Here is a 512,286-nt window from a genome sequence, read left to right on the forward strand (position 1 = left end):
GTTAGGAACTGAATTTACTTAGGAAAGCAACTTTTATGGTAAGGCAACTTGAAGACACATTTGGGCACAGAGTTTTTAAACCAACCTATAACATGAAATAAATTGCATACGGTAAATTAAGTTTCCTTTCACTTCAATACAATTTTAATAAATTGCTTGGAATGTCAGAAATCCTTGGAGCAACCAGCAATTTTTGTACATTCCTTTGCTTCAGGGCAAGAGACCATGTCACTCGCGGAAGTCAATCTTCACGTCTCATTATCTTCTCAATCTGCCTTAAAGAAAACCGTCTTATGCAATGCAGCATTACAGGGTGACAACAGCATATATCATCATTGTGCTTGAGGCAGTTTATTGCTTTTTCCTTCCAGATTTTATTACAAAAAGATATAAAATATGTTTTGGATGAGATGGCAGACATGGATGTTTTGAGAGGGAAGGCAAAGATGATTAGAAAGCTATTCCATCTTCCTTCCTTCCTTTACAGGTGACAAGAAAAAGAGTGGGACAGTAGAGTCTCACTTATCCAACGTTCTGGATTATCCAACACATTTTTGTAGTCAATGTTTTCAATACATCGTGATATTTTGGTGCTAAATTCGTAAATACAGTAATTACTACATAGCATTACTGCGTATTGAATTACTTTTTTCTGTCAAATTTGTTGTATAACATGATGTTTTGGTGCTTAATTTGTATAATCATAACCTAATTTGATGTTTAATAGGCTTTTCCTTAATCCCTCCTTATTATCCAACATATTCTTTTATCCAATGTTCTGCTGGCCTGTTTATGTTGGATAAGTGAGACTCTACTGTAGTAGGGAAATATGGGTTACTAATGGAAAACTACTGTCTTCTGGATTATCTATAGAATCAAGGATTACCTGAATGAGTAGGACAACCAGTATATGAATGAACCCAATGAATTGAGATGAAATATAGGATTGCCACAAGGCATTAAAAGGAAATTGGGTAGGTCCATGTTAAGATTATAAAGAAAATTATCTTTCTCCCACTCTGGACTTTCCACAGATAAATAAACCCCACTTGCTTAGTTTCCAACTGGCCTCACAACCTCTGAGGATGCCTGCCATAGATGCAGGCGAAACGTCAGGAAAGAATGCTTCTGGAACATGGCCATACAGCCCGGAAAACTCACAGCCACCCAGTGATTCTGGCCATGAAAGCCTTCGACAACGCAAAATTATCATGATTGCAAAATATGCAATGGAAAGGCATCAGTCACATTATTATTCCTGTGTTTCTACATAGGCTACGTTAGAAAGTAAGGCAACTTATGTCTCCCTATTAACAGTCATTTGCTTCTGAATGCTGTATAGTTTGCCCTTCACATTTGTGGATTTGACTTTCTGTGGATTTGATTATTTATTTATTTGCAGAATTTATATTCCGCCCTTCTCACCCCAAAGGGGACTCAGGGCAGATCACATTGCACATATAAGGCAAACATTCAATGCCATAACATAGAACAGAGACAGAGACAGACACAGGCATGGGCTGGCCTCGAACTCATCACCTCTTGGTCATAGTGATTTGTTGCAGCTGGCTGCTAACCAGCCTGTGCCACAGCCCAGCCCGGCGATTAATCACATATTTAATTCAAAGTGTTTTATCTAGGAATCTCTTGTGCTGGATCTACACTGCCACTTAATTCAGATGATCAAATCAAATATCCCAGATTATTTGCTTTGAACTGGATTGTCTGAGTCTCTCTTATCCCATTCTACATTGAGAGAGAACTAAGACAACTCTTTGTAGTTCTTTTCAGGCCCCTTCTACACTGCCATATAATCCAGTTCAAAGAAGATAATCTGAATTTTATATGTCAGTGTGACAGAGGCCTAAGTCTCTATAGTCATGCTGGAGAGCCTAAAGCAGCAGTTCTCAACCTTTTTAATAATCTAGAACTGATGTGGTTTATCCAATGCAATTTTCTGAATCAGCACCCCCAAATAACCCCAGGAATAGGCTTAAAAACAAAGACACCAAGAATTTTTTTTTATTTGGCTGTTATTATTTGTAGGAGTAACGGTGAGGCCATGGACCATATTTTATGTTCTGTCATGCACTGGGCCTGTAACTGATTGTCTTTTGTATAGGACGTATACTTTATGCCCAGCGGGAAGCCAGGGCGCCTAAAGAGAAGTTGTTGAGGATTTCCCTGAAAGGATGGCCTTTTGAGTCTTTAATGAAATAACGAAGTCTTTATTGATGAACAAATAATAAATCTTCAAGGAGTCAAATAACACTTCAAGGTTTCCTTAATAGACTGTTGGCCCTTTGAGTCTTGTCCCCAAGGGACAGGCGATTGGCTTTGGATAACTGTGAAAACCCTCTTATAACCTCTCCCAGGCTGTCTATCAATATGGGCTTAGCTGATATGGGACCCACTGCCGACTCCAAATGCGTCTGGGTATCGAGTGGACCTACCAGCCAAGGCTTGCAGATGTTTCAGCTGGGGTTCCATGGATCTGTGATGCTGTTCTCTCTTTGAGTCTTTAGAAACTTAGGGCTGTTTCCCTCAGGAGCTGTGAGGCTGAAAGGCTGTAAGCTCTCAGCCAGAACTTTTGGGACTTCCCCCCTGGAATTTCTGTTTCTGTTTCCTCAGATGTTCTATATCCCCGGATGTTCTTGAAATATGAAGCTTTTCTATGGGACGAGCTGGTCTACGTCCTATAGCTTAGCTTCCTAAGTGAGACAGACTTAAAAATGGCTCCTTCCCTCCCAGAGCCCTGAACAAGGGGCGGAACCAAACTTGGGGGTGTCTACTGACAGCGCTGACTCTTTGGCTTAGAAATGGAGATAACCAACCCCCAGAGTCGAACACGACTCGACTTAATGTCAAGGAGAAAACCTTTACCTTACGTTTGTAATTATTATGATTGTATTGTTATTGCTAATACTAGGGAGAGGTATTTCAGGGAAGGTAAAAGGTAAAGGTTTCCCCTGACGTTAAGTCCAGTCATGTCTGACTCTAGGGGTTGGTGCTCATCTCCATTTCTAAGCCGAAGAGCTGGCGTTGTCCGTAGACACCTCCAAGGTCATGTGGCCGGCATGACTGCATGGAACGCCGTTACCTTCCCACTGGAGCGGTACCTATTGATCTACTCACATTGGCATGTTTTCGAACTGCTAGGTTGGCAGGAGCTAGAGCTAACAGCGGGCGCTCAAGCTGCTCCCGGGATTTGAACCTGGGACGTTTCAGTCTGCAAGTTCAGCAGCTCAGCGCTTTAACGCACTTCGCTACCGGGGCTCCACAGGGGAATTGCTACCAAAATAAACTTTTGCTGATTTGAGGCATCAATCAGTACACCTTAACTTGGAAGGCACATGGGTATAAAGCTATGGAAGACAACTTGATAACATTTCCCCCAGTGGGAATGCCAATCCAAAAGCAAATTACCCATCATTTTGGAAATTCTGACATTCTTAAAACTTTAGCATTTAGAAATACACTTTAGGCTTCCAAAGAAAAGGCACAGGCGAAATTACCAAGGAATGAGAACAAATACAGGAATTTTAGGCTGCATCTATAATGCCTTATATCCCAGGACCTGATCCCAGATTATCTGCTTTGAACTGGATTATATGAGACTACACTGCCAGATAATCAGGGATAAGGAGATAATCTGGGATCAAATCCTGGGATATAGGGCAGTTTAGATCCAGCCCTAGATGTGAACAAATTTCAGTGTCTCATTCCTTACAATGTTAGAAATTGGGGGGCTTGAAGGAAAATATTCATTGTGGGACAGATGTTCATTTAGAGGGCAATGGCTTCATCTTTCTTTCATCGAGGCTACATTTCTGAATATTGATTGGCTAGTTTGCCACAGGCAACAAAATGTATTAGGCCAGACCTGTTGTTTTTAAACAGGAGAGCACTCAAAAGCATATTGTCCTTGACATATTATTATTATTATTATTATTATTATTATTATTATTATTATTATTAAACTTATATACCGCTACTCCCGGTTTGGCTCGGAGCGGTTTACAAACATAGATTAAAACAATACACTTGGCTTTAAAATAACAATAAAAACAATAAAAGCAACAATAAAAGCAACAATAAAAACAGACATAGCCCCGAGTCTTTCACCCATTGAACGCTTGTTGGAAGAGCAAGGTTTTGCAGGCTTTCCGAAAGGCAAGTAAGTCTCGGGTGGTTCGAGTTTCCACTGGCAAGGCATTGAGGGGCTACAATAGAGAAGGCTCTCTGCCTAGTGGAAGACAAATGATAAGTCCGTATGTTAGGGACTTCAAGCAAATTTTGGTCTTTGGACCGAAGTAATCTCTGGGGTTGGTAGGGTGATAAGCGGGCCCTCAGGTACGCTGGCCCCAGACCATGTAAGGCCTTGAAAGTTAGTACTAGTATCTTGAAAGTAATCCGGTACTCAATCGGTAGCCAGTGCAGCTGTTGAAGAATTGGGGTGATACGCCACCTCACCGGCACCCCAGCGAGAAGACGAGCCACCGCGTTTTGCACCAGCTTCAGTTTCCGGATCACTGACAGAGGAAGGCCAATGTAGAGGGCGTTACAGTAGTCGAGCCTCGAGATGACCGTCGCCTGGATCACCGTCGCCAGGTCGTTCCTAAAGAGGTAGGGAGCCAGTCGCCTACCCTGACGTAGATGGAAAAACGCAGATCTGCTCACAGCAGAGACCTGGGCCTCCATTGTGAGCATGACGTGTTTCATTCTACCATCTCAGTATCCTGCCAGCTAATTCAGTTGGATTTGTAGATTTTACCTTAGAAGTGGGGCGTTTTCAGGAAGGATTTATGGAAGACTCAGTACTTGGAAGAGGGAGTAGTGGTTACATAAAACTAATTACCTGAGAAAAGGTAGAAGGTTGGATCTATGGAGTTGACAAAGAAGACAAATCATGCCTGTTCAAGTGAACTAGATCTTAAGATGCATAATTAAGACAAGTCCTTTAGTTTATTTATCTTTGGAAGGCTTATATTTGACTTAGTCTATTTGCATATTGTTATACACTTCATTCATTTTGTACTCATGTTCTTTGCTAGACAGTTTTCTGAGTTCATTTCTGATAAGTTGCATTCCTACTGTATTTTTGGCAGTGTATCATGTATGTTTTTTGTTGGTTGTCAATTGCAACGTTAGTTCTGCACATATTTCTATTTGTTATTGATATTGACTATAAACAGGATATTCATTTGGTTTGGAACAGTATGTAACAAAATTTGAAAAAAAAATCTGTTCCTGGTTTGAAAGTATTATTCCTGTTTAATCGTGCTGTACGTACTTTGAAAGTAGTTGTTCTATTCCAGAAACTCTGTTTTTGTGGCTATTACAAACTATTTTGAATTGGTTGAGACTCGATGAGATATTCATCAGAAAATGCTATCAAAATGTGCTGCAGGATATCCACAAAAACAAAGTTTTTGCAGTTTCATAAACTTTTGCCATGTTTTTTATGATAGAACCAATTAGGACACGACATTTATATCCCAGGAACAAAATTGTGTTATATAGTGTAATCATATTCATTAATACAGTAGAGTTTCACTTATCCAAGCTAAGCAGAAGCTTGGATAAGCTAATATCTTGGATAATAAGGAGGGATTAAGGAAAAGCCTATTAAACTTCAAATTAGGTTATGATTTTACAAATTAAGCACCAAAACATCATGTTATACAACAAATTTGACAGAAAAAGTAGTTCAATACGCAATAATGCTATGTAGTAATTACTGTATTTATAAATTTAGCACCAAAATATCACGATGTATTGAAAACATTGTCTACAAAAATGCGTTGGATAATCCAAAACATTGGATAAGCGAGTGTTGGATAAGTGATACTCTACTGTATATCAAATTGTGCTGCAGGATGTCCACAAAAACAAAATTTTTACAGTTTCATAAACTTTTGCCATGTTTTTATGATAGAACCAATTAGGAAATGACATTTATATCCCAGGAACAAAACTGTGTTACAGTAGAGTCTCACTTATCCAACATAAACGGGCCGGCAGAATGTTAGATAAGCGAAAATGTTGGATAATAAGGAGGGATTAAGGAAAAGCCTATTAAACATCAAATTACATTATGATTTTTCAAATTAAGAACCAAAATGTCATGTTTTACAACAAATTGATAGAAAAAGCAGTTCAATGCACGGTAACATTATGTAGTAATTGTATTTATGACTTTAGCACCAAAACATTGCAATCTGTTGAAAACATTGACTACAAAACATTGACTATTAAAAGGCAGACTGCGTTGAATAAGCGAAGGTTGGATAAGTGAGACTCTACTGTTTATAGTGTAATTATATTCATTAATATTCTTTATCTATGTCTATGACTTTTCAGGTTTCTTCATCTGTGGTTGAGACCCTGCTCTTTGTGGTGCAATTTTGTTTGTGGAGATCACAAACAGTCATTGTTTCACATTTTGTCAAAATACATTTCCAGCTACATTAAGTTTTCAACACAAGGACTAACAGTTAATATTATCGTTTGGATTTTGCTACCAACATGTCCTTGGGTTATAGAACAGACAGATCATTGCCTAAAGTTAAAGAGGAGTGAAGCAGAGAAAGATAATAGGCCGTCGGGATAACTCAAAAGAATGTTAAATAAAACTGGATATGGGAACAGAATACAGTGACCACTGTGGATAGAAGTAAATATTCCCAGTCACATCATTCTTCCTAATATGTGACACAGCGAGCCAAGTGTAGGCTGCCAACCATATGAAGTTTATCCAACCTCTGGAAGGTGACATCGTGTGGCTCATGGGGAGTTACATTGGGATTAAGTCACAAAACGTGCTGGCCTTTTTATAGATAGTTCCTACACAAGCAATCCCCCAGAATAGTTTGCCTTGCATTTCAGCATGAAGCATCATTTTGGCAGAACATAAATTCCTTATGTATAAAGTAATCCGAATTTGTCACCCATTACAAACCATTTTGGAACTCAAGTGCTATCAAATAATGTGATATGACTGCAGCTACAGATATTCAGATGGCCACCCCCATGCCAGTGGGTGACTAATGGCAAATACATCTTGTACACTGATCTGCACAAATACATCTGTTACTGGGACAGGAATAGACAGCGTCTAATCTAGTGGTGCCATCACCGAATGTTCCCAAACATGGAGTACTTTAAAGCATATGTGAAATCAATGGGAAGTCTGAGAACTCTTGGAAATTTATATTAGACTGAATCTTTAAATGATGCTTGTTGTAAGTTTTTAAATTGTTTTATTTGATATGTTATTTGGGTTTTTATATCGGGATAGAATGTTTGAACTGATTATGTATTGTGGTCGGATGTACAGTAGAGTCTCACTTATCCAAGCTAAATGGGCCGGCAGAAGCTTGGATAAGCGAATATCTTGGATAATAAGGTGGGATTAAGTAAAAGCCTATTAAACATCAAATTAGTTTATGATTTTACAAATTAAGCACCAAAACATCATGTTATACAACAAATTTGACAGAAAAAGTAGTTCAATACGCAGTAATGTTATGTTGTAATTATTGTATTTACGAATTTAGCACCAAAATATCACGATGTATTGAAAACATTGACTACAAAAATGGCTTGGATAATCCAGAACCTGGGTAAGCGAGACTCTACTGTATTTGTATGAATTTTATATGTTGTATGCCACTTTGAATCCCACCCACAGGAGAAAAGTGGGATAGAAATGAAATAATAATAATAATAATAATAATAATAACAACAACAACAACAACAACACACATCCACTGCTCAAAATGAGGAAACATGCTCCAAAAAAAAAAAAAGAAAGAAAGAAAGAAAGAAAGAAAGAAAGAAAGAAAGAAAGAAAGAAAGAGAGAGAAGAAAGAAAGAAAGAAAGAAAGAAAGAAAGAAAGAAAGAAAGAAAGAAAGAAAGAAAGAAAGAAAGAAAGAAAGAAGAAAGAAGAGGTGGGTTTAAATTTTACATAGACTCGTTTCTACGGCTAACTGTAAATTGAGAAACAAGTTTTATTTAAATAGAAAGCAAGTGCATCTGTAGGCATACCTTTGTGTAGGAACAGAAGAGAAATCTCCCACTTGAATGAAAACTTTACAAATTCTGCAGGTGTGGATGCATGTACAGTAGAGTCTCACTTATCCAAGCTAAACGGGCCGGCAGAAACTTGGATAAGCGAATATCTTGGGTAATAAGGAGGGATTAAGGAAAAGCCTATTAAACATCAAATTAGGTTATGATTTTACAAATTAAGCACCAAAACATCATGTTATACAACAAATTTGACAGAAAAAGTAGTTCAATACGCAGTAATGTTATGTTGTAATTATGGTAATTACGAATTTAGCACCAAAATATCACGATGTATTGAAAACATTGACTACAAATGGCTTGGATAATCCAGAACCTGGGTAAGCGAGACTCTACTGTATTTGTATGAATTTTATATGTTGTATGCCACTTTGAATCCCACCCACAGGAGAAAAGTGGGATAGAAATGAAATAATAATAATAATAATAATAATAATAATAATAATAATAACAACAACAACAACAACAACAACAACAACCACAACCACAACAACAACACACATCCACTGCTCAAAATGAGGAAACATGCTCAAAAAAAAAGAAAGAAAGAAAGAGAAAGAAAGAAAGAAAGAAAGAAAGAAAGAAAGAAAGAAAGAAAGAAAGAAAGAAAGAAGAAAGAAGAGGTGGGTTTAAATTTTACATAGACTCGTTTCTACGGCTAACTGTAAATTGAGAAACAAGTTTTATTTAAATAGAAAGCAAGTGCATCTGTAGGCATACCTTTGTGTAGGAACAGAAGAGAAATCTCCCACTTGAATGAAAACTTTACAAATTCTGCAGGTGTGGATGCATGTACAGTAGAGTCTCACTTATCCAACATAAACGGGCCGGTAGAACGTTGGATAAGTGAATATGTTGGATAATAAGGAGGGATTAAGAAAAAGCCTATTAAACATCAAATTAGGTTATGATTTTACAAATTAAGCACCAAAACATCATGTTATACAACAAATTTGACAGAAAAAGTAGTTCAATACGCAGTAATGCTATATAGTAATTACTGTATTTACGAATTTAGCACCAAAATATCACGATGTATTGAAAACATTGACTACAAAAATGCATTGGATAATCCAGAACGTTGGATAAGCGAGACTCTACTGCGATTTCCTGCTTCTTAGCGGGGGGTTGGACTGGATGGCCCATGAGTTCTCTTCCAACTCTACTATTCTATGATTCTACTGTACTTATTCTTTCAAAACTCTCTCTTCTCTGAATTTTGCAGTGGAGTTTTCGGGGGCAATCTTATTTTTCCAAATTTACTTTTTAAATGAACTATACCTAGGGCTTATTTTTGAAATAGGGCTTATATTTTGAGCATCCTCTGCAATGCTGAAAAATCATGATAAGTCTTATTTTCAGGGTAGGTCGTGTTTTAGGGAAAACAGGGTACCATATGATTCAGACCACATTTCCAAGGCATTTTTCACCATTAACTCACCAAAAGGCATCAGGTCCTGTCTGATCTTGGAGGCTAAGCAGGTTCGGTCTTGGTTAGTACTAGTATGGAAGATTATTTATTTATTTATTTATTTACAGTATTTATATTCCGCCCTTCTGACCCCGAAGGGGACTCAGGGCGGATCACATTATATACATATAGGGCAAACATTCAATGCCCATATACACATAGAACCGAGACAGAGACAGACGCAAAGGCAATTTAACCTTCTCCTGAGGGGATGTTCGATTCTGGCCACAGGGGGGAGCAGCTGCTTCATCATCCACTGTGAGGGCACTTCCTCATTCCAACATTGTAAATTAGTTAAATTTGCCTCCCCACTTTATAAGTGGTATCGTATTTCCTACTTGATAGATGCAACTGTCTTTCAGGTTGCTAGGTCAGCAACGAGCAGGGGCTATTTGTTAAATTATTGTTTTAAATTGACAGGTGCTCACCCCGCCACGGGCTGGCCTCGAACTCATGACCTCATGGTCAGAGTGATTTATTGCAGCAGGCTGCTCACCAGCCTGTGCCACAGCCCGGCCCCTGAATACATGTTCCTTAGGCTACATTTCAGAGGAAGGAACTGGCAATGCAACAGAGAAAGGATCTGGTATTCCTTGCCTCAGAAAACACTATGAAATTCATGGGGTCACCATAAGTGAACAAGCAACTTGGAGGTGCACACACTCAGAGCATCACAGCATGGATCTACCAAGTATTAAAGCAGCAGCTGTTCAACAGCTCCATTTATTCTCCTGGACCAGCAGAATTCTTCATCAGACCACAGACCTTGGCATCAGCTGGTAATGCAAATAACAAGCTGGCTGTGCCAAACACGTCACTCAAGTGATGTTTTCCAAGCTCACACCAGCCAAAGAGGAGGAGTCGCAGATTCCAGGACAGTCTTCCCTTACCTAACAAAATGGAAATAATGTAGGACCATTATGCAAAGTTACAGGAGTTTAATCGCTGAGCAATAGAGTGCTCCCAAACCATTAAACTTCCAAAGCAGGAAATGGAGACAGAGAGGAATGCAAGAATCCCAACCGGTTGAACGACTCTCAATATACTGCAAGGACAAACTGATCTCCCTCTGGAGAGAAGTAGTTCATCTTAGAACTACAGTCTTTTCCTTTTGCTTTTGCCTTTGGTAAAGAAGAAAAGGACAGTTACATTGAAAGGACTATAATTTGGTCAACGTTTGCCTGAACAAGATACAGGCAGTCCCCAAGTAAGGAAAAAGATAGGTTCTGTAGGTTTGTTCTTAAGTTTGTATGTAAGTTGGCGCAGTGGGTTAAACTGCTGAGCTGCTGAACTTGCTGACAGAAAGGTCGGCAGTTCGAATCCAGGGAGCGAGGTGAGCTCCCGCTATTAGCCCCAGCTTCTGCCAAGCTAGCAGTTCTAAACATGCAGATGCGAGTAGATCAATAGGTACCACTCCGGCGGGAAGGTAACGGCACTCCATTCAGTCATGCCAGTCACATGACCTTGGAGATGTCTATGGACAATGCCAGCTCTTTGTCTTAGAAATAGAGATGAGCACTAACCCCCAGAGTCTGACACGACTAGACTTAATGTCAGGGGAAAACCTTTTTGTTTACTAACTCTATGTGTGTGTGTGTGTATTAATTAATTTCTTTATTTGCTACATTTATATGCTGCCCTTCTCACCCCGAAGGGGACTCAGAGTGGATTACAAATTAAATTTACATACAATATTATATAATTAGCATAGTACAATAGTGGCAATAAATTACTATATTGTACTATATCAATATATTGTAATATTATTGTAATATTACATGTAAAATATAATATATAATTAATATTATTATATTGTATTATTAGTATATTTGTATTACAATATGGAGCCCCGGTGGCGAAGTGAGTTAAAGCATTGAGCTGGAGGTCCCAGGTTCAATCCCCGTGAGCGCCCGCTGTTAGCTCCAGCTCCTGCCAACCTAGCAGTTCGAAAACATGCCAATGTGAGTAGATCAATAGGTACCGCTCCGGCGGGAAGGTAGCGGTGCTCCATGCAGTCATGCCGGCCACATGACCTTGGAGGTGTCTATGGACAACGCCGGCTTTTTGGCTTAGAAATGGAGATGAGCACCAACCCCCAGAGTCAGACATGACTGGACATAACGTCAGGGGAAAACCTTTACCTAACCTATTACAATATAATATTATGAATATTATATGTATATACAATATGTTTTATATATATATATATATATATATATATATACACACACACACACACACACACACACACACACACACACACAGTAGAATCTCACTTATCCAACATAAACGGGCCGGCAGAACGTTGGATAAGCGAATATGTTGGATAATAAGGAGGGATTAAGGAAAAGCCTATTAACCATCAAATTAGGTTATGATTTTACAAATTAAGCACCAAAACATCATGTTATACAACAAATTTGAGACAAAAAGTAGCCCAATACGCAGTAATGCTATGTAGTAATTACTGTATTTATGAATTTAGCACCAAAATATCACGATGTATTGAAAGCATTGACTACAAAAATGCATTGGATAATCCAGAATGTTGGATAAGCGAGTGTTGGATAAGTGAGACTCTACTGTATATATATAATTAGAATAGTATGTTATTGGGGGGGGGGGGGGAGCCATCAGCTGATGCAAAGAGACAAGATGGAACTCTCTTCATGGCTCCCTCTTAGTTCTGGTACCAGAGAGTCAGTTATACACACACACAACACACAACAACAACACACATATTTTGGATAGCACAGGAGTATAGTTAATGCTCCTGTGGTGTTTGTTTTGCTGTAAGTGCCCCATTCGGAAGATTTCAGTTCACTTTCTGTCCCTGTGATAATTGGATTTTGAAAAATTTGGCTCGCCGTGGAAACCAGGATAAAGCTTCAGTGGAAATACCTTTTCCCCATGGCAACATTTCCCTCCCAAGAGATAGATTTCTCTCACTTCCTGGTGTCTCACCATCATTGTTAACTATGAATCATATGTAAGTTGGATGTTTGTAATTTAGGGACTGCCTGTATATTGTTTATCTAAGCAACTCCTCAGTTGCCTGAATCTCTCCACTCATACACATGCAAAGACATAGATTAACAAACTACAGTAGAGTCTCGCTTATCCAACGTAAATGAGCTGGCAGAACATTGGATAAGCGAATATGTTGGATAATAAGGAGAGATTAAGGAAAAGCCTATAAAACATTAAATTAGGTTATGATTTTACAAATTAAACACCAAAACATCATGTTATACAACAAATTTGACAGAAAAAGTTGTTCATTACACATTAATGCTATGTAGTAATTACAGTAGAGTCTCACTTATCCAACATAAACGGGCCGGCCGAATGTTGGATAAGCGAATATGTTGGATAATAAGGAGGGATTAAGGAAAAGCCTATTAAATAACACATTAGGTTATGATTTTACAAATGAAGCACCAAAACATCATGTTATACAACAAATTTGACAGAAAAAGTAGTTCAATATGCAGTAATGCTATGTAGTAATTACTATATTTATGAATTTAGCGCCAAAATATCACGATGTATTGAAAACATTGACTACAAAAATGCGTTGGATAATCCAGAACGTTGGATAAGCGAGTGTTGGATAAGTGAGACTCTACTGTACTGTATTTACGAATTTAGCACCAAAATATCACGATGTATTGAAAACATTGACTACAAAAATGTGTTGCATAATCCAGAATGTTGGATAAGCGAGTGTTAGATAAGTGAGACTCTACTGCATCTCATTTATTGATTTTAAACATTTGCAGATCATACGTTGCCCTTAAAGGCCAGAAGACAGCCCCGTTGAGGCAGTTTGGAAAGTAATACAATTGACAATAAAACCATATCCATATGCAATCATAAAACAATACAAAATTGATATAAATAATTACTAAAAATCATATTTTTGAAAAACAGCAAGACGACCAAAGCAGAAACAGTTTAAAAAGTATTGAAAGGCTGAGCCCATTTCAAATTAAATTACGAAAAGTAAATGTAAATGACGCAGTGTTTTCAAAACCCCTTTGGAAACACATACAAGCAGACAGTGAAGAAGCCAGATCAATTTCCCCTGGTAGGGAGGGAGTCCCACAATGATGGATGGATCCATTGCTGGAAATAAAATAAAGATTGATGGGACTTGCCATTGAATTGCAGAACTGGACCTCAGAAGCCAATCTAAATGGTCAGACGTGTACAAATGAGTGCAGGATGTCCTTCAAAAACATGGTCACAACCTGTTTAGGCTAATGCCCAAGACATTGGATAACTTTCTAATCTTCACATTGGCAACTGTCAGGCTTTGCCACCTGTTGGATCCGGCCATGGAAAATAATTTCTTGAATGGTAAGTAGAAAGAAAACACATCAGCATGATGACTGCCTGCCTAGGGCCCTTCCAGACAGGCCTTATATCCCAGGATCTAATCCCAGGTTTTCTGTTTGTTTGTTTTTGTTCAGTCGCTTCTGATTCTTTGTGACCTCATGGACCAGCCCACACCAGAGATCCCTGTTGGCCGTGGCCACCACCAGCTCCTTCAAAGTCAAGCCAGTCCCTTCAAGGATAACATCCATGTATCTTGCCCTTGGTCGGCTCCTCTTCCTTTTTCCTTCCTTTCCCCCCCCCAGCATCATGATATTTTCCAAGCTTTCCTGTCTTCTCATGATGTGGCCAAAATACTTCATCTTTACCTCTAATATCCTTCCCTCCAGTGAGCAGCCGGGCATTATTTCCTGGAGTATGGGCTGGTTGGATCTTCTTGTGGCCCAAGGCACTCCCAGAATTTTCCTCCAACACCACAATTCAAAAGCATCTATCTTCCTTCGCTCAGCCTTCCTTATGGTCCAGCTCTTGCATCCATAGTGAAACGGCAGACAAAGGTTTGAGGTAATGAAACAAAGAGAGTTCCGTGTGCTGAAGAAATATGACGTTTATTCTCTGTGGCCACAGAGAATAAGCATAGGAAAAGCCTTCTCCTGTAATCAGGAAAGCAAGGGTACAGAACAAAGAAACACAGTCCTTTTTATACCATTTTGTCATCATCTACCTATGAGCATTATCCATCACCAATTAGTGTCAAAAAAAGTCTTACTTTTGCACTTTACTAAAAGCTACTTTTGCATTTTTCTAAAACATAGGCTACTTTCAAGACCTCTGACCCTCCATTAGGCCTTATCTAAGGAATTCCTATCTAGGCTTTCTGGGGTTCCATTAATTGAGGAATTTCCCCTATCTAAGCTTTTAGGGCCTCATTAGCACCCCTCATGGCTCCAGGTTACCTTAAGCTTATTTTGACATCCAAAAGCCTTAATTTGTTTTTTGTCCATTAGCATGGAGCTTATCTGGTCTTGTTGACACTTGACAGATGTATCTGCCACTTTGGGTGAACTTTGGTCTCTGCTATGAGGAGACTAGGCAGAAGGTATTTTGGAGAATATATGCACACATTCTGCTTGTGATTATATATATTTTCTATTCCCATTTCTAATATGATTACATTCAATATATAGTTTCCAATACAAGTATTATATTTTCCCAATACACCTTCATCAATAGGTTACTACGGGGAATACCATTGCTTTAACTATGCGGACCTTCGTTTCTAGTGTGATGTCTCTGCTCTTCACTATTTTATCAAGGGTAGCCATTGCTCTCCTCCCAAGAAGTAAACGTCTTCTGATTTCCTGGCTGCAGTCTGCATCGGCAGTAATCTTCACGCCTAGAAATATAAAGTCTGTCACTGCCTCCACGTTTTCTCCCTCTATTTGCCAATTATCAATCAGTCTGGTTGCCATAATCTTGGTTTTCTTGATGTTTAACTGCAACCCAGCTTTAGCACTTTCTTCTTTCACCTTGGTTATAAGGTTTATGCCGTCACACCCAGGCACCTTTTAAAGCTTTAAGATGTGCTTCTTCCTTTGCCCAGGTGAACTGCAGGAACCTTACTTAGAAGATATGGAAATCCCAGTAACCAAAGGCACTTCAAATTGAACAATCAAACAAAATTTTATTTTCACAAAGTCCTTGGCAGACTTGGCACACGTAATTAAGGTTGCAAATATAAACAGTCAACTTATAAAACCTTGCAGATGTTCCTTTCTTTCTTTTCCCCTTTACTTGCTGGGTTAACTTCCATCAAAGGTGAAGAGATCCTGAGATCCTTTTTACCCTAGCCCTGAGCTGCTATTAAAAAGGTCTATAACTATCTAAGCTCAAAGCTAGTTTTTGAGGTGAAGTTGGTAGGGCTTCTTCCAGTGGCAAAGAAATCCGGAGATGTTCTTTGCCCCAGTGCTAAGCTACTAGAAAGAACAGATCTTTCCCCTATCTATGCTTGGCACTGGTTTTAAAGGCAGGTCAGTACTTACGATGGCCTTGTCTGAGCTGGCCTGGCTTGGCCACTCAAGCACATCTAAGTTCTTTTTTCTTCTGTCTAGAAGGCAGAAGAGGCTTCTCAAAATGGAGCCTTCTTTCCCCAGGAAAAGGGGCGGTCTCCTGAACAAACTGATACATTTGCAGGCTGCAAGCAGCAAAGACTTTGCTGAGCTGGCTACAAACTCTGCTAATAGCCTAACTATCAGACTGCTGCAGAATCTGCAGCAACCCTGGAGCAAATGCAAACAGGTGCCATTTTCTACAGCTATGGAAAAATGCAAACCAAACCTCTGGGGGACGGAACAAGGCTCCTCAGCTCCGCCTCGCTTTTAGCCATCAAGGTGGTATCATCTGCATATCTCAGGTTGTTAAATGTTTCTTCCAGCAATTTTAACTCCAGCCTTGGATTCATGAAGTCCCACACATTGCATGGTGTTCTGCATACAAATTGAATGCGTAGGGTGAGAGTATACAGCTCTGCCATACTCCTTTCCCAATCTTGAAAAGTCTGTTGATCTGTGGTCTGTTCTGACTGTTGTTACTCAGTTGTTATACAGATTCCTCAGGAGACAGACAAGGTGCCTGGGTATCCCCATACCAACAAGAACTTGCCACAATTTACTATGATCCACACAGTCAAAGGCTTTAAAATTGTCAATAAAACAGACATAGATGTTTTCCTGAAACTCCCTACCTTTCTCCATTATCCAGCTTTAAACTGGATTATATGAGTTTGCACTGCCATATAATCTGAGATAAACAGAAAACCTGGCATCAGATTCTGGGTTGCAGGGTGCAAGGTTCACTTCAAAAAAAAAAAAGGCACAAGAGTGGCTTCTCAAACAGGCAGGGGGAAATCTCTCTTTCAAGATCCCAATTCTGACACCATTAAATGTGGGACACCCTGCCCAAAGCCCTTTACATTTAGGCAAAGGGAACCTTCTTCTTAATATCTCACACCTTTGCCACACCTTTTTAATATGAGATCTCTCAAATCCCACTATGACAGGGGGCAATCCTTCTTTCAGGATCCCAGCCACTGCCAGCTATAAAACTTGAGTCTGTGCGTGTGCATGTATGAGATGATGTGACACTGATGTGAGACAAATCTTCCACTGACTCTAAGTAGAGCAATTCACTCAGGAACACCGTCTTTATTAAAAACAAAGAATTATTTATTTATGGTTTCGCTAGTCCAAAAAGTGTAACTTGTTGCAAAGGTTTACTTCTTCAGTTTCATTTGTACATAATATATCTATATCTTTCATTCTTTAACATCAACCACTTGACTGAAACTTTGTCTCAACAGTATTCCTTTTCCTCAGCTCTATCTCACTGGAAACCTAAACCTAACTAACTTCAGACATCTTCTTTCTAGCTCACCGGCTAGAGAACTTCACTAACTGAATTTCAGACTTCTTCCTAGCTCACTGGCTAGAGAACTTTCATAACTGAACCCCAGACACACACAAGTCTTTCCTCTAGCTTCCTTCGCTAGAAACATGAACCTAATTCAACTCCTTTTTAAAACATTCCCTCCTTTTTCATCCAGCTAGCTCCGCCCCTTTCGTGCTAGCTTCAAAGTAGTTACATTTCTACAGAAGCAGCTACGTTACCATGGTGACTCACAGCCAATCAGCAATAGCTAACTCCTGTCCACCTGTCCACCGAATCAACATTAAATAGCATAGACAAAAATCCCCAATAAAATAAGGCTTTCCATTACACAGGGCCTGTCTGGAAGTGCCCTAAGTCTGTATTTCATTTATCAGTGGTAACATTTGGAGATCTAAAATAAGACTATTGTTTAGGTCTGCTCAACAGTTGCATACAAGTCATGTCAAAAGTCTCCCCAAAGCTTCCACACCTGCTTTAAGATGAGGGCAAAAAAAAAAAACAAACCACCATGGGTTTTTAATATTTAGCTAAAATGTATTGGAACATGAATTACAATTCATTTCCTAAAACAAGAGTCTTATTGCTTTCTACTCAATGAGGGGAAGACCCAAGGCCAGGAGTTTACAGAAATTCAACATGCACACATTACAGTACTCCCGGTACAGAATAACGATCTTTTTAAAAAAATCTACTGCAACACTCCACAGATTTGGAAAACATCTGCGATCAATAATCCACAGCTTCACAAACAGCTGCACTTAACACTTCAATGTCAAAGCATAAACAAGCAGACCCAACTCCCAATGCTGGAAACTCAAGCTTTTTTAGATTTGATGGAAGCACTGAACACCACAAAACTTTCTTCATTCCCGCAACATTTAAAAGGCCTGTGAAATGCCAACCCATGGTACTCTGCCAATTTTTTTTATCCTGCCAATGGCTTTCTCTCAGAAGCTTTGCCAGGCAGCTACTGCCTAGATTTCCAACTTCCTTTGAAGATTATATGTTGTGTATGTTCACAATCTATCCAGTGAGCTGGGGCAGACAACTTTATTACAGAGCTTATTTTCTACACAGGCTGGCCTTTTGAGCAGGATTGAATTTCACCTTAGATGCCTTCCTAAATCTAAGTAGGAGAGTGATATGATCGTTTACCTCGGCCTCTGATTTATATTCTGAGTAATAGAATTAATTTGTTCCAAATGACTAATGTTTTTTTAAAAAAATCAATGTGAAGCATATGAAAAGAGGTGAGAGATTGTCCCGTTTGATTGAGCAAATGTTGCATCACTGTAAAATATTTGCTGGCTTGAGAATACACATTTTTTTATATAAAGGATGCTTCCATAAAGGCTTTGGCAGCCACCCAGCATCATTTGCAGCATATCACATGGGGCTGAGACAATATCATATTCCATTTGTAACCTCAATTCATGTTTTCCTACCAGTTCTTCCATCTCTTTTCTTTCCATACACAAAAATCCTCAGAGAGAAAAAGATGGAATATCTGAAGAATGTGTTTTTTTAACCAAGAGCCTTCTATCAGGAAGCACCAACACATTTGTTGTGTGTTTTCTGGGCTGTATGGCCATATTCCAGAAGCATTCTCTCCTGACGTTTCACCCTCATCTATGGCAGGCATCCTGAGAGATTAAGAGGTACAGTAGAGTCTCACTTTTCCAACACTCGCTTATCCAACATTCTGGATTATCCAACACATTTTTGTAGTCAATGTTTTCAATACATCGTGATATTTTGGTGCTAAATTCATAAATACAGTAATTACTACATAGCATTACTACAAGGATTCCCCCAGGCAGGAAGAAGCCAGGACATAAAACTGTCAAGGCCATTAATGCTAATCAAGGTGATTAATTACAACATTCACACTGGCCTCCAACAGACAAGAGTCCTTTCCCCCACCCTGGACCTTTCACAGATATATAAACCTTCCTTGCTTAGTTTTTCCAATATACTTCACAACCTCTGAGGCTGCCTGCCACACATGTGGGAGAAATGTCAGGAAAGAATACTTCCGAAACATGGCCATACAGCCCGGAAAACACACAACAACCCCGTGATTCCGGTCATGAAAGCCTTCAACAACACACCAACACATTTACAGTAGAGTCTCACTTATCCAACACTCGCTTATCCAGCATTCTGGATTATCCAATGCATTCTTGTAGTCAATGGATTATCCAATGCATTCTTGTAGTCAATGTTTTCAATACATCGTGATATTTTGGTGCTAAATTTGTAAATACAGTAATTACTACATAGCATTACTGCGTATTGAACTACTTTTTCTGTCAAATTTGTTGTATAACATGATGTTTTGGTTATATGGCAGTATAGAAGGGGGCCCACTGGGTAATTTTGGGTGAATCACACTTTTTTGGCCTCAGAGGAAGGCACCAGCCAGGACCGGCCGGAGATGATTTAAAATATTAAGCGGGGGTGGAGAAAAGCGCCCGCCCCTGCCAGCGCCGCGCAGAGGGTGGGGAAAAGTGCCCCCCCCGCAGGGGCGGGGGAAGCCTGACGGTGCCCCCCGGGGACCTGCGCCCGAGGCGGCCGCCTCACGTGGCCTCTATGGCCTCTATGGTGGAGCCGGCCCTGGCACCAGCAAAGCTTCCTCTGAGCCAGGGGTCCTCAAACTTTTTAAGCCGAGGGCCGGTCCACAATCCTTCAGACTGTTGAGGGGCCGGATTATCATTTGAAACAAATACAAATTCCGATGCACACTGCATATGTCTTATTTGTAGTGTAAAGACAACAACAACAACAACAACAACAACAACGAAAGAAAAATACAATATTTAAAAATAAAAACAATTTTAACTAACTCAAACTGATCAGGATTTCAATGGGAAGTGTGGTCCTGCTTCTGGCCAATGAGATAGTCAAGTTAATTAGGATTATTGTTGTTGTGTGCCTTCAAGTCATTTCAAATTTTGGGCGAGCCTAAGTCAAAATTTTATTTATTATTATTTATTTATTTACTACATTTATATACTGTCCTTCTCACCCCGAAGGGGACTCAGAGTGGGTTACAATTTATATGTATATACAATATATTATAGTTTAGCATAGAACAATATTAGCATTATATATTACTATATTGTACTATACCACTATACTGTAATATTATTAGTAATATTATATGTAATATAGAATATATAATTAATATCATTTTATGGTATTATTATTTGTGTTATATTGTATTACATTATAATATTATTTATTTATTTATTTATTTGCAGTATTTATATTCTGCCCTTCTCACCCCGAAGGGGACTCAGGGCGGATTACAATGAACACATATATGGCAAACATTCAATGCCAACAGACAAACAAAATTCAGTTTTTAGACAGACACAGAGGCATTTTTTAACATCTTTTCCAGCTTCACAATTCCGGCCACAGGAATTATTATATTATATTATATGTATATGCAATATATTATATTATAAAACTGAGGGCGGGGGCCAGGTAAATGACCTTGGAGGGCCGCATCCGGCCCCCGGGCCTTAGTTTGGGGACCCCTGCTCTGAGCAAATCTAGCCAAGAAGACCCTATAATAGGTTTGTTATGGGTTAGAAAAAACTTGAGGGTACACACAATACTTAGTGATATATGGCCCCATCTACACTACCATATAATCCAGATTATCAAAGCAGTTAATCCACATTATCTGCTTTGAATTAAATTATCTGAGTCTACAGTGCCCACTGGCGCAGCGTGTTAAACCGCTGAGCTGCTGAACTTGCTGACCGAAAGGTCAGTGGTTCGAATCCGGGGAGCGAAGTGAAATCCTGCTGTTAGCCCCAGATTCTACCAACCTAACAATTTGAAAACATGCAGGTTTTTTTTCGTGTCAGGAGCAACCGGAGTTGCTTCTGGAGTGAGAGAATTGGCCATCTGCAAGGACGTTGCCCAGGGGACGCCCGGATGTTTTGATGTTTTACCATCCTTGTGGGAGGCTTCTCTCATGTCTCCGCATGGAGCTGGAGCTGATAGAGGGAGCTCATCCACACTCTCCCCAGGTGGGATTCGAACCTGGCAGCTTTCAGGTCAGCAACCCAACCTTCAAGTCACAAGGCTTTTATCCCCTAGGCCACCGGAGGCTTCTAACATGCAAATGTGAGTAGATCAATAGATACGACTCCAGCAGGAAGGTAACAGCACTCCATGCAGTCATGCCGGCCACATGACCTTGGAGGTGTCTACGGACAACGCTGGCTCTTCAGCTTAGAAATTGAGATGAGCACCAACCCTCAGAGTCGGACACGACTAGACTTAATGTCAGGGGAAAACTTTTACCTTTACCTTACACTGCCATATAATCCAGTTCAAAGCAGATAACCTGGATTTTATATGGCACTGTAGATGGAGCCTAAGTAATCCAAAGTCTCTTCCACTTCCCTCAGTTGCCTGTCTATTGTAGGGAATTCACTTTCCTTTTTGGCTATCATCTCTTCTTTGTTATTTGTTACACTCATTACTAGGTAAGGTAAAGGTTTCCCCTGACGTTAAGTCCAGTCATGTCTGACTCTGGGGGTTGGTGCTCATCTCCATTTCTAAGCCGAAGAGCCGGCGTTGTCCGTAGACACCTCCAAGGTCATGTGGCCGGCTTGACTGCATGGAGCGCCGTTACCTTCTCGCTGAAACAAAACAACCCCACGTTTGACTTTTTGCCATTTGGACAAGCTCCGAAAACCTTTTCACATAAAACACAACTGGAACAAGGCATGAGCAGCTATCACCACAGGACAACAAAAGTAATAGATTTCTGGACGATACTCATAAGATGCTTTGGACAATTTTTAAGCAGACTGGAGCCGGATAAAAGGGGATGGGTATATATGAACACTGCTGAGTTAGATATTTTCTTCTGTGGAATGACAGCATCCAAAAATTAGGGATATCAATCATATGCTAGAGTAGTCATTCTCAAACTTTAGTCCTTCAGACATTTGAAACTTCATCTTGCAAAATTCCTGAATATTGGCTGTAGCTTCTGGGAGATGAGGTCCAAACCATCTGAACAATCATGGTAGATTAATCATTATAATACTTTGGGTCCTTTCATATGATACAAGTACAGCACTATGATTTCACCTTAACCACCATGGGTCCATCTTATAGACTCGTAGGCTTTGCAGTGCAGGGAGGGGGATTTATAACACTATATAACAAAATGTAAAAAACTTTCTGTTCCTGGTTTGAAAGTGTTATTCCTGTTTAACTGTGTGGTTCTTACTTTGAAAGTGGTTGTTATAGTCCAGTAACTCTGTTTTTGTGGCTGCCATTAACTAGGTTGAATTGGTTGAGACTCATTGAAAAACTGTAGCAAAATGTGCTGCAGGATGTCCACAAAACAAAGCTTTTGCAATTTAACAAACTTTTCCCAAGCTCCAATTACCACGAATTTATAATCAAAAAGTGCCTCTGACCAAACTATAAATCCCAGGACACCTCAGGATGCAGCAATGACAACAGCAGTGGATAGAGCTATAAATTGCAGTATGAAAGGGTCCTAAATCTAAACCCTAAATGAAAAAAAAAAACATAACAAGGGACCTCTGAGATGTCTACTAAGGATCAATTAAGTAATCCCTATAATATTGAACACATCTTCATTAAAATGGTTTCCTTCCATTCGAATCCATGTTAAATCTTCTGATTTTTAGTCAAACCTGAAGCTATAAGATGTGAGTAAAACTTGGATAACTGAACTACCAGCTTAGGATAGTGGAATCTCCTAGTTTAAGCATAGAATTATTCCACTTGCTTTTCCATTTAGAGACTCAACCAGCCTCAACCAGCCGGTCACCCCTTTCCGGAGCTGCGCAACGTCGCCAAAACGCTGGGTTTCCAACGCTGGGTTGGAAACAAGTTGTTGAGGGCGCAAGCGGCAAAATTTAGTGGGGGAGAAGTTGCAAAGCTCCTTCATCGCTATGATAAGTGCCTAGATTTGAATGGTGACCACGTGAGATGTGGTGTTTGGGTGTGGCTTTCAACTGCATATGGTAAATGTTTTCTCCTATACTTTGTTCATTTTTAATTCCAAAATGTAATGTACTTTCTGGATAACCCTCATATATAGATAATCAGAGTTGGAGAGTCTTATCTTAAATTACAGTTTTATGTAAATATTCAAAAACATTTAACCTACCAATGCCTCAATTAATGTAATTTTATTGGTATCTATTTTTATTTTTGAAATTTACCAGTAACTGCTGCATTTCCCACCCTTTTCTTAAACTTGAGTCAATAACTTTTCCCAGTTTTCTGTGGTAAAATTAGTTACCTCTGCTTATATTCGGGTCAGCTTATACTTGAATATATACAATATACTCCATTCTAAATTTTCTCTAGTACTAGTACAATATGATAATAATGTTATAAAAACCAAAGTCCACGCTCATTTTGGCATCCCCATCCCAAAACTACTTATTGAATTTACAGAAAAATAATCTCATTGAACAGAGGTATTTCTGTTCTTTGCCAGTTGTCTGATGATATGGAGTCACTTTAAGTTTTGAAGAACTGGACCAGTTTGTTCAGCAAATATATGGTTCAGCAAATACTGAACTGTTTGAGCTCTCTTGCGCAAAAGCAGAAGGAACAGCCAGGCAGGATTTGATTGTGAAAGATGTTACCTGGTAGTGATTTAAGGCTGACGTCAGTTTCTCCATCCACTGACTCCATCCCCGTAAGAACTTACATTCTAACTAGGGATAGTGTAAAATGTTTACACTTTGGGTCACTTCACCCCCAAGTGAATTATAGGATGTTTGCAAAGTAGTGACTGGTTTTGAAGAACCGGCATACAGTGCTCTTCAAAAGTCCCAGAAGGGTGAAAGATCCCAATATCTCCTTGTTTCTTTCAATGCCATAGGCGGTGCCTAGACTGGTATGGCCCAGGACAATGATTGCCAACTATGACCCTCCAGATGTTTGGGATTGCAATTCTTATTCTGAATTATTGCCTGTGTTGCCTAGGGCCCACAAAAGCTTTAGGATTTTTTTTTTAAAGGAATCCAATTGCTTCCCTCTAATCTATGCAGCACGTTTTGGGTGGCATGTGCTAATTCCCCCGGGGTCACAGGAATAAATACACTGAACTCCATGTATACTCGACACCCTGCAACACATGAAACGGCCTTCAGCATGGAAGATCTTGTGAAGATTTCAACACCCTTTAATGTTTCCAAAATGAAAAGCTCATATGACATGGTGGATTCATGCGTTCAGATATACGGTAGAAAAAGTACGGGTTTTTTTTAATAAACATTGATAAGAAAACTATTTTGTGAAAATGCAGGCTTAAAAAGACACTACAAACAGTGTGCATCCTGGAGATGGTTCACTGCTGAATGAGAGTGGGGTGGAGTCATTCCTCATGTGACAGTTCATCTTCCTTTCCAGATCCATTGTGGTGCTTTCAATAGTGCTGTACACAAACACACAAAATGTTGCAGCAAAAATGTGAAATCTCTGTATTCAGCTCTACTCCATAAAGTCAGTTGAGGGATGAAAAAAATCAAATTAAATGTCCTTGAAATAAATACGTATAACACACATTGACATGTTGTGACCCTTATAAAATTATTACTTAAATGTGCACCGTCCTGATATTATCTACAGACATGGCACTGTGAAGAAAGCTGTTCTTCCTACACATTTGTATGAGTGATTCAGTTTTCTGTCAGTCAGATCATGATGTCCCTTTGACTTTGGTACATTCAGTGCAAAAAATAGTTTCAGGAATATCTTACCTTTATAAAAATAAAAGGCATATATATATATAGATATATACATTTTTTCCCTTGAGAGTGTTTAAAGAATCAAACACAATAATTAAGCATGGAAAGGTGAAAAGAACAAAGAAGGTACTTTGTCATCTAGTTTCATATTTACACTCTTAACAAACTCATAATGAACCTACAAAAATAAACAAAAACCACCGTGTAAGAGTTCTGTTCCTGATATGCTGTGATAAAAGTCTAGTTGTTGTTGTTTTTTTAAAAAACCACTTTCTTCATGCAGTATAAAGCATAAAATCAATTATTATTCTCTTATATTAGCTCATCTTATGCCAAATACATTATCTGCATATTACATTTGTACAAGCCACCTAATTGCAAGTCACTGCAGGCCATATCTTGTTGCCTATTTTATGTTCCTGGGAAGCCCAAGAAAAATGGATCTTTATATTGTATCTTTGAAACGCAATTGATGTCATGCAGGCACTCGTATTCTTAGGTATAGCAAGTATAGTATATTCTAGTACTGTACTGTATAGGGCGCATAGTAGTGTACCATTGGGAAATAATGTTCTACCAGTTTTTCTTTAAAAATAGTGCTTTCACCTCACCGTATACAATGACCAGTGGGGTTATAATGTCCCTGTTGTCACTTTGATCTCCAGGTTTTTTGGAAAAATCCATTTTTGAGATGTGAAAGGCTTAGTGCTGATATTGCTGATCACTTGTTGTTCCATCTCTTTATTTTAAAATCAAATATTTAAAATGTGAAATGCCAAATATTAAATTTGTGGCCAGAAGGGGGAAAAGGTAGATAGTGGATTGTTAGCATTCCCTAAAGATCAAACTGCTTGCTCTGGAGTACTTCCGTATCCAAGTCAGAGCTGACAACGGCTCCCCAAATTAGCTTTTCTCATTCGTGGAGTCCCATGACTCAAACTGGATTGTAAAAAATAAATCCTCTCAGTAATACAATAGAATCATTCATGTGTCCTCTTGAAGAATGGTCCACAGAAGATCCACGATGCTGGGCACTATGGTTTGTGTTTCACTCGAGTCCAAATGTGCTTGTTTCTTCGACAGCTGTCAACAGTTTCTCATACAGCATGGAGAATGATGGGTAAGGAGGGAGATCAAGACGGTTGAAACAAGTGTGGGCTCTAGGAAAAAGAAGTAGGAGAACTCAGTGTGACTTTGGAAATTTAGATAAGCAAAACAAACAGTGAGAGCTTTTCCCCATGTGCCTTGAATTCAGAGTTAGTTTATCCCTAAGTTAAAACATCAAACAAATTTATTTTTCTCTCTCCTACTGCAAGACAGAGAGGCTCTTGATTCCCCTTGCCTTTGAGAATTGAACGATGAAATGCTGCTATCATTTCTGAAGATACGATGTTAAAATCCACAAGCATGTAAACAATTTCAACAGAAAGGAGGAAACAATGAAAATGAACAAAATCTGGCTACCAGTATTTTAAAAATTCTAAAATCAGAACAGCAAATAAAGAACAATACTCTGAAAACAGAGGAATTCCAGACAGGAATCAATCAGGGCCAGCTAAAACCTCTGAACAAAGAATTCCCCCAGGCAAGAAGAAGCCTGGCTATGAAGCTGGCAAGGCCATTATTGGTAATCAAGGTGATTAATTACAATACTCACACTGGCATCCAACAGATAAGAGTCCTTTCTCCTACCCTGGACCTTCCACAGATATATAATCCTCCCTTGCTTAGTTTGCAATATACCTCACAACTTCTGAGGATGCCTGGCATAGATATGGGTGAAATGTCAGAAGAGAATGCTTCTGGAACATGGCCATACAGCCTGGAAAACTCACAACAACCAAGTGATTCCAGCTATGAAAGCCTTCAACAATATGTTCTTAAAGTCTCAACTGTCATAAAATTATCAGGGGAATCGACTTTTAAAAGGATTGTAAATTCAACTCCCGAGGCAAAAGTTCACTGTTTCTCAGAGGGGGAGATTGCTTTCTTTTCAAAGATCATCTAGAAAATGGAATAATGCCTTTGAAAAGATGTGGAAGCAGGGCAACTGGGTAGGGGTGTGCAAAATGTCATAGAATCCGTTCTAGTTTCATTCTGTTTTGTTCTGTTTTTGGGAAGATTTTACCCAAAATGGAAACAAAACTCATGGTTCCGAATCCAAACACCGCCCCCCCCCCCACTTAATCTCTCGGAATCTTCCCGAAAACAGAAAAAAGGGGGCACCCGAAATGGGAAACAGAAACATAATGAAAACAGAACAGATTCACACACCCCTATAGTGGAAAGCCATCCCTCTTCTTCCCACTTGGTGAGGATCCAAGAAATTCTAAGCATCAATTCGAACAATATCTTCTTAGAAAGAAAACTTGTAATCCAGGATGCCTCTGCTGCCTACCCTTGGGCTAGCAGCAGAGTGACCATCCTTTCCAGTACTCTCTGTCTTCGGGTTTCTGGGGAGGAGACAATTCAGTGGTTCTTAACCTGTGGGTCCCCAGATGTTTTGGCCTTCAACTCCCAGAAATCCTAACAGCTGGCAAATTGGCTGGGATTTCTGGGAGTTGTAGGCCAAAACACCTGGGGACCCACAGGTTGAGAACCACTGAGATAATTGGTTCCGGACTCTCATTTTCAGTAAGGCAGCAAAAAGGACAGCAAAAGAGGCAACAGACTGTTGTGTTAGCTAACAAAGGTTGCTGCCTTTTGCGGGACATCTAGAAGCAACAACTATGCTGCTACTAGACATCAGAGAAGAGACAAATGTAGAATTGTTTAATAAAAATAACAGGAACATCAAAATGTAAAATTTCTTAAATTTTCAAAAAGTAAAAACAACCTTTTCTCATACTCATGAACAATTATGGTTGGCATTCCAGATTTGCAGGTTTAACTTTTATGGATTTGTTTATTCGTGAATTTGATTGATATGGTCTTCCTGGGAATCTCTAAGTCCTTCTGTACAACTCTATGGTCAATTTCCGGCAGAAGCTGGCCATAGAGTTGAGCTGGAGGCCCTAGAGATTCTTAGACAGGTGTTCAAATTTTAAAATCATGGTTTTTGAAATGTGTTTTTTTCCACTTTGTGGGGGGGGGGGGGGTCCTGCACCCTCAACTCCAAATGTGGTTTTGTTGTTGTTTATTTGTTCCGTCGCTTCAGATTCTTCGTGACCTCATGGACCAGCCCTTGCCAGAGTTCCTTCAAGGTCAATCAAATCCCTTCAAGGATACTATCCATCCATCTTGCCTTTGGTCAGCCCCTCTTCCTTTTTCTTTCCATTTTCCCCAGCATCATTGTCATCTCCAAGCTTTCCTGTCTTCTCATGATGTGGCCAAAGTATTTCATCTTTGCCTCTAATATCCTTCCCTCCAGTGAGCAATCCCAACTGTTGATGGTTTACTATATTTTACTAACACTATAAAACAACATGAAACCTTATGGACAATATATCTCCCTCTACCCAGATAAAGGGGTATGAAGGAAAGATTATTGGATCTCAAGGTTGTGACCCAGAATGGCCAAAGAGAGAAAGTTCAGAAGAAAATAACTGATTTATCTTTAGGAAATCTCCTATGTCCCCAGGAGAGAGATGCTAAACCAACTTGTTTTGTGAGCCACATTGCACACAGGTATGATTATGTTATCTCACACATCCTCATAGCAAGAATTTTCATGTTACTGGGAGAAAGCTCACATTTGAGTCATAGTGGCAATTATTTCAGGTTGGTTCTTTTCAAACAAAGCACATGTAAGCACGCTGTATTGGTTTAGATGACACAACAAGCTGTGGATATGAGAGCTTTCCTCATGACGAAACCAGAATGAATGAGGTGAGGAGCACACATGCCAGAGGCATTGTGCCACTTGTTCTCCCCATGCTAAAAATTGATTTTACTACTGGGAAAGCAACACTCAGCCTATGTATACACCCTACACCCAGCATCCATTTAGACACCACACCATTCAGGTTCTTACTATCGCAATTGTCAATGCTATAAAAATCACAGAGTTTCCACTCAAAAATACAATAGATAGTGGCACCATCGAATCCCTCTGCAATGCCAGGAATACAGCTTAATGGTGCAACATTAGAAAATGTTGACCATTTCCTCTACCTTGGCAGCCATCTCTCCACAAAAGTCAACATTGACATAGAAATAAACACCGTCTGAGCTCTGTGAGTGCAGCATTCTTTCAAATGAAGCAGAAAGTGAGGATCAGAACATCCGTAGGGACACCAAGGTGCTTGTTTATAAAACTATTGTCTTCCCAACTCTGTTCTACACCTGTGAAACATGGACTGTCTAGAGACGTCACACTCAAGTCCTGGAAAGATTCCATCAGCGTTGCCTCTGAAAAATCCTGCAAATCTCTTGGGAAGACAGGCGGACAAAAGTCAGCATGCTGGAAGAAGCAAAGACCACCAGCACTGAAGTGATGCTCCTACATGGCCACTGGACTGGCCATGTCGTCCAAATGCCTGATCACCATCTCCCAAATCAGTTACTATACTCCCAACTCAAGAACAGGAAATGTAATATTGGTGGGCAGGAAAAGAGATTTAAAGATGGGCTCAAAGCCAATCTTAAAAACTGTGGCATAGACATCAAGAACTGGGAAGCTCTGGCCCTTGAGCGCTCTAGCTGGAAGTCAGCTGTTACCAAAATGCTGCAGAATCTGAAGAGGTACGAATGGAGGGCTTAAGGGAGAAACGTGCCAAGAGGAAGACGCATCAAGCCAACCCTGACTGGGACCGCCTTCCACCTGGAAACTGATGTCTTCACTGGGGAAGAACATGAGTGTCAAGAATAGGTCTCCACAGCCACCTATGCATCCACCACCGAGACACTACACCTGGAGGACCATCATCCTTGAACTATGAGGGATCAACCTAACGGGAGATATTGGATGCACTCCTTGTTTTCCAGAAGAGACAAATCCCCAATGCCCCGGCAGGAGCACCATTGTACTGAGGTTCAAAGTATGCATTTCCTATAGGCCATGTTTCTATGTGAATCATGGTGATTTTTACTAATAATGCCATTTTTCAGCAAGAGTAGCCAATAGGACCATGCATTCCCTCCTCTGAGGTCTTGGGAAGAAATGCATCCCACTAACCCAAGGAAGTTGTCTAGCTGTTCTTAATGTGATTGTTCAAACAGGGAAAATTTTGTTACCTATGGCTGCCTTTTGTCAGTATATTGAGAACATGATAGCATGTGATATTATGAGAAATGAACTCCAGGCCCCTTTTTCCATTCATGATCACATCAATACAGCACAGATTAGATGGTTCTGTGAGCCATACCCAGCACTTCCTGGCAAAACCAACCTCTACTTTTTTGATTACATTAAGACTTCTACCATAGGCTAAAAAAACCCCACTTAGAACTTTACTTGACTGCGGAGGAAACAACGTGACTTTGGCCTCTAACCCAATGCAAAAGAAGCCGAAGGCAGAACGAGAGGAAGAGAACGTTAACAACAGATTGCTGTACTAACCATAGCTCTGCTGTTTCCACACTTAATAACTTAAATGGAAAAGAGATTTACAAATACTGCATCAAAAGAGCAAACCATGCAGGGATTTCTGACTCACATTTGCAAGATCTCCACAGCCTTGGAATAAATCAAATAAGCATCTGTAGAAATGCATCCACACTGCTATTAACTTATTATAGTGTTGTATTTCTAGAAATATCCAATAACACTGCTTTTAAAATTTTATCTTCTTATTAGTAAAATTGCCCCATTTGAGAACAAGCTTTTCCCCATCATTTGCAGAAAAAAAATCATACTGTTAACTGTTATGTTCAAAAGAATGGGTGCTTTGAATATATATTAAATATTCTCCAACATGGACCTCAGTGCTAGAGTTTCCACATTCAAGATAGGTGTGTCTCTAATTTAAATGATTATGTTCCATGTGCAAAGCAGAGCCTAACATAACTTTGCTAGCAGATGTTTGCGTTATACTGAGAACACGTAGTCCCAGTATAGAGTCTTGGCCACTGAGTGTTACTTATTTACCTAGGCAGAGCAGTGATCTTTCCCCATTTTTCCACGCAGAATCTTCTTGGTCCATTGCTACCTCTTAGAGAAGCAAAACCTTCATAAGGTATACTTGATGTGCCGGTCACAAACTGCAAAATTGAAAGCAGAACACCAAAAATGAACATTACAGAAAAGATATATACAGTGGAACCTCTACTAAGCATAGCAACTTAAGAACATTTTGAGTTAAGAGCTAGCACCAGAGGAGGCACTAACATGAGAATACAGGATTTTAGGACTTCAAGGGAGCAGCCTCCGTGCCTCATGCCTTGTACTTTTGTCTGCTTTGGGAGATTGCTGCCTGTCCGTTTTAAGGAACTTTGGATTAGCTGATTTTGTGTGGTTTTTATTCCTGGTATGTTTGGCTTCATGAAGAGAGACACGGAGAGAAAGAGAGCAAGAGAGGCTGGAGTGAGTCCAGTATGAAGAAAATGATGCTTCTGCCTCTTCACTTCGTGCTTTGTGCTTCCTTGCCACAACATTGTGCTTCTATCATTTTAAAGTTGATCTTTATTTTTTATTGTTCCATGTGAATATGCATTTATACATTATTTGTTGTTTATAAAATACATTTTCTTATTTAGAAACTTGTAATAAAAATGGTGTGTGTGTGTGTGTGTGTGTGTGCCAGAACGGATTAATAGCATTTCAATTTATTCCAATAGGAAAATTCACTTTGCGATAAGAGTGTTTTGAGTGAAGAGCGCAGTCATGGAACAAATTAAATTCTTAAGGCATCTACATACAGTAGGCCTTCCAGTTTCAGAGGGATTGGGTGTGTGGGACCCCTGCAAAAGTAGAAAAAAGGCAGATTTAAAAACACCTAAGAGAACATCTCTCTCGGAATCTCTATGCCCTCCAATATGACTCTATGGTCAACGTCCAGTAGGCATACTGGGGGAAACAGGGGGAAGGTATTGCATTGCCTGAGTGGTTGTTTAAGGTTGAGGAGAGGCCTTGATTTGCCTAGGTAGTCAAGCAAACATCTGGTGTATGTGTGAATGTCTAAAACATGCCGAAATTGCACCCAAGGATGCATAAAGGCTGGCTTGATCACAGGAAGAGACTAGCCATTATAATGGAGGTCGGATGGGACTGATGCATGCCGATTCAAATAATAGAGATAACTAGCGATTCTTTGCAACACAGACCATAAGGAAGCAGTTGGTGATATACAAACTGGAGCATGACTATATGTAAGGGAAGAACACATTTTCCAAAATTACGGTTTAACATGTACACTATTCGTTGCCAACAGTGAATCAAGCATTAGGCACTAGAGTTTTAATATTCACAGTATGATCAGTAGCTGCTCATGTGACAAGGATTGTTGATATATTCACTTAAAAAAACTAGGAAAGGAAAAACATCTGAGGGCAGGATAGAAAGAATGAGAGGGCGAGGAGAGGAAAGTGTTGACCTCCTGCTAGTTCCAAGACATTGCATAAGTTAGGCTGGGCTATTTGCCCAACTGGAGTTTGCTTAGGAAATTAAAGAGATTGAAGAGATGCAAGATGAAGGTTTCCAATAATTGCATATAATATAGATAAACTGGCAGCTCCTTCTTTTTCCTGGTATGTGTGCACATGGCATCCTGCCTGACATCCTGTTCACAGAAATGTCCTCTTGGATTCAATTTCCTTATTCAATTACAGAGTCCATAACTAAACAGAACATACAAGTGGGTTACAGCTACTAAAACTTGGTTGAGGAAGACAGGCTGGAGTGAGAGAGACTGAAACTTCTTCTGCTTTCCTGAACCAACCGCAAAGTCTGGTTCTACCTCTGAGAGCTTTGAAAAGGAAATGCAACAACACATGCACCATGAACGTGCTTCTTCTGTTGTAACTCACCTATTAAAAATAAGCCTTAACAATGTATTTTCAAATTATCTTTGAAATGTTTTACAAGCATCGACTCACCTGTAATAGTCTCAGCCGTTGTTCGTTGTTGAATCTTTCTACAGCACCCCAAAACCATCGGATTACGATATGATTGTCATGATATCCTGTATGGGTCACAATTAAAGCCATGTTATCCGGGAGCATTCTGACACACACACACAATGGAGAAATGTGAAATAAAAATCATGACTGAGATTTATCCATCTTAGTAAAAGTGCCACTTTCTTTTAATGTATTTAATGTATTTTCATAAAGGAACAGCTGAAGACAATGCATTCCTACTGTTTCTTTAGTGCAGTGTTTCTCAACCTGGAGTCCCCAGATGTTTTTGGCCTTCAACTCCAAAAAATCATAACAGCTGGTAAACTGGCTGGGATTTCTGGGAGTTGTAGGCCAAAAACATCTGGGAACCCCTGGTTGAGAACCACTGCTTTAGTCAGACTGCAGCTGGTATACACTCATTTAGAGTCCTGATTTGAACCGCTGTACAAAACATGAAGTACAGTCAGATTCTCGATGGGTAAATTTAGGTATCTAGAAAATAAAGGGACAGAAGGAACCAATACAGGAGGCAAATGTAAGAAATGTGATCATAGTCTGCAAGAGGGAAAACTTGGCAACAAAAAGGAAACAGAAAGTAAACTCCTGACACTGTACATTAGAAAGGTCATATCATGCCAGAAAAGACTGGCAAAATAGGAGTCATAAGAAGAGGAAGAACATTTAAGGTTTGTAATGTGTGACAGTTCTTATCCTTTGATAGTAGGGACAGCGGATATGTTTCCCAATAGAACTTGAGATTTGGGTTTTGTTCTAGTGCAGTGGTTCTCAACCTGTGGGTCCCTGGTGTTTTGGCCTACAACTCCCAGAAATCCCAGCCAGTTTACAAGCTGTTAGGATTTCTGGGAGTTGAAGGCCAACTATCTGGGGACCCACAGGTTAAGAACCACTGTTCCAGTGTGTGAATGAATTCTGAGTAAAGGTCAGGCAGAACTGTTTGTCTGAAGAACCTTTTGGAAACATGGGCCAAAACTTGTCATTGTTGTGTGCCTTCAAGTCATTTCTGACTTATGGAAACACTAAAGGCAGAATTTGTTGAGAAGTGGGTTGTCTTTGTCTTCATCCGAGACTGAAAGTGTGTGACTTGCCCAAGGTTGCCAGTGGGTTTCCATGGTTGAGTGGGGATTTGGACCTTGATCTCCAGGGTCATAACACTACGTAACACGATTTTTGTTCCTAGGTTATAAATGTCATTTCCTAATTGATTCTGCCATAAATAGTTGATAAAACTGTAAAAACTTTGTTTGGGCAGGACATCCTGGAGCACATTTTGCTATAGTTTTTCAATGAATATCTTGTTGAATCTCAACCAATTCAACCTGATTTATGGCAGCCACAAAAACAAAGTTTCTGTATTATAACAACTACTTTCAAAGTCTGTACCACACAATTAGACAGGAATAACATGTTCAAACCAGGAACAGAAAAAAATTAAATTTTGTCATATAGTGTAATCCAGTGATCTTGCCGGCCACACAATCAGGAAGTAACAACACAGGCTTCTCAGCTTGAAAATGGTGATAAGCACCTCCCAGAAGCCAAAGATGAGCACCGCCTCCAGAAGCCAGAAATGAAAGGAGAAAACTTGTCTTTGTTTGTGTTTGTGTGTCTCCACTGTATTGTAAGGGCAATGAACGTTTGCCTATGTATATAACTACTGTAATTCGCTCTGAATCCCCTAGGGGAGAAGGGCGAAATATAAATACTGTATTAATCCAATGCTAAAACCATAATACCATGTTGGGTCCACAGTGGGTCAGAATTAACTAACTAATTTTATTATAAGTTTCAGCCATTTTAATGTTGACAGAAAGAACAGGTGAAATGACGGATAAATCAAACGGTGGAAAACAGGAGCAAACAAAGAGAAAATATAGGTCCCAGTAGCAGCAGGAGAACTATGTGTGTCAGAAGTTATATAAAATGATCTCCAAACAAAACTGGCTAATTTCCATCCAGTTTGTGTCAAATACATTTGAATTACCACTAATACTTGAAAACTTGATTTAAAAAAAATAAGAATGGGCTTTGGGGGTCAATACCTTTTAAGAATGGAAATAGTGATGGACACTATTATTACAATCATAGACACCTATGTTACAACTGAAATCTACAAACAATGCACACACAATCTAACATTTATCTTGTACTTCAATGCATATAGTTTTGGTAAGGTTTTCCCCTGACGTTAAGTCCAGTCATGTCTGACACTGGGGGTTGGTGCTCATCTCCATTTCTAAGCCGAAGAGCCGGCGTTGTCCGTAGACACCTCCAAGGTCATGTGGCCGGCATGACTGCATGGAGCGCCGCTACCTTCCCGGCGGAGCGGTACCTATTGATCTACTCACATTGGCATGTTTGCGAACTGCTAGGTTGGCAGGAGCTGGAGCTCACAGCGGCCGCTCACGCCGCTCCCGGGGTTTGAACCTGGGACCTTTCGGTCTGCAAGTTCAGCAGCTCAGCGCTTTAACGCACTTCGCCACTGGGGCTCCAATGCATATAGTAGGATTCCAAGTACTGTATACTATACGTCCCAAATGACTCTGGACTTGTGCTTCTAGAAAACAAATCCCACCCCAGAATGAACACAGGCAAACATACACACTTAAATGCTGCACTCCCATTTACAAATTAAAGTTTCAATGTTTCAGTATGCTTTTTGTCTTCTACAAATCAGTGTGCAAATGTTCAGTTGTGCTCACTGATGTTTCCAAGAATTTCAACTGGCTCATTTAAGATATTCTGAAACATTTCCAAAACAGCCAGGAATGAACTCCAAATGTCAATTAATTCAAAGATATCTGTCTCTGAAAAATCTGTGAGGATGGGGAATTCTCATCTTTCACTGGAGAATCTAACCTCTTCCACCTTTTGCCATCTCTACCATCTGCTATAAATTAAGCTGGAACATTTCTATATATCAGATTAACCTACTTGGTCTTACGTATTACTAGCTGTGCTGTTTTAAATTTTAGCCCTTTTATCAAATAAAATGCCCAGCCCGTTCCTAAAGCTAAGTGGAAAAATGGAAGCCTTCTGAAGTGGAGCTGAAAATGTGAGCACAGGCTTTCTAAAATTACATTGCAAAAGATTAATTTCTCACATTAAATTAAAATAGTTTACTCCTCTAGAAATCAGAAACAGCCCCTCCCTGTTTTCTGGTTGAATTTAGATTGTCACCACTCAAATTAACTGTGGCCAAAATGTATGTAGGTATAGTTTTAAATGTGTCACCTCCTCTGTATTCAGTATTGTTTCTCCAGTCACTTAAGTCGATTTCAGCTGTGCCAGCAATAACCAACTCCAGTTCTCTTGCATCAAATACAGATACCAACCTCGCATCAACAACCTAGGAAGAAAAACAAACATAATCAACATATATGAGCTGTAGTTTCTTCTTACATTTTCCAACTACTATATAGTATATGTTGGTTGCAGATTCTTTATATAACACTATGTAACATGATTTTTGTTCCTGACTTATAAATGTCATTTCCTAATTGGTTCTATTTATTTATTTATTTATTTCCAACATTTATATCCCGCCCTTCTCACTTCTCTTTATGGTTCTATCATAAAACATGGGAAAAGTTTATTAAACAGCAAAAACTTTGTTTTTGCAGGACATCCTGCAGCACATTTTGCTATAGTTTTTCAATGACTCTCAATTCAACATAGTTTGTGGCGGCCACAAAAACCAGGTTTCTGGAGTATAACAATTACTTTCTAAGCAAGTACCAAACAATTAAACAGAAATAACACTTTCAAACCAGGAACAGATTTTCCCCCCAGATTTTGTTACATCGTGTAAACTACTAGTAATAATATGGTTATCATATAAAAATGCCAATAAAACTTATCTAGCATTAAGGAGATGGGCGATGCAGCCTCAACATATAGTACAGATGCTCCAGCAGGATTTACTTTACAGATATTAAGTGAGCACCTAAGAATTACTGTTGATAGTATGCCAATATAAATGGTAATTCCTGGGAGATTTGCTTTGTGCTGCAGCTAATTTTTATGTTTAAGAAAAATCATTATTAGCATAGATTTCACAGAGTGGAGAACAGGTAAAGACTGGGAAAGTGCCTCAGTTCTAATCTCCAAGGATGGCTACTAGGGTTGTGCATTTGTATGGAATTGCTATCTGTTTCTATATGTTCCATTCGTATGGACCCATTTTCATTTTCGGACACTGTTTCCGAAAATGGGTGCCTATACAAATGGGCATTTCAGAAAAGGTGGGAAAATGAATATTTTTGTGCCTGCCAGGGCTGCTGGCCTTATACTGTCCTTATATCCCAGGATATAAGGACATATACTGTCCTTATATCCCAGGATCTGATCCCAGGTTATTTGCTTTGAACTGGATTATATGAGTCTCCACTGCCATATAATCTGGGATAGGAAGATAATCTGGGATCAGATCCTGGGATATAACAGCAGTGTAGAAGGGGCCCTAGCCTTTCTGGTATTGGCAGTCACACCCAAATCCTTTTTGTTGCAATATCCATTTTGTAAAACTGATTTCTCTGACTGGAGATCAGGGCCTCTTCCCAATCTCTGACTCAAGAAGATACTAAGCAAACAAGTTTAGAGCAAACTAAAAAGATTTTAGCAAATCATAACAGGGTGAAAGGGAAGTTAAACCAAACAGCATCAAAATGTTGCCCTCTACATAAATGAACATTATGTGCTGAGTGTTTAGATGTGTGACTGGTAATCATTAGATTTTCCACTTCCTTGTAAAATGTAGCCTTGTTGCTTGACTCAGTGATGTTATGTATGAATTCTCCACAAAGAACAGTGGTATTTCTCAGTACAATTTAACTAGTTTGCAGGACAATAATTAATTGCAGATCATAAATAATTCTGCTAAATGGGTTGTGGATACACTTAATATATAATAATATATTGGAAACAAAAAGAGCATTACTGCATCTTTTACCTCATAGAAACCCCGTACTAGACTCTCTGTTTGCTGCACAACACCTCTCTCAATTCTCCATTTTACCATTCGCTCGATATATTCCTTCTTGTTCTTTTCTGTGACCGGGATGTTGGCACCTCCAGGCTTCAGTTCCCGTTCCGTAATCTTAAAGACAAACAACCACCAAAATGTCACAAAGGAAGTTCTATTGCAAACATAACTTATTATACACAAAGCTGTCTGTGATCATTCCCTCAAATGTCTGATTAAAGTCCTTCTGGTGAAACCTGGACAGATCAAAAGGACACCAACCCTCTCTTTTTGAATCAATAGGATCATGAGCAAGGCAAGAAATTTCCATACAAAGATGACTTCACAGTCTGTGTAAAAAAAAATAATCTGGAAATTGTAAATGAAGCTTCCTAGCACAGCAATGCAACAAGGATTCGCGCATAAGGGCACAAAAGTATTTTAATCTAAGGCCCCATCTATACTGTCATATAAAAACCAGGTTATCTGCTTTGAACTGGATTATATGACAGTGCAGACTCATATAATCAATTTCAAAGCAGATGATGTGGATTATCTGATTTGATAACCTGGACTATAAGGCAGTGTAGATCCAGCCTAAGTCACCTCTTGTCACAAATTAAATGGTTATTTTCATAGTGTGGCAGGTGCCAAAGGTAGGCTTCCACATAGCTAGGAATCCATTTCAGGATGGTAACTTCTAGCACTCCTATCAGTGCTCCAACTTTTAGGAACAGATGTACAATTCACGTCCCTTGCACAACACCATTGCTCTTTGTTTCACCCAATGTGCTGTTATGCAATGCGCCAATTAGGCATGTTCCTTTTAGGCAGCAAGTGGTTCCATATGAACCAAGAAGGGACTTATTTCTTCAGCTTTAAAGATCCTTTGGAAAAGTTTGCCTACTCTTTGCTAAGTGAAAGAACTACCCTCCCTCAATGAAGTGGCTCCAGCACAGTGAAGGAAGACACCCCATACCCCGTATTAACACTAATGGAAAGAAACCAATAGTTGTGCATTCAGGGTGCTTCCAGACAGCGTCATAATCCGGGACAAATAAATGGAGCAAAAAATTGTGGGACTTGAAAGCAAGTCCACACATGGAGCTGTCAGTCCTGATAAATGCTCCCCTGACATCCTGACACCTTTGTTTGTAGTGGGTTTTAGAAATCCGCAAGATGGACAGTGGACATTTGCCAGAAATTTTCTTTTAGTTTTTTAAAAAATTGACACTCTGAGACGTGCTGGACCTCATAAGTGCTAATACAGATATCAGAATATGCACATAAGCAGATTTCTTATTATCTCTCCTCACCGTCCTGTAAATTCAAGCTCTATTTAATTTCACAAACATGAGAACAAAGGAATGGTCGCAGAGAGTTCTCATTGTAACTGCTTTCCAATTGTGCTGTCATTTAGCCACATGTGGCCCATAGCTCAATTTGTTTACAATCCGGATCAGCTATTTCAGGATTTTAAAATGCAGACATGCACTGGAACAGTCCACACCAGAGTATAGGAATGAAGTCATGTGTTTTCCTAGACTGCAGGGATATACAGTCGTGCAAAGATGCGCATTTTCCGGTCAAATTGAGTTTTAAGTGCCTTTTTAACACATGTTTTTTCAGGTGTTAATGAGAATCAACAATAGCTCACCAAGTGTTGCTATATTGTACCTGCTAATTTAAATGCTGAACAGCATCATTAATTTGGATAAGGAATAGAAACCTTAATAACTTTCAGAAGATTTTGGAGCTATGGACTTGGCAAATTCCTATTCTGGTGTTCACATTATTTTTACAACAGGAAATTACTCAAAATTAGGTTGGACAGGTAAGAAAAGATAACATTCCATACTTTCCAATATCAATGTGAAATACTGTATTATTGAAAGTAGAAATCCACAGAAAGAATAACATCACAACATTTCAGCAAAGACATAGTAACCTTGAAGAGGATATGGAAATAAAAGTATTTAATAATAACCGCAACAAGACTGACTCTATGATAATTTTTTTTGGAAAAAAAATGTAGGGTTTCACACCTGTCCAAAGACTTCTTCATTTACAGTGAATGTGAGATCTAGGATATCATGTATATCGTTGTCTTTCATCCACTGCAAACTCTGGTGGAACTCCTCATCAAGGTATTCCAAGTCACTCAGGTCACACAGTCTAACATAAACAAGAAGAAATTAGAGGAATGGAAATGACAGGAGGGCAGTGATAATGGCTGTGTGTGCTGATGAAGAGAAGTTAGACAGGACTTTTGTACAATCCTAGGAAGAAAAAGAGAGGAATCTAAAGAACCATTGCTAATAGATTCTTTTTCAGCAAAGACATGTTTCCAAATGATACAGTTATTTATCCGGTGTGCAATGCTTCCTTTTCAAAGACATATCTCTGGCCCCTTCTACACTGCCATATCATACAGATCTCAAAGAAGATAATCCAGATCATCTAATTTGCACTGGATTATAGGAGTCTAAACTGCTCTATAATCCAGTTTAGCGTGGATAATCTGGATTTTATACGGCAGTGTAGAAGGTAACTTAAAATCCTAACTAACTCTCCTAAATACATAAAACCTTCATTTAGGACACATATAGTGGATACTTGCTGTCAGCTGCAGTTTGGTACCATGACCCCATCTCCACCCCCGTGGATACCAAAATCCATGGATGCTTATGTCCCATGATATGCAGGGGTGTATTAAAATAGTATCCCACATAATAATAATAATAATAATAATAATAATAATAATAATAATAATAATAACAACAACTACTTTATTTATACCCCGCCACCATCTCCCCAATGGGGACTCAGGGCGGCTTACATGGGGCCATGCCCAGGACAATACAATATAGCAAAATATAAAAACAACATATCATAATACAATTAAACAATACAATAAATAATCATGTACAGTACAACACAAAATCAAAAAGCAATATAACAGGGCGGGCCGCATGAGACACTCAGTTAAAACTTGGGGTGAGAAAAAGATAAGAATAAAACATACAGAATTGTAAAATCAAGGTTGGCATTCTGGAATGTGTTTTAGGGGAATATTTTCAAAAGGTGGGTAGTTGAATCCATGGATACCGAATATCCATAAGGATGTCTGATTGTACACATGTCCATTTTTGTAGCTTCTTTAAAGGAAACCACTAGCACATTGATATTTGAAAATACAATTTCTACGATTACAGAGATCACCAAGCTGGGGGGTGCTGAATCCACACTGCAGCTGCCTGGAGGCTAGATCAGCAGTGCCCTATATCCCAGGATCTGATCCCTGATTATCTGCTTTGAACTGGATTATATGAGTCTACACTGCCAGATAATCTAGGATAAACAGATAATCTGGTATCAGATCCTGGGAGATAGGGTAATGTAGTTCCAGCCTGAGGCCCCTTCCACACTACCCCTAAACTGTTGAATATAATCTGTTCAAATTTACACTTATTTTGCTGAATTATCACAAGAAAATTGTTGCACTGACTGCTATCATTCCCCTTTTTATTCAACCCCCCCCCCCCCCAGCATCTTAAAAACATTGGGACTACTTTGTACACTGTTATCAATGCCTACATTAACTTGCTGTTCACATCCCATTAAATCATTAATGTGACAGGAATATCAAATGGCTCTACTAAAACATATAGTCACAGCCAACTAATACAGGTAGAAAGAAGTTTTATTTTTGCCTCGCCTGCTCTTTATGGTCATTACAAATTTATCCTTTCATTTTCATTGTGGAAAAATTAAAGAATGAAACAGGAGTTTATTACAGGCATGAATTTGTATCCAGTGATACCTTGTGTGAGCAAAAAGACACTTAGAATCATAGAATCATAGAGTTGGAAGAGACCTCCTAGTCCTTAGTCAAGTCCTTAGTCAAGGGGAAGGTTTAAATGGATTGAACCCAGTGACTGATTAGTAGAATGCAATACAACTCCCACAGGTCCACCAATTTGAACACACACATTTCAAACTACTCACTTTCTATAATGTAGGGCTGTTGCTCATAGAGTATATAAGAATTCAGGGCAGAGATATGAGAATTCATTTGGGAATGTTTTGTACAAGTGGAGGGCAACTAAAATGATCAAGGGTCTGGAGAACAAGCCCTATGGGGAGTGGCTTAAAGAGCTGGCCATATTTAGCCTGCAGAAGAGAAGGCTGAGAGAAGACATGATGAGGGCCATGTATAAATATGTGAGGAGGGGAAGTCATCGGGAGGAGGGAGCAAGCTTTTTTTCTGCTGCCCTGGAGATTAGGATGTGGAACAATTGGCTTCAAACTACAGGAAAGGAGATTCCACCTGAACACTAGGAAGAACTTCCTCACTATGAGAGCTGTTCAGCAGTGGAACTCTCTGCCCCGGGAGTGTGGTGGAGGCTCCTTCTTTGGAGGCTTTTCAACCGAGGCTGGATGGCCATCTGTCAGGAGTGCTTTGAATGTGATTTTCCTGCTTCTTAGCAGGGGATTGGACTGGATGGCCCACGAGGTCTCTACTCTCTTCTAACTCTATGATTCTATGACTGCTATAACACATGCACAAGTCATACCCTAACTAGACGTCATTTCGCTTAAATCTATTGGGTGGGCAAAACATATTCAGCTTCTCTAACAACATTTTGCTGTTTGAATGGGATCTGAAACATTCTTCTACTTACATTCTGAGGAGGGCTTTATAAAATGGTCGTGTAAAGAAGGCATCTAACAAATACTGATGTATGAGAGCGAGACCAAGTATCCGGCCACTAAACCTGAACCTGGAATAAACAAGAAATGATGAAACCAAGTTAGGTTTTCTTTACTGTTGGTTAAGCAATTAGTCTTTACAATGTCAACCGCAAAATAATTATAAAAGAAAATGCAGTTCACACACATGCCAAGGCCAGAAGTTTTCATTACTTTTCAACTTTCGCATTATATAGATATGAAAACTCTTGTAACCGATGCACATAACTCCAGCTGCCTTTTACAGAAGGACTCACCTTTGAAGAAAGTACGTTCCACAAGAAATTCAGCCTTTGGAAGTTAGACGCCACGGCAATATTTATGCTAAGGATACATATGCATATCTCAAGCCTCTTTCACTTTAGAATAAATTTAGACCAGAGCTCAGAAACATTACTTTTGGGGGCAATTACTGGCAAAGTGCCCTTCTATCATGGCTACACTGGGGATTAAAAAATCAATTTGTGAGGGCAGAATTGTTATTTGGAGAGGCACCCTATGTACACCATAGGGTGCCTCCCCAAATAACAATTCTGCCCTCACAAATTGATTTTCTATTTAATCCCCAATGTAGAGCACAGCAGAGAGTGAGACACAGAAGACTTTTTACATTTGAAACTCACATATTTCTAGTTTTAAATGATGAGATGAATTTTAACTGGCCATGCTGATTGGGGGGGCTATGAGACATATAGCCCAAAATGGGAACTTTCTGAAGCTCTTGTTTAGATCTGATACACACTCCTCTTCTGAAGTAAGTAATTGAATTCTAGAGCACGCATCCATTCTCCCAGTCAGTAAATTACTGGAGAGAGGACACAAATCAGTGTTTATTCTCTATGCCTTTAGCATCTGCGTGACAGAGGTAAATAAACAGGCAAACCCAGGCCTTTACAAAGCTGGAGATGCAGGCATGAAAAAAATGTTTCAGCTGCTAGATTCTGTTTCTCATGCAGCATCTTGCTAGAGGAACAGAAGTGGGAAGGGAGGGCTTGAAAAGGAAGAAGTCTTGTAACCCTAACAATTGGGCAGGTAACATGGCTATTATAAAATCCTAGGGACAACAGCTACAGGATCATATCTGCGGAAATCCCATTAGCAATACATATTGTTGATATGAAATAGCAGCTATGCCATTTCAATTGTTACAATGCTGTGCTTACATATCATGATTTGTTTGCCTCTACTGTAAAAGCAAGGCAGAGCAGGGGTGCATTTACATTGCATCTTTGCACACTTTGATTCCAGTTTAACTGTATCTGAATATACACTGCCATATATTCCAGATTATCAAAACAGATAATCAACATTATCTGCTTTAAAATGGATTATATGAGTCGTCACTGCCATATAATCCAGTTCAAAGCAGGTAATCTGGATTTAATGTGGCAGTATAGATCCAGTCACACAGATGAATAAATCCCATATCTGCTTTGAACTGGGTTATATGGCAGTGTGGACTCAGATAACCTTGGGCCCTTCCAGACAGGCCCTAAATCTAGGATTTGATCTCAGGTTTTCTGTTTATCCCAGATTATCTAACAGTGTGGACTCATATAATCCAGTTCAAAGCAGAAAACCCAGGATCAGATCCTGGGATATAGGGCCTGTCCAGAAGGGGCTCCAGTTCAAAACAAATATTGTGGAACATCTACCTTGATATTCTGGGTTATATGGCTATGTGGAAGGGCCCTTGGCTCCCTCCTATGGAATCTTGGGATTTCTAGTTTGGTGAAGTGATTAGAATTATCTATGGAAAACTCTAAGGCACCACAGTTGGTTACAGTTCCTAGAAATCTTTAATATCACATCAATATACAAAGCATATACATGATTCTGTGGGAGACAGCTATGAGAACGAAAGTGGTATCAAAACACTATTAAGTGTAAAATATATATTCAAAGGTGCGGAAGTTGTAAGCAATGGCTCCGACTCTACCGCAAAGATAGTCCTTGATAGTAGTACTGTTTTTCCTCTACGAAAATGGGTCACTGTTTCCACTCACATCCCTTAATCTGTATTCATGGAAAGGGCTCAGACCAAAAAGCGGAAAACACTGGTTGAAATCTCCTTTTTTCCAGCTGACTCTTTAATGTTATTCTGCATTTCATGCACCAAGAATTAGCAGAGTAGGGAACTGTTTGCTTTCAAATAGAAGTGTGGATTCCCACAGAGCTGGTAAAAACAAGCTGGTCATCCACAAAACCACATCTTCGCTGACAGTGTGAGAAACAAGACAAGGATTTAACTTAACAAGACAAGGATTTAACTTTAAAAAAAAAACATAACTGCAAATTTTACAACTAAACTACAAAGGATAAGTTTTAGTACAATCCCATAGCCTGAAGAGAAGCTGATAAAAAAGGTTTCATATTTTGATCCATTGGGTTTTTAAAGACTGAAATTTCGGAGGTGGCAGAGACCTAGAGAGGCTTCCTCATGCCAGATATGAGTGCTGGTTTCTTAAAGCTCACTGGCTAATGCCACAAAACACTCAGCAAAGAATTAAATGCTTACTGTTCCTTCTGATTCTGCTATTAAAAAACCATGTACAGGTGTGCTTATTTCCTTTTACCGAAAAGAATATAAGCACACCCATGTGTGATTTTTAAATAGTAGAATGAGTGTGCCGAATGATTCATAAAAACAGCAGAAAATAATAGTACTATGATGATTCATCTTTCTTACCATTCATGGTGATTATCCACAAACGCAGACATGGGACTGATTTGTACAGTGTATGTGTCGTTGGCTGAATATTCAAATAATCCATAATACGGGTTAAAGAGTTCTCTTGATACCAGGAAAAAGAATTCCCTTGAAGGCCCGCTATAATCCAGTCTTTCAAAAGAGAAAACAAAAATATTTTACACTATTTATTTATTTCATATCAAAAGCATTGCACAAATTAGTATAAAACTGATAAAAATAGAAGGAGCACAAGTGGCTAAATATCTTTTGACCAAAAACGGGCAACAGCGACCACACTGTCTATAGCCTGAAACAATTCTTCCTCTGTGCATAAGGCAGGACATTGCGGATAAGCATACAGATGAGGAGTTGTTTGTTCTGCTCCACAGTCACACAAGGTGGATGATTCTTTAAGGTAGCGCCATTTTGCTAGTTTGTCTTTTGATCTGCCCACTCCACTTCTGAGTCTGTTCAGGGACTTCCAAATTGCCTATTTTTGGTTTGCCCCTGGAGAAAAGCCCTTGTGGGGGGCCATCCATTTGGGCTTTCCTAGTTTAACCAAAACCAAGGTCACCACAACATCTGTTATAGAACTCCAATATGCCAGTGACAATGTAGTCTGTGCGCTTTCAGAAGACCACCTACAAGCCACTCTAAACACCTTTGCAGAAGCATACAAGCAGCTCGGCCTCTCATTGAACATCGAGAAAACCAAAGTGCTCTTCCAACAGGCACTAGCTAACCCCTCTGCAATGCCAAGAATACAGCTTAATGGTGTAACATTAGAAAATGTTGACCATTTCCGCTACCTTGGCAGCCACCTCTCCCAGTCAACATCGACACTGAAATACAGCACCGCTTGAGCTCTGCGAGTGCAGCATTTTTCTGAATGAAGCAGAGAGTGTTTGATGATCGGGACATCCGTAGAGATACCAAAGTGCTTGTTTATAAAGCCATTGTCCTCCTAACCCTGCTCTACGCCTGCGAAACGTGGACGGTCTACAGACGTCGCACTCAACTCCTGGAGCGCTTCCATCAGCGTTGCCTCAGAAAAATCCTGCAAATTTATTGGGAAGACAGGCGGACAAACGTCAGCGTGCTGAAAGAAAAGACCACCAGCATTGAAGTGATACTCCTACGCCATCAACTCCACTGGACTGGCCACGTTGTCCGAATGCCCGATCACCGTCTCCCAAAGCAGTTACTCTACTCCCAACTCAAGAATGGAAAACGAAATGTTGGTGGGCAGTAAAAGAGATTTAAAGATGGGCTTAAAGCCAACCTTAAAAACTGTGGCATAGACACTGAGAACTGGGAAGCCTGGCCCTTGAGCACTCTAACTGGAGGTCAGCTGTGACCACAACTGGAAGACCATCATCCTCGGCCTACGAGGGATTGCCTAAGGGGAAAGGTTTAGCTGCCCAATTAAACAAGGCGAGTAAGTGTTATACAAGATAATACAAGACCACAGTAATTCCTTTGGTTGCATCAGACTCATAAAAGGTTCCTTATCTTCTGATGCACTATGTGCACTTTCACAAATGAATAATTAATTCAATGGCATTTGTATTGCTTTTAGTTCTGTATTGGAAGTTGTTGAATTGTTCCTCTTGGGCTATTGTTTACCTCCTGTTTAAAGGTACAAATAATTTATTGTTTCCCATTTATCTGGTTCTCTATATACAAGCCTGCTGCTACTATTTTGTTGTAATTATTTATTTACTACCTTCAAAGAGCTCAGGTTCTGTGGCACAGGTTCCTTTTATTTTATCCTCACAAGAATAGGAAAAGGTGCATCTACACTGTAGAATAGTTTGACACCATTTTAATTGACTTGGCTCAATGCTGTATCATCAAAGGAGTTATATTTTGTTGAGGCAGAGACAACCAAAGACCTTGTAAAACTACAACTCTCATGATTCCATAACATTGAGCCATGGCCCTTAAAGTAGTGTTAAACTGTGCTCATTCTATAGTGTAGATTAGTGGTTCTCAACCTGGGGTTCCCAGATGTTTTTGGCTTTCAACTCCCAGAAATCCTAACAGTTGGTAAACTAACTGGGATTTCTGGGAGTTGTAGGCCAAAAACATCTGGGGACCCCAGGTTGAGAACCAATGGTGTAGTTCCAGTTCCAATTAGGCGATCCCTCGTAGGTTGAGGATGATGGTAGATGCACCATAGGTTTCCCAAAGCTGCTAGGTGACCTTCAAGGGGTTTGTCTGTTTTCCCGAGTTCAACTGGGACATCTTAAGCATCAAAGCACTTCGTCTTTTGTCTACATCCCCCATTCAGCAATGAATGGGCATTTTGTTTCTAAGGTCTATTACACTATGTAACAAAATTTGAAAAAAAAATTCTGTTCCTGGTTTGAAAGTGTTATTTCCTGTTTTATTGTGTGGTACTTACTTTGAAAGTACAGTAGAGTCTCGCTTATCCAACGTAAACAGGCCAGCAGAACGTTGGATAAGCGAATATGTTGGATAATAAGGAGAGATTAAGGAAAAGCCTATTAAACATCAAATTAGGTTATGATTTTACAAATTAAGCACCAATACATCATGTTATACAAAAAATTTGACAGAAAAAGTAGTTCAATATACAGTAATGCTATGTAGTAATTACTGTATTTTCGAATTTAGCACCAAAATATCACGATGTATTGAAAACATTGACTACAAAAATGCGTTGGATAATCCAGAATGTTGGATAACCGAGTGTTGGATAAGTGAGACTCTACTGTAGTTGTTATTCTCCAGAAACTTCATATTTGTGACTGCCACAAACTGGTTGAATTGGTTGAGATCCGATGAGATATTCATTGAAAAACTAGAGCAAAACCTGCCACAAGATTTCCCACAAAAACAAAGTTTTTGCTGTTTAATAAACTTTTTCTATGTTTTTTGATAGAACCAGTTAGGAAATGACATTTATAATCCAGGAACAAAACTTGTGACATAGTGTTATGGACCCCACCAGTTTTATAAGAGCTCTGCAGTAACTGTCACCTGCTGTGCACTTCTTTGTACCAAACTTGTAAAAGAGGAACTGTGAATTTTCCACAAAAAAGCTCCAGAAAAGACATAAGACAGAGGACATTATGGTATGGGAGCCACTATCCTCTGCGATCCTGTGATGCAAGATAGTGGCAACTTACTGGCATGACAACAGACAAAATTACACCACCGCTGGCAGAACACAACTGTGATATCTTTGAAATGCAAAGTCATATGTTTGGGTGGGTGGCATAACTCTACCCTTCATCTGTCTCCCATTTACTATTATTTTTAAGGGATTTGCTTGGGTTTAAATAAAAAAAAAATCCAACAAGGGGAGAGCAGATGATGCTGCCACAGAAGTGCTCAAATGCATGAGCTAAGTCCCAAGATCAAGGTGCTTCCTTGTGGGAAGGTAGCGGATCGGCAGCAAGTATCGACTACTATTCCGGTTTCCATCTCCTTGCAATAAAGCCCATGGATCTCATCATTGCTTTGCTGATGGACACTGCAGACTGATTCACTCATAGTGGTGCACTACATGATGGTTGCACCGCGCAACTTGTGAAATGTCACAGTCAACATGTGTTGAGCAAGAGATTTGCTTATCGAAATCCAAATCTCCTTTGTTCTGTCCTGATGACAAAAACATTCTTTGTGGGAAAGTGTTTGGTTAGTTTTTACTGCTGCTTCTTAAAACCGCTTTTGTTTACATTACCAGTTCTAGAAGGAAACATGGAAGGGGAGATATATAACATCTTCAAAACAACTCACTTTACAAAGTATGCTCTAATAAATACTATGACATCTTCAGGTTCACTTTATCGCAGCTTTGCAACCAATAATTCTCATGAGAGACAATTTTGACGTTACTCTGCTGCTCTTATTTTTCTAGTTTATCTTTTTATTTCTATTTATTTACTTGAAGTAACCTGGTGCTCTTGTTTATCCAGGCCAACAATCATAAACTCATAGGAAATGAAGGAAATTGACTTCAAGAAGAACAGTTTAAGTGGACACACATTGAAATGATCATCTGCCACTGCTTAAACAACACTGCGCTACAGTCACTGCTTTGCCAATCTTCATGGGATTATAAACAAAAGGGATTAATGAAGATTCAATCCACATTCGGCTGCCAGTCACATCCATCAAATTGTTTGTTTCCATCTTTTTATTGCGACATAGATGAGGCTCTGTCCAGTTGTATAAACATAGTTTTTATGAAAAAGATGTAATATCTTAAAACATTTTAATTATGTATTATGTAACCCAAAACATGGAGAAATGCAAAGGAGGTGGGTATTAAATATTTTACTTTCTCATAAACAGGAACCCCAACCAGCAAAGGGCAAAAGGCTCTTACACATAAAATGTACCTGTTCTGACTTTCATACAAATTAAACTTGAGAACAAACAGAACCTATCTGGGGGACTGCCTGTACATGTCAAGCTACAGCTCTGAAATAGGACTGATTTATCAGATTATTATTATTACTATTACTATTATTATGTTTATTTATACCCCAATTTTTCTCTCCACAAGGAGACTAAATATATCTCACACAAAACCCATACAATACATATTTAAGCAAATGAATACTGGGTTGCTGTGAGTTTTCAGGGCTGTAAGGCCATGTTCCAGAAGCATTCTCTCCTGTCCACATCTGCAGGGTATAGAATAGACTCCTGCAAAGGTGAGAGGATCCCTCTTGTCCTGAACGTAGTATTTGTTGGATTTTTTTAGTGGGTCTATAGATCATTTGTAGGTTGTGGACAAGTCTATGTAGGGAGCATTAAACGCAGCATTGCCCAAACATTAAAGGCAAGAAACATTAAAGGCACTGCAGACTAAGTCAACCAGAGAAGTCAGCCATAGCAGAGCACCTGATGAACCAGCCTGGGCACAGCACAAAAATGCTGGCCCACTCTAACAACCACCATGTTAAACTACACAGAGAAGCAATTGAAATCCACAAGCAGGTGGACAATTCCAACAGAAAGGAGAAAACCATGAAAATGAACAAAATCTGGTTACCAGTATTAAAAAAACCTCTAAAATCAGGACAGTAAATAAAGAGCAACACTCAGAAAACTGGGAAATTCCAGACAAGAAACAATTAGGGTCAGCTAACACATCCCAACAAAGGATTCCCTCAGGCAGGAAGCAGCCAGGCTGTGAAGCTGCAAGGCCATTAAATGCCAATCAAGCTGGCCATTTGCAACATTCACACTTACCTCAGACAGACAAGAGTTCTTTCTCCCACCCTGGACCATCCACAGATATATAAACCCCACTTGCCTCATTTCCAACAGACTTCACAACCTCTGAGGATGTGGGTGAAATGTCAGGAGATAATGCTTCTGGAACGTGGCCATAAAGCCCAGAAAACTCACAGCAACCCAGTGATTCCAGTCATGAAAGCCTTCGACAACAAATTAAATATTTCTTATAAACTGAAACTTCTTTCCTTTCTAGAGCATAAACTTGAGAGAAAATTAAGCAAACTTGAATTCCATCAATTTACTATTCACACAAATGTCTTAAATAGGTGTTTCCATACTGGATACATTTTTAAAAATGCAGCATATAGATTATTTAATAACAGTAACATTCACTTCCACAATATTAACTTGATTTGTTAATATTCTCTATTTCAGAAGATCAACAATCATAGCTGCACAATGCTTTCTCCAGTGTTCCTCATGATATACTGTATCAGCTTTGCCTTACCAAAAAGTTTAAAAAACTAATCTGATTGAACGGTTCTCAGAAAAGGCCTCACTTTATGTAGACAACAATCAAGTCAGAAAGAAGGCTAAGTGAGAACTAGCTCTCTCTCATGGGCGATTCTCCCAAAGAAATGAAGATTTTGATGGGAAGCTAAGCTAAAATAAGAAATTTCCTACCAACATCCGATCTCAAGGTCTCAATAATAAAACATATATTTTATCATCATCAGTTCCCAACTTATGTTCTTAATGACAATGTTGACTTACTAAGCAGCCTTCCCTTTTCTGCATTCGTTAGAAATTGATTGAAGATAAAATTCCATCAAAGTGGATGTTGCAGAAGTTTAATTTCAAAGAGATAAGAGGTATGGTAATGAAGAGGATGAGCATCCCCATCAGCAAATGAGATCACTATCACCTTTTAAAACCATTTGGATAATAAAACAGGAGTCACTGTGCCACACCTAACATTTTAATATGTATCGTAACATAAGTATTATTTGAACTGCAAATGTATGAGTTCCAACCAGTTTTCATTCAGAGCTCATCACCTGCTAAGCAAGAACAAGGCACTGAGAAGAAGCCATCTTGGATATTTTTTTTAAAAAAAAATAGTAGATAGATATCTGACAGGGGTTTCATTTTGAGTTTGTCTGTCTGAGGAAGGGCTTTTTTTTTTTTTTTTTTTTTTACTAGGACTGTTTCCACATCTAGATGTTGATTGGTACTTTTGCTAAGGTTTTGCATTCTCATACTATTACACATTTTCATCCTAATGCAATGTCTTCTACATAGAATGTGTATTTATTTACTCCCCCCTCCCCGCTTCCACATTTTGTTAACAGTCTGACATGAAGTGAATTGGCTTTATTACCACCTGATGTGCACATGATCCTCCACAATCTGAAGGTGCAAATGTTTTTTTTATGGTCAAAAGTTAAGCAAACAAACCAACTTGGCACTTGTTCAAAAAGGAAAAATCGAGACGTGGTGGAAATGCCGTTGAAAGAAATGACAGCTGCGAGTCTTCTTCGGCAAGTCCCTTGTTAGCTTTTCACATCTGGATCTGCAGTTCTGCCCATTCTTTTTGGCAAAATTTCTCTAGCTCCACCAGACAGGAATTGTTGCTGAACAGTCACTTTCAAGACTTGGCACATATTTTCTGCAGATTGAGGTCTGTGCTTTGATTGAACTATTCCAAGACATCAGAGTTCTTATTTTTAAGCCGCTCCAATCTGACTTTGGCAATGTGTTTGGGTTACTGTCCTGTTAGAAGATGAACCTCTGCCCCACTCCTTGCTCCCTTGCAATCTGAAGCAGGTTTTCCTCTAGAATTATCCTATAATTTGCTCCTTCCATCTTGCCCTCCTTGCCCACTTTCCCAGTGCCTGACCAGATGGATTGCAGCAAAATACAGAGTATTTATACAGGAAAATCTGCTTCAGACTGCAGTGCCTGGCAAGAAAAAGCATCCACTTAGGATGATTTCTCTACACAGATGGTGCTCTCAGGGCAATAAGCACTGAGTGGTTTTGTGCCACATGTAAAGAGTTTTGCAAGAAAGATAAAAAGTTCAATGTTGGTCACATCTGTTCAAAGAATCCTTTTCTGCATGTTTCCCATGTCTCTCGCATGCCACTTTGCAAACTCCACTTGAGCTCTGGTATAGGGATGTTTCAGCAATTACATTTTTCTCATCCCTCTTCTGAAAGCGCAGCTTGTGGAGCATTCGGGTGACTATGTATTGTTGAAGGGTTTCATGGCTGGAATCACTGGGTTGCTGTGAGATTTCTGGGCTGTATAGCCATGTTCCAAAAGCATTCTCTGATGACGTTTCGCCCACATCTATGGCAGGCATCCTCAGAGGTGGAGCCCCCGGTGGTGAGGTGGGTTAAACCCTTGTGCTGGCAGGACTGATGTCTTGAAGGTTGGGTGGCTGACCTGAAGATTGCCAGTTCGAATCCAACTCGGGGAGAGCGTGGATGAGCTCCCTCTATCAGCTCCAGCTCCATGTGGAGACATGAGAGAAGCCTCCCAAAGGATGGTTTTTTTTTGTTTTTGTTTTTTTTCGTGTCAGGAGCAACTTGCGTCACTTCTGGAGTGAGGATGGTAAAAACATCAAAAACATCTGAGCATCTCCTGGGCAACGTCCTTGCAGACAGGCAATTTTCTCACGCCAGAAGCAACTTGCAGTTTCTCAGGTCGCAACCTCAGAGGTTGTGAGGTTTGTTGGAAACTAAGCAAGTGAGGTTTATATATCTGTGGAAGGTCCAGGGTGGGAGAAACAAAGAACTCTTGTCTGTTTGAGACAAGTGTGGATGTTGACTGATTCTGGTGACTGTTTCTCATGAACATTTCCCCCATCTCTGTTGCAGATATCTACAGTTTCTTCATAATTGCCATTGGCTCCTCAGCTGTTTTATTGAATAATGCCCCCACATTATGGCCACCCACAAAAAATGAGTTTTGTGGGTGGCCATTTATAGATACAATTGAACCATATTCTTTCTATTATGTAGAAGTGGTTGTAATGGTCTGTGGAAGAACAAACCACAGACCACTTACTACAATGCACCCTGAGCCCTGCCACATGCACAATAGAGGACCTTCTTACAGCAACACCAAAGGCACTCCAAGTGGCCAGCTTCTGATCAAAGGAAATCTAGTATAATGTCAAGTTTTTTACTTTGTGTTTTTAAATACATTATAACTGTATCCTCAATTTGTTTCTAACACAACAAATACATTGGTGTCATGACCCAGTATGATTGTCTTGGAAGTGGATCCGTAAATGACTCCGCAGACCTATCCTGGATCCGCATGGCTTTTTCACAATGAGAACATAGATTTTCAGGTGGAAGGTGGTTATGACAAGGGTTTGCTTGATGGTCAAACACAAGAAATTGCTACGACTAGCCTAATAATAATAATAATAATAATAATAATAATAATAATAATAATAATAATACTTTATTTTTGTATCCCGCCCCATCTCCCCAAAGGGACTTGGGGCGGCTCACATGGGGACGAAGCCTGGTACATCATAAAATACAATGTCAAATACATTTAAAACAAGGTGCATAAAACAAGCATATAAAACAGCATATAAAAACATGATAACAGTAAACAAGGCACTGTTAAAGAATTTGGTGGGGTCAGGCAATAAATTATATATATGTGCAATGTTGCACTGGGGTGCTCAGATTCAGTATTTAATATAAAAGACAAGTCTGCATGCTATTTGGAATCATCACTGATTGTGTAATTGGTGAATAAGAGAGGGCATTCTTGATTTCTTGAATCAGAAGATTTCTTGAATCACTAGAAGTAATGGCACCTGTTTGGAATATGGACCAATTTCATCTCCATCTGGTATCCTGCTGCTAAATATTACCATCCAGATTAGGGCATTTAGGGAGATGTCGAATTGCATTCTGACTTTCTTTCAATTTAAAAGGCCTTGAAACCCTCTCAAGCTGGTTTCTGTTAGGGTAAGAGGCTGGTGTCGGGAGGGAAGGCAGCACTATGTTGGAATGTGAGATTAATACATTCTTGTATAACACCCATAAAAGCCTGCAGCTTTGGTCTTAAACTACCAATTAAAATAAAGTTACAGGGGATTATCCTGGGGTAGATGGATGATGATATGATAAGCAAAGATCATGCAATCTGATTTTCTGACTCCAGTAAACCTAGTTCATCATCCAGGAACAAAAGTTTCAAACTATTTTGAGTGAGATAGAGATGCAAAGAAACAAGAATATATGGTACAGTATTGTCCTTCTTTCTTTCCCTTCTCCACATATATTAATTACACTTCCCATTCTCTGCAAACAACAAAGCAGTTTTTAGTAATAGTCCAATGTCATAACACTACCAAATTACTACAGGATTTGGCAATATAATCCTTTGGATTCAACACCTCTCTCCTCATCCTTCAGATGACTCTCTCTTTTGTAAAGTTAGACAACACTAATTGACATATATATTCTTGGCTAGTCGGTTTGTCATAATTTCTAGTAAGCAGAATCAGCTCTGCACTGTAATTTGGCTTTTAAAAGCAATAGATTCTGATCAAATGTAATTGTCCAATTGAATTGCCTAAAAGAGAACAAATAATGAACTATGGATTCTGATAATTAATTTGCAGTACATCCCCACTGAGATATTTGAAAATGAAAAATCTAACTCCTATGGGGTGTGGATCCCCACTGAAACTGAAAGGGGCTTAACTATAAATAGAAATGCATAGAATTGCAAGACAAAGCAAAGAATGTTGACTTAAACACAACCAAGAGACAAATATTTCCTCAACTATGATTTCAGCAGCAGACAGGTTGGTCTGATTCACAGTGATTCATCTCACAGTTTTGATAAAGATAGTCTTTGCTACAAATCCATGTGTTAACTTGCTTGAATGGAAGTAATTTATTCTGGGTTCCCAGTGCCCAATACAGTGTTTCCTCACTTATCGCTGGGGTTACGTTCCAGGACCACTCGCAATAATTGAAAATCTGTGAAGTAGGGACACTATATTTATTCTATATGTGGAGGAGAGCAAACTACAGATCACTTACTACAATGCAGTCTGTACTTTATTTTAGCAGTTACAATATAGAGGACACCAGCAGAGAAGAATGGAAGCTAAATAACTTTTTTTTATTTCCAACCCTTCCCTCCCCTCCCCCCTCTCCCTCTGTTTCTCCCTTTCCCCCCTTCCAAAACCCTTTGCACACCGCAAAAACCCACAAAACAGAGAAAATACCATGATAAATGTGTACATTAATATTAATTGAAAACCCGCGAAACAGCGAGGGAGCAAAAAGTGAACTGCGAAGTAGCGAGGAAACACTGTATAGCATTGTTATGATTTTATGTGAAGGAAGACATTAATCAATAGAAACACATTAATGTCATTAGAACTCTTTCAAGACAAGAAAGGATAAATCCCAGTCTGGAAATATCGCCTGTGTGAGCTTGCAGTGGAGCCTGTCAAAAGGTGTGGCGGCTACTACAGCAACTCTACAGTCACAACACACTGCAGTGAGTGGCAAGACCAACCAACCAACCAGATTAAAAATGCTATTTTCTGAATTGGATGACTAACCTACAGCAGCTGTTCACTGAATCTATATAAGTAAAAATGTAATGTCAGTCCGTTAGGGACATCATATCTCCCAAACTATTCCAGCGACAGCTGTGAAATTTGGACACAATATAGCATTTGACCTGGTGAGTGTTCTAAGCTTACTCTCACAAACCTGACCCACCTGGGAAAGGTAAAAACAAACTCCGAAGGAACAGCCAATCAATCAGCTCCACCCTTAGCTACCGTCCTAACAAACAGCTCCTCCCCTTAGCAATGGCCAAGCACTACCCTCATCCCTTAGCAACCGTCATAACAGATGGCCCCTGCCCTTAGCAACGGCCAAGCAATCTGTCCAAAACACCTGGAGGGGGGGCCAAGTTGGCCCAGGCCTGTAACAGAGAGAGTGCTCTGCTCATGCCCAGAGGTACCCTGGTACCCGCCCTTTTCCCTCCCTCCTCCCTCCCTCCAAAGATGTTGTCCAGGGGATGCCCAGATGTTTTACCTTACCAGACTGGGCCACAGCAAGCGTGGCTGGGTACAGCTAGTTCAATTTAAAAATCCCAAACTTATGTGAGCATGCATACCTCTATGCATTCAATTTTCTAAAACTGATTCAACAGCAGCTATGAATTTTAAAACACACACTTTGAAAGGTGTAAAACGAGAGGCTGTGAAAAACAGAACTCAATGTGGAATGTGGTTGTTCTGCAGCACACCATACTGTGGATGTGACAAAGCTCAACATCCTGTGAAGCTCGATGGGTTTTTTTTAAAAAAAATGTTGGAAATAGCAACCTTCTTCAAGCCTCCACTAGTTATTTGTTATGTATATAATTCAGATTATTTAATATATTGTAGGTGTGTGTAATTGGTATGCAGTTTTCCTTAACTCTTTGTTGTGGGAGGGGCTGCAGACCATATGATCAGATCTGGGATTGTTCAGGACTCAGACTCCATTTTAAATGTTAGCTCCATTTTAGAAGTTAGTAGATACAGAATGCTATACAGAAGTCATTAGACTTTCAATGTAGAAACAGAGACTCTATTAGATTCTCAGGTCAGAGATGCTTTGGACTTTGGACTGTTGATTTTAAGAAAGATACCCTGTGTTACCTACACAGAGAAATTACTTCAAATATTTGTAACTGGATTGATATGCAAAGTACATGTAGTTTGTGACTGTGCTACTTTTTTGCCTTTTGAGAGCATGATCTAAAGGCAAATACATTATAAGGGAGAGTAGATATTTTTGGGCAAATAAAAAAGAACACTTCTTAAACTCTTCTCTGTGTGTGTGTGTGTGTGTGTTTGTGCTTTGGCATATCTTTGTCCTTAACCGTTCAAAGAGATATCTAGGTATATCAGTTTAACAATTGAGGCACCTAATTGTCTTACATGAATGCAATTTTCCCAAAAGGTATGGCATCATTTCTCAAAAGGTTGTGACTTCTAAGAAAGTCATGCCTTTCCAAAGATGATGATGATGATGATGATGAGGATGATAATAATAATAATAATAATAATAATAATAATAATAATAATAATAATAACAACAATAAAACTTTATTTCTAGACCTCCCTCTCACCCCAGAGGGACTCAGGGCAGTTAACATACATATAAACGGCAAACATTCAGTGCCACAACTACTTCACTAATATTAAAAGTATAAAATGACAATGTGATACTCATTATAATAAAAATTCCAAATTAGAAAAAGCAAATTTAAACACGACACTCAGTAAAAACATTATTTCACTGAGCAAGCGTATACCTGGACTGATTTAAATGACTAAGTTGCTTAAAATGTTCAGTATTTATTGAAGTTTCACTTAGACCATAGGTGCTATGGGGTGACAGTTATGTTAATCCTCCTCTTCGCCACATGCTAAGGTGCATAGATGTGTCTTTAACTATTTCTTAAAGGAGATGATGGTGGGAGCCAAAATGTTATGGGGATTTCAATTTTCCAAAAAAAATAAGTTACTAGTTTCTATGACTGCTCAAAATATTAAACATGAGAGCAATTTTCAGTAGATTTCTAAAGCCAAATGGGTATACCTGGATGTCCTACATAGTTCTTTGATTGTCCCCCTGATTAAAGAAATGAGAAGCTCTTCTGTAAAATAAGTAAATGTAACCTTCTAAACAGCACTTCCTAAACTGAAATTTTCACTACCAGCCATTAGTATTCATGGAAATTGTCCCAGAACCTTGAAGGTTACTTTTGCAAAGCAGTTAATCATAGTTATAGGCCGAAGGCCCCTGAAGGAGTTAATAATGTTATAATTGCAACACTGAAAAAGAAATTATTTGCTTTCTTGCTTCTCAGAAGCAACTAAAACAATTACCTTTTAGTTACCTTTAAAGAAGCCACCTAAATGCTACCAGCCTGAGGGATTCATCCACCTCATCCTACAACTGAGTTCAAACCGGCATCAGAAGGCAGCATCAGAAACCAAGAGATGTACCATGTGATGTTTTCCCTCTAGCTTTCAATGATGCTGCACCCACATAACTATGTGATTATGGAGAAATTTGCCCCTCCACTTTTGTCTTTCAGGAATTAGTTAAGGCTTATGCCCTATTCAAGTATTCGAAATCAAACAAAAGGAGCCTGATCTGAATGTATGAGAAAGGATGTATGCCAACTCCACGTCTTCCCCATTATTTTTCACTATGTATAAAGAGAAGCAGTATGAAAAGCGGATCTCTGATGGTCAGTTAAAAAAAAAGGAGTCACAATCACATGGAAAGACTCCATGTGCAGACAATGCCATCTTCTTCAAACTGTTAGGTTTTTATAAAGAGAAAGCAACAATAGATTAGGGGAAAGATTGTGCACTTCTTTCTCCATACACTCAGTAACCCTTCTCTTGGAATGCCATGGAGGAAACTTTTGGGGAAGAAGCAAGTGTTTCTTTTATTTTTGTTTCACGTACTTTTTTAAATGCATTTTAGCAAACTTTTGTAATTTGTGATTTTAGATTATGTTTATTTTAGATGACTGTAATTTATGATTTTAGATACAGTGGAGCATTCCATCTTAACAGCATTTTAAGTTAAGAACCATCACTCAGCCAGGACTTTGCTTTGACATAAGAGCAGCATTTTGAGTTAAGAGTTAGCGTCAGGGGTAGTGCTAGTACGAGAGTACAGAGCTTTAGGGCTTCAAGGGAGCAGCCTCCATGCCTTGTCCGCTTTAGGAGATTGCTGCCCGCGTTGCACTTGTACGCTTTGAGGAACTTTGGGTTAGCTGATTTTGTGTGTTTTTTATTCCTCGTATTTTTGGCTTCATGAAGAGAGAGAGAGAGAGAAAGAGAGGGAAGGAGACTGGAATGAGGACAGTATGAAGAAAATGATGCTTCTGCCTCTTCACTTTGTGCTTCTTCGCCACAACTTTGTGCTTCTACCATTTTAAAGTTGATCTTTATTTTTTATTGTTCCATATGAATGTCCATTTACACATTAGTTGATTTTGTGTGGTTTTTATTCCTGGTATGTTTGGCTTCAAGAAGAGAGAGAGGAAGAGAGAGCAATAGAGGGAAGGAGACTGGAATGAGAACAGTATGAAGAAAATGATGCTTCTGCTTCTTCACTTTGTGCTTCTTCGCCACAACTTTGTGCTTCTACCATTTTAAAGTACTAGATCTTTCTTTTTTATTGTTCCATGTGAATGTGCATTTATACCTTGTTTGTTATTTATAAAGTGCATTTTGTTATTGAAAAGGATTAAAGGGTACTCTGGGCCCCGGGGGGAGGGGAGAGAACGGATTAATAGCATTTCAATGGGCAAATTCGCTTTCAGATAAGAGCACTGCTCCGGCAGGAAAGTAAGGAACTCATGCCAGCCACATGACTTTGGAGGTGTTTATGGACAACAGCAGCTCTTCGGCTTAGAAATGGAGATGAGCAAACCCCAGAGTCGGACACAATTAGACTTAACATGACTAGACTTAATGTCAGGGGAAAACCTTCACCTTTACCTAAGAAAACCCTATAAGATTCATGGGATTGCTTTACGTCAACAGGTGACTTGAAGGCACACACATATACATATGCAGTTTGAAATTTTAACTATTTTGTTTTGTATGAATCAAACAAATTATTACAATGAAATGAAATGAGTAAATCCATCCTGTATATGGAAGTTATCCCTCAGCATGTAAAGGAACTGATTATAAGCAACTAGTTGTTTATTACGAGATACTTCCTACTGCTAGCTTGTTCCTTCATCCTGAACAGCATTGTAACTTCATGGTTGTAGCTTCCCAGAAGAAGCCTCTGAGAGTATATTTATGTTTATTGTCTTAGCATAGAATTTTGATTTTTCTAATCCAGAACATCATGTGTTCTCTCACAATGATATTAATCAACTTCCTGTATCTGGAAGTACCCTAAGGCAGCCTACTAGGAAAGGGAAATTTGAGGTTATGTATACAGCAACTGACTCGCGCCCCCCCCCCCCCCCCACGTTCTATCCTGACACATGTGTACAAAGAACCATACAGTTAGAATTAACTTGGCTTGTTCTTAAGAAATGTAAACATTTTAAATGTAGCCTCCTCTTAGCCAACCATGTAACTTGACTCCTGTTGCACCGCCCACTCACTACAACTCATTCTGACAATCAGATTTCTTGGACAACAAGGACTTGGCACAAGATTAAAACAAACAAACAAACAGAGGCAACGTTTGCACACAAACAGCTGCAGGAACAGATGTTATGTTGTTCCAGTGTGGAACTACTATAGCTTGTGGCTTCCTCTTGGCCATCTAGTAAAACGCACAGAAAGCTCCCCACATTTTGCTGTTGTCTGATAGATTGCATACAATTTATCACTTGTCTCATATATGGAACTTTCTGTACATTTTGAATTACAAAGTACTTATACAGCTTCAACCATCGGGATGTCCGTTAACAATACACTCTCTTCTAAGAAGCTATGATTAGTTGCTTCGCATGGTCCTCTTTTCAACGTTTATTTTTAGACAGCATATCAGCTTTCCCTCATCTGAAAAGACTCAAGGATGAGAGATTTCATTTGAAAATATACACTTGGGAATAATGAGGAACAATTTATAGATGCTTCATTTTTGGGGATCAATTTCCAGAAAAAGGCTAACTTTTAAAGCAGATTCATATTGCTCCAATTATTTTATGATGGGAAGCATTCCACACTTGTTTTACCACATTCACTGGGGATTCTTCTTTCATTAGTATAGCATTTAGCATTGACACTGATGTGGTTTCAAGCCATTCCCAGATGATTAAACGAACAGGATTTTTCATAATATGATACTCTCACTAGACCTTATCCAGCTCAAATAAAACTATATCCTGCCTCCACGTCATGGAAAGGAAAAAGATGTTGTTGTTTTTTTTAGAGAAGGCCATTTTAGCTAGAGAATTTGCAGCCTTAATAAAGATCACACAAGAAATACATAGCAAAGAGGTTAAATAAATGGCAAGGAATTGTTATGGGGGAAGGACAGATTTGCTGCAGTTTACAGTAGAGTCTCGCTTATCCAACATAAACGGGGCGGCAGAACGTTGGATAAGCAAAAATGTTGGATAATAAAGAGGGATTAAGGAAAAGCCTATTAAATGTTAAATTACGTTATGATTTTACAAATTAAGCACCAAAACATCATATTTTACAACAAATTGACAGAAAAAGCAGTTCAATGCATAGTAACGTTATGTAGTAAATACTGTATTTACGAACTGGGCACCAAAACATCTCAATGTATTGAAAACATTTACTACAAATACATTGACTACTAAAAGGCAGACTGTGTTGGATAATACAGAACATTGGATAAGTGAAGATTGGATAAGTGAGACTGTACTGTATTTGCTTTTTATTGAAAGAAAGGACTAGGCACATATTTTCCTCACTACTGAAATTCAGGACAGAATTTGGCCTCTATAGTAGTTAAAGAAAAGGGACAGCTTAAAATCCAGCTTCTTGAGACTTCAAAAGGGGATATTGATAGAAGGGAACAAGGTAAGGAGGGACACTGATATCACAGTGTGATATCCTGTGTGATATTTACAGATCACTACCACCGTCATCATCACTATTATTTTAAAGTATTATTTTAAAAGAGTGGCAGCAGGAGAAAAGGACAAAATAATATTCTTTGTGCATGCTAGACAAAACACACCTTCCCTGAACAGAGAGACAATCACCTGGACTATTTGCCGTAATCCAGAAGAAAAGAAGAAAAGAATCCTAGAGTTGGAAGAGCCCTCATGAGCCATCCAATCCAACCCCTTGCCAAGAAACAGGAAAGTCGCATTCAAACCACCCCCAATAGATGGCCATCCAGCCTCTGTTTAAAAGTTTCCAAGGAAGGGGCCTCCACCACACCCCATGGCAGAGAGTTCCACTGCTCAACAGTTCTCACAGTGAGGAAGCTTTTCCTAATGTTCAGGTGGAATCTCCTTTCCTGTTGTTTGAAGCCGTTGTTCCGCAGCCAAGTCTCCAGGGCAGCAGAAAACAAGCTTGCTCCCTTCTCTCTATGACTTTCTCTCACATATTTATACATTACCGTCATGTCTCCTCTCAGCTTTCTCTTCTGCAGGCTAAACATGCCCAGCTCTTTAAGCTGCTCCTCATAGGGCTTGCTCTCCAGATCACTTCCGTCACCCTTCTTTGGACACATTCCAGCTTGTCAACATCCCCCTTCAATTGCAGTGCTTAGAATTGGACACAGTATTCCAGGTGTGGTCTGACCAAGGCAGAATAGAGAGGTAGCATGACTTCCCTGGGTCTAGATACTAGACTCAGGCAGGCCAAAATCCCATTGGCTTTTTAAGCTGCCACATCACATTGTTGGTTCATGTTTAACTTGTTGTCCATGAGGACTCCAAGATCTTTTTCACACAGAAGGACCCTTTCCCTAAAAACCTAGGGTATTTACAAGGAAAATTGCACTTGTTGAGACCGCTTCCATCTGGAAATTGATTTCCTCACTGTGAGAGAATATGCAGATCGAGAATAGGCCTCTACAGTCATCTACGAACCCACCGCCAAGACCCTACACTTGGAAGGCAATCATACTCAGACACGAGAGATGGCCTATGATGATGATGATGATGACAGTGTGTTAACAAACAAATGGAAGAAAATAAAGGCATTAATGCCAATATGGTAACAGCATACACAAAGAGGCCGATAGCACAAAAGAGACCAATCTGGGCATTCAGCGTCAACTGACTACAGTCATGGGGTGGGGTGAAGCACTCCCGCTCTGCTGCCCCCTCCATATCATCTCCCATGCATTGGCCACAATGGCGCAACAGATTAAACTGTTGAGCTGCTGAACTTGCTGACTGAAACATTAGCGGTTCGAATCTGCGAGATGGGATGAGCTCTTGCTGTTAGCCCCAGCTTCTGCCAACCTAGCAGTTCAAAAAGATGCAAATGTGAGTAGATCAATAGGTACCGTTTTGGCAGAAAGGTAAGTCGCTCCATGCAGTCATGCTGGCCACATGACCTAGGAGGAGTCTATGGACAACGCAGGCTGTTTGGCTTAGAATGAAAATGAGCACCACCCCCCAGAGCCAGAGATGAGCACCAATCCTCAGAGCCGGAAGGGGAAGCCTTTATCTTTATCTGTGTTATGGCTGTTTCTAGGCATTGAATATTTGCCTTTGCATTTGTGTATGCTGCAATCCGCCCTGAGTCCCCTAGGGGAGATAGGGCAGAATGCAAACGAATTATTATTATTATTATTATTATTATTATTATTATTATTATTATTGGGAGGGATGAAGGTCTGAAGTAGAAAATTTGATATGTTAAGATGTCATCATGATCAAGACCATCTCAATCAGAATTTATACAAACTTAAAACCCATAAATCATGCAGATATCCAATGTAAGATTTCATCCTGCAAGGCTAGGCTTCATTCACACTAGCAAAAAAAAACCCATGCCCACCCACCTAAATCCAGCCAAGTACTATACTACAATTGTCTTCTTGGCCAAGCACATTCCTGGCAGAGATTTGCTGCTGAAGCTCCTTGCTCAGGAGTCCAGTGGCCAAAGGCTTCAGCCAGAGTGATACATGTAGCCATGCGATCAATGGTCAGATGGTAGACCAACTGACCTCCCAAATCATTGATCTCATGGCTGGGCTTGTGGTCACAATTAGAAATGGAAAGGCCTGGATAAAACCTGGAAAATTGGGGAAAAAGCAAATTTTTCCCGGTTCCCTCCAATGTTTTCGCACACACCGATTTCCCAATTTTTTTCCATTCTTCCCAATTTTTCCAGGTTTTTCAAGGCCTTCCCATATCTAGTCCCAATAAGAAGGGGAAAAAAGCATTTCTGATTTGAATTTGGGCAGGCTAGCAATACATCATCAGTCTGGTACGTTATGAGTAGGCAAGGCATTAACGGAGACAATCCGAGGCAGAATATTTTGTGCTGGGACTGATTTTTTTATGCTGGTGTGGATTATGCCTCAATTTGCAATGTCAACCTTCTCCCACCTAATGCCTAGGCATTTACCGCAAAGAGTTTGGGGGGGGGGGGGGGGGAGAACTACAGAAAACTGAAGGCCAAAACCTTCCTTCTGAATCAGATTAAGAAAGAATTCAAGATGTTCACACAGTAACTGATGCTTTGCAAAGGAAGAGTTCCCATGCCACAAAGAGAAACTATTTTGGTACAGCTGTTGGTTCTAGGCTTATATGAAGTATTTCCTGGCTGTAATCCTTCCTCTTTTCACTCTAGACCACAAAGAGAGCAATTAAATATCTGAACACAGCTGCAAAACATGGTCTAAAGTACACACTGTATTGGTGGCCACTTCCCCTTTTCTACTCACCCTTCCTCTCCGACAAATGTGACATACAATTTATTCCTTTGCAAGTCCTTTCTCGAATAACCCATAATTTGATTGAAGGCATCTTCTAACAAATGGTCTCTTCTGATAATTAATCTGCACAGTGAGGAAAAAAAAGAATCACAGCAGTTCACAAGCTGGAGTTACAGTGTTTATTTTTCATGGTTATATTTAGCCAGCCTGGGTAAATTACCACTGGATATCATACCCTGCCTAATCTTTGATCAGGGTCAGCAGTTTAATCTTTTCTTGGGCTTATTAGCACTGCATTTTTCTGGGCTTCCACCAACATCCTGTGATGTCAGAATATTCTAGATAAGGGTTATTGTTCCAGTTAAAATGAATGAATTTTCTCTTGGGGAAAGCAGCTGTGTGAGCAACTTGGGCAATGCTAGTGCCTTTAATCTACAGGTGTCACACCAGATTCCATATAGACAACTCCATGCTAGAGAGCTGAAATATAGACAAAGCACTACACAGAAGGGCATTGCAAGTTGGGTATTTCTGGAAGGGAAGGAGCAGAAGACTCCAAGAGAAGTTCAAGACACTTGGTTGCTAGAGATAAAGGACCAGATTGCATCTGCCCTCCATTCTACGTAGAGAGTCTAAGACCTCATCTACACTGCCATATAAAAGACTGATTATTTGCTTTGAACTGGATTATATGGCAGTGTAGACTAATCTTCTCAAAACTTTTTCACTCATAACCCCTTTTTGACCAAGAAATGCCTACATGTCTCTGGGTATATAGGTATATAAAATAGATATAAAATCAAACTTCTGATAATAAATTAGCATTTGCAAGCCTAACTAAACAGACTGATTCTTGTTTTATGAAGTACAGCTGAAACATTTTCTGCAGAATTGACTGCATTGTTGATCAATAAATGTCCTCAATTATTGTTAACAGATTGGTTTAAATGTCTAAAACAGTTACTGAGTGGTTTTCAAAAACCTTTTGCTGTTGTCAGTTTTTTCATAATTCCAACAATATATTTTATATTATTATTATTATTATTATTATTATTATTATTATTATTATTATTTGATACACAACACAACAAGATTAGTACACAACAAACAAGATCACTATCCTGGCTGTTGTATTGGATCACACGTCAGACACTTCCCAAGAGTGTAGGACTGTGTGATGTATCGACGATAATGCATGCAGACAAGGGTAGGGTGGCCTTTTGCAGCTGACAGATGATAATTTAGTCAGCACTGATTGTTTTTAACTGCAGGCCAAGGTCTTTAGGGACTGCACCCAGAGTGCCAATCACCACTGGGATCACCTTTACTGGCTTGTGCCAGAATCTTTGGAGTTCGATCCTTAAATCCCCATATCATGAATTCTGCTGTTTTATTATGTTTATTTATTGCCCACTTTTTCCCTTCCCAAGGAAACTCAAAGCATTTTACATTAAAGGCATTTCAATACATTTTAAAATTTACAAATCTACAAACATTAAAACACAATTAAATATCATTGGTATTTAAACATTCAATTAAAATCCATAAACACATATTCAAAATTCAAAACCACAGCAGCTCTTGACTTGATCTTAAAAACACTGAGTGAAGGGGACCAATCTGGGGTCAGGACCCACAATGTAAGAAGCAGTGATTCAGATGACAAAGATGGACATCTCTATCCTCCAGGAAGAACTGCCAGATGGCTGCCATTGTGCCCCTCAATACTCGTAACTTGAGGCAGTTGCCTCATACTATCTGATAGCAAACCAGTTGTGGTGAAGTTACTGTTATCTGGTGCTAAACATTTGTCAGATCTATCTACCAAATCATTTGCCTTAAAATTGGAACTTCTGTTATCCTCAAAATGAGAAAAAAAATGACCAGTGTTAGTACAGTATGACCCCCCCATATCGACAGGAACAAATACCCTCAGTTTCAATTATCTACATCTGACAAAGTATGTCCTCTCTAGACATTTTCTAAGCCATTCAGTGTGATCCTTTAGTATTCTTGAGCCCAAACTCCTCCATTTCAATAGGGTTCACTATTATCTGCAATTCTGCGAATTTGGAATGTATCCTGTGCAGAAATGGGGGTTGTAGTATACTCGCGATACCTCCGAAAAACACCCAAATCTTTATAACATTTGTACATACTTCAATTTTCCAGGGCCTTGGCCATATCCTTTAGTCTCCAGTTTCCTGTAGAAATTCCTCAGCTTGGCTTCAAAATCTCTTTTATAAGGAGCTGGAGCTCGAGCATTAGCACGCTGAGTACCTGAAATAACATGAGAAATAGAACAATTATTGTTGACCTTTCTGCCAGAAACTTTCAAGACTACGGCAATGACAACTGTACAATGTTCTCACATGTTCCATCAATTACTGGGAGTAAATGTTAGTTTAGGGTTGGTAGAAATACATACTACCCACCAATATATCGGTTGATCACCAATTGTTGGAATAATTTAATACTAATAATACTTCATCCTATTCTTCTTTTTACAATGCATTTTTGCTAAGCTGGCCTGACTCGTGGTGTGATTCAATATTATAGATCTTGGTCTTAACACACAAATCAATCAAGCTGTTGAAATCCTAAGTATAAGCTCTATTCTATACTTTTAATAACACTGGACCATAGGGACTCTAGTTAATAAAAAGAGAAACCACAGAAGATTGATGTTAGCCCAACACTACTGAGCAGGTAGTTTACAAATGTATCAATTTGTAAAAGAACAAAAATGAGACAGAATAGCAAAAGAGAGCCTTGTCATTTGAACTGTTTTAATATAGTGAACGAAACAACAATTGTAACTCACTGCAGATAAATATATTCCAGATTGCATTGCTAGAAGAGTAGCATTTCTTTTTAAAAACATTCAACCAGTGATTAATCCAGTGATTCTCAACTTGTTGGTCCCCAGATGTTTTGGCCTTCAACTCCCAGAAATCCCAACAGCTGGTAAACTGGCTGGGATTTCTGGGAGTTGTAGGCCAAATCACCTGGGGACTAGAGTAAGGCCCAAATCCTGTTTTATCTGTTTCTTTAGTGGTTTAGTACCATTCCGTCCATTTGGATTGTATAGAACGGCACAACCACACAGAAACAAAAGAAACAGTTAAACAAAAGACAGAGAGGAATGGTAGCCGTTTGGCTGGCTGATTTACGGAGCTTGGCTATAGGCCCTGGCTCGCAGGGCCTACATCCAAGCATCAGGCACTCGATGCTCATAGGCCATGCCTGCTGGGCCTACAGTCGAGCGCTCAACTGGAAGCCAGATGAGCCGGGTCTACAAGCCATCGAGTGTTTGATTGTAGACCCGGCAGGCAGGGCTTACGAGCATTGAGTGCTCAATGGCTTGTAAACCTGGCTCGCAGGGCCTGCCACTTTGCCATCCAAGGTCTGGAAAATATTTGTTTTTTTTTCAGACCTTGGATGAAATAGCCCATTTGTATAGGCACCCGTTTTTATAAGCGGTGGACAGAAACAGAAACAGAGCCATACAAATGGTACAATTAGGAACTGTAGGTAATTCCACACAAATGCAGAAGACTACTGGGGACCCGCAGGTTGGGAACCACTGATTTAATCGATTCTAGTCAACTGTGGAAATGTTAAAAATTACAAATAACTCAATTGCCCCTTGTGCTTTCAGAAATATATTTTCAGCTTCTGGTATAAAATGACACATAACAAAACTCATTCTTAGACTGGAAACCTGGTGTCTCTCAAAGGAAGCCTGCATGTGAAAAATCACCCACATCCACTGTGCTGATGGTAACTGCAACTTAATAAGCAAAGCAGGTAAATAAACCACAAGGGTTGTCATCTTTGCAGGAAACTACTGAGGCCACTTCCTATTTTAAGTTCTCACTTGAAAAAGTAGACAGCTAGAAGCCTCCAATACATTCTGACACAGATGCTCAGAGCAGTTACATTTGCAGCTGATACAATATTGTCTAGGATGTCTGATGTCTAAAACTTCTAATCTAATCAGATCGGAGGAGCTGCAACAGCTCCTTATCCAAATGATACTTAATCTCTTAATGAATGGTTTGTGTATACTAATGGTATGGTGCACATCCAAAGTGGAAAGCTCAAGAAGTCCATGCAAGGGTATATGAGAAAACAAGAGAAATCAAAGTTATAAGATCTGATTTGGGTTTTTTTTTCCGTGTCAGGAGCAACTTGAGTCGCTTCTGGAGTGAGAGAATTGGCCGTCTGCAAGGACGTTGCCCAGGGGATGCCCGGATGTTTTTACCATCCTTGTGGGAGGCTTCTCTTGTGTTCCCGCATGGAGCTGGAGCTGATAGAGGGAGCTCATCCGCGCTCTCCCCGGGTAGGATTCGAACCTGGCAGCTTTCAGGTCAGCAACCCAACCTTCAAGTCAAGAGGCTTTAGTCCACTATGCCACCGGAGGCTGATTTGGTGGCAATAACTCCACTAGCACTCCATTCTTTTTCTGGAGTGGTCAACAATATCATATCCATTTCTAGTATGGATTAAAAGGAACAACGCACCACCTCACAGATCAAGATGAAAGTACTAACTAACAAAAGAGACTAGGGGAGGAAATAATGAAACAAAAGAAGACAAATGTCTTCAGCTGATGACAATGGCGTGGCCAGAATAATGGAGTAACAACTACAAAAACCTAGGGCCTAAATCCAATTGCTAGTTCTAACTAGAGTAAACTCACTTGGCAAATGATTACTTGACAAATTATTACTTATGCAAATCCTACTGATAAGCTGAGTCTACTGTATTTATTTATTTATTTATTTATTTACAACATTTATATCCCGCCCTTCTCACCCGAGGGGACTCAGGGCAGCTTACATGCCCAAAATACAATCATAAAAACAAAACAATAACAGATCTATTAATAACATTGTTAAAACACATTATAAAACCTTAAAAACGTATATATAATTAATTCCATTCGTCCGAGATCCTCATTCTACATCCTTAAATCAGTCCATGTCAACTTTGCCATTTACTCATCAAAAGCTTGGGTGCATAACCATGTTTTCACGGCCCTTCTGAATCCCAGCAGGGTAGGAGCCTGTCGGATATCTCTATTTGACAACAGCAATTAGATTTCAGCCACAAATGTACAACTACTATAAATGTACACACACCAAGGGGACTAAACAATGAATAAGCATGTTTAGAACTGCACTGTATTGCTAAATGGAGGCAATGGTTTTTAACAGAGCTGAAAATAGTTTGGCAGGGGCTTCATTCTTCTCAGGTCACTTGTTTATATATCTCACATTACTTTTATAAGACTTTGAACAAATAGGATTTGGGGAGGTTTTTCCCTTTTACATGATGTTATACTCTTTGAATGTGATCACTTTTCATTGTTTTTACAAATATCTTTTTTGACCTTCCTTGGTTTCCACTCCAGGAGAAAGGCATAAATACAATGACACATTTTTCAGAGGAAGCAATGGGATAAACCGCATATAATGAGCGAAAGATACACCCAGCCTTGACATGACAGGGCAGGCAATATAGATGGCATAACAGGGCAAAAATACTGTACTACTGATGCATAATGTTCTTAAGAACAACAGCATACAGTAGAAGAAGTGTCTGACTCTTAGCATTATTTTGACATTGTTTATTTTAAATTTTTGCAAGAGAAAATGGCACTCAAGGCAGCTATCATAAACCAGTGTACACATGGTCAAGGGTCTGGAGAACAAGCCCTATGAGGAGTGATTTAAAGGGCTGGACATGTTTAGCCTGTAGAAGAGAAGGCTGAGAGGAGACATGATGGCCATGTATAAATATGTGAGGGGAAGCCATAGGGAGGAGGGAGCAAGTTTGTTTTCTGCTGCCCTGGAGACTAGGACGCAGAACAACGGCTTCAAACGACGGGAAAGGAGATTCCACCTGAACATTAGGAAGAACTTCCTCACTGTGAGAGCTGTTCAGCAGTGGAACTCTCTGCCCCGGAGTGTGGTGGAGGATCCTTCTTTGGGGACTTTTAAGCAGAGGCTGGACTGCCATCTGTTGGGGGTGCTTTAAATGTGATTTCCTGCTTCTTGGCAGGGAGTTGGACTAGATGGCCCAAGAGGTCTTTTCAAACTCTATGATTCTATAATTCTATGTGTGTGTTCATTCACTTAGTCGTCTCCGACTCTTCATGACCTCATGGACCAGTCCACGCCAGAGCTTCCTGTCGGCTTTCACCGCCTCCAGCTCCTTCAAGGTCAAGCCAGTCACTTCAAGCATGCCATCCATCCATCTTGCCCTTGGTCGGCCTCTCATCCTTTTTCCTTCTATTTTCCCCAGCATCATGATCTTCTACAAGCTTTCCTGTCTTCTCATGATGTGGCCAAAGTACTTCATCTTTGCCTCCAATATCCTTCCCTCCAGTGAGAAGCCGGGCATTATTTCCTGGTTGGATCTTCTTACTGTCCAAGGTACTCTTAGGATTTTCCTCCAGCACCAAAGTTCAAATCATCTATCTTCCTTCACTCAGCCATAATTCTATATGCAACCCATTTTTCTATTATGGACAGCATTTAACATTTAGTTTGGTTACCCCTTCTAGAAGCACTGTTAGTCTTTCCAGCAAAGTATGTGTGCCCGATGAGCCTTGTTTTCAGGCTTTCTGTATCTGCTGCAAGGGATTGGCTTTGATGTCACAAGGAAAAGGGTTAGTTTTTGCAGCATGAAGGAAACTAGAAGTGCTAGGAACTGCTGTGTTGACCTCAAGAGGACCTGGAAGGTGTGTATTCGAACCTTGGAGCTATAGAAGTTGCCTCCTAGCATCTTCTTCTACTCCAAGGTTCAAATACTCGCCTTCCAAATCCTCCTATGCAAGGTTGTATCATTACTCTGTTATACAGCCATAACGATTGCTGGTCCTGGGCATATAATATTGCAGTTACAGTATTTTTTAGCATAGCACAAAAGACAGCTCAGCAAACAATGCAGGCCATGATACAATACAGCTATTGTCAAAATGGAGTTTATCAAGCTCACTGAAATAGGTGAATCCTTCTTTTACATCAACAGATATCATCATAGGTGGTCACTTGTGGTCGAGTATGATTGTACACCAACAGATATACAGTGATACCTTGAGTTAGGAATTTAATTTGTTCCTTCAGTTAGGAATTTAATTTGCTCTTAGCTGAACTCGCTTTTATCTCAAAGCGAATGTTTCCACTGAAATGCACTGAAATGCTATTAATCCATTCTGGCCACCCAAATATCACTCTCCTCCCCCCACACACAGTTTTTGTTACATGTTTTTAAATAAGAACATGTAATTTATAAATAACAAATAATGCATAAATGCACATTCATATGGAACAAAAAAAGAAAGATCTACTTTAAAATGGTAGAAGCACAAAGTTGTGGCAAGGAAGCACAAAGTGGGGAAGCAGAAGCATCATTTTCTTCATCCTGGTCTCATTCCAACCTCCCTTTCTTGTTCTCTCTCCCTCTCCCTCCATGGAGCCAAACATACCAGGAATAAAAACCACACAATATCAACTAACCCAAAGTTTCTCAAAGATGAGAGCAAAGCAGACAGCAGTCTCCAAAAGCGGACAAAAGCACGGGGCATGGAGGCTGCTCCCTTGAAGCCCCAAAGCCATGGACTCAAGTTGTAACAATCTTAAGTTGAGGTTTCACTGTACAGCACAATGATATGACCCAGCAGAGGCCTGCAAAAGTTTCTCAATCTTGATACAGAGCAACTTTTTTATTTGATCATTATGAAAGCATAAACATACAGCCACAAGAGCACAGACGTTATATTTACGAACTTTCTCCCCAACATTTTTGGGAGATCTATAGCTGGAGGTTGTTGCCATAGATAAATCCTTTACATATTTCAACTAGTTCTAACTTGTTTTGCTGTTATTCAAACCTATTTAGCAAATTAATATGACAAGTGAGATTTGAACACATTTCCTCACATTTCATAAACGACCTGTAATTATCCCTTCAACCCATGGCAAGTTCTTATTACAAATCAAATGTCGCTGTCAAAAATCTCAGGGGCAATTAGAGTAATTATTCCTTCCTCAAGAAGACTGAAGAATGGAAAGATTATTTTTAGGGGGAAAATCATATACAAGTACATGATACCTCTAGCTATCTATATGTGTGCATTTAAGGTATTGATGTTATCCAAATAGGAGTGTAAAGCAGTCTGATGGGAAAATTGTTATGTTGCCAACATTCAACATCCTAGATGTGATCCTTGACAGACAGGCAAAGTTGTTCCGACAGAAACTAGAGTTTATGTCCCCAATGATTTATGTATCATTCACATCCAAGCCGACAAATTAATCCTATCACAGGAAATTAACAGAAGACTGGATTTTCAGCATTCTGTGGTTTTTTAGCAAAAAATTAATGCAGCATAAGAGAAATATTACCTATTAAAAACAACAGCAAAACACTGGATTGCTGTTAGTTTTCTGAGCTGTATGGCCATGTTCCAGAAGCATTCTCTCCTGATGTTTCGCCCACATCTATGGCAAGCAACCTCAGAGATTGTGAAGTCTGTTGGAAACTAGGCCATTTGGGGTTTATATATCTGTAGAAAGTCCAGAGTGGGAGAAAGAATTCTTGTCTGTTGGAGACCAGTGTGAATGTTGCAACTGGCCATTTTGATTAGCATTAAATAGCCTTGCAGATTCAAAGCCTGGCTGCTTCCTGCCTGGGGGAATCCTTTATTAGGAGGTGTTAGCTGGCCCTGATTGTTTCATGTCTGGAATTCCCCTGCCGTCTGAGTATTGTTCTTTATTTACTGTCCTGGTTTTAGAGTTTTCTAACACTGGTAGCCAAATTTTGTTCATTTTCATGGTTTTTCAATGCCTTCTCCGTGTAGTTTGACGTGGTGGTTGTGAGAATGGTCCAGCATTTTTGTGTTCTCAAATAATATGGTGTGTCCAGGTTGGCTTATCAAGTGTTCTGCTATGACAAACTTCTCTGGTTGAATTATAACACTATCAATCCCTTCTCAAAATTATTTACTGTAAAATCATTACAATTTGCTTTATCTTTATTTGTAAAGGCAAAAGAAGGGAAAGAAAGTATTCCTGCCTATACAATATTACTTTTTTTAACACATAAGTAATAGCTAATCTATCTTTCTGAGCACAAGGTCTCATAGCTCCATTGTTTAAAGAGGAAATCAATGTACAACTTGTCTACCTTGAAGTTCTGTTTACAGATATTTGAATCCTTGATGGAGTATATTGATTTGGATTTGTAATTTTATGTCTGTTTTTAATAGAATTGATTTGGTTCTCTCTTATGATGTTGTTTATTATGTTTACTGTGTTTAACTTTGTCGTATGGTGTTTTTTGACAATTGATTTTTTTTATGTTCATGTTTTATGTTCATTTTTATGTTATGTCATGAGTCCTCAAGATGGAGTGGTTTATAAATAGTTTTTATTATTATTATTGACACAACGTCATAGTATGACAAACCAAACAAGATAGTTATGCTGCATTTCGTATCACAAAATCACAAGTCGAACACTTCCCAAGCGTTTAGGACTGTGTGATATATTTTTGGATGATGCGCACAGATCCCAGTAGGGTGGCTTTTTGCAGTTGACAGATCGTGATTTTGTTAATGTTTATTTTTTCCAAATGCCGGCTGAGATCCTTTGGCATGGCACCCATTGTGCCAATCACCACCAGGACCACCTGTACTGGTTTCTGCCAGAGTCTTTGACGGTCCTTATAGCGGCTGAGTTTTTCTTGTTGTTTTTCATCAATGTGACTGACACCTGGTATGGCGACATCAATAATTCAAACCTTTTTCTTTTTCACAACTGTGATGTCTGATGTTGTGTACCAGAACTTTGTCAGTCTGGATTAAAGTCCCACAGTATCTTTGTGTGCTCATTTTCCAATACTTTTGCAGGTTTGTGATCCCACCAGTTCTTTACCATTGGGAGGTGGTACTTGAGGCATAAGTTCCAATGAATGATTTGGGCCATATAGTTGTGCCTCTGTTTGTAGTTTGTCTGTGCAATTTTCTTACAGCAGCTGAGGATATGATCCATGGTTTCGTCAGCTTCCCCATAGCACCCCCATAGGTGTCACCTTGTCATGATGGGGGGGGGGGGGCTTAACTGTTCCAAGGATGCTGAGAGCTGGGCTGGCGGTAGTGTATCTACTGGCAGGGTCCAACCAAGCCAGAGAGGTCTCAGCTGAGGAGTGGAACTAAGAGCACCTAACCCATTAGCATTATGGAGAAACAAACCAAAACAAAGTCTATACTGGCTCGGTCGTCACCCAGGATAAAAAGGGCCGCGATGGGTGCTGCCAATTCTGGACATCCATCGACAAGTGGGCTACAGAATCAAAATACAAATGAACAGCCACAGAAGCAGCAGAAATACAGTATACAATGCCAGAAAACCACACAGTTGTTGTTGTTGTTGTTGTTATTATTATTATTATTATTATTATTATTATTATTATTATTATTATTATTATTACAACTTACACTCACCTCCTCAAGACTGTATCAGAGGAAATGTTAGAATGCAGTGTATAATGTCTCTCTGATAAATTAATCAACTCATTTCTTCTAATCAGTTCTACAAGGTAAAGGATGTGTTAAAATAGCACTGCACCCTCCTTTCATTCTTTAGTCCTATTGACAGAAAACTATTATGTTTATGTTCCTATTCAATAAAGTGAAATGCTTTATGTTTGTTCAAAATGCCACCACTTGGGAATATTTTTACCCTATGAAGAAACTGCCTTTTCAGAAAGTATATTGAGATGTCTACAACACAGAATTAGCATGAGCTCAGTCATGAATGCACTTTCTTTCTATGTAGCCTTGAAAAAATCCCATGAAAATAAAATAACCCTACTTGGTTTATTCTCTAAAATCCTTTCAAGTCATTGCATCGAGCCTTACCTGGGGAGTTTTGAGGAGAGGAGACTGGAGAGCCTCGTGGCGACTGGCAATAACTGGGATGAAGTAAGGCATGCGGTGGCACATATGACATTATTTCCTCTTCAAATAAGCTAGGAGAAAAAAAAATAGCAAAATTCCAACAAACTTGCCAATTTCTTTGAAGCCATCCCATTAATGTTTCTGTTTTAGTACAGGTTGAGTATCCCTTATCAGAAACGCTTGGGACCAGAAGTGTTCTGTATATTGGATTTTTTTCCAACTCTTTGTCAGATAAACCTATCTATCAGGGAACAGAGGAGGTAACAGTTTTCAGATCTCAGCAATGAATTCCTGGGCATCTCAGAGAACAGTAAGTTATGCTTATGTCTCACCTGTCAACAAATGGGAACAAAGTGGTTTAACGTAATTCTACTCCATACTAACAAATCATGACAGGACTCCTGAAAGATCGAGATGTGACAGGGAAGCCGGTAGACATTAGCCCACAGATTTACATCTGAGCAGTCCATATTGAGGTCCAGCACCCTAACTACTGCTCCACATTGCCAAGAATTAGGTGTAACCCTGTGAAATCAGTAGCTGTAGTTTGTGTGTAGCTCACTTGCAACGGTTGTTGTTGCATAGCCAGAAAAGAATGAGCAACCATGCTTCCCCATGAACTAAAGTAAAAGTATTTTGACAGAGCTTTATGCTCCCCATGCAGTTGAATAAGATCTTAGCCTATCCCAGCACACTATGTATGTGTACATTTGTGCATGTATGCACACACACATACCATGTTTCCCCAAAAATAAGACAGTGTCTTATATTAATTTTTGCTCCCAAAGATGCGGTAGGTCTTATTTTCTTAGATTTCCATGAAGATGAATTCATATTTATTGTTGAACAACTACTGTACAGTAGTTGTCGTCACAAACCAGCATAATCAGACAAACTGTGAATCCTATCAAGAATTTCTTGTTACTACCATTATTTCCATGTACAACACTATGATATGTACATTTATCAATCCTGCATGCTCTGGTGTTCTGTTCGACGGGCATGCTTACAAACAAAAACTTTGCTAGGTCTTACTTTCGGGGGAGGCCTTATATTTAGCAATTCAGCAAAATCTCTACTAGGTCTTATTTTCTGGAGATGTCTTATTTTAGGGGAAACTGTATTAATGAAATGGAGCAGGGACAGGGAAACTTAAAACACACTGATATCACACCTCTTAAGGAGCCCCCAATGGTGCAGTGGGATAAACTGCTGAGCTGCTGAACTTTGTGACCGAAAGGTCGGCAATTCGAATCCAGAAGCGGGGTGAGCTTCCGCTGTTAGCCCCAGCTTCTGCCAACCTAGCAGTTTGAAAACATGCAAATGTGAGTAGATCAATAGGTACCACTCTGGTGGGAAGGTAACGGCACTCCATGCAGTCATGCCAGCCACATGACCTTGGAGGTGTCTAGGAACAACGCTGGCTCCTCGGCTTAGAAATGGAGATGAGCATCAACTCCCAGTCGGACACGACTAGACTTAACGTCAAGGGGAAACCTTTACCTTTATCTATCAAACCTCATATTTTAGAGTACTACAGGTTGTGTGAAGACTGTGTGATAATTTTGTATAACTTCTACCTCTGGTCCAAAAAACATAAACAGATAGATATTACTTTCTAACATTATAATGCTACTGGTTGCATATGAGTAAGCATTGTCTTCTCGAAAGGATGGTGTAAGGATGTCATCAGCTTGTTGAAGTGATGAATGAGAATTCTGAAAACTCTCTATGCTGATGAATAAAAAGCCTTCTGTTCATGTACTGGACACCATGTCTACAGAGATTTACATACATAGAAATGAGTGATGGCTGTAAGTAAGCTGGCGTGGTAATTCCATCATTTACATTCTCTGCTGTGACTCTCCCAATTTTACGTATTTCAAAGAACTCAAGGCTGAGATCACAAAAGCCACTGTATTGATTCATATAAATATGCCAATAAGATAAAAGACACGTTCTGTATCAAATTCCTTGACCAACAGCGAAACTTACCTTAGTAACATGACAAGGTCTGCATCACTGGACAAACGCACCAGCCCTGGGGTCCCTTCAGTTCGAATAAACTGGATCTTCTCCCTGTTGATGCAAACAAAGACTTTAAAATGTCTCTTGTAAGTAAGGCACTAATGTACATTACAGCATCAAGAAAAAAAATGCTGGATATATCAAACAATACTCTAGACCAGTGGTTCTCAACCTGTGGGTCCCCAGGTGTTTTGGCATACGACTCCCAGAAATCCCAACCAGTTCACCAGCTGTTAGGATTTCTGGGATTTGAATGCCAAAACATCTGGGGACTCACAGGTTGAGGACCACTACTCTAGACAATCTCAGATACCATTTTCCAACATTTGACACAGTATCTGAATGGATGAAAGAATCCTGCAACCAATCCCATCTGCACATTAATCTATCCATGCTCTCAACTAATACACTTAGAAGAATATGTTTTACTCTTCTGTTGCCATCCGTTTCTCAAGATGTTTAAGCTGACCAATGAAAAATAATCTTTCAGGTTAATGCTAGATGTTGCCTTGAACTTCAAGAAGTACCATCATGAGTCTTGGAGGAAGGTATTGTTGTTCATTAAAAAAAATTGATGTGTATGTACTTGCTCCTTTTCCAACTCGTCAGAAGAAATGTCAAGGCAATTCTGTAAATTTCTGTAAGGAAAGCTTCTTGTAAGACAAAGACACATCATAATCATTGCAGCCATTCTAGTTGCAGCTTTTGTAGGACCTCCTGGGGTTTTACAAGGAGTTTTGTGGCTAATGTGTGTGCCTATCCACTTTGGGAATTATTCATCTCTGAAAAATCAAAGTATGTACTACATTTCTGCACAGAAAAACAGCATGTACTTCCAAACTTGTTCCTTCCATCTGCTGAAACATAAAGAACATAGAAATCTTCGTGTGCTGATCTTGCAGGTATGATTATCCATTCTTGCCTCAGAAGATGAAGAACATGAAGGACACATTGCTAGTTCCTGAACCAATGCCAAAATGTCTGTGGCCAAATCCTTATGTAATATGTTGGCTGGGCCTTGGACAGCAGACATTCAGGCTGTAGCTTGAAGCCTTACCCAGTTGGTGGAACCTGCCAGAGGTTGAACCCTGTTGGCACAACCACGGAAAGCTCAAGGCCACAATGAGATAACACAGTTGGGCTTTGTGAAGGTGTTATACCCATTAGTAGCAAAATATTATATTGTTTCAAAATCTGGTATACAGTGTTCCCTCACTACTTCGCGGTTCACTTTTTGCGGATTCGCTGCTTCACGTTTTTTTTTAATAAACTCTAAAAGAATATTATAAATCAGAAAAAATACAATTTACAGCCTAAGGAAGGGAGGAAGGAGAAGCCGAAGGGAGAGAAAAAGAGCCCAAGCGGTAACGAGAGGAGGATGCGATTTATCAATACACGATTGGTTGATAAAGACTTAAAACAGTGTATAACTACTAAAATAATGTATACATATATAGCGTCCCTACTTCGCGGATTTTCACTTATTGCAGGTGGTCCTGGAACCTAACCCCCGCGATAAGTGAGGGAACACTGTATTCCCTTCTAATAATAAATAAATAAATACAAGCCCAAAACAACGACACAACATATTTAACAAAACTTAAAACATTTCAACAATATACAAAATAAAATAATAGACAATACATTAAAATACAAGCAGATAAAATCAGAGTAATTAAAAGCAAACCAGTGGGGACAGGTTTCATAAAGTGCTGTATCATGGCAATGAGTAACAGTGATAAAGTGCAATACGGTTTTATAAACATAAAGAAGTATTATGATAACAACTCTATTGGCCCTATTCATTCAAATGCGCTCCGGAACAACCATGTTTTCAATTCTACCAGGTCTTTTGATAGGCATTTGTAATGCTTCTCCTTTGGCACAAAGTAGCAATTCCAATGTTTTTGTTTTCATTTTTTAAGACCAAGCCATTCCTCTTCAGGCTTCATGTAAATGCATGTAGTAGGCCTCCTTTTATTTCTCACCTTTTCGTGCGGCATTGTTACTGTTCATCATGCTAGTTCTAAAATATTCATGTTGCTGAAAGAGAAGCATGTAGCTATTGTTGTTTTCCTTCTCCTGTCGCCACAGATCAGTAACAGATCTCACTGCCAAGTGTTGGCTAGATGGGAAGAGCATGCCTCCTGGGCAAATTTTGGCTGCCACAACTGGGTGTTCTTGAATGGGTTGTTGAAGGGACTCCTGTTGGTCCCTGTCCAGACATCTGCTCCAGGCTGCATTTCCACAGTTCTCCTAAACTTTGAACAGTCAGATTGCCATTTAACATGTATAAACTACTCAGCAAGAGTTGTACAAACAGGACTCGCATTACAGTATCTGACATGAAATAAAGTCCCGCATATGAATTTGGCTCTTTATTTTTATTATGTCTGGTGGCAAGAAGTTTGCATAATCTAAGCATAATTGTGTATTATGGCTGCAATCACCAAAATGAATATGATTGTGATTACTCTTATATGAAAAGGCCTGGGCATGCTTTTGAGCTTGAGCTGTCCCCAACTCCCCTCTCCTCTTCTATTTTTGATCCATCACAGTTTAGCATGATGAGTTGCAGTGGTGCAATGGGTTAAACCCTTGTGCCAGCTGAACTGCTGACTTCAAGGTTGAGTTGCTGACCTGAAGGTTGCCGGTTCGAGTCTGTGAGATAGGGTGAGCACCCATCTACCAGCTCCAGCTTAAGAGAAACCTCCCAGCAGGATGGTAACACGTCCTGTCGTCCCTTGGGCAACATCTCTGTAGACAGCCAATTCTCTCACACCAGAGAGAGCTTCCATCTGTCTGCTCTAGCTTGAGAGAAACCTCCCAGCAGGATGGTAACACATCCTGGTGTCCCCTGGGCAACCTTTCTGTAGACGGCCAATTCTCTCGCACCAGAAGCGACTTGCAGTATGTTCTCAAGTCACGACACGATATCGGACACGATAAAAAAAGCATTATGTTCAAACCTGGACAAACTGTAGTTAGCTTTCACTAATGCTTGCCAAAACAAGCCAAATTTCAGTCTTAATTTGTGAAACTCACTTCTTCAAATAACAAATGAGAAGATGTAGCATCAAACTGAGGCCCCTTCTACACAGCTGTATAAAATCCACATTATCTGCTTTGAACTGGATTATAAGACAGCATAGACTAAGGGCCCTTCCAGACAGGACCTATATCCCAGGATCTGATCCCAGGTCTTCTGCTTTCAACTGGATTATATGACTAAGCACTGCCAGATAATCTGGTATAAATAAAAAACCTGGGATTGGATCCTGGGATATAAGGCCTGTCTGGAAGGGCCCTAAAATAATCCAGTTCAAATCAGATAATGTGGATTTTCTGCTTTGATAACCTGGATTATCTGACAGTATAGAACAGGATTGAGTTTAATGGCAAACAGAAACAAAAACATGTTGTCCTGACTAAATTAAATTTTTAGATTTCTTAGGTAATAATTAAAATTAGATAAAGATTTAGAAGAAATAATCTGAAAAGAATAATTAACATGAACTTTTAATGAAAAAAAGCTGGAGGAAAAGAAGAACATGAGATAATACAAGAAGATATAAGAAGATATGCCTACCAGGCTAAAAATTAGTTGATAATATCACTCTTCTCTTTGTTATTATGGATATATGATTTTTAATACTTTAAGTAATGTGTATACCGTATGTACTCAAGTATAAACCGAGTTTTTCAGCCCTTTTTTAAGGGCTGAAAAAGCCCCCTTTGGCTTATACTCAAGTAAGGGTCCTGGTCGGCTTATATTCGAGTATATAGGTAAATTAGAGTTTGAGAGTCTTATCTCAAATTACAGTAAATATTCAAAAACATTTAACCTACGGATGCCTCAATTAATGTAATTTTATTGGTATCTATGTTTATTTTTATTTTTGAAATTTACCAGTAGCTGCTACAGTTCCCACACTTGTCTTATACTCGAGTCAATAGGTTTTCCCAGTTTTTGTGGTAAAATTAGGTGCCTCAGCTTATATTCGGGCTGTCTTATACTCGACTATATACAGTAAGTGTAATAGAGAAGAAGAAATAGATGTAACAACTATAATTTTGTACAACATCTCTTCTCTGGTCCCCTCAACTGCTCTCTCTTCCTCTGCATCATATAAGATATTTTAAAGATTTAATTTACTAACAAATTAGAATAACTCCACTATCCCCATCCTTCCCTTCTCTTTTTTTAAACCCAACTTTCCAACTCTCCCTTTGTTTGTGTGTAGGGGGAAATGGAAATGACACTTGTTGTCCTTGCAACCACATCAGAGGAAAGGAGGTTGAGGAGTGTCTTGGCCTGAGGTCAAGCATCTAACAATAAATTTAATGGTTAATGTTACATTTCAATGGAATCTATATTTTATTTAGACACTAAAATTACACTATTGAAGAACTTCAACAGTAGAGGGAAAAGGCCAACAACTCACCTGAGTGAATGATTTCTGATAAGATCTGGCTGACGTTCCTGTAGAATTTCAAAGATATTGGGTTGTCGCAGAAATGCAACAATCTTGTCATTGTATGCTGAAAACAGAACAGAGAGCAGCGTGCTGAAAATATAAAACTACCATTTACCTCCTTGAGAAAATGTATCTCTATATCCAGAGCCCCCCACAGATAACTGCCTTCCCACAAGTAAGTCTCTTTTCTACAGGGACAATTTTATTAGCTCGAGCAATGCACTGGGTGAGCACCCATTCCCCTTCTCAAGCTTCCTTTTCTTTACCAAATTATCTACACAATTGTATTACAATTGTTTCATCTTTTGCTCTGGGTAACATACAGTACAACGGCATTACTTTTTCCCCTGCTCGCACTTAGCCTTTGTATATTTTAAATTGTACGCTGATGCTTTTATGTTAAGCAACTTTGAGTCTCCGGCAGGAGCGATAAAGCGAAGTATACATAAATATAATAAAAATAATAAACAGGGGCCATGGTGGCATGGTGGGTTAAACCGTTAAGTTGTAGAACTTGTTGACCAGAAAGTCAGAGATTCAAATTTGTGGGGTGAGCTCACATTGTTAGCCTCAGCTTCTGCCAACCTAGCAGTTCGAAAACATGAAAATGTTAATAGATCAATAGCTAATGGCGCTCCATGCAGTCATGCCAGCCACATGGCCTAGGAGGTGTCCACAGACAACGCCGGCTCTTCGGCTTGGAAATGAAGATGAGCACCAACCCTCAGAATCAGACACGACTAGACTTAATGTCAGGGGGAAACCTTTACCTTTACTTAATAAGAATAATAATAATAGTATTAATAATAATATTTCCTGCTGGCTTCCCATTCCTTGAGTAGGAAACATATTTTCTGCATAATGTGGATCTTCCTAGGCTACAGTTCTAACTAAAACCCTCTAGCTCAATGGTTCTCAACCTGTGGTTCGTGGTGGGCCTCGAGACCTAAAATAAGGTCTGTGAGACATGTGGGGAAAATCAGCTCTAGATTATTAAATATGGTTTTCTGTGGACGGGCAGAATGATGGCTTATGTTCTGTAGCAGAAACTAGAGCTGATGTGTTCTATCCAATCCAATTTTCTGAATCAGCACCCCAAATAACCAAACCAAACCAAATCAGACCAAAAACTGATTCGTAACCCTTTTGGCACTAAAGTTGGAGAGTGGTCCCTGGTCAAAGTGGTCTCTGGCCAAAAAGGTCCTGATCAAAATGGTCCCTGGTCAAGTGGTTCCTGGATAAGTGGTCAAAAAAAAAAGGCTGGGAACCACTGCACTAGGTAATCATTGCATTTACATAGAATAAAGGGGTGAAAACCAATGAGGGGAGGCAGATGGAGGAATTTGTGGTCCCTCTGGCAGTGATCCAACGAGAGTCTATGACATCATCCCTAGTTGCAACAATGGTGTTTGTTGTGGCAAGAACCATAGTTAAACAAGAGAATCGAATCAGAGTTGCTTATTTTAACAAAGTGCTAATCTTACTAATTCACATGCAACATATTTTTAATAAAATAAATTATAATAAGCATACACAAAGAATCATGGGTCCCAAATAAATCAATTCCCCAAGATATACCCCAACGAAAAGGTCTAGCAGCCACAAATAGTTGGGGTTTGAGTAGAGAAGCCTATTCAAAGCACTACCGTATGTAGCATGGAAGACATGGGCAGCAACAGAAGTTTAAATCAGCAGTGCCTGTCAAGAACTAGTGCTGCTGAACAAACATCTAGCCACTCCATCAGGTTAATTGGCTCTGGGTGTCTTCCCCACAATGTGACAGCTGCTAAACTCAGTGAATAAACTTCTGTTCTTCAAAGCCATGAATCACCATCTCTGAAGCCAATGTGTTTTGTCATGTGTAAGAATCAAGGGTATAAGCAGTTTCCAAGACAACTTAACTCATTAAAAGTCAACACTGTTGCTGAAGCGAATGGCACTATATGGAAACCAACCAACCCATTCTTAGACCGATGAACTTCTTCTAATTTACATAGTCAAACATTGTGCACAGAAACAGTATCCAAGTGTTATATCAAACTGTTAATTTTCCTATTAAATGGTCTTGTTTTTATATTTTAAACAGCTAATGTTTTGAGATATATTCTTCCAGGACAAAAGCAGCTAGCGGAAGAGATCATCATGTGAAATACAATCTTTGCATGCAAGACACAAGCAGAGCCCCATGGCGCAAACATACCCACAGGAACCATGTCCTGGTACTGAGCCCTGTTGACTGTGTTGAATGTGCTTGACGGCCGTGGCAAAACAGGAGGCCCTGAATGGCGAGAATCTTCCCCTACCTGAAAAGAAAAAAAGCATTATGTTGGTACGCAAAAGTTGTCGCATAGAAAGTTATTACGTTTTATCAAAGGCTCCTTTTTATCATATTGATCCTTTATCTTCTGCTTTCCATGCTATACAAGACTTGGGTCTTATAAATCCAAAATACAAATTATAACTTTGAATGTTTTAATGGTTTTTTCACTGGGCATTTTTAATACTGCTTATATTTAATCCTCTTTTAATGTTTGCATATCAGTATATTTTAAATTGTAGGGTAATGCTTTTATGTTAAGCCGCTTTGCGTCTCCTGCAGGAGAGATAAAGTGAGGTATAAATGTAAATATAACAATATAACAATAATATCAATAATAATAATGCCTGTCGTCGAAGGCTTTCATGGCCGGAATCATTGGGTTGCTGTGAGTCTTCCGGGCTGTATGGCCATGTTCCAGAAGCATTCTCTCCTGACATTTTGCCCACATCTATGACAGGCATCCTCAGAGGTTGTGAGGTCTGCCGGAAACTAGGCAAGTGAACCAACCTGGGCACAGCATATTATTTGAAAACACAGAAATGCTGGACCATTCTAATAGCTATCATGTCAGACTACACAGAGAATCCATTGAAATCCACAAGAATGTGGACAATTTCAGCAGAAAGGAGGAAACCACGAAAATGAACAAAATCTGGCTACCAGTATTTAAAAAAAACTCTAAAATCAGGACACAAATAAATAAAGAACAACATTCAGAAAACAGGGGGAATCTAAACAGGAAACAATCAGGGCCAGCCAATACTTCCTAACAAAGGATTCTCCCAGGCAGAAAGCAGATAGGTTTTGAATCTGCAAGGCTATTCAATGCTAATCAAGGTGGACAATTGTAACATTCACATTTGCCTCCAACAGGTAAAAGTTCTTTCTCCCACCCTGGACATTATTCCACAAACCCTACTTCCTTAGACCTCACAACCTCTGAGGATGCCTGCCATAGATGTGGGCAAAACGTCAGGAGAGAATGCTTCTGGAACATGGCCATACAGCCTGGAAAACTCACAGCAACCCAATAATAAATTGTTTCAGAAAATTAAAAATTCTATTTTAACTGGCACCAATACTGAAGTACTAGCTGATCCCCCTCCCCTTCCAATCTTGGTATTCTCCAGATCCATAGGACTACAACTCCCATAAGCTATAACCAGCATAGCCAGTGCTATGCAGGCTGACTAGCAATAGTGATGAGCTTCCAGTCCAATATAGCATTTAGAAGGCAGCAGGGTGGGGAAGGTGACACGAGCAGGTCACACTGTTATTCTACTTGCTAGCCATGAAATGTATGTTACTCTAGTTTTTCAGTTTAAAATACACTTATTTCATTGTGCGTATTAAGCAAAACTTTCAGAGGAATTACAACCCCCTCTGCAAACTGGTGCAAGCTTGGAAGTTCTCATCTAGGTTTGAAAAAAATCAGCATGTGATAGGCACAAGGATAAACAAACAATACGTCATGTAGCCTCAGCAGTTCCAAACTTCATTAAACTTTGCTGAAGTCAAAGTAATAAAAATATTAACTGCTGTATATCACTTGAGTCTCATAGGGAAAGTCTACAACTGTCACAAAGTGGGCGCAGTTTACTTTTCAAGAACAAACTTTACTTCTGCAATTTCCTGGCTCCAGTGAGTCTTTGTTCATTTACTGCAGACACTACAGCTTTTGAACACATTGTGTTTGCCCTTTTAAAATGCTCACTGTACTCTATGTCCTCTTAGTGTGAGAATCATGCATAATATAGCAAATTTTCACCCAAGGAGCAGATTATTTTCCCACAAATTTTTATTTATTTGAAATAGATCAAACTCAGATTAGCCCAGCCTTAAAGAACCACAAAGAAGCAAAAGAACCGAGAATCTCCCAGAGTTAGATTTGTACATTCTTGACTGGGGGAGAAATTTCTTTTTCTTGAAACAAAAAGATGAAGAAAGAACATCTCCTTCTGGAGCTTGTGCCAAGAAATGGAAATGCAAGTAGTGATAACTTCATGTCCTTCACATGTTTTCTCCCATTTATAGAAAATAAACCCTCTTTCAGGTTTTCAAACAAAAACATTAAGTGGGAAGTAAGGTTCACAGAAATCAATAGGACTTTTAGTTGAATAAATAGTCCATTCAATATTGCATGTAATGAATTTAAACTCACACAGTAAGTTTTTCTTTTCTCTCTCCCATCCCTTTTTTCTCTCCCATCTCCTCACACAACTCTAGAAAGTCACCCAATTTTTTCAGCTTAGATTTGGGGGAGAGAATCAAAGGAGTTGCAAGGGGAGGGACATCTATTCTATAGGTAAATGTCATTTGGCAGACTGGCCTCACATAGTAAGGTAAAGGTTTCCCCTTGACTTTAAGTCTAGTCGAGTCCGACTCTGGGGAGTGGTGCTCATCTCTAAGCCGAAGAGCTGCCGTTGTCCGTAAATGCCTCCTAGGTCATGACTGCATGGAATGCTGTTACCTTTCTGATGGAGCAGTACCCATTGATCTACTCACATTTGCATGTTTTCGAACTGTTAAGTTGGCAGAAGCTGGGGCTAACAATGAGAGCTCACCCTGTTCCCTGGATTAGAACTGTTGACCTTTCTGTCAGCAAGTTCAGCAGCTCAGCAATTTGACCCACTGAACCACCGCAGCCCCTGGCCCCACATAGAACAACCCAGCATGTGTGAACAATGGAGTTTAAGGTCTTGGGCTGAATCCCAGCTCCAGCGAGCATTATCCTGCCTGAGTTTGACTCCGCTAACATCACCGGCCCCTTCTACAATGCCATATAATCCAGATTATCAAATCAGATAATCCACATTATCTGCTTTGAACTGGATTATTTGAGTCTATACTGCCATATAATACAGTTCAAAACAGATTATCTGGCTTTTATATGGCAGTGTAGAAGGGGTCATAGTTGCCTGTTTTAATCCAAGCTCAAATTGGTCAGGAACAGTGGTTCTCAACCTGTGGGTCCCGAGATTTCTGGCCTTCAACACCCAGAAATCCTAACAGCTGATAAACTGGCTGGGATTTCTGAGAGTTGTTGGCCCAAAACAACTGGGGACCCCAGGTTGAGAACCATTGGCCTAGAAAGTCACAGTTCCCCCTTCTAGAAGTCAACTCGATATCAAAGAGCATTTAATGTGTTCACTGAATCAGATTATTCTAGTTCACATGACCATAGCGGTTTAGGACACATGTTGCATAAAAATGGATTTTCCTAGAAATTTTAGAGTTAATTTTCCCCCCAAACCTTTGATTGGCTCTCTGGCATTGTGACTTTTAAAATAGTTAGGCGTGGCAGGAAATGTGTGCAGGCAGACCAGTTTAGCAACACACAGGAAGTAGAGTTAAGTATGCTGTGAGCCCAAAAAAGATTAAAAACCAATAAATGCATGCTTATCCAATAAATACACTTGCCCAGATTATTGAAAAGATTCCAGCACTGCAGTGATGAGCTTAGATGTGATCTCTTTAAGAGAATTAAATATGAGCACCTTCTCACCCACCATGCACCAACCTTTTGATTGGCAGTGCATCCTATGGTGAGGCTTGAAACAGATAGGCATATCGAAAAAGCAGGATGTGAAAAAGCAGACTGCTGTTTATGCTGCTATTCTTCTGTGAAGCTATCTGCATGCAAGGGCCCCCCAGTGGCATAAATGGAAGATGACATTTTTGCAAAAGGTAATATTGTTAGTACAAAGGTCAGGCTGCTTTTGCCAAGCTAGTGCAACCTGCAGTCATCTGACTCAGGTGTTATGAGCAGCAGCACCTGAGATCTCCTGCCACTTGTCACCTTGACAGTGTGTGATAGCTAATCACTGCAATTTGAAAGTTTGTTTATACATTTAATTTTCCATGGCAAGCTTACTCCAAGCAACCAGTGCATTTGGTGAAATTGCTAGGAAGGCAGAAAGGAGTTCTGAACCAGCCCAAGGAGGATATTGGTGCCTTCTGACCTCAAGATAACAGATAAGAAGCTGCTCTATCAACTGTTGGAAAGGGCTGTAGTTCAGTAGGAGGGCACATGCTTTACATACAAAGGTTTCAGGCTCAGTTCCAGAAACATGTAGGTACAGAAGGGGAAAGACGCCATGCGCAAATCATGGAGAGTCTTTATGAAAAACAAAGCAGCCTGTAATCCAGATTGGCAAATCCACATATAGTGAGACACTGAGCCCAGAGCAGGCTTACCTCGCCAGCACTGTGACTACGCTGTCTTGTCAAATGCTGCCGGTGGACCAATGCGCTGGTTGGCCTGCTGCTCTGCAAAGGAAGCCGTGGGTCGATGAACGTGGTGGTGCGGGAATTGTGGTCAACGAAAAAAGCCTGGTAAAGCCGGGCGAGACAAGAAAAGAAAGCAGACAGCATTACTTGTCTTTCCTCACTGTGATTGTGGGTATTTCTGACTTCATGTCTTCCTGCGCAACCTACATTTGTGAGAGGCAAAGCATCGGGTGGTTACGAACCCAGGAAGTCTCAAGTCTACCACCTGCTGAGCTCTGGGTTTTATCATGCAATAGAGAGCTCTTGGAAGTCGTGTGTTTTTGTTTTTGGTAATACAGGATTATTGCTAGGAAACTCTTTAAAATGTTGTTAAGGTTCTCGCAAGAGTCAAGTACATGAACATTGGGTTTGTGTCTAAGGCCCCTGGATTAGAACCGTTGGTCAGCAAGTTCAGCAGCTCAGCAGTTTAATCCGCTGAACCACTGCGGCCCCTGGCCCCACGTAGAACAACGCAATATGTGTGTAACAATGCAGTTTAAGGTCTTGGGCTGAATCCCAGTTCCAGTGAGTTTGCCTGGGTTTGACCCTGCTAACATCACAGGCCGCTTCTACAGTGCCATATAATCCATATTATCAAAGTAGATACGTAATCCACATTATCTTCATTGAATTTATATGAGTCTACACTGCCATATAATTCACTTCAAAGCAGATCATCTGGAATTTTATATGGCAGTGTACAAGGGGCCTTTTTCGTGTCAGGAGTGACTTGGGAAATTGCAAGGACATTGCCCAGGGGACGCCTGGATGTTTTGATGTTTTACCATCCAGCAACCTTCAGGTCAGCGATCTGCCAGCACAAGGATTTAACCCATTGCACCAACGGGGGCTACTAAAAGGGGCCTAAAAGGAGAAGACTTGGACAAGTGACCAAGTCTTTGCAGCAAGTACATTTACAAATGGTGAGGATGGGATGGAAACTGAGGCCTCTTCTACCACTACCATATAGCCCAGATCTACATTATCTGCTTTGAACTAGATTATATGAGTCAACACTGCCATATAATCCAGTTAAAGCAGATAATCTGGATTTTATATGGTAGTGTAGAAGAGGCCTGAGCTCAAACAATAAGGAAGTCACCTCAAGCCTACTGAACAAGGACAGGCTCTCTTCTTGGCAGAGAGGAAAATGAGAAAAGCTACATGCCCCATAATCATTTAAGACAGCTAGTCAAATCCTCACCTATAGATGTCTGGTTTCACTTATATCTGAGAAGGATGATACAAGTGATTCTCATTACAATATTTTTAAAAACAGTCTTACATTTTTTTAAAAAAGACACAAAGCCCCAACTGCTTACTGTATAATCACCACCACAAATGGATGAGCACACATGTGAAACATCTGATTAAGTTCCCCAGCACAGTCTGATTACAGGTTGAAGCATGCCTGGTGCAATCTGAGTAAGGCTATTCTAGGTAGACCAATCAAAGACACATTTTTCCTTTTTTTTTTTTTTTAAGGGTAACCAAAAAAGAAGTGGATTCCAAAAGCAGATTTTCAAATGCAAGGGGCAGTGCCAAGAGGAGCAGCTGCACACTTGACAAAACAAGAAAAATCCTTAGGTACAATGGAGACACAATCAAAACGATCTGCCTGCAAAACAGCAGCCAGTCACAGACTTGTTTACTTGCAAGTGTACACTTTGATCCAATTTCCAGGTTAAGCATGCTTGGGAATTTGACCTAACAACTCGATCTACTTTACAAACTTGCATTATGTGATTAAAAACAGGTAGAACTACTTCAGGAAGCTGACACTTCACCTTCAAGGATTCCAAAACATTTAGTCTGAGAAAGCATCTAACATAATTAACGTGTTAGTTTTTAAGATGCCATGAGCCTCCTCATTGTTTCAAGTCATTTACATATCCAGCCACGCAACTAGCCTTTTTGCAGGTTCACAGGCAAAAAGTAGGTCCCTGTGTGCTTCAATGAAGAGAGCAAGAGTGGGAGGGAGGGAGGGAAAATGGTATGTTAAGATATTTAAATCTTAAGTTAAAGTGATGAATGAGAAATAAGGAAGCTGAGTCAGGGCCACATGAAAAAACTTGTTTTTAAATAGGGAACTGAAGGAGAAATCAAAAGTAGCACTATACATTTGCTTAGTGCAGTGGTTTCAACCTGGGGTCCCCAGATATTTTTGGCCTTCAACTCCCAGAAATCCTTACAGATGGTAAACAAAAAAAATAATCAAATTAATAATTCTTCCAAAAAATGCTATTTCGAGAATACACTAAAACAATAAAACTATGTTACCTTAAGTTACGTTTGTCTTTGTTTTTTATTACTGTGTTCCAACATTAATAACAAGGTTAATCCCTTGTGCCAACAGGACTGCTGACCGAAAGGTCACAGGTTTGAATCCAGGGAGCGGAAGGGGCTCCTGTCTGACAGCTCTAGCACCCCATGCGGGGACATGAGAGAAGCCTCCCACAGGATGGTAAAACATCAAACGCCCTTGTAGACATCCAATTCACTCAACACCAGAAATGTTTTGCAGTTTCTCAAGTCGCTCCTGACACGAAAAAAAAACCCCACAAAGTTTATGGCATGGCATAGTGTGGGGTATTGTAATAGTGATAGTAATACTAGCTCTCAAGCAACCAGAAACTACATTTATCCAGCATCTACCAATCTCCATGGCTGCCGGTCAAGAGTCTACTGTACTTTTAAATACCAAAAAATATTGAGTTTTATTGAGTTATTTAGTGTTGTTTTTATTTCACCCATGGGTTCTTTTCCTCATCTGCTCCTGAGGAGTGAAATTGAATTATATGTGTCCATAGGTGGCGAGACATCACCCAGTGAAAACCTTTGTCTTTCTTCTGGCAGGGCTATACACTCACAGAAAACTGAAAGTTGCCATATATTGAATTAGGTCATTGGTCTGTCTAGCTCAGTACTGTTGACTCTGACTGGCCAAAATGCCTTTCCTTTTTTCATTGTTGAATGTGGTGATCCCCAAGATTCCTTTGTGGTCTCCCATTCAAGTACTAAGGAATCTGACCATACTTAGGTTTTGAAATTAGATAAGACTCTATGTGTTCAGATAGTTCAGTGTGACTGTGGATCCCACCACTAAAGAACATCAAGGATCTCTCGAAACATATTTAATATTTGTCACAGTTTAATCTACTAACAATAACTCCACCTCCCTCTTTTTATCTCTTTCCTGTTTTCCCTCCTCTCCCTTTTTATAAAAGAACACCAAAGATTTCTAGGTAAGGACAAGAAAGATTCCTCCCTGAAATCTTGGAGAGCAGCAACTAGGCAGAATTGATAATACCGAGTCAAAGATCTGACTCAGAACAAGATAGGTTCCCATGTTTCACACAAATGTTTTCTGGAGAATTGGGGAACACCCTAGAGCAGATTCTGGGGCCATGTGAGTAGACATGCAAGCAGTTCATGGCATTAGCCAAATCAGCTTGCACAACACTGAATGAAGCATGGTCTCCAAAGTAAGAGTCTCAGGACCCTTCCACACAGACCTATATCCCAGAATATCTGCTTAGAACTGGGTTACCTGAGTCCACACTCATACAATGTGGGATTTTCTGCCTTGATATTTTGGGATATAGGGCTGTGTGAAAGGGCCCTCAGACATTGGTATAGCTCTGGCACAGTACACATTTTTAAAATGGACATACTTTCCACATTTTCACACTTAAATATATTTGTTGCCTATGTAATTTGGACTGTAAGACATGAGAAAACCTGCTATTTGTCATGACTTTATTCTGGCATACTGTACAGACACCAAATGTATTACAGAAAATCCACATTTTTTAATCCTGTCAGAAGCAACTTAAGAATATATTTTATTTATTTATTTACAGTATTTATATTCCGCCCTTCTCACCCCAATGGGGACTCAGGGCGGATCACATTACACATATAAGGCAAACATTCAATGCCTTAACATAGAACAAAGACAAACGCGGGGCTCCGAGCTGGCCTCGAACTCATGACCTCTTGGTCAGAGTGATTTGTTGCAGCTGGCTGCAGCTGGTTGCTCAACAGCCTGCGCCACAGCCTGGGCCCAAGTTGCTTCTGGTGTAAGAGAATTAGCCATCTCGAGAGACGTTGTCCAGCAGATGCCCGGATGTATCACCATCCTGCTAGGAGGCTTTGCTCATGTCCCGGCAGGCTAGAGCTGACAGACAGGAGCTCACCCCCTTTCACAGATTTGAACCGACAACCTTCAGGCCAGCAACCCAACCTTCAGGTCAGCAGTTCAGCCAGCATAAGCGTTTAACCCATTGTACCACTGCGGCTCCTAACTCCACAAAGTTTACAATCATACAAACAACAGAAAAATGCACAAGGTGCCAGGTGCTGCATCCTTCCATGACAAAATGAAAGGGGATTTTGTCAATTAGATCTTAATTGTAGGAAGTACCATGTTTGGGATTAGCAGAGGATAAACAAGGTAAAACGTGAGAATTACAAGTAAATCTTTTCGTTAAAATCCTAGGAATTCAAGCAGCCATTTTTGGGAAGCATACTGTGATCAGGTTAGATCCAGTCATTTTTGTCATTCACCCAATTAAACCAGAGTCATTGTATTCAGATCCTGTTTAGTGCAGGTTACTTCAAGCAATCTTGCTAAACTGGTTTATGAATCTGCTTGATATCTTTTCTATATACTGTAATTCAAACTAGTGCATTTGAAATAGAGCCAGGCCTTCAAAAGGCTACAATTTGAATCAGATGAACTCTAACTCAAGCATATAACTTGAAAGATAAATTCAGTGAGGATTTGTCTGGCGGGGAAACAAATGTTTCCATCTGAACAACTTTGGAGATGCACAATTCATTTTTTTTTTTACACTGCCATTTTGCAAAGCGTGTAACACTCATTTATGCCATACACTTAACCAAATGGGAAAGATGCTTAAGGATTACACTAAATGAATGCAATCATATCTTGTTAAGTACAAGTGCTTTGAGGCCAGCCGGTAGCAGTCTGCCACATAATGAAACCCAGAGCTGCCGCTTTGAAGCTTCATTAGAGAAAAGGAAAGTCACTGGAGCTTCAAAGCTTTGAGCTAATCTGGACAATGGCACCACAGCTGGGAACAGAGTTGAAGCATTTTTTAAAAGGCCTAATTTTATATTCGCCACTGGCCACAGGGCAAGGGTGTAGCCAACTGGGAAAAGAATCAGGATGTTCTGGTTTGCGTTTTGCCAAGATGGGCAATGTTCAAACACAACTTCTCCTTTGAGCAGACCATGAAGATGGCATGCACAGATGCGTCCACATATGTACACTATTTGTAGTACTTTCTGAGACAATGTGCAAGCAGAAGTAGGGCACACTGCAGATACCTGGTTCCCTAGAATTCTTCTCTGGATCTAAATGGCAAACTCTAAAGCAGCCCCTCTCACTAGTGAGAAAGGCCTACATAAAACACTGACATGATAAAAAATGGTAAGATCTGTCATAGTTGGCAAAGGCACTGTGCGATGTGTGTTAACTGGAAAATGAAGTGCATGAAGCCAATTGGCTGAGCCTGCAAAGACCTGGGGATTAATTTTGATACTGGTTCTGTTCTATTGCTGCAGAACCAGTATGGACAAGTTTTCTGTTGCTGATTGAGTACAGTGTTTCCTTACTTATCGTGGGAGTTAGGTTCCAGGACCACTCACAATAAGTGAAAATCTGTGAAGTAGGGACACTATATTTATTTTAATATTTATACATTATTTAAGTAGTTATACACTATTTTAAGTCTTTATCAACCAATTGTGTGTTGATAAATCGCCTCCTCCTCCTGTTTCCTCTTGGGCTCCTTTTCTCTCCCTTTGACTTCTCCTTCGTCCCTTCCTTAGGCTATAAATTGTAAGTTTTTATGATTTATAATAGTCTTTTAGAGTTTATTGATAAACCGTGAAACAGTGAATCCGCAAAAAGTAAACCACAAAGTAGTGAGGGAACACTGTACTGCCCTGTGTAGAGAGGAGTGTGCTCAAAGAGGCCTTGCTCTTTTGAGGCCTGTTTGAGGCTGATAAAAGAGGGAGAAGAACCAGGACTGTATTCTTCTCTGAAGCTGATTTGTGGACTGAGAAAGGACTGTTTATGACGGGGGACTTTTGTAAGTGATCAGAGGGACCATTGTAAATACTACTGTTTTTGATCTCTTGGAATCAGTAAAGTTCCTGTATTTTTGTTCTGCAAACCTGAGTGGCATGTTATTGTTCTGTGGGTGACTTTCGATCGCGGGCACACGTAAGAGCTTCCATTTATCGAGGTTGTTGTGTGTTTTCCGGGCTGTATGGCCATGTTCCAGAAGTATTATCTTCTGACGTTTCGCCCACATCTATGGCAGGCACGCTCAGAGGTACCACACAACCTTTGAGGATGCCTGCCATAGATGTGGGTGAAATGTCAGGAGAGAATACTTCTCAAACATGGTCATACAGCCCAGAAAACATACAACAACCCTGTGATTCTGGCCATGAAAGCCTTCGACAACGCTTCCATTTATCATCATCAATCCGTAACAAGACCATGCAATCTTCATCTGTGCTCTATACATTGTGAACCCTCGGGTGCACTATTTGTAGCATACATGTAACCCAAGAAGGCATTCTGTACACCCCTCCATGACCTGTTATTATTTAAATAAACTTGAAAAACATATTGAAATTTCTTCTGATTTTATTGTAAATGTCTCCACTGCTACCTCTCCTATCAACGACAATCTGGGTGGGGGGAGTCCCCACTAGAAATAACCTCCTTCTAATGCTCAGTGTCACTTCCATGACGATATGGTAGGATCTGATTTTATGAGAGGCACAGTATGATAAAAGTGTTGGAAATAACAACCTTCTACAAGCCTCCTATACCAGTTATCTGTTATGTATATAATTGTGATTACTTATTATATTGCATGTATATATATTGATATGCAGTTCCCCCTTAACTCTATGCTGTTTGAGGTTGTGGGATGGACTACAGACCATGTGACCAGATCTGGGACTATTCAGACTGAGACTCCAATTTAAAAGTTAGTTTTGCATCAGAAACAGTACAGTAGTTTAGAAGTAAAGTCAGTGTTAGTATGCTGCAGTGTGTAGTTAGTCTTTATGGAGTCAATGTTCAGCAATGTATTAGACCAGGCATGGACCAACCTTGGTCCTCTAGGTGTTTTGGACTTCAACTCCCGCAATTCCTAACACCCGGTAGCAACCCAAACTTCTACACTGTCCTTATATCTAGGATCTGATCCCAGATTACCTGCTTATCCCAAATTATATGGCAATGGATACTCATACAATCCAGTTCAAAGAAGATAACCTGGGATCAGATCCTGGAATATAAGGACAGTGCAGAACAGGCCCTAATGTCAGTATGATCTAATGCAGGGATTTACTACAGTATTTCTATATTTCTGTTTCATTTTTCAAGAAGCAATCTAATCACTAGAATTTTTTAATGGAAAAAATACCCCTATATATTTTTTTAAAAAGCTGTTGTTGTTACATCAACTAAGAATGCTGAGTTCTCATTAGCCTGTTTTGAGGTATTTCCTCCTCTCGCTTAGGCTTTAAATAAGAAAAAGCTTTTCCATTTTCCATTTTTAGCAAAGTCTGGACTCTCCACAATGCTGACCATGTTTTTCTTTTGATATATTAGTAACACTAGTTTGAATGCATAAGCACAGCCCTGAGAGTCTGAACACGAAGAAATGATGAAAATCTGAAAACCCCAAAAAGTCTGAATATTTTCACCAGAAACAAAAAAACAAACAAACAAACAAAAACAATCAGTCACTGACAGTAAGGATAAATAAATGTTAACAAGCATGGGAAAGTTATGTAAGAATTCTGCCTATGAAGCATGTTTGTGACATCAAGAGGATGTGTCATTGTTATGCCTGCAATTCTCCATGGGAAAAGATATTCCTATTGGGATACATAGATCATCAGAAGCGGGAGGGTTTGGACATGGGAATAATACTTGTATGACATCCTAAACAACAGCTAATATAGAACCTATGCTACTGTCAAAATTTTAAGTCAACTGCTACCTCCCAGTCATGGTTAGGAGGTAAAAACTCGAATAAGGTAAAGGTGAAAGTTTTCTCCTGACATTAAGTCGAGTCGTGTCTGACTCGGGGGTTGGTGCTCATCTCCACTTCTAAGCCAAAGAGCCGGCATTGTCCATAGACGCCTCCAAAGTCATGTGCATGGAGCACCATTACCTTCCTGCTGGAGCGGTACCTACTGATGTACTCACATTTGCATATTTTGAATTGCTAGGTTGGCAGAAGCTGGGGCTAACAGTGGGAGCTCACTCCGCTCCCCTGATTCCAATCGCAGACTATCCAGTCAGCAAGTTCAGCAGCTCAGCAGTTTAACCCGCTGCACCCGCTGCACAACCAGGAACTCATAAAAATCTCTATTAACAAGGTAGTATTTATGCTGCAAAAGGCAGAAAGAAATAGGAATGAAACAGAGTTACTTCCCCACTTACCCCACTTCCACATTCCAAAGATATGTGCTACTGCTGTCCTGGTAGAGAAGGAGTACACAACAATCAGAAAGTTACAATTCTAAACAAAGCAAGCACATGCTAGTGCTTATCTAGCCTTTAAAATGTGCACTTCCTATCCCTTTGCAAAAAAGTCCCAGTTAATTAGTGAAAACTCTTTTGTTCTTTCTATTTTATCTTATCTGGTACTGTGAACAGTAAATAACACATAGTCTTCCCATGTAGCACTACACATTTACCCTATTTGATTTAAAATGAAAAGTGACTTGTTGAGGGTCACTCGGTGACAGGGCCGGTTGTTACTAGGCGGCCGCGGACGCGGCCGCCTCGGGCGCTGGCTGCTAGGGGCGCCATTCGGGCCTGACTTCCTGGTCGCGGCCGGCGATCGCCCGGGCGGTCGCCGGCCGCGACCAGGAAGTCAGGCCCGAATGGCCTAGCTGTGCTGTGCGCGTGCGCACAGCACAGCTAGGCCATTTTGCCCTTAGTAACAAACTAAGGGCAAAAATGGCTTCTCTGGCTGTGCGCCCTGTGCCACCCGCGCCCTGGCCCCGCCCAGCGTGCCCTGGCCCCGCCTCCCACGCTGCGTGGGAGGCGGGGCCAGGGCGATTAGTGAGGGGGGCGGGGCCACAGTTGGCCCCGCCCCCGCCCAGCGTGGCCATTTTGCCCTTAGTAACAAACTAAGGGCAAAAATGGCTTCTCTGGCTGTGCGCATGCGCACAGCCAGATAAGCCATTTTGCCCTTAGTAACAAACTAAGGGCAAAAATGGCTTCTCTGGCTGTGCGCATGCGCACAGCCAGAGAAGCCATTTTTGCCCTTAGTTTGTTACTAAGGGCAAAATGGCCTAGCTGTGCTGTGCGCACGCGCACAGCACAGCTAGGCCATTCGGGCCTGACTTCCTGGTCGCGGCCGGCGACCGCCCGGGCGATCGCCGGCCGCGACCAGGAAGTTCCTGGTCGCGGCCGGCGATCGCCCGGGCGGTCGCCGGCCGCGACCAGGAAGTCAGGCCCGAATGGCCTAGCTGTGCTGTGCGCGTGCGCACAGCACAGCTAGGCCATTTTGCCCTTAGTAACAAACTAAGGGCAAAAATGGCTTCTCTGGCTGTGCGCATGCGCACAGCCAGAGAAGCCATTTTTGCCCTTAGTTTGTTACTAAGGGCAAAATGGCTTATCTGGCTGTGCGCATGCGCACAGCCAGAGAAGCCATTTTTGCCCTTAGTTTGTTACTAAGGGCAAAATGGCCACGCTGGGCGGGGGCGGGGCCAACTGTGGCCCCGCCCCCCTCACTAATCGCCCTGGCCCCGCCTCCCACGCAGCGTGGGAGGCGGGGCCAGGGCACGCTGGGCGGGGCCAGGGCGCGGGTGGCGGGGGCGCTTTTCAGCACCCCCGCTTCCCATTAAAAAATATCTCCGGCCGGCCCTGCTCGGTGACTGCATTGCAGCTAAATATCCCTCAGTCACGTCTGAAGATTTTTTAGCAGACCACACTGGTTCTCTCTTGCAACTAAGATGTCGAGCAATTCCTGCCAGTTTCCTGAACTTACAAAATCAATTACCGCATTCAATGAACGCCTTGTCTAGTCACACTAGTGCTATTGGTACTGATAAAACTCTTTCAATGTGACTCTTCACTGGCTGGTGGCCAAGGAAATGAACTTATTGATGGGTTCCCTTACGTACACCCCAGCTTTCACAACCCTTGCAACAGGAAAATACGTTTCATAAGACCTCTGTGCAAGAGCTTCCTCTGTTTTGTCTGTCTTGGAGGAGAATGAAGATGGCCACAAAACATGTGATTGCTGCACAGCTCCTAGCTTCAGATAAAATCAATGGAAAAAGCCAGAGCCCAAAGGAAAGAACTAGGGACTTCATCAGATTACACTGGGAAGTGTTCAGAAGAAGAGAGTTCAGTCTAACTTCATTTCATAATAAAATGGAGTTTTTTGCTACCATTTAATCACACTGTTTAATGCACTCAGGTGTCTTGCGTATTTTTCAATGAAGAGGTTTGCACACTGCAGACATTTGAGCTCGCCTGCCATCCCTCTCGGTGCTTTTTGGTACTTCAACTCACACAATTCCCAAAAGCAGAGAGGAAGGGAGAGAAAAGGGATGGGAGGGAAACCAATTTGGAATGGCAACAGCAGGGGCTCTGGTTGGCTTTTGGACTGCAACTCCCACAATTCCCACAGCAGGAAGGGAGAGAGAGAAAACGAATGTGGTGAACTCCGCGGAGTATCAGATTTTAAGTGTAGAACTCAGTGGAATGTATGTTATGTGATGAAGTGATAGGTAACAAATCCTTATTCCAAAGAGTAACCCTTGCCTGTGAGTTTTCAGGTACAGTAGTCTCACTTACCCAACATAAATGGGCCGGCAGAATGTTGGATAAGCAAATATGTTGGATAATAAGGAGGGATTAAAATTATGATTTTACAAATTAAGCACCAAAACATCATGTTATAAAACAAATTTGACAGAAAAAGTAGATCAATACGCAGTAATGCTATGTAGTACTTACTGTATTTACAAATTTAGCACCAAAATATCACGATATATTGAAAACACTGACTACAAAAATGTGTTGGATAATCCAGAATGTTGGATAAGCGAGTGTTGGATAAATGAGACTCTACTGTAATTGCTAATTAATAAAGGAGGAACTATAACCTCTAGCTGTATGCATTTTAGGCCCCTTCTACACTGCCATATAATCCAGATTATCAAAGAAGATAATCCATATTATCTGCTTTGAACCGGATTATGGGAATCTACACTGCCATATAATCTGGATTTTATATGGCAGTGTAGAAGGGACCTAAGACAGAAGAGACAGGTCTGAGTGGGGAAGCAAAAGTACCATGCCAACATATGATAATCTAAACACAGCACATGAGCCTGATGCCTTCATGGTGCAAACCTAGTGCACCTCATTCACCTGAATAGTCCTTTGTGATGAAAGAACAACAACACAGAGTTGTAACACTGTTGTGTGTTGCCAGACTAATGAATCATTAGATACCCATTGCAATCCCCTCCCACACTCTCATAAACCATTCAACAACACAATGTCCAATACAGGGTAAAAGAGAAACAGGATCAGCATTTGCTTGTAATGACATCCAAGTCTCAGCATCTGCACGAAGACATCAATTATCTTTAAGTAGACTGATAGCACTGAGCTATTTGGATAATTGAATCATCTTCTAACATTTTTGTTCCAAACTCAGCTCCTCTTGTCTTGTCAAACAACTCAAATGAGACAGTATAGTGTTCATAGATGACATTTCCTTTCCATAGCAAAACTGGATATTATTAGCTAGTGGTTCATATGTTTTCTTTCTAAAGTCCAAAATACACATTTCTAATAATTTTAGCACAATTTTTTTAAAATCTAACATTCAGTTTTAGAATCATGCCAATTTAACCCAGTCCCAGACAGATATTTTGTTAGGATTTTTGTGTTAGGGATAGGGAAAACTCCCAAAATACAGCAGAGCATCAAAAAATACAAAGGTAGGACACTTATAGTTGAGCATTCAGCTCACAGAAAGCAGAGGGTAAATGTGGCTGAAAAGAATTTAGAGTTTAGGAGGCAAAGATCTAGAGTTCAATCTTTAAGATTACAAAAGGGTTATTTACAAAAAATAATAACTACATTTCTTAATAGTAAATAACTAGGTCCTAGCTTCTCTATAACTCCATCTCTTCTAGATCTCTCCTGACACACAAACAGGGAGAGGTCTCAATACACACAGCAGACACCAAGATGAAAAATAGAAGTCAGAAGTAAAACTTGGCAGTAGAAAAGTATCCATTCTATGCAACCAATCTGAATGAGAGCAGAAACAGAAAGAAGAGAAGAAATAGATACATTCCAACTGTCATTCAGAAGACAGGGGATGGGACACCCTCAGCCTATTCTAAGCTAACTAACTACTCCTCATTGAGGACTGAAAACTTGGGCAGTGTGGGGTTGAACTCCAACATATAAACCGCAGCATGTCTTTGTCATAGAATTAATTTGTCATTTTCATTAATAAAACAATAATACATGTCTGTTCCAACAACTAAATTCTGCTCTCTATTTTTAATCAGATATCAAACGTTGCTCCATTGAATGGGGGAGGTCTAGTTTAGTGTTTAAAGGAGAACATCCTGCCTATTAAATTTTTTGCCCCAGTAGTAACGATCAAATACAGCCTATCAGGTATTCTTTCAATTCCCTTCCATTCTGTTTGATCATCTACATTGATTTTGTATTTTTCTCTGTTAAGGAAAAAAAGCTTCCCCCTATATTTACCATTGGCAAGATACTGCACCATCTAAAGCTGGGCTTATTGAAAAAGTTAATGAATATAATTGTCCTCTTTTGTTGAGAGGGAAAGTGTCAATGCTGTTGCTCCTTTCAAAGCATCTGTCTTAATTCCATTGGTATTTGGACTCAGATAAGTTTAGGTCAGCTTGTAAACTGGTTTCTCTTTGTTACCTTGCCCTGATGGTCATGCTTCATTTCCCAGCCCCTCGGCAACTCCAGCTGTTTGTTGGCAAACATATTCAAGAAGCCCACTAAATCCCGGTTGTGCTGGTAGCGCTCAAAATGATGGGTATCCCGTCGGACTTTGGTGATCATGTGCTTCAGACACGTATTATTTGTAAACATGCGGTAGGCACTCTGGTGAAGAGAGGAGAAATAAGATTTACAAAAGATGTTTGCAGCAAATATTAGTTTCAGAAATTGTATGAGTTATATGTTTTAGTCTCTGTGGTCATTTTGTCCAACACCACTCCAATGAGAGCAGCAAACCCTTCTGAATGTTTTTTTTATTGATTTGGTTTATATAACACCTTTCTTCCAGGGTTGGTGTTGAAGATGTCTAACACAAATTAAAATTATCAAAACACACTAATTATTAAAAGTTGGCACTTATAAGTATTCCGCAATAGAGGGCGGAGTGCTTTTCACAGCTGATCTGCAATCTCTAAAGGGTTTGACTAGAGAGAACATATCATTGAATTAAAGGGAGACCTAGGAAATGCCCAGAGATGTTAGAAATCCTTGCCCACGGCAACAATATTGTCATTGTAGTGATGGTCAGTGATGAATGAGCTGAAGGGGGACCCTAGGAAAGAGCCTGCTAAGTTGTGAAAAAGCCAGCTGTTTCCTTTCAACAGATAATGGACTTCAGTCTTGGGAATCCCACTTTCATAACCATGAGGATTATATATATCGGACTATATTAAAGAAAGCCTTTCTGGACTGGCATATGTTTTACTATATCCAATGAAAGTTCTTTCTGCCCAACTATGAGATAAAGAGTAATAACAAAAAAAGAACCTTATACTGACATTTGACACTATGCCTTTTTATTAAAAATAAAAAGAAGGGGGCATTAATTTCTAATTACAAGACAGTAACATTTTGAGAATGAGGGTTGTTTACCTTGCGTGTAAGCAAAAAATAATATGCCCGGTTAGGCTGCTGAGAGCTCTGAGATGAAAACCACAAAAAATGCAGCCAGGGTCCTATCACCACTAGCATATAATGCAGTCTGAAGCTGCATTATACACACAGTAGACACACTGTAAACAGAGGCTTCATGTAGATGAGTGGTTCCCAACCTGTGGTCCATGGACCACCAGTGGTCCCTAAGAACTAAACTATGGTCTGCAGCTTCACTGTTACTACACCGTTGCATTGAGAGCGACTGGTCCGGTAGAACCCTCTTATAGTGCTGAGGCAACGGGGATGTTGGGAGGGGAGAGGCTGACTACCCACGAAAGGCGCAACAACAACCCTCCTGACTGCTGCTTCTCTTTCTCCTCCCTCCTCTTGAGTGGAGCCATTCCATGTGGCACCTAAAAGCGGGGGTCCTTGGTGTCTTTGTTTTTAGGCCTGTTCCTGGAGTTATTTGGGGTGCTGATTCAGAAAATTGCATTGGACAGACCACATCAGCTCTAGATTATGAAATATGATTTTCTGTGGACAAGCAACTACTGGATGGCGTATGTTCTGTATCAGAAACTAGAGCTGATGTGTTCTATCCATTGCAATTTTCTGAATCAGCTCCCCAGATAACCAAATCAAATCTAAAGTTGACCAAAAACTGCTTCGTAACTCTTTTGGTACTAATGTTGAAGAGTGGTCCCTGGTCAAAGTGATCCCTGGTCAAAAAAAAGGTTGGGAACCACTCATGTAAACTTATTGTATAGGATTTCCATCTGGTGGTAAAAAAACTACTATAGCTACTTTTTCATATCTCTGTTTTTAAAATGAGGAGTGATACTAAATTCAAGACTGAATTGATTGAGTGAAGAATCAATTAAACTGCCTTCCAAATTTACTTACTTTGAAAGCAGTTGTTATACTCCAGAAAGTAGTTGTTATACTCCAGAAACTTCTGATTTTTGTGGCTGCCACAAACTATGTTGATTGGTTGAGACCAACGAGATATTAATTGAAAACGATTGAAAAATGTGTTGCAGTTTTTGCAGTGTAATAAACTTTTCTGTGTTTTTATGACAGAACTAATTGGAAAATGACATTTATAACCCAGGGACAAACACTATGTTACATAGTGTAATAATAAAAAACAAGTCCAGCATTTACATTTCAAAACCTCAGACTGTAACAGGCAGTCAGCTACTGAATGACTTCCTGTATAAAAAAAAATCTAATCTAATCTAATCTCCTTTGGAGAGAAATTCCAAAACCTACAGTGATAAGGCTTTCACCCAGCAAAATGATAATAGTGATAATAGCCAGTGATAAGGCTTTCACCCAGCAAAATAAATCATGATGGATGTAAACACTGTCACCACTGAATCCTTTGTCCTCCTCCCCCATTTTCACAGCTGTATTTGAGCCAGGGCCTTGCAGATGTAGTCTCAAGGCAAAGTGTTCAGTATTTAAGACAACCAGTCCTGCTTTCCCAGAGAGAGACATGTGTTCACAACATGACATGTGTATGGTACTCACAGGGTTAGAATGCAGCACTGTGAAGAACTCTGGGCTGATGAGGAATTTCACGGGAGGAGACTGTAGCAGCAAGGTGAGCCTGGACCTGGAGGTAGAATGAGGCAGCACGTTCTCCCTTCGGAAATCTGCAAAAAACACAGTCACCAATTAGTGCAACAATTTCAGTTATACCATCAGTTCAGGTTAATAACACTATGTAACAAAGATTGAAAAAATCATGTTCCTGGTTTGAAAGTGTTATTCTTGTTTAATTGTCTGGTCCTTACTATGAAAGTAGTTGCTATACTCCAGAAACTTTGTTTTTGTGGCTGCCACAAACTAGTTGAATTGGTTGAGACTCAATGAGATTTTCATTGAAAAATTGCATCAAAATGTGCTGCAGAATGTCCTGCAAAAACAAAGTTTTTGCAATTTAATAAACTTTTTCCATGTTTTTCTGATAGAACCAATTAAAAATGGCATTTATAACCCAGGGACAAAAATTGGTTTACATAATGCAAAGAATGCAAACTGATTTATAATAGGCAGGAAGACTGAAATACTTATACTTTTTCATTATGCAACAGATCTGCTTTTGACATATAAAAGATAATTTAATATAGAGAATTACCACTCCTTCGACGATTGGATGGAGCATTGAATTTATAAATGAGGGGCAAAGTATTATAGATGGCAGAAAAATATAGAACCTAAATGAAGAGAAAGGGTAAAAAATAAAAATTTGCCAGGTGCCTGTTTTTGCCACTGATGCAATACAGGGTAGAAATGAAGAACCATTGGTCTGAATAGTATTCAAATATTTTCTTTACAGTCTGCAACCAGTACAGAATCCCACCTTACAATCATCCATCCACACAAGTACAGTGTTGACATTAGGTTAGGATATAAAAGGTAAAGGTTTCCCCTGACTTTAAGTCCAGTCGTGACTGACTCTGGGAGTTGGTGCTCATCTCAATTTCTAAGCCGAAGAGCCGGCGTTGTCCATAGACATCTCCAAGGTCATGTGGCCGGCATGACTGCATGGAGCGACGTTACCTTCCCGCCAGAGTGGTACCTATTGATCTACTCACATTTGCATGTTTTCGAACTGCTAGGTTGGCAGGAGCTGGGGCTAACAGCAGGCGCTCATTCTGCTCCCGGGATTTGAACCTGAGACCTTTTGGTCCGCAAGTTCAGCAGCTCAGCACTTTAACTCACTGTGTCACCAGGGGCTATATATCAAAATTTAACACCATTAGAAAAGATAATTATAAGACCTGACTCTGACTACAGGTTTCGAAAAGATAACCTAAATCTTAACTCTTGTGCTAGAACTCCTTCTGGCACTTGCTCTTAACTAAAAAAGCAGCTCTTATGTCCAAGCAAAACCTGGGCCGAGCGACGGATCTTAACCCAAAACACCTTAAAGTTGTGGTGCTCTTAAGTCGAGGTCCCACTGTACATTACTGGGTAAAGAGAGTAGATTGATAAGGGATAATAAATATCAGACAAGATGTGGTAAGTTTATAGTTTTATAGAATTGTTTGGTTGTAGTTTATGCTGTGTAGATGCAGCCATGGTAGTTATATATATATATATCTCAAATGTCTGTTTGCATGTTTTATTTTGTGTTATCTTGATTAAATGTGAGTCACTCTGAATCTGAAGGAATCTGAGGGAAAGCAGTATGTGCAATTTAAAGCATAAAAGGGGCCATGAAGGAAGCTCTTGCCTGCACTCGGGTGGTGGAAGTCGGGATCATCTCCAGCTCCATCGATAGGATTTGGATGCTCCTCTGGTCTGTCATTAGTCATTGTTCGGCGGATACTTTGATACCTGAAATTCCAAAGTTTGGCATTACGTACAGCATATGTGAAATATATCGCAGGCTTTTCTACTAGCACACCCAAAATATTGGCATGTGACTATAGCAAAATGTTAATTGGTCGTTTAACTCATCCGCCCTGAGTCCCCTTGGGGAGAGAGAGTGGGTTAAAAATAAAGTTTTATTAACTACCAGTTGAACAGCAGAAGAAAAGAGAAGCAGGGAAATTGTATACTAGTTACATTTATTTCCTCTCCTTTAACTGTTTCTGTTCTAGGCACTGATTTCAAAAACCAGTTAATGGTCAAGTTTGCTTCCTTTCCTCTTCCCTCACAATTCATTTTCCTTTTGTATTGTGCCTTTTTGAATGTAAGCATGAATTGGACACTATCACAGATTTTTATAACACTGTTTTAGCTAAAAAGAAAACAAAAATACTTATAAATATATCATGAAGATTAATTTCCTGAGACCTCAGAGATCATTTTGTGCTTACTGTCATCTGTTCTGATGTATCTTATTCAAAAGGATAACCGGCTTTAAAGCGCAGAAAGTAATAATTATAAATTTAGAAAGATAGTGAGTGGTTAATAACATAACCAGTAATTGAGGGTTTGATAAGACTATACTAGTTCTTCTACAGATTTGGAAACATTTTATTTCATTCTAAAAGCTGCAATTTTAAAATATGAAAAATAAAGACTGTGACATACCACCATTTTGAATATTACACTGCTGTCTATTTTGTTATACCTTTTGACACCTTTCCACCACTATAGTTCCCTGTCTGCTACTACCCCCTTTTTTGCTTTCGAAACACGAAGTAAAAATAGACTTAAAGATATTTTCTTTTTGTCATGAATCTAGGAATTCAGGGATTATGTGCTGAATAGGATGGCATCCCTGACTCAAACAAGTAACTGTGACTTAGATATACAACATCATCATTAAAGGCAAATATAGCTGCATTGTGTACATGATTTTTTATTTAGACCCAGTTCTGTATATAAAGCACATAAATGCAAAGGCTTTAAAATAATTTTGGAATATCCTGTTAACATTTTTCCACATTATGAAATAACCATGCCTCCTCCATCATGACTGAAAATAGAGGCTACATTACAGTGGCCACAAAAAATGTTTATGAAAACTCCCCCTTTCTCCTTGGTTTGTATCAACAGTAATTCAAAACTATGTAACATCTTCCCCATTGATTCAAAGAACCAGAAATGTCTCTCAAGATCATATTTATGAGCTAATGCCAAGCCTTAGCTATGCTGGAAGTTATTATGATTAAGATAATTTTTTTTACATTAGACTAATTCTATGTTTTGTAATAATGAAGCCTGGTTGTTGTCAGGCAAAAAAAGTGAGGGAGATATTGCACAGTGCTTCTTTTGTACTACAGCTGTAACAATAACACTAAATAATTCTAACCGGCGATTCAGTTGCTCCATTTGTTGTATGGAGTTGGAACGCTGAAGAATTTGTTGGGCTGGAGGAGCTGTAGGCCGCTGCCATGTTGTTGTTCTGTTGACATGATCCACATAGAATATCCTCCCATGGCTGTCAATACGGGCTTCCCAATCTAAGATATGAGGGAGCATTGGAAAGAATAAGGGACTGGATAGTTTAGAGGAGTGGTTCTCAAAGTGTGCTCTTGCGAAATCCTTGGAACTCCGCAAAGCATACTGAGGGGCTTTGCGGTTTCCTTCTCCCTCCTCTTTCCTCCTCCCCCTCCCCTCCAAGCTTTTCCTCCTTTTGCCTGCTCCTCCTCACCCACCTCCCTTGTCCCCAAAAGCCTCCCTCTGCCTCCCTGCTGCCCAGATCCTTTCCCTCTTGCCTTCCTTGCTTCCAAAACCCTATTCCCCCACTGCTCAGAGGGTGCTGTGATTGTGCTTTTGACCTGGTCAGATTCTGAGTGTTCAGATGAGGACCCAGAGGACCCAGAGGAGACTAGAAGCAGCTCAGATAGAGATGTCCTGCTCCTGGCAGTTCCCAAGAGGAAAACTGCCAAAAGTGCAGAATGTGGGAGACAAATGTTTGTTGAGGTCAGAGATATTGGAGTTGAGGAAACAGAGCCTGCAATTAAGGCAAACTCACTTCTCCAAGTGACTTAGAGATAAGGCCTAAGATGGCAAGTGCAAGAGAAATGATATCATGGTAGGGGTTCTGGCTTCCTGCTGGGATAATCATTGTCAGAACAATGCTGCATTCACGTGAACAGCTCTGGATTTCATGGGCCTGGAATTCATGTATTCAAATTCACAATTTGTTCGTGTGTCCTGGTCTTGTGAGGCATAGTTTTGCCTGCCTTGGATTTAGGTACCTTGTCTTGGAATATTTCAGTGGATTTGTTTTAAAGACTTTATTTGAATGGATTCTTGGACCTTTGGCTTTTATGGAAATGCTCTTTTGAATTTTGATTTCCTTTTTTATAGTTGCTTGCTTTTCATATACTCAGCTTTTATTATACTTTGCTTTTAATAAGCTCTTACATTGGATCAACTGGACAGTGCATGGTTTGTGGTGAAAAGAGGCTCCAGGGCTCTAAGTGCAACAATCGCAGAAGGGGGTTGAACTGGATGGTCCCAGGGGTTTCTGCTATTATTTCTATATTATATAATATATAATTTATAAACATTTCTTGGGGCTCCATGAGAAACTTTTGCTTCAAAAAGGGCTCTGCGGCTGAAAAAGTTTGAGAATCAATCATTTGAGCAATGTTTCCCCACAATGTTGAGTGGCTGCTTTCTACTCCCTTGTGTGAGGTATTAATTTTCCATCCTTCAAATAAAAGTTCCTCACTTGGTGGCAGGGCCTCATCCACTCTCTGATAGCGACTAACATCCTGACGAACAGACGGAAGTGTTCTCAGAGGCTGATGACCATTGGATTGGGCACCTAGAAAACAAAATAGTCCATTAAGATAGTCTTAACATTAAAACATGGAGTAGCAGTGTTAAAACACGGTCTAGCTTGAAATCTTCCAAAGGAAAGTGAAACTCATAGGGACAGAGTTCCATGGGACATTTTTAGTGCTGTTTACTACTCCTTTGTGTGGTGCATTAATTAATGGGGAAGGGAGGGGAACCTCTGTCCTGGACTCCAAGTCCTTCTTCTTCAGGACTATCTGAGAATAGAGATCTGCACAAAGAGGAAGAAGCACTAGAAGGATGGAAGCAATACTTGACTGGCCACAGAGAGGGAGTGGGAGATGCCTCCTTGTTCAAGGCTCTCAGAGTATATCTACCATAAAATGGCTATGTGCACATATATGAAAGCTGACCATCACTTCAGCTAAGAGCTTTATCAATGGCTGTTATTTGAGCCACTGACCAAGATCCTGCACCGTGAAGTGTGTTTATTTGTGTCTGTGTGTGTGTATGTTCAGTTGCACCTCCACAGCTATGTCTCCTAATATTACTCTCTTCAAAAGCCACCTTGCAAGCATCACAACTCCTCTCTAACATGGCTATAGCTATGAACAGGTTTTAAATTGGTTTTAAAGGTTTTAACGGTTTATTTGTAATACCGTTCATGTTGAATTCCATATTCATGTTTGCACATTTTTAGGTTTTAATCAGATTGGTTTTATTGTGAGCCGCTTTGAATCTCTTAGAGTGAAAAAGCAGGATATAAATAAAAACTAACAACAAAACTAACAACTAAAAACATTGTCAGAGTAGAGTGATTAATAAGGATAGATCCGTCCATTTTCCTGTATTTGGCTGCATTGTGAAACATTTCCAGGGCTCTTTATGAGGCCCCTGTGGATGACATCCTTACAGTTCATCCAGCTACATCAAATTAACTGCACATACCCCCTGGTGATTCATTCACTCCCTGACAGCATGGATATAGCTGTGTTGTACAGTGCTGCTTTTAAGGTGGACGTTGGGTAGGATTTTGCTTACTATAAAGTCAGTACAGAATTCTGATTGCCACAAGGACCACAAAATATGAGTTGCAAAGCCCAATTTGTAGCATTATAATTCACCAACAGGATATCAGCCAATGCTTTATATCAGAAATAGATATTCATGAACTCAAGATTAGTGACTAATTTTCTAGAGTAAGTGCAATCCACCATAGAACAAATTTAGAGAGGGACAGCATACAGTTCAGCTCAAGATGTTTCACCATGGACAACAAATGTGCATTTTTTGCAGCTGTTACCTCCGGTGGCTCCATCCACCTCGGAAGCAGCTCCCGCACAAGCCGCCTGGGACCCGCTAGCCTCTTCCTCTTGAGACTGGCTATGTGCAGCTGCAGCCTGCAGGCTTTGCCTCCGCCGCCAGATTTCTTCAGCCTCATCACCATCTTGCAGCCCACCTGCCTCAAGCAACTGCCCTTCCTCTGGAGCAGTTGGTATGTTCACTGCAGGCAAAGATGCCTGGGTGCATATCACCTCCTGGGTCTCTGAAGAAGGCTCACTGCCAGTGGCCTCCACTGTACAGGCTCCCTCTTCCTCTTCCTGAGAAGAAAATGCTGGCATGTCAGGAAACCGTGCACTTTCGAAGGAAGAAGTGTCAACCGACGAGAGCCGAGGAGCTGTGCTTTCATGGCATGAGCCATCAGCCCCTTCTGCATCGCTTTCTCCTTCCGGCCTGGTACTTGATTCACTAACACTTTCTGTACGAGCAGGGTCACTCGGCTCAGTTTCTGATGAAATCTGAGAAGGTTCTGATCCCTGATCCACAGATTCAGCTTCTGTCATTCTGATTCTGTCTTCAGGAGCAGACTCAGACGTTTCAGGATTCAGGACAGCATTTGGCAGCTCGCCTTCCTGAGGTGCAGAAGTTTCAGTGGGAGCCAGATCTACTGGCTCACTGTCCTGAGTCACCTGAAGGGTTCCAGCTTCTTCTCTTCCCAGATCCAATTCTAGAGGCTCTTCCAAGATCTCTTGCTGACATTCTGAAGGTTGTGAGGACTCTCCTATTTCTGATGCCTGACCATTTTCGTCAGGGTCCTGGCTTGGCATCTGGCTTGATGAACAATCTAAGAAACTCTCTTCCGCACTCCTGGTGGCACCATTCAACATCACTAAACCACCACCATCATCATCCAATGATGGCTGGAACCCTAGAGCCTGGTGGTATTCATGCTCCTCCTCATCAGAGTCAATATGAAGCATAGCATTAAGTCTAGTGTCAGTAGGGAAGCTACTTCTTAATTTTGGGGATGCACCAATAGTACGTTCATTGCAAGTGGAAGTCCCAGATCTAGAATGATTGCTTTGATCTATTGCATCTAGATAGTCATTCAAGGAGTCCTGGCGACCTCTGGGGGCCAATGACCCTGAAGCCACAGAGGTCAAATCCTCTGGATCTGTTTCTAGAGTCACACTAGTCCTCAGAGAATGCCGCTGGATAGCTTCTCCAGATGATTCCTCAGAGATTGGGCCATTTGAACAAACTGGAGGTGAATCATGTTGTCCTGCAGGCATATCTTCATCATCAGATGGGCTACCCAAGTCCCCATTTACAGAGTTCACTCCGAGAATGGTTCCCACAGTTTCAGGCGAAGCATCTAGAGAGAGAGAGAAAAAAAATGCACAAAATTCAGATATATGGAAAAGCACTTTAAGGTAGGATAAAGGTTTTCCCCGACATTCAGTCTAGTCATGTCCAACTCTGGGGGTTGGTGCTCATCTCCATTTCTAAGCCGTGACACCTCCAATGACATGTGACCGGCATGACTGCATGGAGCACCGTTACCTCCCCGCCGGAGGGGTACTTATTGATCTACTCACATTTACATGTTTTTGAACTGCTAGGTTGGCAGAAGCTGGGGCTAACAGCAGGAGCTTACCCTACTCCCTGGATTCAAACCGCCAACCTTTCGGTCAGCAAGTTCAGCAGCTCAGCGCTTTAATCTGCTGCGCTACCAAGGGCTAAAAAAAACCACTTTAATAAGGGCGGAATTTCAGAAGCTTCGGTTTAACAGAACATACAGAACTTCAGTACTATCTCATTTGCCTGAAGATTTTACAGCTCTTTTTAACCCATCCTAAAGGTTTCTAATGAATCCTAATTTTGCAGTTTTTGAAATGTTTGCTCTATCAGTTGAGAAGAGAGAGGAAATAGAATTAAAATGGGTGGGATCAACCCATACAACAAACAGCTCCATTGAGTCTCCTTTTAAGCCGCTCTTAGTCCCCTCAGGGAGAAGGGCGGAGTATAAATGCATGTAATAAATAAATAAATGACTATTAAAAATACACATTTACACAAGAAATTGACCCATTGTCTAAGTTTCTCCATACTGCCAGCTCTTTGTCGGACATGTATTATTATTTAGGAAGTCAATACTCTACTTTTCTAACGTACACCCTTTTTTATGGGAAACTGAATAATGATGTAGCAATGGGAGAAATGAGATTGAACTTTCACAACATGAGAAACAAAAACAATGCCTGAGAAAAAGAGGAAAGCCATGTACTCTGAGCCCATGCTGTACTGCAGTAACCTATGAAATAGAAGTAAGTTTCTATATCAGCTTACAAAGATATTATGTACCAAGAACTGAAAGAAGAGTGAGAACAGTTTTTAGAACATGTACATTTCCCACTAAGAATGGCACGTTTGTTTTTATTAATTGACATATTTAATATTTAATGGTGCAAAGAGAAAGATTGAGCACACCTGCCAACAACACTACAGTTTTAAGTTTCATTCTGTTTGGACTTGGCAGTTAGAAAATAGATTTGGAAGCATTGCACAACCCAACCCCCCAAAAGATTATTGGTATCTTGGTTTTTAGGCCTGTTTCTGAAGTCCTTTGGGGTGTTGATTCAGAAAATTGCATTGGATAGATTGCATCAGCTCTAGTTTCCTAGATATGGTTATCATGGTTTTCTATGGGTGAGCAGTTAAAGCCTGGTATATAGCATATGTCCTGCATCTCAAAAACTAGAGCTGATAGGGGGAAACTGGTGCAATTTTTGGAATCAACAGGTCAAATACATCCAGTAACAGGACTAACATTTGAGGGATCAAAGTGTGTATTGGGCAGTGTTATTTATCATGGGAACAGATGAAGCATGAAGGAGTTGCTCAATATAAATCAGAATATGCTCAATAACAGTGTGATACAAATGAATAAATCTGAGAAAACAACAATTGTTAAAGAAATAAAGATCTAAGTAGGATCACAGAAAGAAAAAGGTTCCTTGACAAGTTCAAAAGATATGAATGTTTCTATATTAGTGGAAGAACATAAAACTTCAGCACAAGAGACAGCTGGGATGTCAAATTGATTGTATGGCTCCTTTTTAATTAGTTTAAACCCACATTTTACTGATCATTTTATTTAATTTAAGTCATGCTCATTACTTTTATATGTTGTGGTTTTATGTTAATTGATGTGTTATTGATTTTATATATATATGTTGATGTACTTGAGCGCTCTATCTGGAGGTCGGCTGTGACCAGCACTGCAGTGGAATTCAAAGAGGCACAAATGGAGAGTAAAAGGAAAAAACGTGCCAAGAAGGCGCATCAAGCCAACCCTGACTGGGACCGCCTTCCACCTGGAAACAGATGCTCCCACTGTGGAAGAACATGTGGGTCAAGAACAGGGCTCCACAGTCACCAACCGCCAAAACACTACTACACTTAGAGGGCCATCATACTCGGACAACGAGAGATCACCTAAGTAAGTAAGTATGTTGATGTATTATATTTTATGTGTTGTATGGCACCATCATGTGCTATTTTATAAGCCACTCTGAGTCCCTGTTGGTGGTGGTGTATAAATAAAGCTACAGTAGAGTCTCACTTATCCAAGCTAAACGGGCCGGCAGAACCTTGGATAAGCGAATATCTTGGATAAGGAGGGATTAAGGAAAAGCCTATTAAACATCAAATTAGGTTATGATTTTACAAATTAAGCACCAAAACATCATGTTATACAAAAATTTGACAGAAAAAGTAGTTCAATACACAGTAATATTATGTTGTAATTACTGTAGTTACGAATTTAGGACCAAAATATCATGATATATTGAAAACATTGACTACAAAAATGCCTTGGATAATCCAGAACCTTGGATAAGCGAGTCTTGGATAAGTGAGACTCTACTGTATTATTATTATTATTATTATTATTATTATTATTATTATTATTATTATTATTATTGCAAAAGTGTGCAAACAATGAAAATAATTATGAGTCTTTTATTTTAAACATTGTAAGTAATAATGGTTTAATGTGCTCTATTATGATTATTGTGGGTTTTTTTGTTCTTTTGTCCATCACATTAATGCACTGTTTTAGATATGATAACACTATATAACAACATTTGAAAAAAATATGCTTCTGGTTTGAACATGTTATTCCTGTTTTATTGTATGGTACTACTTTGAAAGTAGTTGTTATACTCCAGAAACTTGATTTTTGTGGCTGTCACAAACTATGTTAAATTGGTTGAGACTCTGAGATATTCATTGAAAAACTAGAGCAAAATGTGCTGCCTGATGTCTCGCAAAACAAAGTTTTTGCAGTTTAATAAAGTTTTTATGATAGAACCAATTAGGAAATGACATTTATAACCCAGGAACAAAAATTGTGTTACATAGTGTAATTAGTATTGAAACCACACATGTCAAGCTCAAGGCCTGTGGACCAAATCCAGCTTGCCATGTCATTTTATGTGGTCCTCCTTCAGACACTGGACTACAATTCCTGTATCCCTCATTCTGAGACATCATGACTAGAGGTGATGGGAGTTGTGACATAGGGACATCTGGAATGCTGTAGTTTGCTCTATTGAGTCAGGAGAGTGGGGTATGACTTTGGATACAGGATTTGTGGATATGATGTCTGACTTTAACATGTCCTCTAACCTTTTCCAAACCTCAGAGCCACTTTTGGGCTGCAATTTTCATTACCCGTAGTCCGCATGGCAGATGATCAAAAGTGGTGGGAGTTGTAGTTCAATGACATCTGGGAACCCAAACTGGGTAAACCCTAAAGGACACCGTCCACTATGTAAAAAAAAGTATAGTTGGCCTTCTGTGTCCACAGATTCTCTGTGCATTCATTCAATGGCCATTTGAAGGCAACCATGAGGCTGAAGTGGCCCTTGATGAAAATTAGTTTGACACCTCTGATTTAAACTAATGACATAAATATATATATCAGTTGGGATCACAGAGGGAAAGAATACATGGAAAGGCAACAAGGAAAATGTAGCCTTTCATCTTTTTCTGTACAATTTTGGAGGACATAAAACATATCTAGTTCTACAATTTTCACAGAGGTGTACTTCCATTGCATTGAGGGCTGGGATGCTGATCTAGTCAAAGCAGGGATACAATTTGGATTATTAAGAAATACCCCCTTTTGCTTCTAGTTTTTCTAATAAATATTTCTTACGTATTGTTGCTGTTGCTACATGCACTGAATTATTTGCTTAATTGTTTCCCAACTTTTTTTTTCAAATATGGGACTCAAGGCAGTTCACAATCTAATTTAAAACAATGTGGTTATGTGAAAACAAAGCAGTTGTGGTCAACTATAAATAAAAAACATGACCCCAAGTTCTGTAAAATAAATGTAATCCAAATATGAAAACAACTCACCTTCGTGGATGGAACACGTAATCTCTACCTTGAACTGCAGGCAGCCACTAACATGGTCAGCTGGAAGTCTTCTACCAAGGTTATAGCTGAGAATTTGGTCTCTGCAAAAGGGAACAAATATAGAAGTGAACCCATCTGTTTTCTAAACTCTCAAAATGTATTAATTTTGAGCCAAAGGCTGGAAAAAGGTTTCACAAAGAGTTTCATAGACCACCAAAATTATTTCCACTGGCCTTTTACTGACCATGATTGCTGCATCAGAATACAAAAGTTGTTTGCAGGAGATATGATAACAAACTGAAAACATACCAGTCACAGGACATAAGACACACATCATGATAAATGAATCTATCACCTTTCTCCCACAACTGTCTATTACTATTAAAGGAGGAAATAGGTTGGGGGACAGCATATTTCAAAATCGTAAAATCTTGCTTTGTCAAAATATTCTGCCCTCTTGTGGTTCTAACACAGTGGTTCCCAACCTTTTTTTGACCAGGGACCACTTTGACCAGGGCCCTCTCTCCAACATTAGTACCAAAAGGGTTATGAATCAATTTTTGGTCAACTTCAGATTCGGTTTGGTTATTTGGGATGATGATTCAGAAAATTACATTGGATAGACCACATCAGCTCTAGTTTCTGATACTGAACATATGCCATCCAGTATTCGCCATCTGCTTGCCCACAGAAAACCGTATTTAATAATCTAGAACTGATGTGGTCTATCCAGTGCAATTTTCTTACTCAACACCAAAAATAACCCAGGAACAGGCCCATAAACAAAGACACCAAGGCACCCCTGCTTCCAGGCACCATATGGAATGGCTCCTCTCAGGGGGAGGGAGGCGGAGGAGAAGCAGCAGTCAGGAGGCTTGTTGTCGTGGGTGGTCAGCCTTTCCCCTCCTGACATCCCCATTGCCTAGGCACTATAAGAGGGTTTCATAAGGCCAGTCACTCTCGCTGCAACGATGTCGTAATGGTGAGATCGCGGACCATATTTTACTTGAGGACCACAGGTGGTCCACGGACCACAGGTTCGACACCATTGCTGTAACAAATGTAGTCATATACCTGAGCTGACCACCACACTATTTTATTTTGGAATTTAACAAGTTAGTCCATGTATTTATTATAGACTGTACAAAAGATATAAACACCATTTGGGGGGGGGGGGCAGGAAAACACACATAATATTTTGTTTTATTCAGGTTTCAAGATGGCATTCCGCATATTTAGCCATTTAAGAGCATTTTTTGGGATCCTGATTATCTCTCAGATTTTGTCCTATCGGCTTTCTGGCAGCAAGTTGAAATACTGCAAAATTATTTATTCTTTCCTCCAAGAACAATATACAGGCAATTCCCACAGTACAAACAAGATAGGTTCTGGAGGTTTGTTCTTAAGTTGAATTTGTATGTAAGTCAGAATGGGGCTCCATGCAGTCATGCCGGCCACATGACCTTGGAGGTGTCTACGGACAACGCCGGCTCTTCGGCTTAGAAATGGAGATGAGCACCAGCCCCTAGAGTCAGACATGATTGGACTTAACGTCAGGGGAAAACCTTTACCTTTACCTTACAGAACAGGTACATTTTTAAAGTGTAACTCCAGATATATATTATGTATATATATAAGCTTTGGATAGCATAGGAAAGGGTGAACACCCCTGTGATGTTTGCTTTACTGTCTGTGCCTCTGTTCAGAGGATTTCACCTCACTTTCTGCCCCTGTGAGAATTACATTTTGAAAAATGTGGCTTGTTGTTGAAACAAGGATGGTGATAAAGCTTCAGTGGAGACACCTTTCCTCCATGATAACTCTTTCAGGAGTGAATTTCCCTTCAATGGATAGATTTCTCTCACTTCCTGTTGTCTCACCCCCCCCACCCCACCCCCCACCCCACCCCGTTTATAACCATGAGTAGTCTGTAAGTTGGATTTTTGTAACTCGGGGACTGCCTGTATATGTTCTTTGCATTCGCATCACCCAATGTGACATATAAGAATTTAAAGTGACCACCAGATGGCAGCCATAAACTGTAAACCAGCTCTGCTTGAATACCTGAGGAAAACATCTTGCATGGATATCTAAGGATTCCTTTACATCAAAGAATATACCAGCCTAAAGGTGTAATCTGGTCAGGTATTATTAATCAGAAATCAGAACCATTTATGAGCCATATGTTAGCCAATGCCAACAGTATAACAGAGTGAGATGATTATTTTAGTTCTTAAAAAGCATGTGATCAATTAAACAATATCCCCAAACTTGCTTCTAATGACAATGATGATACTCTAACATCCAGCAGTGTGCAAATTTATTCAAAACAACTGTTAGATTGAGATCTCACAACGCTTGAATTTTAGGGGCTTTATTTACAGGAGCAAAAAGAAACTGTATTCAAAATTTGAATATGATTGCTTTTTTAACCAAAAAATCAGCATTTTTAGGGAACACTGAGAATAAGATTGCATGTTTTAAGCTAATCAGCCCCATGGGACTCTCTTTCTGTGAGCCAAGCAGAGCCAAAATTAGCCTGGCCTACCTTGTCAAATCTGCAATGTATTTCGCTTACCTGCATCAATACCACCTTGGAAAAAGCTGACAATTGTTTTCAAACTGAATGTATCTTTCTCCGTTTATGCAACATGTTATTTTGGTGGGGAAATCTGTGAAAAAGGAGGCCATTTGTTTACAAGCTGTGTTCAGTCTTGATAGCCATGCGACAGCATGCCAACACTGCAACAAACTAGAAATTTCACACAACTGAGGAGAAGGACTGTTTTTATACTATCAGTCTGATTGGATGCCTGTTGTTTTCAAGTATTGAGTGTAATAAGAATGCTCTAGTTCTATGTGTGAAATGAAGCATTACAAGCAGAAGGACTGGCAGCCAGATGAAGCCAAAAAGAGAATATACTTTTGGAATTCAACAGATGTGGACTGAGGAAATATTTTGCCTCAACCACTCTGGACCTGATCACATTAAGTGATAGTCGGTTTCTGAGCATGTTTGATAGGTCCCATCAAATGACATTTGTTTCCTGTCATCATCAACCCATTGGAAATCATGTGCAAGAAGTGTCAGAAACTGAGCATTTAGACATGGGTTTCATATCATGTTTTAAAAAAATAAAGATCACATGAAATGCTCTGCTTTTCTGTGTGATTGGCGAAACAGTAAGCATCCCATCCTCTGTGCTGACGTCTCCTTTGGGGGCATGTCAATGGGTGGTCCCTGCAGATCCCGGGATTTGTCAGGAAGGGAGCCGTCACCATTTATCTCTCACGATATGACAAGAGAAGAACTCCGTAATGGCCATTGGCTACTTTGAAGTCTTCGGTCCTTTTAAAAATGTGTTACCAAAAGTGTTTGACAGGAGATTACCTTTGTACAGCACGATAGTAATTGCTATTCGCCAGTTCGTGCCAAGTGACAGCGAGAGGGGCTCTTTACTGTGCAGATGTGAGATCTACAAATTTTGCAATACCAAACCTGTGAGATTTTCATCTGTCAGAGAGTGACGTATGCAGAAATTACAACAAATTCAGAGGAGCAAAGCTTCTGTGGTGTGATGAGTAAAAACGGATTACTTTAAACAGTAAGAAATTCGTGTATGGATCCTGTTGTTACAAAAAAATGTAGAATGCATACTGATTAAGTGCTTTAAAATTTAAATGTGATAAGGCTGAACTTCTGTGAATGTCTGAATGGAAGTTGCTCTCACACAAATGATCAAACAACATTTGTTGTGTATTCAGCCTCCTGGACATAGTCCAGCAAATTGCTTATAATACACTGGGAGTCAACTTAAGAAATAACTATACTGTGTCTTCCCAGATGGAAAATGTGCATCTAGTATGCTGAAACAGCACCTATGAAACCCACAAGTTATGCTGATCTCTCCCAAAGGAGACTACTCTTTTGAACAACAAAAGCAGAAATAGCACAGGCAATATAAATGGCCCAAGGTGTTCCAGCACTAAACCACCTTACTAAGAGAAGCACATTTGTGAGGTACTGCCTAGGTCAGGCTTGGACAATATATAGTTGATGGACTGGATGCAGCTTGCAAAGGGTGTCCTTATAGTCACTTTGCTGGTCAGTTCTTCCCATGCCTGCTCTCCTAAGGGAGGGAGAGAGGGAGGAAGAGTGGCCCGCAGAGGTTACTTTAAAAGACATTGCACAACACATACATTTACATTTACAAGCGCCTAGTTGTCCAGGCCTGGCCTAGGTTATACTGTTCATTCACTACTTCGAAGTTCGCTTATCACGGACTCGCTGTTTTGCGGAAGCTGTATTTATATATTTATTTAACCAACTCATTGCTGCTTTTTAATAGTTGAGTGGACCTTCTCCCCCTTGTAAGCCCTGGGGAGAGTGAAGCTTTTCCTACCAGCACCAGTGGGCCCATTGCTTCGTGCCAGCCATGTTGCTCTGGCTGCCTCTGCTCCTGTAGCCAGGGAAGAAGGAACGCCACTCCGCCCGGTAAGTGAGCAATCGAGCGAACGAGCGAGTGTTTGGGTGAGAGAGTGAGGGAGGGCGGCAGCAGAGGAGCCTGGAAGAGGCGGCCAGGCTCCTTTTTCTGCCGCCACTCCAGCCCGCAGGTGTTGGTAGGAAAGGCTTCACTCTCCCCGGGGCTTGCAAGGGGGAGAAAGGCCACTTAACTATTAAAATAATGTTTAGATATTAAAATAAAAAGTGTCTCTACTTCGCGGATTTTCACTTATCACAGGTGGTCCTGGAACGTAACCCCTGTGATAAGTGAGGGAACACTGTACTGCTTCTTAAACTTTTTCCTTTTGCGAACCCTTTCTACCAAATAAATCTTTATGGGACCCCAGGCATGTAAAGGTAAAGGTTTCCCCTTGACATTAAGACTAATTGTGTCCGACTCTAGGGGTTGGTGCTCATCTCCATTTCTTAGCCAAAGAACTGGCGTTGTCCGTAGATGTCTCCTAGGTCATGTGGCTGGCATGACTGCATGGAGCACTGTTACCTTCCCACCAAAGCAGTACCTATTGATCTACTCACATTTGCATGTTTTTGAACTGCTAGGTTGGCAGGAGCTGGGGCTAACAGTGGGTGCTCAGTCCGCTCCTGGGATTTGAACCTGGGACCTTTTGGTCCGCAAGTTCGGCAGCTCAGCGCTTTAACACACTGTGCCACCAGGGGCCCCTCTACTTGATCATACTGAGGTATAAATATTCAATAGTATTCCTGTGCCTTCATGGTTTAACCCGTTGAGCCACCGGTGGCTTTTTCCAGGCATGTAAGTATACAAAATAGGAATAAAAAATTACTGATAATAAATCAGCATTTGCAAGGCTTGCTAAACAGGCTGATTTTCCTTTTTCTGAAGTACAACTGAAGCATCTTCTGCAGAGTCCACTGTAAACACTGCACCATGTTGGTAACAGATTCATGGAAAGGTCTAAAGGAAATACTAAGTTGCAAAACTAATTTTTTCATGACCCCCAACATTGAGCTAAGAGATCCCCATTTGGGGTCAGGATCCGTGGTTGCAGAAGCAGTGTTATAGAGCTACTGGACCTTCTACTGAAATAGCCAGTGGATCTTAAGAATTGCCCTGTCACCAGTGTCTTAATGTATGTGGCTCATGACACTATTTATGACACTATTATGGACATAAGAGAATCCTCCCACAGGATGGTAACACATCCAGACATTCCCAGACGGCCAATTCTATCACACCAGAAGCGACTTGCAGTATGTTCTCAATTAGCTTCTAACATGATAAAAAACCTCTAAAATCAATTAGTCTCTTACTGTAAATACAAAAAGGTAAAATCAGGTAAGATATATGCTTGTTAATGCAAGAACCAAATGAATTCAGTTGAATAAACTGAAGAACAGAAGAAGCAAAAAAAATTATAATGAGCATGAGAGTCCATGGTTATATTAGTCCTGGTCTTCACTGAAATTAGACACATTTTTTATTAATAGAAGAAGAATATGATTTTTGGACTATATAAGAAACAAGATCAAACATGTTCCAAATAAATTTGCACACTACTGTATGAACCTGTGTCTTATGACTCAATGTTTTTATATTTTAATGCAAAGAAAAATAATTTCAAGTTGTAAACCATGATATATAGGAAGAGAAAGATCACGAGAACGCTTACTCAACTGGGGGGGACGGGGCTACTTTATGACAAAATAAATTCAACCAAACAGTAAGACTATGAAAGGGCTTAACTTTCCAATTATACAATGAATTATCAGGATTGCTGAATAAAGTTTCATTACATAACAGTGAAGTTTTGTTAGGGAAACATAATCTTTCTCCCCCTTGACCAATTTAATATAAACAATGAAATTGTATTTGTTTACCCTATTGCATGCCTTTCCAGCAGCCTCTGGACTGGTATAGTGAGCTTCCCAAGAAAGCGCTTGATGATAGGCCGGCTCTTGGCAAATTTGTCTTTAATTTCAATTTCTAAGACATCAGTTAGAAGTGCTACAAAAGAATACTTCTGCAAAGAGAAAAATACATTTACTATCAGAAGCAATGGTAATCAACGAATACAGCATATCTGATTTAATTGGGAGCATTTTAAATATATATTTATTCAGATATTTAAAGATGTATGGTTACAATGGGTTGCTATGAGTTTTGGTTACAGTTTGGCATTCTACATACACTGCACGGAAATCTATCCATTGGAGGTATGTATGGTTAATATTGTGAAATATTGCTAAAGAAAGCTAAAATAAATTACTAAATATACTATCATAAACATGAAAATGGAATGTTCTCTGACAATATAAACCTTTTTTCATGAAAAGCTTCCCCAGAATTTGACCAATGAAGATAAAAAGCTCAAATGTTCAACACACTGCTATATTCTCCCATGGAAGAAACTGTTTTTATCTTGAGATCACCAGCCAGAAAATAGGTTGACAATTTTAAGTTGACATGGTATCTCATCCAAGTTTATCATGTCTTCTTATAAAGGCAACTCATGTGTTATGGAAATCTTAGGCACCTTCTACACTGCCCTACATCCCAGGATCTGATCCCAAATTATCTGCTTATCTCAGATTATATAGCAGTGTAGACTCATATAATCCAGTTCAAGGCAGATAATCTGGGATCAGATCCATCGGATAAAGGGCAATGTAAATCCAGTCAGAAAATGATATTGTCTTATCTCCAGCAAAAAGAAAACACTTGTAAGAAATTTTTGACTCTTGTCAAAGACAACTCTATCTACAATATATACAGATGCCAGCAAGATATTGTCAAGATGGAGACAAACAAATGGTAGTGGGGTAGTGAACCCACACAAGGTTTGTTTTAGAAACTATCCCAGGCACTGATCCTATTTAATGGATACGTTTTGGCATACTAGAAAACTCATTTCAAATCCAGGCTAAAAACTGGAGGAGATTCACTGTCTTTTTGGCTGGTCACTACCCAGTTCCCACCTCCTCTGCCAAAGTCTAAATAAGACTCTTCAATATTTTTCTAAAGTCTAATAAATTTGTAAAGTACAGCGTGAAAACATTCCTTTTGAAGACCCCAACTCCCAGAATCACCCTGCCAAAATAGCCAGTGATCATCCTGGTGGAAGGGTGCTGGGAGATGTAACCTTCAAAAATGATGTTTATAAGGTTTCCTTCTGAGAAATTATCATATATATAGGTGACAGGCAGATCTTATACCTGGGTTCAAACTAGAAGCCTTCTCTTAAGAGATTCTTGAAGAGCTTGCTTCAATATTTAACTGGTTGGTTTTTTCGCTATAAGCCTTCTCCAACAAATGTCCTAGATTTCTGATCACCTCCTATCCTCCTTCGAGTTAATCTTTGTTTTTCCTCCTTCCAGCTAAGAACGTTCATTTTTAAATTATTTTCTTAGTAAAAAATAATTTTAAAAATGATAATCACCTACAGATTTACTCAGAAGACTAAGGCAAGCAGGAAATTCTAAGCAAAACGTACAAGATACATTTACCTAGGCCATATAACTGCTTGGTCTTCCATGTTGCATTTATCAGAAATATATATGTAGTTCTCCGTTTTGAGTATCAAACAATGACAGTCCAAATTAAATTACATTTCAGGCTCTCCTACTTGTTTTAGAGGTAATTTAAAATCAAATATAGTATTAAAATCTGGCTGCTTTTACCACAATTTATCTCACTGTAAACATTGAATTTTGCAATGCAAGACATGAGAGCTCAGGGCCCATCCAGATAGGCCTTAAAAGCGAGACATGTCCAAATGCCATCTCTGATAAAACTGAATTAAACACTTTGTAAAATCAAGATCTAAAGGTAAGATCCAAGTGCGGGCCCTGTGTGGAGTGGGCGTAGGGACCTCATCACGTGATCCCCAGGCCCAATCCACACAGTCATCTTGGTTTTTTTGGGCTTTAGGAGCCCATTTCCCCCCAAACCCCAGAAGCATGCAAGGAGGAACATAATGGCGGCCAGGTAAATTTAACTTTCTTTTTAGGAGTTATTTTGGAGGGTTTGAGGTGGCTGCATACCATCCTGATTGTTATCGGGATGGCCTGTAGAAACACACCCCTGGAAAGCCCAGGTTTTTGGAGGGCAGTGGGGACTTAAACCAGTGTCGAAGTGGGTTTTTAAAACCCACTTCAGAGCGGGTTTAAGTCCTGTGTGGAAGTGTGTTCAGTTTCACTACAGATGCTAAAAGAAAATTTTTCAACTTGACAAATGAGAAAGGATTAATTGAGATTAAAGTTAACACAAGATAAAAAAATATTACTTGAATTCCTTTATATCATATTTATTTTGGGGTGCTATTGCCTAATTCTTTACCATATATTTGCAAAGTAATCAGTTCATTTGGGGACTTTCAAACTTCCAACAACTAAGCCAGACTGAAGAAAGTACAGTAGAGTCTCACTAATCCAAGCCTCGCTTATCCAAGCCTCTGGATAATCCAAGCCATTTTTGTAGTCAATGTTTTCAATATATCATGATATTTTGGTGCTAAATTCGTAAATACAGTAATTACATCATAACATTACTGTGTATTGAGCTACCTTTTCTGTCCAATTTGTTGTATAACAGGATGTTTTGGTGCTTAATTTGTAAAATCATAACCTAATTTGATGTTTAATAGGCTTTTCCTTAATCCCTCCTTATTATCCAAGTTATTCGCTTATCCAAGCTTCTGCCGGCCCGGTTAGCTTGGATAAGTGAGACTCTACTGTATATACATTTCAGGCACACATAAAATAAATAGGTTTTGTTACAAAGAACATCACAGAGCACGAGGAAATAACATGTGTTCCATTTAAATGAGTCATCATTTAAGAAATAAATCACCAGAAGATGCCGCAGGACAATAGAAGAAGAGTGTTTCATTCTAAGAAAAAATAATCCAATTAGCCTACTTTCCACATGACTTGGAAGACAGAATCTAAACTGGTAGCTAAATGAGAAAATTGATACTCTTTACCGTCATGGTAGTTCTACTTAGACAATACAATTTTGTTAAATCAGGATACTTTTAACCATCATCCTTAGGGTATCTTACATCCTAGGTTTCTAGTCTTTATATACAGACACAAACAAGTTTAGCCATGTGACTATCAGCAAGTTGCCAGTTGACATGTTATGAAATAATTCCTTTTAAATCAGCTTTCCTAAAGTGGGGACCTTCCAGATGTCTTGGACTTCTGCTTCTATCAACCCCAGCAAACACAGTTAATAGTTCCTAATGCTGGGCTTTCTAGTTCAAGACACTGGGTGTTAACCAAGTTTGGGAGAGCTGGTCTGGATATTGTCTGCTCTACTTAAAAATACAGACATATGTCAATTAGAAAAACCAATATGGGTGGAAGGATGAAGCAAGAGGACATGAGAAACACAGACTTTCAGTTCTGGGTTGCAGCATTGCTTCTGCTCTAGCCAGTCCTACTGTCACTGCCTATAACAGGTAAGCAGCAGTTGTCCACAGAATCCTTTACTGAACAGGAGTAAACAGCAAAACAAAGAGAAAAGGGAGAACATATAAGCCTGCCTCAGCAGTTACTACAGAATTGTTTATATACTCTCCCTCGCTCCCCCCTCTCTATTTTAATATCTGTATTTCATATAAATATATTTTAATATGTGCATTTTACAAAATGTTTTAGGAAGATGTGTTTTGACTATGTTGTGCCTCACCTTGTTCCACAAGGAGAGCTGGGTAAGAAATAAAATTATCATCATCATCATCATCTATCTATCTCAAAGTTTGAGCACATACATGGAAAGAAAAAAACTGGATCAGTTCTCTATAATGTTCAAAATATGTTTGCTCACTTATATAAGCCTTCCCTGACATGATTCTTCACATGTGCATATGGTTAATTTTGAATACAAGTTTGCAGAAACGTGTTAAACTGCCATTCTTTTCAGTGGTGTACCAAATTTTCTGTTAAAGCAGTGATGTAGAGGGACACATTTACTTTTCAGATTTCTCCTAAAACAACAGAGAGCAAATTGCCCTTGTACTAAATGTTAACAATCCCTTACACTTAGCATCTGACAGAGAATAGAGGCCACAGGTTAGTGATCAGAGATCAGTCAGTGTCCCACTCACACTTCCTGCTGCTGGACTCAAAATTATCCCTTAAGTGGCTTTTCCCTAAGAAAAAAACTGACTGGTCTGTGTTCACGTGGAATCACTGTAACCTAAGTTATTTCTGTTTGTATGTAATGTTTAGTTAGACCCCTAAAATGTCTTGTTGTGAAAATAGCTGCTTATTAGAATTTGTTCTTGACATTTCCAGGAACCCATGAAACATTTATCCAGCAAGGAGAAAAAGCTGAATGGCTGACTGCAACATAGCTCAGATAAATGGGCAGACACCCAGAAGTTAAATATTCTTGCCATTTCTATGTCAATTCCAATAACCAAATACTTTTTAAAGTATGCCGCAAGACCTAAGATCCCAAAACCTTTGACCAGTTCACTTGCACAACCCCATCAACTCAAAACATTCTTTTGACAATTGTCTATTACCTCTCTGTGCCAAACAGGGTTGGTTGTGTTGCTGATGATAGTAGACCGCCTTTCCTGGCCATGGTGGGCAAATGTAGGAAATGTACTTTTCTTTCCAGGCTGAATGGACATCTTTAAGTAAGGATCAGGATTGAAGAACATTCCCTTTTTAAGTCCAACTGCCCTAATATCTTTAAAAGACAGGAGGAGGAAAAAGAAAAAAAGGAAATTAGAAACATTCTTTCTTATCAACTGCTTTCACCTTTTATTCAGTTCACCATCAAAGATTCTTGCTTCTTGCATTTTTCCTATAAATCCATGGTTCCCAACCTTTTTTTGACCAGGGCCCACTCTGACCAGGGCCCACTTTGACCAGGCCCCACTTAGACCAGGGCACACTCTCCAACCTTAGTACTAAAAGGGTTATGAATCAGTTTTTGGCCAACTTTAGATTCAGTTTGGTTATTTAGGGTGCTGATTCAGAAAATTGCATTGGCTAGACCACATCGGCTCTAGTTTCTGAAACAGAACATATGCCATCCAGCAATCGCCACCTGCTTGCCCACAGAAAACCATATTTAATCATCTAGAGCTGATGTGGTCTATCCAATGCAATGGTCAGCTCTGCGGAAAGGAGCGGAAATAAAATAAATAAAATAAAATAAAATAAAGAGGAAGGAGGTTTGTGGACTAGATTTTCATTCTCACAGCCCACACATTGAGAACCACTGGTATAAATCTGTAAACATAAAATCTGTTTCTATCTCCATAAAGCTGCATAGTCTATTATGAGCATACTATTTACCCAAAATAATATCTCCCAATTTGGTTCAAACTACAGTCTTCATCAGTCACAGTCATTATGGTAGTCAAGCTTACAGTTGATGATGAAGACTATTAATTTGGATGGGAATTGGTTGGGAAGGACTGTATGTATGGCAAGCGAACTCAGAATGACCATCCACTGACCGTCCACCTCATTTGAAAACAAAATTTAAATTGGGTTGTGGCCCCTAATAACACTATGGTAACACGATTTTTGTTCCTAGGCTGTGTAGTTCCCTCTGTTAAAAGACAGGCTTCCAAATGCCTTAGTCAATTATCGTGCAAAACATTAATAAAGCAGACAGATCTCATTACTGAAAGGCAATTCTAATGCCTCTCTTCAACTCGGCATACTGTTGATTTAATTTTACATTAGTTTGGAGCAAGATAAAAAATAAGATGCAGAATCCCAAAGAGCTTGTGGCAAATTGATTGCTTTATCAAGCAATGTTATTTTTACAAGATTTTCTATTAAAGCAATAATCCATAGCTTTTCTGTTAATAGCCTAAAAGAGAATATGACTCCAGTCAGCTATCCAGAAGATGGCCTCATGGCGTTTTCAAACTTGGTTCCAGTTTTTAATTGTTATATCTACATTGCTCTAAGGGCCTACAGTGACTTGGAATAATGAAACAGGAATGCAACAAGCAATGAATGTAGCTTTTTTCTTTAAAAAAGGAAACAAAGGGAACAAAGGTGTCTAGAAAACATTTCCAAATAGGTAAATATGTCCATGTGTTGCAAACATATAAGACATAAATCGTAAGCACATGGCCAGCAAGTTGAATCTACTATATAAAGTAGTGCTTTTAAAGGGGCCCTACTTTAAATAGTAGGATGCTTGCCATGTGCTTGCTATGGAATCAAACGAATGCAGAGCATAATCTAGGATAACTTGATGTGAGTATTTATGTTATTTACAATGTATGTCTTACATGTTTGGAACACACTGACATATTTACCTATTTGGAAATGCTTTCTAGCCATCTTTGTTTGTTCCCTTTAGGTCCACTTCATTTTGTAATATTATATTTTTCCACCTGAGGAAGACTTAATATAGTCGAAACCAGTCTGGAAATCCTCTATGTGGAAATCCTCCACAAGGAAGCAGAAGCTCCACACAAAGTACTATTAGAGGTACATATATCTTTTCATAGACATTTGGGTTTCTAAACTTCTTTCTACAAGAGAATAAGGAATCTAATGCCGTTAAGGCGAAGTTTGCTCCAAAGAATTCATGCTTGATTACCCAAAAAAGAAGAAAGAACATATAGCACAGCAGATGTTATAAACGTTTTGAGTAAAATAACTACTGCCCTTAAGAATTGGTGCTTGATATCTTTATCCCAAGCAAGAAAGAACATCTAATACAGTATTTTATAAACTTTTGACATCTTTTGAAGATCTTTACAAGCTCTCCAGAAAAAAATTATTGCTATAAGATTCTTTGGTAGAACTCTCTTGGCTACAATCAGTCACTGTGAATATAACAGACTTATGTTCTTTGTATACGTGCTCATTGTTGTTGTATATAAGTTGTAAAAATATTTACTTTTGTGATTGGTTTATTAAAATTCAATGCCTAACATATATAAAAACTAAAGCATAAAATCTAATAAAACATATAACTGTGCATTAAAATCACAAGACCATTAAACATAAAATACAAACATTTAGATATGGAAACATAGAATTAAAACAACCAATATAAACATTAAAATCCCATGATCCAAACTGCAAATAGAAATCTTAACAGATGTATTTTATCTTTACTAGCTTGGGGACCTGGCGTTGCCCGGGTTATTTGAAAAGGGCCTTGTTCGTTTTTGGATGTTAGGTAATATCAGCTTGGTCATATGTGTTAATGTGGGATTTGTGTATTGATAGTGTTTAAATGAAATTTGTGTCTTGTCTGTATTGCATACTGATTGCATCATCCAGAGTATGCTATAGTCTGGAAAGAGTTAATTACTAATAAGCTGTGATGTCCTTGATGTGTGGCTGGAACTGGGGAGTGTCCATACACAAGTGTTTGTGCATTGCTGATTGCATCAGATCTGTTCTGTTCTGTCCTGAGTTGAGTCGAGAGCTGTCTGCCTAGTCCTGTGTCCATTGTCTGGAAGTCTGTTTGTCTTGATTATTACTGCTTACAGTAAAACTTTGTATATAGTTTTACTAACATCTTTGGGTGTCTCTTCGTTCTGCGTTCCACTGATTCCATCCAACTGCTGCTGCACTGGTAAATTACTCTGACAATATGTTATGTGATTTCTTAGAAAAAACTCAGTATTTGCTTTTGTTTTTTATGAATGCTCCCATTAGAAAATCCATAAGAATGTGGGTGAAGTACAATTCCCAAAAATCCTGAGTCAATCATCTCCAAACTCCCCCAGTATTCACAGTTGGCCATGTTGGGTCTGTGTGCCAAGTTTGGTCAAGATCCATCATCTGCTGGGTTCAGTGTTCTCTGGATAAGGGTGAACTACAACTCTCAGATTCCCAGAGCAATCACCACAAAGTCCACCACTATGCGAAGTTGGCAGTGTCTGGTCTGTGTGCCAAGTTTGATCCTGATCCATCATTGGTGAGGTTCAGAGGGCTCACGAAATACAGGTGAACTATAACTCTCAGATATAAAGGTCAACTGCCTCCCAGGTCCCCCAGTGTTCCCAGCTGGTCATGTTGAATGTGTGTGCCAAGTTTGGTCCAGATCTGTCATCAGATGAGTTCTGCATTCTCTGAATACGGGTTAACTATAACTCCTGGATGTGAAGGTCAATCAGCCCCAAACCCCGCCAGTATGCAAATGTGGCCATGTTGTGTCTGTGTGCCAGGTTAGTTCCAGGTCCGTCGTTGGTGGAGTTCAGAGTACTCTTAGATTGCAGGTGAACTATACATCCTAGTCCCTACAACTATAAATCATGACGAATATTCTCCAGTATGTTCAGTTGCTGATCATTTCCTCTGTTTGCTGTGTGCCATGGGAAAGGGCAGGAAAGGGTTAAGGGTGAGGCAGTGGGTGGGGTCATGCAAATAGAAAGAGAAAGGACCCCAAGGATGTGCTCACTGTAACCTGCAATGTCCTGGGAGGGCGTGACTTGGTGGCTCCTCAGCACTGGGAACTATAGCCTGTTTGTGGAGGCCAGAGGCTGTCTGTGTTTTTCACTTTTATTGTGTGTATAGATTAACCATGCAAACACACATTTCCACCTTTAATCAATATGTAAGAAATACTGGCAGAAAGGTAAAAGTGAAAAAGCTTTCATACATCTACTCCCCAAAACAAAATGGATGAGTAAATGAAGAAGAATAGATAACAAAATTCAAATTCCTTTATGCATGTCAATGGCACACAAAACAAAAGTGATATAGTTGAAGAAGCTATGGTATATCTTTTTTTTAAAAATACAGTGTCTACATGACCACATATGGATTTGTACTATCTAGTATTATAAGAACTAATAAATCTTCTAAAACACCTAGCTGTAGGGGCAAAAAAAAGCACATCGAATAAAGACTAGAGAAGTGTGAGCAGCATTGGCACAGCTGGACGTTCTGGGTCACCATCTTAGAACACATGCTGAGTGTTTTTCGCTTCTAACGTTCAGTTATCTCCTCTGTCAGTTTATGGATAATATCAAATAGATTCAGTGCAAGATACCTGACCTTGCAGAATACGATCCTTCTTAGAATGAACTGAAGGGGGAAAGCAACCAAGCGAACATTAACCAAGACAGGAGGACAAATCATCAGGCAGAAGCAATTAGGCTCCGTGATAAGCTTGGAGCAAGCAGGGGCAGAGAATTAGAGAATACCTTCATGTCCTATTTCACATTAACAAGCCCTCAGTGTTGTTTAGGCTACAGAAAAGGAAAAAATGCCATCGTTTCCAACCTCATCACATTTCACCCTTCTGCTCCAGCAATTGCAGTTTCCTTTTTTTCATTACTATGGAAAGGAAAGAGAACACAAATCTGGTTGTCTCACAACCTCCTCCTCCTCTTCATAGATTTTAGGAAAGATCCTATGAAGCACTCATGTACCCTGATCCACCCCTAAGCCCTATCATACTTAACATCTGGTCTCTCATATTAACTTGATCTGGACTTGTTTTCTATTAAGCTTCTCTCAGCTGCATGGGCTTTGATTTATTATTCCTTTGAAGTCTCAGGGAATATTTTGAAATATTGCTAAGGCTTCCAATCGAACATTCATCACAATCTTTCTTCCGCACAGGGATGCCATATGAGTTGTGTCTCGCTTCTAGCATTCGCAGGACTGCAATCATTTTTCATCTTTCAAGTCACTAGGACTGCCCTTGCTTCTGCAGTAGCAGATAGATGCTTTTTCTCTTTGAAAGCTAAATATGGATTGATCTTTAACTTTGGAAAATAAACATTTTCGGGATGCCTAGAGAACTCAGCATAAACATGATTTTTTTTTCAAAAGAGTGTCTGCAATATATGACATCTTTTGGAAAGCAATGTTCCTGTATCTGGTATTAACCTGTCATAAGACTAAAGATAAGATGGCAGAAGATGAGTCAGTCAGGACTGGGCTAGTGTACCCTCCCCATAAAGAAGAAGAGTATAAAGTTAATTAATATTTGAATATTGAGATATTCTCCATCCATCTTTTCCCGTGGGGGAGAAGGGCCACTGAGATCTGATGGAACAACTGATTTAGGGAGAGATATAGAGAGGAAAGGGGCCGTGGTGGCTCAGCAAGTCAAACCACTAAGCTACAAAACTTGCTGACCGGAAGGTCAGCGGTTTGAATCTGCAGAATGGGGTGAGCTCCTGTTGCTAGCCCCAGCTTCTGCCAACCTAGCAGTTCGAAAACATGCAAATGTGAGTAGATCAATAGCAGCAGGAATGTAACAGCACTCTATGTAGTCATGCCGGCCACATGACCTTGGAGGTGTCTACGGATGATGGCGGCTCCTCAGCTTAGAAATGGAGATGAGCACCAACCCCCAGATTCGGACTCAACAAGACTTAATGTCAAAGGGAAACCTTTACCTTTATATAGAGAGGAAGGATGGGCATGTATTCCTTTTATATCTTCCTATGGACATGTATTTTATATCTCCCCAGGGACATGGAAATCTCTGTTTTATTTGTATTGAGTTTCTATGAATTCCATTTACGTTTTTCCTATCCCTGCTTTGTATCAGGCTGGAAGATTTTGCATTCTCTTCCTGCTCTGAGATGTGAGAATTTATTGGAAAGTGTACATTCATTTGCACAATTTTCCCTAATGCATGTAACTCTTTCCCTCTGACTCAAGTGGCTTTTCACTATTTTTTGTTTCAATTATGTACATCTTCATAGAATCATAGACTTGGAAGAGACTGCATGGGCCATCTAGTCCAACCCTTTCAGTTGGTTGATGTGTAAATACTATTTCCACCATGTACTGTTTAACTGCATTTCTTTTCATCTTTATATCACTCCCATTTTACTGTATATGAGTTCATTTTGAACCATTGATTTGCCACATGTAGTGTGGGGGTTGATTTGAAAACTATTCTTAATTGTGTTGTCAACGGTTTTCATGGCCAGACTCACTGGGTTGCTGTGAGTTTTCCGGGCTGTATGGCCATGTTTCAGAAGCATTTTCTCTGGACGTTTCGCCCACATATATGGTGGGCATCGTCAGAGGTTGTGAGGTCTGTTGGAATCTAGGCAAGTGAGGTTAATATATATATCTGTGGAAGGTCCAGGGTGGGAGAAAGGACTCTTGTCTGTTGGAGGCAAGTGTGAATGTTGCAACTGGCCAGCTTGATTAGCACTGAATGGCCTTGCAGCTTCAAAGTCTGGTTGCTTTTTGTCTGGGGGATTCTTTTGTTGAGAGGTGTTAGCTGGACCTGATTGTTTTGTGCCTGGAATTGTTTTGTTTCTAAGACAATACTTGTCTATCTATTGTTAAATTACAATGTTGAGTTGAGACCCAGACATCTCCATCCATGGAAAGAAAGAAAAAATATCCAGTGAAGTCTCTTCTTAAGATAAGCAATTAGTGTTGCAATTTCCACCTATTCTGCTTTCCTTCTGCAGCTTGCAGCACCACCTTCAGTGTTTTTTTTCTACTGGGGACTGCTTTCATGGCCAGAATCACTGGGTTGCTGTGAGTTTTCCGGGCTATATGGCCATGTTCCAGAATCATTCCCTCCTGATGTTTCGCCCACAACCATGGCAGGCATCTTCAGAGGTTGTGAGGTCTGTTGGAAACTAGGCAAATGGGATTTATATATCTGTGGAATAATGTCTAGGGTGGGAGAAAGAACTCTTGTCTGTTTGAGGCAAGTGTGAATATAGCACTTGATTAGCATTGAATAGCCTTTCAGCTTCAAGGCCTGACTGCTTCATGCCTGGGGGGTATCCTTTGTTAGGAGGTATTAGCTGGATCTGATTGTTTCCTGTCTGGAATTCCCAATTTTCAGTGTTGTTTTTATTTACTGTCCTGATTTTAGAGTTTTTTAAAAATACTGGTAGCCAGATTTTGTTCATTTTCATAGTTTCCTCCTTTCTGGATTTCAATGGCTTCTCTGTGTAGTCTGACATGGTGGTTGTTAGAGTAGTCCAGCATGTCTGTGTTCTCAAATAATATGCTGTGTTCAGATAGGTTCCTCATACATGAATCTGCAAGGCTATTCAATGCTAATCAACGTGGCCAATTGCAACATTCACACTTGCCTCAGGCAGACAAGAGGGTTTTTTTCCTCCTACCTGAACATTCCACAGATACATAAACCCCACATGCCTAGTTTCCAACAGACCTCACAACCTCTGAAGATGCCTGCCATGGATGTGGGCAAAACATCAGGAGGGAATGGTTCTGGATCATGGCCATATAGCCTGGAAAACTCACAGCAACCCAGTGATTCTGGCCATGAAAGTCTTCGACAACACATATGTATATCTCATTTTACATATATACTATAATTTGATGAAATCTGATCATGTTCTTGTGTTTATTTAGCAACATTCCTTAATTTAAAAGTAACAAAAGTGAGATAATTTTTTTTAAAAACTGTCTTACCTGAGAGTGTAAAGCTAACTAATTTTCGACTATGCTGACCTGCCGAAACACCTTCAGTACCTTCAGCCCCAATCTAAAAAGAGATTTTATTATTTTGTGGTTATTTTTGCATGTGACATTAGTATACACATTTAAAAAAAGAATCCATAAACAAATGAAAATTATTATTGCAAACATTCTTTATATTTCACCTTCAAGATATAATGAATAAACTATGACCTGTTAGGGCCTTAAGCCACTGGAATTTCCATTTTTGGGATCAAGTTGCATGAAGGAATTTAAACATTTAAGTTTGTCATACCAAATGTAATGAAAAAATAGATAGACAGAGACATGCTAGTTAGTTTAGATTATTCACAAGTTGTATTTGTATTTTGTTGTTGTGGCGGCTGGGACCTTATTTCACAAGTACCCATAAACAGAATGCCACCAATGGCAGGGTTTCACTTATCACATTTTCCCTTTGAACATCTTCATTAGATCAGATCATTTACTGGAAAATGTTAGCTGCCATCTTAAATTAGCAGATTTATTATCACTGCTAAACAGAGTCTTAGCCTTCATGTCAAAAACAAATCAATACACTCACCATCACAGCAGGGTTTTTCACAGTGATGCATGGAGTTGTTGCTCGCAGGGCTCCACTTACACCATGGTAGTATTTAAAGCAGATCTTTATTTCAGCTGGAAAGAAGAAAAAAGAAAAGAAAGACAGAATTCTTGTAAGATCCATGCTGATTGAGGGTCAACTAACAATGGATTAGCTACTTTGGATGAAGGTGTCCTAAATATTTTCCACTCATGACCCCTTTCCTCCTGAGAATTTTTTACGTGACCCTGTTATATCAGTACAGTATATAAAATAGGTATAAAATTAACCATTCACTGATGATAATTTAGCATTTGCAAGGCTTGCTAAACAGGCTGATCTTCCTTTTAATGAAGTAGAGCTAAAGCGTTTTCTACAGACTCCACTGTTAACACTATATGTTGTTGGTAACAAATTTGTGTAAATGTCTAGTTGGCATTCAGAAACATTTAACTGTTGCCAATTTTCTTTGCAACGACAACATTAACCTAAGAAGACCTTATTTGAGGGTGGGACCCATAGTTTAAGAAGCAATACTTTAGTCCACAGTTCACTGAGACTACTGTATATTACTTGAAATGTGCCAAATTCTCCAGTCTGGAGAAGATGGCGGCCATTACTCTAATAATGATGATCTAAAGGGCTCTGGTAACAATATAAAACTGCTTGCAATCTCATCAGACGGACCAAATTTGGCAGCATACATTGGTTCCTCTTCACTTTTGCCATGAAACCTGCTGACTCCCATCCCACGACGTACATTTACTTCCGGTGAGACTTCATGGCCAAAGTGAAGAGGAACCGGCGTATGCAGCAACAGCAGCAACATGGGAGGATTCCCGTGTTTCATTAGCAACAAGGGGGGAAGCCAGGCAGCGGATGTTTTCCCCCATGCAATGGAGTAAGGGGAAGCCAGGCAATGCAGGGTGTGGGGTGACGGGGTCCCCATGCCGGGCCCTAATGGATTCGCCACGATTTGTGGCAAATCTGATGGCTAATGTGATAAGGTCCCTAAACTCTACTGAAATCAAGAAGATTTAAGAGTCCTTTCTTCTACATTTACCTACTGTTGCTGCACATACCTGTTTTGATCACCCTTCCATTGCCTAGTTGTGTAGAGTTCCATCTCTAATCACTATGTTTAGTTTTACCAAAGCAACAGTAGTCTTAGGTTGGAAAGAGGAACTCAAAAATTGCATGAATACTTATCAGATTATATCCTCCAAGATTACATCAATGAAAGGAGTATTAAATATACAAATGGAGATCCCAAGGAGAACTGGGAGTTGAAATGGAAAGAGCATATAGCCAGAGAAAAAAGGAAAAGAAAATACAAGGAATTGAATCAGACAATCTTCATGATCAAACAAATAAAATAATATATAGATGTTGTAGGACACCTTTTCACCCAGACACCATGAGGAACAAGAGAATCCACTAAGTTTATTAAGAAAAAATATAAAAGATAAGAAGCCCAATAAAAAAGAACAACCCAAAAGACAAATCCAAAAACTCGAAAGTTGCTGAATATAGGTGACAATCAGTTTCATGAATCAAACCACAGGAATTCAAAAACTTGGAACTTCACTTTGAGTCAATACAGTGAAACAAATCAAATTTTATACACTTGATCAAAGTTATAGCCAGAACTTGAGAACTAAACAAAGAATAAACCAGACCAAAAACCATGAAGACATGAACAGGAATTACAATCCAGGAATCTGAAGCTTAATTAAGCAAACATGAAGAAGACCAAAAATCCAGAAACTTGAACACTTGAAGCAAGGCCATAGAGTTGTCCCCACTTGAAATGCAACATTGTTCTCACAAAGAGGGTTCCACTTGGAACCCACTTAAAGCCTCAGTTCCCTCCCATGACATCACTCCTCATACACCTGGTTCTTTGCTGCTTATCTCAAAGCCGCTGGGAAAAGCAAGTCTGTCTCTCTTTCACACTCTCTCGGCACAGCTGCAGCAGCTGTGACCTAGAGAAAAATTCACCCTCCCCCACATTCTTCTCAGGAGCAAACTCTGACAGATTCTCATGGAAACAAATTTTGCTTTCTCTAACATCCTGAGAACTACCAGGAAATTCACTAACACTTCCATTCCCAAAACTCCCTCCTGAGATCCCACAAAATCCCCTTCCTCATCCTCTGAAGCATCAGATTCTTCACAAACAACAACAATAGAGCACAGGACTGTTCCTGGAGGGAGGGAGGGAGGGAGGGAGGGAGGGAGAAGGGGAACATTTTGATATATATAAGTAACAGGTAAGTATAGAAATATAAAGCATAGAAAAACAGGAATCATCAGAATATTATAAGAATATATGGGGGGATTTGTAAAGGTGACTGTGATGATGTTATATTTTACTTATACAATCAAATAAAATATAATTTAAAATTAAGGCAATGTTTATATTTACTTTAATCACAAAACGAACAGCTCATGGTCCTTTCATTGCTTTTGGACTGCAATCCCTGCTGTTCTACAATGTTGGCTATGCTTGCAAGCATTGGTGAGAGTTATAGTCATGCACCATCTGATAAGGGCAAAGGGCCCAGCCTTGAACAGTGACCCTCAAGCTGAACAGTCAAGAATTCTCCAAAGTTAATAACAATGATCCTGAGATCAGAAATCCCAGAATTTTAGGAATAGTCTGATTTTATTGAGGGGAAATAGATACCTTACTTTCAAAAGCCTTACATCCTGCGGCTTGGGATGAAATCAAGAACATGCAATGAGAGGGCTCAGTTCCAGCCTCTGGCTTTCTCCACAAGTGGGCAAAGCCTGACAGATGTTACACCAGGCTGAAGACAAAGGAGGAGAAGGAGGAAACAGAAACTGAACTCTGAAACTGAACAAATTTTTTGTTCCACCTCATTTGTGTTAGAAATTTCAAGGATGACTTAACTCTGTTGCTGACTGCAAATACTGATGAAAATTCTTTAAAGACTGATCAATTATTTGCTTAAGCATCTTTTCCCCTTCTTCAGTGGGTCTAGTGTGCAAAATGTAAATCCTAGAATCTAGATTAAAGGTAGCAGTTTAGATCATTTCTACTTATTTTCTGCATCTGTTATTTTAAATCAAGCTTCACTGCAATTTGTGTGTGGCTTTTGTCAATTATGTTGAAAGATAAGTTTGGAAGAATTATCACTGTAAAGAGGATAATGGAGCAGAGCAAGCTGCATTAACATATACAAGAAATTTTATTTTTGGCTCAAACAAGCAAATTCTTAACTCTGCTTCAAAATAGGAAACACATACAAAGATCTGCATGTAATGTGCATTCTCTGTGTGTATAAGTGCCTTCAAACCACTAGTTGACTAATGCAGACCCTGTGAATTCATAAGGTTTTCTTAGGAAAGGAATACTCCGAGGTCTTCTTTGGAAACAGGCTACCTCAGTGCTTCTTAGGGCCCTTTCAGACAGACCCTAAATCCCAGGATCTGATCCCAAGTATTCTGCTTTAAACTGGATTATATGAGTCCCCACTGCCAGATAACCTGGGATAAACAGAAAACCTGGGATTAGATCCTGGGATATAGGGCCTATTTGGAAGGGCCCTCTGTTTATTTCCCAATGTGCTAGGGACAGAAATAAATTTGGAAATAACTGCTTCTTTGCTTCTCAAAAATATTTTGAAGCATATTTCTTGGAGGCTTTAGCAGACTTGCTTTTGACTAAAGCAGTGACTTGCTTAACTCTAGCAACTGATTTTCCTCAAATGAAAGTCCAAGCCTTACTGGTTATTAATTCACAACTTTTCATGAAAGAGAAGAGAGAGATACAGAAAATGAAAATGTATTTGAAATAACATCTTGGGCATATGTTAGCCATAGAGACTTCTCCTGCTCAAAGAAACATGCTTTTTATTGATTGTTGCACACCAACTCCTCCACAATGCTGCCAGAATTGAGTCAGAAGAATATTATATTCAGAAATGGTAGAGCTCTAATCATCTTTTTGTCTCTGCTTAGTCAAAATTGATGATGTTCTGAATTCAAAAAACTTTAAGCTACAGTAGCAATGAATCATTTGGCTTCTAAAGTGTAAACTATGAATCAGATTCATATGTTTATATAAACATATTCACAATGTGTATTGTCAGGTGACTATAAATGACAGCAAATGCAACTACATAGAAATAAAATATAACAGAAAATGGAAAAGATATCAATTCTATGCAACCTACATAGAAAGCATGGGAAAGCTTTAAAACTATTTCAAAATTACTCCAAAACACATTTTATGGAGGGAGGGGTATGTGCAAAAAGCAATGTCTAATTCTGAAAACATTTCATGAACATTATGAAATGCATACTTTCAGTGCAAAAATGCACTTTGTGAAACCTTTTTTTATAGCAGAGTTGGTCATTTTGGAAAAACTTGTGGACTTCTTGTGGAAAACAATTTTTTCATACATAAAAATCTCTAGAAGCAGATGCAGGGTTGTGCAAATTTTTAGATTCTGTGCAAAAAAAGTTTTTGTATGAGAAATATTGCTCACACAAAAACACTTTGCAAATGGACTTTTTCTGCAAAATTTGATGGCTTTTGCACATGAGATGTTTTTGTGCAAAACCTTTTTTTCAGATAAAAATGTTCCCCGGAAGCACATGGGGCTTTTTCCATTCAAATATAATATGTTTTTTTTTTCTTTTCCACAATACAGAATTTTTGTACAAATGGCCATGTGTGTCTCTCTGGAGAATAATTTCCCAAAAGACTTCAAATGGGACCAAGCAAACTGCCAAAGGTTCTTGATTATCCTTCCTGACTGGGTTCATTGAGGCCCCTTCCACACTGCCATATAATCCAAATGATCAAAACAGAAAATCCCGATGATATGCTTTGAACTGGATTATATGAGTCTACACTGCCAAATAATCCTGTTCAAAGCAGATAATCTGGATTTTATGTGACAGTGTAGAAGGGGCCTGCATGTCAGGAAGCCCACTTTTGCTCAGAAAACAAATAATGACCAATACTTTTTTTCATTGGGATTCCTATATACCTGATGTCCTCAGGTATTGAAAGACAAGCAAAGCTGGTGCCAAACTGTAATTAATTCAAGAAAATGCTAACGCCCTAATACAGTGATTCTCAACCTGGGGTCCCCAGATGTTTTGGCCTACAACTCCCAGAAATCCCAGTCTGTTTACCAGCTGTTAGGATTTCTGGGAGTTAAAGGTCAAAAACATCTGGGGAACCCGGGTTGAAAACCACTGCTCTAATAGAACCCACTGCTATTTCTCTTTCATATTATGATTTGTAAGGGGGAGACCAATGGAAGATTTCTAGTTCGCCTGTTTCTAACCAATATAATTTTTTATATGAGAAGTTGAAGAAAGTGCTTGGTGATCCATTATTAGAACAACAGAGCTACATCAAAATGAAAATAATATCAAGTTAATAACACAAATGTTTTATAACTAATTCTGAAACTGAAAGTTGTGATAAAACTTACTCTACAAAAAAGCTCTGGGAAGAGAACCCCACAGTTTACCTCTGGATGCATACAAAAACAAGATGTTGTGACTGCGCCTTCGGGGATGGTGATGGGATTCGAAGAGGAAGAAAAAACCCTCGTGATGAGGGTTCACTGGAGGAGTTGCGCAGGAAGCGACTTAGAGAGCTATATGGGGGATCTTCTGAGGAGGATTCAGATGGGGAGTTTGGGGAAATGGATGCTGAGGAACAGGTGGTGGCTGGGGAAGTGGGCACTGAATGGGCACAGCCACCAGAGATGTCTGGGGATTTGGGGCCTATGGATACTACTGAACCTGGGGTTTCTGCAGGAGCTGATCCCACTTGGGATGCTTGGAGAAGGGAGGATAGTTCTTTAAGTGTTCATGGGGCTACGTGTGGGCAGGATGATTGGGACTCCGACGAATTGCTAGGTACTCTGGATCCACGAGCTCTAGCTGTGTGGAGTTCGGACTCTGAGTAGATTTGGGACACCTGGTGTTTGGGTGTGAGTGTTTGGTCACCCAGGAGGAAGGGGAATAAAATGGGAATGTTTGGCCATTGCACTTTGCGTGTGGCAAGGTGTTGCTGAGGCGCCATTGGGATCTCTGTGTTTCCGTGAAGACTGGACTTGGATTGTGATTCGGATGTAAGTTATCTGGGACTGCTCTGCAGCAGAGGGATGGAACTGTGTGGGTTTCCCTGGACTGCATTCTGATTACTATTTCTAGCTGCTGATACCATCTGGCTTGGCTCTCACTGTGTCTTATCGTGGACCTGGTTTGGATGACTGCACCCTCTTCGGACTTTGGATTGAATTTGACCTGGCTTCTGTCTACGCCCTCTGACTGACGACTACTCCCGGCTTCTGACTACTGGTTTGCCTTTCGGAATTTGCTGCTGCCTCCTGACCTGACCTTGGATTCTCCTGACGACGGCTATTCATCATCCCTTTGAAGCTTTCGGCTTTATCTGCACCGTGGAAGCAGTTTACTGCTCTTCTAGATTGTTTGTTTTCAAGCCAGTTTGCTGTTTTTCTTTTGGGAACTGTCCCTTTAAATCCGCAGAGCCGGCTGTCTGTTTTCAGAAACGGTTTGAAGCCAAAAGAGGCTTTTGCACTTTCAGTTATACTCTGCAGTTTCTGGAAGGTTTCAAGCCTTCGTTTATTTTGCATATTTTCTTGCAGTCAACTTTATTTGTTCTCCAAAGCTGAATTGAAGCATCTTTTAGTTTTTTATTGAATGCCAGCATGGGAAAATAGCGTGGCTTGTTTTTGAGTTATTTTTGTCCAAACTACTCTTGAAACACTGATAAGTGAAGTGTTTCAAGGTTACTTTCTGTGTTTATGTTATTTTTGGCTTATCTTCGGAATAAACTCTGTTTTGTTTGTTAACTGGCGTCTGACTCTTGACACAAGATGCTGGCAAATATATGCCAAGGTAAAATGCAGTTACCCAAACACTAATTGGTGACCCTGATATAAATTATATCACATAGAAAAAGTCTTAAAACAAGATCAAAACACCACAAAGTGATAACAAAGCTGGATGGGCAAAACATGTGGTCAGCAAAACCATCACATAATGTCAACTAAGTAGACAGCTGACAAACAAGGCACAAAGCCAAGGTCCCACAGCCAAGATATTCAAAGGAATGTCTTGGCTGAACATATCCAAACCTTGCCTGGAGTTATCAAAGGAGACTACTAATGATAATAGTTTAAGAGGTGGGAACGAACTAAGGGCACTCAACCCAAAAAGTCTTGCAAGAGCTAAATTTGTGATAACAAAATCCTATATAAAGGCTCAGAAAAAGGCAAAACCAGTTTAACTAACTAGAAAGCAACCAGGAATTGTGCAATGAGATCTGCTACAAAGAGTTGTTAGGCTTACATGAAAATACGTCAGTGTCCTCTTTTGCTTGTTTTAGTTGTTCTGTGACATACAACCTCATCACATGGGGAGAATTAAGAATCCTAGCACACTGCCAGGATGCTTCCTGCATAGCACTCATTGGATGCCATCACACGACGTAAGGAAACTTCCATCAGGCTCCATAGAGGAAGCATCCTGGCTGCTTGCTAGGATGCTTCCCTGGGAAGAACCGAGGCTACCCATGTTCCATAGAGAAAAATGGGAGGAAGCCAGGTGGCGATGCTTCCCACCCGTGTGATGAGGTAAAGGGTGCAGCAGGCAATGCAGGGTGCGGGGCAACAATTCCCCCCCATTGCTCAGTGTGATGAGGTCCATAATCACTTCTCTATTAGTCTCTGAGTAATGTTGTATACTTTATAATAAAGAACATAATGAAGTATGGTATGGAGAGTGATCTCATTTAAAAATAATAATTTAATGTTCATTTACAGTACATTAAATAATGATTTAATGTATGCCCCCGGTGGCGCAGTGGATTAAACAGATAACAGATAAGGTTGGCAGTTCGAATCCGGAGAGCGAATTGAGCTCCCGCTCTTAGCCCCAGCTTCTGTGAACCTAGTAATTCAAAAACATGCAAATGTGAGTAGATCAATAGGTATCGCTCTGACGGGAAGGTAACGGCACTCCATGGAATCATGCTGGCCACATGAACTTGGAGATGTCTACAGACAAAACCAGCTCTTCGGAGATGAGCACCAACACCCAAAGTCGGACTCGACTAGACTTAATGTCAAGGGAAACCTTTACCTTTTTACCTATAGTAAGATCATAAATCATAAACTTTAAAAGAAAACATAAAATATCTAGGAATAGTAGTAACTAAGGACCTAAGTGAAATGGAAAGGAAAAACTTAGAGGCATTGAGGAAAGAGACAGAAAAAAAATAAAGGAATATAACAACATACACTTGTCCTGGTTTGGAAGAATTGCCTTATTCAAAATGAAAATACTACCTAAAGTAAATTTCTTATTTAGAATGATACCCCTTAAAATATCAGAAATTGAATTGAACAAATGGCAGCAATTAACAAACGAATTTTGTAATAATGGGAAAAAACAGAATAAACAAATGCTAATGCAAACCTCAAAAGGAAGGAGGACTAGGATTACCCGAAATCAAAAGTTATTATGAAGCAAACCAATTGAGACATGTGGTAGAAGGGATGCTAAGCAAAGTAGAAATAAACTGGATGGAAATAATTACTAAAGATACAGAAATGAGATTAGAAAATATATATTTTTAAGGAATATTCAAAAAAAGAAATCAACCAAATGGGAAATGTATCATTAAAAAACATATTAACAATATGGAATAAATATAAAAGCCACTTCATTAAAGAGAACTCTAAAATAATGCCAGTGATAATGGAGAAGAAATTTCCTAAAAACTTAAAAAATGTGATGGATAAGGAATTGAAAAGGAAGAAATTAGACAAAATTGGAAGTTGAAGGGAACAAATAAAGGAGGAAAACAACATAAAGGGAATCCTAGGTGATTTAAATATATCATGGCTTCATTGGGTCCAATTAGATCAATGGTTCCAAAATTGGCAAAGAAAGAGCTGGGAGGAAAGAGAACCAACAAAATTTGAAAAGATAGTATTAAAAGAACAGACTAAAGAGGGAAATGAATATCCGAAAGGGATAACCAGTATGATATATAAAATATTAATAGAGATTAAAGGTGGGAGGAAAGGGATATTAGCAAGGGAAATATGGGAGGAAGAACTGGGAATAAAAGTAGGAGAAAGAAATTGGGAAAAATTATGGAAAGCAAGGCACCTCAAAAATTTATCAATTAGAATAAAAGAAAACTACTACAAGATAGTATGGAAGTGGTATTTGACCCCAATAAAGATACATAATATGGATAAGAGTTGTTCAGAAAAATGTTGGAGGGGTTGTCAAGAAAGGGGGACATATATTCATATGTGGTGGGAATGTAAGTATGTACAGAGTTTTTGGGGAAAGGTCATAGTAGAAATAGACAGTATCATGAAGAAAAAAATCAATATAAACCCAGCGACTATACTATTATCTATTTATAATACAGAGGAATGGAAAGAAAATGAAAAGAATTTGGTAACAATGTCGCTAACGGCTGCAAGGTTATTAATAGCAAGAAATTGGAAAGGGGAGGTGGAAATTAAAATAGAAGATTGGTACAAGGAAATTTGGAAATTAGCAATAAATTATAAGTTAACATGCAATTTAAATGTCAAAAAAGGCCTAAGGAAGAAAAATGATTTTGAAAGCATATGGAAGAAATTTATTGAAGAAACATTAAGGAGAGAAGATGGGAATCAACCCGCACCAGAAGAAATGAGATTCTGGTTGGACTATAAAGAAATGGACTCCGGTGATGGGGAGCACAACGGGTAGAACACTGGGGGAAGGAAAAGACTTAATTATATGAATTGTAAAGATTTTTCTTTTCTTTGTAACAAATTAATAGTAATGTAATAAACATATTCAAAAAAAAAAAGCAAATGTGAGTAGATCAATAGGTATCGCTCTGACGGGAAGGTAACGGCACTCCATGGAATCATGCTGGCCACATGAACTTGGAGATGTCTACAGACAAAACCAGCTCTTCGGAGATGAAGCACCAACACCCAAAGTCGGACTCAACTAGACTTAATGTCAAGGGAAACCTTTACCTTTTTACCTATAGTAAGATCATAAATCATAAAATCTTTCCAGAAGTTGAAATTCAGTGATGGGAGATTCTAACATGCCAAATTAGCCATCTGACTGAGGGGCTGGTGGAGTATCAAAGCCATACTTTAAGAATCTACACCAGGGGTCCTCAAACTTTTAAAGCAGAGGGCCGGTCCACAATCCTTCAGACTGTTGAGGGGCCAAATTATCATTTGGGGGGGGGGAACCGAACAAATTCCTATGCACACTGCACATATCTTATTTGTAGTGCAAAACAACAATAACAATGAAAAACAATACAATATTTAAAATTGAAAATATTTTTAACCAATATAAACCTATCAGGATTTCAATAGAAAGCGTGGGCCTGCTTCTGGCCAATGAGATAGTCAGGTTAATTAAGGTTGTTGTTGTTGTTGTTGTTGTTGTTGTTGTTGTTTTGTGTCTTCAAGTCATTTCAGACTTTGGGCGAGCCTAAGTCCAAAATTATTTATTTATTCATTTACTACATTTATTTACTACATTTATATCCCACCCTTCTCACCCCGAAGGGAACTCAGAGCAGCTGTATGTACATACAATATATTATATTATTAGCATAGCCCAATATTAGCATTATACTATATTGAACTATACCACTATACTGTAATATTGTATGTAATATATAACATATAATTAATATTATTATATTGTATTAAAACTGATATAAAAATATTATATTATAAATGAGGGTGGGGGCCAGGTAAATTACCTTGGAGGGCCGCATCTGGCCCCCGGGCCTTAGTTTGGGGACCCCTGATCTACACTAAGACATAATTTGTCAGGCACCATTGTCATGTCCATAGCTGATGCACTTTGAGGATGTACATGTCGAGATGCATTGCTGGATTATTCAGAGGGTGGCATCAGTGAGCAGAATCATGGAGGTTGGATGTCACTAGAAATCGTCTTTCAGCCTGTCTACTAACCCATAACTGTTGTTGTGAAATTTGCCCAAACCAGGAGCCAATACATGCATGTACAATGACTAATAAATGCTAGATGACACCGTACAAAATGGAAATCTGTATAGAAGACCAGGCTGGTATTGTATTACCTGTCCTAACTAAAACACTTTTAACATCTTTGGTGTGTGTATTGCAATTTATGAATACGTATAAATGGACTTTGCATCCTTATTTATAAATAAGGTCAAAAGTAAATAGTTATTCTGTATGAATGATCCATGTTATTTTTAACGTAACAATTGCCATCATGACCGTTTCAAATATAGTTCTTAATAAGGATCTTTATTAACTAAGAAAGAAATCTTTAGAAGGATTTCCAGCCAAAATTCATGACTACATAAACCAACTGGGAAAAGAAATAATGGAAAATGACATAAAAGGACTGTTCCTGGAATAATTAATGGACATTCATAATGTAACAGCAAGAGAGTTCTACAGATACATTTCATCATCTTAATTAACTTGTTAATTTTTTCTTCATTTATCAATTTGCCATGTCTTCTATATCAGATAAAAATGCATCACATTTTATTTTTATCTCTAGCAGGCCATTGATCAGCAGAATCTTTTCATGAGCCAGGAAAGCAATTCATTTTTAGACTTTGATTCTAGCAGCAGTTGCAGATGAATCTATGGGCACCACAGTCAACCAGTTGTTCTTGATGTTCAAAAACAAAAAAGCACTGGGAATTAAAAACCTAGGTCAGTAGTAAAACTACAGCTAACACAGTGGGTTAAACTGCCAGCTACAGAAGATCTTGCCAACTGGAAGGTTGGAAGTTCAAGCCGCGGGTCAGGGTAAGCTCCCACCGCCAGCCATAGCTTCTGCTTACCTAGCAGTTCGAAAACAGCAATGTGAGCGGATAAATAGATACCGCTTTAGCGGGGATGTAAAAGGCACCCCTGAAAACATTCCGGCAACTTAATCAGGAAGTTGCCATGGACAACAGGTTCCTCAGTGTGGAAAAATGAAACAATAGCACCTCCCCATGGCCAAGGTGAGCACAGCCTCCAGATGCCAGAGATGAAAAAAGAGGAAAGCCTTACCTCTGTTAATGTACTGTCTGTCTTTGTTGTCAATTGTATAACGCCATTGACGTTGGGGGGGATAGAGCAGAATATAAATAAAGTATATTATTATTGTTTTGTATGTTACAGCAAACAAGATAGATATGCTGGATTTCGTATCACAAAATCACAAGTCGAACACTTCCCAAGTGTCTAGGACTGTGTGATGTATTTTCTGATGATGCGCGCAGATCCCAGTAGGGTGGCCTTTTGCAGTTGCCAGATCGTAATTTTGTCAATGTCTATTGTTTCCAAATGCCGGCTGAGATCTTTTGGAACGGCACCCAATGTGCCTATCACCACCGGGGACCACCTGCACTGGTTTCTGCCAGAATCCTTATTATTATTATTATTATTATTATTATTATTATTATTATTATTATTATTATTATGTTATGATATCTACTGCCTGAACAGTAAATGAAACATTACTGTATTTACCATTTTCTTCTAATATAGAAAAAACTAGGGATCCATATTAACTTAAAATCTTGAATTCATATTATTTAAATGTAGATTTGAATACCAAATGTAACTGCTGATTCATTTATTTTTTAAATAAACAATCTTGCAGCTATCCCTACGAAGGACAGTCAAAATACCAGCTTTGAAGGTCAATCTAAATCCAACTTTAAGGCAACTTTAGACTCTAAACCCTTAAATGATGCTGGTGAGGGTTCATAGAAATATAAATCCAATAATATGTGGAGGGCCACGGGTTTCGTCCTCGATTCTAAGCAAGTCTCCACTGTTGCTGGATTCTGTTACCCAAGTCAATAGCATGTTTGAAAGAGCTCAGCTAAAAACACATACTGTCTAGCAAAGTGGGATTCAAGACGGACGATTCAACCATGGCATGTCATCATTAAGAATGGCTGATCTCAATGACATACCGCAGATTTCTATTTTGAAATCTAAATCAACATATCATTTTCCTCAAGGCACACATTTCACACTTGGAATGAAATTCAATTAATCCTGTTTGGTCTACAGTTCTTTCTTTTTTTTTCTTTGAAAAATGTTGATTTCAGAGGTTTTTGATTCTCTTTGAAATCAAAGATGAATGGAAAAGTTTAAAGTCTTTGGACTGGATCCAGAGACAAGTAAGCAGAACTCGGCTCTATTTGCTGCAGTCTCATTTGAAAACAGACTCAAAAAGTATGGATTCAAACATAGATTTAAATGCATATTTCCATGCATTTTTTGTTTCAAAATTTCAAATGAATGTGAAAATGGGCTGACAGTCTTATGAATCAATATATGTCAAAGTGGCACTGACAATAAGTATGTGTATCCATCAACCGCTACATGGATGTGTGTGAACATTTTCAGCAAAATGAAACTCCCCTTAGCTCATCACCTTACTGTATGAAGGGGACAAAAAGGACTCGCTGCACACCAGAGATATGACAGGAAAAGGAATAACATTCTCTCCAGAAGTGCTACATTTTCACTGTACAGCAAGCCTTTTGTGTGTACATAAGTCTCTCCTTTGATGAATCCCCACATCCAAAATGAATATGACATTTCGTGCAGATATTACTTTTTGTCCTCTTTGCCCAGAGAATAGGAAGAGTGACATTTCCCGACACCTCTGATGGCATTTGCACTGTAGGACATAGTCAGCCATAATTTTAGCAAGCCATAGTTTGTGAGCACCTGTTCATTGCAATGGTAATCCAAACACACTGTATTTGGCAGTTTTGTTTCTTTTGCATTCCCTCCATATTGCTTTCTGAGTAACACCATTGAAAAATAGACTGTTTAACCAGTATTGCAGCACCTGACATCCACCGGGAAGTAGCAGCCAGTAATGAAAGGAACAAGGCATTGACATCTCCGGCCCATCCTCTGTTTGGCTATCAGCCAGCATGCCAATGCCTTAAATCAAGAAATAGTTTTCTAAGATCTACAGAGATACTCACAAAAGCACCTAAGCAAGCGAGAGTCCAAAAGTGGCGCTCTAAAACCCAGAATCTCAAATCAGTGGCTGACAATGGTTGAGAGACTCCTTCCTGGGCACACAGAAGACTGGGCGACTTGGAAGGTGCTGAACAGACTGTGCTCTGGTACCACAAGATGCAGAGCTAATCTTAAGAAATGGGGCTACAAAGTGGAATCCAAGACATGCAAGTGTGGAAAAGAACAAACCACAAACCACCTACTACAAGGCAACCTGAGCCCTGACACATTCACAATGGAGGACCTTCTTATAGCAACACCAGAGGCACTCCAAGTGGACAGCTACTAGTCAAAGGACATTTAGTATAATGCCAAGTTTTTAAAAACTTTGTGTTTTCAAATACATTACAACTTGTACCCTTGGTTTGCTTCTGAAACAATACTTGGCATTCAAATTTGGATTTTTTGTTGGAGGTATGTGTTCTGGATAGATCCTAATGTTCTTGGTGGCTGTGTGTTTGGTAGAAAGCTAACAGGAACTTCTGAATCTTTCTAATCTTGGCATGCTTGTTCTAGTCAGCCAAGGCATTGTGGTGCCTGAAGCAGTGGACAACACGGGGCCACTTTCCTCCACATAATGGGATGCCCAGTTGAATCTTTACATCCATACTAGTGATAGGATGGTAACCTTCAACATACTTGGGCGCAACTGATGGATTTAGGGCATGAAGGCAGGACATGCAAAAGGTGAAAGGCCAGTATGAACAGCCATTCAGCCGTGAAGGTGGTTGTCTGACTCTGCCTAACATTGTAGAGCAGACCATGTCTTGGGATGTCCTGGCATTTAGTAAAGGACTAGAAAGAATCATCCAGAAAAATGGACATTAGACAATTTATTCACTTAAACTAGGGCTGGATCAACACTGCCCTATATCCCAGGATACGATCCCAGATTATCTGATAATTCCAGATTATGTGGAGTGTAGACTCATATAATGGAGTTCAAACCTGATAATCTGGAATCAGATCCTGGGATAGAGGGCCTTAGACTATTTTAGTGTTGTTAATTGTTTTTTATGATTCAATTTTAAATATTTATTTTATTGTACTCTGTTTTTAAAGGCATCAAATATTTGCCAATGTGTAAAGCCGCCTTGAGTCCCCTTTGGCGTTGAAAAAGGCAGGGTAGCAGTATCGTAAATAAATAAATAGACTGCCAAGACTTAGGAGAAATAATATCATGATGAAACATACAGTACATCTATACTGTAGAATTAATGCCTTCTGACACCACTTTAACTGCAATGACTGAATGCTGTGGAATATGGAAGGTATCATTTTACAAAGCCTTTAGCTTTCTCCGCCAAGGAGTTATGGTGCCTCACCAAACTAGACATCCCAAGATTCCATAGTATGACACCATAGCTGTTGGTATCAAACTGCATTAATTCCTCAGTGCAGATCCACCTATGTTCACTGAATCAAAACTATGCAAGTCAGCGCTCTGTAGTATAGGATCCAGAAGTTAAATACACAATCAGATTTTGGGTAAGAGAGGGCCCCAAATATAGCAAGGGCTGACTTATCATATTTTGAATGGAATCCAGGAACACACATTAACACCTAAAGGCAGAGAGAGCCCAGGCCTGAAATAATTAGGCCCAGAGTCTAAAACTTCCCTAAATACACTACTGATGTTATCATTACTGCTAGCATTACAGGAAATTGTGACAATGCTTTTCTGGAAATATACTTGACTGTGATTTTTTTTTCTTGAGTCACTTGCTAATTTTTCAGAAACAAGTAACACACACACAACAAAACATATTACCTGAAAAAAATACAGAAGAAAATCCCCAGACATATTCAAATTCATAGAATTAGAGAGTTGGGAGGGACCTCATGGGCCATCCAGTCCAACCCTGTGCCAAGAAGCAGGAAAACCGCATTCAAAGCACCCCTGACAGATGGCCATCCAGACTCTGCTTAAAAGCCTCCAAAGAAAGAGCCTTTACTACACTCTGAGACAGAGAGTTCCACTACTGAACAGCTCTCACAGTGAGGAAGTTCTTCCTCATGTTCAGGTGGAATCTCCTTTCCTGTAGTTTAAAGCCATTGTTCTGTGTCCTAGTCTCCAGGGCAGCAGAAAACAAGCTTGCTCCCTCCTCCCTATGACTTCCCCTATGACATGGTCATCATGTCTCTTCTCAGGCTTCTCTCCTGCAGGCTAAACATGACCAGCTCTTTAAGCCGCTCCTCACAGGGCTTGTTCTACAGACCCTTGATCACTTTTGAATGATTCTATTTTGCCAGTGCTGTTACTCCCAATCATCCCAGTAACATACAGGAAGTATTTTTCCACTCTTTACTGTATCAAAAGATTACTACGGAGTACACCAAAGCATTTCTGAAACTGTCATCTCAAGCACAGAAAGACTTCTTCCGCATATTGTTAATCGGATCACTCACGTTCCATGAAATAGGGGCCAGGTTCAATTCGCCATACGATTTGTCCTTTCTGTGTTCCTGTCACACCACGGTTCTTGGAATCCCAGAAGTTTGCTGGCGAGTTCTCATCTGAAAGAGAAAACAATTTTCCCCTCTATAAAAACTGTGATATATCATAATACAACCAGCCAGGTCAATTGCATGTTGAGAGAAACAAAGTCACTTTCTTTTCAAATGCAACTTTTTATCTTATAACCTGCTTAAACATTTCTAAAAACAAATGCATGACAGACATATTTCACTATGGCCCCTTCTACACTGCCACATAAAATCCAAATTACCTGCTTTGAACTGGATTGTATGGCAGTGTAGATGCATATAATCCAGTTCAAAGCAGATAATCTGAATTATCTGATATGATAATCTGGATTATATGGCAGTGTAGAAGGGGCCTAAAAAGGCAGATTGGGTTCCAGACCATCGGCAAAAAAAACTAATAGTGTCTTAAAGCGAAAAAAGTTATCGTTTTTTTTAGTTGGTAGCACATATAAAAGCCTAAAAATATTGACAATATCACCTATCAAGTGTGTAATATCATAGGCCTAAAAGAGAAACAAAGGTAAAAATAATTTTAAAAATACCAGAATATAACACTGAGAAACAAATGCTATAAATGAACAACGTAGGTATCAAGATGATGTTGTACTGTATAATTGAAAAATGCTGTATGAGTAAAGTGTTATAAAGTGCTATCTTAAAAGGAACACTTGAATGTTTTTACCTTGTGTGTGTGGGAGCATGCATGCTGGCAATGCAGATATGCACATATGTTTGCATTATTTTATGCAGACAAACCTCAACAAACTAAACATTTCTGCATTCTTAGATTGAGTTTTCCCTCTTAAAACAAAGTATTATAAATGTGCAACTAAAATATTACAACTCTCTCTTTCACATGCTCTCAACCATGCCACCAAACATATATAAAACTGTTCTGATATTTGCCGTTTGGGGAAAATATCTTTTATAACTTTTCTCCAAACAGGCAAAACTTAGTATGAAACGCTGCTAAAATAATAGGATTGGATGGTTACAGAGCTGACAGTGAGATTTTGCAACCAAATCCACATGCTATTGACTTTTCTTTCTGATGTTTTAATAACATTTGAGTCAAGAAAAACTCAGTATTTTCTCAATTGTTAGTAGGTAGCATTCAGTAACATAAGCAGTAGACAAAGGCCTCTTCCACGCAGCTGAATAAAATCCCACATTTTCTGCTCTGAATGGGAATATATGGAAGTGTGGACTCAAATAACCCAGTTCAAAGCAGATATTGTGGGATTTTCTGCCTTGATATTCTGGGTTATATGGTTGTGTGGAAGGGCCTAGAGAGGGGTGTATACATATCTCATAAATTTTTAGGCCAACATTCAAGTAATCTGAAATATTATTTTGATTAAAAGTTGTTAAAATACATAACTGCATAATAACACACATTTTAAGATTTGGAAGAGCATTCTTAAAGCAAGGCCCTTAATAGATTTATGTTTTGACACATCTGCTTCCCATTAAGTCCATCACTTTTTGTCTAAAACCTTGAGTATGTTCCTGTCATCTTAACCGCTTTCTGTTTATTCCTCGTGAGATTCTGATAAAAATAATGTGAGGGGGGACACAACCCCAAGATTTTTTTCAGAGTCAACCTAATGTTGACCATTCTCAGGGAAGTATGCTATTTTGAACATTCCTTCATCTAAAAGGAAGCCCAGGCCCCTTCTACACTGCCATATGAAGTCCAGGTTATTTGCTTTGAACTTGATTATATGGCAGTGTAGAAGGGACCATAGTTCTACCAAATCTGCAATGAAACTTTTCACCTTTCTAGGGACAGTGAAAGGAGTTGCTGAACTCATATTCTGAAGGAAACATCAGGATTAGTGTTAAAGATTTGGTTACTTTGTTCAGCACTACTAGCACGACGCTACATGAAAGGTCAATAGTGTGCTTTCCGATGTTCTCTCAACACGAGTAACCCAAAGCAAATTCAGGCTGATAAAATCTACTGTACAAGTAATAATAATAACAACATTATAGCAACAAAGGAGTTGTTTAGAGCCACTGCCTCCAATCCACTGGTAATGAACATGAAAGGCATTGACTCAGTTATTTCAAAGCCAAATGATGGCTAAGAGGCTTCAAGTAACTATTTCATCCAGTTCTAAACTAAGAAGAAACAACATCATTTATTCTATGGTATAAATTTAATTTTTTGTCACTTTTATAACTGCAAGAGTTTGGTCTCACTAAACAGTGGTAGAAGGATATCACCTGGTAATGTTGCTGGCTCATGCTGTGTGAATGCCAAGGGCATGTGAAGGTAGTTCTAGTTCGGAAATATGTTTTGCACTAAATGGCATGGGTATTCCTAGTGTTGAGATTTTTTTAAAGACAGAATTGACATTTGAGATACGTCAAAACAAACAGTTGCTTTTTTAAACATGCAGCTGCAATTGCAGCAATGTTTGGGTATCTTGGAATTAGAACCACATGTCATTACATTTTAAAAGTAACTTTCCAAAGTGTGATTCGTGGTTTCGATTTATTTACAAAACTAATGCGAGAATTTGCAATAAACACACACTTACACACAGACTACGTTCCGCCTCTTTCCTAAAAGCCCCAGATTCCTTTATCATTACTAATAAAACTAAAATAAGAGACAAAAAGATCTTACATGACTTTTGAAATTAACTGAGCTCTATATCCCAGCTCTATATCCCACAGCTCTATATCCCAGAATATCAAGGCAGAAAATCCCACTTTGAACTGGGTTATCTGAGTCCACACTCAGATAATATGGGATTTTCTGCCTTCATATTCTGAGATAAAAGGCTGTGTGGAAGGGCCGTGAAAGAAGTTTGTAGTACAGAGCTTTCCAAAATGAGTATTGCAACACATCCGTATCGGCTGCACTGTGCAAGTGTGTTGCGCAAACATAATGAGAAGCCTCTTTCAGAGAGATTTTTGTCATGAGATATATTGTGTTCCCATACATTTCATTACTACAGTTTTTGCATGTTTCTGTATCTCTTATAAGAGGTTAGTTTAACTTCCAGTTTGCTAGTACAGTAGTCTCGCTTATCCAACCTTCGCTTATCCAATGTTCTGTATTACCCAACGCAGTCTGCCTTCCCCCTGGATCCACAACTGTTTCTCTACGCAGCAACGTGCAGCAGGCCAACATGCCCAACAACAACACAAGTACAGCCATTTTCCCAAACAAGTGGCAGACTTGTAAAACATGATATTTTGGTGCTTAATTTGTAAATTCATAACATAATTTGACATTTAGTAGGCTTTTCCTTAACCCCTCCTTATTATCCAACATTTTTGCTTATCCAACATTTTGCTGGCCTGTTTATGTTGGATAAGTGAGACTCTACTATATCCAGTTTGCTGAATTACTGTGTTGCAAAATTATGCATATATCAAAATAGTGTGTCACCAGCATGACACGTTTGAAAAACTCTGTTGTGGCATAGGCTTACAAGATCTTGCATCCAATGAATGAGATTGATGACATTATTGCACAAGGATCTTTTCTCATGGATACTGTGTTGTTTTCAAGAGCTCTATGCAGTTAGGACTGCTTTCTTCCCTTTTACATCTTGATAACCTTTCCAAAATCTATTGTAGATTTTGTTTGCATGAAATCTTATCACACTTATCAGTAAAACCTTATTTGTTGCTGCCCACCTAGTACCACCCCCTTTTATAGTGTGGCACATGCACATGTTTATTTATTTATTTTATTTATTTACAGTATTTATATTCCGCCCTTCTCACCCCGAAGGGGACTCAGGGCGGATCACATTATAACACACATAGGGCAAACATTCAATGCCCATAAACACATCAAACAGAGACTGAGAGACACACGCAGAGGCAAGTTAACGTTCTTCTGAGGGGATGTTCGATTCTGGCCACAGGGGGGAGCAGCTGCTTCATCATCCACACTGACGGCACTTCCTCATTCCAGGTCGTAAATTAGTTAATCTTGCCTCCCCACTTTATAAGTGGTACCTTATCTCCTACTTGATAGCTGCAACTATCTTTCGGGTTGCTAGGTCAGCAACGAGCAGGGGCTATTTTTTATTTTTTAATTGACGGGTGCTCACCCCGCCACGGGCTGGCCTCGAACTCATGACCTCATGGTCAGAGTGATTTAGGCAGCTGCTCAACAGCTGCGCCACAGCCCGGCCCCTGTTCTCTTTTTCTCCCCCTCCCCACTCTTTTGAACACACAGTTTTAACTTTAAAAGGCCTTTTTTTTTTCAGAGATCCTGTTTGGGATCGATCAGAGTTCTCAGACCAGTAACAACTGGTCAACAAAAGTGAGGGGCCACTGATTTATCTACCTGTCTATCCCTCGATTTCATGTGGCAATAATTAGTATGTCTGAATGAAGAAACAACAAATAAGAGAAAGACGGTTAGTGAAATAAATGCTTTCTGAAACAGTATGAGAGTGAGAAAATGAGGGTATTAGCACACCTTGGGATCATAGTATTGTAGGGACAAAGACAGTGTTTGAAATGGAGACAGAGTTGGAGGTAGTGAGCAAAATATTGGCTTTTCTGAAAAACTTCAGTTGGGAGAGGGGGAAAAGCAATTATTTGGTAATGGATCTTTTTTAGAGGGGGAAGAGTTTAAACGTTTCTTGCAGATACTTTTCCAATTTGTAAGGACGCCTGCTTCTTCCCAATCACTGGTAAGCAAAGTCACACCCAAAACACATGCCCACTGACCACGCAAAATTAGTAAAAAAAATCCCATTGAAATTTCACACCAGAAACCATAGCACAACAGGAGTGAGAAAAGGGGGCACGAATGAATTTGTGATAACAAAAGGAATTGTGTTTAAAATGATCTCGCACATGACAACAACAGAAAACAACAATGACATGCAGTGAACCTCAACAGAAGCATTTGCAGTTTACCTGCCTCAAGTTATAAGGCTCTGAGTCTACAAAACGCTTATGCTACAAATATCTGTAAGTCTCAAGAGTGCTACATGATTCCTTTATATACCATTACAGACTAACACAGCTATTTCTTTGAATACTACACAAGAGTTAATTGTTTGGCGGCGTATCCAGGAGCCATACCCTCTGATTGAAGGCACTGGAAGAAATTGTTCAATCTGTGGCAAAGACATCTCTTTATTTTATTGAAGCTACAGGATCACGAAGAGTCGAAAACGACTGAACGAGTGAGACGACGACAACAGGATCACCTCTAGTTGAAGTGGGAAGCCCCCTTCAACTACGAATGGCCTGCTGCCTCATCATTTCATCACAGTTTGCAAACTTCAGCTGACATGGTTCTCTCCTTTTTCTTCTAACCAGCTGAAATTGTAAACTGGGATCTGAACTCTAAGCTTGTGTCAGCAGCTCTCTTTCGATATAAATATATATACCCAAGCAGTTAAAGGGTCAAATACTGCCATAGGTTAGTCATTTAGTAAGCAGTGTTCTTGCCTCGGAGTCATAAAACCAAGTGCACGGACAAGAACCCTCTGGATGATTTCCATTTAGGCTTCAGCTTGCAGTCTATTTTTTCAACTCTTCACTTCATGCTCATTTTACTGCTATCATCAGGCAAAGAGGTTTGCTGAAGCAAGACCAACTGTAAAATTGAGCAATGGCAAGATAAGTGCAAGAAATCTATAATTATGATGACAGGGAGAGGGAGATTACTCCTCGAACCCAATTTAACTGGGGCTGAACTACAAATCTTGCCAAGAAAACATCCGTGATAGGTTCCCTTTAGGGTTATCCTAAGTCAGAAATGGCCTTGAAGACACACAACAACATGAACCGCAGGGAAGAGAAATGCAAAAATGACCTCATCATTAGATATCATATGAATTTGGCATTTGAAGGAGATTGGGGTTCTGATGTAGCTCTCCAAACGTTGTTGAACTGCAACTACCAATATCCTTAGTCAGTATAGCTGACAGTGAAGAATGTTGGGAGTTGCAATCCAACAAAGTCTGGAGTACCAATAAACTCCAAACCCTTGTTTCAAGTATGTGTGGAGAACCGTTGCTCATCCAAGTGTTCTGGACTACAATTCTCATAGCCCACTACCATTGACCAAATTAATGGACATTTCTCTAAACTGAAGTATGAGGAGCAACACCAGAAGGCCAAAGGTATCACGCTTCTGCTTTGAAGTTTGTTTCTATAACCTGTCTAGTTTGACCATAGTTTCTAAGTTCTGATTTCTTTCACCATTGTATAATAGATAGATAGACAGACAGACAGGCACAGGCTCCTTCTACACTCCCATATAATCCAGATTATCAAATTAGATAATCCACTTTATCTGCTTTGAACTGGATTCCAGAAGCTGGAAAATGTTAAATAGTCTCTGTGTCTTTGTGTCTGTGTGTGTCATATGTCTAATGGCATTGAATGTTTGCCATATATATGTACATTGTCATCGACCCTGAGTTCTCTTCAGGGTGAGAAGGGCGGAATATAAATACTGTAAATATATATATAAATAAATAAAATAAATACACGAATCTACACTGCCATATAATCTGGTTCAAAGCTGATAACCTGGATTTTATATGGCAGTGTAGAGGCAGCTTTGTGTGAATGCTTGAATCTCATTCAAATTTATGGCCATTAAAGTGACCTTAGATCACCCATTACCCAAACTATATATACACATCTTGTTTGCTACCAATCTAAACACAATGTTTTAGGCCAACCTGTCCCAACCAGGGGTTTTCCAAATGTATTAGACTACAGATTCTACAATAACAAGTCCAATTGCCAGGATGGTTCAGTTCTAATCCAACATACCTGGAGATCACAAGGCATGGAAGGGCTACTTTAGGATCTCTAAAGGTAATCAAAGACAGTACAGCTACAATCGCTTTCCTCCCACCAATTAAATGTTCTTAGTGTGGAGTGAATGGCATTGGCTGCATTCTCTCTCATTGATTCAAGGCTTTTAGAAAAAGCAAACCCAGATAGAACATTTTGTCTAATTTGGGTTCTGGGGAGTTTTTCATCCATTATGTGCTGCGTTCTCTTGAAACAAAGCTTGGAAATATGATTGTATAGCAATCACGTTGACACCTTTTTTGATGATATTTTGAAGTCCTTGTAAGAATTGATGCAACACATTACTACCATATTGCTGATATATTATGTATGCTACATTAATGCAATTTATTTTTAAATACCCCTTCTCAAAGGTCAAATATCCCTTTAAATCACTATGTAAAATAACGTTCTGAAATAACAAATAACTATTCCGCTCTACATCCCCAACAAATTATTGTTACTGTTTTCAAAGTAATATTGTTGCCCCATTGCTATATATCAGTGGTTCCCAACATTTGGGCCTCCAGGTGTTTTGGACTTCAGCTCCCACAGTTCCTAACAGCTGGTAAATTGGCTGGGATTTCTGGGAGTTGAAGTCCAAAACACCTGTAGTAATATGTTCGAAGTAATACTGTTACCTATAATGCTTTACTTTCAAGCTCTGTCTTTAATAAATCGACCACAGGCAGGTAAACAAGAGTAAAGTGATGATAAAGTATTGATTTAATAACTATACTTAGTCTAAAAGGCTTTTTGCTCACTGAAACCAGCTGTTTTTAAACAGACACATGCAGAGACATTGCAGGAAATTATCTGGTGAATTTACACAAGATTGAAGATAGTTCTTTAAAAAGAACTATTATTATTAACTGCCATCCCAACTCAACATTCATTCTTCACACTCCCTGAGTGACCAGCAGTGTTCTGAACGCTACTCATTACTTTAAAATATTTTGCAGCATGCAATATTTCACCGCATAATAATTGCAATAGCAGCTTGAAAATATACAAATGTGAGTAGATCAATAGGTACAGCTCTGGCAGGAAGGTAGCGGCGTTCTTTGCTGTCATGCCGGCCACATGACCTAGGAGGTGTCTATGGACAACGCTGGCTCTTTGGCTTAGAAATGAAGATGAGCACCAACCCTCAAGAGTCGGACAAGATTAGATTTAATCTCAGGGGGAAACCTTTACCTTTACCTTTACATAATTGCACCCCCCCCTTTTGCCCCCTCAAATGGGTATTTTTGCTATTATCACATGATAGTCGCAGTTGTGATTCATCGTCTCAAAAGTACCTGCCGGTTGACGGCCTGCAACAGTCTAACTAGCTTTCTCTCTCCTCGTCTCTTGGGGCACTATACAAACAACGGTTTCACCCACCCGCTTTCAGATACGGTGCTTCACACCCCACCTGCCCCCTTTCAGCTACAGAGTTTCACATGGTTGACTCCAAAAGTGTGAAGAGCCATAGCTAAAAGGAAATTGGTGGGTGGGCAAGTATATTATTATTATTATTATTATTATTATTATTATTATTATTACTACTACTACTACAGTAGAGTCTCACTTATTCAAGCTAAACGGGCTGGCAGAAGCTTGGATAAGCAAATATCTTGGATAATAAGGAGGGATTAAGGAAATGCCTATTAAACATCAAATTAGGTTATGATTTTACAAATTAAGCACCAAAACATCATGTTATACAACAAATTTGACAGAAAAAGTAGTTCAATACACAGTAATGTTATGTTGCAATTACTATATTTACGAATTTAGCACCAAAATATCACGATATATTGAAAACATTGACTACAAAAATGCCTTGGATAATCCAGAACCTTGAATAAGCGAGTCTTGGATAAGTGAGACTCTACTGTATTTATACCCTGCTTTAGCTCTCCAAAGGGGACTTTTGTAGCTGAAAAGAGGGACCTTTTTTTTTACCACAGAATAGTCAACCCCCTTTTTTTGGCCAAAGAAAAGGGATAAGAAGTGCAACAAATACACGGTGAAATACAGTAGTTAAGTATCTCAGTTGATACAGTCTTTACGCTGCAGGGAAAAGAAAGAGTTGAACAGGAAGACAGGCAACAATCAGGGCCAGCTAACACCTCCCAACAAAGGATTCCCCCAGGCAGAAAGCAACCAGGCTTTGAAGCTGTAAGGCTATTCAATGCTAATCAAGCTGGCCAAATGTAACACTCAAACTTGCCTCAAAAAAACAAGAGTTCTTTCTCTCACCCTGACAGTGTGAATGTTGCAATTGGCCAGCTTGGTTAGCATTGAATGCCTGGGAGAATCCTTTGTTGGGAGGTATTGGCTGGCCCTAATACTTGCCTCCCACAGACAAGAGTTCTTTCTCCCACCTTGAACATTTCACAGATATATAAACCCCACTTGCCTAGTTTCCAACAGACCTCATAACCTCTGAGGATGCCTGCCATATATGTGGACAAAACATCAGGAGATAATGTTTCTGAAACATGACTATGCAGCCCGGAAAACTCACAGCAACCCAGTGATTCTGGCCATGTAAGCCTTCGACAACATGGAGTTGAACCTATTTCAGCAAAACACCTTATACAAAACTAACCATATGCACATGTGAAATGAAACAACCAGGTCAGGTAAATCTTATTAAACGAAACAAAAGCACATTGAACCTCCTAGATACCACCTGAAGGCTTCTTCTGAAACACATCCAGAACCTTTTCTTTCACTAGCATATGCTTTTCTTATGTTTTCTAATTTTGCAGTCAGTTTTATTAATCGATGCATTTTTAATGTGGTAGGGAAAGCTGCTAAGGCAGGCTTATTTGCTTCTCTCTATTTTGTTCTTCTTACACACTCGCTCAGTGAGGGATTCTGAAGGAACTGCTGTTTATTTTTCCTATTATAGGTAAGCACACATAAGTACTGTGTGACTGGTTATAATAGAATCCTGCTGTTTTCCAGCTCAGTTTTTGTTTATTGAATTGTTTATTGCATCATGCTTCTACAACCCAACAGTGAATGCCTATATATCTCTGGAATCTTTCTTTAGGCATGGAAATGATGCTTAAAAGTCTCATGGGACAGAGAATGATAGGAGGAGTGAAAAGGGGCTGGGCGAGCCTAAAAAGACTTTCATTGTCAGAAGCTTTGTTAACTGCAGTATCCCTGTACAGACTTTGCATCTGATCTGCTGTAGTTAGCTCACCTTAGAATCAAGAAAACCATGGTGAGAATCTCTTATCTGCCACAAACACTTCAGATGCCTTTATTTGCTCTGAGTCTCAGACCTACATGTACCTTGCAGGGTTATTACAAGGATTTCACATAAATAGGTAGAAGGCACCTTATATACTCGTTTTGGGCCTTTGAATTGTTTACAGCTTATAGCAACTCTAGTGCCACAGGGGATTTGCCTTTGCCTTCCTCTGAGGCTCAGAGAGTGTCACCACAGAATCATAAAGTTGAAAGGAATACACAATTTGTGTGACACACCCACGGTCACACAATGGGTTTCCATGGCCAAGTGGGGATTCCAACCCCGATCTCCATAGTCCAACCCTGAAATAATTATGTCACATTGGCTCTCACTTTGTATACTTGGGATATTTCATTTAAGTGATCTTGGGTGGAATTTCAGGATATCCACAAGAAGACAATGTCCAATTATCATCCAATATATTTCATTGTGATGTCTCATGGGCCATGTAGTCCCGTTCCTAGTACTATTGTGGCAGACGAAGAGGAAAACTTGGGTTTCCCATCGATTCAGCCAGAATCGGAGCCCCTGCATCTGCAGGATGTTTGCCCTCCAGAAGTCAGCCAAACAAGCCTTGGGCAGAATTCTCCCCCGTTCTCTCGTAAGGATAATTATAATCGAGATAGAGGCGCTAGGGAGGCGAATCGCCGCTCTCTCAGAATCGCTGCCAGACAATTAGCTGATTAAGCCTGTTTCCCTTGGGAAATCTTAAGGAGTCATGCATCTGGACACAGTTTGGGTTTCACTTCTTGTTCTCCAGGGAAAGTGTTCCTTGGCGGGAAAACAAGATCCTATATAGCTGTTTTACCGCAAGGAGATCCTTGCGGAGTCAATTCGTCAGCTTCAGGAGTGAGATCGTGTGTGGACTACGCTACTCCAGTTCCTTGTTTCCAGGACCAAGTTTCAAGCCTGCCTTGTTCCCCGGACCTCGCCACGGACCTTGTTCTAGTTCCAAGTCTGCCTTGTTCCCCAGACCTCGCCACGGACCTTGTTCTTGCTTCTTGCTTATTGTTGCCTCATATCAAGTCTTGTTTGCCAAGAATCTAGTTTGTTTTCCAGCCTTGTTGTCAAGCTCCATTGGACTAAAGGACCTTGTCATTTCCCCACACTTTGCTTGGCAAAGTGTGTGTTTCGGTTATTGGATTATAACTTTGGACTCTAATATCTCATATTGGACATTGTTTTCCTGGACTATATTTGACCTTTCCTGAAAGGTCTACTTCTGAACTATATTCTCCACTTGTTTTTATTGACTTTATATATTCCTTTAATAAAGATATTAGATAGATTCTGGTCTCTGCGCATGGTTATTGGTGCTCTGCAGCCTGGGTCCTGACATTCATTGAGATTCTTTCATGCTTTCTCAGCCTGCAGAACAACCATATTTGTAGTACCACCATGTTGTAGATTGGCCAGAGGCTGATGGTTTAACTGAGGATTTAGAGAGGATTGTGGGCTTTCCTGTGGCATAATGTGATGGGCTCTCAAGTCTGGGAAATTCAGGTCTGGGAAAATGACTCATAAAATGCAAAGGCCAGTCTGAGGAGTCAGAAGTAGCAACAGTAGATAAAGATTTGAGTAAAGAGCTGGGTGATAAGGAGGGTTCCCAGGATAGGCCACCTGTAGCTACGGAGATCAACAAAAGTCTCTGTTTACAAATCAGAGCCAAAACTAGAGCATGCTAGGCTGAGAGATTATGCGGAAAGGTGGGGAGAAAATTCACAGGAGATGCAATGCTTTCATGGGTGGCTATTCAACAACAAGTTGTTTACTTTAAGGGCAGTTTAGGCAACGCTGTGTTAGAGTGAGAAGCTAAGCCTGACTTCTCTTGTTCTTGGTTCAAGTCAATCCTTGGTTATAGATTTTACTATTCTATAAGTTTTTATGTTTCTGTTCATGTATTCCTGTCCAAGTTTTTACTAGTTATACCTTTTTGCTTGTGGATTTATGCTGTAACTGTGATTTCTGGCTGTTCCTGGATTTTGGCACCTCTGGAATTGGATGAGACAATTGGGTTATTGTTTGATTATTACTTGTTGCTGAACTTTTTTGGATTATATGTCTTCTTTCCTTATTTCTGCTTTTTTATCTGCTTTTTGTGTTTTTAAAATGAACTGTTTACTTATATTCCTGGACTCTTGTATGGTGCGGTGGTCAACACACCAGTTATATACAGACATGTATACAAATTGAAAAGTCTGAAAAAGTGTATGTATGTCACATGATGGCATTTATCACCAGTTAATTTATATACATATAAAAAGTGATACTTGTGTTAGAGTGGGAAGCACTGTATAATATGTAGCTTTCAAACCAACCATTGATGGGATCTAGGAGTCTGAAGAAGTTTGGTCAACGCTATAGCTTTCCAGCCATTCTGAACATGTCTCATATTGAAGACTTTTTCTCCCCATCCAGATTCTACTCCCTCTGTGTCACTGTTACAAACACAATCAGCCCTCTGCATTTGCAGGTTTAATTTTGCAGATTTCATTATTCACAGATTTGATTAATATGTTCTCTTTAGTAATCTCTAGGTTCTCTACAGTAACTCTATGGTCAACCTCCACTCAAAAAGAAATTCTATAGTCAACGTTCACCTAAGTCTGACCCTGAAGAACCTAGAGTTTCCAAAATTTAAAAAACACACACACACATTTTAATGTGTGTTTTTCCACTTTTGTGAAAATTGAGGGCCTAGTGTAATTACATCACACACATGATGAACATATGACAACAAATTCACTGTCTTGGGGAGTGAGTTTTAAAAAATATATATTTTTGAAAAATGTAACAACTTAACTCACATTTTTAAGCTTGTCTTTCTTACATTACAACCTTGTGTTACCAAGGAAACATATTCCCACATCATTCTGAGTATCATTCTAGCACAATTCTTTCAGGAATCTTCACTGCCTGAAAACATAAGTTAGCGACATATTGATTACAAAGCTGGGGGGAAAGCAGTAACTGTATGCTAGTGCTCCTCTGTTACCAAGGATAAGAAATTGCTTTAATGAGCAATATTGTGTTTTAAAAAAAACCAATTTCTCCACCAATCTAATTAAAGCACCATTATCCACCTATCAACAGTCTTCTAAGTGGAAATATCATGAAAAATTATATCCACTGTAGTAAAGCTAGTTCCATAGCTTTATGTATCTCCCCCTTGGCACACAGAAGACTGGGTGACTTGGAAGGCACTGAACTGACTGGGCTTTGGCATCGCGAGATGCAAAGCCAATGTTAGGAAATGGGGCTACAAAGTGGAGTCCACGACATGCAAGTGTGGAGAGGAGCAAACCAAAGACCACTTACTACAATGCAGCCTGAGCGCTGCCACATGCACTATGGAGGACCATCTCACAGTGACACCAGAAGCACTCCACATCAACAGCTTCTGATCAAAGGAAATCTAGTATAATACCAAGTTTTTAACTTTGTTAGTATTTTAAAATACATTATAACTGTATCCTCAATTTGCTTCTGACACAATAAATAAATAGCACTCTGCTTTTACTACTGTGCTAATCACACTGAAGGCTATGGGTGTTTCTCTGATTTGTGCCCAGGGAGCATTTGATGAGAATCAGTTGCTTCCTTTTGTGAAGACTATCTTTTTGTCCAAGTATAGCATTGTCTGAATACAGGAGCTCCTCTTTTCACATCACTCAACCAACATTCCTAAAATCTATTTCTTTCCCCTGCAAATCTTTTGTTTTCCAGAACTTGTCCCTATTCCAAACTTGAGAGCTTCTGGCTGGAATTTGCCTCATGTCCTAGTACTACAGCCACTTGTGGTGTCTTGCAGCTGGAGCAGTGTTTCTCAACCTGGGGGTTGGGACCCTTGAGAGGGGTTGCGAGGAGGGTGCTGCCAAAGACCTCCAGAAAACACATATAATGTCAAGGTCTATTTTCCCCAAACTCCACCAGTGTTCACATTTGGGCATATTGAGTTTTCATGCCAAGTTTGGTCCAGATCCATAATTGTTTGAGTCTACAGTGCTCTCTGGATGTAAGTGAAGTACAACTCCAAAACTCAAGATCAATGCCCACCAAACCCTTACAGTATTTTCTGTTGGTCATGGGAGTTCTGTGTGCTCTTTGGTTGTAGCTTAATTATAAATCCCAGCAACTACAACTCTCAAATGACAAAATCATCCCCCCCCCCCCAAACCCACCAGTATTCAAATTTGGGCATATTTGGTATTTGTGTCAAATTTGGTCCAGTGAATAAAAATACATCTTGCATATCCGATATTTACATTATGATTCATAACAGTAGCAAAATTACAGTTATGAAGTAGCAACGAAAATAATTTTATGGTTCCACCACAACAGGAGGAACGAGATTAAGGGGTCGTGGCATTAGAAAGGTTGAGAACCACTGAGTTAGAAGCTAGAGACAAATAACACATAGGCAAGCTCAACTGGTGTCACGCCCGAAGCAACGGAGCACCAAGAACCAGACGCAGAGGCCAATATCTATCTAATATCTTTATTAAGTAAATATATAAAAGTAATAAAAGCAAGTGAGGAATATAGTTCAGAAGCTGACCTATCAAATGAGGTCAAATAAAGTCCAAAAATGTATTGTCCAATAAATGATATTAGAGTTCAAAGTTTTAAATCCAATAACCGAAACACACACTATTGCCAAGCAATAGTGTGGGGAAAATGCCCAGAGTCTTTGAAGTCCAAGGTAGCTTGAGAACAAGGCTGGAAACAAACTTGAATCATTAAACAAGGTCCGTGACTAGGAAAAAGGCGAAACAGAGATTCTAAGAACAAGGTCCGTGGCTAAAACAAGGCTAGACAAATCTTGAATACTTGATCCGGAAGGCAAGGAACTGGGGTTGCGGACTTAGCGAAGTCCACACAAGGCTGGAAACACGAAGTTGCTTCTGGAGCTGCTCTGTTGACTCCGCAACAATTCTAACGTGCCAGGCACCTATATTGGGGTCTCGTTTTCCCGCCAACTACCTCTTTCCCTAGAGAACGGGAAACAAAACCCAACTTTGTCCATATGTGAAACTCCTTAGAATTTCCCAAGGGAAGCATGGCTAATCAGCCTGTTGTTTAGCTGCAATCCGTAAGCTCCTGCGAGTCTGTTCTCTCACTCCCCTGTCTGCAGAATAGGACTGTCTCCTAGGGAACGGGGGTGAGGAATGCCCAAGGTCTGTTTTACTGGGTCCTTGGGCGAAAACATCCGGCAGCTGGAAAGAATCCGGCTCTTGTTGAACCGGTGAAAATGTTTTCGTCTTCATCTGTCACGATGGCACTAGGAGCAGGACTACAAGGCCCATGAGGCATCACAACTGGGCTATAGCAGAGCCAGAGCTTTTGTTAGCTGCATCTCTATAGGCTTTCCTTCCATGGGATTGGGTCCAGGCATCAGAAGCCCCCTCTGTTAACTAATAAACATCAAAAAAATCCAGTCTATGCTGGGACCAAGTTGAAGTTACAGACACTGGATGCCACATGAACAAAAAGCACTGTGTGGATCTTCCAGTACTTGATGCTGGGCTGGGACCCTTGCCTCTGAGCTAGCCATGATCCATGGCATCTTTGCCTCAAAGTCCCATAAAAGCTTTCCCCCCCCATGTCTAGGTGTGATGAGCATGCAGGTTTCATCGACTTCCAAAATAGATCTAATATCCATGCAAAACTGCCAAAGCTGTAACAAATAAGTACAAACAGATCACATAAAGAGAGGCATACAGGCACACAGGAAGGAGACATCTCCCTTGCCAGACAAAATACAGTAGTGTCAAACCACCTCTTTGGTCTCTGCTTCGACAAAATGGGTTCCTAAAGAAGTCTGGGACCATATTTTCTCCTGTTTTTAGAGACAGCCTAATTAGAAAGACAGATAATATCTATCTTCCTTTGCCTTTGCCCATTCCCATCCTTTCCCCGGTTCTCCTGCCATTAATTTGCTTTCACTTCTCATGCTTCTCATTAGCAAAAGCTATGGAGTACAATAATGCCACCAATATGTTCTACAACCTTTCCTCCATTCCTTTTCTGTCTTTCCGTTGCGATCTTTCTCTTCTAGCAAAGCCTCATAATTGACAAGTTAATTGCTGTTTTGCTTCTGTTTCAGTTAAAAACACCTTTTATCTACTTGGAAAGCTCTGGCTTATCTTCATTGCATCCTGAATATCCCATGAAAACAGTTCAAAAACTGTCTGGTCAATGTGTTGTCGAAGGCTTTCATGGCCTGAATCACTGAGTTGTTGTGAGTTCTCCGGGATGTATGGACATGTTTCAGAGGATTCTCTCCTGACGTTTCGCCCACATCTATGGCAGGCATCCTCAGAGGTTATGAGATATATATGGGAAACTAAGCAAGGTAAGTTTATATACCTGTGGAAGGTCCAGGGTGGGAGTACTCCAACTCTTGTCTGTTGGAGGACAGTGTGAATGTTGTAATTAACCACCTTGATTAGCCTTTAATGGCTGCTTCCTGCCTGGGGCAATCCTTTATTTGGAGGTGTTTTCTGGCCCTGATTGATTCATGTCTGGAATTCCTCTGTTTTCAGAAGAAAACTTTTCTGTTTTCAAATGCAGCATTGCCAAAATACAAATCAAGGAACATGAAAGGCACTGCAGACTAACTCAACCAGAGAAGTCAGCCACAGCAGAGCACTTGATGAACCAACCTGGGCACAGCATATTATTTGGAACCACTCTAGCAACTATCATGTCAGACTACACAGAGAAGCCACTGAAATCCACAAGCATGTGGACAATTTCAACAAAAAGGAGGAAAACATGAACATGAACAAAATCTGGCTACCAGTATTTAAAAACTCTAAAATCAGAAAATAGTAAATAAAATAAATAACTACACTCTGAAAACAAAGATGTGAGCGAAACGTCAGGAGACAATGCTTCAGGAACATGGCCATATCACCTGGAAAACTCACAACAACCCACTGTCTGGTCATCTTATTAGACATAATAACAGCAACCTCGGCAGAAAAAGCATGAACAACATGTAACTGCTAATTACCAAGGGCCAGAACCTCTAACAAATGGTAAATGACAATGATAAACCAGGCCACTTTTCATTGACAAGAACCAGCCAAATGTTAATACATTTAATTCCAGATGATTTCACTAGGAGAAAATTGCACCTAAATTTAACACTGGCATTGAAAATCAGTGGAGCTTCAAATCATTGATCATTGTCCAATTGTGATTAGATTTGGAAAACCTGATCCCACTTGTTCATGGAAAGTGAAATGCTTCCCTACAGCCTCAGCAGCACTCTATTCAACAGAACACACATTTGAAATTCACAAAAATACTATGCAAACTGCTTTGCAAAAATTCAGCGGACCCCATATGACTCATTACCTTCTTACAAGGATGGTTTTCATTTTGCCAACTGAAATACGTAGGAGTTGTTCTCTAACAGTGTTTGTTTTCTGCAGACATCAGTGCAGAGAAACAGCTTTTAGACCGGTGAACAGTTTTGGCTACATAAATCAAAATTAGGGTAAAAAAAGCTCTTTGCATTCATAAATGTACAAAATATTTTGAAATATTTTTAAAAGGGCAGCAACAAACTTCCATATTTGACAACTTCATATTTCCCTATTATTGAACAATATCCATGGTGGGTTTAGTAACAAAAGCTCCCGCTGAATTAAAAATTAAAAAATGGGGGAGATGACACACTGTCATCTTAACTAGGCAATGTGAGGCATAGTGGAAACAATCAAAACCACTCAGTTGATACTGGATATTAAAACCTTGGACTTGAATTGGACTTCCTGGCTAAACATTACAATTAAAACCATCAAACCTACTGATGTTACACTTTCTAGTGGACTTCAATCATACAATCGGTACAATTGTTTGCACATCTATTTAAAAGTAAATCCCATTGACTCAGAGAGAATTCAAAGCAAACAGAACTCAAAGCAATGAGAATTCAAATACTCAGGACTGCCCTATATGCAGGGTGTTTGAAAAAGAACTCTCTATTCACCATTTAAATTAAATGGTGAACAGGGAGTTCTTTTTCAAACACCCTGTACATGCCTTTGCCTGTACCAGACTCCTTTGCTACTTTCTCATCTTACCTGACTTCTGCAGTATACAGGATATTCAGTGCCAACACCTTTGCTCTATTTTACATCAGTATAATAATAATCTGAAAGTAATATAACAAGGGAGGCTCTTCTAGAAGGCTTCTGTTATCCACATGCCTGTTCTTCTCTCCATTTTAAATAAAGCTGGCTTCCCGAAAGAAGGAGCTCTTGGAAACGGTGCTGCAACCTCACTGGCATCATTGTGAATTCACTTGAAAAGTACTGCTCCATTTTCCATCTTCTGTTTGTTGTCAGATTAGGAGGCTTTCAAGAAAGCCCTTGGTATTCTGAAGAGTCCTGTTGCCTTTGTTAGCTACCCCACCCAGAGAGATAAATACGGCCTCTTGTGCTTTAAAGCAAGTGCTTATCTGGGTCCAAACATATACAAAGTAGTTCATCCTTCGGATTATTTGTAGCCACTCCTCCTCGAAGGGCACAGGATGCAAAGTCTCCATCCTCCCTCGGCTTCCTTCCTTTACTGTTTTCCATGGAAGAACTCCGAACGACTAATCCCACCATAGGACGGAGTCATGCAGACCAAGATAAACAAGGAGAAATATTTTAAACCTACTGATGACAGGCACATTAGTCACAGAAGCAAACTTATGAACCACCGATCTCTTATGGTCTTGCTGCCTCACCATCATTGCTTTGACTTTAATGAAGTACTGTAATAAACCTAACATTTTGACTGTTCACTGCAAAGGTTCAACAAATATGATGCCTTTGCTGCACCAAGGTCTAGGCTGTAAATGTTTTCTCATTCACACGGAAATCTTAATCAGGGTTTTATATCAGACGATACCTGGCAAATTGCTCTACCATAAATTCTGCAACTAACACAATAAGCTGTTGTAAATTATTTCAAATGGGACATGGAGCCACACAAATCTTTGATTATTAGAGTCCCCATGCAAAGGTATGCTTATTGTGATGAATTGTTTATATTTACGAGCCAATAACAGCCTGAAAATATTCAAGGGTGTTGGCAAAATTATTCTGTAGTGGTATATTGGGGCCCAAAGGAAGGAGCTGTAACTCGGGGATCCAGCCATACAATCAACTACACAACACCCCAGATTTCCCTACATCCCAAAAAAAGAAAGAACAGCCAGAGGCTACCCAACAACACCAGGTAGAAAGCAACAGTCCTGGTCTTTTCTGTTAAGCAACAGTTCCAAGGACAGATGTTCGAGTGCTTTGGCACACGAGCTTGACTCTCCCACATCCTGCAACAGCTGTTTAGGTGCCACCACTGTTCTCTTTCTGATACTTTCTCTGTATTAGCTGCACTTTGCTGTCTACCACATTGTGCCCAGAATTGGTCTCTCAAACTTTACTCAACAACCAACAGACAGAGTCAATGGGATTTACTTATTTGTTAGGCACTTTAGGCACAATGATTAGGATCTATAAAATTTTTCCGACCTACGGAAACAGAATTAATAAAAAATTAGTAAGAAAAAAATCAAAATAAAGGTATTTTCAGCTTTTAATGGGTATACACATTTTGAGGTCAATAGAGGTCATCAGTACAGTTTTGGGATGATGTCTGTCTGTTTTTAGTGGTACATCGGGATGAGGAAGAGAGTTGAATACAGGAGTGCTTAACTCCTATGAAATTCTTAATGCGGCACTGCTAATAGGCTCTCAATTCAGTCAGAAACAAGACAGTCTGATTACACGATGTAACAAAATTTGGAAAATTTTCTGTCCCTGGTTTGAAAGTGCTATTACTATTTAATTCTGAGGTCCTTACTTTGAAAGCAGTTTCTATACTTCAGAACATTCAATTTTGTGGTTGCCACAAACTTGGTTGAATTGTCTGAGACTCAATGAGATAATCATTGAAGAACTATAGCAAAATGTGATGCAGGATGTCCTTCCCACCAAAACAAAGTTTTGGCAGTTTAATAACCTTTTTCCATGTTTTTATGATAGAACCAGTTAGGAAATGACATTTATAACCCAGGAACAAAAATCATGTTACATAGTATACTTTCATTTTCCTGAAAATTTGTTATTTTTTTAAAGTAGCAGTCAAAATCAACTACATTTGTATTCGATCAAGCAATCCCATAGGAAAAATGCTGTGAAATTTCACAAAGTCTACATACAAAAAAGCCAGAAATATTTTGTAAACATTAGTGGATTCTCTTTATTGATTCAAAATCAAGGATGGAAGAGAGATACTTCCCTTCATTTGAACTGAGGCTGGATCTACACTGCCATATAATCCTGATTATCAAATCAGATAATCCACATTATCTGCTTTGAAGTGAATTATATGAGTCTACACTGCCATATAATCCAGTTCAAAGCAGATAATCTGGATTTTATATGGAAGTATAAATCCAGCCAGAGGTGAAAAGTGATCCAACCTCACCTTCCAAGGAAACTTGAGAGAAGACGGTTCCTGGTGAGGAGTGGACATCTCCCCTATTCCATTCTCAGTCATTTTACCATGAAACTGAACAGAAGATTATTTCATTCATTTCTATAGGAGAAACTGTAAACCCATCTGATAAAAAATGGCTTGTGCGGAGGAGATGCCATATCAATAAAGAATTATTGGAGTAAAGCAGCGTTTATCAACGTGGGGGTCGGGACCCCTGAGGAGGTGCGAGAAGGGTTCAGAGAGGTCGCCAAAGACCAGTATTTTCTGTTAGTCATGGGAGTTCTGTGCGAGAAGTTTGGCCCAATTCTATCGTTGGTGGAATTCAAAGGGTTCTTTGACTGTAGGTGAACTATAAATCCCAGCAACTACAACTCCCAAATGTCAAGGTCTATTTTCCCCAAATTCCACCAGTGTTCACATTTGGACATATTGAGTATTCGTGCCAAGTTTGGTCAAGATGCATCATTGTTTGGAGTCCACAGTGCTCTCTGGGTGTAGGTGAACTGCAACTTCTAAACTCAAGGTCAATGCCTACCAAGCCCTTACAGTATTTTCTATTGGTTATGGGAGTTCTGTGTGCTAAGTTTGGTTCCATTCCAAAGTTAGTAGAGTTCAGAATGCTCTTTAATTGTAGGTGAACTATAAATCCCAGCAACTACAACTCCCAAATGACAAAATCAATCCCCTCCCAGCCCCACCATTATTGAAATTTGGGCGTATTGGCTATTTGTGCCAAATTTGGCTCAGTGAATGAAAATACATCTTGGATATCAGATATTTACATTACGATTCATAATACAGTAGTAGCAAAATTAGTTATAAAGTAGCAACAAAAACAATTCTATGGTTGGGGGTCACCACAACATGAGGAGCTGTATTAAGGGGTTGAGGCATTAGGAAGGTTGAGGACCACTGCTGTAAAGAATTCTTGGAGCATGGGATGGCCTTTCCCCACATGCCATTTCTTTTGAACTGGTCTTACCTCCCAGTACGTCCATCTGCAGGGAGAGACTGAACTGGGGAAACTATTTCTGGCATAAATAAAACCCAGTTAAGAAATATACCATTTGTAAGAACAGGGTGTTTCACTAAGCCACAAAAACCAATTAAAGCAATACTGATTTATCCTGTGGGCCCTTAGTATCTGCTAGGGTTTGGTTACCAAAATCTGTGAATTCCCATTATATACAGTGGCATAGTAAAATGGTGCCTGTGCTGTCGCACGCTGGGCCTGTAAGAAAGACTGTTTACAGGATGTGCCTTCTGTATGCCCAACTGCCTCAGCCGAGGAGTCCCTTAGATTTCCCATTACAAAATGAAGCTTTGTAATAAGTCAAGCTTTTTGCAGGTGGGGAAGATAATCCCACACGTCCTGCTATTAGGCTTCCAACAGTGAGACAGGACAAAATCCCCCCTTTCCCTCCAAACCCTGGGAAAAGGGGCGGGTCTAAAGGTTCCTGTCGACGATTGCCAAGTTGTTAGCCCTATAATTGCAAGCTGAGAGAAGCTACCTTACAAGCTTGTAGTGCAAGAAAGGGCTTAAATCTCCTGGCACTGCCGTGCCAGCACAGTGCCCCTTACATAAAATGATGATATCATGGGTTGCCTTCTGGATTTTGGGGGGAAGAGGGAAGCTGTGGATGACTGGATCCACAGATGGAGAATCCCTGTACAGTATATGGAGTACTAGCTGTATTTGGCGTGGAATCTATCCATCAACATAACGTGTATTGTATGCCAGTGCCCTCTCAACCCATCCTGTGCTTTTACACTCACTGTTCAGTTTGATGTGAAAGCCACTTAGGGAATTCCACAATTGTGATTTTATTTGTTTTTAGAAGTTTTTAAAAACAAGTAATAAAACATACATTTCAAAGCCAGTGGCCCGTATTCTAGAGCCACACAAAGATGTCATAACATAATGTCAAATAATGCATCCTGTCGGCTTCTATTATGTCTAGACTGTGGAATATGAAGGAGAATATGCCCTTGGCTCAGCCAGTATACACGGATTAGACTGCGGTGAAGATTAAAACTAAACGTTTCAGAAGAGTTTGTTAAAGTTGAAGCAATGGTATTCCCTGTAGTAACCCATGGATGTGAGAGCTGGACCATAAGGAAGGCTGAGCGAAGGAAAATAGATGCTTTTGAACTTTGGTGCTGGAGGAAAATCCTGAGAGTGCCTTGGACCGCAAGAAGATCCAACCAGTCCATACTCCAGGAAATAATGCCCGACTGCTCACTGGAGAGAAGAATATTAGAGGCAATGATGAAGTACTTTGGCCACATAATGATGAGATAGAGGGAAATGAAAGGAAAAAGGATGAGAGGCCAACCAAGGGCAAGGTGGATGAATGTTAGCCTTGAAGGGACTGACTTATCCTTGAAGGAGCTGGGGGTGGCAACAGCCGACAGGGAGCTCTGGCATAGGCTGGTCCATGAGGTCACAAAGAGTCGGAAGCGACTGAACAAATAAACAAAGAACAAACTAGAGTTGAGCCAAAAGAGTATATGAGTTTTGTTTCATTAGTTTGTGTTGTGTTGTCTTTTGCTTGTGGTTGTTACCAAAAAGGAAGGAGAGGGAGAGGAAAAAGTACCGGTATGTAATGCCTAACAGGCCTAGCACTCTTTCCATTATGATTTAATTGCTACAGATCCACTTATCTTTTTTTTTTAGAATATAGATTTTCAATAAATAAACACATACACATAAAAACAAAAGCAAATCAGCACCAATGGAGCAAATATTCCTGGTATTGCCTTCACCTGTCTTCCTTCCTTCCTTCCTAGACTCCCTTATGGCCTCTTGTTAAGGGTGAGCAGGTGGGTTAAGCCAAAGATCATATGCCAGATATGATTTCATGCTGAGCAGAACATCATGTTTAATTCTGAGGTTCACAAGCAACCTTCTTATGTATAAAACATCATACCCATCCATCAGTCTTTCCACCTCCTTTCCATGCATACACAGAAGTCACATACTTCATAAATAAGTTATTCTTCAACAAGCCATGTCTTCCAGAAAAACAGAGGGGAGCCTCATAGCTGATGCGTCCAAAGACCGATCATTCCAGCCCTGTCCCCCACCACATCACCCAATCCCACTAATTAGCTCTGATGTCCAGCTTTCAAATGAACACAAGCAAGCTTGCAGCCTGAGAAATCCAGAATTGTATTTTAGACATAACTGCGTAATATATCTAGCCTAAAAACAAGAGATAACAAGCAACAATGGCTGGAGTTCTTTCAAGCTCAGACCTTACATCATACTCTCTCTCTTTCTCATTCACAAACAAATAAAATAGGCTTATACATGTACTTATTTCTGGATTGATATTTATTCAAATGTCTGTACCAAGGGAGCACACTTTGAGAACCGCTGCCCTAGAGAGACTCACAACCACTTCCAGAAGGAGAGATTTTTTTGGGAGGGTGGGTAAGTGAAACCATGGATATCAAATGTATGGATAAATGGGTTGTACCATAATGCTTTAAGAGAGGCTGAGAGAGAGCATTCTGTAACATTCCTGCAGCTGGGCCATGTGGTGGTGCAATGAGATAGACCCTTGTGCTGCTGAACTGCTGACCTGAAGGTTGGCAGTTTGAATTCACGGGATGGGGTGAGCTCCTCCTGTTAGCCCTAGCTCGTCCCAACCTAGGAGTTCGAAAACATGCAAATATGAATAGATAAATAGGCACCGCTTCGGCAAAAAAGACATAAAGACACTCCAAGCAGTTATGTCGGTCTCATAGTCAGGAGGTGACAAAGCAGGCTGCTCACCTTGGAAATGGAGAAGAGTACCTCTCCCAGAGCCAGAGATGAGCACCACCTCCACAGCCGGAAATGAAAGGAGAAGGCTTTGCCTTTATCTGTGTATGTGTGTCTCATGGTACTGTAACAAGGCCTTGAATGTTTGCCTGTATCTGTTTATATATACTGTGTCCCCACGGGGAGAAGGGCGGAATATAAATAAAGTGTTGTTGTTGTTGTTGTTGTTGTTGTTGTTATTATTATTATTATTATTATTATTATTATTATTATTATTATGCTACACCTGTAGATGAGGGCTAAGACAATGCTTGCATGCAGGGTTGACAGATCTCTAGGACTGATCCAGTTTTTATAGGTCATCCCCAAACAGGTTTACAAATTCTCCAGCTTGGGAGGCTCAGGCCCCTTCCACACAGCTGTATAAAATCCACATTGAACTAAATTATATGGCAGTGTGGACTCAGATAATCCAGTTCAAAGCAGACATTGTCAATTATCTGCCTTGATATTCTGGGTTATATGTCTGTGTGGAAGGGCTCTCAGATTCAGGCATGAGGAAGCGGTTGGGTGCAAATCTCCAGCTCACTTCAAATTCAAGCCCAGGTTGGGGTGAGCATTTGCCATCAGCTCCAGCTCCCTGCCCACCTAGCAGATCAAAAACAGAAATGTTAGTAGATAAACAAGTACAGCTTTAAGCAGGGAAGTAATAAAAGGTGCCCATAAGGACATGCAAGCGATTTGATCAGGAGGACATCTAAGGATGGTGTAGAAGATGGAGCAACAGCCAGAGTTGAGCACAGACTCCAGGTGCCAGAAATTGAAAAGATGGGAAATGCCTTTACCTCTGTTTATGTATTGTCTTTCCTTATTAACTGCATAATGGCATTGAATGTTTGCTGTATATGTGTTCTGTAATCTGCCCTGAGTCCCCTCGGGGAGATAGAGTGGAATATAAATAAAGTATATTATATTACATTATTTCTAGGTTATAAGTTTTGGCTCAGAAAACTTAGGGTCTGGGTGACCCTGAACTTGCAAACTAAAATTTAGTAACAGAGCTGTCCTCTTTATACGTACAGTCAGCCTTCCATATTTGTTAAGATTAGGGGTGCAGGACCCCAGTGAAAATGGAAATACCATACTATAGGATTGCTATTCTTTTTCTACTTAAGGAACTTTTCTTGTGGCATTTGCAGGTCCTCCAGCACAATTCAGTGGTCAAAGTCCACCTGAAATTGACCATACAGTTGCACTAGAGGATGCAGAAATGCCTACAGAAGTGCTGTCTCTGTACATTCCATAGTCAACTTCCATCCACCAGGTGAGGAATGAGAGGTAACTCTTCTATACTAAAAAAATCTGCAGCCATTTTTAGTTGTGTTTGCATGCACCCAAATTTCTCTCTTTTTCTTCTTAGCTCACTGTCTGAATGAGCCTGTCTGTGTCTCGTCAGTAGATAAAGGTTTTCCCCTGACATTAAGTCTAATAGACACCTCCAAGGTCATGTGGCTGGCATGACTCCATGGAGTGCCCTTACCTTCCCGCTGGACTGGTACCTACTGATCTACTCACGTTTGCATATTTTCGAACTGCTAGATTGGCAGAAGCTGGGGCTAACAGCAAGAGCTCACCCCACTCCCTGGATTCATAGAATCATAGAATAGTAGAGTTGGAAGAGACCTCATGGGCCATCCAGTCCAACCCCCTGCTAAGAAGCAGGAAATCGCATTCAAACCACCGACCTTTAAGTCAGGAAGTTCAGCAGCTCAGCACTTTAATCTGCTGCGCCACCATGGGATCCATCAATATCTCATCAGTATGGCTGTATATTTCTTGTGCCTGCAGTGTATGCAATATAGGAAGAATGAGTGATCAGGTTTGCATTTGATTTCTCTCCTTTGCAAGAATTATCCTACATCTTTTCAGTGAGGTATTAAGACTATCATGAATATAATGTGTGTGTTGACATGTGTACAACTATCACATGTCAGTTCAAAATTGGAGAGAACATAGGAAGTCCTATTATATAACTGCTGGTCCTGGGCCCATCACAGTTTCAATCTAGTCCCAGACACACTTTGAATTTAAGTGGAATTGCTTGCTGTGCTATTTTTATACTACTCGCTTATAATCTTGCTTAATTACTGCATGTTTCAAAATATACATTTGGCATTTTGATTTTTTTGTTTAAGCCTTATAAGCTAGTTAAGTCTTTTTAAGACAGCATTTTCCCCTCGTCCTTAAGGCTATGTTGCTGAAATGGTTTTAACCTTTCTTGAAAAAATTTATCTGAGTTACATCACATTTTAAAATACCCTAGCATAAACTGGTTTAAAATAATGGTTTTAAATTTTCTTGCATCTTATAACTGCATTATATTACATTTTAAAATACAGTGACATAAAAAAATCTTCTACAAAAGTTCAAACATATGTTGTAGGTGGGAATGTGTTGATGTAAGTACTCCATACAGCTTGCTCGGCTCTCTTGGGATTTGTATTTTTCAGCTTTCCCTAACTGCTTGAGAGGCAAGACCAGAATTTCTCCATCCAGCCCTTCTTCCTGTCTCTGCGGTTATCAGTCTGCATTTTGGAATTACAATGTTGCCTAGTCTCCTTCCTTCCTCCTTCATTTGTCCCCCTCTTCTTGTATGGTTGCCTGATAACTGTTGTTCAAGGCACATCAGGACAAATGGAGAGGAGATAGCTCCAGAAGACAAAACACAGGTTACTTCCTCTTTTAAGCTAACTAGTAACAGTAGATAATTAAAATAGCTTTTAATTAAATTAATTGGCTCCTTTTGATTACTGTCATCCACTGCTATGGTTTCTAGATATTTATATATTTAAGGATTATGCATTATTTTAGAATACAATTGGCCCTCTAGATTTGTGGGTTTAACTGTTGTGGATCTGATTACTGGTAATATGGCCCTGAGGAATCTTTAGGTCCTCCAGTGTGATCTTATGATAACTTCAGTGGGAAATTGGCCATGGAGTTGTACTGAAGGACTACAACTTTATGGTCAACTCCAGACATAAACTGACCCTGGAGTCATACTGAAGGACATAGATTTTCTTAGGACCTCATCACATCAGACAGGCAGCTATGTATAAGATTAATAGGATTCTGAGTGATAACAGAATAGCTGGTGAAATCCGGGGAAATGATTACATACTTGATCATCACGTATAAATATTCAATAGTATTCCTGTGCCTTCATACCTCCTGGAAGCATCCTAGGAAGGAGCCCTGAGAACATGGGAGATTTTCTGTGTTCTCACTGCATAGAATGGGGACAGCATGGGGGGAAACCAGGTGGTGACGCTTTCCCATGTGTGATGGGGAAGTTGGCGATGTGGGACACGGACGATTGTTTCCCCCGCTGCCCCTGGATTTGCCCCACTGCCTCATGGATGCTCCCGCTGTCCCCCAGCTTGAGGACACCATGTGATGAAGTCCTTAGAGAGGTGTTCTCCTAGATTAAAAATACCAATTTATTTTTCTTTTGGAGTGTTTCTACTTTTGTGTGGGTTCTGTGCCCCAATCCCAGTAAATATGGAAAGCAGACTGGACTTTAACCACACAGAGGATAATGTCAGTGCCTGATTTCACAGAGATCATTTTCAAATAATTCAACAACTTAACAATAGGTTCTATTGAAACCAATGAGCTGACTTCCAAGTAAAAACAGAAATATGGCTTTTCTTGTAATAAAGGAGCAACATCAATTTTATTTTGTTTGTTTTTCTCTTGGCAAACATAAAATTAACTTTTTTCAGTTCCCAGAATTGTTTAGACTTGAGCTCCTTATAAGGCACACATGGATTAGCTTATAATGTGCAATAAAGCAAAGACCAGAACAAACTAGGTGAAGCCATTCAACAGGCGCTGACTTTGCCACAAAAGAATTTGCATGCATTGTTCCACACAGCATGAACAAGAGTTGGAATGCATGTTAAAAATGGATCATTCTGAACTCTCTTGACATTTGGAGCAAATGGGGACCACTGTATGTAATTCAAGCTCTAGCACTATTTGGGTACGAAAGATGATATTAGAACACTCCACTCTGGATACCAAAATGACATGATGGATAGTATCACAAGTGACAGGATGGATCGAGACTTGGATTCATTGAGACATACAGTGGGCCTGTTGTACTCGCACAGTATGTAATCTCAGCAGAGGTGCTAAGGAAGAAATAACTTGCATCAGTTCCAGTTTACAATGTTAGCTTCAGCAGTCAGATAGGCAGAAAGTAACGGTACCACTTCACTTTTGGACAGCAGTTTATCCCAAATGGCTAGAGAAATCTCCTTCGTTTTTAAGCAACAATGTACCCATGGTCCTAAAAACCAATCCTTTCAGCTTACCCCTCTCTCTAAAAACTTTAGACATGGTGCTATGATTTGTTACAGAGAAGGTGCAAGGGTTTATCTGTTGGAAAATTGTCCTTCCAAATAAGAGTTCTGCTTACCTAATGTTTCTCACTCTCCAAATTTCTAGCATTACAGAAAAGGAGACACTGAAAATCATTCACACCTAGAACTCTTATATTTGTGTGTTTACATTCTCTTGAATTTTGCTGCCTCTCTTCTTTGGATGCCCAAAACAAATTTCTCAATGCTCAATTGCAATACTATAAATTTGTAAATCAAAGGGAAAGTTCATGGGGGTGAGGCAAAACACTTATTTGAGGGGCAATGTCTTCTTCCCCTGACCCTTTGTTCCTGAGAGAGATAAGTATACAAATTTGTGGATAGATGAAGCCCACTCACAAGGATTATACTCATATTTGTGCTCTTAACCCTTTAGCTCATTGTCCAAAAACTTCAAAAAGATGCTTCAAGTGAACAGTTAAATAAGTGCAGGTTCCTCAAGGTTTCCATAAAATCATGTAGTACATCTCATACTAATTTGCACAAAAGGGAAGAGAGAGACACAGATACAGACACAAGGAAGGGATCTCCTGAAAGCAATGGTCAAAATCCTGTAGCCAACCCATTGAGATGTAGTGATATCAAATAGTGCTAAAAGCATCCAGCTGCATCAAGGCCATCACCTCCCCTAAAGATGATGAAAGTAAATCATAATCAAAACACTCTGCTTCCTTAATCATCTGAATTCAGTGAGCGCTTCCTGAAAATAGGATGTCATCCCTATCTATTCAGGGGAACTGAGAGGGAATCTATACTCTTTTCTAGACATATTAATAACAGGATTCACAAACAGATTAGTATCTCCGGCCTTGATCCAAGCACTCTTTTTTCATCAGAAGGACTATAACAGTCATCTCAACACTGTTCAAAACAATAGGGAAATTCCACAGCTGGTGGCTTATGCTTGAACAAAGTTCGTTGACATTTTTTATATTTCCTACTCACCATAAAAATCTTTTTTCCTAAATGGATCTGCTTTCAGCAGAGTGTTCCAACTACTGGGCCCATAAAGTGGAATGAATGTAAAGTCTTCAAATAACAACAGTCTAGAGCAGTGGCTCTCAACCATTTTAACCTGATGTACTAGAGACCTGTACCATATTTCTATCCTTTAACTCAGTGGTTCTCAACCTGTGGGTCCCCGGGTGTTTTGGCCTACAACTCCCAGAAATCCCAGCCAGTTTACCAGCTGTAAGCCTTTCTGGGTGTTGAAGGCCAAAACATCTAGGGACCCACAGGTTGAAAACCCCTAGTCTAGGGCATTGGTGATGAACCAATGGCATGCGTGCAGGAAGGAGCACACAGCTCTGTCTCTCCTGGCACGTGCACTGTCATCAGCCCCCTACTCGCCATCCCCTTCGCTGCTCGCTCGCTCACTCGGCCACCAGACCTCTGCTTGATCACCTGCTTAAATGAATACTCAGATCCATTATTTCTACATGTAAGCAAATCAAAACATTCAGTCGACCCTCACTTTACAGGTGCTGCAGAAACCTACATCAGGAACGTCTTCTGTCCTGCTTTTTCAAGACTATTAGTTCCATAAATACATAGCACTACACATACAACCTATGAACACAACTGTGATAGCAACTTGTTAATGGAAAGTATGCTAAAATCAGCTAGTTCTTCTTGTATACTATAATGACTTTTACAATGTAATTGATACATACATTCTCTTCACAACTGAGTAATGCTACTGCTATTGAATATACCCTGCCATACAATGTTTCGATCAATCGTTTCCTTAAAAATCACTTTGTACAGCACATGGAAACCATGTGGCTCTCCAGATCCTCTTGAGTTCCACGTCTTGTCATTTATTTCTATTTGTTTTATTTACTGCATTTCTATACCACACGCTCTCAACCAAGGGGGACTCAGAACTGTGTCATCTATCACTCTTAAGTGTGCTAGTCAGGGATGAAAGAAATTGTAGTACGATAACATTTGGAGGGCTGCATATCCCATATGCCTGCCCGAAAAGAAAAGTGTTAAATTATGTGTGAACTTGCACATTCTGCAATCTCGCACTATGGAATCCAAAGAACCTAATATGCCCCCATAGTAAATTCAGAGAGATGAGGACCCATAGAAATATGGAAAAAATCAGAGGAAAGTTTTTTCCATTTCTTTCTTTTCCAGAAACATTGGGGAAAATGGATCATGGAATATATCCTTATACAATAATTAAAATGTTGGAGCCCCGGAGGCACAGTGGGTTAAACCCTTGTGCCAGCAGGACTGCTGACTTGAAGGTTGGGTTGCTGACCTGAAGGTTGCCAGTTCGAATCCAAACTGGGGAGAGCGTGGATGAGCTCCCTTATCAGCTCCAGCTCCCCATTCAGGGACATGAAAGAAGCCTCCACAACATCAAAACATCCGGTCATCTCCTGGGCAATGTCCTTGCAGACGGCCAATTCTCTCACACCAGAAGCGACTTACAGTTTCACAAGTCGCTTCTGACACAAAAAAATTAAAATGTTTAAGACTAGATGTTAATTCCTCCCACATTATGAACTTCGTGGCAGGTAGACCTTTATGGAAGTAGACCTTTATGGAAGACAATATACAGCAGTGCTACCCCACATAGAGGTCCATAGATCAGAGCCATTGCTAAAGCCATTGGTGGAAAATTCACAGTGAGTTTCCAGAAAAGAAAGAACCAGTTAAAGGATAGAAATATGGAACAGGTCTCTAGCACATCAGGTAAAAATGCCACCTGTTTCACAATCTCAGAGAGATCATCCATACACATCACAACTTTGTGGGAACACTGGATATTCTTTTTAAAATTATTTTCACCTTCATAAAGCAGCACTCCAGCAATTTCTAAAGAATCAGGATGTTCACTTCGATGAGGTCAGCCAAAGAGCATGTGGTTCTTGAATACCTAAAGACTGCCAAGTTACCGTATTTATTTCAAGAAACTTACTCACTTCCTTAGTTATCTGTTGTGGGGTTGTTGTTTTTTTATTTTAAAAAAACACGTAAAAGTATGCAAGGAAACAAGCCAACATATCCTGGAAGAAAACCATTGAAATCTCACTCAGGATAGTCTGTCTCCAGCTCTTCTGAAAATACAAAAACATCTCAATGAAGGAGGGGGAGGAAATCACAAAGCGTGGGACACTATTTTTGCATTTAATTGCAGCATGTCAAGCAATTTATAGTTATATTAAGAATCATGATTTTCCAAAGCAAAAGCTGAGGAATGTCTGGTTTTGGTGAGGAACTTGTATGGCACATCATATGTTTTGTATCGTGATACCGATCACGATACAAAACATATGCTTCGTAGCTATACCGGTATAGTTAGCAGGAATGATATCAATTGTAGCTCGATGTCATCTGGAAATCCACACACCCTCTGCATTCCCTAAGGCCCCTTCTGCACTGCCGTATAAGATCCAGATTATTTGCTTTGAACTGGATTATATGGCAGTGTATTTATTTATTTACAGTATTTATATTCCACCCTTCTCACCCCGAAGGGGACTCAGGACAGATCACAATGCATATATATGGCAAACATTCAATGCCATTAGACATACAACATATATAGACAGACACAGAGACAATTTAACATTTTCCAGCTACCGGCTTCTTGAGGGTATGCTCATGTAGAAGGGGCCATAGTCACTAAATCATGCATAGCCATACACTGAACTAGTCCACTTGAAAACTAAGTTACATATATCTAGGTTTTTTTTGTCAATTGTATTTCAGTGAACATATAAGGAGCCCCCGGTGGTGCAGTGGATTAAACCCTTGTGCCGGGAGGACTGCTAACTTGAAGGTTGGGTTGCTGACCTGAAGGTTGCCGATTTGAATCCAACCCGGGAAGAGCACGAATGAGCTCCCTCTATCAGCTCCAGCTCCCCATGCGCGGACATGAAAGAAGCCTCCCACAAGGATGGTAAAATTATCATAACACCTGGGCACCCCCTGGGCAACGTCCTTGCAGACGGCCAATTCTCTCACACCAGAAGCGACTTGCAGTTTCTCAAATCACTCCTGACATGAAAAAAGTGGACATACAGAATTTAACAGTGATGATACATACAGATGTCAAGATATACATTTGCGTACCTGTGCTACACTGTGAATTGCAAATGAAAAAGTACTCTGGCAATAAAATTAGTGCCTGACGTCGTAATCATTAATGTATAAGATGTTATCAAGCTGTGAAATATTTATGGCAAAGTACTTTATGGAAAACAAAGTACTAATGGGAAAGCCAGTGGTAGTACAGTCACAAAAAAATAAAAACACAAAAGGTAGGTAGGTACCAAGCTCAATGTAATGGATATAAGCTGGAGAAAGTAAACACACTGCATCTCAGTGAAATCAAATCAGTTTCAAAGACATTTAAATGTTTAGGAGATATCTTGATCTAAGCAGAGCGTAGAATTCATTGAAATCAGTACATTTGATGCTTGATACAAATTGTGGTAGGTCCTCTCTACAGGTTGGTTCGAGGCTGGATCTACACTGCCATTTTTAATTGGGAAAGTTTGGAGCATTGCCTGTTTTAAGGCGCTCGCCACACATGAGAGGTCTTAATGTCAGTTAATGCCACATTGAATAAACTATGTGGGATTGCACATAGTGTGGCCTTCCAGACATTGTGCAATTGCAACTCTCAACAACCCTTGCAAGGAATATGGGGGTGGGGGGAGGCTCCCCTCTAACATTCAGAGAGTCACACAATTCTGACCTTCTTATATACTGTAGAGTCTTGCTTATCCAACCTTCACTTATCCAACCTTCTGTATCATCCAATGCAGTCTGTCCCTCGCCCAGATCCACAGCTGTTTCTCTAGGCAGCAATGTACAGCGGGCCAACATACCCAACAACAACACAAGTGCAGCTACACTCCCAAACAAGTGGCAGGCTTGTTGTAAAACATCATGTTTTGGTGCTTAATTTGTAAAATCATCACATAATTTGACATTTAATAGGCTTTTCCTTAGTCCTTCCTTATTATCCAACATTTTCACTTATCCAATGTTTTGCTGGCCTGTTTATGTTGGATAAGTGAGAGTACTGTATTACACATCTGCATGTTGTGATAGAAAAATAGCACAGGTGAACATGTTTGTCTGCTAATGCTGATTTTTCTCTCTCCAATAACAGAATTTATTTATATTGCCTTTTTCACCAAAAGGCAAAATATCAAACATATGCAGTCAGAGACAAAGACAATAGAATATACATCTATAAATATACATCAATCCTCAACATCCCATTAAGAAGCCACTAATAACATTCCAAAGGAATTCAAAGTCCAGGATAATTCCATGATTCGGAAAACACTTCTGCAAGTCAGACTGTAACAATGAAATAGGGTGGCGTTGCTTTAGTTTCCACTAATTTGATTTCCAGCTGGTTTCAGATAACACTGTGATGTTTATATTATACCTGCACCTATTTGAGGGTTTCTTCTTGGATCAAAGGGGTATTTTGGTTTTCATATGGTATGTGTGTGTTTTTTTAAAAAAAGATTGTTTCCTCGCCCTGCTGAAACCTCTAATCTCTCTCCACATGGCATCTAGTAAACATGGAATTCCATTGTCTGGACAAAATCCTAGAAAGTCCTGATCGCTAGTTGGTTCCTGCGTTCTTCAATAGTCTTTGATGTACAATTTGCTGTATTAAAAAACAAGAAATTGATGAGGTAATAGATAGGGGTTAACTTTCTGAGTTTAGGCTATGTTTCAGAAAAAATGTGTGTCGCAATGTGTTTTGAAATTATAGCCTAAGCAGGGCAATTTTTCTTGCTCAGTTAGAGGTACTTTGTGCTGAAATTTCCATTCCTTCCAGGCACCAGATAACCCTGTTTGGTTTCAAATAAGGTTTTTTTGCCATGCTCCACTTAAAATTAACCTCCGGCTTTGCTAATATAGAGGCTGCGGTGTTTCTCTGTACTTTTCCTCTATACAGAACCTGGAGGGTGGACAGACTAAGGCTTTTGCTTAAATTAACACTCCTGACCAGGAAGACAAATCCCAGTTTATCCCAGTTTGTTTTCCTGTTTGCTCTGTCACCATGACAAGAGGCAGAACCATGTGAGTTTCAGCCAGATGTGTTTTCAGAAATTAAGATCCATTATAAAAGTGGTTCTCAACCTGTGAGCCCCCAGATCTTTTTGCCTTCAACTCCCAGAAATCCTAAGAGCTGGTAAACTGGCTGGGATTTCTGGGAGTTGTAGGCCAAAACATTTGGGGACCCACAGGTTGAGAACCACTGGACTATAACCTCTTCATCCAAGTACGCCTTGTTAAGTACAATCTGATGCTTGCATACATATCAATTATTCAATCCATCTATGTTTTGGGACTGAATCTAATTGCCAAACCTCTAGCTTCAATATCTGGCCAAATTTGGTGGTTTCCTAGTTTCTTTCCTTGACTTAAAAGAAATATCCTAGGACCTCATTACATTAGACAATTTTCTCATTTCTAGACACTGTTAAATTGAAGTCCCTCATTTGCCATCACAAGACGCAAGCCTACTTCCGGTAGTCGTCTGATAGTCTCTGGCACTTTCATTTAAAAAACGTGAGTTATTTGGAGCTGGCAGTCCACCAGCTCCAGCCGTCTGTATGTGCCTAGAGGAGGTAAAAATAATGGATATTCCCATATGATAGCAACTGGTAATTTTAGTCATGCCAAACCATTTTATGATGTTAGTTGGTGGGCAAAAAGTGGGCGGTTACAACCATTAACCGTAAATCTTCTCTTGCCGCCATTACTCCCTCAGGTCTATCATTACTGTCAGTACCTGCAGTTGAAGGTAAGTCCCCCCTTAAAATAAATGTTTTGTAAAACCCCAATGCTCATCTTTATTAACCAATGTAAGTTTTGAAGTAATTAAGTAATAACTATAGTCAGGTTGTCCAAACACCAGCCTCTGGCACAATGTCATTCTTATATAATTCTCTGCCACACTGAGGTTTCATACTCCCGTTTTCATGCAGTGGGTGGGCCTTTTAAGGAAAAAAAGGGTGCGGCAGTGGGATGGGCAAGGTCTCCACCAATGCATGTGATGGCAAATGAAGCGGGGGAATCCATATAAGAAGAACAAATGTGATGGCAGAGAATTAATTCTCTGTTTTATTTAAACACTAACTTGGGGACATTGTGGTGCCCAGGTTATTAGAAAAAGGCATTGAGGGATTTGGGGGAGGGGGTGTTAGGTAATAGCACTTAAGCTTGATCTGGATCTGTCGTTGACTGAGTTTAGTACTCTCTGGATAAGGGTGACCCACAGTTCCGAGGGCAATCACCCCCAAACCCTGACAGTATTTGCAGCTGGCCATGTTGGATCTGTGTGTCAAGTGTAGTCCAGATCCATTGGCAGCTGGGTTCAGGGCTCTCTTGATAGGGGTGAACTACAACTCCCAGATCCGAGGACAATCACAGTTTCTCTGGATATAGGTGAACTATTTCTCTCAAAATCAAGGTCAATTCCCAGAAACAGCAGTGTTCTCAACCTGTGGGTCCCAAGATGTTTTGGCCTTCAACTCCCAGAAATCCTAACAGCTGGTAAACTGGCTGGGATTTCTGGGAGTTGTAGGTTAAAATGCCTGGGGACCCACAGGTTGAGAACCACTGTCCTACAGTATGTTCAGGTGGTAATGGGGCTTCTCTGTGCCAAGTTTGGTCCCAATCCATTGCCGGCGAGGGGTCACTGTTTCTCTGGATGCAGGTGAACCACAACTTCCGAAATCAAGATCCATCATCCATGGCAAGTTTGGTCCAGATCCATCATTGGTTGTGTCAACAGTGTTCTCTGGATGTAGGTCAAGTACAACTCTTGTAAATCATGGTGAATTCTCCCAAACCTCTAGTTCAGTTGCTGATCAATTTCTGTTTGCTGTATGCCATAGGAAATGATAGGAAAGGGTTAAGGAAAAGGCAGTGGGCGGGATCATGCAAATTCCAAACCAATAGAGAGAGAAAGGTATTCTGGGATATCCATTCTGGAGGAAAAACAGAACATCCAAGACCCCGCATGAAAGCCTTCACTTGGGTGGGAAGCAGAATGGTATTTTTGGAGGACACTGGCAGGGTTTGGGCTACATGTTAATGGCACTCACTATAACTTGCATGTCAGTGGAGGGAGTGAATTATAGCTGTTTGTATAGATGGGAGGCTGTCTGTGTAAGTGGACACCTACGCCACATACATACATACATACATACATACATACACATTTTTCACTTTTATTATGTGTATAGATGGGATAACACTGAACACTAATGGCAAGGTCTGAATCAACCTGCATTATTTGTCTAATATGATGAGGTCCCTAGTTTAATGCAGAATTCTGGAGAAGACCAAGGCTGGTATAGCTGTGAGGTGTTTTGGTTGATCTTAATGTTAACAAATTTTGTTACCCAGGAGACGAGAGTTTGCTTCCAGGACCCCTTGTGGATCTCAAATCTGAGGATCTGTGAAATGGTAGGCTACAGTAGAGTATGCCTATACATCATTATAGTACTGAATATTTTTTGAGGACATGGCTGGTTGAATCCATAAACGCAGAACAGTAGGACACAGAGAGGCAATTATATATGGATTTCCCCCCATTTTTAGGAATCGATCTGTCTTTCTGTTCCAAACAGCTAATCCAAAGGTCTTGCTTTGAATCACTGCAATCTTTGACCAGGAGATTACATAATTGCATTTTTGTTCAATTCTAGCTTATCAAAAATATTGCAAGTTGAATTTGCCTTAGTAATATGTTTTGCTTTTTTTTGCTGGTAACATTTACATAATTACATTATTAGGAAAGTTATGCCTTACAGCAAATGTTTATGCAGAACACGTTCTTGTCAAAGAATCCAGTATGTGCTTGTCTTTTGTTTGGCTATTTTAAAAAGTTTTACCTTGGTTTTTTAAATTTTATCTTTTCACCTTTCAATTGGACTTCCACAGGGCTCTGTTCTGGACCTGTATTGTTTTCTCTTTATACACCATCTTTGGGGAATCTTATTTGTTCGCATGGTTTTGAATACCATCTTTATGCCAATGATACTTGGCTATATTGTTTTCATTCCTGAACCTCCTTCTGAAATCCAGCATCGTATTGCTGTCCACATGACCTAGGAGGTATCTACGGATAAAACCAGTTCTTCAGCCAGAGTCAGACACGACTAGACTTAATGTCAGGGGAAAACCTTTACCTTTACCTTTGTATATAGGAAGAAACAAGTAAGAAAGGGATCAAGGTGAAATGTCTCATTCCTTATCCTCTCTCTGCCTCAAAGAGTCCATGCCAGCTGATCCCAATGAGTGAAGCAAGCAAATGGATAGTGACAGCTGCAGCAAAAAAGAGGAGATGCAAACACTGTCTGCTGCAGTTAGGTTCCAAAGGCTTTCACTACAAACATGGATAGATAGATCAACATCCGTGCACATTTTTAAAGCTATTAAAAGAAAACAAGCTCAAACAACATAGAAATCAGCCAAGCATTGTGTAATGGTGAACAGAAACATTAAGAAGTAAGTCAATAAATAATTAAAATTAACTCTTTAAAAGAAATTTAAAATATATAAATGTTTTATATAAAGGGAGCAGGGTCAGAAGAAAAAGGCCTTCCTATATCTATACAGGAGATTTCTTCACCAGTTCACAAACAGAGGAGCCCCCAGTGGCGCAGGAGGTTAAACCACTGAGCTGCTGAACTTGCTGACCAAAAGGTTGGCGGTTCGAATCCAGGGAGCAGAGTGAGCTCCCACTGTCAGCCCCAACTTCTGCCAACCTAGCAGTTCGAAAACATGCAAATGTGAGTAGATCAAAACCCTCTGATGGGAAGGTAATGGCGCTCCATGCAGTCATGCTGGCCACATGACCTTGGAGGTGTCTACAGACAACGGCGGCTCTTCGACTTAGAAATGGAGATGAGCACCAATCCCCAGAGTCGGACACGACTAGACTTAATGTCAGGGGAAAACTTTTACCTTTACTCATGAACAGAAAAATAATGAAGCAATAATTAAATAAGTTCACACATCTACTTAATATACACTTGAAGAAGGGAAGGGCAGACCGGTGAGCAGGGGCGGTTCAACCATTAGGCGAAGTATGTCAGGGGATGATGGGATGCAGAGTGGATTCCAAAAATCATCATCCCGGTCTCACCTCCTTCTTCAGACTGTATTCCCATGCTGAGAAACAGCACTGGTCAAACAAATACTCCAGCAGACGAAGTCCAACTGTTGATTAACTTTATTTACATGTCTATTTACAGTTTGCATTTCTCGGCTTCAGAGCATAGCATTCATAGTCCATCTTCAGCGAATGCTCAAGCCGAACTCTACAGATAAGATAAAACAACATTCCTCAGTCCGGAGGAAGTTCCAACCCTCAAAGGCAGGAAATCAAGGCTGATAGGTCATAGTAATCACAACAGGCTGTCAGTCAAAACTAGCCTGCTGTTAACTATTTCATTACTGAAAATACACACTCTAGCTCATCAGCAGTAAACACTTGATTTACATTTCATACAAATACAACCATACTCCAACAAAGTATGCAGTTTCTGAAGGCGCCATCCTCTAGGGGGACCTAGGGGGCGCCATTGAGGCACCTCCGCCCAGGTGTGGCCTTCCTGCCTCCGCAGCCGTGGCCTGGCCTCCGTGGTGGCCAGGCCATCATGGCAGTTAAAAGTGGCTCCGAGGTACCTTCACTTTAAACCAGAGGCGCAGAGTCACTTCCTTCAAGTGCTTCCCAAGCTTCGGTGGTGACCCAGGTGTTTTGGACTCCAGTTCCCACCAACCCCAAGCATCAGCCATAGCAGTGAGGCTGTTGGGAGTTGAAGTCTCCTCCCTGGGGGCATGGCCTGAGGAGGAGGCCACTCAAGTTCAGGCGTGCTTGCTCCCAGCACTGGCAAGGAATGGAGGGCAGCCGCGTGGAAAGCGGGGGCCAGGGTGACAGGGGCACCTATTGAGCAGCCAAGGCTGGCAGTCCCTTTGACCTGTGGTACTTCCTACCGCAGCCCCAAGTCCTTGCCTGACTCCTCAGAGCCGTAAGCCGGGACTCGGGGCGGGCAGGGAATTTGGGAGGACTTTGAAGGAGCTCTCCAAGCGCTCCCGGGGAGAGCTGAGGTGCTGCCTCCTGATTGGTTGCTTCAGACACCTGGGCTTGAGGGAGAGAGTCACCGGCCCAAAGACTTTCTAAAACTCCCAGGATTTTATAGCACTGAGTCATGGCAGTTAAAAGTGCTGCCAGTTGCATTTGTTTAATTTACAGCAGGCATAAGCAAACTTCGGCCCTCCAGTTGTTTTGGACTTCAACTCCCACAATTCCTAACAGCGAGGGGTAACCATGAAAACTATTTGCTCAACTATCTATGGCAGGCATGGGGCAAACTTCAGCCCTCCGGATGTTTGGACTGTTAAGAATTGTGAGAGTTGGAGTCCAAAACACCTGGAGGGCCGAAGTTTGCCTTATGCCTATTCTAAGGCAAAAATTGGCATAATAAAGCATACTGGGTTCAAGTTAACTAGCAAAGAAAGTGGGATGATGATCATATGGGAAGTCAAGGCTCTTCTGGACCCTTGGACCGGTTCTTAAACATGCTTTGTGTATTCCAAGTAGACTGAAACATACTTGTAGATTATCTGCCTTGATATTCTGGGTTATATTGCTGTGTGGAAAGACTCTCAGGGCTCTTCCACACAGCCATATAACCCAGAATATCAAAGAAGAATAAGCCACAATATCTGCCTTGATCTGCGTTATCTGAGTCCACACTGTCCTAGATCCCAGTTCAATGTTTGGTGCTAAATTCACAAATATAGTAATTCCTATGTTTATTGAACTGCTTTTTCTGTTGATTTGTTGTAAAATATGATGTTTTGGTGCTTAATTTGTAAAATCATAATGTAATTTGATGTTTAATAGTCTTTTCCTTAATCCCTCTTTATTATCCAACATTTTTGCTTATCCAAAGCTTTTATTTTTCAGTGATTGATTTGGGGGGGGGGGGGGGAAACACCAAAATTCTGTTCGCTTACACTTGAAAATTACCTAGGGCCGGCCCTGCCGGTAAGGATAATACCACAATAGTTCCAAATGTTATGGTTGTAGGATTTTGGGACAGACCGGAGCTACTGAAAATAGTGGTCCCTGGATTAGTGCTGTTCCTTGAGACATTGGCTGCCAGTCCCTATCAGGTTTCCTGGAAAGAAAAGTGCACAAACAAATACAGTGCCTGTCCCTGGCACATCAGAACAAATAATTGATAGTCCTTCACACAAAATTGCCTGAGAAGCACTGCCCTACAGCCACCTGGAGGAACAATAAAATGCTCAGCAAATACCCTCATATAGTTGAAATTCCAAGGAATTGAGGAAGGCTAGAGAAATATTATTTCAACACTTGTGATAAGAAACCATCTATGCCAAAGCTTAAAGGCATTATACTCATTGAATTGCTGTGAGTTTTCCGAGCTGTAGCATTCCCTCTTGACATTTCACCTGCATCTGTAGCAAGCATCCTCTAAAGTTTGTTCAGAGATCATATATAAACATTTTTAACTTGTTTGTTGTTGGAGATTCAAAGATTTCCCTTAAATTAGCACTTTTATACTAGTAGTTATCATCATAGGAGATCCCTCGTGGCCGAATATGATTGCTTTCCAAGTGTAGAGTCTTGGCAGTCGGTCTGCAGGTGGCTGTAGAGGCCTATTCTTGATTCTCATGGTCTTTTGCAGTGAGGATATAGATCTATATATATAAAAGAGTGATGGCATCACGGCAGCGGACAAAACAACAAAAGTAAACACCCCACAACCTCGAAAATTGACATCACAACCCCTCATCCATGCCTCTAGGTTGATACAACAAAAAGAAAAGAAAAATAAAGTCCTAATTAGAGGGAGAGGAATAATTGTTTTTATCCAATCGCTGCCAGTTAGAAGGCTAAGCTCCGCTTACTTGGTCTCCTAGCAACCCACTCAGCCCAGGGGACCCTTTACCTTAACTACCACCAATTCCTCGATACTTTATTTCCCATACCGCCATACTTCTCCACAGCAACGCGTGGCCGGGCACAGCTAGTTTTCAGGTAAAAAGTGGTACCAACAAGAGTTGGCTTGATTCACCTTCCTCTTGACACATTTCTCCCTTTCATTCTGCATTGGTGCCTTTTCGAATTCCACAGCACTGTTGATCAGAGCTGACCTCCAGTTACAACACTCAAGGGCCAGGACTTCCCAGTTATTTGTGCCTATGCCAGTTTTTAAGCCTGTCGTTAAATCTCTTTTCCTGTCCATCAACATTCCCTTTTCTACTCTTGAGTTGGGAATATAGTAACTGGTTTAGGAGATGGTGATCGGGCATTCGGACAACATGGCCAGTCCAGCCACCTTGATGGCAAAGGAGCTGGTGGTCTTTGCTTCTTCCAGAATACTGACTTCTGTCCACTTGTCTTTCCAAGATATTTGCAGGATTTTTTGGAGGCAATACTGATGGAATTGTTCCAAGAGTTGAGTGTGACATCTGTAAACTATCCATGTTTCGAAGGCGTATAACAGAGTTGGAAAGACAAAAGTTTTATAAACAAGCATATTGGTATCCCTATAAATATCCTGATCCTCAAACGCTCTCCGCTTAATTTAAAAAAATGCTGCACTCACATTTCAGACTATGTCGTATTTCGGTGACGATGTTGACTTTCGTGGAGAGGTGGCTGCCAAGGTAACAGAAATGATCAACATTTTTAACATTACACCAACATGGCACTACAGAGGGATTGGTTAGTGCCTGCTGGTAGAGAACTTTGAGCTTCTCGATGTTCAGTGAGAGCTATAGTGCCAAATTTGAGGCGGGTAACCTAGTTCAAATCCTTACTCAGCTGTGAAAGTCATCAGGTTAGCTTGTTTTAGCCATTCCCTCCCTGCACACTCTCACTGCTAGGCTTGTTGTGACAATAGGTAAGGTAAAGGTTTCCCCTGACGTTAAGTCCAGTCATGTCTGACTCTGGGGGTTGGTGCTCATCTCCATTTCTAAGCCGAAGAGCAGGCGTTGTCTGTAGACACCTCCAAGGTCATGTGGCCGGCATGACTGCATGGAGCACTGTTACCTTCCCGCCGGAGCGGTACCTATTGATCTACTCACATTGGCATGTTTTCGAACTGCTAGGTTGGCAGAAGCTGGAGCAACAGCGGGCGCTTACTCCACTCCCGGGATTTGAATCTGGGACCTTTCGGTCTGCAAGTTCAGCAGCTCAGTGCTTTAACCACCGGGGCTCCTTGTGACAACAGGGTGGGAGAAATCCCATGGAGAAATGTCCACCTATGTGCAAGTAACTCTGGGACTGATGGTGGTACATCATATAGGGAGCAATGATTTTTGCTGCTACAGTGACAAGTCCCAATTTAAGTTCACAAGCACATGCCATCTGTCCTAGAAAAGGAACTGAGCTGGCAAATATCTTTTGAGAATGTAGCATATAAGACTCCAGAAAATTACACAGATCTGGAAAAAAGATCTTATACAGAGCCATGTTCTCATAAAATATATTCAAATATGAACAACAATTCAGCCCTGTTTTCTCCTGCATGGTCTCAGGGAATTGCAGTCTGGTTCTCTGGTCAATGTTAAAGTATACCCTTCTCCCACCGATGTGTGGTCTTGATACTGTGGGTGTGCTTTGGGCTCATCTAATGCTCCAATCTGTCAAATAATCTCCATCTGGTAAAGCATTATCAAGGCAGGAAGGGATGGAATGTTGGTTTCTGCCTGAAAGAACATAAATCCCCGCCACATGCCAGAAGTCCTCAGAGTGGAAATATACTGACACAGTAAGCCGCTGAAAGCCAGCAGCCCTTTACAAATTGCCATGCCTGCAAAAATAACACTCACCCCGTATTTGGAAAGGAGGAACCAGACATCCAAAGTTATGCAATTAAAAAAAGTAGCATAGATACTTTTGTGTCCTGAAAAGACCCTTCTCTCAATTTTGCCATTAACTTCCCCCAGGAAGATCTTGAAATAATCAGGGCTTCTACAAATTGAAATATTTTCGCATTGGGTATTCTGTATCTTATAATATAATTATAAAACTTTATTTATATACCACCCTGTCAGAACCCTGCTACTAGAGCCTGGATGTGGCTCTGAGTTTCAGGGTCACTGACATTGATAAGACACCTGCGTCTCAGGACTCGGAGAAGAAACGGCTGCTGGACTTGGCGGGGAATCTGCGCGGGGTTTTGCTGAGCGGGAAGAGACTTTTCAAATGAGGGGGAGAGTATATAAAGGATGGTTGGCCGGAGCCTCCCATTCTTGGCTTTTCTGATGTTTATGTTTCCTGCAGTAAAGTTTCTGGTGATACCACAGAGAGTCTCGTGTGTTCATTCAGGAGCGGCTGTAGTGAGCTGACACTAAGCCAAGAATACGGACACCATCTCGCTGTAGCGGTGAGGTGCAACATGCAAGTGGAGGATGAAGAGCTCTTGGGCGCAGGAGGAGGAAGGTCGGGAAGGGCCACTCCCGAGCCGGACGCTGAGTTCCACCAGCTGGCGGCCCTGGCGTCATCCACCGCTTATGCCCAGCCGAATGGGGTAACCCAGAGGCGTGGAGTGGTGCAGGGAGACAGTACCGGAGGAGAGGAAGATTTACCTTCCCCAGCCCCACAAAGGATGGTGTTTCTGGAAGAGATGATGTCGGCGATGGAGACCACCCTGGCAGTAATGTCGAGGGCGATGGAGCGCCTGGCGTTTTTGGCGGAGCCAGAGAGAGGAAGGGAACTTCGGGCTGGCTCAATGTGGGACATGAGCGTGGGAAGCAGCCAGGGCTTTGCAGACCTCCCAGCACCGAAGGGAAGGGAAATGCGAAAGGAGCCCGGCACCCGGCCCAAGACCCAAACAAGCCTGACGCGGGTGGAGGAGAGTGACGACGAAGGGGAAAAGCGTCCGAGAATCCCGGCTACGCTCCCAGCTGAGACCCTAGTGCCCCTGGAGAATGCCGGGCGTGGCACAGGGCCAAGAGAAACAGCAGCGGGGCCCACTGGTCCGCAAGGGGGCTTGCGACGGGCGGAGGATTGGGGATTGCCGCCACAGGGACCCCTACCGAGACGAGAGGAACTAAGGATCGAGTTTGGGGGAGAGTCCTCTGAACTGGATTTTTTCCTTACCACGGTGAGGGGCTATATGGAGGACAATGCTCACACTTTTAGAACGGAATCCAGCCGGATCCGGGCCATTGGTGCAGTGTTGAAGAGGGGAGCGGCTAGCTGGTACGTTCAGCTGCACGCACGGCGCGACCCATGTCTGGGGTCAGTCCGATGCTTTATGGGGGCCCTGGAGACCCGTTTCCGAGATCCATTGGAGCAGATTTGGGCGAGGGAGAAGTTGAAGACCGTCTCCCAGGGGCAGAGGTCGGTATCTGAGTATGCGGAGGAATTCCAATGCCTCGCTGAAAAGGTGCCGGAATGGTCTGCAGTGACAAAGATGGAACTCTTCAAAGAGGGGCTCAGGCGGGAGATCCTCTCCTGGGCTGTGCACCGTGATGAGCCTGACACACTGCGCGGATGGATTCAGCTGGCGGGGCGCGTCGAGACATCGCTGGCCCAGGCGAGGAGGCACCGAGGAGGGCTACAGCAACGGCTGCAGATGAAAGAGGGGAGCCGGAAGGTGGGATCAACCCCAACCGGGAGGAGAGCGGAGCCGAGAGGGAACGTGAGTGCCAGCAGGAGTGGCTGCTTCGTGTGCGGCCGGTTGGGCCACAGGGCTGCCGAGTGCTGGCAGAGAAAAGGGGAAGGCGGAGGCCCGCCGAAACCAAGAGCCGTGGCAGGAAAACGCGCCGAGGAAGAACCACCGATGAGGCACCATTCGGGGGGGTTGGTAAGTCAGGACAAAGCTATGATAGTGGTCCCCATTCAGCTTGAAAATGGCAGCAAACAAGCAACCTGCAAAGCGTTTGTGGATTGTGGATGTTCCAGGAACATCATTTCCCCTGAATTAGCCGGGGGATTGGGATGCGAAAGAACGAGCCTAGAATCCCCAATAGCATTTTCGCAGTTGGACGGATCCACAGCATCAGGATCGTTAGCTAGGCACAGTGCCGAAGATGTAAAGTGTAAGATAGGGAGTTGGGAAGGAAAGGTGTCATTTGTGATATCACAAATAGCCAACTATAATGTTATACTAGGCATGCCGTGGCTGGCGCAGGCCAACCCGCAAATCAACTGGGAGGATAAGAGCATGATTTTCGGGATGAGTTTGGAAGAAGGGAGCCAGGAAGTCGAGAGGGAGCCAGGAAAAAGGGGGGAGGAAGACTCTATCAGAATAGCAGAACTGGCAGATAAATTACCCCCAGAGTATCGTGATTTTGTGGACGTGTTTGATGAGAAGGAAGCAGACAATTTCCCACCGAAGCGGAGGGTTGAAGTGAAAATAGAGCTAGTCCCAGGAGCAGAGCTTCCCAAGGCAAAGATACACCCGATGTCGGCTAGGGAAAAGGAGGAACTGAGAAAGTACATTGATAAAAACCTAGCAAGGGGTTTCATAGAACCTTCGAATTCCCCTTTAGGGGCACCTGTGTTGTTTAGGCGGAAAAAGGACCAAACGCTGAGGCTCTGCATTGACTACAGAGGCCTGAATGCAATCAGTACTGTAAATAAATACCCTCTACCCTTAGTAAAGGACTTGATCGCCCAGTTATCGGAGGGACAGATATTCACTAAATTGGATTTAATTGAGGCTTACCATAAATTGCAGATCAACCCAGAGGACAGGTGGAAGACGGCCTTCTCCTGCGCCTTCGGATTATTCAATTATTGTGTGCTCCCATTCTGTTCATGCAATTAATCAACGAAGTGTTGCATCCATTATTGTACAAGGGAGTTTTTATTTTTTTAGATGATATATTGATAATGTCTCGGACCAAGGAGCAACACGTAGAACTAGTCAGGGAAGTCCTACAAAAGTTGAGGGAAGCGAAACTATATGCGAAACTTGCCAAGTGTGAGTTCAATAAAGACCAGATAGACTTTCTGGGGTATAGGATTTCCTCCCAGGGAGTGGCGATGGACCCTGCGAAGGTGGAAGACGTAAGGGGGTGGGAAGCCCCCAGAACACGGAAGCAGCTGCAATCCTTCCTGGGGTTCGCAAACTTCTATAGAACATTTATCAAGGGCTTTGCGCACCTCACTTTGCCATTAACGGATTTGTTAAAGACTAAAGGCAGGGGAGAAACAGCCAAAGTGAAGGCCCCTGGGGCCAAACTGACCTGGACAATAGAATGCCAGGAAGCTTTCGAAGCCCTAAAAAAGCGTTTTACTGAGGAGCCTGTCCTACAGCACCCTGATATGTCTAAGACCTTTGTAATACATTGCGATGCGTCAGACCGGGCATATGGGGCAGTCCTGCTGCAGAAAGACGAGGGGGGGAACCTGAAGCCATGTGGCTATCTGTCGAAAAAGTTTAGCGATACAGAAAAAAACTGGCCGATTTGGGAGAGGGAAGCCTTAGCGATTCTGAAAGCACTAGAGTGCTGGAGACACTTTCTGGAAGGGAGTGGAACACCGTTTGAGGTGTGGTCTGATCATAAAAATTTACAATATCTGAGATCCCCTCGCAAACTATCAGCGAAGCAGATTAGATGGGCCCAATATTTCAGCCGTTTTGATTTCAGACTCAAGTTCTTCCAGGGAAAACACAACATACTCGCTGACGCTCTCTCTCGGATGCCTCAGCACGGGGGAGGAATTCAGGAATCTGAGGGGAGCCTTTTCCTAGATAAGCAATGGGGCCTGGCAGTACTGACTCGAGCACAAGCGGCCAAAGAAAACAAACGTACTGCCATTTCCACGGGGGGAGGAGAAATATGGGAGGAAGAGTTGAAGCGAGCATATGGAATGGACGAATGGTTACAAACGAACAAAGAACAGGGAGAACTGTGTGGGGATTTGGTGTTTGTTAATAAGAAATTGTATATTCCTGAATGTTTGAGACAAGAAATGTTAAGGAAATGCCACGATAACAAGGGTGCAGGTCATCTAGGCCCTACCAGGACTATTAAACTGTTGGCCAAACAATGCTGGTGGCCCGGAATGAGGAAAGACGCCAGGGGGTACGTCACGCAGTGTGAATTATGTGCAGAGGGCAAAACACCACCTGGGAAGCCCCAGGGGCTATTGCAGAAGGTGGTGGAGCCCATGAGGCCATGGGAATGCGTGGCAATGGATTTTGTAGGCGAACTACCCCCCAGCAGAGGCCACAGATACATTTGGACAATATTGGACCTATTCTCAAAACAGGCACACTTTGTGGCCCTGCCAAAACTCCCCTCGGCTGAAAAGCTCGCGGATTTGTATGTAAAGCATGTATATCGCCTACATGGGTGCCCCGACAAAATAATTAGCGACCAGGGAGTCCAATTCACTGCAAAATTTTGGGGAAAATTCTTACAGCTGTTAGGAGCAGAAAGGAACCTGAGCTCGGCCTTTCATCCCACGACCAACGGGGGGGTCGAACGTACCCAACAGACACTGTGCCAATTCTTGAGGATGTACACCAATTATAGACAGGACGATTGGTCAGACCTTCTGCCGTTTGCTGAGATGGCATTTAACGGGGCCGTACATTCGGCCACAGGTCGTGCCCCATTCGAAATAGTATACGGACAGGAGGTGGCACCTTTCCCCAGGCTACCCGAGTGGAAGGAAGGAGAGGGCCAGACCAACAAGGAATGGCCGGCTAAAATTAAGCAAGGGTGGCAGAACGTGGTGGAGGCATTGCGGGAAACGCAAAAGAAGTACAAGCTCTTTGCAGATCGTAGGCGCCGAGAGGGGGACAAATTGGGCAAAGGAGATCTGGTTTGGCTGAGCACAAAAAACCTGAAATTGGGGTTCCCATCTAAGAAACTGGCTCCACGCTATATAGGGCCGTTCAGGGTGGCGAAAAGAATAAACGAAATGACCTATCAGCTGAGGCTACCCAAGGACCTAGGAAAGGTACACCCGGTATTCCATTGCAGCCTGTTAAAAAAGTATAAAGGAACTCTGGACAGCGGAGAACAACAGTTGTGTTAAATCTTTTCCTTCCAGGACGAAGGGGAGGAGGACGCCATGTCAGAACCCTGCTACTAGAGCCTGGATGTGGCTCTGAGTTTCAGGGTCACTGACATTGATAAGACACCTGCGTCTCAGGACTCGGAGAAGAAACGGCTGCTGGACTTGGCGGGGAATCTGCGCGGGGTTTTGCTGAGCGGGAAGAGACTTTTCAAATGAGGGGGTGGGTATATAAAGGATGGTTGGCCGGAGCCTCCCATTCTTGGCTTTTCTGATGTTTATGTTTCCTGCAGTAAAGTTTCTGGTGATACCACAGAGAGTCTCGTGTGTTCATTCAGGAGCGGCTGTAGTGAGCTGACACCACCCTATCTTCAACATGATAAAACAATACAATACAATACACATAATAAAACAGAACCATACAACAATTTAAAAATAATGCCAGTAATAAACATAAATACACAACATACGATCCAAAGAATGAAAAATAAAACTAGTAACAATACTCCATTTATGGGCCAGTTATGGTTATATCTTGTGATATATTCTGTGAAACTGAATCCATTTTTTAGGGATGTGTAACATACTTGGGGCCCCTGGTGGCACAGTGTGTTAAAGCGCTGAGCTGCTGAACTTGCGGACCAAAAGGTCCCAGGTTCGAATCCCAGAACCGGAGTGAGCGCCCGCTATTATCCCTAGCTCCTGCCAACCTAGCAGTTCAAAAACATGCAAATGTGAGTAGAGCTATAGGTGGGAAGGTAATGACACTCCATGCAGTCATGCCGGCCACATGACCTGGAGATGTCTATGAACAACACCAGCTCTTCGGCTTAGAAATGGAGATAAGCACCAACCCCCAGAGTCGGTCACGACTGGACGTAACGTCAGGGGAAACCTTTACCTTTACCTTAACATACTTGGTTGGGATGTTCTATATGCTCAAAGCAAATGAGAATGAATTGTTTCTGTACTATGGATTCTGATATTTTAATCATCTTGTTCAGAAATGTTATCTCTTCTATTTCTTTTTAGTGTTATATTTTCAACAGTTGATATCTTCACGAAATGTAGTAAACAAAGAAGAAAAAATGCCTATCACACACATGAATGTTTTTCTAAGGCCCCTTCTACACTGCCATATGAAATCCAGGTTATCTGCTTTGAACTGTATTATATGGCAGTGTAGACTCATATAATCCAGTTCAAAGCAAATATTGATTATCTGCTTTGATAATCTGGATTATATGGCAGTGTATAAGGGGCCTTTGCCTTATTCAACTGATTGCCCCTCAAATGCATTGCACTACAACTTCCATCAATCCTGGTAGCATGGCCATTGACAGTGCTGGTTGGACGTCATGGGTGTTGTAAGAAATCTGCTAGTCATGATAACATGTTTAAGCAGTCTTCCAGACATCTAGGGAATTTGAGATATAAGAAGATATGATTAACCTATTTCCAGTCTTTGTCACATTTCTCTCAAATGTCACATTTTAAAATAAGTTTTGCTTTCTGAGCCAATGACTTTTCAGTCCTTTCAGGGCAGCACACTAATTTTATTAAAATCTTAATCTCCTTCATTTAGTAGGCACATACTGCTTTCAAGAGAAATACTGCCAGGACAATATGAAGAAGATTTCCTAAGGCACCACTCTGGCAGTATCTTGAAACAGCAAGCAGATCATGAGTATCATCTCAAGCAAAGTTTTATTCCCAAATTCAATGGGACTTTTGTTTAAATGAGTGAATTTCTTTAGGGGGTTTTCTGTATAGCTTGAATGATGTTTCATTTAGTTGAAATTATCTCAAAACAAAGGTACCCCCAAGCTCTAGGGCAGTGGTTCCGAAACCCTTTTTGGACATGGAACCCTTCCGAAGATTTTTTTTTTCCTGCAGAACACACTCTATCCCTAATTTTTACGAAGCACTATGATCTCACAATGTTCTTTCTCCTTTCATCTGAGTGTATGTAGATGTGGAACTAGAGATAAAACATTTTCATATAACCACCAACCTTTATTTCAGTATGGTAAAATATTAGATATTAGGGGTGTGCAAACCTTTGTTTTTAAATCATAAGTCGTATCTAATTTGTAAATTTTGAATATACGAACAGATATTAAGAAACGGAGTGGCACCCACGCAAAAACTTAAAAATCAAAACTCACCCAATACTTTTTTTTTGAATTCTGTAATGTTTGGAAATCAGTTTTATTTTCAGTGCAAGTGAGGCAAAGCCAAAAAAGCTGCCATTCCTCTTTAAATAAAAAAGAGATAGGTTGTATCTTGTCATGGGCAGAGCAGGACAAGCTGTGAGCTGGGGAAAACACTGAAAGAGCATTGAATTCCTGGAAATGTAGTTTGGGAAGGTGAGGAGCCCTGTGCCAGAGAATTTAAAAGGTCCTACCCTAAACTACATTTCCCAGAATTCTTCTCGCATCAGAAAACCCCAATCAAGGATGGCATACCTATGCCTGGTACGATAAGAGGAAAAAGGAAAAAAAATACAAACCACTTCTTTAGAGTGGTCCTCATTAAGGTTTGGGAAAGATATAAAGACTATTTTTACAATAAAACCCCATTATGGGTTTCCCCATTAGAAGCATGTCAAAGAAGAGAGATCACAGGGGGGAAATGGCCCTCTTACAAGGAAATCATCAGAAAACAGAACGGGAACCACACAATAAAAACACAAGAAGAACTAAAAAAAACCCTATATGAATACATGACCTGGTTTCAATATAGACAAATTACAGATTATAATATGGACAAGAAAAGAGGATTCATGGAAAAATTACTCTATGGGACAAATTAATGCAAACACATAATAAAATTATTTCCAAAATCTATAAAAAAATTATTAGAATGGTCAAAGGAAAAAGAAACAATCAAAGAATCAATGGTGAAGTGGGCACAAAATGTAGGACATACTATAGAATTGAGCAAATGGGGGAAAATCTGAAATTCTAAATTAAAATATACATACCCATATGAATTACAGGAGAATTGGTATAAAATGCAATATCAATGGTACATCACCACGAAAAACTGGAGAAATGCTATAAAAACCTAGACGCAATATGCTGGAAATGTAAAACTGAAAAAGGCACCTTCTTCCACATGTGGTGGAATTGTCCCAAAGCAAAAAATACTGGGAAAAAAAGTCCATGATACTATCCAGAAAATGTTACAAGAACGACTAAATTTTAAACCATACTACCTTTCGATAGAAATTCTAGATATGAAATTGGAGAAAAACAAAGACATCCTTCTTAACTATTTGACAACGGCTGTGAGAATTGTATTTGCAAGGTATTGGAGATTAGAAGAAATCCCGACAAGTGAAGAGTGGCTGACAAAAATGGTTGAGATCATGAAAATGGATAAATTAGAAAAGAAAAGAAAAGAAACACACTGGTCACATCTGATAAATTACATGAAACAAGAAAAGATGAAAATCTTAATACAAGAAAATCTTAATACAAGAATAAAGAAACCAGAAAGAAATACCTTGGATTCAATGAAAATAAAAAAGCAAATCATAATTAAGACAACTTTTAGACCAGGCCCACAAGGAAGAGGAAGGAAGATTTCTGAAAATACCCTTTATCCCCTTTCCCATGCTACCCCTCCCATAACCACACCACCTCCCTATACCCCACCAGCCCTTCCCCATGATTTTAGCCTTTTCTTTTTAACCGTTTTCACTTTGGCAATCAATAAAAATTAATTAAAAGGAAAAAAAGTCCCAATCAGGAGAGGGGAGATTTGTCCTTTTGTAGCAATAGCCAGCCAAGGTTCCAATAAATTGTTGAATCTGCAAAGAGAAGGACTGACTGATACTTAAAGTAAGTAAATCTGTGCTGGGCTGGGGAGAAATCCCTAAATGGAAGTTCAATGAGATAGCTGTTGTGGCTTTTTTTAAAAAAATGTTTTTTGTCAAAACCTTTTTTAAAATCCCCAAAATCAGAAGATGTATGAATATTTCTGAAACTTGGGAGGCATGATCCCCTGCTATATCATATCACTGTACAGAAAATTCAAGGAGATAGCTCTGAGGATGAGAGAAAATTTCTGAAAGGTGATGGGCTAACAGTGGTTCATTTGTTCTATAATCGTAGCAAGTTTCATGCCAAAAGCTCTAACAGTGAAGGAGAAAGGCACCCCTGAATTCTCCCCATTGGCACAATTAATTACTTAACAAAAAGTAACAAAAAAGTAGTTAATTCATTATAGTTACGATATGGACTCCTTCCAATTTTGGAAACACTTTAGAAATCATTCCCCCTCCCCATTTCCTAATTTCGTAATGAGTATTGAAACTTTATTTTATTGATCACACAGACCTATTAGATATATAAACAATAAATTAACACCTAAAGTGATGAACAAAATTGTTTCAATTATGTACTTTCAAGTTCTAAAATTGGGTGTCACGTTCCACAGCTGAATCCATAAATCCAAGGTAGCATCCAACTTACTCCTAAATTTGTTTTTGGTGTTTTGTTGTAAAAACTAATTTAAATTTGCTTTTTAAGATATTTCCTCTACCCTTTATAATGTTTTTGTGGTTCCGCAGAATACAGTTTGCGGAACCACTGCTCTAGGGAACACCTTCAAAGAGTTGCTTGGATTTTAAAGAGGATTCATTGTTTAAAAATTGAGATACACAAAAGGCTAAATAAAACCTAACAGAATATCACAGAATCTATATTTTGTTATTTTTTTTAAAGACGACAAATAACCATCTTTGTCTTAACCCATCAAAGTGATTGGTTCAGAAATAGGGAAGCTGGACAAAGTCTTCCAAATGGAACATAAGATGTACAACTCTTTGCAATCTCTCAGTTCAATCAGAGCTACAAGCATAAGTACATTAAAAAGAGCTTATGTGAAAGCTTTCTTTTTCTTTTTAATCTTGTCTGACCTAAAATGGAAAGCTTCCAAAACTCCCCAGCCACAGCAGGTTTTACTATAGGCTTCAGTTCTATTGAAATGGTCAAATATAGTCTTTACAATGGTAAATGTGCTATTGAAAAGCAGCTTTGTATTTATTTGAGGAAAAAACGACAACCAGATTAAGCAACAATGATAGAAACATGAAGGTCTTAAATCTTTATCATTACAATTGTTTTAAGGATTCAGATTTAGAATTGTTTTTAAAAATAAATAAACTGTCTTCAAAAGACAACGCAAAAGTAGGGCACTGTGTGAATATGGAAGGCAATCCCTTTACGACAGACTTATTTTGATTCTTAACTGAATGAGGTTTGTATTCAAATTTTGCTAGGTATTCTTCACTGGAAGATAGACTTTGATTTTTATCAGCAGTTGCAATTCTCAACCCTCCCGTCCAAATCTATGTCAGCACCACTCAAATGCTCGAGCTCATCTTGCTGGATTTTATTAACACAAAACAAAGGAGAATGGTGATACCAAAAAGATGAGTAGTAGAAAGGAAAATCAATCTCTGGGTATTAAAAATTAGTGGTTTGCAGGTTGCTGTTCCGCAAAAATGAAGTTTTTGCAGGTTAATAAACTTTTCCCACATTTTTATGATCAAATCAATTAGGAAACTACATTTATAATCCCGAAACAAAAATCATGTTACATAGACTGTTTGCAAAGTAGAAGGAAGAGCATTAACTGTTACAATTCTTTTTCAATGAGCATCGAGGTCAACCTTATCTACTACAGAGTGAAAACTTAGGGGATATGTGAAACATCCATTTTAAAGTAGTTGGATGTACTTTAAATCCACATTTAATCCATGAGGGACTGACATTTCAAATTTCAAGATCCGATCTGTTTTTGGGGGAAAGTATCCCAAGCACCCATCCTTGAAAGAATGATCAAACACCAAAAGTGATAAGAGGATAATAGGATCTTCTGTTTCTGATATTAGCTAGATGTTTATCTTATATACAATTTATGACAGCATAAATCACATATGGACTGCTATAAGTTGAAATCTGTTTTAAGAGAACTATTTTTTTTCATCATGATCCACAAACCCGGGTCTCTTGAATGTGTCCTTGCAGTAAGCACCACATGGGTTCGGGCCTCGCCTATTTTCGCAATTGCATCTCCCTCTATATCCTGGCACTGACCCTTAGATCTTCTGGGGAAGCCCTCCTCTCAGTCCCACCACTATCCCAGGTATGGTTGGTGGGGCCTTCTCGGTGGTGGCCCCCCGCCTCTGGAACACCCTCCCCAAAGAGATAAGGCAAGTCCCATCAGTAGCATCCTTCCGTAGGGACCTGAAAACCTGGTGGGCTCAGCAGGCTTTTGGAAATGACTAACCTGAAACCCTAGACGCCACATGGCCACCATACAGTCCCTGTTCTGCACTTTTCCCACTTCCTTTGATTTTGTTTATGGGTGTTAGTTTAACTAGTTTAACCCTTGTTAGCTACTCAGCAGGAATGAAGTAGTGTAATCCTGGCCTATGCTCCCTGCAGTCCATTCACACTTCGCCCCTGGCTTTATGTTATTTTTACTGTTTGGCCCTTACCTAGCTCTTACAGTTATTTTGTTCTATTCGGAAATTAAGCCCATTGGTTGTTAAATCACCCAGTGGAGTAATCTGAAACTGATTTTATACCTAAAGAAGACACTGTTTTAAATTTTTATCATGCTTAAGCTGTTGTTTATTATTGGACTGTTGTATGCTGTATGTTGGTATTGAATGTTTACCATGTGTAAACTGCACTGAGTCCCCATGGGAGATAGAGCGGTATATAAATAAAGTTTTGTTGTTTGTTGTTGTTGATGGGTGATGCCTCTATGAGCTGGTGCTGATGGTAGAAAACTGAGTTGGGTGTATTGCCTTATCAATATATCAAACTTAATTTTTTATAGTGTCAGAAGCAACTTGAGAACATACTGCAAGTTGCTTCTAGTGTGAGAGAATTGGCCGTCTACAGAGACGTTGCCTAGAGGATGCCCGGATGTGTTACTATCTTGTTGTGAGGCTTTTTTCATGTCCCTGCAAGCTAGAGCTGACAGACAGGAGCTCACCCCGTCTTGCAGATTCGAACCAGCAACCTTCAGGTCAGCAGTCCAGTCGCCACAAGGGTTTAACCCACTGCGCCACCACGGCTCCTTTATCAAATCTAATGAGTTTTTTTGAAAGAAATAAGGACTTTTCTTGTATGTCCTACAAGACGTAACAATGTTTTTGAATACTACTCTATAATTTTTGAGTGAGCTACCATAAGTAAAATTGCAGTTTATTCTGTTACTAGTTCTTCTTTTCTGTTTTTTTTTATTATTATTATGACGGAACATATGTTGTCTGTGCAGCTTTATTGAAATTACTGTTAATCACAGATTCTGGATAACCTCCATCCTGCAGCTGGTTAGTGGCTGAGTGACCTTGATTCCTCTAAAAAACATCTTCCTCCTTTGTACAGTTTCTTTTAATCCTTAAGACCTGTGGACTTGCAGACAGTAAACTATTTCTTAAAGATGTAGGGTGTGACTTGTTAAAGCTTAGGTAAGCATTTTAGGTAGTAGATTTTATTTTATACTAGCTTGGGTTCCCAGTGGTGCCCGGGATATTTGAAAAAGGCCGTGTTTGTTTTTGGATGTTAGGTAATATCAGTTTGGTCATATAGAAAAAAAAATGTCTTTCCTGTTATTTTTATGAATGCTCCCATTAGAAATAAGGATGTGGGTGAACTACAGTTCCCAAAAACCTTGGGTCATCCCTCCCAAAACTCCTCCAGCATTCACAGCTGGCCATGTTGTGTCTCTGTACCAAGTTTGGTCCAGATCCATCATTTGCTGGGTTCAATGTTCTCTGAATATGGGTGAATATAACTCTCTGATGCCAGTATTCCCAGTTGACCATGTCGAATTTGTGTGTTAAGTTTGCTCCAGATCCATCATCAAATGCGTTCAGTGTTATCTGAATACATGTGAACTATAACTCCACTTTTGAAACTACAAATGGAGCTTTATCTGATGTGAAGATCACAGAATCCTTTGTAGGGAGACAGCAGTGAGGTCCCAAGGCAGTCCATATTATCAGGGTCCCTTATGTGTATGGCTTGCAGAATACGAAATTTAGTCACTCACTGAGAGGTTCCTACAGTGGCAGAAGGGGAATTTGTACCTTTTAAAATCTGGGACTTCATTTTTTTGAAGGAAAATGTTTCCTCTAGCCCAGTGGTTCTTAACCTATGGGTCCGCAGGAGTTTTGGCTTACAACTCCCAGAAATCCCAGCTGTTAGGATTTCTGGGAGTTGAAGACCAAAAAATCTGGGGACCCACAGGTTGAGAACCACTGCTCTAGCCAAAGGAACAGCTGTCCACATTGATTTCTTCTGACCTGCTTTGCTTGATCTAGCATCTAAATTCACCTCCAGTCCTAACAATACAAATTTCACACTTAGACCTTAAGATATGAAAACCACCTGATAGTACAGAGGTAAGAAAATTTATGGAGGTACATTTGCATTTCCCAAGCCGTCAGAGTAAATGGCAAAGACAAACTCCCGAAAGGGTTTTACAACAAGGCCTGCAGCTAGAAGCATTGAACTAGGGTAGCCTGAATATAATGGGAGCAGCTAGCATCATTAAAAAAAAGGGTAGGTGAGTGGAGACAGTGGTAGATACATTATTAAAGAGGCTCTGTAACCCCCAACAAGAAATAAATGTGCATGAAGATCAAGAAAGCATATTGTGGGGAGATCAGTGGCCACTCTGATGCTGCTTTGGGGGGGGGGGGTCAACAGAGGGGGAGAGTGGAATCCCAGTGTACCCACCTCCTATAACATTAGCTGTAAGTATAACATTATGTTTGAAGATGTGAATTAAGGATTTAAAAAGCAAAATGGTGTGCCAACACCACTAATATTAAGGATGTATATATGTGTGTGTGTGCCTTCAAATCACCTGTCAACATGGTAATCTCATGAATTTCATAGGGTTTTTTTTTTAGTCAAGGCATATTATGAGATGGTTCCTTCCTTCCTCTGAAATTACGGTCCGTATTATCTGATATTTGTTAGTGGTTTCCTATTCAAGTACTAACAAGGACTGACCCTGCTTATCATTCAAGATCAGACAGAATCTAGTGTCTTTGGGATATTTAGGATTTAATTCTAAACATAGTGAAATTTATACTTGGCATTAGGGAAAATACATATTTACCCTGATTAGCAAATGTTTTCTTTTACATTGAGATTTCCTCAGAGAAGTATCCTTTAGCAAATTAAGCCTATGTTTACCTTTTTACAAAAAAAAAAATACAAAAAAATGCCAATATGCAAGATAAAAGCACATGCTGCAGCCTATACATGAATCTGAGTGAGAACTACTTTTAAATACACGTGAAATATAGTCTAATGTGATCCTCAGAAAACCGGCACACAAACACAGAAAAATTACTAGACGTAAAAAAAAGCAGATTGAGTGCACCATTTGTCTTGCAATCCCACCTATTCAGCCTATCACAGAACTTGTAAGGAAGATTCAAAGCTTTTTACCATCAACATCCAGGAAAAGGTATTAAGACTATTTTATTTTTTTTCTTACAAACTCTGGAAATTTGGGCCCAATGTATAACAGCAACACAAACACATTAAACAACCATGGTTTCTCATTAGCTCAGAGTCTGTTCAGGGACTTCCAAGTTGCCCATTCTTGGTTTGCCCCTGGAGGAAGACCCTCGTGGGGGGCCACCCAGTTGGAATTGCCTGGTTTAGCTGCCCAGAGGGACATTCTTGCTGTTGCTGGGGGAACATTTAGAGGAGTGGTGGTTCTCTTGAAACTTGTCCTTGATTTAAGTCTACTGGGAGGAGGCTGAATGCTGCCTTGAGGTAGTCCGTTTTTTTTGCCTCCTCCGTCTACTTTTCCTGCCCTGAAACTCCACATGGAAACTATGGTTTTCTAGGAGGGCCTGGATGGTTTTTGTAAAATCGTAGTCCCAGGTAATATGATAGACTTTATGCAGCAATTTCCTATGTTGCACCGTGTCATAGGTTGCCAGAAGAACAGACTCAGAAGCGGGGTTGGCAGATCAAAAGACAACTTGGCAAAATGGCACTACCTGGAAGAGTCCTCCACCTTGTGCAACTGTGGAGCACAACAAACAACTCGGCATATGCTATACTTGCCCACAATGCCCTGCCTCATGCACAGAGGAAGAGCTGTTAAAGCTACAGACAATGCAGTTGCTGTTGCCCGTTTTTGGTCTAAAACTAAATAACAGCTTGTGATCCCTTTATTTTATCAGTTTCAAACTTATCTATTTACGCAATGCTTTTGATACAAAATAAAATAAGCTCAAAGAAGGTTATCTTCCCAACATTCAGAAGAACTGTAAATTATCCTGCATCTGGACATAAGATAATATTTTGGAACAATCACATACTATTATTAGTTTTATAACACAATAAAGGAGTTGCAGGGAGCAATTACTTGGGATGTACTCTGGATAAAATTGTTCTGGACTACTGCTTAAAAGTATTACCTTTAAATGGACACGTTATTATCATTTTGAGAAAAGATAATTCATTTATGTTGTTCTTTTATCCATTTGAAGTGGAGAGAAACATTGTCCTAATATGTGTCGATAATGCACTACTGCTATAACACTTAATGTAATTATGTTAACACTTGTTGCCAAGAGGTGATAGAATTAATAATATAACCACCATTGAATCTCTTGGTTTTGGACAGAGATGCTCTCAATAAAATGGGTAAACACATTAAAAAACATAAAAATGCAGTCTGAAAATACTGCAGGAATTATCCGCTCCTATCTTACCATTCTCTTGATCGGTATTTACCCGACATCATTTCATCTCATGGCAAACACAGAAGAAATAAAAGGAATTGATGCCTAACTGCCAAGTTTCATTTCAGAAATATCAGGAAACCACAACACATGTTTCACATTGAAAAATAAGCTATATGATTGATGCCAGTGTTCTCGTAAACCATTATGTTCATGAAAGGGAAAAGAGGGTATATATGGAGAGCTTAGGAAGTGTAGACTACAATTCTCAGAATTCTCAAGTCCTAATCCAAAAAATAACTTTGCTAAACTCTGCAGATTTGCAGTGTGTCTGTGAGGGAAGAGTAGAAAAATCACTTCTGCATTTTATTAAAAACCACGTTCACCATAACAACTATTAAGCTAATTTTACTCCAAGCCTAGAGATTTAGGAGTCTTATGACCTCATCACACTAGAGCTTGGATCCACTTTAAATCCACTTTGGGGAGGGGGCTTTAAACAGCTCAGCCAACAGGTCCTGGGCCTCACCAAACTACAAACTCCAGAATTCTGCAAGAGACGGAAACCGGATTTAAAGTGGATTCATGCTCTAGTGTGATGAGGCACTTACCACTTCATTACATTTACTAAATTCCACCGAGTCCTACACTTAAAATCTGGGAAGCCATTGTTCTCATCACATTAGTTTGGCTTCAAGTGTAGGATAGAGCTTTTTCTCTCTTTTTTTCTTTTTTCTTTTGCGTATTTTAAGCATGGGGGCCAGCATTGTTTTCAAACATTTCAGGAGGTGGTGGGAACTGGATTTTTGGTAATGGTTCAGAATGGCAAGTTCTCTAATGTGATGGCATTTATTGCTCCCAGGTTTGGAATAAAACATTTCCACAATTTGTGGGAGGAGACAAAAGCACCCTTGTTAGAGAAAGCATTATCTTTTGCTCACCGAGTTTTTACTTTGCCAGAACAATTTCTTTTTTTAAAATAGTCTTTCCGGATCCTTTCCATTTCTTTCCTTCCTTCCGTGATATGACGGTGCCTTGTGTTGCATGGTAAAGCCGGGAGAGAAGGATGATGATGATGATGATGATGATGATGATGATGATGATGATGATTATTATTATTATTATTATTATTATTATTATTATTATGCCATGTCTTCATGCTTGCAGTCCTGAGAGCTATAGTTTCCCAAGGTCCATACCCTTCTCTTGGTGCATTTACATTATGGAATGAATGCTCTTGGACTCCACTTTAAATACCATAGCTTCATACTATGTGGTCCTGGGAGTTATAGTTTCCCAAGGTCCACACCCTTCTCTGTGGGGCAGCCTTGCTTCTGGAATTGAAGACAGGTAATAGCTGACATTTCAAAGAAAGGAGGTTTAACCCCCACAAAGAACAGGCAGGGAGGGATGGTGATTAAAGTGTGATAGAAAATCTACTGAAAGAATACTAAATACCACGGAGTACCACAGATACATTTAACAGTGTGATGAAGGTAGTGAAATATTCTGTTTCATTTAAAAACTGGGTAAGACTGAGCTCTACACTTCCCTGCTTCAGTGTGATGAAGTGATCAGTGGCAAACCAGGGTATCTGGACTGGATGTTAGCCCTCAGATGCAACACTCTTCCACCATTCCAAGCCATTCGCTGAATACATAAAGCCCTGGAATAATATGGTTACAGTGTGAAGAATTGGGAAATGAACAAGAAAAGGGAATGTTATCCTCAGCCAACTATGAAGTATGATTGAGTGATTTAACCACAAACCTGTTGGTACACAGAGATCAATAGCTTCACTATAGTCTAAGGCAGTGGTTCTCAACCTGTGGGTCCCCAGGGGTTTTGGCCTATAACTCCCAGAAATCACAGCCAGTTTACCAGCTGTTAGAATTTCTGGGAGTTGAAGGCCAAAACATCTGGGGACTCACAGGTTGAGAACCACTAGTCTAAGGCTCTTTCTACACTGCCCTACATTCCAGGATCTGATCCCAGATTATCTGCTTCTCCTAGATTATCTGGCAGTGGAAACTCATATAATCCAGTTCAAAGCAGATAATTTGGGATCAGATCCTGGGATATAGGGCAGTGTAGATCCATCCTAAGAAAGGGATGAGGTGAAGACCACAGAAAATACAGCTGGCAAAAAACCTGTAAAAGTTTTTATTTTCCCTTTTTGGGTGATAGTTTCAAAGCCATGTTAGCTGGAGTTTTCTGGATTTTGTGGTCCAAAAGAGGAACTTTTCCAGGCTCTTCATTTGTACAACTGTGGGAACAGAGGCAGGAAGGAAGCACTCTACAAAATTAAACTGGCTGGCACAGGCCCCATCTACACTGTCACTCTAATGCAGATTGAACTGGATTATATGGCAGTGTAGATTCATATAATCCACTTCAAAGAAGTTCAAACTGCATTATATGGCAGTGTAGATGGAGCCTGAGGAGCTTCCAGGTCTAGTGCGACTTTTGGTATTCCTTCAGATGAAAGAATAAACACACCATACATACTAATTTGGGAATATATTCTAAACAAATAGGTGAAAAAGACTAGAAGCACAAAAAGTAGTTTATGTTCTGGAAAGAATGCCACTGATAATATGTGCACTAGCTATCTAAAATCAATACTCAAGTCAACTTTGATCAAGGAAACCATTGTCCCCACCAACTCCAGTCTAACATTTCTCCCATTCCTAATTTGCTTCTCTCAAAACCAGTTCTACAAAGGTGGTGGCCAAGGAGGCAGTGAAGGAAAAATAGCAACACCCTGTCCCCAGACTTTCCCACAGTTGGAAATCTGTGAGTTCATCTTAATTGTGAGAATATTCCTGCTGGCATGGAAAAAGCTGGATCCAACCCATAGGCAATATCCAACACAAATTAATGTCGAGTTATAAATAGAAATGACTTGATTTCATCAGAGAAAGGTTATTGCTTCTAGAAGGGCATTTCTCTGCCTTCAAAGGTCGCAATGGTACAGAAATTTGGCTGTTTCCCAGGAATTCCTTATACTTTTGCCAGGGTTGAGAATGCTGTTGTGTCTGAAATTCTGAAAGATTAAGATGGCTTCAGACAAGATGCATTGCTGAACCTTGAGTTAGTTCGTGATTTCCTGCTCACTAAGAAAGGATGGGCTGATAAGTTCGTAAGGAAACTTGGTAAATTTGTGGAAGGTGTCAAAGTATACGATTGCCTCTTATAACCTTCTGAAAGAAATTCTAATTAGCTAAAATAGCTCTAAATCTAAATAATGCTTTTTAAGGTAGTAAGCAATACTATAATGAGTAGTACAACGATACCTTGAGTTAAGAGTTTAATTCATTTCATGACTGGGCTTTGAACTCAAATAATTCTTATCTCAAAGCGAATTTCCCATTGAAATGCTACTAATCCATTCTGGCTGATTGCCCGCCCCCCCTCCATTTTTTGTTACATGTTTTTAAATTTAAAAATGTACTTTATAAATAACAAATAATGTATAAATGCACATTTACATGGAGCAATAAAAATGATCAAATTTAAAATGTTAGAAGCACCAAGTTGTGGCAAGGAAGCACAAAACACAAAGTGAAGAGGCAGAAGCATCATTTCCTTCATACTGGACTCATTCCAGCCTCCCTCCCTCTCTTGCTCTCTCTCCCTTACCACGAATAAATACCACACAAAATCACCTAACCCAAAGTTCTTCAAAGTGAACAAGAGCAAAGCAGACAGCAATCTCCCAAATCGGACAGGAGCACAAGGCACAGATGCTGCTCCCTTGAAGCACCAAAGCCCTGTGCTCTCATGTCAGAGTTTTATATTATTTGGGTCATTTCTTAAGTGAAAATGAATAAGTGTTTGCAGAAATCATGTCCCATCTGTGTTTGACCAGCAGCAATTAAGACACCTGCTTTAGATTGAGGGCTATTAATAGAGTCTGAGTAAGTCTTATGTCAGTGTTGTTAAAGTGTGTTGTATGTAGTGTTGTTAAAGTGTTGTAGCTGTGTTGTAAAGTGCAGTGTTGTAGTGTGTGCTGTGATGGTGGCAAAGATGGTATTGCTGCTGAAGAGCTACTGAAGGAGAACTGAAGAGAGGTTTGAAGACGGAGAGTCCAGAAACCACAGAGGTTAAAGCTTCAAGATAAGAAAGTTTTGTGTTTGCTGCTGATAAAAGCAAAGGACTGTGTTTTGTATGTTTTGTTTATATAAATCTTTCTTTATCAAAGGACAGTTTTGGAGTTTTTCTCCTTGGACAAGGGTGCAACTTCCGCAGAAGCGGTTGAGAGTTTGGAACCCAATTTGCTAGCTGCGACATGGGTTATGGGCCCAGGCCCAGAATCACCAGAAGAACCAGCACCAGTCCTGTTGTACAGGAGAATCTAAAGGACTCTAAAACCCAGAACACCTAAAGACTGTCAAGGTTGTATTTGTTAAAAGAAAGATTTTTGAAAACATGTCTCTGAGCGGAAGTGGTGGTTTGCCGCTAGAGAGACTAAATTCTTCAAACTACTCGTCGTGGGCAGTGAAACTAAAGTATTTTCTCATTAGAGAAAACTTGTGGAATGTTGTTGAGAATCCTCCGGCAGCTGGGGCGAATGCAGCGGAACTTAGAAATGATGAAAAGTGTAAAGCAAATATTATTCTTTCTGTTGAAGATAACCAGCTCACTTATCTGAGAAATGCTACAACAGCGAGAGAATGTTGGGAGCGTCTGAAGAGTGTTTATCAGTTGAAAACACCTGGAATTAAAATTATTTTGACAAGACGTCTTTATAATTTAAAGTTAAAAAGGGGAGACAGTGTTTCTGAGCATTTGCAAAAGCTGAGAAATTTGTTTGTAGAGCTGGAAGACAGGCAAATGACTTTTACTGAGACTCACAAGGCATTTATTTTGTTATCGTCGTTAGACCAAAGTTGGGATAATTTTGTTTATGCAATGCAAAATGTGCCTGAAGAGGACTTAACTTTGGACTATGTTTCAGCCAGACTAATTGAACAAGAGAAGCGTTTGAAATTTGCTCACACTAGCGCTCCCACTGGCACTAGCTCTTAACTCAAAATGGTGCTTGCATGTCAAAGCCTAGGCTGAGCAACTGATATTAACTCAAAATGCTCTTAAATTGGGACGTTCTTAAATCGAGGTTCCATTGTATAATATGCACACATGATGATATCAAGTCTACCTCACAAAAAGAAAAATACATGAACTCTTATATATGTAGAGTATATATGTTAGAGAGAATGCTGGCTTGCCATAAATCAGTTGGCTCTCCTGAGAGAACACAGTGGATCCATCGCAAGCCACTATAACAATCTTTGCTTCTAGAAAATGTGTTTTCAATGGTAGCCCCATCCTTTTAGAAGTCTCTCCACAGTATTATGTATCTGGTCTATACATTTTCTCCCCTTCAAAACCTTACGAGGCAGTTTTTGAACATCGCTTGAATCAGTTTTCTTGTTGACAATCCTGTATTGGAGCTTACACTGTAAGTGCAGAACATGTATACACCTGTTAACAGCTTTCCACATTTTGTCCAACACAAAACCAATTAAGAACAACTTTCAATCAACATGCTCAGTCTACCAACACAGTGAATGATTTAATGTTGAGCTAAGTTGCTCACAAAAATGAAATAAGTGCTGTTCAAACATATTCACAACCTACCACAGATGGTAGTTCTCAACCTTCCTAATGCCGTGACCCCTTAATCTAGTTCCTCCTGTTGTGGTGATCCCCAACCATAAAATTATTTTCATTGCAACTCCATAACTGTAATTTTGCTACTGTTATGAATCATAATGTAAATATCTGATATGCAGGATGTATTTTCATTCACTGGATCAAATTTGGCACAAATACCCAATATGCCCAAATTTGAATACTGGTGGAGCTGGGAGAGGATTGGTTTTGTCATTTGGGAGTTGTAGTTGCTGGGATTTATAGTTCATCTACAATCAAAGAGCATTCTGAACTCCACCAATGATGGAATTGAACCAAACTTGGCATACAAAACTCCCATGACCAACAGAAAATACTGTAAGGGTTTGGTGGGCATTGACATTGAGTTTTGGAGTTGTAGTTCACCTACATCCAGAAAGCATTGTAGACTCCAAACAACGATGGATCTGGACCAAACTTGGCACGAATACTCACTATGCCCAATTTTGAACACTGGTGGAGTTTGGGGAAAATAGATCTTGACATTTTGGAGTTGTTGTTGTTGGGATTTATAGTTCACCTACAATCAAAGAGCCCCTTGATCCCCACCAACAATAGAATTGGGCCAAACTTCCCACACAGAACCTCCATGACCAACAGAAAATACTGGAGGGATTTGGGTTCCTAAGTGTTTTCTGATGGTCTTTGGCGACCTCCCTGAAACCCCTCTCGCAACCTGCCCCAGGGTGCAGACCCCCAGGTTGAGAAACACAGCTTTAACCATGCAGCAAGTCATAATGTCTGAAAAACAACCTTCTAACTGGATGAAATAAACTCTATCTCAGTTGACGGGGCAAAAATGAGATAGACAATACAGCACTCTATTTTCTATTGTTACTGGGAAGGTTAAACTATTAGCTTTCTACACGGAGAAGAACAATCTGATTTTTGCCTATTTCTGTCAAATCAAAGAATGCTTCTCTTTGATGAAAAGTCTGAAGAGTTGTATGTAAATTATACTCTGCATCAAACCCTATCAACCAAGATAAATGCCTGGAAGAAGACAGAAAAGAGGAAATGAGAGAGAGAAATCTGTCATGTCATCTTTTAAAATACATTTCAACAAAAGCCAAAAAGAAATCTACCTACCTATGGTGGATACCAGTACCTTTTGCGACAGAATGCCTTGATTTTCCCCAAGACATACAATTTCCTCACCAAATATGATGGTAATGGATAATTACACATATCTCATGGGCAAGGAAGCAATTTGTTATCCTTAGTGCCACAAGATTTAAACAATAATGTTTTTAAAAAAGACCAAAACAAAAACTCTGACAAAAGCTCCCCCCTTTCTATTTTTGTAAGCTACGAAGTAAACATTTTTTTCCCTTTGTCTAATGGCATCTCTGTCAAACAGCTCTCCACTGTCTGGAGAATAAAATTACATCTGGACTGCAGCATTAGGCTGGCACCAAGCCAGAATCATTTCTTCTATGTAACTTGGCAAGAAGTGCGTAATATATGCCACTTGCGGAAATTAGAAAACAGAACAAAACAAGGATGCAAAGGGCATAACGAGACTGGAAGTCAAATCAATTCTTTAAAAATGAAAGGTCAGCAAATGATACCAAGAAGTAGCAAGCACTTGTTTTCCTCCGAATGTTTCAAATTATATGTCTCATTAACTCTAGGAAATACTTTACACATTCTCTCTATCCAGATCTGGGGCCAGTGCAAAATATCTGGGGGAAGGGGGGTGGATTTCATCCTGCCTGAGCCTGTTACGGCCTCTTCCACACTGCCATATAATTCAGATTATCAAAAATAATAATCCACATTATCTGCTTTCAACTGGATTATATCTGTCTACACTGCCATATAATCTAGTTCAAAGCAGATAATCTGGATTTTATTTGGCAGTGTAGAAGGGGCCTGAAACAAGACTTGGCTCCTCCTTTCCTTTCCCTGCTGCTGAATTAACAGAGGCTCATTCCACACTACCCTATATTCCAGGATCTAATCCCAGATTATCTTCTATCTCAGAGTATCTGGCATAGGAGACTAATATAATCCAGTTCAAAGCAAATAATCTGGGATCGGATCCTGGGACATTGGGCAGTGTAGATCCAGCCCAAGTTTGCATCAATGGAAGTAAACTGAGGACATAGAGGAAAAGTGGAAGGATGGAGGAGGAATTGGATGTTATAAAGGCAGCTGAAAAAGTGAAATGATAGAGAATGAATGTCCTGAGATAGTTAAAGGATATACAACATGCAGGTCAATTAGATGCATAGCCTTTTGGCATGGCATTCACACATGGCACAGGTAATGCAAGCTCAGCAATATGGGTCAAAAAGTGTCAGCACCTGGAACCACCATGAGATGCAACAGAGGGTTGTTCATGACATCAATACAATCTGCTAGAGTCCAGTTCTCAACTTGGGGTCCCCAGAAGATTTTTGGCCAAAAACATCTGGGGACCCCAGGTTGAGAACCACTGCCCTAAACACTCTCCAGTTTGATACAGAGACAGCCGTCAGAAAATGCAATATAAATATGCAATACAAAATGCAGTACAATAAAAATAAATGTGAACTCCAATGTTAGAGGAAGATGGCAATGTGGCTAAAGTTTCAGAAACAGCATAAAATATTCCACAAAGGTTTCAAATTAAAAAAACAAAAAAGCTACAGTTGTACATCTTACTCTGCATAAAACGAAAATGGAAATGAGCAACCTCTCTGGACTTCTGACCTATTTCTGCAATCATCAATATTTAAGAACAGAAAGAATTTGAATGCAGCTTGTAATGAAGAAGACCCCATAGATATCAGATAAGGGCAGATCCAGGCTTTACTAAGTGGAAAATTATGTTTTCATGTATGTAACAATAGGGAACATGACACTTGGAAATCTTTTACATAAACAGTTCTAATTGTTAACAATAAGCATTATTTGAGGAGAGAATACAACTAGTAGCTCTACAGAAAGGGCTCTAGAATTGCTACTTACCAATGTGATAAAGCCCGATCCAGTCTGTGGGATCCACTTCTTCTTTAATATCCCAGAAAATGATGAGGTTCTGAGGCTGTCCAAGTGTGTATTCATACATGCTTGCAGTCAAACTGGAGCGACTGTCAGAGGTCACCAGATCAGTGTCACTGTTGGCACGTTGCAAGTTCATGTTCTCCGGCACCGTGCCCTGGGAAGCCAAGCTCTGGAGGTTCTCTGGGCTCAAAGTGTAGCGTAACTGAGGATGGCGCCGTCGCACAAAAAGGAGATGTTCCCGGGCCGAGCTTGTCATCTTGGTCTTGCTTGCGCAGGAGACTCTTCACTCAGAAGACATCTACAGAACAACAGGCAAGCAGTATTGTTACTGTCCCTCGTATTTGCAAAGATGTGTAATATGATTTAGAGACATAAACAATTTTTTGACAGAAAAGGCCTTGGAGACAGAATGTCATCTTCAAATACAAAAAGTTTCACACAATCACTGTAAAATCTATTTGTCAGAAGTAAGCACTGCTTGCATGTCTAGAGATAGTCAAGTTACTCACCTCAGAGGGGTCAGCATTCAAAAGAAATTTTTGTTGTTCCTAAAAATTGTTAAGATGCCCATTTGAAGAAGTACACTTAAGCCCAATCTCTTGACTCCCAGCCCCAGGATTCTCAAGATGCAGCTACGGCAATTAAAGTGGGATCATATCACTGTTTCTGAGTACAGGCAGTTCCTTAGTTACAGACATCTGACTTACATATGTCTCCTAATTACAAACAAGGGTGAGACAACAGGAAGCGAGAGGAAATCTACCCCTCAGAAGGGAAATTCACCCATGTAAGAGTGATCATAAGGGAAAAGGTGTCTCCACTGAAGCTTTATCACCAATCCTTGTTCACACAACAAGCCACAATTCTCAAAATCCAATTGTCACAGCCAGGTTGTCGGCGGCCAGGTTTTTAATGGAAGCGAATTATAGAGAGTGGACAACCCTCCTATTAAAACAGCTCCACTGGCTACCGATAACGTTCCGGTCCCAATTCAAGGTGCTGGTTATTACCTATAAAGCCCTAAATGGTTTGGGTCTGGCTTAGCTTTGTGATCGCATTTCCTATTATGAACCTGCAAGATCCTTGCGATCTACTGAGGAGGCCCTTCTCTCGCTCCCGCCACCATCTCAAACGTGGCTGGTGGGGACAAAAGAAAGGGCCTTCTCGGTGGTAGCTCCCCGGCTCTGGAACTCCCTCCTGAGGGCAATTAGATTAGCCCCAACTCTGGCCACATTCCAGAAAGAGTTGAAAACCTGGCTATTTCATTGTGCGTTTGACTGAATTGGCGCAATTGACCCTGTCCTAAACCCAGCCATTGCACTTTATTCTGGCCCAGCTCTAGAGGTTGTAATATATTGCACATATATACATTCTATTGCCTTACTCCAATCTTGAATATGCTAACTGCGCCTTTGCTATTGATTGGTTATGTTCTTATTGTATTTTATATGCCTTGTTTTTATATGTTTACATGTTTTAAATGCATTTTGATATTGTATTTTATGCTGTATTTGGGCTTGGTCCCCATGTGAACCGCCCCATGTCCCTTTGGAGAGATGGGGTGGCATACAAAAATAAAGTTGTTATTATTATTATTATTATTATTATTATTATTATTATTATTATTATTAAGTGAAGTGAACAGACAACTAAGCCAATGTTACAGGTGTATTTTCCCTATGCTATCCAGATCTTGAAAATATCTATTGTTTCATAGAATAGTAGAGTTGGAAGAGACCTCATGGGCCATCCAGTCCAACCCCCTGCTAAGACTGGAGCTACACTTAAAAATGTATCTCATCCAGCTTTCACACAAATTCAACTTAAGAACAAACCTACAGAACTTATCTTATTTGCAACCTGGGGACTGTCTGTTGTAGGAACAGAACTCAGGACATTTTGATTATTTGGGGTGATGGTGTCACCAACCGTGCTCTCAAGCTTCTCTGTGGTTTCTAGTTGGACTGCAAATCTTACTGAAGGTAGAAAGAAAATGCATCTTCCCAGAAATAAGGGGTTGTTATGAGCTATTATCATCCCAAGTAAATGGCATGGCTTGGTCTTAAACTCGCAAATAAGGTTTATTAGCTTTACAAAATATCTGTTACCAATGAAGATGAAAGCTTTTAGGATTCATTTGTTGACACAGCTACATTTACATAGCCTCTTCTTGGAGCAACAATGTTTCATCATTATACTATGATGAAAAATTTACACTTCAAAATGTAGCACTGTGTCTTGTCTAGGGAAAAGGGGTCTTTAAGAGTTCGAATAAAGAAGCAATTTCTAAAGAGGGAAGAGATGTTCACTCTTTAAATAATTGAGAAACCCTTATTTTAATAATTGGAGCCAAGTGTCTAATGTTTCACAAGGTTTATATCTTTTCTCATCTCTTAACTATGGAGCAATAGGCTAAACCCTTGTGCCGGTAGCACTACTGGCCTGAAGGTTGGGTTGCTGACCTGAAGGTTGCCGGTTCGAATCCAGGGAGAGTGCAGATAAGCTCCCTCTGTCAGCTCCAGCTCCCCATGTGGGGACATGAGAGAAGCCTCCCTCGAGGATGGTAAAACATCAGGGCATTCACTGGGCAACATCCTTGCAGAAAGCCAATTCTCTCACACCAGAAGCAGCTTGCAGTTTCACAAGTCACTTCTGACACACACACAAAAATCTCTTAACTTTTGCCAGAAAAACTCTATGCTGTTCCCCAAGAATTCTGATCTAATTGGGTTGGCTAGACAATAAAGGGGCAGAGTAGATGGTATTACTTGAGCAGGAGGACAGGGTGGTCACTCTCACATTGTGTGAAAAGAGGAAATACTTATTTCACTTCCTGAAAAAAGCAAAATATCAAAATAAGAAAACGTGGGACACAGAGTAGAAATTTCTCATGACGCACACATAATTGACTATTTTCAGGGTGCTGATGGGAGAGGAAATTAAATCACCTCTCTAGACATCATTGTTTACTGTGACACACTGCCCTCTTGCTCAGGTTCTCATTTTCTACAACTCTCTCTCCTCATCCTCCACAGTCGTGAGAAGGTAGTGGAAATTTTCATTCCTATTTTTTATTTTACTGCTTATTTTGAACCGAAAAACCTATGATTAATCTTAACTATAATTTGTGTGAATCAAATTGATTGCAAATCCCAACTGTTCCACAGCAAAGATGAGCCACAGTTCAGGGTTCAGAAGCAACACTCTGCCACTTCCGATTAAAAAAAAGGGAAGCAAAATCTTCAAACTTTCTTATAAAGGAAGATGCACATGAAGCCACCGGGGAGACTGCATCTTATTCCCATAATGACAAAGCATAGTTTTTCATGATGCTTGAACCAGTCTATGGTCTGTAGTATCAGATGATGCGTGAACAAAAGTTAGTCAGCCATCCCTGTGCATTTCCTTTTAGTTTAGTTAGTATGTACTTATTTCATGAAGGAAAATAGGTCAAGCTTTACCAAAAAGAAGGAAAAGCCTTCAGATGCTTGCAAATCAAGCACGAATACATAACTCTCATATTCAGCTGACCGAAAGAAGAACTCTTAAAAAACTTTCCAGTTTCTCAATTTCTCACCAAAGCATATCAAGATAAATGTATGTGCTGGCATCCTAACAGCATCATATGTTTAGGAGTAGCAATAAAGTGCTACTGTATCAATCATTGTTTTTTACAAACACTATTCTCAAATCCTCATGTTATCTTTCATTCTATACCTACAATATTTAAGTAAATCAGATCTAATTTGCCAAATAGTCACTGTTGAATGTTTTTATGTTGAATGTTTTTATATCGTGGAATGATATTTTAAAATGTAAGTCGCTTGGAGCACTCTGGTGGAGAGCAACTAATTAAGAAATAAAGTGAAGTGAAGTGAAGAAGTGAATATGACTAAAACTTGTATTATCCAAATGAGCAAACCATATTCTCTTAGATAACCAGTATTAGCGCCTGAAAACCTCAACTTTACATTGTGATGTTGCTTTCCTAATTGTTAGGATTTTATGTGTTAGGGGAAACTACCCAAAAATACAGCAGAGCATCCAAAAATACAAAAGTGGAATACTTATGGTTGAGCATTCAGCTCACAGCAAGCAGAGAGTGAAGTGCCACGTGGCTGTAAAAAAATTAGAGCTTAGGAGGCAAAGATCCAGAGTTCAATCTTTAAAAATCACAAAAGGTTTATTTACAAAAATAATAACTACATTTCTTAATAGGAAATAACTGGATCTGAGCTACTCAACTTCCAAAGTACAAGAATGAAGCACAAGGTACAAAGTTGCAAAATCCATAAACACAAGACATTGTAAAATAACAATAGTCAAGGCATGAACCTGGTAACTGGAACCATGAAACTAAAACACACTTGGAATCAAAGAACAGGAACCTTGGCAGGACAGGAACCAGGAAGCTAAAAATCCATTTGAGAAACTTAGAGCATGAACTTGGCATGACTGGCTTGAATGACCAACATTGACCCCAATGAAACAAAAGGCTTTTCCCTTTCTCTTAAAAAGCTTCATGTAGTGAGAAAAAATACATTTCGTTACACTTTCTCACCAGATAATTTATCTGCCCTTTTTTCTCGAAGAAGTCACGGCATCTATCTGCAGGCTCACTAACCTCTGCATCTGCATCTGACAAATCCTCCTCAGAAAACCGGCCCCTTTCAGGAATGTGGCCTTGAGCCTCCGGCCTCTGTTCTGTTCTGTAATTTATTGTGAAAGTTTAAAAATGGATTGTATCATTGAAGCTGCTCTTAGGAATCTTAGTCATAACTTGCTATACAAAGCAATCTAACTGCATAACTACAGGGCTAGCACATTAAATAATAGAAAACAGTATATAGCTACGGGCTGAGCAAGAATATTGGTTGGCTTGATTTTTCAAAAGACTGAAGCAATGCTATAAAAGCAATCTGGGGAAAATGCTTTGATTCATGTTATTATGTCACATTTGCGATACACGAGTGTTACCTGTTAACTGCAAGTATTCTCTTTTAAATACATTTACTACAAATCCCTTGTAAGCCTCCCAGCAAAATCTAATAGGGCTGTTCTAATAAGATTAACTGTGTTGCTTTCTTAAACTGCCTGGGAATTCATGGAAGATTGCAAAAGTAGCTGAATTTTTAGCCAAAATAATGAAGCAATTCAATTTATTCAGGCTGGCTTTTAAAGAAGAAAGTTTTAAGATCAAGTTACGAGTGCTGTGGTTTTAGCTCTGAATACAGTTTTTAAAGGATTTTATTTTTTAATTCACACCATTGACACCATGTAACATAATTTTTAATTAACACCATGTAACATAATTTTTGTTCCTAGGTTATAAATGTCATTTCCTATAGTTCCTATGTACAATTAATAATACTTTCACTCTTCCAAATTTTGTTACATAGTGTAATATTTTACAGGGAAGGCCTAACTACTAGCATGGCAACTCAATTATGAACTAATTGAATTGGCTAAGCAAATTCTTTGGTACATCGCATAACTCCCCCATTCTCAAAACAGATGGTTGTAAGGATGCATGTATAAATTTAAAATTACAACTTTTGTGCATACTGAATTTTCAGTATACAGTAAGATATGAAATGACAAAAAGGATTTCTGTGCAGTGTGATTCTTCCTTCAGAAATCATATAGGACTTTTGACATAAAACTTAGCAATGTGTGAAGGTGTATTTTCCTGCACTGCACGGGGTTGGGACTGGATGACCCTTGTGATCTTTTGCGACTCTATAATTCTGTGATCCTAAGCAAAGGAGTCCCTTCAAAGGCTGCCTTGGTTTTTTTTTACTCATATTGGGCTCAGTGAATCATTTCTTGTTTACACAGGGATCTCCCTTTATAGCTGAAGGCTGATTATTGCCAACTCTGTCTCTTTCCACAGTAATGACTATAAACGGATCCCTGGATGGTGTTGGCCCTATAGTCATAGTCTCGATTGTGGGCATGACATTGATGCTAAGCCCCAGGACTTACAAAAAGCATCTATAGAGGAGGACACATTTCCTATGGCAAAGAAATGAGTGAAACAAATACTTTAAATACCTCTGTGAACTGGAGTCAAGCAGTGGAAAAATGAGACAGGAGTAAGATTTTTGTCTCATTTTGTTATCACATTTTACAGAATACAAAAGTAACCGCTCTCAATTGCTAACCATAAAGCATCCCAATTTATTAAAACAATATTTTCTCAAGAAGCAGTGAATTGGGAATGTGTCCCCCAGCTTACATTGCAACATACTAGGAGAAGACAGCCTGAAAGCCTTTAAGCTAACTTAATACTGTGAGGTTCATGTTCCAGTTTTTCTAGGAAAGGTACACATATTGACAAAACGAGTTGGCTGAAGGCAACCTAGGTCCCTTCCACACAGCTGAATAAAACCCCACATTATCTGCTTTGAACTGGAATACATGGCTGTGCGGACTCAGATAACCCAGTTCAAAGCAGATATTGTGGGATTTTCTGACTTGACATTCTGGGTTATATGGCTGTGTGGAAGGGCCTCTAGTTGTTCAAGGTGGGAGGAACAATGTATATTCCTCAATTTCTGCAAGCTGGGATAATTCTGTTATTAAGAAACAGTGAGAAGACTTTTATATGGCAGTGTAGACAGGGTCCCAACCTTTCCAGCTGCTTTGGTCCAGAGAAAATGTAAGAGGACAGAGATCTTAAGAAAGGGAGATAGGAGGCGGACTGACCGGAAAAAGGGGAAAGCATTATGTTGACTTTGAACATTTCTGTCAATTTGTTTGGTTTGCTCATATAAATATTTTGATTCTTTTATTGTAAACCAAAATATATTCCTGCTTTTGAAGGACTATCCAGCTGCACTGTTTTTTCAAAAGCAACCTTGCATCTCGGCAATGAATACCACCTCTCTGAGGCTCCTTCCACACTGCCATAAAAATCCAGATGATATGCTTTGAACTGGCTTATATGGCAGTGTAGACTCATGTTAATCCAGCTCAAAGCTGGATAATCCACATCAGATAATGTGGATTATCTGATTTGATCATTTGGATTATATGGCAGTGTAGAAGAGGCCTGAGATTCAGGATCACAACACATTCCTACTGGGAAATAAGCACTGCTGATATTGATAAGACTTCTTGTTGCTTCCAGAAATTAACAAATCACAAATGCAATATATGTCATTAAAACGTATGTAAAAACTGTCATGAAAAAGTCTCCAGCATGGATCTTGCAGCAAATAATAATGATATCTCAGTTCAAATTTTCTTCCATTTTGCCTACTTTGTTATTTGCTTTCTGGAAACACCCATACATTACCTAGTTCACTGTCTGTGAAGATAAGAAGTCAAGAGTCAAGGCTGAAGAGCTCAGTGTAATGAAAGGCTCACCTAATAGTTTTCTGTTACAAAACCCACCAAAGGAGCTCCTGCGCAAATTCTCTCTCTATTTATCGGAGGCTGTACTTTAAGAGCCATGCATGAATGGAAAAGGAAATATTTCCTGAAAGCTTCATTCTCTCTATCTTTATAAATTCATCAGAGTGGCAGAACAGAAGAATTGTGGGGAGGGGGGTGACAGCAAATATATTTTCAAGCCAAGTCTCTCTCTAAGTGCTTCCAATAAATCAATCAGGACAACAGGCAATGTTGAAATTCACTATTTCTTTTAAGCAAAACAATAACAATGAGTCAAATCAGGCCCATCTTGTTGCACATGCTGCATCTATGTCGAAATCATCCCATTCCTCTCTAAAGAAGTTATCAGAGGCTAGGAACAAGTGATTCAATGCTAACAAGTTTTTCAACCATCTATATATACACTTAGGTTCATGGTGTCATTTTAGCAGCTGTTTACTACCAGTCCTGCTCAATTACTGATGATCCTAATGACCACCACTAAATTATGACGCAATTATGTTACTGATGATGCAGGACAATTACAGTATCAAGGAACAAGACCTCCAGAAAGAGTAGTTCATGTACACTGAGTCACACAAGAACCCTATTTTAGGCTCCCACAGAAGTTATAGAATCATAGAATAGTAGAGTTGGAAGAGACCTCATGGGCCATCCAGTCCAACCCCCCGCTAAGAAGCAGGAAATTGCATTCAAAGCACCCCCGACAGATGGCCATCCAGCCTCTGCTTAAAAGCCTCCAAAGAAGGAGCCTCCACCACAGCCCGGGGGAGAGAGTTCCACTGTCGAACAGCTCTCACAGTGAGGAAGTTCTTCCTGATGTTCAGGTGGAATCTCCTTTCCTGTAGTTTGAAGCCATTGTTACGTGTCCTAGTCTTATAACCAAGATATAGGCACAGATTACACTATGTAACACAATTTTTGTTCCTGATTATAAACATCATTTCCTAATTAGTTTTATCATGAAAACATGGGGAAAACGTATTAAACTGCAAAAACGTTGTGTTGCAGGACATCCTGCAACACGTTTTGCTATTGTTTTTCAAATAATATCTTGTCGAGTCTCAACCAATTCAACAGTTTGCGGCAGCCACAAAAACCAAGTTTTGGGAGTAGAACAACTACTTTCAAAGAAAGTACCACACAATTAAACAAGAAAAACACTTTCAAACTAGAAGCACATTTTTTTAAAAAAAAAAAATTGTTACATAGTATAATTAAAAGAAAAATGAACCAAGTGCTCAGCAGAGTTGAAAAAGCAACATTCACCTGGGAACTCCTGCACCCACTTATCATGGATTCATACCCCTCAAGTCTTCCAGGAAATAAAATACACTACAACCTCCTATCTGCAGGACCCATGCCTGTGATTTTGCTTGCTTATATCCAAAAAATGTGTTTTCTCTAGACATTTTCTAGGTCAACCATCATGAATCTATGGTATTGTTGCACTAGAGCCCTGAAACACTTTCTCACCACAAACCACACTCTGTCCAGGTAATCCAGTAAGTAGAAGTTTATTTAAAGAAGAGTATATATAGGACTTCCGGTGGAGCCAGCATGGCGGCAGAGTCGCTTCATTGAGGGCTCTCAGTGAAGCACCGCGTAGAGCAGTCGGGTTTGAGCCGTAGCTCCCCTCCTCAGCCGGATCGAGGAGCTGAGGGGACGCAGAACCCGCGTGGCACCCCTAAGACCCCCAAGATTGCCTACCCCTCAAGGGTGGGTGATCGAGTGGACCAGGGAGAGCCAAGGGTAGCGGACTGCTCCGCGGGAAATGGGAGAAATCCCGTAATAACTGCCGCCCAGCACCACCAAGACGAAGAATTTGAAGAAAACAAAAGCGACCCATATTCACAGCAACAAGCGGTGAGTGGGGAGCAAATAAAAGAAAATCCAGCCGGAGCGTATGAGATCCCCGGTGGGGAGGGATATCTGAAGAAATAAAAAGAAGGGGAAAAGCTGAGTCAACAGAAGGCAGAAGCGGAAGACTGAAAGGGGTTAATCTATTAATATAATGGACAATAGTACAGTTATCAAAAGATAATCCCCTTTCATACTTCATACTTCACCCGATCTGGCTAAAAAGAAAGTTCGAAAGGCATGAAGGATCGGTGGGAAGCCAAGGGAGAATGTAAAGACAGAAAAAATTATATATAGCTTTGCAAACCACCCCGGTGCCCCTGGTTACCCCGACCGTCAAAATAAGAAATATTCAAAGCCGGACTCTGACCTTGACGCCATGATGTTTGGTCTACCCAATCCTTCTCTATAAACAAAGCGTCTGGAAAAAGACGGAACCGGAAAGGAAAGGCGGGAAAGGAAAGTGAGGTGGCGGGAAGATCAGCAGAAAGGGCGGAAGTAAGGAAGAAGACATACTGACTAAGGGCGGAAGAAGGGCGAAAGAAGTCAGAGACAGAGAGTGTGCAAAAAAAAACGGAACGGAAGGGAAGAAATTAACTATACAAAAGGAGCGATCAAAGAGGTCAACGGAGGAGAATAAGCACAGCCGGGTCGAAGGGGAAGGGGAAGGGGAAGGATTGTAACCCTAATAAGAATAAGTAGCGACGAGTCCAAATTAACTACATTAAGGAGGCCAAGTTAGCGGAGGCGGCGGCGGCGATCGGAGGGACCACCCAGGTAACGAAGAATCGACGGAGGGGACGGAGGCGACTAGAGGAAAGGACAAGACAGGACATTGAAAGCTAAGAATTAAAGGTGGCACAAGGAAACTGTTGGCAGGAAGTGCAATTGGAGCTTGGAAGATAGATTTATAAATTCATAAAGAGGGCCTTCTTCAATTCCTCTTTTTTATTTTAATAAGCTTCTTAATAAGATCGATTGGTGTAATAAATTCATAAGTAAACAAGCAATTTTTATTAAGTTAATTAATTTATCAATCTATTAAATTCAAGGGAAGGAAAAATTAATAATAATCAATTAATAACCAATTAATTGAATTAACCAACTAAGGAAATAATATAAACAGAGGGAATCAATTCATATAGGCAACAACAATTAATTGAAGGCAAACATTAAAGTCCAAATTAAAAAATAATAGTAAAGTGATGAATTAAATGCATTATTAGGATTAGCTTTCTCTACAAGGGTCCTTGTAGATTATTGTCTCAAACAAACAAAAAACAGTTGAAGTAACAAGTTTGGAGGAGGTGGATAAGAAATTAAGAAATTAATTTTGTGAATAATTTGGTGGAAAATACTACTGATATTAGAAAGCTAAATACCATTAGCAAACTTAAAATGACATCCTCCAAGGTTAAAGGAGATCTGCAGGATCCCCAGAGAAGACCTTCGCTGGGTTCAGCAGAAGTAAGTTTCCGGGATATGATGGCGGAATTATAGAAAATTTCGCAGAAACAAGACTTATTCCAGAAGGAATTAAGTGAGATGAATGCGAAACAGAATTCTCAATATCAGCTATTTCAAGAGCAGTTCGAGGAAATTAAGAAGGAAATAAAGGAAGAAGTAGGACAGATTAAAAGAGAAGTGGTACAATTGAAAGAAGATTTGAGAAAATTAGAAAAAGGAGAAACAAAAAGGGAAGAAGCTCAGAAAAAAATACAAGAAAAGATTAGGGTACTAGATTCTAACCAAGCGAAGATGGCACGTAACCAAGAAAGATTAGAAGCCAAGGAATTGGAATACCAATTAAGGTTTCGAAATGTGCAAGAGGATCCAGAAGAGAATATAAGTCAAATTATAATAGATCTTCTAACAAAGCTACTGAATATTACATCCAGAAATCTAGAGCAGGAAATAGACCAGATATACAGAATTTCCACGAATTACTCCAGGAAAAATAAAACTCCCAGAGACATAATAGTACATTTAACCAGAAAGAAAATTCGAGAAGAAATATTACGAGAAAATAGTAAAAACCCAATATACTACAAAGATACAAAAGTGGCAGTATTAAAAGAATTCCCCCAATCTACGTTGATGAAGAGGAGACAATATTTCTTCCTAACGGAGGAATTAAAGAAGAGGAAAATAAGATTAGGTGGGAAAGGAACGAAGGGATCATGACAACTTATAACGACCAAAAACATTGGCTTACTTCGGTGGATAAGGCTAAGGAATTTTACAAACTACTCACGAAAGATACAGACACACCACCAGGAGTACCAGACAAACCAAAGAAGACACCACCGACTCCGAGGCAAGGGGGAAAAAAAGAGCTAGATTTGTATCACCAGGACACGAAGACACAGAAACGGACCAAGACCAAGATGACCCTGACACGGAAGACCCAGACAAGGATTTAGAAAATCTTAAATTGGACCCACACCCAAGACAAGAGGATGAATGAACAATAAATAAAGTGTATATCATTAAATGCTAACGGACTAAACTCTCCAAATAAAAGAAAAAAAGTATTCAATAAATTAAGGCGTGGTAATTATGATGTGATAGCACTCCAGGAGACTCATATTGCACAGAGACATACAGCACATTTAACAAATAAAAGACTAGGCAAGGAATTCCTCTCCTCATTTGAGAAAAAGAAAAGAGGGGTTGTTTTATATATAAAATAAGATATTCATTCGGAATTGACATTTAAAGATCAAGAGGGGAGAGTTGTAGCGGTACAAATTATAATTGGAAATAAAAAGATTTTAATATGTAACATTTACGCTCAAAATGGCCCAAAATCAAAATTCACGGAGAAAATAAAAGAAAAGTTAGATGGAGAGGAATTCGATGAATTAATTATAATGGGTGATTTTAATGGAGTTCTGAATAGTCAACTGGACAAGAGTAAAAAATTTAAAAGAACACCAAAGGGCAAAATTTCCACACTATCAAAGAATCTTTTAGACTTAAAGGAGGAATTTGACTTAATAGATGTATGGAGAGAGAGATATCCGAATAAAAAAGACTATACCTTCTATTCAGATAGACATTAATCATGGTTGCGCATAGATATGGTGTGGGCTACAAATAATCTTTTTACAAACATTAGTGAAATTATTATTCAGCCAAGAGAGTATTCGGACCACTGTGCGGTGGAAATGACGCTGAATCATAAATCATACTACCCTAAATGGAGACTAAATGAAAACTTGCTTAAGAAAGAAGAGGATGCAAAAAAATACAAAACAATTTTCAAGGAATACCTAAAGATAAATAATAAATGAACATTAATACAGTATGGGATGCTTCAAAGGCAGTAATGAGAGGACACTTGATCCAACACAATGCGAGAAAGGTAAAAGCAAAGAAAAAAAAATTAATGGACATTAAAAGGAGAATAGCTGATAAAGAAAGAGATTTGAAGAAGATGATAAAAAATTAGACAAAGAACTTAAAGTATTAAACCAGGAAAAATATCATATGGAACTAGATGAACAAGCAAAACAACTAAAATTTATCAAACAAAATCACTTTGAAAATGCAAATAAGCCGGGGAAATGGCTATCAAAGCAAGTCCGCAAAAAGAAACAATCACAAAAAATAGTAAAATTAATGAAAGGGGACAGAGAAATAAAAACGGATAAAGAGATTCTAGATGAATTTAAAAGTTATTTTGAAAAGCTTTACACAAAAGATTCGATCTCAAAAGAGGAGATAGCTAATTACATAGGGAAATTCAAGCTACCTAAGATTTCAGAGTTACAGAGGGAAAATTTAAATAAAGAAATAACAGAGGAGGAAATTTCATCTGCAATTAACAATATGGATTCTAACAAAGCCCCGGGCCCGGATGGGTTTACAGTGGGGTACTACAAGGTACTAAAGCAAGAATTCATTCCATTACTTAAGAATGTTATGAATGGGATATTAAGGAATTAAGGAGCACCGGATTCATGGAAAACAGGAGAAATAATAGTAATACATAAAGATCAAACGGAAAAAACAGATATACGTAATTACAGACCAATTACACTACTTAATACAGATTACAATATATTTACGAATATTTTAGCCACAAGACTGAAAAAAATTTTAAACGAATGGATAGGGGAGGAACAGTCGGGATTCCTACCTAAACGTAATTTAAAAGACAATATCAGAACGGTGATTGACGCAACTGAATATTTCGAAACTAACCATCAGAAGGAAGTGGCCTTTTTGGCAATCGATGCAGAAAAAGTATTCGATAACTTGAATTGGGACTTTTTCAAATTGCTGATGCAGGAATTAGACTTAGGTTATCAATTTATGAATGCAATTAACACAATATATGATAAGCAATATGCTAAAATTCAAATTAATGGTCTAATGTCGGAGGTATTCAAAATTGGGAAAAGGAACCAGACAAGGTTGCCCCCTTTCCCCTCTTATTTTCATATTATCATTGGAGCTCTTATTAAAGGGTATAAGAGAGGACAGTAGTTTAAAAGGACTAAAAGTGGCTAAACATGAATTTAAGGTGAGAGCATTCGCTGACGATCTAATAGGTATAATTGAAGACCCATGTAAAAATTTAGAAAGATGGCTGCAAAAAATAGAGGAATTTGGGGAGTTAGCGGGTTTTCGACTGAACAAGAAAAAAACAATGATCCTAACAAAGAATGTAACAAAGAAGAATCAAGAATTATTAAGCAAAAAAACGGGCATAAGCTGTGTGACTAAAATTAGATATTTGGGAATATGGATCACCTCAAAAAATTCCCAACCTTTAACAAACAACTATACTAATGTATGGAAAGAAATAAGGAAAAACTTAGCAACATGGAAATTCCTAAACTTATCACTTCTGGGAAGGATGTCCCTGGTCAAAATGAATATTCTACCTAGACTTTTATTCCTCTTTCAAAACATTCCAATAATACGAAACATCAAGCCATTTAAAGAGTGGAATAAGGATTTAATGAAGTTTGTTTGGAAGGGGAAGAAACCCAGGATAAAATATACAGTATTAATTGACAAAAAAAACAAAGGAGGATTTGGGTTTCCGGATTTAAATCTTTACCACGATGCCTGTGCCCTCGACTGGATCAGACCATGGATGAATCTCAACAAAGAAAAACTACTTACATTGGAGGGTCATGATCTGAGAGTGGGGTGGCATTCGTATGTTTGGTACGAAAGAGAGAAAAAAGAGAAAAATTTTGGAAACCATTTTATTCGCTCCTCTTTATTACGAATTTGGCAAAAGTATAAAAAAAATTCTATTTAAAGACACCATTATGGTTATCCACTATGGAAGCCAAACAAAGAAGACTCTTAGGATGGTCTAATTGGCCAACGTACAGGACTTTGTTAATTAAAGGCTCAGAAACTCTGAAATCACACGAAGAGATAAAACAGAAATTCGCGCATATATCATGGCTACACTACATGCAGATTAAGGAGCAATATAACAAAGACCAAGAGGTTGGGTTTTATCAAAGTGATCAATTCTGGGATAAAATTTTAGATTCAGAAAATAAGATAATTACAAAAATTTATAACAAACTATTGGAGCGGTCAACAGAAGAGGAAACAATAAAAAAGTGTATGATTAGATGGGCAGAAAACTTAAGAAGACCAATAATGTTGGCAGAATGGGAAGCTATCTGGACTAAAAAATTAAAATATACTTATGCAATGGACCTGAAAGAAAACTGGCTTAAAATGTTCCACCGCTGGTACATCACACCAAAGAAATTAAATCAAATGTATAAGAATACTTCAAAAAACTGTTGGAAGTGTGAGGACCAAGAGGGAAGTTTTTTCCATATGTGGTGGACATGTAAAATTACGAAAATTTATTGGGAGAAGGTCCATAAAATTTGTCAGGAAATTCTTAAAATTGACTTCCCCAGAAAAGCGGAGTACTATCTTCTGGGGATAACAGATCAGAATATCCACTTAGGGCCTAATGACGATAAAATATTTACCTATCTAACGACTGCCGCCAGAATCTGCCTTGCTAAAAGATGGAAGCAAAAAGAACTACCGAACACGGAGGAATGGCTACAGAAAGTGAGAGAAATAAAAGATATGGACAAATTAACTTTTTTATTAAAGAGAAATACAGGGACCCCGATAAAATACACAGACTGGAGCAAAGTAGAAGAATATGAAAGGAAAAGTAAATGAAGATTTAATCTGAACGAGCAGAAGATCAACCTCTTTTGGTCTTCCAATTTCCAAATTACTGTCTATTGGAAGCAAAGAATCTGTGACACAGCCAATAGAAAGGCTATCATCTATTCTTTTTTTTCTTTTTTTTGAATGATTGCCTTTATTACGAAGGTGACGGAGGCTGATCTATAATGGTTTTGTATATATAGATCACCCCCTTCCTCAGGATTGGAGAATGGGAAATGCAAAGGCAAAGATGGAAGTCCTTCTCTCTTTTTTTTCTTTAAAGTTTTTAAATTTCTTCTCTACTATCTTAATCTTAATTTCTGCACTTTCTATATCAAAATTGTTCTCACTCTTTCGTTGTATTAAATCATTTTTCAATAAATAAATAAATATTTTTTAAAAAGGCAAAAAAAGGAAGAAGAGTATATATAAAAATAAGCTAATTCAAAAAAAGAGAATCAAAGTTCACAAGGTTATTTCGAAGATAGCTAAGAGTCCAAAATCCAGTCTTCAGAGTCTCCAGAGTCAAACAACAAATATATCTATAAACAAGATAGCATGAATCCAAGGCAGGCAACCTATGTCATACATGAACTAGAAGCAAGAACACACTTAGGAACTTGAATACATGAATTCCAAGAACATGGGACCAAAAACCGAGAGCTATTCACCTGAATACAACATTGCTCTCTCAAAGGATTGTGCCAGCAGGAAACACTTTTAAAAAGCCTCAATCCCCACATAACATCATTTCCCACACACCTGCATTTCCTCTCCTTACCTCTAAGCCTCTAGGAAAAGCAAGTCTGTCTTTGTTATATGCTCTGTCTCTGCAATTCCATGCGCCTTTACCTCACCTCTCACATTTCTCTCAGCCTGCACTTATGGCAGGTTCCCATGAGAACTGATATCGTTTTCTCCAGTCTCATGGGAACTGCCAGGAGATTCCAAAACAACTGTCTCTAGGCCACTTCCATCCTCCTCTAGGCCCTCTGAATCTATCCCAGCATCTCCTTCCACATCTTCTGAGCACTCCAGGCTACAATAGGTATTCATCTTCCTGGGAAGAAGTTCATTTCACTCTGGTTCACTATTGCCTATGGTTTTGTATTTTATGGTAAGTCCTAAACATAACACCTGTGGATATGGAAGTTGTACTGTACCCCAAAACTCTTGAAAGCATGGCTTGTTTCTTTGCATTTCAAAGTTGCAAGTCCCATTAAAATCAGGCACACTTCATTCTGAGAAAATATGCATACATAGGATTACCAACTGCTTTTACTGCCCTATAGATCTATCATCATTATCCCCTCATCTCCCTCCAACATACTTTGTGATCAGTAATATCATTATGATTATATCTGAGGCTGATGGAGGATTCCACAACCTGACTGAAAGGGAGAGAGAGAAAGAAAATGTGGCCATCAAGGTACACTTCATCATGGGAGCAATACACTAAAAACAGTTTGGGGATTTTGCTTTTGCACTGAAAGGCTTTGGTTGATGTTAAAAAAACTGCTCGCAAAAAGGTTAAAAATAGAGCTGGGAAAGATTTGATTTTTCTATTCCAAGCAGAGATTGGGAAATCTAACAAGGAAAAGTTTATCTCTATCCAAATTGGTGTCTGGAAAACTCAATTTCCAATCGGATAAGCTACATAAAAACTCCAACCATCACCCAGGTCAAAAAAGAAGCACAATTAAAGCCCTGGCAGACTGTGCAAAAAGAATCTGCGAACCCCACCTCCTCCAAGGTGAACTGAACCACCTAAACTAGGCTCTACAGGCCAATGGAGAGTCCACCACAGACATCAGAAGAGCTGCAAGCCCAGGAACACGCCATGGGAGGAAAGACAAACAACTACCCAGAGGAAAAGTGTTTTTACCATATATCAAGTGAACCACTGATCGCATAGGCAAACTGATGAAGAAGCACAACCTACAAACCATCTACAGACCCACAAAGAAAATCCAACAAATGCTACAGTCAGCGAAGGACAAGAGGGATCCTCTCACCTCTGCAGGAGTCTACCATATGCCATGCAGCTGTGGACAAGTCTACATAGGGACCACCAAACGCAGCATTGCCCAAACACGAATCAAGGAACATGAAAGGCACTGCAGAATAACTCAATCAGAGAAGTCAGCCATAGCAGAGCACTTGATGAACCAACCTGGACACAGCATATTATTCGAGGACACAGAAATGCTGGACCACTCTAACCACTACCATGTCAGGCTACACAAAGAAGCCACTGAAAGCCACAAGCATGGGGACAATTTTGAGAGAAAGGAGGAAACCATGAAAATGAACAAAATCTGGTGACCGGTATTTTAAAAACTCTAAAATCAGGACAGTAAATAAAGAACAACATTCAGAAAACAGGGGAATTCCAGACATGAAACAATCAGGGCCAGTTAACAACTCCCAATCAAGGAATCCCTCGGGCAGGAAGCAGTCAGGCTTTGAAGCTGCAAGGCCATTAAATGCTAATCAAGGTGGCCAGTTGCAACATTCACGATTGCCTCAAGGGGACGAGAGTTCTTTCTCCCACCCTGGACATTTCGCATATATAAACCCCATTTGTCTAGTTTCCAACAGACTTCACCAATTTGGAGTATGCCTGCTATAGAGGTGGGTGAAACGTCAGGAGATAATGCTTCTGGAAAATGGCCATATAGCCTGGAAAACTCACAGCAACCCAATCAGATAAGCATTCTATAATTGGTTAGATTTTGTTTTTTATCTGAACTGCATACTCTGAGTAAGCATAACTAAAACTCCATGTGTTATGCTTAATGAAACCATTAGAGGCTTCTCCCTTTGACAAAAACAGCAGCCAGATCTCAGATTTGTGCTCCTGACCTGGCAAATCTAATAGAAACATGTCACCAAAAACTGTCACTTCATCATCAAATGTTGCAGCTCTGCCAGACAATATGGGGAAACCTGATTGTTTATCTTAGTATCACTTAGTTGTACACCAAGAAGGCAGAAAGAAGTATAATCTAAAACTCTAAAAAAATAAAATAAATCCCACTCCGGTTTTATAGCAGGATCATATTCCGTTATTGCATCGCCATCAGAATCCATATGCGATTACTGTAACTGATACTTATATAATAATCCACCCTTCCAGAGTTTTGACCTGCCAAGCACCTTGAAGAGAGGGTTTCAGTTTAATATCCATTTGGGAAAATGAACTGGGAAACGTTCTGAGAAACTGCATTGCCCATTACCATCGTAAAAATGTTAATCAAGAATGCCAGCCAGTTGGCAATATCCAAACAGACTAAGGAGCCCTTTAAACACCACATTTGGAAAATAGGTAGCACGAGGGAAAGAAGGCAGGCGAATTATGCTGCATAGTTTGGCACAAAGACAGAAAACCATGCAACAAAGCTGGTATCCCTGGCAAAAGGAGCACTTGCGAGCTCAGCAGAGGTCAAAACACTGGCAAACAGAATAGTAAAGTGGTAACGTGAAAGACAAATTAATTAACAATTAGAAATGTGGTAACAACATCTTTTCAGTGACAAGGAAGATCATGCAGAAAAAACTTCATGCTAATTAAAAGGTGGATAAACCTTTATCAGGAGCAATGTACACCAAATAAAAGAAAGATCATTTGATGCATTCTCTCAAACTGGCAACAGCAAGATTGGGTATCTTACTCAGTCTCCACTCTAGCAGTCTGGCCACCACAATGATGCAGATCAGAGAGAAAACCAAAGTGCTCTTCCAGCAGGCACCAGGCAATCCCTCTGCAATGCCAGAAATATAGCTTAATGGTGTAACATTAAAAATTGTGACCATTTCCGCTACCTTGGCAGCCTCCTCTCCACAAAACTCAACTTAGACACTGAAATACAACACCGCCTGAGCTCTGCGAGTGCAGCATTCTTCCAAATAAAGCAGAGAGTGTTTGAGGATCGGGACATCTGTAGGGAGAGCAAGGCGTTTATTTATAAAGTAATTGTCCTCCCAACCCTGCTATGCGCCTGCGAAACATGGACTGTCTACAGACGTCACACTCAACTCCTGGAACGATTCCATCAGCGTTGCCTCCAAATAAATCTTGCAAATCTCTTGGGAAGACAGGTGGACAAATGTCAGAGTGCTGGAAGAAGACCACCAGCACTGAAGCGATGCTCCTACGCCATCAACTCTGCTGGACTGGCCACATTGTCCAAATGCCCGATCACCGTCTCCCAAAGCAGTTACTGTATTCCCAACTCAAGAATAGAAAATGGAATGTTGGTGGACAGGAAAAGAGATTTAAAGATGGGCTTAAAGCTAACCTCAAAAACTGTGGCACAGACACTAAGAACTGGGAAGCCCTGGCCCTTGAGCGTTCTAGCTGGAGGTCAGCTGTGACCAGCAGTGCTGTGGAATTTGAAGAGGCATGAATAGAGGGCGAAAGGGAGAAATGTGCCAAGAAAAAGGCACGTCAAGCCAACCCTGACCAGCACAACCTCCACAGTCACCTACGTACTCACCGCCAAGACACTATACCTGGCGGGCCATCATACTCAGACAATGAGGAATTGCCTAAGTAAGTAAGCAGATCAGAGAATTTCATTTAAATGGCTCCCGCAGTTATAAAAAGAGTGCCCATATATCCGGCAGCATTTCAAGGGCAAAAACTCAATTTCTAATTCCCATTCAGAGTAGAAGACACGAAAGAAGATTATTTTGAGGAGGGGGGAGGAATAATTGTTGCACTGACTAGTGTATGCATTGGGCACAAGGACCACAGTAAGTTGTAGGGAGAGAGGAATTTAGACTCCCATTCAGCTGCAGAGCTACCACTGTGTGATGCCTCATGGGCCTTGTAGTCCTGTTCCTAGTACTATTGTGGCAGATGAAGATGAAAACATGGGGTTTTTGCCGGTTCAACAAGAGCCGGAGTCCCTTCACCTGCCGGATGTTGATGTTTGCCCTCAAGAATTCAGTAAAACAGGCCTTGGGCATTACTCCCCTCCGTTTCCCAGGAAAGAATCTTATTCTAGAGACAGAGGAGTCAGAGAAGCAAATCGGAGGAGTTTACGGATCGCTGCCAAACAACAGGCTGATTAGGCCTGCTTCCCTTGGGAAATTCTAAGGAGTCTTGCATCTGGACAGAGTTGGGTTTCGCTTCTTGTTCTCTAGGGAAAGAGTTCTGTTGGCGGGAAAACGAGACCCAATATAGGTGTTTGACGCGGGAGATTCTTTGCGGAGTCAATTGATCAGCTTCAGGAGAGAGATCGTGTGTGGACTTCGTAACCCCAGTTCCTTGCTTCCCGGATCAAGCATTCAAGCCTTTGCCTTGCCTTGCTGTTTAACCACGGACCTTGTTCCACGCTTCACGTTTTGCCTTGTTTCTAGTCACGGACCTAGTCAAGTACCAAGTTTATTTCCAGCCTTGTTGTCAAGCTTCATTGGACTTCTAAGATTCTGTCATTTCCCCACACTATTGCTTGGCAAAAGTGTGTGTTTCGGTCAAGTGGATTAAAACTTTGAACTCTAATATCATTTATTGGACAATACATTTTTGGACTATATTTGACCTCATTTGAAAGGTCTGCTTCTGAACTATATTCTTCACTTGTTTTTATTGCTTTTATATATTTCCTTAATAAAGATATTAGATAGAGATTGGCCTCCGTGTAAGGTTTTTGGTGCCCAGCAGCCAGGGACCTGACACACTGTTGCCAATCTGTGGGTCAGGCTAAGTGAAGAAATATTCTTCCTTCCCACACTAATAAGAGAAAAGTTTATTGATTGTACACATCAGTTTACAGCTGGTCCATCAAGATATATTTCATAGGAAGTCATAGGAGATCTAGTTCTCTCAAAGAGTAACCATCTGAGTGGTGAGAGTGGCTCCCTGCTGAAGCCTCCCATTTAGAAATTTTATTCCCATAGATAATTCAGTATTCTTTACACTGACTGGCAGTTGATATCCAGAGTTTTGATCTCCTGTCTCAGATGTGCTGTAAGATGCTAGGGGCCAGAACTTCTGTATTTCAAGTGTGCAATTTTGTTTAAGGTCGGCTCTAAGTTTGTCAGTTCAGGAACATCCCAGACTCTGAGATTTTCAAGTCAAAACCTGATATTTAGGGACAGTTCCTAATGATGTCATCAAGTATTACACATTAACATTTGTGCAATCACAATTTTCTCAATGCCTGTTCTTCAAATACATGCATATTTTTTCTCTTTGGGGCCACGGTGGCACAATGGGTTAAACCTTTGTGCTGCTGAACCGCTGACCTGAAGGTTGGCAGTTTGAATCCATGGGACAGGGTGAGCTCCTGCTGTTAGCCCTAGCTCCTGCAAATCTGAGTAGATAAATAGGTAGCACTTCAGCGGAAAAGGCAAAAAGACGCTCCAAGCAGGACCAGGAGGTGACAACGCAGGCTCCTCAGCTTGGAAATGGAGAAGAGTACCTCCCCCAGAGTCAGAGATAAGCACCGCCTCCAGAGCTGAAGATGAAAGGAGAAGCCTTGCCTTTGTCTGTGTATGTGTGTCTCATTGTATTGTAACAAGGCATTGAATGTTTGCCTGCATCTGTTTATATACTATAATACGCTCAGAGTCCCTTTGGGGAGAAAAGCGGAATATAAATAAAGTGTTGTTGTTGTTGTTGTTGTTGTTGTTGTTGTTGTTTGGAAATTGTGACCGAAAGCTTGGGTAAAAGGGTTGTTCACAGATCAAGGTGAAATGAGAGGACCATTCCTTCTAATTTACTTAAGGAGTCAACATAAGGAACACTTAATCTCACTGAGACCCCATCTACACTATCATATAATGCAATTTTGTAATGTATGAAACCTCAATGTAAGAAACTATTACTGTTTACCATTATCAGAGGAAGGGTCTAGGAAGTTAATTTAAAATTTAATTAATATAATGGGGGGGGGGGGCTAAAGTCATTCATAACTGCACAGAAGTAGGTGATGCCCTAAGATACAAAGACAAAATGAATTACAACAAATTCTGAAAGTTCCAAGTTTCACTCAAAGAACTAGAGAATCACTTTATTAAGATACAGGTTATGTACAGAAAGCCGTATCTGTCCTATTGTAACCAGTCGCTGTTCAAGGGCAAATGCTCATTGTCCAAATGCAAATGATTGTTTCGTTGTTGATGCCTTTGAGTCAACTTCAATTTATGGGGACCCTATACATGAGAGACCTCAAAGTCACCTTATCATCAACAATCCTTGCAAACTCGGGGCAGTGACTTGCCTAATTGAGTTTATCCACCTGGAATGTGGTCTTCTCTTTTCCTGTTACCCTCCATCTTCCCAAGCATTTTTGTCTTTTGCAGTGAGCCACCTCATCTCATGATATGGTGTAAGTACAACAGTCTCCTCCCGTTAGTCATAATGGCTGTTAGGGAGAATTCAGGCTTGATTCAGTCACTGTAGGACACATTTATTTTTCCTTTTAGCAGTCTATGATAATTGATAGAGCTTTCTGTACTAGACATACTTTACAACCATACGTAGAAATATACATTTAGTAGTCAATGATATATCTCTGCACTTCAGGATCTTGTCTAATTCATTTATAGCTGCCTTTCAAGTCATTTTCTGATTTGTGGCAAGGAAGCACAAAGTGAAGAGGCAGAAGCATCATTTTCTTCATACTATCCTCATTTCAGCCTCCCTTCCTCTCTTGCTCTCTCTCCTTCCCTCTCTTCATGAGGCCATACATACCAGGAATAAAAACCACACACAAAATCAACTAATCCAAAGTTCCTCAAAGCCAACAAGAACAAAGCGAACAGCAATCTCCCAAAACAGACAAGAGCACGAGGCATGGAGGCTGCTCCCTTGAAGCCCTAAAGCCCTGCACTCCCTCTGGCACTAGCTCTTAACTCAAAATGCTGCTCTTACATCAAAGTGAAATGTGGGCCAAGCAGCAACTCTTAACTCAAAACACTCTTAAGTTGGGATGCTCTTAAGTTGAGGTTTCACTGTATTTCTATGTCATCATATTATCTGACCACTACAAGGATCTGAAAGACTTATATCACATTATGCAGTCCTTTGAAAATTTTGGGTAAGGGTCATAACTTACATCATCTTGATTCCACGTCACTCCCATAACTCCGTAAATATGTTTTATACCTGAACATTTATTCAGTACTTCACCAAAAGAAGTGGAATTACAGTAAAGAAAATGTATACAAAAATAAAGTTAGTATTAAACAAATTGTTACGATTTCTTTTGGGTCTCTTTTCCTTCATCCTTCCAGTTTTTTAATCCTGCAAGAGACTATCGCAGCTACTTCTTTCAACACCCAATTCATAAAAGGCTCATTAAAATGTTGCAAACTCTATAAGGGAGATAGAGAACTTACAAAATTTGAGAAGATGATTAGTCAAAGGGGGGGGGGGGGAAGGGAAGGAAAAGAAAGAACCAAAGGTATAACAAGTGATATTTACAAATTGCTAATAGATAAAGAGCAGGAGCAGGATCACCTTAAAGAAATGTGGGAGTTAGATTGCAATAAGGAAATACACCCTCAAATCTGGAAAGAAATGTGGAATATGCGTATATTAAAAAACATGTCTATAAGAATAAAAGAGAATTATTATAAAGTGGTTTGGAGATGGTACCTCACACCAATTAGATTAAATCAAATTGATAAGAAATACTCTAAGCAGTGCTGGAGGGGCTGCCAGGAAAATGGTACATATATACATATGTGGTGGTCCTGTAAATATGTTCAAAAATTTTGGGAGAACGTTTTTAAAGAAATAAAGGGAATCACCAAAACAGAAATAATAGGAACGCCTGAAATAGCACTGTTGTCATTTATAGATAATATTCAAGTATCAAAAGAGTTAAAGGAACTAATCGCCAATTTGCTAACAGCAGCAAGATTGTTAATAGCCAAAAAATGGAAAGGTAGTGAGGAGTGCCAATTGGAAGAATGGTATAAGGAGATTTGGGATATTGCGATAAATGATAAATTGACATGTAAGATTAAAATTAAAAGAGGGATATTAAAAAAGGATGATTTTGGGAAGATATGGGGAAAATTTATAGAGTTTGTATATGTAGAAGGTAAGGGGGGAAAACCTGTAAAAGAAACAATTGAATTTTGGAAATAAATATTGTAATTGGCTGGTCTGGGGTGAAGGGATACCACTAGGTGAGGGGTAATAAAAGGTAAATAATATGAGTATGTAATTGTGATGACCCATGGGCCTTGTAGTCCTGCTCAGGACATTGTAATTCCTGATGAAGATGAAAACTTGGGTTTTTTACCTTCCCAGTCTGAACTGGATTCCTCTCAGCCAGATCTTTCCCAGGCAGATCTGGGAACCTTGCACCTGCAAGAAAGTTGTCTCCCAGAAGTATGTCAAACAAGCCCAGAGCCTACTTCTCCCGTGTTCTTGCGCCGGGAGTTTTGTAAACAACAGAGAAGTTTGGAATCAGCTTCGCACAGGAGTGCGAGGATTGCAGCTAAGAATGTAGCCAATTAAGACTGCTTCTCGTGAGAATCTTTAAGGAGTTTAACATCTGGTCTCAGAGTTTAGCTTTCGTTTCTGATTCCCAGAGAACTGCTTCGGTGGGAAAGTTAGACTCTATATAGGTGTTTTACCCGCGTAGTAACTTCGCGGAGTCAATTCGTCAGCCTACGGAGCGAGTTGTGTCTGGACAGCGCGCTCCGATTCAAGCCTCGCTCCTGCTCAAGCCTTGCCTTGCTATCCAGCCTTCGCCTTGCTTCCCAGCCTTTGTTTATCTACGGACTTTGCCTTGTTTCCCAGGACCAATCCTTGCCTTGTTCCACGGATTTTACCAAGTTATTCCACGGACCTTGTTCTTGTTCCTAGTTACCTTGTTCCACGTTTTAAGCCTTGTTTCAAGTATCAAGTTATTTCCTAGCCTTGCTCAAGTTTATGGACTAAAGGACCTTGTCATCTCCCCTCACTTTGCCTGGCAAAGTGAGTGTTTCGGTTATTGGATTACAACTTTGGACCATAATATTTCTTATTGGACATTGCTTTTTTGGACTAATTCTGACCTTTCCTGAAAGGTCTAATTCTGGACTATTTTCTACACTTGTTTTTATTAACTTTATATATTCCTTCAATAAAGATATTAGATAGATTCTGGCCTCTGTGTATGGTTATTGGTGCCTTGCAGCTTGGGTCCTGACAGTTTGACTCCGCCACCCTAAGCACCAATTAACCTCGGCCAGAATGTCTACCGGAACCGTGCCCGGTGGGCAGCCACTGAGCTACACCATCAGCAAGGACGAAGTGGATCGCATCCGCGACAGACTCAACGCCCAGGATGGAGAAATAAAGGGCTTGCGGGAGCGCGGAATCCGCCTCCCGGCCATGGCGTTGCCTACCAAGTTTACTGGAGAAGCTTCTAAGGTTCATGTTTTCCGTCGTCAATGTCAAGCTTATCTAGAGGCCCGTGATGCCGAGTTTCCCCAAGAAGACATCAAAGTGGCGTGGGTTTACAGTCTTCTAGACGGGCCAGCGGCCAATTGGGCGACGGCACTGTTCGACCAAGCCTCTCCACACCTAAGATCAGCGCAACACTTCTTGGACCACCTCAAGGAGACTTGGGGAATCGAGGACAATTTGGAGGCAGCCGGTCACAAACTTCGTCGCCTTTTCCAAGGAGACAGACCTATGTCTCAGTATATAGCCGAGTTCCGAGTGCTGGCCCACAACACCGGCTGGAACGATGTAGCCCTCAGAGGACAATTCCGGGAGGGTCTCAACATTGAAATGCTGGAAGAAATCTCCAAGGTGGATCCTCCCCAGACTCTCGAGGCACTCATTGATCAATGTTTACGGGCTGAAGTCATGATTGCCAACAGGAAACAGTGGGTTCGAGGCCAGGGCAGTAGAGCCGGGGCAAAACCCCCCGCTCCCGCCAGCGTTCAGCCACGTCCAGTGTGGAGACCCCCACCGCCAACCCCATACCCCAGAGGAGGCGAGGAGGTGCCGATGCAGTTGGGCAATGTGCGTCCCAGACTAGATGCCGCCGAGAAGGCCCGTCGTCAACGCTTAAACCTCTGCTGGTACTGCGGGAACGGGGGCCACTTCGCCAGAGAGTGCCCAGCCAAAGGGAAGCCTGCCGCCCGTCTTGCGGCGGCGTCCTCCACGGAGACGAAGGCGTCTGAGCCGACTGGCACACAGCCGGCGGGGGAAGCCAACGACCGGGTGTAGAGAGGCTCGCCAACCCGGTCAAAAAATCCATTCAAGAGCCGCCAACCGGGGTCCTGTTCCTTCTCGTGGTCACATTATGGTCAGCAAAAAGGGGACCCGTCATGATCCACGCCATGATAGACTCTGGAGCTACCAACAATTTCATTGATAGAGAGTATGCCGACTCTCTGGGATTACAATATCATGATTTCAAGAATGCCCGTGTGGTGCAAGCCATAGACGGCCGCCCCCTCAAGACGGGCCCCGTAAGTCAGTGGTCGGAACCCACCAGGATGTGGATAAGGGAACATATGGAAGAGATTTCCTTCTTTGTTACCGAGGTTCCCCATTTCCCTGTGATTTTGGGAATTCCATGGCTGACTCTCCACGACCCTAACATCTCCTGGTCCAACAGAGAACTGCAGTTTGCTTCACCGTACTGCCAAAACCATTGCCTCGTAGCCAAGGTCTGCCATGCCACAGACACCGAGCCCATCATCACCTTGCCAAAGAAGTACTCCGAGTACTGGGATGTATTCAATGAGAAAGAAGCCGAAAAATTACCCCCACATAGACCTTATGACTGTGCCATTGACTTGGTGGAGGGGGCCCCGATCCCGCGAGGGCATCTCTACTCCCTGACTGAACCAGAGCAAGAAGCTCTCAGGGAATTCCTAGAGACAAACCTTCGCAAGGGATTCATCAGACCCTCTCAATCCCCAGCCGCCTCCCCAGTGATGTTTGTGAAGAAGAAGTCAGGGGAACTACGCTTGGTGGTGGACTACAGAGCATTGAACAATATCACCAAGCGGAACAGCTATCCCCTGCCCTTAATCTCGGATCTACTGGATCGGCTTCGAGGAGCCAAGGTTTACACCAAGCTGGATCTTCGGGGGGCTTACAACTTAGTTCGCATCAGGGAAGGGGACGAGTGGAAGACCGCCTTCCAGACCAAATTCGGATTATTCGAGTCCCGAGTTATGAATTTCGGTTTATGCGGAGCTCCCGCAACGTTCCAGCATTTTGTCAATGACATTTTTCAGGACTATTTAGACAGGTTCTTGATAATCTACCTGGACGATTTTTTGGTGTTTTCTAGATCACAATCAGAACATGAGAACCACGTCAAAATGGTGTTACAACGATTGCGGGATCATGGACTTTATGCCAAGTTGGAAAAATGCGCCTTTGATCTACAAGAGGTAGATTTCCTTGGTTACCGCATCTCGCCTCTAGGGCTTTCCATGGATCCAGCCAAGGTTTCAGCAGTATTGGAATGGCGGGCGCCAACTAACAAGAAAGAGGTGCAGCGTTTCTTGGGGTTCGCGAACTATTACCGCAAGTTCATTCCAGATTTTGCCCGCTGGTCCGACCCCATCACTAGCTGCATCCGTGGAAAGCAGCCTTTCCGCTGGACTGATCAAGCAGAGAAAGGGTTCCAGCAACTAAAGAAACTATTCACCTCCCAGCCAATTCTACAGCACCCAAATCCTGGAACCCCTTTTGTTGTGCAAGCGGACGCCTCTGATGTGGCAATTGGGGCTGTACTCTTACAACCGGTGGGAGATCACCTCCATCCCTGTGCCTTTTACTCTCGTCAACTAACCACACCAGAGAGGAATTACACCATTTGGGAAAAAGAACTACTGGCCATAAAGGCAGCCTTTGAAACTTGGAGACATTGGCTAGAAGGGGCCAAATTTCCCATTGAAGTCCACACTGATCATCGTAATCTAGAACATCTAAGAACTGCCCGCAAACTAAATCAGAGGCAGCAACGTTGGGCTTTATTCTTTGAACGTTTCAACTTCCAGATCCATTATGTGACCCCAGCCCAAACCAAGCAAGCAGACGCCCTGTCACGTAAACCGGAATACGCTGCAGGACGCAAGGAGACCTTTGAATCCCAACTACTACAACCCGAGAACTTTGCCACGCTCACAGTGGGGAACACCAAATCCACTCCTATTGGTTCAACTTCCTCTACTCCAGGACCCATCTGTGCTCAAGAAATCAGGGCTAGTCAGCAAGCAGATGCCTGGGCGCAGGACCAACTTCGTCAAGGTCTGCGTTTTCCCTTTTCGCTTAAAGATGGACTGCTTTGCTATAGAAATCATGTTTATATCCCACCCGGACCGGGCAGGGAAGAAGCGCTTCGTCTGTGTCATGACTGCAAACCAGCAGGGCATTTCGGACTATTTAAAACCATGCATCTGATCCTAAGGGATTTTTGGTGGCCCAAGATCCGCAAAGATGTGGAAAAATATGTCAACACCTGCCCAGTATGCCAGCGCTCCAAGATAAGAAGGGAGAAACCCTCAGGGCTTCTACATCCCCTTCCTACCCCGTCTCGCCCATGGGAAATAATTTCTGCGGATTTCATCACTGACCTACCACCTTCCTGTGGATTCACCACGATCCTAGTGGTGGTGGACCTTTTCACCAAGCTAGCCCATTTCATACCCTGTGAAGGTCTCCCCACGGCCAAAGAGACTGCAGATCTATTCCTTCAACATGTTTTCAGACTACATGGATTGCCCAAGAGTTTAGTCACAGACCGTGGATCTCAATTCACCTCTCGGTTTTGGAAGGCACTACAAAAACTATTGGGCATAGACTCTCGCTTATCTTCAGCTCATCATCCTCAAACAGATGGGCAAACGGAGCGCACCAATGCCACCTTGGAGCAGTATCTTCGCTGTTATGTAAACTACCAACAGGACAATTGGGCTTCTCTGTTACCACTGTCAGAGTTTGCTTATAACAATGGAGTTCAAGCTTCTACAAAAGAAACGCCGTTCTTTGCAAACTATGGCTTCCACCCACGTTTCTTTCCCCCTGTCATTGAAACTTCAGAAGTTCCCGCAGCAGAGGATTGGCTGCAGGAACTCACAGCGGTACAACAACTTTTGCTCCAGCAACTGGACCAAGCCAAGGAGGACTATAAACGCCACGCTGACAAACATCGCCAGCCGGGCCCCGAAATCAAGGTAGGAGATCGGGTTTTCCTGTCCACTCGCTTTCTGCCCTCCCACCGCCCTTGCCGGAAGTTAGATGCCCGTTTCATTGGCCCCTATCCAGTGGTGGCGCAATTAAACCCCGTGACTTTCAAACTCCAACTCCCGCGTTCAATGCGCATCCACCCAGTGTTTCACCGTTCCCTGCTCCTTCCGGCGGATGGTGTGCGTCCTGATACAGACCAACCGGCTCCCCCTCCTGTTTTGATGAATGGGGAGGAGGAGTTCGAGGTTGAGGACATTTTGGATTCTCGCTTTCACCGCCGCCGCCTGCAATATCTCATTGACTGGGTGGGTTTTGGCCCTGAGGAGCGCTCTTGGGAAGACGCCTCCACAGTTCACGCTCCTGATCTAACCCGTCGCTTTCATCAGACCTATCCCACCAAACCGCGGCCTCGCGCCTCGGGGAGAGAGTCCCAGTTTGGGAGGGGCCTTGAGGAGGGGGATAGTGTGATGACCCATGGGCCTTGTAGTCCTGCTCAGGACATTGTAATTCCTGATGAAGATGAAAACTTGGGTTTTTTACCTTCCCAGTCTGAACTGGATTCCTCTCAGCCAGATCTTTCCCAGGCAGATCTGGGAACCTTGCACCTGCAAGAAAGTTGTCTCCCAGAAGTATGTCAAACAAGCCCAGAGCCTACTTCTCCCGTGTTCTTGCGCCGGGAGTTTTGTAAACAACAGAGAAGTTTGGAATCAGCTTCGCGCAGGAGTGCGAGGATTGCAGCTAAGAATGTAGCCAATTAAGACTGCTTCTCGTGAGAATCTTTAAGGAGTTTAACATCTGGTCTCAGAGTTTAGCTTTCGTTTCTGATTCCCAGAGAACTGCTTCGGTGGGAAAGTTAGACTCTATATAGGTGTTTTACCCGCGTAGTAACTTCGCGGAGTCAATTCGTCAGCCTACGGAGCGAGTTGTGTCTGGACAGCGCGCTCCGATTCAAGCCTCGCTCCTGCTCAAGCCTTGCCTTGCTATCCAGCCTTCGCCTTGCTTCCCAGCCTTTGTTTATCTACGGACTTTGCCTTGTTTCCCAGGACCAATCCTTGCCTTGTTCCACGGATTTTACCAAGTTATTCCACGGACCTTGTTCTTGTTCCTAGTTACCTTGTTCCACGTTTTAAGCCTTGTTTCAAGTATCAAGTTATTTCCTAGCCTTGCTCAAGTTTATGGACTAAAGGACCTTGTCATCTCCCCTCACTTTGCCTGGCAAAGTGAGTGTTTCGGTTATTGGATTACAACTTTGGACCATAATATTTCTTATTGGACATTGCTTTTTTGGACTAATTCTGACCTTTCCTGAAAGGTCTAATTCTGGACTATTTTCTACACTTGTTTTTATTAACTTTATATATTCCTTCAATAAAGATATTAGATAGATTCTGGCCTCTGTGTATGGTTATTGGTGCCTTGCAGCTTGGGTCCTGACAGTAATATAGAGAGTGAAAATACTATATGAGCTTGATATACATAACTCTGTATTGCAAATTTGTTTAAGAATGTATAAGTTTTAAGTATAAATAAATAAAAAAAAATTAAAAAAAATGTTGCAAACTCAGGATCTCTGAAAAAGCGCAATCACAACTGTATACATCAAAGACATAAAGAAGACTTAAATACAACACACGTAAGCCTTAAAACCTGTTATTTATACCATGTAATATGAGCCGAAATTATTCCTGAGTCTAACATTAATAAAATATTTTTAATATTGGTCTGGGAGTAAACATATGAGAACATATTTATATACAGGCAGCTCCAGAGTTACAACCATCCGACTTAAGAATGACTCCTAGTTAAAATGGAGGCAAAACAACAATAAGTGAGCGAAATCTCCCACTTGGAAGGGAAATTCATTCCTGGAAGAGTTATCATGGGAAAAAGGTGTCTCCACTAAAGCCTTATCACCAATCCTTATTTCCACAACAAGCCAAAGTTCTCAAAATCCAGTTGTCACAGCAACAGAAAGTAAGGCGAAATCTTCTGAATAGGGACACAGTCAGCAAAATAAACACCACAGGGGTGTTAACCCTTCCCTGTGCAATTCAAAGCTAAATAATATGTTATATATATTCAACAATGTATATTGTTGGCTGGAGTTGCACTTAAAAATGTACATGTTCCAACTAACATACAAATTCAATTGAAGAACAAATCTACAGAACCTATCTTGTTCATAACTTGGGGACTGTCTGTACTGTGTATTCATGGAGTTGCCATAGGTCGATAAAGTCCTATTTATTGCTCACATACAAAAAGCTATATTTGCACCAACAGTGTGTGTGTGTGGGTATGTGTGTGTGTGTATTTATGTGTATGTATGTGTGTGTCTGAACAAAGTTACAACGATCTTCCAGAACTGATAGACTTGTGTCTCAAAGATAAGAAGGAAGTGTGTATGTGTGTATGTGTGTGTGTATATACACACACACACACATACACACATACACACTTCCTTCTTATCTTTGAGACACAAGTCTATCAGTTCTGGAAGATCGTTGTAACTTTGTTCAGAGACTCTTGTGTATGCAAATGATGTACTGATGGTGAACCATAGCATACATGCTTATGTGGAATTTTGTAACAGATCTATACATACATTTTTAAATTGTATGCAGACCTGCACTTTAAATAAAGTTTCATTATAAACAATAAAAAATATAACAAATCAGGAAACGAAGGGAGGAAATTAGCTATGGCAAAAAACAATACTTAATTCATAGTCAGAATAGAGTTGTACTCTATACCAAAGAGAAAAAAGAAATAGAAGATATTTGGCAGCAGGCTTGAAAATAATAAATATAATTTGAGACATCATACAGACATTTATATCAATACTCTATAAATAGGTTTTCAAATTTTTACTTTCACACCAATGGATTTTTAAAGTAATAATGTTGTAACATTAACAAACAAGAAATATAGAACAATATCCACAACAAAGCAACTATTTTGGTCAGTCTCAAATGTTCAATAAATTCCTGGTCTCCTGAGACTTTAGCTAAATATGGAACCTATAATTTATAAACATTTTTGTCAGTTCCACAACTGTCATTTCATTTTGTCAGTCTCTATTGCTCTCATTTATCTTCTTTAGAAAGCAATTTAGTTACAATTGATTAATGTTGTTCAACAATTCTAAAATCTATCTTAAGTTTCTACACAGGAACAATTACCTTTTCCAAATGCAATGCTAAGCTATATTTAGCTGCATATAACTGTACTCCAGATTTCTGTCCCTTCGCTTTCTTTTTCTGGTAAGACTGTGATGAAAATACCAGAAGATTTCACATCTGTTTTTAAGCAGCCACAATTGCTGAACGCGCACATAATATGTATGAAATACACTGTTCATCTTGCTGTCCGACTCCAAGTCAATGCCAAAGTATTGCAACCTGAAGGCAAACATCTCACAGCATATCATACAGACATTAACTGAGAAATATGTCCTACTCAGAGGCGAGTTTCAAATTATTTATTTATTTATTTATTTACAGCATTTATATTCCGCCCTTCTCACCCCGAAGGGGACTCAGGGCGGATCACATTACACATATAGGCAAACATTCAATGCCTTTTAACATAGAACAAAGACAAACAAACATAGGCTCCGAGGGGCCTCGAACTCATGACCTCCTGGTCAGAGTGATTCATTGCAGTTAATTGCAGCTGGCTTGCTCTCCCGCCTGCGCCACAGCCCGGGCCTAAATTAATGTGGTTAGGACTACAGCCTTAGCATTGTTGTAGAGAAGGATAGCAAAAAAGGTCATGCTGTAGTACATCTGTGTCAGTTTCCGTTTGTCTGCTTAATTTGTGGTAACACAGTTTTCCTGGTAGACTTCCTTGTCTATATCTCAACCACATTTACTTACAATGCCTCCTCATCCTTTTAACAAAAACCTAACAAAAAAAGACCTCATAAATTTCAAAGACTTTTCTTATGCAAGGAATACTCAGAGGTGATTTTTATCAGTTCCTTCTTCTGAAACATAGCGGACAGCACCTATGCAAGCCACCCATACAAGTACTAACCAAGATTTACTTTGCTGAGCTTCCAAGATTAAACAGTATCTGGTGCCTTCGGGAAACTGTAGTAATAAAAGTTAATTTCTATTTACACTTTGGGGAATATAATACCAGTGCTCATCTTTCCACAACGAGAGGAAAGATGTATAGTGACGTTGTGGTGGTGCAACGGGTTAAACCGCTGAGCTGCTGAACTTGTTGACTAGAAGGTTGGCAGTTCAGATCCGCAGGATGGGGTGAGCTCCCGCTGTTAGCCCCAACTTCTGCCAACCTAGCAGTTCAAAAATGTGAGTAGATCAATAGGTACCATTCCGGCAGGGAGATAACGGTGCTCTATGCAGTCATGCCGGCCACATGACTTAGGAGGTGGCTTAGAAATGGAGATGAGCAGCAACCCCCAGAGCTGGAGATGAGCACCATTCCTCAGAGCCAAAAGGGAAAACCTTTACCTTTTTCTGTGTTTGTTGTTTCTAGGCATTGAATATTTGCCTTGTGACCGTGTTTGCTGGAATCCACCCTGAGTCCCCTTGGGGAGATAGAGCAAAATACAAATAAAGTATTGTTGTTGTTGTTGTTGTTGTTAGATACTACAAAGCAGCCTATAGTTATAAGTGCACTTTGTTTTAGAAGGCAGCCCCATTTGAAATGAACTTATCCAAGAAACGCCCTCAAGATGCTACCATAAATTTAATCTCAACTTTTTTTAAAAAAAAAAATCTTCTTTGCTGGTTATTTTGAATAGATAATAAATGGTACCATAATAAAGTTTGCCAAACTGTAACACAGTAAAACAAATTTTCAAATAAATGGCAAAGCTAATATAGTCTTAAAATCCACTCATAGACCCCTCTTCCATTTGTCCTTTTCATACTTCTTTTCCCCTTTGTCAGAGCTCTGTGTCACTCTCATTGCAGAACAAAAAATGACATCACCTCCTACAAGATGGATTCAGGAATATCAAAAGACAGCTTCCCTCCTGGGGAAAAACTATCAGAGAACCACCTCTCCAGTTAACTGAAATGAAAGGAACATCTAGCAGCACTCAGGAAAGGTGTCATAAAATGGTGCCTTAAAATTCACCCTTGAAGGAGGATTTTGAAACCAGAATATAACTCCTGGGACCTCATCAGACATTTCTACACACTTTAAAAACAATTTAAAGACAGAGTGCCATGGAACCCAACATATGACCCAAAACAATTCCATCGACAACACAAATTCCGTCTCTCTTTAAAATGTGTTTACAGTGTGTAGAAATTGAGGTTTTAGGAGTCGGGTAGCAAACGTCTTCAGAGCTCCCAATTTTTGCAGAAACGTACACATATACATGGGGTGGGAACGGACAGATTCCTCCATGTTAGATCATTTTAGTGATGTTAAAGAGTGGGTTTTCCTGTGCACATTCTCAAAATGAGCCTCAATGCTTCTTTTCTCACCAGTAATCCTCTTGCGTGGCAATTTTTTAAAAGTAATTTATTCTTCAGGCATTGCACAATTTCAATATTTCACCACTTTGCTGTGGCTATATTTTCCCCTTCTTTTATACCTACACTTTATAGACTTCCACAATTGCGAAGTTTCCCTTCTAGAAGAAGATGAAAAAGGGCAACAGGTTGAATCTGCTGACCTAAAGGTTGGCAGTTTGAAGCTGCTGGTCAGGGTGAGCTCCCGCTGTTAACCCTCGCTCCTTCCAACCTAGCAATTTGAAAACATGCAAATATAAGTAGTTCAGTAGGTGCCGCTTAGATGGGAAGGTAATAAAGGCACCCATGCAGCCATGCCGGCAACATGATCAGGAGGTGTCTATGGACACCAGGCTCATCGGCTTGAAAATGAAACAAAAGTACCTCCCCACGGCCAGAGTTGAGCATCAACCCTAGAAAGCTGGAGATGAAAGGGGAAGTTTTTACCTTTGATATGTGTATTTGTACGTCATTGTTATTCCACTGTATTAAAGGCACTGAATGTTTGCCTATCTGTGTATGTTGTAATACGCTGTGAGTCCCCTCAGGGAGATAGAGCAGAATATAAATAAAGTGTTAATATTGTTATTGTTGCTGCTGTTGTTACTGTAATTATTATGTGGAATAGGTGGGGACTACACACTTGTGTGACAGCTGAGAACACAGAGGATTACAGTAGAAACAGACATAAGTACATCAGATGTGATGGAGGTGAATATATTATATGCAATTGATATTTGACATTGGAACAGCCTTGGACCATGATTTCTGGATTTTGTGATTTTAACTTTTATATTAATATGTTTTTAACTTCATGTTTTAATGGTCTAAATGTTGTTATGTTTAATGATTTAATTGATAGCTATATGTTATTGTTGCTCTATGTTAGGTTTTATATGTATGCAAGGCATTAAATTTTACCATAAATAGGTTGGAAACCACTCTGAGTCCATCCCTTGGAGTGATATTCTGATATTCTTATCTCATTCATCTTTAACTGGATATGTTTTGCAGCAATATCCTAATTTTGCACCTATGTAGTTAACAAAAGTATTCATCAGATTAGGACAATATGAGGAAGGCAGATTCCACTGCACATGCCTTAAGTGCTCTAATCCCTTCCTCAAGGTCAAAGTAGACATTGGAGGAAATGTATACTCTTTATAATGAACTCATTTTCTCTCCCCAAACAGGACTTCCTCTCAGAGATATGACTCATTAATCTGTCTTGCAAATTAAAACCTTGTTCATCTTCTAATAACCAATCGCAAAAATAAGCCACACTGAATGCAAGATAAGCTACCACTGTAATGGCCTGAACAGATTCAAATTTAACTATTTCGGAAGCCGCTCAGCGTCAGGATTGATTAATACTTGGATGGAAGGCCAACAGATTGACATGCAACTATTTCAGAAGCTTTTCGGAATCGGGACTCATGAATACTTGGGTGAATACTTTCACAAAAAGAAAGCCATCTTCAACCTCAGCAACATGGAATGGACGAAGGATTGGGGGAAATCCAACCCCAAATAGGGAAACAAGTTGTCCAGGAACACCTGGCCTCTCTAAACGAATTCAAGTCCCCAGGGCCAGATCAGCTACATCCAAGAGTATTGAAGGAATTAGCGGAAGTTATTTCAGAACCACTAGCAATTATCTTCGAGAGTTCTTGAAGAACAGGAGAAGTCCCAGCAGATTGGAGGAGGGCGAATGTGGTCCCTACCTTCAAGAAGGGAAAAAAGAACGACCCAAACAATTACCGTCCGGTCAGCCTCACACCGATACCAGGCAAGATTCTGGAAAAGATCATCAAGGAAGTGGTCTGCTAACACTTAGAAACAAATGCGGTCATTGCTAATAGTCAACACGGATTTACAAAAAACAAGTCATGCCAGACTAATCAGATCTCTTTTTTCGATAGAGTTACGAGTTGGGTCGATACAGGGAATGCTGTGGATGTAGCCTATCTGGATTTCAGTAAGGCCTTCGACAAAGTCCCCCACGACCTTCTGGCAAATAAACTAGTAAAATGTGGGCTAGACAAAACTACAGTTAGGTGGATCTGTAATTGGCTAAGCGAACGAACCCAAAGGGTGCTCACCAATGCATCATCTTCATCTTGGAAAGAAGTCACGAGTGGAGTGCCGCAGGGCTCCGTCCTGGGGCCAGTTCTGTTCAACATCTTTATTAACGACTTAGACGAAGGGTTAGAAGGCACGATCATCAAGTTTGCAGACGACACAAAACTGGGAGGGATAGCCAACACTCCAGAAGACAGGAGCAGAATTCAAAACGATCTTGACAGACTAGAGATATGGGCCGAAACTAACAAAATGAAGTTCAACAGGGACAAATGTAAGATACTTCATTTCGGCAGAAAAAATGGAAATCAAAGATACAGAATGGGGGACGCCTGGCTTGACAGCAGTGTGTGCGAAAAAGACCTTGGAGTCCTCGTGGACAACAAGTTAAACATGAGCCAACAATGTGATGCAGCAGCTAAAAAAGCCAACGGGATTCTGGCCTGCATAAATAGGGGAATAGCGTCTAGATCCAGGGAAGTCATGCTCCCCCTCTATTCTGCCTTGGTCAGACCACACCTGGAATACTGTGTCCAATTCTGGGCACCACAGTTGAAGATGTTGACAAGCTGGAAAGCGTCCAGAGGAGGGCGACTAAAATGATTAAGGGTCTGGAGAACAAGCCCTATGAGGAGCGGCTTAAAGAGCCTGGCATGTTTAGCCTGCAGAAGAGAAGGCTGAGAGGAGACATGATAGCCATGTACAAATACGTGAAGGGAAGTCATAGGGAGGAGGGAGCAAGCTTGTTTTCTGCTGCCCTGCAGACTAGGACACGGAACAATGGCTTCAAACTACAGGAAAGGAGATTCCACCTGAACATCAGGAAGAACTTCCTCACTGTGAGGGCTGTTCGACAGTGGAACTCTCTCCCCCGGGCTGTGGTGGAGGCTCCTTCCTTGGAGGCTTTTAAGCAGAGGCTGGATGGCCATCTGTCAGGGGTGCTTTGAATGCGATTTCCTGCTTCTTGGCAGGGGGTTGGACTGGATGGCCCATGAGGTCTCTTCCAACTCTACTATTCTATGATTCTATGAGAGACCATCAGATAATACTTAAGTATTGTCTTGCTTTCCAAATTTTGCTGCACTGCAGCTCCCAGCAGCACTTGCCATCACAACCAGCCATGAGGAGAGCTGGCAGACCAACAGCATCTGAAAGTCCACAGAAAATCTTGCTTAAAGCCACTGTTGCAGTCAATAATACCCTGTTTCCCCGAAAATAAGACATCCCCAGAAAATAAGACCTAGTAGAGGTTTTGCTGAATTGCTAAATATAAGGCCTCCCCTGAAAGTAAAACCTAGCAAAGTTTTTGTTTGGAATTATGCCCGCCAAACAGAATACCAGAGCTTGCAGGATTGATAAATGTACGTACCATAGATTGCTGCACATGAAAATAATGGTAGTAACAAGAAATTCTTCATAGGATTCACAGTTTGTCTGGTTATGCTGGTTTGTGATGATATCTACTGTACACTATATAATAAATGTTCATTTCTTTTGTTCAACAATAAAAGTGAATTCTTATTCATGGAAAATTAAGACATCCCCTGAAAATAAGACCTAGCATATCTTTGGGAGCAAAAATTAATTAATTAATTATTTTCGGGGAAACACGGTATTAGGCAGGTCCCTATGCTTCTGTCCTTACTCTGAGCTGGACACCTCAAGGTGTAGGACCTTCGTGTAGGACTCTCCATTTCAGAATGATTCGTCTCTGGTTCTTAGTGTCAACAGATGAATCTCATAAGCACTTGTTTTCCAGCTCAGCAGAACAGTTAACGGAGCCAGAAATGTAATTTAATTACAGCAGAAAAGCTGACATGATAGCGAAACAAATTTAAGTCTGGCTGGATGCTTTCGTATCAAAGATGAGACAAAAAGTGGAGAAGGCAGCAGGAAAACTGACAAGCTACAGAGACAAACACATGATCAGGTTGCGAAATACAGTTCTCAGATATACGTATTTTGTGATTCCTCTCAGATAAGCAAAAGAGGGAGAAATTCAGAACTAAGAACAAATGAGATAACTCACCAGCAACTGATAGAGTTGTGTGCAGAATCTGTTTCTCCCATTTCCTTCCTTTCCTCCATTTCTTTTGGTACTTTGGGTGCACGTAACGGGAACTCCCCTCCCGGTACAAAAATCAGCTCAGCACAAAACAAGTGGGAGTTCATCTCGGCTCCAAGCCTTCGTTTTGGCATTGCTGTTTAATCTTTTTATTAATTCCCCAGCAAACAAAAAGTAAACTCTCATTCCCTGAAAGCTACTCTCCTATTCCAGGAGGTCATCGCTCTTCTTTACCTGGAAGTGGGAAGCCTCCTTAAAATGCCTTGAAATGGAAAGTGTGTGTGGCTGGCTGGCGTGGTGTAGCCCAGGAGAGAAAACATGGGTGCCTTCCAGCCTGCAACTGTGTGCCCCCTGTAGAGTAAGAATTTCTTACTCTAGAGGAGGCACTCGGCTGTAGGCACTGGCAGGCATGTGCGTTTTCTGGACCTGCATGCCACACATGCACTCTCCTTGGAAAGGGAGTACATGTGTGGCGTGCAGGCCCAGAAAATCCATGCGTCTGCCAGTGCCTGCAGCCAAGCGCCTCCTCTAGAATAGAAAGAAACAGCAGGTAAAAAGAAGCCTCCTCAAAGCATGTGGGAAGGGAAGCCTGGGAAGCCCCCTCCCATAATGGGTCGATAGAAAACTGGTCTTTCAGCACCCCAGATCGAAAACAGATATCTGCCCTCCCGATTTTGAGAGGCTCCCAAAAAACAGATTGAGGTCGTCACTGAAAGTCAAGGTCAACGTTTATCCTAAATGCATAGCCCTACTGATAAATATGCTGAAATACGGCTAGATGGCACTGAGTTGACAATGCAGTGAGCAGGACTACTAAAGTGATAGCCAGAGGACATTCTGAGATAATTGGCTTCTACATGATTCAAATATCTAAAGGGACCCTTTCCACATAACTGGATTAAACCCCCCAGATTAGTTATAGATCAATATATGGCTATTTAAAATGTATCCATAGAGACAAAAATAGGGATATATAGATTTTCTATAATATTCCTCTTATACCTAGCAGACTCTTTGCTCTCACTTTTATTCCACAGGGTCACCATATCTTGCCTTGGGATATATATGGCCAATTAAGATAGCAGGCCTAATTTTGAGCATTTTTTGAATTCACAGTTCAAATTAGTACATTTACACATTGATTTCTTCAACAAAGGGTTCATTCCTGTTATTAAATTATTCTGAGTGCTGGCTGTCTGCTGCCCATTTGTGGACCGAATTCCTTGCCCTGCTTTGTTCTTAAATTATGCAGCCTTCTCCTACTGTGGCTAGTAAATCATTCATGAGTCCTCATTAGTGAGTAAGAAATAAATTATTAGTAACTGTGTGCTCAGAGGGCTCGGCACAGTGGATGTGAAACATTTCGCCAAACCGTGATGTAGTTGTATATGTTTTCTACGTAAATAATAGATAGGAAGTGGTATGGAACAGATTTATCATGAACCAAGAAAAAAATGCATTCACAAGTAAATCATTTATTCCTCCAGCTTTTCTGGATTAAAAATTAAACAAATGCATGCATATGAGTACAGGTTAATACCTAGATGTTAAATCTGGTTCTCAAAGTTTATTTATAACAATGGAATTATGTTAAAAAAAATCCCCACTGATTTTAAATGTGGCACTAAACCACAATTTATTACTAATGCATTTGCCATGAATAGGTCTCTGGCTAGCGCTACCACCCAGCTCCATGCAAGCCTTCTGATCCCTTTTTAAACCAATAATGTTTCATATTACACATTTGTTTAGGACAGTGGTTCTCAACCTGTGGTCCCTAGGTGTTTTGGCCTACTACTCCCAGAAATCCCAGCCAGTTTACCAGCTGTTAGGATTTCTGGGAGTTGAAGGCCAAAAACATCTGGGGACCCTAGGTTGAGAACCACTGATTTAGGAGAAACTCTGATTTAAGTCATGGTTGGGGAACAAGCTTGCATCATAAATGTCAGTTTAATCCTGGCCAATTTGAATACTCCCTTCAATTTCGAAATTCCATGCTTAAAATTTTAGAAGAGAGATGGAGGCATACAAGGCACAAGATATGCTTCTACTTGCATAAATGCGAGACTGTGGTTTAGCTTTATGTGCAACATTATTACCTCCTAAACTGCAATCAGAATCGCGGAACTAATCAGACATAGGTTGCAGCTTTGCTAATTCTTTGCTAATTCTTTGCCATACAAAGCTGTTGCATCCCACTTTTCTCCAACTGATTTTCCCATGACACGCTCACCACAATAAACATTTATGCAGGCTTATTTATTTCGTGTCAAAAGCATTGTACATTTCAAATAATGGAAATAAATTTTTTAAAAAAGGAATCACAAGCAACTAAATAGTTTTGGACCAAAAGCGGGCAACAGCAACCGCATTGTCTGTAGCTTTAAACAACTCCTCCTCCGTACATGAGGCAGGGCATTGTGGGCAAGCATACATATGCTGAGTTGTTTGTTCAGCTCCACAGTCACACAAGGTAGAGGATTCCTCCAGGTAGTGCCACCTTGCCAAGTTGTCTTTAGATCTGCCCATTCCGCTTCTGAGTCTGTTCAGGGACTTCCAAGTTGCCCACTCTTGGTTTGCCCCTGGAGGAAGACCCTCTTGGGGGGGCATCCAGTTAGAATTGCCAGGTTTAGCTGCCCAGAGGGACACCCTTGCTGTTGCTGGAGGAACATCAAGAGGAGTGGTGGTTCTCATGAAGCCCTTCCTTGATTTGAGTCTGGTGGGAGGAGGCTGATAGTCATGCAGTGGGTGGCTTTCACAATGTTCGACCTTTTTTCTCTCACCGTTAGCAGCAACTTCCCGTCGCACGTCAGGAGGGGCAATGCCAGCTAACTTGTAGAGTTTATCAACAGGTATAGGTTTAAGGCATCCCGTGATGATTCTGCATGTTTCATTCAGTGCTATGTCCACCTGCTTTGCATGGGCAGACTTGTGCCAAAACAGGACAGGCATACTCTGCAGTTGAGAAAGACAAGGCCAGGGCTGATGTTCTTACTACTTGTGGGTCTGCACCCCATGAGCTGCCAGTCAGTTTCCGCAGGATGTTGTTGCGTGCAGCTACTTTGTGCTTGGTGTTCATGCAGTGTTTCCTATATGTTAGTGTTCGGTCTAAGGTGACACCAAGGTATTTAGGATGGAAACAGTGTTCGAGCTCTTGGCCTTGGATTTAAGCATTGGATTTATGCAGGCTGAAAATATCAAAGCAGATAATCCACATTATCTGTCTCTAACTGGATTATATGAGTCAACACTGCTGTATAATCTAGTTCAAAGCAGATGATCCAGATTTTATATAGCAGTTTAGAAGGGGCCTGCGTTGTGCCAGTTCTTACACAAGCACATCCAAATCCACTGTAAGATCAAAGTTCCTATAGGACTTGTTTTAACAAAATAAATGCAGGGTCCCACATTAACTGCTTTGAACTGGGATATAGGGCAGTATGGATTCGGCTATTCCAGTTCAAAGCAGATATTGTGGGTTATTCTGCCTTGATATTCTGGGTTATATGGCTGTGTGGAAGGGCCCAGAGCAATCATCTCTGGAGAAGAGACTCCAGAAGTTTGTTGTGTTTTTGTGAGAAAAGGCTTAAGCACCATGAAAACATTTTCCCCTTCCCTTCTTAAGGCTCAATTCTCAGAGCGAGAACTCTGCCTTGAAAAGTTTTACAAATGCAGATATTTAGGCATGCAATATTTATCTGTGCAAGTGCGTCTGAGGTTTGGCATATCATGCCGAATGACATCACCAAGTGCTGCTCTTTGTGACATCAACAGGGATTGTATCTAGGGCCCCTTCCACACTGCCCTATATCCCAGGATCTGATCCCAGATTATCTTCGTATCCCAGATTATCTGGCAGCGTAGACTCATATAATCCAGGTCAAAGCAGATAATCTAGGATCAGATCCTGGTATATAGGGCAGTATTGATCCAGCCCTAGGCTAGATCTGCACTGCTACACAATCCAGATTAACCAAACAGATAATCCAGGTTATACAGCCATATAATCCAGTTCAGAGCAAATAATCTGGATTTTATATGGCAGTGTAGAATGGGCCCTAGTTTCCCCAGACTGATGTTTTCAGACATAGTCTCCGTCATCTCGAGCCATCATGGCCACCTATTTGCTGTCTTTAAGTTTTCATATTAGAGAGAGAGGAATAATACAGCTGTTTACGACAACAGCTAAAAGGTTCAATATGATAGACCAATGAAATAATTCAAATTAATTAGTGCTTTACCAATAGATACAATGAGTTCTCCCAAGTGCTCCTTGTGTTTAGATGGTTAAATAAATTACACCAATATTGTACCGTCTAAATTGGTTGCTAGTGTATTTTTGGACCCATGCCAAAGTGCTTTGACATTAAAAGTCCTATGAATTGTCTAGGGCAGAACTTTGATGTTAGTGGCACACTTTAGAGACATGCACCATTTTGTGACACAGTACTTCATTTTTATTTGCAAACTGGAGGTTAAACCGACCCCTAATAAGAGATGGACACATGATTGTGATAATGAAATGTATGGGGACACAACATATATCATGAAAAGCTTTCATTTACATTTAAAAAATATATGATTTATATAATAAGACTTTATTTGTATTCTGTCCTATCTCCCCTTGGGGACTCATCTGATTTCACATAGCCTCAGAGGCTTCTCATTGCATTTGCATAACACATCTACACCCTGCAGCCGACACCACAAATGTGCTGTGATACACGGTCTGGAAAGCTCTGGTCCAGGGTGTAATTATTTGAAATGTCATCACTTCAGGAGTCTAGTAAGCTGAGAACCAACACATATTTTTGAGAAAATAAATAAATTTCAAGCTTAGTCTTTAGCATGTGAACTTGCATATAACCTAAGAGGAGCTTCCTAGCCCCTGCTTGTTTTTATTATGGGCAATTAAGACTAATGATAAACACTGGAGACTTGCCCATTTAGCAGTTGTCTCTCATTTAGGAAATTCTCTCTCAAGGGTTGTGTTTAATTCAGTCTGTGCTGACCAAAATTACTTTGAAGACCCAGGCATTCTGCCTAGACAGTTAGGCATTGAGTTGTGGTCATTTTAGGCTGGATCAGTTAAGATTTTGAAGGGTGAAATTAAATGTAAATAAAAATCATTTAGTACTTAATATTGTGACATTCACTAACCATGTTTCTTGTATTATATACTCGCTTGGTTAACCGGCATTGCCCGGGTTATTTGAAAAAGTCAATTATTTAATTGTACAAAATGCATAAGGTTGTGGATTAACTACAACGGACATCATGCCAGGTTAACTCTGAGAAACTCCATCAGTACTTAAAGTTTGTTATGTTGGGCAAGTTTTCTCTGTATGCATCATCGGTGGGGTTCAGTGTGCTCTCTAGCTTTACAACTCCCACTATGGCGAGTCAGTCCCCTCAAACCCTTCCAGTAGATTGAGTTAGTCATGGGGGTTGTGTATGCCAGGTTTGGTCCAGGTCCATCATCAGTGGAGGTCACAGTATCTCTGGTTGTGGGTGAACTACAACTCCCAGAAAAGAAGGTCAGTTCCCCCCAAGCCCCTCCAGTAATCAAATTCCAGCATATCAGGTATCCGTGTCACGTTTGGTCCAGATCCATCGGTGTTTGGGTTCACAGTGCTCTTTGGATGTAGGTGAACAACTCCCTCAAATCAAGGTGAATTTCTCCCAAAGACCTCCAGTATTTGGGGGCTCTGTAAGCCAAGTTTGGTCCAATTCCATCTTTGGTGGAGTTCAGAGTGCTCATTGGTTGCATCCCAGTACTTACCAAAATGTCCAGGCCAATTCCCCTCAAAACCCACCAGTATTCAAATTGTGGCATATTGGGTATAAATTCCAAGTTTGGTCCAGATCCATAGTGTGTTCTGGATGTAGGTGAACTCCAATTCCTATAAATCCTTCCAAAGACCTCCACTATTTTTTGTTGGTCATGGGGGTTCTGTGTTTCAAGTTGGTTCCAGGTCCATTGTTGGTGGAATTCAGAGTGCTCTTAGATTGCTATTTGCACACTGATTGCAGGTGAACTATACATCACAGTACATACAACTCCTATAAATCATGGCAAATTCTCCCCAAACCTCGCTAGTATGTTCAGTTACTGATCAATTCTTCTCTGTTTGCTATGTTCCATAGAAAAGAATAAGGTAAAGGAAAAGGTAAAGGTTTCCCCTGACATTAAGTCCAGTCGTGACTGACTCTAGGGGTTGGTGCTCATCTCCATTTCTAAGCCGAAGAGCCGGCGTTGTCTGTAGACACCTCCAAGGTCATGTGGCCAGCATGACTCCATGGAGCGCCGTTACCATCCCGCCGGAGCGATACTTATTGATCTACTCACATTTGCATGTTTTCGAACTGCTAGGTTGGCAGGAGCTGTGGCTAACAGCGGGCGCTCATTCCGCTCCCGGGATTTGAACCTGGCACCTTTTGGTCCGCAAGTTCAGCAGCTCAGCGCTTTAACACACTGTGCCATCACACACACACACACACACACACCCCAGAAAAGAATAGAAAAGGCTTAAAGGAGAGGCGTAGGTTGGGGTCATGCAAATTCTACACCAATGAAAAGAGTAAGGAATACTGGGATGTCTGTGGTGGAGGAAAACCAGAAAATCTAGGATGAAATGGTTCCCGGATGAAATGGTTCCCAAATGAAATCCTTCACTTGGGTGGTGGGTAGTATGGTGTTTGTGGAGGACATTGGTAGGGCTCTTAGACATGGTCACAGTGCTCGCTATAACCTACAATGTCATTGGAGGAAGGGTCACTGGTGTCTCCTGCATAGTGGGAGCTATAGCTATTTGTGAACGTGAGAGCTTGTCTATGTAGGTGGACACCCCAGCCACACACACACACACACACACATATTTTCACTTTTATTATGTATATAAATTTTAAATAAATAATTAGCTTTCCTAAAAATAATGAAAATAAAGTTTTGAGAATAAAATGTTCCCTACCAAAAAGCAATATCATGTAACACACTGAACAATAAAAATTAAAGGCAACAAGCATAAGGATGTCTTTATCTGGAACTAAAAAATCTATATGGTTAGAACTCATTGAACTTCCATGGGGAATGTGCTATATATCTGCAGATGCTGCCACAGATAATGTCCTCTTCTTTATATATATTGCCACACATATTAGCAACTACTGAAACTACTGAAAAGACTATTAATGCACAAGCAGGATAATACAGAGGAAATGTGCCTTAAGCACGCATTATAGAGTTTCCTTTTTGCTGGATCCCAAATCCTTTGGGAAGTAGAAACAGAAAATAGTCCCATAAAGTCTGACCTTTGGAAATTCCCCTTTCCAGTCTAGGATATGATACATTCTTAATGATAAGCTGCCTGTGATGTTAACCCCTGTGGTGGCAGATGTGGGTTAGGCAGCACTTGGTAAGATCCCTTTAACCTTTGTGCATACTTTCCAAATTTGGACTATGTACTGAAGTACTGAAGCTAAGTCTTAAAGAATGGAACAAGTCGATGTCTACATAATGGGATGGCCCCTACCAGAGAGGTGCTCTGGCACTAAGCCTTAATATCAGATTCCCATGTTCCTATTTCCATCTGTGAAATGCTGAAGGAGAAGTTAAGCTTTCTTAAAGTGTTGAAGAGTAGCTTGGTTTTCTCTTTGTTGTATGTCTGGCCTGATTCACTGAATTTAGAATCTATTTAGAGTCCCCTATTCCACTTCTACTGCAGTGATGGCAAGTTATTATAAAATGCTTTCAGCACTTAAGGTGGTCACATATATGTTGCTAGAAAAAGGAAATGTACACCCCCTTACCAGAAAAACAATAACCTAGGGCCCATCCACACAGCCATATAACCCAGAAAATCAAGGCAGCTGAATAAAATCCCACAATATCTGCTTTGCACAGGGTTATCTGAGTCCACACCGCCATATATTCCTGTTCAAAGCAGAAAATGTGGGAAGGGGCACCAAAAACAAAGGAAGAAATGAATGTGCAGGCAGTCCCTGAATTTCAAACATCCTACTTACAAACAACTCATAGTTAAAAATGAGGGTGCGACAACAGGAAGTGTAACAGAAATCTACCTCTTGGAAGAGAAATATATTCCTGAAAGAGTGATCATGGGGAAAAGGTGTCTCCACTGAAGCTTTATCAACAATCCTTGTTTCCACAAAAAAAAGCCACATTTTTCAAAATAGAATTATCACAGGGAGACAGAAAGTCAGGTGAAAGCTACTCTAGATAGATAGATAGATAGATAGATAGATAGATAGATAGATAGATAGATAGATAGATAGATAGATAGATACAGTAGAGTTTCACTTATCCAACATTCTGGATTATCCAATGCATTTTTGTAGTCAATGTTTTCAATGCATTGTGATATTTTGGTGCTAAATTCATAAATACAGTAATTACTACATAGCATTACTGTGTATTGAACTACTTTTTCTGTCAAATTTGATGTATAACATGATGTTTTGGTGCTTAATTTGTAAAATCATAACCAACATTATGGATAAGTGCGACTCTACTTTGTGTGTGTGTGTATATATATATATGTGTGTGTGTGTGTGTGTGTATATATATATGTATGTGTGTGTGTGTGTGTGTATGTATATGTGTGTGTGTGTGTATGTGTGTGTGTGTGTGTGTGTGTGTGTATAGATAGATAGATAGATAGATAGATAGATAGATAGATAGATAGATAGATAGATAGATAGATAGATAGATATAAAGTTTTGGATAGCATAGGAAAAGATTAACACCCCCATGGTGTTTGTTTTGTATATGTATATTTAGATGAAGTTAGACTTAAAAATGTAACTGTTCTGACTTACAGTAGAGTCTCACTTATCCAACATAAACAGAACAGCAGAACATTGGATAAGCGAAAATGTTAGATAATAAGGTGGGATTAAGGAAAAGCCTATTAAACATCAAATTATGTTATGATTTTACAAATTAAGCACCAAAACATCATGCTTTACAACAAATGGATAGAAAAAGCAATTCAGTACACGATAACATTATGTAATCATTACTGCATTTATGAATTTAGCACCAAAAATTTGAAATTTATTGAAAAATTACAAAAACATTGACTACTAAAAGGCAAACTGCCTTGGATAATACAGAACCCTGGATAAGCGGAACTTGGATAAGCGAGACTCTACTGTATATACAAATTCTACTTAAGAATAAACCTACAGAACCTGTCTTGTTTATAATCTGGGGACAGCCTGTATATGGTTGCTCTAGATGCTATAAATGTAAAGTTGATGATATCTTTTAATTACAGATCTCCTATACCATAGAGAGATTAGAAAAGTCTGGTAATATGTTGGTTTTCTTTTTGACCACACTTCCATTTGCAGCTATCATTTGCCGATGCAGCAGTTCAATCTTTCACAATATCAGTGTGAAGAATATACAAACCTAGGAGAGGCAATCACAGTTTGCTTTTGCTTGAGTCTACAAAGTAGGGAAAGATTTCTCTCCTTCCTCTGCTGTGCCACATACTGATTTAATTTAATGCAAACTACTTTTTAACTCTGAAATCAATTTGCAGCAACTGAAGTAAGCTACAGACAAAGGGGAAAAGAGGAGAATTTTAAAGGCAGCTTTAAAAATGAGATGACAGATATTAATTGGGACTGCTCTTCTTGCCAAATCCAGGACAGTTGGAAGGTGTGCAAATGTTTAGGGGGAAGGCCAGGGCCATCCTTTCCAGGCAGCATGTCAGAAAGGAAGTTGAGAGAAATCTAGTAGCGAAAGAAACCAAAGATTGCTTAAGCTCTCTGAAGATAATTAATCAATCCAGATAAATTAAATGCGCTGGAGTCAATAGTGCAATGACAAACTGCACTCTCAAACCTACTTATCTGCCTTTTCACTTCTCAAGTAAGCTCACACCAGTATATCTGACTATCTGGGAAAATCCCTAGTCTGTATATTTGCAGGTTCCATATCATACCGAGAGATCCCTATTCAGTCAGCCTTCAACACTTTCGGGGTTCAGGCGCACAAGACCCTTGTTAAATGAGAAAATCTCTCTCTCTCTCTCTCTCTCTATCGCCTTGGTGATCAAAAGGTCAGTGGTTTGAATGCAGGGAGTGGGGTGAGCTCCTGCTGTTAGCCCCAGCTCCTGCCAACCTAGCAGTTCAAAAACATGCAAATTTGAGTAGATCAATAGGTACCACTCCGGTGGGAAGGTAAGGGCGCTCCATGTAGTCATGCCAGCCACATGACTTTGGAGATATCTACAGACAAAGCCAGCTCTTCAGCTTAGAAATGGAGATGAGTAAGTAAGTAAGTTGAGTAAGTAAAAAGTTTATTTGTATACCGCCCTCTCTCCCAAAATGGACTCAGGGCGGTTTCCAATATAAAATCAGCATAAAACATTGTACAATAAACACTGAAAATACTATAAAACGCTATAAGAATTTAAAAAAAAAACCATAACAATTGACGAAAACAATCACATAAACAGAAGCAATATAATCGCTCAAATAACACATGAATCAGAGAAGAAGAAGAAGAAGAAGAAGAAGAAGAAGAAGAAGAAGAAGAAGAAGAAGAAGAGGAAGAAGAAGAAGAAGAAGAAGAAGAAGAAGAAGAAGAAGAAGAAGAAGAAGAAGAAGAAGAAGAAGAAGAAGAAGAAGAAGAAAAGACCACTGGGATGGAGGAGAGGATGGCCTGGAGGGGCCACTAGAACTAAAATGCAATGTTATATTCTAAGATGCTTTGGGGCAGAGGAATAAAGTGCAGTGTTTCAAGTCAAAAAGCTGGCCTGTGCAACTACTACAGCTATGGGTTCGGTTATCCAAAGGCGCAGCGGAAGAGCCAGGTTTTAAGCAGCTTTTTGAAGGAAGCCAGGATGGGTGCTTGCCGGATCTCCTCCGGAAGGGAATTCCAGATCCAGGGAGTACCAACCCTCAGAGTCGGACACGATTAGACTTCATGTTGTGGAAAAACCTTTACCATATATCCTGAAAGAATACCTCTCTAGGAATTTCTAGATCCTCCAGCACAACTCTAGGGCCAATCTCCACCAAAAGTTGACAATAGAATCACACTGGAGGACCTATAGAGACATTTTAATCAAATCTTTGAATAAGAAAATTCACAGAAGTCAAACCCTCAAATTTGGAGTGCCAACTGTACATGTATAAAGATATGCATAAACAGTTACTTTGTAGATTTAAACATGGACATGTAAATGAGAAGGGTTGAAGCCTATAGATGTCTCTCCTTATCGACGTTAATTGACTGAACATCCAAACAGGGTTGTGGTAATCACAGCTCCATTTCTCAACTGTACACCATCAGAGTCACAAGCAAGACAGGTTAAAGCACTGGTCCACATAATTCAGTGCTATTACACCAGCCATCTCCAACCTGAAGGTTTAAGTGATGCTGGATTATAGCTGCCTCCACAACTGACCATGTGGCCTGTAAATCCATCATCAGAAGGTTAGGATCAGGGATAGCATTGCAAGGCTTCAGGTAAGGGTCTTTCCCATCCTTGCCTAGAAAACCCAGACACCAAACTTGGAGATTTCTCCATTAGGAGTTCATAAAGGATGTGACTCAATGTTGCCTTCCAGCTGTTGTCCAGCTGCAAATGTCAGCAGCTCTAACCAACAATGATGAGAAACATTAACTCACATCCATATCCTGAAAGGCCCCTGCTTTACATAAATACAAGCCATGTGTTGCACCAAGCTATCCTATTTCCTGATATAACAGTACAATTTCTAAAATTGTCAACAAGAAAGAATACTTAATAGAAAAGTAATAACATAATCCCTCGAACAACTAGCAAAGATATGAAGAAAGAACCTGGGGCAAATTTTGAACCAGTTACAGCACATTTTGTATTGATAAGACTATACTGTATAATCACCTCTATCCTTAATCTGAACTGCTAATAAGTCAAGCTCTTGATTGGTTTTAATGTTAATATATACTCTCTAGCAATGCTAACAACATTAGTCAAGAAAAATCTATTGGCAATATTTATGATATGACAAAACTAGGAACGGAAATGATAGACAACTAGGACTAGAAAGGGCAGTTTTATAGAACAAATCATTTGAACCCAAAATTATTTCTTTTGAGATTATAGTTATCTGATTAAAATAAACAGTGGTTTAAATGTTTTGTTCCATGTTCAGGCCTCTTCTCATGACCTCTTAACACTTCAAGCAGTCACGTCAGACACCTAAATCTACTGAAGAACAATCACATGCAGCAAGATCTTGAGAAACAAAGTAAACATGCTTCAAGGTGCAAAGCTATCTTTTCAAAAGCAAACAGATGGCTATCTAGGTGCTTCACCCCAAGCCCAAGGTACAGTCATTCAATTCTTTCTTCCTGGTCATTCCCTGTTCCATCAAAACACTTTCTGCATGCACACACATAGCAATCCATCCAGCATCTCACAAAAGGAAGGCCAAACCACATCTGTACTATTTACCATAACAAAGAATTGGAGGATATGTTACTTAAGGCAGCTAACACATTCACACTCAAAATTGGATCGTACATTTTCCTACCAGCCTTTTTCATGCCTGTTTAATTACCCTGTTAACCTTTTACACAATATTGCAGACATTAAATAACATTTAATGTTTTAAATAGCTCTCAGAAAAACTAGATACAGTAGAGTCTCACTTATCCAACAAAACGGGCCGGCAGAATGTTGGATAAGCGAATATGTTGGATAATAAGGAGGCATTAAGGAAAAACCTATTAAACATCAAATTAGGTTATGATTTTACAAATGAAGCACCAAAACATCATATTAGACAACAAATTTGGCAGAAAAAGTAGTTCAATACGCAGTAATACTATGTAGTAATTACTGTATTTACGAATTTAGCAGCAAAATATCACGATATATTGAAAACATTGACTACAAAAATGTGTTGGATAATCCAGAACGTTGGATAAGTGAGACTCTACTGTACTATGTCCTGCTCTTTGCCCCATCTGCACAAAATTGTCAAATGAGTGCAGGGTTGGTTTTTAGCTCTAAATGTGTTCTAATGGATTTGAACTGTGAATTTTTAATACTGTTGTGTTTAAGTCTGTTTTAATACCGTATTTGCATATTTGCATATTTTAAATCATGTGGTCTCCCTTGAGAAGATAGGGTGGTATATAAATAAAGATTATTATTATTATTATTATTATTATTATTATTATTAGCCGCTTTGAGTCTCCTTCAGGAGAAATAAAGCAGGATATAAATAAACTTAATAAACATTATTATTAACATAATAATAATAATAATAATAATAATAACAACAACAACAACAACAACAACAACAGAGGTAAGAAGGCCCTGTGAAGAAATTCATAGGTGGGAAAGTGATCTTGGGCAGCAGCAGACCTCATCTCACATATAATGGCCTCATTTCAACATCAGTTCTGCATAGCATAAATATTTGCTTTTTATCCTCCTTATGACTTACTATAAATCCCCTATAGACCCCATGCAAGCTATTTTGTGCTTTGTGGAAAGGAGGAAGGATTGGACGACAGGTCTGGCCATGTCCCCAGTAGATCTTAGCACTAGCATCATAAATTTGCACCTGACTATGTAGCCAGATGGTTCTCCAAACCTGCTTATAATCAGTGCAAAGTACAGAATAGCTGTATTATTATTATTATTATTATTATTATTATTATTATTATTATTATTATTATTATTATTATTATTATTATACCCTATCTCCCCAAGGGGACTCAGGGCAGATTCCAGCAAACACAGACACAAGGCAAACATTCAATGCCTAGAAACAACAAACACAGAAAAAGGTAAAGGTTACCTCTTCTGGCTCTGAGGAGTCATGCTCATCTCCAGCTCTGGGATGGTCGTGCTCATCTCCATTTCTAAGCCAAAGAGCCTGCCTTGTCCGTAGACGCCTCTTAGGTCATGTGACCAGCATGAGTACATGGACCAGCATTTACCTTCCTGCCGCAGCAGTACCTACTGACCTACTCAAATGCACATGTTTTTAAACTACTAGGTTGGCTACTGGGGCTAACAGCAGGAGCTCACACTGTCCTGCAGATTCGAATCACCAACCTTCCACCAATCAGCCACTTCTCCAGCTCAGCTTTTTACCCATTGCGCCACCACATGGGTGGCTTTGTGGGCTTTATAGTAAGTGAGGAAGGATTTTGGATCCAATGTTTTTGCCTGCTAATGAATAGGCTTTAACAAAGGAACCACTCTAATTTTATTAGGGAACCAGCTGTGCACAGCCACATGATGGCGAAGAGTGGTGGTATGGAAAATAAAGTATTGAGGAATTGGTGGTAGTTAGTACAGTATTTCCTCACTACTTCACGGTTTGCTTTTCGCACCCTCGCTGTTACGTGGTTTTTTTAATAAACACTAAAATAATAGTATAAATCATAAAATAATATTATAAATCCCTCTTTCTACTTCCTTCCTAAGGAGAAGCCTAAGGAAGGAAGGAAGGAGAAGCTGAAGGGAGAGAAAAGGAGGCTAAAGTAGCTTTGTTTTCGCCTCACAAGGCATGCGCGTGCTTGAGAGGAGAGGAGGGGACGGAGACGCTACTTGCCAGTGAGATTGCAAACAACACAAATATAGTGTCCCTACTTCGCGGATTTTCACTTTTCACGGGTGGTCCTGGAACATAATCCCCGCGATAAGTGAGGATCGCTCTATATGTTATTTCCTAAAGCTTGTGAATATACAATACCCTTCTGACTGACAGCCAGGGGGAAACTGGCTCTTCCTCATCCTCCCTTCTCTCCCCCCCCCCCCCCCCCCCGTTTCTAATTGGAGGTCTATGTGTTCCTGTGCGTGCGAGGAGGGAGGGAAGCCCCTCCAAGAAGAACAGCCCTGGCAGCTGACTCTCTCTCTACCAGGTCTTCTCCATGCTCCAGGCTCCCCTTTCAGCTATAAACACAGTCACCCCCCTCACGACAAGTGCAGAGAGTGAAGGGAAAAGAGGGGAACGTACCATTCGGGCCGAAAAGGGAGGGTAGGTAAAAGGTAAAGGTTTCCCCTGACATTAAGTCCAGTCGTGTCCGACTCTGGGGATTGGTGCTCATCTACATTTCTAAGCCAAAGAGCCGGTGTTGTCTGTAGACACCTCCAATGTCATGTGGCCGGCATGACTGCAGAAAAGGGAGGGGGGAGTGAATAATAGATATAGATCAAACTGTTTTTTTTGGGGGGGGGGGCTTGATGGTCACTCCTTGGAAAGTGATTAGTTTAGCGGCCATGTTTGGGGTGATATGGCCAGTGGTTTTGTTGTTAAGTCGGTCCTAATTATGCACATTACATTTATATATATATATATATATATATATATATATATATCTCAGAACCGAGGAGCAGCTACAGAGAAGGCTCTGTCTTGCATTGCCATGAGCTATGTCTAAAAAATGTTGTTGCTGAGAGTAGAGCCTCTCCTAGGGATCTCAAAGTTCAGGATTGTATGAAGGGTGGGGGTCATTCAGACAGTCCAGCCTTAATCATATAAAGCTTTATAGGTTATAACCAGCATTTTGGTTGTTCCTGGAACCAGTCTGGCAGCCAGTGAAGCTGCTGCAACAAGGGAATTGTGTGTTCCCTATAGTTAGCCCCCATTGCAGCCATTTGTTCCAACAGAAGTTTCCAAACATTATTGTTGTGGTCATTGTCATCACCGTCATAATCATCTACATTTTATATAGTGCCATCACTGTACATGGAGCTTTACTAGTAAAAACACACACAAAAGTTCCCTACCCTCAGACTGACAATCGAATTACGACACAAGACAAAAGGAAAAGAGAACAGCAGTGAAGGAAAGGGTTCAAAAGCATCCCCACACAAAATGTGTTACAGTAAACCAGTGTTTCTCAAACTGTGCTCCTCCAGGTTCTTTGGACTTCAGATCCCAGAAATCCAAACCATCTTATCAGCTATTAGGAATTGTGGAAGCTGAAGTACAAAACATCTGGAGGAGACAGTTGAGAAACTCTGCAGTAAACCAAAAGGCATGTGTCATCATGGTCAGATCAGGCATTTACAGAAGCAGGCATAATTAATTGTTTTAAGCATACAAAAGCAGCCAGGGAAACAGAAACCTGGCCCATATTAGAAAACGGCCTGAGTCTAGATATACATGCTAAGTGCCAACCTGCCAGCTTCAGGGGTACATAATGCCATCTAGCACGAGCTTCATCCCTATTCCCTGATACACCTTTCAAATGACAAGGAGTACCTATGTCTTACCTGCAGTGAGGTTCAATTTGTTAATCCTGATTCAATTCATTGTTTGCCATGTACCCATTTAGAACCGAACTAGACTCATTGGAGTTTGTAGGATTGTGGATCACACTGCAGGACTCAGAAAATGTCTAAGGAGGATATGTTTGGTTGTACATGGATAAATAAAACCAAAGATCTCAATTCTGTAAATACAGCAGTTTTACTGTATAACATTTGTCTAACTATGAACCTCACCATATTGATGAGGTCCCACGTTCGGATTAGCCACGCTCCGTAGTGAATTAGCGAGTCAACAAGGTGATCCCGATGCCCCACACCCCGCCTCGCTGGCAGTAACATTTCCCCATCACACATCCCCATCGCCGTGTGGCTTCACCCTGCACTAGCCACATTGTTACTAATTGAACATGAGGAGGTTCCCAAATGAAATATGCTTATCTTACGACCTCATATGTGTAAATTTCAGCATTCTAGGATTCTTCTGCTCCAGTTGAGCCAAGGAGCCTACATTGCCTGATGGGCAGCATGTGGCTCCTTGGCTCAACTGGAGCAGAAGAATCCTAGAATGCTGAAATTTACACATATGAGGTCGTAAGATAAGCATATTTCTGTTCAGTATTGAATGACTTAAATTCCACCTTTACATCTAACAATAAACATATGAAAACCGTAAAAAGGGGAAAATACTAATGATCCAAGTTGAGCATTTGGGAATCAGCTTTACAGATGCATTAAAGGTAAAGGTTTCCCCTTGATATTAAATCTAGTCGAGTCCGACTCAGAGGGGTGGTGCTCATCTCCATTTCTAAGCCGAAGAGATGTGTAGACACCTCCTAGGTCATGTGGCCAGCATGACTGCATGGAGTGCCGTTATCTTCCCGCCAAAGTGGTACCTATTGATCTACTTACATTTGCATGTTTTCGAACTGCTAGGTTGGCAGTAGCTGGAGCTAACAACGGGAGCTCACCCAGTCTCCTGATTTGAACTTCCAACCTTCTGATCAGCAGGTTCTGCAACAATTTAACCCTCTGCGCCACTGTGCATTAGGAAGAATATGTGCAGTAATCTACAATAATATGTGTAAGATATTTATTGAGGGGGTGGATAATATCGATAAGATTAAACTTTAATTATATTAAATATTTCCAGTAAAAATGCAGCTGGCACCAAAAGCATGACTGGAAACTATCTTGTCGGTTTCAATTTGTCAAGCAACATTAATGCTCACCAAATCACATATAGCATAAACTTGCATTTTGCTGTATGGCCAACACAGCAAACCCATAATATATATCTTCAAGTAAATGGAAATACAGGTCTTTTAGGGACGCATTCCTGGATAATATCCAAGGGTTAATATTTCACTTCCTAGTAAAACAAAGTGCTTTCAAGGTCAATTAGGAAACCAGAGCCAACTGTTCTTATCTTAGTCACCATCACCAACCTGAATTGCACTGCGGGCTGCATATTTTTAACTTGGCAGCACCACACTGTACAAACCACACAACGGAAAAAGCCTAGAGGGATACACCCAATCTTTTTATGGGAGAGGGTGGCAACACAGGCATTACACGTGCATTTGATAAGTTGACAGAGTGGGCACACACATTTCAAACTAAATATTAAAGCTAGGGAGACAAATGAAGAACTCTTTTCTGTCGGCTCAAAGGGTGAAAGCATGTGATAACACCATGAACCTCCATCTTTCCTGTCTTGAATTGTTTTTAGTTTGTAAATCAAACTAGGGGCATGTACTTTTTTCAGTTCAATCGAGTTTGTTACTTAGTGGACAGGAAATGCCTGGGTACTTCCTTTTCATCCTTCAAAGCACATACCGACAGTGCACTGGAAAGCAGTTTAGAATAGTCTGTGCAAATAAAATGCCGTCCAGATGTTTGGGATTTCCATCAGCCTGAGAAACATTACTGGCAAAGAACTCTGGGAATATACAGTAGTCCAAGGCACTGACAGAGGACCAAGTAGGTCAAGAGCAGTGTTTGTCAATCATGGTTCCCAAAACATTGTTGTGACTGGGATGTCTGGGAACTGGGAAAATGGGACTGGTCTGTCTGAAACAAAAAAAGGAAGAAAGGTACTGTAGGTAGACTGTAGCTTTTCAGAGCCACATTAATTGAGATACCATTCACACACTTAACAAGTGTGTGTATTTTAAAAAAATAGAAAATAGCAATGGTGAGGGCCCAGTCTAGTTTGGAAACCTGATCTTGATAGATTTTCTTAGGGGGGAGGGCACTTTCATCTTCTTTCACCCAACTTTTTGATCTCTGTCTGAATTATGACATTGTATTTTTATATCTCAAAATTCTTCATTTCTGTGCACATAAATGAAATATATTTGGGACTGGAATGTGACTTGGGTCCACAATCACAGACACTGTCCTCCTTGGTTTGTTGGGGTGTTTTTTTTAAATAACAAGGATGTTTCAACATGTTGAGATGCCCGCTTGACATATGACATAGACTAGCTGTAGGACCAAATCCCATGGAAAGCAAAGCGAATACTACTGTAATGCTTCTCAGACTTCCTAGAGCAGTGGTTCTCAGGCTGGGGTCCCCAGATGTTTTTGGCCTACAACTCCCAGAAATCCCAGCTAGTTTATCAGCTGTTAGGATTCCTGGGAGTTAAAGGCCAAAAACATCTAGGGACCCCAGGTTGAAAACCACAGCCCTAGAATATCATAACCATTGTGTATGTAGAAAGAGAGCTCTCTGGCATTTCCACATCCCTTAGCATGACTTTGTGGTCTTCCTAGACTGGAAGTCTTCCATTTAAATAGGGTTCACTATTATCTGCAGTTTCACATATCCATTTGAAGACCCATGCTATATTTTAAAATAGTGGCCTGATAAACTAATAAATCACTATTTTGAAATCCAGATTACATAGTTTCATAGCAGGTAGGGAAAGGAAAAGGCTTCCTATCGCCAAGCGTAGGATTTCTGGAGTAACAAATGGAATCCAAAATGGAATTCTGGAATAACAAAGAGAAAAGCCTCTACCAATAGCTGCTGAATATCTCTTTTAAGGGGCTTCTCTGTTTGGCTGGTGTGTGTTTTTGGCTCTCCCCAAAGAGGCTTGCATGTATCTTTGCCTCTTTTCAGGGATGGCCGAAGGCTAGTTTTCCAGTGCATTAAAATTTACTTTGCCAGATGTGACTTTGTTCTATGGCACTGCTGTCTCCTCTCCTTTTTAGATTTGTTTTTCACTTTCATCTGACTTGCATGGTTGGTCAACATTTATTGCTTTATATTGAGTGATCTTGTGAGTGAACATAAGAGATTGGGGCCCCATCAACACTGTCATAGGATCCAGTTTCTGAATCCGGATTATCTTCTTTGAACTGAATTATATGGCACTTTAGACTCATATAATCCAGTTCAAAGCAGATAATCTGGATTCAGAAACTGGATCATATGGCAAAATAGATCCGGCCTGAGATATGTCCTGTGGGGCTGTTAATGTGGAATTCCCTTCCATTTGAAATCCATTGTGTTTGCTTTTTCCACCTTATCACATTGAGAAATTTTCCAGTCATAGGACACGTCAGCCTCTTTTCAAGCATGGAGAGGCACTGAGCTCATTACATGAGTTAAACTACTTTTGGCCGTCATGCATAACCCTCTGTGGTTGACAAGAGGCAGAAGTGTCCTGAAAGGAGGCGACTCTGGCAATCTGACCTCATCACATTGAGAAATGTCCCCCTTGTAGGACACTTCAGCCTCTTTTCAAGCATGGAGAGGCACAGAGCTCATCACATGTTCCAGGGTTGAAAAGAGGCAGAAATGTCCCGAAAAGAGGAAACTCTGAACAGCAAGCCTGTTCACAGCTCCTACCTCTTATTGTGCTTTATTCCCATGTTTACAATTGAAAAATAGGTGGGATGGGAACCATCACAGTTTCCCATCTTGTTTCATTGCCCAATCATCAGCAATGGTTTTAATCTGGATCATTCCCTCTTGTATCTTATGGATTTTGATACAGAACCATAGGATCCCATGGAAAGCAATGGTTTTAACCTGGATCACTGTATCTTGTATCCTATGGGTTTTGATTCAGAACCATAGGATCCTATGGATCCCAGGCAGCTACGGGTAGGTTTAATGGGATCTTGCCCACTCCCCATTTATAGGAACAAGATGGGGATACATAGTTCATTTTAATTCTAGAGAAGAAGAGGAAGCTAATGCACAACCCCTCTTTAGACGTTTCTTTCACTTAGTGGGAGCCCCCAGTGGTGCAAGCAGGTTAAACCTCTGAGCTGATGAACTTGCTGACCAAAAGGTCGCTGGTTCGAATCCGGTGAGCGGTGTGAGCTCCCGCTATTAGCCCCAGCTTCTGCCAACCTAGCAGTTCGAAAGCATGCAAATGTGAGTAGATCAATAGGTACAGCTCCGGTGGGAAGGTATCTTGGAGGCATCTACGGACAATGTTGACTCTTTGTCTTAGAAATAGATATGAGCACCAACCCCCAGAGTCGGATACGTCTAGACTCAATGCCAGGGGAAAATCTTTACCTTTACCTTTCACTTAGTGTGTTGTAGATCACTCTTTGATAAACCATATTATGCAGCATCAGCATAATCAGCTGAGAAGCCTATGCTTAACCGTTTTCAGAGCAGAAAGTAAACAAAATATTTCATAAAAGCCTTCCTGTCCTCACAGGACACAAAAGGGCAATCCCATAACCCTTATTCACACACACAAAACACAAAGAATGAAAAAAACTAAGTGTGGGAAGAAAGGAGCAACCAACATAACTGAAACAAGACACCATGGCAATGTAAGATGGATTGGAAATAGATGCAAATGCAAACATATGTGTAAAGTGTTCTCTTAATCTCCAAATATAAATGTTGGAAATTCAAGAGCTCAATATGTGTTGCAAATTAAACTTCTTATAATAAGATGACATTCCCTTATCTCTGATCCCCTGATTTCTGTTACAGAAATAAAGTATAAAACACAAACCGGCAGAAGTCACAGAAAGAGCAGAAGTGGTGATCCTTGCCAGGATATTACAAAGGCAGCCAGCAATCGGACAGAAAGAGAGGGGAGGAAAGGTTGCAGCTGACAATCTTAAACCTCAGGCACCAGGAATTCCTTCCAAGCGTCTTCCCTATTGGCTCTTGCTTGCTGTGCATTTCAGCTGTCTTCCCCAACACTGTGCTGCAGAAGAATGGAAAGAGCCGTCTGCCCAGGTGGTGGAGATGGAGGCATGGAAGCTGCCGGGGCTCCTCCACCTCCTTCTCTGGGCAGCTGAGGTCGTGGTGGGCTGGCTGTCTCTAGCATTATGTCTCTAGCCATCATTGATAGAGATTTTGCACTGCTTCTGATGCCACTCGTATATCCCAGATCTGATCCCAGATTATCTGTTTATCCCAGATTATCTGGCAGTGTAGATTCATATAATCTAGTTTAAAAGTAGATCATCTGGGACTAGATTCTGGGATATAAAGCATTATAGATCCAGCCTTGGAGTTTAGGTGGTGTTGTGTTAGCCCTTCTCGCTGAACAATCACCCTGCATAGATAAGGCAGGCAGCAACAGCTGGCTAAATGGAAGCACGAAAGGGAAACAATTCCCATGAGAACTCTCTCCAACCATTTTTTTGTTCTCATATTTCTAAAATTAAATAGAGCTTGAAATTACACAGTGGGCACCAGTATGGCAGGCAAGTGACCCCAAAGCAAAATGGGGTTCATGAAGGAAAGCTCAAAGGCACCAGGAGGATGAGGAAAGATGATGACAAGAAATCAGCTTGTATGCACTTTCTTACATCTGCATCAGTGTTTATGAGGTGCAACACATCTCTGAGCGTCAATAAAAATGAATAATAAAAGTGTCCATTTTGCAAAACCCGCTATAACCAAGCCTTTCAGGACACTGGGGAATCATTTACCAGACTGAGAGCTCTGTTTTTGGATTTTCCTTCAAGTACTGTTATTTTTTAGCTCCCTTTTCCTGGAATAAAAGGCTATCTGAAAGGGCCCTCAGAGACTCTGCTCTGCTTCCTACACCCTTGAAACTGGATTCTGACTACTCTTTCACTTGTCCCTCCACCTATCTTGGTCTTTCCAGCAATTGATTAATCCCTTAATTTCTTGACTTCTAGCCTATATTATTATTATTATTATTATTATTATTATTATTATTATTATTATTATATCATCCCATATTTATATTCTCTCCATACGAAGACTCAACGTGGCTCACAACTTAAAGCACTTCAGTACAACTTAAAATATACAAATATTAAAACACTATTAAACAACATTAATATTAAAACAACCCAGGTTAAAACCATTAAAGCATAAAATCACACCACAAAAGCACAGAAGTCCTTTATGGTCTCAAATACCTCATCTTTAAAAGCCTGCCTGAAAAGAAAGGTTTTAGCCTGCCATCGGAAGGACAGAAAGGAGGTGGTCATTCTGGCTTCCCTGCGCAGAGAGTTCCACTGAGAAGGAAGGCCTGCTCGCTCTCTCTCTCTCTCTCTCTCTCTCTCTCTCTCTCTCTCTCTCTCATTCCCACCCACAGAGCTTGAGATAGAGGTGGGACCAAGAGCAGGGCCTCTCCTGGAGATTTCAGGGCCCGGGCAGGTTCGTACAAGGGGATGCGGTCAGCCAAATGGCCTGGACCTGAACCGTCTAGGGCAGGGGTCCCCAAACTAAGGCCCGGGGGCCGGATGCGGCCCTTCAAGGTCATTGACCTGGCCCCTGTCCTAAACTTTAGACTTAGGATTGACCTAAGTCTACCTGGTCTTTGGAGGCTTTTGCTTACCTATGGTCTTATGAGATTGTCTAGATGGCCTTTGAAGGTCCCTTTCCTTACCTATGGCCTTATGAGACCATCTAGATGGCTTTTGGAGGTCACTTTCCTTACCTATGGTCCTATGAGACCATCTAGATGGCCTTTGAGGGTCCCTTTCCTTACCTATGGTTTTATAAGATTGTCTAGATGGCCTTTGGAGGTCTCTTTGCTTACCTATGGTCTTATGAGATCATCTAGATCAGGGGTCCCCAAGGTCATTGACCTGACCCCTGTCTTAAACTTTAGGCTTAGGGTTGACCTAAGTCTGAAATGACTTGAAGGCACACAACAACAACAACCTTAATTTTGGACTATTTCATCATAGTCTGCCCCCCTAACAGCCTGAAGGACTGTGAACCAGCCCTGCACTTAAAAAATTTGAGGACCCTTGGTCTATGGCTTTAAAGGTTATAACCAGTATTTATTACAGTTGGTCCTCCATATCCACGGATTCAATCACCCATGGCTTGAAAATACCCCCCCCCCCCCAATCCAATTTTACATAAGGGTCATCGTATAATGGGACATGAGCATCCACAGGTTTTAGTATCCATAGGGGTCCTGGAACCAAACTCCAGAAGATACCAACGTCCCACTGTACCTATGCAACTTCTCTCCTCTCCCAGGGAATTATGATAGCAACAGCGAGAAAGAAATGGCACGAGCAACACTGCTGTGTCCTCAAACCCCTCCTTGGGGGGACCAGAAATCTCTATCAGCTTCCCAGCATCTCCTTGGCTCTTCATCACACACTTCAACGCATCAGCTGGCAATTCTCCTTGGCCATACATTCCACATAATAGTGGAATGGAGGCTACCTGTGTACCACTCTACAGGAACTCCTTCACACTAATGTGTGGTTCCCAGGAGACATGGTCTACAAATGTAGCAGTACTGGAACTATGTGGATGATAGGTGCTTCCCCTTAAAGTATGTCTGAACTAATGGGTATCTTTTCATTTATTTATTTACCATATTGATACCCCGCCCTTCTCACCCCAAAGGGGACTCAGAGTGGCATTACACATAGGCAACAATCCAGTGCCATAGAAACAACGTACAATTAAAATAAACATTTGCATTAAAACCAAAGAATTAATATATCTAAACATTACACCAATTATTAAAACCACGCAGAACAAGATCGTAATCTGGAATCATTCCAGTTGTCATTGCACATATTCCGTAATCATTTATTGCACTACAATTACTATCCAAAGGCTTGGTCCCATAGCCACGTTTTTACTTTCTTTCTGAAGCCCTGGAGGGAGGAAGCTGATGTTAATATTTCATGGAGAGAGTAAAGATGTAAGACTTATGTTTATGCAGTTTATATTTCAAAAACAAAATGAGGAGGAACCTAGGGATACCAGATCTAAGGAGAAAGTTCCCCTTCTCCCACAGGAGATACAAAGTGCCTCATGAGAAACATCATATTTTTATTTGCATTTTAAAAGTCTCTACAAGTTACATTACTTTTCAGGTCTCCTTAGACACTGTACTTAATATGCAATGTATCAATATCTTATGAGAAATGCTTGCAGCAGTTTTGCACCCTTGGATTGAATCTAAACTAGTTCTTTAAATATGAAGAGCGAGGGTTATAGCTGAATCAATTTGCTGAGTTGTGTAATTAACTGCTTTTTGTCACATCTCTAAAAATGAATGGCATTAAATATTTGTAAAAGCTATAACAAACAATGCTTTACATGCAAGTTGATGATTCTGTTATTCTAAATTATATACTGAAACTAGCTGTGCCCGGCCACGCGTTGCTGTGGTGAAGTATGGTGGTATGGGAAATAAAGTATTGAGGAATTCGTGGTAGTTAAGGTAAAGGGTAAACGTTTTCCCCTGACTCTGGGGGTTGGTGCTCATCTCCATTTCTAAGCCGAAGAGCCCGCGTTGTCCGTAGACTCCTCCAAGGTCATGTGGGATGACTGCATGGAGCGGCATTACCTTCCCGCCGGAGCAGTACCTATTGATGCACTCACATTTGCATGTTTTTGAACTTCTGGGTTGGCAGAAGCTGGGGCTAACAGTGGGGGCTCTCTCCGCTCCCCCAATTCAAACCTGTGGCCTTTCGGTCCAGAAGTTCAGCAGCTCAGCGCTTTAACACGCTGCGCCATCAGGGGATATTATTTCCTAAAGGTTGTGAATATACAATATTTCTGATTTTTTTTTGTCTGTTGGAGGCACGTATGAATGCTGCAATTAGGGGAAATGATTAGGATGTAACGGCCTTGCAGGTTTAAAGCCTGGCTGTTTCCTCCCTGAGTGATTTTTTTGTTGGGAGGTGTGAGCTGGCCGTGATTGTTTCCTGTCTGGAATTCCCTTGTTTTCAGAGTGGTGTTCTTTGTGATATTTTATGTGCTTCTACTGTCTGTGGCTCTGAGAAAACAGAGGATATGCCCGACTTTGGTGATGGGAATACTTTGTTGGGAGGTGTTAGCTGGCCCTGATTGTTTCCTGTGTGGAATTCCCATTTTCAAAGTGTTGTTCTTTATTTAGTGTTCTGATTTTAGAGATTGTATTGTTCTGTTTTATTATACCACATTACTTTTTATATATTCTGATTTTAGTGTTTATGAATACTTGGAGCCAGATTGTATTCATTTTCACGGTTGACCGCAACACAATAATAATAATAATAATAATAATAATAATAATAATAATAATAGTAATGATAGTAATAATAATGACTTTGGTAATACACAGTGCTTCACTCCCTTCTCAGCTTCCTTTCTGGAAGAATCCTTTCTTGGGAGGTGTTAGCTGGCCCTGATTGTTTCTTTTGTGGAATTTCCAATTTCCCTGCTTTCAGAGTGTTGTTCTTTATTTACTGTCCTGGTTTTAGAGATTATATTGTTCTGCGCTATTCTATCCCAGTAATTATTTCATATTAAAGTAGAATCTCACTTATCCAACATTCGCTTATACAATGTTCTGGAATATCCAACGCAGTCTGCCTTTTCGTAATCAGCTAGAGTTAATCCGTACTTGGGGGGAACTGGAAGATTACATAATAATGTTAGAATCACGCTTTCCAAAATCTAACTTAATTGTTACAGGAGATTTTAATGCTCGTCTGGGTCCTGATAACACAACCTTATTTGCCTCTAAGTTATGGCACCTGGAAGAGTTGGAAGACCACTTAAACAAGATCGACAGGAAATCGAAGGATAGCAAGATCAACTTAGCTGGGATATGCTTAGCGCAGATGACATCAAGACTAGCCCTAAACATAATAAATGGAGACCCTAAATTTGAGAGGCCTGCTGAATTCACTTATATATCAGGAAGTGGGAGCAGTGTGATAGACTACGTTCTGGTAGCAAATCACACATATAAACATATAGAGAATTTCATCACAGTACCCAGAACAGAAAGTGACCATCTCCCGATTTCTTATATAGTAAGTCTTCCTAATGCGCAACGCTTAAGTCCACAACACTATCTAGGTAATTCCACCCTAGACATAAGATGAAACAGACTTAAATGGGACACAAAAAAGCAAAACAAACCCCTAGCAACTTCAGACCCCTTGGTACTGGAGGAGTTGGGAAAGATCATAGCAGAAACAGAAAGTGCAGAGGAAGCAGTTTCAAAATACTCACATCTCACAGATGAATTAATAGTCTAAGGGAAAAATTTAGAATGCAAATTTAGAACCCACAGCCAAGGAGAGAAGACAACAGACACACAGAAGGAATGTGTAAAACTACAAAAGAAGCTAAACCAGATTTATCAGTCCTATAGAGCAGAAAACTCCCAAAATCTCCCCAAAATGTACTACACTATCAAAAAACAATACAAAGCCACGTTAGTGAGAAACAAGAGGGAGAAAATGAACAGAAGATGGGATGCCCTGGTTGATGCTTCCTTAAACAACAACTCCAAGCAATTCTGGACCCTTGTCACGGGAATGCTGGGAACTGGGAAAATCTCCCCCAAATGCCATATACCAGCACAGGTGTGGGAAAAGTATTTTACTATACTATATGGGTCAAATGAAGAGACACCCAGAAGGACGTGGGAAGAAAATGCAGTGATCCCCATCAGTAGCATAGATGCACCACAATGGCCCCCGGTGACCAGTAGGAAGATTAAAAGTTTGATCTCATCACTTAAAAACGGTAAAGCCCCAGGCCCAGATCAAATAGCCCCCGAATATCTAAAAAACAACATCTCATGGTGGACAGCCTTTCTGGCCCCCCTCTTCACACATATTAACCGCACAGCCCTAATTCCTGTCTCGTGGTCAAAATCTATTCTAATACCAATATATAAAAAAGGGGACAAAAATGACCCAGCAAATTACCGTCCCATCAGCCTACTCTCAGTGGTGGGAAAACTTTACGCTCGCCAATTATATAACAGGCTCCTAGACTGGTTGGACTCCGAAAAAGTAACAGGTGAGGAACAAGCAGGCTTTAGAAAAGGGAGGTATACCATAGACCACTGTATTGTGCTAAACCACCTAGCTGAAAAATACCAAAGACACCCCTACAAGGGACTATTTACTGCTTTTATCGATCTAAAAGCCGCATTCGACTCAGTCCCAAGAAATTTGCTGTGCCAAAAACTGCAGGAGACCACAATAGACAAAAGGTTGCTCTGGCTGATCAAGAGCTTATACTCAGACACTACAACACAAGTAAGATGTGGTATACAAGGCAACCTCTCAAAACCAATAGCTTTTAATAGAGGGGTGCGCCAGGGCTGTATCCTGGCCCCTATTCTGTTCAACTTATACCTGAATGACTTGGCTGCCCATGTTTCACTACCAAGTGGACATCCCCCTAAAATCTCATCCACCAATATTCCCCTATTGCTGTAAGCAGATGATGATGCCCTCATATCCTACACCATGGTAGGACTCAAGCGAGTGCTGAGGGCATTCTACGAATACTGCGAGAAAAATCAGCTAAAGATAAATTATAGTAAAACCAAAATCATGATTTTTTCAAAAAAGCGAGCCAGACATAACTGGTATATAGGAGAGAACTTAATACAACAAGTTTCTTCCTTTAAATACCTAGGGGTGACCTTTCAGGCCTCAGGTTCCTGGGGATGTCATCAAAAAATGGCAATACAAAATGCTATTTCCAGTAGCAAAGCTATAATACGCTTTTTCTACACAAAAGGTGGTCAGTATATCCCTGCTGCAATAAAGGTTTTCCAAGCTAAGGTAACAGCCCAGCTACTTTATGCAATTCCTGTTTGGATTACAGGCTTCTCATCAAAAGTTGAACAAGTTCAATCCGGGTTCTTAGAAAACTGTTCGCTGTCCCCAATTGTGTTCCATCTGCTGTTTTAAGACTTGAATCAGGAACAGCATCACTGGAATCAACAGCTTGGAGAAGGGCCCTAGGATATTGGATTGAGAGGATATATAAAGGACCTGAAGCAGGTTATATATATCTGATTCAAAAAGACCTCTTCAAATCCCACCAAATTAAAGCATTAAATGAGAAGTTTAGGCAGATGGGGCTTTCAGAGAACATACTGAGGGGTTTTGAGTATAAAAAGACTGTGAAGATCTTAGCAGAACGAATTAGCGACATAGACAAACAGACCTCAATGACTCAGGCGCGCTCTACATGCTCCCCATTGACTCTAGGCCTAAAATTTAATTCTATGGGAGGTGCTAATATCTAGAAAACTTAAATATCCCAAAATTTCGGCTTGCTTTTAGCTGGGCCAGATTTAATGCACTCAAATCAGCCATACTAGAGGGTAGATACAAAGGTACTGAATATGAAAACAGAGCATGCCCTTGCGGGGAGGGTAATGTTGAAACTGTAATACATGTATTTTTTATTTGTACAGAGATGTTAGACTGAGGTTAATATCCCCTCTACTCACTAAATGGCCAGGGAGAACCCTAAAATGGTACTGCAGTTATTTATTGTCTGATCTTGACAAAAGGATAACAGAGCAGGTGGCCAAATTTCTCTTTTCAGCAGCAAAAAGCCGTAAGTGTTTCATGAAAAACCTGTAAGTGTTGAGAGTGTAACAAAGAGTATCCAGAGGACGTCTTACTAATCGGAAATCAGTTTTTGTTTTAGATTATAAAGATAGCCAAATAACCAATAGAGAATGGAGACACTTGTTATTAACCATAAGCCAAATGTAATGTCATAAATTACTCAAATGTTGTACTCCATCATTGTACTGTAACTTGATCCTAGCCAATGGTTTGTTGACCGAAATAAAGGCTACTGACTGACTTTTCGTAATCAATGTTTTTGTAGTCAGTGTTTTAAATTCATTGTGATATTTTAGTGGTAAATTTGTCTCACTTATCCAACATAAATGGGCCGGCAGAATGTTGGATAAGCGAATATGTTGGATAATAAGGAGGCATTAAGGAAAAGCCTATTAAACATCAAATTAGGTTATGATTTTACTAATGAAGCACCAAAACATCATGTTAGACAACAAATTTGGCAGAAAAAGTAGTTCAATACGCAGTAAAGCTATGTAGTAATTACTGTATTTATGAATTTAGCACCAAAATATCACGATATATTGAAAACATTGACTACAAAAATGCGTTGGATAATCCAGAACGTTGGATAAGCGAGTGTTGGATAAGTGAGACTCTACTGTAATTACTACATAGCATTACTGCACATGGAACTACTTTTTCTGTCAAATTTGTTGTATAACATGATGTTTTGGTGCTTAATTTGTATGACGATTACCTAATTTGATGTTTAATCGGCTTTTCCTGAATCCCTTATTATCCAACATATTCACTTATCCTGCCGGCATGTTTATGTTGGATAAGTGAGACTCTACTGTATATTGATAATCTTATACTATCTGGATTATATGAGGCCCCTTCTACACAGCTGTATAAAATGCACACTGAAGTGGATTATATGGTAGTGTGGAGTCAAGATAAACCAGTGCAAAGCAGATAATATAAGGTTATAAATGGGTTATATAGCTGTGTGGAAGGGCCTTGAGTCTACACTGCCATATAATCCAGTGCAAATTAGATAATCTGTGGAAGAGACCTAAATTTGCCTGTCCCCTGGGCTGAGTTGGTTGCTAGGAGACCAAGTGGGCAGAGATTAGCCCTCTAAATGGCAGCAATTGGATAAAAACAATTATTCCTTTCCCTCTAATTAGGACTTTATTTTTCTTTTCTTTTTGTTGTATCAACCTAGAGGCGTGGATGATGGGTTGTGTTGTCAAATTTCGAGGTTGAGGGGCCTGTAGTTTTGTTGTTTTGTCGGTCGCCGTGATGCCATCACTCATTTATATATATAGAAGATTAACATAAATCATGAATGTATGATTGACGTGACCAGGTTTACATTTTATTCACTTGGAGGGGAATTGCATTGATATTTTAATCATAAAAGAGACAAAGCAACTGCAAGTACTTTAGCTTTAGGAGCTGTTTCCAAAGATTTCATCTCAAAGCAACAGCATGGTTGCTACCTGTATATGGCCTTCAAGTTGCTTGTTGACCTATGATGATAACCATGAATTACAAAGATTTTTTAGGCAGGTAATACTCATAGGTAGTTTTACCAGTTCCTCTGATATGTATCCTACAATATCCCTGGTATTCATTGAGATCTCTCTGATTGAGAGCTGATCTGACTTAGCTTCCATAGTACTAAGAGCAAGTGCCTATGCTCAAATGCTGCACTCTCATCCTGCTTTCTCCCTTTGCCCCACCAATACTTTTTGCATAACACGGATACTTGCAACTCTACTTCTTTTTCATTATTACTAAAGGCTAGCTTAGGTACCCAGCAATGCTCGGGTTAGATAATTTGGTAAGAATAAACATTAGAAAAAGGCATTCTTTGTTTTGGATTTTATGAATGGCCTCATTAGAAAATGCATAAGGATATGAGTGTATGGGAAGTCCCATCATCCGCTGTCATTTCCCTTCCCTTTCCCTTGGATTTGTGTACCACGTTTGGTCCAGATCCATTGTTGGTTGGTTTCACAGTGGATGTGGGTGAATTACAATTTCCCCCAAACCCTGCCAGTATCCAAATTTGGGCCTGTTGGGTATGTGTGCCAAGTTTGGTCCAGATCCATAATCATTTGGGTTCACTGTACTCTCTGGATGTAGGTGAACTATAACTCCCAAAATGCAAGGTCAATTCCCACCAAACTCCACCAATTTCTAAGTGTGCCATGTTGGGTCTGTGTGCCATGTTTGGTCCACATCCATTGTTGGCTGAATTTGGAGTGGTCTCTGGATTTTGGTGAACTATAACTCCCAGAATCTAGGGCCTAATCTCCCCAAACCCCTCTAGTATGTTCCATTGGTCATGCGGATTCTGTGTGCCAGGTGTGGTCCAGATCAGTTGTTGGTGGGAGTTCTCTCTACCAACAGTGCTCTCTAAAAGTTGAGGCTATCTTGGAAAATACATACGTACATACAAAGACACATATGAACATACAAACAAACATGGACTTTTATTATACAAATATACATAGATAGCAACAAAATGAGCAAAGAGCATTACACATAACAAATAAAGAAAGACTTTGGACATAGTTTAGCAACTAGCAGGTTATTTATCAGCAAACCAAATCAATAACTTGGTTGTCTCAAATACACAAGATCACATTCTTGCTGAAATAGGAATGATCTGAAGAGTTCATTAGAGTCTTCTCATCTTGAGGAAGAGAGTAGTCAAGATGCAGTGTGTTTTTCCAAAAGTTGGGTTGGTGAAATAGAAACCTCAGCTGTTCTTAAGTTCTTGTTGGTATATTCAATAAAGACAAACCAATCCTCTATAAACTTCTTGTTCCTTACGAGCCTTGAAGTTATATGAGTTTTTCCATCAGTCAAGTGTCCCACACCTTTTTTCCACCAGCTATCTGACTTGAGATCCCTTATTTTCCGATACTTAGCTATTTCAACTCAGGCAGCTATGGCAAGAAAAGTGATAAAGTTTCTGTGTTTTCTTTACTGTATAAATAAATAGAAAATAATAAAATCCCAGGACGAACCTGGGAGTTTAATGCACTCTAATGTTTGAAATCTGATTCAGAACTGCATATGAAATGCATTTTATCTTGAAACAATCTAGCCACGTATGCGTGGATGAATTTACCCTTTACATCCCTGCCAGCATCTCAATGGTATTTTTCACCATCCTTGACAATTGGGTGGGCCTTAAGTATCATCTTTATATAACTGTAAGAACCTCTTCTTTTGTGTCAGCTTATAGGATGTCTAAGGACAAAATGCAGGACTAGCTGGATTCAGAAATCTCCATCCCTATATCTGGTTGCCATGCCAGTCTGATGAATTTACCCTTCCCACAACACACTTTCAATATGTTGTTTGTATACAGCAGTGGTTCCCAAACTGGGGTCCATGGACCACCAGTGTCTCCAAGAACTAAAATATGGTCCATGTCCTCACTGTTACTACACCATTGCAACAAGAGGGACTGGTTTTGAGAAACCCTCTTATAGTGCTGAGGCAACAGGGATATCGGGAGGGGAAGAGGCAGACTACCCACAAAAGGAGCGACAAGCCTCCTGACTGATGCTTCTCCTCATCCTCCCTCCCCCTGAGCAGAGCCATTCCACATGGCGCCTGGAAGCAGGGACACCTTGGTGTCTTCATTTTTAGGCCTGTTCCTGGGGTTATTTGGGGTGCTGATTCAGAAAATTGTATTGGATAGACCACATCAGCTCTAGATTATTAAATATAGTTTTGTATGGATGAGCAGATGGCGACTACTTGATGGAATATGTTCTGTATCAGAAACTGGAGTTGATATAGTCTATCCAATGCAACTTTCTGAATCAGCACCCCAAATAACCAAACCAAATCTAAAGTTGACCAAAAACTGATTCATAACCCTTTTGGTACTAATGTTGGAGAGTGGTCCCTGGTCAACGAGGTCCTTGGTCAAGTGGTCCCTGATGAAAAAAAGGTTGGGAACCACTGGTATACAGACACAGCATCATCTATTTCCTGGTGAGAGGATTAACCACAGAGAGATTAATAAAAAATAAGGGAGTTTAGAGATTTCTCCCACTGAGGCAAACTAGGTGATCTGGTGTATTTATAACCAATCGATTTTAATCTGCATTAATTGAGATGATAGATTTTCTGCAATTTTGGGTCACCCCTTTATGAAGGCATCTTGTAAATTTGGGTCTTCTCTGGTTAAAGATGAGTGTACTATTCATTATTTGTCACATCTTAAATTCAGATGGGGAAAGGCTCATGGTACAATCTGGAATCAGAAGAATAAACAAAGAATGAGAAACATCTTTATCATGGTAATTCTTCCCAGCAGAGATTCATAATTTGCATGATTGAATTTTGGCCCTCATCCAGCTAGTGATGTGACTGTAGTTACATGGAATTGTGATATGTCCTTTGTGATTTTTATATCTCCAATAAAAAACACCCAAAGGCTGCAATTGTAGGTTAGATAGATGTCACCCATGTTTTTATTGTGAAAATGATACATTTAAACACATAATTATATATTTCTGAAAGCTGATCTTCAGATCTTAATAAGCACAACTTTTTCAGTGCTGGGAAAGATACTTTGGGATTTTCTTTTAGAAATCAAAATATAATCTGCATATAAGACTATTTTATGATGATAGACATTAATTTATGGACCCACAATTTTAGGTCTGAGTTGAATTAGCCAGAGGATTAATAGTCAAGGTAACGAAAGTGGTGATAATGGACACTCTTGTTTGGTGCCTCTTTGGAGACGGATGGGACAGAATTATTCAGCTAATTGGGATTTTTGCCTCTGAGTGATTATTGTAACAGCCACACTTGTTTGGCTGCTTCCTACCTAGCAGGAGTTGAAGTTTACCCTACAACCAGAGACCACACTGAACCGCAGCAGCACTGCATCTGGACCAAACTTGTCCAACATAACAGACTTTAAGTACTGATGGAGTTTGTAGGTGGTAACCAGGCATGATGTAAGTTGCAGTTCACGCACAATCTGTACATATATACAAGCATATATTAAATTCCACCACTTCCTCGTTGCTTTTTTTCCCAAAACCAGCAAACTAAGCCACAGCAACGCATGCCCGGGCACAGCTAGTACTAATAAAAATAAAATGTGGAATCCATTGACAATTTCTTTGGAAGAGGTTTCTAAAGTGCATCTACAGTACTAGCAATAACTGAGGTAAGCATCCATTTTCTCATTTTCTTTTTACTGCTTTGGCAAACAGAGTTTTTATATTCATAATAATATGCTTTTGTATGGTGAAGTGGATATCTGCGGACTTTACTTCTGGAGTAGCTGAGCATAATTTTGAAATCACATGTGATCTTGTGTATCTTAGATAATTGAGTTGCTCAATTTGGGGTAGTCTGTCTAAGTCTATTTTTTGTTCTTCAATTAAGAAACTTCAGAGAACTGATTTTAAGGAATCCCACAACAGAGTTTATGCAATGACCGGGATTTTGTTTTCGAAGTAAAACATTTTATAGAATCCTGTATGTGTTTTTAAATTTCTCATCCATCTACAGCACTGGTTCCCAACCTGTGGTCCATGGACCACCTGTGGTTCATGAGAACTAAAATATGGTCCACCGTTACTGCTACAGTTAATAACACAGCCGAACCAAAAAAAAATTGTTGGATGTGTGTGTATCTTCATTTTTAGGTCTGTTCCTGCAGTTATTTGGGGTGCTGATTCAGAAAATTGCATTCAATAGACCACATCAGCTACCTCACTCTCCTTATGCTTGTCTGTGACAGTAATGAAGATTTTTGATTTGGCCACATCAGCTCTAGATTATTAAATATGGTTTTCACTTGGGAAGCAGATGGAGACTACTGGATGGCATATGTTCTGTACCAGAAACAAGAGCTGATGTGGTCTATCCAATGCAATTTTCTGAATCAGCATCCAAAATAACCAGACTGAATCTAAAGTTGACCAAAAACTGATTCGTAATTCTTTTGGTACTAATGTTGGAGAGGGGTCCCTGGTCAAGCTCCTGGTCAACCGAACGCTGGTTAAAAAAAAGGTTGGGAACCACTGATCTACAGAGTAGGATGGAATCTCCAAATTCATATTCTTAGTATTTCCTATCCAAGTTCCTGAGTTAAGATAAATGGAAGAGGGATCAGAATATAAGATAAGTTCTATTGTCTTTAAGCCATTATTCATATATGGGAGAAATCAATTGTAGAATAAGGAGAATGAATTTTTTTTAAATGTGTCATCTCAAATATGGGGCGAGAGCATAGTTCTTCAAGGATCTATCAAGCTAGATACAGTATTCTTTTTGATAATGGTTGAATGCTTTGATTTCTTCGTATTTGAATGACAAAGTTTATCTAAACTGTAGTTCAGGACCTCATTTGCATCACCTTCTATTATAAAGTCTCCCACTGCAATGTCTTTTAAAGTATGTATAAAGAGCTGCATCAATCTTGTTTGATCAGTGTTTGAGAAATAAAAAGTGCCAATTGTCAGTGCCTTGTCTATTAAATTGCCTTACAAAATTAGGAATCGTCCAGCAGGATTTCTCACTATCTTTTCAGGTTTGAAGGGGCAAGCTTTGTCCAATAATATCACAGCTCCTCTGGGTTTTTCAATCTCTTATTGTGTGCTGAATATTAAATAATGCTAGAGGAAATATGGGCTCTATTCTTTTCCTGTGGGTCTCTTGTAAAAATGCAATATTAGGCTTTAATAGTTTCATACAGCAGCTAATTTGTGTGTGTTTAGGGGGAAATTATTTATTTACTTACTTACAATATTTATATTCCATCCTTCTCACCTCAGAGGGGACTTAAGGAGGATCACATAATATACATATATGGCAAACATTCAATGCCATTTTATACACAGACAATTTTTCATAGAAGGAGGTATATATAAGCTTTTTTCCCCATCCTTGGCATCTTGGAGGCTTGTGCTCAGTTCTGGCCATTGGGGGGAGGGTGCTGTCGCTCCACCTCCCTGCTGAAGAACTTTTTTGTTGATAAACTTCCTCCTTTTTTTTGGTCCAATTGCCGGCATTTTCTGGAATTTTTCCATTAGGGGTGCTTTAAAATACCTCCCCCACATTTAAGCGGTTCCAATTTATCTACTAACATTTTTTTTTTTTGCTTTGGAACCGCTAGACTGGCGAAAGCTGGGCTAAAGGCCAGGAGCTCACTCGGACCCGGGCTTCAAACTGTCAATCTTGAATTGACAAGATTTACTGCAGCTGGTGGTTTAATCTGCTGTGCTAAAGCCCAGCCAAAATCCTATTCCTTTAAATATTAAGTGAGACATGTTAGATAGAGGACAGGAAATCAAAAGTGGGCCGAAGATGCAAAAATGGTGGTTCAATCTCTACCCTTCTAAAGCGGGAAAGAACAACTAATAAAACTGAAAATCCTAATGTATCATTATGTTTCTTCGTGTTTACATCTCTTTAAGCTTTATTGTTGTGTTCCTTAGCTTTCCCCATCTTCTTCAGTCTTGAAGATTTTCAATGTTGCACTTGTATTTTTTTCAATTCTTTCATCTTTTTAACCATTTTCCTTGATCCTATAATTTGTCAGGCGGAGATGCATATCCCCCTCTTGATTATTCTTCCAACTTCTGGGAACTTGGGTGCCCAAAAGTTCACAGGTGCTCACCGTATGCATTTTAGTCATTGCAGTAATAACATTGTCTTTATGCACCATAATTAGTTTGTACTTCACTCCCATTTATTGAAGAAGCATTGCAAATGGTTTGCGGTTACATGTTTTTTTGTGGTTTTTAGAGAGAGATCTTGTGATACCAGTATCTTATAATCCATGCAAATGAAGTTTTGAATGGCAAAAGGTTTATTCAGAACGTGTGCTCTCAAGTTTGGACACAGTGCACACAATGAAGCAAGATGTCTCCTGACAAAGTGTGTGATTTTGAATTCATGGTGGGGGATGGGTTTACTCATCAATGACTGAGCTTTTGAAGTCTGGGTCTGGACAGATTTCATTAGTCCTGGTGAGCATAAAGGAGAGTAAACCACCTTTCTCTGCATGTTCTGGAACCTCTTAAGCAAACGTTGAGCCAACATCCTCTATTTTATTTTAGGTCCTTGACTTTTCTTCTAAGAGCTTGGTGACTTGCTCCAATTTCTGGATTGTTTTATCAAGTGATGAATTTTGCTAACCAGTTAAAATTCATGAGTAAACCAGGTTTTTTTTAACCTGAAAAATTTGGGGGGGGGGTTGAACCCCTAAACCCACCCACCCCCCTGGCTACAGCCCTGCCGGTCGGGGTATAGGGTGCTCGACAGGGTTACACTCCCCCTGAGAACCCAGGTCTGCAGTCTGGCGGTCCTCCTGGATTCAGCGCTGATGCCTGAAGCTCAGGTGTCGGTGTTAGCTGGGAGAGCCTTTGCACAATTAAAATTTGTGCGCCAACTGCGACTGTACCTCGAAAAGCCTGACTTGGCCACAGTGGTCCATGCCTTAGTTACATCTAGAATGGACTACTGTAATGCACTCTACATGGGGCTTCCTTTGGAGATGGCTCCGAAATTACAGTTAGTGCAAGTTTCGGCAGCCAAATTACTAACTGGAGCTGATTATAGGGAGCATAGTATGTCCCTACTAAAGCAGTTCCACTGGCTGCCGCTGAGTTTCCTGGCCCAATTCAAAGTGCAGGTTATTACCTATAAAGCCCTATACAGTTCGGGTCCAACCAATCTTCAAGACCGCATCTCTTTCTATGAACTGGCGTGGGCACTAAGATCTACCAGGGAGGCCCTCCTCTCGGTCCCACCTAAATCTCAAGTGCAGCTAGTGAGAAGGCCTTCTCGCTGGTGCTCTCCCCCACCCCCCCCACCCCCCCGGGCTTTGGAATGCCATGTTTTTAATCAGGAGGCATTGTGAAGTTGTGATGTTTATGTTGGCTGCTTACTGTTTTATGTTATTTTTTTGCACTTTTGGTATTTTGTATATTGCACCTTGAGTGCTCCAGCGGGATGGTAATGGTGCTCCATGCAGTCATGCCAGCCATAAGACCTAGTAGGTGTCTACGGACAACGCTGAATATTTGGCTTAGAAATAAAGATGAGCACCAACCCCCAGAGTCAGACACGGATAGACTTAATGTCAGGGGAAAACCTTTACCTTTACTTATAGTTGCAACATTATCTTCAGAGTCCACTGTAAACACTTCACATTGTTCCTAACAGATTTGTGTAAATGGATGGCCTTCAGAAACCTTTTAGTGCTGCCATATTTTTCGTAAACACAACATAAAGCTAAGGGGACCCATTTGGGGTCAGGACCCACAGTTTAAGAAGCAGTGATTTATATCATACTTCCTTCAGACACCCAGTATGTTAGGCAGCAAATAGTGAAACAACACCACAGCCTTTTCCAGGTCTTCTGACCTATTTGTTTGTTTTGCTCTCTATCCCATCCCCACTCCTTCCAGGTCCACCAAGTCTTATATCACATAGATCCAGACCCAAACTATGCTATTCTGTCCAGTGGCACTGTCAATTCTCTATGTTCAACAAAGTCACAAACAAAAATCATCAGTATATCTTAAAAAACACATATACCAATACATGAACACAATTGCCTGAACTTTCCTGCTCTGTATTCTGTTGCCTTTTTAACACCCATGGCTCTCTCATAAGCATATCCAGAAGAAAACACATGGGAGTGGGAAGGCTTGTAATCACTCTGTGTTCCTATCTTATTATGCAATGATAGCAGATGATGCTCAACATTTAAAACTAAACAAAGCGTGGCAGTCAGAATTTGCTTTGTATGATTTCATATTCTTAACATTTTTCAATCAATCAGCATAGAAAGGGAAATGGTGCAAATATTATAATTTGATGATTTTGCTAGATTTGAGGACTAAGTACAGTGCAATTGAAACTGTTGTTTTTAGTACAACTATCCCTCAGTTTGCAAAGTACATGTATTAGTGAGCATTACATCTTTGACATAAACTCTGAAGCCAGGGGAAGAAATAATATGAAAAGAATAACAAAGGCAGCACAACATGTTTCAGCAAACCTTTTCTCCAAAACTAAAAAAATGCACATTTGAAATGAAACAACCAGGTCAGGTCAGGTTTCCAAAACAAATGTTTTCGCCTTTTACAAACCTGAAAGTTTGCTCCAAAATACACCCAGTCACAGTTTTCTTTCACTAGCCTCCGCTTTTCTTACAATTTCTGTTTTGGTGGCCAAGAGGAAAGATCTATGCTCTTTTTAAAAAATGCATACTGTGGGAGCTGGTGAGGCAGGCTTAGCTGTCCTCCCCCTTTCCCATTTCGTACACACTCAGTAGGAGATTCTGGAAGGCGTAGATCCAGTATTTACCTTTACTCTTATAAACAGGTACACACAAATACAGTAGGATTTGCTAGAGTAAAATTCCACTTTTCCTCTCACCTTAAGCTTTGTTGTACTGTTTACCGCAGACATCCTGCTGCAACCTGACACTGAAAATCTGTTTCTCCATCTTTCATCATGCTCATAATGATGCCGCTGCTTAAAACCTTCTGGCTAGACAGAAGATGGGGAAAGCAAGGGAGCTGGGCAGCCATTAAAAATTGTAAATAAAGTTTCTTTTTCAGATAGTTTGTTAACTCAGTTTGGCATGTGCTTTCCCTTCAGCTTTCAGTTTTTCACATCTATTTCTGAAGAAACAGCCTTTTTATCTCGCCGTCCCTCCTTTTCAGCCAAGCTAATGGGGCTTACCTGGTGGGACTAATTAGCTCTGCCTATGACATGATATCAATCCAGCTCCATACACTCTCATGTGGGATCCAACAAAATACAGTAAGCAATATAACACTGATAATAAGGGCAGTGCAGCAGGACCTCATCCCATGAGGGGGTTAAAGTGAGGAAAAGTGATGGGGACCATCTCCTTTATCATTGCGTTTTTGCACCTTTCCGTATTGTTTACAGCTGGATAATTGCTGTCTCCTTCATTAAACATGTTACTCCAATAGTTTTCAGAGCACTCGCCCGCTGCAGTTGTTTTCATAAAATACAACAGACATCCAATGACAGTTGTCATCACACCTTCAAGTACCCACCTTTCCCCGCTTCTAAGTGAGTTGAAATGCCTGGGGTTGATAGCTACCTGTAATGAATCTTACCTGGTAGGCCGGAAAGGGAGCCTGGATAACAGTATGGCAGACCTCCATGTTGGGAGAGAATGCCAGCGAGGCAGCCATCTTGAGTGAGGAAGGTTGGAAAAGGGGAGGAGTTAGGAAACTCCTAGGACTGGCCAGAGGAGTGGGGAGGGGCCGAGAGGAAGAGAAGAGGAGAAGGTGGGAAGTGGAGAGGTCTGAGAGAGCCGGTGTGTGAAGGTGTAGGGTTTAAAACAACTGGGTTCACAGGGAGAGAGAGGAGTGCTGTGGGTTGACAGGAAAAGGTCAGACAGCAGTTTGATTTCTTGTGAGAGTTAGCACAAGAGGTTGACTCTCCAGGCTGGGTTAGTTAACAGAAAGAACTCTAAGGTAGAGTTAGTTAAGAACCCAAGGGCTAACTAGATAGATTAGTCAAACTCGTCATTATTCTCTGAAGTAGAGCGTGGGTTTTGTTAATAATAGTTAGAACGGTTTGTTTAGATCTGTCTATAACAAAGTGAAGAGAACCGAACAAGCAACCAATTCAAGCTGAAGTGCTTTTGTAACAAATCACGCTTTTTTGTACCTCTCAGGAGTGGTTAGTTGTCTGTTTTAAAATAAATAAATCTTATTTCTATTTAACTGTCAAAAGGTCTCTACAGCGCATCATTCCATCGTCAAGCCTTTGTGATAGTTCCAACATTAGTAACATCCAGTTACTACAGAAAAACCTCTTAATAAACAGTTGTTTGAGAGCCGGGGTGAAAGCAGTGTTGGGAGGAGTGGGAGCAGTTTACCTCAAATACCTTGGAAAATTCCTAAAACCTATTAGGTTGGTGGCAGCTTTAATTCAAAACAAAGTTTAAAACACAAGCAGGGTTCACTTTACCCTAACCCATATCTATCCTCGTCCTGCTATCATAGTGTAGGCAGAGGTGGGATCCTATAGGTGTGTGAAGAGGTCTGCCCTGCCTTAATTATAGTTGTCCGTGTCTGTGATCTCTCTTCCCCTTTGTGATACTACCCAACTTTGAAAATGCCAGTTTCTAGACACTTTAAAAACAGAGACACACAGACAACCCCCAGAAATAGTCATTTAATGGCCTCCATGGGACTCCATTTTTAAAGTGTCTAGAAATGGGAGAAGCCTGCAACACAAAGATAAATTTAGAAGTAACACAATGCTTGTCACACAAAGGATATTCCCAGCCTAAGCTTCCAGAGATAGCAAAAAGAAATCTAGTAAATATACATCTAAAGTGTGTGCATGAAGTGAAGTGTATATATAAATATATCATATCCTTACATGTGAGCCTGCCAGGCTCTTGAAGATCCTCAGAAGAATCCCTTCTCTCAACCTTATTTGCTTTACAGACACAGCTGGCAAAGGTTGAGATAGGGACTTTTTGGTAGCTGCCCCAGTACATCAATGTCTTCTTAGCCCCATTCTACACTGCTACATAATCCAAATTATCAAAGCAGATAATCCACAGTATCTGATTTGAACTGGACTACATGAGTCTACACTGCCATATAATCCAGTTCAAAGCAGATAATCTGAATTTTATATTGCAGTGTAGAAGGGGCCCTAGTGATGCTTGAATAGCCACCTGCTTTCAAGTTTTCTGTCAGCAAGAAAGTATTTTCTTTATATTCAAATGGGATTTTAAAAACTAAAAGTTTTTTTTAAGAAAAGGGCTTTTAAGAGAATACTGCACTATTTTCATTGCAGCTTTGTGAACTGATTTTGAAATATTTTAATGGTATCTTTCCATTTTTAATGCTGCTGATAGTGTAATTCCATTTTAAAGCTAATTGTTTAAATCAGAGCCTTTTAACCTTTCTCCACTCACAACCTCTTTTTTCCCAATAATTTTTTACGTGGCCTCAGACAGAGAGGTATATAAAATAGGTATTAAAAATCAAGCATGTATTGGTAATAAATCAGGATTTCCAAGGCTTGCTAAACATGCTGGTTTTCCTTTTGGGGGAGTACAGCTGAAACATTTTCTGCTGAAGAGTCCACTGTAAACACTGCACATTGTTGCTAGCAGAATTGTGTAAATGGGTGGTGCTTAGAAACCTTTAACTCTTGCCAAATGTTTTGTGACCCGAACACTGAATTAAAGGAACCCTATTTGGGGTCAGGACCCACATTTTAAGAAGCAGTGGCTTAAACTATATTTTATTGTGTCTATAAACTAGCTGAAACACATCACATAAGCAAACTAAATTGTAGCTCTTATGCCACAATTATGTTTGATAAGTGAAATAAGCTCAACTATGATCAACAAAAGCAGCAACCGGGTTTTTCCCTTTCTCCCTCTCCTTCACTGAGACGATTCAAGTTGCCCAGCCAGAGAGATCATCTGGAGAAAAATAATTCCAAATCAGCGCTGCATCTGTCAGTGAATTCAGCTTCAGAATGGCTGAAGGGAAGCGAATAAGGAGGTTGCAATTGTATCAAGAGCTTGAGGGGGGATTTATCTGCTTGAGTAGTCCATTAAATCTTTGCAGAACAAAAATGGATCATATTCAGGGCCCTCCACACCACTTCTATTCATGCTCTCAGCCCAAGGCACACAAAAACAGTTTGCTGTCAACAGCATAACTGTAGCTTTAAGCTCCCCAGGTCCCCCATCATCAGCCCTTCCAGTTATCCCCTGCCTGAGTCCAGTCTGTAATTGCTCTAAACTTTTGAGCATACTCCATTCTCCATTTGCTTCAGCAAGGCAAGGCAGGTACAGCTGAGGCAATGGCAGGAATAAATAAGGCACCAGACAGGTCATTTCCAGAAACCAGTCTTTCTCTTTCTCTCTCTCTGAATGCCATATATATCAATGACCTATCTTCTGACTCTACCTCCCAGCACCTCATTGTATCGAGAATAACAAAAGTGGGCACTGACATGAATGCCTAGAGTCCGTCACTACATGATATTTTAAGAACACTTTATATATACTGTAGAGCAGCCATCTGGGTGCTAGTCATTTCCTCTTCCTCTCAGCACATTTTGTTTTGTCCAGTTTTTGATGAGGGTGTAGGGGAATCTCTTCATTAAAATTATCTTTTATATATATACATTGGCAGGCATTTTTCAAAATTATGTTTTCATAAGTTTAGACTGCATGCACTCAAATATATATATATTCATGTAAAAGAAATGCTTATGACTGCTTGTGTTTGTCATATTGCACAGTGTAAATTTTGGGCTACATATTGGTTAGTGGTTTCTTGGTTTTCGCCCATGCTCAATGATTTGAGCCAAATTAGCTTTTAAAAGCTTAGCACTCCAGAGGGTTTTTTTTGTGGTCAAAGCCATGATTTGTGGTTTAGGACAGATATGTTTTACTTATTTACTTTTCAGAGACTGATATATGGTTTGGGTCAAATTTATTTTTGTAGAGTTTTTGCTTTCGTGTTTCGTCATTTGTGCGTACAGGGCAAAGTTGTTCAATTTCTGAAATAACACACCACACAGATAAAACTGGGTAATAGATATATTTGGAGAATCAAAGGCCACAATATGTTTGTTACAGTTGCAATCTAGTTGCTGCAACATATGGGCCCTGGATATGACTGCCGATAAGTTTCCGGTCCCAATTCAAGGTGGAGGTTTTGATGTACAAAGCCCTAAACAGGCCCTACCTATCTTCGAGATCTCATCTCCCCCATGAACCGGCGCAGGCTCTAAGATCTGCCGGGGAGGTTCGCTTCCACCACCGTCACAAGCACAGTTGGTGGCAATGAGGGAGAGGGTTTTCTCAGTGGTGCCCCCCCCCCCCCCCCCCCCGTCCTAGAACACCCTCCCCAGGGAAATCAGACAAACTCCCACACTGTCCTCCTTTCATAGAGACTTGAAAACCTGGATGCTCCAGAAAATTTTCGAGAATGATTAGTCCCCAAGTCCAGTCCCTAGTTAATCCAGATAGCACTCTGTCCTACACTTTATCCACTTCCCAGGCCCTATGATACGTTGTTGCACTATCCCTGGCCCAGCCCTTTTATAGTTGGCCACGTTCGCCTTGTAATCCTGGCCTTTTACTGATGGAGCTACAATGAGATGAGTTTTTAAAATATTTTATTTTTACTTTTAGTGTGTTTTAGCAAGGTAATTGTGTTGTATTATATTGTTGAATGTGTCTATTTTGTTTATTGTCTATATGGTTTCTTTCTGGCAATTTAATGTTTGCCTTACATGTTGAGTCTCTTCAGGGAGATAGGGCGGCATAAAAATAAAGTTCATTATTATTATTATCAACCAATGCTACTGTGACTCAACAAGACCGCTAATCTAGCCCACTGGTGTATCCCACAAGAAGATAGGGAAGCGACCTGATTGCCATGGCCAGCAGTTGGTCTAGTTTGGCTCAGCTGCTGCTGGGTGCTTGGAAGGGGTTAATCTGACTTGGATGCTTGGAAGAAGTCAAGCTGGCCTTTCCTTCTCAAGAGAAAGGGATCACAGGCTTCTGTGATTATCTGTACAGGCTTGATGAAATGATCAGCAGCTGAGTTCTCTGGATAAATAAGAGTTCTGGAAGAAATATCTCTTTGGTAACACATAATGTCGTACTTTGATTCTCGTGTCTTGGCTCTTACCCCAGGGTTAGAAATCTGGGTTCTAGTCTTTTTTCTGAAATCCTGTTTTGAACTTTGCTGTTTCTGTATCTTGAAACCTCGACTCTGAATCTTGGATTACCTTCCTGGCTTTGACTTATGCACTTGGACTTCAATTTGACACTTGACTATCTGGCTTGACTTTGGTACTCTGACAACAGTATGTACTCTTGAAATCTGGAACATTATTCTAAGTGAACTCTTGACATCTGACTTTTGAACTGCAAGCTTGGCTGCTGTTTGCTCTTGTACCTGAACTGGCTTTGTAGTAGTACTCTGCATTAACTGGAATTATGATCTTGATTTATATTACCACAGTTCTGCACTGTATTTCTGCTTTTTTTAGCCAGACCTTTGAAAGACTCAAGGTTTTAGTTGTCCATTGAAGTAATTGGTCTTGGATCATCCTGTGTTTGTTTGATACAATGCAGCCGTTGTTACTGGGTAAGAGTCCTGAAAGATGGCATGCATGGGGATCCTCCCCACATGGCTGCCTTTTTTGCCCCAAGTGTTGACATGAAGCTATCTATAGTTAGAGACAGTCCTGACTTGCTTCCACCTAATAATTTGTGTATCCCCAAAACGATCCCTTGATATTATTCCAGTGCCCAATAGGTTTAGGTACATCACTTTCCAGATCCAGGATCCATGCCAACCACCAGCTCTCAAAATTGTAACAGAATTTACAAAGCAAAGCATGGCAACAAACAATAACAAAGCTAACCAAAAACAACCTGAACACAAGCATTGAAGGATATGCCCGGTAGGAAGGCACTCAAAAGGCTACTACTATCCAAAATCCCTACAACGGCAAAGGGTGGTCCTGCATGAAGTACACAGTTCACTCTGGCTGGCTACCCTTTCAGCCAATAGGATTAAAACAGGCAGTTTAAAAAGTATTACCTTTAAAGCCTCAATTAGCTGTTTAAGCCCATTTTAAAGGCCTTGCCTTCTGATTTGAACCAAATTAATCCTTTGTAAGGACCACATTCCAGTTTGTGCAGTTCTTTTTACAGCTTGAGTTATGGGTGGCTTAAGCTTTCTGGCCGGAATAACTGGGAATGATGAGAACCACTGTTTAGCACATCTGGAACACGGCAGGACACTTATTTCTTTCCAACCCACAAAGGGACGATGGCTGCTTAACTACAGACTTGACCAAACAATATTAAGTCTTCTCAGATGAAATTGGAACCGATGTTTTCCCAAGTTCACTGCATGAAATGCCCCAAGCTGACAAAAGCAACATTTTTACTACAAATCTGCCAAATAAGCTGCCTTCTGGATAATTAATGTTCCAGGTCCTGGCTACATCTAAATATCATTACCCATTATACTATTTTCTTAAATTGAAATCTGTTTGAATCTGTAACAACAAAAATAAACCCAGAGAGGTGTACCATAAAATAAAAAAGTGATGCAATATCAACTATTATTAATTCCTGTATTTGGGCCGGGGCAAAAAAAACCCTGTAGATTTCAAAGAGATGTTTGCTTCATCTCCTTACTCCAGAGCCCACATACATACAGTTCTCACAATACCCTTGACAATGTAGGAGCTGCTACGACATACTTTCCTCTCTGCTACTGTTACCCCAAACTTTCCAGGATTGTTCACATTTGCAGGGGAAAGGACTTCAATATAGGATTTCCCCATGTGATTAAGGAATTTGGTTATGAATCCATACAAGAAAGAGCCACAATGCAGTAGCTCCAACACTACTGTGGTTCACATGAGCAAGATCTTTAATCTAGGCATATGTTGCCCCACAAAAGTTTTATTTTGCAGACAGAGCACGTTCTCCATGTAGTTAAAAACATGCATTTTGTACTTGCTGGGGAAATGTAATAAACCTCACATTGTTTACCTGTGAGTTACACAGTTTGTACGGTTGTTTCTGAGAGTACAGTAGGGCTAAGGAACCATTTGTGGACAAAGGGCCACACTCCTTCCCAGGGATCTTCATTGGTTGTGCCGCATGCCAGAAATGTCAGTATGCATTGTTAAAGTCAATGAGGGTCACTCCCAAAGGCTGAAATTATCCCACAAAATACACTTCACAGGAAACAAATAAGTAAGCAAACACAATGAGTGCAGACCTGTGAGATCAGTTATTAATTTCCCCCTGATTCTGGGAATGAAGGGATATTTTGGGTTGTTAGGCCTCCATCGTCTGTCCCACATTGCTACACACTTGCAACAAATGCTCAAATCAAACATGAGACCCATCTTCCAAATGAATGGGTTAAAAAGCAGCTATAGCTTTGTGTCTTCGAATAGGCTGAGCAATAACTTCTAAATGCCCTTCTATCTTTCTGGCACATTTGGGAATACACTCCATGGAAACAAATGGAACATATTCCCAATTAAATATATCAAGGAGCTGCTGCATAAGAGTAGGGGGAAAGCATACTACAAAAGCCATAACTATTAAGTGTGTGCACTTTCCAAAACGGTTATGTATACTTAGGCTAGGTTTCTGTTTGCACTATTATGCAAGGTTGTCTATGATGATGAGGTGCCAAAAGAGTTTATGTACTCACTCAGCCATGAAGTAAACTGAGTGATTTTGTGCCAATTGCTCTCTTTTTCTCTGCTTAATCGCACATATGTATAAAATGGCACACGTCTGATATTCTTGGCTGAAAAAGAAAGACAGGAATACACACATACCTCTATATTTCATTCAAGAAACGACTTAATTGTACATTTAGCTTTCAAACAAGCAGGCTGAACAAGAAAAATGCCCATGTTTCAATAACGTTTGGAGCTCCCGGGTGCCACGACAGGTTAAACCACTGAGCTGTTGAACTTGCTGACTGAAAAGTCAGCAGTTCGAATCCAGGGAGCAGAGTGAGCTCCTGCTGTTAGCCACAGCTTCTGCCAATCTAGCAGTTGAAAAACATGCAAATGTGAGTAGATCAAAAGGTACTGCTCCAGCAGGAAGGTAATGGCGCTACATGCAGTCATGCCAGCCACATGACGTAGGAGGTGTCTATGGATAATGCCGGCTCTTCGGCTTAGAAATGGAGATGAGCATCAACCCCCAGAGTCAGACCCGACTGTCAGAACCCTGCTACTAGAGCCTGGATGTGGCTCTGAGTTTCAGGGTCACTGACATTGATAAGACACCTGCGTCTCAGGACTCGGAGAAGAAACGGCTGCTGGACTTGGCGGGGAATCTGCGCGGGGTTTTGCTGAGCGGGAAGAGACTTTTCAAATGAGGGGGAGGGTATATAAAGGATGGTTGGCCGGAGCCTCCCATTCTTGGCTTTTCTGATGTTTATGTTTCCTGCAGTAAAGTTTCTGGTGATATCACAGAGAGTCTCGTGTGTTCATTCAGGAGCGGCTGTAGTGAGCTGACACTAAGCCAAGAATACGGACACCATCCCGCTGTAGCGGTGAGGTGCAACATGCAAGTGGAGGATGAAGAGCTCTTGGGCGCAGGAGGAGGAAAGTCGGGAAGGGCCACTCCCGAGCCGGACGCTGAGTTCCACCAGCTGGCGGCCCTGGCGTCATCCACCGCTTATGCCCAGCCGAATGGGGTAACCCAGAGGCGTGGAGTGGTGCAGGGAGACAGCACCGGAGGAGAGGAAGATTTACCTTCCCCAGCCCCACAAAGGATGGTGTTTCTGGAGGAGAGGATGTCGGCGATGGAGACCACCCTGGCAGTAATGTCGAGGGCAATGGAGCGCCTGGCGTTTTTGGCGGAGCCAGAGAGAGGAAGGGAACTTCGGGCTGGCTCAATGTGGGACATGAGCGTGGGAAGCAGCCAGGGCTTTGCAGACCTCCCAGCACCGAAGGGAAGGGAAATGCGAAAGGAGCCCGGCGCCCGGCCCAAGACCCAAACAAGCCTGACGCGGGTGGAGGAGAGTGACGACGAAGGGGAAAAGCCTCCGAGAATCCCGGCTACGCTCCCAGCTGAGACCCTAGTGCCCCTGGCGAATGCCGGGCGTGGCACAGGGCCAAGAGAAACAGCAGTGGGGCCCACTGGTCCGCAAGGGGGCTTGCGACGGGCGGAGGATTGGGGATTGCCGCCACAGGGACTCCTACCGAGACGAGAGGAACTAAGGATCGAGTTTGGGGGAGAGTCCTCTGAACTGGATTATTTCCTTACCACGGTGAGGGGCTATATGGAAGACAATGCTCACACTTTTAGAACGGAATCCAGCCGGATCCGGGCCATTGGTGCAGTGTTGAAGAGGGGAGCGGCTAGCTGGTACGTTCAGCTGCACGCGCGGCGCGACCCATGTCTGGGGTCAGTCCGACGCTTTATGGGGGCCCTGGAGACCCGTTTCCGAGATCCATTGGAGCAGATCCGGGCGAGGGAGAAGTTGAAGACCGTCTCCCAGGGGCAGAGGTCGGTATCTGAGTATGCGGAGGAATTCCAATGCCTCGCCGAAAAGGTGCCGGAATGGTCTGCAGTGACAAAGATAGAACTCTTCAAAGAGGGGCTCAGGCGGGAGATCCTCTCCTGGGCTGTGCACCGTGATGAGCCTGACACACTGCGCGGATGGATTCAGCTGGCGGGGCGCGTCGAGACATCGCTGGCCCAGGCGAGGAGGCACCGAGGAGGGCTACAGCAACGGCCGCAGATGAAAGAGGGGAGCCGGAAGGAGGGATCAGCCCCAACCGGGAGGAGAGCGGAGCCGACAGGGAACGTGAGCGCCAGCAGGAGTGGCTGCTTCGTGTGCGGCCGGTTGGGCCACAGGGCTGCCGAGTGCTGGCAGAGAAAAGGGGAAGGCGGAGGCCCGCCCAAACCAAGAGCCGTGGCAGGAAAACGCGCCGAGGAAGAACCACCGATGAGGCACCATTCGGGGGGGTTGGTAAGTCAGGACAAACCTATGATAGTGGTCCCCATTCAGCTTGAAAATGGCAGCAAACAAGCAACCTGCAAAGCATTTGTGGATTGTGGATGTTCCAGGAACATCATTTCCCCTGAATTAGCCGGGGGATTGGGATGCGAAAGAACGAGCCTAGAATCCCCAATAGCATTTTCGCAGTTGGACGGATCCACAGCATCAGGATCGTTAGCTAGGCACAGTGCCGAAGATGTAAAGTGTAAGATAGGGAGTTGGGAAGGAAAGGTGTCATTTGTGATATCACAAATAGCCAACTATAATGTTATACTAGGCATGCCGTGGCTGGGGCAGGCCAACCCGCAAATCAACTGGGAGGATAAGAGCATGATTTTCGGGATGAGTTTGGAAGAAGGGAGCCAGGAAGTCGAGAGGGAGCCGGGAAAAAGGGGGGAGGAAGACTCTATCAGAATAGCAGAACTGGCAGATAAATTACCCCCAGAGTATCGGGATTTTGTGGACGTGTTTGACGAGAAGGAAGCAGATAATTTCCCACCGAAGCGGAGAGTTGAAGTGAAAATAGAGCTAGTCCCAGGAGCAGAGCTTCCCAAGACAAAGATATACCCGATGTCGGCTAGGGAAAAGGAGGAACTGAGAAAGTACATTGATAAAAACCTAGCGAGGGGTTTCATAGAACCTTCGAATTCCCCTTTAGGGGCACCTGTGTTGTTTAGGCGGAAAAAGGACCAAACGCTGAGGCTCTGCATTGACTACAGAGGCCTGAATGCAATCAGTACTGTAAATAAATACCCTCTACCCTTAGTGAAGGACTTGATCGCCCAGTTATCGGAGGGACAGATATTCACTAAATTGGATTTAATTGAGGCTTACCATAAATTGCAGATCAACCCAGAGGACAGGTGGAAGACGGCCTTCTCCTGCGCCTTCGGATTATTCAATTATTGTGTGCTCCCATTCGGTTTATGCGGGGGAGGGGCCGCGTTCATGCAATTAATCAACGAAGTGTTGCATCCATTATTGTACAAGGGAGTTTTTATTTTTTTAGATGATATATTGATAATGTCTCGGACCAAGGAGCAACACGTAGAACTAGTCAGGGAAGTCCTACAAAAGTTGAGGGAAGCGAAGCTGTATGCGAAACTTGCCAAGTGCGAGTTCAATAAAGACCAGATAGACTTTCTGGGGTATAGGATTTCCTCCCAGGGAGTGGCGATGGACCCTGCGAAGGTGGAAGACGTAAGGGGGTGGGAAGCCCCCAGAACACGGAAGCAGCTGCAATCCTTCCTGGGGTTCGCAAACTTCTATAGAACATTTATCAAGGACTTTGTGCGCCTCACTTTGCCATTAACGGATTTGTTAAAGACTAAAGGCAGGGGAGAAACAGCCAAAGTGAAGGCCCCTGGGGCCAAACTGACCTGGACAATAGAATGCCAGGAAGCTTTCGAAGCCCTAAAAAAGCGTTTTACTGAGGAGCCTGTCCTACAGCACCCTGATATGTCTAAGACCTTTGTAATACATTGCGATGCGTCAGACCGGGCATATGGGGCAGTCCTGCTGCAGAAAGACGAGGGGGGGAACCTGAAGCCATGTGGCTATCTGTCGAAAAAGTTTAGCGATACAGAAAAAAACTGGCCGATTTGGGAGAGGGAAGCCTTAGCGATTCTGAAAGCACTAGAGTGCTGGAGACACTTTCTGGAAGGGAGTGGAACACCGTTTGAGGTGTGGTCTGATCATAAAAATTTACAATATCTGAGATCCCCTCGCAAACTATCAGCGAAGCAGATTAGATGGGCCCAATATTTCAGCTGTTTTGATTTCAGACTCAAGTTCTTCCAGGGGAAACACAACATACTCGCTGACGCTCTCTCTCGGATGCCTCAGCACGGGGGAGGAATTCAGGAATCTGAGGGGAGCCTTTTCCTAGATAAGCAATGGGGCCTGGCAGTACTGACTCGAGCACAAGCGGCCAAAGAAAACAAACATACTGCCATTTCCACGGGGGGAGGAGAAATATGGGAGGAAGAGTTGAAGCGAGCATATGGAATGGACGAATGGTTACAAACGAACAAAGAACAGGGAGAACTGTGTGGGGATTTGGTGTTTGTTAATAAGAAATTGTATATTCCTGAATGTTTGAGACAAGAAATGTTAAGGAAATGCCACGATAACAAGGGTGCAGGTCATCTAGGCCCTACCAGGACTATTAAACTGTTGGCCAAACAATGCTGGTGGCCCGGAATGAGGAAAGACGCCAGGGGGTACGTCACGCAGTGTGAATTATGTGCAGAGGGCAAAACACCACCTGGGAAGCCCCAGGGGCTATTGCAGAAAGTGGTGGAGCCCATGAGGCCATGGGAATGCGTGGCAATGGATTTTGTAGGCGAACTACCCCCCAGCAGAGGCCACAGATACATTTGGACAATATTGGACCTATTCTCAAAACAGGCACACTTTGTGGCCCTGCCAAAACTCCCCTCGGCTGAAAAGCTCGCGGATTTGTATGTAAAGCATGTATATCGCCTACATGGGTGCCCCGACAAAATAATTAGCGACCGGGGAGTCCAATTCACTGCAAAATTTTGGGGAAAATTCTTACAGCTGTTAGGAGCAGAAAGGAACCTGAGCTCGGCCTTTCATCCCGCGACCAACGGGGGGGGTCGAACGTACCCAACAGACACTGTGCCAATTCTTGAGGATGTACACCAATTATAGACAGGACGATTGGGCGGACCTTCTACCGTTTGCTGAGATGGCTTTTAACGGGGCCGTACATTCGGCCACAGGTCGTGCCCCATTCGAAATAGTATACGGACAGGAGGTGGCACCTTTCCCCAGGCTACCCGAGTGGAAGGAAGGAGAGGGCCAGACCGACAAGGAATGGCCGGCTAAAATTAAGCAAGGGTGGCAGAACGTGGTGGAGGCATTGCGGGAAACACAAAAGAAGTACAAGCTCTTTGCAGATCGTAGGCGCCGAGAGGGGGACAAATTGGGCGAAGGAGATCTGGTTTGGCTGAGCACAAAAAACCTGAAATTGGGGTTCCCATCTAAGAAATTGGCTCCACGCTATATAGGGCCGTTCAGGGTGGCGAAAAGAATAAACGAAGTGACCTATCAGCTGAGGCTACCCAAGGACCTAGGAAAGGTACACCCGGTATTCCATTGCAGCCTGTTAAAAAAGTATAAAGGAACTCTGGACAGCGGAGAACAATAGTTGTGTTAAATCTTTTCCTTCCAGGATGAAGGGGAGGAGGACGCCATGTCAGAACCCTGCTACTAGAGCCTGGATGTGGCTCTGAGTTTCAGGGTCACTGACATTGATAAGACACCTGCGTCTCAGGACTCGGAGAAGAAACGGCTGCTGGACTTGGCGGGGAATCTGCGCGGGGTTTTGCTGAGCGGGAAGAGACTTTTCAAATGAGGGGGAGGGTATATAAAGGATGGTTGGCCGGAGCCTCCCATTCTTGGCTTTTCTGATGTTTATGTTTCCTGCAGTAAAGTTTCTGGTGATATCACAGAGAGTCTCGTGTGTTCATTCAGGAGCGGCTGTAGTGAGCTGACACCCGACTAGACTTAATAGTAAAAAGGAAAAAAGGAAAAGTATGGTATATATTGTACTTTAAAGTAAGTTATAGTTCTATATTTCCTCAAGTGATATAATCACATATATTATGACTGTAATATCAATTTATATATTCCAATTGTACAGATAAGTACATATTTCAATGTCCAATTTTAACAAATACAATCTTGATAGTGTTCTCAAGGTTTGTAGTACTCTTCTTCAAATGCGATCATTCAAAGTAAATCAAAGTTCCATGTCAATAGTAAATCAAAGTTCCATATCAATAGCAACAAAGTTCCATGTCAATAGTAACGACTGGTCTCCCGGCTATGCATCCAGTTTCGGTGACCTTCTTCAGGTAGACCTTCTTCAGGTAATCCTGGAGTTCCCTCTGTTTGCTGCTCTGCTGTCTTATTTATGTCCTTGGAGGATCCTTACATGTAGTATTCTACTCTACCAAGCAAACATACATAAGGTCATACTTCTTGTTGACTAATTTCTAGATTAAGAGAAGGTTACCAGTAGTACCCATAAATATTATACAGAATCACAGTTTATAATCCTATACAGTAGATTATAAATTGTGATGTGATAATCCTGTCTTCCAAATGTCTGTCCTTTTAAGCTCTACAGTTTCCTTGGCTGAGATAGCTAGGTGTCCATATGGTCCACCAGAACTGCATCACATCAGAAATATATCCTCTATTAGAGATATCCAGAGTAATCTCTTTTTTAATTTCTAGCCTGTTCCATAGAAGCAAACGGAGAAAAAAGCATCTTCCTTCTACATGTTGGTTACTAGATCAGGTTTACCTGAGGCCCCATCTACACTGCCATGTAAAATCCAGATTATCCGCTTTGAATTTGATTATATGAGTCTGCCATATAATCCAGTTTAAGGCAGATAATCTGGGTTTTATAGCAGTATAGAAGGGGCCTGAGAAGTCTGCCTGTATTCCTGGCTAACTGCCATAAAAATAATGTGCCCTTATTATTCTAGACATAAATCAATCAGGGCCAGCTAACACCTTCCAACAAAGGATTCCCCCAGGGAGGAAGAAGCCAGGCCTTGAAGCTGGCAAGGCCATTAATGCTAATCAAGGTGATTAATTACAATATTCACACAGGCCTCCAACAGGCAAGAGTTCTTTCTCCCACCCTGGACCTTTCACAGATATATAAACCTCCCTTGCTTAGTTTCCAATATACCTCACAACCTCTAAGGATGCCTGTCATAGATGTGGACAAAACGTCAGGAGAGAATGCTTCTGGAACATGGCCATACAGCCCAGAAAACTCACAACAACCCAATGTGCCCTTAGTTCCTCTTTCGTCACCACCCTTCTGCCTTATGCACCCTTCTGCACAAGGATGTTGTACATTGATTTTAGTCAGGCAATCCCTGTGTATTAGTATCCTGCCCTGCCACTTCCCCAGATTTAAGCATAATATCAGCTTTAGTTCTTTTTCAAAGCATCTGTGTGTTTCTCTTCATTCTTTACTGGAATAAAATTAATTCCTTTGCAATTTGGGCATGAACTCTGACAAAGTCAAGGGTGACATCTCTGTCAACCAATCCCTGCTGCTTGCAGTTACTTTACCGAATTTTATCTTGGAGGGTTGAGAAGAAGTAGAGGACAAAACTGTCTTATCTCCAAGGCAGAAAATTAGATAGTGCCTTCCATTCCACGTATCCCAGATACCTAAATGCCCAACTGAATGGTACTTCAATTCTTACTTCAAAAGCTCCTTGACCACATTTAAGACAGTCTTAGGAGCATCAGCGCACCTCTGTTCTCAAGCAAGAGCAATGAAATTGGAAAACATTTGCCACCTGGGAGAGTTACTTTGCTGTGTCTAATGGGAAGTATAACCCAGTTGTTTTTAGCTCCAGAGCTCAATGTTCCAGGTGTTTTGGACTTTATCATCCAAAAGCCTCAACTGCTTTGAACAATGACCAGGGATTCTAGGGGCTGAAGTCCAAAACACCTAGAAGGAGAGTTTCGGAAACACTACTCTGACCACAACCTCTCATGTGCAGATAACTCTTCCGGGGCTCTGGTTTTCCTTCCTGGACAGAGCTAAAGCAATGACAGAAATCTCCCTAATGACAAATATGTGTGTTCAGTTGGCCAACCACACAAAGCAGTTGTGCTATGTTTTTGCCGCAGAAGAACAGTGGATTACTCTTTTTGCTTTAAGCACTATCGGAATTTAAATCTTACTAAATGAGTAATCTGAAGTTCTGTTTTCAAAGTGGCTGGGAAGTCATGGTATTGCCTGGCAGCCAGCCACTGTCAATAGATTTCTTAAAAGGCATCCCAGGCATGGCTAGTTTTCTTTTTGCTGATTGTGTGTGTGTGTGTGTGTGTGTGTGTGTGTGTGTGTGTGTGTAAGAGAGCCAGATAAAAATGTCTTGACTACAAATGCTCTGTCAAGGCAAAACCATCAGAGGATGGATAACAATGTACATGTACACAGATAGAGCAAAGGGCATTTGTCGTAGACAAGTCCGTTCAAAGACTATATTTGCTCATAATTTAGGTTCAGGTTGAAAAGCCATTCTAAACCAAGATAAGATATTATTTTTAGACAATATTTGTGACTTTATGCCTAGCCTGGTCCAATTTAAGGGAGTCTTAAAAGATTACATGATCACATCTCTGTGTCATCTGGCAGAAGGGGAAGCATCATCTCAGAGCTCTCCAGCTACACTTATCAATCATTTCAGCACACATTAATGGCTTCTAATCCTTTCATGATCAGCCTCTATGGACAACTTTTAAACTACTTCAAAATTCCCTTTTCCAGGAACAACCTCTAAATTCCATGCGACTGCTAACACTATATAGTTAAACCTATATACATATTAGTTCTGATTAATTCAATAACATTAAGAAATGCTTCATTGCTAGGGATCTCAAAACAAGAACAGTTAATTAGAATTATTGACTTTAATTCAGGATACATAATACAGCAGCCACATACTGACTTAGTTTATAGCAGTGGTTCCCAACCTTTGGATCTCCAGGTGTTTTGGACTTCAACTCCCAGAAATCCCAGCCAGCTTACCAGCTGTTAGGAAGTGTGTGAGCTGAAGTCCAAAACACCCGGAGGCCCAAAGGTTGGGAACCACTGGTATAGCAAGACTTTACTTGTGCTGATTGATATTCCCTTCCCATTCCTATACATCGCCAAATCCTCTGGCACATATATAAGTGCAGTCACACTTATCCAACATAAACTGGCCGGCAGAACGTTGGATAAGCAAAAATGTTGGATAATAAGAAGGGATTAAGAAAAAGCCTATTAAATGTCAAATTATGTTATGATTTTACAAATTAAGCACCAAAAACATGATGTTTTACAACAAATCGACAGAAAAAGCAGTCCAAAACACAGTAACATTATGTAGTAATTACTATATTTATGAATTTAGCACCAAAACATAGCAATATATTGAAAATATTGACTAAAAAACATTGGCCACTAACAAATTGACTAGAAATAAAGATAGAATTGCATAAAATGAACTTACAGTAGCAACATTATCGGAAATTAAATTCAATAAAAAGTTCAATCCTTGTTGCCTAGAGAAACACCTGTGGATCAGGGTGGGAGGCAAACTGCGTTGGATAATCCAGAATGTTGGATAAGCAAATGTTGGATAAGTGAGACTCTACTGTACTGTGAGACAGGGAAGGGTTTCTTTCACATGTTGTGTGTGTGTGAAGAGAGATTGTTGCCATTTCTCTTCTTCATTAAACTATAATGAAAGTGACGTACACAAATATAAATGAACAAATCAGTCAGTACTATCTGAAATCAAAGCATTAGACCACTTACTCAGGCAGTACCTACTCAGCCAAGGGCAGTTCTCCTGCCATGTGAAGTAGGGTCCATGCAGACCATAGTCTCTGACTGCATTATGGCTTCTCCTTACTTCATTTACAGCAGGTTTTTTGTTGTGGGAAAGCTAATTACACACATTCCTATCCAGCTTCCATATATATTAACGTATGTGTCTTGAAACACAGGCCCTTTGGCTGAGTTAGGGCCCGTCCACACAGCTGTATAACACAAAATATCAAGGCAAAAAATCCCACAATATCTGCTTTGAAATGAGTTATCTGCCATATATTCCAGTTCAAAGCAGAAAATCCAGGAGGGAAGGGGAATTATTAAAATACATGCCGTTCACTCTAGTTTGAGCACTGGACTTTGACTTTGGAGCAAAAGGTTAAAATCCTGACTCGGCCAGTGAAACCCACTGGGTAACAGACAAGGAAAGCTCTCACCACCTTAGACCCCTTCTACACTGTCTTATAATTCAGGTGATGGAGCCCTTGGTGGCACAATGAGTTAAACTCTTGTGCCAGCAGGACACAAATCTGAAGAGTGGGGTGAGCTGCCATCTGTCAGCTCCAGCTTCTCATGTGGGGACATGAGAGAAGCTTCCCACAGGATGGTAAAACATCAAATATCCGGGTGTCCGCTGGGCAACATCTTGCAGACAGCCAATTGTCTCACACCAAAAGCAACTTGCAGTTTCTCAATGCAGATAGTCCACATTGTCTGCTTTAGATTGGATTATATGAGTCTACACTGTCATATAATCCAAAGCTGATGATCTGGATTGTATATGGTAGTGTAGAAGAGACCTCAAAAAAAAAGAAAAGGCAAACCTCTCTGAAAAAAATTAGATAAGAAAACCCATGATAGGCTCACCTTGGGGTTGCCACAAATCAGAACCAACTTAAAAGCACACAACAACAACATCACCCTTGGTGTTTCCTTTAACAGTGATGGCAGGTGGTGTCAATGGAACAGGGACTCCATTCCAGATTTCAGTTAGATTTAAAGCACTCATCCAAGGTTCTGAACCTATTTAGGAATAAAGTTACCACTGAGAGCTCCTTTTACCCCTGAATGAAAACATAGAGTATTTTACATTCAGGCTGTTAGGGGAGCCAGTAGCAGTCACTTTTCCAATTAAATAAATTGTAAATTGTAGGGGTGATGCAGATATTTGATCTGTATCATGATCTTGATCTTGTTAACAGCTTGCTTACTTTAACTTTGATTGTAATCCGTGGATTGTATGCTCTGTGTGTGTGTGTGTGTGTGTGTTAAATGTTTTGATATGGCCAATGGGCTAATCAATAAATGTATATCACTTTTCCAATTAATAATACATGTAAGACTACTTCAAGACAGATGGACACAAAATTATATGGAGAAACAAAAGTGCATCTGAATTAAACCAAAATGAAGCAGTTAGACCAGAAGTTGGTTACAAAACAAGGGGGGAAATAATGCACAATGATTTGATATAAGAGAAACTACATTGTAGATCCTTCTTTTCAGCTAAGTCAGTGGTTTACTATAATATGAAATATGGGAATAATCTCTGGCAGGTTGTTCTCTCTCTGTTTTTAGAGGAGAAGCAATTTGCTAAATGCATTGGATGAAACAACAGATCATTTTAGAGGTCAACAAGAAAACCTTTATCAATTTCAGTCACATTAACATTTTGCTTCTCAGATTTGAGGAGTACCTCTTCAGCCCTAAATGCAATCAATAAATGCACTTGTTAAGAATATTTTTGTAAGCATTTGATGTCACTTAGCATCAGGAAAATACTGTAATTATTATTTTAGGATATTTTCTTTCTTTTTTTTCCTCATAAACACATCAGAATTGCAAAAATGACTTCTGTGTTTGTTACTACCACTGAAATATGTTCAGGCAGATCATATGGTACATGGATTCCAATAAAGCCAATAGAACTCATGTTTTGTATATTTTCCAAAGAATAAAAATATGTATTACAGGAAAGCTTAGTTTCATCTGGATTGTCTACAAGGAAGAAAGGTCTTATTTCACCAGAGAAACAAACCTTATACTTCTAATAGCCACTCACAGCCTATTGATAACACCCAGTTACATAACTACTACCATCCTATCCAAGATGAAATGTTAGTGACACCATTAACCTTCCTGAGGAAAATGCAAGATGCCCGTGGAACTTCCTTCTCGATGCCGTTGTTTAAGGCTCCCTGCATTTCAGCACATTTTTTCCCCAGAAGATGTCAAAGAAAACTAATCAGACCAAGAAAGTAAAATTGTCATGAGTGAAAAAAAGAGTCAAAATCCAAAAGTCATAATCACTAGCTAAAAAACGTAAACGGCCCGCTTTTATTATTCCACGGGCATCATGCCTTAAGCCAAGCCTTCATCCAATACATGACCTGGTTGTTCGTATTCCAAGCAATGCAACATCTATCTGATTGTTTGTATTCCAACACCTAGCAATGCAACAAAGACCACTGAACTCAAACAAGAGCACGAGCTGTTGACGCTTGCAACTGATGCAAATTCAACAGAACACGCTGAGGTGTACTATAAACAAAGCCACTGACATCACGCACCCTTGAGCTGCCTCCCTCTTTTCCTGTGAATTCCTTCTTAATTGGGTTTCCCACCGCAGGAAACCTGGAAGGCCAAATATTTCCACCAATTCAACTTGAGGTTATTTGAACCGCCTGCCTGGAGCGCAATTGTAAGAGGCCTCTTCTACACTGCTATATAATCTGGGTTCTACACTTCCATATAACCCAGATTATCAAAGCAGACAATCCACAGTATAGAATATGAGTCTACACTGCCATATAATCCAGTTCAAAGCAGATAATTTTATATGGCAGTATAGAAGGGGGCTGAGTCAGCTGCACGCTCCCAAACCAATAGGTTTGGTTGTTGTTCAATACACAGTAATGCTATGTAGTAATTACTGTATTTCCGAATTTAGCACCAAAATATCACGATGTATTGAAAATATTGACTACAAAAATGCATTGGATAATCTAGAATGTTGGATAAGTGAGACTCTACTGTATTTTAAAAAAACTCTAAAATCAGGACAGTAAATAAAGAACAAGACTTTAAAAACAGAATTCCAGACAAGAAACAATCAGGGACAGCTAACATCTCCCAACAATGGAAGGAAGCAGCCAGACCTTGAAGCTGAAAGGCTATTCAATGCTAACCAATTGAAACATTGACACTGGCCTCCAACGGAGAAGAGTTATTTCTCCCACAGATATACCCTGTTTCCCCTAAAATAAGACATCCCCCAAAAATAAGACCTAGTAGAAGTTTTGCTGAATTGCTAAATATAAGGCCTCCCCCGAAAGTAAGACCTAGTAAAGTTTTTGCTTGTAAGCATGCCCGCCGAACAAAACACCAGAGCATGCAGGATTGGTAAATGTACGTATCATAGAATGTTGTACATGGAAATAATGGTAGGAACAAGAAATTCTTGATAGGATTCACAGTTTGTCTGGTTATGCTGGTTTGTGATGACAACTACTGTACAGTATATAATAAATGTTCATTTTTTTTGTTCAACAATAAATGTGAATTTTTCTTCATGGAAAACTAAGACATCCCCTGAAAATGAGACCTAGCACATCTTTGGGAGCAAAAATTAATATAGGACACTGTCTTATTTTCGGGGAAACACGGTATTGCACCACTGGAGTAGTTTCCAACAGACCTCACAACTCTGAGAATGTCTGCCATAGATGCAGGCGAAATGTCAGGATAGAAAGCTTCTGGAACATGGCCATACCACCCGGAAAACTCACAGCAACCCAATAGGACTGGGCTCCAAAATAGAAACCCTTGTGTGACCACCCTGTGTGCATGTATGTGTGTCTGTATGCAGATAGGGAAATGTGTGAAGGAATGGGGAGATCTGACACATCTGCCATGATAATAGCCAGAAACAACACCATAAGCAGGTCGCATCCCCACATTTTCTCTTTCTTCTCAGGCAAGGAAAGGACACCCCACCCTGCCACCAAGGCCACCCCCCAAGTGACTCATCCCAGCCTTATTCTGATGAGATGGGGTTGGTTTTTCTCTCCCTCCTTGGAGAAAGGAAGGAGGGGCTGGCTCCAGGCGGTGAGGAAGAAGCCACACAAAGCCCTTTTTCCCTCCCCACCTGCAGCAAAACCAAAGCAGCCTTGAGACTGCAGCGGGCCCGCCTTTGACTTACCAGCAGCAGCCTGGAGGGAAAGGAGGAAGGATGGAGGAAGGCGGGCTTTGCCAGAGCAGGGCTGGCTCTGTCCTCCATGCAGGCAGCGCTGTCTGAGGCCAAGGATGCTGAGGAGGAGGAGGAGGAGGAAGAGGACATGAAGGAGGGGGAGGAAGGTGCTCCAGCCCCCTCCCCTTGGCGACCAGAGGCAGAGGCTCTTCCCTGTCGCCTCCTCCTCTGTCAGTGGCTCCTTTTCCCCTCCCTCCCTGCCTTCTCTCTCTCTTCTCAGTTCCCCCTCCCTCTCCTCCTCCTTTGGAGGCTGCTGGGCGCGGGCATTTTTCTCATAACAAGCCAAGCTGCCCAGAACAGACACAGATATGCAGGGAGGGAAGGGAAAGGGCGGGAAAGGTCCCTCAGGAGGCGGGAGAGATGCCTCCTCCTATGCCTCCTCTTCTTATGCCTCCCCTTTTTCCTCACAGCCTGGAGTCAGCTGCCAAGGATGCCAGGAGGTGTCTCTCTTCAAGCAGACTGAGCTACAAACAAGGTTTGAATCGAAAGGGGGCATTTTATTTCCCAAAAGAGGGCGAGAAGCTAAAAAAAACAGCCTCCTCAATCTCCCCCTCCTTTTCCCGCTCTTTTTAGGCCGCCTTCCCGCTTCTGTAGACTCACCTCTTTGCAGGGGTTGCAGGTATTGCAAGCTGCGCCTCTGCCCCATGCTGGGGGTCTGTCAAGGCTGCCCTAGGTTTCTGCCTCTGCTTCTCAATGGAGAAGCCGGTGTCCAGCACGCCCCCTGCAGGCTCTGGAGGATATTGCAAGGGCAGGCCAGGAACACCTAGGACGATGCTCTTGGTGTGTCAAAATTCACCAAAAAAAACCTAGCATGACTTGGGTGGTGTGTCACTTCGAGAGAAAAAACCATAATTTCGCAATATGTATAGTTTAAATAACAAAAATGTATAATTGTAATATATAACTGTATTTAATAAATCAAAAACTATTTACTACCCTTATTTCCATGTACAGCGATCTATGGTACCTCTTGCAGTTTCCACACTGATTTCTCTCTATTCTAGTTTCAATGTAGTCATGAATAATGAATAATATAATTATAATATAATATAATATAATAATATACTACAATAATAATAGAATTATATATATATATATATATATATATATATATATATATAAAAGAGTGATGGCATCACGGCGACCCACAAAACAACAAAACTAAAGGCCCCCCAACCTCGAAATTTGACAACACAACCCATCATCCACGCCTGTAGGTTGATACAACAAAAAGAAAAGAAAAATAAAGTCCTAATTAGAGAGATAGGAATAATTGCTTTTATCCAATTGCTGCCAGTTAGAAGGCTAAGCTCCTCCAACTCAATAAAAAATAATAAAAAACACTAAAACAAATTTGACAGAAAAAGTAGTTCAATACACAGTAATGCTACGTAGTAATTACTGTATTTACGAATTTAGCACCAAAATATCACGATGTATTGAAAACATTGACTACAAAAATGTGTTGGATAATCCAGAACGTTGGATAAGTGAATGTTGGGTAAGTGAGACTCTACTGTAATACAGAATAAGAAAATATAATTACATTACTATGGAAAACATTACTATGGGAAAATACAAGTAATACATAATAATAATAATATGAGGATTTTATAATAATCATACAATATCATAAAATAATTAAATACAGATATCATTTAAGTGGGACTCTAATGTATATTGTATATTGGATAAGTGGGACTCTAATGTATATTGTATTAGTTTTATGTATTTATTATTACTAATTTTATTAAGTATTCTTTTATAAAAAATAATAAAGTAAATATATTTATATATTCTATATTTACTCATATTAATATATTATTACTATTTATATATTAATATCAATACATTCTTAGTATTATTCTAGCAATCTATTATTCTATTATCTATATATATAAAAGAGTGATGGCATCACGGCGACCCACAAAACAACAAAACTACAGGCCCCCCAACCTCGAAATTTGACAACACAACCCATCATCCACGCCTCTAGGTTGATACAACAAAAAGAAAAGAAAAATAAAGTCCTAATTAGAGAGAGAGGAATAATTGCTTTTATCCAATTGCTGCCAGTTAGAAGGCTGAGCTCCTCCAACTTGGTCTCCTAGCGACCCAATAAAAAATAATAAAAAACATTAAAAAATTAATATGTTGTTGTTTATGTATATATATAAAAGAGTGATGGCATCATGGCGACGCACAAAACAACAAAACTACAGGCCCCCCAACCTCGAAATTTGACGACACAACCCATCATCCACGCCTCTAGGTTGATACAACAAAAAGAAAAGAAAAATAAAGTCCTAATTAGAGAGAGAGAGGAATAATTGCTTTTATCCAATTGCTGCCAGTTAGAAGGCTAAGCTCCTCCAACTTGGTCTCCTAGCGACCCAATAAAAAATAATAAAAAACATTAAAAATTAATACAATAAAATACTATAATAACAGAAAATAACTAAAAATAATACAAGAAAATAATAAAATATAATAAATAAAAATATAACTTACAATAAAATTAATTTAAAAAATGCAAGTAACGTTAAATAAAAATTACACAACAATGTTTAACCAATACCACCCCCACTTTGCCACAGCAACGCGTGGCCGGGCACAGCTAGTATATATATATAAGAGTGATGGCATCAGGGCAGTGGACAAAACAACAAAACTACAGGCCCCCCAACCTCGAAATTTGACAACACAACCCATCATCCACGCCTCTAGGTTGATACAACAAAAAGAAAAGAAAAATAAAGTCCTAATTAGAGGTAGAGCAATAATTGTTTTTATCCAATTGCTGCCAGTTTAGAGGGCTAATCTCTGCCCACTTCGTTGCCTAGCAACCAAGGGACAGCCAGGTTTCAGTTAGGGGACAGGCAAATTTAGGCCTCACTTAGGCTTCTTCCACAGATTATCTAATTTGCACTGGATTATATGGCAGTGTAGACTCAAGGTCCTTCCACACAGCTATATAACCCATTTATAATCTTATATTATCTGCTTTGCACTGGATTATCTTGACTCCACACTGCCATATAATCCACTTCAGTGTGCATTTTATACAACTGTGAAGAAAGGGCCTCATATAATCCAGTTCTAAGCAGATAATATAAGATTAGAAATATACAGTAGACTCTCACTTATCCAACATAAACAGGCCGGCAGGATAAGTAAATATATTGGATAATAAGAAGGGATTCAGGAAAAGCTGATTAAACATCAAATTAGGTAATCGTTATACAAATTAAGCACCAAAACATCATATTATACAACAAATTTGACAGAAAAGGTAGTTCCATGCGCAGTAATGCTATGTAGTAATTACAGTAGAGTCTCACTTATCCAACACTTGCTTATCCAACATTCTGGATTATCCAACGGATTTTTGTAGTCAATGTTTTCAATATATCGTGATATTTTGGTGCTAAATTCATAAATACAGTAATTACTACATAGCATTACTGCGTATTGAACTACGTTTTCTGTCAAATTTGTTGTCTAACATGATGTTTTGGTGTTTCATTTGTAAAATCATAACCTAATTTGATATTTAATAGGCTTTTCCTTAACGCCTCCTTATTATCCAACATGTTCGGTTATCCAACATTTTGCCAGCCCACTTATGTTGGATAAGTGAGACTCTACTGTACTGTATTTACAAATTTACCAGTAAAATATCACAATGAATTTGAAACACTGACTACAAAAACATTGATTATGAAAAGGCAGACTGTGTTGGATAACCCAGAACATTGTATAAGTGAATGTTGGATAAGTGAGATTCTACTTTGATATGAAATAATTTCTAGGATAGAATAATGCAGAACAATATAATCTCTAAAACCAGGACAGTAATAAAGAAATAAAGAAATAAAGAAAGTAAATAAAGCAAGGAAATTGGAAATTCCACAAAGGAAACAATCAGGGCCAGCTAACACCTCCCAAGAAAGGATTCTTCCAGAAAGGAAGCTGAGAAGGCAGTGAAGGACTATGTATTACCAAAGTCATTATTATTACTATCATTACTATCCTTACTATTATTATTATTATTATTATTATTATTATTATTATTGTGTTGCGGTCAACCGTGAAAATGAATACAATCTGGCTCCAAGTATTCAAAAACACTAAAATCAGAATATAAAAAAATTAATGTGGTATAATAAAACAGAACAATACAATCTCTAAAATCAGAACACTAAATAAAGAACAACATTCTGAAAATAGGGGAATTCCACACAGAAAACAATCAGGGCCAGCTAACACCTCCCAACAAAGGATTCCCATCATCAAAGTCTGGCCAATCCTCTGTTCTCTCAGGGCCACAGACAGTAGAAGCATATAAAATATCGCAAACAACACCACTCTGAAAACAAGGTAATTCCAGACAGGAAACAATCAGGGCCAGCTAACACCTCCCAACAAACAAATCACTCAGGGAGGAAACAGCTAGGCTTTAAATCTGCAAGGCCATTACATCCTAATCATTTTTCCTAATTGCAGCATTCATACTTGCCTCCAACAGACAAAAAAAAACAATCAGAAATATTGCATATTCACAACCTTTAGGAAATAATATCCCCTGATGGCACAGCATGTTAAAGTGCTGAGCTGCTGAACTTCTGGACCGAAAGGCCGCAGGTTTGAATTGGGGGAACTGACAGAGCCCCCACTGTTAGCCCCAGCTTCTGCCAACCCAGAAGTTCAAAAACATGTAAATGTGAGTGCATCAATAGGTACTGCTCCGGTGGGAAGGTAACGCCGCTCCATGCAGTCACCCCACATGACCTTGGAGGAGTCTACGGACAACGACGGCTCTTCGGCTTAGAAATGGAGATGAGCACCAACCCCCAGAATCATACATGACTGGGCTTAATGTCAGAGGAAAACGTTTACCCTTTACCTTAACTACCACCAATTCCTCAATACTTTATTTCCCATACCACCAGACTTCGCCACAGCAACGCGTGGCTGGGCACAGCTAGTATATATATAAAAAAAAATTCGGCCTAGGACAAAACAACAAAACTACACATCCCAGAAACACTAAACTTTGCAGCACAACCCCTCATCCATGCCTCTACGTTCATACATCAAAAAGAAAAGAAAAATAAAGTCCTAATTAGAGGGAGATGAATAATTGTTTTTATCCAATTGCTGCCAGTTAGAAGGCTAAGCTCCACCCACTTGGTCTCCTAGCAACCCACTCAGCCCAGGGGACAGGCAGAATTAGGCCTCACTTAGGCCTCTTCCCCACTGCCTATGAAATACAGATTATCTGATTTGAACTGAATTATTTGGCAGTGTAGACTCAAGACCCTTCCACACAGCTATATAACCCATTTAGAATCTTATATTATCTGCTTTGAACTGGATTATCTTGACTCAACACTGCCATATAATCCACTTCAGTGTGCATTGTCAGAGTAATTTGCAGCGCAGCAGCAGTTGGATGGAGTCAGTGGAACGCAGAATGAAGTGACATCCAGAGACTTTGGTAAAACTATATACAAAGTTTTACTGTACAAGACAAACAGACTTGCAGACAATAGAACGAAGTGACATCCAGAGACTTTGATAAAACTATATACAAAGTTTTACTGTACAAGACAGACTTGCAGACAGGACTTAACACCTAGGCAGACAGCACTCTACTCAACTCAGAGCAGAACAGAACAGATCTGATGCAATCAGCAATGCACACACACTTGTGTCTGGACACTCCCCAGTTCCAGCCACACATCAAGGACGTCACAGCTTCTCAGCAATTAACTCTTTCCAGACTATGTTACACTCTGGATGATGCAATCAGTATGCAATACAGGCAAGACACAAATTTCATTTAAACACTATCAATACACAAATCCCACATTAACATGCATTTTATCCAGCTGTGTAGAAGGGGCCTCATACTTCGCCACAGCAACGCGTGGCCGGGCACAGCTAGTTGTAATATATAACTGTATTTAATAAATCAAAAACTATTTACTACCCTTATTTCCATGTACAACAATCTATTCTACCTCTTGCAGTTTCCATGCTGATTTCTCTCTATTCTAGTTTCAATGTAGTCATGAATAATGAATAATATAATAATAATATAATCTATATATATAAAATGATAAAGTTGTTTGCGCAGTGACTATAACAACAAAACTAAACATCCCAGAAATACGAAATTTGGCAACACAATGCAAAAGGCTTGCCTCCAGGTTACAACCACACAACCACACCACAAAACCACAATCCAGACCCACAAAACTCACAACAACGCATCATGCGATAACAACACAACTAAACGCCCCAGAAATACAAAACTTGGCAACACAATGCAAAAGCCTTGCCTCCCAGTTGTAACAACACAACCACACCACAAAACCACACAGGACCCACAAAACTCACAACAACGCATCGTGACTATAACAACACAACTAAACGCCCCGTAAATACGAAACTTGGCAACACAACGCAAAAGCCTTCCCTCCAGGTTGTAACAACACAACCACACCACAAAACCACAATCCGGACCCACAAAACTCACAACAATGCATCGTGACTATAACAACACAACTAAACGCCCCAGAAATACAAAACTTGGCACACAACTAAACGACCCAGAAATACAAAACTTGGCAAACAACTAAACGACCCAGAAATACAAAACTTGGCACACAACTAAACGACCCAGAAATACAAAACTTGACAACACAACACAAAAACCTTTTCTCCCAGTTGTAACAACACAACTACACCACAAAACCACAATCCGGACCCACAAAACTCACAACAACGCATCGTGACTATAACACAACAAAACGCCCCAGTAATACAAAATTTGACAACACAACGCAAAAGCCTTGCCTCCCAGTTGTAACAACACAACCACAACACAAAACCACAATCCGGACCCACAAAACTCACAACAACGCATCATGCGATAACAACACAACTAAACACCCCAGAAATACAAAACTTGGCAAAACAGTGCAAAAGCCTTGCCTCCCGGTTGTAACAACACAACCACACCACAAAACCACACCGGACCCACAAAACTCACAACAACACATCATGACTATAACAACACAACTAAACGCCCCAGAAATACGAAACTTGGCAACACAACACAAAAGCATTCCCTCCCGATTGTAACAACACAACCACACCACAAAACCACAATCCGGACCCACAAAACTCACAACAATGCATCGTGACTATAACAACACAACTAAACGCCCCAGAAATACAAAACTTGGCACACAACTAAACGACCCAGAAATACAAAACTTGGCACACAACTAAACGACCCAGAAATACAAAACTTGGCACACAACTAAACGACCCAGAAATACAAAACTTCGCAACACAACACAAAAGCCTTGCCTCTCAGTTGTAACAACACAACCACACCACAAAACCACAATCCAGACCCACAAAACTCACAACAACGCATTGTGACTATAACAAATACAACATTTGACAACACAACTCATCCACCTCCCCAATCCCTACATTCACACTTGGCCTCCAAAAAAACAATTACAATAATAACAATGACAACAACAACAACAATAAGAATCAACACCATCACAGGCAAGAAACAGCCAGGCACTGAGGCTGAGAGGCCAGTCAGTGCTAAACTGGGCCTCCAAAAAACAATACAGTAGCATCTAACATCCAACCTTCATAATCACTACAACAACAATAACAATAAACACCTACACAGGCAAAACAAAAAACGGACTATTGTACCACAATAAAAATATAAACCGCACTCAGCAGACTCAGACATTACAATTAACAACAAACCAAAGACAACAGGGATCTCAAGCAATTATCAATCAACACAAAAATTGAAGAAGGTAACAGACTTCAACTACTACTACTACTAATGTGAGTATAAAGAAGAGTGGAGGTCACAGCATAAATACAACCTAATGTAGACTGACCAACACCACCAGACTAAGCCACAGCAACGCGTGGCCGGGCACAGCTAGTATAATATAATAATATACTACAATAATAATAGAATTATATATATATATATATATATATATATATATATATATATATATAAGCTGTGCCCAGCCACGTGTTGCTGTGGCGAAGTCTGGTGGTATGGGAAATAAAGTATCGAGGAATTGGTGGTAGTTAAGGTAAAGGGTAAAGGTTTTCCCCTGACATTAAGTCCAGTCATGTCTGACTCTGAGGGTTGGTGCTCATGTCCATTTCTAAGCCAAAGAGCTGGCGTTGTCCATAGACACCTCCAAGGTCATGTGGCCATTGGCATGACTGCATGGAGCGCCGTTACCTTCCTGTCGGAGCGGTACCTATTGATCTACTCACATTGGCATGTTTTCAAACTGCTAGGTTGGCAGGAGCTGGGGCTAACAGCGGGCGCTCCTAGGATTTGAACCTGGGACCTTTTGGTCCGCAAGTTCAGCAGCTCAGTGCTTTAACACACTGAGCCATCAGGGGCCCCTTTTACACTGCCATATAATCCAGTTCAAATCAGATAATCTGTATTTTATAGGCAGTGTGGAAGAGGCGTGAGGCCTAACTCTGCCTGTCCCCTGGGCTGAGTGGGTTGCTAGGAGACCAAGTGGGCAGAGCGTAGCCTTCTAACTGGCAGCAATTGGATAAAAACAATTATTCCTCTCCCTCTAATTAGGATTTTATTTTTATTTTATTTTTGTTGTATGAATGTAGAGGCATGGATGAGGGGTTGTGCTGCCAAGTTTAGTGTTTCTGGGATGTATTGTTTTGTTGTTTTGTCCTAGGCCGAAATTTCATTACCCTTTTATATATATATATATATATATATATATATATATATATATATATATATATAAATAAAAGGGTAATGAAATTTCGGCCTAGAACAAAACAACAAAACAATACATATGTAATATGCATAATTCCCATGGAATAAACAACCAACCCACTGGACCATTTCAGTTGTAAATATGGAAGTAAAGTGTGATAAGAGGTAGGAGCTCTGAACACAATTGCTGACCCATGTTCAGAGCTCCCTACTTTCAGGATACTCTTTTCAACCCTGGAAAGAGACAGAAGTGAGCCTCAAAGCAGCTTACATTAAAAGTATGACTACACAATTTAAAATATACAAATTTTCAAACATTAAAATTACCGTATATACTCGAGTATAAGCTGACCCGAATATAAGCCAGGCACCTAATTTTACCACATAAAAACTGGGAAAACATTGACTCTAGTATAAGCCGAGGGTGGTAAATTTCAACAATAAATATAGATACCAATAAAATTACATTAATTGAGGCATCAATAGGTTAAATGTTTTTGAATATTTACATAAAGCTCAAATTTAAAATAAGACTGTCCAACACTGATCAAATCATTATTCTCATCTTCTTCAATGTAAATGTGCTTATGTATCCTTTTAATAATAATAGAGTAAAATAATACATGTAATAATAATAAATACAGTAAAATAATACAAGTAAAAATAAACAGAGTAAAATAATAAATGCAATAATAATAATAAAATCAGAGTGAAATAATAAATGTATTATTAATAATAATAAATAGAGTAAAATAAATGTAATAGTAGCAACAATAATAGAGAAAATAATAAATGTAATAATACCAATAATAATAGAGAAAAATAATAAATATACCATATATTGTCGAGTATAAGCTGACCCAAATATAAGCCAACCAGGACCCTCACCCAAGTATAAGCTGAGGGTGGCTTTTTCAGTCTTAAAAAAGGGCTGAAAAAGTAAGCTTATACTCAAGTATATACAGTAAGTATAACAGTATTAAAATTTTACAGTTAAAATCCATTAAAATATATTCACAGCTAAAAATCACATAATCCCCTGGCTTGGTCTTATAAACCTTCTTCTTTAAAAGCCTGTCTGATGAAAATGGTATCTTCTTATTCAGAATTGTCTAGTTTCTCAGTTGCTAACCATTTCCATCCTTATCCCACCAGCAAGTGGATTGTCCCCCCCTGCCTTTTTATATGTTTTTAAATATTTCCATTTTTTTCCACACAAAAAGGAGGTGTGGAAAAATAAGAATAAAGAAGATGGGGTAGTGAGTGTTAGTGAATTACGTCTTTACAACTATTTAGTGTGGCACAAGAGGGAGAGGGAGGGGATTGGAGGGAGGGGGGAAACATTGTGCAAAGTTAAAATTTGTATATCTATGTCTTCATATCAGTTACAATTACACACTTTACCCAAAGTATTAAAATTCTGGTACGGTTCAATTATCCAGGCAGAGGCCACAAGGGGGTGCGGTACCTATTGATCTACTCACATTGGCATGTTTTCGAACTGCTAGGTTGGCAGGAACTGGGGCTAACAGCGGGCGCTCATTCCGCTCCCGGGATTTGAACCTGGCACCTTTCAGTCTGCAAGTTCAGCAGCTCAGTGCTTTAACACGCTGCGCCACCACCAGGGGCCCCCGGATAATAAAACAGTACCAAAATTCTATATATCCTCTATAACACAGGGAGAAGAAATATTGTTTTCTAACTTTAAGTCCGGTCTTCGTATCTTCTTGTATTGTCCTATGTTCTTCTTGTCTTCTCTCCCAGCTCTTCACCATTAAAGTTTATCTTTATTATTCTGATCAGATTGTTTGTTTTAAATCTTTTGTCTAATTTTAGTTATCACCTAATAAATCAGCTTGGTAAATTAGTATTGTGTAGGCAAATATTTACAACATTTCACTATCATCCTCTCTTCCCTTTTTAAACATTACACAAAGTTTATATACAGTAGCGTCTCACTGATCCAACATAAACAGGCCGGCAGAACATTAGATAAGTGAAAATGTTGGATAATAAGGCGGGATTAAGGAAAAATCTATTAAATGTCAAATTATATTATGATTTTACAAATTAAGCACCAGAACATCATGTTTTACAACAAATTGACAGAAAAAAACAGTTCAATACATGGTAATGTTATGTAGTAATTACTGTATTTACAAATTTAGCACCAAAACATTGACTACAAAAACTTTGGCTACTAACAAATTAGTAAAGGTAGAATTGCATAAATGAACTTACAGTAACAACATTGTTGGAAATTAAATCCGTAAAAAGTTCAGTCCTTGCTGCCTAGAGAAACAGCTGTAAATCTGGACAGGAGGCAGACTGCATTGGATAATTCTGAATGTTGAATAAGCAAATGTTGGATAAGTGAGACTCTACTGTATTTCTATATAGACAATCCAAGCCTAATTAGGAGATATAGAATCATAGAATCATAGAAGAGTAGAGTTGGAAGAGACCTCATGGGCCATCCAGTCCAACCCCCTGCCAAGAAGCAGGAAATCGCATTCAAAGCACCCCCGACAGATGGCCATCCAGCCTCTGCTTAAAAGCCTCCAAGGAAGGAGCCTCCACCACAGCCCGGGGGAGAGAGTTCCACTGTCGAACAGCCCTCACAGTGAGGAAGTTCTTCCTGATGTTCAGGTGGAATCTCCTTTCCTGTAGTTTGAAGCCATTGTTCCGTGTCCTAGTCTGCAGGGAACACATCAGTCATCTAAAATCTCTTAAATGAAAGAAAACTCAATAGATATAGATATAAAGATAAAGGTATAGATAGGATAGATATAGATATAGATAGGATAATGGTAATGTTTTTAGTCCACAAATCCTGTTCTGATCATCTTCTTCTGATCCTTTATAAATTCCATAAAAGGGTTCCATTCTTCTTGAATTTTTTGTGTCTTTGTTTGTTGTAAAGCCAAAAAAAATTGAGTCTTCGACATCACCTATCAAATTTATGAGCAGTGGCCGTGATTGATGGTGGAAGAGATACCAACATTTTAAAAGGAGGGAGAAAGCAGAAAACTTCAAAAATTCAGAAGACTACATTAAAGGAACAGAAATGTAGCGATTTAACAAAGTTGCGCTATTTCTCACACACACACAGTATATCCATTTCAATCGTGTGTGTGTGTGTGTGTGTGCGTGTGTGTGTGTGTGTGTGTGTGTGTGACTGAAATGGATCAAGTGGCCACATTACCAGGGACTTGCTGGTTAGAAGACCTCCCACAGGACAACCCATTTGCCCACATAATCTCATTCAAATCAAATGCGGGTGGCTCTGATGTCTCCCATCCCATGTGTTTTTGGCACATTAGAAATGAAATATCATGCATACTGGGCTCCTGAGACAATTTCTGATCATCTTCTCTTTTCCTCCCCTCTTTTTTGGCTATTATGTCACAAATCGTGATGGTGCAGACAGGAAGTTCCCCTACTTCATGGGATGGGCTCCGTCTCTTTCCATTCCATACATGGACAAAAAAGGAGGGGTCTCATGGGATAAGGTCCCTACAGCAGGGTCACCCTCATGGACCTCCTTCTCTACTAGACCATACCATAGTGTGGGAGCTAAAATACCTGCAATGTTGATAAAACTGTTATAAAAAGCAGCAACACAAACAAGAACAGTGCATGCTTTTAGGGCATGCAGACAACACCATGTGATTCAAAATGTCATTGTATTTGGATATTTGCAACATCTCTGGCCAGAGTACATGTAGATTAAGAGAGGTTGAAGTTTTTAAATCCAAAACTCCAACTTTGATCCTGCCATTTTCCATAAGGGACACCATTTAGCTATACTAGTGTGGATAATGGGACTTGGGTATCCACAGATTTCTATATCCACAGAGGGTGGGGAGGAAGCTACATAACATGTCAGTGTTCCCCAGCAGGAAGCTACATAACATGTCAGTGGGGTTTGCAGAAAATATTTTTGTGATTATGTCTAACCAAAGGGATATTTTTTTAACTAAAGATAATACATTTCTGTGGAAACACTCTTCAAAAATCTATATACGGTTGTTTTGGTGTCACCTGGTGTGCTATGCACCTCCAGCACTTGCCTAGTAATGCCATAGCCGTCTGGATGCCTCCAAGCCACAGTCAAAAGGCAAGTGCCATGTGGCATTGGAAACATCTCAGAGTGTGACTGCTTGGACGGATCATGACCCGTAATGTGAACTTTCTTGCCAAACCTCACTGCCCTTTCTCAATATTGTTTATTTCAGCAGAAAGTAGGTCATATGCCATGTAGGCCCTAACTGATTCATAGTTAGATCTTGGTGAAAGAGACATACACAAGCCATTCAAACCTTGAGCAGATCCTTATATTCAACTTTCTTTTAAATTGTACAGTGGCAAAGTTTACCACATGGCAAGCCTACACCAGCTTCATCAAATGACACTATGTAACAAAATTTGAAAAATTACCTGTTCCTGGTTTGAAAATTTTATTTCCTGTTTCGTTGTGTGGTACTGTTTTTTAAAGTAGTTGTTCTACTCCAAAAACTTCATTTTTGTGGCAGACACAAACTATGTTCAGTCAGTAGCCTTTATTTCGGTCAACAAACCATTGGCTAGGATCAAGTTATAGTACAGATGTAGTACAGATCAAGTACAGATGGAATACAGCATTTGAGTAATTTATGACAATTGCATTTGACTTATGGTTAATAACAGGTATGTACAAACTCTATTGGCTATTTGACTAACTTTATAATCTCAAACAAAAACTGTTTGCAGATTAGTAAACTGTCCCCTAGATATTCTTTGTTATACTCTCAACACTTACAGATTTTTCATGAAGCACTTGCGGCTTTTTGCCGCTGAAAAGAGAAATTTAGCCACCTGCTCCGTTATCCTTTTGTCAAAGTCAGACAGTAAATAACTGCAGTACCAATTTAGGGTTCTTCCTGGCCATTTAGTGAGTAGAGGTGATATTAACCTTAATCTATCATCTTTGTAAATTGTACAAATAAAAAGTACATGTATAACAGTTTCGACATTTCCCTCCCCGCAAGGGCATGCTCTGTGTTCGTATTTAATGCCTTTGTATCTGCCCTCTAGTATGGCTGATTTGAGTGCATTGAATCTGGCCCAGCTAAAAGCAAGGCGAAACTTTGGTATATTTAAGTTTTCTAGATATTTAGCACCTCCCATAGAATTAAATGTTAGGCCTAGAGTCAATGGGGAGCATGTGGAGCGCGCCTGAGTCATTGAGGTTTGTTTGTCTATGTCACTAATTCGCTCTGCTAAGATCTTCACAGTCTTTTTATACTCAAAACCCCTCAGTATATTCTCTGAAAGCCCCAATTGCCTAAACTTCTCATTTAATGCTTTGATTTGGTGGGATTTGAAGAGGTCTTTTTGAATCAAATATATATATCCTGCTTCAGGTCCTTTATATATCCTCTCAATCCAATATCCTAGGGCCCTTCTCCAAGCTGTTGATTCCAATGAGGCTGTTCCTGATTCAAGTCTTAAAACAGCAGATGGAACACAATTGGGGACAGCGAACAGTTTTCTAAGGAACCCTGATTGAACTTGTTCAGCTTTAGATGAGAAGCCTGTGATCCAAACAGGAATTGCGTAAAGTAGCTGGGCTGTTACCTTTGCTTGGAAAACCTTTATTGCAGCGAGGATATATTGACCACCTTTTGTGTAGAAAAAGCGTATTATAGCTTTACTACTGGATAAAGCATTTTGTATTGCCATTTTTTGATGACAACCCCAGGAGCCTGAGGCCTGAAAGGTCACCCCCAGGTATTTAAAGGAAGAAACTTGTTGTATTAAGTTTTCTCCTATATACCAGTTGTGTCTGGCTCGCTTTTTTGAGAAAATCATGATTTTGGTTTTACTGTAGTTTATCTTTAGCTGATTTTTCTCACAATATTCGTAGAATGCCCTCAGCACTCGCTTGAGTCCTACCATGGTGTAGGATATGAGGGCAGCATCATCTGCATACAGCAATAGGGGTATATTGGTGGATGAAATTTTAGGGGGATGTCCATTTGGTAGTGAAACATGGGCGGCCAAGTCATTCAGGTATAAATTAAACAAAATAGGGGCCAGGATACAGCCCTGGCGCACCCCCCTGTTGACAGCTATTGGTTTTGAGAGGTTGCCTTGTACACCACATCTTACTTGTGTTGTAGTGTCTGAGTATAAGCTCTTGATCAGCCAGAGCAATCTTTTGTCGATTGTGGTCTCCTGCAGTTTTTGCCACAACAAATTTCTTGGGACAGAGTCAAACGCAGCTTTTAGATCGATGAAAGCAGTATATAGTCCCTTGTAGGGACGTTTTTGGTATTTTTCAGCTAGGTGGTTTAGCACAATACAGTGGTCTATGGTAGACCTCCCTTTTCTAAAGCCTGCCTGTTCCTCGCCTATTATTTTTTCGGAGTCCAACCAGTCTAGGAGCCTGTTATATAAGTGGCGAGAATAAAGTTTTCCCACCACCGAGAGCAGGCTGATGGGACGGTAGTTTGCTGGGTCGTTTTTGTCCCCTTTTTTATAAATTGGGATTATAATAGATTTTGACCACGGGGCAGGAATTAGGGCTGTGCGGTTAATGTGTGTGAAGAGGGGGGCCAGAAAGGCTGTCCACCATGAGATGTTGTTTTTTAGATGTTCGGGGGCTATTTGATCTGGGCCTGGGGCTTTACCGTTTTTCAGTGATGAAATCAAACTTTTAATCTCCCTACCGGTCACCGGGGACCATTGTGGTGCATCTGTGCTACCGAAGGAGATCACTGGATTTTCTTCCCACTCCCTTCTGGGTATCTCTTCATTTGACCCATATAGTATAGTAAAATACTTTTCCCACACCTGAACTGGTATATGGCATTTGGGAGAGGTTTTCCCAGATCCCAGCATTCATGTGACCAGGGTCCAGAATTGCTTGGAGTTGTTGTTTAAGGAAGCATCTACCAGGGCATCCCATCTTCTATTCATTTTCTCCCTCTTGTTTCTCACTAACATGGCTTTGTATTGTTTTTTGATTGTATAGTACATTTTGGGGAGATTCTGGGAGTTTTCTGCTCTATAGGACTGATAAATCTGGTTTGGCTTCTTTTTTAGTATTGCACATTCCTTCTGTGTATCTGTTGTCCCCTCTCCTTGGCTTTGGGTCCTAAATCTGCCTACTAATTTTTTTCCTGAGACTATTAATTCTTCTGTGAGATGTGAGTATTTTGATATTGCTTTCTCCGCACTTTCTGTTTCTGCTATGATCTTTCCCAACTCCTCCAGCAAGAAGGGGTCTGAAGTTGCTGGAGGTTTGTTTTGCTTCTTTGTATCCCATCTAAGTCTGTTTCGTCTTATGTCTAGGGTGGAATTATCTAGATAGTGTTGTGGACTTAAGCGTTGCGCATTAGGAAGACTTACTATATAAGAAATCGGGAGATGGTCACTTTCTGTTCTGGATACTGTGGTGAAATTCTCTATATGTTTATACGTGTGATTAGCTACCAGAACGTAATCTATCACACTGCTGCCACTTCCTGATATATAGGTAAATTCGGCACATCTCTCAAATTTAGGGTCTCCATTTATTATGTTGAATTGGTTGAGACTCTATGCGATCTTCATTGAAAAACTATAGCAAAATGTGCTGCAAGATGTCCTGCAAAAACAAAGTTTTTGCAGTTTAATAAACATTTCCCATATTTTTATGATAGAATCAATTAGGAAATGGCATGTGTAACTCAAGAACAAAAATTGTGTTACATAGTGTAGTGAACTCAGAGGTAGGGATATTATGGGCACCCACTTTAACATTTATGTGATTTATAATCCACACAGTTCTCAAAACAGGTGGCTGGGAGAGGTTTCACACATGCTGCTTGAGAACACCATTCAACCTGTCTGTTAGCATGGACATCTGAAATTACAGGCATGCAGTGTTAAAGGATCTTGCCATCAGCCTTTAAAAAGTGATTGAGGACCATTCAGAATGGCATCTCACGTTTATTTTTTGCAACAGCTGTTAGCAGATGCTTTCTAAACTAGATGAATCCTCTGCCATTTTCTCCACTAAGCCTTGTCCACATTTGGAAAGGAATTTCCCCAGTTTTAGCCTCTCCATCCAGGAAAAACTAGCCCTCAGATTTCATCTGAACAATAGTTGGCAGTCAGAACAGTCTACTCTTGTTCAAACCCTCTCCAATGAAACTGACACAGTAAAGAGTTTTTTTTAAAAAAATTGCTGATCCAAAGCAGTGTTTCTCAAACTGGTGGTCCCTAAACTGACACCACTTCCTGAGCCATTAACTGCCAGTTACTAGAGAGTTTCCAGAAACCAATGGCACTCAGTGAGCACCAATGTAGCACCAGTCCCTGCTAAACTGAGCAAGATAGCCAAAGAGCCACTGATCAAGAGGATGTTATATTCCAATTGATACCAACCCAAACTTCCATGCTTTATCTTCTTTTTTTGACCACAGAAAATTCATTAAGGGGAAAAAGACAAAGTAGTTGCACAAATCCTCTAATAGTAGGAGTAGACTAAGAGCCATTAATGCAAGGCAAAGTAAGATTTCCGTAATGCTCTCTGGAGATGTGGAGACTTTCAGATTCAGAGGTCTGAAAGTATCCAGAAAGATCCCAAAAAGTGAAAAGGTTTCCCAGAAGGTGTTGGGGGGATCTTTTGGGATGCTCTGCAGGATTTTCTAGGAAACCAATGTAGACCCTAGATTCACATAGTTGCTCACCCTGCCCCTGCTTCTGTGAAGCAGTTTTTAGTCTCAGTCATGTACATTTAAATTTCTAAGTCTGGAACATTTCAAGAAATAATTGTGTAGTACAGTGTTTCTCAACCTGTGGATCCCCAGATGCTTTGGCCTTCAACTCCCAGAAATCCTAACAGCTGGTAAACTGGCTGGGATTTCTGGGAGTTGTAGACCAAAACACCTGGGGACCCACAGGTTGAGAACCACTGGTGTAGTAGTTTAGAACAGGAATGGAATTAATGGGGTAACCCAGAGGTTTGTTTATTTATTTACTTAATTTTATCCCACCTTTCTCCCAAAATTAGGACTCAAGGCAGTTGTTGTTGTTGGACAGCATCTCCCACACTTCCTTGCTTGGTGGAAGTTGGTAGCTTGCATGTCATTGACATGGTAAATCTACTCCATGCTTTAGTCCCAATCAGCTATCAATTGCATGGAATCCAGTCACCTTAAATAATGATTTTATTTTGGAGTTGATTCTCTGCCTTAATGATATAGAAGCCACAGGCCACTACTGTCATCATTAACTCTGTTAGCTAAGGTTCATCAGGGTTGTATGTTGTATGTATGTCTATGTGTTAAATGTTTTGATACGGTCGATGGGCTAATCAATAAAATGTGATTTGATTCATCAGGGTATGATTCAGCAACATTTATAGGGCCACACATTGCCCACCTTTAATTTAGGATATCAGATATTAACACTATCCAAGCATTAAAAGGTTTCCAATGTAAAACCAAATGCAAGGAAATTACAGTGAACCCTTGGTATCTGCTGAGGTTTGGTTCCACTACTTCCCATGGATACCAAAATCAGTGGATGCTCAAATCCAATATACAATAAAATGGTAAAATCGGGACATTTCTGACATTGAATGCAAACTCCATGGATACAGAGGACTGGCTGTATTTCATAATTAGTTCCTATTTTTATGTGCTCAATATAAATATAAACATTTATACATATTAAAGTCTATATCAAACTGAAGTCATTGCTCTTTTGACTTTACTCATGGAGTTTCTGTGAGGTTATACTTACTGATATATATAAATATTTCCTGAAGAATGCAAGAAAAACACAAAGAGAAAAGTAGGAAATAAATACTACTCAACCCTATGGATGCCTACTCAAAAGTCAGTGGGTTCAGGGAGACTTATATCCACGTAAAATAAATTACAGACACCACTAATACAATAAGATGAGATCAATGAGTATAACTCACACTACTTGATTATAGCACTTTGATACCACTTCAACTCCCATGGCTGCAACCTATGGAATCCTGAGATTTGTAGAGACATCAGAGGAGCACAAAGGCTGCCACTCCCATCAAATACTAATCAGAGTATACCACAGAATGCAGTCATGGCCATCAAAGTGTGATCATACTGCAATAATTATGTCTGTTTTAACCATGTTGTATCCCGCCTCATCCACTTCTACATCATCATCATCATCATTATTATTCCACGCAACTATCTCACCAAAATAGCATCCACTTTTATCAGAAATTAGCACTGAGCAGAGAGCCTTGGTTTACCATCTCCCCACATAGAAATAGAGTGGGTTGAGAAGCAGCCAAAACCCTGCTTTCCATAAGCTCCTTAACCAAATGGGGGAATTAAATTTGGATTTCCAGTATCCAGGCCTTAGACTCCGTCACTGCACCCAAACTGCTTTTCATTGGGTTATGACCTCATCCTAAAGCCGACTGCAAAGGTATTTAACATGTAGCTGGACTTGGCTCATGGTCAAATTCTGGGACTGAAAATTTGGGCTAGAGTCCAAATTCATGAAAATAAATACATTGTTACTGACCTTTGAGAGGATCTAGACCAGGGGTTCACAATCTTTAGTCTTCCAGGTGTTTGGGACTTCAACTCCCAGAAATCCCAGCTATCATACCAGCTGTTAAGAATTGTTGGAGCTGAAGTCCTGGAAGGCCAAGGTTGGGAACCACGAATCTAGACAGTACTATTTAGTAGTGCTGAGCAAGATTTTCCTTTTTGTTCCAATGGCAAAAGTATTCAATTTATGCCAGGCCATTGTAAAGAACCCACTTCTATCATGACCAAGCTGCAGAGACACACAATAAGCTTGAGTTCCCCAAAGATCCACCAAAGAGGTGGCAGTTCATATTCTTGTCCCTCAGGCGGGTACAATGAACATTGGCAGAGTAGGTGATATATAGTGAATGGTAAAATAATGGCATTAGCTGATGTTTAGAAAGCGGTAGGTTAGGCATAGGCATAGTTTCTGAGCCTAACAATAAGCTCTACAGCAGTGGTTCTCAACCTGTGGGTCCCCAGATGTTATGGCCTTCAACTCACAGAAATCCTAACAGCTGGTAAACTGGCTGGGATTTCTGGGAGTTATAGGCCAAAACACCTGGGGCCTCACAGGTTGAGAACCACTGCTCTACAAGATCGCAGTGCTACATATATATACATGAAAGTACACTGGACTGAACTCAAATGTACTTACTTCAGAGCAAACATTCATTGAAGAGCACCATGGACAGCAGAAATAGTGACTGTTCCCATGCATGTCGAAGTGCCTCATGGCAGCTATTTCTTTTAAGAGTTTGAAGAGGATAATTTCATCCAAGTATTTTGCTACCACCCAGCCTACAGATTATTCCTACATAGTACATTCAGTCTGTTACGTTACATAAAAGTCTGTTTATGTGTTTTTCAAAATCAATAATTCACTATGTAACACAATTTTTATTCTTGGGTTATAAATGGCATTTCCTAATTAGTTCTATCATAAAAATATGGAGAAAGTTTACTAACTCGCAAACACTTTGTTTTAGCAGGACATCCTGCAGCACATTTTGCTATAGTTTTTCAATGAATATTGAAAACCAATTCAACCTAGTTTGTGGCAGCCACAAAAAACAACATTTCTGGAGTAGAACAACTACAGTAGAGTCTCACTTATCCAACATAAACGGGCCGGCAGAACGTTGGATAAGCGAATATCTTGGATAATAAGGAGGCATTAAGGAAAAGCCTATTAAACATCAAATTAGGTTATGATTTTACAAATTAAGCACCAAAACATCATGTTATACAACAAATTAGACAGAAAAAGTAGTTCAATATGCAGTAATGCTATGTAGTAATTACTGTATTTACGAATTTAGCACCAAAATATCACGATATATTGAAAACATTGACTACAAAAATGCGTTGGATAATCCAGAATGTTGGATAAGCGAGTGTTGGATGAGTGAGACTCTACTGTACTTTCAAAGTAAGTACCTCACAATTAAACAGGAAATTAGACTTTCAAACCAGGAACAAAAGCAATGTTGTTACATTATGTTATTTGCTAGAATAATCTACCATCTGGCAAAAGTTGTATTTGGGAACTCTATTTGTTTGAAGAAGTGAAAATACATAATGGCTGTGTGCCTGTTGGTTGGCCCCAATTAGAAGAGGCAATTGAACAATTGATTGAATGCCCTCCTCTAGTTGGGACTGACAAATAGCATTGCGGCTGTTATGTATTTTCAGTGCTGAAGACAAATGCAATACATTTAAATCCAACTGATTCAATGGGTCTAATCTTGTTAGGACTAGTAACAAAATTCAGGCTCTACTGTCTGTGCACATGAGAAAGAGATAGTATGGTGTAATGGTTTAGGTTATTGGTGTTAAGATTTCAACCGCACACTGCCCAAATCTGCAGTCCTCAATGAGGAATAGTTAGTTAGCTTTAGTATAGGCTGAGGGCTTCCCTTCCTCCTGTCTCCTGTATGACCATTGGAATGTATCTAATTTCTTCTCTCCACTCTGTTTCTACTCTCATTCTAATTGGTTGTGTAGAATGGATATTTTTCTACTGCAAGTCTTTACTTCTGACTTTAACTTTTTACATGTTAGTATGTAATGAATGTGCTGTGTGTTTTGAAATCTCTCTGCTTGTGTGTGTGTCAGAGAAATGTAGTGTCATGGAGTTTTCCCCCTCTCTTTGAAACACTAAAAAGATGAAGTTATAGCTAGGACTCAGTTCTTTACTACTAAGAAATGTAGATATTAATTTTTGTAAATAAACCTTGTGTGATTTTAAAGACAGAACTCTGCACATTTGCTTCCTAAGCTCTAAATTCTTTACAGCCACATGGCACTTCATGTTCTGCTTGCTGTGAGCTGAATGCTGAACCATAAGTATCCTGTTTGCTTTTGTATTTTTGGATTCTCTGCTGTATTTTGGGTACTTTTCCCTAACATGTAGGGAAAATGTAAGCCCCATGTAAGCCGCCCCGAGTCCCTTCGGGGAGATGGGGCGGGGTATAAAAAGAAAGTTATTATTATTATTATTATTATATTATAACATAACCCCAGAAAATCCTAACAATTGGCATATAATTTCTGAGATTTAGATTCAAGTGGACATCTGCAAAGTGTTGGATTTCTTGGGCCTTTTTTGTCCTCCGGATGCTTTTAAGTTCTCTAGTCCTTGGACCTCAGCTTTTGCACTCTATTCTCAATTTAGGAATAGAAAATGGAATGACAGTGGACAACAAATGATGGGTTTGAAGCTAATCTTTAAAAATGTGGAATAAACACTGAAGACTGGGAATTCCTAGCTCTCGAGTGTCCTAACTGGATGTCAGCTGTTACCAACAGTGCTATGGATTTTGAAGAGGCACAAATAGAGAGCAAAATGTGCCAGTAGGAAGGTGCATCCAGCAAACCCCTGTTATGACCGCCTTCCATCTGGAAACCTATGTACTCATTGTGATAGACCATGCAATCCAGAATAGGTCTCCACAGTCACTTACAGACCCACTACCAAGACTCTACCCTTAGAAGACAATCAAACTTAGCCACGAGTGATTGCCTATAGCATTATTAGATTCTAGTCTTTACTAAGTTATGAAGCTTTCTATGTGGCAACCAAGGGCAAGACGAATGGATGTTATCCTTGAAGTGACTGGCTTGGCCTTGAAGGAGCTGGGGGTGGCAACAGCCAACAGGGAGCTCTGGCGTGGGCTGATCCATGCGGTCACAAAGAGTTGGAAAAGACTAAACAAATAAACAACAACTACAAATGTGGCAATAGAACGGTTGCTCTCCCATAATCAGGGAGGGTTGTTTTGTGGATAAAATTGGGAGAGCCACGCATCCGGCTTGTACTCATTGGTGGAAAAGTGGCATTGAAAGTTAGCTAACCACCATGTATTTATTATTATTATTATTATTACATCATCATCATCATCATTATTATTATTATTACAGCATTTGTATCCTGCCCTTCTCACCCAAGAGGGGACTCAGGGCGGCTTACAATAAAAGCAATTCAATACATTGCAATTCAGTTAAAATTAATTACCGTATATACTCGAAAATAAGCCGAGTTTTTCAGCCCTTATTTATGAGCTGAAAAAGCCTCCCCGGGCTTATATTCAGGTCAAGGTCAAGCCAGCAGTGGAGCTTGGAGGCCACAGTATGTTTTCTTTTCCAAAACCTCCCTCCTCTGCTTCTCCTCCCAGGCTGGTTATCTTATATTTTTTTGAGAGAGAGACAGAGAAGAAGCGAATGTTTTCAAAAGTGAAAGGAGAGTGTGAGAGATTGCATGGGCAGAAGGGGAAGAAAAAAAAGATATTCTTGCAAATTTGCACGATTCATTGCTATTACTACTATTCTTATTATTACTACTACTACTACTACTACTACTATTGCAAGAACATTTGAGTCCAAAGGGAGGAAAGGAGGGAAAAGAGAGCAACAGAAGGTGTGTATTTCTTTTTATTTATTTACCTCAGCAACATGGAATGGACGAAGGATTGGGGGAAATCCAACCCCAAATAGGGAAACAAGTTGTCCAGGAACACCTGGCCACTCTAAACGAATTCAAGTCCCCAGGGCCAGATCAGCTACATCCAAGAGTATTGAAGGAACTAGCGGAAGTTATTTCAGAACCACTGGCAATCATCTTCGAGAGTTCTTGGAGAACAGGAGAAGTCCCAGCAGATTGGAGGAGGGCGAATGTGGTCCCTATCTTCAAGAAGGGAAAAAAGAACGACCCAAACAATTACCGTCCGGTCAGCCTCACATCAATACCAGGCAAGATTCTGGAAAAGATCATTAAGGAAGTGGTCTGCAAACACTTAGAAACAAATGCGGTCATTGCTAATAGTCAACACGGATTTACCAAAAACAAGTCATGCCAGACTAATCTGATCTCTTTTTTCGATAGAGTTACGAGTTGGGTCGATGCAGGGAATGCCGTGGATGTAGCATATCTAGATTTCAGTAAGGCCTTCGACAAAGTCCCCCACGACCTTCTGGCAAACAAACTAGTAAAATGTGGGCTAGACAAAACTACGGTTAGGTGGATCTGTAATTGGCTAAGCGAACGAACCCAAAGGGTGCTCACCAATGCGTCGTCTTCATCATGGAAAGAAGTGACAAGTGGAGTGCCGCAGGGCTCCGTCCTGGGCCCGGTTCTGTTCAACATCTTTATTAACGACTTAGACGAAGGGTTAGAAGGCACGATCATCAAGTTTGCAGATGACACCAAACTCGGAGGGATAGCTAACACTCCAGAAGACAGGAGCAGAATTCAAAACGATCTTGACAGACTAGAGAGATGGGCCGAAACTAACAAAATGAAGTTCAACAGGGACAAATGCAAGATACTTCACTTCGGCAGAAAAAATGGAAATCAAAGATACAGAATGGGGGACGCCTGGCTTGACAGCAGTGTGTGCGAAAAAGATCTTGGAGTCCTCGTGGACAACAAGTTAAACATGAGCCTACAATGTGATGCGGCAGCTAAAAAAGCCAATGGGATTTTGGCCTGCATCAATAGGGGAATAACGTCTAGATCCAGGGAAGTCATGCTCCCCCTCTATTCTGCCTTGGTCAGACCACACCTGGAATACTGTGTCCAGTTTTGGGCACCGCAGATGAAGGGAGATGCTGACAAGCTGGAAAGCGTCCAGAGGAGGGCGACTAAAATGATTAAGGGTCTGGAGAACAAGCCCTATGAGGAGAGGCTTAAAGAGCTGGGCATGTTTAGCCTGCAGAAGAGAAGGCTGAGAGGAGACATGATAGCCATGTACAAATATGTGAGGGGAAGTCATAGGGAGGAGGGAGCAAGCTTATTTTCTGCTGCCCTGCAGACTAGGACACGGAACAATGGCTTCAAACTACAGGAAAGGAGATTCCACCTGAACATCAGGAAGAACTTCCTCACTGTGAGGGCTGTTCGGCAGTGGAACTCTCTCCCCCGGACTGTGGTGGAGGCTCCTTCTTTGGAGGCTTTTAAGCAGAGGCTGGATGGCCATCTGTCGGGGGTGCTTTGAATGCGATTTCCTGCTTCTTAGCGGGGGGTTGGACTAGATGGCCCTTGAGGTCTCTTCCAACTCTACTATTCTATGATTCTATGATTCTATGATTCCTAAGGAAACAAAAATGAGGTGGGGTTTTTTGGGAGGTGGAGAGAAGTTTTTAAAAGCCTTTTCTGGCTACTTTTAGAGTTTGAAAAAGGGAGAAAGAAAAGAGGTGGGAAAAGGCAGGAGACAAGAGGACAAAGTTGTTTTTAGGGGGACTTTGCTTGCATTTTTTCTTGGGTAAATGCATGCCCCAAAGCTTCTAAATATTTATATAGATGTTCCCCCTACAAATACATTAATATATGAATTTTCCCCTCATATGTTTACAGGTCTTTGCAAATCCTATGTAAATATAGATAACTAGAGATTTCCATGTACCTGTATATCTGTTCCTATATGTATACATTAATTTTGTATATGAATTTTATCCTCACATGTTTGCAAGTGCAGAGGGAAAATGCATGTGCACATACACACACAGATGTCTAGATAGATATAAACATTGATAAATCGGGCTTGGAAATATTGCAGGAGGAAAATGCCCATAGAGAGAGGATTTGCAAAGGTTTCAGGGGGAAATACACATGTGAAATTAGTATATATAATGATAAATCTATATCTAGCTCTGCATTATTTATGTAGGCATTATATGTTTGCCTGTTACTATGTTGGAAGCTGGCCTGAGTCCCCAGGGGGAGATAGATAGGGCAGGGTACAAATGAAGCTGTTGCTGTTGTTGATGATGATGATGATTATAAAGTTATTGTTGCTTTTCCACTTATAGAGTTAGTTTACTGTTTTTCTTTGAGATACAGTAAATATTCAAAACATTTAACACACTGATGCCTCAATTAATGTAATTTTATTGGTATCTAATTTTATTTTTGAAATTTACCAGTAGCTGCTGCATTTCCCACCCTCGGCTTATACTCGAGTCAATAAGTTTTCCCAGTTTTTTGTGGTAAAATTAGGTGCCTCGGCTTATATTCGGGTTGGCTTATACTCGAGTATATACGGTACATTAGACATTCATAAAAATACACTTATAAATATGCAGATTGGCGCATTCAGAGTCTAAAAAACTGGGTCTATCATTGAGTTCCAACATGCTTAGTAATAATTAATGCTGCTGTTATATACACATTGGTATGCATGCATACCTACATACATATTGCCAGCGTAAAAATACACATCTTCACATAGTAAAGAATTAGGATATTTTTAGATGGCAAAGATTTTGATACTCATTTTCAGAAGTCTATTAGATAAATAGGCTAGGCACCCAGCCATTCCTTCTACTTATTCTTTGTTTCACTGAGTGGAAACACAAACAAACACATATAAAACAATACATAGCTTCATCTGGGCAGTATGATACTTTCTAGAACATTGATCAAAATCATGGAGGTAAATGAGGTCATATTAGAACAGAATTGTCCCTGACCATCTCTGAAACGTGGGACTTCATCACAGAGATAAGAGTAGGTCATGGCACAGTAATGTGTGTGTACTTTAAAAATCTGCAGTAGAACAAGGGGGGAGGTTTACTATTTTTAGTTAATGAAAATGATGGCAAAGCATTAATCTCTGTGTGTTGGAGTGGGTTTTTCCTCCCCCTACAGTGGGATCCAGCACCATATTAAAAAGGGCTGCTGCCCAGAAGTTAAGCTTTTAGGATTAAATCCTTTAAGCTGTTTCTAGTTTTGTGTATTTTCAATGAACCAAATACCATTACTCAAGCACATTCAAATATGATGCTGCCATCTGTTCTGTAAGCGAATTGATATAGTTTGATATATGGCAGCACAGTAATGTAATATCAAATGTTGATTCAGACCCCACTGCAGACAGTGTTTCTGAGTCTGCCAAGCAGATCATATGGCTAATACACACAGCTGATGTTTAACTGATCCACAGTAACAGACAAGCCATTTAGCAATATGACTGTTTCGACCATGCTGATGTGTTATAGTCTGTATCATAACAGAGACGACAGCTAGTGTGCACTAGTTGTTTTTTTTTTTCCAGGATATGTCTGGGATCAGCAGATTCCATCTAAAACTGCAAGAAACACACAAAAGGCATGCTATCATAATTCCAAATCATGAATAGACCCTGTCATCTAGATTAGGATAATATATGAAGGGTATGTTTCTATTGAAAACAATAAAAAATTGCTAAGCATACCCAGTAAATGCATTTTCCCCTGTTGTCCTGACTCCGAAGGGATTTGTTCAGCAGCACAGCGGAGTTGAGGATTGGAGGATCAAAGCATTCAGATGGTTTGATTAAAAGGAATGGTATCACCCTTGCTTTAGCATCCTTGATCCCTCTGAATATAGCTGCAATACTCACTAGTGATTGTTAAGTGGGGGAAAGGACGATTTTTCTCAGCAACAGCACACTGTATAGCAGCAGAGAGTCCCTCTGAAAAGCTGTGCCAGCAGGCTTACTCACTATCTCTTGGTCTGCCCTCCAATGCCATAGAGCGTTTAGTATTGTATTATGTTGAACAGCATTGAATCGTTGCCAAGTGTTAGCTGTTCTGAGCCCCTCAGTGAGGGAGATAGGGTGGGATATAAAACAAAGTAAATCTATACACATAATAAAAGTGAAAATGTGTATGTGTGTATGTGGCAGAGGTGTCCACTTAACACAGACAGCCATCAGTCTCCACAAACAGCTTTAACTCACAGTACAGGTGAGGTGAGCCACCAAAGGACTCCCTCCACTGACACTGCAGGTTATAGCAAGTGCCATGAACGTATCCAAGAGCAATCCAGGACAATTTCATCCTGGATTTCCTGTTTTCCTCCAGAATTGACATCCCAGGGTTCCTTTCTTTTTCCATTGCTGTGGAATTTGCATGAGCCCGCCCACTGCCTCTCCCTTAACCGTTTCCTACCCTTTCCTATGACACACAGCAAACAGAGAAATTGATCAGCAACTGAACAAGAGGTTTGGGGAGAATTCACCAATTTATAGGAGTTGTAATTCATCTACATCCAGAGAGCACTGTGAATCCAACCAAACTTGCCACAGGTGATGGGACGGGCAGTACCCTCACTAACTTCAAGAAACCACTGTGGCCCCAACTAATGACAGACCTGGACCAAACTTGGCACACAGACCCCCCCCCCCCATGACCCACTTTGCATCCTGGTGAAGTTTGGAGGAGGACGGATCAGGGATGATAGGAATGGCAGTGAGGTTTGGGGAAGATTGATTGACCCACGATTCCAGGAATTGTAGTTCAACCACTTCGCTATGTATTTTCTAATGAGATCATTCATAAAAAAATGAAATCAAAGACTGGCTTTTTTCTAAGAAATAGTGTTACTAATTAACTAAATGATATAACTTAACACCCCAATGTTGTGGAATTTCGTTTGGGTGAAGAAAGCAGACTGACAGCAGAAGTTGTCTTCAAGATAGTTTACTTTTGGCCAAGAGCAGGTGGCAATGTTAGCTAATGCCCAGAAAACACAATGCCACACCTTGTCTGTAGTGGTTTTCCAATTTATACAATTTTACAGAAGCATGTGCAGAAAGCTAACTGACAATGGAATTTGCTGACTATTATAATTCTTTTGGACATGTGTAGTTGCCTTGTAACTTATATAACTCATTACTCATCACATCAGGTGAAGTGTCCATAGTTTGCTCCACGTATGTACTATCCTCAGGTGACATGTTCATAGTTATCCCACATATGCATCATCCAGCAGCCAAATCATTACTGCAGTTTGCATGACCTTATATTGTGAGCAAAGAGCAAATGTCAAGCAGAACATGTCCTGTCAACACTTTCATGGAAAAACAAGATTTTTGAGTAAGGGTCATCTAGGTAAGGGATTTTTAGGGTCTTTAAATAAAATATTCAAGAGCTGCTCCATTACCAAAACAAACAATGCCTTTTTCAAATAACCGGGCATTAACCGGGCACACAAGCTAGTAAATAAATAAATGGGCTTTTGAGAGAAAAGTTTCCAGTCCACACAGCTTAAGTCAGAATTTTTTCTCCCAATGCATAATAATTGTATGGATAGTAGAGATACACACACTCCTTTTTAGTGCAAACCTCAAGTTAGCATTCATGCTTAGGACAAAGTATCTCTTCCGACACGCTGTTTCAAGTGACCAGTTGAAGCCTTCTCTGCCAGGAAAACCATCCTGTTCTTTTTCAAGTGACAATAGGGGAGCCCAGTGCCAAATATTTCCTGTGCTGTGGTTGTGTGTAGACTGTGTACATCCCATCCAGGAATTGCTGGGCCAAGGGAGGCAATCTCAAGAAAGCTTTCCTTTGTATTTTATGGAAACAAAATTATTGGTGCAAATATGTGTCATCATGCATCATTTTTCTTTCATCCACAGAGCAGTGCTTCCAGGCAATATGATGATGTTGCAAGTGACTAATTCCAACAATGACAACCATTATCTACTTCTAGGTTTCAAAGGGAATCCAGTAAGCTATCAGAGGGAAGGTTTTGGAGTTCGGTGCTATCTGTACCCAGATGACATCCAACTTTATTACTCCTTTCCACCGGATGCTAAGGAGGCTGTCCAGGTGCCTGGCCGCTGTGACAGTCTGGATGAGGGTGAACAAATTGAAGTTGAATCCAAACAAGACAGAGGTCCTCCTGGTCAGTGGCAAGGCCGAACAGGGTATAGGGATATAGCCTATGCCGGATGGGATTACAATCCCCTTGAAAGCTTGGGAGTCATCCTGGACTCATTGCTAAGCCTGGAGCTTCAGGTTTCAGTGGTGGCTAGGGGGTCTTTCGCACAATTGAAATTTTTGCGCCAGTTGCACCCGTACCTTGAGAAGTCTGACTTGGCAACAGTGGCCCACACTCTTGTTACATCTGGGATAGACTACTGCAACGCACTCTATGTGGGGTTGCATTTGAAGACTGTTTGGAAGCTTCAAATAGTACAACAAGAGGCAGCCAGGTTAATAATTGGGGCAGCATACAGGGAGCACACAACTCCTATGTTACATCAGCTCCACTGGCCGACTGTTTGCTACTGGGCACAATTCAAAGTGCTGGCTTTGGCCTATAAAGCCCTAAACAGCCCTGGCCCAATTTACCTGTCCGAACACATCTCCCTTTACGAACCACTGTGAAGACCGTCTGGGGAGGCCCTGCTCTCGGTCCCGCCACCATCACAGGCTCGATTGGCGGGGACGAAAGACAGGGCCTTCTCAGTGATCGCCCCTTGGCTATGGAACTCCCTCCCTGGCGAGATGAGATCAACCCCCTTCCTCCTGTCCTTTAGAAAGATGGTAAAGACCTGGCTGTGGGACTAAGCCTTTGGGGCAGTGCAATGAGGCAATAATAGGAAACCTACTCTGCGGATCAGAGCCAGTATGGTGTCTTGAGTTGGTTTAAACAGCTGATTTTAAAGTAGATATAACTGATTTTAATGTTTGTGTATATTTATAGTTATTTAATGTCCCAGTCCCAGTGACAAAGTGTGTTAAAGCACTGAGCTGCTGAACTTGCCGACTGAAAGGTCGCAGGTTCAAATCCCTGGAGCGGAGTGAGCTCCCACTGTTAGCTCCAGTTTCTGCTAACCTAGCAGTTCGAAAACATGCCAATGTGAGTAGATCAATAGGTACCGCTCCGGCGGGAAGGTAACGGTGCTCCATGCAGTCATGCCGGCCACATGACCTTGGAGGTGTCTACGGACAACGCTGGCTCTTCGGCTTAGAAATGGAGATGAGCACCAACCCCCAGAGTTAGACATGACTGAACTTAACATCAGGGGAAACCTTTGCCTTAATGTCCGAGCATGGAATGCTTGTCGTATATATGTTGTGCTCTGCCCTGTTTCCCCTTTGGGTGAGAAGGGCAGAATAGAAATGTTTTAAATAAATAAATAAGGATAGCCTATCACTAGGCAGAGAGAAACAGAAACTGAGAGATAGATGGAAGCTGGTAGAAGAAGTGAATGGTGTGCTGTATAATTTGCCTTGCATCTCTTCAGATAAAGCTGTTGCCTTCAACTGCAGTGGAGAAAGCTATATCTGAACCACTGTCTGAGAAAGTAACTCAGGAACTTATGTGTATCACAGGCAAACCACAATTACAGGAGGACAACTACATCTCTGTCTTGGCTTATCACATGACGTCACTCCTGCCACTCTCGGTGGGAGACTGTTGGAAGGCATTTCCTTTATAAAATAGGTGCATTTACAGATTATTTGCTTTGGTAAAAGAATGATTTCCATCAGGAGAGTGTCAGGAAAGGAGCATCATCGTGTGATTAAAAATCCAAGGCAAAAATGTAACTGCAACTTGCCTGCCTCATGTGATAAACCCCTAGGTTTCCAGTACATTTATATCTTGAACATGCATGCCATCTTGTTCTTTAGGTCAGGCATGAACATTTCTTGACCTGGCTATGTTTCTTGGATGAAAGCTAAAGAACTAAATAGCCTTTCCTGTATTTTAACTTGAAAGAGGGTTTCAATAGAAATCACAATTTCAAATGTCCATAAGGAAGGGCATACAGAATGTATACTGTACATATAGTTTCGTACAGTTTAGTGCATCAGACTAGGACTCTGGAGATTGGAGTTCAACTCCGCATTTGAAAACACAGGCTTGGGTTTCTTGAAAAAAAGGTATGGTGCATGTAAAAATTACCATTAAATGAATTTTCTGTTCAGTTCCCAGGCAACAATAAAGTTCAAGACTTGGTCATAAATTCACCAACTATTGGGTCAGTCTCTTGAGAGACCATTTTCTTTGGCTGTCGCAAACTGTGGGATTTGTCAGCTTTAACCACTATCTTGAGTTTAAATCAGCAATAAAAACAAGCTTCCTTTGGCAGGCCTGCCCAGATTGTATTGAAGACACTGCAGTGTGAATGTGATTAAATAACTACAATCCCAGTTTTAATCTAGTGGATCAGGTTCCAAACTGAACACATAACTTGCAAAAGTTTTGGGCTTTTTCCCCACTGAAACTACAAATATGTTTCCTTGCAATATTATATTATTAGAGATTGTATCTGGCATCAATCGTGGCAAGCCTTTCCAAGAGCTCAGTCAGGAAGAAAAGTGAAAGAAAGGAATGGCTGGAATCCCTCTCTCCAACACACTACTTTTTCCGCATATTCGTATTTTCTCCCTAAATATGAAGGCTGTACTAATAAATCAAAGGGTTCAAACTGCAGACATCACAGAAGTCATTTTGTTTAAGGCAAATATGGCCCCATCTACACTGCTATTATAATGCAGATGGAACTGCATTATATGTGTGTACACTGACAATATAATGCAGTTCAATCTGCATTGTAATGGCTGTGTAGATGAGGCCTATTTTTTATTGTGTCAGAAGCTACTTGAGAACATAAAACAAGTCGTTTCTGGTGTGAGAGAATTGGCCATCTACTGAGACGTTGCCCAGGGGATGCCCGGATGTGTTACTGGGAGGCTTCTCTCATGTCCCTGCAAGCTAGAGCTGACAGACAGGAGCTCACCCCATCTCGCAGATTTGAACCAGCAACCTTCAGGTCAGCAACCCAACCTTTAGGTCAGCAGTTCAGCTGACACAAGGTTTTAACCCATTGCGCCACCATGGCTCCCCGGGCCTATATGGAATTATTCTAAAACAAATAGACCCATCAAAATGGCAGTGTTCAACATGTGTCTCTAAAAAGACCCAAGAGATATGGATAGAAGTTGCTATATAATGCAATATAATTGATGTTAGTTACGCATAGGGCTTATTGCAATTGATGGAACAAATCTGTTAGGACTAACTTGATTAGGATTGAAATGGATTGAATCCCAGTTATAATTAATTGAACTGAAGTGTTCAATTGGCCCAAAGTATAACTTTTCAAGGTCTGTCTTATCATAGTTAATTTCAAATTAGTGCTAAAACACTTCAATAGGGAAAGTATTATCATTGTCAATACCTTAACTAAACAGAGGCTGGATGACCATCTGTCAGGAGTGCTTTGATTGTGCTTTTCCTGCATGGCAGGGGGTTGGACTGGATGGCCCATGTGGTCTATGTTTCCAGCTTTTGTTCTCTTGCTCTCCACCTCTCTGACAAACAAAATCACATGTTCACACACACATACACAATTTATTTATAATTGTGCCAGTTTGGCAGGGGAAATCATTAATTCTTTGTTATTTGATTTTTTTTTCTGCTGCTTTTAAAATGCTCCAGTTTTTTTCTCTCTTTCTCTCACATTTCCCTTTATCCCAGCTTACTTCAGTTGTTCCAAACTGAGTTCAAAGTACAAAAAGAATTGGATTTCAATTAACTCAGAAAAAGCAGATGAGGAATCTTGCTCTTCCCATCGCCTATTTTGTATGGTCATCCTCATTCATAATTTTAACATCTTGTCCACACTCTAATGTTACTTAGCCATGCATATCCTAGTTTTTACCTGTTAAATGCTGGAGAATATGCTATTACGATATTGCCATTCCTGTTTGTCAAAACCTGGGCAAATTGCCTCCTTCCCATCCTTGCATTTCTAAAATTCTAAAATGCATTAACAGTTTGTTGCCCAGGATGTAGTACAATTGTCTTATTTGTCCAAGAAACGGACCAGGGCATGCATCTTCTTGTTTCACTCAAAGTAGCACTAACCAGGAATACATGGCACCATGCATAATTGAGCAGAACATATCCATCAGTCACATCAGCTGCTGTTTAGAAGCACAATGCTGAACTGGTTGATCTAAGTGCAACATATGTAACAGTGTGATCCTCAATCCTTGTGTCTGCCAATTGAACAAAGCATGTAAGCCCAAATATATATTGTGTATGTGTTGCTAAGATTTCAAATAGCATTTTATTGAAGTGATGGAGCACAGCATATCTATTAAGCATATGCACACATCTATCTATACACATAATAAGAGTGAAAAATGTGTATGTGTGTATGTGGCACCAGTGTCCACTTACACAGACAGACTCCCTTCTCCACAAGCAGCTATTGTTAATGTGAGATTTGTGTATAGATAGTGTTTAAATGAAATTTGTGTCTAGCATGTATTGCATCATCCAGGAAATGCTATAGTGTGTAAAGAGTTAATTTGGTAAGAAGCTGTATTGACCTTGGATATGTGGCTGGAACACAGAGAGGAGTGTCCAGACTACAAGTGTGTTTGTATATAGCTGATTGCATCAGATGAGATCTGTTCTGCCTGCTGAGAAGATCTGTGCTGTTTGTCTAGATTGAAAGTCCTATGTCTATCGTCTGCAAGTCTGTTTGTCTTGTCAAGTAAAACTTTGTAAATACTTTTACATCGTCTCTGACGTTCCTTCGTTCTGCGCTCAACTGACATCATACATCTGCTGCTACGCTGCGCAGCTATAGTTCCCGCTGAGAAGGGGACACCAATGGCCCCCACTCCATTGACATGCAGGTTATAGTGAGTGCCATGAACACGTAGCCCAAACCTGCCAGTGTCCTCCACAAACACCATTCTGCCGCCCACCCAAGTGAAGGCTTTCATGCGGAGACAATTTCATCCTAGATGTTCTGTTTTGCCTCCAGAATGGACAACCCAGGGTTCCTTAATTTGCATGACCCCGCCCACTGCCTCTTCCTTAATCCTTTCCTATTCTTTCTTATAGCACACAGTTAACAGAGGAATTGATCAGCAAATGAACATGAGGTTTGGGGAGAATTACCCATAATTTACAGGAGTTGTACTTGACCTACTTCCAGAGAGCACTGTTAATCCAACTAATGATGGATATGGACCAAACTTGCCACAGATGATGGGACTTGCAGTACCTTCACTGATACTGTGACACCCACTGACAACGGACTGGGACCAAACTTGGCACAGTGAAGCCCCATGACCAACTGAACATACTGCAGGGGTTAGTGGGCTGGACTTTGATTTTGAGAGTTATAGTTTCCCTACAACCTGAGAAACTGTGACCCCCACCGACAATGGACTAGGACCAAACTTGGCACACAGATCCACATGGCCAACTGTGCATACAGGCCTGCTCTGGGGGTGATTGACCTCAGATCTGGGAGTTGTAGTTCACCCTTATCCAAAAAGCCCTGAATCCAGCCAATCATGGATCTGGACCAAACTTGGCCAACAGGGCCAACTGTGAATACTAACGGGGTTTGGGGGTGATTTCCATGAGAATCTGGGAGTTGTAGTTCACCCTTATCCAGAAAGCCCTGAATCCAGACAACCAAGGATTTGGACCACACTTAAGTGATATTACCTAACATCCCAAAACAAACAATGCCTTCTTCTAATAACCTGGGCACCACTGAGTCTAGTTGTAGAAATAAAAGTGACCAAGTCTGAAAGTACTTTTATACTCAGAGAGCATGGAAGTTGTCAAAATACATGTAATGTTCAAAGTAGAGTCTCACTTATCCAAGCTAAATGGGCCGGCAGAAGCTTGGATAAGCGAATATCTTGGATAATAAGGAGGCATTAAGGAAAAGCCTATTAAACATCAAATTAGGTTATGATTTTACAAATTAAGCACCAAAACATCATGTTTTACAACAAATTTGACAGAAAAAGGAGTTCAGTACGCAGTAATGTTATGTTGTAATTACTATATTTACAAATTTAGCACCAAAATATCATGATATATTGAAAACATTGACTACAAAAATGCATTGGATAATCCAGAACGTTGGATAAACGAATCTTGGATAAGTGAGACTCTACTGTAATGTTAAAAGGCGTACATGCCATGTTGTGACTAGACCCTTATTAGAAATCTCATCTGCAGGAAATGTCTAATCCTCCTGGTTCCAAATCATGTTCAATAGCTTCCTTCTGCGTTGCTATAAGCAGAAGGGTCATAAAAGCATAGATCTTATGGCACAGGTTTCTAGACGCTGTGGAGAGAATAAGGGCTCTTTTCAACAACTGCCAGTGCTATCAAAAGCTCAATGAACAGTAAACAACATAGCATAGCTGCATGCTTTGATTCTGTCTCAGGGGAAAGACATGAAATCAGGCACAAAAACCTTGTTACACTACTGCTATGATGTTAGAATTTTGCACGCATACTGGAAAAGGAAAAGACACTGTGAGGAATTTATGTTGCACAGTTGCACCAATGCCCTGGCTTTGCATCAATCACAAAGTCAGAAGTGGTCAGAACAGTGGTTTGCGGTGAAATGGTCCTGACATGATTAGTGGTCTTTAATCCCATTGCACCAGATTTGGATCAATTCCCAGAGATGTAGCCCAAAGTATACCTTTTCCAAGGTCTGGCTTAGCATAGTTTATTTCAAATTACAGTAGAGTCTCACTTATCCAACACCCGCTTATCCAACGTTCTGGATTATCCAATGCATTTTTGTAGTCAGTGTTTTCAATACATTGTGATATTTTGGTGCTAAATTCGTAAATACAGTAATTACTACATAGCATTACTGCACATTGAACTACTTTTTCTGTCAAATTTGTTGTATAACATGATGTTTTGGTGCTTAACTTGTAAAATCATAACCTAATTTGATGTTTAATAGGCTTCTCCTTAATCTCTCCTTGTTATCCAACGTATTCGCTTATCCAACATTCTGCCGGCCCGTTTATGTTGGATAAGTGAGACTCTACTGTAGTGCAAAAACACATCAGCAAGTAGTTTAAGAAAAAAAGTGGCAGCACTCATGTACAAAGTGCATAGCTGAGTCACTAAAGGCAAAACTAGTGCCTTGGTCACATACATGTTGCATTTCCTTCCCTCGGGAGTGTTTACATACTAGCACTAAATAAATATAAACACAAGGAACAACAATCAGGGCTCACCCAAGTTATTTTGGTTCCTAAAACAGAATACCAAAAGGTTGCAGCACCCAACCAAATCCAGGAGCATAGTACCTAAAGTAGTTGTGAGTAGACAAATAGGTACCGCTTTGGCAGGAAAAGGCAAAACTATCTTGCCGGCCACATGACCAGGAGGTGACAACGCAGGCTCCTCAGCTTGAAAATGGAGAAAGGCACCTCACAGAGCCAGAAATGAGCACCGCCTCCAGAAGCCGGAAATGAAAGGCGAAGCCTTGCCTTTGCCTTTGTTTGTGTTTGTGTATTTCATGTGATTGTAAAGTCATTGAATGTTTGCCTATGTATGTAAATGCTGTAATCCACTCTGAATCCCTAAGGGAGAAAGGCAGAATATAAATTTTATTGTATGAAACAGCAAACAAGATAGATATGCTGGATTTCGTATCACAAAATCACAAGTCGAACACTTCCCAAGTGTCTAGGACTGTGTGATGTATTTTCGGATGATGCGTGCAGATCCCAGTCGGGTGGCTTTTTGCAGTTGGCAGATCGTAATTTTGTCAATGTCTACTGTTTCCTATTGTAATAATAATAATAATGTCTATTGTTGTTATTATTATTATTATTATTATTATTATTATTATTATTATGGATCTTTCAAAATGATGGAGCATGCTTCCCACTATGACAAGAGAGACAGAGAGAGAGCGCGCACCTGGATACAAGTGAACTACTTTACAAATCTCAAAATATGTAAATATATGTTGTCGAAGGCTTTCATGGCCAAAATCACTGGGTTGTTGTGAGTTTTCCGGGCTGTATGGCCATGTTCCAGAAGCATTATTTCCTGACGTTTTGCCCACAAACCCCTCAACCTCTGAGGATGCCTGCCATAGATGTGGGTGAGGCGTCAGGAGAGAATGCTTCTGGAACATGGCCATACAGCCCAGAAAACTCACAACAACCCACTATGTAAATAGTTGCCATTCTAGTGCTATCAGGCTGGCGTTCTTAGGAAGACAAACAAAGAGAAAACTTGCCCCTTCAAAATACTGTATACGTTCTAACCAAATATATGCTAGTATTGGCTAGATTCAGCTACCATTACGCAGAGGGAAACCATTGGCTCCCTGGAGAGTAGTAATAGGAGATCTCTAGCAATTCAACTGGAGCTCCCTGTCTTATGCCTGCTCAGGAAGGACAGAGCAAGTCCATCATGCTTGGTCTCCTTAGTTGTAACAGAAGACAGAGTCCCATTGCCAAGCTGAAGGAAGATTGAACTGCCAGTCCAGCAACTGCTACACAAAGGGAGGAGGGTGATGAGTGAGGGTGACAACTTGTATTTTGCCCAAGATAGCAACATTTCTTCACTGGTTCTTTTTCACTCTCCAAAAGCATGCAGCTTCACTTCCAAAAGATTAAGTTCTATTTTAACAGTGGCTACTTTACTTGATTTTATGTACATGTATTTATATCCTTAATTTTTTTAGAAATACAACACTCACTAAAAAGCCCCACTTTAAAAGGATATAAATAAATGTATATAAAATATATATTTATATCCTTGTTTTACAGTCATGCTTTTCGTAAGTGTTTTCCCCCAGAAACTAAGTGCAGCCATATATTCCTGTTTCTGAGTCTAGATTTTCTGCTTTGAATTGGATTATATGGCAGTGTAGATCCAGCCCCAGAAAACCCCATTCTAGTTTTGCCTTAGGAATGCCCCAAGTTGGAACTAACTTGAAGGCACATAACATCATATTCCAGTTTAACTGCCATGGCAACATCTTTTGGAATCCTGAGACAGAACAGCACCCTGTTTAAGGGCCTTTCCACACAGCCATATAACCCAGAATACCAAGGCAGATAATCCACAATATCTGCTTTGAACAGGATTATCTGAGTCTACACTGCCATATAATCTAGTTCAATAGTTCAATCTAGTTCAATGTGGGTTTTATACCCCTGTGTGGAAGGGGCCTAAGAATTCTAAATGCCTGTCCCTAAACCTCAAATCCCAATATTCCATGGTATATTGCCATGGCACTTAAAGCACAATCAACTGTTATGTTTTTGAAATGCACGAGTTTTACCTATCCCTTATAATTAACCATGTCTACCTTGAAGTCCTGTTTACCGGTATTTGAATCCTTGGTGGAGTATATTTATTGGGATTTGTAATTTTATGTCTGTTTTTAATATAATTGTTTTGGTTCTCATCTTATGATGTTGTTTATTATGTTTACTATGTTTAACTTTGTTGAATTGTGTGTTTGTTTGTTTTTGACAATTGAATGTTTTTTATGTTCATGTTGGAAACCGTCATGAGTCATCTCGAGGAGATGGAGCAGTATATAAATAAAGTTAAATTGGATATTTTTACATGTCTCTAAGTGGGAAATTGAAAAAGAAGGCAAGTCAGTTGAAAGGCTAAACAGGGTATAGGGTTACAGCCTGTGCTGGATGAGTTACACTCCCTCTGAAGGCACAGGTTTGGAGTGATCCTGGATTCATTGTTGAGCCTGGAGCCCCAGGTTTCAGCGGTGGCCAGGGGAGCTTTCGCATAATTAAAAGTTTGCGCGAGTTGTGCCTATAACTTGCGAAGTCAGACTTGGCCATGGTGGTCCACACTGTTATTACGTCCCAAATAGATTACTGCAATGCACTCTACGTGGGGTTGCCTTTGAAGACTGTTCAGAAGCTTCAAATGGTCCAACGGGTGGCAGATAGATTGCTCACTGGAGCAGCATACAGGGAGCACACAACCCCCTGTTTTGCCAGCTCCACTGGCTGCCAGTCTGCTACCAAGCACAGTTCAAAGTGCTGGCTTTAGCCTATAAAGTCCTAAACTAGTGGTTCTCAACCTGGGGTCCTCAGATGTTTTTGGCTTTCAACTTCTAGAAATATGAACAGCTGGTAAATTGGCTGGGATTTCTGAGAGTTGTAGGCCAAAAACATCTGGGAACCCCAGGTTGAGAACCACTGCCCTAAATTGTTCCAGCTCAACTTACCTGCCTGGACATTTCTCCCTCTATGACCCACCTCGGAGGTTAAGATCATCGGGAGAGTTCCTGCTCTGGGTCCCACCACCTTTGCAAACACGACTGATGGGGACAAGGAACAGGGCCTTCTCAAGGTGGAGCTGGCGGACTCCTGTTCGACTCCCTGGCCATTGGCCTGTGGGGTCCCTCAGGGTTCAATTCTGTCCCCCATGCTGTTCAATATTTACATGAAACCGCTGGGAGAGATCATCCGGAGTTTTGGAGTTCGGTGTCAAATTTATGCGGACGACACCCAACTCTACTACTCCTTTCCACCTAATACCAAGGATGCCGTTCTGCCCCTAAACCGGTGCCTGTCATCAGTGATGGACTGGATGAGGGCTAATAAGTTGAAACTAAATCCAGACAAGACAGAGGTACTCCTGGTCAGTCGGAAGGCAGATCAGGGTGTGGAGTTACAGCCTGTGTTGGATGGGGTCGCACTCCCCCTGAAGACACAGGTGCGCAGTCTGGGGGTGCTCCTGGACTCATCGTTGACCCTGGAACCCCAGGTGTCGGCGGTGGCCAGGAGCGCCTTTGCACAATTAAAACTTGTGCGACAGCTGCACCCATACCTTGAGACAGCAGACTTGGCCATGGTAGTGCACGCCTTAGTCACATCCCGTTTGGACTACTGCAATGCTCTCTACGTGGGGCTGCCTTTGAAGATAGTTCGGAAGCTTCAACTGGTTCAGAGATCGGCAGCCAGATTACTAACAGGAGCCCCGTACAGGGAGAGATCCACTCTCATGTTGCGGCAGCTCCACTGGCTGCCGGTCTGCTTCTGGGCTAAATACAAAGTGCTGGTCATTACCTTTAAAGCCCTAAACGGCTCGGGTCCAGGCTATTTGACTGAACGCATCTCCTCTTACAAACCAGCCCGAGCACTGCGGTCAGCGGAGAAGGCCCTGCTCTCAGTCCCACCCCCATCTCAAGTACGGCTGGTGGGAATGAGAGACAGAGCCTTCTCTGTGGTTGCCCCCCACCTCTGGAACTACCTCCCTAAGGAAATAAAGATGGCCCCCTCTCTCCTCTCCTTCAAAAAACAACTGAAGACCTATTTATGCTCACTAGCATATGGAGAGGAGGAGGATTTGATAAAGAGACATCACTACCGGGCCCTGGCTGAGAACTGTATTGTATTTGGACTTTCTTAGTTCACGCCAGCCCAATGGTCAGCATTTGACCCATACTGTGAACTCTAGTTGGTTGTTGTAAACTAATGTGGGTGCTTGTTTGGATTTCTATATAATTGTATATAATTGTTTGTTTATGGAGGCATTGAATGTTTGCCATTTTTGTTGGAATCAGCCCTGAGTCCCCTCAGGGAGATAGGGCGGAATACAAATAAAGTTGTATTATATTATTATTTATTATAATTGATGTTTTAATAATTAACGTTTAATTGTATGATTTTTAATTGTATTTGTTTACCTTGCTTTCATATGTGTCGACATCGAATTGCTGCCTGCTGTAAGGCCTCCCTGAGTCCCCTTCAGGATGAAAAGGGTGGGATACAAACATGGGGAATAAATAAACAAAATAAAATAAATAATAAAAAGGAGGGGATCAAAATGAGAGTTGTATAGTAAGATGGCAGTATTTTGGTTTTAAAGCAAAAAGGTCTTTATAACTCTATATCTCATAGGATCCAGTTCTAAGTTCAAATCAATGCTGCTTCTGAAAAACTAAATTAGCTAAGTGCTGGGTGGACACTATTTTTGGTAATTCAACCAGTGTTAGGAGAGTTTTTTGTTATTTCATAGCCTGGCTTTTAAATAAAGAACCTTCAGCCCTGCTGTTGATGAGAAGACTTGAAATTAATACATAGTTGTGAAAATGAGATTTTCCCCCCTTAGCTTACTGTTACTCTGTCTTCTAGCACTTGGTATCTGGAACAACTAGTAAAACCATGCAAAAATAGCTACCGTGTTCTCTGCACCCCAATTCTCAGTGCAATTAAACCTCCAGAAGAGTTGTCTTATTGAAAGAACAGGCAAAGGGTAAAATCTGCCGGCTCCCATCAGACGCTGCCAGCTTGGCTCCATGGGTGAAGGAGGGTAAAGCCGGTGCATGCCGCTGCCAGGGCAACATGAGACGGCTCCCATGTGGCCATAGAATCCATGAGGGGAAGCCTCGCACACCATGCGTGCTCATGCTTCTCCCATCTGATCACCTTCACCTGGATCTGGATGATGCAGGGTGTGGGGCGCTGAATTCCACACGTCCCCCCACAAAGCAGAGCAATGCTGGAAGCCATGTTGAAGGGATCATAAGCCAGAAAATAGTAAATCAAATAATCACGTTTTATTGATTAGCCCATCGGCCGTATCAAAACATTTAACACATAGACATACATACAACTTACAACCCGCGTTAAAAAAGAAGTTAAAATAAACAAGCTGTTAACAAGATCCCGTTCAGGTCAAATATCTGCATCACCTCCACAGTTTACCCCAATTGATTCCAAATACGCAATTCTCAGCTGTGTTGCTTTGAATAGGAAAAGGGCTGTTTTGTGTGTTATTTTAGGATTCTGGCCGGCCAACAAAAATGAAATTTTAATATGTGGGTCCCAGTGTGTTTTGTGAATAATGTATGGCCCGAGGCATTGGTGTCTCTCTTTCTTATATAATTCACAGCCAAACAGTACATGTGCGATATCCTCCACCTCTGATGCTCCACAAATACAAAATCGTTCGTTGTATGGAACTTGATTAAACCTTCCGTGTTTGACCATCGTATCCAGCTGCTCAAAACGAGCTCTGGTAAATACCCTCCTGAGGTGTTTAGGCATTTCTGTCATTAGATACCTGGCTGTTTGGAAAGTATGTTTAAAACGGCTTAACCATTTCAATGAGCCAGCTTTACTCAGGGTAGCAATGTCTTTTTGGCCTTCTATATCAAGTACTCGTTGAGCAACTATTTTTGGGTCTAGTTCTTCTAAGAGATATGGATACCGAATCGGAAGTCCACAACTCCTAATGTATTTTGTCAGATGAACTAGCCAAGAGGACTGATGTTGATTTTCTATCTGCTCTAACAGGCACAGTTTTGGCAGTCTATCATTTGCCATGGCAATCAGTTTTACCCAGTAATTGTAGGCCCTGATTTTAGCTAAGCCATCAACTGTGTATACTCCCAGTTCCGTTCTTACTGTGGCAGCTGGGGTCGTCCTGTCTACTCCTAGAAAACTTCGCAGGTGCTGTGATTGTGATTGCGCTAATAATGGTACCTGGTTTAGACCCCAAACTTCGGCTCCATATAAAAGCATGGGGGTAACCTTCACTTTATACACTTTAAGAAGTGGGTCTAAAGATCCTGGTTAGTTGTGATTTGTTAATTTAAGCAGTTGGTTTACACGTACTCTTGCCCTGACTGAGCTTCTTTGATGATCAGAAAATAGTAAACTTTTGCCTATGTGGCTTTGCCTCTGCATATGCCCCTCCCTTCCTGTGAGCTGGTGCTTTTCTCCAGAAAGTTCCAAGGAGAGAAGAAAGCTCAGAGTAAACAAGTTAGGTCATTGGTATCACTTGTGCCAAAGTAGGTGTGGAAAGTGGGGAAGACCCTCAGCCATTGGTCAATTTTAGATAAGCCAAAGGTATATATTCGTTGTTCGCTGTGGCATGCTTTTGCGACGGCCATTTGCATAGTATGGACCCATTGAAATGGGTGCCTACGACTGTTCTGCCTTACCATAGCTATGATAATAAACTTTGCTTTTTGCATCTCTCTCAAGACTGGATTTTCTGCCCAATTTCCCTCCTGAGCCAAAACCCTTTGAAGGTAATTGTCTTACAATGTGATAAAGTCATAAGAGGTCACATTAGCTCCTGTTGCACCCCAAGACAGCGCGAGCACTGGAAACCAAACAGAGACCAATAATCATATCTTTATTAAAACAATAATAAATTCAGGAAAGAATTAGTGGAAAGGATGAGTGAGCAATAGTCCTTTAAGAAATTGTATGAATTAGTCCAAAGAGTCAAAGAGATATGTCCAATATTATTGTCCAAAGTCCAGAAACCGAAACACGCTCAAAACTGTTGGGAAGTTCTTGTGCGGGGAACAACAAGAAAGCAGGAGTGAATAACAAGGTCCAAAGTCACTAGGAAGTCTTGGATATCAAGAGGCAGAGGACGAAGCTAAAAGCAATCTGGATTCAGGAACAAGGCAAGGACGTGAATTTACTCCGGATCAAATCGGGAGTCGCGGCTCGGCTTGGCCACCAGGAACAGGAGACTTGGCTTGGTGAAATCAGGGAACTGGAAATGGTGATGTGTTCTCAGAAGTTGCTACGTTGACACCACGAATTGTTCACAGTGCAAGACACTTTTATGGAACTTAGATCTAATCACAGTGAAGGGAAACCAACTCCCCAAAGGTTCCCAAGGAAATCTCCTATCCATTATCCCCTCTAGATGCCAAACGTTGACTCCTTCGAAGCTCCTGTTTTTGTGATCTCTGGCGATGCAAAAACTCACTTCTGTTAAAGGATACATTCCCTGGGGAACTCGGGACATCTGGTTCTACCACGGGAGTAATGTTTTCAGTATCTCTCCCAATTAAGGAAGCCTCGGAGCTATCCACAGCTGGGGTCTGTAATTGGAAGGAGCTCAAAGAACTGGGCAAAAGGTCAGAATAAGCTTCATCCTGGTCAAAGTTCATTTCAGAACCAGGTTCAGAACCCAAACATGGCTGGGGTATAACAGCTCCTTAGGAAACATCAATACAATTTCCCTCCTAAATGCCCCTAGGGATAAGCAGGCATTACCACCATGTTTTACATTTCAAAACAGTGTTTCTCTTGGGCCTAAATTGGTCTGTGGCTTGAGAGGGCCTGAGAGCCACATGCATCCATCTGTTGCACATTGATCAAAGGTCTGAAGAACAAGCTCTATGAGGAGTGGCTTAAAGAGCTGGGCATGTTTAGCCTGCAGAAGAGAAGGCTGAGAGGAGACATGATGAAGGCCATGTATTAATATGTGAGGGGAAGTCATAGGGAAGAGGAGCAAGCTTGTTTTCTGCTGCTCTGGAAACTAGGGCGCGGAACAACAGTTTCAAACTACAGGAAAGGAGATGTTTAGTCTTTTCAGATACAGCTGCTATTTAACAGATGTAAATGACATATTAAACTATTTCTGCCTTGTTTCCTTTTATGTACTTCGTGTTCTAAATTGTGATGGCCTATGGTTTATAAACAATAAAGTTACAAGTTACACTATCAAGAAATACGTATTTCTGACAGCATTCTCAGGAGCTCCGGTGGCGAAGTGCGTTAAAGCACTGAGCTGGAGACCGAAAGGTCCCAGGTTCAAACCCTGGGAGCGGCGGGAGTGGTCGCTGTTAGCTCCAGCTCCTGCCAACCTAGCCGTTCGAAAACATGCCAATGTGAGTAGATCAATAGGTACCGCTACAGCGGGAAGGTAACGGCGCTCCATGCAGTCATGCCGGCCACATGACCTTGGAGGTGTCTACGGACAATGCCGGTTCTTTGGTTTAGAAATGGAGATGAGCACCAACCCCCAGAGTCAGACATGACTGGACTTAACGTCAGGGGAAACCTTTACCTTTACCTTAACAGCATTCTCATTTGCTCTGACCTGAAAACATTATTTTGGACTACAGTTCCCAGGCTCCGTCAGCCAGCATGTCCACTTCCAGAATCTTCCAGTGGTCATTCTGACTGTGGGGTTGAGATTGCTCTTGCACAAATAACTAACTTGTCAAAACTCTCAGTGTGCAGTCGCATTACTAGGGGAGCATAGGGGATGTAAACTACTCTTAGGTAAAGGTAAAGGTTTCCCCTGACATTAAGTCCAGTCATGTCCGACTGTAGGGGTTGGTGCTCATCTCCATTTCTAAGCTGAAGAGCCGGTGTTGTCCATAGACACCTCCAAGGTCATGTGGCCGACATGACTGCGTGGAGTGCCGTTAACTACTCTTAGTGGCATCTTTATTAATGACTTGGATGAAGGTTTAGAAGGCATGCCTATAAAGTTTGCGGATGACACCAAAGTGACAGGGATCAGGAGGGATCATCATTGAATTAGAAAAGGAGGCTGCTACCATGTCATAAGTGCTTTTTCTTTATACTCTGGGGAGAAACCAGAGGTGCAGGGTGGAAATCAAGCCCATGTTGAGCCTTGTCGAACCAACTATGGATTCTATGGCAGTGTATCAATCAATCAAAACTTTATTACAGTCCAAAGACTCAATTTGCTAAGCAGTAAAAGGTGCACAATTGCAAACAGATTAATAAATTGATAAAACTAATTAAATGCAGGATGACATGATGCATAGGAACAAGGGTAAGAACACTGAAAATAGATAAAGGGCAAGTTTCGCCTGAGTCTAATACAGGAAGTTGTTTTATTCTATCTATCTCAGAGAGAAGCTTGGCAACAGCCAAGATCGTGTAGGGGAAATGGTTTCGCCATGCCCCTCCCCTTGTCTTATATTCAAGTCAATACATTTTCCCAGGTTTTTGTGGTGAAATTAGGTGTCTCAGCTTATATTCGGGTCGGCCTATACTTGAGTATATATGGTATGTTTACCTGAATGCTGGCAAAAGAGAATAGGGAGAGATTTTTGAACTCAATGCGGAAGTCCCTCAGCTGCTTGGCTACTGCTGCTGCTCTTACTCTATGTTCTCCTACAATCTTTTGATTCAGTCCAGCAAACAGGAGCAAAGCATCCTCACTTTCGTGTTGTTCTATTCTGAGCATCCTTTGTCTTTTTTTACACTCAGAAAGCTAAAAATACTCTGTGGTGTGACCTTTATTTTAGCTTGCACGAGAAAAAGAAATGATATGTCTAAAATAGTGTTTTCTCCACCCAATCCTGTACCTACGCAGGAGTACACGAGAATGCAGCTTTTATTATTTTGGCTCCATCCAATAAAATGAAAAGAATGAATTAAATGTGGCTTTGAGATTTGGGAAAGCAATAAATGTAAATGTATCATCCCTTTTCAAACTACAGTGAATATAGCTTTATTTTTGTTTCTCAAACAGTGGCATCACTAGGGTTGGTGTCACCCAGGGAAGTTGTGTCATCACCATGGACCATTTACCTTACTAGACCATATTGTTGCTAAAATATGACAAGACAAAATCCACAACTGTTGAAAAACAGTAGCAACTAAAACAGCAGCATGTGCTTAAATAAAGTGTACAGACAAAACCATATGCCTGAAAGTGGTGTCGTAATTGGATAATGATTACAACTGTGCAATATTGCACACACATTAGTAAAATAGCATAGAGCTTTAGCCCTGTAGGTAAGTGTAATGAAGTACGAGTTTTTAGTTTACAGATGTTATGTTTAATTTTGTGTTTGTGTTTTAAAAGGGTAAGTATTACAGTTATTGCATCTCAGCACTCAGAGGCTGGTTGCCATGGAGAAGTAGGCGGAACCAACTGCTGTTTTGTTGAAGAAGTGCAGAGTTTAAAAAAGAGTCAGTCTGTGCTCTGATGAGGCACAGGGAAGATTGATCCTAGGTTGAGGGGATCAAGGAGACTCAATTGTTCATTTTGAGTCGGTTTAAAAATAAGTTTGGTGACTTATTTAATGTAGTCTGTGTCCTAGTAAGGAACAGAGAATCTGTGCTCGTATATCACAGGGGTGACTGCGGTTTAAAAGTAGCAGAGAAAGAAGTTCTAACTACTTTAAGTAAAAGAAGTGACACTTTAGAGAGTTTGACTCATCTCATTCTAGTATTGTAACTGTTAATAAAAATACCTCCAAGTGAGAAACAACATTGTAGCCATTAAGCTCTGTGCCTGAATAAACTTGTTATTGTTCTTCCAACATCTAAGTCTCTGTCGCATATATTATAAACCATACGCTACCATCTAAAGTGAAGAAGAAAGAAAAAAAAGTAAAAGGTCTCCTCTCTGAGTCTTTGGTGGTTGCATCTTTACAAATTGGTGGCAGTCATCATTAGCTTCTTACAGTAAGGTATATTGACACATTATATGTAAGTGGAATTATAAAAATGTTTTTGTGGCCATATCTAACAATAGGAATTGTTTTTGTATAATTCACAAAATTGTATTTATTTATTTATTTACAGTATTTATATTCCACCCATCTCATCCCGAAGTGGACTCAATGCAGACCACAGAACACATATATGGAAAATATTCAATGCCGATTATAACAATTTTGTGTGTGTTAGGAGCAACCGGAGTTGCTTCTGGAGTGAGAGAATTGGCCGTCTGCAAGGACGTTGCCCAGGGGATGCCCAGATGTTTTACCATTCTTGTGGGAGCCTTCTCTCATGTCCCCGCATGGAGCTGGAGCTGATAGAAGGAGCTCATCCGCGCTCTCCCCAGGTGGGATCGATGACAAGACAGACAACTGATAGAGGTACAGTATATATAGGCTTTCCCATCTTTCGGCATCTTTGGAGGCTGTGCTCAGTTCCAGCCACTTGGGGGTATTGTCTCTCCATCTGCCTGCTGAAGAGCTTTCTTTGTTCATAAATTCCTTCTTTTTTCTGATTAAACGCTGAGCGTAAATACCTTCCCGCTTTAATGAGATTCCTATTTATGTACTCATATTTATTTTTGAACTTTTTGGTAGGCAGAGGCTGGGCTAGAGGTCTGGAGCTCACCCTGACCTGGGGTTTGAACTCTCAATCTTTCAGTTGGCAAGATTTATTGCAGCTTGGTGCTTAACCTGCTGTGCTAAAGCCCAGGCCTATTTTAGTGTTTCTTAAAATGTCACCAGAAAACCAGAGAGGACTCCTCTATTTTTAATGACTGGGGAAGAATTTCAGCAGATGTTGCTTGCAAGCAACCAGGTCACAAGCAAGACATGCTGACACCCTTGCTGTCTTTTATACAAGCATGTATATATGAAGTTCTCCAGTTTTACTTCCAGCACCTTTGTTTTGCCTTCCCTCAGCCCCACATAGTTCAGTGAAAGTGCTTTGCTGTGTAGAGGCAGACTACGAAAATGCTGACTCTCCAGATGTTTTAGATTTCAACTCCCAGAAACTCCAGCCAGATGGCATAAGGGATTGAGTGAATTGTAATCCAAAACCTCTAGAGGGCAAAGGCATAGATTAAAATGTACCCAATTCTTTGTTCGATGGGAGGAAAAAGGATCTGTGTTCCTTTCAAGAGCCTTGTGACTCCATGGGGCAGATGGAGGGGATGCCACATGCAACCTTTGGAGTCTTTTCTTATGGCCCCAGGGTGAATTTTTCTAAAAATAGGGGAGTTGCCTGCAGAAAACTTTTTAAAATAGAGAGTAAACAAGGAAAGAATTCCTGTGTCACTTCTAGTTGCAAAAAGACATCTCCTGGGTGGAACATGGGTCAGTCCCCTTCCTAAAATGCGGCAAAATGTGAGACATTTGGGGTGTTTTGAGGCCAAAAAATATGAATTCAAAGGGGGTGAACACAGAGTAAGTAAGAACAGACAGAGCAACAATACCATCAATAGTGTTGAGGTCTAAAAGGTTCAAATCAAGCTGTTTTCTAGGGAACAGCACAGTCACGTTTGGCTGCAAAAGGATACATTTTACAGCAGGAAAGAAATTAATTAGGGTTCTTATTTCATGCAATGATTCATTCAGCCACCCTAGGAAGACATCCAGTAAAATAACCTATTTGAGTAGAGTATTGATTTCAGTTAATAACACTTTCTATAATTCCTGGAATCCTGAAATGACAGGGCAGTTGACCCAGCAGAGGAACAATAAATATTTGGAAAATAAGCTTTCAGTTATAGTAGTACAAGCAGGGGAATTTTAAAGTGTTTTCATATGTGAGGTTTAAGGCCCCATTTCCCTTGCTATATAATGCAGTTTGAAACTGAATCCAGACTGACAAAGTTCTGGAACACAACACACCAGACATCACAGTTGTGGAAAAGAAAAAGGTTTGGATCATTGATGTTGCCATCCCAGGTGACAGTCGCATTGACGAAAAACAACAGGAAAAACTCAGCCGCTATCAGGACCTCAAGATTGAACTTCAAAGACTCTGGCAGAAACCAGTGTAGGTGGTCCCAGTGGTGATCGGCACACTGGGTGTCGTGCCAGAAGATCTCAGCCGGCATTTGGAAAAAATAGACATTGACAAAATTACAATCTGCCAACTGCAAAAGGCCACCCTGCTGGGATCTGCACGCATCATCCGAAAATACATCACACAGTCTTAGACACTTGGGAAGTGTTTGACTTGTGATTTTGTGATATGAAATCCAGCATATCTATCTTGTTTGCTGTGTCATAATAAAATAATAATAATAATAATTTATATTCTGTTTTATCTCCCTGGAACCCCTGGCGGTGCAGCAGGTTAAACTGCTGAGTTGCTGAACTTGCTGACCAAAAGGTCAGCAGTTCGATTCTGTGGAGTGGGGTGAGTTCCCGCTGTTAGCCCCAGCTTCTGTCAACCTAGCAGTTCGAAAACATGCAAATATAAGTAGATCAATAGGTACTGCTCCAGTAGGAAGGTAACGGCACTTCATGCAGTCATGCCAGCCAAATGACCTTGGAGGTGTCTATGGACAACCCCGGCTCTTTTGCTTAGAAATGGAGATGAGCACCAACCTCCAGAGTCAGACACAACTAGATTTAATGTCAGGGGAACTTTACCTTATGGTTTGAATAATTATTAAAAATGAAAGGGAAAACAAACCTTGTAGGAACTCTCTCAGTTATGGAACAATAGTTGGGAGGGGAACGACATTTGACTAAATTTGGGAGTGAGATGAAAGATGACTGAGAGATATGGCAATGAAATCTTCTCTCAAAATATGGGCTGACAGGTGAAAAAGCTGATTAGGTGAGACAAAGAAGGCAAAGCAAGCAGCCATCCTATCCATCTAACAACACTGGCCCCTGCAGGCACATAGTTCTTAATACACCTAAATATCCCAATTTCCTGACCTTTTTCAGTTACTGGAAATACAGTAGAGTCTCACTTATCCAAGCTAAACAGGCGGCAGAAGCTTGGATAAACAAATATCTTGGATAATAAGGAGGGATTAAGGAAAAACCTATTAAACATCAAATTAGGTTATGATTTTACAAATTAAGCGCCAAAACATCATGTTATACAACAAATTTGACAGAAAAAGTAGTTCAATACACAGTAATGTTATATTGTAATTACTGTATTTACGAATTCAGCACCAAAATATCATGATATATTTAAAACATTGACTAAAAAAATGGCTTGGATAATCCAAAAGCTTGGATAAGTGAGGCTTGGATAAGTGAGACTCTACTGTATGTGACTATGTATGAACTCTTCCACCCAGAATATCAAGGCAGAAAATCCCATAATATCTGCTTTGAACTGGATTATCTGAGTCCATACTGCCATATATTCCAGTTCAAAGCAGATAATGTGGTATTTTATTCAGTTGTGTGGAAGGGGCCTGAGGTGTGCATTTACACTGTAGAATTAATGCAGTTTGACATCATTTTAACGGTCATGACCCAATACTAGGGAATCCTGGGATGTATAGTTTGATGAAGCACCACCACTCTTTGGCAGAGATGGCTAAAGTCCTTGTAAAGCTAAAACTCTCAGGATTACATAGCATTGAGACATGGAAGTTGAAGTGGTGTCAAACTACAGTAATTTTTCTACACTGCCATATAATCCAGATTTATCAAATCAGATAATGCAGATTTTCTGTTTTGAACTGGATTAGATGAGTTCACACTGCCATATATAAATCTTGTTTAATAATGTGTTATTATACTGCTATGTAATGTATGTGGTTTTTTTTGGGGGGGGGGGGGGGGATTATGATTGGAAACCTGGAGCCTCCGGTGGCCAAGTGGATAAAAGCCTTGTGACTTGAAGGTTGGGTTGCTGACCTAAAGGCTGCCAGGTTCGAATCCCACCTGGGGAGAGCGCGGATGAGCTCCCTCTATCAGCTCCAGCTCCAGCTCCATGTGGGGACATGAGAGAAGCCTCCCACAAGGATGGTAAACATCAAAACATCCGGGTGTCCCCTGGGCAACGTCCTGGCAGATGGCCAATTCTCTCACTCCAGAAGCTCCTGACACGGAAAAAAAAAAAAGATTGGAATCCGCCCTGAGTCCCATCCGGGAGATAGGGCGGTATATAAATAAAGTTTTATTTTTATTATTATTATTATATAATCCATTTCATAGCAGATAATTTTGATTTTATGTGGCAATGTAGATGGGGCCATAGATGCACTGGATGAGCATAGCCCTTTCCCTAAGATAATGCTGCTCTTAGTGGTGCCAGTTTACTGCCATTTAAAGCACTGAAGTTGGCAGCAGATATGACCTCTGCCCATGATATAATCCTCAATAAAACGAGAAAAAGTGACAACCTTATCTTCTTTCGCTTAAGCAGTCATAGTAAATGCCGGATTGACACATAAAAACACACAATCTAAATTGTTCCATTCCCTTTCTTATATAATCGAATGCTTTGATCAAGATCCGTTCCCATCTGCCTGAATCACATCATAAAAATAACAACAGCTCCTGCATCTTTAATGAGTTACATTACTGTTGGCAGTGCCGCTTCCAAATGAATGGCGGCTTCTCAAATGAATGTGAAAAAGGTGGAAATCAATCCAGTCTTTCTACTGAAAGCTGAACAAAGAACGTCGTTTGATCTGTCACTGTTTATTGCAAAATTAATAGGGACGGCTTTTAAAAATGAGAGCCCTGTGCCAAATATTGTCACTGAATCCCCAGCTCAGATTACAAAATCACCTCCAGAAGTTTTCCCTTGTCTTGACCTACATAGAAGTTGTTTTTATGTTCTTTTGGCTTAAATAATGTTGCTTTGAGATGCATTCAGGCATCTATGGCTCATGACTCCAAATATATGTATGTGGGGCAGTGGAAAAGAGAAAACATGGGCCCGGCAAAACATCCCAAATCAAAATTCCTAGTCATTGAAAAATGTTTCTGCTCTTCCAAAATGCTCCCGCTTCCCAGCCTGCCAGCTCCAATGTTTCCCAATCAGAACACACAGAGATGAGGGTTAAGATCAGAGATCTGTTTATTGCTTCTTGATCACGGAAAGATGTCAGGAGAGGGAGTCCCAGATCTGATATGCCTTTCTGTTTGTGGCTATTAGTATTTTTTTGGTCTTCAAAAACAATAGGTTTCATTCCGATTGGCTCAAAGTTACACTCTGTTTTTCATTAGTTTGATGTACATTTATTTGTTGTAATTTTTACAGCTGTGATTTGTAGGTTGTGTACAGTGGGAATTTTAATAAAGTTTATTGGAGAAACAAACCCAAAATCATTGTTGACTGGTGTGTCAATCCTGTTTCTGTGGATAGGGGCTTTCTGAATGAGAAAAATTGATGTCAGTCTATGGGCCCTTTCACGCAGCCATATAACCCAGAATATCAAGGCAGAAAATTCCACAATATCTGCTTTGAACTGGGTTATCTGAGTCCACATATATTCCAGTTCAAAGCAGATAATGCGGGACTTTATTCAGCTGTCTGGAAAGGGCCCATGACAGTGATCCCTGATCGGCTATCTGGAGTAAGGCAGATAAGTGGCCCTCGGGTGACGGGATTTCCTGCTTCTTTCTGAATGGGACAATGGGGAGCTGCATTGTGGTGATGAGTTAGATTAAATGTATTCTATCCTTGAACAATCGCCTGCTGACCAATGTTCAGAATTATTGTGCTAGCCCAGGTTTGCCTGGTGGATAGATAATAAGGAAGTCCCAGGCTGGATCTACACTGCCATATACAGTAGAGTCTCACTTATTATGTTGATAAACAGGCCGGCAGAACATTGGATAAGCAAATATGTTGGATAATAAGGAGAGATTAAGAAAAAGCCTATGAAACATCAAAATAGGTTATGATTTTACAAATTAAGCACCAAAACATCATGTTATACAACAAATTTGACAGAAAAAGTAGTTCATTACATATTAATGCTATGTAGTAATTACCGTATTTATGAATTTAGCACCAAAATATCACAATGCATTGAAAACATTGACTACAAAAATGCGTTGGACAATCCAGAACGTTGGATAAGTGAGTGTTGGATAAGTGAGACTCTACTGTACTTCAGATTATCCAAGCAGATATCTTACATTATCTGCTTTGAATTGGATTATATAAGTCTATACTGCCATATAATCCAGTTCAAAGCAGATAATCTGGATTTTATACGGCAGTGTAAATCCAGCCCGTGTCCCACTTGTGACCTGTGCCCATTGCGGTGTTTGTGAAAAGGGGATAAAACCAACTAGGCTTCCGAGTGATGGTTTCCTGCTTACAATGTTATGCAGGGGTATTGGGAAATCGGCAGTCTGAACCCTGTTTTTAAGGTCTCAGGCCTTTGGATTTGGGGTTTTGAATAACATTTCTATCAGGAATCATTTGTGGAAGCTGTTCACCTTTAAATGGAAGGCTATGGTTGTATCTACACTGTAGAATTAATGCAGTTTTGTAATTCTTTACCCTTCTCTGCCAAAAAGTACTGGCACCTCACCAAACGACTGTTGAAAATAGCAATCTTATTTAAGTCTCCACTAGTTATGTGTTATGTATATAATTGCTTAAAGGTAAAGGTAAAGGTTTCCCCTGACGTTAAGTCCAGTCGTGTCTGACTCTGGGGGTTGGTGCTCATCTCCATTTCTAAGCCGAAGAGCCGGCGTTGTCCGTAGACACCTCCAAGGTCATGTGGCCGGCATGACTGCATGGAGCGCTGTTACCTTCCCGCCGGAATGGTACCTATTGATCTACTCACATTGGCATGTTTCCGAACTGCTAGGTTGGCAGAAGCTGGAGCTAACAGCGGGCGCTCACTCTGCTCCCTGGGTTTGAACCTGGGACCTTTTGGTCAGCAAGTTCAGCAGCTCAGCGCTTTAACACACCGAGCCATCGGAGGCTCCATATAATTGCTTACTGTAGTGTATATGTGTGTATTGGTGTGCAGTTTTCCTTAACTCTTTGTTGTGGAGGGGGTGGGCTGCAGACCATGTGAACAGATCTGAGACTCTATTAGACTCTCAGAATAGAGAGATACTTTAAATTATTGACTGTTGATTATGAGAAATATGGCCTGTCTATACAGGGAAACTACTTCAAATCCTATTTGTAACTGGATTGATAGGCGAAGTACTTGTATACTGAATACATGAAGTTTGTGAGTAAACCAACTATGGGCCCTTCCACACAGCCAAGGCAGAAAATCCCACAATATCTGCTTTGAACTAGGTTATCTGAGTCCACACTGCCATATATTCCAGTTCAAAGCAGATAATGTGGGATTTTATTCAGCTGTGTGGAAGGGGCCTTAGTTACTTTTAAAGAAGTCTTCTTGCTTTTGTCTCTTGGAAGCATAATTTAAACCAAGAGCTTTTAAGAGAGAGTACATTTTTTGGGAAACTAAGAACACTTCTGAAACTCTGCTATAAGTCTGTGTGTGTTTGTGCATTGACAAATTTTTGTTCCTGACCTAACAGAACAAAGAGATATCTAAGTTTATCAGTCTAACAGCTGAGAAACCTGATTGCCTTGCATGAATGCCATTTTCCCAAAAGGTTATGACTTTAACAGGCCTTGTTTTTTACCAAGAGGTTATGGCATCATTTTCAAAAGGTTATGACTTCTAACAAGGTCATGCCTTTCCAAAGATCATAAAATCTCTAGAGGGTTATGGAGATTTCCATTTTCAAAAACTACAACTCCCATAATTATGTGCAATTACAGATATTTCGAAATCTGGAAAAAAATGCAATGCACTTCTTATACCAAGCATTACAAATAAGGGAGATTCAAACTGTAGTAGGTTTACAGTGTGATCCAATGCATACTTTCTATTTTTGGAAGTGATTAAATTATTTCCATTTTTATATTTGCTCCCATGCAAGTTTGGAAACCCAGCATCAACATGAAATATCTTTAGGCAAAGGCTGAAGACCAGTATCACCAATACAACCCACTGCCATCTACTCTCTAACCTTCAAATACCATTCTCTTTCCATGCCATAAAAGTTCATTGCCTCCCATGACATCCAGATGTATCAGACTAAACTCAAGCTGTTTCAATCAAGATAATTTAATTAATTGGAATACAGCAGATTGGTTATCAGATTATGCAAAGCCTGAGCCAATGTCAAATGCCAAACTGTTGTCCAGTACATCTTAGAGGGAGTGCAGTATCAAAGTCCTGTACGGCAGTATCAAAAAGGTACTGTTTGACTTGGAGTAAAAGTGTTACAATCTCTCAAACCAGCATAGTTATGTTGGCTAGGGGATTCTGGAATTTGCAGTCCAAACTATAATTTCTGTAAATTTCTACATTTTCCTTCTTCTGTAACAAATTGCAGTACTAAAGGCCCTGTCTCCCATTTCTATCCTGATGTCTGCCATATATTTTTGAATGCAATTTCAAGATGAAGTCCAAAGCATTAGATTGGGAAAGCTGCTTCAAAATATTGAAACAGAAAATAAAATAAATACTGTATGCTAGACCTAGAAGCTATCTAAGTAAAGGTAAAGGTTTCCCCTGATATTAAGTCCAGTCGTGACCGACTCTGGGGGTTGGTGCTCATCTCCATTTCTAGACCGAAGAGCCGGCGTTGTCCAGAGACATCTCCAAGCTCATGTGGCCGGCATGACTGCATGGAGCGCCGTTACCTTCCCGCCAGAGCGGTACCTATTGATCTACTCACATTTGAATGTTTTCCAACTGCTAGATTGGCAGGAGCTGGGGCTAACAGGGGGCGGTCATTCCGCTCCCGGGATTTGAACCTGGGACCTCTTGGTCCGCAAGTTCAGCAGCTCAGCGCTTTAACACACTGTGTCACCAGTAGAAGCTATCTACTTGGCCATTAAGTTTCTCTCTCTCACTGTCACAGTCAATGTAGTATAGTGGTCGAATTTAGACTACGTAGGACCACAGATATGGAGAGTCCGTGCCTGGCAAGTATTTACTCTAAAACCCAAAGTTCCCAACTGAAGAACACACCAGGTGAAAGCAGCCACAGAGGTTTATTAGCAATCCGGCCAGAAAAGATACAAGTATGGCTAGCACCGAAATGTATAGGCATAACCATGAATACAGAGACATGAGGTTTTATATATTTGACAGTTATTCAGACCTTTCTGCTTTGCCCGCTCCCTTCCCTGATTGGCCAAAAGAGAGGCTGGCTTAGATCCATGCCCTGATTGGCTGGTATTTCAGTGATCTTGCCGCCTCCAGATGAGAATTCCTTGCAGAGGGGAGGAGTTGGAGGAGGATTGGCCTGGGAGAAGTGAGCCCCAGAAAGTCCATATTGGAAAATGCAAATGAGTCCTTGATTGGTTGGTCTCAGTCGTGGGTGATGAGGAAAGACAAGGGGAAAGAGCTTATGAACAAAAGGTGATGATCTTCTTCAATCAAGCTTTGGGAGTGAAATAAAGGACTTCAAGGTGTGTACGTGTTCTGGGTTCATGTTTCCATGGCTAGCCATCTCTCAGCTCAATTAAGATCATCAGCTGGGCAAGTATTAGCCAGCAATATCAGATCTAGAGCAGAAACTGCCTGCTAATCTGTGCATGTACACAATGTACACAGTGGATCTCGATTGTCACCTCTCTCTAGGGATTTCGTCCAGGCCCAAGTGTTCAGGAAATTCCTCAGTGGGGTTAGCAAGGGGTGATGACCCCTGTGGCTTGCTTAGGTAGAAACCATATAATTAAAAATAGACACACACACACACACACACACACACACACACACACACACACACACATATATACACACACACACAGTAGAGTCTCACTTATCCAACACTCGCTTATCCAACGTTCTGGATTATCCAATGCATTTTTGTAGTCAATGTTTTCAATATATCGTGATATTTTGGTGATGAATTCGTAAATACAGTAATTACTACATAGCATTACTGTGTATTGAACTACTTTTTCTGTCAAATTTGTTGTAAAACATGATGTTTTGGTGCTTAATTTGTAAAATCATAACCTAATTTAATGTTTAATAGGCTTTTCCTTAATCTTTCCTTATTATTCAACATATTCGCTTATCCAACCTTCTGCCGGCCCGTTTACGTTGGATAAGCGACACTCTACTGTATATGGGTAAAGCCAGGAGCAAATGATATAAAACATATTAATGTTATTAGAAAATGATTTATTTCATCAAGGGATAAGTTCACCTTAGGGTTGCAATAAGTCATATATGATTTGGAAGATGCAAAAAAATGCTTCTCTACTTTTCAACATTTCACAGAAGAAAACTGGGACATGTGTAGTCAAGTACCATCAGAAAGTTGTCAAGAAAACAAAAGTTATTAATGAGAACAATAGAGGAAAGGGGGGGGAGAGAGAAATCAGAACATTTTAGAACAGCTGAAAAAAAAGACAGACTGAAAAACTGACTGTTCCTGTCAAACTGGGACTGTTGGGAGGTATGCATGTCTAGCTGATCTTTTAATATCTGCTGCAAGATCTATGTTCTCTCAGATGTAAGTTCCACTGAATGAACATAAACACAGAAATTTCCTTCCAATCCCCTTAACATTTGTTTTCTCCTGACCCAATTCTGCCAATCTATAATAAAATAACAAAATAAACTGCTTCCAATGAGCTACATAGCAAACCCCAGAGAACATGTAATCATCACTGTATCCTGACATTTTGTTGGCTATAAGCAGTCACACCTTCCAGATCTATCAGAAATCTCCTGCGGTTTTAAAAAGGAAATGCTCCAAAATCAAATGTTACACCTCATCAAGGGCCCCATCTACTCTGTTTGAAACTGCATTATATGGTAGTGTAGATGGATTCAAGGATTTGGTCTTCCCCTCTAGTAGAAGACAAAATACTTCTTTATTTCTCTCTATCTGGACCAATTTTCTGTTGCAGTACCAACTTATGTTTAAGGACAATAGCATTTCTGAGTTTGAAACACTACTTTATAAAAATTCTTGCAATCTTGCCCTCATTATTTTGTGAAACAATGACATCACCGAGATAAAATGTGCATAACCTAATGTTAGGCAGCTTCTTCCAATTCTCCTTGCTCTCTTTTGCCATCTAGAGTACATCTGCAGAGTTACACACTTAGCCTGATTTCAAACTCCAGTTCCAAGGTATGTTTAAGTCATGTACACCAATGGATGTCCAGTGCTAGTTGTTGGAATTCATGGAAACAAATAAACAGCATCAATTCAATCCATGAACTGCAGGATTCGCACTTCTGTTTTAAAGCCTTTTGCAAATTATTTCACACCACAAATAAAATCAAACTTTCTACCTCTCGCTCTCTCTCTCTCTCTCTCTCTCTCTCTCTCTCTCTCTCTCTCTCTCTCTATATATATATATATATATATATATATATATATATAAAAGAGTGATGGCATCACGGCAATTCACAAAACAACAAAAGTACAGGCCCCCCAACCTCAAAATTTGACAACACAACCCATCATCCACGCCTCAAGGTTGATACAACAAAAAGAAAAGAAAAATAATGTCCTAATTAGAGGGAGAGCAATAATTTTTTTTATCCAATTGCTGCCAGTTTAGAGGGCTAATCTCTGCCCACTTGGTTGCCTAGCAACCAATTCAGCCAAAGGACAGCCAGGGTTCAGTTAGGGGACAGGCAGACTTAGGCCTCACTTAGGTCTCTTCCACAGATTATCTAATTTGCACTGGATTATATGGCAGTGTAGACTCAAGGCCCTTCCACACAGCTATATAACCCATTTATAATCTTTTATTATCTGCTTTGAACTGGATTATCTTGAGTCCACACTACCATATAATCCACTTCAGTGTGCATTTTATACAGCTGTGCAAAAGAGGCCTCATATAATCCAGTTCTGAGCAGATAATATAAGATTATCAATATGCAGTAGAGTCTCACTTATCCAACATAAACAGGCCGGCAGGATAAGTGAATATGTTGGATAATAAGAAGGGATTTAGGAAAAGCCAATTAAACATCAAATTAGGTAATCGTTATACAAATTAAGCATCAAAAATCATATTATACAACAAATTTGACAGAAAAAGTAGTTCAATGCTCAGTAATGCTATGTTGTAATTACAGTAGAGTCTCACTTATCCAACACTCGCTTATCCAATGTTCTGGATTATCCAACGCATTTTTGTAGTCAATGTTTTCAATACATCGTGATATTTTGGTGCTAAATTCATAAATACAGTAATTACTACATAGCATTACTGCGTATCGAACTACTTTTTCTACCAAATTTGTTGTCTAACATGATGTTTTGGTGCTTCATTTGTAAAATCATAACCTAATTTGATGTTTAATAGGCTTTTCCTTAATGCCTCCTTATTATCCAACATATTCGCTTATCCAACGTTCTGCCGGCCCGTTTATGTTGGATAAGTGAGACTCTACTGTAGTGTATTTACAAATTTACCACTAAAATATCACAATGAATTTAAAACACTGACTACAAAAACATTGCTTATGAAAAGGCAGACTGCTTTGGATAATCCAGAACATTGTATAAGTGAATGTTGGATAAGTGAGATTCTACTTTAATATGACATAATTATTGGGATAGAATAATGCAGAACAATATAATCTCTAAAACCAGGACAGTAAATAAAGACCAACAGTTTGAAAGCAGGAAAATTGGAAATTCCACAAAGGAAACAATCAGGGCCAGCTAACACCTCCCAAGAAAGAATTCTTCCAGAAAGTAAGCTGAGAAGGGAGTGAAGCACTGTGTATTACCAAAGTCATTATTATTATTATTATTATTATTATTATTATTATTATTATTGTGTTGCGGTCAACCGTGAAAATGAATACAATCTGGTTCCAAGTATAACACTAAACACTAAAATCAGAATATATAAAAATTAATGTGGTATAATAAAACAGAACAATACAATCTCTAAAATCAGAACACTAAATAAAGAACAACACTCTGAAAACAGGGGAATTCCACACAGGAAACAATCAGGGCCAGCTAACACCTCCCAACAAAATATTCCCATCATCAAAGTCTGGCAAATCCTCTGTTTTCTCAGGGTCACAGACAGTAGAAGCACATAAAATATCGCAAAGAACACCACTCTGAAAACAAGGGAATTCCAGACAGGAAACAATCAGGGCCAGCTTACACCTCCCAACAAAAAATTTACTCGGGGAGGAAACAGCCAGGCTTTAAAACTGTTAGCCCCAGCTTCTGCCAACCCAGAAGTTCAAAAACATGCAAATGTGAGTGCATCAATAGGTACTGCTCCGGCGGGAAGGTAACGCCGCTCCATGCAGTCATCCCACATGACCTTGGAGGAGTCTACGGACAACGCGGGCTCTTCGGCTTAGAAATGGAGATGAGCACCAACCCCCAGAGTCAGACATGACTGGATTTAATGTCAGGGGAAAAGCTTTACCCTTTACCTTAACTACCACCAATTCCTCAATACTTTATTTCCCATGCCACCATACTTCGCCACAGCAACGTGTGGCCGGGCACAGCTAGTCACCTATAAAGTCTTAAACGGTTTAGGACCTGCCTATCTCCGCGATCGCCTCCTCCCCTACGAACCAATGCAGACCCTAAGATCATCCGGGGAGGTGCTCCTCTTGCTCCCACCCCTGTCTCAAATGCGGAAGAGGGCCTTCTCGGCAGTGGCTCCCCGGCTCTGGAAGTCTCTCCCCAGGGAGATCAGGTTGGCCCCCTCTTTGCCCATCTTCCGCCGGGAATTGACAACATGGCTGTTCATTTGAATGAATAAGCTCATCAGACTTGTCATCATACTGTTATCTGTCTATGTTTACAAAACCATATGGCACTTTATCACTGTTCCTTATTCCATATGAAATAGCACTTTAATAGAACCTGTCCCCATGTTCCTTCTTTATTAACTCTGATTTTACCTATGGACCCTTGAGCTCTGCACCATTCACTTTTTGCCGTGCATAAAAATTGATGCTCAGGTTTTTAAAGTAATTGTTATGTTATGTCTTTTTTGTTTACTGTTGAAATGTTTAATTTACTGTTAAATTCTGTGCATGTAATATTAAGCTATGTTAGGGCCAGGCTGTGGTGCAGGCTGGTGAGCAGCCTGCTGCAATAAATCACTCTGACCATGAGGTCATGAGTTCGAGGCCAGCTCGTGGCGGGGTGAGCACCAGTCAATTAAAAAAATATATATCTAGCCCCTGCTCGTTGCTGACCTAGCAACCCGAAAGATAGCTGCATCTATCAAGTAGGAAATAAGGTACCACTTATAAAGTGGGGAGGCAAATTTAACTAATTTACGACGTTGGAATGAGGAAGTGCCGTCACAGTGGATGATGAAGCAGCTGCTCCCTCCTGTGGCCAGAATCAAACATCCCCTCAGGAGAAGGTTAAATTGCCTCTGTGTCTGTCTCTGTCTCGGTTCGATGTGTATATGGGCATTGAATGTTTGCCCTATATGTATATAATGTGATCCAACCTAAGTCCCTTTCGGGGTGAGAAGGGCGAAATATAAATACTGTAAATAAATAAATAAGTGTTGTTGTTCGGGCTTGTCCCTGTGTAAGCCACCCCGAGTCCCTTCGGGGAGATGGGGCGGGATATAAGAATAAAGTTATTATATACAGCATGTGATTTCACAATGCTTGTGGGTTGGAAAAGTTTGTGGTTGTTCCATTGACTGTGCAGACTGTGCACAAAGTAGATAATCTAGATTTTATCTGGCAGGGGAGATGGGGCCTTAATGTTGTATAACAGCTAAGTAAATGTTATATAACAGTCAGAATCTCACTATAGTTTTTCACAGCATCGCAATTTAGTGGTGAGAAACAAAAACTCTCTAATTTGATTCCCCCCACCCACCGGCCAGGCAGTTAGCTATTGCAGGCACAGATGCCTCTGTCGTGCTGCAATATGCGCTACAGATACAAACTGATGAAGGTGGCAGTGGGAACAGTCAGGAAACTGTATCTGTGATCCTATGAAAAGGATGGTGGAAGTCTGAAGCCCCTTCCACATAGCTAAATAAAATCCCATCTTTTCTGCATTGGAATATATGGCAGTGTGGACTCAGGGCCCCTCCAGACTGGCCCTATATCCCAGGATCTGATCCCAGGTTTTCTGTTTATCTCAGATTATCTGGCAGTGCGGACTCATACAATCCAGTTTAAAGCAAAAAACATGGAATCAGATCCTGGGATATAGGGCCTGTCTGAAAGTGTCCTCATATAACCCAGGGCGCTTCCAGACAGCACCAAATTGCGGGTTTTAGTGAGGGGCAAAAAATCCCAGGACTTCAGAAGTGGTCCACATACAGTCAGACCTGTTGGTCCTGGGATTTCTTCTTTCGTCGTCCACACTCGATTCTTTGTTGCGGGATTTTGCAGCCCCCAAGATGTCCACTTTTAAAAAAGCCCTCAAGATGCGGATATGCGAATTACTGTCCTGGCCAGAGAAATGTTGTGATCCACATGTTTCACGATGTTTCTGCCACACAAACCAAGTTAATGTGGTAGGACTACTTCTGCTCAAGTCAGCACTACACAATCAAACAGGAACAAACACTTTCAAGCCAGGAACAGAACTTTATCGTTATTGTCACTTTTTAGAAGCTGCCTGGCCATCTGTCCAGATGGGTTTAGTGGTGTACTTGTGGCATAGAACAACAGAGTGATGTTCCTGGTTTATACATGTCTAATAAGCCACCTGCATGACCTTGGCTCTCAGTATTCACATTCCTCTCCTTCACTTCAATGCCCCTCCAGCCAGTACAGTAGAATCTCACTTATCCAACATAAACGGGCCGGCAGAACGTTGGATAAGCGAATATGTTGGATAATAAGGAGAGATTAAGGAAAAGCCTATTAAACATCAAAATAGATTATGATTTTACAAATTAAGCACCAAAACATCATGATATACAACAAATTTGACAGAAAAAGTAGTTCATTACACATTAATGCTATGTAGTAATTACTGTATTTATGAATTTAGCACCAAAATATCACAATGTATTGAAAACATTGACTACAAAAATGTGTTGGATAATCCAGAACATTGGATAAGTGAGACTCTACTGTAGTAAGTTTTTGCCATTTACTAAAATTTCCCCACGTTGTTAGCATAGACCCAATGAGAAACCGACATATATTACCTAGGAACATCACCCTGTTCTTCCCTGGCACAAGTGCACCACAAAACCTGTCTGGATAGATGGCCTTACAAGATTTGAATAATTATAGTAATGATGGCATTCTCTTCCTGGTTTGAAAGTGTCTGTTCCTGTTACATTGTGTACTGCTTACTGTGAAAATACTTGTTGCACCCCAGGAACTTAGTTTTTCTGCCACAAACTTCATTAAACAGGTGAAGGAAGAAGTTCCTCTTCTCAGGACAAAGTGTTTGCTTTCTACTCATGTCTCCTTCTTTTTAGGAACTGACCAATCAGAAACAAACATCTTAATCCCGGAAACAAACCCAGGTTAAAAATCCCATGCCCATATTACAGGGACATTGAACCATGCAGGATTATATCCAGTTTGATAATTAGTAGCCAATGGCTGCAATGTGTGCAAACTCTTTTACTTTGTTATTCTTAATGTTTGGGACATCAGTGCTCTGTCACTGATCCTTTTGTTTTGGAAACTGGATGTCTTTGACAGTTGTCTCTACAGTCAATTATTTGTAACTTCCCCCTGTAAGTTTGAATATAGTTTTTTTTTCACTATCAGAAACACATTTTTGCTCTCAAATCCAACCATTTTGAAGACATGTGGCTGCAATAATATAGGTAAAGGTAAAGGTTTCCCCTGACGTTAAGTCCAGTCATGTCTGACTCTGGGGGTTGGTGCTCATCTCCATTTCTAAGCCGAAGAGCCGGGGTTGTCCGTAGACACCTCCAAGATCATGTGGCCGACATGACTGCATGGAGCGCCGTTACCTTTCCGCCGGAGCGGTACCTATTGATCTACTCACATTGGCATGTTTTCGAACTGCTAGGTTGGCAGAAGCTGGAGCTAACAGTAGTCACTCATGTCGCTCCTGGGGTTTGAACCTGGGACCTTTTGGTCTGCAAGTTCAGCAGCTCAGTGCTTTAACACACTTCGCCACCGGGGTTCCTCTGCAATAATATAATTGTTATTAATTTTTAGAGAATGTAGTCTGTATTAATGGCCATTTTGAAATAGATCTCTGTTGGTCCAGGAAACACGTCAGGAGAAAGGAGGAGGGAAGGTAAAGAGTGAGCAGAGTTTTACAAACAAAGGGACATTCAGGACTCATTCAGCTTGGGAAGTAACAGATAAAGATAATGCAAAACTGCAACTCTAAATAAACAATAGGCCTAGTCTGACGACTCTTGGGACCTTATCACATTGGGATAGAATCCGTCTATATGAGTATGCATTCCTGTACAATGAAAAAATGTTTTCCAATTGTTCCCATTGTCAAGTTACTTGCCCTGAGTCAAAAAAGTAGATTTCTTTTTGTTTCTTAGATTTTTACCAACAGAGAAGTCAGCATGCTGGACTAGGAAATAAACTAAATATTGCCTTTCAGCATCAGGAGTGATTTGTTAATTTCCCCACATTCCACTTGTCAACAACCCTATAATGTCCATGAGGCATATCTGGAAGCATCTTGCCTCCCAGATATAAAGATGCAGGCGACTTCTATTTGTCTTAATTCTTTCAGGACACTATGCAAGCTGAACACCCACAATGTTATTCAAAAGCTTGGAGTAATTCACATCTCCTCCTTGTGGTGCCTTGGGAAAGCACTTTTGCAACTGACACAACTACAATATCTACAGTTATCTTCAGTGGAGAGCGGAAGGATGGCACACATTTTAAAAAGATGCCTGCAGGTATTGTTACATGATCACAGCTCTTAATATCTATTGAACTAATAGCTACATGGCACTGCTGAGTTGCTTCCTGCTTTTGAAATTGGTTGAAGTTGATGTCCAATGGTAAGCAAATGCAATTCCTAAATATCTGGGGAACCAGGAGCCCCCACCCCTGTAAAGGCTCCAATGTCCGGGGCAGAATCTGCCTCTGATCTCTCAATCTTAAGTTTTTCAGTTACTTAAAACATTCCAAACAGTTTCAGAACTCAAAACAATGGTTTCCATGGCGCCCCATTCAAAGATCTCCGCTGCCGGTCTGTTATTCAGGTGCATCTTGGAAGGATCGCAAGCCAGGTTCAGCTCTTGCGTCTCAAAGAGCCTGAACCATATTCCGATCTTCTGCTTTAGAGATCACCAGCGAGATCCAAGTCTTGTGTTTCAAGTCAGAAACTCATTTAAAAGAGTCTTTGGTGATCTCTATCCCTTGGTTGAATCCCATCTGGCACAGGTCCGGTTTCTATTCCCTGGCCTGCCTTGTGACTGACCAGGATCACATCTCAATTTCTTTGTCCTCATCCAACCCATTCCTGCCAACAGAAGAATTCATCTTGATGTGTCTTCAGAATGTCTTACCCATTTCTGTGGGTCAAGTAGGGCATGGAGCCGTTTGTCACAGAAAAAGGTTTTTTTCAAACCAGGAGAAAGCTTTACCTATGTATCATAATGTTTCCCAAACATAGGGGAGGTTCCTGTATGAGAGAATGTGCATGTTCGTAACTCTATAAATAGTAACGACAGGTTTCCTTCTTTCATTATCTGCTGATTTCTCAGCACGGAGAAGTGGTTCAGACAGAGATTATGCTTGGCTGAAGGTCACTTTCCAAGTGCAGTCCGGCTCATCCAACTGGCTTATTTCCGTTTGTGTGACTTCGTCCTTGCGATGATTGATTGGGTTCTGTGCCTGATTGCAACGGTAATGGAGGAATGGAGAGTGTGGCATCCTGTGCCTAGCTCTGGCGCTGGCAAGATCTGGGTTGGGATCTGGAGAATGTTTCGTGAGACCTCCTGAAGGCGAGTCCACGAAAAGGCAGTGCCTGGAATTCCTAGAAGAAGATTGGTTCCTCTGAAAGGAAACTGCCATCGTGCAGGACCTGATGCCTTTAGCTAGCATTGGGCTATCCTTAGCTATGGTTTTCATGTCTTTTGCCTTGTGGAACCCTTTCTACAAGGCAAGATTGAAAAATGTTTTGCTCATTTTTTTTGGGTTGGAGTTCTCAATGTACTGTCTGGTTTCACCATTCTTATCCCACTATTGCAGAATATGCATTCTGTACTCATCAATGAAGATATTACTATATATACTCGAGTATATGCCTAGTTTTTCAGCCCTTTTTTAGGGCTGAAAAAGCTCCCCTTGGCTTATACTCGAGTGAGGGTCCTGGCCAGCTTCTATTCAGGTCAGCTTATACTTGAGTATATAGGTATTCAGAGTTGGACAGTTTTATCTTATTAAAGTCTTATTATGATCTTAAATTACAGTTTTATATAAATATTCAAAAACATTTTAACCTACTGATGTCTCAAATAATGCAATTTTATTAATATTTATTTTTTTATTTTTGAAATTGACCCGTATTTATTACATTTATTACAATATTTATATCCCGCCCTTCTCACCCAACAGGGTACTCAGGGCGGCTTACAATAAAACACATACAGTAGAGTCTCACTTATCCAACACTTGCTTATCCAACGTTCTGGATTATCCAACACATTTTTGTAGTCAATGTTTTCAATAAATCGTGATATTTTGGTGCTAAATTCGTAAATACAGTAATTACTACATAGCATTACTGCGTATTGAACTACTTTTTCTGTCAAATTTGTTGTATAACATGATGTTTTGGTGCTTAATTTGTAAAATCATAACCTAATCTGATGTTTAATAGGTTTTTCCTTAATGTCTCCTTATTATCCAACATATTTGTTTATCCTACAATCTGCCGGCCCGTTTATGTTGGATAAGTGAGACTCTGCTGTATTCAAAAACATTTAACCTACTGATGCCTCAAATAATGCAATTTTATTAATATTTATTTTTATTTTTGAAATTGACCCGTAGCTGCTGCATTTCCCACCCTCGGCTTATACTCGAGTCAATAAGTTTTCCCAGTTTTTGTGGTAAAACTAGGTGCCTCAGCTTATATTTGGGTCGTCTTATTCTCGAGTATATACGGTAAATTTCCCATTGATTTTCATTTGCCTACTCTTCCCTATGAACAGACTCATGGTTTTGCCACCTATGTGGGGATTCTGGCCTCAGGATTCCAACTGAACAGTTCCTTCTTCATTCTCAGTGAGAAATTTCAGATTAGGACCAATGGAGGCCATTCTATCATTATGGTCACTCCAATACAATTCACCAGCAGCACTAACACAGAAACCTGTCCCCATTGTGGCTCATCTATATCTCTTGATCAGCTCCTATCTAAAGAACAATTTTTTAATGTCTAAAATAGGGGTCTTCAAACTTTTTAAGTGGCCATTTCACGGTTCCTCAAATTGTTTGGGGGGGGGGGGGACTATGATGAAATAGTCTAAAATTAGGATTGCTGTTGTTGTGTGTCTTCAAATCGTTTTGGACTTAGGCCAACTCTAAGTCTAAAGTTTAGGACAGGAGCCAGGTAAATGACCTTGGAGGGCCGCATCCGGCCCACAGGCCTTAGTTTGGGGACCCCTTGTCTAAATGCATTGTTCGTAACTCAATACATTAAAAAGTATTTGTGGCTTTGATTGGTTTTGTTTTGTTTTTTCCAAGTGAGTGTAAGAGATGTAACTCTTGCCAGTTCCACACATAGATTAAACCCACTTTGGTCAGGTTTAAGAAACTCGCTCAAAAAGGGGTTTAAATCCATACAGGCCAGGGAAAAAACACGTTGTCTGTCCACATGCCATCCCAAATATTATCGGAATGACATGTGGCCATTCAACCCATCCAAGGAACATACCAATGACATGGAAAAAGACAGGGGGAGCCAGGAGCGATTTGCTCCCCCCCCCCCCCAATTTCCGGGCATCATTCATATATTCCTTCAGGCAGGAGAAGCCAAATTGCTTCCGGTGAGTTTACTTTTTATTTTTGAGCTTTTTTTTAGGGTTGGGGAGGGTCCATCTAATATCTCAGGGATCCAGGAGCCCTAAATTTGCAAGATGAGTGTATGGACAGACTCCTGGGAAATCCCAGTGAGTCTGTCCATACAGGGCCCATAGCCCATTAGACCTGGGTCTTTTACAAAGGGGCAAGTCTAATGGGCTATCCAATTAATTCAGGATAAAGCAGGGCTTTCCTGCTTTGTCCCAAATTAATTCTCCTTTACTGGAGGCGTCGTAAAAATGCGAAAGAGCCTGGAATATGGGCCCTGTCTGGATGGGCCCTTAGAATCCTAAACAATAGTTAAGTGCTTATGCTTTAGACCACTATCTGCAAGGAACGAATATTATGTAGTCCCTTTCATGCTTTCCACGTCACAAAACCCTTTCTCCTTTCTGGTCTGCCACGGCACGATGGAACTAGAGAACACTCTAGGATATGGGAACACTCTAGGATAGGGTAGCACAAGCCGTTTCCAGGCAACACAAGCCAAACCTAATGGCTTTTCCTTTATAAGTCGAGAAAGTAAAAGGTGAGAATGTATAGAAATTCGTGGAACTATAGTCCACACATATAATTTGTGATCACTGTACTTGTGTTTTGGAACTAACAAACTACAGTAGAGTCTCACTTATCCAACGTAAACGGGCAGGCAGAACGTTGGGTAAGCGAATATGTTGGATAATAAGGAGAGATTAAGAAAAAGCCTATGAAAGATCAAATTAGATTATGATTTTACAAATTAAGCACCAAAACATCATGTTATACAACAAATTTGACAGAAAAAGTAGCTCAATACACAGTAATGCTATGTAGTAATTACTGTATTTACGAATTTAGCACCAAAATATCATGAAGTATTGAAAACATTGACTACAAAAATGCGTTGGATAATCCAGAACGTTGGATAAGCAAGTGTTGGATAAGTGAGACTCTACTGTAACTGTTTTACAGTGTGTGGATCATATTACTAAAAGCCTATTTTTTAAATGCAAGGGAGGCAAGAGGCAGGCCCTCTACCCAAATTCGTAGAATTTTTACATAAATTATGATTGAAATACACCCATTTGGCTTTAATTATGTTAATTGAGACTGGATCTATGCTGCCCTATAACCTGGGATCTGATGTCAGCTTTTGGCCTTTCTTCTTTCACCTTGGTTAGAAGGCTTGCTTTCAGCCATCAAAGTTTTATCATCTGCATATCTAAGGTTGTTAATGTTTATTCCAGAAATTTTAACTCCAGCCTTGGATTCATCAAGCCCCACACATTGCATAATGTGTTCTGCATACAAGTTGAATAGGTTTGTTTTTTTTTCCCGTATCAGGAGCAACCGGCGTTGCTTCTGGGGTGAGAGAATTGGCCGTCTGCAAGGACGTTGCCCAGGGGACGCCCGGATGTTTTGATGTTTTGACCATCCTTGTGGGAGGCTTCTCTCATGTCCCCGCATGGAGCTGGAGCTGATAGAGGGAGCTCATTCGCGCTCTCCCCGGGTGGGATTCGAACCTGGCAGCCTTCAGGTCAGCAACCCAACCTTCAAGTCACAAGGCTTTTATCCCCTAGGCCATCGGAGGCTCCTGGTTGAATAGGTAGGGGGAGAGGATACAGCCCTGCCCTATACTCTGGCTCTACATATCTCTTATAATGAGGGAGACGTGGGTTTAAAAAGAATTTTCAAAGATACTTGTAATGACTATAAGCCCCATATTGTTGTCGACCGCGTTTTAGGGGATCGGGCCCTTAAGGAGAGACCCGATCCGGTCCTGAGAGAACGGACCTTGGCGAAGCCAAAAGGAGAATTACGAGCCGCAATACAACCTGAAGCCGAAATGAAGAAGGTCCGCCAAAGTTGAAGGAAAATCCGCCAAGGAGTCTTTATTGAGCAATTCAGCTGAAGAGGACTCTAGTAGCGATCATTCGGTCTACTAGGGTACCATACAATCAAAATAAAGCCATACTTATACAAAATTTCAGTCTGACAACCCTTTGAATTTCCCGCCCTGCTTCCCCGCCCATCTGATCGTTGATAGGCTAGAAGGTTGAACGAGGCGGGCTTTCGTTTCCCGTCTTGCTCCGTTGGCCCAATAGGAAGCTGCCTTTTGTCTCTACTCGGGCCAATCAGGAAAGAGAAGGCGGGAGTTATCGAAACAATGAGGTGACGGGACAGGAACTAGCGGATTAAGTCCTGCTAGACCGATTTCTAAAGGGTGCTTAATTTATTAATGGCAGCAATCAAGGGTGTCCGGGTTTCTGTCACGTATACAGATTTTAGATATGCCTTGGGGTGTCAGAGATGGAAGCAAAGATGGGTGGTGATGAGCCATATTGACAGGCTCTGCAGGGCGCTTTCCTGAGGTGTCCTGGTTTTTCCTTTGGGTGAGATATGACAATGTTTGCCTTGGGGCGAATCACCTTTAGGTCAGCAAACTCCAAATTCGGCGACTCAAGCCCTATATTGTCCATGCAATTTGAATTTGATTGGATTTAGCGGTGGCAGATTATCCTTTTGTTTTTGGGAAAGGAAGCCTGGGTCATAGGAAATGGGATAAGTTCTGGGGTTCAGGTTGAGTTCAAAATATTTCCTATTTGATTTCATGATTTGACAATTATATGAAATAAAATGAAAAATAAAATAAAGTTGGAATATAAACCATGCTGGGAAAAATACATATTTTCCGGGGATCCCAAAGAGTACAAATACATATAGGCAGATAGATAGATTTCATGGAAATAAGGGAGAATCCATAAAAGTGAGTTACATTGCATAAAGGGGAATCATGAATGATATAAACAATTGAAAATGGAAATTCATAAAAGTGGAGCTTTAGCAGCATGATTTTACAATTCATGAAGTTGTTATCTCTTGCCTCAGGCTAAAAGGTCAAACACCTTTTGTACAGAGAGTTCTAGTAAACCACAGTAAACTCCAGTAAAAAGTCTCAATCACCTTCTACTATAAATATATGGAATATAGAACATAAAGTCTTGATTTTTGAACTATCTTTTACAAAGTCTTGGGGGGGGGGGTGGTCACCTCGATCACAATATGTTTTGATTGACCTAAGTTGCAAAAGGTCTATGTTTGAGGAAGGCCTACACTTGAGAGAAAATGCTGATGTTTGGGAAAAGAGTTGTTCCAGAGAAAAGAAGTTACTTTCAAATAATAACAATACATCAAGTCAGAACCGGTTCCCATACCGTTTCGAACATATACTTGCAACAAGTCAGGGTCAATAACATGAAAGCACCATTGTCTAAAGAATTACATGTTGTTACAGCATAGAAAACCAATGGGATTGCATGATGGTTAAGATGCTTGTGACGTAGACAACATTAGACAAATGGGGTAAATGATCTTTGTAAGCCAATAAGGATATGCTTGCTAATTTCTGTGGAGGTGATAAAACCCTTGCAACCATTTTGGAAATTCGGACAAATCCTTTGATTGCATGTATGCATGTTTTGTCTCATTGCTATGGCCACACAATAAATAGTTCTTTTGCAGTTTGAAGATCCAACTTTTGTGGTGTTTTTCCTCGTCCTCTTCACAGAAAAGGGGTCTCCTGCTTTTGGCTTTGGATTGAGAGGAGTATTTTTACATCTTTTACATCCTTGCCCCTTCAATAACACAAGGACTCCTTCCTGCCTCCCGTTACATGCATCCCACCCTTGCCCCTGTAACCACACACACACTTGCCCAACCGTGGATCTCCCATATCTTTGTCCCCTGCTTCCCCCTGGACCCCTGAGCACCCCCACCAATTCCCATGTCTCTAGGTGTCCCGGTTCAACCAAGAGTCTCCGTATTCGCTAAACTATACCTTTTTCCTTTTGACCATATATCCTTGGCCCCTTCCACACAACTGAATAAAATCCCACACTTTCTTCTTTGAACTGGAATATATGGCAGTGTGGACTCAGATAACACAGTTCAAAGCAGATATTGTGGGATTTTTTGCCTTGATATTCTAGGTTATACGTCTGTGTGGAAAGGCCCTTTATCACCATAATTCCTTGCATGCAGCCTACTACAAATGCCACAATCCACTACTACGCCATTCTTCATGGATAATCCAAATTATCAAGGCAATATCTGCTTTGAACTGGGTTATCTGAGTCCACACTGCTATATTCTCCAGTTCAAAGCAGATAATATGGGATTTTGTGGAAGGGGCCACAAACTCCATTAATTCTGCAGTGTAGGTAAAGGTAAAGGTTTCCCCTGATGTTAAGTCCAGTCATGTCTGACTCTAGGGGTTGGTGCTCATCTCAATTTCTAAACCGAAGAGCCGGCGTTGTCTGTAGACACCTCCAAGGTCATGTGGCCGGCATGACTGCATGGAGCGCCGTTACCTTCCCGCCGGAGTGGTACCTATAGATCTACTCACATTGGCATGTTTTCGAACCGCTAGGTTGGCAGGAGCTGGAGCTAACAGCGGCCGCTCCCGCCGCTCCCGGGGTTTGAACCTGGGACCTTTCCGTTTCCAGCTCAGTGCTTTAATACACTTCGCCACCGGGGCTCCTTCCACACATCTGAAGAAAATCCCACATTATCTGTTTTGAACTGGAATATATGGCAGTGTGGACTCAGTGTCCTTCCAGACAGGCCCAATTTCCCAGGATCTGATCCCATGTTTTCTATTTATCCCAGATTATCCGGCAGTGCAGACTCACATAATCCAGTTCAAAGCAGAAAACCTTGGAGCAGATCCTGGGATACAGGGCCTGTCTGGAAGGGCCCCAGTTCAAAGCAGATATTTTGGGATTTTCTGCCTTGATGTTCTGAGTTATATGGCTGTGTGGAAGGGCCCATAGATGGCTGTTGGGGTCAGGGTCAAATAAGCCTTCCATGAACATAGAAGCTTTGAATCAGAAAGGGTAAAAAGCGACATAAAATCCAGCAGCCTAGCAATTCTACTGGCCCAGAAGACACAGCATTAAACCCAGCCGTCAACAGGCTCGAGGAACTACATCGACCAGAGTGCTTTTCTGCATCGCCGCGCATGCGTCGTGTTGTCCTTGATGGCCGGGACTTGGAAGGAGGCGCGCGCAGGTACGCGCATGCGCCCGGGGAGCCTCCTGGAGAGGCGGGTCGTTTTGAAGCTGGGAGAGAGCTCCATGGAAACAAGGCCGCGGAGACTTGCTGGTTGAGAGATTTTTCCTGCCCACGGTTGGCTGCTCTGGAGGTAAAGCGGGCTCTGCTGTGAGAGGTCGGCAATGATAGTTCTCTGTGTTCAAAGTGTGGGCCCTGTGTGTGTGCAAGTAGAAGCAGTGCAGTTGAACTGCCATGACTCAATGCTATAGGATCCTGGGAATTGTAGTTCGGTGAGGCACCCGCACTCTAGCAGAGAAGGCCCAAGAGCTGGTGGAATTACAATGTCCATGATTTCAGAGCATTGAGCCCTAACAGTTGCATCCAGGCTCAAGACTGAGGCTCCTTCTACACTGCCATATAATCCACATTATCAAAACAGAGAATCCACATTATCTGCTTTGAACTGGATTATGTGAGTCTGCACTGCCATATAGTCCAGTTCAAAGCAAATCTGGATTTTATATGGCAGTATAGAAGGGGCCTTGAGGCATATACGGTCATATAACCCAGAATTATCAAGGCAGTAAATCCCACAGTATCTGCTTTGAACTGGATTATCTGAGGTCTTTTCCACACAGTTGAATAATATCCTTTTTCTGCTTTGAACTGGAATATATGGCAGCGTGGACTTGGGGCCCTTCCACACAGCCCTATGACCCAGAATATCAAGGCAGAAAATCCCACAATATCTACTTTGAACTAGGTAGGTTATCTGACTCTACACTCAGATAATGTGGGATTTTCTGCTTTGATATTCTGGGATATAGGGCTGTGTGGAAGGGCCCTCAGATAATCCAATTCCAAGCAGATATTGTGAGATTTTCTGCCTTGATATTCTGGGATATAGGGCTGTGTGGAAGGGCCTTGAGTCTACACTGCCATATAGTCCAGTTCAAAGCAGAAAATGTGGGATTTTCTTCAGCTGTGTGGAAGGGGCCTCTGAGTGCATCTACACTGCAGACTGGAGTTTCTGAAACCAAATGATCTACTTTGAACTGGGCTATCATTAGAGAACATAGCCTTTCAGGGAAGAGCCAAGAAACCCGTTAGAGAGCAGAATCTCCTCTTGTAGTATACAACCAAATATAATTATGCTAGGCAATGGTTTCAGTTGTTAGACTGAATAACCAGCCATCTCTGATCTGTCAGGAAAAACAGATTTGCCAGTGCATAAAAACAGTATTGCTTTAGAAGTGTTTTTATTTTCATTGCCCAAAAAGATACTCTCCCATAAAACAACTTGTTTCATATTATGAACTGAAGAGACAAAAATGAAGTAGACTTCGATGGAAATAACATACAGTAGAGTCTCACTTATCCAACATAAACGGGCCGGCAGAACATTGGATAAGTGAATACACTGGATGATAAGGAGGAATTAAGGAAAAGCCTATTAAACATCAAATTACATTATGATTTTACAAATTAAGCACCAAAACATCATGTTATACAACAAATTTGACAGAAAAAGTAGTTCAATACACTGTAATGCTATGTAGTAATTACTGTATTTACGAATTTAGCACCAAAATATCACGATGTTTTGAAAACATTGACTACAAAAATGCGTTGGATAATCCAGAACGTTACATACAACTCCTAGTTAAGTACAGGAATGAGACAACACAAAGAAAGAGGAAATCTATCCCTAGGAAGGAAAATTCATTCGTGGAAGAATTATCATGGGGAAAAAGTGTCTCCACTGGAGCTTTATCACCAATCCTTGTTTCCATGACAAATTTTCAAAATCCAATTATCACAGGGACAGAAAATGAAGTGAAATCTTCTGAACGGGCACAGACAGAAAAACAAACACCACCCTTCCCTGTTCCGATTTACATACAAATTAAATTTAAGAACAAACCTTCAAAACTATCTTGTTCGTAACTTGAGGACTGCCTTATATGGTAGTGTAGTAGACTCATATAATCCAATTCAAACCAGGTATTCTGGAATCAAATACTGGATTAACTATAGTACAGATCCAGTCTGAGGCTCCTTCTACACTGCCATATAATCCAGATTATCAAAGCAGAGAATCCACATTATCTGCTTTGAGCTGGATTAAATGAGTCTACACTGCTATATAATCCAGTTCAACGCAGATAATCTGGATTTTATATGACTGTGTTAAAGGAACCTGAGTTGCTGCTCCCTGACCTTCTCTTTCACTGAGTCTGAACACCTCTTTTTTTGTGTTTAAATCCAGTTTGCTTACTGACATTCAGGACTGTAGCCAAAGGGGAGTTTAAAAGTCGAACCTCCCCTCCCCAAATGTGTCAGGTTAAAAAAAACCTGGTTTACTTATAAATTGATTAACCCTTGAATGCCCCCTCCCCCTCTGACTATGGCCCTGCTGACATTCAAGTCCAGGTTTTCTATGATTTACTTTCATCAATTGGAGTCGGCATTGCACATTTCATTGCATTAGCTCAGTGGTTCCCAACCTTTGGGCCTCCAGATGTTTTGGACTTCAACTCCCAGAAATTCCAGTCAGCTTACCAGCGGTTAGGGAGCCCCCGGTGGCCAAGGGGATAAAAGCCTCGTAACTTGAAGGTTGGATTGCTGACCTGAAAGCTGCCAGGTTCGAATCCCACCCGGGGAGAGTGCAGATGAGCTCCCTCTATCAGCTCCAGCTCCATGCGGGGACATGAGAGAAGCCTCCCACAAGGATGGTAAAACATCAAAACATCCGGGCGTCCCCTGGGCAACGTCCTTGCAGATGGCCAATTCTCTCACTCCAGAAGCAACTCCGGTTGCTCCTGACACGAAAAAAAAACAAAAACCCATTTGTTAGGAACTGTGGGTGCTGAAGTCCAAAACACCTGGAGGCCCAAAGGTTGGGAACCACTGTATTAGCTGAACTGAAATGACTTCTGTTTAAAGATTGCCCTTTACAGCTCAGATAATATTGCTTTCATGTTTGCAACCAAAAGTTTATCAGCCCTATTTGGCATTGGTCTTGGTTCAATAGCATGATTCGATTGCTCTCTTTCATCTATAGTTGTCATAATTTCTTTGAAAACGACCACAATTTTGCTTTGATGTCATTCTTTCAAAATGTCTAATGTCACCAGCTGGGGAGATATTCACTGAAAGTAAATGTAAGCTCTTCTTTGATGACTGTATAATTTTAAAACATTTAAACCAAAATACAAATCTGGGTGAATGATATTTTGTAAAAGTCCTGGGATCACAGCATTGATATGTCATCATCTGCAGGATCACTTGGAAAGAATTTGAAAAGTTTTGTTCTACTCAACATTGCTTTAGTTTAATTCCATTATATTTCACTGAAATATTGGCTTCTGAATAAAATTGTATGTGCCATCTTAACTATGAAAAAATGATGAAGCTGGACAATTTTCTTTGATGAAAAAGAATTCGCCATCATTAGATAAAATTGGTGATTGAAGTAAGGGATACAGGGTTACTTTTCCAATGTTATATTTTGGCAATTTCTGAACTCTACCATGTTTTCATGATGTAACACTTATATAACTCTATTATATCACTGATCTACATTCTGTTTTTATCAAAACTTGCACCTCTCAGTGTTTATAAGGCGGTATTTGGAATACTGTGTGCAGATTCATAATGGATCTGTGCCATTTCTGACAGCTGCTGTTGAATGCAGCCCTGGACAGCAAACCATACAACAGGAGACTGGTTCTCTATGCCATCTTTGTCTTTTCTGTAATCTATTTGCATTTTCAAGGATAAGTAATTAGCAGCATTGCTTCTCTTTATGATGTCTAGATTTTTAAAATCTTTATATGAAATTGGCTACATCCATTCTGATTATTTTTGGAGAGTGTGAGAGCTTGCATGGTGGAGTGGCTTGAGTATTAGGCTGAAGGTGCATCTACACTTCAGAATACATGCTGACACCGCTTTAACTGTCCTGGCTCAATACTATGGCATCATGGGAGTTACAGTTATACAGAGTATTTAGTTTTCACTGTCAAAGTAGGCTGATACTTCACCACCTATAACTCCCATGGGTCTGTAGCATTCCACCATGGCACTTAAAGTATCAAACTGCATTAACTCTACAGTGAAGATGTGCCCTAGGACTCTTGACGACCAGACATCAAATTCCTGCTCAGCCATGGAAATGCATTGAATGACTTTAGGCAAATCACACTCTCCCATCCTGAGAAGGAGGCAAAAGCAACTTCTCTCAACCAGTCTAGCCAAGAAAACCCTGTGGTAGGTTTGTCTTAAGGTCACCATATGTCGGAAACAACTTGAAGGCACACAATAACAAATGATCAGAATGAGGTGTAATGTTGAATGGTTTTAGGAATACGTTCAGTATATTAAAATAGGCCTGAAATGCATGGAAACATGTCACATAGGGATCCACAGGTCTCTCTGAATTACAGGAGCTGGGATTGACACTATTTAAACTGAGATTTTAAATGAATGCATAGTTCAAGAGTTCAGAATTGAAAGGAAACATAATTGAAGTGGGAAGTACCCTTATTTGCTCACCCTTGCTACTATTGCATCCCTGTTCTTATAGCTGTAGAATTTCCTTCATTGGCTTATCAACATGTTGTAAGGTCTCTCATGATTGCTAGATACCTATGAATTGATTTTATTTGCAGTTAATTGCTGGATGCTGAGACGGTTATGGCAAGGCCAATCATTTCCCCTGTGAGTATCAATTCTACAGCTCCAGAAACCTTTGTGGTCCTGAATCAGAGAATGAGAGTTGTTGAAGAACAGACAAACGAACTTCTGAAGGATCTACGGACCCTGGATGTGAAGGAGCAAAGGTACAATGGATTAAATGTTTTGCAGCACAGTCTTATATAGGTGTTCACTCAAAAGTATGTTCCACTGTGATTAGTAGGTCTTATGATCAGAAATGAGCATAGAGAATTGGAGCCCTAATCTTGTATTTTTATTGTTTTACATTCTCTCTTATTTCCAAATTTCTATATTGGTCTCTCTTATCAGTATTCAGGTTATTAAGATACCTGTTCTAATTTAATCTGGCAAATTTGTCCAATCTTCTGAATGAATAGTGTAACATTTTGAAGTGATTCGGTTTTTTGTAAATATAGTGAATAGAGCTGAAGACAAAATGCCTGAAAAACTGCTGTTTGTAAAAGACATATTATTTTAAAAATTAACATTTTCACACCTGTCTCAAACAGACAAGAGTTTCTCCCACCCTGAACATTCCACTGACATAGAAACCCAACTTGCCTATTTTCCAACATACATCATTGCCTCTGAGGATGCCTGCCATAGATGCAGGTGAAACGTCAGGAAAGAATGCTTTCGGAACATGGCCATACAGCTCGGAAAACTCACAACAACCCACTGAATTATATATGTTAGTTTCTATTGGAGGAAAAGAAAGATAAGCATCTCCAGTCCATTTAGACTGAGAGGCAGGTTCTGCCCCATTGGAGCTGTGAGGAGGTAAATTAAGATCAAGGATATTCCTGTATCTTGTAGTACCTTTCAGACTAAATGGGTGAGAAATTTCTGCCATAAGCCTAAGATCAAGGGCATGTAGATTCAAAATAGGCATTTATCCCCCTTTGGTTCTTCTAGTGTGGAAAATTTCCCTTCAAAGCTCTTGGAGAAACCTGAAGGTCATCAGTTCATCAGCCCTATCTGTGCCCAAACGGTCTTTGGTGGAACCAATGACACTTTGTGGCGAACCTGTGAGACTCTAGTGAACCGGATGTGCCGGCTTGAGAGCGTTGTGCAGACCCTGAAACTGAACATGTTCCGACTGCAGACAGAAAAGGAGCTGAATCCAAAGCATGCAGGTACTGTAGGATGGGGAAACTATAAGACTCGCTTATTTACTCCCTTCCTTCAGCACAAGTCTTTCTGTAGTCTCTCTACTACATTGCCTTTAGGAGTAGTTCCCAGGAAATGTGGCCTAAATGAGCATCTCAAGGCCAAAGCAAATGAATTAATCCACCAATAGTAGAAGTCCACACCTGCTATGCATAGAGAAAGCAGAATCAGTGGTTCAATAGGCTGACTATTCCAGGGAAAGGTACTTTTGCTACATCTATGCCTAATATGAAAGGGAAAAGGTTGCAGATGCGTAAAGTTAATTGGGAATAGCGTTTGGATCACAGTCACCACTCTAATCATGATATGACACTTTTCCTCCTTATTCTCTAACCAGGGAATGAGTCCAAATAAGTCTGCTTTGGAGACCAATAGGGTTGGCTCGTCAAAGAGCAAGGCATAATGTATTTCACATTTCAAACCAGAGATTTGAAAGCAGTTTAGTCTAGAGGCAACTATTCTACCCCGAGACTTTCCATAGTTCTCAGGAACAGACAGTAAAATGCTCCCTACACAAACTTGGTTGTAGGTTTGCTTCCGGTTTTGAACAGTGTGCTTTTGAGAGGATAAATTTGAAAAGGTGAATTGCTAATCCTGGGGAGTGATAGGGGTGATAGGGGAAGCTGTTCTCTCCCTCTCTCTTTTGACAGACATAATAATTTCTGATTTGGGTTGGGCAGGAGCTGCCTTGAGATCCAGAGGCAGCTCCTGGGCCATACTTTCTATGCTTCTCTAAATCTATATATATAAATGAGTGATGGCATCACGGCGACCCACAAAACAACAAAACTAGGCCCCCCAACCTCGAAATTTGACAACACAACCCATCATCCATGCCTCTAGGTTGATACAACAAAAAGAAAAAAAAATAAAGTCCTAATTAGAGGGAGAGGAAAAATTGTTTTTATCCAATTGCTGCCAGTTTAGAGGGCTAATCTCTGCCCACTTGGTCTCCTAGCAACCAACTCAGCCAAGGGACAGCCAGGGTTCAGTTAGGGGACAGGCAGATTTAGGCCTCACTTAGGCTTCTTCCACAGATTATCTAATTTGCACTGGATTATATGGCAGTGTAGACTCAAGGCCCTTCCACTCAGCTATATGACCCATTTATAATCTTATATTATCTGCTTTGCACTGGATTATCTTGACTCCACACTGCCATATAATCCACTTCAGTGTGCATTTTATACAGCTGTGAAGAAGGGGCCTCATATAATCCAGTTCTAAGCAGATAATATAAGATTATCAATATACAATATACAATTCCTCAATACTTTATTTCCCATACCACCATACTTCGCCACAGCAACTCGTGGCCGGGCACAGCTAGTATTTTCTAATGTAAGTGAAGAATGCCTGGCATTTTAGTTCAGAGGAGAGATCAGAAGTTGACAGAAGTTTGGAAAGTGCCTGTACCAATGTGCTTTGGTTTTCCCCAATATGCTCTTCCAGCTAATTTAGAACAGCGCATGAAGATGATTCAGGAGGAGCACATGGGAGAACTAAAAGTGCTGCAAGAAGAGGGGCGAATGTTATGCCAGCAACTCCAGGAGTCCAGGGAAGAGGAATCAAAAGCCAGGGATCGGGTGGAAAGGCTGCGAGCCGCTCTGGAGATTGCAACTGCTACAAAGGTACTGATGTTGTACCATTGTAAAAGGGCCTAGAAATCTTACATTTCAGCTCACGATAGTTACGATAAATACTCATGATAAATTTTAAAACAATGAAAAGCAGACAAAGAAGTATGGAAGCATTTAAAATCACACATACATTAAAAATCATATTTGCATGTTAAAAGATTACTTGGTTAGGAATGTATTTGCTTGCTGGTGAAAGGAAACCAGGGAAGGGGCATTGTAGACTGCAGTAGTCTTTCTAGGCCCCTTCTACACTGCCATGTAATCCAAATTATCTTCTTTGAACTGGATTATATGGCAATGTAGACTCATATAATACAGTTCGAATCAGACAATGTGGATTATCTGCTTTGATAATATATATTATATGGCAGTATAGGTGCCATAGTGTTGTGATTGTGAGGTTTCAGTGGTTCATTGTGAAAGCAGCCTGTCTTTTCTTTCTACAGCTAATTAAATGGAATATTTAAATCTGTTCCCACTTCTCAGCATGTGGGGGTAGGAGTGGGAGTTCTTTTACTGCAGGTATCTAAGCAGAGGCTGAGCATCCATCTGTCAGGAAAGCTGTAGTTTTGTGAAACTCAACAGAGCTTTTACTTAGTGGTAGATTGAACAAGATCTGTGTTATCCCACCCAATCCTGATCTGTTCAACAAAATTGTTGATTTCCACTTCTGTGCCTCTCAACGTTGTCCCAGATCCCCTTTTGTTTAGCTCTATTCCCCTTTAAACACTTTGTTCCCATTCCTATCCAAATTCTTCATTCTTAACAGATCACCTAGGTAATTTCACACGTATTGAAGGGAACTCACAGGCCAACCACTCAATTTACAATTTTTAAATCGTAAAACTGGGGGAAGAGGACAAAAAGAAGTTGTTCCTCAGTCATAACCACCCAGTCTCTGTAATGAATAGTGGCAGGAATTATGATTTTAAAAAGTGGACACACAGAAACTGACTGTTTTATCCATCATTCAAGTCCTTCATCCATCCAAATGCAGTAAGAACGAGCTATAGAGGAAGTCCAACTTTGAAAAAAATACATACACCTTATGATATAGATGTTTGAAGAATTGTATGGTGTTCTCAACTTTACAGAGGGATGTAACCATTGCTTCAGATGAATTGAGAGCAACAAAAAAGAAGATGGAGCACAAACTGCAAGAGGTAAATGTAGCTGTTAAATAAGAGAGGGAGAGAAACAAAGATTCTGAGCTTCCCAGCTAGCTCAGAATGTATGATTACCATCACTAGGTTTTTCCATGTTCAAGCCCATTTTCTCATATTTGAGATAAAACAATTTCAGTTTGCAAGTGTGTAACGCACATTCAAATATTTGTCTGTGCTTTAATATATAAAGCAAACCCATGTATATTTTTGGTGGACCTCAGGCTTTCATGTTGCCCTCAGTGCTGAACAGCTTGTCTATATACAGGCATGTCTACATTAACAAAACTACTGCTACTTTCTACAAAGTCTTTTTAAGCCCCGATTTTTCTTTTTGTCCTCTGTCCAACTGGAGGTTTTTTGAGCAACATCAGCACTGGGAGGATGGTGAAAGAGGGCTGGAAAGACATAGATTTTCAGTATTGGGTTAGAGCATTGTATATGAAATAAACCAGGGGTCTTCAAACCTTTAAAGCAAAGGGCCAGTCCACAGTCCCTCAGAGTGTTGGGGAGCTGGACTATAGTTTGAAAAAAAAAAACCCGAACAAATTCCTATGCAGACTGCACATGTCTTATTTGTAGTGTAAAAAACAAAACAAAACAATAAAAGAACAATGCAATATTTAAAAATAAGAACAATTTTAACCAACATAAAAGTATCAAGATTTCAATGGGAAGTTCTGGCTGATGAGATAGTCAAGTTAATTAGGATTGTTGTTCTTGTGTGCCTTCAAGTCATTTCAAACTTAGGGCAAGCCTAAGTCTAAAACTGAGGGCAGGGGCCAGATAAATGACCTTGGAGGGCCGCATCCAGCCCATGGGCCTTAGTTTGGGGACCCCTGAAATAAACAATGCAATAAAGCTTGGGTTGGGAAAGAATGGGATTCTGCTAGAGCTGCATGTGCCTGTCTATTGCAGGCAAAGGATACAGCAGCTTCCTCCAGAATAACTTACTGTGAATGTGTGAGTAACAAATCGGTGAGAAAGGGGTAAAGCAGATAAGCCTGCCTCATCAGCTAATCCAGCATGCTAAAAAGAGGGGGGAAAGGGATAGATCTGGCCACAAAAATGGACATCATAGGAAAAGTGATTGGTAAGGAAAAAATTAATGGATTGCTGTGAGTTTTCCAGGCTATATGTCCATGTTTCAGAAGCATTCTCTCCTTTCATTTCACCCACATCTATGGCAGGATCCTTAGAGGTCATGAGGTCTGTTGGAAACTAGGCAAGTGGGGTTTATATATCTGTGGAATGTCCAGGGTGGGAAAAAGAACTCTTGTCTGTTTGAGGAAAGTGTTAGGGCCAGCGAACACCTCCCAAAAAAGAATTTCCCCAGGCAGGAAGCAGCCAGGCTTTGAAGCTGCAAGGCCATTCAATGCTAATCAATCTGGCCTATTGCAACATTCACACCTGCCTCCAACAGACAAGAGTTCTTTTTCCCACCCTAGACATCCCACAGATATATAAACCCCACTCGCCTAGTTTCCAACAGACCTCAAAACCTCTGAGAATGCCTTCCGTAGATGAGGGTGAAATGTCAGGAAAGAATGCTTCTAGAACATGACCATACAGCCTGGAAAACTCCCAACAACCCAGTGATTCCGCCAATGAAAGCCTTCAGCAACACAAAAAAATAAATAATTCCTGGATGCATTTTGGGAGAAACCTTTAATAGAAACTTTAAAGGTTTCTATTTACTTATGTAAGGCTTATCTGACATGGTTGTCTCACGTCACATATTTGGTGAAACACGTTGAGATGCTCTTCTTTATGGTGTAAGAACTTATCTTAATTCTTTATATGTTGTTTCTGCCAAATCTATTACAGGGCTTAAGCCCGGTAATCCGCATTTTTTTCATCTTAAATATAGCTGAGTAGAGAGAAAGATGAGAAGAGGTCAAGTTTATAGTCATCACTTGATAGCCCTTATCTGAGCCTAAAAACACTCTTACTTTACCACTCGCAGCTAAGAGAGCAACTGGCTAAGGAGTCTAGCCAGCGGGAGTCCTTGCAAGAATCTCACGCTGTCCTGCTTTATCAGATGAATGATCTGGAAATGATGGTGGAAAAAGAACGTAAGCAGGTTTGTGAAATCCCAGCATCATCCAGTCCTTCATTTTTATTTGATCAAACAATGCAGTCTGAAGGTTATGGACGTGTTACTCTTGCTGCAAAAAATCAAGCAGCATATTTTGTATGATTGTTCTTAAAAATCAGTAGTTACTCCTTCAACGTATGGATCCATCAGTACTACTGCAGTTGTTTCAACTCTCATGTGCAAAACCCGACACTAATTTAGAATGTTTTGTCTAGTTCTATACAGTGTTCCCTCGCTACTTTGCGGATCCGCTGTTTCGTGGTTTTTAAATAAACTCTATAAGAATATTATAAATCATAAAAAATTACAATTTACAGTCTAAGGAAGGGAGGAAGGAGAAGCCGAAGGGAGAGAAAAGGAGCCCAAGCGGCAATGGGAGGAGAAAGATGTAATTTATCAACACACGATTGGTTGATAAAGACTTAAAATAGTGTATAACTACTAAAATAATATATAAATATATAGCGTCCCTACTTCGCGGATTTTCACTTATGGCGGGTGGTCCTGGAACCTAACCCCAGCAATAAGTGAGGGAACACTGTATACGGATTCCCCCTCTTCCTTTAGGGGCTATTCCATATTTGAACATGTAGTGTTCCCTGGATTTCAATGGCAAGAAGAGCCATGAATATCAAGATTAGTAACAAAGTTTTAACAGTTGCACTTGAGGGGGCTTTTTTTGTCCTTCAACAAAGAGAGACCTTGGATAGTTGAATGAATGCATGGTTCTACAGCGTGCATTTTTGGATCCCATTGCAGGTTCATACTTTGCAGCAGGATTGTAACACTTTACGTCAGGATATTCAGATGTCTAGAGAAAGGCTGCAGAAAGAAGAAGAGAGGAAAGTCCAGCTGGAGCAGCAGTGTATGCTGCTTAAAAGCAATCTAGGTATTTGTCATTTTTCAGATATGGTGAGTGTATTAAGGTACTCTTATTGCGGTATCCAATACACATGTGACTTAACTGCTCTGTCCTTAATGACGTCACTGAAATCCATTGCACCTCATGTCATGGAAATTCTAAATACGACATTCCGTCAGTGATGGGTCATTTGTGAATGCCAGTCATCACTTTTTAAAATTTTATTCTTGTGACATATTTAAAATCCTTTGACAATTTACAAATTCCCATATTGTACTAATTCTCTAATTTCTAGATAAAAAATCATGCTATGTGTACATATAAAACACCAAAATGCACTACACCTAATACAACATAACGTTCAACATATAATTACACGGACATGACACTTATTACAGTTCAGTTTGGATTTCCATCTTGTCGTCCATTGCTATCTACCGATTATTGAATTTGCCCTCTGTCTTCTGATCCACAATTTGCTTCAATGCTTTTTGGGTTTGCATGAGTGTGTTCATACACACACACACACACACAAATAATTGTTTTTCCAAGCCTGTAAATACCATCTCCCGATCTCTCTCCAAATTAAATTATAGGAGAGGCTCCCAAACTTTCAAAAAGTTATCAGCTAATTTTCTTTCTTCATTAACAATTAATTTATCCATCTCCACTAACTCAAACAATTTCCATATATAGTTTCAGTTGAAGGTATTTCTTTACATTTCCATCTTTAGCCATAAACAGATCTTTTCTTCTTGTCTTTTAATTTGCCCATCTGTTATATCTATTTCGAACAGTAGCAATTCTGGCTTAAAGTTCAATTTTGTCTTTATATTTTTCTGAATTGGTTTCCAATTTTATTTTATTGTTTTTTTTTATTTGACCAGCACATATGGTAGTAACATTCTTCTTGTCTTTCGTATTTCCAACATTTATTTTTCACCCTTGTTCATTTTTGCCAGTTTTTCTGCTGTGTGATACCAGCAAAGTATCATCTCTTAACAATTTTCTTGGAAGTTTTGATGTCATAATTAACCCTATTCCATTGTTCCATATCCAGATTGCAGCCAAAGTTTACTTTATCATGTAACCCAGGGGTCCTCAAGCTTTTCACAGTCCCACAAGACTGTTGGGCAGGGGGGAAATATAGTTTGAAAAAAACATGAATATCTTTATTTGTAGTGCAATAAAGATATGAAAGAACAATCCAATATTTAAAATGAAGAACAATTTTAACCAACATAAACTTACCAGTATTTCAGTGGGAAGTGTGGGCCTGCTCTTGGCTGATGAGAAAGTCAAGTTAGTTAGGATTGTTGTTGTTGTTGTGTGCCTTCAAGTTGTTTCAGATTTATGGTGACCCTAAGTCTAAAGTTTATGGCCGGGGTCGGTAAATGACCTTGAAGCACTAGATCTGGCATATGGGCGTTAGTTCAGGGAGCCCTGATGTAACCTTTCACCTATTCAAATTCTTTTTTAAACAGTAATTTATAGTCCCTACTAAATTCAAAGCCATACTATTCTTTATTCCTTTCAGATAGTTTTGTGTGGTGACACCATTGCAAATTGAAGTCTTTTAACAACAGTTCACTGTTTGTCTTAAACACACATTGGCAATCAAATTATAAACATGTCCATATGACACAAACTAAAGAATTAATTGAATGGTTAGACATCTGTGAAGGACAGGCATGTGGACCACAGCTGGAAAGAATGACAATAATTGGCTGGTTTTGAATTCTTGGAAAGTACTGAAGCCATCCATGTCTTCTGTTAATTTTTGAGTGTTTTCCAAGCTGAAGGGGGACAAGTATTTTCCCACAGCATCTTGGACTATGAGGCAGGTTCATTTTTAAGGTCAAGTGTGTTCTATTTGAGAGCTCTTTGTCCAGTGAAATGTAAAAATAGGTTTTATCAGCAGTTATGGCTAAACAGAGGATGCCCGATAGACATAAACAAACAGACAGAGTTAGCATTAGAGTGAAGTGATTGAAATAATAACAGGATAAATGTCTCAACCGATTGAATTGGCACCATCAGTAATTTTTAGAGATGATACAAAACAAATTACAAGTAGTCATGCAGCTGACTGCTAAAGATTTTATGTTGATAATTGGAACTGTTGAAAAAAGGAGTCAATTTGCTGCTCTGCTGATTGCTGTGATGAAGGACATCTTCTAAAATGTCAGTGAAATGAGTGAAAAAGCCCCTAAGATTCATTACTACTTTTTGGAGGCACTGGACTTAGTCCACTTTACTCATATTCTGCCAGTGGGCTTTACAGAGCTATTGATTGGCTGCTAGACTGAATGCTGGACTAGAAACGTCTGTGGGCTGCTCCAGCATGGCTATTCATATGTTTATATATACCTATATTTAAAAATGTCAATGTAAAGGTTAAAAAATCATAATCATAAACTGTTGATCAGCCAGGCAATCTTAGAATCTGTAAAGAACATTACACTTCCATAGGCAGTCATGAGAAGAGGAGAAAAAGATTGTGAAGGATGTACGGTCATAAAGAAATAGAGTGCTTGAAGTTGTCAGGTTTTTGCCTGCCTTTTTTTCACCACTTCTTGAGGGGGAAAGGTCAAAATATCCACGATGTGCAAGGAGGAGTCCTGCCCTACAGATGGAGGTGACTGTGTAGTCGAGAGCTTTGAAAAAGTCCGTTTTAACGAGGATTTCTAAAATTTTTCTAGCCATCTTGGCCTGTGGCCAAGGGTTTCTGGGTGCAGAATTCCCAGGAGGTAAGTTTTCCTCATTCTGAATTCTAATCTAACACCTTGCTTAGTGTAGGGAATCTAGAAGGGGAGCAATTGCTTAAGCCCATTGTATGTTCCGTATGTCTTTCCGGGGATTATTAACTAAGATGTTGCCATCCCCTGAGGTTTGTACGGTGTCTGTGCAGCGTTCCAATGGGGTTTAATGACAATAAATCTGAAACTGGGAACGATGTCCACATGGGTTCCCTAATTCATCTTAATGGGGCTGTGGACTATGGAGTTCTTGATTTTGGGATCTGGTTTTCGACAGCAGTTGATCTGTGGATGTCGACTACATGGGTACAGATGGCTGGTCAAATGCATAATTTGTTAAAGTTTTAATTAAATGACTACAAAATTTTACAACCATTTTAATTGCAATCTGTTCTAGAATCCCAAGAGGCTACCATTTCCAAGTTCAGTGAAGAAGGGAAAGTAAGTACAAAAGAGAATTCAGGTATTGGGCTTATTATTTTCAGTATGTTTTTCAAAATGCTTGACTCTGTTCAGTTCTATATTTCATGGACGTTAGGAATCCTTTTGACTATTAATTCAAGAGATCTCCTAGCTCTACCTGAGCTTCCCCATTACACAAATGACGAGATAGGAAACTATCTTGATTTGATAGTTTGAAATGATTTGTGCATTTTAAAATACTTTTGCCAGTGAGGATTTCTTTCCTTCTAGATTACACAGATGTCTTTGAACAAAGCCTTTGAAGAGAATGCGCAGCTACAAGCAGAAATAACCAGTTTGCGGGAGGTGGCAGAAAAAGTGCAAGTAATGGAAATGCTTGTTTGAATGTCTTTGTCAAGAGTCAGATGCCAATTAGCGAACAAAAATAGAGTTTATTCAGCAGATAAGCCAAAAAGTAATGTTAACACAGAAAAAACCTTGAAACACTTCACTATCAGTGCTTCAAGAGCAGTTCAAACAAAAATGTAATTCAGCAACACAAGCAGGTAAAAACAAAGCTAAACAAACTTAGTGCAAACTGCACTTTCTGAGTCCAAGCCCTGCTAGCCGGCTCTGTAGTTTTCAAAGGAACAGTTCCCAAAAGAAAACACCAAATTGGTCAGGAAACAAACAAACAAACTAAGAATGCAGTAGACTGCTTCCACAATGTGGATAAAGCCGAAGGCTCCAAAAGGATGGTGAAAAGACGTCGTCCGGGATTCCAAGGTCAGGTCAGGAGATAACAGCGGTGTCCAAAGAGCAAGCCAGGAGTCAAAAGCCGATAGTAGTCATCAATCACAGGGCGAAGGCAGTAGCAAGGTCAAATTCCGATCCAAGGTCTGAAGAGGGTGCAGTCATCCAAAACAGGTCCACGATAAGACACAGCGAGAGCCAAGCTAGGTGATAACAGCAGATTCAAATCATAGTCCAAGTCCAGTCTTCATGGAAACACAGAGATCCCAATGGCGCCTCAGCACACCTTGCCACACGCAAAGTGCAGTGGCCAAACATTCCCATTTTATTCCCCTTCCTCCTGGGTGACCAAACACTCACACCCAAACACCAGGTGTCCCAAATCTACTCAGAGTCTGAGCTCCACACAGCTAGAGCTCGTGGATCTGGAGTACCTAGCAATTCGTCGGAGTCCCAATCATCCTGCCCACACTTAGCCCCATGAACACTTAAAGAACCATCCTCCCTTCTCCAAGCATCCCAATTGGGATCAGCTCCTGCAGAAACCCCAGGTTCAGAAGTATCCATAGACCCCAAATCCCCAGACATCTCCAGTGGCTGTGCCCATTCAGTGCCCGCTTCCCCAGCCACCACCTGTTCCTCAGCATCCATCTCCCCATCTGAATCTTCCTCAGAAGATCCCCCATCTAGCTCTCTAAGTCGCTTCCTGCGCAACTCCTCCAGTGAACCCTCATCACGAGGGTTTTTTCTTCCTCTTCGAATTCCATCCCCATCAACCATAATCCCCGAAGGCGCAGTCACAACAGTCTTGGTACAAAACTACGTGGAACAGAAAGGCTAAATTACTTTATAATTATTTGGTATTTTTAGACTATTTTTTATTAAAGAGACAACATTTATTTATTTATTTACCATATTTAAATCCCGCCTTTACCCCTGGGGGGACTCAACGCAACTTACAAATGGCACTACCTAGTGCCTAAAGCATAAAAACATGAAATAAATTAAATTTAAATTAAGCATACATAAAAACATAATTAAGATACAGTCCAATGTTATCCAAGATGCAAGGCCAAGATGTCTAAGGCCAATCCAAAGTCAATTTCATGAGTTCAGGTAAACTTATTTCAGAATGCCAGTTCTCAGAGGCCTGCCCCCAAAGCCAGGTTTTAACTCTTTCTGAAGGCCATAAATAAGATTTTTAGATGTATCCAACTATTAAAATGACACAATTGCAAATTGTCCACTACAGCTGAACTACAACTAAGTGATTACATTTTTTAAAAGGACAGACACACACACACAGAGAAGAATGGAAAAACCTCCCACTCTGATGATGGTTCTGTCTTATCAGCCTATTCCCTTTAAACGGTAATGTAATACCACTCCTGCTTTCAGCAACACTCCGTTAATTTATGAATCCCACATTTGATAAGTGCCCATGTCATTAATGTGAAAAAGTGATGTACAGGTCTCAATCCTTTTTTTAAAGTATTTATTTTTAAAGACATTTACATACCACCTTTCAGCACCTCCTACATACGTGCCCTTAAGGTGGTTTATAACAATAACACAAAGTACAAGAAAAAAGAATGAGACCGTAGAAACAAACAAAAGATAGCAAATTAACAGAAAAACAAAACCCACTGAAATTCTGGCAGAATATATATTGTCTTCACTGCCCACATAAGAAAAAAAAACCCACCAGAATATATTAACTATGGTTAGCATTACAATTATTGAAAGCAGAGGTGATTACATTGCAAAACCCAAGGCATGTTATGCTGTTATGGATCTGGGTTAGAGCCCCTGCATAATTTCAATTTAAGAAGGGAAAAGTCTACCTTGAAAAAAGAAAGACAGTTAAAAATTTGAGAGTAAAATATATGCATGTTCAAAATATTAGTTCTCATGCTGATGGATACCTGCTTCAACCTTTATACCTTACCAGAGAATTTACTTATCTGCTTTTATTAAAATCTGGCGGTCGACGACTGATAGCACAAGCTAGTATAAGCCAGGACTTTATACTATCAGAAAATTGGGATTACAATCTTTTAATTATGGTATGGATGTTGCTCACTCCTGCTTGACTGGATTTCCCCTCTGTGTGCTACATGAGCACCCCAATTCCCTCCCTTCAGATTCCCTTCCCTTCAATTCCATAAATTGTGTTGGGTTTTAATATAATCTTGTATATGGCTTTTAGCTTAGATTCTTAAGTTAATTATCTTAACATCCTAACAATGATACTATGATTGAAAAGTTTTCATAGAATCATAGAATAGTAGAGTTGGAAGAGACCACATGGGCCATCTAGTCCAACCCCCTGCTAAGAAGCAGGAAATCGCATTCAAAGCACCCCCGACAGATGGCCATCCAGCCTCTGCTTAAAAGCCTCCAAGGAAGGAGCCTCCACCACGGCCCCGGGGAGAGAGTTCCACTGTCGAACAGCTCTCACAGTGAGGAAGTTCTTCCTGATGTTCAAGTGGAATCTCCTTTCCTGTAGTTTGAAGCCATTGTTCCGTGTCCTAGTCTGCAGGGCAGCAGAAAACAAGCTTGCTCCCTCTTCCCTATGACTTCCCTTCACGTATTTGTACATGGCTATCATGTCTCCTCTCAGCCTTCTCTTCTGCAGGCTAAACATGCCCAGCTCTTTAAGCCGCTCCTCATAGGGCTTGTTCTCCAGACCCTTAATCATTTTAGTCGCCCTCCTCTGGACGCTTTCCAGCTTGTCAACATCTCCCTTCAACTGTGGTGCCCAAAATTGGACACAGTATTCCAGGTGTGGTCTGACCAAGGCAGAATAGAGGGGGAGCATAACTTCCCTGGATCTAGACGCTATTCCCCTATTGATGCAGGCCAGAATCCCATTGGCTTTTTTAGCAGCCGCATCACATTGTTGGCTCATGTTTAACTTGTTGTCCATGAGGACTCCAAGGTCTTTTTCGCACACACTGCTGTCAAGCCAGGCGTCCCCCATTCTGTATCTTTGATTTCCATTTTTTCTGCCGAAGTGAAGTATCTTGCATTTGTCCCTGTTGAACTTCATTTTGTTAGTTTCGGCCCATCTCTCTAGTCTGTCAAGATCGTTTTGAATTCTGCTCCTGTCTTCTGGAGTGTTAGCTATCCCTCCCAGTTTTGTGTCGTCTGCAAACTTGATGATCGTGCCTTCTAACCCTTCGTCTAAGTCGTTAATAAAGATGTTGAACAGAACCGGGCCCAGGACGGAGCCCTGCGGCACTCCACTTGTCACTTCTTTCCATGATGAAGACGACGCATTGGTGAGCACCCTTTGGGTTCGTTCGCTTAGCCAATTACAGATCCACCTAACCGTAGTTTTGTCTAGCCCACATTTTACTAGTTTGTTTGCCAGAAGGTCGTGGGGGACTTTGTCGAAGGCCTTACTGAAATCCAGGTACGCTACATCCACAGCATTCCCTGTATCGACCCAACTCGTAACTCTATCGAAAAAAGAGATCAGATTAGTCTGGCATGACTTGTTTTTGGTAAATCCGTGTTGACTATTAGCAATGACCGCATTTGTTTCTAAGTGTTCGCAGACCACTTCCTTAATGATCTTTTCCAGAATTTTGCCTGGTATTGATGTGAGGCTGACCGGACGGTAATTGTTTGGGTCGTTCTTTTTTCCCTTCTTGAAGATAGGGACCACATTCGCCCTCCTCCGATCTGCTGGGACTTCTCCCGTTCTCCAAGAACTCTCGAAGATAATTGCCAGTGGTTCTGAAATAACTTCCGCTAGTTCCTTCAGTACTCTTGGGTGTAGCTGATCTGGCCCTGGGGACTTGAATTCGTTTAGAGAGCCCAAGTGTTCCTGGACAACTTGTTTCCCTATTTGGGGTTGGATTTCCCCCAATCCTTCGTCCATTCCGTGTTGCTGAGGTTGAAGATGGCTTTCTTTTTCTGAGAAGACCGAGGCAAAGAAGGCATTAAGTAGTTCTGCCTTTTCCCTGTCCCCTGTCGCCATAACCCCATCTTCTCCTTGCAATGGCCCTATCGCCTCCTTTTTCTTCCTTTTTCTACCAACGTAAGCAAAAAAGCCTTTTTTGTTGTTTTTTATGTCCCTGGCAAGCCTGAGCTCATTTTGCGCTTTAGCCTTGCGAACCTTTTCCCTACAGGTGTTGGCTATACGTTTGAATTCTTCTTTGGTGATTTCTCCCCTTTTCCACTTCTTGTGCATGTCACTTTTGAGCTTTAGCTCGGTTAGAAGTTCTTTGGACATCCATTCTGGCTTCTTTGCACTTGTCTTATTTTTCTTCTTTGTTGGCACTGTTTGCATTTGCGCCTTGAGTATTTCACTTTTGAAAAACTCCCATCTATCCTTAACTCCCTTGTTTTTTAATATCGGCATCCATGGAATGCCGCTCAGTAATTCCTTCATTTTTTGGAAGTCAGCTCTCTTAAAGTCCAGAATGCGTGTTTGACTTGTCTTAGTTTCAGCATTCCTTTGTATTGCAAACTGCAGGAGCACATGGTCACTTGCCCCTAAGGATCCAACCACTTCAACTGTATTGATCAGGTCTTCCACATTTGTTAAGATTAGATCAAGAGTTGCTCATCCCCTTTTTGCCTCTTCTACCTTCTGGACCATAAAATTATCTGCAAGGCAAGTGAGGAATTTGTTGGACTTTGTACTCTTGGCTGAGTTTGTTTTCCAGCAGATATCGGGATAATTGAAATCGCCCATGACTACTATATCTCTTCTTTGTGCCTGTTTGGTCAGCTGTTGACAGAAGGCTTCATCAAGTCCTTCATCCTGACTCGGAGGTCTGTAGTAGACACCCACGACAAGATCTTTTTGAGTCCCGGTTCCCTTGATTCTTATCCAGATGCTTTCAAGCTGGTTTCCTGGATTACAGTCTTGCATTTCTTCTGCAACGTAACTGTTTTTGACATATAAAGCTACTCCCCCTCCTCTCCCCTTTGTTCTATTTCTGTGAAAGAGGTTATAGCCCTCAATGGTTAAATTCCAGTGATGGGAGTCATCCCACCAGGTTTCAGTGATGCCTATGACATCGTATGTGTGGTGCTGTGCTAGGAGTTGGAGTTCGTCTTGCTTATTTCCCATGCTCTGAGCATTAGTGTAAAGACATGTAAGCCCCTGTGACCTCCCCCCGAACTGTTTATTTGGGATTATTGTGCTCTCTGTACTTGGTCCTTGCTGTGTTTGTGCAGCCCTCCGTTTAGCCTTTCGGCGGTTCCCTGTGGTCGTGGGTAATATAGTGTTCGCCAGGCTGTTGTTCCCCTCCCCCAGTGGATCTAGTTTAAAGTGCGCCTGATGAGGTTTGTGAGTCTGTGAGGTTTGTGAGTTTTAAATCTCGTAACCTTTATCTCTGATATGCTTGTATGGGACTACGCCCCTCTTCTCTCGAGCTCGAACTGGTCACTGACCATAATAAATTGAACTTGAACTTATTTTCCTTTATTGAAAGAAAGTGGGAACCAGGTGTTTCAAACTTCTGACATATGTTTCTAGTTAATTGCCAATTGCCTAGAATCTCAAATAGCAAAGCAAACATTTCAATTTTTAGGAGAGGAAAGTGTCACGTATTGGGACTTGGCATGCAGATTGGGAAAGGATAAACTCTTGAAACTACTGCTGTTGTGGAAAGGCTTTTTCTTTTCTTTATTAGATGCTTAATGAGCAGTTGACCCAACAATGTACAGAACTGAGCAGTACCCTTCGAGCTGCTACCATGGAGAATGCTCAACTGATTACAGAGCATCAGGCTGCTCTTAAGGTATGATTTTCATTTTCCTGTACATTTATGTAAGCTGCTCCTCACATAAATAATTCTGTTCATATGGTGGATGGCATGAATATGTTATGTATTTCTGTGGTCACGGATATTTTGTAAAGCTGTTCTGTAAATTCCATGTGCTCAAAATGGAAGAATGTACTCCTAATAATCTAGGTGGTGGCTCCTAGTGTGTTCCTTGAGAATCTTAAGCCTTTTGAGATAACATGTCCTGAAACACCTGCTTTGCCACATGTCTACTACAGGGATTTGATCCTAGAAGGCCTAGCGCCCTTATAGTATGATTTGTCACTAAAGGCCAGTAAGGATAAAATAAGGACCGGGATTTCTAGTCCCCACTAAATCATCAATTTCTTTTTGTGACTGAAGACAGGTTATTTTGATCTATTTAGAGTACATCTGTTCCACACTATAGAATTAATATATTTTGACATCATTTTAACTGCCATGGTTCCATGCTGTGGAGTCACGGGAATTGTAGTATTACAAGTTCTTTAACTTTCTCTGTCAAAGAGTGCTGGTACTCCACAAATTACTAATCCCATGATTTCATAGCATTGAGCCATAGCAGTTGAAGTGATGTCAAACTGCATTATTTCCACAGTGTAGATTTAGCCTTAAAAGACTCCCCCCGCCAAAAAAAAACCCTTATTTCAGCTTGATGTATTTTGAGATTGTCGTGTTACAATATCTTCTTGAAATTTTCTCTTCCATTTTGAAAAAAAATGTCAAAACTCATTAAACTTTGTGCAGATGACCTAAAAGCCCTAAATGTTAGCTACCGGAAACCTTTTGTATTTCGCGAGAAATAATATTTCATGGCAATTCATAGAACTATACATTCTTCCTTTCACTTTTAGTTAGAACAGGAGAAACTTGATCAGAAACTGAAAGAACAAGACCTCCTTTTGGATACAGCTCGAGCCAGCATTACTGAAGAACTGAGGATGGTGCAGAATGAGAAAGTTAAGCTCCAGAAAGAAATGTGAGGAAAAAAGTTGATGCTTGTGCTGTTTGTTCTTAAATGTGACCTGGCTTTCTTTTCTCTCTTGCTCCCTCTTGGCCTGATAATTTTAGCTAATAAGCTGTAGATGAGTCTTTTTAAAGGCAGGGTGCTTTGTGGAGTCATAGGTAGATATCTGCTGTTCAGCATAATAGGCCACCTGCTGTTCTGAAGATTGCAATTGCAATAGATAATAAAAGCAATGTATTTGTGTTTCCTATACAGCGAAGCCTTGCGTTCTGAGCATGCTGACTGCAAGCAGAAAAACTCCAAAGTTGAGGAGATTGCCCAAATAAGGCTGCTGGAGTCTGTAGTTGACAAGTTACAAAGTGAACTGGAGGCAGCTCTACCGGAGAAAGAGATTCTGATGAAGGATAAAGAGACCCAAGAGCAAGAGGTACAGCCAATATTTTTCATGGTCTTAATTTGAAGATATTAGCTAAAGTCCAATTGCTAGCCCCAAGTACAGTAGAGTAGCACCAGTAATTCAGTGGGATTTACATGCTTGCCACCAGCAGTTGATTCACTGGGTTTACCCAAGTTGGAGCCAGCAGTTGGATTTCTGCCAGTGTTTTCTTAATATTTCAGTGTGGGACGTTAAATAAAAATTGTTTTCTTACTATTCTTCATCATTGGTATTTATTTTTATTTATTTATTTCCATCATTTCTATGCCGCCCTTCTCACCTGAAGGGACTCAGGCCGGCTCACAATCTGGCAAAATTCAATGCCGATATACAGTACAAAAGATAAAACATAAGCAATTAAAACAATCAATTTAGCATAATACAATAAATACATTTAAAACAGTATAATTGTAGCATTTCCTACAGTCTTATTTGGACAAGCTTTTCTGTCAGTTTGTTTTCATTCAGTTCTGTCTCTACAAACATCACATAGAAGTGGAACATGCCATAGCTCAATTGAATTACAGTCAAACATAGTAGATTTGTCTTCAATTCTATCCCAGTTAAAGCGACCCCATTGAACTAGTGGGATTTCTGTAAGTGTTTGATTCAATGGGTCTGCTCAAGTAAGGTGTCATGGTTCTTTCTGAGACTTTAAAAGATTGCCTTTAGAGGACTCCATGTAACTGATGAAAATTTATCCATACCTCACTACCTCTGAGGATGCCTGCCATAGATGTGGGCGAAACGTCAGGAGAGAATACTTCTGGAACATGGCCACACAGCCCGAAAGACATACAACAACCCTTACAAGGAGCTGTTAAAGTACAGCCATCTGGCATCATCAAGGCTGAGAAAGGAGAGGAAGCCATAACATTTGTTATGCAGATAGTTGTTATGTAGATAACTAAAGCTGGGACCTTAGTGACTTGGGAACATAAAGAAGGGGGCTAGGTTGGGAGGTGGGATATTGCTTGGGGATATAGTCATGCTTTTTACGCTAAATGCTCAGAAGTAAATTTCTCTCAAACCTGCATTGATCTGTCAATAAAGGAATCTATTTCAAGTCCTGTCTGTGAGTAGGTTTCATCCTAGGGATGACATAGGGATTACAAATAGGATAATGACTTCAGTGTTAATTTCTTGAAGGTGAGGATGTACGTAGATAATCAAAAATACAAATGTTATATTTAATTTTCATTGTTTCCTTTTCTTACTCATTAACATATCCTCTCACATTTACTTTCGACCAAAGTTCATATATATCAATCCAACATCATCTATATTGATACATATTGACTAACCATCTCTATATTAGCCATCTATATTGAGTTGGCATCTTATTTTGAACATCTTATTTTTGGATTGGTTTGCATGTTTGTTTTGGCATACTTTCCCATCAAAGTGCTTGTCTAGCATTACAATCCTGAATTTCATCAAATCAGGAATATGTTATGTAAGAAAATGTGTGTATCTGCTTGTGAGTGTGTGAGAGAGCCCACAGTCTTACAAGGAAGAAAATACAATTGCACATGAAATACATATTGAAGAGAATAAGAGTTTTAAGTGTGAATTTTATAAGATTGAAGTTTTGACAAAGTTAAAAAGGAAGGATTGAAACAGGAGGGAGGACAGATTGGAGGACCTGGAAAAGAAATGTGAAACTTTTTAGTAGTCAAAACAAAGCACAACAAGAGGCATAGATAGTCAATTGAGGGGGGTGAAAGTAGGTGAAAGGTTCGGAGGAAGACCTTATGACCTGAAGAAAGAAAGATAGGGTTTTGAAGAGAACACGAGAGCTCAGCAGGAAGGGGGAGAAAGGGGAGAAATAATGCAAACTATTGAAAAAGGAATATGCAAGCAGGCACAAGCTGCTGATATGAGAGAACAAAGGTCTGAACTCTGTGCATGCTTAGTAAGTTCTGACTATAAAACCAGAAAACACATCTCAGTCGCATGGCACATTTCTTTCGGTCACCTGATGGTTTTGCTCTGCAGATTAAAGCTGTTGATGTAATCTCATCTGTAGTGTCTGATTGGAATAGAGATACTAGGGGTTTGGGGGCACCTAGCCTCAAATGTTATATAAGAAACTGTGTGGTTCCCACAGTCCTGCAAAAAAGGAAATACAGTTGTATATGAAACACATATGAAAGACAGCATTAGGACAAAGGGGATAAACAAAAGGAATGAAAAGTGACAAGGAGTAGTGGGACAGGCACAGCTAGAATTGCCAGCCATTGTTCTGATATGTTCTCATACCTTTTGCAAAACAATGTAGGGCAGCTTCAACTCACCCTTAGTGAGATGGGAGATAAATTATTTTTAACTCCTACTGACAGATGCAGAAAACAATACATCAAATGAAGCAAGACAACAAAAGACTGGAAGCAGAAGTAGAAGAAAGCAAGGTATGATGTTCTCCATACAAGTGCCTTCAAGGCTGTTTTAGGTGCCATTGACATTCTCTAAGAATTAGCAATGCCTTTGTAACTAACTAGATCACAGTGAAGGGACCTAGACTTAAAACCCAATGTACTCCTTCTGGATTTCTACGTTGTAAATTCCAGAGGAGGTTGAGAGAAACCCAGGAAGCCTTAACAGTACTTAACTGCCTGTCTTGTACACCACAACCTAATTCATACTGCCTGGGTTGTTTTGTGACTGTGGTCACAAACTGTTGTTTGAGGACATCCAGTAAATATCCAGCAAGACAATTCAAGAGCTACAGGTTGTGTGTGGATTTGCAGGGAGGACAGTTCTCTCTACAGACTTTTCATTCCAAATGCTGAATGTTTTTCATTCTCTTTGACCCACCTTTGGAAAATGTAATTTAGGAGGAGATCACACCCTGCCACTGACTCTAGGCAAGAGAGAAATGTGTTTGTGAATGAATAACATTATGCAACACAATTTTTGTTCCTGGATTATAAATGTCATTTCCTAATTGGTTCTTTCATAAAAACATGAAAAAAGTGTATTAAACTGCAAAATCGTTGTTTTTTGTAGGACTCCCTGCAGCACATTTTGCTGTAGTTTTTCAGTGAATATCTGATAGTCCCAACCATTTCAGCATAGTTTGTGGCAGCCATAAAAACAAAGTTTCTGAAGTATAACAACTAATTTCAAAGTAGGTAAAACACAACTATACAGGAAATAACACTTTCAAACCAGGAACAGAAACATTTTCAAATTTTGTTATATAGTGTAGTATAAGTAAAAATAATCATATTATCCAAACATATTTCTAAAATAATACATATTTCATGTAAGTGCACATAGATGCCATACCTTGAGCTGGATTACATGTTACTGAATGCTTTGTGGTACCAGTTTTTCAGTTGCCTCTGCAGCTGAATGAAGGTCTACAAAGCTTTCATCCAAGAGATGATCTGAAGTGTGAATTATTCACTTATTGTATTAAATTTTTTAATGTAATTTTTTAAACTTATTGTATAAGGGAAATCGTTTTTTTTTTTTTAAAGTTGGAAATTGGGCCTCTGAAAAAGACACTGAAGGCGTTAGAAGAAGAAAACAAGAAATTAATGGAACAGGATGTTGTTTTGCAATATCAACAAGTACGTAATTTTGGCAAGGCATTAGCCATAAACACACTCCTTTTCCTTAAAGCAGTGAATAAACGGATGGATGATAGGCAACAATGAATCAGAATGTTAAGCATTTTGTAGTTTATTTGGGAAAACAATCTTTAATATGTGGGTTGAGTATATATATTGCTAAAGATATTCTGGGAGACTTTTTTCCATGGTCATCACTATAATGGTCAATTCCAGTGAAAATCTGACATTTTGCACCTTTCCGTATCAAGTCCTTTATGCTTGAGCCTTGTGTGATACCAGCACAACAAAACTCTATGCAAATGTTGAATTATTTCCAATTACTTTTAGCCTGTTCCCGTAGTAAAAGGGTCTGACTTTTTCAAAGGAGCGGCTGCTTTTAATATGCCATGACCACAAATTCTTCTCCCAGTTGTCAGAAATCAGGAGTGCAAATGGCAATATGTGTATTAAGAATAAGAGAGCAGTGTGCTTTAACAAATGTAGAGAAAATGGGCTGGTATTACATTCAAGTGGAATTAACGATCTTGGTGAAAAGACATAGCCAGGCATGTTCTTTATGAGCAATTTGCTCATCTATCTGTTTGAGTGTCCTGCTATACAAAGATCAGGTAGTTTGGATTCTGTATCTAAACAGGCATCTTTAATCTTGACAGCTGCACATGATAATATGTTTCATCCTTCATTATTGATTGTACTATTTAATGCTAGAAGTATGAGGATTCATCATTTTGACTATTAACATAGTTGATGAAGAATCCTGATGCATATGTAGATGATGATCTTTAAAAAATGAAAACAGGAATATATTAGGCATAAGTTGGAAAAAAGTTAATAATGCTTTTTGGGGGTGGAGATGTTGAGTATGGGTGTGAGACAGTGAGAAGTTATTATTTCTGGTTTTGTTGCCCCCACAGCATACCCAGCAACAAGTAAAGCAGGTCCTAGAAGGGCTGACCAACAACAAAAACAAGCTAGCATATGACAAAGGAAAACTTCAGGTATCTAAACTTTGGTAGACATGACTGCTTCTTTACTTCCTGCCCCCATGAGCTATTTTATTATTTTATTATTTATTTATTTAATTTATATACCGCTCTTCTCCCTCAGGGGGACCCTGTGTATATAAGGTGTATATGAAACATCAATGAATTTCATATTTAGATTTGGGTCTTATTACCAAGGTATTATGTTTTCTTGATGAAAAGTGTATCTGGTTATTTTCTCCCCACTCGTTTGTTTAAATCCAATTTTGTTGACTGAAAAGAGAAAGGAGGGTCTGGGGGGGGGAACAGAAAAATTGGATGGGAAACCAGACAAATTGGGGGAAGAATTTGAAAAAACTCTATTTTTCCCAATTTTTTCTGGGGGTTTTTCCAGGCCTTCCCATCTCTAGTCTTAGGACCCTTCTACATTGCCATATAATCCAGATTATCAAAGCAAATAATCCACATTATCTGCTTGAACTGGATTATTCGAGTCTAGATTGTCATATAATCCAGTTCAAAGTAGATAATCTGGATTTTATATGGCTGTGTAGAAGGGGCCTTAGTTATCTCAGTGTAGAATGGGTTAAGAAAGGAAAGTAGGGTGGCATAAATCAAGACACCATGGATGCCATCTTTTGATGTTTTGAGATGTGCCTGTACTGTCTTTTCTTGGAAAAAATAGCTACTGGTAGCTGATAACTACAAAGACAGGAGGTGGGAGGACATACTTCTGAGACTCTGCTTCCTTTTAATTGCCGAGGGCCATTTCACTGCACAGTTTTTGTTGTTTTGTGGTGTTGTGTCTTAGTGTGATTTGTCTTTTAATCCCATTTTGTAGAGAGATGATTCATAAATGCATATGCATAAATAAAAGCTGTACAGGTAATGGAAGATTGTGCCTCTGATGTAGCTTAGTGTTGCTGTAAAATCTTTTTTTTAAGTTCCATGGAAAAAAGAAGGCTGCTTCATAATGTTCAGCATATTTTGAACTTGATATTTTAAAAGCAAATGAACTGCCATGAGTATTCTTCATACAACTTCCTTTCCCAATGGATTCATGAGACATGATACAGGTTGAGCATTCCCTTTTCTGGAATTACAAAATCCAAATTCTTCCAGAATCCAGAATTACCCACTCGGGTGACTGAGATAGTGGCATCTTTGCTTTTTGATGCTTCAATGTACACAGACTTCATTTCATGTCCCAAATTGTTAAAAATGTTGTGTGTAAAATTATCTTCAGGCTGTGTATATAAGCTGTATATGAAACATCAATGATTTCATATTTAGATTTCGGTCTTATTATAAGGTATCTCATTATGTATTCTTGATGAAAAGTGTATCTGGTTATCTCCTTCGTTAGCAATACATGTGTTCCAAAATCTAGAACACTTCTCATCTCAAGCATTTCGGATAAGGGATGAAGATAAAAATACTCAACCTGTATAGTACAGTATAGTACTATTGTAATGCTCAAAGAACTGCAGCTTGTGGGGTTTTGGAGAATTAAGGACTGCAAAAAAATGTTCCGTTAGTTAGAGACAAATGATACCTCTATGGCGACAACTATAAGAACCCCTCTCTCCCCCAAATGTGGTTGCTTTTTTATTTCATGTCAAAAGCATTGCATAAATATATAAGTTTAAAACTGATAAAATGAAGGGATCACAGGTAGGTAGTTTTTAACCATTTGGTTGCTGATCTTTACAAATTAGAGAAGTGCAGAAGAAATGCCTTTGGTGGCACTGCAGTAGCTTTTGAAGGGAACCTTAAATTTACTTTTAATTCAATCCAAACTCAACACTGGATTTAAGGCACCTTTTTGCAAGTCTCAGTTGAGTAGAATACATGTTTTTCTCAAATCCTTGGAAGCAATTGTACCTTACTTATCTATGTGAAAGTAAGTGTAATTCTGCAGTTGTAGAGTAGTGTGTGTTTGGGAGGTGTGTAGCATTTTAAACAGCACAGCAACTGGTGCTATATTTCACCTGTGGTCATGCTGTATAGCAGGCATGGACAAACTAAGGCCCGGGGTTTGCCCATGCTTGCTATATAAACTTGAGATTAGAATAAATGGATGTCTATAACCTCATGCCTTAGGCACTTTATTTTCCTATAGCTGAGCATTCATAATTTTCTCCTTTTGGTAAATCCTGGTACTGTTTTTTGAGATCACAACCAGACACTTCAGAAATTGATTAGACACTTTAATTTTCCTTTCCACAGACAAGAATACAACAGCTGGAAGAAGAAGTGCATTCCCTTGCAGATGTACTTTCAAAGAATAATCAGCTGTGTAAGCAGAATGCTGCTTTGGAGATGAAATATAATCAGGTACTTAAATATAGAAGATGGTCAGAGTTTTGTAATGAGTATGGCCCCTTCCACTAGGCAGATAGATATTGAAGCCTTTAGCAGCAACTTGGTAAAATGGTCAGAGTTGTCCACTGGCATAGAAATAATGTGCTGCTTTGTCAGATTTTTTTTCTTTATCTTAGCAACTCAAGATTAGACACAGAATTGGGTGGAGGTCATCTTTCCTTTGGTACAGGTTGTGCAATCCTTATCCAGAATTCTGAAATACTCAAAAAAAGTGCCCAAATCGGTGGCTGAGATAATGACACTTTTGATTTCTGAAAGTGCAATGTACACAAACATGTTTCACACACAAAACTATTTAAATTATTAAGGCTATGTGTATAAGGTATATATGAAATGTAAATTAATTTCATATTTAGACATGAGTCCCACCTCCAAGATGTCTCCTTAGGTATATACCCATATTGCAGAATCTGAAATATAGAACACTTCTGCCCCCGAGCATTTCTGATAAGGACTATTCAACCTTTACCAACCTATTGGATAATTGTTATTAATACTTTTTCACACTTTGATTTCCTTTATCTGTTTCTACAGTGTATGACTCTTGGGCAGCTATCTTCCATGAGTCTCACCAGTAGCATTTCTATTCAGGGACCCAATTTAGTCAGTCACAGAGAACTAGAGTAGCAGGTATAAAGTAATCTGGTGCCCCTTCTACACTGCTCTATATCCCAGGATCTGATCCCAGATTATCTACTTAGCCCAGATTATATGGCATCTTAGACTCATATGATCCAGTTCAAAGCAGATAATTTGGGATCAGATCCTGGGATATAGGGTAGTGTGGAAGGGGCCTGAGTAGAAACAATTGCTCAGGGGCCCACATTTACAGCATTTAAAAAATGAACTTGAATCATTGCTCTGGGAAAGGCAATGGGTGTCGTTTTGTGTCTGTCAGATGGCTATCCAGTCACTTTGCCTGGTCAGCTTTTGATAAAAACAGGGACTTCTGTTTGCTGCAAAGTCTGATTCTCTGAGGAAGATTTTATGTGAGAAAGTGAAGATCTACAGCCTGCGCCAGCATCTCTCTCTTTTTTAATTATTAAGTACAAAAAATCAGATTGTGCACTTGGGATATATGATACACACTTCCATTAAGTTAATGTGCACTTCAGTGCTGTAGTCTCCATGGAATTTCAGCAGTTGTAGGCAGCCATGCTGATATTGCTATTATTTGATACACAACAAGATTAGTACACAGCAAACAAGATCACTCTGCTGGCTATTGTATTGGATCATACGTCGGAGACTTCCCAAGTGTCTAGGACCATGTGATGTAGCGGCTATTATTATTATGTTTATTATATTTAGTTCGTTTATTATATTTATTTATACCCCGCTTTTTCTCTCCACAAGGAGATTCAAAGTGGCTTACATTAAAAGCATTTCAATATAATTTAAATTCTATGAATATACAAACATGAAAAAGGAATTAAATATCATTGATATTTTAAAAACCCTAGTTGAAATCCATAAAAACATATTCAAACTAAAAACGACATGCCAGTCACATACATCAACTGATGCGTGGAATGCAACAATCTCTGGAAAGAGGTGATACATGGAATCTTGACTCATGAATTACAAATAACATTTACTTTCAGCCCTTTCTTCTTACATGTTTCAGATAAATGCAGAACTTGATTCCATCAAAATTAACACACAGAGGTTGGAAGTTCAACTAAAGCAGGTATTTAAATAATAAGAGATAGACTTTCTAGAAACTTCAGATTGAATAAATCTTGGAAATGGGTTGCATTTGTTCTCATTCTGTATACCTCTCAGAGTGAAAACTATTGAATGGATATCTTGATGCCCCGAAGCCAGTCTGTTACCATTGTGGAATTGCAGTGTCAGTGTCTGATCAGAGATTTTACACTTACTCATTTATAAACTAATCTTTTTTTGCAATCCTTACAGTGTTTTTCATTTGAACCTTAGAGAAATAGATAGTAAATGATATACCATACTTTTTATGTGTTAATACCTGCAAGGCCACTCAAGAAATCAATAAAGGGAAGAAAAATGAGCGAGAGAGAGAGTTCCTTTTACTCATCTTCACCATAATACTTCATTTGACCCAAGCTGTTCTACTTCCAACCTGTGTAGTTGATTCTGAGCTCAGGGAGGCAGAGAAATTAAGCCTCTCCACTCCTGCACATCAGGTCTTCACACCTGTTGTGAAACCAGTTCAAGAGAATTGCACTAGCAGGAAGGGAAGTAAATAACATTTTTATTTGCTGATTTAGATAAGAATATAATGTAATATTGAAAGTGGCATGAAATTAACTGAAAGGGAGTAGGTAGTATGCATGTTGAAGACAATATATACAACCTCCTGCCAGCCATCATCATTTTGGGGAGTTTGAGTTGTTATTTTGGTTTTAACTATATATTTTAATAAGTCCTGTGTTTATTTTAATGTATATATGCTTTTGGGTTTTAATTTATATATTGTATGATTTTTCAATGTTAACCTCTTTGAGTCTTTTTTGGAAGAGAAGAAGCAGGATATAAATACCACTGCTAGTACTATTACTATTACTACTACCACTACTACTACTACTACTACTACTAATAATAATAATAATAGAAAAGACTGGTGGTGTGGACCCCACCTCCCCTCCTTCCACATAATTTGTAACTCTCAGTAACTGAAAACAGACACTGAAGCTTCTCTCTCACTCTCTTAAAATTATTAATCTTTTCTTTATTCATTCTCTTTATAGGGATACTTGCACTCACATCTATACATAGAGTAAATTTTAGGGAAAGTACTGTAAATATTAACCATTTAAGGGTGCTTCTTTTATAGAAGCATGGTGACAGTGACATAGCCTAAGAGATATTTGAATCCTCCATTTTGGCATGCCAGCCCCTCCCCCAGTTATTTCCCCACCCAGATTTATTGCCATGGTTTGCCTTCCATTTTCTGTTGCATCCATAACCAGCGAGCTTCACTTGCTCTCTCCCCACTTTCTCCCAGTCTAAAGCTAAAGGCTCTGTCTCACCACTGCTGCCACTGTCCTTCTTTCCCTTCTCCCTCATAAGACAAAGAATACGTGTAAGTTACCCACCAGTTTATATACCTCTCCAATCTAATTTGAATTCTGACAACTGGACTGGTAAACTATTCCACTGCATGTTAGGCTATAATAATAATAATAATAATAATAATAATAATAATAATAATAATAATAATGATGATGCAACTGAAATCCAGTCTCTGACTAACACTGTCCGAATTTTTAACACTGCATGGAGTTTAGTTTGGACAAATGTTCAACAGTGGCATTGAAGAATGGAAAAATAATTGAAAGTAAAGGCATAAATATGCCTAATGGCCAAACAATAAAGTGTCACCAGCCAGAGGCCTATAAATATCTGGGCGTTTTACATCTGGACAACATCAAGCATGAACATGTGAAAACTGTGGTTAGCAAAGAATACACACAAACGGTCAGAAAAATTCTCAAAAGCTAGCTCAATGGAGGCAACACCATCGAGGCCATAAACACCTGGGCCATACCTGTCATAAGATATACTGCTGGCATTATAAATTAGACACAGGCGGAATTGGACAATTTGGACAGAAAAACAAGAAAACTCATGACCATTCATCATTCACTATACCCTTGCAATGATGTTGACCGGCTATATCTGCCTAGAAGATCAGGTGGCAGAGGACTCTTACAAGTAAAACAAGCAGTCAAAGAAGAAGAACATGCCCTGGCAGAATATGTAAAGCAAAGTGAAGAACCTGCTTTGATTAAAGTCAAAAATCAGAAACCCCTCAAAGCACAGCAGACAAAAAACCAGTACAAGAAAACCGCACTACAAACTAGAGCTGATAGCTGGCACAACAAAACTCTGCATGGAAAGTTCCTTGACAAAACCGAAGGAAAAGCTGATAAGGAGAAGACCTGGCTCTGGCTCACAAATGGGACACTGAAGTAAGAGACAGAAAGCCTGATCCTTGCAGCCCAGGAGCAAGCCATCAGAACAAATGCAATTAAAGCCAAGATTGAAAAATCAGCTGATGACCCAAAATGCAGACTGTGCAAGGAAGCTGAAGAAACCATTGATCATATCCTCAGCTGCTGTAAGAAAATTGCACAGACTGACTACAAATAAAGGAACAACTATGTGGCCCAAATGATTCAGTGGAACTTATCCCTCAAGTACCACCTCCCTGCAGTAAAGAACTGGTGTGATCACAAACCTGCAAAGGTAATGGAAAATGAACACGCAAAGATACTGTGGGACTTCCGAATCCAGACTGACAAAGTTTTGGAACACAACACACCAGACTTCACGGTTGTGGAAAAGAAAAAGGTTTGGATCATTGATGTTGCCATCCCAGGTGACAGTCGCATTGACAAAAAACAACAGGAAAAACTCAGCGGCTATCAGGACCTCAAGATTGAACTTCAAAGACTCTGGCAGAAACCAGTACAGGTGGTCCCGGTGGTGATCGGCACATTGGGTCCTGTGCCAAAAGATCTCAGCCGGCATTTGGAAACAATAGACATTGACAAAATTACAATCTGCCAACTGCAAAATGCCATCCTACTGGGATCTGCGCGCATCACCCGAAAATACATCACACAGTCCTAAACGCTTGGGAAGTGTTCGACTTGTGATTTTATGATATGAAATCCAGCATATCTATCTTGTTTGCTGTATCATACAATGTCGTTGTGTCAATATAAAATAATAATAATCATCATAATTTTATTTCTTACCTGCCTAACCTGCAGGTTACAACATTGCTAAAATACATAAATCACATAATCATTTAAAAACACTCTGTAGAATACACATATTAAAACAAATTTCCATAAAATACATATTAAAATACACAAAATAAAAGTTAGACATAGAGTGGAAGTTTAAAATTCATCATTGAACTATCAGGGTAGGACTGCCAGAAGAGATAGGCTTGTGTCTCAAATTCCAATAGCTGATCCAGCTGACAGAGCTTTACCAGCAGGTCGTTCCACAGTTGTGGGCTGGCTGATGAAAAGGTCGTCTGGGTGGTGGTGGCCAGTTGTTGTGGTAATCTCTGAGCGGTTAGACTCAATTTAACCCTCTCTGGGGGAGATTCTACCAAAATGTAGCAAAGTAGCAAAAAGCAAAACTTACAAATGCAGCAGTTACTTACACGCGGTGAGCAAAGAGTAGCCTTTCAGCTTAGAATGGCAATGGAGTGCAGAGTCTCAGTAAAAGTTCAAAAAACATTTATTTAGGTAAAAAGAATTCCATTATAGATAGAAAGGCTTGGGAGCTGTCTAGTCTACTCTAGACTGGTTTCTAAGGAAAAATAAGAAAGGAAAAATAACAAACATCTAAATAGTTACATCTTGCCAGGAGAGACAGCAAGATGCTGCTTGTTAGCTAGAAGAACAAAGGGGGAGAGAGCCAAAATGGTTCCAACCTCATGGTCCAGTTTATTGGGGCCATAAAACATTCTGACCAATGAGAAGTTAGTGTCCCTGGAGATTCACTTTTCTACTAACTTCAAAATATGGGATGTGACGTAAACAGGATAGAGTGAAAGCCTATCTAGGCATGCTTTGGAAACAGCGAAAGGATTCCCTCAATCTAACTCTATCATCTATCTGACTACATTTAGACTTGAGTAGTCCAGGGTGATTCCCAACACCAGTCGGGTTCTGGCAGGCTGGAGCAAGCATTCCCCAAGAGGACTTTAGTGTTTGGGACAGATTGTATGGGAGAAGGCGATTCCTGTAAGTAACCTGGACCCAAACCATGTAGGGCTTTAAAGGTCAATACCAACACCTTATACTTTGCCTGGAAACAAATCGGCCGCCAGTGGAGTGACTTTCGGATAGGTGTAATATGCTCACTCTAGATGTTCCTGTAACCAATTTGGCTGCTGTATTTTGAACCAGCTGGAGTTTCCAAACTTGGTACCAAGTTTAGGCTACCTTTGTAAAGGTAGCCCAGTGTAAAGCACATTGCAGAAGTCCAACTTTGAGGTTGCCAGTATATGCATTGCCATATTTAGGGCCTCCAAATATAGGAAGGGGTGCAGCTGGCGAATCAGTCAAAGCTGATAGTAAGCACTCCTGATTGTTGCATCTACCTGGGCTGACATTTGGAGAAACGGATCCAGGAGCACTCCTAAGTTGTGGACACAGTCTTTTGGGGGGACTAATCCCATCCAAGATGCAGATGTATCCTCCACCCCCAGATTAGGACTCTTGATAGCAAGCACCTCTGTTTTGTCTGGATTCAGTTTTAATTGGTTTTTCCTCATCCATCTCATTTCCTCCTCAAGGCATTCATTCATTCATATCCTTAGCTGAATAATAATATAATAATATAAAACTTTATTTATATCCCGCCACCATCTCCCCACGGGGACTCGGGGCGGCTTACATGGGGCAGTGGCCCAAACAACATAAGAACAAAATATAAGCAACACAATACAATCACAATATAAAAAGATAAAACAATAATACAATATATCAATATAAACAACAATACAAGATAAAAATTTCATTTAAAACACATAAATGGTAAGACCGTAATAAAAACAGGATAAATTATTAAAAACCCACTGGGGCTGATTAATTAATGACTATCTCCGAAGGCCTGCCGAAACATCCAAGTCTTCAGTTGCTTCCTGAAAGAAGGTAGAGAGGGAGCTAACCTAATCTCCCTGGGGAGGGAGTTCCAGAGTCGGGGAGCCACGGCCGAGAAGGCCCTCTCTCTCATCCCTACCAAACGCAGTTGTGAGGAGGGTGGAAGTGAGAGGAGGGCCTCCCTGGAGGATCTCAGCGATCGGGTGGGTTCATAGGGGACGACGCGGTCACGAAGATAGGCAGTTTTGGAAGGCATGGAGAAATATATTTGGGTGTCATCAGCATACTGATAACACCCCGCCCTATGTCTATGGATGATCTCTCCCAGCGGCTTCATGTAAATATTAAAAAGCATTGGGAAAAGAATTGCACCTTGTGGGACACCACATAACAGCTCTTTTTTTTTTTTTTTTTGGAGAAACAGCTGTCTCCAAGTGTCACCATCTGGAACCTCCTGAGAGGTATAACCAGAACCACTGCAGCACAGTGCTTCCGATTTCCAGACCCTCCAGGCGTTCCAGAAGGATACCATAGTCAGTGGTATCAAAGGCCACTGAGACGTCTAGAAGTACCAATAGGAACAAAAGCCTCTTGTCAGCATTGAGACTGAGATCATCCACCAAGCCAACCATAGCAATCTCAACTCCGTATCCTGCTCTGAAGCTGGTTTGAAATGGGTCAAGGAAGTGTGTGTCATCCAAGACCGCCTGGAGTTGGAGGGCAACTGCCTTCTCAGTCACCATAAGAGAGGATCTTGTGACATCACAAATGGAGCGCAGTTATGATGCTTTGTTTCTGTGACCTCAGAGAGAATCCATGTTGATCCCTCTGTTATGAAAGGGGCTTTTGAGCCTTTAACTTTTCAACAACCATCTTGAAGGAAAGGCAAATCCTTATTAAATGACTTCCTTTGGACTCCCTCGATGACTTATGTCAACTTTATAAAATGACAGATATAGAGCGGTTACGAGTCAGTCTGTGGAAATGGAGCCGTTGCTGATCCTTAAGCTAATAGAACTTTGGAGCACTGGGTTGATTTTTTAAAACCCTCTGAGCCTTTTTTAGATCTCTCATTTTTCCTTCATAGACCGCAAGCTCTGTAGCAAAAATGCCTCTTAAAAAAAGGAAATCTTCTGAAAGTTTCTGGCAACAGGAATCCAGTGATGGTTTGCGATCATGCCTGGCCTGTGACAAATACAGCAATTTGGGATTCGATGAACAGGCTTGTGTTCAGTATACTCCAAAACGCAGAGTTCACTTCATGACAGACCTGCCTGCGAGGGAGTCTGCCTCTGATTGTGGGGATATCTGCAAAGCTCTTCAGAGGACTTGTTTTGAGGCTTTTAAGACCACAGAGGAAACGCTAGAAAGCGAAATGGATATAGCTGGCCCCAGACGGGTACAAACTGCATGGGATGTGGCTAGTGAGGGAAGCGAGCTCCAGAGGGTGAGTGCAAAGCCCTAGGAGTACATGAAACGGGAGCAAACCTGGAAGCTGAATTGGAGTATGGAATGAGAATGTGGAAAGGGAACGTGGGGAAAAATAGTGGCAAGAAACTTCCAGAGTGCTTGCTTTTGAAATCAGATTTAGACTAGATCTCCTCAAAGACTCTTATATGCAGCACACTGCAGCACTTTCAGAAAGAGTTTAAAACATGGTTTTTCCAGAAGGCCTTTGATAACATTTAAGGCAGTAACTAAACTGTAGCACTTTATGTCCACATTCTGATTGGTATGTAGCTGGGATGCCAAATTGATTGTATGGCTATTTTTAATCAGTGGCTATAAACACATTTTATTGATTATTTTATTTAAATTGAGTTGTTTTGTTAATTTTATATGTGTGGTTTTATGTAATCATGTTATTGATTTTAAATGTCGATGTACCGCATTTTATGTTTGGTATGACACCATTGTGTGCTATTTTGCAGGCTGTTCTTAGTCCCTATGGGAGATGGTGGCAGGGTATAAATAAAATTTTATTTTTTTATTATTTATTATGTGTTGTGATCATGGACCTACATCTTGTATGCAGTAAAAAAAAGACCTGTTTGGAGTGAGTTCTGTTTTGAGAATATTTATGGTTTTTTTAACTTTTGAAACTATGATTAAATCTAAATACATTGGTATCTCTTAGGACAATGTTAAGTCATGCTAAGGCTGCCACATCTCCCTTGTTAAGTCATTGCAGAAGTCAGCATTCTGCCCTGACTATGCTGTGACAATGTGTTCCCACTGCAAGCCCATTTGGTAAGCAGTACACCCTCTCTGTGACCATTTCCATTTTTGTCAGAGAACAGGGGATTAACAGGGATATGTCAAGCTATTTTCTTGCTGCTGGATACCATGCATGCCTGGAGGTCTCCATAGAAAGGTGTTACAGCACATGAATGTACCGACAAATAGTTGGACTCATACCTACCAATCCCTTTGCTCCCTGACAATATGGATATCACCGTGTTGGTGGGGAAGAGTATTCCTATTTACAAGGTGGAGGAGATATAGCTGCAGAGATGTGATGTTATGTCTCCTGATGCAAGACCTTGATCATTACAATTTTTGTTCCTGGGTTATAAATGTAATTTCCTACTAAAAACATGGCAGAGTTTTGTCATACTGCAAAAACTTTGTTTTTACGGGACATCTTGCAGCACATTTTGCTCTCGTTTTTCAGTGAATATGTCATTGAGTCTCAACCAATTCAACATAGTTTGTTGCAGCCACCAAAACAAAGTTTCTGGAGTATAACGACTACTTTTGAAGTAAGTGCTGCATAATTAAATAGGAAATAACATCTTCAAACCAGGATTTTTTTCAGATTTTGTTACATAGTGTTATCAGCCCAGTTACCTCTCATTGTGAAGCTTTGAGCTGTGTTGGTGTTTGCCTTCAGGTCGTTTTCCAACTTATGATGATCCTAAGGCAAACCCATCATGGGGTTTTCTTGGCAAGGTTTGTCTGTGCCTTTCCTTTGAGGCTGGGGGAATGTGTTTTGCCCATAATCACTCAGTTGGTTTCCATGGCCAAGTGGAGATCTAAAGTGGATCTCCACAGTCAGTTCCAGCATTTGAACAACTACACATTGCTGGCTGTCACACAAGTCTGAGCTATTCTGCCTCATATTAAAGGTAGCTTTTTCTCATGCTGCAGGGAGTATAGTTCAGGAACTGATCAATTCCCATTGCCACCCAGGCCAGGCAGGTCAGCACATAAAAAGTGAACATATTGGGGCAAATCTTTGCCATCTCAAAACCAGATTTCTTCCTCTCCAAATGCATGTTGTATTTCCAAATCTAAGAATAGACCTATTAGGTTGTATGAAAATGTGTTTTGATGGGTGGAAATATGTGAGCTATGTATCGGTGTTGCTGCTGCTAATGATCTGTCTTGATAACAGTTCAGAAAGTGATGAGGCCTGAACTTAATGTGAGGAAAAACTTATTTCATTTCATTTCATTTCATTTCATTTGCGTTTTAATGTGGAAGTATATCCACAGTTGTTTTATTTTTCACTTTTGGGGGGAAAGTGGCATATAAATAAAGTGATTCATTAATAGATATTTTATTTTATTTTATTTGTTGAGATTAGACAGGAGGTGTTCAGGTTCTACTGCTTATTCCTAAATTTAAGACTACAAGAAAAATGGTTTTATCTCTGCCAAATTTTCGACCATGAACAATTTGTCTGAACCAAGAAGGCTGCCAAACCCACCACTCTATGGCACATGGCTAGATATGAAAGATCAACTAGTTTAATTGATTAATCTTTGCATTTATCTTGAATGATCTGGATGATGAAATCTTTTTTTCTGCTCTGCTCTTGAAATCATATCCCGGCATTTGAAACAATAATGTTCTCTTCTTTGTGTTTCCTAAAAGTCACAATCTGCCCTTGCCTGCAGAGAGCAAGATTATTCTGATACAGTCAAAACCTGTGATGAAGTATTAAGAGAGAACCAGAAACTCAAAGGGCAAATAAGTGCCACTGAAGGAAGAGAAAAGCACAAGGTAACACGAGTTCCTATCTTCTTTTGGTGGTAAGCAGGTATTTGTTTTGTCACAGTGGGAGACAAAAAATGAACTGAGTGCATGCAGTCCAGTTACAATGGTTAAAGCAAAGTCCCATTTCTTTTTTTGGGTAGGACTCCAATATGGTATAGAATTACTTTTATTCAGTAAAATAAATAAAATTACATGTGGCATCTCTGTGGAATGACACTCAACATCCATGGGTTATAAAAAAATTCTTAATTTTGACCCCAAAACCTGCTGTCGGCTTATACACGAGGTCAACTTGTACATCAGAATTTACGGTACTTCATCATGGAGCTGCAGACAAACGCTGCAATGGCTCAGCCTAGTCTAGTAGTTCCACATTCTCATTAACATTATACTGTTCCTTATACCACCTCCTGGCTTTACCATAGCGCTGCTGAATCTCCCACATCCAGCCATTTATGTCTAGCAGGGGGGCATCACAGATGCTTTTGCCTATGTCCAGTTGGTCAGACACAAAAGAATTATATTATCTTGTGTGGTCCCCCAAGGTCTTTGGGAGGATTTTACTTCACATCTGGCTATAGCGACATACCCAGACACTTCTGTGGGCCCCCCTCAATTAGTCTAGACACATTTGACCATTCATTGGGAGCTTCAGCATCTGTTTAGTAGGTGTAGAGCAGGGAAGGACATAGGGAAAACTAACCTCCATAGTAACCGAATGTAGAAATACAGTAGAGTCTCACTTATCCAAGCTAAACAGGCCGGCAGAAGCTTGGATAAGCGAATATCTTGGATAATAAGGAGGGATTAAGGAAAAGCCTATTAAACATCAAATTAGGTTATGATTTTACAAATTAAGCACCAAAACATCATGTTATACAACAAATTTGACAGAAAAAGTAGTTCAATACGCAGTAATGTTATGTTGTCATTACTGTATTTATGAATTTAGCACCAAAATATCACGATATATTGAAAACATTGACTACAAAAATGGCTTGGATAATCCAGAAGCTTGGATAAGTGAGACTCTACTGTATGTAGTTTGTGAGGTTAATGTCTATCTGCCTTTGCCTTCTAACAGGATGACATTCCTATTATATGGTACACCTGTTGTAAGAAACCTTGATCTGTGAGCCAGGTTTCTTCTGGACTATATGAGCCTCAATAGAATAGTATCCCTATTCCACTTTAATACTTTTCTCAGTAAAAACTAAGAACATTATATTTAACAACTGACATGCCACCTCATCACATGGACCATGAGAAGTGTGGCAAACTGTCTAATGGAAGGGATTTGTACCTTTCAGCCCCCAATTGTTCTGTTTCCAAGTTCTGTCTTCCTATCACACATGGAGAGGAGATATGATAGCCATGTATAAATATGTGAAAGGGTGTCATAAGGAAGAGGGAGGAGACTTGTTTTCTGCTGCCCTTGAAATTAGGACTAGGAGCAATGGGTTCAAATTACAGGAAAGGAGATGCCACCTGAACATGAGGAAGAACTTCCTGACCGTACGAGCTGTTCAACAGTGGAAGTCTCTGCTTCAGAGTGTGGTGGAAGCTCCTTCCTTGGAAACTTTTAAACAGAGGCTAGATGGTCATCTGTCAGTAATACCTTGATTGTGCTTTTACTGCATCGCAGGGGGTTGGACTAGATGGCCAATGTGATCTCTTTCAACTCTATTATTCTATGATGGTTTCCCTTTTCAGTTTTCTTTTTATTTATTTATTTACAGTATTTATATTCCGTCCTTCTCACCCCAAAGGGGACTCAGGGCAGATCACAATGTACATATACATGGCAAACATTAAATGCCATATGAACATAGAAACAGGGACACAGAGGCAATTTAACTGTCTCCAGCTTCCAGCTTCCTGAGGGTATGCTCGATTCCGGCCACAGGGGGAGCAGCTGCTTCATTATCCACTGTGAGGCCGAGTCCTTGGATATTTCCTCATTCCAAATGCTGCTGGACAATTTTTATGGTGTCGTAAATTAGTTAAATTAGCCTCCCCACATAAGTGGTACCTTATATTTCCTACTTGATAGATGCAACTATCTTTTGGGTTGCTTAGGTCAACGAGCAGGGCTAATTTTTATTTTAATGGTCGGGTGCTCACTCCGACACGGGCTGGCCTTGACCTTATGACCTCTTGGTCATAGTGATTTATTGCAGCTGGCTACTAACCAGCCTGCGCTATAGCCCGGCCCTTCAGTTCAAACTTTTCCCCCAGTTCAAACGATCCCACTGAGAATCCTCAGGGAAAACTTTAGTATCTAGAGCCAAGATTACTATGCACCTCATCCCGTTTGGGAGGGGAAAGCAGGGGAATTTAAAACTCCTTTAGCTTTCCCATGTCTTCCTTCCCTTTATCAGATCACTGTAATGTTAAACCCAGAAGGGAAAGATTGCTGCTCTATATAAGACCGCTCAACAGTTCCTATCTAACGTGCTTTTCAGCTGGAACTACGATTGTAAAACAGTAGGCGCTCTGATACAATTGCTCACCTGTGTTCAGAGCTCCCTCCTTTCAGGACACTTCAGCCTCTTTTTCAATCACCATGAGGGCTGGAAGTAGTTTAACATCATGCAATGAGCTCCGTGCATCTCCCTGCTTCAAAAGAAGTTGAAGTGTCCTAGGACGGGGAAATTTTTCAATGTGATAAGGTCCATGGACATTTCATTTATTTTCTGTAACAGACCCTCAGAATTAAACCAAAGATAGGGTTGTTGTATGGCCATGTTCCAGAAGCCATGTTCACAACCTCTGAGGATCAGGAGAGAATACTTCTAGAACATAGCCATACAGCCCAGGAAACTCACAGCAACCCAGTTATTCTGGCCAAGAGAGCCTTCGACAACAAACTAGACACTTTTTCATTTGCACAGAGGTTAACACTTCGGTCAGGATAAACTCTGTGAGGAGTGGAATCAACATTATACAAATAATAAATACCATAGTTGCTACTCAGAGCTGAAGGAGACCAAGATAGGTTCCACAGGGCCTGATGTAAAGTTGCTGTTGATCCATTTCACCCAATCTGTTCTATCTGGTGGCAGCAGCAACAGCAATCCAAAGTCTTTGCCAGGCCTTCTGTTGAAGGGCCTTCACGTAGATGTGCTGGGATCTAGAACTAAGACCTTCTGCAGGCAAAATCTATAGATTGTGACTGAGCTTTGGTTTAGGACAGGTAAATTCCAAAATCCACATGAGTTTTTAAAATTCTTGTTTGATCCTCTCCTTTGTTCTTTGATCTTTAGTTGGGGAACTTACGACGCAAACTGGAAGAATCAAAAACAGATAATGCCAAGATGACAAATATGCTAGAGAATGTGCTGGCTTCTCATAACAAAATGCAGGCGGCTCTAGAGAAGGTGCAAACCGAACTGGGGCGCAAGGATTCAGAGATTGCAGGCCTGAAGAAGGATCGGTAAATGAATTTACATCTGTCTACTTTCAGTGGCAGTCCCAAGTACTAAGTGGAAACAGTGAGGGAAGATTTAATTGGCACATAATTTATCTTGAAGCAGAATATATGTACAGTAGAGTCTCACTTATCCAAGACTCGCTTATCCAACGTTCTGGATTATCCAACGCATTTTTGTAATCAATGTTTTCAATATATCATGATATTTTGGTGCTAAATTCGTAAATACAGTAATTACTACATAGCATTACTGCGTATTGAACTACTTTTTCTGTCAAATTTGTTGTATAACATGATGTTTTGGTGCTTAATTTGTAAAATCATAACCTAATTTGATGTTTAATAGGCTTTTCCTTAATATCTCCTTATTATCCAACATATTCGCTTATCCAACGTTCTGCCAGCCCATTTATGTTGGATAAGCGAGACTCTACTGTAGCATATTTATCAGGTGAATTAGGTAGGCTTGGATCCCGCTCATATCTGCCAAAATGAGTGAGCCCTTCTGTCTACTGAATCCAGGCCCTATATCTAGAGTCCTGTGCTGTAAGCACGGCACTTTTCTTGTTGGGAAAGAATGTGAAAACTATGCACCTAGATTACTTGAACTTTGACTATGGCAAACACTTGATTTCAACAGCAAGAGACGTGTAAACTAATACTTGGAATTCTGTATTGATATTTGTAAGGTTTTCTAGTATTCAGCTTTGCCTAGATTTTACCCAGGTAATGGAATTACAATAATGTGCTATTTTTGAAGAATGACCAGAGAAGGAACATGTGACCTGAAAATGATTTTCAAATAATTTTTACAAAAGAAAATGGGCCAAGTGACTCAAATAGAGGTGATACTGATGCCACTGAAAAAAAATGGAATAACTAATATTTTTATAATACCTTTTAGAATATTTCCAGATTTTTTTCACACAAAAGGGAAAAATGGAACAGTTGGGTAAAAAGGAAAAAGGGGAGGGTAGAGATAATAGAGTTTTTATTAGTAGGTTAATTCTTTACAGATATGTAGTATGTAGCTGGGAAGGAGGGAGGAGAGGGTTTAAGTGGTTGGAAGGAAAGATGTCGTACAAAATTATAGTTATTACATCTAATTCTTCATCTCTGTTACCCTTACACACATTACCTAAAGTACTAAAAATGTTACAAATTCCATATATCCTCTATAACATAAAGAGAAATAATATTGTTGTCTAATTTAAAAACCTAATAGTCATATCTTCTTATTATTTTCTGTACTAAGGAATAACTATTTTTAACGGAAAAAAACCAGAAGTACAGTGGAACCTCTCCTTGAAAGCATCCCAACTTAAGAGCATTTTAAGTTAAGAGCCATCACTCAGCCTTGGTTTTACTTTGACGTAGTGCTAGCGCAAGAGTACAGAGTTTTAGGGTTTCAAGGGAGCAGCCTCCATGCCTCATGCTCTTGTCCGCTTTGGGAGATTGCTGCCCAAAGGAACTTTAGGCAAGTTGATTTTGTGTGGGTTTTATTCCTGGTATGTTTGGCTTCATGAAGAAAGAGAAGCAAGAGAAGGAAGGAGGCTGGAATGAGTACAGTATGAGGGAAATTATGCTTTTGCCTCTTCAGTTTGTTTGCTTGCCACAACTTTGTGCTTCTATCATTTTAAAGTTGATCTTTCTTTTTTTATTGTTCCACGTGAATGTGCATTTATCCATTATTTGGTATTTCTAACATACATTTTCTTATTTAAAAACACATAACAAAAATTTGGAGGGGTTCGAAAGGGCGGAATGCATTAATAGCATTTCAATGGGAAATTTTTTTTGAGATAAGAGCATTTTGATTTAAGAGCTCAGTCACGGAACAAATTAATTCTTAAGTCAAGGTATCACTGTACTTGCAATGAAGACCACATGTGAATGCTTATGTATGTATGTATGTATGTATGTATGTATTTATTTATTTATCGCTCTTCTCCCCCAGGGGGACAGTTTCATGTATTTTAATTAAAATATTGAAGGTGTGCCATTATATGCTTAAAGTCTGTACATACTCATATATAAGTCTAGAAATGTCAGTCATAACATAGCTGGACCCAATTTGATAGTGAATCCTCCCAGTACTCTTTGTTTCTTTTCACCCTCTGCTTGTGAATTCAGGACTCAGAGCCAGCAGAGAATACAGAAGTTAGAAGCAGAGTTGGAACAGTGCCATAACAAACTTCTCTTCGAATCCCAGCACACTGTAAAGGTAAAATCAAACGTCTTGTGGAAAAATCTTACCATGTCAGTACATTCAGTGTTGGTGGCTGTTCTGGGAATCTAGCATCCTTGATAAGAACTCTGTGTTTCAAAGCAATTGACCTGTCAGGATTCACTAAAAAACCTGCTTCCATCAAGGGACCTTCAATATTCTGTGTACCTCCATACCAGCTCTGTGTGGCTGGGACACTTTTCAGAACAAGTTTCCAGTTGAAGGGAAAGCAACAGGCAGGATGGGAAAGAAAGAATACTTTGTCATGCAAGTGGGACAAAGGCCGTTGTAATTTGTTTGAGGCTGAGTTACTTGATTATTGTGGGTACTGGTTTTTCATGTATGTTGCCATTTCCAAGGTGAGGTTCACAACAACAGCTGGATAAGCTATTTGGTCATGTGAATGAAATGTCCAGCTATCTAAATATGGCAATTATGCATCATAACAATACTGCTTCCATCTGCTTGCTTTCCCCCCCATAAAAGACTGGCCCACTTCGTAAAGCACTGGAAGCCTCCAAAGCCGACATGAAGAAACTTGCACAAAATTTGGAGCAGACGCTGCAGACTAATAGCATCCTGCAAAGCAAACATTTGCTTCTTCAGGATGAGTTGGAAAGGAAAGAAACAGAGTACCAACAGCTCCTGGAGTGCAGGTAAAAAAGGGCCATTAACCTGAAGTTTTCTAGTGTGGGCGGCCAAATTTTGTATGTGCTTCCAGACTTGTCTTTGTATCAAATCAAACACTTTGGCAAGGCAGGGCCAAAAAAAACAAACGATCTGGAGTTCAGACTTCTGGTTGCTGAACCCTGGCTGCCAGTGGTAAAATGCAACACAAAGGAAATGAAATGCCACATCAATCTTGGATGCATCCTTTTTGCCGATTTTGGGCCTACCCCCCCCCCCCCACAGAAAACAAGAAGTGGCTTCTTGTAATGTCTCCCCCCCCCCCCCCCCCTTTGTCTACCTGAAAGGGACCAGTTAATTGAGGAAACTAAGATGGAGGCAAAGCTGTACACAGATCGCCTTGAGACTCTGAAGAAACAGTTTCAGACTGAGCGGGAAGTTACAAAGAAGGCAGCCCAAAAGGAATCAATGGAGGTGAGGAAAGAGGAATAGGAGAGCATTTAGAATAAAATGGGCCCTTCTCGATACCTCTGCTCAGAAATGAAATGTTAGATTGATAGTTGGTATAAGTAACGGCAGTAAGATGGATTCTATTCCCTTTTCATGTAATGAGAAATATTGGAAAATAACTGTACCCAGTATCTGGGCATATATCCGTTTGGCAAATGTGAATCTCCATGAATATGTGGAGACTACCTTTTGAAAACTACTATTCAAGAAAAGCATGACCTTGTTAGAAGTCAATTATTTGAACAAGTGATATTCACAAGCATTCATGTAATGGCACACAGGTAACTCAGCTGTCAAACTGAAGAACCATGTCTTTGAACTGCCAAGGACAAAAATATGGCACTACCAAAATATGTTTGGCTAGCAGAGGATGGTTGTTTCTTTGAAATTGAAATTGCAGTTATAATTGCCCAAAACATAAAAATCTTTTAGATTAAAATATGCAGTCAGAGATAAAAAAAAACAAAGTCTTTCAAAAATAACATATTTTGTTTACTCATAAACATCTTGCATGAATTCATCATACAGGCGCATTTCTTATTGAAGTTTAGTTACAGATAGGATATAGCTTCTCTATGTTGAGTACACAGGGCATCATTCTTAATCAATAGTTCATGTCTTTAAGTATACTTGTACTCACTGAAGTCCGTAAGCATACTTCTATATTGAAGTCCAAACAGCAACATTCACCTCCACTGAGGTCCGATGCAAAAAGGGAAAGTACAAAATGGAGTCCTGCATCTGAACATGCTCAGTGCAATCACATGTCTATAGCCCCTCCCACACCAAAGAGGTACAGTCAACCTGGCAAATCAACATACACATACGGTAGAATACAGGTTAGCAAATATATACATTAACAAATAAATAGTGAAAGGCTTGGGAGGTTGGTATTTCCAACAGGAAATGATAGGAATTGAGACTGCATGAAAACAATATTTGCAACCACTGAACTGTGAGTCCCATCTCTTACAAGTAGAAGTCTGGGTTTGAACAGGGGATTTTTTTTTGTACTGTAAGGAAGAATCAGTCCCTTGGCTGAATGATCCAGATAGATTGCCTTTACAATAATTACCAATACCTGGAAGGTCTTGTGATGAGAGCAGAATAATCCATTAGATGGCCTTCAATCATTATGTTGCTTGAAATGAGCATGAACTGACTATTTCTTGGTACCCTCTAGTTGAAGAAAGCCCTGGAAGAGGCCTGCTCTAAATCTGGGGATTTGTCGCGCTGTAACAGGGAACTACGGGCCAAAGTGGTGGAGCTGGAGTCAGCCCTGGTAACTCAGAAAGAGAGGGTGAAGAGGCAGAAATCAATCATCACACAGTACTTCAGCTCCAAGAGTAACAATGCTAGAAATGTGGAGAGAATGAAGGTGAGGTGATGTCTTTGATGCCTTTGTTTTGGGCTTGTTTTTGAAAATACCTCCTGCACCTACCAATTGAAAGACATGTCTCAAATACTAGAAAAGGGACAACTGGTTGTTCAGATCACGATTTTGAAGGATGAATTCATTTCAACCCAGCTGCATCTTTGGGGCCCCTGGTGGCACGGTGTGTTAAAGTGCTGAGCTGCTGAACTTGCGGACCAAAAGGTCCCAGGTTCAAATCCCGGGAGCGGAATGAGCGCCCACTGTTAGCCCCAGCTCCTGCCAACCTAGCAGTTCGAAAACATGCAAATGTGAGTAGATCAATAGGTACTGCTCCAGCGGGAAGGTAACGGCACTCCATGCAGTCTACGGACAACGCCGGCTCTTCGGCTTAGAAATGGAGATGAGCACCAACCCACAGAGTTGGTCATGACTGGACTTAACGTCAGGGGAAAACCATTACTGTTACTATCTTTGCTGCAACTGTGAAATGGCTTTAGCTTCTTATTGAAGTGAACTACAGCTATGTAATACTAAATTACATGATTGCAGCTATTTGTAATTTGTCAGTCTAACAGGATTTTACAATGTACACATTTGGACAGGGAAGAGTATTTTCTTGACACACAGTTCACTGTTTTGAACCATTTTCAGGAAATCGAATCAGAATTGAGGCAAATGGAAGATCTAAAGGAGCAGTACCAGAAGAAAAACCACGAGCAGGTAAACTCCCTTTCCTCAGTCTTCTAGGAGTTACGCCGAGATGAAAACAATACATTGTGGTCATGAGGTCTGATTCTTCTCATATCTAGTCCCTGAGCATCAAGCAATTTGTCACTGAATTAACAAGCCTGCAAAGTGAGATGCAACAACTGGCCAAAAATCAACAAGCGATGGCAGCAGAGAACAAAAACCTGGAGAGCCAGTTGGAACTGGAGCGGAAACGGCGGAAACAGCTTGAAGACGAATGCAAGGTAAAGGGCTCTCCACCTGCCAAAATGGAGACCTACCATGTTTCCCCGAAAATAAGACAGTAATAAGACAAATAAGAAAATAAGACAAAATAAGACAAAAATATTAATTTTTGCTCCCAAAGATGTGCTAGGTCTTATTTTGAGGGGATGTCTTATTTTTCCAAGAAGAAGAATTCACATTTATTGTTGAACAAAAAAAATGAACATTTATTATATACTGTACAGTAGTTATCATCACAAACCAGCATAACCAGAAAAACTGTGAATCCTATCAAGAATTTCTTGTTGCTACCATTATTTCCATGTACAACTGGTATGTACATTTACCAATCCTGCATGCTCTGGTGTTCTGTTTGGCAGGCGCTGGGCATGCTTCCAAACAAAAACTGCTAGGTTTTACTTTCGGGGGAGGCCTTATATTTAGCAATTCAGCAACACTAAGGCTTTCAGCAATGGAAAAGACAGCCGTGGGGTGCATCTATGGTGTAGAGTGAATCCACTTTAACTACCCTGTTCCAGTGCTATGGAATCATAGAGTGTGAAATTTTACAAGGTCTTGAGCCTTCTGTGCCAAAGGATACTGATGCCTCAGCAAACTACAAATCCTAGTATGGCCTAGCATTGAGCTATAGCAATTAAATTACAGAACTCATCCCTCAAATAGGAGCTCCAAGTGCAATTCCTAAAGCAGCTTCCCCTATTAATTTGGCTCAGCACTAAGATTACTTGATTATATGAATCTAATGTGCACCCTAATTTTGGGAAGGTAATTAAGCCAAAAATTGTGAGTGTTAGGTTCAAGTAAATATGGCATATTGGTCAGGTTATGTGAAAGACCATTTTGTCTCATATAGGACCTTCCAGGTTTTCATAAGGAGAAAGCAGGCCTTATTCTTGATCCCACTATGCTCAGAGGCACACTTGGTAATTTGCAGTTTTTCAGTCGCTATTTCCAAACTCAGCTGGAAACAGCTGATATTCCAATTTTATTGTTCTTTGGTTGGCAGGCAAATACATTTTAGTCAGGTCTTTAGCAGTGAATGAGGCCTCATACAGGAGCTCTTTAATTACATAGATGCCAGTTTTTTTAAAAAATATATATTTCAATTATTTTGTTTTATATTTTATTTACATCAGCTTTATTTAATTTTCTCTAATGCTATTTTCAGTAGCCTCATGTCCCATTTTATAAATCTTACAAATGCAATTTTAAAAATTGATATATGTCAGCCGAGCATTGTATAGTTTTGTCTATAGCCACTTGAGTCTTTATTGGACATCTTCTCCATCTTTCTTGTTTGGAACAGCATAAGAATCTATATTAAACAAGATCCATAGAAGTGAGTAGCCTTTACCACGCTGAGCAATTATTCCTGGCCTAGACTCTTGTTCGGTGTTAAAAATGTGTGAGAATAACACCTGATTTTATTCTGATTTGCACTTTTTTGATGCACTCAAGACTCTGGAAGACACTGTCAAGCATCTGAGGAAATGCAAAGAACATACTGAACAGAAGCTGAAAGAAGCCAGTCTTGAGTCCCAACAGGTAGGTTCAGATGGAGAGGAAGAAAGAATCTAGTTTGGTATGTGGTTGGTGCTATTTAGTTTGATGAAGCTTTTAATCCTGTGGAGATTGTACAAATATGCTGAAGGTTTTCTGAGGTGCTGCAGATCAGAGTGCTAGGAAATGACTCCTGCAGTACATTGAGTTTCATCAGGACCCTACGATGTCTCTGCAGCTGCCTGTTCTCAATTTACCTAATGACAAGTGAGCACGCAAATGTTTCAGAGCACCCTGTTTTACAGCCCATTAGAAAACTTTCAGTTGAGGTTCTGCCAGAAAATGAGGTGGGTTTTTTTTTTTTGGGGGGGGGGGTGTCATATATGACTACAGTGACAAAGCTGTTGTAACTGACAATCCCGCAACTTGGTTTAAGTGTTTATGGAGAAAACACTTTCCTTAAAACCTGCTAGCTGAGATTTAAATAAGATTATATTAATGACATCTGCGTGCCTTCACATAATTTTTTAATAGTACAGTGATACCTTGACTAAAGACTTTAATTTGTTCAGTGACTGAGCTCTTAGCTGAAATTGCTCTTATCTCAAAACGGTTAGCCATTGAAATACTATCAATTCATTCCAGCCCCCTGAAAACCACACCATTTTTTTGATTATGTGTTTTTAAATAAGAAAACGCAGTTTTGAAAAGATACCTTCTTTACACTAAATGCCTTCCTCCCCATTTTCAGCTGGCAGCTTCCCAGCATAAAAGAGCTATTGAGGGAATCTGTTATGTAATGTATTCTATATACAAAGTGCTCCTTACAATGACAAAGATCCAAGGTCCACCATGTGCCTCAGGGCTGCTCTCAAGATGGCGGTGGCGTACTCTCACAATAGCTTGTAACTCAGATCTCGGCTCGGATATTAAAGTGAAAAACTGGCCGAGCGACGGCTCGTATCTCAAACAAACCCGCAAGTTGGGCCACTCGTAAGTCAAGGTATCACTATACTTGTTTCTGTCCTGTTCTTATTTTTACTTATTTATTTATTGAAAACATTATATTCCGCCCTTCTCACCCTGAAGGGGACTCAGGGCGAAGCACAACATATATACGGCAAGCATTCAATGCTGGAACCTAAAATAAACCAAAGGTAAAGGTTTCCCCTGACGTTAAGTGCAGTCATGTCTGACTCTGGGGGTTCGTGCTCATCTCCAATTCTAAGCTGAAGAGCCGGCGTTGTCCGTAGATACCTCCAAGGTCATGTGGCTGGGATGACTGCATGGAGCGCCCTTACCTTCCCGCCGGAGTGGTACCTATTGATCTACTCACATTTGCATGTTTTCGAACTGCTAGGTTGGCAGAAGCTGGAGCAACAGAGGGCGCTCACTCCGCTCCCGGGATTTGAACCTGGGACCTGTCGGTCTGCAAGTTCAGCAGCTCAGTGCTTTAACACACTTTGCCACCGGGGTTCCAAATAAACCATAAATATACATAAACACCAAAATCAGTTATCTTCACATTAAAACCATTATTTAAAACCATCACAAGTCAGCTGTACCATATTCTTCCCTCTAAAAGTTAGGAAGGCTAACTTTTATTGAGTTGTGTTAACCTTACCATCTGTCTTGTTGAGTAGCTTGTACTAATTGTATTAGATGAATTTTTGAAAATATGTATACTTATCTCCGATTGTAAAATTATTTTATATACCGTATGTACATTATTTTATATTGTCTTTTACACAATGTTGTGAGCGGCTTTGGGTCCCGTTTTAGGGTGAAAAGCAGGATACAAATAAAGATTTATTTATTTATTATTTCCCAGGTCACAGCTAATCTGGAGGAGGCTCACCACTGGTTCAAAATGAAGTTTGATAGTCTGCAGCGTGAGTTGGCAACAAGCAGAGAACAGAAAAGTGCTGTTGAATTCAACTCTGAGGAGGTCAGTGGAGGAGTGTCTTCCCTAATCAAAATAGTTATCTTGACATAAAAGTGTCTTGTTTCCTCATGATGGCTGCTTTTGAGAAACATGAGTAGTTTATCTGAATACTCATTCAGGGTTAGTGTTACTTGCCTTCTTAGGTTTAAGTTGCCCTGGTGGCGTAGTGGATTAAAGCCTTGTGACATGGGTTGCTGACCTGAAGGCTGCCAGGTTAGAATCCAACCCGGGGAGAGCACAGATGAGCTCCCTCTATCAGCTCCAGCTCCATGAGAAGCCACCCACAAGGATGGAAAAACATCAAAACATCCGGGCGTTCCCTGGGCAACGTCCTTGTAGACGGCCAATTCTCTCACACCAGAAGCAACTTGCAGTTACTCAAGTCGCTCCTGACACGAAAAAAAGTTGCATGTATTTTAGGGCATATTGAAACATTTACAAAAGTCAGGCTTGCCATCTTTTCACAGGCAATTGACTGCAAGGGCTCTGAGAGTTACAAAGTTTGCTTCTCTCATGTCCCACAACAATATGGTGATGAAGCACTATGCAAGAAATTAACACATGAGCTGAACTGCCTTTTTTGGGTGGGGAGAAAACACACACAGCAGCTAGATCAATTAGATGAAATATGCTTTTCCATTTTTTTTTATTTGTACAAAAATTTGAGTTACAAAGGAGCAAGCAATTACTAAAGGGATTTTATTTTTGGATGGTAAGAGATTGAAAGGAAGTTCCCATTGTGATTTAAGGTTCTGCCAGCTTTTGAAGATCAGGATAGAAATAGGCTCTTCTTTTGGTTGTACAGTAGAGTCTCACTTATCCAACACTCGCTTATCCAACGTTCTGGATTACCCAACGCATTTTTGTAGTCAATGTTTTCAATACATCGTGATATTTTGGTGCTAAATTCGTAAATCCAGTAATTACTACATAGCATTACTGCGTATTGAACTACTTTTTCTGTCAAATTTGTTGTATAACAATGTTTTGGTGCTTAATTTGTAAAATCATAACCTATTTTGATGTTTAATAGGCTTTTTCTTAATCTCTCCTTATTATCCAACATATTTGCTTATCCAACGTTCTGCTGGCCCGTTTATGTTGGATAAGAGAGACTCTACTGTACTTATTATTTCACTACGTAACACAATTTTTGTTCCTGGGTTATAAATGTCATTTCTTAATTGGATCTATCATTAAAAACATGGGGAAAGTTTATTAAACTTGCAAACACATTATTTTTGCGGGACATCCTGCAGCATATTTTGCTATAGTTTTTCAGTGAATATGTCATCAAATCTCAACCAATTCAACATAGTAGCCACAGAAGTGAAGTTTCTGGAGTATAACAACTACCTTCAAAGAAAGTAATGCACAATTAACAGGAAAGAACACTTTCAAACTAGGAACAGAATTTTTTCCAAATTTTGTTACATAGTTATTGTTTGTCACAAAAATAAACTAATAATTTCAGGGTGTATCATTTCCTGTGCCATTTTTCTAAGCTCTGATTAAATATCCTCCTTTGTAGGAAAAACCAGTGAGGCTCCCTAGCCAGGTCTGTCTGAAGCGCTGGGAAGCAAAGAACAATTTGAAGTTTATTTCCAGGAAGTATCTAAATGAACTAAACCAGCCATGAGCTTTTTGGGTAGAAGAAGGTTCCAGGCTGCGAGAGGTGATGATGTGCCTATGAACAGCCTTTTTCAGGCCAAGATGCATGCATACAGTGCCAGAGGCACACAAGGGAAGACCTAAAGCTGGACCTTTTCAAAGGGTGAGAGCCACAGACTCACTGAAGTTACTGAACAACAGAAGCCAGGTCTGAACTAAGTATCCTCTCTGTTAATTGAGAAGAGTGTTCCTCAAAATGTATACACGTAAACTGACCAACAGCTGGGAAAGACCTGAATCTCAATGAAATGCAACAACTAATTATTAAAATGCCTCAAAGGAACTTGGTAAGCTGATAAATTTCATTTTTAAAATTAAAAAGTGATTTGTATATGGCCCAATGCTAAAACCTCCTGAAAGTCTTTAGATCCCTAGGATGAAACATAGTGATGGGCTGAATTAGGTCTTTCCCAATATTTGGTCTGTGTTTGCAGTGGACCAAAGCTGAAACTGTAGGGCTTTGAGAAGTATAGCTAAAACTCTGATTGAATTAAGCTTATAGTTGAAATCCAGAGTTTCTTTGTCCACCAGCTATGTTGTCCACATATAGTTGAAATCCAGTGTTTCTTTGTCCACCAGCTATCCAGGATGTCCAGGATGCCTATGCTGCCAAAGAGTGTTGTGCAGTTGATTGTGGTAGATAGATAGATCTGTTTATTGATTGGACCACTGACCATATCAACAATAAAAGACAAAAATAAAAAATACACAAATAAGACACCAAACACTATCCTGAAACTCCACTAATAGTGAACTAAAATCCATTAAAACATAATAAAACTTGACTAAATAATTAAGATTGATAAAATGGAATTAAATTACAAGATGAAAATAGGGAAAATAGAATGACAAGTGTAAAAGAATCAGTTGGAGAATTTAGATAAGTTCATCGCCATGACTAGGGCTGATTGTGGTGATGAAAGAAGGTACAGTACCTGCTAAAAATGTTTCCCTCTATATATAGAGACTAAAGTATGACTACGGTTGTAGTCTTAACAGACTTAACAGCAGTTTTTAAACCATGGCAATGAAAGTGGTATCAAACTTCTAGAATTCTGCAGTGTGGCTAAATAATGGCTAAGTCAGTTTTAAGGTGAGTGCCTTTCTCTCTCCTGCTTCCTCCCTCATTCTCACAGGTCATTAAATACGTGAGTGCCTTGCTCAAACTGTTAGTTATCAGGTAAGAAAACAGCAACCAAAAAAAATTGCGAAGAAATAAGTCATTGTTGATGTATTTATATACAAGACCATTGTACATTGCATTTTAGAATCATTTTATTTTTACTGGCTTTGCTGATGACAAATTCACCCAGCCTCCAGAAAGACACCTTCCTAGGATTGGTCCAAGAGTAAATAGTGACTGCACTTCATCAGAAATCATGATTGAAAATGTGTTGTTCTTTTGCCACTTTTTTCTTTTCTAAACTGACTAGCATTTACGATGTAAATCTGATGTGTATTTGTTGGTGTGTGTTTTATTTAAGAATTAAAAGATAGGTATACTTATTTTTACACTGGGAGCAGTTTGTGTTTTGTAGTTACTGTTCTGCAGATCTGTTCTCTTTCTTACACAATATTGGGTGAAGGTGTTTTGAAAAGCAGTTGGTCCCTCAAACTTGGGAGGGCCAGACTATAGTTTGAAAAAAAAAAAGATGAACAAATTCCTATGCATACTGCTCATATTGCAGTGCAAAAAAAATGAAAGAACGGTCAAATATTTCAAATGAAGAACAATTTTAACCAACATAACTTGCTATTTTAATGGGAATTGTGGGCCCAGTTTTGGCTGCTGCGATAGTCAAGTTAATTGGGATTACTGTTGGGTGTGTTCAAGTTGTTTCAAACTTTATCATAGATTTTCTAGTCAAGATTTATTCAAAGGAGATTGTCTTTGTCTTCATCTGAGAATATGTGACTTAGCTAAAGTCACCCTTCCTTCCTTTTTCTTTTCCTCTTTCTTCCTCTCTCCTTTTTTGTCTTCCTCCCTCATTCCCTTCCTTTCTTCCTTTTCCCTCCCTTCCTCCCTTCCTTCCTTCCTTCCTTCCCTCCCTCCCTCCCTCCCTATTCATTAAATAAAAAATGCACACAAAAAAGTGAATCAGAGTTTTAGTAGAATTCCCACTGAGGATCTATTTCCATAAAAGGACTTAGATATCAATTCAGCATTCTTGAAAACAGGCATTTTCCGCAACACCACTAAAAATATAAAAATATTAATTTGGTCTGACGCTGCTGAAGTCTTTCAGGCTCACTAGCTTTTGCTTTCACAGTACTTTAAAATATATTATTTCAAAGCTCCATTCATCTTAAACATTGTAGTTTCAAATGGTGCTATGACTTACTTAGCTTATTTATGTAGCTTTAGTGAACTACAGTCTGCAGCATTTTCAGTCAGGTTGTCACAGGTCAGAGCTGCGTAATCCATACCAGTAATGTTCTCAGTTAACTTCACTGAGGAAATCACATCCCATCTACTTTTCTGCTTTGCATTCAACAGAGAGCACTGTTATAAATGATGCATTGCCTGCAGTCACATCAAAGGATCAGTTCCCAAAGCTCCACTTTGGCACTTCATTCATCTGTCTTTCATGGTTTCTGCTCCTCTGAAAATGAGAGGCAGCACCATCTATCTGACCCAGCTAACTCTCCTCCCCTTGAAAGTAACCCATCCTTCTCAGGCCAAACACCTGTCTGAATATTGGGCTTTGATGTGGGCTCTCGCACTACACAACTCCATAAGTATAGAGCAGGTGCCGAGCCATTCTGATATTTCCACTGCTCTGATAGATGAGCGACAAATTGAAGGCGATATCTCTTCTTAGATCCGTCTGGTCAGCTTCTATCCCCTGATTTGGGAGAGAAAACAATTCATTTTTCTCAGCATTTCTATCATGGGCACATTGTCAAACATTTGAGGCAAACATTTTAAAAATGATGCTACATTGGCCAACACACATTTTGGGCTTCATATATTAGACCTGTTTCTGCATATATTTCACCCGCTGATTCTAAAAATGGTACTATTTTTTCCATATCAGCTCTGGTTTTTGAGATAGAAAATGTATCTCAAATACCAGTCTTTATTTGCTTGCCTACAGAAAATCATGATAAACATATCTAAGCAATTAGAGCTGATGCAGCCAAGTTTTTGAAACAGCACCCCAAATAACCCCAGAAACAGGCTTAAAAACCCAGACACCAATCTTTTTTTTTTTGGTTGGGATGTGTTGTTGTTGTTGTTGTTATTGTTATTATTATGATATTAACTTTTCATGAGAGAAATATCATATTACCTCTACAGTTGAAAATTGTCTTTATGTATTAATTCTTTCCTCTACATCATTTCAAAATGGAAGAGGAAAACTCCTTACACCATTTTTTAAAGAAAAATAGGAAATTACCCAGTTACTATTAACTGTCCCAAACCATGAAATAGTAGGACAGCAAAAACAGCTATTCATATAAATGAATATTGCCTCACTGCTAATATTCCTCAAATCCAGTGGCAGGGTGAAATCTTACAAAAAAAATTGCAGAGGAAGACTTCCAAGGAGGCAAGCTTCATATCTGAAAGCCAGCTCCCAATTATCTCTCACGAGAACAGATATTTTGCAAGTGAAGGAAGTATTGGGAGTCAAAACAATGTGAAGTTTTACTAGGAATATTTAACATCCTATCATATCAGATGGAAGCAGCACTGTTCAAAAGAGTGTCTAAGGCAGTAGTCCTCAACCTGTGGGTCCCCAGGTGTTTTGGCCTAAAACTCCCAGAAATCTCAGCCAGTTTACCAGCTATTAGGATTTCTGGGAGTTGAAGGCCAAAACACCTGGGGACCCACAGTTTGAGAACCACTGGTCTAAGGTCTAATGTCACAGCCTTAAGGTGTGTGTGCATTAAGTATATGTACACTGCACAGATTTCCAAAAGTGGTCTTTATGCCTTACACTTCAATGCTGCTTTTTTTGCAAAGGAGCTCCTATAAAAGGCTGCCAAATCTACAATGCGTTTTAGGATCAATTTTCCAAAAAGGTATAATTTCCTTCTGAACTTCCTCTCGCCAGTCTATCCATACAGGTTGCCAATATACCTGAAATTCTGGATAAGATTTCAGATACCTGATAAAGTGGACTGTAGCCCATAAATGCGACATGCTGTTATGAAAACGACCCTTCTTTTTGTTTTTAAATATGAAAATATAAACTATTTGAATAATATTTACTAATGTTAATATATTAATATTTTGATAGTAATATCTCAATAAAAATCTAATATTTAAAAACCCTGAACTTTCTGAACTCTTAAGTCAGTTCTCCGTATCTGCAAGGACTAGATACACAAGAGCCCTGCAAAAATAGAATAACCTAAAATATTTAAACCTCCACCTTAAAAGCATGCATACTACACACTCTCCATTGGAAACAAAGAGTCTTTTGTGTATTGAGCCAGCTGTTCCCCCTTCATCAAAGGATGAAGGGTCCTCCATCAACAGAGAGACGTGTGGGATGCCAGCTGTGCCCCTCTTGACAGAAAAAAAGACAAGAGTTGTTTCTTGCCTGAGAAGCCTGAGAAGCCGACTGCACCCCTCTCTACCAAAGGTGTAGAGCAGAGGCGGCAGATACAAATAATCTGCTAATCAAATCGACAAAAGTTAAACCTATGAGTATGGAGGGCAATAGTTGCCAAGCAAGATATAAACAGTGTTTGCGAAGCTTTCCAGTGAGCATGTGTATGCATTACAAATTTAAATATATTTTTTGAAGAGGTGGGATTTTCACAGTACCTCCAGGATCCATGGTTCAACCTCCAAGGCTTTTTGGTAGTAGTGAATAGCCAAATGCACCAATCCCAGCTGATGAAGGCCGCGGCCTAAGTTGTAGAGGGATTCTTGGCAACAGCCACGGAGGCTCAGGTACCTCTGAAGGAATGAGAAACCCTGAATACAGGAGAAAGAGAAGAGTTAGAAGTTGTACTATCAAATGCAGAGGCAGCTTTGAAACTCATTAAGGCTGATAAAACCTCTTGCATCAGCTGTGAATCAAGAATAAAAATTGGATTTCAAAAATGCAACTCTGGCCTTTTCCACACTGCCATATAAAATCCAGATTATCTGCTTTGAACTGGGTTATATGGCAGCATAAACCCATATAATCTAGTTCAAAGCAAATAATCTGGATTATATGGCAGTGTAGAAGGGCCCTCCAAGAGTAATGATTTGAGTTCTGGGCAATGTTTTTAAGTTTAAAAGATGAAAGATTGAACAGTGGGAAGGATATCAGCTTTCCCACAAACCAGGTTGTATAATTATACCTGTACTGGAAATAAGGCCATACTGGACATAAAAGGCTACAGTCTTACATTATGTACGATAAATGCTGGATAATAGAAACATTGCCTGATGGGCTCATTCATACATTGGTCAAGATCTCACATTGGGCTTAATGAATCTTAAGACATCCATTTCCCCTGTTTCAAAATCTGAACCAGGTCAAATAATAACATATTGGGAAAAGGGTCGCTGTGTGAAAGGATAAATGTAGGCTTAGAAATGTGGGAATGACTAACTCAAGCCTGCAGATGGAACCTGCTGGAAGACCTACAGTAGAGTCTCACTTATCCAACATTTACTTATCCAACGTTCTGTATTATCCAACGCAGTCTGCCTCCCGCCCGGATCCACAGCTGTTTCTCTAGGCAACAATTCTATCTTTATTAATAGTCAATGTTTTTGTAGTCAGTGTTTTTAAGACATTGAGATGTTTTGGTGCTTAATTCGTAAATACAGTAATTACTACAGAACGTTATCGTGTATTGAAATGCTTTTTCTGTCGATTTTTGTAAAACATGGTGTTTTGGTGCTTAATTTGTAAAATCATAACGTAATTTGATGTTTAATAGGCTTTTCCTTATCCAACATTTTTGCTTATCCAACATTCTGCCGGCCCATTTATGTTGGATAAGCGAGACTCAACTGTACCTTGTTTTCTAATGTCGCTTTCAAAGACAAATAATTGCAGATTATCTTTCTTCCTATACCATACATGTTCTATCTGCAGCCCCAATTTCTTTGGAAAAATGAAAATAATAATGCAGGCAGTAGACTCCTTTTTCTGATAGAGAAGAATATGACAGAAGAGTAACTGAAAACCATTAGGGTGATTGTTGAATCACAGGCAGACTGTTCAAGTTAGCCCTTCTCCTTTTCCCACTGCATTTCTCCTATCTACCTCAGCATGCCACTCTCAACAAAAGGATGATAATAGTGTCTCACTATCTTGGTCCTCGCTGCCACACTTCTATTAATGGCACCTATTCTTTTACAGAGAGCAAACGTAGTACATCCAAAATGGATATCATCATAGTAATTTCAGCAAGATGGTTATCTCTAAATATAAAGACTAATAGAAAAAATAGCATTGGATTAACCTATAGAAATCATGAGAAAGACAGGCATTACTAAGGCAATGGGCAGCAGAATAGACCTCCACAGCCTGCAAGATTTTTTTCTGAGCTAAGTTTTGGTAGCTTGAACAAAGGCAATATGGGAAAATTTAGCTCAATATACAGGCAGTCCCCAAGTTACAAACAGGATAGTATCTGTAGATTTGTTCTCAAGTTGAATTTGTTCATAAATCAGAACAGATACTTTTTAAGGGTAACTTCAGCCCGCTAGCTAGCTAGCTGGCTTTGGAAAACAAATACCCCTATGTTGTTTGTTTTGCCATCTGTGCAAGATGATGTCACCTCACTTTCTGTCCCTGTGAGAATTGGATCTTGAAAAAATTGGCTTGTTGTGGAAACAAGAAATGGTGATAAAGCTTCAATTTAGACACTTTCGCACCATTATAACTCTTTCAGGAGTGAATTTCCCTTCCAAGAGGCAGATTTCTCTCACTTCCTGTTATCTCACCTGTTTGTAACTATTAGTCATTTGTAAGTCAGATGTTTGTAACTCAGGGTATACCTGAACATATTGCATTCGTTCTGTGAGCTACTCCATGTATAGAAAACAAAAGATCTAAATACATTAATTGGTCTAAAGTATATATAACTCTGTTAGTCCAATCACTGTAGTTTTCAATCTCATCCACTGAAATGAGAGGGGGTTATGCATAGATAGAATAGTCTCTCAGGATTTCAGAGCATTCATTATATATATATTCTTTTACCAGTGATTTAGAAATCTGAATAATAAAATTACAGTAGAGTCTCACTTATCCAACATAAACGGGCCGGCAGAACGTTGGATAAGTGAATATGTTGGATAGTAAGGAGGGATTAAGGAAAAGCCTATTAAACATCAAATTAGGTTATGATTTTACAAATTAAGCACCAAAACAACATGTTATACAACAAATTTGACAGAAAAAGTAGTTCAATAGGCAGTAATGCTATGTCGTAATTACTGTATTTACGAATTTAGCACTAAAATATCATGATGTATTGAAAACATTGACTACAAAAATGCGTTGGATAATCCAGAACGTTGGATAAGCGAATGTTGGATAAGTGAGACTCTACTGTATATTGATTTTTGATTGCCATATTTAAGAGATGTACTTATTGAACTTAGGCCACAACTCTGCATATTGTAGCTATGAGATGCAGAAATAAATCTCCTACCCAGCACCCCAAAACAAGCCTCAACTATATTCAGCTGCAACTCTTTCCCCACCCCCTGAACCAAGCCATTTCCTATTCAGTAGAGAGTGGAACAGCAGTAGGGAAGTATACATCTATTTCCAAGGGACTACAGCTGAATTTTTAGGGGAGATTTTAGTTGTACAGCCAGTAGAGACCAATGTGTAGAGAACATTGTGTCTCCACAATGACAATAAAGTGAGCTGCAATGGCATATATGTGACTTAGGCCATCATAATTCACCCACATGATAATTCACTCCCTGAAACTTCCTCCCAAGGAGATAAGGATAATATTACAGCCTTATTCTTGTAGCATCTTGAGTGCTTTTGAACTTTCTAAAATGGTGTACAGTGTTCCCTCACTTATCACGGGAGTTACATTCCAGGACCACCCGCAAAAAGTGAAAATCTGCGAAGTAGGGACACTCTATTTGTGTTGTTTGTCTCCTCCTTGCCTCTCAAGTACGCGCATGCGAGCTCCCGCTGCCTTATGAGGCGAAAACAAAGCTGCTTCAACCTCCTTTTCTCTCCCTTCCTTAGGCTTCTCCTTCCTTCCTTAGGCTTCTCCTTAGGAAGGAAGTAAAAAGAGGGATTTATAATATTATTTTATGATTTATATTATTATTTTAGTGTTTATTAAAAAACCACAAAACAGCGAATCTGTGAAAAGCAAACCGTGAAGCAGTGAGGGAACACTGTATACATTGGGGGGGGGGGGGGGGATACCCTGTGTATGTATTCACTTTATTCAAGTCATAACATGATATCTGAAGTCATAACACAATCCCTGATAACGTCAAAGTGTGCAACATGATCCTTCAGCATGTATGAGTAAAGAAAAGAAGTAACCCTAGCCCCTGCAAGCCTGAAAGCCTGAATTATGATTGGTACATGAGAATGTTTTACAAGCACAAATGAGAGCCTGACTACTCACCTGTACAATAAGTGCGTGCCGTTTTAGGACATACTTCTGAGAGGCCATATGGATGAATGTCAAGCCTATGCAGAGGCTATAGAGGGGCTCCTCGGGGTTAGTACGAAAAGCTTGCACGTACTGGCCTACAAGAAAGCATTCAGGAATGTTATTTATTAATATTGCTTTTTCCTCTAAACACATTTTTTTTCAAAAACACAGAAATATCTTACATTTGTATTGAATGGATTAGGGCAAAGGTAAGTAAAGGTTTTTCCCTGACATTAAGTCCAGTCGTGTCCGACTCTGGGGGTTGGTGCTCATCTCCATTTCTAAGACGAAGAGGCGTTGTCCGTAGACACCTCCAAGGTCATATGGCCGGCATGACTGCATGGAGCGCTGTTACCTTCCCGCCGAAGTGGTACCTATTGATGTTTTCGAACTACCAGGTTGGCAGAAGCTGGGGCTAACAGTGGGCGCTCACTCCGCTCTCCAGATTCGAAGCTGCGACCTTTTGGTCAGCAAGTTCAGCAGCTCAGCATTTTAACAGGGCAAAGGTAAGTAGTGGAAAATTACCAGACCAAGCAGAAAGTTCAAACAAGGGGAAAATATAAAAGAAAATGTCTAGTAACAGGCAGGCACAGGAGGGGGAGGTGCAGAAGGGGGAATCGGCTGCTGAGAAAAGTGGGCGCAGGGATACTGATAAGAGCTGGTGCCAGAAGGAAACCAAAAAAAAAAAGAAAAAAAAAGAAAAGAGAGATGAGCCGCATGCTCAAGATGTTGAGCATGAAACTGAGCTGCGCCTCAGTATTGGGCGGCATTTTCCTCTGATCACCCAGCAGGGCGACTTGATCAAATAAACCTGTTGAACTATCTTCTTGCTTCCAGTGTTTGATTGAATAAAGAGACCCTGGAGGTTTTTGGGTCATTTGGTAATAGAGGAACAGGGCAGAACATCCCAACAGTATAGACACAACACTGCCATATTTTAAATGAATTTTAAATAATTTCTCTTCAGCAATTTGTTTTTTTTAATTAGAAAAAAAGTCTTGTTGGTTTTTCTGCACATCAGGAAAGTAGATGTAGAGCATGAAATAGCAACTGTGGCAAATATGTGTTCGCATCCCAAATAAGGACTCTTTCAAGTCCAACAACTCCAGCATTTAAAATTATACAACACCTCTAGAGCCTGTATCACATCCAAGATAGAAAAGCAATTTCTTAAACTACCGCTCCCAGAATCATAATGTGCTAATCTCATTGGCCACTATGGCTTTAAGATTCTGGCAGTTATCGTCCAGGAAAGCAAAGTGCCTATTATCTGCTTATCTACACACACAGATTAAAGTGTAAACACATATAATAGGATTAGAGAAAATGAACATGAAAACACTGTCAGAGGTTGCAACTGTAGTAATGCACCTACCAAGAGCATGCTTGAAACTACCGGACACAAAGGCATTGTGGCCATTCAAAACACAGAGCGCATGATTGTCGGGGTTCTTCAGCATTAACCGAAGGCAGAAGCGATGGTGCCGAACATCTTGTGAGTGCATGGTGATCTGGTTGAAGATATTCCAAAGCTGAGGCTTATCGACATGCTCCATAACCATTATCCTGCGGAAGAATCAAGGACCCGTGAGACCATGTGCAGTGAACATATTGGTTAAGGCACTGACCAGTGATTCTTTTTTTGCAGAGAAGGAACACAGCATTTGCCATACATCTTACACCCAATGCAGGTTTTACAGTTATAATCCTTCAAACAAGACAGATAGAAATCACATTTCCTTTAGTGTTGGAACTCAACCACATCCTACAGAAGTTTATGGTCCTCATCAAAGAGACAGACAGTTCAGTTAGATGGCAGGGAAAGCCCTTCTCCCAATGCCCTCTGTCTGTCTATTTTCTCCTCCTATATCTGTTTGTTAGTTTCTAGCCACATGGTAAGCCTCTGAGTCTTCTATTTTCTTCTTCTCCTGTGAGCATGGAGACAAGATGTCTCCCAATGTCTATACTGTATAGAAATGTAGTTCTTTCAAGAAAGCCACTTGTAATTTTAAAGCTTGATTCTGTTCCTGCAATTGGTGAAGCTCATTCACTCTGCTGCTAGCTCAAGTAGCTTTTGATCTGCTAAACTACTATCGATTTACATTTTCAAATGATTTTTCCTTTTTGAAATTACCCAGCAGGCAAGGCCCCATTCCCAGCATTCCAATACAAAAATCCCATCGCCAGACCAGTATGTTCACATGTGGAGGCTATGGTTATTTGTTTGCCATTTAAGCATGCTATCTAGTTATTCTCTAAGGTGATGTGCACACCACTGCTCCTCATTACCTTTGTCTCATCTTTGTTAGAGTAAATTCTTGAGCAAAGTTCAATAAATATCTATGCTGAGATAAATCCCACTGATTTACTTCTCTAGTGAGTGATGAGAGAAACACAGCTAGGGGTGAAAAGCACACACAAGGTTTTGTGATGAGGCTAATTTACACAATTATGTTCTATTGATATCAGTGCATAAATGCATTAATCATTCAATTAGCCTCATCGCAAATGACTACACGTGATAGAGAAAAAATAAACACAGATCTGAATTTAGCGCAAATAACTCTTTAAAATGACCTAAAATTATATCTGATGAAAAATATTTGTTGGATTGTGTTACACTAATATGATGCGAAATGTGCAGACTTTACAGTAGTCCGCTGTAATGTACCATTCATCACGTTTAAAAAGTTGACGTGATGGAAAAAAATAAAGACATATTTAAAATCAGCATAAAATTGATTTAAACTGTGATGCTCCTATTTCTGATTATTACAAAAAGTCTGATTTTATTGGCTTGTGATATTTGTAATTATTCTTTCTCTTGTTAGAAAGAAGAAAAATAGCCATAGTAAGGATTTTGCACACTTGTCTCCTGGTATTTGAAAATCCCAAAGTGTTGCAGAAGAATCATGCTGCAGAGAAAAGCAGATGGGGCTTTTTTGTGCCAAACAGTGAAAAAATGGGTTTCTTGCAACTAATTTATCATGCAACACATGAAACTTGCAGAAAAAATGCATTTATATCAGAAGCCCCAGTATGAGCATCCACAAGTTGACCGTGATTATCATAGTATTTTAATATAATTTAATTGATGCAGATACAGTAGAGCGTCACTTATCCAACATAAACGGGCCGGCAGAATGTTGGATCAGTGAAAATATTGGATAGTAAGGAGAGATTAAGGAAAAGACTATTAAACGTCAAATTACGTTATGATTTTACAAATTAAGCACCAAAACATCATGTTTTACAAAAAAAATCGAGAGAAAAAGCAGTTCAATACACTGTAATGTTATGCAGCAATTACTGTATCTATGAATTTAGCACCAAAACATCGCAACGTATTGAAAACATCCACTATAAAAACACTGGCTACTAACAAATTGACTGCAAATAAAGATATGAAATGAACTTACAGTAGCAACATTATCGGAAGTTAAATCCGTAAAAGTTTCAGTCCTTGCTGCTTAGAAAAACAGCTGTGGATTTAGGCAGGAGGCAGACTGCGTTGGATAATCCAGAATGTTGGATACGCAAAGGTTGGATAAGAGAGACTCTAGTAAAAAGTAAAGGTTTTCCCCTGACGTTAAGTCCAGTCATGTCTGACTCTGGGGTGTGGTGCTCATCTCCATTTCTAAGCCGAAGAGCCGGCGCTGTCCGTAGACACCTCCAAGGTCATGTGGCCAGCATGACTGCATGGAGCGCCGTTACCTTCCCGCCGGAGCAGTACCTATTGATCTACTCACATTGGCATGTTTTCGAACTGCTAGGTTTGCAGGAGCTGGAGCTAACAGCAGCCGCTCACGCCGCTCCCGGGGCTTGAACCTGGGACCTTTCGGTTTGCAGCTCGGTGCTTTAACGCACTTCGCCACCGGGGCCCCTAAGAGAGACTCTACTGTAATGTAATTTAACCACCAAGGTATTTTTTTATGCCAGTCCTTTATAGTTACAGCCTATCACTATATCCCTGAAGCAGGTAAGGAGACTGTTTTGGGACAAAAACAAATGACAATGGATCACTGGTATCTTATGAGGTTTGGTTCCAGGACCTCCTCATACAGATGCTCAATGGTGTCGTTTAATGTTCCTTACATAGAATGCTAAACAACTCAAATGAGTGCCAAAAAGAGCCAGATGACTTGTGTAATGGCAGGAGATTATAGAAGGGCATGCCTAGACGTTGACATAGGGTAAAATCAAGCTTTGCTTTTGGGATTTTTTCCAAGTATTTTAAAGCCATGTTTTTCTGAGTTTCTGGAAATAGAGGACCGACTGTATGTAGCCGCAAACCTTTCCATCTGATGAAGATTTCTATCACTGAATTTGAACTAAGTTTACTTTTTCAATCCAGGTTAAAAAAAAACTCACCTGATGTAATTGTAAGCTTTCCTAAAATTCTTGTCCAGAATGGCGGCAGAGAGGCCAAAGTACTCCAGCTCTTTGCGCTTCTGTCTGTCATCATAGAAGGAGTAGTACTCCAGGGAGGAGTCCACCAGGAGCTCCGCCTCTTTATACCGTGAAAGGTCACACAAAGCGTAAATGGCCTTCAACAAGAGGTTCCACCAATCATCTTTGGTCAGCACACTTGTAAGCACCACAAATATGGCTAGAATGAAGCCGCAAGACAACAGTATTTCAGCTAGAATGATTATAGCCCATTTCCCCACATAATACTTAATGCAGAGAACAAAAGTATACCAATTATTTAAAAATTAAAAAAATGTCAGAATTGGGGAAGCCACAAAAAGGCACAATATGTATTAATAAGTATTCGTATCAATAAAAAGGCCACCAGTAAAAATAAAAAAGAACATGATCCCAAATCTGGTGAACATAAGCAACTGTTTTCTATAATGTGGGTGCTACTACAAATCAAATCCACTCAAAATGGCCATGCAGGATCAGCAGATACATTGCTATGTGCATTCAAGTTTTTTCAGAGTTATGGCTAAGGGGTTTTCTGAGGCTGAGATTATTTGCCAAGCCCAAAATCACCCAGTAGATTTTCATGGATGAGCAGGGATTTGAACCTTGTTCTCTGTCGTCCCTGGATAACTTTTGTTAAAAGTTGGGATGTAATAATGTGCATATTCCTGCTTTTTAAGATTTACTATTTAAAAAGCAGGACTATACATCTTACAGTGTTCCAAGTGTCCATAGAAGTTATCCAGGGAAGATGAGTGCTATTTTAAAACTGACTCACAACTGTAGAGTATTTATTTACAGTATTTATATTCCGCCCTTCTCACCCCGAAGGGGACTCAGGGCGGATTACAATGAACACATATATGGCAAACATTTAATGCCAACAGACAAATAACATATATAGACAGACACAGAGGCATTTAACATTTTTTTCCAGCTTCACGATTCCGGCCACAGGGGGAGCTGTTGCTTCACCGTCCACTGGTGGCTGTACTTCCTCATTCTTTTCCTTGTGTTTTGCTGGCAGTTTTTATGATGTTGTAAATTAGTGAAATTAGCCTCCCGCATAAAGCGTACCTAAATTTCCCTACTTGACAGCTGCAACTGTCTTTCGGGGCTGCATAGGTCAACAGCAAGCCGGGCTATTTAATGGTCGGGGGCTTAACCCAACCCGGGCTTCGAACTCATGACCTCTCGGTCAGTAGTGATTTATTCCAGCTGCGCCACTGTAGAGTAGGATCAACTTTAATTTCACACATTAGGCACCATGATTTGTCTTCTTACATGAGGGGAAGTAAAAAAGTAGAATGAGAAAAGATCCAGGCAACGATAACAACTCTTTGTGTGAAAGGCCAGTGAGCTCTCCTCATTTATGGTACCAAAAATAAAGTCCTAAGGTCAGGAGTACCCTGTCATATTGTGAGTTTTTTTCCACTCAACTTTGTCTGGTGACTCCTGGGATTCTAATAAAAACGAAGTAGAACTAACAATCCTGGTGTCCGCCCACTCCTGACTGGGAGTGTATCTACACTGAAAAATAAATACAGTTTGATCCCACTTGAACTGGCATGGCTCAGTGCTATGGGATCTTGAGGCTATAGTTTTACAAGGTGCTTAGCCTTCTCTGACAAAGAAGACTGGTGCTTCATGAAACTACAGATTCAAGGATCCCAAAGCATTGAAGCATGGTGTCAAACTACATTAATGCTATGGTGCAGATGCCCCCTTGGATTCAAAGGTATAATACACAAAGTTATTTTTCAGAAGCGACAATCTATACCCTATCCTATCTCCCGACTGCAACACAAACACTTCACAGACACAAACCCATTACCTTTGGCATCACAGTTGGTTGTTTCTTGATCGTTGTTGTCAGAGATTTTGTCCCTGGACACTTTAATAAGATAGAGATGCCTCTCTCCAGACTTTGAACTGGATATTAAACACACTTGAGCCCGGTTCATGGCAACCTGGAAGGAAGTCACAAAAAGATCCAAAGTTGCAGACCTCAAACAATGGCTAGCAACCCTCAGATGGCTAGCAACCCTCAGTTCCAGAGTTTATACTTTCTCAATTGGTGAGATTTTGGTGCTTGACTGATCCTGACCAAAACCTTCCAGATAATGCAGTGTTTGTCCTAGCAACACTGTTTAGAACACTGTTCTATGTGGCGCAAGCGGGCTGTGGCGCAAGCTGGTGAGCAGCCAGCTGCAGCCAGCTGAGACCAATCACTCTGACCAAGAGGTCATGCGTTCGAGGCCAGCTCGGAGCCTGCGTTTGTCTTTGTTCTATGTCAAGGCATTGAATGTTTGCCTTATATGTGTAATGTGATCCGCCCTGAGTCCCCTTCGGGGTGAGAAGGGCGGAATATAAATACTGTAAATAAATAAATGTTCATTCTTATCTAAACTTAAAATGGATCCTGTAACATCCTTGAAACTAATTCTGAGATAAGCTGAGTCTACACTGCCCTATATCCCAGGATCTGATTCCAGATTATGTACTTTGAACTGGATTATAAGAGTCTCCACTGCCAGATAATCTGGGATAAGCAGGTAATCTGGGATCAGATCCTGGGATACAGGGCAGTGTATATCCAGCCTTATTCTTCCATCCCAAAAGTCCCACAAGATCTTTTTATATACTGACACAGACAAATAGGGCTATGTCTTAAGATATACATTAATTGCCAACTTAGCATCTTATCACCATGCACAAGATGAATTTATGTGCAAGCCTTAAAACCACTGTGACATATGGTGGAAGATTTCACTTGCCTTGAGAAGCATTGCTAACATAGTCAGCAACGAATCTACATAACCATACATGTTGCCTTGAGAGTATAACAACGTTGAACGATGGAGCAGCAATTTTAATTCCTAAACGTTGGAAGAAGACAAGTAGAACACAATGAGTCTCATCTTGCATTCAATAGTACTTCACAAAGTTTAACAGGCAAAAAGTAAAAGAAATGGTAGGAACAAGCCCATCATATTTTGGGAGATGGCAAAGGAGGACATAAACCCCTGAGCTAAAAACCTGAGCTAGCAAAATTCATTTATTCATCTTATCGGAGAATGGTATAATCTTTTTACTGTGATCAAATGTGGGCTTCCGGCATTTTGACTTTCTCAACAAAATAGAGTCTGAAAGCAACATTTAGAGCAGTGGTTCCCAACCTGTGGTCTGTGGATCACCAGTGGTCCTCACAAACTAAAATATGGTCCATGGCCTCACCATTACTACACCGCTGCGGCGAGAGCAACTATTATAGTGCCGAGGCAATGGGGATATCAGGAGGGGAGAAGCTGATTACCCACAAAAGGTGCAACAACAAGCCTCCTGACTGCTGCTTCTCCTCCTCCCCCTCCCTCCCCCTGAGTGGAGCCATTCTATGTGGTGCCTGGAAACAGGGCACCTTGGTGACTTTGTTTTTAGGCTTGTTCCTGGAGTTATTTGGGGTTCTGATTCAGATAATTGCATTGGATAGACCACATCAGCTCTAGATTATTAAACATGGTTTTCTGTGCACAAGCAGATGGTGACTACTGGATGGCATATGATCTGTATCAGAAATTAGAGCTGATGTGGTCTATCCAATGCAATTTTCTGAATCAGTACCCCAAATAACCAAACCAAATCTAAAGTAAACCAAAAACTGAATTGCAACCCTTTTGGTACAATTGTTGGAGAGTGGTCCCTGGTCAAAGTGGTCTCTGGACAAAGTGGTCCCTGGTCAAAAAAGGGTTGGGAACCATTGATTTAGAGTGATAAGCCAGGACAGAAGTCAGAGAAGGAGAACATCTGTCACCCCATATCTCCGAATATAAACCTGCCTAAATCTGGCAGTCTTTTGGAGAGATGATGTTTTCTCTCAAATACATCCACCTTCAGAGTCTCAGTAGATAAGGGCAGAAGAGAGAGTCTTCTCAATGGCTGTTTCTAGGCTTTAAATTCCCTCCTGCAGGAGACTAGGGATGCTCTTTCCACCCCTGGGAGAATTAAATATACGATCGGATGTTCTAAGGAGAACTAGGGCTCTAAATGGAAAGAGCTGATAGCCAGAGTAAAAGGGGGAAGGAAAGTACAATGAACTGAATCAGACCATCTTCATGATCAAACAAATACAATTATAATTTAAAAACGAAAGATACAACTGTTCAGGAGGGAGGGGGTGAGAGGGAGGGGGTAAGAGGGAGGGGAAAAAACAGGTACAAGTACAGTAGAGTCTCACTTATCCAACACTCGCTTATTCAACGTTCTGGATTATCCAACGCATTTTTGTAGTCAATGTTTTCAATACATTGTGATATTTTGGTGCTAAATTCATAAATACAGTAATTACTACCTAGCATTACTTCATATTGAACTACCTTTTCTGTCAATTTTTTTGTCTAACATGATGTTTTGGTGCTTAATTTGTAAAATCATAACCTAATTTGATGTTTAATAGGCTTTTCCTTATTCCCTCCTTATTATCCAACATATTTGCTTATCCAACATTCTGCCGGCCCGTTTATGTTGGATAAGTGAGACTCTACTCTAGTAGACTATTACAGTAATGGAAAGGCTAAGAATACAGACCAGACCAGAATGGTATGAGTCAATATGTGGAAAAAAAATCTTTGTCTTTTCCCTTTTTTTCTGTAACGTGAATACGTAATGTTATACTCTACTTATTTATATAATCTAATATGAAGTTACATTTAAATACAGATAAATATCCTCCCTATTTTTACTTCTGGCTCCTCCCCCTTTCTTACCCCACCCACTATGAACATATAGCCCCAAACAAGGACTATAATGGAAACATGGCCCCAAGAGCAAACAGTTTCCCCTGAAAGTATTTCTGCATTTCTAGCTAACATTACCCAGGTTCCACGACTCTTATCTGGCGTTAAGATCCCACCACTCCCAGAAGTCTCCTCGCTCCTACCCCTCCACCCATCCATTCTGTGACACCAAACTCAGTTCACGTGACTATTGGGACATTCTTACTTGCTGAGCTGCATTGGCATCCTGTGCCAGCGTGTCTGGGTCATACATTGGCTCCAAGGCCTCCAAGGCTTTCTCCGGCCGGCCCAGCTGCTGCTGGAGTGTCGAGAGGGAGATGCGTGCGTCCAGGTGCAAGGGGGCCAGGTCCACCACTTTGGCATAGCTCTCGGCCGCACGCTCGATGTAGCCCAGTGCTTTTAAGCACTCTGGAAAGAAAATCGACCAAGTCCTATCTTTAAGCCTTGACATCTGTGTTATCATATTGTTAGAACTCTCACAAGAAAACAGCCACCACCTTCCTTCCCAAGCATACCCAATTTCCAACAGTAATATTGTGACTGATAACCCAGTTCAAAGCAAATATTGTGGGATTTTCTGCCTTGATATTCTAGGTTATAGGACTGTGTGGAAGGGCCCTGACAGGACCATCTAAGTACTGAGACTGCAGGTCAGATCCTCACTCATCAAGCAATAAAACGTAGGTATGTTTACACATATTGCTGAAGTATATTTACTGTATATACTCGAGTATAAGCCTAGTTTTTCAGCCCTTTTTTAAAGACTGAAAAAGCCCCCCTTGGCTTATACTTGGGTGAGGGTCCTGGTTGGCTTATATTTGGGTCACCTTATACTCAAGAATATATGGTACATATATATTTTTTTCTATTTTTATTAGTATTGTTACATTTATTATTTTTCTCTATTATTGTTGCAACTATTATATTTATTTTACTCTATTTTATTATTATTATTAATACATTTATTATTTCACTATGATCTTATTATTATTGCATTTATTATTTCACTCTATTTATTACATGTATTATTTCCCTGTATTATTATTTAGTTTTATTATTATTACATGTATTATTTTACTCTATTATTATTAAAAGGATACATAAGCACATTTCCATTGAAGAAGATGAGAATAATAATTTGATCAGAATTAGACAGTCTTATCTTAAATTTGAGTTTTATGTAAGTATTCAAAAACATTTAACCTACTGATGCCTCAATTAATGTAATTTTTTGGTATCTATTTTTATTTCTGAAATTTACCACCCTCGGCTTATACTGGAGTCAATGTTTTCCCAGCTTTTTTATGGTAAAATTAGGTGCCTCGGCTTATATTCGGGTTGGCTTATACTCAAGTATATACGGTATACACCTTCTTGCTCAGTACACTTAGGCCTCTTCTACGCTGGCATATAAAATCCAGATTATCTGCTTTGGTTTATATGGCAGTATAGATAGATATAATCCAGTTCAAAGCAGAAAATGTAGATTATCTGCTTTGATAATCTGGATTATATGTCAGCGTAGAAGGGGCCTAGGAGTATGTTTGTCAAGTAATCGTAGCTTTGGCAGAGAACCTGAACCTTTGTCTCCTTTGGTACATTACTTTCTAAGATCATGAGCTTTAAAGAGCACCTTAATGTTTTTTAAAAGAAAATAAATAAATCTTGACTGAGGCCCCTACTACATTGCCATATAATCCAGATTATCAAAGAAGATAATCCACATTATCTGTATTGAATTGGATTATGTGAGTCTACACTGCCAATATAATATAGTTCAAAGCAAATAATCTGGATTTTATATGGCAGTGTAGATAAGACATATTTCAAAATCAGCCAGAGGTAATTTCCATTGCTGAAGTCGAAGGCTAGATTAGTCACACGATCTCATGTTTCCTCACCCCACATTCGGACTGAAGTAACATCACTGCTTTGGAAAATTATTTGGAAGCTACAGCTACTGCTAAACATGGCAGCAGACATCTGATTGGTAGGTATTCTGGAGACCATATAACGTTCCTGGCTCCCAATAGCTTTACTGATTTCCTGTTTGTTTCCAACTGCTGGTTCTGACCTACACACTCCAAAAAGGTTTGGGAATAGCAAATATGAGGAACCAGCTCCACTCAAAAAAATCCACTTAGTGTATGGCCTCCCTATCAGGCACTATTATACTTGTCCCATCCCTGGAGTAGTGAAGTTATGGCTCCAGATAGACCCTTCTTCCTTCTATGTAGCTGCACACAAGTTATGCAACTTCCCAGGCAACTTATGTTGGTTCCTTCTGTTGCATTAGATACAAACTATACAGTTGGCCCTCTGTATCCATTAAATCTGCATCCATGAATTCAATCACCCAATACTTGAAAATATTTTTAATCGAAAAATCAACCTAAACATGGTATCTTTTTAATTGCGCTTAATTTTTTTAAAGCATTCAAGATCTATATGCAAATCTAAATTGTTGCACTTTTGTATTATAGTCAATCATTTTATGCAAATAGTCTATAATCTAAACATTAATAAATTACTACCCTGTTTCCCCAAAAATAAGACATCCCCAAAAAATAAGACCTAGTAGAAGTTTTGCTGAATTGCTAAATATAAGGCCTCCCCCGAAAGTAAGACCTAGCAAAGTTTTTGTTTGGAAGCATTCCCAGTGCCTGCCAAACAGAACACCAGAGCATGTAGGATTGGTAAATGTACATTACCAGTTGTACATGGAAATAATGGTAGCATAACAAGAAATTCTTGATAGGATTTACAGTTTGTCTGGTTATGCTGGTTTGTGATGACAACTACTGTACAGGGTTGTTGTATGTCTTTCGGGCTGTGTGGCCATGTTCCAGAAGCATTCTCTCCTGACGTTTCGCCCACATCTATGGCAGGCATCCTCAGAGGTTGTGAGGTATGGAGAAAACTAAGCAAAGAGGTTAATATATATCTGTGGAAAGTCTAGGGTGAGAGAGGTCAGTATGAATGTTGTGTAGTTAATCACTTAAATTAGCATTGAAAAGCTTATCTGCTGTCTTCTTCCTGCCTCTGGGGCATCCTTTGTTTAGAGTCGTTAACTGCCCTTGGTTGATTCATGTCTGGAAATCCTCTGTTTTTAGAGTATTGCTTTTTATTTACTGTTCTGATTTTTGAGTTTTGTAATACTGGTAGCCAGATTTTGTTCATTTTCATGGTTTCTTCCTTTCTGTTGAAGTTGTCCACATGCTTGTGGATTTCAATGGCTTCTCTGTGTAGTCTGACATGATAGTTGTTAGAATGGTCCAGCATTTTTGTGTTCTCAAATAGTATTCTGTGTCCAGGCTGGTTCATCAAATGCTCTGCTATGGCTGATTTCTCTGGTTGAATTAGTCTGCAGTGCCTTTCATGTTCTTTGACTCTTGTTTGGGCGCTGCGTTTGGTGGTCCCTATGTAGACTTGTCCACAGCTGCATGGTATCCGGTAGACTCCTGCAGAAGAGAGAGGATCCCTCTTGTCCTTCGCTGACCGTAGCATTTGTTGGATTTTCGTAGATACGTAGATGACACCTTCACAATTTGGAGCCATGGAGAGGAAGAACTCAGCAAGTTCCTGGACCATCTTAACAGCATCCACCCAAACATCCAATTCACCATGGAAAAAGAAAAGGAAGGAAAACTGCCATTTCTAGATGTTCTGGTCATCCGCAAACCCAATCAACAATTGGGCCACACAGTTTACAGAAAACCTACACACACAGATAGATACCTTCATAAAAACTCCAACCATCACCCAAGTCAAAAAAGGAGCACAATCAAAGCCCTGACAGACCGTGCACAAAGAATCTGCGAACCTCACCTCCTCCAAGGTGAACTCAACCACCTTAACTGGGCTCTACAGGCCAATGGATACTCCACCACAGACATCAGAAGAGCTGCAAGGCCAAGAACAAGCCATGAGAGTCAAGACAAAGATCCACCCAGAGGAAAGGTGTCCTTACCATACATCAAGGGAACTACTGACCGCATAGGGAAACTGATGAAGAAGCACAACCTACAAACTATCTACAGACCCACGAAGAAAATCCAACAAATGCTACGGTCAGCGAAGGACAAGAGGGATCCTCTCTCTTCTGCAGGAGTCTACCGGATACCATGCAGCTGTGGACAAGTCTACATAGGGACCACCAAACGCAGCGCCCAAACAAGAGTCAAAGAACATGAAAGGCACTGCAGACTAATTCAACCAGAGAAATCAGCCATAGCAGAGCATTTGATGAACCAGCCTGGACACAGAATACTATTTGAGAACACAAAAATGCTGGACCATTCTAACAACTATCATGTCAGACTACACAGAGAAGCCATTGAAATCCACAAGCATGTGGACAACTTCAACAGAAAGGAAGAAACCATGAAAATGAACAAAATCTGGCTACCAGTATTACAAAACTCAAAAATCAGAACAGTAAATAAAAAGCAATACTCTAAAAACAGAGGATTTCCAGACATGAATCAACCAAGGGCAGTTAACGACTCTAAACAAAGGATGCCCCAGAGGCAGGAAGAAGACAGCAGATAAGCTTTTCAATGCTAATTTAAGTGATTAACTACACAACATTCATACTGACCTCTCTCACCCTAGACTTTCCACAGATATATATTAACCTCTTTGCTTAGTTTTCTCCATACCTCACAACCTCTGAGGATGCCTGCCATAGATGTGGGCGAAACGTCAGGAGAGAATGCTTCTGGAACATGGCCACACAGCCCGAAAGACATACAACAACCCTGTGATCCCGGCCATGAAAGCCTTCGACAACACATTGAACTACTGTACAGTATATAATAAATGTTCATTTTTTTTGTTCAACAATAAATGTGAATTCTTCTTCATGGAAAAATAAGACATCCCCTGAAAATAAGACCTAGCACATCTTTGGGAGCAAAAATTAATATAAGACACTGTCTTATTTTCGGGGAAAGACGGTATTAATATGGTGCCAATGTAATGGGTTGTTATGCCACCATAATGCGCCAAAAGGCCCTCAGTGAAGCATCTGCTGATGAGCTCAAAAATCTAATATCGTTCCCAACATAATCAGAAACATGTCTAATCAGGAGGAATTTTCGATTGAGTTCTATGGGACCTGCTCCCTGAAATAAATGTAAGGAGTGCAACTTAAATTACTAAATTCTCACTGAAACTACTCAGAATTATTTACTACTAAGCTGGAGAGGGTTATTACCTGCGTGACGGAGCCAAACAACAGCAAGATTGTATCTTTCTGAACACACCAGAGAGCTCAGCAAAGGTAATGCAGAATTATATTCTCCAACATCAAGAAAGGCTTCTGCAACATCGAGGTACAAATCTCCCATATCTTCAGGATTTTGTTCCACTAATGTGGTTAATAAGAGCTTCACAAACAAAGGCAAGCATTAGTAAACAGATTTTCAGAAATAAATGTTTGTAGCAGTAAATATATCTCTGAAAAAAGTAAAAAATGCAAAAAGAAAAATCTTTCCTGAAACCAGTTGGAAAAAATATATGGATTGTAAAAACATGCAATATGAAGAATATAGCAAGCTAGATCAGCTGTCAGAATTCAAGATAGAACTGAAGACCTATCTGTGTTGTGCCTCATCTTGGGCCATGAAAACAGGTGAGTAACAAATTAAAATTATGTCTTATTATTATTATTATTATTATTGATGGCACAATGAGTTAAGCCTTTGTGCTGGCAGGACTGCTGACCGACAGGTTGCTGGTTCGAATCCAGGGAGAGCGGGTGAGCTCCCGTCTGTCAGCTCCAGCTCCCCATGCGGGGACATGAGAGAAGTCTCCCACAAGGATGGTAAAACATCAAACATCCAAGCATCCCCTGGGCAACGTCCTTGCAGAGGGTCAATTCTCTCACACCAGAAGCAACTTGCAGTTTTTCAAGTAGCTCCTGACACAAAAAAAGTATTATTTGCAAAAAAAATCAGCCCAAAGTATCTATTGATTCTAGATTCCACTATCAACAGACTGAAAATATATATTTTTAAAAATCCAAAAAGCAAACTTTGATTTTGCCGTTTTATATTAGGGACACAATTTTACTACACTATTATATACAATGGACTTTAAGGATCAACAAATTTTGGTATCTGCTGGGATCCTGGAGCAAAATGCCAGTCGATACTGAGGGCCCACAATATGAAAATTTTGTCATGCAACTCTTTTCATCAGAAAATATATTCATTAGGAGAAATTGTAAATACATTCACATATTATATGAAAACCTGTAGGGATTTTGTGTATAAAAACCTCACCTCAGAAAGTGTGTGAAAATGCTGGCAGCTTTGTGCATCCGTTTAAAGGAAAATCACAAACTGAAGGGGAAATATGTTTGAATTTGTGCTTGAAAAAATGTAAATGAACTAGAAAGCAAGCCATTCCTATTCATTAGAGTGAAAATGATAACATAAGGACAGCACAAGTGAAAAAGGACAGTATTACAAGTATATTGTCCATGTCAACCAGTCCAAAGAGACAACAATGGCATTTCCCTGCAATAAAGATTAAGGGATGCTGGAAGACAGGCATTAACTCAATTTTCATAGCTAGATCTATGCCCCTTCCACACAGCTGAATAAAATCTTACATTTTCTGCTTTGAACTGGAATATATGGAGTGTGGACTCAGATCACCCAGTTCAAAGCAGATATTATGGGATTTTCTGCCTTGATATTCTAGGTTATAAGGCTGTGTAGAAGGGCCCCTAGAATACATTTCTGTATATATATATTACAATATCTCAGATTACTCCTGATTGGTAACTCTAGCATTATCAGGTTGTCCCTAATACTTCAGGTTTTGATAGGAAAAAAGGGTAGATACAAAACCAAACTATTGCCTCTTCTACAGTGCCCTATATCCCAGGATCCAATCCCAGATTATCTGATTTAAACTGAGTCTCCACTGACAGATAATCTGGGATAGGAAGATAACCTGGGATCACATCCTGAGATATAGGGGGAGTGTGTAAAGGACATAAATAAAAGTTATGTTTTCATAACTAAAGCTTGGGATACAAAAAATTTAAAGTGGTCTCAGGAGTAACCAACTTCTCAAAGCCAGATGAGAAGAGCTGACAAAATAGTGGTGGGGGAGTCTGTAATTTGACAAAAGAACATTTTTTTCTATGGGCCAAAAGAGTCAATTCTCTGTAAAGTTAGCACTCTTGCCTTAACCCTTTCCATCCCAGTTCATATTTTATAGGACTGCCCTGCTGCCCAAACTAGTCTCTCTTTACTGTAACTTTATGGAAATGTAACCTGGTACAATTCCCTCCTATACTTACATTGAGAGGTTCCAAGATATTTAGATGAACTAAACACACCATAAGTTTCACAGTGATGTCAATGGGAACGCCGTCAGGTATGGAACAAAAAACCTTTTCAGTAGCTAGAGAAAAGAGAGCAGAATTAGTTCTAACCAGCATTATAGTTACACCGTAATGAAGCATGCAACCAAAAGTTGCAGTGTAGAGTTCTTCTGTTTCAAGTCCTTTCCATAGACAAGTCACTACATCCCCATCCTCAGCGGTTGGTTTTTTTTCTAGCAGAGCTCAGACCTGATTGGGGTGTTTTATTTCCTAAGGTTTGATTCACACACACCTCAAAAAAAAATCTACCTCTACATAACTTCCCCTCTGAATGCTGATAACGCATTCTTGTGCCTGTGTGGGATTGTTTTGGCCCCATAGGCATAAAATCAGAAGGAACATGAGTCTTCTATATGCTTGCATCATATAACTGTCTCTATGTCTATTGATCGCTGGCCCCATCTACAATCTATATATATAAGAGTGATGGCATCACGGCAATTCACAAAACAACAAAAGTACAGGCCCCCCAACCTCAAAATTTGACAACACAACCCATCATCCACGCCTCAAGGTTGATACAACAAAAAGAAAAGAAAAATAAAGTCCTAATTAGAGGGAGAGCAATAATTTTTTTTATCCAATTGCTGCCAGTTTAGAGGGCTAATCTCTGCCCACTTGGTTGCCTAGCAACCAAGGGACAGCCAGGTTTCAGTTAGGGGACAGGCAGATTTAGGCCTCACTTAGGCTTCTTCCACAGATTATCTAATTTGCACTGGATTATATGGCAGTGTAGACTCAAGGCCCTTCCACACAGCTATATAACCCATTTATAATCTTATATTATCTGCTTTGCACTGGATTATCTTGGCTCCACACTGCCATATAATCCACTTCAGTGGGCATTTTATACAGCTGTGAAGAAGGGGCCTCAGATAATCCAGTTCTAAGCAGATAATTTAAGATTATCAATATACAGTAGAGTCTCACTTATCCAACGTAAACAGGCCGGCAGGATAAGTGAATATGTTGGATAATAAGAAGGGATTCAGGAAAAGCCAATTAAACATCAAATTAGGTAATCGTTATACAAATTAAGCACCAAAACATCATATTATACAACAAATTTGACAGAAAAAGTAGTTCCATGCGCAGTAATGCTATGTAGTATTTACAGTAGAGTCTCACTTATCCAACACTCGCTTATCCAACGTTCTGGATTATCCAACGCATTTTTGTAGTCAATGCTTTCAATACATCGTGATATTTTGGTCCTAAATTCATAAATACAGTAATTACTATATAGCATTACTGTGTACTGAACTACTTTTTCTGACAAATTTGTTGTCTAACATGATGTTTTGGTGCTTAATTTGTAAAATCATAACTTAATTTGATGTTTAATAGGGTTATCCTTAATTCCTCATTATCCAACATATTCACTTATCCAACGTTCTGCTGGCCCGTTTATGTTGGATAAGTGAGACTCTACTGTACTGTATTGTATTTACAAATTTACCACTAAAATATCAAAATGAATTTAAAACACTGACTACAAAAACATTGATTATGAAAAGGCAGACTGCGTTGGATAATCCAGAACATTGTATAAGCGAATGTTGGATAAGTGAGATTCTTCTTTAATATGAAATAATTACTGGGATAGAATAATGCAGAACAATATAATCTCTAAAAGCAGGACAGTAAATAAACAGGGGAATTCCACACAAGAAACAATTGGGGCCAGCTAACACCTCCCAACAAAGTATTCCCATCATCAAAGTCTGGCAAATCCTGTTTTCTCAGGGCCACAGACAGTAGAAGCACATAAAATATCGCAAACAACACCACTCTGAAAACAAGGGAATTCCAGACAGGAAACAATCAGGGCCAGCTAACACCTCCTAACAAAAAATTCACTCAGGGAGGAAACAGCCAGGCTTTAAAGCTGCAAGGCCATTACATCCTAATCATTTTTCCTAATTGCAGCATTCATACTTGCCTCCAACAAACAAACAAAAAAACCAATCAGAAATATTGTATATTCACAACCTTTAGGAAATAATATCCCCTGATGGCGCAGCGTGTTAAAACGATGAGCTGCTGAACTTCTGGACTGAAAGGCCACAGGTTTGAATTGGGGGAGCGGAGAGAGCCCCCACTGTTAGCCCCAGCTTCTGCCAACCCAGAAGTTCGAAAACATGCAAATGTGAGTGCATCAATAGGTACTGCTCCGGCGGGAAGGTAACGCCGCTCCATGTAGTCATCCCACATGACCTTGGAGGAGTCTACGGAAAACGCCGGCTCTTCGGCTTACAAATGGAGATGAGTACCAACCCCCAGAGTCAGACATGACTGGACTTAATGTCTGGGGAAAACCTTTACCCTTGACCTTAACTACCACCAATTCCTCAATACTTTATTTCCCATACCACCAGACTTCGCCACAGCAACGCATGGCCGGGCACAGCTAGTGACATATAAAATCTGGATTATTTCCTTTGAACTGGATTATGTGGTATATAATCCAGTTCAAAGCAGATAATCTGGAATTTATATGGCAGTGTATAGATGGGGCCACTATCACACACAGCGTCATCTCTACTGAATTTTTCCATATTCTCAAAGCAAACCCCGCATGTTGCAAGGCCCTGTCATTATTACTGCCAAATATTGAAAATCCCTTTCAGAAGAACCAGGAATAGCGTTTAATAATGTTTAGAGGCAAAGGATGGTGAGATGCACTATGGCTGGAATGGAGGGGGGGGCTAAAATTGGGACTGAAAGAACCCATTCTTAGCATCCTTAACCACCATTATTTTGTTGTGCAAATATTTGCTATACTGGTGTCGCAAGGATAGAGAATGTGCAGCCTGAGGACAGCATGCAAAGCTCAGGCATGAAGTCCTTCAGGGCTGCCCAGAGTGAAAACTAGAGAGGGCTCCTGTACCTTTTATGGCAGTGGAGAAGAAAGGATTTCAGCAGATGTTGCTTATTAAATGGTGGCATAACAAGCAAATTCTCTTTTACATGACAATTAAAAAAAGCTAACCTCATAAACTATTAGATCTGTCAATCTTATGTCTTTGAAAGCAAGCACACTTTTAATAGATTAAACTATGTAACTGTAAAAAAACTGTTTCTGGTTTGAATGTGTTATTTCTGTTAAATTGTGCAGTGCTGACTTTGAAAGACATTGTTATACTCCAGAAACGTTGTTTTTGTGGCTGACACAAACTATGTTGAATTGGCTGAGACAATTTATGACAAATTGGAAATAATAACACTATGTAATATGATTTTTGTTTCTGGGTTATAAATGTCATGTCCTAATTGGTTCTATCATAAAAACATGGAAAAGTTTATGAAACTGAAAAATGTTGTTTTTGTGGGACATCCTGCAGCAAATTTTGCTATAGTTTTTCAATGAATATCTCAAACCAATTCTCAACCAATTCAACACAGTTTATAGCAGATATAAAACAAAATTTCTGGAGTATAACAATTACAGTATTTTCAAAGTAAGTACCACACAATTAAACAGGAAATAACACTTTCCAGGAACATAATTTTTTTAAAAAAAAATCATACATAGTGTAATGAACCAAAATCACTATTGTCCATGGGACACTTAGTTTCATAGTCATTTGAGTTCAATGTCAGTAGCCATTTCTACTGACTACATCTAAAGTTCATTTATGTATTAACATAAACCAAGCTAGTAAGCAGGAGGCCCTTTTCTGTGGCTGCTCCCAGACTAATGTGGAGACAGCCTGACCCTTTCTCTACTCTCCTTTTGCAGCCATCGGCCACTTGGCCAACCCAAAGTGTATTTTGCCAAACTATACCAGCTGCCCACCTCTGAGCAAGGCCTTTCAAATAGGGCCACTCTCATGTTTATCACCATGTATTTTTTTTGTTTCCTATCAAGAAGTACAGACCATTGGTATAAACAACTTTTTAGACAGTAACTTGCTCACATGCAGAACTGGTTCCAGATACAGGCTCTTGGGGATCAGGCATTTCTTCTTGACCCTCCTGCTTTTCCATTGCCTCTTTCAATAAACGTGGGAGATGAAGGAGAGGGAAAGAAAAGGATACATTTTGCTGATGAGCTTTTGTCTTACGAGTAGAAACCAAATCAAATTGGGAAGTATGTTTAAGCCATCAACACCTGCACCAAAAGTAATGTGCCACAGTAACATCTACATTCATCCAGAACACTCCTTGGAAGGTATGACATAGGATAAGCATTTCCAGTTTTAAAAAAATAAATTGATTGGAGGTATATGGGCACATGGGAAGAAATAGTTTGAACCCCTTGAATCAGCTGCCATCCTGTGTCCCAAAACAAGAAAACAGGAGCAGGGGAAGTGCCAAAGGGATCAAATTGAGAAAGCTAAAGAAAAGCTTCTTTGACAAAGGCTCCACAGTTATGGAATACAGTGATACCTTGAGTTAAGAGTTTAAATTGTTCCGTGACTGAGCTCTTGATTCAAATCACTCTTATCTCAAAGTGAATTTTCCCACTGAAATGCAATTAACTTAAGAGCTTCCCAACTTAAGAGCATTTTGAATTAAGAGCTGTTGAATTAATCTGTACCAGCTCCCCGATCCCCCATTTTTGTTATGTGTTTTAAAATAAAAAATGTAATTTATAAATAACAAATAATGTATAAATGCACATTCACATGGAACAATGAAAAAAGAAGGATCAATTTTAAAATGGTAGTAGCACAAAGTTGTGGCAAGGAAGCACAAAGTACAAAGTGAAGAGGCAGAAGCATCATTTTCTTCATACTGTACTCATTCCAGTCTCCCTCCTTCTCTTCATGAAGACAAATATACCAGGAATAAAAACCACACAAAATCAACTAAACCAAAATCCCTCAAAATGGACAAGAGCAAAGCAGACAAGAACAAAGCAGAAAACAATTTCCCAAAGCAGACAAGAACACGAGGCATTGAGGCTGTTCCCTTGAAGCCCTATAGCCCTGTACTCTCGCGCTAGTGCTCCCTCTGGTTCTAGCTCTTAACTCAAAATGCTGCTCTTATATTAAAGCTAAGCCCAATCAGAGCAACAGCTCTTAATTCAAAATGCTCTTAAGTTGGGAAGCTCTTAAGTCAAGATACACTGAAATAAAATCCAGACCCATCCAATGAAACTGAACGGTGGTCAGATTCAGCAGAGAGAAAAGAAAGCATTTTACTGGGCATACAACTATATATGGAACTATACTGAATGGTGGCCACTGACTTGGACAGCTCTAAAAAGGATGAGACAAATTGATGGAAGGTAGGGACATCCATGGCTCTAAGTACTATGGTTGTATTTTATTTGCAGTGCCAAATAATACACTTTGGTTTGCCAGCTGTTTGACAGCACAATTCAGGGGGCAACTGGGCCCATGTTTTGATTCTGGGCTTCCCACTGGCCTATGGCCGACTGCACTAGATAGCTCTTTGGACTATTTGGGTCCTTGGATATGATCTAGTTAGGATTTTTTAAAGTTCTTACATGCCTATCCTATATTCATCTATGAAACTGTAGAGCAGTGGTTCTCAATCTGTGGGTCCCCAGGTGTTTTAGCCTACAACTCTCGGAAATCCCAGCCAGTTTACCAGCTGTTAGGATTTCTGGGAGTTGAAGGCCAAAATATCTGGGGACCCACAGATTGAGAACCACTGCTGTAGAGCCTGTTTTGGAGCACCACAGAGTCAATTCCAGTACAGCACCACAAACTGAGGGACACAGATAAGGCAAGTTAAAAATTCTCAAATACACAAATGAATACCTGCACCTAGTTTCTTTACTACAAATGCCAAAACCATACATCAAAACTCCCAGAATTAAAGAAATGTAACCCTGCTCCTCTTTTGTTTCTTTTTTTTTTTTTAAAGTATGTTTCTAGAATAGGAGAAATACAGCTAGAATCTTTCTTGGGTTTCTTTATTACTTAACTGATCATGAGTCACAAGCAAAGGGACAAACAAATTGCCATAACTCTCTTTTTAAATAAGGCAAATGTGAACAGGCACTACGTTGTAGAGAATTTAACTATTATCCACCTTTAAGTAGAAGCAAAAGACCAAAAATGCTTCAGAAGATCATGCACTATGGATAGAGAAAGCTGAATGCCATGAAACCAAAAATTTCAAGTACCTTTATCTTCTTCTGCTGGAGAATTTCTTTCTGCCCCATTCTTCTCCAGTACAATCCCTGAAAAATCTGTAATAACCTAAAAATAGAAACAGTTCTTGACATACAAAAATGAAATGAGCCCAGTGCAAAAGGAGATCTGAGAAAAAACAACTTGGAAGTAAAATGAAGAAGAAATTCAACTGTTCAAGGGAGAAAATGATTCTGTTCCATTAGAGGATGTAACAACTCTGAGTATAAGTGGAAAAATGTTAAGTGAAAATGCTACATATCAAGAAAAGTTCAGGGTGAATATTGGGACTTTAAAATCCCTCTTAGGCTGGATCTACACAGCCATATAATCCAGTTTCAGATTGCAGATAAACTGCACCAAACTGGATTATATGAGTCTACTCAGCCATATCATCCAGTTCAATGCCATTAAACTGCATTTTGAAACTGGATTATGTGGCAGTGTAGATCCAGCCTCAGGTTCCTCCCTGAAACAGAAATTTAGGAGTGACACAGTTCTGTGGTGGAGACTGGCTTGTTCACTGGAGATCCATAACTGGGAAATACAGATATAGCCAGTCTGTAATGGTTAGGAATCAATTCAGTACAAGGAGGTGAGATGTCAAGGTTTCATGTGGCCATACTGAGTATCCTTCCCAAATGTATTGCTCCAGATTATCTAGGATAAGGGATATGCATACATATATTCAGGCTCCCCTAATGTGTTTAAAATGGCAAGCCATAATAGAAAATTAATCTGCTTACTGCCAATGCTTTATCATACTGTTTGTTAGAAATATACAGTTCAGCGGCTATATTAACATCTTCCATGGATACGAGATTCTGATGTTTACTAAAGGCTTCCTCCATTATCTCAATAGCAGCAGTGATGTCATTGGCTTCATAATAACTCCTGCAAAAAACAGCAGTAAAGGGATCATTAGTAAATACAGATAAACAACTCATTGGACTGTAAAGGAAATTAATGCTCTCTGGAGAACACAAAATGTCCTGCAACAAAGGACACCTATCATAATAAATATTTGAGAATCCTATCACTTATGTGTGACTGAATGTGAAAGATAGCTGTATCGGTGTATTTGCGTTATAATTTATTGCTTTTATGTGAACATTACACCTTATCATGATTCAGGAGGACCTGAAGGGACCCCAGGCGTATACAGCTGAGAAGAGACATCGGGGGCTTATAGTCCAGCATCTAAAACCTCAAAAAGGGGGGGTCTGGTTTGAAAAAAGATTCATAAACCATGGTTTGAAGCTCCTTTGTATGAAACTAACAGTAGTTATGATTAATCATATGTAAGGTTCATACCAAATTATAGCTAAAAACCCTCACACAAAAATTCCCAAATTCCTTGCAATCATATTAGTGAAAGAGACGGAAGGGGAAAGCATAGAAGTACAGTGTTAGGATAGAATCATTTGTGTCTCAGGCTGGAGCTACACTGCCCTATATCCCAGGATCTGATCCCAGATTATCTGCTCTGAACTAGATTATATGAGTCTACACTGCCAGAGAATCTGGGATCAGATCCTGGGATATAGGGCAGTCTAGAGTCAACATCAGTGAAATGGGATGGGGAACCTCTGGCCAACGAAGTGAATACAAACCATGCAAGACTATCATTGAACCTGTCACTTTCCCTTTTTTTCGTGTCAGGAGCAACTTGAGTCGCTTCTGGAGTGAGAGAATTGGCCGTCTGCAAGGACGTTGCCCAGGGGACACCTGGATGTTTTGATGTTTTTACCATCCTTGACTTCTCTCATGTCCCCGCATGAAGCTGGAGCTGATAGAGGGAGCTCATCCGCACTCTCCCCGGGTGGGATTCGAACCTGGCAGCTTTCAGGTCAGCAACCCAACTTTCAAGTCACTTAGTCCACTATGCCATCTGGGGGCTCCATCACTTTCCATGTGACCTAACTACCAATGAAGGATAAACCAATTTCCCTTCTTCTCTTCTGTCCTGCAATGAAGCTTTTTCAAAGTCTTATTGCATTATGTGTGGAGGGGAGCATTTCTTTTAGGGGAGCCTGAATGCTGGAGATGGACAAGATAGCTAAGCCTCCCATCTGCAATGCTGCAAACCTCTCCAAATATCATCCCTCATCAGCTACAACAGTTCTTTAAATAAGGACTCCTTTGGAATAAATGGAGGCTTTTTGAAGGCTTTATTCCACGAGAGTCTGACTGTGTGCAAGACTAAATGAGAGTGGGCAATCGCAATAGCGACAAATACATGAACCCCACCAACTTGCAGAGTACTCTCACCCACCACTGGCATATATATCTTCCAATCCCAACATGGGGAATTGAACAGTATACAAGATAGTCCTCTGGTCTGATACACACAGGCCACCTTTTATTTTTATCTCAGTAGCAAACACTGATGCCATGCTTTCTTCATCTGCTACTAACTTATATCTGATGTTGGAAGCTAAGAAGGGTCTGTCTTGGATGAGAGATTGCCAAGGAACATGAGCATTTTTTGCTTAGATGATGATGATGATGATTATTATTATTTATACCCCGCTTTTTCTCTCCACAAGGAGACTCAAAGCATTAAAAGCATTTCAGAACAATTTAAACATTAAAACAGAATGAAATACCATGGGCATTAAAAATTCAGTTAAAATCAAGATATACATATTCAAACTAAAAACCAAAGCAGCCCCGGACTTAATTTTTAAAACCATCTTATTTAAAAGCCTGTCTGAATAAAAAAGTTTTAGCCTAAAGAAACCCTAGAAAATTCATGGAATCACCTTAAGTCAACAGGCGTCTTGAAGGCACAGCAACCTAATGTCATTATAACATCAAGCTAATATATTAAATCCCTCATATTTGTATAGTATATTGTATTGGTAGTGAGAAACATACACATTTTGGGATGGCATGAGGGATGTATGTTACATTTCACCTTGATTTTTAAACTGAAGCATTAGATCAAGCACTTACTTTGCCATGTCTCTGGCCAAATGCATAAAGCGATCTCCATCCTGAGGGGTCAAAAGATTTAAAATGCGCCTGTAACCATCCATCGCCAGTTTATGCTCCCCCAACTGTTCATAGAGACTCGATCTTTCCCATAAGTAGCGTACATTTGTGGGATCGTATTTCAGAGCTACAAAAACAAAAAGGGAATGATAATATCTAATAATGTTATAATAGATATATTTGTAATGTTAATACAACAGAACTACTTCATTTTTGCAAAAAACAGACAAAATGCTGGAGATGACAGCCAATTGCTACATTAACACTTGCCTCAAACAGATAAGAATTCTTTCTCCCACCCTGGACTTTCCACAGATAGATAAACCCCTCTTGCCTAGTTTCCAACAGACCTCACAACCTCTGAGGATGCCTGCCATAGATGCAGGTGACATGTCATGAGATAATGTTTCTGGAACATGGTCATACAGCCCAGAAAACTTGTAGCAACCCAGTCATTCAGGCCACGAAAGCCTTTGACAACAGATCATATATTATACAGTGACCAGAAAACTCTGTGTGCCAGTTGCTTATTAGTTAAATAAGTCTTCCTTTAAATTACCATATTTACTCGAATCTAATTATCACCTTCTTTTGGCTAAAAATTAGGGTGCGCATTAGATTAGCATATATGATCATCAGGAGCCCAGGATGGCGCAGCAGATTATATTGCTGAGCTGCTGAAATTCCTGACCAAAAGGTTGGCAGTTCAAATCCAGGGAATGGGGTGAGTTCACATTGTTAGCCCCAGCTTCTGCCAACCTAGAAGTTCAAAAACATGCAAATGTGAGTAGATCAATAGGTACCACTCAGGCAGAAAGGTAACAGCACTCTGTGCAGGCGGCCATATGTCCTTGGAGATGTCTACGGACAACGCCAGCTCTTCGGCTTAGAAATGGAGATGAGCACCAACTCCCAGAGTCGGACATGACTAGACTTAATGTCAGGGTAAAACCTTTACCTTTACCTAATATGATAATCTTAGTGCTGAGCAAAAGCAAAAGGGGAAGCTGCTTCAGGAGCACCAGGAGGTGCTATTTGAGCGACATCATCTCTAATTTAATGGTCATGGCTCAATGCTATACAATGCTGGGATTTGTAGTTTCGTGAGGCATCAGTATTCTTTGGCAGCCTCCATGATCCCAAACTATAGTCCTCATGACCCATAGCATTGAGCCAGGGCAGTTAAAAGTGGATTCATTTTACAGCATAGATGCACTCCAAGGTTTTGTTTTCAATTGCTGAAAGCTTTGGTGTTCTAACATTTGTTTTAAAAGAAGGATTTCTAAGCAGGCGTCCTGTGTCCAATTTTGGGCACCACAGTTGAAGGGAGATGTTGACAAGCTGGAAAGCGTCCAGAGGAGGGTGACTAAAATGATTAAGGGTCTGGAGAACAAGCCCTATGAGGAGCGGCTTAAAGAGCTGGGCATGTTTAGCCTGCAGAAGAGAAGGCTGAGAGGAGACATGATAGCCATGTACAAATACGTGAAGGGAAGTCATAGGGAGGAGGGAGCAAGATTGTTTTCTGCTGCCCTGCAGACTAGGACACAGAACAATGGCTTCAAACTACAGGAAAGGAGATTCCACCTGAACATCAGGAAGAACTTCCTCACTGTGAGAGCTGTTCGACAGTGGAACTCTCTCCCCGGGGCCGTGGTGGAGGCTCCTTCTTTGGAGGCTTTTAAGCAGAGGCTGGATGGCCATCTGTCGGGGGTGCTTTGAATGCGATTTCCTGCTTCTTAGCAGGGGGTTGGACTGGATGGCCCATGTGGTCTCTTCCAACTCTACTATTCTATGATTCTATGATTCTATGATTCAGGCAGCCACCATAATCCGCACCTTTTTTGGTTCTTTTTTGGTTCTTTTTGACGCTGCACATTACATTTGCCAGCAAAATACTTTTTTTGGTTTCAGGGTTTTGAAAACTGAGGTACGTATTAGATTTGATTGTGTGTTACAGTAAAGGTAAAGGTTTCCCCTGACATTAAGTCCAGTCATGTTTGACTCTGGGGGTTGGTGCTCATCTCCATTTCTAAGCCGAAGAGCTGGCGTTGTCCTAGACACCTCTAAGGTCATGTGGCCGGCATGACTGCATGGAGCGCTGTTACCTTCCTGCAGGAGCGGTACCTATTGATCTACTCTCATTGGCATGTTTTCGAACTGCTAGGTTGGCAGAAGCTGGAGCTAACAGCAGCTGCTCACGCCGCTCCCAGGGTTTGAACCTGGGACCTTTTGGTCTGGTAGTTCAGCAGCTCAGTGCTTTAACACACTTCGCCACTGGGGCTCCTTGTGTGTTAGACATGAGTAAATACATAGGGTAACCTGCACATAACACACAATGGTCACACCTAGACAATTTTATCTCACCTTAATAAAAAGCAGAGATACCACTTATGCAGTGCAATCAAAAGCTGAGATACCAACAAGCCTTGTGTTCACAGGTGCTGCTCCTTTGATGACCTAGAGAGTATAAAATCAACCACAGCTTCCTCTTTCATCTGAACTCAGAAACTATTTACCAAGACCCAATTTCTCCTAGAGATGGTAAATATACTTAGAGATTTCCGCTTTATTGAGCTGTGATACCCGTAGCTCAGGGGAGTTGATTTATATAGGCAACAGGGTTTAGATATTTCTATTTATTAAGATGATGTATCATTCTCTATGACATGGCTAAAATCAAAATTATGGCAATAATAAAACTGACATTGTGGAACCTGGCACAAATCAATTAATAGATAGGAGAGAAGGAAATGCTGTTAAAATTGTGTACAGGCTAAAAGCCATTTACTGCACCTTTTGCATAGCAGAAGATTGCCTGCTTAACATTGTCCTGCTCAAGCGACATTTCAGCCAGCCTCACCCACTCTTCCGTGTCACTGGGGTTTAAGTGAGCAGCAATCAGCTCAAACTGCAAAGACTTCTCCATGTCTCCTTGGTCTTCGTAAATCATGGCAAGGGTTGAAAATGGCTCATAAGCCAGAGGAGCTACAGAAAACAAAAGCAAGCATTTGTTAGGATTTGAATCAATGGTGTTATATCTCACTGCAGTGCCTCTCAAGCTATCTGATGTGGGGAAGCAGCATTTTTTCCACACTGACATGCCAAGGACTATTGCCATATTTGTATCCCTTCCCTTCAACTCTTTTTTGTTTCATGAAAATTCTTCACAGAGTCAACAGTGCTGCCTTAGCATATGTAAGAAAGACATACCTTCACATTTTATCATGATTTAAAGATCTTCATGGACTACCGGTCTGGTTCTGCATGCATTCCCAACTGAGGGTTTTCTCCAATTTGCCATTTTGTAGTTATTAACTTTATTTATACTCCGTCTTTCTCCCCATGGGGACTCAAGGTGACTAACAATCCCATGCTTTAGTCGAAGTTTAAATAGCTTAGTGTGTTAAACCCAGATTAAAATATAATAAAAAAACTTCAAATAGCCTTTAAAACAGTATGCCCCTTATCCTTCCCTAAATGCTAACTGGCAGACGAAGGTCTTTATCTGTTTGCGGAAGACAGTCAGGAATGGGGAGCAGCTACCGAAACTAGCTTACAATAAGGCCAAAGCCTTGGGGGTTAAAGCCCTGGTGAGAAAAAGGTTTAAAACAGTTAAATAACTGTGATGCCTCATGGGCCTTGTAGTCCTGTTCCTGGTACTATCGTGGCAGATGAAGATGAAAACATGGGGTTTTCGCCAGTTCAACAAGAGCCGGAGTCCCTTCACCTGCCGGATGTTGATGTTTGCCCTCAAGAATTCAGTAAACCAGGCCTTGGGCAGTACTCCCCTCCGTTTCCCAGGAAGGAATCTTATTCTAGAGACAGAGGAGTTAGAGAAGCTAATCGGAGAAGCTTACGAATCGCTGCCAAACAACTGGCTGATTAGGTCTGCTTCCCTTGGGAAATTCTAAGGAGTAATGCATCTGGACAGAGTGGGTTTCGCTTCTCGTTCTCTAGGGAAAGAGATTGTTGGCGGGAAAATGAGACCCAATATAGGGGTTTGGCGCGAGAGATTCTTTGCAGAGTCAATTGATCAGCTTGAGGAGAGAGATCGTGTGTGGACTTCGTAACCCCAGTTCCTTGCTTCCCGGATCAAGTTTTCAAGCCTTTGCCTTGCCTTGCTGTTTAACCACGGACCCTGCTCCACGCTTCACGTTTTGCCTTGTTTCTAGTCACGGACCTAGCCAAGAACCAAGTTTATTTCCAGCCTTGTTGTCAAGCTTCATTGGACTCTAAGACTCTGACATTTCCCCACACTATTGCTTGGCAAAAGTGTGTGTTTCGGACAAGTGGATTAAAACTTTGAACTCTAATATCATTTATTGGACAATACATTTTTGGACTATATTTGACCTCATTTGAAAGGTCTGCTCCTGAACTACATTCTTCACTTGTTTTTATTGCTTTTTAATATTTCCTTAATAAAGATATTAGATAGAGATTGGCCTCCGTGTATGGTTATTGGTGCCCAGCAGCCAGGGGTCTGACAATAACAGTCTTATTTGACCAGATATTACAGTCAAGTTACTTCTAAGGCAAACCCTAGGATATTCAGAAAGAGGCTTCTAACTAAGTATTAGGAGCTGTGGTCAGAAAATAAATAGGAAGTTCTTGGAGGATGCTCCCTGTAGAAAATGGATATCATGGATAAATATGAAGTATGGTTTGAATGGAATTGTATGAAAGATGTCTAAATGGGGGTCTAATTGGACTGAAAACACAATTCTAACATATCACGGCCTAGAAACAACTACACTCAGCAACTGTAATTAAAAGTTGCGGATGAGAACTGCGACAAATGATTAACTGTTGACATTGCTGGCCTTATGAACTTTTTGGGAAAAACAACTTGTTTACATTATCAGAGACAATGGCTCTTTAAGTTAAAGAAATGTTTACAAGGTTCCTTATGTTAAGAAGGAAGTCAACACAAGGTTCCTTACGTTTACCAGCACCAATTAAGAAGAGTCAACATCTGTCCAGGAACTGATGGAATCAACATGTTTCAGGCTGGAATAACATCTATTATTAATTTACAACTTTGGAACAATATCAGCAGAAATATTCCTATATAAGAGATCTTCTAATATTCCAAAATTGTGACAGACAGATGTGCTGCTCACCCACCTCACTGCTCCTTGGGAAGGAGCGAGATAGTGTATCTTGGGAGTGGCAGATCTGCAATGGAAAAGCAGCATTCTGGACACTTGTCTCCTTTTCTCAAGGGAAGAGAAAGGAGTGTGATTTTGGAGTCATGATACATTTTGTATGGAGTCAGTTTTGCTGTGTGGAAAACACAAATCTGATCCTTGGCATTGTTCTTAAGGAAAGAGAATGCATTTTGAAGTTTTGGAAATATTGGAAATCTGGCCTAAGCAAGTGCTTCTCCAAGGAGGGAAAGGAAATGGTAATATTTGTATGTATCGGGATGAATGAATGTGCATGGTAATGTGAATGCTGAGTAAAAATGTTTGTTAGCCAATGTTACTGTAGGTCCTTTGTGAATTCAATGTAGTTACATAGAATCTGTATGTCTGTATGTCCAATGTCATTCTTTGTGTAAAAGTATAAAAGTTCTGATATATCCTCTCACACTGAAATTGCTATAAAAGAACCTTTATTTAAGAAGTATTCACGACACGGAGGAGCCTTGGGGAGCCCAACCAATGGAAAACCTCACATGTGCACACAGTAGTTACCTTGCCTTATGATTTCCATGCACATCAGGATGGCTTCCTCGTGTTCTCCACGAGCAAACCGAATGTTAGCTTCGCCCATGAGGCCCCTCAAGGCACGTGGCAATTTACTACGTGGACGTTTTTCCTGAGAAATAGAGAAAGGGACATTTGATGGAATAAATTGTCTTTTCCAGCATAGAAAGAGGCTGCAGTAGACCTCCGGAACCCACCATGGGCCACTGAAATGTAATTGCAACTATTGAGATTCCAACCAGACATACACACGTTACTGTTAAAACCCAATAGCAACTGCATTCATTACACTATGTCACATGTTTTTGTTCCTGGGTTATAAATGTCATTTCCTAATTGGTTCTATCATAAAAAACATGGAAAAAGTTTATTAAACTGCAAAATCTTTGTTTTTGCAGGACATCCTGCAGCACATTTTGCTACAGTTTTCCAATGAAGATTTCATAGAGTCGACCAATTCAACACAGTTTGTGACAGACACAAAAACCAAGTTTCTAGAGTATAACAACTACTTTCACAGTACGTACTGAACAATTAAACAGGAAATAACAAATTCAAAGCAGGAACAGATTTTTTTCAAAGTTTGTTATAGTGTTATTTATACTGAAAGAGCATGCCAGTGCAACTTCAGACATTTCGTACCCTGTAGAGTGGCAGAGTGGATAATGTTCTTCCTCTCCAGAAGCGATGCATTGAGAAAGAATTAGTGGCTCATGGTATCTCCATCATCCAACCATTTCACCCAACCATTTTAGTGCAGAGGAATTGAGCCTAGAGATGCGTACCCCAGGCTGAGATCAATATTCACAAGAGGTCTGTTAGAGGCCTCCTTCCACACAAAGAGGTTTCTTGCAGGCCCAAGGTTGTTCTCAATGCCCTGCTCCAAGAACACACTTCTTCGTTGTGTCTCAGCAACAAGCAAAGCCCAAGGAAGCCCTGAAACTGAAAATACACACCTTCATCATTTTCTTAGTCTCTCTATTAAGCACCATCTCCAGGGCAAAGACATCCCCAGCTGTAGGCTGTGCAGCATTCTCCTCCTCCTCCTCTTCTTCTTCCTCCTCCTCTTCCTCCTCCTCATTCTCTTCCATCATGGAAGCAAAGGCACGCTGAACAGATTTACTGACCCCATCTGATGTTTCTTCTGCTTTAAAATAAAGAAGTACAAATACATTTCTAATTAATCAGTGCTAGAAGAAATGGAGGAATCTATAGTTGTCAAGTACGCATGAGCACAGCCTCAGTACTGTGCACAGCCCAGCCCAAAATATATAGTTTAAAAAATGCAGCAAGTTCATATTTTTCCTAGCTTCTTCCAGTGAAGTCTTTTGTGATTACAGAAACTGCTGTTTCTATGCATACATGATTAAGATAATTAGGGCGTAATTCTTGGTGAATATACATCACATTAACAGAATTAATGGAGGTCTCTAAAATCAAGAACATTTATTTTTGTCTAAAATGTGGCATAGAATGTGTGCCTGTCCCACTAAAGTTAATAAGGCTGAACTCTAATCAGCCATCATTAGCATAAACAGTAGTGAAGGATGATGGGACCTTCAGTTCACCAATATCCAAAGAGCCACAGATTCTCTACTCCTCATCTAAATAGCTGTATTTAGGATCACTTCAATAATGAACAAGATAGTATTACTCTCATAGAATCATAGAGTTGGAAGAGACCTCATGGGCCATCCAGGGGGTTGGCCCTCCCAAGAACCAGGAAAATCACATTCAAAGCACCCCCGACAGATGGCCATCCAGCCCCCGATTAAAAACCTCCAAAGAAGGAGCCTCCACCACAGTCTGGGGCAGAGACTTCCACTGCCTAACAGTTCTCACAGTGAGGAAGTTCTTCCTAATGTTCAGGTGGAATCTCCTTTCCTGTAGTTTTAAGCCACTGTTCTGTGTACTAGTCTCCAGGGCAGCAGAAAACAAGTTTGCTCCCTCCTCCTTATGACTTCCCCTCACGTATTTATACATGGCCATCATGTCTTCTCTCAGCCTTCTCTTCTGCAGGCTAAAAGTGACCAGCTCTTTAAGCCAATCCTCATAGGGCTTGTTCTCACATTTTAGTCGCCCTCTTCTGGATACATTTCAGCTTGTCTCTTCCTACTCCTTTCAGCCTCACCTCAGGACCTTGATGATGAAAGCAAAGCCTATAACACTATGTAACACGATTTTTGTTCCTGGGTTATAAATGTCATTTCCTAATTGGTGCTACAGTAGAGTCTCACTTATCCAAGCCTCGCTTATCCAAGCCTCTGGATAATCCAAGCCATTTTTGTAATCAACGTTTTCAATATATCGTGATATTTTGGTGATAAATTCATAAATACAGTAATTACTACATAACATTACTGTGTATTGAACTACTTTTTCTGTCAAATTTGTTGTCTAACATGATGTTTTGGTGCTTAATTTGTAAAATCATAACCTAATTTGATGTTTAATAGGCTTTTCCTTAATCCCTCCTTATTATCCAAGATATTCGCTTATCCAAGCTTCTGCCGGCCCGTTTAGCTTGGATAAGTGAGACTCTACTGTATTATAAAAACATGGAAAAAGTGTATTAAACTTCAAAAACTTTGTTTTTGAGGGACATCCTGCAGCACATTTTGCTATAGTTTTTCAATGAATATCTCAAGTCTCAATCAATTCAACATATTTTGTGGCAGCCACAAAAATGAAGTTTCTGGAGTAAAACAACTACTTTCAAAGTAAGTACTGCACAATTACACAGGAAATAACACTTTCAGATCAGGAACAGATTTTTTTTCCCAAATTTTGTTACATAATGTAATTATGTTTTGATTTCAGTTTTCACAGAAGCCTGAAAAAGAACATTCTTACAGCAGTCAAAAATTACCTGAGGGCAAAGCAAACTTTGTGTTTGTGACTTCTGGATTTTAACTCTCATTAACTTCATTATAAACTTATATCATTCACATATTCTCAGTTCTGAGTTCTTTTACAGCAGGACAACAGCAAATCAATCAAACCCATAACCTAACTCTGTAACAAGTCCTTGTAACCAAACAAGTGAATCGGAGATTGGAAAACATACTTTTTGAGACTATAATCTCCCAGAATTTCCCAATATATATATAATCTCCCAGAATATCCCTAATATTCATTAGTCCTGCTGTTTGGGCGGTGGGTGGGAGTTAGTCCAAAAAGTCATTTTTCTAAGATCTGAAATAAGTAAGAGACAGCTCCTGGGATCATTGTTTCTGGCAATACATGTTTGGTGACTTCATTGTTGGAACTACACAATCTAAAAATGTCACTTAACAAAATTATTTTAGGAACTGGTATAACATGTCAAGTGTTCCTTTGGTGGGACTGAAACAGTGAAACATCCTACCATCTGCTTCAGCGTTAGACTGAAAGCCAGCAGATGTTCCTTGTCCAGATGTAGAAGGTGCATCGAGGTCCTCAGTCTTCTCCTCAGCAACTCCACTTTCCTTATCCTGTAAAAAAGTAGAAAAACATAAAGAAAAGATTCCTTTTACAGAATGAACTATTCATCTCGAATTATGTCAAAAAATATTTTTCTTACAAAACTATAAAGCTAACTCTCAGATAATAAGTTAAGCTTAGGTCTCAAGCGTCACAATTTAACTACACATTCTTATTTAGATTCAGTTATATTACATGGGGGCGAGCAAACTGAGGCCCTTTCAAGATGTTGGACTGCAACTCACATCAACCTTTCCTTGCATAGTCAATGGTGAGATATTACACAGGTATTCTAGTGTGGATTTATAATCAAAGTCTTCTGGAAGTTGATCAATCATGCTGAATCACCAAGAGATTCTGAGAGAAGTATTATTTATTCGTAAAAAACCCCTCATATTTGTTTATTTACAGTTTTTCATCTTCAAAGGGGTTCTGTGCCCCTAACCGCAGAAAATGTGGAGGGCTTATTGTAGTTGCCTCGCCTGGTTGATGCAGAGTTAATAACAACTTTGGAAAACTGTATACTCTCCCCTCCTGAGAGTGAGGAGGTTGAGAGCAATGGTGGTTCCCTTCTCTCCATTTCTCCTTTCCAACTTGACAGTGTAACCTCGATTTGAGAGCACTCCAAACTAAGAGTGTTTTGAGTTATAAAGTGTTTATGAGCTCAAGTTTTGCTTTGACATAAGAACAACATTTTGAGTTAAGAGCTAGCACCATAGGGAGTGCTAGCCCCAGAGTACAGGGGCTTTAGGGTTCCAAGGGAGAAGCTTCTGTGCCTTGTGCTCTTGTCCGCTTTGGGAGACTGTTGTCTGCTTTGCCACTTTGAGGAACTTTGGGTTAGTTGATTTTGTATGATTTATATTCCTGATATGTTTGGCTTCATGAAGAAAGAGAAAGGTAGAGAGCACAAGAGAGGGAGGGAGGCTGGAATGAATACAGTACGAAGAAAATGATGCTTCTGCTTCTTCACTTTTTACTTTGTGCTTCTACCATTTTAAAGATATTTCTTTTTATTGCTCCATTTGAATTTCCATTTATACATTATTTATTTTTATAAATTACATTTTCTTATTTAAAAACACATAACAAAAAAATTGGAGGGATGGAGACGGAAATGGATTAATAGCATTTCAATAAGAAAATTCGCTTTGAGATAAAGGCATTTTGAGTTAAAATCTCAGTTAGAGAACAAATTAAACTCTTAACTCAAAGTATCACTGTATTCCATAACTGTGGAGCATTTATCAAAGAAGCTTTTCCTTAACGTTTCTCAGCCTGCCCTCAATAGCAGGCACGAGATCAGGGTTTTACCAGGTGACTTCAAAGTGTGAACCAACAGGTATCGGTTGCAGCAATTCTTCAAGTAACTATGACTGCCAGAGCGAAAACTAGAGAGGACTCCTGTCCCTTTAATGGTTGTATAGAAGAGGGAACTTCAGCTGGCATTTGCTGTTACCTGGTCGCATAACAAGCAGAATCTGCTGAAATTTCCTCTTCTACACAATCACTAAAGGTATAGGGAGTGTCTCCAATTTTTAAGCTAGCAACCCTACAAAAAACATGATCCTACGTCATTTCAGACTATTTGTCCTTTTTATCACACTCTTCCGGACAAGTTCACTTTGTATCATAACCTTCCTATGAAATTCTCTTGGCTGAGAGATAACAAAAGCCAACCTGTTATCAGCAAATAGTTAAAATGGAGAAATGCCAACTGAGGGACAAACTGGAAGAAAGAAATAAGAGCTCATGACACTCTTCAACTGTTTCTACTAGAAGCTGCTTTTTCTGTCCTAAAATTGTTGTTGGACCACTGCTTCAGGAGTCCAACCTCCTTAGTGAGCACAGTATCAACATTAAAGAGCGTTAACAATTTTAAAAGAACATTTCTTAAACTCAAATAACAGTCCATCATAATAGCTGGAATGAGTTCATGTGAGCTTAAGTACCATAGGAGTATGCTTTATATATTGTGCTATATTTGAAAGATAGTGATCTGGCTTTGTTACAGACGGATCTGGAATACATCAAGAGCCCTTAGTCTTCTTCACTCAACATAAACAGAAGAAAATGGACATCTCAAGAAATGGGTAGTGAAATGTCTTGCCTAAGATTTCAGCAGATAGGAAGGAAGACAAAATTTAAAATACCCCCCTTGAAGAATGTTCAAAATAAAAGTGCATAGCTTTCTTCAAAGGAATGAATATGGTAACTTTTGCATTGTTTGTTCATGTCCATATTTTGGAATGGGACCTGCTCTTAAGGACATAGGGAAAGCCTTATTTGACCAAGATCTAAAAATCACCTACTCCACTATCCTCTTTTTCATATCGCACAATAGACATCTCTGAAAAGTCCACAGACAGGACACAAGAACAGGCCTCTCCTGTTGTTTAGCAATTGATATTGAGAGACATAGTATTTATGGACCTGTAAGTAATATAGCCATTATCAATCCGGAAAAATATTTAAGGTTGGCCTACCACTGCATCTTGTGGTAGCAGATAACTGTCTAGACTGTTCCAGGAGTGAATTTCCTTTCCAAGGAGTAGATTTCTCTCGCTTCCTGTTGCCTCACCCCCATCCTAACTAGGAGCCATTTTTAAGTTGGATGTTTTTAATTCGGGGACTGTCTGTAATCTATTCCTGTTTGCATGTGTGCAAAATGTTGCATGAACTCACTGTACTCCAAACTTTTTAAAAAACCCTGTGTTCCCCAATAAATTGACCCTCTTATCTTCATCAAGAGGCAGCTGGATAGCTTGTTCTTGAAGGGAGGGGGCCCCTTTTGAGAGAACATAGTAACACAGTGATTCTGATAGCCAGGAACTGCCAATTTTTCCCCTACACTGCTTGCGTCAACTTTGACCTTGTAGATGTGATGAGCTAATGTGAAAAGTGTCCGTTAATCATAACTGGGCACACAGAAGATGTAAGATAACAAGGTCTAAGCGATGATGTAGACTGTAGAATCATTTTAGAGCATTTGACCAACTGAGCTGGTCACTGATGTAGTAACGCCTCAAAATTGTGTATTTGCACTGTTTTACCTATGAAAATAAATGTGGCTGCACAATTCATGGTTCCATCGTTTTGGCATCCACAACCTCGTGTTTTATGTTTTTTATTACATTCTTTTTTCTTTTCCACAATAAAACTTTGCTCTCTGAGATCAGGACATGTATAGTTGTTGCCTGCCATGTTCGAAAAACTGCACCTTTAAGAGATTGAGGTAACACTTTGACCAAAGATTAGTAAACCTTCCAAACTGCTTTAGAGTGTCCACCTGTAATCCGGGTATCTGCCAGGTGATGTGCAATCGGTTGGACATGTAGATCTAGCCCATCAATTCACTATGTAACACAATTTTTGTTTCTTGGTTATAAATGCCATTTCCTAATTGGATCTATCATAAAAACATAGGAAATGTTTATCAAACTGCAGAACTTTGTTTGTGTGGGACATCCTGCAGCACATTTTGCTATAGCTTTTCAATGAATACAGTGGAACCTGTATTTGGGAGTTCAGAGCAGTCATTCAGCCAGGGTTTCACTTTGACATAAGAGCAGCATTCTGAGGTAAGAGCGAGCACTAGAGGGAGCACTAGTGCCAGAGTACAGGGTTTTGAGGCTTCAAGGGAGCAGCTTCGATGCCTTCAAGGGAGCAGCCTCTTGTCCGCTTTATAAGATTGCTGTCCACGTTGTTCTTGTCTGCTTTGAAGAAATTTGGGTTAGTTGATTTTGTGTGGTTTTTGTTCCTAGTATGTTTGGCTTCATGAAGAGAGAGAGGGAGAGAGAGCAAAAGAGGGAGAGGAGGCTGGAATGAGTTCAGTATGAAGAAAATGATGTTTCTGCCTCTTCACTTTGTGCGTCTTTGCCACAAATTTGTGTTTCTACCATTTTAAAGTTGATCTTTCTTTTTTATTGTTCCACTTGAATGTGCATTTATATTTACCCTACCCTATTTATACACTGTTATTTATAAAGTACATTTTCTTATAAAAACATGTAACAAAAATAGGGAGGTTTCGGGGGGGGTTGGGATGAATTAATAGCATTTCAATGGGGAAATCTGTTTTGAGTTAAGAGTGATTTGAGTTAAGAGTTAAGCCACTGAACAAATTAAACTCTTACGTCAAGGTATCACTGTACCCCAGAGTTTGTATTGAATCAAAAGCAAATTTGCAAGACACCCTGCAGCACATTTAGCTTTAGTATTTCAATGAATATCTGAGTCTCAACCAATAAACATACAATAGTTTGTAGCAGCCACAAAAACGAAGTTTCTGGACGATAACAACTACTTTCAAAGTAAGTGGTCACAATTAAACAAGAAATAACACCTCCAAACCAGGAATAGAAAAAAAATTTCAAATGTTGTTACATAGCGTAATTTACTTCAGAGTAGACACGTATGGAAGGATTGAACTGTAAGGCTTTGCACACAAAGGAGAGACCAGACACTAGTGGACTCTGAGCCCTTCCAAACAGGCTCTATATCCGAGGATCTGATACCAGATTTCTGCTTTAAACTGGGGGCCCTTCCACACAGGTGAATAAAATACCATATTATCTGCTTTGAACTAGAATATATGCCTGTGTGGACACAAATAACCTAGTTCAAAGCAGATATTGTGGGATTTTCTGCCTTGATATTCTGGGTTATATGGCCTGGTGGCGCAGTGGGTTAAAACGCTGAGTTGCTGAACTTGCTGACCCAAAGGTCAGCGGTTCAAATCCGGGGAACAGGGTGAGCTCCCACTGTTAGCCCAAACTTCTGTCAACCTAGCAGTTTGAAAACATGTAAACGTGAGTAGATCAACAGGTACTGTTCTGGCTGGAAGGTAACGGCACTCCATGCAGTCATGCCAGCCACATGACCTAGGAGGTGTCTACGGACAATGCCAGCTCATCGGCTTAGAAATGGAGATGAGCACCAACCCCCAGAGCCGGGCATGACTAGACTTAATGTCAGGGAAAAACCTTTACCTTTGGCTGTCTTATATGAGTCAGCACTGCCAGATAATCTGGGATAAACAGAAAACCTGGAATCAGATCCTGGGATAGAGGGCCTGTCTGGAAGGGCCCTGAGTCCAGTAGACTCCACAGAAGACATGCATAAGACGAAGGCTCGCATGGGGTGGATCTACGCTGAAGAATGAACCTAGTTTGATCCCACTTCAGCTGCAATGTCTTGGTGCTAGGAAATTAGGGGTGTTGTATATTGTGAGGCAGCAGCTTTGTTTGGCAGAGAAAATTAAAGACCTCGTAAAACTGCACATTCCATACCACCGAGCCACGGCAGTTGACGTGTGATCAAACTACTCCTATTCTCTACGAAAGGAAACATCAGGGGTTTGCTGTTATAATACTAATATGCCGTTTCTCCTCAAACCTCAATCATGCCATTATGGCGCCAAAATGCGAGGAAGGAAGCGTTTGGGAGTGTTAAGGAATGAAGGGATCAAGGCCTAGATGCAAGGGCAAGGCCTCCTCACCTTCCTTTCGCGGCCCTTGCGCTCTTCCCGGCGCCTCTCGAACTCCTCAAAGGAAATCTTCCCTTCCAGGTACTCAATGAGCTCGGGACTGAACCCCGACATTTTGGGACAGAAAACCAAACTAAAAATTGCCCGAAACTCCTCTGCTTAGACTGAAACTCGGCGGGGAAGGAGGACACGTTTTGCGACGGACCAACAGTCCTGCAGTTAGAACAATCCGGCTGGAGGCTTCCTCGTGGATCTGCGCATGCGCCGACAATATTCACACGGAAGCCTCAGCCAATGAGTTTCGCGGGCTTTGTTCTGAAGGTAAACATAGATTGGCATCTGAAGTCTGAGGTACAAGAGGGAATATTGAATATACTATATAGCACGATTTTTAATTCATGGGTTATAAATATAATTTCCTGATTGCTTCCATCATAAAAAACATGGGGAAACTGCAGAAACTTTTGGTTGCTGTGTTTTCCGGGCTGTCTGGCCATGTTTCAGAAGCATTCTCTCCTGACGTTTCGCTCAGGCGTCCTCAGAGGTTGTGAGGTCTGTTGGAAACTAGGCAAGTGGGGTTTATCTATCTGTGGAATAATGTCCAGGGTGGGAGAAAGATCTCTTGCCTATTTAAGGCAAGTGTTTCAGGACAGGGTTATGTGTTTTCCGGGCTGTATGGCCATATTCCAGAAGAAAATAACCTTGTGATTCCGACCATGAAAGCCTTCACAACACATTGTTTCAGGACATCCTGTAACACATTTTGCTCTAGTTTTTCAATGATATTCCACAGATTATCTCATAATTCAAAGCAGCCAGGCTTTGAAGCTGCAAGGCTATTCAATGCTAATCAAGCCGACTAATTGTAATATTCACACTTGCCTCCAACAGACGAGTTCTTTCTCTCCTCACAACCTCTGAGGATGCCTGCCACATAGATGTGGGGGCCGGGCTGTGGCGCAGGCTGGTGAAGCAGCCTGCTGCAATAAATCACTCTGACCAGGAGGTCATGAGTTCGAGGTGAGCACCTGTCAATTAAAAATTAAAAATAGCCCCTGCTCGTTGCTGACCTAGCAACCCGAAAGATAGTTGCATCTATCAAGTAGGAGATAAGGTACCACTTATAAAAAGTGGGGAGGCAAATTTAACTAATTTACAATGTTGGAATGAGGAAGTGCGGTCAGAGTGGATTATGAAGCAGCTGCTCCCCCTGTGGCCAGAATCGAACATCCCCTCAGGAGAAGGTTAAATTGCCTCTGTCTCGGTTCTATGTATATGGCCATTGAATGTTTGCCCTGTGTGTGTATAATGTGATCCGCCCTGAATCCCCTTCGGGGTGAGAAGGGCGGAATATAAATGCTGTAAAAAAATGTGGGTGAAACGTCAGGAGAGAATGCTTCTGGAACATAGCCATACAACCCAGAAAACCCAACAGCAACCCAATTCAACCTAGTTTGTGGCAGCCACAAAAACAAAAGTTTTTGGAATATAACAACTATTTTCAAAGTCAGTACCACTCAATGAAACAGGAAATAACACTTTCAAATCAGGAACAGACCCTTTTTCCCCCCAAATTTTGTTACATAATGATATGAGTTGCTGTTCGGCTGCACTCACAGCATTCCTAGCCAGCTTTGCCAATGGTGAGTGATGCTAGGAGCTGCAGAACATCAACTAGGAAAGGCTGCATTATTCACTTCCCATAGAAGAAAATCGACTGTGCATTCTTAACATCTATGTCAAAGCACAAAATTGGGGCCCTCATTCCTCATTCTGTCACTTCAGTATTTATGATGCTGCCTCAACATTATCTTTAATGTGGCTGACTTAATTTGTAATTTGTATAGCTTCTGTACAGTCCAGCCATAAATGATTACACTGCAAGTCCAATTTCTTCTTCTTCATTAGTGTAGTTGTTTCCAACTCTTTGTGACCTCATGGACCAGTCCACACCAGAGCTCCCTGTCAGCCATCACCGCCTCCAGTTCCCTCAAGGTCAAGCCAGTCACTTCAAGGATACCATCCATCCATCTCGCCCTTGGTTGGCCTCTCTTCCTTTTTCCTTCCAAGTCCAATTACTATGTAACAAAATATGATTTTTTTTCTGTTGCTGGTTTGAAAGTATTATTTCCCAATTAATTGTGCAGTCCTTACTTTGAAAGTACAGTAGAGTCTCACTAATCCAAGCTAAACGGGCCGGCAGAAGCTTGGATAAGCGAATATCTTGGATTATAAAGACTGATCAAGGAAAAGCCTATTAAACATCAAATTAGGTTATGATTTTACAAATTAAGCACCAAAACTTCATGTTATACAACAAATTTGACAGAAAAAGTAGTTCAATACGCAGTAATGTTATGTAGTAATTACTGTATTTACGAATTTAGCACCAAAATATCACGATATATTGGGAACATTGACTACAAAAATGGCTTGGATTATCCAGAGGCTTGGATAAGCGAGGCTTGGATTAGTGAGACTCTACTGTAGTTGTTATACTCAAGAAACTTTGTTTTTGTGGCTGCCACAAACCATTTTGATTTGGCTGAGACTCTGAAATAGTTATTGAAAAACTATGGCAAAATGTTCTGCAGAATGTCCCACCAAAACAGTTTAATAAATTTCCCCATATTTTTATGATAGAGACAACTAGGAAATGACATATATAACCCAAAAATTATGTGACATAGTGTTATTTGATGCTCAACTTTTGTTATTATTAAAGTAAGAAACCAGAATTGCAAGGATATCTATTATGTAAAAAGTTCTGTTATGTTTGCAGTTAATAATAATATGAATCGCAGGGTGTAATAACTCATGTTTATTATTGATTGTCCTCCAGTGCGGCCAGTTGGCTGTAATTATTCTCATTTGTAATTTATTTACATTTAAACAAGCACAAATAAAATACAGTGTGAGCTTTACATTTCTAGATGTAGGATGCAACTGTTAAGAAAAATGGCAACCTGGCAGTTATTTAGAAACGCTTCTCCATGGATGCTTCCAAATAATCTGGCAAGCAGACACCTGTAAAAACAAAGGAAGAAGCAGATTAAAGAAAATAATTTTTGTTGTTGTATTAGTGATATTTTGTGTTTCTGTTCACCATCCTGTTTCAACTGAAATTCAATCTGCTTGATCTTGTTGCTTTTCCCATAACACTATGTAACAAAATTTGAAAAAAAAATCTGTTCCCGGTTTGAAAGTGTTATTTCTTGTTTAATTGTGTAGTACTTACTTTGAAAGTAGTTGTTATACTCCAAAAACTTCATTTTTGTGGCTGCCACAAATTATGTTGAATTGGTTGAGACTCGATGAGGTATTTGTTGAAAAGCCAGAGCAAAATGTGCTGCAGGATCTCCCGCAAAAAACAAAGTTTTTGCAGTTTAATCAACCCTTTCCATGTTTTTATGATAGAATCAATTAGGAAAGAGCATTTATAAACCAGGAACAAAAGTCATGTCACACAGTGTAATCAGGATTCACTCCTTCCTCCTATACGTCTGCCTATGGGTTCTAAAACCCTATTGTGAATGCCTTGGAAACCATCTGGAGATGTTTTTGTGCCATAGCAGACTACAATGGGAGGCCCTATCTACACTACCATACAATGCAATTTCAAACTGCATTATATGGTCTGTGTAGGCTCATATAATGCATTTTAACTACATTAAATTGCATCATATGACCATATAATGCAGAAGGGGCCAGAGAGAGAGGTAAGAAAGACCCAGTTCCACTGGCTTTGGGTACTGAAGTAAACCATTGATCTTGGTCTTTGCATGCTCATTGCTCAGCAAAGGCACTGAAAATTGCTCAATTATTTGATGGACTCCCTACACAATCATAATAGCAGGATATTGTGTGTGCAATCCTTGCTAGATGCATTTCTAGACCATATTCACAGTAATGTACTTCTGTTCATCTTGTAATACTTAAAAACGACACATTAGCTTTGTGACACATTAGCTACAGTCGCCCTCTGTATCCACATTTTCTGCACTCAATGATCCAACCAACCATAGTGTACAATTACTCAGGGACAGTGGCTCCAAAAAGCATAGTGATACTGTAGTCTCCTGCCCTTTGGAGATCCTCAGGTCATCTCCAGCACTAAAAGTGTTACTTATTTGTAATTTTTTATTAGGAACACCATTTTAATATAGTATGGAACATGCATCCATGGAATTTGGTATCTACCAAGTGTCCTAGAAATCAAAACCCAGCAGATACCAAGGATCCACTTTATTTCCATTTACTTTCCTGAAAAGAAATTAGGGGAAAGGATTATGAATACATCCAATCTTCTGCACTGTTTTTTTCTTAGTCTGGGATTAAAATAACAACAAAGGCAGCTATAACCATGCAGCCGTTAGGGCTTCTTTTCCAATTAATACTTTTATCTTCACGAATAATGTAACTGCTAGCTCTGTAATTTGGAAAGTCAAAGCGGGGAGGTATGACCAATTACATAATGGGGGAAAGGCGACACATATAAGGCAAAGGTTTACATATGATAAATTGACTTTAAACGGATGCAGTTTAATTCATCCAAGTTAGTGCTTCCCAGGTTAATTTAGTTTAAACAGTTCCTTTCAAATCAAACAAACGGGCAGGATCCACCCATTACTACTACAGTAGAGTCTCATTTATCCAACGTTCTGGATTATCCAATGCATTTTTGTAGTCAATGTTTTCAATACATCATGATATTTTGGTGCTAAATTTGTAAATACAGTAATTACTACATAGCATTACTGCGTATTGAACTACTTTTTCTGTCTAATGTGATCTGTCTAACATGATGTTTTGGTGCTTAATTTGTAAAATCATAACCTAATTTGATGTTTTAATAGGCTTTTCCTTAATGCCTCCTTATTATCCAACATATTCACTTATCCAACATTCTGCCGGCCCGTTTATGTTGGATAAGTGAGACTCTACTGTACTAATAATAATTATTATTATTGTTTTATTTTTGTATGCCGCTTCCATCTCCCCCACGGGGACTCGGAGCGGCTCACACAGGGACAAGCCCAATACAAATCACATAACATCATAAAATCAAACAGTTAAAACAACAAGCATCACATTTAAAAACAAATTAAACAGGTCATAGTTTAAAAAATATAATTGAGAGCAGGAAATTATAATCATCCACAGCATTAAAAGGTCCAATATGGACATAAATGGGCAAACAATCAAGCTGATAAAAGTGTGTCTATATAAAAATAGAAAATACATCAAATAGACAAAACAGGTAGAGAAGATAAATATGGGATGGAAATCGAACTATAACGTGACAGGGCAAATTTCAATGTGAATAAGGGCCAGGATATAACGGATTTGTCTAATCAAATGCACGACTAACAACTTCAAACATGAATATCAGTGCAGTAATTGCTTGTGCAAAGTTAGTTGCTTCTGTACAATTATATTAATGACAGTAAAATCTATAAAATGTATGGGGATGAAGGATCAGCAATCAGACATATTTTATTTACCTTGAGCCACATCTTTCAGTTTTTGAGATAATGTGTAAGTGAGTTTTTCTGTTCTTCAAAATCTGCATATGCAGAAGCAACAGGATCCAAATGAAAAGCAACTGGTTTAGGTTTATCATTAACTGAGAAACCATCTGGAAACTTTAGGAGATTCAAGTCTTTCCCAGAAACATAAGCCTTGAGAGTTCTGAAAAACTGGGTAAAAAAATCACATTTTAAAACAGGCATCTGCCAATACATATTCTCTCATTCTGTCAACAAGTGAATACTTCGGTAATAACATGCTGATGGTTTCTCTTTTTAATTAACAGATTCCTCTAACATCCTTTCACCCGTGGGATAAAAGCGGGATAGAAATGAATAAATACTAATAATAATAACAGTTCTGTAATACATAATTTGATCATTTCTTCCAGAAATCAAGACATGTTTTTCTATTCCGCACAAAGCAGTTAAAGCCACTCTCTCTTTTAATCAACATGTGAGTTCATGGTCAGGTACGAACTATATATATAACCTTTTCAAGCCAACTTCGTACTATTAATATTTGGTCAGAAGGCAATAAATAAAATATTATGTCCAACTGACTACTGTACCCTGACACCTCCAGTTTAATAGCCTGTAGGAACTACAAGCCCATAAGTATAATATTCTAAATAGCATCTTACTCAGAACAGCTATTTCTCTTCTTTCTCAAGAAAAGAGATACTGAACTATTCGGCATTTAATATGCTGAAAAATTAACTCTTTAGCAATTAATGGCAAGCAATGATTAAAGGAAAAGAGGATTATTAAAGTGTGACCCTACTTATACTGTACTTCTGTTTTGAGTACTGATGTAGCCATACGTTGCTGCATGTGTGTATTGAATTGAATAACGTGTGACATAGAGCTAGATGTTTCTGCTCACAAGTAGCACAGGCATTCCCCCCAAGTTCACCTTACCATTTCTCTGTTTCTAGGGTTGTCCAGAGATTTCCACGTCTCGTCGGGCCGTAATGGAGCTCCTTGACTCAACCCTCTGAAAATCAGGGTCACGCATTGGACCAAGATCACCAGCTTCCGCATATTGGAGAGAGCAGGCGGCTGTATGGGAAGTAACAAGCCTAAGTCCTCCCCACTTGAAGGATCAGAACAAACTTGAATTTAATCACACAAACAGGTTAATGCAGCAACAAATTACAAAAGTTATATGTACTGTGGGTTAAATCTATACACAAAAGCCACCCTAGTATTATTCTCACTGACTTGTATGTTAAAAACTTTGCTTCTTTATTTTCCAAACCGAAATTAAAATACTGTAGAACATTACATATGTTGAAAACAAAACTTACCACAATTTGGGCTTTTCCTCCTCCCTGCTGAGCTGCTTAGTAACCTACAGGGAAAACTGATCACTCTTATAGCTGTAGAGACGCGCAAACAGCCAGTGGTTGTCAATGACGTTAGCAGGTGGGGTTTCAAAGGGCAGTAATAACTCTTTTTTTTTTTGTCCTTAACAACCGTTCATTCTTATTGCAGGTATTTTTAACAGTAAGAAGTCCTGGTACAATGCAATCCTTCCTCCTCCTCCCCATCTCCAGATATAAAATCTTTTACAGAATTAGGGGTATTTGTTGTTATCATTATTAGTGCTTCTTCGCTCTCAAAAGGGGGGAAATGGACCTTGTAATAGAGGATAACTCTAAACAGAAGATCTGAACCAGCCAAATTAGGCCACATGGAAACCACACTGATTTCAAATGGAGAGGTTAAGCACCCACTCAAGGGAGCCCTGGCTTATGCTTCCCAGTCATCAGAGTGACCATCACCCCATAGTCAGCTATAATATTTTAGGCACACTTATTGGATCAACCAAGGCCATTAAGAAGTGAGCTGTTCATTTCTAGCAGTTGGTGACATAGGGCAAGGTCACCAATATCTGAATAGCCTCCATTAAGTCCAGCTTAATGGCGTGGGCTGGATTGTTGCTGTGTGTTCTAGCTAAAATTATAACTCAGTCTTTCCTCCTGCAAATGTTTCTCCAGGTCAACACATCTCAGTTGTCTTCTTTCTCCTTGCTCTACTATTATTTCTGCTTGTATTTCTTAGGTTTCTCTGGTGCAACAGCTTATGCCAGTTTCTTCTAAAATTACTGCCAAATGCCATGGAAAAGTGACATACTGATAGAACTCACGATACTGATGACAATAACAATATTGTTTAAAAGTACTTTTTAAAGTAATTGTAGATGCTGAACTATGTGTGGACAATCTTGATCTGGACTAACAAAACCAGAATTGTTCAAAGGGTTAAAAAGACCTCCTCCCTCGTTGTGCCTGTGACACATGAAACCAGAACACATTAATTGCACTTGATTGAAATCAAAAGTACATGATTCACTGGAGAGTGCTAATTTAACAAATGACTTTCTAGCCATACCACAAAATTGGTGCTTCTCCCACATCTACACACAGCAGTTAGTTTAATCAAACAAAGTAATGTGCCAAATTAATTTGAATGGGTAGTAATTTCCTGTGGAAGGAAATTATAAGGTCAGTTTTATTGGTCTAATCATACATCAGCATGGAGCAGTGACAATTCAAATTATTCTGAGTCTCCAATGTAACAGTTATCCCCCCCCCCCCCCCACAAAGCCACTCCTATTTGGGGAGCTCTGGAGACAAAGCAAGTCAAATTAAAACTTTTTGGGATCTCTTCTGCATTTTGTACCATTTTTGTTTACATAAACAAATGACTGACAATGGAAATTGAAAAAGGGAAAGACCACTGGTTTAATTTTGTAGCTAACAATGTATTCCTTTTGTATTTCATTTTTTTAAGTACCCTGATTACCTGTATCCGTGTTTTAAAACCATCAAATAAATCAAATCAAATGCATCAAATAAATGTTTGAGGTGTTACTTTTGGAGTTAGGTAGGTTTGATCCAATGTGAAGGGGTGAATCCACTGTAACGGTATGAGAACAAGTTAAAGAAACCTATAGCTCTATGTAATTCAACACACATACTCCTTTTTCATTCTTTATTTTCTCAAAACACAGAATACAATGGAAAAAAACCCCAACACACTAGAGTGCTTGAACACGAAATACCTGAGCAAAGACTGAAGGCAAAAACTGTTCATTATGATACCCAGAAGCATTTGAGCAAAGTAGAAATACAGGTCAACGGTATTTACAGACAACAGTGTACGATCAGTAGAGTGGCACTTTTCATAAATTACACCAATTTTCTCTGAAACATATTACTGTGGAGAGTACATTAAGAAATACAAGATTTGAAATTTTACACTCATCTCAAGTTGATTGAAAAAATCTTCTGAATGTGTATGAAACTAAACCCCATATCAACCATATGACAAGTCCACATATTACCTTAATTCACCCTAATGATAAACTTAATTACAGTTAATTACTTAATTACAGCTTTCAAATGTGTGAGGAGGTGGGGCATTCTTTCAGCCGAAGGCAGGGAAACCTTTCAAAGACTATACAGGAAGAGCCAAAAACCATTGCTTATACAGAGAGAGCAAATGAAGACCCTGTAAGTAACCTGTAATTAGGACTCCATCATCCACATTCATACCAAAATTATTTTACAGTATATAAACTTGAAAGGTTGTACAAAAACAATTATGCAAATCTCATGTTGCACACTGAGATCAGTTGCAACTCTTGTACACATCTAGATCAAACCAGCATTGAAGATAAAAACAAAGTCTAGTGCCCTGTGTCTGTGACACATGATGATGCCCTATTTTAAATAATAATTTCTCTAACCATATTTAAATATATTAACAGGAATAATGGAAGGGAGAAAGAGACAAAAATACCTTGAATCTTGCAGAAATAGAAAGTACTACTGCTTACCCATGACCATCTTTAGTCTCGAAGCCAATGATTGTCTTTAATCAGTAGAAACATTAAAAACAAGCTACTTTATAATATACACATTACACACAACAGCATCACATTACACATGTCTCCTTGAAAGTGAGTTTCTTACTCTAAGGTGATGTATATAGGGCAACTTTTCAAATGTTTCAAGAGTATTCCTTCCAGAAGTCCTTGATTTTCCTGGATATTTAGGTTTAAAGCTGAATATTTTATATTCATACTCACTTATTTGAAAGATTTGGAACATTATACACTATTACAACCAATGTTTTCTCGCTCATTTCTCCCAATTATTTATTTCAAAAATAAAAATGAGTATCAGACAAAGCAATATTCACTAAAGTCAGGACTGATTTTTGGAGGAGCAGTGTGATTTAAAAAAAAAAAACATTTTAGTGTGAGCCCCCCCCCCCCAAGAAAAACTTTAGAAATAATTGGAAGAAATGATTTAAAAAATACACTCCAATAGATATCCAGAATATACCTGTTTAATAAGTTTATCTGGAAAAGGTAATGAATACCATTAAAAGTTAATCAGAGTTTTTGGCACAGGTCCTGCTAATCATATGCTTTCTGGCTCAGAAAGCTAAATGCTTCCATCTACACACTTGAATATTTTCAGACATTTTACTGGTTTCAAGGCGAGAAGAGAGCCAGGAAAGCATAGACTGCTGCTGAAATTACTAGTGGAGGGGGGAACATCTGGTAGTTTGATTTGCACATCAAAGCTTCAATGCCTACAATGAAGTGGTCTATGAGGCAGGCTGTATAATATGAGAGTACATTTCTCATTTTACTTAGAAATATCCATAAGCTACAAGCTTAAATATTCTAACAATATCTGGTTAAAATTCTTGTAGTTTATTTTTTTTTAAAAAAAAAAATCAGTAATAGCATTGAGACATTAAGTCCCTTCAGCCGACTCATAAATTGGTATATAATTCATTTATTCTATTCAAATAGGTTTGCAAAAAAAAATCATTCTATACTATAGAATGCAAATAGAGGCTGTTGGTTTTAAGGCAAACATGTTTGTTTTCTTTCCCACTGAAAAAATGATCAACCCATATTGAGACAAGCCATTTTCAGCATTAGCTTTGCACTGTAATATATACATCATAATCACATGTAGAATGTGATGAAGCGATTGTGCTTATTTCATTTTTGAAACTACACAATGAAATTACTTAAGGGGAGCTAAGGTTTAGTTCTAGAAATCAAGCACATTTTGTCGTGATCCCCATGACTGTTCTCAACTTTAAGCAAACACTTTCATAATGGTTTATAAGGTGGATCCATACACACAAACATACACCAATGAACATCGAAGGACGCGTTCTACATAAAGTTAAGACACCAAACTATGTTATAGAGCTTTTCTTGCTGTGAGATATCTGTGCTACTCCCATCTCCCCTTTAATGTACCAGCATTGGCATTAAAAAACAATCAGAAATAGTATGGTACCATATATGCCTGGTGGCTCAAGCTTGGATTTGACAGAGGTCAAGTTGTATAGACTAACTATATTATAAACACAGACAATACCGTATTTTAGACATTTAAGTCTAAGCCATCCTTTCAGCCATATAACTAAGAACCTAACCAATTTATGGTATCAAGCCAAACACAATTTCAATTAACCTCCATTCAAAACAGAAATATGGGCAGAAATGAGTCCAAATCCTCCAATTTAGTTCAATGCTTTGCTTATATCTATGGATTTTCATTTCAACTGATGGGAGCCATGATGCTCTGTCAGAGAACGTTCTTAGATGTGATGAAGACCACCATACACTTTATGGCACACATTTCCACGCACTTATATTTCAATGTATTGGCTTTACCACCTTTAAAGGGACTCTCCATTATACTGATTGGTCATCTTTAGATTTAAAGATAGTATGCCCCACACTACAAATACAGTTGCTACACTTTGTAAACCTCAAGAGGGAAAGCACTGGTTTCCAGCTTCTCTGGATTATGACTCACAGTATCTTGCTATTCTAGGTCTTTAAACAATCTTCATTAAGGAAAGACTATAGTTTATACTCTTACTTATTACATAACGTATTATATTGTGTGGAAAATAGAAAGCACTACAATTCTGAATTTAGCTCTTTTGCAAACTGGGACTGCATTTACCTTATAGTGTTTTCTACAGATAAAGTATTCAAATACATTTTCTACAATATTTCATCCTTATTATGCACAACAGTAGTAAGAACAAAGACATGGGAGAGGTAATACTCCATTTCCTCTCTCTTTTCCAAAGCATAGATTTGGCACAAAGATCCAGAGGTATGTTAATAAATGCAAGTTGCTATAGCAAAGTTCATGAATTCCTAAGGCAATGAAATTGTTAATATTTGTAAAACTGAGAATGCTAAGTTTTGTAATCTTGAACTTCGCAAGACGCCTTTCTACACTACCATATAAAATCCTGCTTTAAACTAGATTATATGGCAGTGTAGGCTCATATAATACAGTTCAAAGCAGATAATGTGGATTATCTGCTTTTGATAATCTGGATTATATGGCAGTGTAGAAGGGGCCTTAGTTGCTGCTTTCAGGCTTTCAAATGCTCTCTATGAGGAGGCACGAATGGCTCCCTTCTTGCTGTCCTTTTGTCAACAAAGAAAAATTTTTCTATTCCAAGTGGCTTTTAGGTACTGACCACGAAGAGTTTTAATAGTATAGTTTTACTGATCTTTATCTTTTGCCTTCATGAGGACCACCACTCCTCTTGAAGTTCCCCAAGCAAGGGAACTGTCAGGCTTACTTCAAAGGATCAGTCTGAACGCAGATCAAAGACAGCTGCTCTCAAACACAATCTTTATTGAAGAATACATGACTTTGGAAAAGTCGAGAATGACCTAATGTTTACATACATCTAATTTTATCACTTCTGATGCAACGTAATATCACACGCAAATATCATCATCAAACCCCACCTTCTGGATCACATTTCCACCAAGGTTTCTATCCCCCCCACACTACAGCAATTATAATTGTTTATACTTTCACCCCTGAGTTCCCAGGCTCATTTTATCTTCTCCCGCCAGGTGCTCGCATGTTTATGTTATGAAGTCAGATTCAGGGCTTGGAAATTCAGCCCTGGGATCTGGCTGCATGACATGGCGCCCCCGTTTTCTTCGTCCTCCTCTTCGGTTCTTCTTTCACCATAGTCCTGAAACAAATCAAACAATAACTCTATGGGTCCATTTTGTCTAAAGTCCCCATATATTTTTTCAGCAAGCTGCGATGGAAGACTGGGTGTATTTTCCCTAAACTTTTTGGCAATGCCAATTGGAAAGTCACTTCATTGATAACACCCTGTATTCTGAATGGTCCAATATATTTGGGGCCCAGTTTTCTTGAAGGTAACCCCAATTTGATGTTTTGGGTACTTAACCACACTAGATCTCCTTTATCTAATTTATCGCCTTCCACCCTCTTTCTGTCTGCGAACGTTTTATACTTTTTGTGTGCTTCTTTTAACGAAGCAGTCACTTGATTCCAACATTCCATCATTTGCGTTTTCCATTTCCCTGCCTCTGTTCCTTCATTTTCTGTCCACCTCGGCAATTGGGGTAAAGGTTGTATTTCATACCCGTAAACTACTTCAAAGGGGGTTTTGTTTGTTGCTGAATGTATAGTTGAATTAAAGGCTAGTTCCGCAAACGCCAACCACCTAGACCAGTCATTTTGTCTCATGTTAGAGTACATTCGAAGGAACTGCCCAAGCGTTTGCTGAGTACGTTCTACCGCCCCGTTTGTCATGGGGTGAAAAGCAGAACTTAAACTCCTTTCTGCTCCTAGCATTTCCAAGAATTTTTCCCAAAATTTTGCTGTGAATTGTACTCCTCTGTCACTGACTACTCTACTTGGACATCCATGTAATTTGTAAATATGGTTTATGTACAATTCAGCTAGTTTCTCAGCCGATGGTAGCTTCGTCAGTGCTATAAAGTGGGCCTGTTTAGAAAACAGGTCTAATACTGTCCAAATATAACGATGTCCTTTGCTGACTGGCAGTTCTCCCACAAAGTCCATAGCTACACATTCCCAAGGCCTGGTAGGTTCCGCTACTGTCTGTAACAATCCCATAGGCTTCCCTCCTCCCGATTTATTTCTGGCACAATCATCACATTGGATAACATGATTCTTTATGTCCTTCCTCATTCCTGGCCACCAACAATGTTTTGCTATTGCCTTTGTTGTTTTGGTAATTCCTGTATGACCAGCGCTCTGGTTGTTGTGAAAACGATGCAGAATCTTAATCCTTAATATTGCTGGGATATACAGTTTCTTGTTTACAAACCAAAATCCCCCCTTCTGGTCCCCCTTTTCTGCGTTGGACGCGATCCATTGATCTCCTTTATAAGACTGTTTTAGTTCATTTCCCCAGTTATCTTCCCCGCCGAGTTCGACAAAAGCCGTGTCCTCCTTTTGGGTTTGTGCTCTTGTCCTGACAGCTAAGCCCCATTGTTTGTCAGAGAATATTGTCCCCTCCTTTGCTGTGGTTAGGCCTTCGTGTTGAGGCATGCGTGAAAGAGCATCTGCCAAGACATTCTGTTTCCCTTGAAAAAACTTTAATTGGAAATCGAATCTGCTGAAGTATTGC

The 512,286-nt window shown here is 40.2% G+C and overlaps 4 protein-coding genes and 1 long non-coding RNA gene across 10 annotated transcripts; 2 read left to right on the forward strand and 3 right to left on the reverse strand.

The window, feature by feature from the left end:
• Positions 1-24,532: 24,532 nt before the first annotated feature.
• hecw2 (HECT, C2 and WW domain containing E3 ubiquitin protein ligase 2) lies at positions 24,533-321,690 on the reverse strand. 2 transcript variants are annotated; one of them, XM_008117273.3, is made up of 30 exons: positions 321,592-321,682; positions 320,944-321,050; positions 220,410-220,743; positions 152,127-152,234; positions 135,607-135,701; positions 135,018-135,090; positions 127,169-127,338; positions 122,514-122,656; positions 116,150-116,250; positions 110,742-112,094; positions 109,371-109,466; positions 108,000-108,150; positions 106,470-106,573; positions 104,759-104,883; positions 102,269-102,454; positions 89,188-89,322; positions 84,871-84,973; positions 82,638-82,734; positions 78,160-78,243; positions 76,126-76,235; positions 67,352-67,472; positions 65,202-65,315; positions 45,541-45,693; positions 42,785-42,883; positions 40,145-40,274; positions 38,088-38,234; positions 36,371-36,485; positions 33,095-33,180; positions 31,149-31,261; positions 24,533-26,280 (listed from the first exon to the last, which is right to left on the reverse strand). In XM_008117273.3, exons 3-30 carry the CDS (start codon positions 220,699-220,701, stop codon positions 26,169-26,171), a joined length of 4,716 nt encoding a protein of 1,571 aa, XP_008115480.2. In that variant the 5' UTR covers positions 220,702-220,743; positions 320,944-321,050; positions 321,592-321,682; the 3' UTR covers positions 24,533-26,168. The 2 variants fall into 2 exon arrangements, with proteins under 2 accessions (XP_008115480.2, XP_008115479.2); XM_008117272.3 differs by lacking the exon at positions 320,944-321,050 and having other exon boundaries at positions 321,592-321,690.
• Positions 321,691-394,699: 73,009 nt separating this feature from the next.
• Positions 394,700-450,779, forward strand: ccdc150 (coiled-coil domain containing 150). Of its 2 annotated transcripts, XM_008117271.3 has the most exons (28): positions 394,700-394,841; positions 399,364-399,534; positions 400,325-400,545; positions 402,032-402,210; positions 403,314-403,382; positions 405,349-405,465; positions 406,240-406,369; positions 409,499-409,542; positions 409,795-409,887; positions 415,911-416,018; positions 416,897-417,021; positions 417,265-417,436; positions 419,788-419,856; positions 420,931-421,023; positions 421,941-422,024; positions 424,239-424,346; positions 426,022-426,084; positions 434,885-435,013; positions 438,274-438,443; positions 440,574-440,664; positions 441,154-441,323; positions 441,642-441,768; positions 442,988-443,182; positions 443,831-443,899; positions 443,989-444,150; positions 445,610-445,696; positions 447,483-447,599; positions 449,128-450,779. In XM_008117271.3, exons 2-28 carry the CDS (start codon positions 399,389-399,391, stop codon positions 449,233-449,235), a joined length of 3,246 nt encoding a protein of 1,081 aa, XP_008115478.1. In that variant the 5' UTR covers positions 394,700-394,841; positions 399,364-399,388; the 3' UTR covers positions 449,236-450,779. The 2 variants fall into 2 exon arrangements, with proteins under 2 accessions (XP_008115478.1, XP_062825207.1); XM_062969137.1 differs by lacking the exon at positions 426,022-426,084.
• gtf3c3 (general transcription factor IIIC subunit 3) lies at positions 450,488-498,501 on the reverse strand. 3 transcript variants are annotated; one of them, XM_016996084.2, is made up of 19 exons: positions 498,272-498,501; positions 492,680-492,785; positions 490,269-490,456; positions 489,301-489,424; positions 486,395-486,586; positions 483,563-483,728; positions 481,351-481,498; positions 480,598-480,673; positions 478,415-478,489; positions 474,411-474,514; positions 472,311-472,482; positions 467,298-467,500; positions 465,077-465,178; positions 464,134-464,269; positions 462,243-462,480; positions 459,247-459,437; positions 457,842-457,966; positions 454,048-454,200; positions 450,488-452,113 (listed from the first exon to the last, which is right to left on the reverse strand). In XM_016996084.2, exons 1-19 carry the CDS (start codon positions 498,371-498,373, stop codon positions 451,991-451,993), a joined length of 2,724 nt encoding a protein of 907 aa, XP_016851573.2. In that variant the 5' UTR covers positions 498,374-498,501; the 3' UTR covers positions 450,488-451,990. The 3 variants fall into 3 exon arrangements, with proteins under 3 accessions (XP_016851573.2, XP_016851572.2, XP_008115475.3); XM_016996083.2 differs by having other exon boundaries at positions 490,269-490,459; XM_008117268.3 differs by lacking the exon at positions 478,415-478,489 and having other exon boundaries at positions 490,269-490,459.
• A 2-nt stretch (positions 498,502-498,503) lies between these two features.
• LOC103279930 (uncharacterized) lies at positions 498,504-506,392 on the forward strand. 2 transcript variants are annotated; one of them, XR_507061.2, is made up of 3 exons: positions 498,504-498,580; positions 504,180-504,260; positions 504,726-506,392. It is a non-coding gene; the product is annotated as an uncharacterized LOC103279930 (long non-coding RNA). The 2 variants fall into 2 exon arrangements; XR_010002349.1 differs by having other exon boundaries at positions 498,515-498,610.
• c1h2orf66 (chromosome 1 C2orf66 homolog) lies at positions 501,066-504,841 on the reverse strand. The gene is made up of 3 exons (XM_008117269.3): positions 504,709-504,841; positions 503,764-503,958; positions 501,066-501,286 (listed from the first exon to the last, which is right to left on the reverse strand). The coding sequence occupies exons 1-2, from the start codon at positions 504,829-504,831 to the stop codon at positions 503,779-503,781; spliced, it is 303 nt and encodes a 100-aa protein (XP_008115476.1). The 5' UTR covers positions 504,832-504,841; the 3' UTR covers positions 501,066-501,286; positions 503,764-503,778.
• Positions 506,393-512,286: the final 5,894 nt, after the last annotated feature.

Source organism: Anolis carolinensis, chromosome 1 (genome assembly GCF_035594765.1).
Source record: "Anolis carolinensis isolate JA03-04 chromosome 1, rAnoCar3.1.pri, whole genome shotgun sequence".
Taxonomy (NCBI): domain Eukaryota; kingdom Metazoa; phylum Chordata; class Lepidosauria; order Squamata; family Dactyloidae; genus Anolis; species Anolis carolinensis.

Excerpts from the sequence above, each read along its gene's own strand:
- hecw2 (XM_008117272.3), bottom strand. The coding sequence starts at position 220,701 with ATGACAAGCTCGGCCCGGGAACATCTCCTTTTTGTGCGACGGCGCCAT. Across the intron at positions 106,574-107,999 it reads ATGGAGCAACTGAATCGCCG|GTATCAAAGTATCCGCCGAA; the intron begins GTTAGAATTATT and ends TTGGAATTTCAG. Across the intron at positions 40,275-42,784 it reads TATAAAGCCCTCCTCAGAAT|ACTGTGTGACCTGAGTGACT; the intron begins GTAAGTAGAAGA and ends TGTTTATGTTAG.
- ccdc150 (XM_008117271.3), top strand. The coding sequence starts at position 399,389 with ATGGCAAGGCCAATCATTTCCCCTGTGAGTATCAATTCTACAGCTCCA. Across the intron at positions 443,183-443,830 it reads GAAATGTGGAGAGAATGAAG|GAAATCGAATCAGAATTGAG; the intron begins GTGAGGTGATGT and ends AACCATTTTCAG. Across the intron at positions 445,697-447,482 it reads CCAGTCTTGAGTCCCAACAG|GTCACAGCTAATCTGGAGGA; the intron begins GTAGGTTCAGAT and ends ATTATTTCCCAG.
- gtf3c3 (XM_016996083.2), bottom strand. The coding sequence starts at position 498,373 with ATGTCGGGGTTCAGTCCCGAGCTCATTGAGTACCTGGAAGGGAAGATT. Across the intron at positions 472,483-474,410 it reads ATATCTTGGAACCTCTCAAT|CTCTTATTAACCACATTAGT; the intron begins GTAAGTATAGGA and ends TTGTTTGTGAAG. Across the intron at positions 452,114-454,047 it reads TTGAACCATGGATCCTGGAG|GGGATAGAAGCTGACCAGAC; the intron begins GTACTGTGAAAA and ends CTCCCAAATCAG.
- c1h2orf66 (XM_008117269.3), bottom strand. The coding sequence starts at position 504,831 with ATGCGGAAGCTGGTGATCTTGGTCCAATGCGTGACCCTGATTTTCAGA. Across the intron at positions 503,959-504,708 it reads ACCCTAGAAACAGAGAAATG|TTTTTCAGAACTCTCAAGGC; the intron begins GTAAGGTGAACT and ends TTTTTTACCCAG.